Source organism: Zalophus californianus, chromosome 16 (assembly GCF_009762305.2).
Source record: "Zalophus californianus isolate mZalCal1 chromosome 16, mZalCal1.pri.v2, whole genome shotgun sequence".
Classification (NCBI taxonomy): Eukaryota; Metazoa; Chordata; class Mammalia; order Carnivora; family Otariidae; genus Zalophus; species Zalophus californianus.
In genome coordinates, this window is record NC_045610.1 from 62,147,271 (window position 1) to 62,713,840 (window position 566,570).

Consider the following 566,570-nt stretch of genomic DNA (forward strand, 5'->3'; position numbering starts at 1 on the left):
GGTCTCCTGCATTTCCATATGAATGTGAAAATTGGCTTGTCCATTTCTACAAAAAAGCCAGTTGAAGTTTTCATTGGGATGATACTCTATCGATCAAACAGGGCATTTAGCAAATCAATATTCAAGATTCTGTTGCTTTTGTTTAGTGATCTATACCAATATAGTTACTTAAACCAATTGGGGTAAGCTCTATATTGACGGGTACTTCTCTGTATATACCATGACAGTGGAAAAATGGCATTGGTAATTATGCTCATGGGTACCGAGAGACCCCCGAACACCTCCTGAATGGTCGAGAGCAGGTCGCATCGGTAAGGTTTTGATGTCAGGTGGTTGTGATGTTGTGATTGTATTACAACGATTTGAAACTTCATAATCATATAAATTTGGATTTCTTTATCAAGTAGACTTCAGTTCCGCGATGTGACATATGTACGAAATACCTACTGCCCGCCGGGTGCTGTGCAGACGCTGACAGAGGAACATGCCAACATACACCTCTACACTCTCCTCCTGCCCTAAAGCCCAGGGTGTTTAACCCACCAGAACAGTACATTCTTCTCAGAAGGGTGGGTAGCAGAGAGTTTATGGTTATATAATTTTTTATACCGTAGTACCCGTGTTTCTGAAAGAAGAAAACCAGAAAATGTGAAATTTATCATTTATTTAATTTAGTGCCTACATCCATGATAATACTTTTTAAATCTACAGTATTGATTATCAGCATGGCCATATTTTTGTGAATATTCCTTATATCTTCTCTGAAAGCTTGGCCAAAATAAGAATATGTGTTTCCTTTGCGTACTCCAAGGACGAGTTGAAAGCAGCTCCTGGCAGCCAAGTGGATGAATGGAGTTACATGATTTCCTGAGACAGACATGAACTGGCATGGCACTGATCACTCAGAAGTATAAATGGAGGTCTCCCCAGCTGGGGAGACAGGACCTAACATTACAGAAACGAAGTAACAATGGAAGGTAAGCAGCAAGAACATCACCAGCCCAGAGTTACTAAATGTCACAGGTTACAAAATCCACACACAGAGTTGCCACAGTGAGGGAACACAGTGGCCCTTGGGCCACATGGGTTTGAACCCTGTAGGTCCACTTACAGGTGGTTTTTTTTTTTTTTCAATACAGTGTAGCACCAATCTATTTTCTCTTCCTTACGATTTCACTAACAGCTTTTTATTCTAGCTTATTTTCTTTGGTAAGAATACAATATATACAATATATAAAATGTTTAACATACAACTTATTGTTAATCAACCATTTATGTTATTGGTAAGGCTTCTATCAACAGTAGGCTATTAGTAAAGTTTTTGGGGAGTCAGAAGTTATACCCAGTTTTTGACTCTCCTGGGCGTTGGTGCCCCTAACCCTTGAGTTGTTCAAGTGCCAACTGCACTTTACGTCAGGAGGGAACTGGATCGTTGGGGAGGAGGGTAGCTGCGTGTAGGCAGAACTGTACGAACAAGAGTGGGGCGTGGGAATAAACAGGGAAGGGGGCTGTTGGATGGGGGGATATGGCACAGGCAAGCTGTGGGCAGAGCCCAGCAACGCGTGGACACAGGTCCCTCACACCCCTCGGGAGTAGTGAGAGGACATGGAAATTTGGGCAAGAGCTGAACAGGGAGAGTCTCCGTTTGCAGGACACACAGACTGCTGGGTCTGGCCTTCTCCCGGTGAAGGTATTTCAGTTCAGGCAGAAATGCTGAAACATGGGGTTATAGGCTTAGGGCCACAGGACTTTCAATCACAGGTTGTATGAGTTTGTTAAAGAAACCAGTTGCTTTGCTGGATTTTACTCTGAATTTTTGTTTCTTAAAGACTATCAAACTTCATAGTTATAACATTAACAAGCACCCCTTTTTACTGTGAGGGGCATGTGGAGGTGGCCTTGCTTCTGCCTCTCCAAGTGAAGTGGTGTAGAGCAGTCCGGGCTGTGCTGGCAAGGGCCGGTTGCCCTCCTGGTGCCTGCCGCTGCCCAAGGGTGATACGCAGGCCATCACAGCACCATCGGAGACAGGTGCTACGAGGGCGGCCCGAGTCGATCTAGGAAGGTCCTTTAAGCGGCACCTGGCACGAAGCAAACGCTGCACAGCACTTGTTAGCTGACACATACTTCCGACGGCACCTCCTCCAGCCAGGCCTGCCCGACGTTCGCACTGGAAGGGCCTTGCCTTACTCTTTTCCTTCTAGACTTTTCTTCCTGCTCGTTCTAATAACTACATAGCCGAGTGTTAGCATCTTGAACTAAGTCTGTGGGTTCTTCTGTTTCTCATTTCAGTTCTGTCCATTTTTGCTTTGAGCATTTGAAAGTTATGTTGTTGTTGTTTTTTTAAGATTTCATCTCTTTAAGTCACCCCTCAGTGTGGGATCTGAACCCATAACCCCAAGGTCCAGAGTAGCAAGCTCCACCGACCAAGCCAGCCGGGCGCGCTGGAAGGTATGTTCTGATAAGGCACTGAGGATTCTTGCATTTTCCTGCTGAGTTGACCCTGTCACTACGGACCAGTCTCTCCTAACAGTCCTGACCTGAGGTGGCCCAGTCTCGTGCCAGTGTCACCGGCGATCGCACAAAGTGTGTTTGAATGATGCTTCTTTTTCCATCCTTGTAACTTTGGCTTGTCTTGGTCTTTAGATTGAAAGTGTGTTTTGTAAACTCCTCAGTCAGGTGGGTTTTTTTTTTTTCCTTTTTACTCAATTTCTGGCTTCTAATTGTAGTGTTCCATGCATTTACATTTAATATAATGATTGACACAGTTGGGTTTAAAGCCACTACCTTGTTCTATATTTGTTCTATCTGTTCTTTTTGCCTTCTTTCTTGCCTGCTATTGGACTATTCATATATTTTTAAAATTCCATTTATCTCCTCTATTGTAATTTTCACATACAAGTTATAATATAACATTATATATGATACACACATTTATACTTACTTAGGGGCTGAGCTAGAAAGTAGAGTATACACCCTTCACTTGCCACAGTTCACTTTGAAATCATAAAGCGTCTGATCAACCATATAAGAACCTCGAAACAGTGAAATAACACTGGCTTGCTTCCTAAACTTTGTTTCTTTGCGATCATATTTTTATTTCTGAGGGTTGCATTGTCTCATCTGGCAGCCACCAGCCACGTGCGGCTATTTAAACATCAACTTACATCAACTATAACCAAGTGCAACTTTAAAGCTCAGCTCCTCAGTCACCCTAGCCACTCTCCATTTCAGGTATTTTGCTTTCTCCTTTACTACTGGTGTGTGGCCCTTACTCCTAGGGTGTGGCCTTTGTGGTGTCTCAGTGCACGGAGACCCAGCACCTCCCAGTCCTACAAGGCCTCCGCCCTCACATAGCACCTGCAACTAGAAGAGGTTCAAAGAACAGTGTTAGGTTGCTATAATGAAACTTCCTCTACTTCTGTTTACTTATGTGTATGCCATTTATGAAAAATAGGGATAATACTGGTTCTGCGTCCTGCCTCACTCCAGCAATTCGCATCACCGGATACGTGAACTAGGTGTTGAGGGGAAAAAAAGCCCTGGACAGGGACACCTGGGTGGCTCAGTCGGTGAAGCGTCTGACTTCGGCTCAGGTCATGATCCCAGGGTCCTGGGATCGAGTCCTACATCGGGCTCCTTGCTTGGCAGAGAGCCTACTTCTCCCTCTACCTGCTCTGCCTGCTGCTCCCCCTACTTGTGCTCTGACAAAAAAAATAAAATCTTAAAAAAAAAAAAAAAAAAAGCCCCGGACATACTAAGAGATAAATCTCCAATATACTCAACTTCTTAAGTCTTTTTTTTTTTTAAAGATTTTATTTATTTATTTGAGAGAGAGAGCACATGAGAGGGGGAGGGTCAGAGGGAGAAGCAGACTCCCCACCAAGCAGGGAGCCTGATGCAGGACTCGATCCCGGGACTCCAGGATCATGACCTGAGCCGAAGGCAGTCGCTTAACCAACTGAGCCACCCAGGTGCCCCTCAACTTTAGTCTTTTTTTTTTTTTTTTTAAAGATTTTTTTTTTATTTATTTATTTGAGAGAGAGAGAATGAGAGATAGAGAGCACGAGAGGGAAGAGGGTCAGAGGGAGAAGCAGACTCCCTGCCGAGCAGGGAGCCCGATATGGGACTCGATTCCGGGACTCCAGGATCATGACCTGAGCCGAAGGCAGTCGCTTAACCAACTGAGCCACCCAGGCGCCCTCAACTTTAGTCTTAATCAAAACCTGCATATGTTTATATTGCTCTCATCAATTATGTTAACAAAAGTTGTAATACTAATTTAATCCAAGAGAAATGTTTTAACATGACACATTTGCAGGAATTGCAAATTAATGTACATATCTGTGTATGTGTGTGTCTCCAGGGGTAAATAATAAGCTCATGAATAGATACTCAAGCATAAACACATTGTATTTAGGATAAAATTTGTGGGGGAATTTGAATGGAAATGAGTTTGGGAGTAAAGGATTTTTTAAAAAGATTTTTTATTTATTTGAGAGAGTGAGAGAGCAAGAGTGGTGAGGAGGAACAGAGAGGGACAAGCAGACCCCACGCTGAGTGCTGAGCCCGACACAGGGCCGACACAGGGCTGGACCTCATGACCCCGGGACCGTGACCTGAGCCGAAACCAAGAGTCGGATGCTTAACCTACTGAGCCACCCAGGCACCCCAGGAGTAAAGGATTTAATAAAATTGAACTAAAATTAAAAGTTAACTAAGAGACTGTTTATATGTTTATAAAACATAGGCTAGTGGGTTTCAAATCACAATGGCATTCAGGATCCATTTCATACATCTAAGGAACGATGCCATAATTTATTTAAAAAGTCAATATGTATAATATTTGAGAAATTACATCCACCGCAATTATTTAAACATGATGGAAAATTTTGGTATTATCTTGAATGAGGGGGCTTAAAAGATTTCACAAAATTAGTTTATTGGATACTATGCAAAAAGCTTTGAGGACCATGGGTCCAGCTATTTCTTTCTATAGTCTGAATCATTACAAGAGACACAAATGGGTCTCCGTTTTCAATTTGTTGCACGCGGCAAGAAGGTTGACATTTTTAACAATTAAACTGCTTGAACAGTTTACTCCTTGCTTGAGCTGCCCCTTGGTTTCCCACTTCCCTAAATGAGCAGCTCCGAAATGTCTTCTGAAATGCTCGTTTCTCCTCCCATCATTCGAGGGCCTTCGGCCTGGGACACACCAGCCTATCCGCTCCTCAGAGCAGGTGCCCTTCTTCTTTGTCCAGAGGTTCCTGTGGTCTCTGGTGCACATCCTTCGGTGTCAGGTCAGACGTCTCCTCCTCTCCTCACCTCTTGGCCCCAGCACTCTGCCTTTCAGCACCCGCTCTTTGGCTGTCCTGTGTCCTTATTCACATGTATACCATGGATCCTCTGTAAGCATCTCCTCTCTCCTTCCACCCATGTCCGGCATAAACTAGATGCTCAGGACACATCCGAAAGAACAAATCCTTGTTAAGAGTCTGCGTGTGTGTCTTCCACATCTCTGCCTTCAGTGTTTTGACATAAAGAGCAGCAGGTTGCCTACCCTGTGAGCATCTTCTGGTGCTGCTTTTCCCCTCGGTCACAAGGGGTCCTGAAGGCTGGCTTCCTTCTGATCCTCTTTCACACACACTGATGGAACGTGGCTGCCTGGTTGGCTCACTGCTCCCTGTGCCTGGCATACAGTGGAGGCTTACCCAGCATCTGGAGTGGATGGAAGGCCCTGACTCTGATTTGGAGCCCTTCCTGACGGTCTCAGCACTTGGTGAGTTTTCCCCTCAGAGCTGTGTGATCTTTACCATTGCTACTTGCTTAGGGCTTGGCACCATCTAACTTTTATCAAGGTGCCTCGTGTCTACACTACGAGGATGTAATTGAAACACATCGGTGCCTGCTACAAGCTCATCCTCTGTATGTCTGCAAATCTGGGTGCCCTGCATGACGGACATCCGGTGCTGGCCAAGACTTGTGCGGAGTTTCAGGGAAGCGTGCGTAAGTTTTGCTAACAGCATACGGCACACACTCCAAACACCATGAATACCTTTATCACGGTGAAACTTCTGGAAGCCAGTAGAGGGGTCATGCCCTGAATGTGTGCACTAAAGCACAAGGAAGGCAACAACACGCTCCACGGCCACTGTCATCAGCGATTTGGAAACACTCGTTATACTTGACCGTACGCTCGTTCTTCCGTTCGACTCTATTTTGTTACTTACTTTTTACCAGACTTTAAGTAATCTACACCGACTGTGGGGCTCGAACTTACAACCGGGAGGTCAAGAGTCGCGTGCTCTACCAACCAGCCAGCCAGGCACCTTTGCATTTTGCTTTTTAAATACGAGGGGCTCTCCCACTTAGCATTCCCATACCTGTCTCAAGACCACCAGTGCATAAACACTTAACGCAACGTGCTTCTCGGTCTAGGACATTCTGCCAGACTCATGGCTCAAAAAATTCTGTACTAAACCGCGAGCACAGACCGCAAATAAAGCAAGTCAGAGTTCCGTCGTGGTGGGTGGGGTGCCCCGAGGCCTCCCGGGGGCGCTCCGAGCGCCTTCTCGTGCCCAGGTGAGATACGCCCCGCAGCTCCCCGCCCCGGCCTCCCGCGCCCCTCCTGCCCCCGGAACCCCCCGCCTCCCGCAATCCCGGGCTCCGCGTCCCCGGCCTCCGGCGCCCCAGCCCCCGCGTCCCAGCACCGCGGAGCTGACTCGGCCGTCGGCGCTCTCCCGCGGACCTCCCGCAGGGGAAGCAGTTTCCAGCTCTGCCCAAGGCCGTACGGATGCCCGCGCAGCCCACGAGCGCTCCACCCGCCCCCTGGCCCGAGCCGCGGCTCCTCGGGGCAGACGTCACGCGCCCCCCCCGCCCAGCCCGCGACGACCTCGACCCGCCACCGAGTTGCCCCGAAGCTCCGCGCCAGCCACGCTCTACCCCGGGTTTTCCAGGCCGCTGGAAGCCGCGCCTGCGCCGGGCGCCGCGGCCGGACGTGCGGGCGCTCGGCCGCCGTGCCTCGCCATTGGCCGGCCGCCGGTAGCCCCACTGCTGTGCGCCGCCGCCATTGGCCAGGACGGCCGTCAGTCAGCGGCGCCCGCCGGCTCGCAGCGCGCCGCGCGTGTCCCGCCCCTCGCCGCCGCTCGTCGCTCGCCGGCCGGCGGCCTCGCGCGGCCCTCAGCTCCGTGGCGGCGGCGGCGGCGGCGGCGGAAGGCGGCCCGGGCCCTCGCAGGCCCATGGCGGCGGCCGCGGCGCTCTCGGGCGCGGGCGGGCCTCCCGCGGGCGGCGGGGCCGGGGGCGGCGGGGGCGCGGGCGGCGGGTCCCCGCCGGGCGGCTGGGCCGTGGCGCGCCTCGAGGGCCGCGAGTTCGAGTACCTGATGAAGAAGCGCTCGGTGACCATCGGGCGCAACTCGTCGCAGGGCTCGGTGGACGTGAGCATGGGCCACTCGAGCTTCATCTCGCGGCGCCACCTCGAGATCTTCACGCCCCCGGGCGGCGGCGGCGGCCATGGCGGGGCGGCCCCGGAGCCGTCCGCGCAGCCCGGGCCCGACGCCGGCGGCGACTTCTACCTGCGCTGCTTGGGCAAGAACGGCGTGTTCGTGGACGGCGTGTTCCAGAGGCGCGGCGCGCCGCCGCTGCAGCTGCCGCGCGTGTGAGTGGGGTCGGGGGCGCGCGGGCGCGGGCGCGGGCGGGGGCGGCGGCGGCGGCCTGGCCGGCGGGGCCGCCGACCCGCGCGGGCCGCGCGGCCGGGGCCCGGGTCCGGACGCGGAGCCGCAGCCCGGCCCTTGGCCCGTGCTGGGCGCGGCCGGAGCCCGGACCCGGACCCAGCGGCGCACGCCCCGGGCGCGCTCCGGCCTCTGCTGCCCGTCGCCGCAGGCCCGGGCGGCCGTGCACGTGGGCCGCTGCCCCCTCGGGGGCCTCGCGTGCCGCGTTCGCGAGCAGCGCGGGGGTAGTGCTGGAGACGCGCGGCGCAGGCGAGCGGGGCAGCGGGCCGCGCTGAAATCGCTGTTTTCTTGGCTTCGAGGGCGAGCCTCCGCCGGGGTGGGCTGCTCCGTACTTCCCTTTTGTGCTGCGGGTTTTCGGGACTGAAATGCTCCAGGCGCATGCTTTGAGCTGCAGGGGCTCCTTTTCCCCGTCGCATGTTTAGTAACCCTAAAAACTACAGACTCTTCAAGCGCGATTCGTTTCTAAATCCGCGCTCTGCACCTTAAAATTGGGGGAAAGCTGGGTACGTCTAAAGGGACCCTGCTTTTCGGTCCGTCGATTGTTTGGGGGCTGTTGCAAGGTCACGTAGGGTGTTCGGTGAGCTTCACGGGGAGTGGTCGGCCTCCCTGCGGAACGACTCAGCTGGGTTCTCTGGCTTGACGAAGTTATCCTTTACTTTGGAAAACAGACTTGCTGCCTAGGCACTAGTAAGTATCCCTCAGGGACTCCTTTCTAGATCATTGCAAATAAAGCCTTTGTCCACAAACTGAAATTTTTTAACGGCTTTTAGTTGCTGGAAATGCTGATACGAGCTGTTACTTTCCTTAATTCCTTGACTTCTGTGCGTGCGTGCTGTCTTGTTGCGTCGATGGTCTGGAAAGTTGCACCAGCCAGTTTCTGAGTCTTTGATGGGCGTGTTCCGGAGAAGGCTGTTCGTGTGTGCGCGCCGCAGGCTGGGTAGACTCTGTTTAATCCAACAGTTTGCTGTTTACAAACAACCGGGTGTCGCAGCAAGGGAGTTTTTATATCTTTATTCTGAGGGTTTTGAGGTTTTTAAGGAAAACTGTCCTCTTGTCATCAGCCAGAACCGTTTATATTGACATGCTAAACAGAATGAGTTGACCTTTTGGTGAGGGAGCCGAAATCAGACTTTTTGAGGGGTCCAGTGCCACCCAAAGAAGGGCCGAGTGAGAGAGGCGGTGCGGTGGAGGCAGAGCCTCTGACCTTCACCGCCGGCTTGTGCAGGCGGAAGAGTCTCTAGGGCCGCCAAGGCTTCCATGAGCCCTGCGCTTCTTAGGGGCCCAGGGATTTTTTTTCACAGAAGGGTGTTGACATTTTTACAGCGTGAAATAAGTAGATAACTGGTAGGACTTTGTAGCGCCTCTCTTTTTGTAAGGCATCACTCCTACGTGGTTGGTGTAGAGTGGTAACGTATTATTGATGGAATAAACGGTGTAAAGACAGTTGGTACTAGCTCAGTGTAGATAAATTGTTTTAAAAAATCTTTTTCTTGAAATTAAACGTTTTACGAGTTCTTTTTAAGTCAGAAAGTCAGGTTGTGTAAGTTTAGTACATGTGCTGCCGAAGCGAGCACTCAAGTTCTGTAAGTTTAAAAGCATGTGTAATTTAGAGCAGTTATGCAGATTTGTCCACTGAATTGAAAATCACTGTACAAGTTAAAAAAACACGACACTCCACGGTTGGTCTCTTATTTGAATGGCAGTGATTTTAGTCTAATTCCAATTTTTGAGTGAATTTGTATTTTGTAGTTAGTGTTAAAAATTTACATACAGAGAACTTGAGAGTACATAAGTAATTTAGGCTGGAAGTATGATTTGTCATTTTATTAAAATAGCAAATAATGTATGTATTTAGGGGGAATAGAGAAAGATGAGGTCCACGATCCTGTGTGTTGGCTGTTGTATTTTAAACAGTTTGGGTAAGATCTGTTACAAATAGTTTCTCCATGATGGTTGGTGAGCAAAACCGGGATCCTCAAGTGTGTGTGGGGGGGGGGGGTTGCTGAACATGCCCATGAGTGCCAGGGCATGTGGTTTTCCAGAAAACAGGTGATTTCCACAAATCCTTGATTTTCAGCCAAGTATGTGACGCTGTGTGTACAGATGCATAAACTTCTTCCTCTCCAGGAGCATCTAAGTCACTGGAGGTGCAGGTGTTATTGGTCCTGGGGAGTTCTCTGGGGTGGGCTCAGTGGAAGAACCCTGGGCCACCTGTGTGTGTGTGGGGGGGAGGGTGCTCCTGGAAGTGAGCGGGTGGACGTGGCTTTATCGGTGTCCCTGGGCCAGTAGCCTGGTGCCAAAGAACTTAGAATTTAGGCTGGAAGGGACCTTGGGCCTGGTTGTGGAGTATGAGGTTTGCCTGGGCCTGGTGGGAGCATTTTCAATATGGTCAGTGACAGAATGAAGAATGTCCTCTTTGAGGACAGGGTTCTTATTTGTCTAGGGATCTAGTCTGGTGCCTGAGTGGGCAATAAAGTGTTTTGGGAAGATCTGCTGGGCAGGAATGTCTGGGTGTGTTGTTGCTCTTGCTGTTGCCATGGTAGCAAACTAAGTATAATTTATAAATAAAAATAAGCAACTCTTTAACAGTTGTTCAAGTACTTTGAAATGTCAAGTGAATTTGACATATTTTTGATCAGAAAGGTCCTAGAATATCTAATAGCCAAACATAAATAGAATAGGTTGAATTTGTTGTTGCCCCAAACTTTTTAACATGTGAAACTACAATTGCGTTTATTTAGAAAAGTGACCCTGTTCCTACGCTAAATTAACTGCCAATCAGTTCATGATACAGCACTACTTTCTCGTATGGCATGTTTTAACTTGCAGATTAAGTTTGGTAATGTCACATTTGAAGACTTTCTCATTAAATCAGGGATAGCATCCTCAAAGGTTGGGACTGGAGAGAGGTGAGCAGAGAGTGGCTTCTGGAGCTTTCCAGGCAAAGACTCCAAGAAAAGAACTGAAGGAACTCACAATGACGGGGTCGTGCTTAGAAGTGGGGATGGGGCCGAACCGGGGTTCCTAGAGAATATACCAGTAACAGAAAGAGGAGAATAAGCAGAGTGCCAGGTGCGGAGATGGCCTCGAAAAGTGACTCAGATGTCACCACTGTCATGTTCCACGGATATCCATGGGCTTGGTGATCAGGACCTCTTGGAGGATGAGGAAGGAGGCTGGGTGTGGGGCTGGAGAGTGAGGGGAGGTGAGGGTGTAAGAAGTTTGTGGGGCAGGGGGCTGTTGTAAGGAGGGTGGAGGTAAGAGTAGGCTTAGGAGGAGTGGAGACCCTGTGGGTCACCAGGGCTCAGTGGGTGAAGGAACCCCCGAGAGATGCGGCCGAGGCCTGGTTGGCCCACAGAGCAGACACAGATGAGGTGTGAAGAACAGGGTTCCTGGTAGGAGAAGATCCAGTGGGGCTGTCTTTGAAGACCAGAGCAGACCCACTAGTGAGGTCTGTTGTGTTTTCTTGTTCCAGGGCTTTGGGGTTGGCTGAGATGCCTTCATTTTATGACCTAAGACTGACCAACTTGTATACAAAGCTGAGAGCAGGGAACCAAGATGGCTGGACTCCGGGACCCAGGAGTGGGTGATGCGTAGTGGCATATACATAGCAGAGGGACAGAGGTGCTTTGCACTTTCAGTGCTCAGCGTATACAAATTAATTGCTCTTTAATAACCACTGTGTGTGCTTTTCTTTAAAAGCTATAATATGCTTTCATTATATTTTATCGCTGATATTGGGAACATAGGGCAGCTATTTTTATGTAATTGTTAATTTACTAAGTTAAAAATAACCCAACAAACTGGGTTAATTTCTCCTTCACCTAGTATGTAGTAATTCTTCCAGTGGTAAAACTCAGTTTATTTTATTTTATTTTTATTTATTTTTTTAACTCAGTTTATTTTAATGTTTAATGAGTGGTTTGAGACAGTTTAGATTTAAAATAACTTGAATTCATAACGCATTTTGAGAAACAAGCCTATATGACAGGACCTGTAACCTGCAGTGCTCCTATGTGTCTGACTGCATCAGGAGATGGTGAGGATGGGCTCTGGAGCTGGACACTCTGGGGCTAGATTTCACCCCTGCCACTTAATCTGTTTGAATTTTCATTCTCTCTTGTGTAATATGGGATAACTGTCTGACATTGCGTGACACAATTAGCTCTGTGTCTGTGTCCTTCCTCCACCAGGGGCTGCGTGTGTTTTGTCCATCACAGTGTCCTGGTGTGAAGGGGCCCATGAGGACTTAATGTGCCAGAAATGTGACACAAGGGCAGCAGTGTTCCTGAGGGCCAGCATTCTTCATCTTGCTCATAGCTCTATACACATGCACACATGCCTGCAGTAAATTGATCTAGGGCCTCTTGGAGTAGTGAGTGAAGTTTGAAGTTCCTTCAGCTGGGAGAGGTTGCCCCCTCCTTCCTAGCACCAAAGCATAAGAACAGGCGATGGGATGTGGTCGGTGTTATCCAGCAGGCTGGGCCAGGAGAGGTCCATTGGGGGTACCCTTCTTCTTGAAACTTCTGTTCTGGTTCTGTTCCGATCCAAACTGTAAGCATCACCATAAAACTTCCTGATTCAGGAGAAAAGGAAAAATTCCTTTGCCTTGGGTACAAAGTCAGGGAAGGGAACTGATTGAAAGTTGTGTCCTGTTTGTGGTCTGATTTGAAGGATACTTGTTCATTAATGCCATTGGCTAAACTGTTATTTTGGAAATTAAGGATGGCTTCTCTCCTCAGTTGAAGAACTTTGTAATTTACAATGTACTGTTTTTCTTTTTCTTTTTTTAAAGATTTTATTTATTTATTTGACAGAGAGACAAAACGAGAGAGGGAACACAAGCAGGGGGAGTGGGAGAGGGAGAAGCAGGCTTCCTGCGGGGGGGCTCGATCTCAGGACCCTGGGATATGACCTGAGCTGAAGGCAGACGCTTAACGACTGAGCCACCTGGGCGCCCCTGTTTTTCTTTTTAAAACTGCTTTTTTATTGAAGTGTAAGGAACCATATATACTTTTGAAACTTGGGCTATGGTTTCTTCCTGGGAGTCAGTACAGACCTGAAGCTGGGCTCCTCTGCAGGCCTGTCATGTCACCTGAGTGCTTTCCAGGCTGACAGTGGTGCTCAGGACCCTTAGTAGTAGTAGGTCATGGAGCCTGTTCTCAGGACTAGCAGCCCCCCGCCCCGCCCCTTTGTGCTGTCAGGCTACAGGAGGCAGAGATGTTCCCTCCTCATCATCTTGTGCTGTAACTCACCTTGCTCAAGTTTCTTTCTGCTGGTCTTCCATGGTGTGGGGACCGGGTCCTGTATGTGTTTGTATCCCTCTGGAAACGGCACAGAGCTATCATCACTTGGTTTATATCCAAAATATGTGTACCCACGGAGTGCTGATTTAGGATGTTACTGTTACGTGAACATTCTCAAGGGCTGGTCATCTATCTAGTGATGGGATTCCAGTCAGACCTGATTCCCCCAATTACCAGTTCCTCCCATCTAGATCCACAGTTGGAGAAGCTCAGCAAAGCTTCATGCATAATTGGTGGAAATATTCCAGAAGATGAGGCTATTATAGTAACAACAGATTTTCCATTGTGAAAATGCAACAATTCTTGTTTTGCTGAGGAGAAAGGTGTTTTTGTTTTTTTGTTTTTTTTAAATGAAGAAAAGATGGTTTCTAAAATGAGGACTCTTAATGAAAGCATCAACATCTTGGGTAGTAGTCTTAGCTGTTTAACTTAATTTCTGCATAGCTCATGTTTTCTTTTATGTTTGGGTTTTGGAGCAGTTTACAGTATCTTTAATAATGATAATATAGTTAAGTCAGCTCCCACACTTCTGGTCCCAGTTTTTGATGAGGATTTTTTGAATATGCTAATGAAACAATACACCAGGGCTTAAGGCACACATCACCAATTCTGTGATTTGAAGCAGTTTGAGCACCACGACAAGGTGCTAACTGCTGTCATCCCAGGAAGTGCCCGCATGGGGAGATTAGGAAGCACTTTTTAGAAACCTGCCTTTCCTGGGGTGCCTGGGTGGCTCAGTCAGTTAAGTGTCCCAACTCTTGGTTTCAGTTTAGGTCATGATCTTGGGGTCATGAGATCTAGCCCCAGGTCAGGCTCTGTGGTCATCATGGAGTCTGGTTGAGATTCTCTTTCTCCCTCTGTTCCCTTCCCTCCCCCAACCCCTTGCGTGCATACTTTCTCTCAAAGAAAGAAAGAAAGAAAGAAAGAAAGAAAGCTGCCTTTCCTATATGCATCAGTTTCTAGAGTGTATGTGTGGTGCTCTGCTGAGAATTCCATAGGGATTTTAGACATTATTTGGGTTTTTTGTCATTTGGGACAGAATGCTTGTGTGTCTTACCCAGTGAAAGGTATCAGAAGTACAACGGTGGTTCTTACCAGGGCCCCCTCCCCTCCGTGGGACATCTGGCAATATCTGGAGACATGCCAGGTTGGCACAACTGAGAGTGGGGTGCTGTTTCTGGCATCTAGTGGGCCAGGCCAGGGACGTTGCTAAAAATATTATAATGCACAGGATAGTCCCTCCCCCACAACAGATAATGATCCAACCCCAAATGTCAGTAGTGGGAAGACACACTCCCCCCACCCCCAGCACAGTCTTAGGGTAGTTGATAACAGCAGTTGGATATCATTCTTAGCACTATTGTGAGTGAATCTTAGTAATTTTTTACAGATCATACCTACTTAAAACCTTGAAGCTAACCACGCATATGTTTCAAAATTCAGTGGCAGGCACCTTTCTAAAATGAAGCCTGATGTGGAATCACTCCCTTTGCAGTTTTGGAAGGACACGCACAGAAGAACACCTTCTGTAAATCTTAGCTAGGTTTTAAGATTGGTCTTAGTATTTTAAGGAGTAGCCCAGTGTTCTCCCTCTTGGAATATGTACTCTCAGGCATATCTTATTGGTAAAATTATTCTGAAAACATTTACAGTTAATGGGGGAAAAGAGACACATTGAATTGTTCTGGTGGGTGGGGTTTTTGTGTGTGTGTGTGTTGGTTTTCCTGAAAAATGAACTGATGATATGAGGGAGTATGACATTAGTGTCATACCAGAGACTACTGTCAGATGCCATTTTCTCATGGTATTTTGTTATAATAATTGGCAGTTTGAAATTCATCTTTTGACTTTTACTTGAACAGATGGGATACAAAAAACCCTAAACAAATAAGTTGGACACTTACTGTTATATTTTTTTGGTCTTTTTCAGTATATAGTAGCATTTTGAGTGTGTAGGTGATGTTGAGTGTGTAGGTGGTGCAAAAATACTGCATTTTTCCTGTGTCCTGTATTTTCTCTGCAAACATTTTTGCTACATAACTAATTGACTGTAGGGCAATCTTGCTGTAAAAGATAAAATCGTGAAAAATAAAAAGAACATTTATTAAAAAGGACTCAAAGAAACATGAATAATGAATAACAAAATTAAAAAGACATTATTGCTGAGAAGACCGGTTGAGTGCATGTATCTCAGTGCCTGGTGACCAGTAGGTGCTAGGTCAGTCTTAGGTCCTCTCTCTGTTCTGTGGAGGCAGCTTTCCAGGGTCTTCGCTTAAGAGCCACATCTCCGAGGTTGCTTGTTCTTTCCTCTGTCTTTCCACAAACCTCTCCACATAGGAAAGATTGAGGGTGAGGTAAGAATGAGTAATGCAGGCATTCATTAGTGAACAGTTGCATAGCACTGCTTGGACAAGAGAGGTGAGAGCCTCCTCCCCATGTGATCAGGCTATTTAATCTCTCAGCCTCACGGTCCTCTTCTGTAAACATGGATATTACTGAATCAACTTCATGGGGTTGTGGTGTGGATTGCCTTTGCCTGATACAGGAGAATAGGCCGAGTAAGCATTAATATTTCTTTAAAGAAAAAAATTTAAATTTCTTGTCTCAAGTATTTTGATTGGAGAATTTAACCCATTTATGTTTAAAGTAATTACTGTAAGGGAAGACTTCTGCTGTTTTGCTGTTCTTTATGTCTTACAGCTTTGTTGTCCTTCATTTTCTTCCTAACTGCTTGATTCTATGTTTAATTGGCCTGCCTTCCTTCCTTCCTTTTTTCTTTCTCTCTTTGTTTTTCTTTCTTTCTTTTTCTTTCTGTAGTAAACTGTTGTGATTCTCTTCTCATATCCTTTTGTGTATATTTTAAAGATTTTCTTTGTGGTTACCATGGGGATTATATTTAACATCCTAAATTTATTTATTTTATTTTATTTTTTAAGATTTTATTTAGTTATTTGACAGAGAGAGAGACAGCGAGAGAGGGAACACAAGCAGGGAGCCCGATGTGGGACTCGATCCCAGGACCTCGGGATCATGACCTGAGCCGAAGGCAGACACTCAGCAACTGAGCCTCCCAGGCGCCCTAACGACCTAGATTTAAAGCCATCTATTTTGAAATGATACCAACCTCAAAAACTCTCCTCCTGTATATCTCCTTCCTCCTCCCTTTTATGTTGTCACAGATTACGTCTTTATACATTGTATGCCAAATAACATATTTGTAATTTTTTATGCATTTGTATTTTGAATCCTGTAGGAAATCAAAAGTGGTACTACAAACCAAAATGACAATAATATTCACTTTTATACTTTCTTATGTATTTACCTTCACTGGAGCTTTTTATTTCTTCATATGGTTTTGAGTAACTGTTTAGTGATCTTTTATTTCCACCTGAGGACTCCCTTTAGCTTTTCTTGTAGGGCAGGTCTAGTGTTAATGAACTCCCTCAATTTTTTTTTTTTAATTGAGGAATGTCTTAATTTCTCTCTCGTTTTTGAAGGACGGGTTTGCCAGATATAATTCTCAGCTGACAGTTTTAATGTTTTAATTAATTTATTTTTTTTTAGCACTTTAAATGTCATCTCACTGTCTTCCAGCCTTCATGGCTTCTGATGAGAAACCAGCCATTAACCTTATTGAGAGTCCTTGTATGTGACAGGTTACTTCTCTCTCACTGCTTTCAAGATTCTCTGTCTTTTGGTGGTTAATTATAATGTCTTGATATGGGTCCTTTGAGTTTATCCTACTTGGAGTTCATGGAGTTTCTTGGGTTTGTAGGTTTTTATGTCTTTCATCAGATTTGGGATGTTTTCGGCCTTTATTTTTTCAAATATTTTCCTTCTACCTCTTTTTCTTTTCTTCTTTTGGGACTCCCATAATGTGTATGTTGGTCTACTTATTGATGTCCCATGAGTCCTTTAAGGCTCTTTTCAGTCTTTTTTTTTTCCTTACTGCTCCTCAGACTTGATAATTTCAGTTATCCTATCTTTATGTTTGTGGATTCTTTGTTCTGCCTTCTCAAACGTGCTGCTGGACCACTATGGTAAATTTTTCATTTCATTTACAGTACTTTTCAACTTCAAGATTGCTGTTTTGTCCCTTCTTAATAATTTGTTTTTTTCATTCCTTTGTAATTTTCCTGACTTCCTTTAGTTCTTTGTGTTTTTGTTTAGTTATTTGAGCACATAACATGATGTGGTTGTTTTTTTGAAACTTTTTTTTTTTTTTTTTTTTTAGAGTAATCTCTACACCCAACGTGGGGCTCTAATTTACAACCCTGAGATCAGGAGTCGTATGCTCTACCAGCTGATTCAGCCAGGTGCCAGTGACATGGTTGTTTTAAAGTCTTTGTCTAGCAAGGCCTATGTCTCACCTTCTTCAGAGATGGTTTCTGTTCATTTATTTTGTTCTTTTGACTGAGTCATGCTTTCCTGGTTCTTTGCGTGCCTTTTGATTTTGTTGTCTTTGAAAACTGGACATTTGGTTATTAGAATGTAATGACTCTGGAAATCAGATTCTCGTTCCCTAAGGTTTGTTGTTTTTTATCTGTTGAAGGCTGTAGGAGTTCTCTTTGCCTAGTGACTTATCCAGACTGTTATTCCAAAGACTATTTTCCTTGACAGGGTAGTCCCTGAAGTCCTGTTTCATATCTTGTGTTTAACTGGTGTTTCGACAGAGATTTCCTGAACATAAGCAGCTCTCCTATCTCCCATTCTTTGCATATTGGCTCTGTGCCTGGGCCCTCCTTCAGCTCTTGATCAGGCTTGCACTGTGCATAGGGATCAGCCCAAGGTGAAAACCCGGGGTCTTCTCAGGTCTTGTATAAGCATGCATCTTGCCCTGGACATGTGTGCAGTATTCTGAACTTCCTAGTATGACCTGTTACTTTTGAATGTCCTGATTTCCCCGAGAAACTCTCCCTAGGTTTTGCCTTAACAGTGTATTGTATGTTTAGACTGATCTTTTGCCACAGGTTCTGAGGGTTGTTATTCAACTTGCAGTGTTTTCAAGCTTTTTCAGCCTGAGTTTTGATGTAAATGATACACCAGAAGAGTGCCTGTGTCATTCCTTCAGGTAGTCTGTGACAGGTTAGAATAGACATACACAATAAATAGTGAACAAAGTCTGTTCTGTTCCCTAGAACCAGGAAAACAGCCCCATATTGGCAACCCTGTTACCACTTTAAGACCGTGTTTACTTTAAGACCATTACTTTAAGACCTTTTAGGCTTTAAGGCCATTTGTGCTTCAAGATCAAGGCCTGCTGCTTCCCTGCCAGAGAGAGAGGCAGGGGCAGCAAAATCTAAAACCTGCCTGCCGTTCCGTGGTACCTCTTTCCTGATTCAGCACTTGGTGGTTGCAGACTTCTGACTGCCTTGCAGAGTTTTCACAAATTGGTTCTGACAGCTGCTGCATGTTTTCCAGTGTTTGTGTGTGTGTTTATGTGTGGGGTGAGGGTGAATGAGAACTTGGAGCTTCTTAATGGGCTGTTCCGCTGATGTCATTCCTGATGGTCAGTTGTTTTTTGTTTTTTTTTTAAGATTTATTTATTTATTTATTTGACAGACAGAGACATAGCAAGAGAGGGAACACAAGCAGGGGGAGTGAGAGAGGGAGAAGCAGGCTTCCCGCCGAGCAGGGAGCCCGATGCGGGGCTTGATCCCAGGACCCTGGGATCATGACCCGAGCGGAAGGCAGATGCTTAACGACTGAGCCAGCCAGGCGCCCCCTGATGGTCAGTTTTTTTGAGTGAAAATTTTAATTCTTTTAATTCTCATTTTTTGTCATTTTGCACTGAGTGTGAAATAGTAGCAGTTCTTTTTCTTGGATTTAGTGATGTGACATTTTAATAAAATCAAATTTATTATCCCATTTTTATTTTTATTTTTTAAAGATTTTATTTATTTATTAGAGAAAGAGAGAGAGCATGAGGGGGGGAGGGTCAGAGGGAGAAGCAGACTCCCCGCTGAGCAGGGAGCCCGATGCGGGACTCGATCCCAGGACTCCAGGATCATGACCTGAGCCTGAGCCGAAGGCAGTCGCTTAACCAACTGAGCCACCCAGGCACCCTATCTCATTTTTAAAAAGTGAAATAGAGTTTGAAAAAATTTCTTAATTACCTCGAGTGCAAAATAACATGAAAGTCAGACTGTCATTCTTAATAAGTCAGTCTTGGCGGGGCGCCTGGGTGGCTCAGTCAGTGAAGCATCTGCCTTCGGCTCAGGTCATGATCTCAGGGTCCTGGGCTCGAGCCCCACATCAGGCTCCTTGCTCAGCAGAGTCTGCTTCTCCCTTTCCCTCTGACCCTCCTTCCCCCTTGGACACCTTCACTCTCTTTCTCTGTGTCTCAGTTAAAATAAATAAAATCTCCTGGGTGGCTCAGTCAGTTAAGCGACTGCCTTTGGCTCAGGTCATGATCCCAGGATCCTGGGATCGAGCCCCGCATCGGGCTCCCTGCTCAGCAGAAAGCCTGCTTCTCCCTTTCCCTCTGCCTGCCCCTCTGCCGACCTTTGCTCTTTGCCTCTCTGTCAAATAAATAAATAAAAAATATCTTTAAAACAAAAATTAAGTCTATCTTGGCTGTTAGTAATTTGAATCAGGAAATATGAAATTCTTCATTGGTCTTATACTGTGGATATGTTGATTTCATTTTCTTTGAAATCGCTCCCCTTCAAGCCAAGACCATAATAGTGATTTTTGTTAAAGAAATGTTTCCAAATACCCGAGTCCTAGGAAGAACATTTTGCTTTAACATAAAGGAAGAAATAATTTTGCATTTAAGTTGTTGTAATGTTTTAAAATGTTACCATGTATGTAGCACGCCAGTGGGGAGGATGGAATTCTTACCTATGCTTGGTGATGAAGATGGGAGAGCAGCTGCCCATGAGGGCACACTGGCTTTCCCAGCACCTGCTCTCAGTTGCTCTATGGATTCTGTTGAATTGACTTTTTTTTTTTTTTAAGATTTTATTTATTAGAGAGAGAACGCCCAAGTGTGGGGGGGGGGGCGGGGAGGAGCAGAGGGAGAGAGAGAATCCTGAGCAGACTCCAAGCTGAGCGTGGAGCCTGACACAGGGCTGGATCCCATGACCCTGAGACCATGACCTGACCTGAAATCAAGAGTCAGCCGCTCACCTGACAGCCATCCAGGCGCCCCCTCTGTTGAATTGATTCTTGTCCCTATTTTAGGAGAGAATTGAGACTTGGAGGGTGTTAATCCAAAGATGCAAGGCTTAGAAGTGCTGGATTCAAACCCACATCCAGTTTTTTTGCCATTGTTTTTAATTACTAAGCTCTGTTCAAAGCCAAAAAACAGCCATTAATTAGAAGATTGGAAAATCTACAAGACAAACTAAAATAGGTTTTTAAATTGCACTAATTTATCTAATGTTTTTTTGGCATTTAGATTATGTAAGCTACACTATGCTCAAGGAAATACCATATAGCTATTAAAGTGTATTTATCCACATAGAAAGAAGTTCCCATATTTAGCCACAAAACTTCGGGAACAGTATGTGTGGAGTAATTGCATTGGTGGAATTATATGTAAGTGTTTGTGTGTGGTATACCCAATGCATACCTGGATTTAAAACACCATTAAGGGGTGCCTGGGTGGCTCAGTCAATTAAGCGTCTGCCTTCGGCTCAGGTCATGATCCCAAAGTCCCGGGATTGAGCCCACATCGGGGCTCCCTGCGCTGCAGGGAGTCTGCTTCTCCCTCTGCCCCTCCCCCTGCTCATACTCTTTCTCTCTCTCTCTCAGATAAATAAATAAAATCTTTTATTTTTAAAAAGATTTAATTAATTAATTAATTTATTTATTTATTTGACAGAGAGGGAGAGAACAAGCAGGGGCAGCGTCCTGGGATTGAGCCCCACGTCAGGCTCCCTGCCCAGCCCAGGAGTCTGCTTCTCCCCGTCCCCCTGCTCATGCTCTCTTTCTCACTCACTCTCTTTCAATTAAATATGTAAAATCTTTAAAAATAATCACCAGTTCTCAAAAATCTGAGGTTTGCCCTTCTGCTCTGAAGGAGGAATAAGAAGTAATGTGGAATCAGTTATTGGTGTAAATGCTATATGGCCCCCACATGTTGAGGTTTCTGTGTTTTGTTTGAGTTGCTGTCATAGGGCAGTATAATAGGAATTTTAGTCCTTTTCTGGCTTTCTGATTAGCAAAGAAAATCAGATTCATGAAAAGTAAGTTGTTGAGGGGCACCTGGGTGGCTCAGCCATGTCTGCCTTCAGCTCAGGTCATGATCCCAGGGTCCTGGGATCGAGCCCTGCACCGGGATCCCTGCTCAACGGAAGGCCTGCTTCTCCCTTTCCCACTACCCCCTGCTTGCGTTCCCTCTCTTGCTGTCTCTCTCTGTCTGTCAAAAAATAAAAACAAATCTTAAAAAAATAAGTTGTTATTGGGGCTTGTGCTAAAGATTTTTTTTTCTAAGATTTTATTTATTTGACAGAGAGATAGCGAGAGCAGGAACGCGAGCAGGGGGAGTGGGAGCGGGAGAAGCCGGCTTCGCACCAAGCAGGGAGCCCGATGCGGGGCTCGATCCCAGGACCCTGGGATCATGACCTGAGCTGAAGGCACACGCTTAATGGCTGAGCCCACCCAGGCGCTCCCTGCTAAAGATTTTATCTATGGACACAAAGATTTTTCCTTTTCATTTTTGAAAAGGAGGGATTGCTTCTCCTGATTATGTGCCAGACCTTCCTGTCTGTTGTTGGCATCTATTTCTGAGTCACTCTTCTCCTACCCTGTAGTAATGTGTCTTTTTTTTTTTTTTGGATGTCTGGGCACCTGTCCTTGCTCTGGTTGGGGTGAGCCCAGGGGTCTTGGGTGGCGATTGAGGCAGCACAGGGGCTGCAGGGCACCTCTCTTGTTTAGAGGTAAATACTTTAAACTATAGTACAAACATTGTTCCATTTTGATCTCAGATCTCTCCTTCATAGTGAGCTAGGGTCCATGAGGAAACTGCTTTTTTTGAGTGGAGTGCATAGTTGTTCAGCTCCTTCATGCGGAGCTGTGATGTGAGGGCCAAGGAGACATGGCCCTGCCTTGGCAGAAGGCAGAAATGTTGTTGTAGTCACCGTGGGGGGCAGGGAGGCCCAGGGCAGTTGGCATAAGACAGTCTAGAAAGCTGTGTATATTGACAGATGGGCCGGGGGCCTGGGGCTGGGTAGCACCTTGCCTGTCTGGGATTTTGTCCTTCACCATCCAGGGACCTCTGGTGGTGAGCAGAAGGGCGATCCCATGACCACATAGTGGGCCTGTGCCTGAGGAGAGGGGGCCTGGATGGCAGAGCCAGGCCTGAGTCTGGCCACTGGTGACCAGACACAGAAGCTAGCAGGGGTTTAAACAGGAGGCTGGTCTGCAGAACCTTGGGCAGACCATGGGACAGAGATCTTTTGGGATTCTAGAAGGGTGACCCCGTGGTTATCACTCAGTTCCTGGCGTCCCCCACAAAGGCTGGGCATTGTTGCCCCTCCACACGGATCCTGTTTCTGCAGAGAAACATGCACATTTCTTGCTTTCAGATCAGGTTTTGCAGCCAAACAAATAACACCAAAAGCAGGCTTTGGGGATTTCAGAATTGTAGATGAGTGATTGTGAACCTATAGAGTGTATTTCTCTTTTGTTCTAAAAATGCAAACTCACTGTGGCTCTTGTCTTCATGGTTTCTGATGGCCAGCAGAACCCTAGCCATCACCTCTGCATTCCAGGCAGCAGGATGGGCACTTTCCAAAGTCCCAGGTACTTCTGTGCATTTTCTTGCCTCATGCTGGGATTTATGGCCGTACTTGGCTGCCTGGGAGTAGGGAAGCAGGCACCGGTAGGTGCTCTTGCAATGAGGGAGGAGCAGGGGTGTTGGGCAGCTTGCAGAGGTGAGGGAATTGTGGGTGCCAGGCATACTTCCGGGCTTCAGTTGATGGTTCTTGTTGATGCTGTTGATGGAGTCTGAACACCCGAGGCAGAGCAAGTGCTAAGCTCTACTGGGGAGTATAACATGGAGTCTCCTGGCTGGCTTCTGTGCATTTGGGCATTAAGATTCTAATCCTGTGGGTTGGTTTTTGTTTATTTGTTCTTTTCTGGTTTTGCCCTTCATTTTGTGTTTCTTGTCTTGGGCCCGTTATGATCTGTGGAGTGCTAGAATCCAAGCTGGGTGAAGTAGCAGCTCCACCATGGAGATGTATGGGCTGAGGTGGTCTCAGGTGCTTCTCGACTGTGATGTCTCTCTTCCCCTCTGTGGTATTTCTCGGTGGTGGTACCCTTAGTCTCCGCAGACATGAGTTATGAATTCACTCCTGGCTGGAGGGAGAGCAGCCGAGGGAGGGGAAGGACCTACGCTTGTGTTCCCCGGAGTCACCTGTTCGACAGGTGAGAAGTGAGAAGAGGTGGAAGCACACCGCTTGGTTCTGCGTGGGCCTTGAGCCGCAGTGGACGGGGTGCGGAGACCAGCAGCCTCATCAGGACCACGTGGGTGTGGAGTGGCACCAGGTCCTTGTCAGAGGGCAGTGTGTGCCCCATGAGGAGGTCCTGGGAGTAAACCCACACCTCATAGCCACCCTAACCCATGGGAAGTGGTTGGATTTCGTTTGGACCTGTTAAATTGGAGGTGATGAGAAATCCCTCAGGGTTGTACTAAGGCACAGATTACTTTGGCTTTTGCAATTTTGACAGCTGAAAGCACAGCATCTTATGTGGTAAACCCAGTAGGATGTGCTCTCAGACTTGTGGGGCCTGTTGTCGAAGTGTCCCTGCCCAAATTCAGGATTCTTATCCCTTCGTGCCCCATTCTCCCTTTGCTCCCTCCCTCCAGGAAGCATGGAAGGTACAGGATTGTGTCTTGTCTCACACCCCCTTGCTGGCTTCATTACCGTCATCGTGGTGACATGTTGGCCCTGCTTCTTGCTGGTAGAATTAAAAAATATCCATGCTTGACCTCCCTCCCCCTTCAGAGACTGGTTAACTAGGGAAGCGGGGGCCATGGGGTGTGTGTGTGTATTTTGAAAAAAATCTCCAGCAGCTTCTGGCAGGCACTCAAGGTTAGAAAGCACCGTTTAGGAGAAAGAATTTAGAACTTAGCAGTTGGTTGCAGGTTTTTTGTGCTGGAGTGCATCAAGCTAATCTGGCACTTGGTTGAGGGCCAACCACCAGCCTACTGATTGGGACTGTGGGCTAGAGTTTTGGGTACCCATTTAGGAGAGTAAGGTCCAAGGAATTCATATACTTGTTGAATTGGTATGATGCTGGTGGTCTTTAAAATGTTCAAGTAAAGTTTATTTTAGAATATTAAAAAGTTTGGGGCACCTGGGTGGCTCAGTTGGTTAAGCGACTGCCTTCGGCTCAGGTCATGATCCTGGAGTCCCGCGATCGAGTCCCGCATCGGGCTCCCTCCTCAGCAGGGCGTCTGCTTCTCCCTCTAACCCTCCCTCCTCTCATGTGCTCTCTCTCTCTCTCATTCTCTCTCTCAAATAAATAAATCTTTTTAAAAAATATTAAGTTCTAAGTAATATAAAATAATGCTTGTGATAGAACATTTTGAACTGTAAAAATGGTTAAGAAAAATCACTTATAATCCCCCCACCCAGAGTAGCCATTGTTAATACAAAATGTATGCATTACTCTATGAATAGGTTTGAATTTTTTATTTTTTGAATTTGCTTTTAAATGGTAGCTTTAAATCCTATTATAGGTAGGATTTTTGTCTCCTCTTTTTATTCAGCATGAGTTTTTTCCTATGGTGTTAACTCTTTAAACATCCATTGTAATTGGCTGCAAGAGCTTCTGTATATTTGACACGTATGATTTACTTTACCATCCTCCATTATTCAGCATTTAGATTAATTATTTTTGCTATTGCAAACAATATTGGCAACTGAATTTTAAAGTACTAGATTCTTGGTAATGATGTTCCTGTGTTGAATGCATGTTTCCATTTTAAATGTTCCCTGCTTTCTTTTTATTAAAAATATTAAACACGTAGTACCATTAAATTCATTTTGCAAAAGGAAAGATCACCCCGAGTCTACCATTCCCACACTCACCTTCATTATCCAGAATCCTTTTGTTTATCCAGTTTCCTTTTGTTGTCCGTTCTCTGCATGTGGATGCAGTTCGTGGGATGGGTGAAAGGTGGCAAGCTGTTCTGGACTGCTGTGTGGGGGCTCCTCTCTGTAGCATTGGGGTATAAAATGAACAAAGTGTTCTGCACCATGTTTTGTATGGAATAAAAACCCCACCAAATTTAGGGTATTTCTTCTAGCCGGGCCCTCCTGAGCCAGGCTCTGCCATGGACACAGTGAGGATGGGCTCCCGGCCCAACAGTCAGGCTCAGTCCTGGAGAGTCTTCATGTTCTCTATTTCTTGGTTTATTTTCTGGCGGAGAGAGAAAACCCTTGGGAATTTTTTTAAACTAGGAGGCAGTGAGGTTTCTTTTTGAAGTGGAAAACTTGACATGGGGATAGGAGGAAGAAATGGGGGAGGGTTGAGGCTTTTACAGTTACGAAGCTGGCTTCTGGGTCGGATATTTCTATTTAAATTTGGCTTATTTGAAGTCACTGGTATTTTAAATTTGCAACTGCGGCTTGAATGCTGAATTTTATTTATTTAAAAAAGATTTTAATTTTTATTAAAAAAATTTTTTTTATTTTTAAGTAATCTCTGTGCCCAACATGGGGCTTGAACTCACAACCTTGAGATCAGAAGTTGCATGCTCTACTGACAGAGCCAGCCAGGTGCCCCTAAATGCAAAATTTTACTTATTTGTAATTATTTTTCTTTTAAAGGCGGTGGGGAGTGCACTAAAGAGAGGGAGTGCGTGCATGCGCTTAGGGAGGTGGGGGGAGGCGCAGAGGGAGAGAGAACCTTAGGCAGGCTCCACACCCAGTGTGGTGCCCACCCGGGGCTTGATCTCCCGACCCTGAGATCATGACCTGAGCCAAAATCAAGAGTTGGATCCTTAACTGACTGAGCTACCCAGGTGCCCCAAATGCTAATTTTTTTTTTTTTTAAGATTTTATTTATTTATTTGACAGAGAGAGACACAGCGAGAGAGGGAACACAAGCAGGGGAGTGGGAGAGGGAGAAGCAGGCTCCCCACGGAGCATGGAGCCCGATGCGGGGCTCGATCCCAGGACCCCGGCATCACGACCTGAGCCGAAGGCAGACGCTCAACCAGCTGAGCCACCCAGGCGCCCCCCAAATGCTAAATTTTAAAACTTACTTATGTTGAGATGAACTGCAAAGAATAATGTGTTAAACCTTTTTTTTTTTTGCTTATATGTAGAACCGAAGAAAAGAATAAAATTTCAGTAAAATTATTAATTGTGGACCTAGTGACATTTGCTTCATTGTGTGTGTCATTTGTCATAGTAAGAGGAGGCTTAGAGAAGGAGCAGCACAGATCTCATTGAGTACACCTATAAACACTACTTCTTCAAATCTCATTCCTAGCAGCATTCTTTCTTTTAGTTGTACCTTCTTTTTAACATAGTCGTGGACTGCTAAAAGCTAACTGCTTCAGAGTGAGACATTTTAAAAGTTATCAATAATATCAGATACAGTCCTTCCTCTTCCTTTCCCCCTCTCAGAGAAGAATTAGAAAAAATCAGTGGGAAGGTGAAGACTGTAGAAGAAAGTGCTTGACAGAATCCCCTTCTGGGCCAAACCTCTGAAATGTTTTATACTGTATAATTGTAGAGTAGTTTATCAGTTTCAAATGTAAAAGAAACTAATGTTCATTATAGAAAATTTACAAGGGGCAGAAGAAAAAACTGTACTTTCTAAAATGTAACATTTTATAAGTATTTTTTCAGTATTAAAATTTATTTTAAAATAATTTCAAACTTCTACAAAATTTCAAGAATAATGTAGAGATTTCCTGTATACCCTTCATCCATACGGACCAGTTTTTAATATTACGGTTTTCTGAACCATTTGAGAGTAGGTAGCCTACATGAGGCACTTTTACCACCCTTAATAATACTGAGTGTATTTTCTAAACAAAGAATATTCTCTTACGTAACTACAGTCCAATTACAAAATTCAGGAAGAATGATACTGATATGACATTTGTATTTAGTCCACACTCCATGTCCACTGTTTTCATTTGCCCCAGTACTGCCCCTCCTGGTCCCGAGGCCCTCCATGACAAGACAGTCTGCTTTCACACCCCTTAATCCTTGGGCTCCTTAGACCTCTTAATCAGCTTTTATTTGTCTCTGATGACATTGATAGTTTTGAGAGGTACAGGAGTTGTTTTGGAGACTCTGCTTCCATTTGGGTTTGTGTGAGGTTTCTCTGATCTCTTGACGACAGTGTGGCCTGTGCAGGCCCTTCTCGGGGCCTCAAGTCCCCAGGGGCATGCAGCCCTCAATGTGGTGTTTGGCTGGCTGGTCAGGGAGGTGCCATTCCACCGTGTGATTCCATTTACCCCTGCAGCTGCTCAGCTCTCCCTGCCTCTCCTAGCGAGGCCAGCTGCCATCATGTGGAGATGTGGTTGCCATGAGATATTTCCCTAAGAGTCGTGGGTCCAGAAGGTTCACAGCATCCTCACTAGGCCAAAGGCACAAGGTGTTGGTCCTGAACAGTCTCTTTTGTATGAATAACCCACCATGATATTACTGATTTGACAGGGTGCGGGTCGCATGCCCAGGCTCTAACGCCGGTGGTCTGCAGGACAGAGCATTTGCACCCCTTTGCCTCGGATGTGGGAGATGGGCCCTGACACTACTTATCCTGGGGTATTCCCTCAAATAGGAAAGATGTTTGGATGGTGGGTAGCCCAGGTGACAGGTGTTTACCATATGGAAGCATGAGTGAAGATTCTTTAGAATCTGTTCAGGAACACTAAAGGCGGCACACAGCGGGGAAGGTTGAATCTTGGATCATGACCAACGAAATGTTATCTAGTGAATGGTAAAATACAGAACTGAAAGCTGTTGCCTTTTGGAATGGGCTAGAGGGGTTTTGAGAATTGGAAGTAAGATTTCAGTGTGATTGTTTTAACCTCTGTGTCTTCTCTCCATTCCTTCCTCCTGTTCATGTTGTTCTGTTGCAGGTGTGTATCCCTCTGCAGCTAATTGAGTTGAAGCCTTCTCGCCCTCACCAGCTTGTCCATACTGGAGGAGTATGGTTATTCCTCTGAGTCCTGTGCCTCTCCCCTGGGGTGGTGTTCTCCAGGCCCAGACCCTCCCCAAGGACCTTAGCTGACTGTATCCTCTCCTCCTTCCTGTGTGCCCAGCCATGCTGTGAGGGCTGCCTCCTCTCAATTGGCATAATCTTTCCTTTGTCTGTTTCTTCATGGCACCATGGCAGGGAGGGAATCCACATTTTCACAAATAATTATCAAGTTGGCACTTCACTCTGTCTTATTTTCTCTTGTTGTTTATGCTCACTAACAAGATTGACAGCAGAAGGCACATAGCAGTAGGTAAGCAGTGAGTGGCTTTGCTGGCACTTGGCCCCTGGGTTTGCAGAGTGGAAAAGCATTCTGTTTGTTAATACTGTGTTGGCTGGAGTACAGTGGCCCCCTGGGATCGTCCAAGGTGGTAGGTGCACACTGGTGTGCCTGTGCAGCTCTGCAGCACCTCTGGCTTCGCTCTCAGTGAAGGTGTGCGGCCAGCCAGCCTGTGGTAGGGAAAGGGCTAGGCGTGTTCTGAAGAGATTGTCAAAGAAAGTACTCCTGAAATAAGCAACTCTATAAAGTTAGGATTTTAAAAAGTAGTAGCAGATTCTAAACATCTAACAGTTAAAAATTTTTGTTTATTAAATTAAATCTAGGGGCGCCTGGGTGGCTCAGTCGGTTAAGCATCTTCCTTTGGTTCAGGTCATGATCCTGGAGTCCTGGAGTCGGGTCCCGCTTCGGGCTTCCCCCCTTGCTGGGGAGTCTGCTCCTTCTGCCCAAACTCGGGCTCTCTCTCTCTCAAATAAATAAATAAAACTTTTTTAAAAAAACTAAACCTGTATGTTACAACTTGACAATTTTGTGACAACCAGATGTGGCACTCGAAGGAAAACTTCTGATAAATGTCTGAAAAGGGCTTTACTGTGCTTAGTGTACTGTCTAAACTGCATTGTATCTTTAAAGCTCATGTTGGCTTGCCGGAGATTAGAAGGGAGAAAAATAGAAAAGGAACCTGCAGGCGGGGGAGGTAAGGGGGCAGAGTGTGGCCAGAGCTGCACTGGCCAGGAGTTGGTCCCCCACTGTGCAGGTTGTGCTTTGCTGTGTTGTTTGTGTTTTTTCTGTTTACTCCTTTTAAAACTGTCTCTGGCTACTCTTAAGGTTGTTTACCTTAGGAAGGAGATGTGAATGAAGTCAGTTAAACTTCTTGAGTGTATTTAAAGACATAATGTTGCCAGTGTGGACACACACCCCCATCATAAGTCAGAGGTCACTTCCCATGTGGGGGTTTCTAAATCTGTTTCCTCCAACTCTTTGGAAATACCAGCTGAATGAAACTGGACATGCTTATTAGAATGATACTTTGAAATGTCTTTTTTGTGGTTTTGGTAATAGACTTTAAAGTAGTTTTAAGTTCATAGCAAAATTGAGCAGGAGATAACAGATTTCCCATGCACGCCCGCTCCACACAGCTTCCACCGCTATCAACATCCTCATCAAAGCAGTGTATTCGTTGCAGGTCATCATCCCCCAGGGTCCATAGGGTACCTTATGGCTCGCTCTCACTGCTGTGTGTTCTACAGGTTTGCACAAATGTATGATGACGCTTGTCCACCCTCGTGTCTCATACAGAGCAGTTTCACTGTCCTAAAATTCCTCTGTGCTCTGTTCATCCTTTCCTGTTTCCAGTTCTATCCTTGGTACCAGCTGATCTTCTTACTGCCTCCACAGTTCTGCCATTTCCAGAATGTCATCGAGTTGGAATCATACATTATGTAGCCTTTTTCAGATTGGCTTCTTTCTCTTGGTAATATGCATTTACGTTTCCTCCACGCCTTTTCATGGTTTGAAAGCTCACTTTTTTTTTAGTGCTGGATAATATTTGATTGTCTGAATGTCCCACAGTTTATTTATCCATTCACCTACTGAAGGACATCTTGGTTACTCAAGTTTTGGCAGTTATGAATAAAGCTGCTATAAACATCCATGTGCAGGTTTTTGTGTAGACTCGTAGCTCCTTTGGGTAAGTACCAAAGAGCACCGTTGCTGGATCATATGGTAAGAGTATATTTAGTTTTGTAAGAAACTGAGAGACTGTCTTCCGAAGTGGCTGGACTGTTTTTGCATTCCCACCAGCAGTGATAGTTTCTGTGGCTCTGCATCTTTGCCAGCATTTGGTGTTGTCAGTGGTCGAGATTTTAGTCACTCTAATAGGTGTGTGGTGGTTTTTCATTGTTTTTTTTTTCTTTAAATCAAATTCATTAGGGCATAACTTGTATACAATAAAATACACCAATAGTATACAATTCAATGAGTTTTGACGTATGATATACTTGCATAACCACCACTGTGATCAAATTATAGAACATTTCCATTACCTAAAAAAGTTTTTTTGTCTCCTGACGACCTCTAGCCCCAGGCAGTCACTGATCTGCTTCTGTTACTATAGATTAATTTTGCTTGTTTTAGAATTTCACATAAGTGGAATCAGAGTATATAGTATTTTGTGTCTGACTTCTTTCACTCTGCATAATATGAGATTCATCCATTTTGTTGTATATATTTCAGTTTTAATTTGACTTTCCTTGATGACATATGATGTGAAGCATCTTTTCATATGTTTGTTTGCCATCTGTATATTTTCATTGGCAAGGTATCTGTTCAGATCTTTTGCTCATTTTTAAATTGAGTTGTTTTCTTGTTGAGTTTTAAGAGTTCTTTGTATGTTTTAGGTAACAGCCCTTTATCAGCTATGTCTTTTGCAAGTATTTCCTCTAGTTTGGCTTCCCTTTCCATTCTCCTGATGAAATGTCTTAAAAAAAAAAAAAGGAAAGAAATAATACCTATGAGTTGCTTACTATGTTCCAGACATAATCGTAAGTGCTCATTACAAATTTTTTTAAAATTTGCAGTAAATGGGGCGCCTGGGTGGCTCAGTCGTAAAGCGTCTGCCTTCGGCTCTCGTCATGGTCCCAGGGTCCTGGAATCGAGCCCCGCATCGGGCTCCCTGCTCGGCGGGAAGCCTGCTTCTCCCTCTCCCACTCCCCCTGCTTGTGTTCCCTCTCTCGCTGTGTCTCTCTCTGTCAGATAAATAAATAAAATCTTTAAAAAAATAAAATAAAATAAAATTTGCAGTAAAATACACATTACATAAAATTTACTGTCTTGGGGTGCCTCGGTGGCTTAGTCAGGTAAGTGTGCAACTCTTGATCTCAGCTCAGGTCTCGATCTTGGGGTGGTGAGTTCAAGCCCCATGTTGGTTTCGGCACTAGGCGTGGAGCCTAATTAAAAAAAAAAATTACCATCGTAACCACTTTTCACATGTACAGCTCAGTGGCATTAAGCGCTTTCTCGTTGTGTAACTGTCATCACTATCCGTCTCCAAACTTCTATCTTGTAAAACTGAAACTCTGTCCCTATTAAACAATAAGGCCCATTCCCCTTCTTCCGCCCCCCTCTCCCAGCGCCATCAAACTTCTTTTGTCTGTATGAATTTGACTGCTGTAGGGACCTTGTATGAAATGTATTCATACAGTATTCGTCCTTTCGTATCTGGCTTATTTCACATAGCATAATGTCCTGAAGATGCATCTGTGTTGTAGCATGTGTCAGGATTTCCTGATGAAATGTCTTTTTTTTTTTTTTTAAGATTTTATTTATTTGTCAGAGCGCACAAGCAGGGAGAGCGGCAGGTAGAGGGAGAAGCAGGGAGCCCAAGGCAGGGCTCAATCACAAGACCCTGGGATCATGACCTGAGCCAAAGGCAGACACTTAACCAACTGAGCCACCCAGGTATCCTGAAATGTCTTTTTTAAAAAAGAGAGGCTGATCAAATTATTGAGGGTCAGATGTGACCCAAAAGTGGGATTCTAGTTGCCAGTGAGGCAGTAGGTGAAAAAGAGCTTGTTGCATATAGACAAACCCTTCTTAAAAGAGGGCTTCATGGGTGCCTCCTCTGGGGGTTCCATGTTGGGGAGGTAGAGAAATGGTTGAGCAGAGAGGCAGGCACCATTTGTCTGCTTGGAGCCCAGGGCTTGCTTATTTACTTGTTTATTTGAATAGTTTAATAGTTCTGGGGTCTACTTTTGAGAGCTGGCATTAGAAACCAGAGCAGTGGGAATGCTGTAGGAAGGAGGGAATCTTGCTGTTTTTAGTTTCCACTCTTGGGTAGCTTTTAAATTTTATGTATGTGAATTCATTGCCTATTAATGACAACAGAAATACTAATTGATATTCTGCTCTGGACAATAGCTTAATGGAGTTATTCTTTTTGAAGCAAGCCATCTGATTTCCCCTTAAATCGGAATATTTCTGGAAAAGTTTTTAGGAAAATGGCACAATGCCTAGCCAACAGGCAGTATATATATATATATATATATATGTATATATATATGTATATATATACAGATCCCACCCTCAACCCATGGAGCCAGAGGTGTTTTGAAATCAGAATAGTTTGAATCTTAGAAAAGTAGTACAATGTGTGTACTGTATATTATTTCATACTCCCAGCACCCTGTAATTCAACACATTAGAATTTTTGTCATGAAATACATGAATATTCTAAGCAGGATAATTAAAGGCTATAATTAGCTCCTTCTCAGTTTGGGTCAGAATTGGCTACCAGACGATTTCAGGTCAGGGTTTTTGGAGCTGTTTGTCTCTTGGAATTTGTGAACAAGGGGTTGTGGACTTCTTTAGGGTGTAGGGCTGCTTGACGGCAAGTCATTGTAGTAGGGTTATGAGGAGCAAGATGCTGACAGGTGGCTGTCCTCATTCAGTAGCTTTAAAGCCTCCAGCTGTAAGTCTGCAGTCCTCTTTCTGTCTATTTCAGGTGCCCTCCTTTCCTCCTGTGAGTCGGTGTGGTCCCTCCAGGGTGGTGGACTCACCCTGTCCTTGGTCTGTTCTGCTTCTCTGCATTGGTGGAATTATGTCTCTGTCTCAGTCATTTCACTTGGACATTTCTCACACCTGTCCCTTACCCTTCCTTCTTCTACATAGCTCTTGACTTAGTCATTTCTCACCTGGACCTTGAGAGTAATTTCTTGATTGCCCCCTTCCATAACAGAATTGTTGTTGTTTTAGTGCAATGCACACACAAAAAAGTGCACAGGTCCTAAGTGTAAGGCTTAATGACAACCCGCCATGTAATCTGCCCCCAGTTAAGAAACATGGCATGCATCATCAGCACCCCACAGGGCCCCTCCCAACCCCAGAACCATTGTCCTGAACTCTAAACTAGAGATTGTTTTGTTTGCTTTTGAACTTCATATACATGGACTTAAGAGTACTGTTGGCTTTTCACTGAATAAATGATTGTGAGATTAGCCCATATATTTGTACTTAGCTGTCAATCACTCATTCTCATGGCTGTAAAGTATTCAGTAATGTGAACATACCACAATTTGATGTTCTGCTACAATGAGGTAGTTTTATTTTGGTCTATTTTAATGGACAGTGCTGCCATATTTTCTAGATACTTTTTAAGTTGGAAGACTTTCTGTAATTGAAAGTCTGTGACTCCTGTCGCTGTGTTTGATGAGTACGCACACTTCTCTGGCTCCGTGGCTTGCTGGCTCACAGGATGTGCATATGTTCAGCTTTCGTAGGTGCAACCGCTTTCCATTCTCTGGAAAATGCTTTGTACAGTTTACACCCCGTTGACACTGTGTAAGGGAGCATTCAGGTGGCTTCACAGCCTCATCAGCGTTGGCATTCTTTTCCATTTTAGGTTTTCTACTGGGTGTGTAGTGGTGTTCTGTGGTTGTAATTTGCATTTCTCCTGATGATGAATAATGTTGAGGATCATTTCATGTGCTTATTGGCCATTCAACATAGTATTTTCAGAATGCTTTCCTGCAGGTTCCGTGGATGTACATCTCTTGTGTGCAGCTCACCTGACAAGTGAGAAGTATAAATGTATGTGCACGGGCTCACCATCAAAACACCTCAGTGTGGTGGAGGGTGGCGCCATGTCAGAGCTGCCTGTTCAGAAAGCAAACCTTGCCATTCCCTTCTGGGTTATGTTTTTCTGTTCCTATAAAGTGGAAATTAATCTTTTAATAAAGTGCCCAAAGGATGAAATGCCTTACCCCAATGTCAAACATATGTAAAAACTTACCATTTGATAAGGAACTCAATACAGTGATCTCTCTTACTACTATGTAATTGGCAGCCTTATTAATGATCTGGAAAATAGAATCCTAGGGTGGGGAAGATGGTTGAAGGTGGTCAAAGGGTATGGACTTCCAGTTATAAGATAAGTAAATCCTGAAGACATAATGTACAGCACAGTATCTGTAGTTAATATTCAGTTGTATTTGAAAGTTGCTAGGTGAGTTGATCTTAAACGTTCTCACCACATGCAAACAAAATCGTAACTGTGAAGTTATAGATGTTAACTAATCTTATTTGTGATAATCATTTTGTAATACATACATATCAAATATATACCATATCAGATCATTACATTGTACACTTTAAACTTATTACCATTTTATATTGCAATTATATTTCAGTAAAATTGCGGAAAAACCTCCCACAATCCTAGACACTGTATTCCTTGTGCATGGAACTTCACAGGTAAAACAAAAGTGACATTGTTTCTAGGATATTAGTCTCCAGAGTCGATGTGTTTACCCCAGAAAGAGATCGAGATGATCTTTTAGAGTTTAGGAAGAAAATATACTTGTTATTTCTTTCATCCTGTTTGCTATTTTCTCTGTTTTAAAGATTTTATTTATTTATTAGAGAGAGAGAGAGAAAAACAGCATGAGAGAGGAGAGGGCCAGGGGGAGAAGCAGGCTCCCTGCCAAGCCGGGAGCCCGATGCAGGACTCGATCCCAGGACTCCAGGATCACGACCTGAGCTGAAGGCAGTCGCTTAACCAACTGAGCCACCCAGGCGCCCCTATTTTTTCTGTTTTATAGTGTATAATACGATAGTATAACTTACACACATATGAATGTATTGTTGCCAGATTATCATTTTTTTAGATGACAGTTTTTTGAGGTATATTTTACGTAGGATAAGACAAAGCTATTTTAAGGGTACCTTTCAAAGAGTTTTGACAAATGTATGTACCTATGTAACCAAAACTCCAGTCAAAATAATAGAATGTTTCTTCCCCAAGATCTTTCTCCTGCCTCCTTGCAGTCTTGCCTCCTCATCCCACTGCCAGTGACAAGCCCCAGGCAGTCATATGCCTCCATCACTGTAGACTAGTCAGATCTTTTCTAGGATTTCTATTAATTGAATCATGCAGTGTATACTCTTCAGTTTATCTTTTTCTGATTAACCTTTCTGAGATTGGTCCATGTTGCTTGTTTGGGCAGTTTTTCCTTTGTCATTGTTGAGTGGTATTTGAGAAATATTTTCTTGTATGGACATACCACCATTGGGTGATCCATTCACCAGTTGCTGGTTACCTGGGAAGTCTCCAGTTTGGAGTGTTTTGGATCATGCTTCTGTGAACATTCATGAACAAGTCTTTGTATGGACAGATGCGCTCTCATTTCTCTTGGCCAAATAAGCTGACAAACTTTTCCAAAGCTGTCCCACCATTTTGTACTCCACCACCAGTGTGGGAAAATTCTAGTTGCTCTGTATCCTTGTCAGTGCTTCGTTTTGTCTGTCTTTATATCAGCCATTTGATGTGTAGTTCACATACTTGTTAGCATGATCATCATTATCTTTTTTTTTTAAGTAAACTCTAGGCCCACTGTGGGGCTTGAACTCATGACCCCAAGATCAAGAGTGGCATGCTCTGCTGACTGGGCCAGCCACGCGCCCCTGTATCTTCTTTATTAGAAGTCTGTTTGACCATTTTTAATGGGTTTTTTATGTTCTTATTGTTGAATCTTATATATCCTGAACACAAATCATTTGTGAGATATGTGTATTACAAATATTCCTCTTATTTTGTTCCTTGCTCTTTCATTTTTTTTTTAAGAGTGGGAGGGGAGGGGCAAAGGGGGGTGGGAATCTCAAGCAGTCTCCCTGCTGAGCACAGAGCCCAACGCGGGGCTCCATCTCAGGACTCTGAGATCATGACCTGAGCCAAAATCAAGAGTTGGACACTTTCCTCTTAAAGATGGCAGAAGTCTCATGTGTTCCAGAAGAGCAGAGGTTAAGGGCTTAGGAGGGTCGGCCAACTCCCCTTGTTCCCACAGCTCACAGGTTATCATTTAGAAAGCCAATGTCTACCAGTACCCACGAACACCTCAACCTCTTTCAGGTTTCCACCCTTAGTCTCAGAAACACTTGCTCTCTCTATAAGAATTCAAAATGTATGAGTGTTGAAACTAGGCCATTGTTATAAACACATTACAATATAATCAACATCTCAAACTGCTGATTTTTCTTATAAAATCAGAATCAAGGGCACCTGGGTGGCTCAGTCGGTTAAGCATCTGCCTTCAGCTCAGGTCATGATCCCAGGGTCCTGGGATCGAGCCCTGCATCGGGCTCCTTGCTCATCAGGAAGCCTGCTTCTCCCTCTCCCTCTGCCTGCCATTCCCCCGGCTTGTGTGCGCTCTCCCTCTCTCTCAAATAAATAAATAAAATCTTAAAAAAAAAAGTCGGATGCTTCACTGACTGAGCCACCCCACCACCCCCGCCTTTTCATTTCTTGATGGCTTATTACTCATATATTGTACATAATCATTTGTTGACTCCACTTTTCACTTAAAGGTGTACAGTCAAAGCTCTTTGGAGGTTCCTGGTTTTCTCCATGAGCTGAAGGAAGTGCTATAAACTGAGTACAGGGAAGAAGCCCAGGCACTGCACCAGGGTTCTCTTACGAGTGAAATCTGGGCAAGATGTGTGTGTGTTGGAGAACCTGCTCTGGTCTCAACATGAGTGTTTGGGCAAGTTTGGGATAGAGTAATCTCAAGAGCAGTCCCACCTCAGAGGAATATTTCTTCTCATTGAGCACCTACTGTATGCTCCGTGCACTTGTCTGCTGCTGCTGTCAGTGAGACAGAGTCCACCCAACCGTCTGCACCAAGAGCCATGGATGTGGCCTTTCACACGAAAGAGGGCTGATGGGGTTATTTCTCACAACTAATGGAAGTCCTCATTAGTCTGGAGTGAGGCACTTAGAAACTACATAGCTTATGAAATAAAGCTCTTACATGTGGCAAGGGCCAGCTGTGGGGGCACGGCACGTGCCAGATCTTAGGCAGAGGGATACTCTTAAGGGCAAGTGCAGACCCTCTCAGATACCCACGGTGTCCCTTCCAAGCCCTGTCTGGGACAGAGGAGGTTGTTGGTGCAGGAGGGCAAGATGTAGGTGAGCCGGGGCTCCAAGCCCCAGGCCTGTGCTCCATCACGTCACTGGGCTTCACTTACAAAATGTAAATTCAAAAATGAAATTATTGAGGATTTCAAGATGGTGGCAGTAGAGCATTAAACCTCATTTGTGGGCCCTTCTGAGCTTAGCACCTGTGTGACTGAACTGGCACGTGCCCCCACAGCCAGCCCTCTCCATACGTAAGAACTTTATTTCATAAGCTATGTTGTTTCTAAGTCATTTTGAAGCAAAGCGTGGCAGTAAAGTGCCTCGCTCAAAAGAGCAGGCTCAGCAGGTGGTTCCTGAGCCCCAGTTCCAGGTGTCTCATTGAAGCAACAGGCTTTGAGTCTCTGATTAGAAGATTCATGCTGAACCTCATAAAGACTAAAACAGCCTGGCCTGCTTTAATGCACACCATCGCATCACATTTCACAGGTTTTCATAGAAAACTAGTGTTTTAGCAGTTTGCAAGGTAAGAAGTTCAAGCTGAGGTGATAGGTGAGTTGCTTGAATTTCATTGCTGAGGTGTGACAAAAGTAACCCTGCTTGGGGTTTCTGATTTTTTTCCCCCGGTATATTTTTCATTGTCCTAAATTGTCTCAAACTTGGTCAAGCACTCTACTTAGAACTTGTGCCCTTTAAATAGCCACTGCTTCCTCTGAGGGGCAACACAGCCCTTCCCTGGGCTGACATTGCTGTCCCTTTGCAACCCCCTTCTGGGGCAGAGGAGTGCTTGCCAGACTCCGGGGCCATCTCGGACTGATGGTGGTGGCAGCTTTGGGCTCCTGACTCAGGGTGGTCTGTCGGCAGGACTGATCATGGGGTGGGTGTATTGTTCCTTAGCTCGTGGCAGAGGCAGCGTGGGGTAGGGGGTGACTGATGAGTCACTGGTGAGTTTGATCAATTAGGGGCAACAATTCGGGAAAGGTGGCATTATAAGTTTCAGTGTTTCTTTCACACAATGAGGAAACTAGTGAAAGAGAATGGTGCACAGAAGTGTCTCTTTGGCTTCAGTCTTCCTCAGGGCTCAGGATGAGGAATTTTCTTCCATTTTTGCAGAAAAAAAAAGCATGGCTTGCTGTCAGGGCTCAGTTGGGACTGGAACCCGTTTTAAACTCCCATGGTAATGATCCTTCTTGAAAGGAATGCTTGTTTGAGTCCCTAAGGTCGTTCTCTGTCTCGATACCTGCTGGCTGTTTCTCAGGCTCCTTGTCTTCTGTGTCGTGGCACACGTGCCCTCTCTGTGCTGAGGACACCGAGGCGGGTCTCCAGCTGGGCTTCACTAAGGGCTGGGGGGCGTCTCCCTAGGGTGGTGGCTAAGGGACACCTCACACGTCACGTGTCCACATAACCTGTTCCTCGTCCACCCGATCCACCAGCATCTTAGTAATTGGTGCCGATGTCCCCTGAGCCATCCTGCAGTCTTCTTCCCTCGGCCCACACTTAGCCGTGTATCCCCAGGCTGCTTCTTTCTGTCTCTGAACCCAGTCCCCTCTCTGTCCTCCCTGCCGCCGAGGTGCACGTGCCACACACCCTGGGCTCCTCGGGAGCCTCCTCACTGGTTTCCTCATTCCTACTCTTACCTCCCAGTCTGCTCTTCAGCGTAACGGTCTACACGTTTCCTCAAATGTGGAGGATTCTGCTGCCCTCCACCTTCTTGGTGATCATTGCTGCCCACACCAAGTCTTTGATGGCTTCGGAGCACTGTCCACCCCGTATAACACATTTTTATCAACACAGCCTTTTCCTTTGCCAGTTGTGAGATTAAATTACGAGATTTTCTCCCCCTTCACATTAGATTATCTTTGTCACTTGTTAAAGCTGAATGACTTAGAGTAACTGGTCTCTCATTTCTTCCCCTGGAAAACAGGTCAGCAACTCAGCTTAGTGTCTCTGCCTAGTTGCATAGGCAAAAGGATTTGAAACGATTTTCCAGACGCCCCTTTGGTATTGCTGTCGTGGGGGAGGTGATGTTTTATTGGGGAGGTCCTTCCTGTGGGCCCCTTCTGCACAAGTGTGGCTGTGGGACTCGGCTCCTACCTTCTGTTTTTCCTCTCTGTCTTGGGACCAGCGGTGTCTTAAATGGGGCCACCACAGTAGCCTGGGTCCCAGAGTGAGGGAAATGTGGAGCAGACCAGCTGCTAGGTAGTGTGCAAATGATAGATGCTAGATCCAAACCTTTGCTGTGAGCCACAGAGATCTGGGGGCCATTTGTTACCACAGCAGGATTCAGCTTTGCTGGCTGGTAGATGTTGTGTGTCAGGACACTCACTGCTGTGCTGAAGGAACATGGCTTGGGAGATACTGCTCTGTGAGACTATTGCTGCATTTAAGATGGGAGACATGTTCTTCCAAGGGGAGAAGAAATCCAGAGTATGGAATGTGGTATCACCACAGACCACACAGCTTCTTAGGTCAAATTTGAAGCCCAGTGATGGGATGGTGTGTATATGTAACAGATGTCACCTGTGCTGGATGAATGAGAGTATGCAGGTGTCAGGGTCACTGTGTGAATGTGGCTGTGGTATTGTCCTGTGTACCCCCAAACTGGGGTTGTAGTGCTTAGCCTGAGGCCCAGGACGGGGATCAGGAGTCAGTGAAAATTACAGTGAGGTGACTTTTTTTTTTTAAGATTTTATTTATTTATTTGAGAGAGAGAGAACAAGCAGGCAGAGGGAGAGGGAGAAGCACGCTCCCTGCTGAGCAAGGAGCCCGATGCGGGACTCGATCCCAGGACCCTGGGATCATGACCTGAGCTGAAGGCAGACACTCAGACTGGGCCACCCAGGCGCCTCAAGGTGACATTTCATTAACTGTGTTAGGTGTCCTACAAAGTTGGGCTTGAAAATTGATGGGATTCTACAATATCATAGACTCCCACAGAAGAGAGATGATGATGAGGGTTATGTCCCAGAGCAGGCCTTCAGGTTGTCCGTGGCAAAGGCCAGTCAGGTGTGGACTGGTACTTCTGTGAAACACAAGCAGGTAGCAGCTGGGAGAGTCAGATGGTTTCTGAACATTCTGTGTGTTTGTGTGTGTGTGTGTGTGTGTGCGTGCGCGCGCTCACCTTGTCACAGATGTCAAAGACGTTCTGGACATCGTGCACAGGACGTTTTTAAAGTTTCCAAAATCATTTTCTTTTTGTTTGAAATCACTTCAGGCTTCTAGAAAAGCTGTAAAAATAAAAATAGAACAGAAAATTCCCATTTTCCCAGATTCCCCAAATATTAACGTTTACCACACCTGCTTTATCTCTCTCGTTTTTTTTCTGAAATTTTTTGAGAGTAAGCTACATGCATGATGGATTTTTACTTCTAAAGTATTTCCACGTGTTTCCTAAAAACATTCTCTTCCATAACCACAGCCCAGGCACGAATGCCAATTAGCGTTGGTACAGTACTGTGGTCTAGCCCACTGACCTTGCTTAGACTTCAGCTGTCATTGTCCCTTCATTGGAAGAGGAAAACCAGACCTGTTTCCGGAATGGGGTCACAGTTGCATTGACCTCTCTTCTCATTTATCACCACCCTTCAGCCTTTCTTTGACTCCTGTAGCATTGACGTTTTTGAAGAGGACAGGCCAGTTCTTATGTAGGATGCCCCTCGATTTGGATTTGTTTGATGTTTTTCCTCCTGGTGAGATCGTGTTAGTTATTTTTAGCAAGAAGCCCAGAGGTGAGGTTGTGTGCACTCCACAGTGGGGACACTGCTGCCACTTTGAGCCATGGCGGGAGGGGGGGGCATCTGCAGGTCTCTGCCCTGCACCACTGCACTTACTCTGGTTCCTTCCAGAGTGGTCTCCTCATCTGCGAGGCACCAGACCGGGTTGGTGCTGTGTGGGTAGATCACTGAATTAGGTAAAATAACAAATTGTGAAGAGTTTTTAAAATTTCTGAAATACTCTTAAAAAACTTGAGTGATTCCAGAGTTAACCTAATAATGACTGATTTGCATCCAGATGTGTGTTTTGAGTAGGCAGAAATGGAGCACACTCGTGAGATTTTTCCAACTCAGGGACTGTGTCTGTCTCAGTGATCTGTGCCACAGCAGAGAAGGATGTCAAGAGGCTCTCTGCAAGTCTCATTATTTAGAGCTCTAGACTGAGGCCACTGGTGTGCAGATCTCACTTGTAAGAGTTCCCATTTCAGTCACCAAGTATAGGAGAGTGAGTACAGGGAGGGAGGGGTACGTGCAAGTCTGAATCCATGTTAAAATGGTTAACATTTGTTCAAGTAAAAGAAACTTAATTTTTTTTAAGATTTTAATTATTTATTAGAGAGCACATGAGAGTGGGGAGGGCCAGAGGGAGAAGCAGACTCCCCGCCGAGCAGGGAGCCCGATGCGGGACTCGATCAGGGACTCCAGGATCATGACCTGAGCCGAAGGCAGTCGCTTAACCAACTGAGCCACCCAGGCGCCCAAGGAACTTAATTTTTTGTCGGGGTCCTTTGCATATGTTTGGAACCATCAACTGTTGTGTTGCTGTCAGTTTTGATTTGTGGTTCAAGATGTGCAACTTCTCAGTTCTCAGAGGTGCTCAGTACCCCCAGGCTGCTGTCCTGTGAGCCACACTTTTGGTCATTTTCACTGAGGGATTTGTGATTCTGCTATCTGACTAGCTCGTCTTACTATTCATTTTTTCATCTTTCCCTTTCCTCTATTATTTTGTCATAATTGTCAGGGTCTTATGAACAGATTCATATTCTTATATTGAGCTTCATTACAAAGCTTTCAGGATCAATTATATATAATTTTGTTTTTAAGAGAGTGAGTGTGCAAGCCAAGTGTGCGTGCATGAGGCAGGGGAGAGGGACAGAGAGCATCTTAAGCAGGCTGCACGCCCAGCCCAGCACAGAGCCTGATGCAGGACTTGATCCCAGGACCCTGAGATTATGACCTGAGCCAAAATCAAGAATCAGACGCTTAACCGACTGAGCCACCCAGGAGCCCCTCAATTAAAGTATTTTTAAAGAACACCTCATGTTAGGTATTGTGACAGTAGGTGTGAGACATGGGCGCTCACACCATTGCCACTGCAGGGAAGTGGATCAGGGTGCACAGACAGGATGGGCCTTCCAGCCCTGAAATTTGGGCCGCTTGGTGGTGGTATTGGGAAGGCAGAGGTCTGAGGGGGATCCCCTCACCTGGGTTTATCTTCGCTTTCATGCTACTGTAATGTTTGCCGCTCTTTTTGGTTTTGTGAGGCAACTAATCAAAATTATTCTGCTGTTTTTTAATTCTAGCTTAGGAAAGTCTAGTGGTGGTCATTCACCTACCCTGAAGGGGAGTGAGGATTTCATAGCTAATTGAACTCCATAGAGAACCTGAAAACAGTTGTAGTGTATTTTGCTTTGAACATAGCCTACATAGAAAAATCATTTATACCTGTAATGTGGGTACCAGTGTAATCACAACCCAGGTAAAGAAATAGGCCATTGTTAGCACAGAAGTATGGGAAACAGCCCTTGTCACATTATCAGCATTTTGCTAATTTTTTTTGTTTGTTTTTAAGATTTATCTATTCATTTGAAAGCGCATGTGAGCAGGGTGGGGGGCAGAGGGAGAGAGAATCTCAAGCAGACTCTGCTGGCACAGGGCACAGTGTGGGGCTCTATCCCATGAACCTGAGATCATGACCTGAGTGAAATTGAGGGTTGGACGCATAACTGGCTGAGCCACCCAGGTGCCCCCCCCCCGTTTTTTGTGTTTTTTTTTTTAAGATTTTATTTATTTGAGAGAGAGTGAGTGGGAGGGAGGAGGAGAGAGAATCTGAAGGAGACTCCACGCTGAGCGCAGAGCCCTGTGTGGGGCTCAGTCCCACGACCCCAAAGATCATGAGCTGAGTCGATATCTAAAGTCAGATGCTCAACTGACTGTACCACCTGGCGCCCCGCAGATGGTTTTTTCAAATAATAACTCCTCTCTCTTGAAGTGTACTATTTGTACAGAAAAGCATATGTATCATATAACATGTGTAACTTGATGAATTTTCACAAAAACTCACCCATGTAATCAGAACCCAGATTTAAAAATAAAAAGTTACCAGGATGTCTAGGTGGTTTTTAAGTATGTTTCATGGCTCATACACGTATGAGAAGAAGTTTCCTCTTAGATGAAAGCAGAAAGATTTCATCATTTTCACCTGTCAAGGGGGTGGGGTTGGTGGCAACAGTGCCCAGTGGTGGCCAGGACGGAAGTCTCACATGCTGTTGGTCAAAGGCTATCAGCAGGTGGCCTGACAGCGCCTTGCCTCAATTTAGACGCCCTGTGTGCACTTGGAGTTTGAGGTTCCTGACAGCAGCTGTGCCATGGAGACGGTCAGGACAGTGTCGATCACTACCTTTAATTGGAAGCCTTGGGACTCAGATACAAAGGAAGGAGGTCCTTGATGGGGCAGTATCCCGTCCCTAAGGCAGCACTCAGCTGTTTCTGTGTGCACGGATGCTGTGGGTGACACTCTGGGAGAAGTACAAGCTGAGGACCAGAGTGGAGGGTGTGGTCTTATTTTGTGTAAAGCAGAAATAAAGGCTGGGAGACATGTATGTGCCCCATGGGGGAGGGAAGAGCTCACTTTTCTGGAGTTCCCCTGTTGGAGCTGTGCACAGTGCTCTGTTGCTTCTGCACCACTCGGGGGGCGGCAGGTGTGTGTGCTGTTGCTCTGCGTGAGGCTGGCCTCCTGTAAGTTCTCAGGGTGGCAGTGGGACAGACAGCAGGGTGGACGATACTGTCTGTAGGAGAAGTAAGTGTTGACATCTTGAAGTGGGGCTGAAGGTAGTTTGTTTTTTCATCTTAACAAACATCTGAGCTTTTGCTAAATATTATCTGAATTAATCACCAGGACACTTTAAGAGGAGATGCTGCCATCTCTGTTTTATGGGTGAGAAAGCCACAGAGAGGTAACTGCTCTACCAGATGGAGGCCTGCGTGCTGGATGACGGAGCTTGTTCTAACAGCCTGGCCTTCATGGTGACGTGGGGGGGGAGGGGGTGATTTGTCTGAGGACAGGGGCTCAGGTACTATATATGGGAGAAAAAGGAAGAAAACTTACCTTCCATAGCTGTCATATATATTGTGCTAAAAATTTAGTGGCCAGTGGGCTCCTAGTCACCTTCTCTAAGCCTAGAGTTGATTCAGATCTCATACCAGCAGTAAAGAGGCATTTGCAAGGTGTTTAACTCTGGTCTTCTCGTTTGTTTTAGTCATGTGATCTTGTTTTAATATATGAAGCTGGGCATTTTTTAATTCCACAAGTGTAGACTGAGGGTCCGCTTCATATATACCAGGGATTCTTCTAAGCTCTGGGTTATAGCAGTGAACCCAGCAGGGAAGGGCTTTGCTCTCATGGAGATTGCATCCTACCGAGGATGACAAGCGATTGTGGCCATAGTGAAGGGCAGGACGGTTAGGGAAGGCTCTTGGATAGGGGGGTGAGGTGTAGGAGGGCGCCTCCTGCAGCAAGTGAGAGCAGGAGGGGATGAGAGGCAGGGGACGTGGGGTCTGACTCAGTTGGGTAGGAGCCTCTGGGGAGTTGGAAGTGGAGGAAGGACAAGGGAGGGAAGGGGTAGTACCCAATGGCAGGAGGGAGGAGGCTGACTTTCCCTCTGGCCTTTTTTGTGTCTTTGAACACTGTATGCAGATTTTTAGAAACTCAGCTGTAGCCACTGGGTGCAGACAGGCTAAGGCAGGAACCTTGGAGAAGGACTGGGCAGGGGAGACCAGTAGCAGGTGAGGGGCATGCCCAAGGCATCTATTCTGTGTGGTGGGACTGTCCATGCACTGCCCAGTGTCCCTGGGAGCTGAGAATCACCACACAGGAGCAGACTGGGGGTGGAGGGGGTGGTATGGTAACTAGTGGTTGAGGCTGTAGAGATAGGGGTTTTCCCACTAATGTTTGCATGCATTGATGTTCTGGGGTGTCTTTGTGATTCTGTGACATGTTGTCACCTGTATAGGTTTGTCTTAATGGTATTATGATTGAGATGCAGATGACAGATCCAGCACACAGAGGACCCCCTCCTTGCCCCAGCCCCTAGCCACCACTTATCTGTTCTCCAAGTCTGTGATTTTGTCATTTTGAAAGTGTTAGACCTAGGGGCATCTGTGTGGCTCCGTCAGTTAAGCATCTGCCTTGGTCTCAGGTCATGATCCAAGGGTCTTGGGATCAAGCCCCGTGTCGGGCTCTCTGCTCAGTGGAGAGCCTGCTTCTCCCTTTCCCTCTGCCCCCTCCCCCATTGTGTGCACTTGCTCTCGCTCTGTCTCACATAAATAAATGAAATCTTAAGAAAGAAAAAGAAAGGCAGGAGGGAGGGAGGAAGGGAGGGAGGGAGGGAAGGAAAGGAAGGGAGGGTTACCTAAAAGGGATTAGGGAGGATAAAACTTCTGGGGGCTGGCTCTTTCACTCGGCACTGCACCCTGCGCAGTGGTTGCTGCACCAGTAGCTCATTCCGTTTTGTTGCTGAGTGGTGTTCCATGATGTGATGAACCACAGTTTTTACTTCCATTGGAGGACCTTGGAGTAGTTTCCCGTCTTTGACTGTTCCAAAGAAAGCTGCTGTGAGCATTCCTGTACAGGTTTCTGTGTGAATGTAAGTGTTTGTTTCTCCTGGCCCAGCTTGGTTCTCATCCTCTGATACACATGTGTGACTTCAGGAGAAACTGCCAGGCTGATTTCTCAGAAGGCTGCACTTTTTTACCTTCCTGCCAGCAGTGTAGGTCATCTTCACCGTTACTTGGTGTTGTCAGTCTGGTAAGTTTTACCTATTCCAGTATTGAGTGATATCTCGTGGCAGTTTTAATCTGCCTTGCCCTAATGGCTAGTAAGGTTGAACATCTCTTCATGCTTATTTGCCGCCTATATATCTTTGGTGAAGTGTTTTTTGTTTTTGTGTTTGTTTTTTTACTTTTTGCCCATTTTCTAACTGGATTGTTTGTTTTCTTACTGTTACCTTTAGATAGACCTTTATAGTCTGGATATGAGTTCTTTGTTGATATGTGATTTGTAAAAATTTTCTCCTGGAAGGTGAACAAGGCAAAAAGATGGCCTGTCTTTTTAGTGTCTTAACAGGGCTTCTGGTAGAGCAGATGTTTTCAGTTCTAATGATGGGTATGTTCTGAGATGAGAGCTGATGGCTTAGCAGATAGGCTGGGTGAATCCTGTGTTTCTGGCCTGAGCAACTGGGTGATACCATTCACTGCCAAGGGGAGCTCTGGGAAGGAGCTGGTGTGAGGTCTTATTAGAGATGCCCAGTGTGGGTACAGAGGGCAGCATCAGGAAGGTGGTGAGAGATTAGGTCCAGAGTGTAGGAAGTGTGGATTTTGGAGTCGTTCGGGAGTGTGTAGAGGTGAAGGTCACAGGCCTGGCTGAGCTTGCCCAGGCAGTAAATGTGGACAGAGAAGCACAGACGCTGGAGTCTTGGTCTGGGGCATTAGACATGGAGATGTAAAGGAGAGTCCAGTATGGATTCAAAAGGAGCCCCAAGAGGTAGGAACAGGGAAGGGTGTGGGTGCTGGGTGCCAGGAAGGAGGCAGTCACTCAGGTTCTGCTCTGTCTAGTGAGACTGCAGGACTGACTGGTGTGCCTCATGAGGGAAGTAAAGAGGCAGGGAACCTGATGTCAGTGCATTCGAAGGAGGGAGTGTAGGGGGAGCAGACCAGGCAGCAAGTGTCAAAACCTTGCCAGATGGCATCCTTTCTAGCCTTTAACTAGAGCATTGGGAAGAATTACGTTGAAAATATCACCAGAAGTGGGAGGGACCTCTGCTCTCCATGCTGGATCTTTCCGTGGCAGGCGGAGCTGACCACCAAGACGGTGCCCTGCGATGGACATGTAGAGGTCAGCTGGTTGTTTGGCCATTTATATACACACAGATCAGGCGCTGTTTAACTGGATGTGTGATCAGGGAGAGACCAGGAGTCTGTGGAGCTATTTTTAAATTTAATTCTTTAAAGATGTTTGGGTTGCATTACTTTTTTTTTTTAAATAAATATACTTCAGTTATGTCAAGGAAGCTATATTAAAGGTAAACCAGAGTACTGAACTGTAAACCTTTTCCTCTGAAATTTAATATCTCTGGCTCTTGTTTGCTCAGTAAAAAAGGTGATAGGATTCTTCAAAAGGAATGATTTTTCTTTCTTAATTAAGAAACAGCCGCAAAATTACGTTGCTTTAATGACCCAGATAGACCTGTGTATTTATTTGCAAAGGAATAATGCAGATTAAGTCATGTTTGAGTCTTTTTTCTCCTTATATTTGGCTCGTCTAAAGAACGTATTTATTTACTAGTGTTTTAAAGTCATGAAATGCCTTTTTGTGGTTTCATTCATTAAGCGAATCGTAACACATGCAGGGAGCTTGAAGTGGGCTTCTCGGTGGCTTCTCCACACAAGATGAAGCTCCAGTGGCATTTGGGGACACTTGGGCTCTGTGTCCTGCTGCGGATGGGACGGGACACCCCATCCTCCAGTTTGGCAGACAGGTACTGACAGTTGGCTTTTCTTTTTCAGGTGCACGTTCAGGTTCCCGAGCACAAACATCAAGATCACGTTCACTGCCCTGTCCAGTGAGAAGAGAGAGAAGCAGGAGGCCCCCGAATCCCCGGTGAAACCTGTGCAGGCCCACATCTCGCCCCTGACCATCAACATTCCAGACACCATGGCCCACCTCATCAGTCCCCTTCCCTCCCCCACAGGAACCATCAGGTACAGCAGCTTGTGTGGTGGGTGGGCGTCACCATAGGGTCGGGTTGCGGGGGCGTGCCTGCTCAGCAGTCCATGACCACATCCCAGTTTCGTTCCTCACCTCCTGCCTTGGGACTTGCAGCAGCCGTCATAAGTCACAGTAACGGGCAGGAGCGCATAGCCGTGCTGCTCCCTTCCCAGGGTGGACACAGCGCAGAGAGGGAGGTGTGAGGGCGCTGCACATGCCATTCAGTTTTCAGACACCCTTTGCTCCCAGTTTCCTGCGTGTGAAACACAGTTCCCAAATGTTCTTGGCCTTCACTTATGGACTCTCTGTATTTGAGTGTAAGTTGAAGGGGCAGGTGATTACCATTTTGGTCTAAACTCTGAGATATGTTTTCATTTGTATGTTGAGTTTTTTTAGTTTGGTGCAATTTCCTTTTTTTTTTTTTAAGATTTTATTTATTTATTGGACAGAAAGAGTGAGAGCACACAAGCAGGGGAAGCAGTAGAGGGAGAGGGAGAAGCAGGCTCCCCACTGAGCAGGGAGCTCGATGTGGGCCTCGATCCCAGGACCCTGAGATCATGACCTGAGCTGAAGGCAGGCGCTTAACCATCTGAGCCACCCAGGTGCCCCGAGTTGGCTGCAATTTCATGTAAATTCTGATGACTTGTACTTTGGATTGATGAGTTTGATCACAGTGAAGCGACAAACTTGTGTTTGTCATGTCTTAAGAGAGACTGGGTGCTTTACGGAGCAGAGGTGAGCGGCTTCGGGGCACGCTGTCGGTGCAGAAGCCAGAGTACAATGGTCAGGTTGTGCTGAGCTCTCAGAGGACAGTAGCTGAGGGTCAGGTCAAGAACAGCCACGGGATCGTGCTGACGTGTGTGCTTGGAGCAGGTGAGATTGCCGCGTGTGGTTGACGTGGAACTCTGCTCTGAGGCATCAGTCCGCTAGGTTCTCTTGGCTCTCACAGGAGGGGAGGAGTGACCTTGGCTGTGAGCGATGGAGATGGAGGTGCAGAGTGAACACCGTGCTGCTCTCTTGATCAGGCCCCTGCCGTCCAGCTCTGTTCAGGGCACGGCTGGGCAGCAGGGTGGGGTTTGTCTCGTCTGCCCAGGCTGACGCTGCGTGTGGCAGAGGCAGGGAGGGCACACGGAGAACTGGTGGCTCTGGCTTACGCCTTTCAGCTGAACACTTCTATTTCCTGTCTTAAAAACGAGCATCAGCAGTAGGCCTCCTGGGAGGCTGTGTGTGTTGGTTTATTTCTAAGTGGAGGGAGTGGTGAGTGGACTGGCTGTGCTCCTGCGGCCGCGGGCCTGCTGTCTTGCGTGGCAGCGGCCGGCGGCCCCTCCCTCCCCTGCCTCCTCCTGCGGCTCTCTGCTGGCTGCCCCACTTAGCTGCCTGTGTCTGCATGTGACTGGGGACCAAACAGCCACTGTGTCCGTGCAGAGGCAGCCGGCGGCAGCCGTGTGGCCAGATTATTGCTCAGCGCTGTGTGAAAGTACGCTGGTCACAGTGGAAGAGGAGCAAGCCCTGTGTCCCCCAGTGGGAGAGCGGCCCACAGTGGGTGCTGCAGCCATGGAGGCAGCACCCCAACTCACTAGACAAGTGGGCGTGGACACTCGGGGGGCGGGAGGGCGGGAGGGGAAACAGCTCCTGACCCACAGCCTCTCCTCACCTTCTGCTCTGTCTTCCTCTTACTTTCCTTGTCCGTCATCCGTCCTCACGCCCCGGTCCCTCACACTGTGGCCAGCGTTGAGTCGTGTAGTGCCCTCACTGGGCAAGACAGCCGTGTGGGAGCCTGGCTGTGGACGGCCTATGGTGGAGCCGACTTGACTTTTCCAGACCCGGCGTCCAGCCCCGTAGGGCCACTCACCTCCCCACGTCAGCACTTCTCACACATTAGCTCGTCTTCAAAACGGTGAAGTATAGGTTCCGCTCGGTCCTGCTGCTCCTCTCCCGGTACTTTGAGAGTGGTTCCTGGCCTGAAGTAAACACCCATCCAGTGAGTGCGTGCTCCTGGGGGAGCGGCTGGTACTGCTGTGGAGGGTGCCGGGCCAGGAGCGGGTCGCCCCCTCCCCTTGCCTCTTCTGCTCCACTCTCAGCTCAGATTTTTGGAGGTAACTCCTGTTTCTGAGGTATTTTTTCCAGAAATTTTCTATATATTTGCAATACTTGTCTTCCCCTCCCCCCCAAATACAGCTCCGATCTAACCGCACACACTGTTGGGTAACTTGATGGATTTCTTAAACTGTCTTGTCTCGGTGTCCTTCCGCTTCCGTGGCTCATTCTCTTTTTAAAATCTGGTCCTGGGGCACCTGGGTGGCTCAGTCGTTAAGCGTCTGCCTTCGGCTCAGGTCGTGATCCCAGGGTCCTGGGATCGAGCCCCGCATCGGGCTCCCTGCTCGGTGGGAAGCCTGCTTCTCCCTCTCCCACTCCCCCTGCTGGTGTTCCCTCTCACTGTCTCTCTCTGTCAAATAAATAAATAAAATCTTTAAAAAAAAAAAAAAAAAAGTCTGGTCCTGCGTAGAAAAGGGAACAGGAGCTCAAATGTGCGGTTTGGGGAATTACCACAGATGAGTATTGGATGGCCTTCCGTTATCACCGAGATCAAGAAGCAGCACCCCAGCCCTGCCTGGTGAAAAAAAAGCACATGTGTTTAAAAATGGGTTTCTTGGGGGCGCCTGGGTGGCTCAGTTGGTTAAGCGACTGCCTTCGGCTCAGGTCATGATCCTGGAGTCCCGGGATCGAGTCCCGCATCGGGCTCCCTGCTCAGCAGAGTCTGCTTCTCCTTCTCACCCTCCTCCCTCTCATGCTCTCTGTCTCTCATTCTCTCTCTCAAATAAATAAATAAAATCTTTAAAAAAAAAAAAAAATGGGTTTCTTGGGTGCTCGGCTGGCTCAGCCGATAGAATGCGCAACTCTTGATCTTGGGAATCGTGTGCTCTAGCCACATGTTGGCGGTAGAGTTTGCTTTAAAAATAAATAAATAAATAAATAATCGGGAAAAGATAGGTTCCTGTTTCTGTGTTTGGGATGTCTTGTGTCCAACTGACCTGACACATCTGCTCCAGGGCCTGATGCCGCCTGGGTCCATGTCCATGGCCTCATCCCCTCTTTGTGTTGCCTGGGCTTGGCCTGGCCGCCTTCCTCTCTCTCCAGACTGTCCCTGACCTTTCTGGTGTAGCTGGAGGCCATGTCCCTTGGTGGGAAGGGAGTCAGCAGAGCGTGTGCTCTGTGTCCCTCTGCCAGGTTGGAGCCCTGGGGCCATCACTTTTGGTTCTGTGTCCTTGGTAAGTTCCAGAACCATTCTGAGCCTTAGCTTCCTCACTGGTGAAACAGGTGGACCACCTCCCCCTTTGAGAGTTTGTTTTCTGATTATATAAAATAACACATGGGAAGCAGATACCTGATTTCCATGTGTTTCCTGGAGTGATCCTAACCTTCACAGAGAACTGGTGAGGCCATGTTCCATAGGAAATTCTGATATGCTCCGATTTTGTACTTGAAATCAGAACGGGTCATGGAAGCACAGTGTGACATATGTTCTGTAATAGACTGATAGCAGTGACCTTTTCCCGTCCACAGTGCTGCAAACTCCTGCCCATCCAGCCCCCGGGGAGCAGGGTCTTCGGGGTACAAAATGGGCCGTGTGATACCAGCTGACCTCAATTTAATGGCCGACAACTCACAGCCAGAAAATGAAAAGGAAGCTTCTGGTGGAGACAGCCCAAAGGTAAATGTTTTATAGCCTTGAAACAGAACCCAGGGGCCATCACACAGCCAGCTATCCTCACTTCATTGTCTGCAGGTCTATGAACACCCCCACCAGGGCCTTTGAGAAGTGCACGTCAGAGTGGATGCATGGCTGGTTGTGGGGCCCCTCCCTATTGAGCATGTTCTTGGGGCGGGGGGGGTCTTGAATTCTTTTGGTCATTTAGCACTGGGTGCTCCCCATTGGCAGCTGTGGACCCAGGTGTTGAGAGCTGAGCCGGTGAAAGACAAGAGAAGCCTGTGGTCCTCACAAGGTGATGTGCACTGTGGCCCAGGAAACTGTTCCTGGGGTTTCGTCCTGCTGTCACAGATGCGGAAGGTTGTGTGTGCACTTTGTCTGAATGCACGTGTGCACAGAACACACATTTTTGAGATGGTTCACGCTGTAACCCTGCATGTTTTTATTCTTTGACCCAGGAATGCCCCTTCTAGGACTGTGTCTAAAGGAAATGGCAAAAATCTCAAACACAAGTTTATATAAAATAGAAAATTTAAAGCAGCCTAAATGCCCCATAAGAGAAGAATGATCAAGCAGGGGACTATCATGCAACATAGCTAACGATGTGGAAGTGTCCTTGGCATAATGCTGAGTGAAAAACATAAAGCAATGCATAGTATTATTTTAGTTACTTGTGTATGAAATGTGATGTATTTGCGCAGTAAAACACGGCACAGCCATGGGTTGGATGCCCCGTAGCCGGCACTGCCTGTCTGCTGCAGCCAGGAGCCTTGTACACGAGGTGTGCTGGGCAGGGGAGGCAGGTACAGAAAGGCTCCCCTCTGTAGGATTCCATTTTGTCCATTTGCCTATCTAAAATCAGTCAGAACTAAATTGTATTTTTTCAGGATGCATTCTGAGATGATAAAACTTGTAATTAATCACAACAAGACTGTGATTACTGTAAAATGTCATGAATAATGGTAGAGGCTATGGGCTCAGGGGGCATATGGAAGCTTCTGGCATGTGGGCTGTCTCTTCTCTCTTGACCTAGTGTTGGTTGTACTGACATTCACTTTATAAAAATTTGTTTTCAGCTGATAAGGATGTATTATGGGCTTTCCTGCCCATGTTGCATTTTTCAGTAAAAAAAAGTTTTGGGGAACATATAGAAGAAAGGTAACAAGGAAACGCACTGAATGGCAGAAGCGCAGTGAAGAAGGCTTCGTGTTCTCTCCCTGGTCCCTGGGGTGGTCTCCAGTGGTGCCAGTCTGCCTGGCCCTTCCGTGTAACTCAGAGTGTGTCCACTCAGCATAGATGGGGCAGAGCCCAGTGTAAGTGCTCAGGAAATACTAGCTGTTTAAAAGTGGGGTGCTGCGGTTGTAGATGATTCCATCTTTCTGTGTGGAACATGTCCCCACCGCTGGCCGTCAGGACGGAGCACGGCCTGGGCAGCTGAAGCCCGTGTTCCTCTCCTTAGCAGGTCTGTCCTCCTGCCTTGTCTGTCCGTCAGTCCTCTGCTTGTCTCTTCTTTTACTCCCCTTGTGTTTATCCCTAAGCAGTGTCTAAATTGCTCATTTTTAAACCTCATGTAACAAGTATCATCTTGAATATATTCTTTTGCAGCTTCCTGTTTGCATTCACTATTATGCTTCGTGGTTCATTTAAGTTGATTGGTACATTCTCCAGTTCACAACCAGGGGTGGACCCTCTCCCCAGTGGGCTTATTCACGTGTATGTGGGGTTCTCAGCTGTTACAGTGACAAGGAGCCACTTGTGGCCTGGAGTGCGCTGGAAGCAGGGATGTCCATGTTCTGCGGTGCGCACAGCAGCCCTGCACACTGGAACAGCGCCCACCCGAGTGCCTGAGACCCCAGGGTTGAAGCCCGACGTCTGGCATATGGTGCTTCCCTCTGTGGGGTTTCCTAATGTGAGGAGCTTCTCAGTTGATGGGATGGGGCAGTTCTGAGTGGCTGTCACTTTGGCCCTCGTGTGTGTGAGGACCCACCAGGGCCTGGGAGGGAGTCTCCTCCCCTCACCATCCTGACTCTTCACTCGATTGCTAGATCGATGTGACGTGCCTCTGGCCATGATTTAACATGTGTTGCCCTGGATTCTACGGAGGTCAAGTAGCTTTTTTCTTTTCCTTCTGTTTTTCATATTTGTCGTGTGGAGTTTCTCCTTATGTGGTTTTAATATTCGTTTTTACACTGCTTGTGCATTTTTCCATTTGCTTCCTATAAACTTTCCAAATGCTTTTCAATCAGATTATATTATTTTCATAGTAAGGAATACTAAGCATTTCAGAGGAACACTTAAAAATATCAACAATCCTGAATTTTAGTGAACTTAGTAAAAATTTTGATAACTTCAATAATCTCTTTTTTTTTAACTTAAATACAGGATGATTCAAAGCCTCCTTATTCCTATGCACAATTAATCGTACAAGCAATTACGATGGCTCCTGATAAGCAGCTTACTCTAAATGGAATTTATACTCACATCACTAAAAATTATCCATACTACAGGACAGCGGACAAGGGCTGGCAGGTAAATCTGTTTCGGTTTGTTATGAAATGTTGCTGTGATATGTCAGTAGGTGCTGATTGACAACTGAGAGAACACTTAAGCTGCTTCCCGTACCTTGGGCACAGGGCAAAGGTAGAGGGAGACCCTTTTTTGCTAAGGGAGGAGGAAGTGTCGTAGGCCACCGTCCCTACGCTCTGACCTCCGCGCAGAGCAGAAGGAGGAATAGTGGCTCTAGAAGCAGACCTCAGCCTGTGGTTTTTATGGTCACTGTCCCCACGGATGGGAAAGGCATGGATTATTTGAAAGGTTTCCCTTCAACCATTGCAATTAACTCCCTGTGTCTGAAGTAAAGTTAAAAACCCAGCCCTTCACTTAGGCTTTCTTCTGTCTTCCTTATCTGCATCTGCTGGTGTACCTAGCTTCTTGAAGTCTACACAGATGGTTTTCCGACTGTTTTATCAAGGAACCCTTTCTTCAAAAGACCTTCTCCCATTGGGCCATACAGGAACACAGATAAATGTGGTGCTGCCCTGCGTAAATTAGGGAGCCCTCCTGCTTGTGCACCTGTGCTTTCAGATCATTCCTGGGCTGTCTGGAACCTGGTCCTTCTCAGAGGACTCTTTGAAAAATCAGTGCATATTTTCTTGTTCAGCTTTTTAATTTAGTTTAGTTTTTAAACTTTGTAGTTTTTTTCTTCTTCTGTGTGTCTGTGTTCTGTGTGTCTGCTTACTGGATGTTTAGTAGGACCTCTCTAATTCAGGCAATATGGGAAGGGCAAATCTGAAATACAGAATATTAAAAACATAATAAAAGAAGAAACATAGGTTTGCAGTTCTTGAATTCATTAAGTCATAAGGAATGGCAACAGTCTTCCTTTCAGGCTTAGTGAGTAAATGATCCTCTGAGAAATGTGTTTGCTGAACCATAACCATAACCTAGTGATGGGGGTGGGGGGAACCTTTTTCTGTTTAATGAGGGGCAAAAACTTTCTTCTTCCTCCTGTAGACATGTAAACATGTTATAATAAAAATAGTCCATCAGCCAAATCCTGAACATTGCCTTTGTAAGGGGTCTTTAGTCATGTAAGGGACTTTGATTGTGGAAGGTACAAAGTAAGACCCATCCTCCCCTCCCGGCCTGGGGCATCTGCACCCTGCTTGCCTCCCTGTGCACGGCTAGGTGGCATTTCTTAGTTGGCAGTGAGGAAAATGCTGGATTTGGAGAACACTTTGATATCCAGCTACCTGGCAGGTCTCTCAGCACATTGGACAAGAAATCCCTGTGATACTGACCATATTTTAATCTAGAACAGTGAGGTTGTGCTTCAGAGAAAATGTAAAACAGAGGAAGCAGAACCAGATGATAATCTGTGTCCGTGTCTGGTGATTGTACCTGGAACAAAGCTCCTATGTGTGGGCAGGTGAGGTTTCAGAATGCCCTGTCAGGAGTGTGGTAGGGTTTCGTAAGCACATTATGTGCAGAATTCTGGTGATTGGAAACAGCAGTTAGCTGGGCTTAATAGGAGTGAGTATTTCTGAAAAGCCTGGCCAGGCTTTGAATGATCTCTTTCCCTGTGTTTCCTTAACATCCACTTATGCGAGAACTGCCTCCAAGCATCATGTGGTTTTCTGGCCGAGGGGCAAGGGCCAGCTCTCAGGGGTGGCCGCCTCCTGGCTTCAGTCTTGTGGGGAGTTAGTCGGGTCAGGTGCAGTCCCCACGTGCACTGATTGCTCCTGGCCACTGGAGGTGACTTCGTAGCATGCTGAGAGCAGAGAACAGACATAACTGCTGCAAGGCAGGCACCCTCTCTGTTCAATTGTCATTAATGTTTTTATTGAAACATCTTTTCTGTCTAGATCAAGGTCCATAAGGGTGACTCTGCGCCTCTTGCCCATGTCAGGCTGCTCCTGAGACATTTCATACTTCCTGGCTCCAGCATTTTAGCAGGAAAAGGATTTCCTGCTGCACGCCTCCCTTTAATTTATGGACATGCACTCAATTTCTTTCTGTCCTCAGAGGTCCTTGGCTGTCCCCAGTACTGACCCACATGTGTCCTTTTTCTGTCAGAATTCTCTGAGGTGCCCTTCCCAAAGAGACCATGCTTAAAGTCTTTGTATGTATGGAGACCTTATTCCCATTTCCTCACTCTTGGCTTAAAACAAAAAAAGCCTTTTCGTTTTGCAGCCTTGTTTCATAAAAGAGCCCGATCTGTTTTCTTTGCTAGGATTTTCTTTGCATAGAGAGTAGGGGGAAGACTGTCACCTCAAACAGCCCATTTTTAAAATGTGGGTTTCCAGGGGTTCCTGGATGGCTCAGTTGTTTAAGCGTCCAACTCTTGATTGATTTCGGCTCAGGTCATGATTTTGGGCTCGTGGGATCAGGTCCTGTGTTGGACTCCACGCTCAGCGGGGTGTCTGCTTAGGGTTCTCTCTCCCTCTGCCCCTTCCCCCAGCTCGTGCTCTCTCTCTCTCTCTCTCTAAAATAAAGAAATATTTTTAAAAATTAAAAATATGTGGGTTTCCAGACTGCCTCCTGCCCTCCCCTGTGGGGTGAGGGAGGTGGCTGTGCAGGGAGAATGGGACCTGGTGGGCTTGAGCCCCGCGCTCTGCATCAGTTCCTAAGAGACATGTGTTGACACTCCTGCCCCTCCTGTTCTGAGTACCCAGTGGAAGTCCACAGCTACTTTTCAGGCTTACTTTTGGCATTTTGCATTGTCGACCCATGGCAAAGCTTTTTGATTGGTCTAGAAGAAACTCTAGAATAAAGCAAGATCTGGACTGTGTCTGGAAAGATGGCATATTTCTTTCCTTTGGTTGCTTGTTTATGCCAGAATGTTTTCTTATTATTTATAATTATAATTTTACCCAGGCCAGAGTTAGAGGTACTTGTTATGATTAGAAGATTTGAATTTTGGGCCTCTGGGCCTCTGAAAGGACCAGAGCTAGTTTCTTGAAATAGAGGGAGTGCTTTGGGTTCACCTCATTCTGCACATTGAACTCGCCTTCTGGAAGGTACTTGACATGTCCTCATCAGTTTCTTTACGAGTCCTTAGTAGAGTGTTCAGTGTGATTTGGACAAACAGAAACTAGAGTCTAGGCAGGAGTGCCAGAGGCGCTCACGAGGACGGTGACCAGCTCTGCACCTTTCCCTTGGGTCTGGGTCAGCTGAGGGGCCAGGAGGGAGGAGGGGCTGTCGTTCAGGGTTCTGGGAAGCAGCCTTGAGTAGGGGAGGGTTTGGGGGGAAGAGAATGTGCTCAGTATTGCAGATCCTTTTCTCTGTAGTTCGTTATAAAGAATAATAAGCTGCCTTTTCTCTGCATATAATAATTCCTGAATCATTAGAGTCTGAGTCGGTGTGATTTTAGTGTATGTAGCTTGACTTGATCAAATTACAAAGGTCTTAAATTACCTTAGAAATACAGTTACTTTATTCCATCTCTGTCTGCATTAGATATCTCTTACTACTTACTCACATTTTCTAGTCTCTTTGGCTAGAAAATCACAGCCTCTTTGTTCTGTAGGCTCATTGTGAGTGGAGAGGAGGTTAGACCCTGTTGTGATGGTGCCTAATAGGTTCTGTCGCATTTTCAGGACAGAAAGTAGCAACTCCTTCCTCTCAGAACTTGCATACAGCTTGTCGGTGGCATGAGGGTCATGGAACCACAGCCCCTGGTCCTGTTCTCCTTTACCAGGGGGAAGAAATACTAGTGCCATAGTCCCCTGGAGTGACACTTCCTGCCTCCAGATGCCCCCTGTGCTCACTTCCCTTTTTCCTCCTAGTAATACCACATTACAGGATTAACAGCCTTCGGCAGGGGCTCCTAAAAAACCTCCCACGTTTTTCACTGCGGCTTGGCGGTCACTTCTGAGGGCCTCTTGACCCTCACTGGGCAGTCGTAAGGATTGTCTTGTTCACGGGGAGAGTGCTCTGTAGTGTCGTGGTCTGGGTCTGCTTTTCTCAACCCACAGTCTTGGAGTCTACCTTCTTTCTCCTCCAAACATAGAATGTCTGTCTGTGTGTATTTGGAGGAGGATTGTCTTCTTTCTCTGGTGGAGGCACCAGTAACAATTTGATTTTCCGGAGGAATTAATAGAAAGGTATTGTTGGTTATTAGCTAAACCCTGTGATGAAACATAATAGTAAGTATCTGTGGTTATTAAAATATTCCAAATCTCACAGAATGCATTTATTTGTAAACAATTTCACAAAACACAGACACAGTCTAGCCTGCACCTTCATGTTGCCAGCGAGGTGACTGGCTTCCACAGGCTTACGTGGTGTTCATCACAGCCCATGACTGGTGTGACACTTGAACAGTCCCTGAGTTGGGCTGTAAGGTAGAATTTGATACATTTTGATTTCTGAGCCCACCTCTGGCAAATGCAGTATTTCAGGCTGTGGCTAACAGTTCTGTTAGAAGGTTAATTGGGGGGAATTTAAAAGTGAGTTTTAAATATCCCAGAATTTTACAGTGAGTTAGCACCATTTTGAAACTTTAGTAGTTTAATTTTGATTTTAAATTTAAACATTAATGTAAACACATGAAATGATGTGGATGCATGACTTTCCTCCAGCTGTTCCTGACTTTTTGGAGGGCTCAGGATCAGGTGTGCTGCCAAGAGTTATTCAGGTTGCAGTGGGGAGCTTTCCTGAAATCGTCTGTAAACTGTGAGCCAAGCTTTTAGAGTAGGGGTTGAGAGAGAAATTTTCTGTATGTGCCTCACAAGATTATTTTGTGGATCAAATTTAAAAAACATATATGGAAGCATTTTGGAAAGTGCTCTTGTTACCGGAAGATGGTGTCTATAATACTTGCCAACGTTTAGCTCATTTTTCTCCTTTGCTGGTTTACTGAATACTTGATACTGGATTAATTCATTTTAGATGGCTATGACAGATTCCTATAAGCTAATTCTGTGCTCAGAAAGATTTTAAAGGATTGGCTTATTTTGGCTCTGTTCATCCCTAAGAAGGGAGAGGCCCGCAGGAAAGGTCAGATGACAACAGTGATAATCCTTGGTTTCCTACCTGGAAAAAAGATGGAAGTTGACATTTTTCCTGTTGGAAATTGCCTCCTTCCCTTTGGTGCCGATTTCCCACCCTTCCTTGTTCCCCAGGTCCCCTTCTTGCCCCCCTGGTGGCCACCCTGCCTCTCTCTTCCCAGAGCCGTGTGTCAGCCTCCGGCGGAGGGGAAACACCCTGAGCCCCTTCTTCACTCAGGGAAGAAGGGCTGGTTCCTTCCAGCACAGTGCTGCTTTTAAAGTTGTCTGCCCTCTGCAAGGGCTGAGTGCTAGGTTTCTGCTTTGCAGGGCACTAAAACTGGGGCACATTTTGATTTCTCAGCAAAGAAATATATGAATTCTACGTATTTTTTTATGTTTCATAGAATTCAATTCGCCACAATCTCTCTCTGAATCGTTATTTCATCAAAGTACCACGTTCCCAGGAAGAACCAGGCAAAGGCTCATTCTGGAGGATAGATCCTGCCTCTGAAAGCAAATTAATAGAGCAGGCTTTTAGGAAAAGACGGCCTAGGGGCGTGCCTTGCTTTAGAACCCCTCTGGGACCGCTCTCCTCTAGGTAAGGAAAAAAGACAAACAAAAAGACCTCACTTACTGGTCAGTGAATTTACCTTCCATGTATTGGTCAATTTTCCTTTTGCAAGTGAAGGAATTGCCAAATGCATTATGATTAAATGTTTGGGGTGGGGATTTGAAAAGAAGTGTTGGATGCTACCCATGGACTTTTTCTTAATAGTGGTCTGAAACAGTTCAGATTGTTGATGAAGTTTTCTTTAAACTGTGTTCCCATGTTGCCGTTGTGGCTTCATCGGACTCCTTACATATTGCGTTTGATGAGCAGTGTGTGTCCCTTTCATTTGGCATGTGAACAGCTCTTTAAAGCCGCATTCAGGGTTGACTTACACAATGTTAATTGCCTGATTTTCAAATTATACATTTTTAGCTTATAGATACTCTGTTTTTAACAAACAAAAGAAATGACCATGACGTAAATCTTAAGCCCCTGCCTCCTTGCACACTGCTGGCTCCTGATGCCGGTGGATAGGAGCTGCTTTGAGAGGGCAGCCAGTCCAGCTCCGCGGCGGTGTAGCCTGTGCTGGGCATGGAGCTGTGGTTGCCCAGCACTGGCACACTGGCTGTCACAACTGAGTGAGTCTCGCTGGGGATCCATCTCAGGTCATGGGCATTCGCACAGAAAGTAGGACTTACAGAGCTGTAGTCGGTTGGCAGAAGACAGATGACACCCCTTTTTTCGGAATGCACTTTATTGAAACAAGGCAGCTTTATGAGTGCTTTACCTGTAAAAATCCACTGTCTTCTTTTTGGTAATCCAGAAGTGCCCCAGCCTCTCCCAATCACGCTGGAGTGCTCTCTGCTCACTCCAGTGGTGCCCAGACTCCCGAGAGCCTGTCGAGGGAAGGTTCACCAGCCCCCCTGGAACCTGAGCCCAGCGCCTCACAGCCCAAACTGGCCGTCATCCAGGAGGCACGGTTTGCCCAGAGTGCACCAGGTGAGATGTGCAGAGACAGGGCAGGCATGGTGGGCAAGGGGGTGGGTCAGAAAGGCAGGGGCGCCAGCCTCCTCAGAAGGAATGCAGCAGAGGCCTTGGCTCCTTTGTACCTGGTACTTTCTGCACAGTGTACCTGCATGCTGTAAGCTCTGAAAAGCTAATAGCGCTGTGAGTATTTAAAAAATCAATGACCGTTGTTTTATGTAAATAGCTTGTGTAGATGCCTGAAATAATTTAGAATTAATCTGTGTCTTAGTTGCTTCATCATTCAAAAATTATGAAAAAATCCCCCACCCAAAGAAATAACACAAATTAGACAAACTAGATACTGTTTCACAGCAGAAACTGTTCACTTAATGAATAGGTGAGCATTTCATTACGAAGTCGCAATGCAGAATAAAAATGTGTGTTCTGGAGAATTTAAAAACAAAAAACAAAAAATAATATAGCATGGAAATGTGTCTGAACTAATTCTGTTATGGTTCCTGTTTGGTTCGCAAGATGTGCATTTTGATAGTGGGATTCCTGACCATGCTGACAACATGTCACCCATGTGTAACCCCTGTCACCCGGGTGTCTTTTCCTTTATTCTGTGCCAAAACCAAAAGGAGCAGAGGTTGGTTGGCAGAGCTTGTAACTGTGTCTGGACTTTGCGGTTCCCTTGCACCCACCATAAGATAAAGACTGATCCTGGGGGAGCATGGCCCCCTTGTTTGGGCCTCCATAGGTAGCTTCTTCCCATATACTGTGTCGACATTTTCTTTTTCGTGAGGAAAGAACTGTGGGAAGAGGTGTTGGAACAGATCTGAATAGAGCAAGAATTGCATTTTTTGCAGTCAGATACATGAATTAGGTATCTCCATTAAAATACCCCATTTCTCCCATCGTGAGTGACTTCACTGTTACAGGGTGAAAGGGGGCACGTCCTCTCATTAGTCTGTGTGTTGTGAGTGGGTGGTTGTACTTGGTCGGCTCTGGGACACAGTTGGAGGAAGATGGGCGACTGCGCCTCACCCCTGCTCCCTTGTCTGCCACAGGCTCGCCTCTGTCTAGTCAGCCCGTTTTAATTGCCGTGCAGCGGCAGCTGCCGCCGACGATCAAGCCCGTCACCTACACAGTCGCTGCTCCCGTGACCACCTCGACCTCCCAGCAGCCTGTTGTGCAGACGGTGCATGTCGTCCACCAGATCCCTGCGGTGTCCGTCACCAGCGTGGCCGGCCTGGCCCCGGCGAGCACATACACTGTCGCCGGCCAGGCCGTGGTCACTCAGGCGGCCGTGCTGGCCCCTCCTAAGGCAGAGCCGCAAGAGAATGGAGATCACAAAGAAGTAAAAGGTGAGCAACAGAAGCAGTTGCTGCAGGTGGTTTCTCAGGCTCTCAGACGCCCAGCAGACTTGTTCGCCCAGACACCTTTTCTAATCATGTCATGTCTTAGGTTTGCTGGCCACCTGGTGAGATTTCTGTAAGCTTTCCAGTAATATCAGTTGGTATCATTTCTTTGCCTTTTTAAATTTCAGTGAAAGTGGAACCTATTCCCGCGATTAGCCATGCCACACTGGGCGCTGCTAGCCGGATCATTCAGACGCCACAGACCACCCCAGTCCAGACGGTTACCATAGTGCAGCAGGCACCTCTGGGTCAGCACCAGCTACCAATAAAAACTGTAACGCAAAATGGGACTCACGTGGTGCCAATCCCTGCCGCCGTCCATGGCCAGGTGAACAATGGTAAGCAGTGTCCTCCGCGGGTAATAGGGTACAAATATCAAGAGTGAAGATCCTTTGCTCTTTTATGAATGGCAGTGTTTCATGTTTTGGTTCCAACTGTTAAAATTTTAATTTTTTGTCTGAGGAGATGTTTGCATTTCTAGGCTATAGGAAACCTTTTTTTTTTTTTTTAAGATTTTATTTATTTGTCAGAGAGCGCAAGCAAGGGGAGCAACAGAAGGAGAAGCAGGCTCCCTGGTGAACAGGGAGCCCGATGCGGGACTCGATCCCAGGGCCCTGGGATCATGACCTGAGCCAAAGGCAGATGCTTTACCAACTAAACCACCAAGGCGTCCCTAAACTTCTAGGAAACCTGATAGTGCTGTAGGGTACCTGGCAAGTGGTTGTGGGTGTCAGCTCTCATTAGATCCCACTGGAGGAGCCGTTTGGGCAGAGATTAGTGTTTCTGTAAATATTAGAAATACTCCTGCCTTGTCGTGTGTAGATACCTGGGTGTGGTCTAGAGGTAACAGGAGGTTTGGGTGCTGGTACCCACCTGCTGAAATGCCCCCTGGGAGGGGTGCCTCAGCAGATCTGTCCAGTGGCAGTGCCCTCCCCTGGGCGTGTGTGTGGTGTGCCTGTGTGTCTGACAGAAGCCAAGAGTCCTGTGCACATAGCTCTCTGTGAATGTTCTGACATCACCTAGTAGAGAAGACAGGACAGACCAGGGGAGCTTGGATTTTAAAGGCACAGAGAACTTCCTTTCGCCAAGGCTTGTGGAGCACGATGAAGGGTGGGAGTCCAGTGTCCTTACTGCTGCTGCTCTTTGAGCAGTGGCCCCTTGCGAGGCGTGTGGAGCTCCTGCTGCCCGTCAGGACTCAGCAGTGGCCTGCAGAACCCCAGGCCGTAGAGTCAGGCTGCTGGCCAAAAGCAGCTCTATGTGTCCACAGACAGTTCCTTTGAAAGAGAGTGGGGAACAGAAGTCTTGCATTGACCTTCTGCCCCATTCCTGAGCTGTTACGGAACAGAGGAGACCTGCATGTACCTCATGGGATTCAGATTCCCACTCTGCCTCACCCCAAATGCAATGGAAGAATAAGATCTGGAACCTTTTCTGGGGAAGACTAACCACCTGAGAGTTCTTTGTTTTTAAATAATAGCTGACATATGCCAGCCTGTGGACAAACGGAGAAATTTGCAATGTTACCCATTTAAAATGCTTTCTTCTCAGGCTCTGTGTCTCCAAAGTATTAAGAGTTGTTTGGGCCTTGCTCTTTTCTCTTTGAATAAGTTTGTCACTGTGGCTGGTCTTGATGCAGCAAACTTGTCGGGTCCTGGGTGCAGCTGGAAACAGGTGGCATTGGGAGGTGGATGGTCGGTCCTCTCCTGGTTGGAGTCCTGCTCAGTGTGTAGCCATGGTGCAGGCCGGTGACTCCCTCTTAGAGACCCTGCCTGAACAGGTGTGGCCTGGGGGCCCAAGAATGTGCATTTCTAACACATTCCCAGCTTGTCTGAGAACCACTGGTGCAAGTCAGTGGCCTTTTAGGTCCAACTGTCTGCTGGAAGGAGTTGGAAAAACTGTGTATCCCTTTCACATGTGTAAGATGGTATCTAAAATTCTTCTTTACAAATTTAATAAGCAAAGGATTAAGTTGTCCACTATTGACAATACTGATATTTTAAAATAAAAGTTTTACACCGTTCTCCTAAATACGCTGCTGGCTCTGAATACTGCCCTGATTTGATAACCACTCTCAGACCGTATCAACACCCAGACAGGCCCTCCTGCCCTTGTCACTGAGTCCCATGCCCTCACGGATCTTGTACGAATGCCAAATATTTTAATGCTCGAATGTGGTTTATTGAGGACTTTTTTTACTCTGCAACAAGAGAATGCAGAAATGTTAAAGATTTAATTGTGACTATAAGGGTTGATTTATCAATTGTTACTACTGCGGTCGATCAAAACCAAAAACACAGGGGCGCCTGGGTGGCACAGTTGGTTGTTTCCAACTCTTGGTTTCAGCTCAGGTTATGATCTCAGGGTCATGAAACCCGCATTGGGCTCTGCGCTCAGTGTGGAGTCCACCTGAGATTCTCTCTCCACCCCCTCTCTGCCCCTCCTGCTCATGAGTGCTTTTTCTCTAAAATAAATAAATATCAAAAAAACAAACACCAAAAATATAATTCTTATAAATTAAAATTGCATTAAAGATTAATTTCTTAATCTCGGGCTTTAAAGAAAGCCACACAGTTACTGACAATCCCCGCAGGGTCAGCCCTGAGAACTTGTTCCCTTTCAGAAGAAGGAAGGGTGGAAAAAATATTGTAACTTCTTCCAGTTTTAGTCATCTTTTAGCAAAAACCATTTTAATTTATCTGTTTATTGGTTCTTTAATTTGGTTGCAGTCTTTCATTTAGAAATCACTGGCTTGGAAAAGGGTTTTTATCCGGTCAGCAGTGATACCACGTCACAGCACCTGTGTCTTCAGTATCCCTTTGTTTCACGCGCCATCCCGACACGCTCCTCCCCAGCGGCAGCGCCCAGCTGCGTGGGTGAAGGAGGTGCTGTTGAGAAAGGGGAAGGACGTGGCCGATGAGCTTTTAAGACCCCATGGGCAGGGAGGGTGGCCTGGAGGTAGCTCTCCTTAGTGTCAGGTGTCGCTTCGGTGCTGCATAGCCTGTGACTTCTTTACCCGAAAGTCACTCTTGAGAAAGGAAAGCAGTACCTGTTATTAATCAATTGTGAAAGTCAGCAGCTTTGATATTTTTTTTTAAGCTTGTTATTATGGAAAATGTCAAACATTCCGGAAATTAACTCAAAGCCGATCTTGTTCCATTCTCCCCCATCTGTTCCCCACCCAGATCCAGACGTAGTGTTATTTCATCTATTAATATTCCAGCATTGCTAAAAGAACTTCCTTGTACTGTGTAAGCACCATACCATTATTGTCATTTTTTAAAATTAGCAATAATTCTTTTATACGTAGTATCTCTTTAGGATTCAAATCATCTATTTCTTTTTTTAAAAAAGTAGTAAAATATACATAACACAATCGACCATTTTAAAGTGTACAAGTCAGTGGCATTAAGTACATTCACAGTGTTTTGAAACCATCATCTCTAATGAGTTCAGAAGAAACTGTATACCCAGTAAGCAGCTACTTCCTGGTTCCCTCTTACTGAGCCCTTGGTGGCAACTAATCTGCTCTCTCTGTGGATATTTACCTACACTGGACATTTCCTGTAAATAAAATATGGGGCTGTTTATATCTGGTCTCTCTCAGGGAGCATCACATTTTGAGGTTCATCGATGTTGTAGCCTAGGTCAGGTCTTCTTTATGGCTGAATAGGTTTCCATTTTTGTTGATTCATTCATCAGCTGATGGACATTTGGGTTGTTTCCACCTTCTGGCTGTTGTGAATAGTACTGCTGTGAACATTTGTGTATATGCATTGAGTCCTTGTTTTCATTTTGGGGGATTGTAAACCTAGGAGTAGAACCGCTTGTTAATATGGCAAGTCTTTGTTTAATTTATTGAGGAACTGCCAAACTGCCACAGTGGCTACAACATTTTGCATTCCCACCAATGATATGTGAGGTTCTGATTTATCCACATGCTGACCATCACTTGGTATTTTCTGTTGGTTCCCCCCCCCCCCCCAAGGCCATCTTCCTGGGTGTAAAGTAGTACCGTGAGTGTGATGGGGTGGTTGTTGTTTTCTTTGTTTTTTTAAGAGCAGGAAAGTGGAGGGAGGGGCAGAGGCAGAGGGAGAATCTCCAAGAGATTGCCCCGCCGAGCGTGGAGCCCGGGGTAGGGCTTGATCCCATGACCCTGCGATCGTGACCTGAGCCGAAATCAAGAGTCAAAGGCTCAACCGACTGAGCCACATAGCCACCCCAGGTATCAGTGGTTTTGATTTGCATCTCCCTCATGACTAGTGGTGTTGAGCATCTTTTTATGTGCTTGGTTATTTGTATGTTTTCTTCAGACAGATGCCTATGTAAGTCTTCTGCCCATTTTTTGTTGAGTTATAGGAGTTCTTTATATATTCTGGATACTAGGTTCTAATCAGATATGTGATTTGCAAATATTTTCTCCCATTCGGTGGTTTTATCACTTCACTTTCCTGATGGTGTCTCTGATGTACCAGTTTCAATTGTGGAATCTTGTTTATCTCTTTTCCCTTTTTGTGTCTTGTGCTTTGAGGTGTCCTAGCTAAGAATCCATTGCCACATCCAAGGTCATGACTACCTACCCCTATGTGTTCTTCTACTAAGACCTATATAGTTCTAGCTCTTATGTTTAGGTCTTTGATCCATTTTGAGTTAATTTTTATATATAATGTGAGGTAAGGGCCTCACTTCATTCTTTGGGATGTGGATGCCTAGTTGTCCCAGCATCATTTGAAGAGACTGTGCTTTCCCCACTGAATGGTTTTGTCACCCTTACTGAAAATCACTTGACTGGAGAGCCTGGGTGGCTTAGTTGGTTAAGCATCTGCCTTTGGCTCGGGTTGTGACCCCGGGGTCCTGGAATTGGGCCCTGTGTTGGGCTCCCTGCTCGGCGGGGAGCCTGCTTCACCCGCTCCCTCTGCCTGCCACTTTCCCTGCTTGTGCTGTCTGTCAAATAGATAAATGAAATCTAAAAAAATAAAAAATAAAAAAATTTGTTTAAAAAAATAGAAAAATCACTTGACCTCAGATATATGGCTTTTTTTCCTCTCAGTTATATTTCATTGATCTTCGTGTCTGCCCTTATGCCAAAGCCACAGTTTTATTATACTTTTGTAAGAAGTTTTGAAATTGGGAAGTATGAGTCCTCCAACTTTGTTCTTTTTTTTTCAAGATTGTTTTGACTATACAAATTTTAGGATCAGCTTTTCCATTTCTGCAAAAAACACATTGGGGATTTTGATAGGGACTGCACAGAGCCTGTAGATTGTTCCAGGCGGTAGTGCGGGGTGAATAGCACGTCCTTCAGTCTGTGAGCATGGACGTCTCCATTTGTTTAGGTCTTTAATTTCTTTCAGCAGTGTTCTGTAGTTTTCAGTGTAAAAGTCTTACTTAAATTTCTTCCTAGTTTATTCCTTTGGAATTGTTTTCTTAATTTCCTTTTGAAGTTGTTCATTGCTAAGGTATAGAAATACAGCCAGTGTTTGCCTGTTGATATTGTCCCCTGCAACTTTGCTGAATTCATTTACTAGTTGTAATAGTTTTTGGTTTAGGGGCTTTTCTTGTGTGGATTTGCTAGGGTTTTATACATATGAAGATTATGTCTTCTCCAGGAGAGATGTATTTCTTTTCCATATGGATGCCCTTGACTTCCTTTTGCTCCCTAACTGCCAGGGCTAGAGCTCCGGCGAGCTGCTGGGTCTCAGTGGCAAAAGCATGCATCCTTGTCCTGCCCCTGACCTTAAGGGGGGGGCATCACCTTTTGCCATCGAGGCCAGTGTTAGCTGTGGGTTGTCATCTACAGACTCTATTATGTTGTTTTCCTTCTTTCTGGTTTGCTGAGTAGCTTTATCATGAAAGGGTGTTGAATTCTGTCACATGCTTGTTTTTTTCTTTTTTAAAGAGAGAGTGTGCACACAAGACAAGGGTGGGGGTGGGGGAGAAGGGCAGAGGGAGAAAGAGAATCCCAAGCAGACTCCCCACTGAGCAGGGAGCCCTGCATGGGGCTCAGCCCCACGACCCTGAAATTACGACCGGAGCCGAAAGTTGGACCTTGACCAGCTGAGCCCCCCAGGCGCCCCATCACATGCTTTTTCTGTGTCAAGATGATCATGGGTTTTTTCCTTTATTAATGCAGTGTGTTGCATTGGTTGGGTTTTTTGTATGTGTAGTCACCCTTGCCTCCCTGGGGTAAATCCCACTTGGTCATGGTGTATAAGCCTTTTAATACGCTGTTGAATTTGGTTTGGTCATGTCTTGTTGAGGATATTTGTGTCAGTGTTTGTCAGGGAAGTTGTCTGTAGTTTCCTTGGAGATTTTGTCTGCTTTGGTATCAGGGCATGAATATGGAAGTCAGGCCTGGGCCAGTGCATGATGGACCCCCTTCCTGGCAGCTTCTGGGGCTGTTCGACCTGCTTCCCAGAAAACATGCTTCTGACCATTCCTCAGGCTCCCTTCCCCCACTGGCCTGTGTTCTGGCGGGAGGTACTCAGTCGGTCTCTGCCGAGACCGCTACCCTAGGCCTCTGGCGGGGGGCACGGGTGTCGAGAGGAAAGGTCGCCTCACTCTGGTGACCGTAAAGGAGAAGTCCCGGACTAACGCTTAACTCGTCGTCCCGAAGAGTCTCCCTCGCGCTCGCGGCCGTCACCCCTTCTTGCAGAAAACAGCCTCCAGGCCTCCAGCTTGTGCTGCTTCGAGGTCCAGCTGCAAGGGGTCTGGCCCTGCCACGTTCTGAGGAGGTGGAAGGTTTCAGGGGCTGCAGGGGCCCGCATGCCATGCCCCGCTGCGGCACTGTGTCTGGAGCAGCACAGGGTCTGCGTGTCCGGCGTGACCTTTTGCCCTGCGCCTCCCCACGGCTGGTCTGCAGGAGCGGCTGCCCCCACTCCTCTGAGGGGCTTGGGAGGGCGTGGGAGGGCGGAGGCACCCGCTTGAGGGGGCGGTGTTGCTCCCTCACCCCTGCTGTTGTGAGCTGTGGACAGGCTGACTGCGCCTCCAAGCACCTGCTGTGCCACCACGCCTGAGGCTGGTGCTCTGCGGGACTTGCAGAGATGACCATGACCTCATGCGCTTGACCCTCCATACTCGCCCACTCACACTTGTTTGTAATCCGCAGCCTGTACTCACGGGGCACACGTGTTGAGGGTGGCACAGTCCTTGAATCTGGCATGCTGGCTTCCCCTGAGGTCGAACATGACGGGACCCTTCCTCCTGGGCTTGGCTCTCACCATAAACACCTGTTTTTTCACAGCCCGTTAGTGCCCTGTTTTTTCACGTTTTGTGTTTTTTGCTGATGTTCCTGTTTAAAATGAACCCGAAGCACAGTCCTGAGAAGGTCTGGTCTTCTCAGGTTCAGGCACTGCAGGCTGTGATGTGCCTTATGGAGAAAACGTGTCAGAAGAGCTGCTTTCAAGCATGCCCTCAGTGTCCGTGAATCACCACTGTAGGTTAAGTAAGTTGTCTTTAACCAGAAACACATGTAAAACAAGGTGTGTGTTAGTCGGGTGACATAACGGCAGCAAGTGCCTGGTGCACTCTGTGGCTTGTGTTGGGCACTGCTTTCACTGGAGGGCGGGGGGGACAGTGTCCCACTGGAAGGACTTGGGCTGCATGTCAGCACTGCCCCAACAGCCACATCGGCCCTTGTTCCTGAGACAGGCAGGGCACTTAGTCTTGAATGAAGGAACGCACAGTGCACAGGAATCAGAGGCCCCCCATTAGCCATAACCCCCCATTAGTCTAGCTGGCCCCTTTGTCCCCTGAGGGCATGGCCACGTACAAGAGCCCCACCTTGGCCTCCTGTCTAGGTCAGGAGGTATGTTTTCCACAGGGCCAGGGTCTGACAGCTCTCCGGGTGGCCAGCCTCCAAAGCCCCCTTGGGGCCCATCTGCCCCAGAGGATGCTCTCTCTCCAGCCCCATGTGTCACACACAAAGCCAGCTGACAAGCTTGGCAGATGAAGCATATGAGGTCACCCAGGTGGCCGAGATCTGGAATACCTTGGCTGTCCGTAGCTCGTCCAGAAAAAATCAGGTAGGACAGGTGTTGTCTTATGAGTGGGCCACACGGCAGTGATGCCTGAGGCCCCTGTGTGAGGAGGAGGGGTGGAGATTGTCCAAAGGACATTTCCTGAGTCAAGTACAAGAAAGGTAGCTCCAGCCTGCAGAATTGCTCTCTGTGCCCCTGGCTCACCCCGGCGGCCCCTGTGCCAGCCCACTGGTCAAGCAGAGTCTGTGTATCCCCTACACCCTCTCTGCGTCCCAGCTTCTTGCACCCCTGCACCTCCTTGGATGAATCCGTCGCCAGGCACCAGGGGTTGGGGCTGGTCTCCTTGGCCTTGCATTTGAGTTCCTAATTTGCCTTTCTGTAGCCCGAGTCCGTCCTTCCTTCCGAGTTACCAGGGCAACCTTGCGCTCATCTGATAACTTCCACTCCACAACACGTTCCCCCGTCTGTCTTCTTCCCTCTTCATCTCTGCTTCCCCGAGCTGTTTCCGGGGTTTGGTCTGAGGCGGGGCCTGAGGGTAGCGTCAGAACTTAGGTACCTCACGTTGGGACACTGACAAGGCTGGCAGTTCTGCCGCTTCCCAAGGGAGGTCCAGGCCTCCTTCTTCAACCCAGCCTTGTCTTACCACTTTGAGGAAGCGGCACTTTCTTTTCTCATCTCCTGGCGTTGACCTGCTTGCACACAGTGTGGGGGCAGGTGAGGGCCAGAGAAGTCCCATGCCGGCCCGGGATGAAGAGCTGAGAGGAAGTGCTTGGCGGTAGGGGTGGGGACCAAGGAGAAGCCGGGAAGCCAGCCCAGGGGCTTGTAGGCACACGTCTGCTTGTAAACTCCCTAGATTCACGGGGCTCCGAAGGGTATTCCCTGGCACAGACGCGGGGCTGTCCTTGTTGCAGCTGTTAGCCTGAGCCACGTGCCCGCTCCCCTCCTCGTGTGTGGAGTGATCAGGAGTACCCAGTGTGGCGGGGGGCACGAGGGGCCTCGGCCTCCCCCCCAGTTCTGTGAAAGGTACACACTACACTATTTCAAGTAATAAAGATGCTGGCTGTCACTGAGAATACCCATTGCTAACTTGCTCTAGGGTTTCTGGTCCCCAGGTGTCCAGTGCAGACTCCTGTGCCCCTGGCCACTGCGGGCCATACCAGTCCCACACAGTAGCCAGCCCTTCGGGCAGAGAGCCTGGACCGTGGGTGCCTGGGGTCCCCTGGGGGCCTGATCGGGGACAAGGGTGCACCCAAGAACATGGGGTCTGACTCACTGTCTCTCTGCAGCAGTGGCGAGTCCTCTGCACATGTTGGCGACACATGCCTCGGCATCGGCCTCCCTGCCCACAAAGCGCCAGAATGGCGACCAGACGGAGCAGCCGGAGCTGAAGCGGGTCAAGACAGAAGACGGCGAGAGCATCGTCATCGCCCTGAGTGTGGACACGCCGCCGGCAGCCGGCAGGGAGAAAGGGGTCCAAAACTAGCGACTGGACAGCTTTTCTTACTTTAGTATCAACTCTGTGGTGCCAAAAGGAGACACTGCCACTCACCGACGCTCGGAGCGCGTTATCTCGGTGGGTAGAGGGCCCTGCGGTTGGACTTCACCTCAGCACTGAACACACAAAACCCAGGTGGCCTTAAAACTCCTAAAAGACAGAAGTCACACCTGAACAAAACCACATGCAACAAAACCTGGTTCCGGCAGTGTCTCCCCACCCCGAGCTCAGCTTGTCACTCCGGAGCGGAGCTGCTGGGACAGGGCGGGGACTGTCCCCACCGCCCTCCCCAGGACCCTGGGGGCTGGCACTGGTAGATGAGACAGTATTTTGTTGTTCACATGTGGAATTAGAATATTTTGAGGTGTACTTTCTTTACAAAATAACGGGGTCTTTGACATTTCCGATCGCTCCATTTCTACTCTGGAAATTTTGGAATCACACAGGACCTTTCGTGTTGATTTCATTTGGGGAAAAGAAACAATGTAGTTTTGTTTTTGTTGTTTGTTTTCAGCCTATGGAATGATTTCCTTTTGTCTGTCCTGTTAACGTTCAGATGGAGCTACTTGATGACATCTGCAGGTTTTCCGTGTTAGAGCAGGTGCCGGATGCATCTAGGACGGACGGACAGACTGGACAGATGGACGCCCATGCTGGGCCGCATGTTAACCATGACTGAAAGAACTGCTGGATTCGCGGAGCTGCACTTAACTGGGTCTCTTTCCTGCTACTTTTTGTTGTTTGTTCCTTTGTGTTGACTTTGTCCCTGGCATAATTTTCCACTCTAAGTAAAACAAGCCTCCTAAGTGTTGTGTGTGTTTAAAACGACAGAACTGTTCCTGTTTCATTTGGAAAAAAGATTCAGTCTTATACCACACACCCTTTTCAGACAAGTGTCACAGGTCTCTCCGTGGCATGTTCACTAGTCACTGTCACCGGTTCTAGGCACAGAGCCGTCGTCCAACCAGCTGTCCACCTGATGACACTGCGGTTTGCCCGGCTCATGGGGAGCAGGTGCTGGGGTGGCTCAGAAGCTGCATGTTAACACAAGGGTCTTGGAAACATCCATGTCCTTCTCTGGTTTGTAACAGGAAATCCCCCTCAGCCTCTCAGAACTGAAGCAGTCCTAAAGCTGACTTCTCTCCTACAAAAAACAAAAGTGAGACGAAAGGAAACAAAGGTGAGACCGTGACAGTAGGGGCCCCACCTGGCCTCAGTCACACTGCCCCAGAAGAAAACCGCTGGCCTTTCCGGAGTGTTCCAGGGGTGAGGGCTTTGGCCTTGTTGTGAACTTTTAAATGTCATCATCATCATGTTATTTATTTAAATGTAGTTATTTTGGTATTTAATTTTTTTTAAAGAGAGGAAAAAAACCCTGTATTTTCCTGGTGGAATGAAACGGCTCAGAATGGTATATTTAGGCAATTTTAAAACATTTATTATTTACCTACAGACCAAATATGATAAATCTGTTCTAAGTATTGTGTGTCAACCCACAGTATGGAGCTGTCACAATGTTATTGCAGATAATGCATATTAAAAATTATGAAATTACTGCACACTAGCTGGATTTATAACTCAGCCATTTAAAAAATAAAAACAAAACCATCATGTGAATGATACCACGTGTGTGACAGTAGCAGAATCTAAGCTGCAAGCTGAAGCATGGATGGATTGGAGCACCTCAGGGCAGCAGTCTGCATCTTCCAGGCACTTTACAGATAGATACCTTGGAATGTATATTTTTGTCTTTTTACTCAGAAGGTTTGCAATTTGCAAAATAACTCGGATTGCATTGTGTCTTATGTAGGGTCAGGTTGCTCCACTGAGTGGTCCAGACCTGCCAGTCATGGCCACTGTAGGCCCTGCCTGAGCCCTGGGCAGTGGTCGAGACTGCCCCAGCGGGAACACTGGATTGGGCACATGCATCGTATGTCTTCTGGAGATGTGTCTACACAGCTGTGTACCTGTCACCATTCAGAAAGATGGGTAGATTCTCCCTAAGCCCAGTCCACCAATTGGTTATTCCTGAGCCTAAAACACAGACACTTTGTGGGTCTGGAGGGATTTCTGCTGGGATTGTAGATTTAAAAAAAAAAAACAAAAAACCCAGTTCTCAAATTTTAAAAAAGAAAGGAGGCTAGTTTTTTGGTGTAAGGCAGCTGGTGTGTGCCTTTTTCAGAGAGCTTGGGGCTTTTTCTTTGTTGTTGCCTCGTTCAGTTGGCTGATTGATTTGCACGTGGTATTGTAAGAATATCAAGGAGAGGGTAGAAAAAAAACATATGGATTAACAAACGGCCATGTCCCAGAGGCTCTTAAAAACGTTCAGTTTAGCTCTGAATTTCCAAGAGCCCTCGAAACACCCAGGGTCAGTGACCTTGTGTCCTTTCTACCCTGCTTGATGGCTGGTGCCCATCCACAGACACGTAGCACTGAACTGTCCGCTATTCACTGGCAGTTCCTAAATGTCTTATTTCAAGAGGTTTCTGCTTTGATCTTTGCCAAACTTCCGAGCCCCCCCCCCCCAAGGGACTAGAAACTTCCTTTCAACAGCTTTGCCCGGAACCAAACAACTCACATGCGAGACACATGACAGGCATGTTCTGAGGAGTCTGGGCATGACTGCAGATCTATCTTACTCTGGCATCGTTAGTCTTCACGTGAAGAGTTGAGCTCCTTAAAGACACCACCCCCTTCGCCATCCTCCCTAGAACAGCACAGACCCTGAGTCGTGGTCAGAAGGGGCGGGGCAGGGCCAGGACTTGGGATCTCTGTGCTGTGTGACACGAGGTAAGTGACAGTCTTCAAGTCCTAACCTCCACAACCGTAGAAAGTACAGTGGTGATTTGTGTGCAAAGATTTGAAATTTTAAAATTACCAAGTTCCTGAAATTAAATAAAATATTTTTACTAATTTTAATTGAATACAGAGTATCATTGTCATTTTGATAAACTGAGGCAAGCTTTTTTTTTTTTTTTTTTTACCTTGTGCTCTGAGCATGCCAAAGGCCTAGAGCACTGGAACAGAAGTACAAAGGAACTGTTTGTGCTGACCATGGTGTCAGCTCTGCCACACTAGGAAGGGGTGATAAGTGTGTGCATGAGGAAGAGGCACGGGGGGGGGGGGTCACAGGCAGTGGTAATGGAGTCTTGCTGATTTTCATCTGTGACAGTGCAGTTCTAAAACCTATTTGAGGTTGTGGTTGTTGCTGTCATTTCTTCTATAGACCGTGCCTTCAACCTAAGAATCAAGATCACTGCAAACAACTGAGATTTATCCTATGGGATGAAAGTCTCACCTAAAGAGGCTGTGCAAGCTCCACATTCTAACACGGTGACCATCCAGCTACCAGGAAGTCTGTGACGTGGGCTCCGGTGCCCTGGAGCTTGCTGACCCTGGGCAGCAGGGGAACGAGGAGTACCAAGAAGGATGGCGCAAGGCCCTGTGGCAGCTCAGTGAAGCGGCACTTCAGGGCTGGAGGACAGCTCATGGGGGCTTCATTCCTACACTGAGAGACGATTTCTCCTTGCAAAAGGAAGCAATCATATGGGCTTTTTTTAAAAGATCTGTCCACACTGTGTTAATAGATGCTTTAAAATGCGTACAGCCTTAGCCCCCCTTCTCTCAGGCAGTGTTACTCTGGTAATTCGTTAGGTTCACCTTGAAGTTAAACTATGTCAAAACAGAGGTGACAGCTATCCTCGAGGATAAGCTACCTTTGTCCAGGAAAAAGATGAAGAGAAGAGCCTTCAGAGAAAGGAAACAATTCACTAACTGATAGGAGGTCTTCCCTTGTAGCAAAAGCACTGCTAACTAGAAGTAGGCCCCCATTTAGGGCCACGTTTCATCTGCAATGAAGACATCAGGGCACATTGTGAAACCTACCTGCAGTCACCATCTAGTGAGTTCTGGCATAAACAGGGAGGTGTAAGTGCACGGTGACACTGCAGGCCACTGGCCGGCACTCAGGCTTCTAGGAATTGCTGCGCTAAACAGACTTACCACTTACCACTCCCTCCACGTTTCTGTCGACAGCAACACACCAGATGTTAACCAGGGTGTCAGGTGACCTCTGAGGAGATGGGTAAACCTGTGGGCACAAATTTCCTGAGTTTGGAAATGCCCTTCAGAGGTCCCCATGGTGTAAGCACACTCTGCCCTATATCTTCCCAGTGGTTACAACTAACAGCCCTTAACGGAATAAAGCAATTTCCCAGTTCTCTGAAAAACAGGCCGATTGGGGCTGGGGGATTAAAACTCCAGTAACAACTAATATGGTGGTGACTTTCCCATATTTTTCCCTCTTGTATCTCCTCGGGAGCCTGAATACGGGAACTGCACGTTAGAAGCAAACAAGAGGGTACCCGAGGGACACCTCCCTCTCCACCTGGCAGAGCACTGGCTGCGTGCAGTGGCTCTCGACACACAGTACTCAGCCAAGAGGAACTGGAAAAGGGGATGCCCATAAACTCCAAAGAGGGGGTGTGTGGAGGGGAGAATCCCTGTGATGTTTTTCCTTCCTTGGGGCCTCAACTTTGGCCCCAAGCTGGACCCAGTCATAGTGCGCAGCACCACAGGGAGGCAAAACCTGAACTACTTTAGCCAAAGGACCAGGAAAAGGTGTATCTGGAAATACGGGAAGATCCCCTAAAGCCCATATGATACCCTGGGTTCACCCTGAGCTGCATGTGCCTGGAACTGACCTGATGAAGTAGAGACTGTATTAACTGAACTACCATACAGATTGGCCCCTGGTGGTGCACACAGGCATAGACCCAAATAGCTCTTGGAAAACGATACCAGAACCAGAGCCCACCCAGAGCAGATCAGCATGTGCAGTCTGAACATAGATTATCTGCCTGCTTAAAAAAAATCATTCTCTAAAGGATTTTAATAAGACTCAGTGTCTCATAATATTAAAAATGTCCAGAATACAATCCAAAATTACTCACCTACGAAGAGCCAGGAACATTTTTAAAGGGAAAAGAAAGTTAACATACATCAACTTAAATGTGTTGGAATACTCAGGAAAAGGTATTAGAGCTTTTATGTAAATGTTTTATTATAACCATACTCCATGAAAGAAGGGCAAATGCTCTTGAAATAAGCCAAAAGTTATAAACTTTAAAGTGAAAAATACAGTGGCTAAACAGAAAAAAACATTTGGAAACAGAAACAAATGGCGCCTCAGGGACTTGTGGGACAATATAAAAAGATTTAATGTATGTGTTAACTGGATTCCCAGCAAAAGGAGAAAGACATTGGTGTAAAGAAAAATTTTTTTAACAAAATGGTTGAAAATATCCCTAATTTGACAAAAGATAAATGTAAAGATTCACAAAGCTCAGTAAACCCCAAAAAGTTAAACTCAAAGAAAACCATGTCAAAACACCATGGACTAATGAAACTGAAGACTTTTAATCTTGAAACCAGCCAAAGAAAAGTGACTCATATACAGAGCAACAACAATGTGAATAACTACAGATTTCTCATCAGAAACCACAGAGGCCATATGCCTGGATAGTTTTTAAAGGCTGAAAGTAACCATCCATCTAGTACTATATCCACAGAAAATACCAGGAATACAGATGAAATAGATATTTCTAGATGAAGAAAAACTAAGAGTCCTGAACCAGCAGAGCTCTCAGAAGGCAAAGCTAAAGGAAGTTCTTCAGGCAAAAAGTAAATGGCAGAAAGAAACTTGGAACTTCAGCAATGAAGAAAGAGCTCAGCAGAAATGGAAAGATCTGTGCAAATACACTAATGTTTCCTCTCAGGTTCTTTAAAAGATGTCTGACTTTGCAACGTAACAATTACTGTCTTTCAGGATTTTCGGTGTATGCAAATGTTATATTGACAAAATTACAATATTAAAGAGGAAGGCAAAAGGTTTACTTAAAAGGTCTCTACATTTCACTTGTGGTGAAGTGGTGAAACATTAATTCCGAAGTAGAGTGAAAAGTTACTTTGAATATTGTAATCAGTAGTGCAATCACTAATAATATCTAACAAAAAGCTAAAAAGTAAGTGGAATGCAAATAATGTTCCAAATAATACAGAAGGAGGCAGGGAACATAAAACCAAAAGGAAGAAAAAAATGAACTAAGCAAAAAATATGGCAGAACCATCAATAATTACATTAAATATAAATAGCCTACACATGCCAATTAAAAAGAAATTTTAAAGAACAGTCGCATTTTCAAATGCATCAAAAAGAATAAAATACCAGGGCACCTGCATGGCTCACTCGGCTAAGCGCCTGCCTTCAGCTCAGGTCATGATCTCAGGGTCCTGCGATCAACACCCACGTAGGGCTCCCCACTCAGCAGGGAGTCTGCTTCTCCCTATCCCTCTGCCTCTCCGCCTGCTTGTGCTCTCTTAAATAAAAATCTTAAAAAATAAAAAACCTAGAAATATTAAATTTAACCAAGGAGGTGAAAGACCTGTACTCTGAAAACTATAAAACACTGATGAAGGAAATTGAAGATGACACAAATAAATGGACAGATACTCCATGCTCATGGATTGGAAGGACCAATATTGTTAAAATGTATACTACTGCCCAAAGCAATCTACAGATTTAGTGCAATCCCTATCAAAATACAGACAGCATTTTTCACAGAACTAGAACAAGGTCCTAAAATTTGTATTGTACTACAAAGGACCACAAATAGCCAAAGCAATCTTCAGAAAGTACAAAGCTGGAGGTATCACGATCCCAGATTTCAAGATCTTCTACAAAGCTATAATAAAATAGTATGGTACTGGCACAAAAATAGACACATAGATCATTGGAACAGAACAGAGAGCCCAGAAATGAACCCAGTTAAAGGGGGCAAAAATATACAATGGGGAAAAGACAACAGATGGTGTTGGGAAAACTGGACCACTTTCTTGTACTGTATTTTGTTTATACAAAATAAACTCAAAATGGATTTAAGACCTAAATATGAAATCTGAAACCATAAAACTCCTAGAAGAAAACAGGCAGTAAGTTCTTGGACATCAGCCACAGCAACATATTTATGAATATGTCTCCTCAGGCAAGAAAAACAAAAATAAACTATTGGGACTACAAAATAAAAGTCTGGAAAGCAAAGTAAACCATCAACAAAAAAAAAAGTCCACCTACTGAATGGGAGAGGTCATTTGCAAATGATATATCTGATAAAGAGCATCCAAAACAAAGAATTTCTACAACCTAACATCAAAAAATAGTATGATTAAAATATGGGCAGAGGACCTGAATAGACATTTCTCCAAAGAAGACACAGATGGCCAACAGACACATGAAAATGTTACAGGATTTCTTTTCCTTTAGTGCCTGCGGTTCTTGGTCATGCTGCTTCAAAGAATGAAGAGGTTGGGGCACCTGGGTGGCTCAGTCATTAAGCGTCTGCCTTCGGCTCGGGTCATGATCTCAGGGTCCTGGGATCGAGCCCTGCATTGGGCTCCCTGCTCCGCGGGAAGTCTGCCTCTCCCTCTCCCGCTCCCCCTGCTTGTGTTCCCTCTCTCGCTGTGTCTCTGTCAAATACATAAATAAAATCTTCAAAAAAAAAAAAAAAAGAATGAAGAATTAGACCAGATGAAGAGTGGAGGGCAGCAAAGCAAAGTTTGAGTGATAGTACAAAGCTCCCAAAGAGGGAGGGACCCGAGACGGGTTGCTACCAGAGTTTCTAAGTCTGAGGGTTTTTATGGGCTTGTTGACAGGGCTGTTTTATTTTTTTTAAAGATTTTTATTTATTTATTTGAGAGAGAGAATGAGATAGAGCATGAGAGGGGGCAGGGTCAGAGGGAGCCCGATGCGGGACTCGATCCCAGGAGCCTGGGATCACGACCCGAGCTGAAGGTAGTCGCTTAACCAACTGAGCCACCCAGGCGCCCGACAGGGCTGTTTTAATCTGATTAACCCTCGATGCGCATCACCCCATCAGGTTTTTGTTCATTCAAGTGGGAAAGGGTGGAGGGCTCCTTCCAGGGTGGTGTAAAATCCTTTTAACAGTGGTTTCCTCTTAGGGTGGGGACCCTTGTCCATGCCTGCATTTCTTCCAACTATCATTAATAACTCTCCTCATCACCAATCATCAGGGAAATGCAAATCAAAACTACAACGAGATCACCTCACACCTGTCAGAATGGCTATTATCAAGAAGACAAGGAATAACAAGTGTTGGTGAGGATGTGGAGAAAAGGGAACTTTCATGTGAGGTTGGTGGGAATGTAAAGTAGTGCAGTCACTGTGGAAAATAGTATGGAGGTTCCTCAAAAAACTAAAAATAGAAAAATTACCAGATGATCCAGTAATTCCACTGCTGGTTATTTACCCAAAGAAAACAAAGATACTAATTTGAGAAGGTATATATACCCTTATGTTTATTGCAGCATTATTACAGTAGCCAAGATTGGAAGCAGCGCAAGCGTCACCATCGATTGATGAATGGATAAAGAAAACACGGTATATATATCTACAGTGGAATACTACTCAGCCATAAAAAAGCCATTTGCAACAACATGGATGGACCTAGAAGGTATTATGTTAAATGAAATAGGATAAAGAGAAATACCATATGATTTCACTCATATATGGATTCTAAAAAAGAAATGAATAAAGCAGAAACAGACCCATAAATACACAGAACAAACTGGTGGTTGCCAGAGGGGGTGGGGGAATGGGTGAAATAGGTGAAGGGAATTCAGAGGTACAAACTTCCAGTTATAAACTAAGTCATGAAGATGAAAAGTGGAGCAGAGGCAAGGTAGTTGGTAACACTGTAATACTGTACAATGACAGATGGTAACTGCACTTACTGTGGTGAGTGTTGAGTAATGTATACAACTGCTGAGTCGCTGTGTTGTACACCTGAAACTAATTTAACATTGTGTGTCCACTATACTTCAATGATAAATTTTTTCATTAAAAAAGAGATTGTCAGACTGGATCAAAAATAAGGCCCAACTTACCTTAAATGATATGGATAGCTTAAAAGTAAAAGGATGGGAAAGATATATTATGCAAACACATAAAAAAAAAAGTTGGAGTGGCTGTATTAATGTCAAACAAAGCAGACCTCATTATAAGGAAAATTACCAGGTATAAACAAAGACATAATGCTATAGGGTCAACTCACCAAGACACGTTTAACATCCCTAAGGGTCTAAGCACCTAACAAGCGCCTCAAAATAAAGGAAGCAAGGACTTTGGTTTTACTTTCCATATGTATGTAAGGAGCTTGGAAGTTGCCCTCTGTCCTAACAAGTAAACAGCTGAACACTGAAAATGCAAGAGCCTTTCTTGGATCTGCAGGAGAGGGGAGGCCCCGGGGCAAACAGCTTCCCCAACACCAGAGAGGCGGGGGGCCAATGCAGGGAGTGGCTTCCCTGAGCACAGCCCCTGTGCAGAAACGGTCACAGGGAGCCAGTGCCAGTCTAGGCAAACCTCACCTCGGGCTAACGGACTGCAGGAGGCTCTGTGTGGACAGGGGTGTGTGAGTTGCAGGAGCTCAACCAGGTTCTCACAGGAAATACCGTAGAAGCAGAGGGAGAGAGAAAAGCTATTCCGAGACCCACCAAAGCAGCTTCTCGGGGAAAACCCACTAATAGGGCCTAACCTGCTAGACTGTTATCAGGCCTGACCGCCCTGGGGGGAGGGAAACACCCAACTCCAGCCTACCGGAGCCTTCAGCCCCACCTGAGCTGGGGCGAAGGCTGAGAAATACAAGAGAAGTTGACAGTGCAGAGCCACAGGCTCACTGAAGACTGAGCCCTGGCCCCGGGGGTACAGACCACCCTCCCCCACTTGCATCACTAAAGGCCTCCTTACAGCAGCTCCAGCCGTGAAGAAAAAACTACAAGTCATAACTAGAGGGAAAAACACAATTTGAAGAGAGAGCTGCCTCAGAACCAACAGGGCAGGGATGTTGGTGTTATCAGGCTGGGGACACAAGACAAGCGTGATTGTTACTATGCCAGGGGTCCTGACGGATCAAGGAGACAGCATGCAAGAGTAGATGGGCAATGTATGGAGAGGCGGGAACCCTAACAAAGAACTAAAAAGAAAGTTTGGTGATCAGAAACACAACACTGTAACACAAATGTCTTTGATGGGCTTATCAGTGGACTGGACACAGCTACGGAAAGAGTCTCTCTACTTCAGGAAATATCAGTAGAAACTTCCAAAACTGAAAAGAGAACAAAGACTGAAAAGAAAACCAGAGGAGACTATCCAAGGACTGCGGGACGAGTACATAACATGTACGCACTTGTAAGGGGAACACCAGAAGGAATTCTTCGAAGGAACAGAGGAAATATTTGAAACGATGATGGAGAATTTCCCCCAAATTCATGTCACACATGAAACCACAGGTCCAGAAGTTCAGGAACAAGCAGGATAAATGCCAAAAACAAACAAACAAACAAACAAACACACAACCTATACTTAGGCATATCATTTTCAAAGAAGGAGGGCAACACAGAGGAAACAGTAACAACTATGGTGGCTATTAATCCAACTATGTCAGTAATCACTGTGAACGTCAGTGGTTTAAATGTAAAGTAAAAGACTGTCAGAGTGAATCAAAAAACAAGACCCTACTGTATGTTGTTTATAAGAAACCCACTTAAAATATAAAGACACACACAGATTAAGTGGTTAGAGAAAAAGATACCCTGCTAACACTGATCAAAAGAAAATAAGAGTAGTTACATTCTTTCCAGACAGAGCGGACTTGAAACCAGGAAAGTTAGCACAGATAAAGAAGGGTGCTGAGTAATGATAAAGGGGCCAGTTTTCCAAGACAACACGATAAATGAAGCAAAATCCAAGAGAACCAAAAAAAAAAAAAAAAAGATAAATCCATATTACATTTAGATATATCAACACTGGGGGTGCCCACCTGGCTCCATCAGTACAGCGTACAATTCTTGATCACAGGGTTGTGAGTTCAAGCCCCACGCTGGGTGTAGAGATTGCTTAAAAAATAGAACTAAAAAGGGGAGCCTGGGTGCGTCCGTTGGTGAAGCATCTGACTCTTGATATCAGCTTAGGTCATGTCAGGGTCATGAGATTGAATCCTGAGTCAGGTTCTGCAATGAGTGTGGAGCCTGCTTAAGATTCTCTCTCGGGGCGCCTGGGTGGCTCAGATGCTTGGGCATCTGCCTTTGGCTCAGGTCATGATCTCCAGGTCCTGGGATCAAGCCCCACTTCAGGCTCCCAGCTCAGCAGGGAGTCTGCTTCTCCCTCTCCCCCTGCTTCTCCCCCTGCTTATGCTCTCTCTTTCTCTCTCGCTCTCAAATGAATAAATAAAATCTTAAAAAAAATTTTTTCTTTCTCTCTCTCCCTCTCCCTAACATCCCCATACCACTCATGCACTCTCTCTAGAAAAAAAAAAGATACACCAACATTTATCTCTAGGCAATTGATAAAACAAGGAGAAAGTCAGCAAGGATGCAGAATCTCTGAGCAGCATCAACCAGCTTGGTCTCATGGTCACTAACAGTGCTCTGCCTTGCAGCAGGACACTTTCTTTCCAAGTGTGCATGGAACATTCACCAGTTCAGACCAAGTCCTGGGTTGCAGAGCAAACACTACTGTGACCTTGAAAGAATTAAAATCATGTACAATATGTTCTCTGACAGGTAAATAAACTGGAAATCAATAGCAAATGCAAGTTTTAAAACCTCAAATGTTTGGAAATTAGAAAACATATTTTGGAATAACCCATGATGCAAAGAGGAAGTCTCAAGGGGAACTAGAAAATTAAAAAATTTAAAAAGAACTTGTAACAATGGAAATGAAAATACATCCAATTGGTGAAATGCAGCTGAAATAGTGTGCTTTGTTTTTCAAGTAGGCTCACGACCAGCGTGGAGCCCAACACAGGGCTTGAATTCATCATCCTGAGATCAAGACCAAGCCACGCAGGCACCTCTGAAATAGTATTAGGTCATGATCTCAGGGGCGTGAGCTCGAACTCTACATCAGGCTCCGTGCTCAGCGTGGACTCTGCTTGAGACTCTTTCTCTGCCCTGCCCACTGTGCGTGCTCTGTCTCTAAAATAAATTAATTAAAAAGTCTCGTTGGATCCAGGAATTTAAAGAAATCTCTGACAAAACATCAGCTGGACACAAGCTAAAGGAACAGACTTCAGTGACCACACGAGACTAGGAATATAGTCTTTGCAAAAAACAGTTTGGAAAATTGATCAAGCAAATGGACAACTACAGCCTTCATCAAGCAATAGCAGTCCTTGGGGAGTGGACAGAATCTGATTTCCAGGGTTACCATGCTGCAATATTCAAGAAGTGCAGCTGTCAACAAAAAATTAAAAAGCACAGAAATGAAAAGGAAACTGTGGGCCATTCACCGGGGGGGGGGGGGGGGGGCGGGTAATAACTGACAGACCATCTGTGAGGAAGCCCAGAAACTGGACTTACTAGACAAAAGTATTTATTTATTTGACAGAGAAAGCAAGAGAGCACAAGCAGGGGGAGTGGCAGGCAGAGGGAGAGGGAGAAGCAGGGAGCCTGATGCGGGGCTCGATCCCAGGACCCTGAGATCATGACCCGAGCCAAAGGCGGACGCTTAACCATGTGAGCAACCCAGGCGCCCCTAAACAGAAGACTTTAAATTGTCTTAAATATGCTCAAAGAGATGATGGAAACCATGGACAAAGAACTAAAAGAAATCAGAACAGTGTATGAACAAGTAGGGAAACCAAAAAAGAGAAATTATAAAAAGGAACCAAATAGAAATTCTGGAGCTGAAGAGTAGAGTAGCGGAAATAAAAATTTTGTTAGGTGTCCAAAAGCGGATTTGGGCAGGCAGCACAAAGAATTAGTGAACTCGAAGATAGGTAGTTAAAACAACCTAATCTAATCTGCTGGGGGTGGGGGCGGGGAGGGGAGAAGAAAGAAAAGAAAAAGAAAAAGGAAAGAAAGGAAGAAAGAAAGAGAAAGGAAGGAAAGGAGGGGAGGGAAGGGGAGTGGGGGAAGGAAGGAATGGATCCATGGGATACCATCCAGGACACAGCTATACACACTGTTAGAATCCCGGAGGGAGAACAGAGAGGAAAGGGCAGGAAAATATAAGAAGAAATTGAGGTTGAAAACTCCCTAAGTTTGATGTGCAATGGCCAAGAAGCTCAACAAAATTCAAGCAGGAAAACCTCAGAGGTCCACAGCCTTCATCATACTAAATGGTAACAGACTGAAAGTTTTTCCTACAAGATCAAGAAAGAGACAAGAATATGTGCTCTCACCACTGCTGTTCAACAGTGCTCTGGAGGTCCTAGCCAGAGCAATTAAGCAAGAAAAAGAAAAGGCATCTAAATTGGAAAGGAAGAAATGACACTATCTCTATTTGCAGATGACATGATTATACAGACAGAAAATTCCACAGAATCCACACACACAAAAACTACTACAGCAAAGCAATAAATTCAGGAGGGATGCAGTGTACAAGGCTCAGACACAGAGGTCAGCTGTATTTCTATGTACCAGCAATGAACAATCCAAAAGAAAATTAAGAAAACAATCCCATTTATCAGAGCATTAAAAGAATAAAATACCTAGGAGTAAATCTTTTTTTAAAGATTTTATTTATTCACGAGAGACAGAGAGAGAGAGAGAAGCAGGCTCCCAAGGAGCAGGGAGCCCGATGTGGGACTTGATCCCAGGACCCTGGGATCACGACCTGAGCTGAAGGCAGATGCTTAACGACTGAGCCACCCAGGCGCCCCTACGTAGGAGTAAATTTAAACAAGGAGGTAGAAGATTTGTAGATTCAAAACTACAAACCACTGTTGAAAGAAATTACAAATACCCGAAAAAATGGAAAGTGCTCCTGTGTTCCCAGGTAGGAATTTATATTGTTAAGATGGCAATACTCCCGGGCGCCTGGGTGGCTCGGTGGGGTGACTGCCTTCGGCTCAGGTCATGATCCTGGAGTCCTGGGATCGAGTCCCACGTCGGGCTCCCTGCTGAGCAGGGCGTCTGCTTCTCCCTCTGACCCTCCCCCCCTCTCATGTGCTCTCTCTCTCTCTCATTCTCGCTCTCTCAAATAAATAAATAAAATCTTAAAAAAAAAAAAAAGATGGCACTACTCCCTGAAGCAATGCACAGACTCAATACAGTCCCTATCATAAGTCCAGTGGCTTTTTGTAGAAAGAGAAAAACCAATCCTCAAATTCCTAAGGATATAAGGGGCCCTAAATAGCTATGGCAATGTTGAAAAAGAACAAGAAAAAAGCTGGAGAACTGATACTTCCTAATTTCAAAACTTCCTACAAAGCTACAAAGCAGTGTGGTTTTAGCATAAGGGTAGACACATGGGCCAATGGAATAGAACAGAGTCCAGAAATCAACCCAAGCAACTACGGCAAATGGGTTTTCAACAAGAGTGCCAAGAACATTCAAGAAAAGAGAATAGCATCTTCAACAAACGAATAATCAGGGCGCCTGGGTGGCTCAGTCGGTTAAGCATCTGCCTTTGGCTCAGGTCATGGTCCCAGGGTCCTGGGATCAAGTCCCGCATCGGGCTCCCTGCTCAGTGGGGAGCCTGCTTCTCCCTCTCCCTCTGCTGCTCCCCCCTACTTGTGCTCTCTCTCTCAAATAAATAAATCTTTAAAAAACCAAACAAATGAGGGCGCCTGGGTGGCTCAGTTGGTTAAGCGACTGCCTTCGGCTCAGGTCATGATCCTGGAGTCCTGGGATCGAGTCCCACATCGGGCTCCCTGCTCAGCGGGAAGTCTGCTTCTCCCTCTAACCCTCCCCCCGTCATGTACTACTCTCTCTCTCATTCTCACTCTTGCAAAATAAATGGATAAATCTTTAAAAAATAAAGAGGAAACATCAAAAAAAAAAAAAAAACCAAACGAATAACCACATGCAAAAGAATGAAGCTGGAACCTTACCCCATTTCATATACAAAAAATAATTCAAAATGGATCAATGACCTAACTACCAGAGCTAAAACTCTAAAACTATTAGAAGAGAAAATACAGGGATAAACATTCATGACCTCAGATATGGCAACAGATTCTTAGGTTTGACACCTGAAGTATGAGCAACAAAAGAAAAAAATCAATTAAGCTTCATAAAAAATAAAGTAAAACTTTTATACATCAAAGAATATCATCAAGAGTGTGAAAAGATAGCCTACAGAATGGATATTTACAAATCACGTATCTGATAAAGGTCTAGAATCCAGGATGTATTTAAGCACGCTTACAACCCCACAGAAGGTCGACCCAACTTAAAAGTGCACAAATGCAGTCCTGACACCTGCTACAGCAGAGACCGACCTTGGGGACGTGCTGAGGAAATGGACGCGAAAGGACAAGTGCTGTGTGGCTCCTCACGAGTCCTGGCAGCCGACGCCCGAGACAGCAGGTGAGGTGGGCCACCAAGGGCTGAGGGGCGGGAGAAATGGGAGCTTTGTGCTTAACGGGCACAGTTCTGGCTTGCGGCAATGAGGAGCTCTGGAGGGGGATGGTGGTGGTGGCCGGAGCGTGAATTGTGAACGTACTTGATGCCACTGAACAGTACACAAAAAATGGTTAAAATGATAAATTTTGTTATGTATATTTTACCACTATAAAAAAAATTGTGCAAAGAACTACGACAGACATTTCTTCAAAGAAACGACCACAAGCACGTGGGAAGATGCTCCACCGCTGATCATTAAGGAAATGCGAACCACTTCACACCCACTAGGACGGCTTTCATGTAAAAAATGGAAAACATCAAGTGTCGGCGAGTCTGTGGAGAAACGGGAACCCCACGCCCGGCCGCTGGGGGTGTGAGGTAGTGCAGCTGCCGCGGAGAAGTCCGGCAGCTCCTCAGAAAGGGAAGCACAGAATCACCCTGGGACCCAGCAATGCCACGCTGGGGTCTGACGCCAAGAAAAATGAGAACTCGCGTCCACACGGAAACTCGCACGGGAGTGCTCACGGCGGCACGTTCGTAAGAGCCGAGAGGCGCGAACAGGCGGCGATCGGCAAGCGAGCGCGGTCTGTCACGCACAGGCTGCAGCCCGTCCGAGAAGCTAGACACACGACGTCCGATGATACGGTTTTACAGGGTCCGTCCAGAAGGGCTGGCCGGGGCTTCGCAAGAGCCGGGGAGCTGGGGGCTGGCAGTGGGTTCTGTGTGGGCTGGTATTTCGGGGGTAAAGCAGTCCTGAAAGCAGAGGCAGCTGGCTGCGGCCTTGTCCGCCCTGCGGTGGGGGTTTCGCTTTGCTAACAATACAGACGACGTGAGGCCCACGTGACGTCACTAACGAGTTCCACCAAACATGGAAGAACAAAGCCGCTCTGAGGCCTTGGAAGAGCCACCGTCAGTGGGCGCGCCGAGCAGCCCTGCACTCTGGAAACGGGGCTGAGCCTTGTGACCCCAGCCGGTGCCTGACCCTAAAGAAATGGAAACTATGTTCACCCAGAGCCTCCCCTCGGACCTTCACAGCAGCGCCATTTATGATCCAGAGACAGATGTTCTTTAGCGGGGCTCGGGGTCACGGACCGCTGCTTTCACAAGCACAGGGACCAGCTACCGGGCCGCACAGGAAGGGGGGCCGCCCCGGGGGGCTGTGTGCACTGCGTCCCCCCAGACACGCTGAAGCCCTGCCCTCGTTCCCGCGAACGTGGCCTCCCCTGGAGGCCGGGTCTCCGCAGCCGGGACGCGGGCATCCTGAGAGGGAAACGGGCCGCGGGGGGCGGGCAGCGAGTGACCACAGCGGCCCCAGCCCCTCCCAGCCAACAGCTGCCGGCCCCGCTGACACGATCCGGACTTGAATAACCTCCTTTTAAGTTGCTCTAGTCGTGGCCACTTGTCCCGGCAGCCCCAGGAGACTCCCGTCCTGTAGGATTGCCGGGACTCAGTCAGTGGCTGCTGGGCACGGGGGCGGGGGCGGCCGCGCGCAGCAGGGCCTCTGCGGGGTAAGGGGACGTCTGTGTCCCGACTGTGGGGGTGGCATCTGTCAAAACACAAAACTGGGTGCACCCCCGCACGTGCAGTGTAGCCACATTTCTGTATGAATTAAAAAGCTAACCCCACGAGTTGCTGGGTCAGTGAAGAGGTGTGTGTCCGGGTGGCGGCGCTGGCCTGGACCCGAGGCTGCGGCTGGGGCTTCGGACACCGCGGTCGCTCCGGAAGCTGGAGACCAAGTGCTTCGTCCACGGCAGGAGCCAGCGTGGCTCTTCCCGCCCTCCTCTCCCTGGAGACCCTGCGGTAAAAGCAGAGTGTTTACAACGTGGATGAACTGGAAACACTCCGCTGAGAGAGAGCAGCAGACACCAAGGCCACACATGGCGATTCCCTTTCTCAGAAACATCCAGAACAGGCGAGCCCACAGGGCCGGGCGGGGACAGCTCCGAGGCTCCGTTCTGGGGGAGAAAGATGCTCTGGATCTAGGTAGAGGTGACGGCTGCACTAGTGTGAATGCACTTAAGGCCACGAATTGTACTCTCTAAAATGGTTAAAATTTTATGTGTACTTTACCAAAATTAAAAAAGAAACAGAACGGTTTCCCCTGGAAGAAGGTGGAGTACAGTACGGTTTACATATTGAGCTAGGGGCCTGTAGGGGCAAGTCCCAGCAGCCGCTGCTCCGGCTTCCGCTCCGGCAGTGCTCCCCAAGGGCCCCTGGGGACTCCGGTGAGCGATGGAGACACATGCACCCCACCCTCCAGCTTCCAGGGTTGACACACACCCGGGGGGAAACCTCCTCCCTTCACCTCCTCTGCCAGGTGTGTCCCCTGAGCTCCAGGCACCCGTGGCAGTGGCTGTGGGCTCAGACACACCCAGAACTGTGACACTGTCATGCAGTAGTGACCCTCCGTGGGGCATCTGTGCCTCAGCTCCATCCCAGCCACAGCCGCGACTCCAGAACCCTGTTCTGTGGACACCAAGGACAATGTTATATTCAAACGCCAGCATATGGTTGCAATTTCGTTGGAGCTTCCCCACCCCTCCCCACCCCCGAAAGCAGACTCGGGGGGCTGCTTGACGTCCTCTTGAATCACGGTGTCGACTGTTTTGGGGGTGTGACGACATGGTCTCTGTGAGGCTACAGGGCTGCCGGCGGGCGGGCTTCAGCCTCCAGGTGCCTGAGTCCTTGAGGGCTGTCCTCTGGGATACATGCACTGACCTTCAAAAGACAGCACGATGTTTAACAGGAAACAGTGATTTTTTTTTTTTTAAAGATTTATTTATTCGACAGGGAGAGAGCGAGAGCACAAGCAGGGGGAGCAGCAGACTCCGCCGAGCAGGGAGCCCAATGTGGGGCTCAATCCCACAACTCTTGAGATCATGACCTGAGTCAAAGGCAGACGCTTCACTGACAGCCACCCAGGCGGCCCAGAAACAGTGATTTTAACAGGGAGTAAGGGCAGACAATTCTATTCTTAGACAAGTAACTCATTTTTGGTCTCAATTTTGAGAACAGAAATCTTGTACATTCTTATATTCAAATAAAGGAGTTAGTCTCATCGGCAGCTCTTATTTCTGCTTACAGCATAAGATGACCTAGAGGATCATGGAATGGTAGTGAGCTCGTCCGCTGGGACGGAGCAATCTTAAAGGGCGTATCCAGTGGGTACTGAGGGCACAGGGCATGGTCAGCACCAAAGCTGACAGCTAGACATGTCAGCCCCTCTTCTGTTTAAACAGGTAGGAAATACTGCGATCTTCTGGAGTCACACGTCTGCTTTGAAGGTCACCGGAGACACCATCTTCCATGGTATCTGGCCAAAGCCTGGACTGTCACTACCTCCACCTGCCCACGAGAGGCTCTGAGATCATGTCTCATCAGCTCACATGACCCAGAAGCCTGAAATTCACCACCATTAAAGATCCTGCTGGTGCCAGAACTTCAGCCCATGTGAAGACGGTGTGGCAGGTGTCTGGGAGGCCCAGTCAGAGCCATGGCTGGGCTGAAATGGCAGGCCTTCTCTTGGGCAGAGCTGTAAGAACATCTCATCTCACCAGCTGTTGCCCCCTGCCCCTCGGGCACACTTTTGCTTTGGTTAGAATCCAGTGTACATTTATGTTTTGGTGGCTGTTGCATAAAGCAAATGGTTTTAAAATTAATGCCCAAACCACAAAATTACTAACCTGAAATCCACAATACCAAATTGTGGCAAGGACAATGTAAAAAAAATTAAGTTACATGCAAGTGTTATCTTGTACACATAATACATCTTTAAATATGAGCAAACTGAATTCAGTAGTAACCGAATAATAACGGGGATAACACACCATGACCAAGTCAAGTGGGGTTTATCTCAGGATTGCAAGCTTGGTCAAACCATCGAAAATCAATGTGATTCACATAAGCAGAATAAAAGATAAACAACATGATCACCTGAATAGATGCAGAAAGACCATCTGACAAAATTGCACACCCACTCCCAGTGGTGTGAACCTGGGTGAGTGCCTCAGGGCTCCCCACTCCCCTCCGCCCTGCCACCTGCCGATGGGGGCTGAGCATGCCGTATGGTTTCAGCAAGATTAAATGCTTCAAACAAGAAAAAAAAAATCTGTATTCCTCAGAGAAACATAACAATACAAAGTATCTACAGCGTACCATTTGTGATGCCTAGGACGCAACTGAAAAGTGCTGGACGCACAAGGCATGAATGGGACTCCTACTCAGAATAGAAGAAAAACATACCAACATCTGCACTATAAATCGTACAAGGGTGTAAGAAAAAACGCTCAAATGAGCAAATAAGGTTTGCTAAGAATCAGAAACTCATTTTAGAACGGACGAATACATCTGAAATAAAAAAACATGGTTACAGGCTTTAAAGCAGAATGGGCAGTGATAGGTCATTAGTTGTGAGAGTCAATGATAGATAACAATTACCCTATTAAAAAAAAAAGGAAGAACTACTTTAAAAATATATGAACAGGCCTAATGACCAGCGAGTGAGACAACAGAAGAGGTGTTACAGATGTGTACCTGATTCCCAAAAGGAGAGACACCAATAGCAGAATTATGTGAGGAAATAATGGCTGAAATTTTCACAAATTTGATGAAAGCCATAATTTTACAGATTCAAGAAGTTCAACAGGCCCCATGCATGATAAATATAAAAACCACATTTTAGTAATACCCATTTCCCAAGTTGTAAAATAGTTACCATTTTGAAACCAAACAGAACACAGGAAGGACACAAGACTCAAGAGCTTCTTCCCCTGGGCGCCCGGGTGGCTCAGTTGGTTGGGCGACTGCCTTCGGCTCAGGTCATGGTCCTGGAGTCCCGGGATCGAGTCCCGCATCGGGCTCCCTGCTCAGCGGGGAGTCTGCATCTCCCTCTGACCCTCCCCCCTCTCGTGTGCTCTCTCTGTCTCTGTCTCTCTCTCATTCTCACTCTCTCAAAATAAATAAATAAATCTTTAAAAAAAAAGTCATCTTTAAAAAAAAACAAAAAGAGCTTCTTCCCCTCCAAGCTGGACCGCGCGCTGTCATTTACAAATAACCAAGTATGGACATGAGCGCATTCACGTGCCACCGTATGAAGAGATGATGGAGAGAAAATACTGATTAAATCCTGACACACTCTGTCCCGCAGCACTTGAGCATCATTGTTTTTTTTATTTTTAAAGATTTTATTTATTTATTAATGAGAGAGAGAGAGAGAGAGAGAGAGAGAGAGAGAGAGAGAGAGAGGCAGAGGGAGAAGCAGGCTCCCGCTGAGCAGGGAGCCCAATGCGGGACTCGATCCCAGGACTCTGGGATCATGACCTGAGCCAAATGCCACCAAAATGCTTTTATTTTAGGCTATTATTCCAGATGCTTTAAAGTCCATTTGGAAGAAAAAATGCTTCGTATTAGCAAAGCCACATAACCAGAACTTTGTTCTTCATTAAGTAGTATTCCAAGTCAGTGGATCAATTGATAAATGGCATTACAATAGGCCAACTGCATAGTTTTTCTTCCAAACTGGAACACTTTGAAGAGTGCTAAAATGCTAAGCCACAGGACACCAGATCAGGGCTGCCTGAGGTGTGAGCAGTGCCTGAGTCTGTGCTGCAGGAAGGCAAGACCCTTGCCTCGTTACACGCTTGGGAATCGCTTTCAATGAGTGAGCTGTGAAAACAAAGCCCATGAACGGTGCCCAACGAAACGTGCGGCTCTTCGTAATCATGAGCCAATACCAGAAACAATAAACACTCAAGATACAGACACAGCTGAGCAGAAACCCTCGAACTGAAATAAACACCGAGTAGACAAAAGGACGGGGTAATTATTGAAAAAGTCCTTACAAACAGACAAAACACCAACAGAGAAACGGGGAAAGACCTGAATAAGCCGTTGACAGGCTAAATGCAGATGGCCAGCAAAGGTGTTCCAAAATGTTCCACCGGCCCAGACTGGAGACCTTTTTTCTCCATTGAAGATTACAGCGCCTGTGCTTGGAACCCAGTCCTGGTGAGGCTGTGAGGAGGCCAACGCTGGGCAGACACACTGACAGAATCACAGCAGGGAGGGTGGCAGATGCATCTGACAGGTGTGCAGATGTGTGCACGAGGGTTAGTTTCCTAAAGGTTTATAATAGCAAAAAATACAAATTAGTATCTTTGGGCAACTGAGGTATGTCCCAACATGTTCATGAGTTTTAAAAAGCTGAACAGTCACTATAATGCTGCTGAAAATGAACCACCTCATCCCAGAAGGCAGAGGCTTTCCAGGAGTGGCCTTCTCCGGAAGGGGCAGCTCAGGGCAATTCTGCTTCCGACTTTTGATTCTCTCTGTTCTTTCCTACTTTACGACTCTGTGAACTTTGTAAGCATTCTCTGATCCATTTCGAGGATCAGAATTTCAGTACAAGTTCCCCAAGTGTTGTCGTCGATCCAATGCCTGTTCCAGAAAGAACGGAAGGGAGGTCAGGGGCCCACCTCACGAAACCATCTCTGGTACCTACAAGTTTGGTGAGGAGGTCTGGCCGCAGGAGCCGCGGAGGGCCGGTGACTGGTGGCAGAGCGGGGAGTGGGCTCCGGGTACTCTGGTATCACCTGCGGGCCCAGAGGGGCGAAGGGCTCCCGAGAAGGCTGCACCCTAACGGGACAGCTGAACCTGGAGGGTGAAGAGGCTTCGGCGTGCTGAGGCGACTGTCTCCCCGTGGCGTGAAGGAAGGGCTGGTATGGAGGGCTGGGGACGGCTCCCCGTCTGTCAGAGAACTGACAGAACAGCCCAGGGAGCAGTGCCATCCCAGGCAGTAACTGCACGTTGACACTGACACCTGGCGCCCAGCTCAGCTGCCGAGTGGGGGCCCCTGGAGGGAGAACTTGTGTGTCTGCGTCCCCCTGATGCCCCGCTCAGGGCCAGCAGGACTCAGCCATGCGAGGAGACGGAGATGGCGGTCCCGGCTTCCAGGAAGCCCCTCTCAGAGCTTCGAATCAATGGTTATGTTCGGAGAACGGTGTTTGGCTCTGCTCTCCACGAGCCCTCGGAAGGTTCGCCGGACAGTGCACCCATGCCGGGGACACGGCTCCCTCCGCCACCTCCCTAGAGGGGCGAATCGAGATCACAGGCACGGGCCTGGGTGGGTGCACGGTGTCTGACTGCCTCAGCCTTCCAGGCCCTCGACTCGCTGCACCAGATGGCGAGTGGGGCCTTCTCCATCCCAAGGGGGAAACTGCAGGGCGCACACCAGAGCCCCTTGCAGGACTACGTGGCTCTGCAGCTGCCAAGTCCAGTGCCCCTGGGCAAGGGCTCCCACCCTCCATGTTTTGTCACTTTACGGAGGCGGCGAGGTCGCACCCGGCGCGGCGGAGCCAGGACCATGCTCTCACCCTGGACTCTAACAGGGCATGCCGGGACACTGCTGGGTTTCCGGGTACCGCCTCTCTGCGCCTTCCCCGCCAGCCCTACCAGCAGTTTCCGTGCATGGCGGCAGCCGTGCTTTCTTACACAACTTCTCTCCTGGTTTGATGTAGAGCTGGATACACTAAGAGGGACTGTATTTGGGGAAAACAAACTAGTAATGGTACGAATGTGAAGGGTCCCCCCAGGCCCCGATGCACGGTGAGCGCTCACATGTTAGATGACCACAACGCTGGCCAGGCACGGGGCAGGACACAGGCGCCACCACGCCAGCACAGCGTGCCCAACGGAGATACACAGCGCTAGCGAACCGCACGCCCTTCGGCCCTGCTCGCAGGCGGACGCCAACCCCGGGCCCCCACCCCCACACAGGCAGCCAGAAATCTGGCAGATTCCAAAACTAGGGTTTGGTTTTGTAACACACAATTCTTTTCCCTTGACGGATACAGAGTACAACAAAATTAGTCACTTTTATTTAAAAGAAACATTACAAATAAGTGCAAAATTAAATTTCATGATTAAATACACACAAAAGTAACATGCATACTTTATACTGAAATCCACATACAAAGTTAGTTGATTACATGACAGTGAGAGAGAACTGGCAGAACCGGGAGGGGCCGCCGCAGACTTTCAATGTTTACAACCTGAAATCAAAACCATACAATTAGGCTTCTGTAAAGGGAATTTAAGAAAACTGAATACGTACCTCTGGGAGTACTAACAACATAGAGCCCATAACCTGTTTTAGTCACCGATGCTAGAAAACGTTATCATGTGCCTTCCCTTCTCAGAATGCTAGTGAGAGCGGCTCTGAGCAACGACGGGGCACGGTGGGCTGAGGCTTCCCGCTCCTGCCTGGACGTCGGGCCCGGCCGCTGCGGTGCCCAACCCTTCCCTCCACATCCTCTAAATTAAGTGACCGTCTCCATGTTACTCCGGCTTCCTACACACAAGGGGGAAACTGAGGAGACCCACGGGGCACACGAAGCGCTCTGCTCGCCGCAGGTGATGCCAACAGCTCCGACAGACAGACGGGGACAGCTGTGCCACAGGCCCGCCACAGGCCCAGGGAGACCAGGACGCCGGCTCGCAGGGAGATGCCCACGCTAGGCTCTCTGACACGCTGTCTCTTTGCGTCATGTTCAGAGGGGAGAAGGAATTCCTTTCTCCTTTTCTAAGGCAAGCTGCTGGTATTCTTGTTCTATTTAAAAATCTGGTGTAATGTAAGAACTCACATTGACATGTTTGTTCATTTCCCCATTAGAGACTCAGCAAAAATGATGGAATCTATTGCCAAAACAAATTTCAGTTTGTCCATCCTTTTGTCAACCCAGTCCCTACGTGTGTACGGAGCCCCCAGGTGCACGGGCGGGGCGCAGGTGGGAGGGCAGAAGCTAGCGTCAAAGCTGAACTAAAGATCGCAGGCCAGCAGTCGGGCCTGGGTGGCTCAGAGCCACTGAGCGTCTACACTGCCTTGATGATGATTTGTCCTTTAATACTGGAAATGGGAAGCCCTGCTCAAGAAAACAGACAACCATAGAATGGCTTCAGGACCAAGGTCCCTGGGCAGTCCTCCAGCTGCTGACCCACGAGGCCCAAGGGCACCGGCACCCGCCCCAGGAGTCTGAAGGGCACACGCAGCGCTTCGGGGGTGGCCGGCTGTGGGTGCTGGTTGCACTCCCGGTGGAGTCACAGCTTGTCATCGGTCATTTCTAGAAACTGTGCGTAGACATCCCGGATGCACTCCCCCTTGGGGTTGAATAGGAATTTGTAGTAGCTGCCGTCTGCACAAATCGCTGAGACAGAAGGAGACCATTTTACTCACGTTGTTTCTCCCCTCAACGTCAACAGCAAGCAGACCTCACTGAGCTGAACTGTAAATGGCCTCACTCCGGGCAGTGACCCAGAGTGAACATGGGTGACAAGGGACCGCCCCCCATTCCTAACTGAGCGCACGCATGGCCAGGAACCCCGACTGCTCTGGGGTGGTGCATGTATTCAACTTATGTGTGGAGGGGAAAAACCCTGTCTGGTCACCAGTTCGAACACCAAATGACATGCCCCCACAACTTCCTGGGAAACCCCGGAGGGCAGGGGGCTGACGTCACCCCACATGGCCGTGCAGACCCCCGAGTGGATCCCATGGGCCCCCAGGAGAGCGAGCACAGGGCCGCCAGCTCAAGGACCACTTACCAATGACGGCATTTGGCTCTGTTCCAAAGGCACAGATGCACGGAGAGCCTGAGGGAACCTGAAACTTGGAAAAACTCCACTTGGAACTGAAGTACTTTGGAAGAAAACTAGCTGAGGCCAGACTGGGGGGGGAGGGGAGGGGAGAAAAGGCAGTTACGTCTCCATAACAAAGGTGAAATAACACAGCTCTCTTTCATTTGGCCTGAGCCCAGATGCTTCAAATTCTGTATTTCCTTTTAATTTTATTTCTCACATGAAAAAAACAAAGTGCTTAAAATGGCTTTATGGTAACCCCAGAAACCATCAGCACAAGAGGCACAGGTTTCTACTGTGACTAAATTATTTTGCTAAACACGGCAAACATGAGGACAGGCACTGGGGTTCAGGTCCGAGTCCTAAATCACAGGAAAGGTGACTGGATCCTAATCAGACTCTGTCTAAGGAGCTAAAGACGAGGCCAATAATGATGCCCATTTTCGCATCAGATCTGTGGACCCTTGAGCAATGAACAGGTGAGGGACACCAACCCCCTGCAGTCGAAATTCCATGTGTAACTACTGACACCCCAAAAATTTAACTCAGGGCCTGTTAACCAATAACAAATGATCAATTCACACCTATTCTGTACATTTTATGTACCACACATCCCATATTCTTACAAGAAAGCTAGAGAAAAGAAAATTCTAAGGAAGAGAAAAATATATTCACGGCACTACAATGTACCACGTGTCCGTGGCCTGTGGATGTCACTCCTGTGCCGTGTGAGGGTCAGCCGTGCCTTGTCACACAATCCAATGAGTGACTATGACTTTACACCGAATGTGCCTGAAGGAGGGGCTTAGTCCTCTTAACTCTGGGAAACCTACCTAGACTGTTTATTCCTTTTTGGATCTTCGGCAGCAAAAATGTGCACTGTGCCGTGGTCACTGGACACGCAGATGAGGGAAGCGTCCGGATTGAAGTTAATGCTGCAGAGAAATCAGATGAAGGTCTGGTTTCCTGTGGATGCAGAGGAGCCCGGCCCCCAACAGTAGCACCACGCCGCTATGTGAGCTGCCGCCTCAAACCTTGGCCTTCTCGAATTCCAGACAGCAATTGTTAGCACCACCACCCTCCATTAATCAGCCTGCAGTGCTCTCCATGGAACCTGAGGGTCCACACTGGGGAACAACCCAGGTGCCACAGCAGGGCCCCTCCCTGGGTACAATGATAAGGCTGGGTACCAGGGAGGGGAAGGGACTTCCTGTGGCCCCACCCTGAAGCTCTGGGGGCCCTGAGGCCACCTCTACATGCCAAACTCCTCCCCTCCAATGCCCTTGGCCCCTGGAGGTGCAGGCTGCCCTTTGGAGGTGGGCATCACTGGGGCTGGGCAGGCCCCCACTCTGGCTGGAGGGGCCCTGAGAGTAGACACAGAGGAGAGCCCCCACGGGGCTCCACAAGCACATTCACTAAACGCATATGTTAATTACATGTTTATCACACAGATCCAAATGCTGCTTGGCACCTGGAAAGGCCACAAATGCCAAGTGAAACCCCGCCCAAGCAGGGGGTCCACCACGGCAGGGCTGCGGACCCCGAGTGATTACAGATGAGCTAACAAGGTCTCTGGTGTTTGCCTTAAAATACCACAGAAAAATCAGCTGGAGGAACAGTGGAGAAGAAATAAAACTGGCAAAAGTACTAACAAACATGGAGGCAGGGTCAATGGTAGTTAATTACATTCTCTTTAACTTTTGTATGTGTTCCCGTAATAACGATCTAAAGTTAGTCATAATAAAACAAGCTGACACCTGGCTCTCTACAGCTGGTAGGGGCCCTGATTCTCCCTCAGTCACACAAGCCCCGTTTGACTCAGTCACTCGGGGCACATGGCGGCGGTGCTTCTTACCAATAAATATTGGCTGCTTGAGATCCTCTTCGTAGTTCCTGGATTAAATGCCCTGATGAAGTATCAAATATTCTTATAAGGGTCCCCTTTGAAAAACAGTGAAGTGTTTTATTATCATTCACAACTTTTTAGTTTTTTGAAATGAGTATTATAGTCACAAACCCAACAGTCCATACAACCCCTTCCCAACTCACCCACATCATCTAAAACTCAACTTTTCCCTCCGTTGTAGCCGAGAGTTAAGGTGGTGGCTCTCTGGCCCAACAGCACTGGGTAGGAGCCAAACCCCTGGGTGCCAGCCCTCCACTAACCCCCTGCACCTACTGCCCCAGCGGATGCCTGAGAGAACCCACAGCCTGTATGGATGTGTTCCTGGGGGCTTGTCAGTTCTCTGTCCAGAGCAATGACATCTTCATTGTAACTCCCATGGCCGGTTAGAAAAAAGCACAGTGATTCTATTCTGCTGCCAAAAAGATGAGGCTTCACCAAGTAAAATGACTTTTCAACAGTCTATGTCAACTATGACGTGATTACCAAGAGAAGGTGGCCAAGAACCCGTGAGGAGTCAGAACCCACAGGGAAGGGCTGGTTTTCCGCGGGGCCCGCACGCTAAGTCCTCGGGAGTGCAAGGGCCCTTGCGAGGGCGGCCGGGGCAGGTGTGCAGCTGTCACGGGAGGACACGCACTTACTTTCTCAGATGCGGTTGCAATTCTTGTTCCCTGCAGGTTGAGAGCAATGCAGCTCAGGACGCCCTCGTGGGCTGGAATGTCCACGGGCGGCTTCTCGGTGCTGGCCAGGTCCACGAGCTGCACGTGGCCTGTGTGTGTGCCCGGGAAGGCCAGGAGGGAGTTGTTACTGTTGGGGCACAGGACGCAGAGGCCTGATCGGAGATGGAGAGAACCCATCAAGCACTCACGACTGTCTAAAAGCCTCTGCCTTACCCAAACAAAACCTATTCTCTGTCCTCTAGCTCACGAGAAAAAAAAATAACTTACTCATGTGTTTTCATTTTTTTTAAGATTTTATTTATCTTAGAGACAGAGAGGGAGAGAGATCGTGCAGGGCGGGGGGCAGAGGGAGGTGGACTCCATGCTGAGCCCAAAGCCCAACGTGGGGCTCAATCCCATGAGTCTGAGCTCACGACCTGAGCCGAAACCAAGAGCTGGATGCTGAACTAACTGAGCCACCCAGGTGCCCCTAGGGTTTTCATTTATATTAGAATCACAACATCTTTTCATTATAAAAGGTATTAGAAGGCCAGACAAGCCTAAGTCCTGGGAGACTGAGCCTGCCTCACAATTGGAAACATCCACTGTCACATATCCGCCTTCCATGGTGCCAGCCACTAAGAATACAAAATTGTGAAATACAAACACTCCATTAACAACTGCACACAAAACCCCAAATACTTAGGAATAAATTTGACAGTGCCTGCATAAGACAGTGGACCACAGTGTAGAAGGAAACCAAAGTTCTGATGGATGGAGAGCTGATCTGCGCTGACCTACTGTGGTCACAGCTGGAGTGTACTTTGCCTGCAGGTCAGTGTGGTCACGATCCAAGTCTTTCTGCAGGCTTTATGAAATAGCAGACAAGCTGACACTAGACATCCTAAGGAAAGGCAAGGTCCTAGAATAGCCAAAAATTTTTTGTAAAGTAAGAACATTAGAGAACTTACACTACCTAATTTTAAGAATTATTTTAAAGCTCTTGATACCAAAGCAGTACGGTATTGATATAAGGACATATCACTGGAACAGAACAAAGAGTCCAGAAAAATCTTACACTTACTTGATTAAAAAAAAAAAAAAAAAGGTACCAAGATAATTCATTGCAGAAAAAAAGTCAGATATTCATAAAGAAAAATACAAATCTGGCCCTTTGTCTCACGCCATACACAAAAAAATAGATCAAAGACCTAACTTAAGATCTAAAGCTTCTAGAAGAACACATAAAAGAAAATCTTTGTTTTGCAAAAAACCACAGACCAACTGAAAATATCTGCAAAAGTGATAGACAAAGGGCCTTATCTAGAATATACAAAGAATTCTTACAAGTCAGTGAGAAGATAAAGTTAAAGGAGGAAAAGACGTGAAGACACCTCATAAAAGATGTTTGAATGGCAACAAGCACATGACAAGATGCTCAACACCACCAGTCCTCAGAGAAATGCAAACGAAACCCCAGGGACATACTAGTCCCAAGGCAACGCCCCACGTTCAGAAGAGTGACAATACCAAGTGCTGGGGCAGGAATGTGCTGCCATCCAGCTCTCCTAGGTCACCCACTGATGGGGGTGCAAGAAGACACCGCCATTTTGGAAAACATTTGTGAGTATTTTATAAACATGGATACATCACGACAATATGATCCAGCAGATGTGCTCCTCAGTATTCACCCAAGAGAAATAAAATAATTCCTCCAGGCAAAGATGTGTCTGTGAACATTCATAGCAGCTTCTGTTCATAACGGTCCAAATACTGGAGTGCATAAACAATTTGGTATATCCATACTATACAGTATTACTTAGCAATAAAAACGAGAAAAGAATATATACATAACACATGGAGGAACCTAAGAAATATTAAGCTAAGAGAAAGACCGCAAAACTTGAAGGCCAGGTGGGGAAAGGGGCCACCTGGAACTCTTTTCCACTGTGGGGGTAGTTTTCACGGCTGTTTACAATGACTAAATATACCGAATATAGTTAAAATGAGTGAGTTTTATGTATATTACAGCTCAATAAAGCTAGAAGAAAAACACTAAAAATTTTAAAAAGAAATTAAGATGCTATAATGAGGAACAAAGTCACATGCAATCCTTGCTCCGAAGAAAAAGAGAATGAAAGCCCTCAGAACTCAGTGAACACACACAATTCCAACGTCACCCAAGGAGCTCCTGAATGGCTGACGACGACAGGGGGAAAGTTCCCTCATTTCGCCCTCCCCCCCGGGATGGGTGGGGGGGGGGGTCTCAGCCACTCCCTGGCAGACCAGGTGCTGGCGTGAGCAATGCGGCCTGGAGAGCTCGCCCAGGAGCAGGTGGAGAGCAGCTAGGGAAAAGGGCATAGGAGGAAGAACGAGAAGGTTGTCTCCATCAGAGTGCCCCCAGTGAGTCTCAGGACCCATCTGACCACGGCAGTGCCACTCAGACAGAGACCTGCCACAGAGGAGGGCACCTGGCACTGGTCTCCACCTGGACGGAACGTCAAAGAGCCAACTTCCAACGTTACTCCTCTGCAGCTTACCTTTAGGATTATAGCAGGTTTCAAAGACATGCAACTGATGGGGATTATGTGTGAACGTAAACACCTTAATCATTGAGTCCAAAACAACCACAATTCTGCAAAGAAAAAAAACACAATCAGAACTCCTATTCCCAAAAGCAAAACTCAAGCATTTTGTGATTTTTGTTCTTATTATTTTGAAACTTAGAAACAGTCCAAACAGCACAGGCAGAAGGATCATTCTTGAATCAGAGCCCCACAAAGGCAAGGTCTCTGGAGGTCACCCATGAGCCCCTGGGGGTGTGGCAGGCACTGATGGACAAGCAACTCTCACCTGCACACCTGGGTACAGGCTGACTAATGGACCTTCCTGGGGTTTAAGAACACTTTCATCTAGAATAAGAACCGAGTACATGGAGCAGAAAATAAAGAAATTTTCTTTATATACCACTTTTAGGTATGTCTGGATAATTTAGAAATGTTGGAAACTGGAAAGTCCTTGGATCTGGCTCCAGGATTTGATTAGGGGCCCCTAAACAATCAACATTGCCGAAGTCACAAACCTAAGAATGCAGGTATGAGTCCCCTATTCACACCCACCTTGTTCAGCATCTTTGCCCCTTCCACAGCTGAGTATAAGATGTAAATCACACCAAATTAAGATCCAAATTAACAAAACTCTATCTTGCTGAATGTACTAGTAAAAACTTGTTCTCCTAAACACCATGCTAGCAACGGCCGAGAGAAGCCTGCTACGTTCAAGAGGTAACAGCAATGCCACCTTCTCACTAAGGAGTCTCCATATCTTCCTTTATCCTCCAGCTGGTAACATTTACTGAGGCAGCGCGTGGCAAAGCTGGACTGAGAGTGAGGGAGGCTCACCCCTTGTGTCCTCAGCGGGAACCTGCTGGTTGGGGACCATCCTCTGAAGGACTGAGGACCACCGGGCGCTGCTGCCAGAAACATCCACTGACGAACTGCTTCTAAACGGTCCGTGAAAGCCCATAAAACTCACACCTTCTTTGCAGCAATACAGAGAATCCCATGTCCTTTGGGTCATAAACTACAATCATCACATCTGAAGATGATTTTCCCAAACATGTTTCTTCCTTCAATATGAAAGTATTTCAGCCGTCTTCAGACAAACTTAGATAGCAAACCTACCGATCTCGCCGCAGCTTGACTGCTTTGACTTCTGTAGAAAATTCTATTTCAATAACAGTCTTCTTCTTCAGGTCATCCCAGATCATCACTGAAATTTCAGAGAGAGCTTATGGGCACAACAATACACAGCCTGTGGAGGCACAACAATACACAGCCTGTGGGGCCTCGCAGAAGGGTCCTGACCAGGTGGAGCTATTGCTCTCGCACTGCCCAGTCTCAGACCCAAGGGACACGTGCAGCCCACCACTCGCAACGCTGTCTCTGAGAGCAGAGCACTCACCTGCTCCCTCCCCACTCTTCCCTTCCAGTACCCCAGCCCAGTCTCCCCACACACACCTCCTTTCTGCCAACCTGGCCACACACACACACACACACACACACACACACACACACACACACACACACCCTCTTTCTGCCAACCTTGCCTAGTTGTCACACACACACACACACACACACCCTTTCTGCCAACCTTGCCTAGTTGTCTCACACACACACACACACACACACACACACACCCTTTCTGCCAACCTTGCCTAGTTGTCACACACACACACACACACACACACACACCTCACACACACACCCTCTTTCTGCCAACCTTGCCTAGTTGTGTCACACACACACACACACACACACACACACACACACACACACACACACACACACACACACACACACACACACACACACACACACACCCCCCTCTTTCTGCCAACCTTGCCTAGTTGTCAGGCAAACTTCTCCCCACCCCTCTTTCCTTGGTTTCACCTGCCTGAGCCAAGCCTAACCACAACTACTGCTGGAGTCTTAGAGACACACCTGGATCAAGAAAAGAGAGGCTTCAGTTTTAATGGATTAAAAAACCAGGGCTAGGGATTACTCTCAACCCCAGCCCGAATGTTCTTGCTCTTCTTCGGTCTCACTTTGCTGCTCACACTGCAGTACTTTATGAAGCATTAACAGTCTGCATCCCAAGGGCTGAGAAAATTGACAGATAACCTTTGAGGATGAGGGGACAGCAAGCAGCACTGAGCTGGGGAGAGGCGTGGGGGCGTGTGGTACCCAAGTATTTTCTATCTTCTGCATCTTTCTCTTACAAAGCTGTCTAGGAAGAGTGTGAGGTGAGGGAAAATAAGCTTCCTCAGCAGGTCATGGGCCAGGTGACCAAGATGGAAGGCAATGAATGTCTCCCCTAAAGGTCCTGACACCATGACCACCATGAGTCCTGGAGGTGAGATTTAGGGGTAAGTTTTGCCAGAATGGACTCAGTGACCTCAATTTCAAATCAAAAGATAACAACACCTAAGAGAACTACCAAACTTTTACTTTTATAAAATTATTTACTATTGAAGAGATTAAAATTTATAACCATTCAAAAATGAAGCAGAGAATTCTGTTGTTATGCCTTTAAAATGCCATCTGTTTGATAAATCTCTTCATTCCCAAGTCCCCAAAGCGGTCTAGCATGTTGGTAAGTGCGACAGAACCTCAGTCCACAGTCACCTCACTGAAATAATAACCTTCTGGGCAAAGGACACGTACACTCTTGAACTCGTAAAGCAGTTCAAAAGTAAACTTTCTCTGGTTCTGCAACCTAACACCAAAAAATCTGCAATTCAAAACAAATGTAAACTGGCCCAATCCAGACAGAATCCCAAAGATGAGCCATGTCAAGGGTGTCACAAATCCAAGTGAACTCTATTTTCAGAAATTTCTGGAAACAGCCTGGTGGAGCCCCAGAGCCAGCAGCTCGAACTCTCACTCACAAAAGCAAAGTGACCAGACACAATGCCCTGGACAGAGAGAAAAATCCACGGACCTGGGGTGACCTTCAGCTCCCTGTGATCTCCATGGGCTGCGAGCCACTGTCCTGGTGTGCTGGAAATTCTACATGTATACCCAGGATTTGGCATGTCTGTCTTTTAATACAGTTCCTGATAGCAAAAGGTACATTCACTAATTCTGGAATTCTCCTTCTTTTGTCCTGACTCAGTAAGAAAAGGCCTTTTGGCTCTGCCTGAACAGCTTGTGCAGCCTCGGCTGGGACCTGCCTTGTTGCACTGGGATGACCGGTCTCCTCTAATCTCATTTTACTGGTTTTCACAAACCGAAGACACTAGCTTTTTCACATTTCAACACCGTGTATCTTAACTTATAACTATTAAAATATTAAAGACTAAATTCAAGCAGCAATTTTGACATTACTGAAAAGCCACAGTGCTACAGGAGGGGCCAGCCTCTGGACTCTCTTTCCTCTTCAGTGATCAGTAACATGCTTCAAGGCAAAGGGTAACCCAGCAGCAGGACGTGTGCCGCCCCCAAGCAGCCCAGGGAAAGGAATTTTTTTTTTTTTTTTTTTTTTTAAGATTCTATTTATTGGGTGCCAGAGTGGCTCAGTTGGTGAAGCGTCTGCCTTCAGCTCGGGTCATGATCCTAGAGTCCTGGGATCGAGTCCCACATCGGGCTCCCTGCTCAGCGGAGAGCCTGCTTCTCCCCCTGACCCTCCCCCTCCTCATGCTCTCTCTCTCAAATAAATAAAAGATTTTATTTCTTTATTGGGGGGGAGCACGAGTGAAGGGAGTGGCAGAGGGAGACGGAGCAGACTCCCCGCTGAGCAGGGAGCCCCACATGGGGCTTGATCCCAGGACCCTGAGATCATGACCTGAGCCGAAGGCAGATGCTTGACTGAGCCACCCAGGTGCCCCAGGAAAGGAATTCTAAGCAGGCTCCATGCCCAGCATGGAACCCATCGAACCCACAACTCTGAGATCAAGACTCAGATGCCCAACCAACTGAGCCCCACTCCCCAGGTGTCCCCATCCCTGCACTCTGAGCATGGTGGCCTCTATGTCGCTTCTGGATGGCCTCTTTCAGAACTTATAAGCCACAGGCTCTGCTCACCCGGGCTATGCTGGCAACGATCCAGACAGCAACCCAGGCTTTCTGCCCGTTAGCCCTGGTCGTGACAAGCTGGAGGGGTCCAGCTGCCCACACCACTGCGGGCAGTTCTGCTCCCCATCCCCACTCACACTGTCCACCAAGCTCCTCTGAGAGCTGCAAGCCGGGGCCCCAGAGCCTGCCAAGGATCATCCAGGGCTCTGCACCTTTCTGTGCTCACCTGACTCCCCTCTTTCTTTGCCCCCTTATCAGGCCTGGGCTACTCCCTGCCACAGGGTCTCAAGCAGACCTCCAGCTCATCCGCACACACAAAGGCACCTCCTGGAACCTTCCCTTCCTGCCCAACCTGGAAAGAGAGCTGTCCACCTCCTCCCCACTCACTCAGGAACCTATCACCAGTGGGTCCCAACCCCATAGTCCTCCAGGGCCGCCAGGCTCACCAGCACTTGACGCAGATAATCCCACTTACTTCTCTCTCCCTACCCCTCCCTGTGAATAAGGGCACCCATCTCTGCCATCCCCGGTCTCACACGCTGCTTTTAGACTAGAACGTTCCTAAGCTAGGACCGGACTGCCTCACCTGGTATTCAAAGTCCCTGGATCTGTCCTCACCCATCTCTGCAATCCACCTCCACCTCCTCTGGTGTTCTACCTGCTTTCACAGATACCTGGGTTTACAGGTGTGACGTGTATACACACTGTGGTTGGTAAAGTTTTTGTTTCTCCCTTTAAAAGCCAGACGTTTTACACCACAATCTCTCTGAACACAGACTTAACACACACATACCAAAAACAGTATTCTTAAACCTAGAGCTGACATGGTTTTTTGTTCTATGTGGCAACCAAATCAATGTTTCTGTGAGTCAATGACTCTTTGTAGAAAAATAATCTTCCTATACCTTGCTTTAAAATGAACACATAACATTTATGATACCAACCCACAGTTGAATACTCAGAACAAAATGGGGTCCAGAGGCATGGCACGCCCCGTTTAGCCAACATTAATTGAAAAGCACGTGCTTTATGTTGATGGGAACAGGTGACCCTTGCCGCACACTTTTTCTCCTGGGAATAGCAGGGACAAGATGTCAGTGACTGGTCCTTCATACTCCACAGGGCCACCAGGGAAGAGCGAATGTAGCCGCAAACACCAAGACACTCTAGAAAGTTCCAGACATTATAATATGGAAGGCATGATCATTAAGCCCACCATCACTTTACCTTTGTTGGGGGGGTATTTCGGCTTTTTCCCACCACCGACTAAAGCTAAATAGTTGCAGCGAAATAACATTTCAACATGGCCAACTCCTCCTTCCAGAAATTCTGAAATGATATTGAAAAAAAGTTAGTATGTATGTTTTGCAATTTAAATACAGAAAAAAAGGGAAAGGTAACACTCAGCATTTGACTTTTATCGGCGATCTATACCTGACTACCATCAGCAATGAGACTGCCAGCTGGCTAGGAAAGAGAAAGAGCCGAGGGCTTTGGACCACCCTCAGCAGCCCGTCCTCATGAGCTGTGTTCCCAGGTATAAATGCTGAGCAGCCAGCACCCTAAGAAGCCAACGTACCAAAATGTATGAAAACTCCTATTTTAAGGGGTAGCAAAATCACCAAGCTCTAAGAAAGCATGCTAAATGCTTTAATATAAAAGCAGAGTTCATCACCTTTAAATACCTCTTCCACTGGCCTGAAACGCTCAAAAATGTTGGTGAACTACGTTAAGCACCTGGGTGGCTCAGCTGGTGAAGGATCTGCCTTCGGCTCAGGTCGTGATCCCAGGGTCCTGGGATCGAGCCCCTACATGGGGCTCCCTGCTTGGCGGGGAGCCTGCTTCTCCCTCTGCTTCTCTCTCTGCCCCTCCCCTGCTTGTGCTCTCCCTCACTCTCAAATCTAAAAAAGAAGTCACACATGGATTTTCAACTGCGGGGGTGGGTGTGTGTGTGTGCGCGCTCCGTTCAGGGTCAAAAGCAATGTATTTATACAAGCATCTGGGGTCTTCCAATTTTTTTCTTTCAGATAAAATCCCTTAGGGTGCCTGGGGGGCTCAGTCGTTGGGCATCGGCCTTTGGCTCAGGTCGTGATCCCAGGGTCCTGGGATCAAGCCCCGCATCGGGCTCCCCGCTCGGTGGGAAGCCTGCTTCTCCCTCTCCCACTCGCCCTGCTTGTGTTCCCTCTCTCACTGTCTCTCTCTCTGTTGAAAAATGAATAAAATCTTTAAAAAAAATGATAAAACCCATTAGGTATAATCGATGAATCAAACAGTATGTGTGTCTGCATAAAATGAACACATTTTGCCAAATTACCCTATAAAAAGATTCTACCAACCTAAACTGTACCACCGAGGTTAAGAAACAGGCCTTGAAATAGTCTCCTTCTCCACAGCGAAACCAAAGCTACATGCGAACGTGGTACCACCCCTCATGACAATCTGCTCACTCCCTTCCACCTCACACGCTTCCCCGTTCTCTCTAGTCCCTTCACCATGGACATGCTGGGGTGCGCACGGGAGCATGAAGCCTGTTACACAAAATGAGGATCAAGGCCCCCAACATACCGTTATGACAGGTAGGCTGCTGGACTGGGTAACATCAGGAATTGTGCACGACAGGTCACCTCTTTTTTTCCAGATACTTGGTGTGTCCCACAAAGGACCCTGCCTGTCTTATTCATGACTGTATCCCCAACCCCAGCACAGCACCAGACGCTGGAGGCACCGACCACTACCCAGTGGGCTCAGGAACACACAGCCCTCACCTGCGCTCCACCTCAGTCATGTGCTGTTCTTTCTCGGTCTCTGTGTCCTCTCTACTTCCCCACATATGGCTGCCAATGTCACATGTGTGAGCGCTGGTCATGTGGAAGGAAACACGGGTGACACGGAAGACAGGGGAACACCTGCGAACCCCTCTGCCCGCCTTGCAGGCTAGGCTAGCTGACTAAGCAGGGGCTGTACAAGTTCTAATCACCTCTGCACTGCGGAAGAGTTTGTTTCTAAATGAAAAGGGAAATTAACTTTTTAATGAGTATTCCTTGTTTCTATAATCACTGGATATCATATTTTACTTAAACGTATCATTCTTGAAACTTCTTCCTAGCACACGCTCAGATGTGAACCCAAGTCCTACACGTGGACCCCACAGGCTGCCATTGCAGGCAGTCCTCCCTGGAGCCTCACAGCTTTCTGGGAGTGGAGCAGAGCTGCATGCCCACTTCAGGTGTAAGTAAGATGGAGGACCCTCAACGCCTGGGAGGGAGTTGGGAGAACGCTGCCTCCAACGGCTCCCAGTCCTTGCCGGCAGTGGGCACACCTGGGAGAGGCAGCTCATGGCCAATCCCACCTACTCAGTGCCACAGTCACACTGGAGGTAACAGGGCCGACAGCCCAGATCTGGGGGTGACCACGGAAATGCAGGCACACTTCCTTCCTCCTCATTTAGGAAAGCAAACCGCCAAAATAAAATAGGAACAAGATCCAGCCCGTTTTCTGTCAAGTTATAAGTTGCCAGAAATTAACAGCAGACCAACCTACAAGTGCACAGGGGCGGATTGCTTAAAATACACCATCAAAAAGCACAGCACGGCCCCACCATGATCTTTTTCAAATTCACTCCAAGCTAAGCTTAGGGACAGACTGCCCCAGACCCAGTTAGGCTGAGCAGCAAGAGGAAACAATACTTGCTCTCAGCATGACAATGGCAAACCCTTCTGGAACTTAGACTTTTAAAGGCTTCTTGTCTAACGTATTTTTTTTTTTTTAGATTATTTATGAGAGAGAGAGAGAGAGCGAGAGAGCGAGAGAGCGAGAGAGAGAGCGCACAAGCAAGGAGGGAGGGGCTCGGGCAGAGGGAGAAGCAGACTCCTGGCCGAGCAGGGAGCCCGACGCGGGGCTGAATCCCAGGACCCCGAGACCATGACCTAAGCTGAAGGCAGACGCTCAACCGACGAGCCACCCAGGCGTCCTAACGTATTTTTTGAAAAAATCCTGAATTTGTTATAAACGTATCATTAATTAGGAAATAGCTGTCAATATATTGCTAATGATTCAACCGGAAACTAAGCCTGTTAACTCCTAAATTTCTAGGTCACTTTATTTATTTATTTAAAGATTTTATTTATTTATTTGACACAGAGACATAGCAAGAGAGGGAACACAAGCAGGGGGGGGCGGGAAGGAGAAGCAGGCTTCCCGCTGAGCAGGGAGCCCGATGCGGGGCTCGATCCCAGGACTCTGGGATCATGACCTGAGCCGAAGGCAGACGCTTAACCACTGAGCCACCCAGGCGCCCCGACCCTATTTTATTTATTTGTCAGAGAGAAGGAGAGCACAGCAGGGGCAGCGGCAGGCAGAGGGAGAAGCAGGCTCCCCACTGAGCGAGGAGCCCCATATGGGACTCGATCCCAGGACTCTGGGATTATGACCCGAGTCGAAGGCAGACACTTAACCAACTGAGCCAACCAGGCATCCCTCTAGGTCACTTTAAATAAAAAGTATTTGCAAGTCAAATTGTTTCAAAGTATTTTGTCACTATTTATCCATATAAAACAGAGTTGTCTTAATTCACTAAGCAACCAAAAAACAAACAAAACGCAGATTCTCAGAAGACTGATAGGAGACTCCCATCATGGCCTGAACCACTCACTGACCCACTCTCTAAGAGCACACGGCTGCTGGACTGATAGATTATGAAGGCACAAGCTTACACAGCACTTAATATGTGTGCCAGGCACTAATCTATGTGTTTTAAGCATTCTAATTCACTGATCTTCACGATAATCTTAGGAGGTAGACAGTTATCACCTCCCTTTTACACAAAAAGTGAGGCCAAGAGAAGGTGAGGAACTTCCCCAAGGTCACATAAGCAGCCTGGTAAGGGGCAGAGTCAGATTCCACCCAAACAATGTGGGCCAAGAATCTGAGCCCTTAACTGCCAGCTACACTGTCTCTAATAAATGCAAGTTATACACCTCAATTTACAAAGTCAACTCCTAGATATAAAGCATTACTTCCTGTTTTATACACCAGGGCTGTTGTACAAAGACTGCACTTGACAAAGGGGTTTCATTGTCAAAACATTTCTTAAAGTCCCTGATGCTGGGTTATTAGTTGTGACAACGGAAGGGGGCTGTTCAGTGGAGCACCAGGATGCAGCAACTCCCTCTTTACAGAAGGAAACAGTTCCAGCATCAGAAAATACAACTGTGCACTGAATAAAAACCAAAACCACAACTGCAGGAAGAAAAAGGATGTTTCTCATTTTCTATGATTTATCTGAGATTTGTTCATCTGTTGGCAGTGCTTGATTCTCCCAGCAAGTAAAGAGAGCAGGAGACACCAAAAGTGTAAGAAAAATACCTTGGGGGAAAAGTAAATTGAAAACAATTTTACCTGTAAAATTTACCAATTTTTCCTGTCAAATGGCAAAAGGATCACCATTATTTTAGTATTATCAATAGAAGTCCTGATTCCACTTAAGAAGCTTTTGAAAACTTGCATTCCCCGAAAACGTAACTTAAGACACTGAAATATGTAAACAGAACTACAATTTATTGCTACAGATAATATTTTCTAAGTGGTCATTTGTCAAGAGTCCCATATACTGAATTAAACCCATCACTTGAGTTCTCTACAACTTCACATTCAGCAGGGAGAGAGAGAATGGCCTGCACCACTGCCCCGTGTTCTCCCATGGCAGCTAGCGAGAACTGAAGAGACGGCAGAGACACATGACGCTTCAAAGTTCACATCCACCGGAGAAATCAGACCCGGGCCATGCCCACTGGATCACCCCTGCTCCCCGTCTAGGCCAGCAGAGGGCCATGAACCTATTTACTTCTCAAAACCAGGACACCGCCCCCCACAACTGTGAGATAAAATGTAGATTCTTTGAAGTCTGGAAAAAGGGAGAAACTATGAAATGTCAACTACTCTTACCTTGTTTCTCTTTTTCTTTTAGTGGATCGGTGTTATAAACTCGGAATCCGTTTTCCATCCCACAGGCAAAGCATCCTTAAGTGTGAAAGCGAGAGAGAGAGACACACACACACATTAATCCACAGTGGGATCTCAGCTAAGGGCCTCAGGGCCCAGAACAGCCAAAACAAGGGGTCTGGAGAAAGCAGTCTTTCCTAAGAGCTCTTGCAGATGCTTGGACAACACGGGTGTGGTCTGCTCAGCCACAACCACCCTCCTCAGGGCTGCTATTAAATGAGGTGCATATCCCGGCACAATGTTTTTGGTCATCTAATGTGGAAAAGAGCCTTTGGAGCCACTCCTACTTCCTCCTGCAGGGCCTTTCTCTGGCATTCCTGAAGACCAGCTGTGCCTGAACTTCATTCCACGAGAGGGGTTCACCAGCTACCTCCACAAGCCATTCTGCCACTGCACATTTCCCTCAACATCTGCCTTTTGCTAACACTCACCACTGGCTCCCCGATTCCTAACACATCTCTCGAGTGCTGTCTGTCAGACACCAAGATCTGGAGAGGCAATGACAGAACAAGAAAGTCCATGCCTTCTGGAGGACGGCTGTGAGCCAGCAATCTCAGCAAGTGTGGACACAGCAGACCGGGGTGGGAAGGGGCGGGGAAGGGCTGCTGCAGGATGGCCTTCCAGAAAGTGGCCTGAGGTCTCCCATGACCTCCTCCCACTGTAAACAAGCCTAACCTTGAAACCTCTGTCACAGTCACACACCAGGTTGTTAATGGTCCAATTAACATCCACCAGAACAGCCAAAATGGTGGAAAGCACCAAGCGTAAAGCAGGTTTGGAGGCATGGGAACTCTGAACCTGCTGGTGGATGGTGAACCGGTGCCACGACGCTGGAGCTCTGTTTGCTTCATCTACTACAGCTGCAGCTCTAGCCCTCAGTGCATAGGCCTCACAGAGATGCTCGCCACGACACGCATTACGATGGTCACGGCAGCGCTCTTACACCCTAACAGCCAGAAACTGGGAACCCACCCAAATGCCCCCCAATGGCAGACTGAATTAATTTTGATATAGTCACACAGAAAACCACTGTGCATCAATGAGAATAATCTACAACAATATTCGGCAATATGGAGAATGTCCCACAAACGTGATGTTGAATAAAAAAGCCAGGAACAAAAATAAACTACAGACACAGGCAAAACGAATTCACACAATGGAAGTTAGACCGGACTGTGGCCACAACCTGAAGGAGCACCGCGCGGCCAGGTGTGCTGTTTCTTCACCTGGCTGCTGCTGGAAGGTGTGTTCAGGTTGGAAAACTCATCAAGCTGAACACTTAGGGCTTGTGCGCTTTTCTGTAAGTACAGCATACTTCAATAAAAAGAAGGAAACGTATTACAAACACCAAAGGTTGGCAACCACTCTCCAAGAAGTCTAGGCATCATCCTTGCTATGTTCACACAACTTTTTCCCACAGAGGAAGCCCCAGCCCAACAGCTGGGGACCCCACAGGGCCCTGGGCTGGCTGGTGGGGCGGCAACGGGGCCCTGGACTCACTGGGGGGGCTCTCTCCTATACACAGGCACACCTTATTCCATGTTGCTTCACAGGCCCCATGCTTCGTCCAATCGAAGGTCTGTGGCAGCCCTGCCTCCACCAAGTCTATCAGCACCATTCTTCACAGCATTTGCTCACTCATGTCTCTGTGTTACATTCCGGTAATTCTAGCAAGATTTCCAACTTTTCCATTAGTATATTTGTTACAGTGATCTGTGATTAGTGATTATAACTCACTGAAAACTCAGATGGTAGCTAACATTTTTTAGCAATGAACTATTTCTTAATTAAGGTATGTACAGGGGCGCCTGGGTGGCTCAGTCGGTTGGGCATCTGCCTTTGACTCAGGTCATGATCCCAGGGTCCTGGGATCAAGTCCTGTGTCGGGCTCCTCACTCAACGGGGAGCCTGCTTCTCCCTCTCCCTCTGCCTGCCACTCCCCCTGCTTGTGCGCTCTCTCGGAAATAAAGAAAATCTTTTTTTTTTTTTAAGATTTTATTTATTTATTTGAGAGAAAGAGGGAGAGTGCGTGTGTGCACATACATGAGCAGGGGGAAGGGGAAAAGGAGGGGCAGAGGGAGAAGGAGATGGACAAGCAGACTACCTGCTGAGTGTGGAGTCTGATGCAGGGCTTGATCCCAGAACCCTGAGATCATGACCTGAGCGGAAGTCAGACGCTTAACCGGCTGAGCCAGCCAGGTGCCCCAGAATCTTAAAAAAAAAAAATTAAAGTACGTACATTTTTCTTTAGACATAATGCCATTACACCCTTAACACACTGCAGTATAGTATAAACATAACTTTTATATGCACTGAGAAATAAAAACATTCATTTGACTCACTTTATTGTGATAGTCTCTAGTACAGTGGTCTGGAACCAAACCGGCAGTGTCTCTGAGGTGTGTGTGTAGAGACTACTCACATACAGCCCACGTGCAAATACTACCACCCCGCACCCCCTTTCCCCGTAGCTACAGTGAAGTGGGCCAAGGACAGGTGTCTGTGGCCTCAGGTCTTGGTCCAGGCAGGATAAGCAAGTATATAGAGAAAGGGTACATACTCAAAAATTTGAGTTTCCTGAGGGAATAGAAAAAAAAAATAGGCAGCTAAATTATAGTAATGTACATCTCAACACTTAAGAGTCTTGAAGACCATCATGTAAATTATTTTTAGAAGATAAAAGTTTGAACATGTGAGATGTCCTTTTAAAAATGATTTCTTGTACATCTGAAACAAATGTAACATTATGTGTCAACTAATTTCAACTAAAAAATTTTATTTTTTTTAAGATTTTATTTATTTATTTATTTGAGAGAGAGAGAGAGAGAGAGAGAGAGAGAAACAGCATAAGAGGGGAGAGGGTCAGAGGGAGAAGCAGGTTCCCCACTGAGCCGGGAGCCCGATGTGGGACTCGATCCCAGGATTCCGGGATCATGACCTGAGCTGAAGGCAGTCGCTTAACCAACTGAGCCACCCGGGCACCCTCAACTAAAAAATTTTAAAAATAAAGAATGATTCTTAGGGGCACCTGGGTGGCTCAGTCAGTTAAGCGTCTGCCTTCAGCTCAGGTCATGATCTCAGGGTCCTGAGATGGAGCCCTGTACTGGGCTCCCTGCTCAGCGGGAAGTCTGCTTCTCCTTCTCCCTCTGCCTGCCACCCCCCCCTGCTTATGCCCTCTCTCTCTCAAATAAATAAAATCTTAAAAACAAACAATAATTTCTAAGCAAAAGTTGCAATGAGTGTTAAAAATACCGAAGAGGGGCGCCTGGGTGGCTCAATCAGTTGAGTGTCCAACTCTTGGTTTCAGCTCAGGTCATGATCTCAGGGTCATGAGTGTCCACAGGGCTCCCCACTCAGCAGGAAGTCAGCTTGGGGTTCTCCCTTTCCCTCTGCACCCCCAGCCCTGGCTTGTGCACACATGCGCACTCTCTCTCAAATTTAAAAAACGCTGAGTAGAAATTAAAAATCAGTATAAGTAAAAACAAAATGTAATAAATTCAATCATCTAGCATAAATTTTTTTTTTTATTTTTTTTTTATTTTTTTATTTTTTTAAAGATTTTATTTATTTATTTGACAGAGAGAGACACAGCGAGAGAAGGAACACAAGCAGGGGGAGTGGGAGAGGGAGAAGCAGGCTTCCCGCCGAGCAGGGAGCCCGATGCGGGGCTTGATCCCAGGACCCTGGGATCATGACCTGAGCCGAAGGCAGACGCTTAACCGACTGAGCCACCCAGGTGCCCCATCTAGCATAAATTTATAGAGAATTTAACCTAAGGGTAATCAGAAGTTTAAGTATAAAAGCATATTTTTTTCCTTCAAAAACACTTTACCTACAATTTGTTAAAACAAAACGAGCTGGGCTTACAGAAGGGTATTTTTCAGACAATGGAAATATGGCCTTTTAAGAGCCACAGCTGTATTTTATTTTATTTATTTCTTGAGAGAGGGAGAAGATCCCAAGCAGGCTCTGCTGGATCTCATGACCCCGAGACCACCACCCAAGCCAAAACCAAGAGTTGCATGCCCAACCGACCGAACCACCCAGGTGCCCCACAGAGCTGTATTTTAAAAATAATCTTTGATAAAATCTTTATAAAAATATAATAATCTCCACTGGTTTCTTAAATAATCAGCATCATTATGAGCCCTGAATACTGTACTGAAACTTAATTCAAAGATTCCTCACTCAGCATCAAGGCAGGTATCATAAGAACGAATCTCTTGCATTAAGTGACTTCGAGTCACTTGCGTTTGTAAACACAAAAGGTATCACAAGTTTTTATAGTTACTTCTCCCCTCCCTTACTACCAGCTAGCCATCTCTTTCCACTGAAAACATATATTTTTTTAAAGATTTTATTTATTTATTTATTTATGGGCGGGGGGACAACAGAGGCAGAAGCAGACTCCCCACCAAGCAGGGAGCTCAACTCAGGACTCCATCCCAGGACCCCGGGATCATGACCTGAGACAAAGGCAGATACTTAACCGACTGAGCCACCCAGGCGCCCCTGAAAACATATTTCTTAAGGAGTTGTTATATCACTGTTAATTCCTTAAAGAGCTTTCAATTATTATCAAACCCATTAAAAAACCTACTGCCGTCCTCTGGTAATCAAACCCCAAAACGTTCAGCCACATAATTGCCCAATGTCCAACATCTGGCCCCAAACTCATACCTCACTCATAAATACGTCTCCCAATCCCCGCAGTCCGGCCCAACCAAAACCACCTTCCGTGGCTCAGCCCACGGCACTCCCCGCGGCTGCCACCTCCTCCGAGAACCCGTCCCTGACCTCAAAGGCCGGAAGGAACCTTGCCCTCCTCCAACTACATGAAAACCTCCTCATCTCGGCATGTGCCTCTTTCCACCTGCCACCTCGTTCTCTCTCCGACGATCAACACCTGTGGGCAGCTTTAACCCTTCAGAGCCCAGCACAAAGTAAACACGCCAACCACAGCGAGGCAACCGCTGCACTGTCTAGTTAAAACTACCTTCACAAACGCGCGACCCACAGCACTACTCGGATTCTCTTCAAAAACAAAACTTCCAAAGCGACCACGTAAGAGCTCTTCAAGTCTGTCCCCGAACAGCAGCTGTCACCCCCTTCCTCCGCAGTGGGGAGGCAGCTCTGCGCCCCGGTCCTCCCCACCCCTCCCGCCCCTCCCCTCCCGCATCCTGCTGGCTTTCCCGGACGTGGCTCCACGAGCCGTTTAAATGACCCAGGGACCTCAGCTGGATTCCAAAACGGGAAAATAAAATGCCATTTCCCCCAATGGCATACTCAATAGTCAAGTCCTTAGAGCTCCTTTGATTTCACCAAACAAGAAGAAAAAACGCTAAGGGAGTCCAGTGACACTTTCTCACTAAGACCAACGCAACAGGCGAGGACCTACACCCAACTAGGTCAGTAGGCCTGCAGGACTCGTCAATAAAAAGTCTACGTACGCGGCTGAAAAGAAACTCGTGTTTTTCAACTCAACTAGAGCTTATCCGCCAAAGATCCTAAACCGGTACAGGAAAAAAAGTGGAGTTTCGAAGCTGACCCCAGTATAAGCCGTGGGGAAAAATCCGATTATCGTCGAATCCGGTGGGAGCCCGCGGAGGAGGGCGGACCGAGCGGGTGCAGCCGTCGGCCCGGAGCTCCAGAAAAGTCCGGAGGCGAGGGACCCGCCCCGACCTCGGCGCACGCCCCCCGCCCGGAGTGCGAGCGGCGCCGGCAGGGCCGGGGCGCGAGGCCAGGACAAAACTGGGGGTGGCACGGTCAAGGGCCGCCTCGGGGGGAGGGTGGGGTGGAAGGTGTCGGGGGGCGTCCGGGGAGGGACCAGGCCGGATCGGGGGGCGCCGGGGGGAGGGACCAGGCCGGGTCGGGGGGCGTCCGGGGAGGGACCAGGCCGGGTCGGGGGGCGCCGGGGGAGAGACCAGGCCGGGTCGGGGGGCGCCGGGGGAGGGACCAGGCCGGGTCGGGGGGCGCCGGGGGAGGGACCAGGCCGGGTCGGGGGGCGTCCGGGGAGGGACCAGGCCGGGTCGGGGGGCGTCGGGGGGAGGGGCCGGGTCGAGGGGCGTCGGCCGAGGGCCGGCCCGGTCGGGGGGCGTCCGGGGAGGGACCAGGCCGGGTCGGGGGGCGTCGGGGGAGGGACCAGGCCGGGTCGGGGGGCGCCGGGGGAGGGACCAGGCCGGGTCGGGGGGCGTCGGGGGAGGGACCAGGCCGGGTCGGGGGGCGTCGGGGGAGGGACCAGGCCGGGTCGGGGGGAGGGGCCGGGTCGGGGGGCGTCGGCCGAGGGCCGGCCCGGTCGGGGGGCTCCGGAAGAGGCCGGGTCGGGGCCCGGGCGCGCGCAGGGGCGCCCTCACCGTGGTCCTGGTTGAAGCCGGCATACAGCAGCCCGTTGCCGTGGGGGTTACACGGCAGGAGGTTCATGGCGCCGCCGCGAAGGTCCGCCGCTCCTCAGCGCCGCATGCCCTCTGGGAGGCCGGGCACCGGGGTCCCGTCTGTCCGGCGGAGGCCGCCGCCGCGCCGGAAGCGAGGGGCGGACGTGCGTGCGCGCGCAGCCAGGGAGCCGCGGAGCGCCGAGCGCATCCACCTGGGCCCGGCCAGGGTGGTGAGGGAGCGCCGAGAACGTCACGTGCGCAGGGGCGGGGCCGTGTCGGAGGCGGGGCCTGTGCGGAGGGAGGCGGGCTTGGGGAAGAGGGGAGGGGCCTGGCGGCAGGGTGGCGGGGCGGGTCTGGGGGCGGAGAACCACCTACGGGTCCGAGGAGACTGGAGGGCAACCTACCCGGGACCCGGGGCGATTCAAAGAAGCAACCGCGCCCCACCCCGGCCCCTCGCGAGCAGGCAGGGCCCACAGCCCCATATATAACTAGAGCCCCCCCAGGAATCATATAAATTGAGAGACTTTTTCTTATTTTTAATTGATTGAAAAGATCAGCATTTAAAATAGTAACAATGTATTATAGGGTTTTTATGATATACAGAAGTAAAAGGTACACAAAAATAGAAAAATGGATGGAAGTGAGGAAGTATATAGAAGTATAGACCCACCCCATACCTCCACAGGACACAGTTCCCCCAGGACACACAGCCCCCCCAGGACATACAGCCCCCCTCCCTGGACACACAGTCCCCCTCCCTGGACACACAGCCCCCACCAGGACACATAGACCCCCCAGGACACACAGCCCCCCTCCCAGGACACACAGGACACACCCCCCCAGGACACCTCCCCCAGGACACACAGCCCCCCCCAGGACACACCCCCCCAGGACACACAGCCCCCAGGACACACCCCCCCCAGGACACACAGCCCCCCTCCCTGGACACACAGGACACACAGCCCCCCAGGACACTCCCCCAGGACACACAGCCCCCCTCCCTGGACACACAGGACACACACGCCCCAGGACACACAGCCCCCAGGACACACAGCCCCCCTCCCTGGACCCACAGACCATCCCCTCGAGGGACGAAGTCTGGCCTTTCTGGCACAGGGCAGCTGGGCTGTGGTCCTCCAACATGAGTGGCCCCGGAGACAAGATGGATGGCCTAGGGTCTCCTGCTCAGACAACCCTCTGGTCTCTCTCACTGCCCCCTGTGTCCTGTTTTCCCCTTGCACCCAGACACCCACAGTCCAGGCAGCACCCCTTCCTGCCCCTCCCATCCTCTCCTCCCATCTGCACCCTTGGGCTGCTGACCCACCCTACAAGGTGGCACCCTTTCTGCCCTGGGGCCCTGGGATCCGAATTTGCCCATGCATGCCCTGCTGGTAGAGTCGGAGTAACTCAGTTTCCGTATGTGGGGGGATCTCAGCCTGGTGGCCCGTGGTTTGGGACAGGGGCCAGGATCTAATCACAGACTCACAGACCTGGGGCTGTTCATTGCAGCCCACAGACTCAGAAAGAACCCTGCTGCTGGAGAGCCTCGCCCCAGCAGTCCGGTTGTTACCTCTGCACACGGGCACCTGTGGTCACCAAAGCGGGCACTCAGGGAAGTGAGAGCCTCAGCCCTTCCTTTGATCTGGGGCCTCCCGCAGTTCCTATGTCACTCCAGGTCCTTCTGTGACAGACAGTAGTAGGCTGGGGGTGCTGCTGAGGGCGCTCCTCGCCACTGTATCTTAACTCCAGAAACTCAAAGTTGTACCACCCCCTGGAATGGGTCCAATGGTGACCCCCAGAGACATGCCCACGCAGAACTGCGACTGTGACCCTATTTGGAGAACCTTTGCAGGTGCAATTAAGGACCCTAAGATGAGATCACCCTGGATCTAGAGTGGACCTTGAATCCATGACGAGTGTCGTCCTTAGTGGAGAAGGGGAGGGGAGAAGACAGAGGGATGGCCACCTGATGGGAAGGCTGAAATTGGCGCCACGTAGCTGCGAGCCAACACGTGCTGACAACTGCAGTCACACCCAGGTGCCGGAAGAGGCCTGGGAGGGCCCCCCCCCAGCCCCCAGACGGTGAGGACGTGGGTGTCCCTTGCTGGAGCCATCTATTTCTGGCAGCCCTAGGAAACCAGCACAGCCCGTCGGTAGCTCACATGTCTTTAGGCAGAGGATGGGAGAAGTGGCTCGAAACGAGTGCCAGGCTCCTCACTGACTCCCTCTCCTAGGTGGGAGGGGGCACGTTCTCACCTCCGGGGCGCAGACTGGGGTTTGAGCCAGGGATGGAGGGCATAGGCATTACGTGTGTTCCCTACTAAAGCCCAACTTCCTGTCTGTAAGAGGAAAATTACATCTAGTGTGTTAACAACACAGGCCACAGAGAGAAATGCTTCACGGGGTCTCAGAATACCTTGTGTGTCTCCACTGGGGACGGGGTACTCTGCAAGGTGTCTGTGTCTGTTATGGGTTCTTACTGCCAGCCCAGGACAGAGCTCAGCCTCTGCTCAGGGAGCGCCAGATCCTCATGCCAGGGTAGGGAACTTCGTCTGGCACCTGCCAGCCTGCTTACATGAAGCCAGCCCATTACCACTGACTCGCCTGTGCACTGCCTGGCAGACGTGTCCGGCAGCCATCCTGCACTGAGACTCTCCTCAGCCTCATCCAGTTCCTCTGTTTGGCCAACAGCATGAGAACACTCCCAGAAGAGGCCGGGGCCCTGGGGGGGAAGGAAGACCTGAGAACACGCGCATCGCTGGGAGTGAACAGGGTGAGCACCGGCTGTCTCCCGCCTCGCCCCCCCAGCTGGGCGCCAGCCCTCCTGGCTGGGACCTCCCGCATCTGGCCCAATCCGATCCGCAACAGCTGGGACGACTGCCCTGTTCTCCAAGCACTTGCTTTAAAGAGGTGGTTCTCCAGCAAAGGGCAGCCGCTCCCACCTCCGACTCCTTGGCAGACCAATGTTATGGAGCCCTGTAATTGATACGTTTTTCCAGATTTAATATTTGCCTAGATAGTTCCTATCAAAGCTGTGAGTTCTCTGTCCAGGAGATTATTCTGCATTGCAGTAATTTTCACAGGGCAACTGAAGACGTAATTGTACGTAATGTATTTTGAATCTAGATGCTTACGAAGAGAATTACAAACATCTGGGGCATAATCTGGCATTCCTGTTTACACTTTGGGTGGGTTTTGCCAGTGGGGAGGGCCATGGAAGAGACAGACAACGTGTGAGAGCAGTTTTTCTAGCGTTCAGTTTACATTTGATTATATTTTCAGTATATTTACCACCCAAACATGCATGCTTTACTTCATAATACATTCCATATTCCGGTTTATTTGTTTCTCTTTCCTAGGAATGCCACTTGGATTTGCTAAAGCACTTTTTACTGTGAAGTATAACTTCTTGTTGTGGAGTGTCCTGGGGCCTGCACAACACTGGGGGTACTCAGCACGGCGGAGATTTGCCCTCTCACAGCTCTGGGGGCTCTGGGGCCGGAGTCTGAGGTCCAGGTGCAGATCTAGGGGCTCCTTCCCGCCTCCGCCAGCTTCTGGGGGCTCCAGGCGTCCTTTGTCCCCCAGGAAGAACTCCAGGTCACAGAGGCTATATTCCTTCTAGAACATTAGTGGCAGTCTTAAGGAGTCCTTTAGCTGAAGATGGAACTGAATGGAAGGGAGGAGAGCCCTGTTTGGTCTGGTGTGACCTTGCCACCAGGGGACATGTTCCAGTGCCCCCCTGCCGTCCTTGACCTAGGGACCTGCAGCTTTGGTTCTCCAGAAGTCTGTTCTTCACAGGGGAGAAGAGGTGCCACAGGGGCTCCCTTCAACTTGGGCCTCTCCTCACATCCCTCCTGGTCACCCACGTGGGAAAGAGATGCCCCACCTGGGCCGGCCCCGCATCGGTCACAGGTCAGATGACACCCATCCTGGGCACCCTGGCTGTCCCCGCACTCGTGGTCAGTGGGTTGACCCTTTCTCCATCCACTGCCGGGTGGAGAGAAGGTGCTGTGGCCCCAGCAGGACATCCTCCCAGGCCGGCAGCCCCTGCAGAGGCACTGTCCCCTCAGGGTTTACCTGCTGTCCCCTCGCCTGCGCCCCTGTGGACATTTGTCCCCATCGTGCTCAGGGGGCTGCGCGGCCTCAAGCCTCGCCCTAGGCCTTCAGCGGCCAGGGGTGGCCAGCCTCATTTCTCCTCTGGCCTTCCGAATAGAGGTGTTGCTTCCGATTCTCGAGTCCCTTAAATTTCTAAAAATCTGTAAATAGTTAATAGAAACTGAGAACTGGGCGTTTTCTCATTGCTACTTACTTTTTAAAGATTCCTCATTGTAACCGTCAACTGCTGCCGAGAGATGTCAGAGAGCTACAGCCAGGAAGGTGAGACCCTGCCCCAGGCCTCTTACGCAGCTCTTGTGATCCGCGATAAGGGTCTGTCTGTCTGTCTGTCCGGGGTGCCTGACGCATCTGTGAGTGCCCCAGGGGGAGTCAAGAGCCCCCTCTGCTGTTTTCCCGGATGGGCACACGTTCCAGGGTCTCTCCTTCATACTTCCACTTTCTGTCTCTGTGTTTTTTTCCAGGGAAGGGAGTCTCTTATCAGCAGACGCCACGTTCAGGACACAGGTGATGAAGCAAATGAAATAAAGGGCTATGTGAACATACGGAATCAGAAAGAACCAGCCAACAGTCCTACCAAGAAACAAGTATACGTTTTATTGTCGAGAAACATTCTCTTAAATAACAGCGTCCACTTCTTTCCTTACCGAAACGGCTCCGGATGATAATTTCCTCGCCCATCTGGATCTGACGTAACTATGTTGTGGCCATTCGACAACTAGAGATATCTTTGGCATTTTCTTCCCTTTGCTTCGTAACTTGTGGGACATCGTGTACAAAAAAAATGTAGATTTACAGAAAAATATGCATATAAATCACTTATTGATCCCCAAACAGGATAAATAACATAGCAAAAACTTGATCAAATCCGTGTCAGACCCGCCCTGCATAATCTCCCCATCTCCCCCGTGCTGGTAAACTAGCACTTCGATGTGAAGAGGATACAAAAAGGCCCTCTTGTGAGGTCGAGGACATTTCTCTGTCCCGCTGCTCTCTCCAGAGTCCCCGGGACTCACACTCATCAGGCACGTGTTGCGCTCTCATGAAAGCAGCTGTGGCAGGGAAAGGCCGAGCCGCCGTCATCTGGAATCTCGCGTCATCCGGAGCTGAGCAGACGGCCATTCCCCCTGGACAAACACACGTTGAAAACAAGAGCTTCATGCACATCCACGGAGAAACGTCAGTCAGGCTGGGTTTTCACTGCACGGAGAGGCTCGGGCACCGTGAGAGATCTCAGCGTGAGAGATCTCAGCGTGAGAGACCGACAGGTGCTTTCCTGGGCCTGGAATGGGCTCCCGCGTCTGTCCCGCGTCCGCCCCGCGTCCGCCCCGCGTGGGACTGCTTGGCATCTCTCCCGGAGGGGCCGGCGTCTGGCCTCGGGCGCCTTCTTCAGGAGACTTTGCAGCTGTTCCTGGGGCAGCGCCTGGGCGGGCTCTGGGGTGGGCGGGTGGCCTTCACCTTGCGGAGGCCGCTCCTCTTGTGGGTGGAGCTGGTGGTGAGGGAGTAGGAGCGGCCATGCATCATCCTGGCGTTCAGGCCGGTGGCCATGGAGAAGGATTTGAGGTGGCTCCTCAAGGCCATGGGCAGCGGGAGCTTGTCCACCAGGTGCACGGGCGTGCAGGACACCACCGCGCGGCAGCACAGGTCCTGCAGGCTCAGCACTTGGGAAGGAGAGGAAACCGGGCTTAGTTCATATTGTCCTGGACACACGCCGACCGCAGGGCAGCCCGCTCGCCCCCCCACCTTCCTTCCCCAGGACTTGGGCTGAGCACTCCACCCACCGTGCCCTCGCATGGCCCTGGGAAGGGCCGGAGGTGGGCCACCCTGCTTTATTTTTTTTATTTATTTATTTATTTATTTATTTTTATTTATTTTTATTATGGGGCCAGCCTGCTTTAGTCGCCTTGGACTAGACACCCCTACCCCTGGGGCAGACCTGGAGGGGAGACGGTGGCTGGTGAGGTCCTCCTGCAGGCCTCCCCTGACTGCGGTTTGGGGTGAGAGACCGAGGGTGTCAGGGATGACCTTCCCAACCACACCGCTGACATCAGAAGCACGTGTGACCAGCTCTATGGGGACACGCCTGAGAAGCAAGTGCTTCGGTCTCATCTACACTATTCCTCATGTGAGTCAGGCTCCCCGGGATGGGGCCCTGTGGGACCTGATGAGGGCGGCACTCGTGGGGCAGCCCCTGAGGGGTCAGGCCCGGGGGTCTCAGTAGAGAGCTCTCTCCATGCAGTGGCCCTCAGCTGGGGGTGGTTTTGACCCCCCGGGACACTTGTGGTTTCCACTGCTGGGGGGCAGGGGGCAGAGGGCAGAGCACACTGAATGTCCCCCCAGAGCAAACAGCCGTGTCGAAGCCAGCAGCACTGCTGAGTTGGAGAATCCCTAACTGAGAAGAATCCAGTTTGGCTCCCTATGCCGCCCAGTTCAATGACTATAGGTTTTGTCCTTTTGTCTTGTAACAGTCATATGAGGCCAGGTTGCGAGGAAATCCGTGACAGGGACTGTCACCATAAAGGCCCCACAAAGTAGATGGCATCAGAGGACACGGGTCTTTGGACAGATTAACACCGAGGGATCTGAACAGTATTCCAACCTCAGGTTATAGGGTGCCCCCTATGCTCGAGGCGCTTCTGTTTCTCAGGTTCCCCTCTTTGCAAAGAAAAAATAAAAAGAGTTGGAAGTGAATCACTCCTGACACGATATGTGCTTCCCAAAACCATGGGGTGAAACCTGGCCAGCCGGCCCTCAGGGGGTCCTGCTCTGTGTGGGGAGGTGCTGCCCCCTTCCCACTGCACAAGCCTGTTTGCACATGCCTCCACCTCTGCCCACACACAGACCTCAGAAATGCCTCTCGTGAACTTTCTGACAAAACTATAAATAGTGATCCCTCTCAGATTAAATGCATTTACTCTGAGGATGGACATGGTGGCTTAAGGCGGATCCTGGGAGGCAGACCAGGGTCTGGGGGCTGTAGGACGGCCTGATTGGTGCCTACCCTTGCTCGGCCTCCAGAGCCGGTCCATCCCGTGTCTCAGCAGCACGGTCCTGGCCAGCTCCGTGAAGGACTCGGTGATGTTGAAGTTGCACAGAGGACTGACCTCGAAGAAGGTGACTCCCAGGCGCTCCGCATAGGCCTGTGCCTGCTCCGTGGGGACCTGCCGCTTGAAGGCCAGATGCAGGCGGTTTCCCACCAGGATTTTAGGGACGCCAGGGGCGTGCTGAAGGGTTAGAGAAAGGCAAGGGGGTTACTTGGTGAGCTTTTGTGGCTGCTCGCACCTTGGGTGTACAGGGTAAATCCTCCCCAGTTCATGCCCACCCAGAACCTCAGAATGTGTCCTTATTGGAAATAGGACCTTTCCAGAATGTAATTAGTTAAGATGAGGTCACTGGGGTGGGCCCTCAATCCAGTCACTGGTGTCCTTGTAAGAAGAGGAGAGGACACAGAAGTCACAGTGGAAGAGTCACGTGCGGGCAGAGGCAGACGCTGGATGGGTCTGTAGGCCAAGGACTGCCGGCAGCCCCCCCGAAGCTGGAGAAGGCAGGAAGGATCCTCCTCTAGAGCCTTTGGAGGGAGCCGACCCTGCTGACGCTACATTTTGGACTTCTGGCCTCCAAACGGTGAGAGCGTACATTCTTGCTGTTTACGGCCACGTGTTTCAGCAGGCTGCAGGAAACTGACACCGTGCGTGTGGTTCTGACCACTTCGTGTCCACGGTGGCAGTCGGGCAGCTGCGGGTGCCGGGGGGGCAGCAGCCCAAATGCCACCCGCCAACCCACTCCACACAGCAGGTGGTATGCGGCCCCGACCCCCAGGGCTGGGTGGGTCTCCAAGTTAGGGCCCAGTCCTGTTCTGGGAGGCGACACAGCCTCGTGCTGCGGAAGCCTCGTGTCCTGGCCCACATGCCTGACACCCCCACACACCCATGTGGATGGTGCCTGGCACACCATGTCGTACCTCGTCTATCTCCTTAATCCACCGGTCGATGCCATCAAAGGACCAGCGGTTTGCGATGTCATAGACCAGGATCACACCCTGGGGGGAGAGGCACCAGGCTTACCTTACGGGACAGAGGCGGACACAGCCCTGGACCGTGCTGGCCAGTGTGCAGGATACTTCGTCACGGACTCACAACCAGCTAAATGACCATTTTACTTATTTTAACAGAAAACATATTATTTTTGTTTATCTACCAAATGTCATAGTTAAATAAGTATTTCTAATGATATTTCATGAGCTCATTAATCAACCCTCAAATGTCAAGGTGAGTTGGGGACTCAATCCCCCACATCCACAAGCTGCTCTAGAGACACGGCATGTGGAGAGCCTGCAGGGATCACCTCCTTCCTAAGAGCAGGGCCCGCTCACCTGGACAGAGTGCTCTCCTGAACATGCACGGCACACACACACAATCACGTGAACGACGGTGCACACACAGCCCTGCTGCATGCAGATGTATGCGCAGACACACACAGACACACGCGTGCACGCAGGCCCACATGCATGCAGACATAACACATGCATCCACACGCACACAGGTGCTCATCCCTGATGCTGAAGGCTTGTGAGCCACCAGACATTCCTTGGCACACTTTCAGCCTCTTGCATCAATTCATATATGAGCTTAATTGCCTTCTCCTCCAGGTATCCATTTAAGAACATTCCAAATGTTATTATTCAGTCAGTTAACTTCCTGGCTCAGGGCATGTTACCTGTGCGCCCCGAGAGTAGGAGCGGAATATGGTACAAAATCTTCCCTGCCCGGATGTATCCCTGGAAAAGATGATGGAGGCCATTGAGAAGAAATCACTGCTTCTTCCTGACAACAGGGTTTGGAACTTGGGAGCCGTAGCAAACACATTTTACAGCTGTCAGTCAGTGGGCATCCCACTACAGATACATCCCTAAGTTTATCAAAACAAAGAACTGACCCAGAGGGTGCGGACACCTGGAATGACCGGAATGGAGCTCCAAGCGCCATAAATCAGGATAAAGAAAAACAACATTCCCGTGGGATGGATTCCAGCAGCCTGTTCTCACGGCAGCGGCTCTGAGGACCCGCGGGTGCTGACCCCTGGCATCTCTTGTAAGGTCAACACACATCCGCGTGTGTGATGAACACGCCCACGTCCACAGGGGAGCCCCCACAGGGATGAGGGTGGGACTGCAGGTCCAGCCACATCCTCATTACAAACAGCGCAACTTCTCTCTCTTCTCCTCGTCACCTGCAGGTGGTGACCTGCCCCTGCTTTCTGAGTCCTAGATGAGCCACCATGAGGGAGGGCAGGGCCTGGGGCTCAGGAGAGGTGCTGACCATGGCCCAAGATGGGAGGAGGAGCTCCTCAGTGTCGAGGAGCAAATCGATGGAGAACTCGCAGCTCAGCCGCTACAGAGTTTCCGCTTTGCCTGCAGATGGAAGTGGCTAGGAAGTTTGTGGGCAAGGAGGCACAGGAGGAGAGCAGCCCTGGGGCATGAATCACTAGCTTTCATGGGAGACTGGTGGCTATCATGAAGTGGGAACGTCCCTGGACGTGGGGTGTTGTGGATAACCCCAGGGTGTGGCAGGAGCAACGGAGGGGGTGGGCACGTGACGGCATTCACAAGGTGAAACACGCAATCAGGAGACTTGTCGCTGCCCAGGGGAGATGTGGGGCAGCCTTCGGAGGCCGGGGCAAGCATGGGCTGAGAGGGGGGCCCCCGGACGGTCTCAGGGAGGGAGGGAGTCAGGACGAGATAAGCCCTGGGCCCTGCAGGCCTCAGGGCTGCGCAGAGGTTGCCGGGCAGAGCACGCAGGAATCTGAGGACAGCTGGTGAGAACAGAATGCCCCACAGCAGCGGGCAGCCCAGAGGACACAGGCTGCTGGTGGCCTAACCCACAACCTCAAACACCCTGGGGCGGGGGCCAGGCAGTGGGAAGGCACAGGGTGCTAAGGGGACATTGTGGAGAAAGGCTCCCTGCTGACTGCCCCTGGGAAGGGGCAGGTGGGGATGGCAGGAGGACAGGCTTCCAGTTAGGGGAGGCTCGTGTGGCTTGGGGCTTAGGCATGTTTGGGCAGAGAAGAGGGCCATGCAGGTGGCCCAGGAGAAGGGATGACACAGGGGCCGGGGGCAGTAGTCAGGCACGTTGCATGGGGGCAGTCGAAGCAGGAAACCCCAATTCTCCCACTCCCCAGCCCCACCTGGAGCAGGAGGGGCAGAGGCAGGGGAGTGTGACCCGACCTCAGAGCCAGGGCTGCCAGGGGAGGCCATGAGAAAGAGACCCCGTCCAGACCCCGGGCCAGGGCCTTCTGCTCCCACCCCCCCACACCTGCCATGGGTCTGTCCCCATCCCACTCATGGGCCCCTCCTGGTGCTGGGGAGGCAGAGGGTTTCAGTGAAGCCATGCTCTGGACAGACCCCCAGGGACCCACAAAGGCTCCAGCGTTCCCGCCCGTGGATGAAGCCTCGGTGGCCCAGACAAGCGGATCTCCACCTCCTCTGGGCAGCCCTGCGTCTGCTGGGGCCGGAGGGGGTGCTCCTCCAACAGGACAGTGCTGGTACAGCCTCTCCTCCTGGGGCCGGGCGTCCTGCCTAGAGCCCGGGGTGGGCCCCGACTCACCAGAGCTGCAGCTTCACCCTCCGGCCGTCCAGCAGGATGGTAGTGGTCTTGTAGTCGATGCCTGCGGAAGGGGTGCGGGCAGCTTAAGTGCTATGGGCCTCACAGCTATGCTCAAGCAAATGGCACCAGAGAGAACTCTCCCGGGGGTAGAGAGCACCTCTCACGAGGGCAGAGTCGCAGTTTTTGAGGTAAGCAGACTGGACCTTGCTTTGGGTCTCCCTGGGTTCGTGTGGGCCCTGCCCACCAGCCCCACTGCTCACTCTGTGGGGCCTCCGACCTTCCTCTCCTCACTCGGCACCAGTTGCCTGGGCCTCCTGGCCTCCCCAAGGCCTGGGCTTCCCTGGCTGCTGCCTGCCACCTGAGGGGTGGGCGGCAGCAGCCAGCTGACACGGACTTGGACTTTGGCCCCTAAACTGTTCCGCATCAGGCCCCCTGTTTGCAGGCAGCTCTGGGCAGCCCCATGTCCCACCCCCTTGTCTCTGTGACCCTCGCTGCCGCCCCACCTCCTGTCCTGGGGCTGTTGCACCTAAGCTCGAATCCCAGGCTAAAACACTGAGATCATTTCCCCAAATTATCACACTAAGAATGTAAAGTAAAATGTGTCACATATAAAATGAGATATGAAGCATTACCTCAACTAACTAAAGAAAATACACGTGTGTATTTGTGAGTGTATGTGCATGGTGGGGGGCAACAGTGAGGACCAGCCCCACGTTACAACTGGAAATTTCTGGGTTTTGTTTACTTTGTTTACCCCAACCTTTCCCTATTTTAAATTTCTTCAATGAGCATGCATTTTTTTCTTTTTTAAAAAAGATTTATTTATTTATTTATTTATTTATTTATTTGAGAGAGAGAATGGGAGATAGAGAGCACGAGAGGGAAGAGGGCCAGAGGGAGAAGCAGACTCCCTGCCGAGCAGGCAGCCCGATGTGGGACTCGATCCCGGGACTCCGGGATCACGACCTGAGCCACCCAGGCGCCCCCGTGCATTTTTTTTCTAAAATAAAAAAAAGCAATAAACATTTTTAAAAAAGAAAAATATTCCTCCCCATTCCACCGGAAACCAATTTTCTACTTCTTTGAGAAACCACTCCTGTGTTCACAGAGCAAGTTGCCCGTGAAAGACAGTTTCCATTAAGTAACCAGAGAAAACAAGAAAGGAGTACTCCCTTCCAAAAAACAGATGCAACACAATTTATGATTACAAGCATCCAAACCGCTTAGTAACACCACACCACCAGGCTCTGTGGTGCTTGATTTATCTCATTTTTAGACTTAGGAATGTCTCTCAAAGCATGCAAACCTCGAGAAGACCAGCCTTGAAAAGGTTCTGGGATGTGGCCAGACTTTAGATATCTTGACAAGGAAAGCTGGATTAAGAGTTACAAATCTAAAGTGGAATGTGCTTCTGGGGGGCAGGCGGGAGAAGAGAGAGGAGCCCCTACATGGGAGCCTCACCCTGAGAAAGTCCTGGAATGGGTGTGAAATCTTAGCAGCTCTCTACCAAAAGAAAAACCCCCACACCCAAGGCTCAGAAAGCAAGCTCCCCAAATGCAGTGCTAAAGAAGGTGCCATTTCCAAGTAGCTTGGCTGTGCTACCTTGGTGGATCTACAGTGCTTAGACTTACTACCCCACACCCATGAAAGCCACAAGAGAAAGAACACCATATTCATAAGCCCTTCTGTCTTTAAAGTAGGTTGAGGGCAATACAATATGCATGGCGGAAGGTGACAACAAATTTGCTTCTCATTCTGAGGGCACATTGCCCAAGGTTTTAGGGCAGAGCATAGATATTCTGGAAACTGCTTAGGTCAGTACATTCAGGCTCTGTGAAATTACTCTTTGGAATGACCAACCAAGGGCCTCTTCACAGCCCTTTAAAATCCCATGGAACTATCTGGAAAGCAACTTCAAATGCCTATATTCTTCCTTTTGCGGCAGTCAGCTTTGGGCATATATGATGTGAGGGACACATGCAATAAAATAGAATATATAGGGCGCCTGGGTGGCTCAGTTGGTTGAGCGACTGCTTTCGGCTCAGGTCATGATCCTGGAGTCCCGGGATCGAGTCCCGCATCGGGCTCCCTGCTCGGCGGGGAGTCTGCTTCTCCCTCTGACCCTCTTCCCTCTCGTGCTCTCTATCTCTCATTCTCTGTCTCTCTCAAGTGAATAAATAAAGTCTTTAAAAAAATAAATAAAAAGGGGCGCCTGGGTGGCTCAGTCGTTAAGCGTCTGCCTTCAGCTCAGGTCATGGTCCCGGGGTCCTGGGATCGAGCCCCGCATCGGGCTCCCTGCTCGATGGGAAGCCTGCTTCTCCCTCTACCACTCCCCCTGCTTGTGTTCCCTCTCTTGCGTTCTCTCTCTTTCTGTCAAATAAATAAATAAAATATTAAATAAATAAAATAAAAATCTTCAAAAAAATTAAAAAGAAATAAAAAATAAAATAGAATATATATGCCTATAATAGAATATGTATACACACATATATTAAATATAATATATAATAGAATGTATAATCACATAAGTAGAATATATACACATATAATTAAACATATATAAACACATAAAAACATATACAGAGAGCAACTTCAAAGTTAATTTTGGAAATATTTAATTTTTCCATTGGAACACTAAAGGTTTTATGCCATCTAGGTGAAGCAACAAATAAGTACACTTGGGAATCTATTTTTGAATCTAGAGAAAACGTGGGCTTTGGCATGTCTGTTTCCAGACAGTAAGAGAGAGCTCTCACCATTCACAGGCTGGACAGGTTTTTCATTTTTAACCTTTAGGAGATTAACTCACTGACTTGGGTTGGCTCCTTTGATTTACAAAGTGTCCTCATGTACTTATTTTTTAGGTCCACAATAAAAAATAAGTTTTCATAAATTTAAAAGAATTCATTCCTCATGGTCTTTTTAAGCACTCTATAAGGTTTTTTGTTTTGTTTTGTTTTGTTTTTAATTTAAGTAATCTCTACACCCAACATAGGGCTTGAACTCACCACCCTTAGATCAAGAATTGCATGTTTGGTCAACCATCTTGGGTCCCCTCCTCTTCAGGACCTTTGTACTATTGCTCAATAAACTTTCCAAAAAAAAAAAAAGAATCGCATGTTCCACCAACTGAGCTGGCCAGGTGCCCCAAGCACCTTATGAGTTTTTAAAACTATACTTCGATTTTGTTTTCATTAGTCATAGATGCAAATGGTTTCAAGTGTCAGAGACTTAATATGGAAAATGACAGGACCTGATCCACACCCCACCACAGTGCTGTGCGCCCATTTTCATCTTTTCTGTATTTCTTCTGCTATGTATCTCCAAATTTGTAAACAACATACTTGTATTCCTACTTCCTGAATTTTTAGGTTTAGGCATTAATCAAATTCCCACTGTGGAAGGTGAAAATGTAGTTCTCTTTCATTGACATACTCCACATGCCTCTCTCTCTCCCTTACACACACACACACACGCACAGAGTATAGTCATTTGCCATTTTAGCTATAGATCAATGTCCAATTTTACATCAATATGACCAAGTAAACACTACCCGCAGCTGGATCATGTGGTATCCTATGTTTATTTGTCCTTCACATACAACTTTTTTTTTTTACTGGAGTTAAAAATCGCCTTTTTGTTTATTTGCTTAGTTTTCTCTGCCTTTATCACTAACATATCCCTAAAATCTCCTCCAATTATCCAGCCCTCCCCTTGGTACTTCCACACATTCAGGTGTTTCACCTTCCTGGGGGCCTCTCCCCAGAGCTTCTGTCCTACCGCCTTGCAGACTAGGGGTGTGCTGTCTTCCTGAGCCCTCTCTTCTCCTGCTGTGGAATCCCACATCTCCCCCTCTGTTGGTTTACATCCTTTCCTTCCTGAGAAAAGGAGACATAGTAGAAGATAGTTTTTGAGACTTTGCCTGTCTGTAATATCTGTAGTCTGCACTCACTCTTCATTGAGAGTGGATGGGCACACAATTGAGGTAGGAAATAATTTTTATTCAGAAATGTGCAGGTCTACCTTCCAGGGTTCCTGCTGAGAAGTCAGATGTCAAACTGATTCTTGATCCTTTCAAATGCAATCTGGTCTTTCCTCTTGTAAGGCATGGAGGGTCTTTGCCTTGGCCTAGCACTCTGCAATCTCATGCCTTGTTATGAGGGATTTTCACTGTTGTGCTGCCCACTTGACAGGCTCTTTCAATCTGGAGATGCAAATCTCAATTCTGGGAAATGGTCTTTTCTTTTTTAAAGATTTTATTTATTTATTTGACAGAGAGAGACACAGCGAGAGAGGGAACACAAGCAGGGGGAGTGGGAGAGGGAGAAGCAGGCTTCCCGCGGAGCAGGGAGCCCGATGTGGGGCTCAATCCCGGGATCCTGGGATCATGACCTGAGCTGAAGGTAGCCGCTTAATGACTGAGCCACCCAGGCGCCCCTCAGTTCTGGGAAATGGTCTTGAATTATTCTTTTTTCCTCCTGCTGGGGTTTTGTTACTAAGATGTTGGGCCTCCTGAACCTACTGCATGATTTTCTTATTTTCTCTAATTTTGCATCTCTTTTTCTCAATATTCTGGAAAATCGTCTTAATGTTATTTTTTTTTAAAGATTTTATTTATTTGAGAGAGAGAGAATGAGAGATAGAGAGCACGAGAGGGAAGAGGGTCAGAGGGAGAAGCAGACTCCCCGCCGAGCAGGGAGCCCGATGCGGGACTCGATCCCGGGACTCCAGGATCATGACCTGAGCCGAAGGCAGTCGCTCAACCAACTGAGCCACCCAGGCGCCCCTCAATGTTATCTTTTATCCTTCTTTTGAAATTTTTATTTCTGTCATCACGTTTTTAATTTCCAAGATCTTTATTGTTTTTGGATTGCTCTCTTTCTTTTTTAAAAAGATTTTATTTATTCATTCGAGAGAAAGAGAGAGCATATGAGCAAGGGAGGAGAGGCAGAGGGAGAAGCAGACTTCCTGCTGAGCAGGGAGCCCGATGTGGGACTCCATCCCAGGACCCTGAGATCATGACCTGAACCGAAGGTAGACGCTCAACCATCTGAGCCACCCAGGCGCCCCTGGTTTGCTCTTTTTTGAGGTTCTGCTTCTGGCCATGACTGCACGGCTCCTACTGAACCAGTCCTCCTGCAGATAACAACTCTCAATGATAGACTAAATGTAAAAACCAGTGACCCAAAACCACCAGAGAGTGACCGGCTGTGTGGGGGAGGGGCTCTTCACTACTTTCTTTTAAATTTTGGTGGAGCAATCAGACAGTTCAGGGTTCACCAGGTGGAAGAGGAGCTGGAAAGTAAGCTAACACAGATGGAAACACAGATGGGGAGAAAGAGCAGTAGAGAATCCTGAAAGGCTCACGCCCCAGGACCCAGCCTGGGCTCAAAGGAGGCCAGCCTTTCAATTGTCAGTCTGTTGAGGCCATAAACTCCTCTTTGCTTAAGCTGCTTGGGGCTGACTTTTTTTTTTTTTAATTCAAGTTAGTTAACATATAGTGTAGTATTGGTTTCAGGAGCAGAATTTAGTGATTCATCACTGACATATAGCACTCAGTGCTTATCCCAACAAGTACCCTTCTTAATGTCCATCATCCATTTAGTGCATCCCTCCCACACCCTCCTCTCCAGCAACCCTCACTTTGTCCTCTATAGTTAAGAGTCTCTTATGGTTTACCTCCCTCTCTGTTTTTATTTTATTTTATTTTTCCTTCCCTTCTCTATGTTCGTCTGTTTTGTTTCTTAAATTCCATGTGAATGAAATCATATGATATTTGTCTTTCTCTGATTGACTTATTTCACTCAGCATAATACCCTCCATTTCCATCCAGTTCATTGCAAATGGCAAGATTTCATTCTTTTGATGGCTGATTAATATTCCATTATACATATATTTGTATATGTATATATATATATACATGGTATACCATATAAATATACACATATATATACACCATGTGTATACATGTATATACACACAATATATATACATATGTATGCTATATATAATGGTATATATATGGAATATATATAAATGGAATATAGTATGTATGCATATACATATATGTATGCGCGCACACACACACACACACACACACACACACACACACACACCATATCTTCTTTATCCATTCACCAGTCAAGGGACATTTGGGCTCTTTCCATAATTTGGCTATTGTTGATAGTGCTGCTATAAACACTGGGGTGCAGGTGTCCCTTCAGATCCCTACATTTGTATCTTTGGGGTAAATGCCTAGTAGTATAATTGCTGGGTCGTAGGGTAGCTCTATTTTCAACTTTTTGAGGAAACTCCCTACTGTTTTCCAGAGTGGCTGCACCAGTTTGCATTCCCACCCACAGTGCACGAGGGTTCCCCTTTCTCTGCATGCTCCACCAACATCCGTTGTTTCCTGACTGGTTAATTTTAGCCATTCTGCTGGTGTGAGGTGGTATCTCATTGTAGTTTTCATTTGTATTTCCCTGATGCCGAGTGATGTTGAGCATTTTTTCATATGTCTTTTTGGCCATTTGTACGTTTTCTTTGGAGAAATGTCTGTTCATGACTTGCCCGTTTCTTAACTGGATTATTTATTTTTTGGGTGTTACTTTTGATGAGTTCTTTATAGATTCTGAATATTAGTCCTTTATCCGATATGTCATTTGCAAATATCTTCTCCCATTCTGTAGGCTGCCTTTTAGTTTTGTTGATTGTTTTCCTTCACTATGCAGAAGATTTTATCTTGATGAAGTCCCAACAGTTCATTTTTGCTTTTGTTTCCCTTGACTCTGAAGATGAGTCTAATAAGAAGTTGCTGAGGCTGAGGTCACAGAGGTTGCTGCCTGTGTTCTCTGCAAGGATTTTGATGGATTCCTGTCTCATATTTAGGTCTTTCATCCATTTTTGAGTCTGTTTTTGTGTGCGGTGTAAGAGAATGGTCTAGTTTCATTCTTCTGCTTGATGCTGTCCAGTTTCCCCAACACCATTTGCTGAAGAGACTGTTTTTTTCCCCATTGGACATTTTTTCCTGCTCTGTCGAAGATTAGTTGACCATAGAGTTGAGGGTCCAGTTCTGGGCTCTCTATTCTGTTTCATTGATCTATGTGTCTGTTTTTGTGCCAGTACCATACTGTCTTGTGGAGCCAACTTTTTTGTATGCACCAAAAATGTCCAGTCTGATAGAAAACCCACAAAGCACAGTGAGTGGAGAGAGGAACAGAGAATGTCTGACATACAAACCCTGGAAAAAGCTACATTTTAACATCTTCTCAAAGCAAAGTACAATGACCTGTGTCTCAGAATTTCACTAACAGTAAACAAGTACTTAAAAGCTCAACAATCATGATTTACTCATTAGCCATCGTGACTAAAACTGAACTCAATGACTGACAGTCCTGCTGAATAACCTGCCCCTCAGCTAGGCTAACCCCTGACGCCTGGCCCCTGGGAACACACAACCCAGTGGTCTCCACTGGCACCTGCTCATTTAGGGTGGCGACTCCCGAACTTCTCCAGGTCCATCCGCTTCGCTGCATGCCCCACTACCACAGGCAGCACCTCCCTCTACCTGTACTGTGGAGACTTCAGGATGGAATGGGGCAGGGCAAGCAGGGTGGGATGGGAGATAAAGCTTGAGAAAGCACTGCGTCCTTGTGTGATGTGTGCCTTGGTTTCTCCAGGTGGGGAAGGTGGGAGTGGAGATGGGTCAGACCCACTGGGGCCACACAGTTTCCCTACTCTGAAGGCCCCACAGGGAGGAGCTCTGAGGGGCCTGGGATCAAATCCCAGTCCTGATAAGCAGTGACTTTCTCATGCTCCCCTGTGCCTCTATTTCCCCCACCACCTGGAAGAACGCACTTGCTATGGCTACTTACAGCCTGTGTGCCAACCACCTGTAGCGGCCTCACCTCAGCAAAAGCTTCACTCTTCCCCAAACCCCCGGGTCTCTGAAGATAAACCTCTGATACAGCTGTGCCTGCCACAGAATGCCCAGATCACCTCTCTCCATGGCCAGAATCTCCTCTCCTCACAAATTTACCTACTGAACCATTCTCTTTCATTCCTGCAATGTTTCCTTTTTTCTCCTACTTACGTGTTTGCTCTTCTCTTATTTATTTCTCCTCGTCCCTGGCTCTGTTGCTGGCTACCATATATCTCAGTCCATGAGAGCCCAACATTTTGACATTAATAGTGTCAAGGTGAGGATCAAAAGGTGTAATTCATGTTCTCTGCTCTCAACTAATCCAATGAAAACTCTGTCCATCAAAATGAAATGAAAACACGCAAAAGCTTCCAGAATAAAGCCTGTAGGAATGCTCATTGAGTGAGTCAGAATAGCAGAGAGAAGAGATATAATTTTAGCCTTCTTAAAAAAAAAAAAAAGGAAGCATCAAATGCCAAGCCATTCACTCTACTTTTAGCTCCACATGATGAATAAATAATTTAGTTCAGCTCATGCACCAACTGCTTATTTCTATTTTAGTGAGTGAGCAGGCGTAAATGTGTGCCGTCACGTAGGAGAATTCTCTTCTGGTGTAAATATTGGTTAACTATCACTTACAAACATGTTCATCTTTGAGTAGCTGGCTTTTGAGAAATGTGTCTAATGCTGAATGAAAACATCAGAAAGCAGGCCAGTGATTGCCAGAGGCTGGAAGGAGGGGTTTCCTTCCGAAAGTGGTGGTGGTTGGACAAAATTGTGGATGTACTAAGTGCCACTTACTTGTGCACTTTAAAATGGTTCAGTTTGGGGCGCCTGGCTGGCTCAGTCAGTGGAGCATGCGACTCTTGATCTTGGGATTGTAAGTTCGAGCCCCACATTGGTTGTAGACATAACTTAAAAATAAAATCTTAAGGGGCGCCTGGGTGGCTCAGTCATTAGGCCTCTGCCTTCGGCTCAGGTCCTGATCCCAGGGTCCTGGGATCGAGCCCCGCATGGGGCTCCCTGCTCCGCGGGAGGCCTGCTTCTCTCCCTCTCCCACTCCCCCTGCCTGTGTTCCCTCTCTCGCTGTGTCTGTCTCAGTCAAAAAATAAAATCTTAAAATAGATAAATAAATAAAATCTTGAAAAAATAAAAATAAATAAAAATAAAATGGTTCGTTTTATATTATGTGAATTTCACCCCAAAGAAAGCATATGCGCATGAGTCCTTCCCAGAGCTGGCTCTGCTTGGCTCTTTGGATCAGAGGGACAGTCTGCTGGAAGATGCTGGGTGCCTCGCAGAGCCAAGGGGTGGGAAGGGCTCCGGGCAGGCGCCCGGCTGCACCCACAGCCAAGGCCAGGGCTGGCCCCTCAGTGGGCCCCCTTGAGTTTCTGAATGGTTCTGCAAGCAAGTCACATTCTAGGCAGGGACATGAAGTGTGTTCACCGCGTTTACACAGTGGGCAGTGATTGAAATTGAAATATCTCTCTGCAGATCTCCTTTTTGAAAAGGATGTTCCCTGAATGTTTCTCCTTCCTCATTTTTCTCTTTGAAATAGCAGAGTGGTGGATTCAGGTGCCCCCAGGTGAGGGGCGGTCCAGGGGCCTCCAGTCTCCTCCGGACTGTCCCAGCTTTGGTCACACAGCTCCCACCCCTAGCGGCCCTGACCCACTTATTCCCCACTTTGGGAGTTGAATTTTCCCATCTGCCCAGCAGGGATAGGATCACCACCATGCTACCTTGGCGTGGGCACCCAGTGCTCTGTGCTGACCAGCTGCATCCAGGAACACTGAGTTCTCACAGTGTGGGGCCCAGCACCCCTGCACGCCACCCCACCATCAGTGAGATCGTCTCTGAACCGTTATTTGGGTGTGGCCAGACAACAGCCCCTCTTTCCAGAGTCCCAACACTTCCAAACCACAGTGCTTTGGCTGTGGGGCTGCCCTCACTGTGTCTCAGGGTCACCCCTTAACTTGGGCTACTGCTGGAACGTGGACTCAGACCACCACCAGGTCCTGGCAGGTCAGGCCAGGAGGTGCATCCTCCCTGTTCCCACCCTACTTTGCACAGGCCTGCTGTCTGCGAGACACAGCTGGGAAATTCTACCAACCTCCAGGAAAGAAATGGGGGCAGCATCTCTGATGTTCAAGTGCATGGTTCTCGATGCTATTGGCACCATTTCTGTAAATCCCACTTCAGCCAGGGGCTGCCCACCTGGCCCGTGGGGCGCTGTGGGCTCAGGCCCCCCAACACCTCCCATCTGGGACACTCTGCTCACTTAGACGGTCAGTTCAGTCAGCCAGCAGCATTGTATTCTAGCACATTCCCACCCACAGAGGCTGCATGTGTCTTCAGAAGGAGCCCCGAGCCTCCTGGTTCATCCTCCTACCTCTGCAGTTGCAGAAGCTGAGGTGACATGACATCTTGGGGGAAGGAGAGGCCCTCATCACTGGTCATGGCCATGCCTGGCTGAGTGACTGTCCCAAAGGCAGACAGTAAACCCGCTCACTTGTCTGTGCTCCTGAAGACAGTTTAGGATGAACCACCCTGAACTCAGGGTCACCTTCCCCACTCATCTGGAAGATGACAGGGGCCTTATTTTCTGGTAAAAACTGCGGTCTCAGGCACTAAGCATCAGAGGGCGAGAGGCCCCTGTATGTTACTGTGGCTAGAGGGAGAGGAAGTGGGGGGCCAGCCAGGGAGGTGCTGGGCAGATGCAGGCCCCTCTGTTGAGCAGTTATCATCAGAGGACAACTGGAAAACGGCAACACTGGCTTCCCTGAGAAGCCCACAGAAGCGGCAGACGTCTGGGCAGGCGGCAGCAGGGGCCTCCTCTCTGGAAAGGAGGCTGGGGGAGGCCAATGTGGCTCTGCCGGGCACACAGCACCCAGAGCCCAGAGCTGCCTCCTAGGCTCATGCTCACCAGGTCCTCACAGCCCGTGAGAATGGTGGGTGCCCTGAAGTGGGTCGCCAAGCTGGACACCTTTGTGAGCAGTTTCCTGTGCAAGAGAAGAGGCCAGCCCCTCTTCCGCTGGGCCAGCCCTGATGCCACTGTCCTCTCAGACAGGAGGCACAGTGCGGGCTCAGCCCAGCCTTGGCCAACATCATGACCAGCTGGGCCCTGAGCTCCAGGCCTGGGCGATTTTTCTCACAGAGGCCATGGCCACCCCAGACACCACACCAGGGCCTGGGTCACTCCCAGGCTTCCCCACATCCAGTGGCACATCCTTTGGGCCAAGTATGATGAACCCAAGACAGTGTGGGAGGGAAGGATCGAGTTCCTGTGTCATCTGATGGAGGACCAGGGGCCAGCTCCTGGCAGGCCCCCACACTCCGAGGACTACCACCTGCCAGGGGAAGAGCAAAGGCAGAGGATGCTTGGCCACTCAGGAGACAGAGGTCAACTGCAAGGTCCATTTCCTCCCTCGTTCAAACTGCACACAGTGGCTACCACCGGCAGCCAGAAGATTTCGGGAAGGATTCTCCCCTGCAGTCTTGGGGTGGGGGGTCCTGCCCACACCTCGATTTCAGATGCCTGGCCTTCAGAGCCAGAGAGAATAAACATCCATTGTTGTTAGGCCCCCAGTCTGTGGTTGTTTGTTACAGTTGCCCCAGGAAATGGACAGGCCGTCCAGCGTTCCCTCACTGGGTTCCTGCACTGCGCCCCCACTGCCCGCCCCACCCAGTGCTCACAGACCATGCGCTCAGGGTCAAGCGCAGACCCCAGCCTTGCGGGATGGATCCCAGGTCTGATGCCTCTGGCTTTGCCTCTCCCGGACTTCAAACCAGCACGACACTATTTAAACCCACAAGGCAATGGTCTACCTTCCGGAATGAGCACATCATTCTAGACTGGAAGAAACAGATTTTACTTCCAAATGAATTTTCTTAGTCTAAAAGAGAATTCAATGTTCTTCACATTTACCAATTTATTTTTCCCATTAAGACAATACATTTCAGCCTTCTGTATTAGGGTCCACTAGAATTTAATATGATATGTATGATTCTGCCTCTGTAAATTCCTTTTTCTTTTTAACCAAATAAAATGCCATTTGTGTCACGAGTCACAGTATGGTTCAAATCCACAAGCAAACTCGGCTGAGTCCCATTTGGGGAAGGCAATTAATTAATTATTGGCTGCAAGAGGAGGGAATACACAGCCCACATAAACCAAAAACAGCCTGAGGTTCATGTTCAGCCAAGGAAACCCCAGGACAGTGGTGACGATCTTCGTGGCTCTCCGCCACAGCTTTATGGGACTATCTCCCAAGGGACAACTGTTAGCAGGTGGTTTCAGGCGGGAAACTCAGGCGTCCATGGAGGGACTGTGAAGCCAGGCTGAGTCCCAGGCTGGATCCTGCTGTGACAGGTGGTGGTGAGGCTACTCTGTGTGCTCAGCGCAGCCACCTTCTTTTCCCACCTTGCAGTTCCAGCAGCGTGGGAGCCTCCTCTCTCCCCAGCCATGTCTCCGAACACAGCCCCACACGAGCTCCCCATGAGCGAAGGACTGTGCTGGGCTGCCTGAGGCCTGGATTCCAAACTCTACACTCTGCTAAACAGAGGTTAACTCCTGGAGTGCAGGCCTATTCAGGAAAACACGGACCACACGGCCAGCTCTCAGCCATGGGGCTGGTGGTGATTAGAAAGTTCTCCAAGAGCAAACATATGCTGTGAACAAATAAGACCATCTCAAGGGCGACACAAGTAGCTTCATGTTCGACAAATCTCTGTACGTTACCAGAACTAAAAAAAGAAGAATCTGCTTCTTCAATGATAAACCTCTTCACAAAGTTCGTGCCTTAATCAGAGCAACAAAAATAACTTACACCCGGGTGCCTGGGTGGCTCAGTTGGTTAAACGACTGCCTTCGGCTCAGGTCATGATCCCGGAGTCCCGGGATCGAGCCCCGCATCAGGCTCCCTGCTCCACGGGGAGCCTGCTTCTCCCTCTGACCCTTCCCCCTCTCATGTACTCTCTCTCTCTCTCTCATTCTCACTCTCTCAAATAAATAAAATCTTTAAAAAAAAAAACTTACACCCATGTCTATGAACATATACATACGTGTGTGCTCATGTACACGAGTACTGTGCACATGTGTGTGTGCCCTGTGTATAATATCAAATACACTTAGATATACTGTGTCCTGTGAAGTATTTGAAAGGTGAGCACTGTTTTCTCTAAAACCTGTAACTGGAAAGTCACACTGCGGTGTGCGCGCCTCATCTCTGCGGGTCGGCGGGAGACGAGATGGAAGAAGCGATGGCGAACCAGAAGCAACGTGCCGGATTGCAGGCATGAGAGCGCTCTGAGAACAGCATCCGCAGGGGCTGCGACCTCCAGGTCCTCACAGAGGCTGGGGCAGGCCGTGTCTCTGGAACGGAGGTGTTCACGGACGAAGGGGCAGAACCCCGAAGGGTGGCGTCTCTGGCAGCAGGCCACGTGGGGGCCAGGCAGTGTGGCATCTCAGGCCAGCGTGGTGCCGACAGTGGGACCAACTTCAGGAGGTGCTGGAGCTGCTCCAACAACCTGGAGAGAGGCGGAGGGCGTGCAGGGTCTCCTGGGGAATCTGGTACCGGCCTCCAAGGAGGAAAGCTAAAGTGAGGCCCTTCTGAAGAAGGGAAACCTGGAGACCTCGGTGCTATCTCATGCGGTGACTGCCTTTTACATGGTCTTGTTTGTGGATCTGATAAATCTACATCTCCGATGCTTTTAAGCCCAATCCCCTGGACACCGCAGCTCTTTTCAGTTTTCGCTTATACACAATTCCTTCTTTGCAGCTAATTAAGCTGAAGAAGCCGGGGAAGAAAGCTTCAAACAAATGTTAAAAAAAAAAAATCTCTTAATGGGAAATCAGCTTATAGCCTGTGACGGGAGTGATAGGCTCCATCGCTTCTGACGCACCCTGCTGCTTCTCCTCACCCCAAAAGGCCCGAGCGAGGAGTAAGCAGGTGTGACCAGCAGGACCATGTGGCTGTCATCCTACAGCCACTGTAGACCCCAGAGCTAGTGACAGAGGACAGAGTGGGTGCTGGGGGTCTCCAGCCAGAAGCTGACCCTCTGCACAGGAGGAACCTGTGCTGGCCGGATCTGAGCCCCTCCTCACCCATCACCCAAAATCAGGGTCACCCTGGGTTGGGATTAGAGGCTAGACGACAGGGGCAGTCCCCACTGTAGGGAGGAGGCGCCACGGGATGCAGGGAGGTAGGGCTGAATGATTGGCTTTTAAGGAGAAAATCTGACACAAAGGCAGTTTTATTATTGTCAAATACATGGAAGCATTTATGACATAATTTAAAACATGAATACACTGAAGAAATTTACCGTATGCTCTTGGTGGCACCATGGGAAGTAAGGGAAGTAGAAGATCATCTCCTTCTTAAGGAATTACACTGTAAAGAACTAGGGATAAAATATGATTCGACTCTCAGTTCAAACTCGAAAGTGATGGCTTTATAAATCGCGTTTGGAATCTTGAAGTGGTTGCCAAGGGAAACTGCAGAGTAGCTGTAAAATCAGCAAACCCACCACCGTCTGCGGCGCTACAGAAGGGGGCGTGTAGGCATCTCCTAGCAGAACATTTGTCAAAGGCAAATAGAAAGGCAAAAAAACCCCATAAGAAGGTCACTAAGTAAAAGCATTTTGCTGGTCTTCACAGGGAAGAAAAGCCACTGCTCTGAGTCAGAGGGGCCACAGAGGGGGCCCAGAGCCAGCCACACCATCCACGCTCCTGCTCTCACTCACACTGTGTGATCTTGAGAGAGTTACTCACCCTCTCTGGGCCTAATAACGTAACCTATCTCATGCGATGGTTCCTCTCTGCTCTTGATAAAGGGGGGGGGGGTGCAGTATTATTACTAGCTGTTAGCAGAAATGAAACAGAGAAGAAAGAAGGGATGTTCCTGCTGGCAAAAGGAAGTTGGGGAAGCAGCCAGGAGAAAGTAATCAGAAAATAGTGAGTCTCTTTGGGAAAAAAGTTGGGAGGCAAAGAGATTGTAGAACTTAGAGTCCATTTCATCTACCTTCCTCTCCCACTGTAGAAACTCAGCAACCAGAGAAGGAAAGGTAACGCCCTGCTGGAAACACTACCAGCTGGAGCCAAGGGGAGAGACCCTCACCAGTGAACAGAGAGGAGAAGCCCAGGGGTGGCCCTGACTTCACTCTCCAAACAGAGCTTGGCTGTCCAGGCCTTTTACTCACCACATCTACCTGGGAGAAGAGGCTGAACGAGGTACCAACCCTCCAGATCCGAGGGAGGCTCCAGGGCCAGCAGGCCCAAAAGTGGGAGGTGGGCCCCTCAGCCATTCTGCATGCATATCACACTTTAACAAAAAGTTATAAAAGGAAAAAGAGACAAAGAACCCAACCTGAAAGGAAACACGACCCAAGGAACAGAAGGACATTCATCCCAATTACTTCATGCAATGGAACAATTTAACAAAAACATTAAGTTGGTGGGGCGCCTGGGTGGCTCAGTCGTTAAGTGTCTGCCTTCGGCTCAGGTCGTGGTCCCAGGGTCCTGGGATCGAGCCCCGCATCGGGCTCCCTGCTCGGCGGGAAGCCTGCTTCTCCCTCTCCCACTCCCCCTGCTTGTGTTCCCTCTCTCGCTGTGTCTCTCTCTGTCAGATAAATAAATAAAATTTATTAAAAAAAAACAACAACAAACATTAAGTTGGCAAAATGAGAGATTTTTTTAGTGAAATAAATTATTTAAAGAAAAAATTTTAAGATTTATTTATTTATTGGAGAGAGAGAGCACAAGTGGGAGGGGCAGAGGCAGAAGGAGCGAGAATCTCAAGCTGACCCCCACTGAGCGCAGCGCCTGATTCGGGGCTCGATCTCACCACCCTGAGATCACAACCTGACCTGAAACCGAGTCAGATGCCCAACCTTCCGTGCCACCCAGGTGCCCCATTTAAAGAAGTTTTTAAAAATTGTAAATGAAAATTGTAAGGGTAAGGAAAAAATTGAAGACCAAAACATCATTTACTACACTAATAAAAAGGTTAGAAACAGCTAGAAACAGTTCATTAAAATAAAAATTACCAACAAATAGGAAAGGCTGGAGATGCCCACAGAAATTCAGAAGAGAGAGACAAAAAGATCAAAGCAGGTAGAGAGAAGCGAAGGGATGTGGAACACAGCTAAAACCGATCCAGCACAAGGATAATGCGTACGGCAGGCAGTGTCATACGTAACAGCTCCCCCAAAGGTATCCACGCTATAATCCTCAGAATATGTGACTCTAGGGGCGCCTGGGTGGCTCAGTCGTTACGCGTCTGCCTTCGGCTCGGGTCATGGTTCCGGGGTCCTGGGATCGAGCCCCGCGTCGGGCTCCCTGCTCTGCGGGAAGCCTGCTTCTCCCTCTGCCTGCCTCTGTCTCTCTCTCTCTCTCTGATAAATAAATAAAAATCTTTAAAAAAAAAAAAAGAATACGTGACTCTAGGAGGTTACATGGCAAAGGGCAGGTAAGACTGCAGAAGGAATTAGGTTTGCTACCTGGGTGATCTTTAAATACAGAGATTATCATGGATTAACAAATGGGCCCAGTGCCATCACAAGGGCTCCTGAAAGCAGAAGAGAGAGAGTCAGGCTGGGGGGTGCAGCATGAGACAGGTAGCATTACCACTGTCAGCTTCGAAGGCGAAGAAGAGGCCTGGAGCCGGGGAGTGCGGGAGGCTTCCAGAAGCTGGGAAAGGCAAGCAAACAGATTCACTGCTGGCACCTCCAGAAAGGACACAGCCCCTACCAACACCTCAATTTCATCCCAGGGAGATGGTGGCCCCCCAGAATTGTCAGATAATAAATCTGTGTTTTAAGCTACTAAGTTTGTGGCAATTTGCCCAGCAGCAATAGGAAACCTGATGTAAACACCAATCAATATAACAGATGTTTTAGGGACATAAAGTAAATTTCCCTGAAATTAAATACAAAATCTGCAAATTCAAAGAGTACACAGTGTATCAGAAGTTCAACACCAAGCCTTTGACTTTGAGACACGTCTGCTTAAGCTGAGGAACTCGGAAGAAAAGGCAAATCACCCACAAGGAGAGACCAGCGGACCTCAGAGCGAGTGAGGGAGCCCAGTGGAGCCATGGTGACAAAGTGTGAAGGGAAAGAACATACAGCCTGAGGACACATTCTAACCTAACTGAGATACTGTTCACAGATAAAGACAAAGGACAGACATTCTCAAACATGAAAATACTCACGAGCACTTCCTGGAAAATGGCTGGAAATGAAATGTAGCTAATTAGAGGGACAGCAAAATACAGAAGTCAGAGACACAGTGGTGGAGAAAAGACTCATGGTCAGCATCTGATACTGAGGGACTGCGGGCACTGTAACCCCAGTACAGAAACCGGGGCAAATTGAGAGCAACAGGGGTACACATGAGGAGGGGGGTAGGGGGCTGGAAACGGGATGGGAACAGGAGGCTGGAAATGCCCTCCACTTCCCATGCTCCCTGAAGCACTGATGCAAAGTGAAATGTGTCTTTAATATTAATAGTAATAGTAGTAATACTGACAATGATTCCAACTCCTTACAATCTCCTGGAAAGTGACTTTTCAACCTAAATCCTCCCTCTGTGTCGAGGAAAAACCTTTAGAAGAAAGCATTAACTAGTTGCTTTTACAAGTGCTCAGTTCGCATATAACAAAAAGAAAGTAACACAACAAAGCGTACCCGAGCCTCTGTTCAAACAACCAGGACACATACTCTGTCCACACTCCGCCCATGTGCTGTACATCACTCACTGACTACAAGAACTCAAAACTACAGCTTGTCTCCCCCCGCCCAGGCACACAGTTTTAAAAGCCCGATGCTTTATTTGTTCAAAGTTTACTCCTCCACCCACTGCGCCCCAGGCCCTGAGGACACCAGCACGGAGCAAACAGACAAAACCCGCTGCCCTCCTGCAGCTTAAGCCCCAGAGCTGAGCCTTCCAGCAGGGCTCTGCCACACCTGTCAGGAGCCAAGTGCTGGGCACTTGAACGTGGCTAATATGAACCTTTCATCATATCTTATTTTCACTCCTTTAAATTTAAAAAATCTCACGTGGCTGATGGCATCACCTTGGATAACACAGATCTGGAATCAGAGACAGAATCTGCATTTTCACAAGTCCCCTGGGTGACTCTCGCACTGGCAGCTTCAGGAAGAGTCCAGGTTCTTGGCATAGGTTCTCCAGAAGCAACCCAAAACTCTCCCCAACTTTCTCCCACCCCCACACCTCCAATCTTAAAGGCCTGTCTCAGGCCATTCCACCTAAGTCGCTCACATCCCTGCTCAGAAGCTACAGGCTTCCTCCCTCTGCCAGCTCTGCAGACCACTTTCTCTTTTTACATCCCTCATCCCCACATAGCCCACCTTTGGTCCTACCACAACCTTTGCCCTGCACCTCCTGTCCCTCTTGCCTCAAATCAAGTTATCTCCCAGTGAGGTCCCCCGGACCCAAAACTTCCTCCTCTGCACTGTCTTCTTAAGCCGACGCTGCCCAGTCAGGGCGGGAAGCACACACCTAGGCTGGCTTAAACATCAAGACTCCACTTCCCGGGCTGCCCTCTTCTGCTTCTGGAGAACCCGACTGCAAGCCCAGGAGACAGAGAGGGGCAAGACCCTGAGCAGCCAGGTTTGTGTTGGAAGTGCGCCTTGAGCCCCTGACATGAAAGTGAAAAGGTGATCGCAGGCAGGTGCCCTTCACAGCCACCCGACCTGCAGACCTGCATGGTCGGGGCAGCGGCCTGGGTGAAGACCCTGACTCTCCGGCCTGCTGGCCCAGCTTTCTGCCCACCTCACTTTCCTCTCCTCTCCCCTGCCCTTCTTTCCCTCCTAATGTCCACCCCGTCTTGGGGCCTTCGGCCCTCAAACCTCAAACTTTGGGGACCCTCTGCCCACTGTCCTCAAGCTCTGAGTCCTCTGGCTTCCCCACACGGAACCCACACTCCCTCACTTTCTATGGTGCTTCCCTTTCTCGCCCTCAGGCCGCATTCTCGAGGGTCATTGGGGTTTCTTGCCCTCCCGGGCCTGTTCGCCAGGGCGAGGAGCCCCTCGGACACGCCAGGAACCTTGGAGAAGCGTCCAGACTAGTTTTCTTGCTTCCTCTCTCCCTCCCCTTCCATCTCACCCACGCGCAGAGCCACCACCTGGGAGCCTCCGCCCATTCCCTCCCGCCCGCTTCTTAACCCCCACGCATCCTTTCCAAACGCGTTGCACGCGCTTGTGGCCTCCCGGCTGGGCCCACTTACATCAGCCCGGCTACCTCCTCCCCAAACCCCACCTGTGTGGTCCGTCCGCTCCCTTCCGCCTAGTCCGTCAGCCCAGTTCAGAAGTACCCCAGCACCCTGCCCAGCCGCTAGTTCCCGCGGGGAAGCGGACCTTGGTGAGACTACGGAGGACACGCTGCATTCCCCTCGTGGGCACTGGGAGTGCAGCGGGGGATTCCCTCGAAGCGCGCGCCCGACTCAGGCAGAGAGGCGGGAGCTGAGCCCTGCGCTCCTGGATCCGCGTCCCTTCGCGCATTCCACCCCCGCTCCTCTTTGCGCCCCCTCGGCCCCGCTCCCAGTCCCCGCACCTCCAGCTCCTCGGCGCACTACTCTGGTGCCTGGGTTCGGCTCCACCCGGCCGGCCGCGGGTCGCCGGTGCGCTCCCTGGTCCTCTGCGCGCTCCCTTGGTCTCCCCCCCTGCACTCCCTGGCCCGCTGCGCGTTCCCCCGTCCCAAGGCGCTCCCTCGGCCCCTCTCCTCCCAGGCCGCCGCGCGCTCTCCCGAGCGCTCCCTGGCCCGCCGCGCGCTTCCCCGGTTCCCCATGCGCTCCCTGGCCCGCCGCGCGCTCCCCCTCCCCCGGCCCCCCGTCAGCTCCCCGGCCCGCTGCGCGTTCCCCTGGTTTCCCGTGCGCTCCCAGGCCCGCCGCGCGCTCCCCTGGCACCCCCTGCACTCCCGGGCCCGCCGCGCGCTCCTCCGGCCCCGCCCCCACCCCACCCCCGGCTCGCCGCGCTCTCCTCGGGCCCCCTTGCGCTCCCCAGGCCCACCGCGCGCTCCTTGGGCTCTGTTCCCCCGTACTGGCCCCGCGCTCACCCGCCGGGTGGCCGTACGGGGACTCGGCCGCGCCATCCTGCAGGCTTGCCAGGATCTCGCCTTTGCCCACGTCGCTGTCGCCCACAAGCAAGAACTTGAGCAGGAAGTCGTAAGCGCGGACAGGGCTGCCCAGGGTGCTCATCGTGCCGCCGCCGACGCCTGCGCCCATGCCCGGCCCGTGGGACGGCGCAGAGGCGGCTGCCGGGCACCGAGGCGCCGAGCCGGCCCCGCTGTCCACAGATCGCGGCGGGTCGGCGGCCCCCGCAGCTGACAGCGCGTAGCCCCGCCCCACCATGCCCGCCCCGCCCCGCCATTGGCGAGCCGCAGTTGCTAGGGCAGCTGCGCGCGCTCATTGACTGGGTTGCCCGTCTATCTCTCTTTCGTCTCCGCCTCCAGGCCATAGTCCACACGCCCCTCCCAGGAAGATCTGTTAGTCGCCGCTGTTGCTAGCCTGGGGGCGGGGCAGGGGCGGGGCGGAGGGCGGGGACCAAAGGCGACGTTATTACGGCCACAGCCAATGAGGTCCGGAGGCGGGGTGAGGCGGAGCCAGAGGGCGGGGAGTGCAGGGGCTGGGCTGTGTCTCGCGCTGCTGTGAAGCGGCGAGGGTGATGCCGGGCCGGTGCGTGGGCCGGGCTTCAGGGATGGCCAGCCTGCTGCTGCGTCCTCCACGTCTTGCCACCTGGAGACGTCGCTGGGCTGGGTGGGGGAGCCGCAAGGGCGGGTTCCGTTCGCGGACAAGCAGCCGGGAGGCCAGGGCCAGGTCGCCTGGCGTCAAGGTCCCTGTCCTGGTGAGCCTGGGCTCGTGGTGTCCCCCACGGTTCCTCCAGAACCTCGTCTTTGTCCCAGAGCGCGTGGTGCGCGTGCCTGTGTGCGCGCGTGCGCCTGTGTACATGTGCACGTGTTCGTGTGTGTGCCTACGTGCTTGTTCGTGTGCATCTATGCGCCTCCGCTTGTGTGAATGTGTGTGTGTGCATGTGTCTGCGCACGTGCGCCTGTGTGCTTGTGTTTGTGCGGGGGGGCTGGGGGAGAGGACAAGGGGGGGACCCTCCAGTCCCCAGACTTCTCTCCCTATCTAGGGGGTAATGGGCGGTGGAGGGAGATTGGCCTGATTGGCTCTCAGATCCAATACCTAAATTCCCATGTAGGTATCGGCCCTGATGGGAATCCATGCCCACCTCTGGACCAATCAACTGTAGTAGGAAGCTCTGGCAGCAACCCACAGGGAAGATCTCTTCAGGCTTGGCAACCTTGTATCATTCATCTTAGAATATCCTCTGAGTATGCATAATCAAGGTCCCCACCAGACAACGCCTGGGGCTCCACCCTTGAGATGTGGGTGAGCCTGGCGGTGCACTCAGTGCTGGGCAGAATGGGGTCTGCGTTCACTCTTGTGCATCCCATCTAATTAAAGTGACCCACTTGCACACCTGCCATCTCCACATTCTGGGCTATCTGCAGCTCTGGGAAAGGCACAGTGACTGGAAAATGTGCTCCCTTGTCACAAGCAGCAGGTGCAGATTTCACGAACACACACAAACATGAGAAGTCCCTGCCAGTCGTGAGCAGAAGGGGCCTATCTTCATCAGCTTGGGCTGCTATGACAAAATACCCCAGGCTGGGGGCTTAAACCGCAGATATTTACTTCTCACTGTTCTGTAGAAGTCCATGACCAAGGTACTGGCTGTTTTGGTTCCTGTTGAGACTCTTCCTGGCTTGCAGATGGCTGCCTTCTTCCTATGTCCTCACATGGCAGGAGTTCTAAGGAAACTAATCCCATCTCAAGGGCCCCACTCTGATGATATTATTTGGCTCTAATTACCTTCCAAAGGCCACATCTCCAGGTATTACCATACTGGGATTTAGGGCTTCGATATATGGATTCGGGGGGCATATTCAGTCCACAACAGGGCCCATGGTGGGGAGGGGCCCTGGGCCTACCCAGAGCAAGAATGAGTCCTGGAGTGTGGAGTTCTGCCCACTGAGAGCTGGGGCTCTCAGTTTGTGCCCACCAATTTGTGTTTGTGCCCACCAATTCCTCAGCTAACCTTTCCTGGTGCCCTTGGATGGTCTCGGGGTCTAGAGCAGGGTGCCTGAACCAGCTCCAGGGGTCTGGATTATTCTCTGTGGTGGATTGTCCTGTGCAATGCTGGATACTGAGCAGCATCCCTGACCCCCATCCATTAGAAGCCAGTACACTCCTCTCCCAGTTGTAACCACTAAAAATGTCTCCAGAATTGCACATGGCAACCCCTTACCTTGAAAGGAAAACAGGTAGGTCCCCCCTCCCACCCCTGGCAGCTCCCATGAACACCTCTTGGCGGATTGTGACTGATCTCAGTTTCCTCTGACTGTGACATTAAGTGGTAAGTGCAGGTCACATGTGACTCCAGGGAAAAGGGGAGGAGAATCTTCCCACACTGTCCCTGGGGCCAGGGACAAGGGTATAAAGTGGTCCAGGCCTATTGTGAGAGCCCCGGGACGTCTGTGGTTGCCCACTTTAACCTCATGGCAATCCTGAGAGGTGAAGCTTGTCATTACTACTATAGTGAGGAAAGGAGGGCTCAGAGCAACTGGGAGGACCAGAGGCCCTGACCATAGCTTCCAATGTCGGAGCTGGTCGGTACAGCAAGACAGCTCCAGTTTTGTTTTGTTTTTATTTTTAAATTTTAAAATATATATAACATACAATTTAAATGTACAGCTCAGTGACATGAAGCACATTCACACTGTGCAACCATCACCACCAATCATCTGCAGAGTGTTTTCATCTTTCTCAAGCTGAAACTCTGTCCCCATTAAACACTAAATTCCCATCTGCCTCCCCAGCCCCTGGAAACCACCATTCTACCTTCTATGAATTTGATGGCTCTAGGAACCTCATATAAATAGAATCATACAGTATTCATCCTTTTGTGACTGGGTTATTTCACTTAGCGTGTCTTCCCTGTTCACAATGTTGTGGCAAGTGTCACAATTTCCTTCCTTTTTAAAAGCTGAATAACATTCCATAGTGTGGATGAACCACATTTTGCTTATCTATTAATCTGTGGGTGGACATTTGGGTTGTTTCCACCCTTTGGCTCTGAGAATAGAGTTGCTTTGAACATTTGTGTACAAGTTTCTGTGTGGACGTATGCTTTTATGTCCCTTATGTTGGCGTGGAATGTCTGGGTCCTGTAGTAACTATGTTTAATCATGGAACTGCCTGTCACCTGTCTTGTTTCTGAAACACAGAGCTCATTCCACACAGTTGGTTTCTGTGTGACATTGTGCAGTGGACTCTGGTCTAGAGCACCATCCAGGGGTCCTTTACTATGAAAGGTGGAGGAAAGAAGGAATATCTGCCATCTGTGGATGATATGCAAAGAATCTCTTTACATAATGTGAAATTTTTATCCCATTTGACTATGGAAAAGCATTTCTTAGTTTCTTTCTCTGATGCTTAAAAAAAATAGACCGAGGAACTAAAAAGGGACTGACCATATTTTCTCCAAAGCCAGGCACTTGCACACACCAATTAACTAATCTTATTTCTCTCCCCTGCTGACAAGTAAATAGCAACTAACAGCTGAGCACAGTTTCACACTGAGTGCATGGTTGCTGATGACTCACCAAGAATTCACAGCCAAGGTGCCAGTTGTTCTTCCGCCATAGAAAGAAAACCTATTTTAGGCAAAAGTGTAACCTCGCGGATGCTCCAGAAAGTACTGAGTCTCTAGACAGAATCAATTTAATGTAGGTTTCCTATCAGAGATTTGCCCCGCCCAGACCCCGCCCTCTTCCCCGACCACCCACCGCTCCAACCACCCGCTGCCCCGCCCAGGCCCCGCCCACCAGCGCCCCCCTCAGACCCCGCCCATCCGCTGCTCTGTCCAGATCCCGCCCACCCACGGATCCGCCCGGATCCGCCCACCCCACGGCCCCGCCCAGACCCCACCCACTGCCCCGCCCGGACCCCCGCCCATCCACGGCTCCGCCCAGACCCGTCCTAACCGCTCCGCCTCCCAGACCCCGCCCACCCACGGCCCCGCCCGGACCCCCGCCCGTCCACGGCTCCGCCCAGACCCGCGCTAGCCGCTGCCCCGCCCGCTGCCCCGCCCGCTCCGTCCAGCCCGCCCACCCACCGCCCCGCCCGGACCCCGCCCGCCGCCCCGCCCTTCGCCCCTCGCCCCTCTCCCCTCTGCCCTCCCCCCTGTCCGGCCCAGAAGGCCGGGTCCTCCGCACGCCACCTTCCACTTCGGGGCCGGGCTCGCGCTTCTGCGCCTCCGTTTCCCGACGCTGGCCTGTGCTGATCCTGCTCGGGACGGTTCACAGCAGCCCACCGGGGAGCAGATGGGAGGGGATCTTCCGCGTCGCCTCCGCCCTCTTCCCCGGGCCCGCTCCGCCGCCCCTTGCTGTCGGGCAGGGATTGGGGTGGGAAGCTAGGGGGCCGGGCGGAAGCGCTAGGGACTGAAGGCAGGAGCCCCGGGAGCGGCCATTCCGGGCCGCACCGACAGGCGGCGCGAGTCCCGCCACGCGCTGCCCCGGGCCGGGCCCGACCCCGGCCCGACCGGGCGGGAGGGTCCGGGGGGCTGCGTGGTAGGGTCTCCGGGAATGGGGGCCGCCCCCGCCCCCTGCTCTTTGGGACCCAGCGAACGCTCCGTCAGGACGGCGGGGAAGCCGGGCGGTGGGCGGCGGGACCCCCAAAGGACAGGCGCGACCTTGAGGACCCGCGAGGTGCCCCTGAGGACCGACCCCGCTCCTGGGAATGCTCCTTTGTGTCTCCGTCAGAGCGGCGCTCGCATCCGTGGACGCACCTGGGGAGTGCCGCGAGCTTGGTTTGCGCTTTGAGGTCAGAGGGAGTCAGAGGGAGTCAGAGGTTTGCCAGAGATGGGACCCTGACGCCTCTGTTTCCCGCCTGACTGGCCTTGGGCAAGCAACCACCGTCCCTGGGCCTCAGTGTCCCCGTTTCTTAAGCGAGAAGGGTTCCTTGTGAGAAGTGCAGGAGGAGCACACGTCACTGGGGTTTGGGGACGTGCTCAGTTACGCCATGTGCTGATGTCCCTGTGGAGCACCTGGGGAGCCTCTACTGGGCACCCTTCACCCTTCCACACACACTGGGGTCCAGTAGGGGTTTGTCCTCTCGTTCAGCATCATCAGAGCATCACGGGCTGCCACGGGGAGAGGGGAGGCACAAACGCGATAGGAGTGGGCCTGGGGCTTGCCCCGAGCTGGGGACCACTGGGTTGAGGTGCCGCTGCGTGTGCACACGTATGCAAACACAAGGCAGACAGCGGGCAGAGGACAGGGTCCCAGACAAGGAGGTTGGCGCTGTCCTCAGGAGGATGGCCTCAGGACACAGGGGAAGGAGCCCCCCAAAGGAGGAAGAGGCCGGACAGAAGGCAGAGACTGCTGAAAAGCAGGAGTTCGACCCAAAGACAGAGCATCTAGAAAGACAAGGGAAGTGTCGGGTTTGCAAAGCCCATCTTCCAATTCAGAACCAACATGGAGCATTTTCTCATGGATGAATAAACACAAATGATTGGTCTTTTATCTAATACATAATTAATATTCTTGTTTCAAATAACACAGGTTTTTAAAGATTAGCTGAAACCACACATGATGAAATTTAGATCTTTAGGGGCGCCTGGGTGGCTCAGTCGTTAAGCATCTGCCTTCCGCTCAGGTCATGATCCCAGGGTCCTGGGATCGAGCCCCGCATCGGGCTCCCTGCTCCACGGGAAGTCTGCTCCGCCCTCTCCCACTCCCCTTGCTTGTGCTCCCTCTCTTGCTATGTCTCTCTCTGTCAAATAAATAAAATCTTAGATCTTTATATTTGGTTCAGGAAAATTAGACCTAAGCCGAAGGCAGGCACTTAATGGCTGAACCACCCAGGCGCCCCCAGGAAAATTAGACTTGACAGAAATCCTGATCTCAAGAGAGCATTTGTAACGGCAGGTGCAGAGTCTATAAAAATCTTGTGTGGATGAAACACGGACGGAATAGTGACACTGGTATGACAAAAAGAATTTCATTCAAATGAAAACTGGAAAGCAATCTACAAACCGTCTCAATGAGGTCAGGAATTAAATTGACATGGTAAAATCCACTCCAGCACACCTTAGTTAGTGGTGATGTAGTTCTGATGGAAAGCTGTGCTCCTGGCACAGGGAGAAAGTGCAGGGACCTCAGAGACAGGGTGTCACCAGCTTGTCCAGGACAATGACAGATGTCGTGATTCACACGCCCACTGGCCTTCAGAATATTTTAAATTCACCTCACTGTCCCCTGAAGTATTAATTAATTCACTTACTACCATTTGTAGGTTTTCATGTGCTTGTTTTTGCTTTTTACAGTTGGGAAATGCAACATACACAAGCAAAAGTGCATGAAAACACACACACACGTACCATTTAATCAATAACCCTAAAGTGAACACTCAGGTTATAAATCACCCCTTAGGTCAAGAAATACATGTCCAATGTGCCAGAACCCTCCCACATGCCTCCCCCATGCAACACCCTCCCTACTATGTGGCCACAACCACTGCCTTGGGGGTGGGCTCCCCCAGAAGCAGACAAGGTGCAAGTAGCTTATATGGGCGTGACCCCGGGAAGCCCCACGGGGTGGGGAGTGACTGAAGTGCACCCCCCTGGGGGACTCTTGGTGCTGCACTGGACCAGAAAGCTCCCAGAGCTCCAGGAGCTGGAGACTGGGAACCTCAGGCTGGCCTGCTGGGAGTCAGTGACCGCTGAAATCACACCGTCAGGGCACCAGCAGCATCTGCTTCTGCCACCACACCGACTTCTGTGAAAGACCACGTGGTGGGACTGACCTGTGTCCACCCCTCTCCCCCATCCATATGTGGAAGCCCCAATTGGCCATGTGACCGTATTTGGAGATAGGGCCTTTAGGTAGGCAGTAAAGGTTAAATAAAGTCATAGGGCCAGGTCCTAATCCCATAGACACCAGAGCATGCTCTCTGCATGTACACAGAAGGGAGGGCACGTGGCGACAAAGTGAGAAGGTCTGCAAGCCGAGGAGACTAGTCCCACCAGAAACCAATGCTGACAACAACTTGATCTTGGACCTCTGGCCCCCAGAACTGTAAGAAAATAAGTTTCTGCTGTTTGCATCCCCCAGTCTATGGCATTTTTTAATGGCAGCCCTAGAAAACTAATATAAGCACAGGCTTGCTTCGCTCTACTATTTTACTACCCGGGTGTGAATTTCTAAAATATAGAGCTTTAACTTTGTAAAAATGGAATGTATATATTATTTCATGTTTTCCTTTTTTGGTAAAGGGCATAGGTAATGAATACAACTGCAGGTTTTTATGTTATTGCTGGGTTTTATTCTATTTATGAATAAACCAAATTTTATTCATCCATTCTACAGTTAATGAATACTTATATGTTAGTTTTCTATTGCTCCAGAGCAAATTACTAGAAATCTGGCACGGTAAACAATGCACACTTATTATGTCACAGTTTCCATGGGTCACGGTGTGACTGGGTCTCCTGCTCCAGGTTTCACACACCTGCAAAGTATTGGTCGAGCTGCATTCTCATCTGGAGGGTCAATGGGAAGAATCTGCCTCCAAGGCTGTGAAGATTGTTGGCAGAATTCATTCCCTTCTGGCGGCCTGGGCCCCCTGGCTCTTTATTTTATTTATTTTTTAAAAAGATTTTATTTTATTTTATTTTATTTTATATTTTATTTTATTTTATTATTTTATTATTTTATTTATTTTATTTTATTTTATTTTATTTTATTTTATTTTATTTTATTTTATTTTATTATTTAATTGACAAAGCGATAGAGGGAGCCAGAGAATGGCAGAGGGAGAGGGAGAGGCAGACTCTGCTAAGCAAGGAGCCTGACACGGGGCTCCATCCCAGGCCCCTGGGATCATGACCCAAGCTGAAGTCAGACGCTCCCCTGACTGAGCCAGCCCGGTGCCCGACCCTTTCTTATGTTTATGCTTTACTTTTAACTCTTACAGAGAACATATAACCAGTTGTGTTTCACTTTTTTCAAGTCTCATATTCTTTGTTTCTGGACTGGGGTATTTTGTTCATTTATACTTAATGTAATTGCAGATACACTTGGCTTTAAATCTACTCTCTTATTATGTGTGCTTTTATTGTCCCACCTGGTCCATGTTTTTTACTCTCTTGTCTTCTTTGGGATTATTTTTTCCTTTTACTAATAGGAAAGTTATAAATTCTCTATTTTTCAGTACTTACTCTAGAAATTACAACATGCACAGGTAATTTATCAGAGACTGAAGGTAATCACTACCTTTACCTTTACTCTTGAACACACAACACAACACCTTAGGACAACTTACCTTCTAAATGAAAATAAAAAGTGAATTATTTTTCAAATTCTTTTTATCATACAAGGCTTACTGTTATTTTGTACAATCTATTTAATTAGATTTTCTCATTTATATATCACTTTCTGTGTTCTTTACTCCTTCTTGTGTTTCAGCTCTACAACCTATGATCACTTTTGGCTGTAAAGCATCCTTTTGGTTTTCCTTTGGGAGGGTCTGCTGGTAGAAAATTGCATCATGAGAAATAAAAGCAAATGGTCTTCAGTCTGAATAATGTCTTAAAAGTTCCAAGTGTTAAGCCCCAATGAGTGTGTGAACTTGTGAAACTATGACCCTCTGGCTTTCTTGCCGGTTCCCTGTGATGGGGTGGCTGGTGTGAGGGTCTGGCCCTCTCTCCTTTCCGAGCCCCTGCATCTCTCCCTGCTGAGGACAGTCCCTTAGTCTGTTTGGCTCCCTACTGTGTTGCCGCCCTTCCAACCCTTTTCCAGGTGTGGCCTCTTCTCTACATTTAGCTGTGGAGAGTCTGTTCTGCCAGTCTTCAGGTCATTTTTTTAAAGATTTTATTTGTTTATTTGACAGAGAGACACACAGCAAGAGAGGGAACACAAGCAGGGGGAGTGGGAGAGGGAGAAGCAGGCTTCCCGTGGAGCAGGGAGCCCGATGCGGGGCTCGATCCCAGAACCCCAGGGTCATGACCTGAGCTGAAGGCAGACGCTTAAGCACTGAGCCACCCAGGCACCCCTCATTTTCATTCCTAAAAACTTATTTTCCCTGGGCAGTCATATTCTTTTGGTGACAATCATTCCACCATTTTTTGGCTTCCAGTATTAGGGTTGGGAAACCAGACGTTAATCTTTTCAAAGCAATCTGACTTTCCTTGCTGGCTACATTAGAGATTTCCTGTGCCTTTGGTGACCGACAATTTTGCTGTTACTTGCCTATGTGTGAAACTTTAGTTTATCTAGCTTAAGATTTGGGGGGAACTTGGATCTGAGGGCTGGTGTATTTCATCAGTTCTAGAAAATTTTTAGCCATTTTCTGTTCAATTATAGCCTCTCCCTTTCCCCTTTTCTGGAACTCCAGCTAAATGTCTACTATTCTTCATGTGTCTTACCTTGCCTGTAATTTCCCTGTTTGTCTCCCTGTGCCACATTCTTAATGACTTCTACTTTTTTTAATTTTTAAAATATTTTATTTATTTGAGATAGAGCAAAACACAAAGGGAAATACAGGCAGCCCGGCGTGGGGCTCAAATCCACGACACCAGGATCATGAGCTGAGCCAAAGGCAGGCGTTTAACCGCCTGAGCCACCCAAGTGGCTCATGTTCATCTTCATGATTCCTCTGACATCTTCCAGTTTGCTAATTCTCTCATCTAAGCTGTTAAATCGGCCCAGTAGACTACATTTTAATTTTTTAAAAAGATTTTATTTATTTATCTGACAGAGAGAGACAGCGAGAGCAGGAACACAAGCAGGGGGAGTGGGAGAGGGAGAAGCAGGCTTCCTGCTGAGCAGAGAGCCCGATGTGGGACTCGATTCCAGGACCCTGGGATCATGACCTGAGCCGAAGGCAGACGCTTAACGACTGAGCCACCCAGGCGCCCTTCATTTTAATTTTAATGTAGTTGATGTAATTGATTAATTGATTAATTTTATTAATTAATTGATTAATTTTTTTATTGATAAAATCTCCTCTGGTTCTTTACAAAATCTGCTTAGTTACCTTTTATAGTCAGCTGTGAAAATTAATCAAAGAAAGTCTCACCAAAATGGAGTCAGGAGGCCGGCAGGGGGAGCTCTGTGTCCAGCACTGGTTATCAATTACAGACCCACCGGGAAGAGAGGCACCTTGCAGGTGGGTCCAGCTTTACTAACGCGGCTCCGGGACGGAAATTTTCCTGCTGCCCCGGCAACAGCCCAGCCAATGAGAGATAGCCATAGCTCAGCCAATGAGAGATGGTCACAGCCCAGCCAATGAGAGAGGGTCACAGCCCAGCCAATGGAGACAGCCACAGCCCAGCCAATGAGAGACCAACACAGTCCCCTCCTTCCGCTATTTATTTGTATTTTATAACATGGGCATAAAATAGAAATGCCTACAAATTAAATAGGTTATTGTTTATGTACATCAGTTGAATTGACTCGCATTTAGTTGATCAACAAATAACAGACTAAACCTGAAATAGTTCTTAGTTTCAGTCTCAAGTAGAAAACAGTATTTAAGCTGCAAGGCAATACACACAGTAATATAACCATTCTTGTTCATTCAGAGCCATTACTGTTGACAAACATTGTAGATTTTGGTGCCACTTCTGCAAATACGTTGAATCTTCTGTTGTTTAGTTTTTATTTAGCTCATTGTTGATGTGAATAATCTATTATCTGACCTGTTTTCAATAACTGGGGTTATCCAGGTGTCATGCTTATAACCCCTTTCCTCTAAAAAAGAGCCTCCTCTCCCTGTTCTCCAGGCTTGCCCCTGGTTCTGCCAAGCCTGCTTATCCTGGGTTGCAATTCTCTGCTGTTCCTAGATAACCCCATCTTTGCTAGTAAAATAACTGATAGTTTTATTTTTAAGGTTAAAAGAGCCCATCCTTAAAATAAATCTCTCTCTCCAGGTATGTATCCTGTCACCTCCTTCCTGGGAGAACTCCAAAATACAGGGAGCAAAGCAGACTCAAATCACTAGGGAGACGGATGCTAATTGATAATCCACATGTATGAAAATTAATAAAAGAAAACCTCACTTGATGGAGACGGAGGCCAGAAGGGGGAGCTCTCTCGCCCTACCGCCCAAGGGACCTATCTCCCCTCACCCAATCCCAGTGTTCTGGCGGCCCGGTCCCGCCCCTCAGCGCCTCACCCAATCGCAGGGTGCTCTGGCGGCCCGGTCCCGCCCCTCAGCGCCTCACCCAATCGCAGGGTGTTCTGGCGGCCCGCTCCCGCCCCTCTCACGCCTCACCTAATCACTGTGCGTGCGGCCGGTGGCTTTTCCCTGGCCGGAGGCGGTCCGCGGACGAGCTTCGCTGAACATGGAGGCTCTGCTGAAGCGCGAGCTGGGCTGCGACCTCGTCAAGGCTACGGGTCACTCGGGGGGCGGGTGCATTAGCCAGGGCCAGAGTTACGACACGGACAGAGGACGCGTGTTTGTGAAAGTGAACTCCAAGGCGGAGGTCAGGGCCGCCGTAGGCCGGGCCAGGGTGGGTGGGTGGTGGTCGGCGACTGAGGTCTGGGTGGGGCTGCAAGTCCGGGTCTGGGGTCCTGGTGTGGAAGGGGGGGTCCGAGGTCCGGGATTCGGGGTCAGGAATCGGCGTGAGGGTCGAGATTCAGGACGGGGTCTGGGGTCCTGGTGTGGAAGGGGGGGTCCGAGGTCCGGGATTCGGGGTCAGGAATCGGCGTGAGGGTCGAGATTCAGGACGGGGTCTGGGGTCCTGGTGTGGAAGCGGGGGTCCGAGGTCCGGGATTCGGGGTCAGGAATCGGCGTGAGGGTCGAGATTCAGGACGGGGTCTGGGGTCCGGGATTCCGGGTCTGGGGTGGAAGTGCTCCAGGCCCGGGTCGGGGTCCGCACCGCAGGGCCACAGGGCGGTGGCACTTGCTGACCCCCTTGCCCTTCAGGCTGTGTCTGGGCGTTCCTGGGGTCGCGTACGCGGGGTGAGCCATGTGAACCCCAGGGCGGGTAGCGGACCCTCTGGGCGGCCCTCTCGGGACCCTTGCGCCCAAGTATGCTCCCCGCTGCAGTGTGGACGGTGGTTCCGGGGATGGCTTTCCAGTGATGGATGTGGCCGCTACTTTGAGAAATCCCTTGCTTGGGAGTTTTGAACAGGGTCTGGTAGTAGCAGCCTCTTGTTCTGGGGTTTATTTGAACTTGCAGAGATCAAAATCCTTTCTGGATTATTGAAAATAATTTAGCCACTGCCTTTGTGAGTTTGGGCCACTGGACCACAGACCGGGCAGCATAGGCAGCCGACCTTTATTTCTCAGTTCTGGGAGCTGAGAGTCCACTTCTATGATGGGAAGGCCACTTCTCCCTGTGTTTTCAGTGTCAGAGGGGCAAGGGAGCTCCCTAGGGTCTCTTCTGTCAGAACACCCATCCCATTAAGAGGGCTCTAGCCCTTGGAGCCTAATCACCTCTGAACAGGGTCACATTGGGGGATAGGTTTTGACAGGGGAACTGGGGAGGGGGCACCAGCTTCAGCCCACTGTAGCCACCCACTCCAGAAAATTCTGTTTGTACATGAACCTTTTCCCAAGGGCCCTGTAGAAAACAGGTGAGCCTCACTGCTGAAGCCGTACTTGCTCCTGGTTGCTGGTGTCACTTCTGTGCCCAGTTGGGGTGGGTCACCCCAGTGTTAGCCAAAAGGCCCCGGCTGGCTCCAGGAGACAGTGAGCAGTTGGTGGTGCGGTGTTTCAGATACGGGCGGAAAGACTGACCCCAGTACCTAAGCCCTCACGTCACACACCTGCCATGCTTTTATTCTTTCTCTGGATTCTTGGGGTTGTTTTCATCTTCTTCCCAGACGTGAATCCCACCTTCCGTGACGGGGGGTGATCTCTTTCCGAATCACCGCTGTTTCTCAAGACCCACCTTCAGTGCTCTGTTCTGCAGAGATCAGTTGCAGGTCCTGCCGCACAGCCCTTTTATAGGAATCTGTCCACATTTGTGCTTGGGGTTAGCTCAGGCAGCCCTTGTGCAGTCATGCTGCCCCTCCTCACATTCTCCTGCAGGGCTGCTCTGTTTTCTGGTTTTGTTTTCTCATTTATGTGGCATTTGCCCTTTTCCTGTTTGTATTTCCACCTTCGCTGGCATTTGTTATAGTTCAGAATGGGTGTTAATTACAGGGGAAGCAAATACTTTCCAATGATTAAAATGGGCCCACTTAGTGACACTTTCTGAGCATTGTTCTTGCGCTGCTATGTCTTCAGGTTCTTACTTTTTCTTTTGTCATCAAAGTCAATTTTCTTTCTTTTTTTATTAAGATTTAATTTTTTTTAAACATTTTATTTATTTATTTGACAGAGACAGAGATAGCGAGAGCAGGAACACAAGCAGGGGGAGTGGGAGAGGGAGAAGCAGGCCCCGATGCGGGGCTCCATCCCAGGACCCTGGGATCATGACCTGAACCGAAGGCAGGTGCTTAAAGACTGAACCACCCAGGCGCCCCTTGAGATTTAGTTTTTAAGTCATCTCTACACCCATCGTGGGGCTGGAACTCACAACCTCAAGATCAAGAGCTGCCCGTTCTACCGACTGAGCTGGCCAGGTGCCCCAAAGTCCATTTTCTTTTTGCTAATCTTTCTCCCCTAAGTTCCTTCTGGTCCTTTGGCAGATAGTTCTGAACATGTAGTTTTCTAGCTTTCTGTGGAGAATACTGTGTGAGTCATGCAGACGTATTGGCTGTAGCGTAAACATTGGCTGGTTGTACGAAAACAGGACTTTCTTTTATGCTTTACCTTGTAGGAAGTGAAAATACCTTGCGTGCTCCTAGGAGAACACCACCTGATCGCTCTTCCTTTTCCTCCTCAGCCCACTTGAATTGACCTGCTCTAAAGAAGAGTATTCTTACCTGTCTTGCGGTTGGTTCCTCTCCCCCTCCTCCCTTAAGCTCCAGATCTTTTCTGTAGCACTGCGCCCCCCCTGCTGCCCACTTCTCCCTCGCTCTCCTCGCACGAGCAGCAGACATTTCTGAGGTTCCTCCCCGCCTCTCCCGCCATGATTACTTATGAAGATCTTATTCTACTCCTCGCTTCCTTTTTCACAACCAGTGCTCTCCGCCAAGTAGCCGGACGGCGGTTCCCCTTCATCTCCTAAAGAGAACGTTCAGAACACGCCCAAGGCGCGGTTCATACCTTCCTCCTCAGGGATGTCAGCTCTCCAAGGTAGTATAATAACGATGATGTTTATAAAGTGTTCAGAATGGGCTCCGTAAGTGTTAGCTGCTAGCTCGGCTACTCATGGCAGCAAGCCTGTGAGCTTGGTACTGTTATTAACCCCATTTTTACAGGTGAGGGAGCAGGCCCAGAGAACTTAAGCACCTTGCCCTAGGTCATAGAGTCAGTCCAGAGAATAAGGAGAGGAAGGTCCCTGGCAGCACTTCATAGTAGACCCACGCTGGAAGCCCAGCTGTCCGTCCGTACACTGGGCGAGCCCATTCTGGAATACTCAGGGGAGCTCTGCCGCAGTGAGAATAAACTCTGACTGTTGATGCACCGGCCTAACAAAGGCAGTGGGACAAAGAAGCCAGACTGTTGGCCTCTGCATGTACAAGGACAAAGCAGACGTGACACATCTGTGGGGAGGGGGATGTGAATGGCTGGGAGCAGAGGCGCCTCTGGGCAACAGTGTCCTGTCTGTGTCTGGGGGGCAGTCATGCAATGTGCAGACTTTGTGAAAATTGGAGTCAGACGCTCCCACTTGTGCCTTTTTCTGCTCATACTTCTGTACCATTTTGACTAAAAAAAAAAAAAAGGCGCGACTTTAGAGGGAGTAGCTACTGAGTCTGGGAAGTTAGGGAAGATTTTTCTGAGAAGTCAGAACATATTAAGTTGAAATCTGAAGCATGATGAGGAAGGGTCTGACTTGGCAAAAGGTGGGGGTGGTGTTCCAAGCAGAGGCACCCCTACACATGGGGGCTTCGATCTGTGAGGAACTAGAAGAAGGCTGTAGCCCAGGAGCACAGGGATGTGTGCGCACATGCTGGTGTGTGCACACGTGTGCATGGCGGTGTGGGATCGGAGCCCAGGGCAGGGACCCCAGGTGAGCGTAGAAAGTGGGCAGGGCCAGACCCTGTGGGGCTGTCACACAGGTTGCTAGCTTGGGGCGTGTTCCAGGCTGGGATTTGCCCTTGGTAAGGGTCCCTGCCGTGGTGAGCAAGGAGATGAGGTGGAGGACAGTCGCTGCAGTCTGGGGGAGCAAGGGCTTTGGGGGGAGGTTGGAAATGGTGGTTAAGATGGGATGGTTTCCCGTACAAGGTTGGAGGTGCCCTCGAGCCTGGTGAGAGGTGGCCCCAGGTGCCTGGCATGTGGGGGTGGAAGGCCAGGTGGGACAGGGCTGTGGCTGCGGTGCCGTCTGGGGGGGGCCCGTGGACGCAGTCCAGCACCAGATGTTCGGTGGGATATTAGAGGCCTTCCAGTTCCCTCTCTGGAGAGACTCAACGAGAGTGTAGAAGGGGGTCCAGAACAAAAAGCGCTATCCCTCTTACTCCTGGGCAGCTTTAGTGCATAATCCACTCTGCCCGAAAGCAAGAGAATGCCCTGCGTCTGTTGAGTCTGCAGTCAGGATAGCCTTGGCTTAAAATTGTGATGCCTGAGAAAACGTGTCTACGTAGACTCTTTCCAGAAGTAGCCTTGCTCTCCCTTCTCTCCCCACCCCTCTGTTATTTTTCGGAAAGGCCAAAAGAATGTTTGAAGGTGAGATGGCAAGTTTAACTGCAATCCTGAGAACAGACACCGTGAAAGTGCCCAAGCCCATCAAGGTCCTTGACGCCCCAGGAGGCGGCAGCATGCTCGTGATGGAGCACTTGGACATGCGGTATTTGAGCAGGTCTGTCTGGGCACCTTCTCTGCCTTCTCCTTTGCTTGGCTTTGTTTCTCTTTTTTTTAAAGCATTTTTTGAGTCTTCAGACTTTTTTTTTTTTTAATTTTATTTACTTATTTGAGCGAGAGAGAAAGAGATGGCACGGGGGTGGGGGCAGAGGCAGAGGGAGAAGCAGAGTCCCCCCTGAGCAGGGAGCCTGGTGCGGGGCCCTGAGATCATGACCTGAGCCGAAGGCAGTCCCTTCACCAGTTGAGCCCCAAGGCACCCCATGGCTTTATTTTTCTTCTGAGTGGTTTTGTCATACCTGAAAGCTTGCGTCTGGGGTGTAATTTTGAGGAACCTGTGACCCCACACATCACGGGTGCTGCAGAATGAGTGATATGCTCCACACGCCGAGGGCAAACGGGAAAGGAATCTCCCAAGGTGAGGTGCTGACAAGGAACCCAGCTGCCAGGGAAAGGCTGGGAAGGAGCATCAGACAACCAGGGCCCTTCATCTCCCCTTTGCTTCACCGAAGCCGACTGTATATCCCCTTGACCTGCTTTCCGTGGCCTGAGACTGTGCAGGAGGCTGTGACCCCGAGATTATGTGCCATACACTTGGCTGACACTCTTTATTTCACAGCCATGCTGCCAAGCTTGGAACCCAGCTCGCAGACCTACACCTAGACAACAAGAGGCTTGGGGAGACACTCCAGAAGGAGGCCGGCACTGTGGGTATGCGGCTGTGTGGGCGCGAGGGCCCCTCGAAGACACTTGGCTGGCGTGGGCACGTGGGTGGGGTCTGTGTTGTGGATTCCCAAGGAGAGCAGTGTCAGCCCCACGGCTAGGGGTACAGTGGACACAGTGAATGCAGTTCTGTACCATAACACAGTGCGTTTGGAAGAAGTAGTATTTCTGGACTTGAAACCCCGTCCTGTTACGGTTCCTTTAACCCCTCCTTCCCCAGAAGAAAGCCCATCAGAGTTACTCTGGCTTTCTGTACGGTGCCTTTTCTCCTGAGAACAGCCACACGTGAGGCACAGCATGGTGGCCCTCACGTCCAACCTTCGTAGAGCCGAGTGTGGTGTTGGCATGGAGAGTACCTTCCGGTATTTTCATCCTTTCACGTTTGATAATCCGCGTGCGGCCCTGGGGTCACTGTGCGAGCAGGACAGCTGACGCACCAGGAGCAGGCGACCGAGAATCTGCTGTGCCAGACAGATCCTGTCAGGCCCCATCCCACCCCTTCCAAGCCCATGTAGTTCAGGCCTTCGGGATGTGCTGAGTTTGGGGGAGCCGCAGGGAATGCAAAGGAGGCCATTTCAAATCAGTTCATTCTTCACAAATGGCCGGGGCTCAGCTGGCCACCGAGAGCCATCCTTTCCTGTTGTGTCACGGGGTGAGCTGTTTTCCTCGTTTTTTGGATGCAGTGTGGTCGCTCCTCTGAGCATCCTCTGGTGCCTCTCCTGGGCAGTGTGGGTGTCTTGCTTCGTTGCGTCTAGTGGAACAGGCTCTGGTCCTGGGTCCTGAGGGTCTATGGAGAGGGCCCTTGTTTATCTCTGGATGAGGACACGAGGTAAAGGGCACCCCAAGGACAGGCCTCGAAGCTGCCTTGAGCTCCAAGAGCAGCCTGAGGGAGTGTGGGACTAGTTGTCTTTCTTGTCTTCCTTTTGCTTACAAGGGAAAGGAGGCGGGCAGGCGGAACGGCCCTTTGTGCACCAGTTTGGGTTTGACGTGGTGACGTGCTGTGGATACCTCCCCCAGGTGAGTGACACCAGCACTTTGCCTTCCGCGTTCCAGTCAGGTCGGCTGCTCAGGGAAGGAACCACTTCTCCCTTATTCATGAAATTTAGTAAAAGTCTTTGCTCCCTTTTTCTCTTTGCTAATTTTTAAGAGGCCAATGTGAGGTTTACCCACCTCACATGCTAGGTAAGCTCAGAGAAACAGGACCAATGAGTCAGGATGCTGGATTTCAAGGTGTGTAAAAATTAGAATTAGGAAAAATTTATTTCCTACTAAATCCTCAAAGATAGCATGATGCAAGTGGATTGTACCTTTCAGTTTTATGATTTTGTGGTTGGCTCCCTGGGAATTTGGGCCCCGGGGCTCTACTTGACGCCCGGCAAATGCTGAGTGGGGAGGGTGGTGGTTACGCTCTTGGAGGGTGCAGGTGGCTTCTCAGAAGAGGCACATGCTGAGTGAGCTGGGAAACTTTCAGAGGTTCCTAGTGGGCACAGTAGACACTATTCAGGTTCTGGAATGTGGGGAGAGGTTGTCCAGGAACCTGCTCGGGGTGGCGAGTGGCTGAAGGCTGGGGTTCCCCGGTCCCACCTGCTCCATGCAGCTCCGGGGGTGTTTCAGCTGGCTCTGCTCCTTCCTCGCCTGCCTGTAGCTCACCCCGTGTGTGTACAGACACCTGCGCATGTGTGTGCACGCCTCTGGGAGGGAGTCTCTGTAATTAGGCGGTATTTGTTGCCCCTGTACTCGTGCGTGTGTGTGTGTGTGTGTGTGTGTGTGTGTGTGTGTGTTGCGTTGCTTCTGGGAGGGAGTCTCTGTAATTAGGCGGTATTTGTTGCCCCTGTACGTGTGTGTGTGTGTGTGTGTGTGTGTGTGTGTGTGTGTGGCGTTGCTTCTGGGAGGGAGTCTCTGTAATTAGGCGGTATTTGTTGCCCCTGTACGTGTGTGTGTGTGTGTGTGTGTGTGTGTGTGTGTGTGTGTGTGTGGCGTTGCTTCTGGGAGGGAGTCTCTGTAATTAGGCGGTATTTGTTGCCCCTGTACGTGTGTGTGTGTGTGTGTGTGTGTGTGTGTGTGTGTGTGTGTGTTGCGTTGCTTCTGGGAGGGAGTCTCTGTAATTAGGCGGTATTTGTTGCCCCTGTACGTGTGTGTGTGTGTGTGTGTGTGTGTGTGTGTGTGTGTGTGTTGCGTTGCTTCTGGGAGGGAGTCTTTGTAATTAGGCGGTATTTGTTGCCCCTGTACTCGTGCGTGTGTGTGTGTGTGTGTGTGTGTGTGTGTGTGTGTGTGTGTTGCGTTGCTTCTGGGAGGGAGTCTCTGTAATTAGGCGGTATTTGTTGCCCCTGTACGTGTGTGTGTGTGTGTGTGTGTGTGTGTGTGTGTGTGTGTGTTGCGTTGCTTCTGGGAGGGAGTCTCTGTAATTAGGCGGTATTTGTTGCCCCTGTACTCGTGTGTGTGTGTGTGTGTGTGTGTGTGTGTGTGTTGTGTTGTGTTGCTTCCCTCCTGGTGGTCAGCATCTCAACAGCATCTCGACGGTCTCCTTGAAGCGGGCTTCACATGACTCTTCATGTTACCACTCTGGGGAGGGCAGTGCTGGCTGCTTGGGTGGGGGCTGAAGAGGGTTCCTTGGGGCCAGGTGGATGGTCAGAAATGAGCCATGGGTTGGGGAAGGCCAGCCAGCTCTGAGCTCTGTGCTCCCATGTGAGTACAGGTTGAAAGAATGTGTCCTAGAGCTCTTCAGAGTGGTCTCTGTTGCTCTGCTCTGGGAGGGTCCCCTGCTTCTGGGACAGGGTCTGAGGTCCCAGCCTGTCCACGAGACACCATCTGCCTGGTCAGCTGCCACGCCTTCCACAACCTACCCTTGCGGTCGTGCCCTTCCGCTTTGGGCTTTTTCCTTTGGCTCTGGCATTTTCCTCTGTCCACGCAGGTGAATGACTGGCAGGAGGATTGGGTCACCTTCTATGCACGGCAGCGCATTCAGCCCCAGATGGACATGGTGGAGAAGGGGTCTGGGGACAGGGAGGCCCGGGAGCTCTGGTCTGCTCTGCAGGTGAGAGGAACCTCGCCAGGCCCTGCAGGCCCGACAGGGGAGGCCCTGAGGCAGGTGCAGCCACCTGTGGTCCAGGTCTGGACAGGAGGTGGGCTGGGCCAGCCAGGGGGTGGCTGTCGGTGTCCCTCCACCCCGCCTGGGCTGTGTGTGTCCGTGCGCATCTGAGCGCCACACTCAGAAAAGCACCTGCATCCCTCCCACACGTGTTGGTCACTTTGCTGAGAATGCGTTTCCTCCCTTGCAGCTGAAGATCCCTGACCTGTTTCGTGACCTGGACATTGTCCCAGCCCTGCTCCATGGAGACCTCTGGGGAGGAAACGTAGCAGAGGACTCCTCTGGGCCCATCATTTTTGATCCGGCTTCTTTCTACGGCCACTCGGAATACGAGCTGGCAATAGCCGGCATGTTTGGGGGCTTCAGCCGCTCCTTCTACTCTGCCTACCACAGCGCGATCCCCAAGGCCCCAGGGTTTGAGGCACGCCTGCAGCTCTATCAGCTCTTCCACTATTTGAACCACTGGAATCATTTTGGGTCAGGGTATAGAGGGTCCTCCCTGAATATCATGAGGAATCTCATCAAATGAGCTTCCCTGCTCTGGAGGGGGCCTCAGGCTCAGGTGCACCAGGTCCTAGCCAGACACCTGTGGCCAGCGCCTCCCATCCCCCACAGTCCTGTCCATCAGGGCTTGTTCCCCGAGTTGTCGTGCTAACTTTGTCCTCCTGAGGTTGTACATTTCCTTAGACTGCATAGCTGGATAAAACCAGCTCTGTGTGGGTGGGCCCCGTCGTGTGGGCCCCGTTGAAACCCCTGCTGCCCAGAGGCTGAGCAGGGAAGCGGCCGGTACGCCAGGTGCTGCTGAGGACACATTCCCCTGGTGGCTCCTCCCGTGTCATCTCCAGGAGCAGCTCTGATGTTCGGGAAGATGCTTCTCGATGGGTTAGATGGGGGTGTAGACATGAAACCAGTACTGAGGACAGCTTCTAATGCCCAGTTTCAACTGAGCACATTCCCTTTCTTTCTGTGCCTCCCTGTGCGTCCTGCCACAGGCCGACCAGTCTGGAAGCTGATTCTGGGAGTGACCAAACTGCTAGTCTTGGGTAAATTTAGGAGCCACCGAATCCCTCCTGTTGGCACCCCATCTTGCCTGCCGTTTTCCAAGCTTGTGAGTTATTCCTTTTTATAAAAAATTGCTAAACCAGTGGCTTTCCCTTCCTCATCTTAACAGTGATGGGGAATATTCTTGAATGGCATTGATGCTGAGAAAGTCTTTTGCATAAACATTTGAATAAACTTTCATTGATTTCAATGATGTACAAGACTGTATATTTCCTTCATTTGCATCGTAATTCAATGTTTATCTTAGGTGTTTGCCAAGAAACTCTGGCAGGGGCAGAGTTTGTGATGTATTGTGACAATAAACAGGTACAACTGTTGTTTCTTAAAAGCAGTTTTCTTTCTTGACTGTACAATCAGAGAATAGCACAGAGTTTTCAAAGAAGGACGGGTGTAGCCCGAGGACTGCTGCTGTGGGCCGCTCCGGGGGGCCTGGTAAACAGTGGACAGTAGAGAGAGGTCTGTGCCACCAGCGAGTGTGTGGCCAGGGCCCCATGCAGGACACAGTGTCACAGCGGCGTGGCAAGTGCTTGGCAGACAGGTGGTATATCCGTGTCTCCTGGCTTTGGTGGTGGTGCAGGACTTGTCACCTTTTTAAACTTGGCAGTTTGTACGATTGCTCATTCTAAAATACCAACTTTTGTACCTAACTTTGTATCCATAATTTCTTATACGTGTATATATTTTTATATAAAGAGTTGTCAAGGGGCGCCTGGGTGGCTCTGTCAGTGAATGTCTGCCTTCGGCTCAGGTCAGGATCACAGGGTCCTGGGATCGAGTCCCGAGGTGAGCTCCCTGCTCAGTGGGGGACCTGCTTCTCCCTCTGCCTCTCCCCTGCTTGTGTTCCCTCTCTGGCTGTGTCTCTCTCTGTCAAATAAATAAAATCTTAAAAAAAAAGTTGTCAAAATTGTATAACCTGCAGACCCAGAGGCCCGGGAACCTACCCAGAGCTGTTGGGGGGTTGCCCTGTTCCGTGAAAGCCCCTCTGCACACGTCATCCCAGTACAGAGATCACAGTGTTTCCTGGGTGTCTGGGCTGACTGGGAAGCGGAGGGGATGGAGTTCGATTCGGAGCCATACTTTGAGAGGGCAGCTGTGGCACGGTGTCCTGGCGGCAGCCTGCCTCCTGTCCTCGCAGGGCGGCCTGCTGGTCTCTGGAATAGCGGGAAGATTTGGCTAGACACACAGGCTGAGCTCTGGATTCAGCTCCTCGACCCCTTGGCTGCGAGACGTTGGAGCCCTTCGGGGCAGCCGTGAGCACCCCAAGAGCTGCCAGAGGCAGGGGCCTGGGGAGCGGGTCATCCCTGGGGCGGTTGTACTTCTTACCGAAATGGGAATATTGTATCCCAACACCTCATGGTCTGCCCCTGCCAGAGTACCACCCTTTCCACAGAAGGAAGTCCTCAGATAACCGAACTTGACCTTCCCACCGAAAAGCTTATGCGCATCCTTTTGATGAGAGTGGCCCCGAAACCTTGGTGTCTCCACCTGAAACAGGATGCCAGTGCCCCCGGGGTCAGAGACCTCACTGCACCCTCCGAGCACTTGATGTGGTTTCAGGCCTGTGTTCCGTGTCTAGGGGCCTCAGCCGGCTGTGCCCTCCCAGTTTTTGCCCTGTGTGGGATCTTGAGTGCAGAGGTGCGTGATCCCCCTCAGTTTATCATTACCACAGTTCCTGTGTCTCAGGTTTTCATCTCCCTTTGTCTCCACATCCTGCTCACTTTCCCTCCAAATCTGACTGAAGCGCTGGGAAATCCTACAACCAATGGAGTCTAGGGTGTATGTCCAGGACTTGGGTTTTGAGATCTCTTTAGGCTTATTCTAGGCTCCAACTGCAGGGCAGAGACTGGGGAGGGAACTCCTGTAGAAGAGCCCAGGGTGTACCTGGGCTGCCCGGAACAGGAGAGTGGGGTTCCTTGTGGGTTCTGAGCAGACTGCGTCTCGCTGGGCAGAGCCCCCATGCCGGGGGTCCAGGCGGCTGGGGGGGGTGCTCCTGTTCACTCTGCAGGACAGTGCTGGTGGGACGCCTATACTCTGTGGAGGCAGGTAGAACTCTGTTATGGGATGGTATTCGGCATGCTTTGGGATTCAGAGGGAATCAGAGTTACAGCCAAAATAAGGGAGGAAAATGCAAGTTTGGAAAGAAGTTCAAGTGGCTGCAGAGAGCAGAGGGTGACACTTTGCTCCAAACGTGAAATTAGCAAGTGGTACACCGGATCGCAGGAGACTCGCATACTCTGGGGACAGGTCCCGGTGTAGGGTTAGGGACTAGAAAAACCCTCTCAGAAGCCTCTTTAGCCCCCCACCTCCACCTCCACCGTGAGGGAACCACACTGCACTCGGAGTGGGAGGACCGTCACAGGAGGCTCTTAGCTAAGTTATCTGAGCTTTGGATCCCTCTTTCATATCAGGTGCTGATGATGACACCCACGGGCTGTCCGAGTGCCCGGCTCCCCACTTGGCGGGGGACACTTTCTCTGTCCTCCCAGCATGAGACTAGCCTGTCCGCGTGGGTTTCCTCTTGGGCAGAAATATGTGGACATGCTGGAATATGTGCAGAAACAGCAATCAGAATGATTAAGGCATCTGAGTTCCGAAGGCGTGGCAGAATCCCCCTCCCTTTCTGAGAACAGTCATCTGCCTGAGAGGCGTGGCCCCAGCACAATTCCTGGTGGAGGCCAGGGTGATCGACTAGCAGGGACACCTGGACAGCGTCCCTGCTGGCTCAGGCTGCAGCCAGGGCCTTGGGACTCCAACCCCCCACCCTGCTGCCTTCCCGGGGTCCTTTTTCTGAGCAGCATTGCAAAAGCCCCACCCGGCTGTGGGCTGTTTTCCCTCTTGGTGCCACTGGACTCCGTGTCACAGTAAGGGGTCTGAATAAGCAGGGCAGTCCCCTGTATGCACACGACCCCATCATTATCTCAGTCTGTCCCACCTCTCAGATCCACATCTGAGCCCCAAGAACTACCACAGCTCTCTGAGTTTCGATTACAGCTGGGGCTGAGAGATGCCTTCTGCACTTTTGCAGCCTTCATTCTGGTTCTTGGAGAGCCAGGAGAACCAGGAGACTGGCTGTAGGGAGAAAGGGGACTCAGCTCAAGGGGCTGCTTGGATGTCCCTGATCACATCTCCCAACTGAGCTTCTGACCAAACCGAAACTCAAATGCAGCTTTGAGAGGAGGATGGGACCAGTTTGCAAAGTCACAGTGCTCTCTTTTGCATGTGTCTTAACACTGAGGATTTGGCTGCTCAGATGGGAGCTGGGAGGTCTGGCAAGGGACCCCAAGTGCCTGGGTTTCAGGACCAGTAAGATGCTGTGCCACTGTCTGGCTGCCACCTGCCACATTCAGACCCTGCTTGGGCAAACCATGCCCATGGCCCAGGATGAGGCTCAGTGAAGACCAGAGTCTCCCCAGGGTGCCTGGAGGCTCATGGGTGCCTAACTCTGGCAGCTTTGGGACCCACGTTATTTATTTATTATTATAATTTTTTAAAAAGATTTTATTTATTTATTTGAGAGAGAGAGAATGAGAGAGAGAGCACGAGAGGGAAGAGGGTCAGAGGGAGAAGCCGACTCCCCGCTGAGCAGGGAGCCCGATGTGGGACTCGATCCCGGGACTCCAGGATCATGACCTGAGCCGAAGGCAGTCGCTTAACCAACTGAGCCACCCAGGCGCCCTATTTATTATTTTTTTAAAAAGATTTTATTTATTTGACAGAGAGCACAAGTAGGGGGAGCGGCAGAAGGAGAAACAGACCCCCCCCACGGAGCAGAGAGCCTGATGTGGGACTTGATCCCAGGACTCCGGGATCATGACCTGAGCCGAAGGCAGACGCTTAACCGACTGAGCCACTCAGGCGCCCCTGGGACCCACTTTAGAGCACATTTGTAATTCTGACAAAGAGAATAGAGAAAACAGGGAGGAAATCATAAAGAGCTGAAGACAACTTCAGAGGGTAGAAGGACCAAGGTTCCATCCTGAAACAGCTCATCTGACCTGCCTTGGGGATGGCAGGAAACTCACCCCAGCCACCTCCCTGGGAAATTGTCAGATCCTGACACAGCGAGGATCCTAAAAGCCTCCAGAGAGAGAACAGTTTCCACACAAAGAGGAAGAATCGAAGTGGCCTCAAACTTCTCAATACCAAATGAGCTGGAAAGTAATGGAGCGGGCCCCTCTTGTTCATCAAAGAACAGGACCTCATTTCCAACCTGGAATTCTATACCCCGCCAAACTGTCAATTGAGACTAAAGACGTGCAGATGTTCAAGAGCTCAAATCTACCTGTCAGGAATCCCTCCTCAAGATGCAATAGGTAGGTGGGCTTCACCAGACTGAGAGAAAAAAATCTAGGAAGAGGAAGACAGGGAGGGGCAGATGCCTTTTCCACAGATGGCCACACCTTCTCTCCCATCCCACCTGCTGTTCTGCGATGACCTTGCGCATGTGTGTGCATAGGTGTGTGCATGCCTGTGTGCACATGGGCGTGTGTATTTTTTTTTAAAGATTTTATTTATTTGACAGCGACAGAGAGAGAAAGCCCAAGCAGGGGGAGTAGCAGAGGGAGAGGGAGAAGCAGCTCCCCACTGAGCAGGGAGCCCGACAGGGGGGCTCTATCCTAGGACCCAGAGATCATGACCTGAGCTGAAGGCACACGCTTCACCCACTGAGCCACCCAGGTGCCCTGGGCATGTGTGTTTTGAAGTTCCCTTTGAGGGCAGCAGGTCTCTTATCAGGGGTCCCATTCTGGGTGGGGTCAGCCGATTGGTATCAGAACCCCCAGAGCGGCCTCTATCTCTGATGGCCACCAAGTGCCTTGAGGAACAAGCCCAACACCAGCAATGGGTTTCACTGGGCAGTGTCTGGGGCCAGGCGAGGACGTGGTCAAGACCCCCAGCCTTGTCTGGACAGTGTGAGATCTAGCTAGGCCCGTGACCTGGGTCCCGGGGACAGCGGGCTCTATCCTAAACTCTGTCCGGAGTCCCGCTGGGGGCCTGCGCCGACGTCCAGCAAGGGTTCGTGGAACCTCTGGCAGGCCGCCCCACGGGTGGGCCCCGCCGAGGACTGTGGGGGCGCCCTGTGCGCACACAGGCGCAGGGCACCGCCCCCACTCCTGTCAGCCTGTGGAAACCCTCCGCCCGCCCTCGCCGTCCGGCGGGTCCGTCCCTCCACGGCGCGCGCGGGCGGGGAGCGCGGGGACCTAACGCCAGGCGCGTCCGGGAGGACGGCCCAGAGCCCGCAGGCCGCGCAGACCCGGCGCCTCTCCCGCGGACAGAGGCCTCGGCAGCGGCTGGCTCCGCCCCGGCCGCCGTCTGCGCGGTCCCTGTCCTTCCCCGGCCCCCGCGCCCCCCGCCCCTATGGAGCAGCTGCTGCGCGCGGAGCTGCGCACCGCGACCCTGCGGGCCTTCGGGAGCCCCGGGGCCGGCTGCATCAGCGAGGGGCGTGCCTACGACACGGACGCGGGCCCGGTGTTCGTCAAGGTCAACCGCCGGACGCAGGTGCGGCCCCCAGCGACGCCCCGCGGCCTGAGCCGGAGGCTGGAGAGCGGAAGGGGTGGGGGTGGAGGGGGCGCAGTTGGGGCCGGGCGTCCCTGCCGGGAGTCGGCGGGGGTCTCGCGGAGCTGGCTCCTGCGGGCCAGCAGGACTCAAGCATTTTCTAAGGGATCGGGGCTTTCGTCCGCTGCAGGATTAATAATCCTGTGTTTGTTTTAATTTCTGTATCCATCAAGCGTGGGGGAAGCGAGGCTCGGAGTCCTGGGCTGGGTCTGCTTCTCCCCAGGGCCCCGCTCTGGGCTCCCTCTAACCCAGCCCTGCGCGCGGTTCCATCTCACTAGGTGGGAAGAGGCAGGATCTCGCAAGGGCCCGGCTCATGCCCCTCTACTCACAGGCCCGTGCTGGTGTTTGGAGCTGGTTAATGCCCGCTTAAAATTTGCTGTTAAATATACTGTGTATGGGAAATATTAACTCTTCACAAATGGAGAAAGTTAGCCTTAGTAAGTGCACCCTAGGTGCTGAGGATGACCTGGTGGGGGACTCCGCGGAGGCCCCCGTGCCCTGTGGGCCAGGCCCCTGTGCAGGAGTTGGGGGGGCTGCTGGCTATGGGCTGAAGGACTCCCAGAGAGGCTCCTCCCTGTCCCCTTGCAGCACTACCCACCTGGGGTGGATGAGGGCTTGGGGCTGGTCCAGGGAATTGTCCCGGAGCTTCATTTCAGAACCCGAAGCCCTCCAAATAAGCCCCACCTCCTGGGAAGCAGTTTCCGGTTCAGGGTTCGTGCAGGCTCTGGAACCCTCCTGGCTGAATGCTCCGCCAGGCCGGGATCCCACCATTTGCTCTTAAAGCCCTGGGTGCTGGCACACAGTAGGTGGGCCGATGATGGGTGAGGCCCTCCGGACACAAGCAGTCCCAAGCTCAGGTCTTCTCTGCCCCTGTATGTTTGGGGGCTCGCTTGCCCTGGGAGCGCGGCCGGGGATCGCGGGGGATTGCTGGATGTTCCCTGACACTGGCCACCCCTTGCTTCACAATCCCAGGTGTGGGCTGGCAGTTTGGGGGACGACTTGCCCCATTTTCCCCTTGAGTACTTTGCATTAAAGGGTGGGATTCTTTGCCTGTGTGGAAGGAAGTAGATGCTTTAGCCTCATGAGGAATAATTCTAGAGCCAGAGGTGTTGACAAGCCATATTAATAAGCACACTTTTAACGAAGTAATAGTGTACCTGAGGTGAGAGTTCACCTAGTTTAAAATTGGGGTATTTGTGGGAAATGTTTTAGAAATAGGACGGCTCTTGGGTCCCAGTGGAGGCTGTTTGTCTTCTGGGTGGGGTGTGAGGATCCCTCCCACCCCCCAGGCCCTGCTGGGTGCTTATCTCTGGGGACAGGCCCTGGACCCGAGCCAGGCCCTGCTGACCTCCCTGCCCTGCCTTCCCTTGCCCCAAATGTGTGTCCCAGTCACTTTGGCATGCGGCCCCATGCCGCCCTATGCTTCTCCTCAAGTCTGCTGTGGTTGCTTGAGGTAGTGAGGTGGGCAGGTAACCTGAAAGGGGACCCAGGTCCAACTCCAAACCCTCCACTAAGCCACACTCTGAGGCACCCCATTGTACTTCCTGGCACGCCTGGCACTTCCATAGCCACCCCCCATGGCACCACCCAGAACCTCCTGAGGTTCTCCTCACAACCTCCGTGGCACCGCATGGTACCCGTGGCCCTCTGGCCCCCTGCAGCATCCTGCGGTACCCCACAGTACCCCCAGCACCGGCAGCACCGCCCCTGCCCCTGTGCTTCCTCACCTCTCAGAGCAAGCACTTGGGGGCAGGGGCATCAGCATCCTGCCCACCCCAAGTCCCAGGCACAGCCTCAGACTTGCAGCCCCTTCCTATCTGAAAGGGGCCACTTTGCACCCCACTCTCTGAGGAGCTGATGTCTTGCTCTCCAGCTAGTTTTCAGTAACTTAAGGTCCTGGGTGCTTGTGATCCCATGTGGTGGCTCCTGTCCAGGGCAGTAGAGGCCCCTGTTGGAGCTGAAGATCACGGTCTTATTCTGGATGCAGGCCCGGCAGATGTTTGAGGGAGAGATGGCGAGCCTGGAAGCCCTCCAGACCACAGGCCTGGTGCGAGTACCTCGGCCCATCAAGGTGATTGACCTGCCTGGAGGTGGGGCTGCCTTTGTGATGGAGCATCTGAAGATGAGGAGCTTAAGCAGGTGCCTGGGTCTTGGGGGGGGGGAGGGGGGTGGGAGGGAGGGAGAGAGAGAAAGGGAGCAGGCTCTTGCTGGTTGCCCAGTTACCAGAGGCGGGGCCAGGATCATACCCCCGCCCCCGGATTATTATTATTTTTTTAAAGATTTATTTATTTATTTGAGAGAGAGAGCATGAGCAGAGGGAAGAGGCAGAGGGAGAGGGAGAAGCAGGTTCCCCACTGAGCAGGGAGCCCGAAGAGGGGCTCAATCCCAGGACCCTCAGATTATGACCTGAGCCGAAGGCAGATGCTTCACTGACAGAGCCCCCCACGCGCCCCTGCCCCTGGATTCTTAACAAAAAGAAGGAGTTCTTGCTTTCTGTGTGGTTTTGGGTTAGTTTGGCTCCAATGACTCAGCATCAAAGAAGCGTGTTGGAACCATCCCTGGCCTTATGCTTTAGAGTGCACTCGTGTTAGTGCAAATTGGGCAGACTGAAGTTGATCTAGTAATTATCTGAAGTCCTTAAATTTTTATCTAATTATTAAAGGTATATATATTCAACGTTTAAAAACGGTGGAAACCATGAATTCATGTAAAGAAGACATAAAGCCACCTGTAGTTCCATCAGCAAAGAATGGCCAGTGCTAACATTTTGGTGCAGTCTTTTTTTAATACGTGATTTATATTTGTTTTTACAAAACTTCGGAGCTGGTTTTTCCCTAACTTGTTAAGCCTCTGTTCCTTAATTCCCTGCACCTCCCAGGGCTTCTGTTGAAGACCACCAGCCCACTCCCACTAGGTGATTTTATACTATTTTGTTTTTCAGAAAGGGTCATAGCCTGCAGTTCATTTCTCACTTTTTAAGGAACGGAGAGTAGTTTTTAAGGGATTTAGAACGTTTCTCTGCGCGGAGCATTTGCTCTGGTTGTGGTGATTTCCTGTGTGAAGCCGCTCCTCTCCTCCTTCCTCAGTCAGGCATCAAAACTCGGAGACCAGATGGCGGACCTGCACCTTCACAACCAGAAGCTCAGGGATAAGTCAAAGGAGGAGGAGAACACAGTGGGTACGTTCACTGCTTCTGTGCGCCCTTCGCCCGCTGTGTCTACCTGGGTTGGTGCTCCCGGTGTGTTTTCACAGCAGGCTGAATTGCACATTACGCAGCAGCGTTGTGCAGATGACGCTGTTAAGTGAGAATTCTGCTGGCGCCCCCAGGTGGGTAGGATTGGCTCACGATGCCGTTTATGCCCAGCCCTGCGGGCCAGTGTGCCCGCGGCAGGAGGGTCCTGGTCGGCCCCTGTGCGGACTCGCGGCTACCACGTGTAATACACCCTCAGAGGGCTGCGTGCCTGCAGAGCCCAGGCCTGTGCTAGCGCTCGGCTGTGCTCTGGCATTTAAGAGAGACAGCAGCTCTTTCTGTCGACAGGCTGGAGGGTTGAGGGGGCTGAGCCCCGGTATGTGACCAAGTTTGGCTTCCACACGGTGACGTGCTGTGGCTTCATCCCTCAGGTGAGTGCCCACATGAGGATGTCCCTGCTTAGCTGATGACTGCTCCCAATGCCCCAGTGCTGTCGCCCCATCCCTTGTAGGTACCAGAGGGCCAGTCGTCTGGGCACCAGGAAGATAGCCTGATTTCTGAACTCAGAGTGTGAGCCGAGATACCTGGGTTAGGAGGGCAGAGGCAGAAGTTCACTGAGTTGAGCTGGGAGGAGGTGGGAAGCTGTGGGGCAGGTGAGAGAGCATCCAAGCAGAGGTACGGCAGGTGCAGAGGCCTTACGGCAGGGGGTTGTGTGATGAATGTAGGGGACTGAAGCGGGTGGGCGTGAGGCAGCATTCCATGTCAGGGATCAGGTCCTGGTCACCTGCCCCAGGATGTTGTAATTCTTGTGACATAAACCCCATTATTTCAAAGTGTACAGGGACACCTGGGTGGCTCAGTCAGTTAAGCATCTGACTCCCGATCTCTGCTCAGGTGTTGATCTCAGAGTCATGAGTTCAAGCCCCGCGTTGGGCTCCATGCTGGGCACAGTGGCTACTTAAAAAAACCCCAGGAAAATGTGTACAGTTCCGTGGTTTTTGGTATATTTCCTGTGTTGTGCTGCCATCGCCACTGTCTAATTACAGAACATTTTCATCACCCCCAGAAATCACATACCAGTTAGCAGTCATTCCCCATTCCCCTGCCTCCAGGCCCTGGTAACAGCTCACCTCTTCTGTCTCTGTGGATTTGCCCCTTCTAGGCATTCCGTGCAAATGGAAGTGTATACTACGTAGCCTTTTGTCTCTCCCTGTCTCTCCGGTGTGGGCGGAGGGCCAGTCTCCCAGGTGGATGGCACTTGGGGCAAGATCCTTCTGAAGCCTGAGCCAGACTTAGGGATCTCAGCCCCTGGGCAGCCCTCACATCTGGGGTCCCTCAAGCTCTATCCACACAGTGGTTTCCCAGGCTTGTTAGGGCTCTGTGAATCTCTGCTGAAGCCAGCTCCCCCAGGGTCACACATCTGCCGGCAGCCGGTGGCCATTGTGGCTGAATGGGGCTTGGTGTCCTGCTTCAGATGTTAAGAGCTGTGGGCTCTCCAAAGACACAGCTGACCTTGCACGGTGACTTTTCAAGAACCAGGAGATGAAATCACACACAAAACCCCAGTCTGTGAAGTCGATGAGAATGGGACTGGTCCATTAGGGACACAGGCAACCCCTGTGTGCCCCTTGAAACCCAGGATCAACGAACCTATTTAACTCAGCTGCAACTGGCCAAGAAGGGGTGAGGGCCCTGGGTGGACACTTGGTCCACCTTAAGCTGGGACAGATGGTCCTGCATGGAGCTCCTGGAGGGTCCTGCTCCTTGGGAGGGATGTGTGGGCCTTTAGGGGGTTGTGGCCATTGGTGGGGTGACCCTGAGCGGCGGCAGCAGGCTTCTCAGACTCCTGGTGTGTTAAGCCCCCTTGGGACCGCTGGCATTTCGTGCACGGCCACTCCCTGGGCACATCTCTAAGTGCTTCATCCAACATCAGTCACCCAGTTGCTGTAGCAACCTTAGGAGGTGGGTGTTGTCATTTGGCTCATTTTATAGATGAGGAAACAGATATGCAAAGAAGCCAAGCAGTGCCCTGAGGCCATGTGGCTAGTGAGTGGAGGGCCAGGATTGACCCACAGGCTGGCTTCAGAGTGTGGGCCAGAACCCCCTCACTGCCTTGCGCCTCTGTCAAGGTGAAGGCTGGGTCCCACCAGCGGTGCGCTCAGGTGGCCCTGCCTTTGGCCGCTCAGGGGAAAGTCCTGCCCTTTCTGGGTGAGGGGATCACAGTCCCTCTGTCCAGGAGGAGGGATGGGGCTAGCCAATGCTGGTGTCCAGCTCCTGATACTCAATCTGTGTCTTTTATGACCTGGTCATCCAGAAGGAAGATGGAGCCTTGGACACTGGGAGCCTGTGCAGACAGATGGGGAAGGAGGATCTGCCACCCCATGTGCCTCAGGCTGTCTGGGGAGAGGGCCTCCCCTCCTGCTTTTGAGGCACACCCAGCACCAAGTGGGTGAACCCTGGGCTGAGCAACCACAGCATCCGGCACAGGGAGTCCACAGACATGTGTCTGAAGGTCACTGCGAGGCGTGCTCTCTGGAGAGGCCCTCCCCAGAGGGGTTTCCCAAAGTGACACTTTGTATGAAATGAGCTTTGCATCTTTAAAAAAAAATTCTATTAAGGTATAATTGACATAAAATAAGCTGCACATTTAAATTGTACAATTTTGCAAGTTTTGACATATGTAGATACCCGTGAGCCAATCAGCACAGTTGGGACGGGTATACCCGTCACCCCAAAGGCCCTCTTGCCCTTCCCTGCCCCTGGTAACCACTGTCACTAGAGGTAAGTCTGTATTTCATAGAATTTAACGTAAATGGAATCATACGGCGTGCCTTTCTCCTGCTTCTTTCACTCAGCTTCATCATTTCATGATACTCATCTATGTTGTTGCATGTGTTAAAAGTCCGTTCCTTTGTAGATGAACTGTAGTTTGTTTATCCATTCACCTGCTGATGGGCATCTGAGTCGTTCCCAGGTTTTGCTTTCACAAATAAAGCTGCTGTGAACCTTTGTGTACAAGAGTGTTTGTGGAGACAAATGCTCCCACTTATCTTGAGTAAATACCTAGGAGGGAAATGGCTGGGTCATACGGTAGGTTCATATTTAACTTAAAAAAAAAAGATTTATTTACTTATTTTAGAGTGAGAGTGAGCGGGAGGAGGGGCAGAGGGAGAGGGAAAGAAGCTCAAGCAGAATTCCCGCTGAGTGTGGAGCCCGACGTGGGCTTAGTCTCACGACCCTGGGATCATGACTTGAGCGGAAATCAAGAGTCAGACCCTTAACTGACGGAGCCGGCCAGGCACCCCTAACTTCTTAAGAAACTGCAAACGTATTTCCCCAAGTGGTCGTACCATTTTACATTCCCACCAGCCATGGATGAGGGTTCCAGTTCCTCCACATCCTGGCCGCTCTTGGTAGTTTCCACTGTTTAAAATTATTTAGCCATCCTGGTGAGTGTGCTGTGCTGTCTCCCTGAGGTTCTATTTCCCCTGATGGGCAGTGACGCGGGACGCCTATTCCTGTGCGTATTTGCCATATATCAGTGGTACAGACATTTGGGATTATTATGTCCTAGTCATCAGTTGACCCGCTTTCCGTCGTGAAATGACTTTCTTTATTCTTATGATATTCTCATCTCTGAAATCTACTGTCTCGTATTAGTACAGCCATTCCAGCTTTCTTTCGACTCATGTTAGCATGGCGTGTCTTTTCTATCCCCCTACCCTATTTCTGTTTTTATACGTGAAGTGCATTTCTCATACACAGCTTGGAATCAAGTCTCTTAACTGGGGTACTTAGACCCTTTGCATGTAATGTGCTTATTGATATGGTTAGGGCTGAATCTGTTATCTTGCTGTTTGTTTTTTATTTGTCCTATCTTGTTTCACTTTTTCCTCTTTATCTGCCCTCTTTTGGACTGAGTATTGTTTTTTTTAAAGATTTTTTATTTATTTGACAGAGAGAGACACAGTGAGAGAGGGAACACAAGTAGGGGGAGCGGGAGAGGGAGAAGCAGGCTTCCCGCAGAGCAGGGAGCCCGATGCGGGGCTCAATCCCAGGACCCTGGGACCATGACCTGAGCTGAAGGCAGACGCCCAACGACTGAGCCACCCAGACGCCCCTGGACTGAGTATTGTTAATGACTCCCCCATCTCCTCTGGTGGCTAGCTGTAATACTTGGTCTGTCTCTTAGTGGTTGGGCTTGGGTTTGGGCAGTCCCCACGTATGGCTCTGCCCTGTGAGCACTGACTGCAGCCTCAGCCTCATCTCGCCATCCAGGTGAATGAGTGGCAGGAAGACTGGCCCACCTTCTTTGCCCGGTACCGTCTCCAAGCGCAGCTGGACCTCATTGAGAAGGACTACGCCGACCGAGAGGCACGAGAGCTCTGGTCACAGCTACAGGTGGGTGAGGGGCTGTCCTTTTATTAGCCCATCGCATTTGTGTGGGGTCCTCTGGTAGAATGGAGCCCTGGAGCAGCGCTGGTCAAGTGTGGACACATAAGTTCCGGACTGTTGGCCTGATGGGGAACCTGGGAAGGGGATGGTACCTGAAGACATACTTGGCCCCTGAGTGCAACTCTCACTGGCTAGGTCACCAAGTACTCAACCTCAAGCTTTGCCCACACGAAACGCAGGTGCTTGGCTCATAAATGCTGGCATTTACTATTGCTTTCATAGTCACTCTTACCCTGTTCTTTTCCAAAGCATGAATGTCTCATCTCTTAGAGATGTAGGTAGCAGATAACTCTCCAAATGTTAAAAACAGAATTTGCGTGTCAATCCAGGGTGACCATGCAGCAAAGAAATTTTGTTTAACTCAGTAATGAAGTAACCAGTTGTATACAGAAGAGGTGCAGGCATATATGTGCTGAGAAATAAAAGGATAGTAGAGAAAGTTTGCCAGGTTGCCTAAAAAAACCCTGCATTCAGGTTATTTGGCCCAGATTCTACAGGGCCGCGTCCACTGAGGTCTCTGCTGTAGGAACGTCATTAGTGCTGTGGACCGTCCAGACCTAAATTACTAATAGTAAGATAATGTCGCATTCTCCTGGACTCAGAGGGTCTCTGGGCTTCATAGACCAGGCTGTGGTTGGACCCAGAACAAACATGAGGTCATCTCTGCCTTATTTCCAAGTATTGGATGAGGCGGCCATGGCTCATATCCCATGGTAACTCTGTGTGCAATAATTATTTTTCTTAGGTGAAGATCCCAGATCTGTTTTGTGGTCTAGAGATCGTCCCTGCCCTTCTTCATGGGGATCTCTGGTCAGGAAACGTGGCTGAGGACGACTCGGGGCCCGTTGTTTATGACCCAGCTTCCTTCTATGGACATTCTGAGTTTGAACTGGCAATTGCTTTGATGTTTGGGGGGTTTCCCAGATCCTTCTTCACTGCCTACCACCGGAAGATCCCCAAGGCTCCAGGGTTCGACAAGCGACTGCTGCTGTACCAGCTCTTTAACTACCTAAACCACTGGAACCACTTTGGGCAGGGGTACAGGAGCCCATCCCTGGGCACGATGAGGAAGCTTCTCAAGTAGAAGCCAGGCTGCATCCCTGCCTCCCTGCTTTGCAAATAAGTAGGGGTGGCAACACCAGAGATGGCTTCAGGGACTAATAAAGTAGGAGGTTCAGGGATGGAACGGCTGTGCTGTGTGCCTCCATCCTCCTTGCAGTTGGGCTGATGTACAGAGGGCCCCCCCCCCCCAGCACCTGATAGGTTTCCAACAGGCTCATTATGTATTGTGATCTGGGGGAGTTGGGATAGTTTCATGGTGATTGTTACAGAGTCACACAGATCTGCGATTTGCGTAGGTGGAAGTTGGGGTCACATCTCCCCGTGGACTCAGGCTCAGGCAGAGCTGGAGACCAGGAGATGGGTCTCACCTCTTGAGCGGCATCTCTGGGGCTGAATGGAGCTGCGAGTCCTCCCATTACGAGGTAGGACAGATGGAAGGAAAGGCCCTCAGTATTGTGGGGGACAGGTATTGTGGCTGCAGCCACCGCCCAACCTGCTCCGCACTCCATTTTTCAGCTGGCGTGTCTGTCGCAGGATAACAAGAGGCTGAGGGTAGGGGGAGAGGCTTGGGCAGTGGGGTGTGGCCACGGTGGGGTGTCAGGGGTGTCCACTGTGGGCAGATGGCCGGATTGGCCGGTTGGTTGGGGACGTCGGGGCTGACATCCTTGAAGGGGGGTTGGGACAGGTGGCACTGGGGCGGGATCTGTGAGGCACTGGCCGTCCACGGCGCGTCGCTGAAGGCGTGGCTACGCCTTTATTACTCCTTGCAAAATTACCAATTTCACGGTGGTAGGGGCGCCCAGATTTCCCTTAAATGAGCGTGACTGTCCAGCAGGCCTGGCGGTCAGGAGGCCGGTCCCACCGCGACAGGTGAGCCTGTTAAGACTTTCTAGAAAGAGCTCCACCCCAGACGCATCCTTCCAGACACGTGACATTTCAAAGCAGAAACTGCTATCATCGCAGAACCCATATTTGTGGGATGTGACGGTGCGACCCGCGTAGCTCGTGTGTGTAGGGGGTGAGGAGTCGGGGGGGGGGTGGCGGGCGGGGCTCGGAGCCTGAGTGTCCCCCTGCCACTCTGGTCGCGACCCCGCTCCCAGCGCGGGCCACGGCGGCTCCCAACACCCCACCCTGGGCTCAGACCCGCCCCCGCCCCCGCCCCCCCCGCAGCCTCAGACTCACCCACCAATGAGCTCAGACTCCGCCCCACCCCATCCCACCCACAAGCTCGGGTCCCACCCCCGCCCCGACCCCACCCCAGGCTCAGTCGTCCCTCCCCAATCCCACCCACAGGCTCCGTCCTCTCCCCCCTCCCCCCCGGCCCACAGGCTCCGCTCCCACCTCGCCTCCCGCACGGGCTCAGGTCCCCCCGCTCCGGCCCCATCCACAGGCTTAGAAAGCCCCGCCGCCTCCCACGGGCTCAGTCCACAACCCTCCGGGGCTCCAGCCACGAGCTCAGACCCCCACCCCGCCTTCCCCTGGTCCCGCCCCCAGCCCGCGCAGCAGGCTCCGCCCGATCCAGGCTCCTTTCACCCGGGCCCCGCCCCACAGGGCTCGGCATCACCCCCGTGCTCGCTATTTTGGCGGCCGGCGCGCTCCGTAGCGGGTCCGAGGCGCGGGGTCAGAGGTCGCGGGGCGGGGCCAGCGTCGGTAGCCGCCGCCTCTGCCTCAGCCGTCGTCCCTCAGCCTGCATCGACCCGCGTTCCGCATCCCGGTGCTAGGGCGTAGCCGGGCTGCGAGCCCACGGGCGCGGCCCGGGACGCCGAGGATGGCCCTGGGCGAGGAGCCGGCCGCGGGCGCGCTGGAGGACGGGGCGGAGGACGAGGCGCTGGCCCGCGGCGGCGCCCTCGAGGCGTTCGGCGAGAGCGCGGAGGTCCGCGCGCTGCTCGGCAGCCTGCGGAAGGTGCTCGGCGACCGTGCGGCCCGGGAGGGCGCCCTGGAGCGGTTCCGAGGTGCGCGCGGGGCCCCGGCCCGGTTCCGTGCGTGCTGTCGGGCTGCCGCTGCCCCTCCTTCCGTGAGCTCGCGTGTGGCGCGCACCCGGGGGAGCCGTGCGCGGGCGGCCTCGCCTGGCGGCCGAGGGGCGGTGGGCGCTCCCTGTCCCGCCTGCCCGTCGGAGGAGGGGCGCGGAGGGTTGGGCGTGAGGACCCTGGCGTTGGCCTCCGCGGGGCGGCCGGGCCGCGGGAGCCAGCGAAGCACGGCTCCTCCGAGACGGCCGTGTGGGCCGGCGGGCGGCGAGAGGAGGAGCCGCCGCGGCCCCGCGCGCCGCAGACAAAGGCGCGGAGAGGGCGGGGGAGCAGGTGGCGGTGCCGTCGGGGGGCAGCGCCGTCGCCCTGGGCCCTGCGGGGGGCGCGGCGGGGGGCGCGCGGCGCAGGTTGCTGGCTGGTGTCCGTGCGCCGAGTTCGGCCCCCGGGGAACCGGCGGCGGGCGGCGCCCTGGGCGCCTGTCTCCAGGGACTGATGCGGGAGCGACTCCCCGGGGCCCCAGAGTGGGGTCGGAAGCGCTTTGTGACTCAGTAAAGCCGTCGTCGTGGGCCTTTGCTGCGGAGTAAATTTCCGCCGAGTTTTGCCTTCCTCGGTTGGCGGTGACGGGCCTCTGGCTTCAGGGGAGGGCCGCGCGGCGGCGGCGCGGACCCGGCGTGTGCTTCGCTGATACACCCCGGGGCTGATACTCGCTTGCACTTGGGCTCAGTGCCTCATCGCCCTTCAGAGCCTGTTTCTTTGGCTGCGGACCGGGGTGAGCGAGCCAGTGTCTTGGGCACGGAACTGTTGTGCGGTGAGGGGAGTGCCCGGGGAGAGCCGGGCTCCCCGTTCGCGGGCAGCCGGCAGGTGTGGAGCGGTGTGGCGCAGGGTGCCTGTCACAGGCGAGGGGTCTTTGGGTCTGATGGGAGCAGCGCCAGCTCCTGGAAGGAGCGGAAACCGGGCTGCCTGGGACGGAGGGGCGTGTGCTCTGAAGGGCTGGGCCCGGGGAGGGCACAACGCTCAGTGTGTTCTGCGCAGGGAGGAGTAAAGGGGCCGAAGGTGTCTGTGTGGGATCGATGGGGGGGGGGGGGGAACGGAAGGTGTGCTGAGCAAGTGGAGGGTGTGGTGGCGCTGGGGGGCTGCCGCAGGTGGCCTTTGCTCTTAAGAGCCGAACCAGAGCAGTCAGCAGGGGGAGAACTGAGGATTCCGGGGCCTTGTGTGCATACGTACCTCAAGGGTGTTAATTCCCATGTTTTTCTTTTTAGTAATAATGGACAAATACCAGGAGCAGCCTCATCTGTTGGACCCACACCTTGGTAAGAACAGAGGCTAATGATTTGGGTTTTGATCCTTCACTTACAGAGGATCGCAGAGGCCTCGTGCGTGGTGCTGGGATGTGTGTGTCTTTGTATTTGCCAGCAGAGGGTGTCAGGATGAAGTGCCCTGTGCTTATTTGTTGTTAGTAGGGCCACTTAATGCTAGTGGACTGTGATAGTCCTAGGAGTTCTAAATGTTGCTCTAGGCTGTGGGCAGATGTATTTGAGCTTCTTTCTTCCTTGCTGTTACTTAAGAAGCTCTTTTTTGCTCATCGTGTGTATTTTAATCAGTTTGTTTGCCAGGCACATTTTGTTAGAACCGAGTGCTTTACGGGGGTCACCATTCAATCCTCATATAGATCATATATGATCTATGGTCAGCTCTGTTTTATAGATGGAGGCAGTGAGGCTTGGGTTTCCTTAAGGTAGTATAAGGGGAGTGGCTTTTTGTTTCTTTTCTGATTGTTTCTTTTTGACCTGTTTCATACTGATAACAGTTTTTTTTCTTTTTTCTGTCTGCAAAAGTAACACTCCTGGCAGTGAAATTAGGAAGGAGGAAGGTAGCAATAGTAACTTAAATTAAAAAGCAGCACAGGGTGGGGGTTAGGTGCTTGAGACCCAGGCCAGACTGCCTGGATTTGCATACCCAATGCCACCACTCAGCTGCTCTGGCCTGGGTGTCCTCACCTGTAAAATGGGGATTATTAGCACTACCTGCCCCACAGGGCTGTTGAAACTTCAAACATGTTACCATGTGAGGCATTAGGGGTTAGCTTTAGCGGACACATATGCGCCTTTTAAAAAGTGGGCTGGTGCTGTGTGTGGTGTTTTTTTCTTCTTCAGGTAACCACCAGGTTTTGTAGAAGGTAAGCTTTCTGAATTCTCACCTGTCTCAGGCAGAAGAAATGCATTTTCTTTTCCTTTCCTTTTTTTTTTAGACCTACAGAATTATTCCAGTTTGGTTTTATTATTTATTTATTTTAAAAGATTTATTTATTTATTTGAGAGAGAGAAGGAGAGAGAGAGAGCATGAGAAGGGGGGAGGGTGAGAGGGAGAAGCAGACTCCCCCCACTGAGCAGGGAGCCCGATGCAGGACTGGATCCCGGGACTCCAGGATCATGACCTGAGCCGAAGAGTCACTTAACCAGCTGAGCCGCCCAGGCGCCCCCAGAATAAATGCATTTTCATACTTGGTTGATAGCTTGGCTGGCTGAAGACGGAAGGCATGGTTCCCTCATCCACTGTTACCAAGTCCAAGTTTCTTTTTCAGGAGACTTTTTTGTTACTGAAAGTTTCCAGAAACTGATGTCTTATCAGAGTGTGAATTGCTCTGGGCCTTTTCTATCATGCTGGGCATTAGCAGGACAGTTTTAACCTGAAGACTTACATCCTTTGGCGCAGTGGACTTCTGGTGTGTTATTGGTCATTTCTCTGCTTCTGCTTTCTCTTTCTTGATGTCCCTGTGAATTGGATGTTAGGTTTCCAGGAGTGATCACTGGAGGGATCACTCCTCTGGGTCCCTTAGCTTTTCCCACATAGTTTTGCTTTTTGATCTTTGTTTTGCATGTGGAAGATGTTCTTGAATTTATTTTGTCCATTGTTTTTACTATCTAAGCGCTCTTGTCCTTGGTTTGGTATTTTTCGAAGTCGTCTTATGGGTCGGATGTTCCTGTCTGGGGAGCACATGGCTAGCTGCTGGGCGCTGGGGCCCTGTTGGGGAGGGTCCCGCTGTGGGCCTCCTAGCCTGGAATGCCTACTCCTTGTTGAATAGGAGCTGACTACGTGGCAGTTGTCAGATGTGTCCTGGCTTCCTCTTGGACCTACCCTCTCCAGAGCACTTCTGTCCAGTAGAGCTTTGTGTGATGATGGAATGTTCCAGATCTGTGCTGTCTGGTAAGGTCACCACTAGCCACATGGGATTGCTGAGCACTTGAAATATGGCTAGTATGACTGAAGAACTGAATTTAAAATTTTATTTGACTTGAATAAAAAAAAAAAAAAACCTCAAATGTGGCTAATGGCTTTGGTGTTCACCACTCTGGAGAGGTAAAGCTCTCATCTTCTGCCTAAAGGGGGCTGTGGCTGGGAAACCCTAGAGCACTCCTCCTGTTTTCAGCCCTTGCCGTGTCCTGCCCTGGGCCGTTCCTGGCCCTTCAGCTCTGACTCCTTGCTGGGCTGCTCCAGTTACCGTGGCTTTCCCTGCCACTGTCCAGTTTCTAAGTCACAGCTGACATCTCTTGGCTGTTGTTTTTTCTTCTCTGTTCCTTTGTGTATTTGTATCACTTTATTTTCGTCTTATTGCATCTTGGGGGGGGTGGTGAGGGTTACTGAGATAAGCATGTGGAATGATCTGTTTTTCTGGTCTCTATCCTTGTGGAATGGCAGTGCCATCTTTCTGAGTCTCTTGGTCTAGTTCTGGCTGTTCTCTGCTCTTCCCCGAGTTCACCTCTTTCCTCTGGAGTCAGCTTTTCTGTGTAATTTGGTCTTTTCGTGTTATTGGTTCTGTCCATATTTAAGACTGAATGGATGTAGATGGGGGTTCCTCTGCTTCTATTTTATGTTGGAGTGTTTCCAGCTAAACCTCTCCTGAGAGGATTCTGCCACTCAGGATTCTGAGTGGATGGGCACGTTTTCTCTGGGAGCAGGTGAGTTGGTTGAGGATGTTTCACATGGCAGAATGAAGCCCTTCCTTTATCTGGGGAGCTCACATCCCCTCCGGGGAGCGCTTCACTTGCCCTAAGTGGTCTGTTCAGAGTTTTGCTCTGGGGTGAAAGCTGCTTGTGCTCATGTGGTGAGGTATAACTTACACGCCATAGAGTTCACCCTTTTATGTGTATTCTTCATTGGTTTTGAGTATATCCCAGAGTTGTGCAGCCATCACCACCAATTCCTGAACATTTCGTCACCCCCAGAAGCAGCCCATATCCACCCGCAGCTGCCCTGCTCTCCCTCCAGTTCCTGGACCACTGATGCGCTTTCTGTCCCCGGATTTGTGCTTTCTGAGCATTTCCCATAATGGAGTAGACGGAATGTGGACTTTTGTGACTGGCTGCTTCAACTGGGTGTAATGTTTAGAGTTGTTGTGTAATTAAATAGTTCACTAGCTTTTCAGTTTCTTTTGTGTTTTCAAAGCAGTAAATACATACTTTGTAAATAATAATGCTAGCTTGATCTCTTTATCCGTGGTTATACATTTTCATCCTTTAAAAAATATTCAGGGTTGCCTGGGTGGCTCAGTTGGTTAAGTGTCCAACTCAATCTCAGCTCAGGTCTTGATCTCAGGGTTGTGAGTTCAAGTCCTATGTTGGGCTCCACACTGGTTGTGGAGCCTACTTAAAAAAAAAAAAAAGTTCAAAGTTACCTTTGTGGAGGGGTGCCTAAGTGGTGCGGTTGGATTAAGTGACCAACTCTTGGTTTCTGCTCAGGTCCTGATCTCAGGGTTGTGAGATCAAGCCCCGTGTTGGGCTCTGCACTCAGTCCGCTTGAGATTCTCTCTCCCTCTCCCTCTCCGTCTCGGGCTGTCTCTCACACGCTCTCTCTATAAAAATAAATAAATACATCTTTTTCAAAAAATAGGGGGAGGGGCAGAGGGAGAGAAAATCTCAAGCAGACTTCATGCTGAGCTTGGAGTGGGGCTCCATCTCACAACTCAGAGATCATGACCTGAGTGGAAATCAAGAGTCTGATGTTTAACCGACTGAGCCACCCAGGCACCCCAAGTCTAATATTCCTGTATTTACCATTTCCACCTTTATTCTTTGTTTTATGTAGATTGTAGTTTCTATCTGGTCTCCTTTATTTTTTGCTTGACTTCAAAACTTATCATTTTTTTCTGGTGCAGATTTACTGGTGATGAATTCTTTCAGCTTTTGATATTTTGTTTCACTTTCACTTTTGAGAGATTTTGCTGATTATAGAATTCTAGGGTGACAGTTTTTTCTTTCGGCATTTTAAAAGATATGGTCCTACTGCCTTTGGTTTGTATTGGTTTTGACAAGAGGTCTGTCTTTTATTCTTCTCTTTGTTTCTCCATGTAAAGTGGGCTTTTTCTCTGGCAGTTGGTAGAATTTTTTTTTTTTTTTTATTGCTGGCTTTCAGCAATTTCATTATGACATGTTATGGTGTAATTTTCTTTCCATTTATGCTGCTTGGAGTTTGTTGAACCTTTTGGATTAATAGGTTTACAGTTTTCATCAAATTTGGAATAATTTTGACTGCTATTTCTATACATATTTCTCTGCCTTTGCCTCTCTGCTGTCCCCCAGGACTCAGGTTACCTGTGTGTTGGTCACTTGACACTGCTGCACATGGCCCTGAGGCTGCTTGTTGTTCTAGCCCCCTCCCCCTGTAGCGTAGAAGTTTAGTTACTGTATCCTTGAGTTCTCTGATCTTTTCTTCTGCAGTACCTAATATGTTGTTAATCTCATTTAGTTACTTTTTCATTTCAGATCTTATTTTTTCTAGCTCTTGAAGTTGTTTGTGTTTGTATCTTCATTTCTTTGCTTCGTATTGTTCACGTTTTCTTGTACATCCTTGAGCATGTTTTAGTATTTATAGTATTTATGATACTTGCTCTAAAGTTGATATCTTCTTTGTCTAGGGAATTTCTGTTGACTGATTTTCCCCGTTAGGAGTCACCGTAACTTTAGATAGCCACATGCCTCGTAATTTTTGAGTGGATGATGGACATTGTCATTATTATGATGGTGGTTTTAAATTTTTTGTCTTTAAAGAGTGTTCAGATTTGCTAGGCAGTTTAGTTAATTGTAAATCATTGTATCCTTTTGATCCTATTAAAGCCTTGTTAGGGCAGGTCTCACTTTTTCTCTAGTTTTTCTCTAATTTAGCCTTACTACTTAAGGAAAGGCTTGTCTGGAGTGTCTTGTCTACTGGTTGCCCTGGGCGCTCAACATGGACTCTACTCTGGCTTGATGGAATTTGGATGTTGGCCCCATGTCGGCTGGAGACTCTTTGCCTCAGTGCTTTCTGGTAGTTGTTCTTACCTGGCCTTGTGGACCCCTCCCAGTGCTTGTGAGCATTCAGCCAAAGATGCGAGGGGACCTCTTTAGACTTCTGGAGCTCATTCTCTGCGTACCTTCCTCTTCATCCCTCTGCCCTACAGATTTCAGCTGACTCCACCTCCTTGGGCCTCGGCCTCTGCTGTCTTTGAGTCCCCTCCCCTGCCTGTGCTGAGTTCTAAAAATTACCTCCCGGCACACAGCCTGGGGCAGCTGTAGACCCCAACTGGTCTGTTGCCTTGCGCTGCCTTGTTGTTCCAGTGTCTGAAAATAGATTTGTCACATATTTGTCTCATGTTCTAATTTTTGGTGGTAGAGCAGTTCCATATAAGTTATTCCTTTATAACTGGAAGTGGAAATCCTTTTTTTCTGCCTTATTACATTGGTTAGAATGTGCTCATCACTAAATCATAGTAGTTGTAGGAGGTATCTTCTGTAAAGCATGGTATTAGATATTAGTTTGAGATAGAATAATTTTTTAAAAATAAGAATATTTCTCCTGCATTTTATTTTATTTTACTTTATTTTAGAGAGAGAACACATGTGCGTGAGTAGTGGGGGGAGGGGTAGTGGAGAGGGAGAGAGAGAGAGAATGTTAAGCAGGCTCCTTGCCCAGTTCAGAGCCCAATGTGGGCTGGATCTCAACACTATGACTTGAGCTGAAATCAAGAGTTGGACACTTAACTGAGCCACCTAGGTGTCTCTCTCCTGAATTTTTTTTTTAAAGATTTTATTTATTTATTTGACAGAGAGAGACACAGCGAGAGAGGGAACACAAGCAGGGGGAGTGGGAGACGGAGAAGTGGGCTTCCCGCTGAGCAGGGAGCCCGATGCGGGGCTCGATCCCAGGACCCTGGGATCATGACCTCAGCCAAAGGCAGACGCTTAACGACTGAGCCACCCAGGCGCCCCTCTCTCCTGCATTTTAAAAGAGAGGATGAATGTTGTATTAATTTTGTTCTTTTAGAAACTGTTATGATGAAAATGTTTTTCTTCTTTTGCTCTATTGATATTTGGACCATGTAGGTTTACTAATATTGAATCACTTTTTTTTTTTTTTAAAGATTTTATTTATTTATTTGACAGCGAGACAGCTAGAGAGGGAACACAAGCAGGGGGTAGTGGGAGAGGGAGAAGCAGGGAGCCCGATGCACGGCTCGATCCCAGGACCCTGGGATCATGACCTGAATTGAAGGCAGATGCTTAACGACTGAGCCACCCAGGCGCCCCTGAATCACTCTTATATTTATAAATAAAGTCTTTTTTTTTTGGCATTTTGTTTTGATAACATATTAATGTTTAATTTTGTAGTAAATGTTTTGCATATGTTTTTCCCTAGAATGGATGATGAACTTGTTGTTGGATATAGTGCAAGATAAGACATCTTCAGTTGACCTCATACATCTGGCTTTTAAATTTCTTTACATCATTACCAAGGTAACATTTACATAGCACCTTATAGTGGACAGAATACTTTCTTAAATACTCGGTCCAGAAATTACTTTCCAAATGCTATTTTTCAGGAAAGATGGTTTTCACACATAATTTGTGGGTTTCATTCTTTCTCTTTTTACCATATGTTGGGGATCAGATGTTAGTGGTAGTGATCTGTGGGTCCTTTGGCTGAAACCATGTCTGAGATATTTAGCATCTTGCCTTTGACTACATCAAGTAGCACCTAGCTAGGAAGGAAGTGAGGGAGGGGAAGGAAGGAGGGAGAGGGAGAGAGAGATGAGTAATTCAGAAGAGTTTCTTGCAAGGAGAAGGTGGACAAGCTTGGTGAAAATGTGCAGATGAATTTCCTCGGGATCTTGTTAATGAGGCTGATTCTGTAAGCAGGTCTGGGGTGGGGCCTGATATTCTGCATTCTTAGAAACTCCCAGGTGATATCCCTTTGCTGGCCTACAAACTTAACCATTGCAGTTTTGACCATGGGAGTGACTCAGAGCCATCTCCGGGTGGGTTTTGTGGGGCTGTGCAGTATAGTAGTGCCCGCTGTGTGGTGAAGAGAGGTCCTTGGCCAGTGAGAAGGCCCCATGGGTGGGCTGCCCATGTGCACACTTCTCTGTGGCTCAGTTGGTCGAGTGCAGGATCTCTCCTGGAGGTGCAGTACCATTGCTTTTATGGAAGCCGTAATGAATTTGGGGACCTTTGAGGTTTTTGAGGATTTATTCCCTCCTGAGTGTCAGAGGGCAATTGTATAAACAAGGTAGAAGGAAAACTGATTTGTTTGTAACATGTCTGTATTTCTGATGAAGCACATGTTATATGTGTTAAGGTGGGACAGAACATAGGAAATGGTGTAAGAAGCAGAGATAGTTTTCCTGTTTATTCTTAACAAGTTGTATCACTCTAATACGGCATAATTTTCTGATCGTTCGGTGGGATAGGTGGTGATCTTTGATGATAGAGGAAAAAGATAATTTTGCTACTTTCTGTGTTTTCTAATTATATAATAATTCAGTGTCTTTTTAATTTGGTAGGTTCGAGGATATAAAACATTTCTTCGTTTATTTCCTCATGAAGTGTCCGACGTACAACCTGTTTTAGACATGTTTACAGATCAGAACCCTAGAGACCATGAAGTGAGTGTCTTCTTTCTCCTCCTTTTCATTCCCAACCTCATCCCTCCTTCTTTCTTCCCTGGTTTGCTCTACTCCTGACTGGCGGCTTCATCTTCCTGTTTCCTTCAGTTTTATCTTAGGCTGTTTTGTGTCCCTCTCTCTCTTCTTTTATTCTTTTTTTTTTAAACAAATCTTTTTTTTAAAGATTTTATTTATTTGACAGAGAGAGAGAGATAGCAAGAGAGGGAACACAAGCAGGGGGAGTGGCAGAGGGAGAAGCAGGCTTCCCGCGGAGCAGGGAGCCCCATGTGGGGCTCGATCCCAGGACCCTGGGATCATGACCTGAGCTGAAGGCAGACGCTTAACGGCTGAGCCACCTAGTCGCCCCTCTTCTCTTTTATTCTTTTGGCTTTTTGTGTTATTATGTTACCTTAAATTATTTCCTTTTAAAATAAGCTCTTTATAAAGAAAAAATATGCCTACATATGGTGTGGTGATAACTATGTCAACCTTCCAGATTTTTAAAAATTGAAATATAACTATTTTGGGGGTCTCCAGGACCACCCCCAGGTTTGATGATTCTCTAGGATCACTGTAGGACTGCATGTAGTTGTTCTTATGGTTGTGATTCATTAGTAGCAAAATCAGTAAAGGGAAAAGGCATATGAGGTGCAGTTTGGAGGAAACCAGAAGCAAGCTTCCAGAGTCTTCTCCCAGTTAGGTCACACAGGGCACTTGTAAGTCTCCCTAGCACTGAGTTGTGATGACACATATGAAGTGTTGTCCACCAGGGAAAGTCATAGAGACCGGTGTGCAGGATTTTTTTTGGGGGCTGGTCATGTGGGTACTCTGCCAAATATAGACTGAAATTCCAGACTCCCAGAAGGAAAGCAGGTTTTGACATAAGTGATGTGGTTTGTACAAATAGTCCAGGCACAGAGAGTGCCCCTTCTCAGGGAATGGTGGGAAGCCTTCTGAAATCCAAGTTCCCGGATGCCCCCTGGTGACTAGCCTTGTTAGCAGGCCTTTCCCAGGAGTCAGGCTGCTTCGGGAGCACTCTTTTGCACAGTGTGAGGAGAACACTGTTCATAACTGCTCCACCAGTGAGTTGTCTCTGTGAATGTGCCCAATTTCAGTTGAAGATGTGGGTTATCATTTCCCTAGCTCTCCTCTGCTTCTCGTGCCCCCGATGGGTAATTCCAGGGTTGACTACCTGAAATAAGGGCACTCCTCTTTGGACGTTGAGAGTATTTTTCTTTATTCTTAAGTCTTCTGTTTTCCATTTTTTTTTTTTTAAGATTTTGTTTATTTATTTGACAGAGAGAGACACAGCGAGAGAGGGAACACAAGCAGGGGGAACGAGAGAGGGAGAAGCAGGCTTCCCGCTGAGCAGGGAGCCTGATGTGGGACTCAATCCCAGGACCCTGGGATCATGACCTGAGTCGAAGGCAGATGCTTAATGACTGAACCACCCAGGCGCCCCTGTTTTCCATCTTTTTATCTGTTTTTCACTTTCTCAAAATGCTGATTGTATGCTGAAGGGTGCCAGTGAAGAGAAGCCATTATACTGATCTATTGTGATTTTTCTCTGTTTGTTCTGCTGTTTGTTTCATCTGACGAGGTTCCCAGCTCTCTGTATTACAGGGTGTGTGTGGTGGGGTACAGTAGAGATACGGGAGGGACTCTCGATGGTCTGCACTCCAGGCTCTGAGGTGGATAGCATCTGAAGGGCCTGTGGTGGGCAGGGAGTGGGCAGGGAGGGCAGGGAGGATTGTGAGTGGGGCATGTGGGTTACCTCTGTCCTTTATACTGGAGTCATTTTCCTTTGATTTAACTTCTTAGACCTGGGAGACCCGCTACATGCTTTTACTGTGGCTCTCTGTGACCTGCCTGATCCCTTTTGATTTTTCACGCCTTGACGGGAACCTCACTCAACCTGGGCAAATGCGAATGTCCGTAATGGACCGTATTCTCCAAATAGCAGAGGTAAATGTGATCATGCAGATCATTAGCTGCTAATTAGTGTTGTTTTTCATTCTTATGCTGTCTTATATTAGAGTTTAATTAGGAACGCTTTTGACATTTATGTTTCTTCAACTGCTGTTACTGTTTTTCAGTGAGGTAAAATTCCATTTCATGACCTATTTTGAAAATGTGATAATTCATATAGGGGAAAGGATGAATTACTTAGCAAATTTCATTTCTTTGTAGGTGGTGCAAATACTCTGTTAGGCATAATAATGACATATAAGAGATTTCAGGGGGCAGTTGTAAGAGAAAATAAAGGTCCATTTTAAATTTGATTTTTAATGTTATATAAATAATACATGATCAGTGTAGAAAAATTAGAACGTGAAGCAAAGCAAGAAAGATAATAAATTGAAGTCCCTCAAATTCTAGTGCCGAGAAATAATAACACTTCTATATTTTTTCAAGCTTTTTGTGATGCAATAATTTGTCTATATGCATAATATTTGTATTACCCCAAACTTGAGTGGTTTAACACAACACACATTTATCATCTCATAGTTTCTGTGGGTCAGGAATCTGGGTGTGACTTTTTGCAGGGCAATCTGCATCACAGTCTCCCTGGCTGTAGTCAAGGCTCGCCTTGAGCAGGGTCTGCCTCTATGTTGTCATGGCAGTTGGCAGAAGCCAGACCCTTGAGGGTGTTGGACCAAGGGCTTTAGTTCTTTGCTGGATGTTCCTTGCCATGTGGCCCCCTCTACGTGGCAGCATATTCTCTCGAAGCCGGCAAGGGGCAGGGTCTGCTAGCGAGACAGAAGACATGATAATGTGTCACCAAATCACAGAAGTGGCCTCCCACCCCTTGCCAAATTCTCTTGGTTAGAAGCCTGTCACTGTGTCCGACCCAGACAGGAGGGATTACACAGGATGTGAACACCAGCAGCCGGGCATTCATTGAGTACCTGCTGTGTGCCAGGTACTATTCTAATCATCTTTTGTACGGTGACTCACATAACCCTACTAAGGTTTATGTCTTAATAAGGCAGCTTACTCTTTTAAAAAACAATTATTTTTAAGGATTTTGTTTATTTCAGACAGAGAGACTGAGAGAGAGCATACATGAGCCGAGGTGGGGGAGTGGGCAGAGGGAGAAGCAGACTCTCCCCTGAGCAGGGAGCCCGATGCGGGCAGCCCAGGACCCTGGGATCATGACCTGAGCCGAAGGCAGATGCTTAACCAACTGAGCCACCCAGGCATCCAGTTAAGAAAAAATTTTTTTTTAAAGATTTATTTGAGTGCACATGTGTGTGGCAGTGGGTGGCAAAGGAGAGAGAATCTCAAGCAGGCTCCAGGCCCAGTGCCACGACCCTGAGAGCATGACCTGAGCCGAAATCAAGAGTTGGATGCTCAACTGATGGAGCCACCTAGGTGGCCCTTAAAGATTTTTTTAAAAATATAATTTAATTTTTTTTTTTTAATAATCTCAATAGTCAGTGTGGGGCTCGAACCCACAACCCCACCACGTTCCACCAACTGAGCCAGCTAGGTGCCCTGACAGTTAACTCTTTGTCCTCATTTTACTGAGGGGGCGATAGTCAAAAAGAAAAAGTAACATAGCTGGTTCACTTTATCATAAATGGTAGATCCAAATTTGAAGCTAGGCAGTTTGGCTTGTGGCTCGTCCCCACACTCCATGCTGCCCACTTTGTGCAAGCACCTTTGGTGTCCTGCTGTTCTGTGAGCTGCTTTTTCCCTGGAGGTATATGTTGAATGTCTTATGTCAGTAAGTACATGTCCTCTCATAATCTTGAAAGGAGAAGGTGCTCCACTGAATCCTAATTTTAAAAATACTCTCTTGGGGCGCCTGGGTGGCGCAGTCGGTGAGTGTCTGACTTTTGGTCTTTCAGCTCAGGTCATGATCTCAGGGTCGTGGGATCGAGCCCCATGTCAGACTCTGCTCAGTGTGGAGTCTGCTTGAGATTCTCTCTCTCCCTCTGCCCCCGCCCTCCCCACGCACAGATATGCACATGCTCTCTCTCTCTCAAATAAATAAATAAATCTTAAAAAAATTCTCTTATAGATGGATGTTTGGTTTGTTTCTGATTGTGTTCTGTGAGAAGTAGTATGGTGATGAACCACCTTTACATACCCTTTGTGTATTTGTCTTGTAAGTGGGACTGTCAGGTGAGTGGCTGTACATTTCTAAGGGTTTGGCACTGATTGTCCCCCAGAGAAAAGATCTTTTTTGTATGTATCATTTGGAAAAACGTTAGTTGAGATGGGAATTGGGAACTTTCTTAAGGCAAGCGTCCAAGGAGAAGCTAGTCATTTGTTTTAACCCTGGGTCCTCTTCTGTTTGAGTGGGGCCTCTTAACTGTTCTGTATACTAACATGTTGACAGGTCCCAAGTGTGCTTTGTGGACACTATGATTTATTTTAAAATATTTATTTATTTTAGAGAGAGAGTGAGAGAAAGAGAGAGGGGTGGATGAGCAGGAGTAGGGGCAGAGGGAGAGGGAGAACCTCAAGCAGACTCCCTGCTGAGTCAGACACTCAAGGGACTGAACCACCCAGGTGCCCCTGTGATTCTTTGTTACAGCTGGGTGACACATACGCGTTTCATTTTTCTGTTTTTACACGTGTATTTCAAGGGGTCTGGTCACATGCCATGTGCAACTAGGCACCTGCCGGGTGGTGAGCACAGCATTTGGCCCTTGCTGGCAAGGAGTCTAGGGGTGGTTTGTGCAGCTTTGGAATTGGGCCTCTGCCTAGAAGCTTCATGACCTGTCTTCTCCGGGAGCTGCTGCGTGTGGGACTGGCTGGTGAGTGGGTCCCAGAGGTTTATATGGTGTGTGTAATGGTGCCTGTCCTTGATCCTTTCTTCTAGGCCTACTTGGTTGTCAGTGACAAGGCCCGAGATGCAGCTGCTGTCCTTGTGTCCAAGTAAGTACCTTGCGTTGGCCCTCTCACAGCTGTGTTGGTTGATATGTGACTGGTGTGTTGAGAAGGTTTGTCTTACGTACTCTTCTGCGTTCCCTGTGTTTCTGTGTTACCTTGGAGGAGGACACCAGGCTGATGGGCCTGGGAAAGTCTTTCCTACTGCCCAGTATGTGTCTCTTTCTTTGAGGGAGCATCAGCTCTGTTTGGCTGGAGACCTTTGAACCTGAGAATGCTGGGCTAGGGGCTCATGGAGGTCACCTGATGGGCCCATCAACAGAGTGCAGATTTAGAACAGGTGTAATAGTTATACCTGGGGCAGAAGCTCACCTTTGGGGTGGTGGCAGTTAGATGAGTCTTTAAAGGTCACTTTGAAAGCAGTTAATGCTGTGGTTTATGGAGATCATGAGCTTGATTGGGTCATTTGTGGCTTGGGATAAAAATCCCCAAACATTCTCTGTTGACTGAAAAAAACAGGCTTTGCCTCAAACATGTGAACGTGGCTTTCTTAGTCTGATGAGCTTGGTGAGCTGACCCAAACAGTGGCCCTGTTGTCTCTGAAAAATGCCAAAGACGTGTGTGTGAGAGCTGTGTAAACTTGTTTCATGAAATGTGAAAATGGAAGGAAGCAGTTTTTCTACATTAATCTTTTGTAGGAATGTGACTTAAAATAAGTGTATTGAGTAGATAAATGAGGATATTTGGCTTTCCCCCACTCTACATTTGTGAAAGTTGAAAATGGGCTGTAAAAACTTTTGGATATTTTGATTGGGAAAATGGGCAACACTTCATTCAGGGTCCCCTTATGCTTCGGTGTATAGCCAAATGACCTTCCACAAAGTGGTAAGAGAAACCCTTAATTTGTAGGGCAGTGGGGGCACTTGCTGCACCATAGGATAGAGCTTGGATAGAAGAGCTGATTTCAGGAGTGAGGGGAACATGTGAGCCCACCTGCATTGCTTCACCTGGGAGACAGAGATACTCACTGGACAGAGGTTTCTTGTGATTAAAAAAATGAGTTTCTGGGATGCCTGGATGGCTTGGTTGGTTGAGCATCTGCCTTCAGCTCAGGTCATGATCCTGGGGTCCTGGGATCGAGCCCTGCATTGGGCTCCCTGCTCAGCAGGGAGTCTGCTTCTCCCTCTGCCTGCCCCTTCCCCTGCTTCTGTGTGAGCTCTCTAATAAATAACATCTTTAAAAAATAAAAGAAAAATAAAAAAATGAGTTTCTTTTTAATTCTAAGAGTAATCTTGTGTTTTGGAAAATAAAGAAATGTATAAAGTACAAAATCCACGTGTACCTTCATCCCCCAGAGATATAACTGCTCCTGCTTTTCGTCCTGATGCTGTCCGTGGGTGCCACCGCTCTGTCTGTGGGGGTATGTTGGTGCACATGCTTGTCGTACCAGGTACCAACAGATGGGCCTGGAGCTTTATTCAGTCTTTTTCTAAAACACTGTTATCGTGTGAATATATTATTGTTTCTCCAGTCCCCTTTTGGACATGTAGACTGCTGTCTGCTACTTGTTAGTAAAGTCATTGTCATCATGAACGTTTTACATAAAACTTTGTACCATTCTGATTGATTCTTAGAGATGAATTCCTGGAAGTGGAATGGACATTTTAGGGTTTTAAATGCAATTACTGGAAAGGTTACCTTTTTCCCTTATTTACCAGTACTATGTGAGGTCTTAACGCGTTTGCCAAATTTATTAGGTGAAAAATTGTTTTTATTATTTTTTATTACCAGCAGTACTGAGGGTTTGGTAGAGTTATGCTGAGTTTGACTTTGTGGAGCACCACATCTTTGGGGGCTGGGGAGGTGAAGCCCTAAACCTTTGTTCCATACCTAATGTCCTGGGAACAGATCCAACCACTTGGCGGGACTCTCCTGCACCATCTAGTGGTCAGGATGAGTAAGCATTTCGCATGGTTGAGGCTGGTTTTCAGCGCATTAAAAATGCCCTAGCCAATATGCCAGGCTGTAGATGCATCCTGATGCTGTGTAGCCAGGTTCTCAGAATGTTCCAGAATGGGTGTAACTTTAACTGCACTGGCCGAGCATCTTCTGATACACTGGGCAGTGGTTCTGCCGAGGGAAGAGAGGGCTCTGAGGTGGGAGGGCTCGTGGCTGGGATGAGAGCTTCCCGCAGGGTTGCCGAGGCAGGTGCCGGAACCACACTGGGTGCTGCTTTGTACGTGATGCAAACACGAAGAAGTGGGCCAGCATGTCGTAAAATGGGTTTCTGCAGCATTAAGTGCAGAGTGCCACCACATGTGTTCTCTGGGGGGCAGCTGAAGGGAGTGTGAGGTCCTGTTTCCTGACACTCTCTGGTCCCATGTCTCCTTGGGAGGGTGTCCCTGGGCCTCTCTTGGAGGCTGCACATTTTCCACCCTCTGTCTCTTCATGTTCTTTGCTTGTTTCCTGTGTTTCTGCCTCCAGAGTGGAAGCTTTCCTACAAGAGGACGGGCCCAACCTGAGCCCCTGAGTCAGATAGCATGTAGACTGGCTAGAGAGGAATAAAGGGGGCTCCAGCCTTGGTGTGGGGGCTCAGGGGTGGCTGCCAGCTTAGACCAGCATGTAAGAGAGTGGGCAGGATCCAGTAGGTACCATCTGAGCTTCCAGAGAGTGCAGAGCTGAGCATATGTGGGCTCTGCATGGGGCTGTGCAGCACTGGGTGGAGGGGGTGGGGGGAAGGAAGACCTATGGCAGATGCAGAGAAAGAGGTCCTGGGGCCTGCTGCTGGGCCAGGCCTTGCCATATGAGGCGGTACAGTGTCCTGAGGCAGAGATGGATTTGGGCCAAGGAAAGGGAAGGGCTGAGTAGTAGGTGTTGGTGGGGTTCCTGGGCAGTGGTGGGAACGGGTAAAGGTGGTCCTGCAGTGTAGGGGGCCTCAGGATGAGTGGGAGCCCAGGAGGGAGGAGATGAGGGTGGTGGGGCCTGTGTATGACCTCAAAGAGGTCATGCTGGGGAATGACCACCTGATGGTCTGGGTAGTGTCTTGGTGTTTTAGATTGGAGAGTCCGTCTTGAAAGGGGGACATAATTCACAGTGTAGGACATTCACAGTCTGAGGACAGATGTCCTGGCATGGAGACTCCTCTTGATGGGAGGATGTGGTGGGCCAGAAAGGGGTGAGCTCTCTTCAGTTGGAGCCTTGTTTGAGCTATCAACCTGCCTGTTTGTTTCCTTCTGGCAGGTTTGTCACACGGCCTGATGTCAAGCAGAAGAAGATGGCAGGTTTCCTGGACTGGAGCCTGCACACCTTGGCCCGCTCTTCCTTCCAGACCATCGAGGGGGTCATTGCCATGGATGGCATGCTGCAGGCCCTGGTAAACACTGCTCCGGGGGAGGGGACAAGTTCTCTTCACCTTTGAGTCCATTCTGAAGTAGCTGGAACATAGTAAGAGACCATTAACCCCAAAAGCACAGTACTGCACCTTAAAACCCAGGGTTGTTTTTGGATTGTCAGTATTGGGCTTTCTACTCCAGTGAAGGAGATGGCCCGAGCCAGCCTGGTGTGTCGCCACCAGGGGGCAGCGGTGTCCACAGAGCTGGGATGGGCAGGCGGGCAGGCGGGCAGGCGGGCAGGCGGGCAGGGCACGTCCTCTTTGGGTTTCCTGCTGCGTGATTGTGTTACAGAGTATAATTATCGGAACAAACTCTGATGAAATAAAGCAGGTGATTTGAAATTTGATTTTGTTCAGCTACTCGGGTTAGGGTGTTAGTAACAAGTGTTAAACACACAAAGGCACCTGCCCATAGTGCACTGGTTGGTGTGCTACCTCCAACCCTTTCCACTTTCTGCTTCATCTGTCTGTTGTGTTGCCTTTTCTTTTTTTTTTAAGATTTTATTTATTTGAGAGAGCAAGAGTGAGAGCACACAAGCAGCGGGAGCAGCAGAGGGAGAGGGAGAAGCGGGCTCCCCACTGAGCAGGGAGCCTGATGTGGGGCTCGATCCCAGGACCCTGAGATCATCACCTGAGCCAAAGGCAGTCGCTTAACTGACTGAGCCACCCAGGAGATTTTATTTATTTTAACTGAGACACAGAGAAAGAGAGTGAAGGTGTCCAAGGGGGAAGGAGGGTCAGAGGGAAAGGGAGAAGCAGACTCTGCTGAGCAAGGAGCCTGATGTGGGGCTCGATCCCAGGACCCTGAGATCATCACCTGAGCCGAAGGCAGATGCTTCGCCGACTGAACCACCCAGGCGCCCCTGTGTTGCCTTTTCTAGTCCTAATGAGGAGGACAGTTCGCAGAAGAGGGGAGGCTGCTGAGGCCCTCGTGGTCTTGGGTGTTGTGGGCATGGTACCTCCTCTCTGCTCTTTAATTGCAGCAGGTGAGACTTGGTTCTTGGCCTTGTTTCTGAAGCTGTAGAGGCCCATGGCCCACTTTCTGGAGAGCAGGGCGTTTTGGACTGCGTTTAAATGGAGACATTTGGACCCATGACTCAGGGTGACATCATTTTCTTGGGTGTTGTCACATGTGCTGGCTGTTGACGGGTGGGATGAGGTGTAGGAAGTCATGAGGACCAGTGAAAAGTGGGGCTGATGGTGTTATCACCCAGGGCAGTGGGCACAGGATGTGGGAGGAGAGGAGACGACAGCCAGGGCTGCCTCAGGGCCCTGGGGAAAGCCCTTTCTCTCTGTATACCCTGTCCTGGGCACTTAAGGCACAGACCGCCTGGCCTCTCTCAGGAATGTTCTCGGCATCTGTTTCTTTCCGTTTGTGTTGCTGTTGTCTTTAGGAAGGACAGCCTTTCAAATGAGGATATCTCAAGACATTTTATAAAGAAACCTGGAAAAATAGAACATTTTCTGGATTCCTGTGGTCTGTTGAGGTGCTGTTTTTTTTCCTGCTTTCTTCCATTCTGTAAATGAATGCGATATGTTGTGTACTAGTTCTTAAAAAATATTGAGAGGGGCACCAGGGTGCCTTAGTCGAGTGTCCAGCTCTTGATTTTGGCTTAGGTCATGATCTCCTGGGTTGTGGATCAAACCCATTTTGGGGCCTGCGCTCAGCAGGGAGTCTGCTTCTCTCCTTCTCCCTCTCTCTTTGTCCCTCTCCCTGCTCAGGCATGCGTGCGTGTGTGTGTGCGCGCGTGGGTGTGTGCACGCTCGCTCTCTCAAATCTTAAAAAAAATTGAGAGATAATTCACATACCATAAGTAATCTGCTTTCTTTTTTTTTAAAGATTTATTTATTTGACAGAGACAGTGAGAGAGGGAACACAAGCAGGGGGAGTGGGAGAGGGAGAAGCAGGTTCCCTGCTGAGCAGGGAACCCGATGCGGGGCTCGATCCCAGGACCTTGGGATCATGACCTGAGCGAAGGCAGACGCTTGAAAACTGAGCCACCCAGGCGTCCCAGGACTCTGCTTTTTTAAAGTGTATAATTCAGTGATTATTTTGCATATGCATAAGGTCACATACCCATCATCACTATCTAATTTCAGAATATTCTCATCACTGATAAAGGAAACCCCACACCTGTTAGCAGTCACTCCCCTCTGCAGCCATTAATTTAGTTTCTGTCTCTGTGGATTTGCTCATTCTGAACATTTTATATAAATGGAATTGTACAACATGTGACCTTTGTCAATGGCTTCTTTCATTTAGCGTCATGTTTTCAAGGTTCATCCATGTTGTAGTGTAGGTCAGTAATTCATTCTTTTTTATAGCCAAATAATATTCCAGTGTATGGGTATTCTTAGCTAGTATGAATAGTGTTAACCTGAACTTCTGTAAGTTTTTGTTTGAGCATCTATTTTAGTTCCCTTGGGTACGTAACAATAGGTTTTTTTTTAAATTTATTTCTTATTTTTTATTTTATTTTTTTAAGAGATTTTATTTATTTATTTGACAGAGAGAGAGACACAGCGAGAGAGGGAACACAAGCAGGGGGAGTGGGAGAGGGAGAAGCAGGCTTCCCGCTGAGCAGAGAGCCCGATGCGGGGCTCGATCCCAGGACCCCGGGATCATGACCTGAGCCAGAGGCAGACACGTAATGACTGAGCCACCCAGGCACCCCAGTAGTTTTTTTAATTTAACAATTTAAATATTTTCTATGTTTTTGAAGTCTTAATTTTTCTCATGGCCACACACCTGTCACATTGATGAAACCATGGGTATCAGCTTGTGAAGATGCACAGCCTGGGCCTTCAGGTGGCTCTCATTCCAGCTGTGTGTGGAGATGGTGCTTAAAGAGGATTTTATTGGGATTTTCAGTGTAATTGCTATGAAGGGAGTCAGTGCAGGGTGAGGCTGGCCTGGGTACCTAGTGTGGACGTGGATGGGAGGGGGAGGTGCGGGACACAGACGTGTGCCCACCAAGCTGTCACTGCCTGAATTCTGGGGAGGTGCATTTATGTTTTAGGTAATTCTGGTAAAGGATGGGTGAATGGGGCAGAAATGCTTTATTTGAAGGTTTGGGTGTAAGGGGATTCTTAATTTCTTGGCATGAGTTGCACTGAGAAGTCTTAGGTCATAGAGAAACAATTGGAAGGTCTGACAAAATATAACGAGTCTGTCAGTCTACTGTGACCTGCAGGGCAAAATGCTAGACCTATCTGAATGTGGGCGAGGGATGATCAGGCACATTCGACCTAACTTGCTTTGTGGTTATGGCCCTATTTTAGACCTTCTTTGCCCAGTCAGGAATTTGTATCTGGCACGGGCTCTCGGGGTCTCCTGTAGCCTTTGCCCAGAAGCCACCCCTCCAAGAGTCATAGCTGTGTTCATACACATAGGGGCAGCTGGGCCAGCAGGGTGTCAAGGCTGTAGGGCTGGAGCCTGCTGTGACCGCCCTAGGGACCTGCGGGCAGGTGAGGCCTGTGTGGCCCCCGCCTGGGCTGGTGGTAAGGAGGCAGGTTTCCTGGAAGAGACAGCGGTGGGCCTGTGCACACAAGCCACCTGTGAGAGTTCCTGATGGCTCCCTTGTCCCTGGGCTCAGGTCCTTGGGGCTCTTCCTGAAGGCTTGAGAAGGGCATAGGGACCCCTTTTTGTCCACTTCTGCAGTTGCTTTGCCCTAGGTCCTTTTATTTATTTTTTAAAACATTTTTGATCATCTTGTTGCTTGTCTCTACATTGTTCCCATGTTTTCTGCTTCTTCTTCCTAAGTGGGAGACACATGCCTTTAATGGCAAAACCCAGTGCTGGGTGGGAAAGGCTGCCAAGTGTTGTCCTGCCAGCTACGGGAGCGGGTCAGCATCCCTCTCAGTGCAGAGAGCCAGCCAGGAGTGGGGTAGTGCTGTGGATGTGGACATCTCCAGGCTCCACGCTTAGGAGAGGTTCTCGTTTTCTCTTTTCTCCTGAGGAATAGAGGGATTTTCCCAAAAGTTTTTGCCCCTTCCCCCAGGTGGGCACTGGAGCAGCATGGCATCCATATCTCAGAGCTGTCTGGAGAGGTGCGCCCTCAGTGGGGTGGACAACTGCCTGACAGGGCAACCCAAATCCTGGGGAAGTGAGTAAATGAAACTGCTGGGAAGTGGCAGTCTGCAGGGCCCAACACACCCCTTCCGGAGCCTTCTGAAGCCCCTGTGTTTCCTCTGGAAAACCTAGGGTCTTTCTGGAGTCACATGTCCTGTTTCCTTTTCTCTTTTCCTTTTCAAAGCAGTGATTTGGTCTAATTACTGCTGATGCTGCCTGGGCAGGAGGAAGTGGTGTGGGGTGTTGGGCTCTCCCAAGCAGGGAGCGGGTTTCACCATGAGCTCGTCAGACCTGAACAGCAGAGGCTGGGCGTCCGCTCTGCATGATGAAACTTGCAGGTGTATTGTGCTTTCAGATTTCGTCTGTCTCCTTTGATGCACTTGGCTTCATTTCTATCCACCTGTTCATTAGTGTGAGTTAGGCAAAACAGGTGAACTTGTAACAAGCACCATCGAAACTAGGGTTTGATTTTATTTTCCTGGAAGCATGTTCCTCTTCTAGTGATGAATTTTAACTCTTGTGTGGGAGAAACAGGAGTCTCATAGCTTCCTGTCCCTGGAAGGCCCTCTGGCTTAGTCCTGCTTTAAGCATTAGGATTATTGCAAATTGAGGAAATTCAAAGAAGGAAAACCCATATTAAAAATTGAAAATGGTCATCATTTGAATATGCTGTAACCTCTGCTTCCTTATTGATGGTTGTGCCATCATGGCTCTCACTGCTTAGATTGAAGAGCCTAACGACTGACTGGTGATGTGGGGGTTCCCTTCATGTGTTCTCTGTAATGGCTGGGAGGCAGGTGGGAACTTTTATTGCCAAAGACAGGGTTCTAACAAAAATACTGCTGGTGTGGAGTGGCAGTAAAACACCCTCCTCTTTGCCAGTTATGACTAACCGCCCTTCACAATGAAGTTTGTTTTATTTACTTTATCATTGATAAAAGCATTGCTCACATTAAAGGATAGAATGTTTTTTTTTTTTAAGATTTTATTTATTTATTTGACAGAGAGATAGCGAGAGAGGGAACACAAGCAGGGGGAGTAGGAGAGGGAGAAGCAGGCTTCCCGTGGAGCAGGGAGCCCGATGCGGGGCTTGATCTCAGGGCCCTGGGATCACGACCTGAGCTGAAGGCAGACGCCTAACGACTGAGCCACCCAGGCACCCCAAGGATAGAATGTTTTGTTGCAAACATTAAAAACCAGGTAATCCCATCGCCAGTGCGTGAATGCATGTGTGAGGACAAATAACGAAGCCTCTCTGCTTTTGCCTAGAGTCTAAGTAAATAAAAGGAGTTTCCAGCCCAGGTAGAATGGCTTTCGATGCCACAAAGGCAGGATGTACCAGAAATGCACGTCCCAGGTTCCAGGGTGTGTTGGTGGGTGCTTTGCTGCCCTGAGGGAGGCTGATCTGCTATGGGCCAGTCCTGAGCCTCAGGACGGCCTATAGCAACACCTGTGACCTCAGGCAGAGGTGAAGGCCTTGCTCCATGCTCCCTGCCTGTAGAAGGGAAATAACAAACCTCTTACCTCAGAGGGTGGTGTGGAGGCTAATTAGTGCGTGTCATGCTCTTTGAAGATGAAAAGAAGCCACCTGATTATCCAAAACACTTGTCATGTAGGCTTTGCTTTCTTTTCTTTTAGGGTTCTTTGGAGGGTAGCACTCTGTGGTTTCATGTAGGGTTCAGTGTGGCTGGAGGACAAATGGTCCAAACTGAGCTTTTAGTTGTAGCCCTTGCTGGGGCAGGGTTTTGGGTGGAGGAAGATGGGGTAGGAGCCATTTGAATGTGTGTGTGTTTCAGTATGTATGTGCATTTATGTAGTGTTCATGTCTTCTTGTAGAATTCAGGTGAAATGGGTACCTTCTGTTTCCTTGTGGATTTAAATCCATGGAGCAGCCAACTCTGATACTGTTTTAATTTTATGTAACTCAGCATTTTACATGGGGCAGGCAGCATGGTGGCATGAGTGTTGTTGAAACATGCATGGTGTGTGGCACGCCTTTAATTCCATTGGCGGGCCTGGTTTGTACACCTGCTGTGTGAGGAGATGACGTGTTCTGCTGGACAGGTGCACGCTCACAGGCAGCCCAGCCGAGCCCACGCTCACAGGGGAGGGGGCCTTGTTGGTTACAGGCTCTCCCCGCCTCTTAGATGAGAGAAGGAGCACGCAGCAGTACCGCTGGCTGGTGTGGAGCTGGCCAAGAGCTGTGGGCCTCCTGGCTGGTGCTCTCTGTCCAGCCTGGCCTGTGGCCTCCACTGCAGGGCGTCCAAAGGCCCTGTAGCTCCCACCCACGCGGTGGTTGGGTTCTCAGGTGAATGGGACCTGGCTGCCCTTACCCCTCCCTCTAAGCAGGTGTTTCTCAGGCTTTGTTCTTGCTGTTTGAGGGCGGCTGACGTTTCTCTCCTGATTCACCCTTGACCTTTAGTTCCTGGTTCCTCTCCTTAGTCCCAGAGCCCTAGTTCTGTGCACCTGTTGTACTTCAGACTCCGTGAGTCCAAGATTGTGCCTGCTCTTCTGTCCCTTTTCTCTCCTCCTGCCGGCCCGTGGAATGAGGGCCCAGCAACAAACAAGAATGCTCAGGCAGGGAGCAGGTCCAGTTTCATCTGGCCATGTGGATGAGGCTTTGGGATATGTTGCTGGCTTGGCCCTCCTTTCCTGGTGTGGAGGTCACCGCCTCCAAGGCCCATCCTCCACCCTGGGCCAGGAGTCTGTCCTTGGCCTAGAACAAGGCTCTCCGCTCTCAGTCTGTGGAGCCCCTTCCACGGGCACTGGCACCGCTTCTTGGTTCCTCAGCTGCAGCTGTGCTTTTTCTGTACCACCTTCAGTGGTGCCACTCTGGAGAGCCAGTGGCAAAGGGCCCAGGGATGGGGTCGGGGAGCCAGAGAGTAGACAGCCTGCAGAGGTCTGTCCTTCAGGCCCCTCCGGCAGGGGGCCAGGCACCAGGCCAAGCAGGTTGGTTGTGTTGCTTTCCCCCAGGGTTTTAGGCCCCGTGCTGGCGCTCCCTCGTGTGTGCCCTGATTTAGGAGAGGGGTGAGCATGGAGGTGTGGGTCGGAAATGGCAGAGGCTCTTCCCAGTGGTTCCTGCCATGGGTATTCTTGCTCAGTCACTGGCCCCGTCAACGTCTCTCAGTGGGCTCAGCTCTGTGCCCGTTTAGTCCCTCGGGGAGGTGTGCTGCCCGCTTTTCCTCCTGCTCCTCTTTGGGTCTCCTCTCCTCACTTCCACTCGGAGGGGAGGGGGCCTCTTGTGGGCCTCCTGGTGGGGGGCCTTCTCCTCCCACTGGGCTCAGAGCCCCTCCCTGCCCAGGTGCCAGTGCAGCTTGGGACATTGTCCCTCCTCCGAGCCTGTGGCTGCACTGCTCTGGTGTGGGAATGGTGCACATGCTGCCCTGGCCCGCTGGTTACTAGGTTCTCTGGCAGGAATTGTGTCTTTTGCATCTTTCTTATCTCCTGCATTAGGCAAGTACGAGATGTGTGATCAGTATTTTTGGTACTTTTCAGTTAACTGAGAAACAATTATTTTTATCTAGAATTTATTAGCTGTTGAAGCCAGTGGCAATAGCAAAGACCTCTTCGGGAGGGACTAAGTCCTGCTAATCCTGGGTCTGTCTGGTACATCTCCTGCTGGTCTTTCCTCCTCACCTCGTGGAGGCTGCAGCAGGACCATGTCTGTTGCTCTTATGGATTGATTCCAACCCTTTGAATGGAGAGCTTTCAGATCTCTCAGCTTTGCAGTGTTTGAAATTCTTCTGTTAAAGGTCCTTGAAGGCCTTTGTGTGGTAGGTCAGTTTATGGAGTCTGACAGCCTTCCATGAGGTGGGCGGTGGGGGGGCCCCAAGGGCCACACCAAGAGTGGTCACCCTTGAGAGAAGAGAGGAGATGTCTTGCTTCTTCTGAGGGCTGTGGAGGTACCTCTGGTCTGGCTGGCTTATCTCCTTTGTAGGGTGGACGTCTGCCTGGCCAGGGCCTGGTCTTGGAGTGCAGCCTGGGTGGGCACTGCCCTCCGGACACATCTGCTTCTGTATTTCTCAGTGCTTCTCTGACCAGTTTCAGCTTACTGTTATTTTTGGGGGGAGGTGGCAGGCTTCCTTCAAATTCCCCTCTCTTTTATCTTTGTAAGCCAGCGGATGCAGTGGGTTCCAGCCGGTGGTGGTAGGAGGGTTATTGTCCTCCAAACTATGGAGTGTGTGTTAGAATTCCTCTGTAAAGGGTTCTTTTGGTGTTACATAAAGATGCAGAGCCATTGGGGCTTTGCTGCCTTCCATGAAAGGTGTGGCCCTGGGTGGGCTTGCTGTGGCACAGCTGAGGACCATGGGCCATCCTCTGAATGCTGTCCGTCCTGGAACTGGTTGTGTCAGTGCTTGATGGTGTTTACTTTTATCCACATTTGTGTGTGGCACGGCTGCCATGAGGGGGCACGGTACTGCTCCTTAGCATTGCAACAGGAGTCAGGGGCGCAGAAGGAGGGGCCCACTTTGCTTGAGCTCTCTCCTGACCGCGTGTTGGTGTGTTTATGATGTCACGTTTTCCTGGGGTGCTGGGGATGGGACCACACATTGCAGGAGTGTGCTCACCAGCTCACAGAAGTCACAGGTGCTGGTGGGGGGCACCCCTGAGCGGGCATGGTGTGGGGGACCTTTTTCCCAGGTCCTGGGTGGAGCTCCTTTTCTTGGCCTTGACTTGGTGGTGCTTCAGGGAGCCTTAGACCAGTGTCTCCTGCTCGGCAGCAGGGCGGACTGGCTCCTGAGCAGCTGAAGGCCTGTGATTCACAGGCTCAGAGAACATGCCCCGGGGAGGGGAAGCTGGTTTGCACACTGCAGAAAAGCAGGCTTGGGTGGGTAGCGATCGAAAGGTGTGGTGGTTTAGAATGATTACTGAGAAACTCCTTTTGTTTGCACCTTGCGCTGTGCTGGTTTCTAGAACAACAGAAACAGACCTGACGGTCATATCTCCTGGGCTGCATGGTGGTGTTCTCTCTGATCTCGAAGAGGCGTAATTGCTTATGAAAGTGGGTGCTTTCACAGGCGTGGGCCGTTGGTTCATTTTTTATGCTTCCGTGAAAAGATCGCACCTCCCATTTCATGGCCTGGCTGATGAATACTTAAGACCTTGAGAAGACGAGAGCATTTCTACCTGCTCCACTGTCCTGTGTGCGCGCCTGCGTGGCTGCACGCTCTCACGGGCGCATGGCAGTGAAGGTGCCCCGTTTTAATGTGTAAAAACAGACTGGGGAGGGCGCCTGGGTGGCTGAGTGTCTGCCTTCGGCTCAGGTCATGATCCCGGGGTCCTGGGATCGAGGTTGGGCTCCCTGCTCTGCGGGGAATCTGCTTCTCCTCCCTCTGCCCCTCCCCCCACTCATGCTCTCTCGCGCTCACTCTCTCTCAAATAAATAAAATCTTTGGAAAAAAATCAAATCAATCAATAAAATCTAAAAAAAAAAGACTAACCAAAACAAAGCCCCTTTCTTCATTGTTTTTGTTCTTTCCTTTTCATCCCTTTGTATTCCTGAGTCTGTTCACAGGGGGTTGGGACTTGGTGATCCTTGTCTTCATGTGTCCAGAGCGCGTGGGTTATCCTGCGGGGCTCAAGGTTGGAAGAGCAGGGGGTGGAACTCCTCTCGTGCCCGTAAACGACGTGTTATTGTTACTGCTTCCCGTTAGTCCAGACAGCAGCTGGGGCTGCGCGCCTCGGTGCTGGCCCCCTTCTGTGTGGGGTGGGGCCGCAAGGGGTGGAGCCAGGCATCTGCCGGTGCCCAGGGATGGGGCCATGTGAGCGCCAGCGTTCATCCCTTTTGTTCTGTTCTCTTACTGAGACTTTGTAAGGAATTTGGCAAATAAAGAATGTTCGCGTGAGAGATCACTTCTGGCATGTCATGATATTTTAAATTCTTACTAGTTTACTTGGTGAATGAACCCCAAAAACACTTTTTTTTTTAAACATTTTATTTATTTGAGAGAGAGAGAGAGAGAGCACAAGCAGGGAAGAGGTCAGAGGGAGAGGGAGAAGCAGGGAGCCTAACTCGAGGCTTGATCCCAGGACCCTGGGATCATGACTTAGTCGAAAGCAGACGCTTAACTAACTGAGCCTCTAACTGAGCCACCCAAGCATCCCTCAAAGAACACTTTAACCAACTGCCAAGTGCTGTGAGCTCTGTTCCTGGCGGCTCACAGTCCTTCCCTTCTTCCCTGCAGACTTTCTGCACTGATGAGTTCTCTTTATGTCCCTGCCACATGTCCTCACCCTGCTGTCAGGGTGGTGGTTGCCGTTCAGGCTTAGACAGTAGCATCCTGACCAAAGAGTGAATTTCCTATGTCTGGGGTTCTCTGTTGGATAACAACCCACCCCAAAGCCTGTGGCTTAAAACCGCAGCTATTGTGAGGATTCTGTGGGTTCTGATAGTCTGGGCATGGGGTAGCTTGTCTGTCCCTTGAGGCCAGGTGGTTTGGGGAGTGCTCCATGGCTGGGAAGCCCACACAATGGGGGCAGCTCGAAGGGCTGAGCAACTCCTTGACTGTCAGGACCTGGTGTCAGGAGGACGGGAGTCTAGCGCACATGGGCTCACGTACCTTCACATCTAAAACAGAAGTAGTTCTCACTTTGCTGGTTAAATACTGTTTCTGAAGGAGAGGAAATTCTTGTAAGAAATTCTTAGAAGTGCTCAGTGCTAGGATTCTTTGTTTAATGGGCTTGGATGCTTGTGTGAATTACCCCATTTTTCTTCCAGACCTAAAAGTGGAGGGTAAAATTCCAGGTTGAGCATTCTGGAGCTTGTGAGGTCTCTGAGTTTGGACGTAGTCCCTGGTTATGGGACAGGGGTGGGAGACACCTCACCAGGGCCCCACAGGATGAGCAAATGTGTGTGAGAAGCACAGGGAGCCCTTTCTCACTTGTTGACTGAGCATGAATGACACTCCAAGAGCACACGCTTGGGCTCCTGACCTTCGTGAGAGCTGCTTGGGCCTGTAACTTCTACCCTTTCACACCGGTTCTTACACACAGGTCATTAAAGAAAACCCAGTGAGATTCTTCACTCTCCTTCTTAGGGCTAATGCCCTTAACGGCAGCTTGGGTACATGTCAGCAGTGATGTCTTGCCCTCCCTAAGTGGACTGGCCTTACGGTTGCATTCCTAGTTCACAAAGTCCTTTAGGGACATGGCCTCTCCTGCCTCTTGTAATTCCTTTATCATGTACAGAAACTATTCATTATTTTATGGTATTTAGAATAAAAATTACGGGAGTTGCTGTGAACTGTTTTGAATATTTCTGTTCTAAATTTGTAAACATGTTTGTAACATTTAACAGTTTTTTTTTTTTTTTTAGGCACAAATATTTAAGCATGGAAAACGTGAGGACTGTTTACCCTATGGTAAGATTTATTTGTAAGAGGGTGTGTTTGCGATGTGAGTTTGCTGGTATATGATCAAGTGTGTCTCTTTCACATTTTATTCATAGTTACAAGAGTCTGTAAGCTGCTGTATTTGGACACTATCATAGTTCTTTGTTTTTTTGTTTGTTTTGTGTGTGCATGTGTGCTTTAATCTGGTTTTTCAGGCCTGGTATGGGGAGGTCTGGGTTCTTGGTGCCCTGTCTGTCAGGTTTTGATTCTGGGGGACTTGGTGATGTGGACATACCCTGAAGTCTCTGGCTCACCTGTTGGGCTCCCAGTCACAGCTGCATTGTTCCTGGGGCCATGGTCATGCGTTTTGACCTTTTGCCTCATTCTCTTAAATTTTTTTTTTAAAGATTTTATTTATTTATTTATTTATTTATTTATTTGACAGAGAGAGAGACAGAGAGGGAACACAAGCAGGGGGAGTGGGAGAGGGAGAAGCAGGCTTCCCGCGGAGCAGGGAGCCCGATGCGGGGCTCGATCCCAGGACCCTGGGACCATGACCTGAGCCGAGGGCAGACGCCCAACGACTGAGCCACCCAGGCGCCCCTCATTCTCTTAATTTTAGACAGAACCTCATTCTTGCTGCAGAGAACTTTACTACCTGGACCAAGAGAAATTTCTTGGAGTTATGTATCTTAGAAGATGTGTGAATAAACTTTGAATAGTAGAGCCTTTTTTTTAAAGAAATTTTCATTATGGAAAACGTCAAACATGTATAAAGGAAGAGGGAGTGGTGCAGCGGACTCCCACATCGATTCGCGGCGTCTTGTCCCCTCATGCTCCTGCTCAGCCCAGACACCCTGCTGTCTTACCTGTGTAGTGTGTATCCCCAGAAATAGGTAGGGTGCTTTTGGAAACATAGGTTGATCTTATTGTCACACCTGGAAACGTGAGCGTCGTTGCTCAGCATCCTCACACATCCTCCTCCTCAGTGGACTTGCACACACAGACGCTGGGTCTGTGTTACGTTACTGTCACTCAGACCAGATCAGTCACTGCGTGCTGTTTGGGTTTTGGGGAGATTATTCAGATGCTGTGACAACTTGTCTTCAAATCTTGCCCTCCTTGTGTCTCATATGAAGGGCCGTCCTGTGTGCTCTCCTGGCCCTCTCTTCCCCGTGATTGCCACCTTGTCCCCCCACCAACAGCCTTGGCAGCAAAGGGGCCTGGCCACCCATTTTCCTGTTTGTGGAGAGCCCTCCCCATTGGGCCGGGCCCATGATGTTTGCAGTTTCTTGTAATCCGTGGCATCTTCTTTATCCACCATGTTTCCATAAGCTGTTCCTTGCTTATTGTGCCTTCTCTCTTGGGGACTCCTTTTTTTTTTTTTTTTTTTTTTTGCCAACCTGCACATTTGTGGCTTCACATTGAGAAAGTTGAGCAGGTTCAATTCTCCTACACTTGGTAAATGACGTGGGATGAGGGGTTCTTTATGGGGTCCAGCGTACATTTGGACCATCACACTGCATCTGGGGGACCTGTAGAGTCATCTGTACTTTTAATGTTGTGGGTGTCAAACAGATAGTGCAGTTTGGCAGATCACAGAAGATCCTTCCCACCAATCTGAGCCGAATATGCTGTTGTTTGCAGCTTCCACCGTTCTCGAGTGCCTGGAGGGCTGCAGGCTCCCTGACAGCAACCAGACCCTGCTCCGTAAACTTGGAGTGAAGCTCGTGCAGCGGCTGGGACTGACGTTCCTGAAGCCCAGGGTAGCGAAGTGGAGGTCAGTAGACCAGGCCGTGATGTGCACGGCTTGAGCGTGTGTTGGAGAGGCTGGTGTGGTGATCACTTGGGTTGAGGTGGCCATGGCAAAGAACACTGTTATCTTCTGCTTCTACTTCATTTCCTTAGTCTCAACAGTGTTTCTGATTTTGAAAGGAAAAGTTTTCCTTTTTTTTTTTTCTGTCCCTACATCTTACAGTTAGGATAATTGAAGCTGGAGTGTTGACAGGGAAAGTTTGGTTTTGCATTTTATGTGACATTATTCAGGTACGATATGGCTTTACCAATTTGGGCTCACTGTAGGGAAAGCTCCATTAACGATAGAGCTGAATACAAGCTGCTTTCAGAGAAAGCAAGCTCTCCTTCAGGTTGATTCAGAAAGCCAAGCTGTTTTTGCCTGTGGATGGAAACTGTGTCCTAACTAACGGTCTGATTAATTAACAGATTGCTTTTGAATCAGTGGCTCCCACAGAAACAGACTTTTCTGCTGTGCTTGGAGTACTGTGTTTTTAATAGTCTTCGGGTTTTTTGTTTTGTTTTGCTTTTTAGTTTTTGTATTTTTGTGAGGAACAAGAACCACGTTTTGTATTTGTTCATTTCTTGTGTTTGAAGTATTCCTCGATGGCATCCTTGGCCTGACTCTTTGCCATAGTCTTTCACCACCATGCAACTGCAGCCAACCACTTTATGGGGTTTTCTTCTCTGTTGGTTTTACAGAGGCCCGTCCCTTCCCCTCGTTTCTTGTTGTCATCAGCCTTAATTAGGTTGACTTCGTGCTCAGCACAAAGCACCTCCACCAGCTGGACATGCACAGGCTCGTAACAGTTGTTGCAAACGCACAGAAATGGGCTTGGCACTTGTCTAAGGCTTTGGCAGCTTCGTGAATCCCACGTGCTAGGCCGTCGTGGATGAGGGTGGTCTTCAGCCCCTGCTGTAAAGCAGTATTAATGTCCATGACACCTCCAGCAGCCTTCCTTGGCCACGGCAGTGGGTTATGGGTGGAGCCAAATCTTGAGTGTGTCCAAGCCTCTGCCTCCGTGTGACTCAGTGGTGGCAGGGAAAGAGCTAAGAGTCTTTAGTTTTATTTCTAGTATTAATAGTGGTGGTTTGGGAGGAGTTGTTTGGTAAAGTTCAGCTCATCCTTTGTCTCAAATTCCAGCAAATTCCAGAGAAGTATGTTATGTTGTAGTGATGTTTCGCTCAAATTAGCTTTTGGGTCATACAGTGCATTCTGTAAGAAGTTGTTTATGAGACTAAATGTTAGTGCTATAATGGCAAAAATGCCATGGAAAATTAACGTTCAGGGGCGCCTGGGTGGCTCAGATGGTTAAGCGTCTGCCTTCGGCTCAGGTCATGATCCCAGGGTCCTGAGATTGAGTCTCGTATCGGGCTCCTTGCTCAGCAGGGAGTCTGCTTCTCCCTCTGCCCACCGCTCCCCCTGCTTGTGTGTGCTCTGTCTCTCTCTTTCTCCCGCTCTCTCTGACAAATAAATAAAATCTTTTTTTTTTTTAAAGATTTTATTATTTGACAGAGAGAGACACAGCGAGAGAGGGAACACAATCAGGGGAGTGGGAGAGGGAGAAGCAGGCCTCCCGCTGAGCAGGGAGCCCGATGCGGGGCTCGATCCCAGGACCCTGAGATCATGACCTGAGCCGAAGGCAGACGCTTAACGACTGAGCCACCCAGGTGCCCCATAAATAAATAAAATCTTAAAAAAAATTGATTTTCAGTACTGTATTAGGGTTCTCCAGGGACACACCCGATAGGGTGAGAGGATGTGTGTGCACGTGCACAGACACTTCTAAAGAATTGGCTCATGTGATTGTGGAGGCTGGCAAGTCTCGACATCTGCAGGGTGAGTAAGAAAGCTGGAGACCTAGGGGAGCTGATGGTGGCATTTGAGTCTAAAGGCAGGAAGAATTCCTTCTTAACCCTAGGGGAGAGTTGGCCTCTTTGCTCTGTTCTGGTCTTCAACTGATTGGATGAGGCCCACCCACACCGAGGAGGGCAATCTGGTTTATTCAGTCTACCAATTTAAATGTTCATCTCATCCAAAAACACGCAGAGGCACACACAGAATAAAGTTTGACTGAATATCCGGGTACTCTGTAGCTCGGTCGAGGTGACACATAAAATTGGTCATCACAGGGACTGTAAACCTTTATGTGTGAAGGGGAGTAACTCAGCACCATAATTGCTTTGTTCAGTTTGCATTTCCATGTACATTTAACGGACGTCTACCCTCTTGCTATTTTTTCTGTCTTTTCTGTCTTCATTTTTTTTTTTTTTTTTCATTTTATCTCCTGTTATATTATTGTTTTATTTTCAGTGTCATTCATCTGTTGGCTGTCTTCCCTTGACGAGGAGTAAGCCCGTCTGGCAGGCTGGTAACTCGCTGGGGCTGCTCCCTCTTCCTGAGGCCTTGTTAGGATGGTCTTGTTTCTGTTGCTTTTCCCTGGAGCAGAGCCCTTGCTCCTACAGCACGCTCCTCACTTCTAGTGCATGGCTGTTTGGTCTCCCTTCCTGGGCCCACATCCTGGTGACTCCCCAGCATTACATGACCTCTGGACTCAGCTCAGCTCTCAGCCTCCCAGCTGCTCTCACATGGTGCTTCTGGGTCTTACCTTGTACTCGCACATCTTGGGGGTTGTCCAAAGATCCAAGGAGATGTCTCTGCACAATTATGGGTTTCCTTCTTAGCAGCTACTTTTTCTCAACGTCTGTCCCCAAATACTCGCCATCTCTGTAGTCAGGATTTTTTTTTTCATCTACCAGGCAAGACTGCTGCTCTCTGCTTGGGCTCTCTTTTCCTGTGCTACGGTTTAGAAAGTACCTTTGGGGAGGAGAGGTGTGAAGGTGGGGTGCTTCTGGGCACCTCCCTGCTGTGAGGAATGGTATCCTGGTCTGGTCATCTCATGTGTGCCAATGGCTGGTTTATGACTTTCGTCCACATTTTGTAATTGATGGCAGAAGGGTAAATCTGATGGCAGCCTAGAATCTGTCATCTTTGTAGTTTCTGATTACTGAGTGTTAGGGTGAGTACTTTTCCTATGAAATAATCAACGTGTGTACTGATTTGAGAACAGAAGCAAGGACAATAGCCATTGTGAGGCTCGGTGCTGGGCAGTTTATGATCTTGAGGACAGTCCTGTGGTGGCTGGTGATGCTCTCCCCATATTAGTTACCTGCTGCTCCTCCCGTTCTCACACCAGCTCTGAAGTGTGGTTTTTTTTCCCCACACCAGCCAATTCCTGGACACCAGCTGGCTGTCTCAAAATTCTGACACAGTCTACTCGGAGATAGTGTCTGATTCCTCATGATTCCTCAGATTAAGGGCTCAGTCCCACAAGACTATCTCCCCCCGCCCCATTACTCAGATGCCAGTAGCAGGTCCAGGTTGTAACCTGTGCCTTGACTGACCAGTTATAAATTGGGATCCCCACATTTCCCTCTTCAGGCTCAATTAACATGCTAGAGCAACTCACAGAACTGTGAGAAACATTTTGTGTACTAGATCACCAGTTTATTATAAAAGGATACAGCTCAGGAACAGCCAGACGGAAGAGAAGCCCAGGGCGAGGTGTGGGGGGAAGGGTTGTGTCCTGTCCACATGTGTACCACTCTCTGGGTCGGGTCTCCACGTGCTCACCAGCCCAGGAGCTCTCCAAACCCTCTCCTGGATTTATATGGAGGCTTCATTACAGAGGCATGATTGATTAAATCATTGGCCATTGGTGATTCATTAAACCTCTAGCCCCTGTTCCCTCCTTGGAGGTTAGGGGGTGAGATTGAAAATTCCAACCCTCCAGTCACATGGTTGGTTTCCATGGTGACAGTCCCCATCCTTAGGTGACCTTAGGGGCTTTCCAAAAGTCACTTCTTTAGCATAACTGAAGACACCTTAATCCAGAAATGGACAAGGACCCAATATATATTTCGTATTGTAAATGACAACATCACAGTTATGTGACAGAGTACTCCAAATCTAGCAGCTTAAAATGATGCATTTTTAATGTCCTCATTTCTGTGGATTGGGAATCTGGGTGTAACTTCTCTGGGTCTTGTGGTCAGGGTCTGTCTAAGGCTTCACGAAGGTGTTGGCTAGCGCTGCTGCCAGCTCAAGGCTCCGCTTGTGGCCGGGGGCACCCAAGCACGCTCAGGTCAGGTCGGTAGGACTCCATTCCTTGTGGGCTGTCTTCTGGGGGCCTCCCAAAGTTCTTGCTGCGGGGCTTCCTGTAGTGCAGCGCACAGTATGGGGGTGGTTTCTGTCCGAGTGAGAAGGTGGCAGGACGGAAGCCACAGTCTTCCTGAGCCTTCTTGGGAGGGACATCCCCTTGCTGCTGTGGCCTCCTACTCAGAAGGAGTCACTGGGTCTGGGCTGCACCAAGGGGAGAGGATTGCTTGAACATCAGAAGGTGGGCCGCCTGGGGCTGCCTGCCACCGCCCTTGTTTTACAGAGTTGGAAACTGGTCCAGGGAGTTAATGAGCTGTTGAGCACCACAGTTAGCAGTGCCCGGGCTGGTGTTCAGGTTCTGTGCTCTGTCTGTTGTCTGTGTTTGGGAGTCAGCCTCAGGCTGCAGCCCCCAGATGCACTCTGTACCTTGACTTGGGCACCTTCTGTGCTCCAGGCAGTGTCCTGATCCAGGGCCACCCGCCAGTCTGGCTCATGCATGCTTGCCTCAGTGCGGCACACTGGGGCCTGCCTTCCAGGAGGAAAGGCCTTTGTGCACATCCTTGCATCTGTCTGTCACAAGCCTCTGGGTAGGGCCTCCTCTGACAGATGGGGAAACTGTGGCGGCCAGAGGTTCAGGAGCTGTGCAGGGTCAGACGCCGGAGCCAGCCCGTGCCAGTGTCCTCACAGCACACGGATGATGCCTGTGGCCTCAGCTCAGTGTGGGGAGGGCTGTGGCTGCTGGGGGGCTTGAGAGGGAGGCTCTGGGGAAGAGTTGAAGCATTGAAGAGTCCAGGGTGGCGAAGGGCCTGGGGGCAGTAGGGACGGGAGGCAGAGCGCCTTGTAACTAAGGCTGACGCCCACGGGACCCATGAGTGCCCTTCCCGCTGCTTCTGTCGGGCACACTCCTGCAGTCCTGCCCCGTCCCCCACCTTCTTTCTGCCTGACACTACACAGCACTCGAGGGTTTCTGAGTAGCACAGAACCTCTATTCTGTGGCTCACATTGGCATTATCTTTTCTTGGCAGCCCTTGTGGATGCCAGTTATACTCCATGTTCTTTCCATCCCGTCTCTAAAACACATGGAATTTTCACAGGCACCCTTTAAGATTCTAAGGGACACCACACTATTGATTTCAGTTGTCAAGATAATTTCTCTTAGAGGCTCCAGCAGGCGTGGCAGCAGGTCTGAGGTAATGTCTGTGTGTGCAGGTACCAGCGTGGCTGCCGCTCGTTGGCTGCTAACTTGCAGCATTGCGCCCAGAGTCAGAAAGAGTCGAAGGTGCACATGGAGACTCCCGACAGCGACGGAGACTATGACATCCCCGAGGAGGTGGAGAGCGTGATAGGTGGGTAGGGTCCCTGCAGCCTCCTGGTGAGCCTGCGGTGGGCCGGCTGCCCTCTGGTCCTGGGGGCGCTGGTGAGGCTCCTCTGAGGTGCATGCCTTCCTCCCCTCTTTGTGCTGGCATTATGTGGCTTTCCGTGACCTTGCCCACCCTCACCTTTCATGGAGCTTGTGGAAGCTGGCCTTCGGTCCTGATGCCCACGACCATTTGGGCCCTGGACCCTGTCATTCTGTTTACTGTTTGCTTCCCATGTGTGAGCCGTCATATTTCTACCTCAGTGTACTGCCCTCAGCCCTCCACCATGCCTTACCTGGGTGCATCTGGCCCATGGCCTCAGGCCTTCTGGAGAGGTGGAGTGGTGGCTTTCCTGGCCCCGTGCCGCACACACCTGCAGCGTCTCTCCCACTGCAAACCTGAAGAGCTCTGGGCCCTGCCCTACGCTTACCCGAGGGAGTGTCTCCTGCTCACAGAGCGGAGCAGAGCCCCACTGCAGCGGCCTCACATACCCTGCCAGCCTTCAGCCACCCCTCCTCGTCTGGTGCCCCCTGCCCCCACTGTAGGGTCTCCCACTGTTGTTTAGCTCCAGTCTCCTTGTCCACGAGGGACAGCATTGCACCTCCTCTGGTGCTGTCTCACTGTTTCTCACGTCCATTCTCCCCCCTTCATATTGTGCTTCTTAACCTGCTCCCCCCACCCCTGGGGTCCTACACTGCCCCAGTCACAGTGAATTTGACCCCTTCACAGGCTCCTGTCCTTCCTCCATGTTGGGCCTTCCCAGGCTGCCTGGGTGCCCTTGGTCAAGGTTTCCATTGACTGGGACTTGTCAGGCCTTTATCGAGAGGCCTCTGACATCTTCGCACTTCCTTTGGGCCCCTGTGTGGCTCTTGCTAGAGTCTGGCCTGTGCCTGAGACCCCGGTAAGAGCCCCTTTTCTGCACCCTCTTGCAATCACTGATCTCTGGGAAGTCTTCCTCACTGGTGCTTTCTGCCCTGATGGGTAGGTCTGCTTTTTAGCAACAATGGCAAGAGTTGGCTTTAAATGGTTATTTAAAAACAAAGAAAAGGAAATTTTTTTCCTTAGAATTAATATCCTTCGTGTGATTTCCTTCTTGGTACTCACGAGTGACACCTTCAGTCTGAGAAGTGAAGAACTTAACCTAGAACCAGGGTGAGTGCACGGAGCTCATGGCCCTGGCCTTCTTCTGTTGTTGCAGAGCGGCTGCTGGTCGGGCTGAAGGACCAGGACACGATTGTGCGGTGGTCTGCAGCCAAAGGGTAGGTGCCCTCCGTCCCACTGTGGGAGCTGGGCCCGGGGCTGATGGCTTGTCAGTGAAACGCCCCGTGGTCTGAGCACTTCCCGTCATTCAGCACTTCACGTGCAGTTGAGAGCTCAGAGGCTTTTAGAAGGCAGGATGGTTTTTCTAATACACGTTTATTGCTTTATGTTCTGATTTAAAAGATCATAACTGGGGAATGAGGCTCCTTCATTTCCTTGCCTTTCTGGCTAGAGTGGGCAGAATTTGAGCAAGTCCAATTTGCCCTTTTTTTTTTTTCCTTGCAAATGTTCCTTTTCTTGCTCTTCCATGTCCTCATCAGTGCAGCCCCTACCCCCTGCCCTGCACAGGCAGGCAAAGCTCCCACGTAGTGAGCAGGTGCTAACACACAGCCATATCCAATCCCACAGCCCCTGAGAGGGGAAGTGGTGTTTGTCCTCTGTTATGCCTCAGGGAACGGCCTGCAGAGAGGTGCCCTCATGGAGAAGGTGTTTAGCAGCAGGCAGCCTCTGAACCAGAGTCATGTGTGGTTGGAGTGGGCTGTGCCAGGAGGGATGCTGATCCAGTCAGGAGGTGTCTAGTGTGGATGTGGGGCAGCCCGCCAGGTGGGGGTTGGTCCCGAGGGGTCAGGTTGAGGGTGGTAGCCTGGTGCTGGGTGCCATTGACCATCAGTGGCAGGCTGCTGCCCCGTGGGCACCGCCCCCCCCCCCCCCCCCCCCCCCCCCGCCGCGGTCTCCCTCCCCTGAGGAGATGCCTGTGTCAGTCTGTGTGTGTCGCTAGGATGAGGCTCCCTAACAGGCGTTGTGTAGAGCAGAGTGTGTGTGAGGCTCACTCTGGGTCTGCCTCTCTTTCCCATTCTCTGGAGGGAGGGAAATTGCTGGGGACGACGGTTCCTCGTTGATTGTGCCCCTCACAGTGGGCTGGTGATGCTGACGGAGTGCCGCCTCTCTTTTTCAGAATTGGTAGGATCGCTGCAAGGCTTCCCAAAGAGCTGGCGGATGACGTGGTTGGATCTGTGTTGGATTGTTTCAGGTATGTGAGAAGAGCAAAAGGAGACATGTTTCTGGTTAAAAGAAGTGGCTGTTCTTTTCCTGTATCCCTTTACATTTTCTTTCAGCTGAGCTATTTGTCAGAGCCCCCAAAGCCTTTATGTTTTCCTTTTGAAGTTAAATTTGAGAACTTTAGTTATTATATTTCTTTTATCAGCTTAAATCCCATTACATTTAAAAATCTCTTTAAGAAGAAAAAAGTGGTTTTGAACAGGGACATACATCGATTTCGAAGAAGCCTGGGGTCACTGGGGTGACATCTAAGAGAACGTCTGTGGTGAGGCATGTTCTGGATCTGCCTCGTGGTAGCTGCTAGCCACGTCTGGCTGTTGACCTTATAAAGAGGCTGAATTCTACTTTTTTTCTTTTTTAATTCTACATTTTATTTAATTTTATCAGATTTAAATTTGAACAGCTGGGTGTGGTGGGGCGCCTGGGTGGCTCAGTTGGTTAAGTATCTGGCTCTTGGTTTTGGCTCAGGTCATGATCTCGGTTGGGGTTGTGAGGTTGAGCCCTGAGTCAAGCTCTGTGCTGGGCTTGGAACCTGCTCGGGACTCTCTCTCTTCCCCTGCTCCTCCCCCCACTCCCCCCCTTAAAAAAACAAAGACAAGAGTCACATGGTAATGGTTGTGTTGCATCTGGCTTAGCCTTTCAGAGATGTCTGGGTGGCACTTGGCTGGCCCATGGTGCAGGCGTGGGCAGGGATGTGCAAGCCATGGGTCCTTGGGGTCGGAGCCTGGGTCCTGCAGGCCAGGGGGCAGGGCAGAGACCCGGGCAGCATAGGTGTGCTGTCAGGTGCACTCTCGGGTGCAAAGCATGTTTGGTATGGTTAGTCCCAGAGGCCTCTTAACTTTGCCCGTGGAAAGTTCTCTCTGGGTTTTGGAAGCAGGTGTTTCTAAGAAGGGGTGTTATTGGTTGGCCCCCAGTTGCTCTTCTTCCTGGGCTGCCAGTGCGTGCATGTAGGGAGAGGAGCTGCCTGCACTTCTGGGTGCTCAGTCATGTACATCAGTTGCTGAGGTTTCTCTGGGAGCACCCACAGCACGTGTGCTTCCTTTGGAGCAGGCTTTCCCTGGCACTTTGTCTCCAGCCTGCTCAGCGACAGTTGGAGGAGTTCAGGGAGCGGGATGTCCGAGTGATGCTGCTTGTGTGGCCAGTGTTTCTTCAGTGGAAACTTTTCACGGTTATCTGCCAGGCTCCTGCTGTGACTCTGGAACACCCGTGGTGGGGAAAGAAAGTGCTCCCTGTCCACGTGGCGATTCTGCTGGCTTGTTTTAGGGTATCCTCTTGGACTTCTTCTCTGGTGGCATGGTGATGGGTGTGCTGATGATGCTGGATCCCGCTGGTCCTGAGCACGGAGGTGTGAGTCCATGGGCGGCGACCAGTGGCAGCTCTTGTGTGGCTGTGGTGGAGCATCCTGCTCTTGGGAGAGGGCAGCGCTTTGGGCCAGGTCTAGGGAGGGTGGAAAGGGCCGATGTCCTGCACCCCCAGCCTTTCTTCCCTGGTCCCTTTGCCCATGGCACGGCAGGTCAGCCTCAAGTCTTTTTTTCTATTTCCTTCCTGAGAACATTTCTGCATGGGCCCTCTGGTGATTTAACACTGTCTCTTTACCTAGCCCGCCCTCGCGCTCTTCCTTGCCCAGCCTCCTTCCTTCCCTTCACACCTGCCCTCCCCAGCCCCTTGTTGGTGGCGTCCCTAGTACCAGCTTTCCTGGTGGTGGCCGTTCTGGTGCTCCTGCGCCTCCCTCACTCCTCTGGCCACTGCACCTCTGCCTGGCGGCCTAGGGTTCTTGACCTTGTGCATCTCCATCAAACTCCTAAAACGTGTTTTCTACTGGCCAGACATATGGCCCTTTGTCCCGGCCTGCGCCTGTGGTCTACTTCACTCATCCTTGTTAGTTTAATCTGCAGACACTTCTCTGCATTTGTCTTGTTATTTTAATGAACTCCTCCAATTTTTGTATTTAGGTTGTGGAGGGTGGAAACTGTTTTACTGCTCTTGCTTCCCTGGGGCTGACAGCTCAAAGTGACAAGCAGGACTTTGAGGGAAAGGACCTGCGTGCAAAGGCAGCCTCTTCCTGGATGGGTATGAAGTACCTGATTGCAGAACCTGGCACAGAAAGGAGTCGCCCCCAGACCAGAATGTTTGAAGACCCTGAGAAGCAGGAGCCTGCTGGGTGTAGGGCATGTGCAGTGGGGTGGGGGCGGCAGGACTGGCTGGTGACCTGGTACAGCTGCTGCTACGATCTTGTCCCTTCTTTTGTGTTCTTCTGGGACAGGCTTTGCTGAAAGGGTCAGTAAGAACATTACTTCTATTACCCTACTCCCAGGACTGCCCCTTCACTCCCTGCTCTGTTTCCAGGCCAGGTTATGTGGAATGAAGCCACACATGTCCCCAGGGGGTTTTACAGTGAGCCCCACAGGACCAGTGTGAGCAGCATGGGCATCATCCCTCAGCTGCTGCTCCCTTCCCTATGTCCCACCCCTGGATGTGCAGCTGTCCGTCAGTACCTGTGCCCACCCTCCCCCACCCTTTAGAAAATAGTGCTGTAGCCCCTTGCTGGCCCCGGCAGCATTACCTCAGGGCAGGACCCCAGAGATAGTGTATGCTAGACCCGGCAGTCTGGTCCATGGCAGAAGCAGAGGGCCTGTGGGAGGAGGAGAGCAAGGCCCCGTTGGCCTGGCCAGGGTCCTTGTGTTTGCCATCTGAGCTCAGCCGCACAGGGGGTCTCCAGTTAGCAGATGGACTGCAGCCCCGGGTCCCAGTTCCTGGGTGTGCTGTGGGTGCTGCAACTTCTCAGAGTCTCTGTGACGTTGAGAAACCTTTGGGGGTACCCCCTTGGCCCCAGCGAGCAGCCCCCTGTCCCCGTCTGCTTGTGCATGTTGGGCCTTGGAGAGAGTGAGTAGGGCAGAAGTCTGGCCGCAAGCCAGGCACTGTGTGAGGGAGGCACTGTTCCTGAGTACCCCCTGGAGTGGGCAGAGTAGGGCCAGCAGGGTGATGGTCTTCCTTGTTCCCCCTCAGGCCACAGGCCTGACAGAAGGTTATGCCACCTTTCCATAGCTGTTGACAAGCAGCAGTGCACACATTTAGTTTGGAAACGGACATTGGTGTAACTGGTGATTGTTTTGTTGATAGAGTCATCATAATGCTGATCTCTTAAAAAGTTTTTTTAAAACATTATCAAGTCTTATGAAAAGCATAAAGCATCTCTTTCCAGTTAAAGTCCTGAAGTACACAAAGTGCAATATTAAATTTTGATGTGGTCAAATAGCCTTTGGGACAGACATTTAAAAAAAATACCTGGAACTTAAGAATTTATAATTAGAAGTAGAAATTGGCACTGGTTGATGGTGAGGTCCACGGGGCAGCACCTGTGTCTGTCTCAGAGTCCGTGTTGGTCTCAGGGAGTCTGTGTCTGCAGGCCCTGGCACACGGGTGGGACTTGCTGAGTATCTGTCGAGTGGACAGACAAGCCTACACTCTCTCCTTTCTGAATGTTCTTGTGCTTTTTGCTAGTGAGGAACGCAATTCACTTGGTTTTCTTAAACATTTCTTTGCTATCAGATTGATAAATTTAGGATAGGAAAGAGCCCTATAACGTCTCTTGCTTTTTGGTGCAATGCATTTCCATGTTTATATTGGCAGCCAAATGTAGAAACTCTGAAGACAGCCTTTATCAATCTAAGAAACACTTCTCACTAATCATGATGCCAGGGGTGCACTCGTAAACAAGAGAGCTTCCAAACCACTTCAGGAAAAATTTTATTAGATACAAAATTTTACTATGACTTGATTAATTGGCATAATTGTTTATTAAAAGCCAGTGTTTCAAATAGTGCAAAACAGTTCTCTAAATGGTCTTTCATTCTAACTTTTTAATCTCTAAGCCAGGAAAGGAGGAAAGGAGGTCTCCCTGCCCCTTTCTGCTAATATAGTCTAGCCTTAATTTGATAGAATCACTGTGCTATGAGCCCCCAGGTTTTAGTGCCTTGAACGGGGTGAGTCGCTGGGTGTGTAGTCAGCTGGCACAGGCTGCTGTGGCAGGAAGCCTGTGTAGAGCCTGGGTGTCTTGCTGACACACATCTGCGGGCCGCTTTCTCTGTTGGCAGCATGTGAAGCCACCTAGGACCTGTGCTTGTCATCGGAGATCTGAAGAGAAGTACTGAGCACAGTGCTTACCTTCAGTTAAATTGCAGTATTTTATTTATTTAGCCAGCTGACAGTTGGAAAACTCACGAGTGGGTTTTAGGGAGGCTCCTGGGCACAGGATGTGGACCTGCAGTCTGTGTACACGGCGGGAGAAGCTGGAATGAGCACTGCAGTCTCAGGCTTTCTTTGTGTCTCAGTTTTCAGGAGACGGACAATGCCTGGCATGGTGGCTGTCTGGCATTGGCGGAACTGGGCAGAAGAGGCCTATTGCTCCCTTCCCGACTTGAGGATGGTAAGTACTGCGCGTTTGCTCTGCATCGTCAGGACTGTTTGTAGCGTGTTGGGTGCTTCATTTCACCCTGTGTCTCCAGCGTGTCCCGCCGTGAGCGTGCATCAGGCCTCTGCCCTCACTGCTAGCGCATTCTTGTGCAGGAGAGAGCAAACTAGACCTTTGTCTTTCAGCCTTCCTTCTTGTATTGACGTTTCTGATGATCTGACTGCCTCTTCTCCCTTCTGTGAAATTTTAATACCACAGGTATACTTTGTGTTTGGATTTGGAGAGCCACGAACCATTGCAATGTCTGAGATTTTCTTGTCCCTCAGGACTGGTTTTCACCCTTGTGGGGGTGCTGTTGCCTGTTAAGAAGTTGTGCACTGCTGCTGTATTTATCATGTGGAGTGACATCACGGTCCCCTGGGAACAAGGCTCACACCAGCAAGGGGAGGGGGCGGAGGGCTGGAGGAGGCTTGGTAGTGGCCTGAGCAGGGGGACAGGGGCACAGTGCAGCAGATGTAGAGGGACCACTGGGCTCCAAGCCTGCATGTCCCAGCTGTTGGACCTAGACACGTGAAGGTGGAGCATGGGGCTGTGGCCATGTAAAGCCCTGTCTGACTGGTGGGGATCAGCTCTGGGTGTGGCTGGTGGTGCCTCTGTGGACAGAAGGGAAGGACACCTGTGAAGGATGGAGAAGGCCCCTTCCTGGGCTGTGTCACCACACATGCTCTGCACCGTGGGAGTTGACTTCTATCCAGAATAATGACATCTGTGCAGAGATGGGTAGGGCCCCTCATCTTCCTCTGTAGCACCTGAGCTGTGGGGTGTCAGAAGTAATGGCTTTGTACTTGGCATTGTGAAGCGTGAGGAGGGCTCCTAGACCTTCAAGATTCTATTTAATCTTTCTTTTTATTTTTGTGGCAGCTTTACTGAGATAAAATTTATATACCATGAAGTTCACCCATTTAGAGTGTACAGTTCAGTGGTTTATGGTATATTTACAGAGCTGTGCCACCATTATCATATCGAATTTCAGAACATTTTTATTGTCCCACAAAGAAACCCTGTGCTCAGGGACGGTGACTCCCCATTTCTCCTGAACACACCCAGCCCCAGACAACTACTAATCAGCTTTCTCTCTCTCTAAATTTGCCTTTGCTGGTCATTTCTTATAAATGGAATCTATGATAGTGGTCTTGGGCCTGACTTCTTTCACTTAGCGTGATGTTTTCAAGGTTCATCTGTATTATAGCATGCAACAGTAGTGCTTTGTTCCTTTTTATGGCTGAATAATATTCCATTGTATGGATACACCACGCCATTTATCTGTTCATCAGTTGATGGACATTTGGATTTTTAACCTTTTGGTTATTATGAATAAATACAAACATTTTTTTTAATGTCTTTATTTTTATTTTTTTTTTTAAAGATTTTATCTATTTGACAGAGGGAGACACAGTGAGAAAAGGAACACAAGCAGGGGGAGTGGGAGCGGGAGAGGGAGAAGCAGGCTTCCATGCAGAGCAGGGAGCCCGATGTGGGGCTTGGTCCCAGAACCCTGGGATCATGACCTGAGCCGAAGGCAGATGCCCAACAACTGAGCCACCCAGGCGCACCTGCTACAAACATTTGTGTGCAAGCTTTTGTGTGGACATACGATTCTAGTTCTCTTGGGTCTCTATTGCTGGGTCATGTGGTAACTCTATCTTTAACTTTTTGAGGAGCTGCCAGATTGTTTTCCAAAATGGTAGTAACATTTACGTTTCTACCAGCAGCGTGTATGAGGGTTCCAGTCTCTCCACATCCTCCCCAACACTTGTTTTTCTCTTAGTGGGTGTGAAGTGGTATCTCATTGTGTCTCTAATTTGCATTTCCATGACTGACTAATGATGTTGAGCATCTTTTCATGTTCTTGTTGACCATTTGGAGATCTTTGCTGGAGAAACATCTGTTCAGATCCTTTGCTCATTTAAAAAATTGGCCTTTTTATTGTTGCTGTGAGTTCTTTATGATTCTGGATTTAAGTCTCTCACCAGATATAGGATCTGCAGTATTTTCCCCCATTCCATGGTGGTCGTTTCACTTTCTGGTTGGTGTCATTTGCACCGAAGTCCTGCATTTTGATTAAACCCAGCTCACCAGTCTTCTTTGTGTGAGTGTGTCACAGACAAGGTGAAATCCCTGCCTGGGTGGTTCCAACTCCAGTTTAACTTGAAGGACAGAGAGCCTTTTCTCTGCTTTTTGTGCCTGAGACTGGCTGGTATGCATGTGCCCGTCATAACTTATAATGTTGAGGTGCCCATCGGTCACTAGCTGCTGGAGTGAGAAAATGTGGGGGTTGGTGTCATGAGTGAGAAGTGTCAAGCTGTTGCTTAAAATCTAGAAGATGTAATGTGTGGCCTTGACTGGCTGGCTGCCTCCAGACTGGTGGTATCTTCCATGTGCGCTGAACCCTCTTGCAGGCCCTTGCTGTGCCTGGTGGGGTCTCAGGGAGCTGTGTTGTCTCCTGCCTGGGAAGGATGGTGCCAGGCCTGGTGATTTTGTCTTGGCGTAGGCTCCAGAGGTGACCGGGGCTAATGTTTGTTTCGTTATCTTCTTTTCTTTTTTTTTTTTTTAAAGATTTTATTTATTCATGAGAGACAGAGAGACAGAGAGAGAGAGAGAGAGAGAAGCAGAGGGAGAAGCAGGCTCCCAAGGAGCAGGGAGCCCAATGCGGGACTCGATCCCAGGACCCTGGGATCACGACCCGAGCCGAAGGCAGATGCTCAACCATCTGAGCCACCCAGGCGCACTCTTTCTTTTCTTTTCTTGCTCCTCAGACTGGATAATGCCAATTGCTCTATCTTCAAGTTCACTGATTCTTTCTTCCACTTGCTCAAATCTGCTGTTGTACAGCTCGCTTGAAGTTTTCATGTCTGTTACTGTGTTTTTCAGTTTCAGAAGTTCTATATGGTCTCTTTTTTATAGCTTTTTTGACATTCTGTGTTTGTTCGGATATTTTCTTGGTTTCCTTTAGTTCTTTGAGCATATCTGAGAGAGTTGATTTAAAGTCTTTGATTTTAGTACAATGTCTGGGCTTCCTCTGGGACAATTTCTCTGCTTTTCTTTTTTTTCCTTTGAAATATGTGTGTACTTTCCTGTTTCATTGTATGCTTTGTAGTTTTTTGTTGGAAACTGGACATTTTGAATACTATAATGTGGTAACTCTGGAAATCAGGTTTTCACCCACCCCCAGGGGTTTGCTCTTGTAGCTTATTGAAGGTGATCGTTGTCCATTAAGTGACTTCTTCCAGTCTGATTGCAACGACTGTATTCCTTGTTGTGTCTGGTCACTCAAGTCTTGGTTCCATTACATCTGCAGACAGCCAGTGACCTAACAGATTTCCTTAAGTGCTGAAATTTTGTAGGTTCTTTCTTCACTAAGCATTCTCCTGGTTTCTGCAAGTTTTTGATGAGATTTCAGAGTTCTGAATAAGTTGAGTCTGTCAGTTTTGCTGGCTTAATGGTTATTTTGGTGGAGGGACTGATCTGTGGAGTTCCCTACTTTGCCATATTCTGTGACATTATCCAAAAACGAGCATTTGACTAGTGTTCCAGCATTAGTCTGGGTCCTCTGAGCAGAAACAGATGCTGAGACAGGATTAAATGTGCAGAGATTTTATTAGAGAAGTGCCCATGAGAGAAAACAGGAAGGCTGGCAGAGCCACTTTCTGGCCTGGGTGCTGTGGAGTGGGGGTGGGGCTGGGGTCCTCGAGCCAAAGTCAGCCACAGAGGTGGTCTTGTGTCCCCCGTGGGGCCCGGAATCTGCTTGCTTTGGTGGGTGGGGCCTGGCTGTGACTGCAGCTCTGTGGTTGCAGAGGGCCGACCTCTCCTGACCTTGTCACTTCCCACAGGCCTTTGTACCTCAGTTCCTAAGGGAGCAGCTGGGCCCTGGGAAGGGTTGCTTTCTCCAGTGTTCCTGACACAGTCCTGGTGCCTTCCTGTTCTGAGGACCACATGCCTCACTGATTTTTAACCTTTGTGCATTTTCAACTGTTGGACACTCCAGTCTGTAAGAAAAGTGAATCAGGGGTGCCCAGATGGCTCAGTTGGGAGAATGTGCAACTCTTGATCTTGGGGCTGTGAGTTTGAGCCTCACATTGGGTATAGGGATTGCTTAAAAATAAATAAAAAATTAAAAAAAAAAAAAGTGAAGTGACTACCGTGAGACCTCTTTGACTTAGTATGTGAAGTAGTTGTTCTGCCCTTCTGAATTAAAGTGCTTTTCTCCTTGATGAATATGTGTGTGCTTCATTTCACACCCACACATGCCCCCTTCCCCCATGGAGTGTGGCGTTGTGGTGAAGGTTAGAGCTGGTGGTGGGGGCAGACTGCCAGGGGCTGCTGGGAAGGCTCTTCAGAAGGGTTGTTGTCAGCATTTTGTTTTCCTCTTCAGTACGAATTCAAGGACCCCTTTAGCTTTATTGAGATACAGTTCACCTAACATGCAGTTTACCTATATAAGATATGTGATTTAATAGTTTTGGTATATTATTTTTAAAAAACATTCTAGAACGTGTGTAACAAACATTTGCCTTGCTGACAGTTTTTAAGTGTACAATTCAGTGGTATCAACCACATTTACAGTTTGTACAACCATTATCACAGTTTCTGAAAACTTTTCATCATCCTGAACAGAAATTGTGTCCCCATTAAGCTCCCCTCTCCCCTTCCCTGCTGCACTCTGTTGGCCTCTGTGAATTTGCCTGTTGTAGGTGCCTCACACAGGTGGATCTGTACAAGATTTGTCCTTTTGTATCTGGCTTATTTCACTGAGCAAGAGGTCTTCAAGGTTAATTCATGCTGTAGCACATGTCAGAACTTTATTCCTCTGTAGAGCTGAGTAATATTCCATTGTATGGATATTCCGCATTTTATCTGTCTGTCCATCTGTCAGTGGATGCTTGTGTTGCTTTCATCTTTTGACTTGTGAATAATGTTGCTCTGAATATTGGTGTACACATATCTGAGTTTTTGTTTTTACTTCTTTGGGGTGTATACGTAGGAGTGGAATTGCTGGGTCATAGGGAAATAGTTCTATATTTAACTTTTTGAGGTTAATTACTTTTTATATGTAAAGGTTAAAAACTAGGAGCTCACAAGTTGGGTCACAAGTAAATACAGAAAGGTGGTATAGTTAAAAAATCAGCAAGACTTTTTTTGTTACAAAATCTAGGACTCCATTGTACATTATGAATTATAATTATTATTATTTAGAGAGAGAGCGTGGGGCAGGGGGAGGGGCAGGGGGAGAGGGAGAGAGAGAATCTCAAGCAGACTCCCTGCTGAGTGTGGAGCCTACACGGGGCTCAGTCTCATGACCCTGAGATCATGACCTGAGCCAAAATCAAGAGTCTGATGCTGAACCAGCTGAGCCCCCCAGGCGCCCTCCATGTGCTTTTAGAGACAGATCTGAAGGGTCTGCTGGGGTCTCTGTGGCTGTGTCTGTGATGTGTGACCATTGGGAGAATTACGTGAGGAGGGGTCAGTCATGGTGCTGCAGGCACACACAGCTCCACAGTGAAAATCTGCAAGTGGTCATGGCCTCTGCCTTCCCCGAGAACTCTGAGGCGTGTGTGTCCTCTCATGATGCACTGTTGCAGGAGGGCTGGACTGTCGTTAACTGTCCCTGGTTCCTCTTCTTATCACTTAAAATGATGCATGACACTTTTGGGTGAGCTATAAAACAGTGGTCTCAGAATCTTTGGGCCCTTGACATGGAAGGTCTGTGTTGTTGTGCGTAAAGCATGAGGTGAGAGCTTGTCTGTAGGGTGCCCTCTGATGTATGGTTTTGCTTCCTGCAGGATGGTTGACTTGCCGGAAAGCAGAGGTATCCTATTTTTGTTCTTTGTCAAAACATTTTGGTGTACGAAAATGAAAGAGCCCTGGCGTGCTAGTGAAGGAAGTGCGCATGTTCCTTGGGTTTGTGTTGTAACAGTAGATGTTTCGGGTTAATGGCATGTGGTTGTCTGAAGGCATGGCTCAGCACTGCACTGCTGTGCTCAGTGGCCCTTTGTTACCTCAGGTGATATGTCGGAGGACAGGGGCCCCCTTGAGAAGTGGGAGGAAGGGGTCCTGTGAAGGCCTGTGGGGTGGGCCATCAGGAGGCAGCTGTAGGAACTGAGACCTGGGGGGCCCCAGGTGGGTGCGTGTGCCCGGACTTGGTGGCTGCCATCACGGCACCGCATACCCAGGTGTGCCCTCTCACACACACGCACAGGCAGGTGCTCTTTTTCTGGTTCACTGCTGCCTCACCTTACTCATCGCATTTGTTTGCTATGGCGGACTAAAGCATCACACGGAGTTCATGTATTTTTAAAGTCACCTATGGGTTTATTGGAAAATTAGCAATATGTACATCATTTTAGAAAGTGGAAAATGAGGCTGACTGAGTCAGGAAACTCACTGTAGCATCATGAGGAAGTAGGACACACTAGCTATGGCTGCACCAGCAATATGTTTTTCCTACTGGGAATAAATTATAAATAGCCTCTGGATGTTTGTGTGTCACTCATAACAAATCATAGTTTTTACATAGGGCACTTGAATGACAGTGCTGGAAATGTTTTCTCCTGGCGTTTTTTTCGGTAATTGTTATTTACTTGAAAACACACAGTAGATTTGATAGCAAAACAGTTAAAGCAGTTTGTTTTAGTGCTAAGGTATTTATAAGAAAAGTATTTTTAAAAGCTTTCCTATAAGATGGCGTACACCTAAAAGCTGTCTTTTAGTCTATGTATTCAGTGTGACATTTTACAAAAACAAAAGGCAGTGTTTAACTCCTCAGTCTTAAGAATATGAGTCATTTAAATATTTTTACAACCAAAAGTAGAAGCACCTTTGAATATTCATGTTTAATATTTACAGAAACTGAACTGAAATTGCAGCTTCTTTTCCTTTCTTTCTTTCTTTTTTTTTGAGAAGAAAAAGAAACTACATTGGAAAAGCGAAGGCGCCAGTGAAGATTTGCTGAACTTACTTTGGAAGGTGTGTCTGCAACCTGTGAGAGCCGGGCACTAGGACACCCGTGTTCTTTTCCGAAGAGTGAACACTCTGGCTGTGTCGCTCTGCTTCGTCTTCTTAGTTCCTTGCTGGGACTTCCCTGCATCCCTTGGACTTGTCCTCTTTTGCCCTCTGGGTCTGAGGTCACACTGAGCCTCCGGGCTTTCCGTGGCACTGAGAGTGGGTGCATCTTGTTGGCAGGTGGACTTCGGGGCCGTGGGCTCCCCATCGCCCACCCGGACGTTCCCCGGGCTGTAGGCTGCCAGTTGGCAGAGGGCCACGGCCGCCGTCTGCTTCTGCTCATCGCTGCTGTCCACCGCTCTCGTGTCCCGGGCCTTCACGGTATGGGTTGTTGATGGCACCTCAGCAGTGTCAAGGCCATTCTGGTTTGTCTGAGTGTGGTCTGGCCCATCTTCGGAACTTTCCATCTCAGTGTTTTGAGCAGCTGTGGTGGCAGGTTCTGCCTCTTGCAGTGGGTTGTGGAAGGAAGGTCTCGGAGTCAGGGCATTGCAGGGGTCTTTCACCGAGAGATTAAGAGGCATGTCCTGCAGCTCTGCAAAGTCCTTGTACACAGGGCTGTGAGTGGCTGGTTTAACCTCAGGTTTCTTGGAGAGGTTCAGCGGAGCTGTCCTGGAGCCGTCCTCTGGGCTGGAAGGTGTGGCCTCTGTACCACGAGAGGCACTTCCTGTCTCACCTGGAGCATCTCCGTTCATGGCGTCAAGGCTGGAAGAGGGAAAGAGAGGCCTTAGTAGGAACCTTGCTTAGAAAAGCTATTGTCTGAAGCATTTTGAGCACAACCAGACACATGCTTTGGAGATTTTGAAAATGAAAATTTCTTACCTTTTTGGAGACTCGTCTCTGTTTTCCAGAGCTTGGGAATGTGGGCACTCGGTGCTTTTCTTGACAGGCTTGAAGGCTGTCAGGCTGTGTTCGGGCTGATGGAGCCTTCCCAGGGAGCTGGAGGCTGGCTTGTCTGAGAGGCCGCACAGCCCGGCACATGGCTGACTTGTCTGTGTGAAGTTGGTGGGACTCGGCCTTCCTGGGGAGCCTGTGGCTGCGCTGCCTGCTCGAGGGCTCATTTTGGTTCCCTCTGTGTCCCTCTGCTCATCTTTGGAGGAATCTTTAGCCTCGAGAGTTGGGCTCTCCTTCTCAAACTCGGTGTGTTTTTTGTGGGTGCTGGAAGGACTTGACTTAGACGGACTCAAGGCCGGGTAGAGCAGGGCAGCTTCTTCCAGTAGGTGGGAGCTTTGATCTCTGGAAATACCTGAGACGGGTGGGAGTCTGAGACCGTAGGAGGAGAACGCAGACTCTGGTCTGTAAAACCCATAAGGGATTGGCAGGTTGGAATGGTACTGCTGAAAAAACCTGTAGTGGTCATATGTCGAGGGGGGGTTCAGGTGCTTCGGGACTGGCCCTGGGGGAGGCAGCAAGTGCCTCTGGTCTTGGGCCCCATAGATGGACAGCAGGGGGGCATCACACTCGGGTGAGTTCCCAGAAAGCAGGTAGGGTGAGTAGATAGTGGCCAGTCCGTGCTCTGTGTAAAAGTGTGGCGAGTACTCCGGGATCGCGGGGTGCACATAAGGGGAGATAGCACTAAACCCCTTTGTCGAAGGGATTTTGTGTGGGAACTCAGGAGGGAGGAAAGGTGAGCCAGCTTTCCATGGGTAGCTGGGAGCATGGAATGCAGACTTGGTGTGGAAGGAGGGGGCTTTGGCTGTGGGGTTGGGCAGTGCCAGCCCTTCGGGAGCCTCAGCATGTTCTGGCCCTTTCAGTCTGTGCTCTCCCACCGGGACAAATGCTGAGGGCCGCACGATGCCTTCCAGAACGGGCTGGGTGCCCCTGCTGGCTTCTGAAGCTGGACTCAGGGGTGCTGCTTCCTCGTGGAGAGCAGGCTTCTGTCCTGGGCACCTGTGGGGCCCACGTGCCTGCAGTTCCAGGTTTTCCTTTGCGTCGTCCTTGGCAAGGCTTTGCTGGAGCTTGGCGTCAAAGTGTGGGAGCCCGTTTGCGACAGGCTTGGCGGAGGTGGGCTTTGCTGCGGCATCTGGCTGATTGGTTTGCTTAGGGTCCAGAGAGTTGGATTTGGGGCATTTAGGGACGCGGTCCTGCTCTGACACTAAAGTGATGGAGTTTTTGCAGAGACCGTACTTCATGTGGTTGAAAAGGTGTGACTTTTCATTGCAAGTGAAAGGACACTGGAAACACTTATACTTAAAGGGCTTTCCTGGAGGCCTTGGGATGTAATGCGGCTTTTTTGGTTTTCGCTCTTTGAGAAGACTCATGTTCTTTCTTGTGGTGTAGGCGCTGGTGTTCTCGCTGGTCCGATCACTGCTGGCTCCTGTCTAATTATGATCTGGTGGTTGCTGCTTCTCCTTTGCTTCCTTTCTAAGTGCTTCTATTTGCAGACAGCTCCACGTGCTGTGGGTCTGACAGGGGAAGTCTTGCTCATTGGGGCTGGTGCTGCAACAGAGGAGCAGAGCCTTAGGGTCAGGACACTAGCCTGTTGGGTGGAGAAGGAGTTAGCCTGGCTTCGTAACAGATCACCTGGAGGTACGGAGGGGTCACCATCCTCGTCAGTACGAGGATGAGGTGAACACCAGCTGCTCCCTACTTGTAACCTGGCCGCCAGCCCCCACGATGTTCCTGTTTTCTCAAGTCTGACCTGAAAAGCATTGTCTTGGGGCCAAGAAGAGTAGGGTGCCCTAGTGTCAGCTCTGAGAACACCTGTAGTTCTTTGAGTTTTGGGAATCTTTACCCTGTGACCTGAGGCCTCTGATGCCAGGAAGGTTGTAGACTGAGGCCAAGTGACTGTTGGGACCCCCCTCCCCGCCATCCATGTCCATGGAGTCTGTGGTGTAGGTCTGACTGCGCTGACCGTGACTACGGGAGCCTGGTCTGTGTGGCACTCACATTGCTTACGTGGAGACGTAAGTGTGACACGGAGTCAGTGCTCCTTGACTGTCTTGTCCTGTTTAATCAGGTTGTGTTCTACCTGTTGGTACTTAGAAAAGAATATTTAAATATGCAGTCCCACCTTACTGCTTCCAAAATCAAATGAAAAGACAGCTTTATCTGTAAGTAGCATTTATGCTGTCTCAAATACAAATATATAAGTGCTGTGTTTATGTTGACTCAGATGGTTTTGAGATGCTCTCAAGGTGAGTTTCTGAGCCCCGTGAGGGACCGAACACTCTCCTTTGCTGCCGTGTTTCCACTGCCTACCTCATGAGCACCGTGGAATAAGTTCTTGCGCTTACCCCGTGCCTGCCCGGCCAGCGAACACAGATGCGTGTGGACAGCTGAGAGCATGTCTGGCCCAGGGCATCTGCTTGCCTTTCCTGACCTTACCCGCAAATGGTGGTGCCTGTTTGAGAGATGGTTGGATCGTGGTAGGACACTATCCTAGCCTTACCCTTTAGGAAGTGGGCCCGGGGCCGTCCTTGGCAATGTCCTGGGCTGCAGGTGTCTCTGGCCTTCTATACCTTCCCCCAGGGCCCTCCTCTCCCTGATCCCTGCCCACTCCCAGGCTTAACCAGAGGTCTCAGCCTGGTTTCCTTCAGAGGCTGCTCCGCACACCCCTGGGGCGCTCTCTCTGCCTCATAACCCGAAACTGAGAACAAAGACATGAGGCCTGGGAGGATCTCGCATGGCCCCGGCGGCGTGGCTGGGTGCCCCGGACCAGCCCATGGAGTGACTGTGTCTAGGAGCAAGCGTGTGGGTGGGGAGGCTGGAGGGCAACGGGAGGCGTCAGGGCCCGCTCTTTCACTCAAGAGCTTCAGCTTCTAAATGTTTTCAAACAGCTTAAAAATAAAGTTAAAAGGAAATGATTTAACAAAACTGTTTTCAGATGTAGTTTTGCTTTAAGGACTGGGCAAATGAGGTCAGTCCTGAGCCTTGTGGGATTTCATGGATAAAGCATCACCTTCTAGACCTTGGGTGGTTAGAATGTTCATTTGGAAAACAGCCTTTTAAAAACAGAGAAATACATATGGGAAATTGAAGAGACTTGTTTTCACAAAATAAAAGTTAGTTTCTCTGAAATGCCTTTCCTTGCCATCCCACACACTGTGATGAGATCATCGGTGGTGTGCAGGAGGGGTGGAAGCAGGTGGAGTTTGGGATTTCACTTGGATACCTTACATTTCTGAGAAAGCTGTCTGATTTTATTCTCAGCAAACTGGTTTCTCTACTCATTTATTCATATTCTTTAAAGACACAAAAAAGCACTCCCCCCGCCCCCACTGACAAACTGCTCTATCATCCATTGTTTCCAAAGATGGGTATTTACAAGAAGTGGTTTCTGCGGATGTCTGTGGCTCTTCTGTTGTGAGGAGTTTCTGCAGAGCAGTAGTGGTGAGGCATGTATTTTGGGTGAGAAACGAGACTTTTGGCTGCCCTATGAACGTGACTGGAGGGGGGTGTGTCGCAGAGCCCCGGGCAGCAGGCGAGGGTTTCATTGGCTCACCCTGCCCCTGACCTCCTCTCCCACCCACTGCATGGCTGCCGGGGCTGCAAGGCAGTGTCAGAGCCCAGCATGTTCAACATGTAAGCATAGCTTTGCGTCTTTCTAAACTTCCCCTCTTATTAAAGGGAAAAATGTGAAATAACTCTTTATGAGTTCAGCCCATACCTTGGGGGGTAGGTATGCTCTGGGCTATAAAAGCACAATTTCCTTGCCGCCTGTCGGGAAGCGATTCCAGCCAACCCGGGCCAGCTAGATAAGTCAGCGGGCGTGTGCCGGCACGTCTCACCATGCTCCCTGGTTCTGAAGGCGTGAGAACCTCTGCAAGTCAGGTTCCCATGATTGTATAGGATATGTTATGGCAAAGATCCGAAAAGTGATTTCATCACTAGCTGGAAGCATCATGATCAAAATGATGACAGTTGCAAAACTTTATCAAGTGTGAACCCTGAGTCTAGCGATACCGAGAGTGGACACAGATACACCACTGCCAGCATCCAAAACCCTGGAGCTCAGATGAATGAAAAATTCCCTCAGAATTTAGGAGATGATTCAGTTGTGTTAAATAACGATGTGTTAGTTTTAGAAGCAGTTTTGTTTAGCGCTGCTGATACTTTTAGGCAAACACATATATAAACCTGTGTTAAATTTATCAAACATTTATAGGAGGCAAGTTATATTTAAGTTATCTTAGTGTTACTTAGAAGAATAATTTGGGTAATAATTGGTTTTATGTTAATACATACTTTTTTTAATCAAATGATGTTGTGTGTAAAGTTCTGTTCTGAATTTTTGTTCTTTGTTCAGTTAGCATACAAGGACAGTAAATAGGTTCTCCGGGGATCATGCCAGTGCCCTAGGAGGTGAGAGTATTCCAGGGCTGACCTGTGGGAAGGGAAGCCTGCGATGGGCTCACAGGGGCAGTAGTGTTGGTAACTATGGGTAAACTGACCTCTCAGGGTTGCACAATTCACTAATTAAAACAAGGGAGCACAGCTGCTTCAGATGCCGATGGAGACGGGCGTATTCACTTGGTCATAAAAACGCAGTAATGTCAGAGACATAAGTGGGATAAAATTGAGGCTATTGTAAGCTTTCGAAGGGAGCAGCCTATATGGCATGATGTCAGTCTGCGAGTTCTCCTGTGAGGTTTACCAGGGTGAAGGAGCTCGACCTGACTGTCTGGGACCTTGTCAGTCTCGCCCTCTGTAGGGACGCGGCTTGTGACAGTCTCTGCCAGGCCAGTTTGTATCCTCTGGGCTTGGTGCTTGCTGGCAGCTGCTGGTGTTAAATATTCCCCAAAAAGGGTATTGTTGCCAAAACAACACAATCGAGAACTTTAACTGTTTGTAGTAGGTTTGGATTTGCATTGAGAGGTGAGGTTTTTCTGAAGGTACCGAGAGGTGTTTCACATATAGCCTTTTCCTGGAGACGGCATGTGTCTTTCTTAGTTAATCTGTGTCTGGAGAGCTGCTAATAATGCAGGACCCCTTTGATTTGGCTTTTGTTAGAGAACTGCAGTGTTAGCACGTTTTAAAGTTCAGATGTTAGCTTGGTCCTCAAAGGAGGTTTGTGTGTCACAATGTTGTTTACTCTTGATCAGCAGGAAGTGCTGGGAGCTGCTCCTCACGCACCTTCCCTCCCTCCCGTCAGGGTCAGAGTGGCTGTCCCTGAAATGCGGGGTTGCGTCTGTCCTCTGCCTGCCTCTGCGACATCCCTCTCGGAGTCCTGTCAGACTAAGCGGCCTGTGTACACAGCGTCCAGACCGAAGGGGAGAGACTGTGGGGGTGGTGACTTAAAGTCACACACAGGGCCCTGTGTGAGCTTCCAGAGGTTTTCCTATTTTATTTAAAGATGCCCGTTTTGTGACATCAAGCATTTTAAACATCTCCTTGCATTGAACTGATGTACTTTTTTTTTGCCTTAGAAAGTGCCGGGAGCCAGCCCAGGCTGCCGCATTTCTCCTCCTTCGGGGCTCCTGCTCACAGACCCGCCGGGCGTCTGGGCATAACTGCCCACACAGCACTTTGAGCAACCTGTGGTTTCGGTTGGCCACAGGGTTTTGTTTGCTTGTTTTTGAAGTTCTAAATTGCCAATGTACTATCTTTCGATAGGTTCCTAAGTGTGGACAATTAATGTCGTTGCCAGTCGTTAAGATAAGAATAATAGTGGCTGGCATGTTTCAAAAGTTTCTAAGGAGTTTGAAATCCAACAAACAGACAAGAGAAAAAGATTTTTTTTTTTTAACTTTGATAGGACACAATAGAGGTAATTATAGCTTAGCTTTATAGGACACTGCTGTGACGGGCTGGCTAAGTATGCTTGTCATGCGTGTTACCCTATGAACTGAACTAATGCTGTGATGGTCCCTTCGGTGCTGTCCGGCTGTCTGGCAGGGAGCCTCGTCAGGTAGAGCGTTTTGAAGGGCATGCTATAATTACAATATTGTGATGTGGCGTTATTGCATAACCCAAGGACACGCCATTGTCGCCTACCCACTGGGGTGTCGCAAGAACGAGATTTGTGAGTTTTACTCCAATTGAGCTTTTCCAGTGATTAACCGCCACTCCCTCCCAGACTCTTGGTTCTTTAAAATGAAGGATAAACTTCAGGACAACCATGACCTAGGGAGAAAGACAGTTTTCTAGAAGGGAGTTTGGAAGAATGGAGCTGGAAAAACAACTAGGGCTCTTTCTAGTTTCAGCCGGAGATCCCAAGTTGTAGACATAGCTCTTACTAGTAAGTGTACGCAGCTTTAACGTTGGACAGCCTGTCACCAGAGCCAGTGCCCCTTGGCATGCCTGCCTCGTATATCCCGAACAATACCAGTTTGAGGCACTGGGAGGACTTTGTTAATGTAAAATAAAGATAATAAATGTAGACAGAATTTGCTTAAATAAAATCTGACATTGGTCAGACTTGGCCATTTGGTCAACAATTATTGTCGTAACCGGTTTATGAGAAACTTTGTAAGGGGGAAAAAACCCTTTTTGTATATTTAGGGATCCTCTTAGGTTTTCTTTTGTTTTGGTAAGCACATGTCAAGACAGTACTTATTTTAGGGGCGCCTGGGTGGCTCAGTTGGCGAAGCACCTGCCTTCGGCTCAGGTCAGGATCCCAGGGACCTGGGTTTGAGCCCTGCATCGGGCTCCCTGCTCAGTGGGGAGCCTGCTTCTCCCTCTCCCTCTATAGCTCCCCCTGCTTGTGCTCTTTCTCTCTTTCTCTGTCAAATAAATACAACCTTAAAAAAAAAGATACTACTTATTTTAAACTTCAGAAAGTTTTAAAATTAGCCTGTAAATTCAGCAGTTGTCTAAACACATATGTATATATGTTTACATGTGTTTCTATATACATGATTTTTTAATGTTGAAATTTACTATAGTTTTAAGGTAAGGAACAGATAAGCACATACGTTTGAGTTTTAGTTTAAATTTTATGTAGAAATGAGGACTTAATTTCCAAATAAACTTGTTCGTATTCTTAGAATAAAGTGTAAGCCTTATTAAAAGTTTTGTAATAATGGTCTCCTTTCCAGCGATGCACCTGCTGGTCCTGAGTAATCCTCAGAGAATAGAGCAAGGCAGAGCAGACACCTGGCAGGTGGTTCACTGAGCCATATAGTTAGTTCAAGATACATCTGAGAGCAGTTTTGAAAGAAAACTTGAATTTGAGAAGAAGTCGGTACTTACCGGAGACGGGCAGTGCTGGGAGCGGTTAGGTCGGGAGCCGGTGGCTGACGGTGCCCAAGAGCAGGACCTGTTCTCACGCTCGCCTGCTGGCTGAAACTGGAGCCGGCTGTTCCAGTGGGAGGGGTTTAAGTGTAGGAGTTGAGCCCTCGGGGCGTAGAGATGCACCTGATATTCCTCCTGCCCGCAGCTACGATTCATGTGTTTGCACCCACCGAGCTGCTGAGGAGCAGCGTCACCAACGGGTTGGCAAGCCAAGCACCACTCCTGTGCCTCATGGAAGCTCCCTGCTTCGGTTTTGAGAATGCCATTTTAGTGCTGCCCAGACGTTCCTGGGCTGGAGGGTTAGATGTGTTTGCGGTTAGAATAGAGATTGAGAGAGGGTGTAGGTGGGACTCCGACCAGCGTTTGATGTTGTGACAAAGACACCGTGTGTGAGATCTTCTTCAGAACCTTCAGCATATGTAGTGGCAGCAGGTAGACTCCCAAGATTCAGTCTTAAATACATCTCCCCTCGGAGGCCACACTCACTGGTGTCCTTGCCCTGAAGGGTCTGAGTGAGCTTTTTATCTCTTTGCCTTTCTCTCCTCACCCTTGTGCCTGGGAATCTTTGCCTGCCACCCCCCTCGTGGGGGGCTGGGGGGGGACCTCAGCTGCCTTGCCGCAGGGGCCTGCCAGTGCACGCCCAGGACTGGCACTGAGCACCGAGCTCGCTGCAGGGCGGCTGTGTGCTGTTGCCAGGAGGCGGCTGTGTGCCTCTCACTGCCCCTGTCCTTATATGTAACAGAGATGCTGAATTTTTGAGCAAGTTTATCTCCCTCCCTGCTTAAACTGCTTGCTCTTTAATCCGCGGCTGTCAGTGAGGCTGGAATGCGGTGTTGTTTTGGGGCCAGGGAAAAGAGGTGGTGTGAGCTGGGGTCAGACCTCCTATCATGCACATCTGGCACGGTGGTGCAAGGTCAGGCTTGCCAGGCCAGATGCTGTGGGTTTTTTTTTTTTTTTTTAATTTTAATTTAAGGCTTAGGATTTTACTTTGCTTTATCTTTATATTGAATTCTTTAAAAAAAAGATTTTAGTTACTTTTGTCCAAATTGGGCGTCCATATAATTTAAAGGGAAAAAAAAAAGAGTTCTGTAAGTCTTGTCACAAAACAGTAGTTCATTGCTGTTCTTCTCACCTATGGCTGGGTAACAAGCCATCCCAAAACTTGGTGGCTTAAAGAACCACCGTTTTGTTAACTCTCATGACTCTCTGTGTGCGGGGGGAGTGTGGGCCAGCCTCCATAGGCATGGCATGCTCCATTGCGCTGGTCTGGGGGTCCGTCATGGTGTCATCTACTTTGTGTCCTGGACGACTGAGTCCTCTTTTCCAATGGTCTCACTTCCCAGGCCTCTCCAAGAGGGTGGTTAGTGAGGCACCTCTTGTGTCCTGCTTCATCTACCCGGACTGGAGGGGAGGACAGCAGGCCCCATGTCTCAGTGGGATGTTGCCAGGCGGCTGCCCCTCCCATCTCTGCCTTGGAGCAGCACCGGTACCTTTTCTTAGCTGAGTACTTTGGTGTTTACTTCCTTGATTCTAAATAACATTACTCTGTTGCTACTTCTGTTCCCTCTCCGCGCTTCCGGCTCCCAGTTTTGGATATTGTCTGCTGACTTCCCTTCGTGCATTGTGCAAAGTGAGAGTTTTGCCCTCTGTCTCCTCTGCCCTCATGCTTGCTTCCCTGTCATCCTGGGATTGCCTTTCCCTCTCTCCTGTATCAAAAGCCCACTTCTTGGATCCCATATCTTCTCTCTGGGGTTAACTCTTTACATTGATATGGAGCACATCCTGTTTGTAGGCTCCTGGGAAGGAGTGCAAGAGAGGCAGATTTGTGGAGACACTGAATGGTTGATGGTGTCTTTATTCTGCCTGGTTGATAGTCTGGCTGGGTATAGAAACCTGGGCCGAGGTTGTGCACCCTTGGTTTTGGAAGTGCTCTCCTCTGCATGTAGCTTTCAGTACTGTGCCTGCCCATTCTGACTTCCTGGTTCTTTCCCTCCAGCATTTTAATATGAACAATATTTAGAGAGCACGTGAGCAGGAGCGGGGGCAGAGGGAGGAGGAGAGAGAGAGAATCTTAAGCAGACCCTTCACTGAGCACAGAGCCTGATGCGGGGTCCATTTCACTACCCTGAAGATTATGACTTGAGTCAAAACCAAGAGTCAGACGTTTAACGGACTAAGTCACCCAGGCGCCCCTAATGTGAACGATCTCAAACACACAGCTAAGTTATAAGAACCCAACACTTGGAGCCTGTGATGAATGTTTTACTGTATTTGCTTTATCACAGAGGTCTCCTGGTGCCTCAGTCTGGGGTGGGGTGATTCCAGTGCTCCACATCTTGACGGGGACAATGCTTCCCATAGCTCTTAAGAACTGTGCAATTTTTACCTTTAAAGAGAAGAACTGTATGCAAATAGTTAATGACATGCCTGCTGATGTGTTCAGATGTGTCCCCCGCTGGTGGGATTTCTTCCGTCAGAGCCGAGTGTGTCTTATTCTAGAGTTTTATGCAGGTGGTGACTCCTGACCCTCTTTTTCTCAGTTTCCAGTGTTTTCTGCCAGCCATCCAGTAGGTGATTCTTCTCTGCTGCTGTGCTTTTCATTTTCTGGGAGCTCTCTTGTTCTCTAGTGCTCCCTCCACAGACTCTTATTCTTGGACAGTAGTCGCAGTGACTTGTTTCTCTGAGGGTTTTAAGGATGGTTTGGGCAGGTGGTGGGCATCTCCCGCCCTCTTACACAGGTTCTGTGTTTTCACTGTGGCCCCTCCTCTACTTCTCACCACATCCAGAGAATTAACTGCTGCCTTCGTTGGGAGCGGGGGCTTCAGGAGTCTGCTTCTTCGGTGACCTTCACGGTGCTCCTTGTTTTAGCCACCTCCTGCCCAGAGTTACCTGGAGCCTTTCAGGGGTCCCGTGTGTAGATGGAGGCTCTGCGTTGCCTCACTGGTGCTCAGGCGTGGCCTCCAGCCTTCGGAGTGTCGTCCCCGCTGGGCCTTCCCCGTCTTCATTCACCCTGTCACTTACGCCTTAAAAAGGGAAAGTGCTTTCTGTAGCTGCTAGTGGGATTCCACCAGCTATTCTGTGCGTTCAGTCTCCTCCATTAACCAGAAATCCTGTGACTGAGTTTCCGACCAGGGTCAAGTCTTCGGGAAGAGCACGGGGGTGGCAGTCGGCATGTATTGAGCATTCACTAGGTGCTGGGCACTCCACCTGTGTTCATTCATTTAATCACTGTGGCAGCTCTGTGCAAGGTATGGCGAGGCTGGTTTGCAGAGTCAGCACAGAGAGGGTAGGCGATCTGGCTCAGGTGATCCAGCCTGAAGGGCAACAGAGCCGACTCAGAGCAGGTGGCGGGGGGAGGGCTGCTCCCCGTGAGATGTTAATGGCTGTGCGTTGGCTCAGGGACCTGTGTGCTCAGAACTTCAGGTGGGATGCCTGGTGGTCAGGCTCCGGGCCTTGCTGGGCCTTGCTGGGTCTGAGTGTGGGGAGGGACCTGTGCCGTGGCTGTGGCTACTCTTGTGGGGGGCAGCAGTGGTACCTGCTGGGGGGTGGGCGTCACGGCCGGATGCAGGCAGAGTCCGAACTTCACCCCCATGCTGTGTGGGTCTAGCTCTTGTGCTCGAGCAGTGAGGCATGGTGAGAACCTGCAGCTGCTGCGCTCGGCTGCTCCCACTTGCTCGCCTGCCCTCTTGGCCCTGGGCAGTGGGTCTTTCCCCAGCCCCATCCCTGTCCCTGACCTGCATCCCTCCTGCTCCCACTTGCTCGCCTGCCCTCTTGGCCCTGGGCAGTGGGTCTTTCCCCAGCACCATCCCTGTCCCTGACCTGCGTCCCTCCTGTCCCCCCCTCAGCAGCACGGTCCGCACGTCTGCACTCTGTGGCTCCACTGGTTGCTGCTCTGTGCTTGGGCGCTTCTTTGACCTGGATCTCAGTCCTCCCTTCCCTAGGACGGCGCGCGGGAGGGTGCTGCTCGCAGGCTGCTGTAGGATCCGACGGGGTGCCCGCGGCCGCCCGCCACCATTGCACCAACAAAACCCAGCTGGGGAAGGAAACACATGGCTTCTCTAATTGACCTTGTAAGTGAATAGGAGACAGTTTTCATTTTGGCACCTTTTTGGGGCGCTGTGAAACAAGAGCTCTGTGGAGGTGTGATTCAATTTCTTTAATTTGGGTGGTTGTTAGAGGAAGTAAGCCCTGACCTGCTGCCAAGGTGACATTTGTTAGGGTCTCCAGGTTAGCACATGCTTCGTAATGTCCAGTCCTTGCGGCCCAGCCCTGGGGGGGGTCCCCTGAGAAGGGGAACAGGGGTGGTTCCCAGGCCGGGGCGTCTCACTGCCCAGGCTGTATCTCAGGGCCGTGTGAGAAAGTGACCGGGCTCAGGCCAGCACATGGTAGTGCACACAGTAGTGAGATGGTAGTGAGACAGTGGGGGCCCTTCCTGGCTGACTCCAGGCTCCCGGAGGGCAGCGCAGCATCGTGTCTTTCACAAGAGCACACAGGTGTGCATCTCAGGGTTTCTTAACTGTAATTTGTTTCCAGTTGGAGCCCCGTAGTGAGAAGCCCATCCAAGGAACCTTGTGTGACCTCTCCAGGCTCCTGAAGCCTTGGTTCTGCTTTGCCCTAGGGGGCTGCCCGTGGCCCCCACTGCTGACAGGCACCTGCGGAACACATGGGGGCCCTCTGCCCCTCCTCTGAGGTCTCCTCTCTGTGGGGACTGACGTTTCCTCCCTTGCTGCCAGAGTCTGGGTCCGGGTTTTATGCCGCCTTCTTTCTGTAGACTGAGGGGTAGGCTCTGTCCTCCCCCAGATCCAGTGTCTTTCCTAGGCTTTCTGGGGGTCTTCGAAAGCCTGGCAGCCTGGGGTAGGAGTTCAGGCCCTGCCCTCCTGCTCAAGCCACCAGGACCTGGACCCTGTCTTCTGGGATCAGGAACCTAGGAAGAAGTTCATGGATGTTCCTGGCCTGGCACCCTGGCCTGGGCCTGCGTGTGTCAGGATGTGCCCCTGTATGCCGAGCAAGCAGTGGATGCCAGGGACCTTGGGGGGAGTCCAGCAGCCCTCAGGGTCCTTGCCTTCCCCCAGTGTGAGGGCTTGGCCCTGCGAGGCTGAGTGCTGGGGAGCCTGGAGTGCTTGCTGCCGTGGTGAGGTCTCAAACCTTGCTCGTGTTCTGGGCACTTGCTTTCTCACTGTAGCAAAATACTGGGAATGTCAGTGGAGTTTTACTTTGTCAGACAGTAGGCTAATAGAAATGAATGTCAAGTTAGTTTGGCCATCTCGTGAGGTTAGGCCACGGCAGGTAGGAGTGTCGGGAAAGTTCTATTGTCAGACATTTATTTTCCTTTGATGAGCAAGTCTGAGATGTGTAATGTACTGCCCCAAATTTTAATTTGCTGCTTCTTCCAGTAATACCACCATGTGGAATTCTGTGGAACTGGGGCTACTTTGGTTTTGGAGGGGAGCACACAGGCCCCTTTTCCTGCCGGGCTCCCTGGTCTGTGGTGGGCAGTGCCCTCTCCCTGGGGCAGGGGCTCAACAGGGAGGGCAGTGTGGCTGTAGGCGGGGCTGGCAGTCTCTGGGGACCCGGCACACAGCTCCCCAGGCTCCTCCCTTCTGGCGCCTTCCCCCAAGGAGTGCGCGAAGCAGGGTGGAAATGGGATGTGGAAGCGACCTGAGCCAGGGTGGGGGGGGAGGGTTCTGTGTTCCTTTTGTTTCAGTGGGGTCTCGGAACCCTGTGGTGCAGCAGCCCTGCCCCCTCGTGCCCCCTGCGGTGTGATCTGTGTTGTGGCTTCCGCGTCTAAAGTGAAACCTGAAACCACGAGCTATGGGCTTGTTTTGTCTTGGATTGGGAAACTGATTCAGGTTTGTGAACTTGGGCCAAGTTTTGAGGATTCCCACAGTTTTCTTCGCCTCCTGTCCTCTCCCCACCCTGGCAGTAAAGCGGTGTTTCGGCGTTCTCGCCGAGGCTCCTTGCAGTTTTCCAGGAGCAGTCAGGAGGCTCTTTACCTCCTTTGTCCCGTTTGTGTTCGAGAGGCTGCTTTTTGCATATGGATCTCTGGGTCTGTTGACCACCACACGCAGGAGTCTCGTAGTTCAGTCAAACAAGGATGAGTAGAGAGAAATGATTGCACAGATTTCGTTTTTTCTTTTTTTCTCCCGACACAAACAACATCAGTGAACGACAGCTGGCGAGTGAGGGAGGTGCTCCTGGAGCCTCTCAGGCTCTGCTTCCGTCCCACCCATACCTGGTGACTCGGGACACCCCCTCCCCCCACCACGTGCTCCCTGTCCACCCCGGGCTCGCCCTCATGGCCACAGCTCCTCTCCGCTGAGTCCCAAGTCACCAGGTATGGGTTTCAGACGTGGCAGTGAGTCTTTTTCTCCTTTATTTCCACACATTTGTCTGGTTCTTTTTATGATCTTCCTGTTCTTTCTCTCTGGCTTCCAGTCCTGCTTGTATGTCTTTAATACAACAAACCTGTGTTCTTGGTAGTAGCCTTTAGGTTCTGTTGCCTCAAGTTCTTGGGCTTCTGGTCCTTTGTCGTATCCGCAGACTCTCCCTTGTGCTTTTCTTGTGTGATATAAGATGATTCCTTTTTGGCTTGTTTTCAGTGGGCGTGAGTTGCTCCACACCCTGTGGGGTGTGCTACAGTGTGGCTCTGTGCTGCTTCTCAGGGCACCCCGGCGGACAGCCTGGAGCAGGCTTCATGCCCGCCCCTCAGCTCGGCCTTCCCCCACTCCAGACGACGTGCGTGGACGGCCCAGGCTGGGGGCTTTGGTTTGTCATGGAAGCCCCCCCTGCCGCCCCGAAGGAACAAGTCTCCTGCCAGTCCTTCCTTCCACCAGGGGTCCCTGTGTGAGAGGCCCTGGAGTTGCCAGGGTCTCAGTAGGCCCAAGGCCATCTGTCCTGAGTCTGCCAGTAGGGTTGGTGCTGTTCTGAGGCACTCTGTAGGGTATTCTTGCCAGCAGTAATCAAAATAATAACAGTGACAGTAATAATTCATCTTCATTGAGCACTTGACTGTGTTCTAAGCTCTTAGATGAGTTATGAATCTTCATCGTCACCCCAGGGGACTGCAGTGTTTAGAGGAGAAGGTACGAGGCTTGTCCAGAGCCACACAGGCTGCCTGCCGCTTGCTTCTTCATCCCTGCGCCATGGTGCAAACGCTTCCTTTTGCAGGATGTTGCCACTTACTGCTGTGGTCTTGCATCGTGTTGGCTTAGCTAAGGTGGGAACCTCTGCTAGAGTCCCCTTCCTGCTGGTTCTGTGAGGGTGTGCGTGACTCGGAAGGCAGAGGCAAGGCAATACCACCTGTGTGCCCGTGATGCTGATCCTGGGGTGGTACAGACAGCCTTGTGGGTTAGGTGGTGGCCCGTCTCCCATGGGATCCCCTCCCTGGTCCTCTGGACCCGAGCTGGTTTGTGGGCACCGTGCCCACACTCTCCAGGCTCCACCTCTCCTCACCTGTCCTCAGGGGTCCCCCGTCCTTGCTGCCCCTCCCCATGCTCCCTCCCCAACACAGCAGAGGCACAGGGAACCAGGTGTGCATAGACTGGTCACTCGGGCCCTGTAGCCACATCAGCTCTGATCTCTGCATAAGTTTGTGTGTTCCTTGGCCTTACCCCTGGCTGACACAAGTAATTTATATTTAAGGCCATGAAAAGCAAGACTTAGACTACACGGATAAATCAGCAAATCATCACAGCAGTGGGAAACAGGTATTTGGACAACAGAAATAGGAGGCTCGATTCTCTGGGTTTGTGCAGAGCTCTGCACCACGCTCCCCCGGGGTACACGGTTCTTAGACATGTGCAGAGCTCTGCACCACGCTCCCCCGGGGTACACGGTTCTTAGACATGTGCAGAGCTCTGCACCGCGCTCCCCCGGGGTACACGGTTCTTAGACATGTGCAGAGCTCTGCACCGCGCTCCCCCGGGGTACACGGTTCTTAGACATGTGCAGAGCTCTGCACCGCGCTCCCCCGGGGTACACGGTTCTTAGACATGTGCAGAGCTCTGCACCGCGCTCCCCCAGGGTACACGGTTCTTAGACATGTGCAGAGCTCTGCACCGCGCTCCCCCCGGGGTACACGGTTCTTAGACATGTGCAGAGCTCTGCACCGCGCTCCCCCGGGCTACACGGTTCTTAGACATGTGCAGAGCTCTGCAGCCACCCTCCCCCGGGGTACACGGTTCTTAGACATGTGCAGAGCTCTGCAGCCACCCTCCCCCGGGGTACACGGTTCTTAGACACTAGGGACACTTCAAATACTGCACTGTTACTGGGCCATAAAACCCAAGTCTCAGGAAATTTCAAAGACTCTATATTGCACAGACTGCATTCTTTTACCACAAAATGGTGAAATTAAAATTCAGATACAGAAGATAAAGGTAAGACATGAATTTTTAGTTTGAAAACATACAGATCTTAATAACACATGAATCAAAGAAGAAATCCCAGTGGTAATTTTTTTTCTTAGGTAGGCTCCACGCCCAGCCTGGAGCCCAACGTGGGGCTTGAACTCACAACCCTGAGATCAAGAGTGGGATGCTTAACTGCCTGAGCCACTCAGGCATCCCCTAGTAGTAATTTTACAATAGAAATTCAAAGATAGAAATGAACAGTAACAAAATTATTACCTATCGAAGCTTTTGAGATGTGGCTGCTGTATGTTTGAAGGGGAGTTTAAAACCTTGAGCAGGAGTTGTGAAACTGGCCCGTGGGCCCAGTCTGGCCTTGGTCTGCTTTTGTATGGTCTTGGAGTCAACAGTGGTTTTTCCTTTTTTATATGTTGTTTAAAAAAAAAAAAAGATTGCTTGTGGCCCGCAGAACTGGAATATTCACACTCTGGCTTACCCTGCCTTAAAAGCTATGACAGCAAAGAAGGGGGGTCTCCAGTCAAGGCAGAGGGGACGGGACGAGACGGGATGGGAGCAGACAGCCAGGCAGTGCTGGAGATGCAGAGAGAAGGCAGGGCCTGAAGAGGGTAAGCGTTGGGCTTGTTTAGGGGACGAGAGGCAGAGTGACCAAACCATGTGGCGGGGAGCTGTGACGTATGCACTGTGGGGACTAGAAATGACATGGAAGAACATCTTTGCTGATATGTTTGGTAGCTTAGACAAAGTAGATGTCCCTAGAAAAATGCAATTTATCAAAATCGGCCAAGTAGAATAGAAAGGTGACTTGTCTGTGCTTCAGCGCCTTATATATGAACATAAGTATAATATAATTGGGGTAGTAGATACTGACCTTCCAGGGGTCTTTTAAAAATAGTTCTGTTGAGATATAACTTATATTTTATACAGTTCACCCGTTTAAGGTGTACAAATCAGTAACATTTAGTCTGATGGAGCTGTGTAACCATTGCCACCATCAGTTCTAGAATTTTCTTCACCCCAAAAAGGAGTCCTATGCCTCTTTGCTGTTACCCTGAAGCCCCCATCCTCCTCAGCGTTACACAACACTGATCTATTTCCTGTCTCTCTGGATTTACCTGTGTGGGGTATTTCTTGTACATAGGATCGTACGAAGTGTGGTTCTTTGGGACTGGCTTCTTTCACTCAGCATAACGTTCCCAGGGTCCCTCTGTCTTGTACGTGTGCTCATGCTTCATTTCTTTTAGTGCTGAAGAATATTCCGTCTTTTGGAGTGTTAGTTTGCTCTGGCTGCCTTGAGCTTCTCTCAAGGTCTGGGAGGCTGGAAATCTGGGATCGGGGTGCTGGCGGGGCTGGTTTCTCCTGAGGCCTCTCCTCGGCTTGCAGATGGCCGCCTTCTCCCCATGTCCTCACATGGTCACCCCTCAGTCTGTGTTTCTGTGTCCTGATCTCTTCTTAAGGACTCCAGTCATAATGGATTAGGTTCCACCCACACGGCCTCATGTTGCCTCGATTACCTCTTTAAAGGCTTTGTCTCTAAATGTAGTCACATCCTGAGGTGCTGGAGGTTAAGACTTAAGCTTTTTGGGGGATACTGTTCACACAACATATGGATAGACCACATTTCATTTATCTGTGTTACCAGCTGATGGACATTTGGGTTTTTCCACTGTTTGGCTGTTGTGAATAGTACTGCCCTGAACATTTGTGTGGATATAATTTTTCATCTCTCTTGGGTCTAGACCTAGAAATGGGACGTGGGGCTGTTTTACAGATTAAAGAGATGAATCCAGGGGCGCCTGGGGGGCTCAGTCGTTAAGCGTCTGCCTTCGGCTCAGGTCGTGATCCCGGGGTCCTGGGATCGAGCCCCGCATCGGGCTCCCTGCTCAGCCAGGAGCCTGCTTCTCCCTCTGCCTCCGCTGCTCCCCCTGCTTGTGCTCTCTCAGATATAAATAAATAAAATCTTCAAACAAATAAAGTGACTATACTATTTAAAAAAAAAGAAGAAATGAACCCATATCAAGAGTTAGAAAACTTGTGGCATGTGATGAATTCTGTTTTATTGTTAGTGATGACGGTGATGAAAGGACTGTTAGGGTCCAGTCTGTTTCTGCCCCGTGTTCGTGTAGTTACCCCGTTTTCTTCTGGTGAGTGTGTCCTCAGTATATTTTTTTCTATTCTTTTCATCATTTTACATTCCTAGATTTTAGATACGTGTCAGACCCAAAAATCCACTCGTTGATTTTTAGCTGGTGTGTTTACTCTGTTAACATTTAATCTAAGTACTGACATGTTTGGATTTGGGTCTGCCATCTTACTTTTGCATTGCTTTTGTGTTCTTAAAAAAATTCATTTTTTTTTGCCTCTTTCAGAATATGGTTTCTCTTATACCCTCCCCTCAGTCCTGTTCCACATCCTCCCCGTCTCTCGAGTTAGAAGTTATATATTCTGTTTCTCCTCTTTCTTTGCTTTTTGAAGAAGATTTTATATTTGAGAGAGAGAGCGCGAGCGAGCATACTGGTGCACATGAGCTGGGGGAGGGGCAGAGGGGGAGGGAGAGCGAGAGCGAGAGAGAGAGAGAGAGAGAGAGAGAGAGAGAGAGCGAGAGCGAGCATACTGGTGCACATGAGCTGGGGGAGGGGCAGAGGGGGAGGGAGAGAGAGAGCGAGCGAGAGAGAGAGAGAGAGAGAGAGAACGAGCATACTGGTGCACATGAGCTGGGGGAGGGGCAGAGGGGGAGAGGGAGAGAGAGAGAGAGAGGGAGAGAGAGAGAGCGAGCCAGCATACTGGTGCACGAGCTGGGGGAGGGGCGGAGAGAGAGAGAGCGAGAGCGAGAGAGAGAGAGAGAGAGAGAGAGAGCGAGAGAGAGCGAGAGAGAGCGAGCGAGCATACTGGTGCACATGAGCCGGGGGAGGGGCAGAGGCAGAGGGAGAAGCAGGCTCCCTGCTGAGCAGCACGACTGTCACGGGACTCGATCCCAGGACCCAGGATCATGACCTGAGCCGCAGGCAGCCGCTTAACCAACTGAGCCACCCAGGCGCCCTCCCTTATTTCTCTTCTTTGAATTTGTATCATGAACATTTAAAGTCAGAAGTTAGTTTCTTAAACCACCAAACGTCATACACAGCATACCCCAATGCTGGCCACTTCTCACCTGACGTGCTGTGATTGTCACGTTTGCATTCTGCCCTTTTGCTGAACGTTATGTGTTATCCTAAAGACAGCGTTTACTTGGACGTTTCTGTATGTGTATAGAATTTCTTCTGCCACCTCTTCCTTTTTGTATCTCAGACCCCTCCCCTTAGGGTTAATTTTACTCTTAGTTTTTTTAGACGTTCCTTCCCTAAAGGTGTTTTAGTAGCAATGTATCTCACTTATTATTTGTTACCATTTCTTGTTGACCCTCATTCTTGAGGATTTTGTTGTGTGCCATCCCGGACTGAAGTCAGCCTTCCTGCAGTGCACGTGGCCTCCTCTGGTGCTTGTGCCCTTGGTCGCCAGGGGCCAGTCGGATGGTGGTTCCTTTAGGTGAACTCCCTCTTCTCTATGGCTACTTTTAGGATTTTTCTCTGTTTTTCACATTTTCAGTTTTATCGTGGTATGTTAGGTGTGGACTTCTTTTTGTTGATCTTGTTTTATGTAGCTTTGTTTCCTATACCTGATTATTTTCTGTTGTTACTTCTGGAAAATTCTCAGTCATTCTTTGCAGTTCTCTCTTTCTATTTTTTCCTTCCAGACTCTGATTAGACCTTGGTCAGCCTCATTCTGTCTTCATCTTTCTTGTCCTTCATGTTTTCTATCTACTTTTCTGTCTTGGTTACATTATTGGTAATGTCTTCAGTTTTTTGCTTCATCAGACCCTTCCATCTCTGTCAAAGGCAGACATGTCCTTCATCCCAGCAGTGACACATATATTATGTACGTTAGACTTATATATGGTGCAGTGTGCACATGATCTGTATCTACACGGCTGTCTAAAATTGCCTGCTTATTTCTGATAATGTCTTATTTGTAGCTAGCTCTCTTCTCATTTCATCTTTTATTAAACAGCTCATGTAGAAATTTATAAAACTATTATGTGAGAAGTCCAGATATCTAAGCTTTTGGTTTAAATCAGGTGAGTTGTTGTTGTTGTTTTTTTAACTGACACTGCTGGCCAGACTACCCCTGTGTGGACACCGTTACCTGCCATGCTTGGCCTCTGACACCCGGCCAGGCCACCTTCGCCTGGACGACCTCCTGGCCACATGCTTTGGGGAACCACTTTTCAATTCCACTCAGGTTCCTAATTCTTGTGCTTGGCTGCCCCTCTACAGGGGTGCCCTTCATCCTGGCACCTTTTTCAGGCTGCCCTCCTCATGGACCCCTCCTCACCACACATGAGCTCTGATGCCAACCCCGTCCTTCCCTGCTCTGCCTGACGGTGTCAGGACTGAATTATCAGAAGGAGGAAGGCAGAGGTGTTTGCTGTTAAAAAAAACAAAAACATTCTTAATGTGGTGGTGTTTTAATTGAGGTAAAGCTCACATCATAAAATTCACTGCTATCCATTTTAAAGTGAACAGTTTGGTAGCGTCTGGTAACATTCAGTGTTGAACAGCTGTTGTTCTGTCTAGTTCCAAGACCTTTTCTTTTCTTTCTTTCTTTCTTTCTTTTTTTTTTTTAGATTTATTTATTCATTTGAGGCGGGGAGGGGGGACCAAGGGAGAGAGAGAGAGAATCTTGGGTAGACTCTTCCAGCACAGAGCCCAACAGGGGGCTCAGTCCCATAACCTGTGAGATCATGACCCAAGCCGAAATTACAAGTCAGACACTTAACTGACTGAGCCACCCAGGTGCCCTTAGTTACCTTTTCATCACCCTAAGAAGAATCCTGGTGCCCATTCCTACTCGCGCTCCTTGTGCCTCCCCAGCCCCTAGCAAGTACTCATCTGCATTCCGTGTTTGCAGATTTACTTATTCTGGAAATCTCACGTCGGTGGGATCATAATGACATGTGGCCTTTTTGTGCCTGGTTCTTTCACAGAGCATGTCTCTGAGGTTCACCTGTGATGGAGCGTGGTGTGTCAGAGCCTCGTTCCTTTTTGCATCATTCCTTTCTATGACTGAATAATACTCCATTATGTGGATGGGCCACTCTGCTTTCCATTCACAAGGGGATAGGCACGGTTTGTTTCTACCTCCTGGCCATTGTGAATAGAGCCGCTGTGAACAGTCGTGTATAAGTGTTTGTTTGCACACCTATTTTCATGTGTCTTGGGTATATTTCTTAGAGTGGAATTGCCTCTTCTCCCCAAAATAAATAAAAAATAAAGGGTATCTTTAATGTCATTGTTTTTAAATATTTGGTACTTCTTTAATTACAATTGAGATTCTTTATGAGAGAATTTATTTATTTTTTAAGATTTTATTTATTCATTTGAGACACAGAGGTACAGAGAGTGAGCGAGCATGAGCAGGGAGAGAGGCAGAGGGAGAGGGAGAAGGAGGCTCCGGGCTGAGCAGGGAGCCCGATGCGGGGCTCGATCCCAGGACTCAGGGATCATGACCTGAGCAGAAGGCAGACGCTTAACGACTGAGCCACCCAGGCGCCCCTATGAGAGAATTTATAGTTTAGTGAAGGGAGGTTGATAGTGCATCAAAGTAGCATGTGTTAGAATTTATATTTGACATAAGTGCCAGAGCCACATAAAATGTAAAATCTCTGTGTCCTGTAGTTTTACCTGTTGCTTTTAAGAATTGAAATTCGTAGTTTGGGCCAAAACTAAGATTGTGACATTTATGAACACGGAGTGGTGTGGTTGTACGTGTGTTACATACAGTGTACTCAGAAAGTAATGTCTGTCTACGTAGTTTATTTTAGACACTTTGATAATGTTTGCTATTTTAATGGAAAATATTTTTATAAATCTTCTAATGAGAAATCTTGCTATTTGGGGAAAAATGCTTTACCTACTAAAACGATTTCCACATCTTCCAGATTTTGTTGTCTGTTTCTGCTATGTTAGCTGTGGCCCATTTGATGTTTAAAACACAACACAGGCTGGCTGATTTGATGGGGGTTGCACGGGTAACGCAGCTGGTGGGTCCCTGTTTACTTAAATTTCAGATCTGCTTGTGAAAGTGGTGCATCAGCCTTGCTTCTGGGACACTGCCTTAAGAACGGTCTGGTTAGTTAGCTGCACTGTGTGGATGCAGGGCATGATTGTGCCTGGCTGAGAGTACCATGCTTCCTTTGTACCTGCTTTCCCACTTCCTGACCCCTCTGTGGGTGAAGACTGTCCAGCACGTGATGCACGTGTGAGGCTCTTGCTCTGTTGGGAGCCTCCTTGGGGCCGGGCAGGCGGCTCGGTGCATGGCTGCCCTGTGGCCACCCCATGTTGCAGGTGCTTCCCTGCCTTGGCCTCTCAGTGGTCTTGCAGGAATCCCTGCCTGCATCCCGTGGAAGCCATGGGTGGCCAGGGATGGTGGCCTTGCTGCCTTTCGCTTGTGGCAAGTTGGTGGCCTGCAGGTGCCATAGGTTGTGGAGAGTGTTTCCCCTGCAGGCGCCCAGCGCTGGCTTGCTGGCTCTCCAGGGAAGTGCATCTTGAGGCAGTGTCCTGAGAAGTGGCCCCGGTGGTCTGCAATGTAAGAAAATGCAAAGGCTTTGGTTTTTCTCCTTCAGGCAAGGCTGCTGTGTCAGAGTTCTCAGAGTTGCCTTGTGGTCTGGGTGTGGGGTCAGTGTAAGCCCTGAAGTGGACGCACATGGTGGAAATCGATAGAAACTAGGGTCTCGTAGGGATGCATTGGCAGCAGGGAAGTGCTTTGGGCTGATCTCGTGACTGGACTTGTGGAGATGAAGTGAGTTTGCAGCCCTCCTCACCACACTTGCTGTCTCTGTGTCACCTTGGGGGAGGTCATGGGGGCCGGAGGTCAATGGGGAAAGGAGGTCAGTGCGGGGGGAGGTCACGGTGGAGGTCGGACAGTAGCTAAGGCTTGACCTCCAGGCAGTGTAATTGGAAGAGTGCTGTCCACATCAACTGGCCTCGCTGCCCATGGTGGGTGGTGAGACAGGAAAAGAGAACTCCTCTGGTAACTTGGTTCAGGACAGTGGCAGGCTTGCCATTAACCAAAACTCTAATGGCCTTCACACTGATCCTTCTCTCAACTGCTGGCTGTCTGACCCTGAGCAGCGTGCCCCCTCTCGGGCTTCGTGCGTCCTGTATGTCAGGGCCCATGCCCCTCAGCCTGGTGGGGCGGGGTCTCGAGCAGGACACTCCTCCAGGCCCACCAGCTCCGTAGTGTCCTGCGGTAGACATCGTGGGGCTCGTGGAGGTCTGGGCTCTGGGGCTGGGAATGTAAGTCTGTGACTCAGCGGCAGAACTGGTCTCTGACTTCCGGGTTAAGCCTTTAATTCTCCTGAACGCTTGTTTTTGCTTCTTTCAAGTTGGTGTACTTGGGCCACTCTGTCATCAGCTGTGGGCGTTTCATCTGCCAGTGCGGTGCTCGCATCCCCTCCCCCGTGCCCTCTGGGGCCTTTGGCAAAGGGACAGGAGGGACGGGCAGTTGGCCCTGTGCTGATCGCCAGGCAGCAGAGAGATGAAGAGCCTTCGTTGTCTCTTACAGAGAAGGAGGATCATTCGTAGGCCACGACAGTGTTTGATTTGCAAAGAACAATTACTTAAATTGGTTGAAAATAAATAGTTTTTTTAAGATATTATTTATTTATTTGTCAGAGAGAGAGAGCGAGAGCACAAGCAGGGGGAGCAGCAGAGGCAGAGAGGGAGAAGCAGGCTTCCCGCGGAGCAGGGAGCCCGATGTGGGGCTTGATCCCAGGACCCTGGGACCATGACCTGAGCCGAAGGCAGATGCCTCACCAACTGAGCCACTCAGGTGCCCCTGAAAAGAAATGGTTTTAACACAGAATCTGGATTCAGGCTAGGCCAGTCTCCCTGGGAAGCCAGACCCCTAGAGTGGCAGCCGAGAGCCAGGAGATGCCGCTGGCTTCGAGGGCATGGAGGAGTGCCGTGGGCCAGGCCCCTGGGGGCGGGCTCCTTCCTGAGGGTGCAGTTTGCCTTCCATGGCAGTACCCATTTCCACCTCAGAGACCTTGTTTGGTCGTGACGTTCACGCGCTCTGGGGGTCCCGTGTTGCAGGGTCTGTGTAGGTCCGTGAGTCCCTGGGCTCTGACATGGGATGTAGGTATGCCTCTGAACCTGGGCACCAGCACGAGGGGTCAGGGACATGGGTGAGGGGAGGGCAGCTTGCACGCAGGGGCTTCATGCTCGTGACTTTTCATATGTGACAGTGTCTTCTCTTTGAATTTAATGAACCAGGGCTGTGTGGGGAGAGTTGGGCTGTTGGGTGGCGTCGCTCCAGGTGCTGTGGCTGACGCGGTAACCGCTGCTCCCGCACAGCGCTGACTCGCCAGGAGTGTGGGCCGCGGGCCCCTGGGTACTCTGTGCGGTCGGACCGGCCCCGTCCGTCAGGGCTCCTGCCCTTCCCTTCTGGAAGGCTGGCCGCAGGTGCACTGTCGCTCCCCTTTGCAGTGTGCATGAGGCCTGTGAGGACACTCAGGGTTGGGTTTGATCTTAGAGCAAATGTCTGCAAGTACGGGGGGTGTTCAGTACTGAAAAAATTAAAAGGAATGTATGGTGAGAAGGTTGTATTTTCTCTTTGAGGATTATTTCTAAACCAGTGATTTAATTTTATTTTTATCGCCGTAGGGTGAGCCGGGGGTTAGATTAACTTCCTATGTGTGGCATTTAAAAGCAGTTCCTTCACACTGTGGCAGAAGAATCAGTCCCCTGTGGAGCTGTCTGAATGTCCAGGGGCTGCTCCAGACCTGGGACCTTTATTTGGTGGGAGGGCTGGAATGACAAAGCTGCTTGTCGAGGGGAAGGCAGCCTGGAGTGTCTGGTGAGGCTTTTTCTGCTCCTTAGTGTGGTTGGGGGAGGGGAGGGTCACCTGGAGGGAAAATGCCCCTCGCTCTATGTGGATCCCTCTTTGGGAAGCATTAACAATGTGGTAACTTGAAGACTTGAGGATTAGATCTTAATTTCTTTATATGAATTTCCAATAGCCCAGGATCTAGTGGTGAGAGAGCCAGACTGGGGTCAGGTCTGTCCCTTTCCTTCTGTGGCATCCACCAAGTATTCAGGGCAGTGGCTTTGGTCCAGAACAAACACTTGGTCACATTTACCTTAGGTTGAATGACAGGTAGGCAAGGGAGGGAGAATTTCTTCCTCCAAAGCTTTAAACTCTCTGTTGTCTGTGTATATAAATTTGGAGAAACATTGCAGATGTTAAGTATATTTTATTTTATTTTTTTAAAGATTTATTTATTTGACAGAGAGACACAGAGAAGGAACACAAGCAGGGGGAGTGGGAGAGGGAGAAGCAGGCTTCCTGCTGAGCAGGGAGTCCGACGCGGGGCTCGTCGATCCCAGGACCCTGAGATCATGACCTGAGCTGAAGGCAGACGCCCAATGACTGAGTCACCCAGGCGCCCCGCAGATGTTAAAGGGGAGTAGAGAGGTGTCTCTCTGTTATCCTCAGTTACACAGAAATATGCAAGGTTACGCTTGAGTGAAACATTAGGGAAGTATTTGCAAGAGGAGTGGCTTAAGCAGTGTTAGAAAATTGCAAAGGATGTGCATTTTTGGAGAAAGAGTGAGAGAGAAACACTCAAAACAATTTTGTACCTACTGTGTGCAAGGCAGTGTGCTAAATGGGTGCAGCTGTGAGCTGGAGGGAAGGAGCCCCCATGTGTAACTCCATGTCACGTGGTCAGAACGCTGCCCTGTGGTTCCTGCTCTGCTCCTGCTCTGGGAAGCAACACAGGGCTTGCTGAGCCCAGCTGGCTTGAGGTCCTGCCTTGAGAGCAAGGTTGATGAGGGTCTGGGAGAGAGGTGCTTCCTGATGCTGGAAGTGGGTGATGGAGGGAGGAGAGGGACAGCAGGTCACTGGAGTCACCCCATCTACTTTTCATGCCATGGCACTTACAGAGGTGTGGTTCTCAAGCCTTTCAAATGCCTGGCAAAGTGCACTGTCTGATGCATGTTCAGGGACAGCTTGTAAGTGAATTAACTGTAACATCATCAGCATTAAACCTAGAAACGTGTGTTGTGAACAGTTTTCACAGTTCTTCATACTGAGAAAAATTTTTTAAAACATTTTATTTGTTTATTTGTCCTAGAGAGAGAGAGAGAGAGCACAAGCAGGGGGAGCGGCAGAGGCAGAGGGAGAAGCAGACTCCCCCTGAGCAGGGAGCCCGATGTGGGGCTCGACCCCAGGACCCCGGGATTGTGACCTGAGCTGAAGGCAGATGCTTAACGGACTGAGCCACCCAGGTGCCCCTTCATACTGAAAAATTTAATGGATCTGTTCTTAGGAGTGTTCTCAAAAATGAAGCAAATGCTGCGTGGATGTCCCTCCTCTTCCCTGGGAAGTCGTCTTAGTGGCTCTTACTTTGAGAGAGTGGGTGCGGGATGAGGGGCCTTCCCTGTGCCCTGTGCTGCTTACTCGCACTTGCTCTTCCGGGTCCTGTGAAGGTGTGTGACTGCTGGATTTCATGCAGAGGTGAAGTTCATCCATAGAGTATAGAACCACCAGGTGAAACACGTCCCGTTGCTGCCATCACCCGGATGGGCACTCAATAGGACTTACCCTTTTACAAAAGATACAGTTTACATGCTTTAAAAAAAAAAAAAAAAGATTTTATTTATGTATTTGAGAGAGAGAGAGAGAGAGCATAAGCCAGGGGTAGAGGCAGAGGGAGAGGGAGAAGCAGACCTCCCCACTGAGCAGGGAGCCCGATGCGGGACTCAATCCCAGGACCCTGAGATCGTGACCTGAGCTGGAGTCAGACGCTTAACCGACTGAGCCACCCAGGCAACCCGTTCACACTCTTTTTTAAGAATTCTGCAAACACCTGAGTATGGTGAGTGGGACTGCCTGGTTCTCTGCTTCTGTGCTGACCTCCCCGCTGTGTGTGTGATGTGGCAAGTGACCCTGTTGACTCTCCCCATGGGGGTCCCGTTATTGGTTCCTCTTCTGGCCTGACTGAAGTCACCTTTAGCAGGACTGCAGGCCACAGGGTGGGTCTTCCAGCTCCAGAATCCACTGGTTCCAGTGGGTTGCTGCTGGGACGTTTTGTCTACTTATTTGGTTGTTGTTCTTTTGGTGAAGGTGCAGGGTTCAAGTCATCCTGTTTCTGGGATGGTCAGGGGAAGGTGCAGGTGGAGTAGGCTCTGCTGGAAGAGCATTTCTTTGTCCCTCTGGAGGCCCTCTGTCAGCTCCTGAGGGCTCAGTTGCCGTGTCTTGCACTGGCCTTGTGTTCAGTGTTGTCCTCGTAGTGCTCAGAGATTGCATTTCACCTCACTTTCCTTGCTGCCAAATAACTAGGACTCTGGAAGTAATGTCTTTATTCCAAGCTGGCCTCACCACTTTGCCAAGAGGGCCAGCTAGTATGTAACCCTGGTCTTCACGGTGTGCAAGTCTGTCATGCTGTCCCCTTAGCAGTGACCAGAGTCAACTTTCAAGGGGGTGAGGCTTGGTGTGGGAGGTGGACGTGCTTGCAGAGCCCTGAAAGGTGGCACAGACCCTGAACTGGGAGGGAGGCAGCTGCCAGGCCGCAGAGGTTGGCCAGGATGTGAGTCAGTGTCCCCAGCTGTGGCGAATGAAGGATCTTAACTCCTCTCTGAAGGGTGTCATTGGGCTCTCTGAAGTAGTTGGTGGGTGTCACAGGTCAGCAGGACATGGCGTCCACATTCACTTCTTCAGCCTTTCACTCAACTTCTTTTCTATCCGTGGCCTTTTGAACATGTGGGCCTTGAGTGTTTATACTCTAAGCTCTAATACATGCACATTTCTACCTTATGACCCCTGCAGCTGCATCAACAGGTCGTGGGAAGACAGGGCAGCCGTGAACGCTCTTCTGGTGCTTGTGGGTGTGGTAATGGTGGTCACGGACACTCTTCCTCTCGGGGGTCATGCTGTTTCGTGTGTTCTAGGCATTTAGAAATGGAAATCCTCGGATCATCCAGTTGCTTTGTGAGAAACACTTCCCGGTAGAGCCCAGTCCCTAATTTGACACTTACGGAGCTAGATGTGATCCCTCCAGGTTGGACGCGACAGAGCGTTGACAGCAGAGTGTATGGGGAAGGGCTGGGCGTGTGAGCATGCGGGGGCCTGGACTTGGAGAATGGGTTCCCCAGGTCTGCAGACAGGTGTGGGATGGTCCCCTGTCATTCTTGAGACACTTGAGAGTTCGGCTCTTGGGCAGGTGCAGGTATCTAAATGCTAACCAGAGATGTGAAGCCTTAAGAGGGCAGCTACAGATGGGCCCTGAGTAAAGAGGTGGGGAGAACCCCTTGATAGGGAGCTAGGAAACCAAGGTGTCTGCAGGTTGGTGCTCGGTCACCAGGGCAGGGGTCCCAGCCGCATTCTGTCGGACTGGAGTGTGCTTGTTGGTTGCACACACACTGGGTCCAGAGTGACATCGTGACTCAGACCGCAGCAGTTGGCATTAACACCTTCTCAGCTGTCAGATTGGGCTTTCACATGGTTTAATTATTCATGTAATATGTTATTATTTTAATGTAGGCTCCATGCCCAGCGTGGAGCCCAGTATGGGGCTTGAACTCATGACCCTGAGATCAAGACCTGAGCTGAAATCAAGGGTCGTACACTTAACTGACTGGGCTACTCAGGTGCTCTGCCTTTCACGTATTTAAAAAGGATCTTTTCATTATAAAGAGTAAGGCTTGTTTCTGTTTTTTTATTTATTTTGTTAATCTGAGCGCAGATTTCATATATATATTTTTTACTTTGTGTGGTCCAGCTTCTGAAGCTGTGAGTATTAAGCGTCTGTGGAAGATTCTGCCAGTGGAGGGTCCCAGCCTGATGCCAGAGGGTGGGGGGCCGCCTGTGACCCAGGCTTCTTGTCATAGATGTGGCTTACTCTCCTGGACCAGCATCTCTGGGGAGGTACCCGAGCAGCCGTGTTTTATGTTCTGGAGCACCAGAGGTCATTCTGATGATGGCCAGGGCTGGGACTACCACCTGAGAACCTGTTGGCAGTGTTGAAAGGGTGATATAAGGTGTCTGCAGGGAGAGGGGAGTGCAGACACCCCAGTCTTATCATAAAAAGCTGCGCTCCCAGGGGCGCCTGGGTGGCGCAGTCGGTGAAGCGTCTGACTCTTGGTTTCAGCTGAGGTTGTGATCTTGGGACCGTGGGATGGAGCCCCGTGTCAGGCTCTGTGCTTTTGTGTGGAGTCTGCTTGAGATTCTCTCTCCCACTCCCACTGCCCTTCCTGCTTGTGCTCTTTCTTTCTCTCAAATAAATAAATCTTTAAAAAAAAAAAAAGTTGTAGGGCGCCTGGGTGGCTCAGTTGGTGAGGCATCTGCCTTTGGCTCAGGTCATGATCTCAGGGTCCTGGGATCGAGTCCTGCCTCGGGCTCTCTGCTCAACAATGAGTCTGCTTCTCCCTCTCCCTCTGGGATCTCTCTCGCTTTGGCTCTCTCTCAAATAAATAAATAAAATCTTTAGAAACAAAATTGTGTTCCTAAAGGTGATGTTTTTGCACCCCGAGGTTATGGACTGAGCAGTGCCCTGCTCTGAAATCATGCACAATCTGGGAAGAAGGCTCGGCCCACCTGGGACCTCTGGACCCTCTGGGGCTTGGATGGCATGGACTCACCCAGCCTGCATCCAGGGAGCCCCTCAGCGGTTGGCACGTCCTTCCAATGGGAACCTCAGAGGGCAGGTGGGAGGTGGCCGTGGAGGAGGATCGGAGGACATGTAGTGGGGCACAGCCTGGCACAGGAGGGCACCAGGAACAACTCTGTGTTCTGGGCCCTGGGCAGCAAAGCCTTTGCCTGTGTCACTGGGCAGCCCTGGTCCCCTCCGTGTAGCTCATTGCCGGGTGAAGTGGCCGGACGGTGTTGCCCGCAGAGCCAGACTGGCAGGAAACGGCACTTGTACACTCTGAAGGGTTAGTTTGCAGGAGCAGGGAGGGGCTTTTGCTTATGTTCTGTCCCAGTGTGGGTATGTTTCAGTTGATTCTATCTTATTAGAGAGCGAGAGCACAGCAAGGGGGAAAAGGGGGAGTGGCAGGCAGAGGGAGAAGCAGGCCCCCGCTGAGTGGGAGCCCGTCGTGGGGCTCGATCCCAGGTCCCTGGAACCATGACCTGAGCTGAAGGCAGACGCTTAACTGACTGAGCCACCCAGGCGACCCTCAATTGATTTTTTAAAAAAGAAATGTGGGATTATCTCTTAAAATAGTAAAAAGATCCTTCTCAGGTTAGTTTACAGTACAGTCCACAAAAAGTGACATTTAAAAATTCTTTTTTTAAAAAAAGCACTGTTTTGATGTCTTTAATTAAGTGTCTGAAGTTTGTGTTTTCAGTGATGTGATGGTAAAATGGTAGAATGTGTTGAGCCCAAGGTTACTGGAGGGCCACCAGACAGACCGCAGACTTTCGGGATAGTCTAGGCAGGTGTTCCTGTAGAAGGTGCACCTGCTTGCCCTGCCTCGTGGAAACCACCCAGCAATCAGACTGGCACTTGCTTTGACATTTGGCCCCTTCCTTAACCCTCCTGGCAACCAGGGGACTGGGGGGAGGGACGAGGTGCCAGAGCTTACTCAGAGGATGCCTCGTGGCATAGGTGACGAGGAGCCCATGGCCTTGAAGGTCAGCGATCGGGCTTCATGGCGTGTTCTGTGTCATGGCCACACCTCCCTATTGCCTGCCTCTACCCCACGGGTGGGCTGGGGAGTTCTGCTGGGGGTACTGCTGTCGGGGGCCTTGTGGGGGTGTCACCGGGGGGGGGGGCGCTGTGAGGAGCCAGAAATCTCACTGCCTGGAAGTCAGCACTGTTGCTGTTTTGGCTCATAGGGGCCCTGAGTGAGCAGCAGTCCCTCAGTGTGACGCTTGCAGTCCAGTCCTGGGCTCACTGGGGGCTGTCACCCTGTGTCTTGTGGTGGATGAAGTGTCCCTACCTCCCGTGAGTTAGAGAAGGGCCTGGCGCTGAGAGTACTGATCATCATCAGAATTCAGTACGTGGGTCACAGTACAGTGTCTCACTGAGGTTACGGGTGTTCTCCTGTCGTGAGACGCTGTCTTGGGTGGCAGCGTGAATTGTGTTGCGTGCTCTGGTTTGGTTTAACCCTCCATTCTCATTAGCATGGGTTTCCTTCTGCGTTACAAACCGTGGCTGCACCAGTGCAGGCGCTCAGGACAACTTGGAGATGCCTCCCAGGAAGCACACGGCACCAGGTGGGGATCTGAGGCCACACTGAGGCCACGTGACTGCAGGGCTGCCCCCACTGCTGGGTCACGCTCTTGACTCCGCGTGAGGGGCTTTGCACACAGAATGGTGCCTTGTACCATGTCCTTGGGGTCAAGGGCCCAGCAGTGGGGTAGCTGGTTCAGGGTCAGCCTGTAGACGTTCCACCCACGGCCTCTCACCTGCTGCATTAACATGTGTGTCTGGGGATTATTGTTGGCCATCAGGTGTGCTCACCCTTTCTTTTCACCTTCATCTTCTCTAAGTTGGAGTGCTCATAGTTCTGGGTGCGTGTGAGCTCTTTACATGTAATGGCCACTGTGGGACACTTACTCACCTTTGTTACTTCCTTTGGTGTGTTGATCTATTGAGGTCCCATCACTTTATACAGTAACATCTGCCAGTCACTTCCTTGGGATTTCTTCCATCCTTAGAAATTTGTTCCCCGTCCTGAGAATAGACAACATTTGCCTGCCTTTTTCTTCTAGTCATGTTATGGTTTCATTTTAGAAACATTTTGTGATCTCTCATCATTGGGGTTTCTCTGGTGACTTGTGTTCATTAGCGAGTTGTGCACGTCACGGATGTCTGGGTAACGCTGGTGGGCCTGTGTTCATTGTGCAGTTGGCATGGGGAGTGTGCGGAGCTGGAGATACCAGCCCGGTTCCAGGGCCGATGGGGGCTTGTGGCTCCCCACTCTTGCCCTCCAGCCTTGCACCACGTGGTTCACATTACGGCTGGACCGCAGGTTGAAATACATGCCCGGCCGAGCCCCCATGCTGCCCTCCTTGTCGGAACTTTCGTGATCTGACCTCACTGGTTTTCTTACTACTTTGTTAGCATCCCCGCTTCGCCTCACACTCTTGGTGTAATAATGTGTGGAGGAGGTGCGGTGCTGCCCTTGAGCAGGGCGCCTCCTGTGAAGCCCGGACTTCCATACTGCCAGTCAGGTGGTGGTGGTGTTGGGAGTCGGGCCTTTCCTTGCATCCCTTCCCACCCCCTGCCCCCACCGGCCACCACGGACGAGCAGCGGAGGCCCTCCCAGCCAAGCCTGTTTGCCGTCCTGGCGCCAGCCCTGGAACGGCCAGACGGCCCCCACTTCTGCAGCCGCACCAGTTCAGCGGTGTCACCTTCAGGGAGCTCGCGGTCCGCCTCATTGGGTTTCTCAGCAAAGTTTCTTGAGGTTCATTGGCTGGTTGTGTGTATCTCCAGGTTGTTCCTTTTTCACCGGTGGATAGTACTCCGTAGCACGATGTGCATTTACACATTCACCCACTGAAGGGTGTGTGCGTGGTTTCTGGTGTTTGGGGATGGTGAGTGAAGCTGCTGTGGGCGTTGGTGGCAGCTGCCGGTGTGGAGGTGAGTCTTGCATTTCTCTGGGGTAAATGCTGAAGCGTGGACTCACTGGGCCATGCAGTATATCCACCTCTTGCCATTTATTTATTTTTGTGATGATGGAAATATAGTTGACATACAAGGTCACATTATGAAACTTCTTTTTTTTTTTTTTTAAAGATTTTTATTTATTTGAGAGAGAGAGAATGAGAGATAGAGAGCATGAGAGGGAAGAGGGTCAGAGGGAGAAGCAGACTCCCCGCTGAGCAGGGAGCCCGATGTGGGACTTGATCCCGGGACTCCAGGATCATGACCTGAGCCGAAGGCAGTCGCTTAACCAACTGAGCCACCCAGGCGCCCACATTATGAAACTTCTAATGGAACAGATAAAGAGGCAATCAGAGAGTTGAGAAAGTATTTTGTTTTATTGTTTTCAGACAAATCATTTTGAAAAATTCAGTTTGAAAACATAGTCCCCACTTTCTAAGGAACAATTCTGTGGGCAGTTTGGATGGTTTGGGGACAGTGCAGACCTGGGCTGGCAGTGTCCTGGAGAGCTTGGGGGCAGCCCCGGTGTCCCCAAATTCCTTATGACCTGTGAAATGGATTTAATCTGAGTCTCTAGCTGTTTGACTTCCTGAATTGTTCGCAGGGGAAGCCCAGGTCTGCCGTGGGCTCAGTGTCGTTTGGGCGCTGTGGGCAGCAGGAGCTACCTTTGATAGCAGGGGGTCGGGCAGGCTCAGTGGGAGAGTAGGTGCTGCTTGTCCTTTGCTGCAGTCTTGCTTTGTGATTGTATGGTTTCAGAAGTTCTTGCCCCCAGGTAAGACTGTGGGCTCCTGTCTTGAGACAGTGCATTCCTCGTTTCTCTTGTGGCTAGTGTGCATTGTGAAGATGGTGGCGTCCACTCAGCCTGGACTGTGAGCTTCCCATGGTGCCCACTGAAGGAACATCTGTTTGCAGCCTCACAACAGACGCACCTCAGCTCTCAGCTGCACACCGAGGGCGGTGGTAGATGGGGAAGATGCGTGGGAAGGTTTGCAGGCCCACATAGCCCTGTGACTTTCCCGTGGAACAGGAGCGGGCTCCATGGGTGCTCCCACTGGGGCAGGGAGGGTGGAGCCAGGTGGTGCATGGGCCAGGCGCTGACCCCCAACAGCTCTCCCAGTGCCGTGGGCTGGGGTCCCTCACCAACCAAGGCAAGGCCAGCACACAAGCCTTACTTCCCCTCTGTGTGGAGTGGCCAGTGCTGCCTGCAGGCCAGCCAAGGCCTTTGGGGCAGTTTTTCAGAAATGTCCTGTGGGAACTGGAAACGAAAACGTCTATGGAACTGGATATTCTGTCTGTCATTTCCTCTTGCCCCCTAGCACATTCAGCACTGGCTTTTTTTCTGAGCAAGTTGGACTGCATTTTTGAGGAAGGTATGATGGCTCTACTGGTGGCTGAAGTGGAAGTCTGTGGTGTTGTGCACACCTGATCCTGGGAAGACCGTGCTCTCCCTGGGTCTGCGTGAGGCTCTGCATGCAGCCCCGGTGTGTGATGGGGTGGCACGGCCTGCTGCATCCCTGGGAGGCATCATCCCAGTGCCTCCTGGACACTCGGCTCCATGCAGCAAACGCCTTCAGTGAGGAGTTTGCTTTTTAAATTAGTGTAATTTGTGACTTACCAGAAGACGTAACTTCTGTGCTGGTTGTGTGATGGTTTCTCTTATGGATGAATGGTTTCTACCTCTGCAAGGAAGGCCCCGGTCCCTCCTGCCCCCTGGGTGCACACTGTGCAGGCCCCGCAGTGGGGCCTTGGCACTCTGGGGGTTAAGTTGTTTCTCTCACCTGGAGGCTGCTTTGTCCTTAGGCGGTTGGTGTTAGACAAATGACATGCTGTCTAGAGAGAAGGGTATTTAAATTACATTGCAGAACTCTGGGTTGCCAAAAGGAAGCCCTCTGGGGAATCTTATATATTTGACATGCATTTGCAGTGTGTAATTGGAACCATGAGAAAGGTTTTTGTTCAAAGCTATTGAAGAGTTTCCTTATTTTAAACCTATTGAATCTGGACAAAGTGGTTAGATTTTAAACTTTTTCTCTGATAATGACTTCTTAAAAAAGTTTGGGTTAATGACTGTTTCTATTCCATATACCACCACATCCGCCCAGGCTTTGTGGGAGCTTGTTTGGGTGCCCTGCGTGGCTGCTGAGGTTGGTCTGTCTCTTACACACAAGAGGCTGGAGGGTGCCCGGAGTCTGGTGGCCACAGTGACCCTGCCCAGCCGCCTGCACCCTGAGGTCGCTGCTCTTGGTGCCACCTTGGGATGAATCGGAGCTGACAGGATCACGTTTTCAATTTTCTTGTTAAAGAAATCTACCATCTGACTTTTTCTCCTCTGAACTGTTTTACTTTCTGCAAGTCAGATTCCCCTTCCAGCGATCATGAGGGGAATGTCCCCACTGTCTTCTCTGTGGGACCTTGTCCAGCATCGAGGCCCTTGTCGGTTGCTGGCAGCCACTTCTCCACCTGCACTGGAGGGTCAGCCGCTGATGTCTGTTGCCGGTGTTAGGGAGGGGTCACCAGAGGCTTCTGAGCAGAATGACAGATTCAAGGCTTCGAAGACATCTGTGCCAAGGAGACTTGGGTGGAGCTTGGCTAGACGTCCACATGGGTGGGTGCTGCTGGTGGGAGGCCCCTCAAGGCCTGGGCAGCATGGGCCTCTACTTCTCTGACCTGTTTCTGTGGGAGGACAGAGTCCAGTACCTGCATGTTGTCAGACACGGCACATGGGCATGTGTGGGTGCTGGGGATAAAGTCAGGGTGTGTGTGTGGGGGGGGGGGCGGTCACTGTGGCCTGCGTTCCCCGCTGGTCTGCTATCCCTGTCCTGTAGGGCTGAGCCTGAGTGCCATCACTCAGAGGCTGACCTTTTCCCACTCCTGGAGACGGTGGGCCAGATGGACCAAGGTTGGACCCACTAACTAGGCTGGCGGTTTGCCCAACAATGTTGGTCAGACCGTGACATGATCTATGTGCAAGTTGTGGTGGAGGGCCAACAAAGTGACGCTTTGGAAGACCATCCCACTCTCACTTGGGGTCAGACCTGGGGGTGTGATGGAGTGACCTCAAGGTCGAGCAGACCTGGGGTGGGTGTTGTGTCCATGTGGAGGTGGGCTTCTCGCAGGTGGCACTGAGCAGTCCTGAAGTCGATATCCACAGCACTGGCCACTGTCACTCCTAGTTGTCTGTCTTGAAATTGATTTTGTCCAGTGGACCGATAAATTGGGACTCAGCAGTTAGCATCCAGATTCCCCTCAGGCTACAGAATTGCTGAACGGTCTTACCCGGAGCTGTCTGGGTGGCTGAGCTACAGCGATGGTCTTAGGGACCCTGGTGTGGCAGTGATACTGCCTTTATATGGTGCTTTCCTCCTAAAGGTGCCACAGCCTCTTAGTTTTGACATCCATTGGACCGCGAATGGACTGCCCTGTTAGCATGGAAAGTGAATGTGAACGACACAAGAAAACTAGGAGTAGTTCCAGATGACCTGGAATTTTTCCAGGCAGAACCACTGAAGACCCATTTTAAGCATTACAGAGTTGGTTTAGTTTAAGTTAATAATTTAAAAATCACTGATTGGATTTAACTACTTTATCTACAGCAGCTGTGATAGTGCTGTCTCGTTTGCTTTGGCACTTGTACATGCTCCGTGAGTCTTAATTGTGATCTTCATTAGACATTCATGAGGACTGATAGGTGTTCTTTCAGAAAACTGAGCTTAGTTTCTGGTGTGCTGACTGATGGAGGCAGAGCCTGCTCAGCAAAGTTTGCCTGGCATGGATCCAGGGCCTTTGCAGGGGGGAGAGGCAGCACTCCAGTGTGGCCTAGAGAGATGCAAGGCATGGGGGTGCTGGGACCTCTTGAGAGGGAGCCCCGGGAGCCACTTGGGCAGGCTGCTGTGCTCTGAAGTGAGCAGAGAGGGTGGTGGTACGGCAGTGACGGAGGGGCTGGGCAAGAATGGGGTGAGGAGTGGCGGGGTCCTCACTAGAGGTGTGGCTGCTGTGGGCAGGGTGGGCCTCGGCTCGACGGGGACGTGAGGAGGGGCGGCTGTGGGATGACCACCATGCCCTGAGCTGTGCCCCCAGAAAATGGCGTGTGTGGCCTCTGACTGAGGTGGGACACACGTAGGAGAGAGGCCCAATTCTCTGCCGTTGTGGCATTTGACGGGCACGTCCCACATGGGCTGTCCTGTTGCCGCTCGCTTGAGGAAATGAGAACTCAGCAGGAGGCTGGGCTCCAGGTTTGGGGTCCTTAGCGTGCTCAGTGTGGGTGTGGTCATGGGACAGCTAGTGCAGGTGCCCTTGATTTGTCCCATCCTCTCTCCTGGCTGAGAGGGATGTAACTGCTAACACCATGTGTTTGAGCATTTTGTTTGTTAATAATTTATTTTGGAGTATACTTATGTAATTTTAAGTAAATTTTTGTTAATATTTTATAATAAAAATGATCACTGTATGTATATAAAAAGTGTATAGAATCAGATCTACTTTTTGTTGTTATTTATATAGAATCAAACATCCTTAGATGCAGAAAGGCAGAGGGGAAATTTGTGTTTGATATTCACAGTCCTACTGTTGTTTCTTTTGATTTTTTGCCCAAGGCTATTTCTAGGTACCTTTTCCTGGAAGATAATTTCTGGGATGATAGTTACATGTTCAGGAAATTGGTCCTTCATTTTTCTTAAACCCCGACCTGGAGCATCTTCTCAGACCGTGTGCATGTAACCTTGCTAGTCTTCTTGTTAGATGGGACGGCGTGAGGGGTACAGTCAGGGGCTTGTGACGGCGCCCAAGTCCTGGGCGGGCCCTGGCGCACACGTGCGCAAGGGGCTGAGGCTGGTCCCCTCTTGTCCTGCCTTTGGGTCACGTGGTGTGCTGGCTTTTAGCTTCATTCTTTCTTCTGTCAGTGGTCGATCCCTGTCATTGTCCCCGTGCCCGTTGACTGGGCAAATGTGTGATGCTCGTCTGCAGCAAACACCTGCCCCAGGGTGGGACGCTACTGCGTTAGCAATGTGTGGCCTGAGGTGTGAGGCTGCTGGAACACAGGAGGCTCTGGCCGTATGCACTGATAGAATGACACGCTCCCCCCTCCGACCTCATGCAGCTGATCGCCCCTCAGGGTGTGGGCTGTGTCCTCCACCCTTCAACTGTGTCCTACCGTGGGAGGGGTCAGATGTTGTTCACTGGAAGCGGTTATGCTCAAGCGCCACCAGCACCTGGGAGCGGGGACATGCGGTCACTCTGTCTCCTCTGGGAACGGATGCTCACTGATTCCTACTTTTAATGCTTTCTAAACACTAGGGTGAGCTGTCAGTGGGCTTTATGGCAGCATCGTTATTGGTTTGGATCAGTAGATTGGGGCTTAGAGCATGGTCTTTCAGAAAATCCCATTTAGTGTGACTTCTAAAAAAAATTAATATTCTGTCTTTGAATTGCAAATTAAAATTTTTTCTTAGGCTTTTTTTCTATCACATTTTCTTATAATCATTTTAAGAGGCTTTTAAAAAATTGGCTCATTCATAACATTAAATTCTCTTATATTTTTTAAGTCCTATGCATGAATGCAACATACTTTACTTTCTTTTGAAGTAGTTTACATATCTTAATAAACAGACTCCTCGCAAGTACTTGAAATATATGAATCTAACAAATTTAACAGATAAATATGCTAAAATTTTAGCTCCTTTATTTAAACATTCCAATACTTTGACCATGTATCTTAAAATTTTCTAGTATTTTTACATCAGAAATCACATGTGCAGTATTAAATTACTAATTTTAATGGAACCAGAAGGATAATCTTAGGCACTTCAAATTATTTCATATATTACAGATATTTTAGATAATTTAAATCTATCTTGATTATTCCTAAAGTTAACACAGAAGTAGCCCTAGGCTTGATTTACTTTGTCATCCTGGCTCTCGATTCTGAAACTGAGTGACTTAAGACCCCTGCACCCCTGGGTTCTCCTCCCCGAGGTTGCTCATTAGGCGCTAACTTCTGCCCAGAAGAAGTGGTCTCACTTCTGTGGTCCCCGTGGCCAGCAGAACCCAGGCATCTCTGTGCCGTTCTGAACCCACTTTCACTTGTTCGTGTCATTGTGGGCAGCTTTTAAAAAACGTTTCCGCCTGATTTGAGCTGGCCAACTTCTCTTTTCCTTCCAAACGCTTGCTTTCTGACCAGGTGGCTTTGGGTTGGACCACGCCTGCCTCTGGTGCCCGTACTCACTGTCTTTGTCTCCTGTGCCCAGTGGTCCCTGTGATCCTGAAGGCGCTGACCTATGAGGAGAAGCGGGGTTCCTGCAGCGTGGGCACCAACGTTAGAGACGCCGCCTGCTACGTGTGCTGGGCCTTTGCGCGTGCCTACGAGCCCCAGGAGCTGCAGCCCTTTGTGGCCGCCATTTCCAGGTAAAGTCTGTCAGAGTTGTGGTGGGGTCAGATGCACCTCTGGGGTTTTCCCTGGGATCATAGCCTCGTGACAGCACTGTGCACGAGAAGCAGCCAGTGGGGCACTTTTCCCATAAGAAATAGGTATTAGTGAGCTGATAGTATAATTTTAAGGGTGATCTATAGAAAAGAAGCAGCTCAAGAGTGGAGTTCCTTTTTTGTGGGTGTTTAGGAGGAATGTTCTAGAGGCTTTGGCTGGCCTGTGGCTAGCAGATCCTTAGATAAAGGGGATCGGTGTTTTGGATGGTGTGGAAGAAGCACAGGAGGGGAGCTCGTGACTCGATCACATCAGCTGTGCTTCTGAGCGTGTATGTGTGTGTTCTATTGAGAGACATTCTGGAACTTCACTGCCATAGCCTTCACCTTGGAAGGAGTTCCTAGGGAAGGCTCAGCAGCACGGCAAGAAGAAGCTGCTTTTATTGAGGGGGCTGCATTTTGTCCAGCCTTAATTTTCAAATTTTTATGGACTTGCCCTTGAAATTCACTTGAGGCAACATTTATTAGCATGCTTCATTGTCAGTGCCTTTAGAACGAAAATCAGCACTCTAGAGGTTGTGAGGTAGGGACAATATATTTTCTCTGGTTTCCTGATGAAAGGATTAAAACACCAGAACCCTGTGTGGACTGCAGCATGCCCAGGCTCCTGAGCGCACGTCCAGCCTCCTCGGCCCTTGGACTTATGCTGTGTGTGCCCAGCTGAGCCTCCGGAAGGCGTCTTGGCACCTGTGACGTCATGCCCCACTTTCTGGATCTGATGTTTTTTTGCTTGGGAAAAGTGCAAAATAGATGTGTTCCCAGTGGAGTGGATTTTTAAGTTAATTTTTGTACTCTGATTTGTTACTCTGTCCTTGGACTGAAATAAGTTTCTTTGATTTGAAGAATGTCAGGTCTCCACTTCTTGTGGTTTAAGTAGCTGGGGAGGGGCACTGAGCGCGCACGGTGGCAGCCTCTGTGTTAGTCACAGGCGAAATACTTACCTGGCAACTTTTACTAGGAAACGGATTTCAGAATGGTGCTCGGGTCGTGGAAGCTCCCTCCCACAGCTCTTGAGGAGGTGCCGCCCTGAGGTTTGTGTGTGAGACCCTGCAGGTCTTAACATCTGCCTCAGGCATCCCTGGGTGCCCACAGGAGCTGCCGGCCTGCCCAGCAGGCAGCAAGCTCAGAGGTCAGCCAGGGTCTCGGCTCCTGCAGCTCCTCCATGTGGGTGCAGAGGGATTGGGGACTGGAGCATCACTCTGTTCTCACTGTTGTCCCCTGTCTCCAGGATTTGAGGGCCAGGAAAGGGGCCTCAGGGCTGTTTACCGCCTGTGACGTGCGGCTGGGGCTTCTATCGCTCAATCTTGACTCTCACATCAAAGCGAAGCCTCCAGAGGAGCCTGAGGATTCTGATCCGTGTTGAGGGAGATAAAGCGCTTCCGAGGAAGTCATAAAGAGACCTGGCTCCTCCTAGCTGCGTCCACCTGGGGAAGTGCAGGGCGGAGCAAGAGGGCTGTGGTCTACGGAGATGCTGTCCTGCAGAACAGCTGGCCTGAGGCCAGGAGGCCCAGGGGGCAGAGGGAGGCTGCCTGCACCTGCGTCCCTCACTCGCCCAAGCCCGCGGCTGCTGGTGGATCCTCGGGGCAGCGAGGGCCAGGCTGCTTGGGGAGACTCTGCCAGCTCCCAGGTCCTGCCTGCGCCTTGTCCCCCACTGGCCACCTGCTGCCCTTGCTCTCCACTGCACTGGAAACTGGCTTGAGGGAAGGCACTGCCCGCTGCTTTCTTGCCCCTCAACTTTTTGGAAGTTCTTCTGTAACTAGAGAATGAAAGCAAAAAACGTACTCATTGTTGACTTCAGTCACGGGTCAGTCAAACTTGTTTAGGTTGGTACTCTCTCGTGCTGTGAGGTCTGGGTAGGGGCTGTGGTTCTTCCCATTTCATTGAGGACGAGCAAGGGACAGTGCTCAGGACATTTGCCCAGAGTTTCGCAGCAGACAGGTGCTGGGTCAGGCATGTGCTGAAGGCGGACGCTGAGGCCCAGCTCTGCATGAGGGCGCGGCCTGCCTCTGTGCTGAGAAGTCCCGACAGTCTGCTCGGCAGCAGACACGCATCACTTCAGGGGGATCTGGCTCCTTACGTGGTCGTTCCCATTTCAGAGTGCAAACAATCCTAACACACGTGTTTTTCACTTTAACGTTTATCTGAGAGCTGTAAGCTTCACAGGAATCTGTGTCCCTGCTTTCTCCAGGGACCCTCTTTGGTCCAGCCTGATGGGAGAAAGCAGGGCCCAGGGCTAAATGGTTGCCAAAGGAAATGGGACCCGAGTGAGGCTTTGCTCACCTGGAAAGCAGGAGCTCTCCACGTCCAGAGCCATACAGAAGGATGAGTGGCCATCACGCACACCATTCCGTACTTCAGGGAAAACTTCTTATGGCACCATGAGGTCCCGACCCTAACATGTGGGCCCAGGATTCTCGGCCAGGGCTCTGGGCTTTTGGAAAGGAGGCTTTTCTAGCCACAGGCAAGTTTGCTTTCTGCAACTTCAGAGCTTATTGTTGCTACTGATCTCTGATATTATAAAGCAAAATATCAACGAATGGGAAGACGTTGATAAATGTTAAGCCTGGCTTTAGCGTGGCATGGGTGTAGAAGTTGTGGGTCAGCCTGAGTCTGTGGGTACCAGGGCAGGTCACAGGCCCCTGGACGCTTGGACCAGCCTGCCGGTGGCCTGCACAGCAACCAGTGAGCTCTTTTCTCCGGAGTGTGCTTCCTATACAAAGCCTCTAAATGTTTAGAGGCAGAGGGGCACCGGCACATCTTACTCCAGGGTCACCATCCGTTATTCAGAAAAGGAAAGACAGGCTTGGGGTCCAGTGAGCTGGCTCTGCACCATGAGAGGGTCCCAGTCTCTCGACTCACTTCCTGGTAAGTGACACTTGGCAGAGGGCTTTGAAGGGACCAGTGACTGCACTGGTCAGTCTGCCCGCATCGGAGTGAGGGTGGCTTTGCAGACTACTTGTTGCAGAGAGGGTGGAGCTGAGCCCCTTCTTTGGGGGTCTTGTGGGGGGGGTCTGGTAGGGCCCCACCATGTGTCTGGGAAGCGCAGCTTTTGTTTGGGAGGTGTTGGGAGGGTATAAAGGTGGGTGTTTAGAACACTGACCTTTCTGAGCTGGGATTCATTTTGAGCCACTCACTGAGCGTGAAGGACCAGAGAGGAGTGACTGTGGCAGAGGCCAGCGTCTATCCTCAGAAACTCCCTGGGTTCCAGCGTATCCTTCGATCTCGGAGAGGTTGGGTTCTCTCACTCCCTGGGCACACCCGAGTAATTGCTGGGATCACACACATGGACACCAGTAGCTAGCAGGGGGGCTGGAGGCTCCTGGTTCATCACCTTCCTGATTTCTCCTAATTTACCTGGGAGTTTCTGTGAAAAAGGCCCCTCTTGTCCCCTCTCCCTGCGCCCATCCCAGCGTTGGATGGGCCCTTTGGAGCCGCGCCCAGCAGGCTTTTGGGCCAGTTTGGCAGGTTCTGAGGGAACCTGTGCTCCAGCTCTTCCCGTCCATCTGGACTGCGGGCATCCGGGGGCGGGAGGGCGGGCTGGGAGGTGAGTCATGGTGCTGGGGAGCCTGGTGGACGCTGCCGGCGCGCGCCTCCCTGCCCCAGGAGTATCGGTTGGGGTGTGTCCTTCAAGACCTGCCTCCATTGGATTGTAATAAGTGACCACATTTTAATTGTCAGCTTTTAAACCCATTAATCCTGGCTCATGATAAAACCGTGATATCTTTAATTGTACTTTCACAAACTCTCCAGTGGGTCCTGCAAAAGTAGACAGTTGAGATCAGAATGTAATTGTGGAAATGAAGTAGAAATGCCTGATGAAAAGACCTGGGGTGGTAGTAACAGTGAGAAGGGGGCCTGGGCTCAGGGCAGGCGCCCAAGGAGGGTCAGTCTGTGGCCCTCACCTCCTCGGACGGCCGTGAGACAGGCTCACCTCCCGAAGGAACGTGGAGGTTCTCTCCCTCCTGGTGATATGCACTGACCTTCTCTGTCTTTAACAAATACCAGAAAGGCGGTTTTTAGGTAGATTTATTCGTGTTTTGAAATGGTCAGTTTAAAAAACCCGTTTTTCTTAAGCATTATACACAGATTAAGAGACCGAATAATTATTTTGTGGAAAAGTAAATAGGCCTTCCTGAAAAGCCACTTGTAATTTAGGAACAGTGAAACACAAAGTTAAAATGGCCCAAATGGTTGTGCGTTATCGGTAAAACGCCTTCTCACCATTCATCAGAAGCTAATTTGCAAGAAGAAAAAGAAAAAGGAGCCGGCTGTTGCCCGCATCACCTTCTAGTGATTTCCTCACCTGAAACTCTTTTGTAAGCCAAGCCCCTGTTGACATCAGCGCCGCAGGGCCCTCCCGCGCCAGCGCCCACTCGGCCTGTGGAGCAGGCCCAGCAAGCAGCTTGCAGCGTGGGCAGGGCCTGGGGATTGAGAGTCCCAGATCTCTTCCTCGAGGGCAAGATTGTCCTGAAAAATCAGGAAATGGCAAGCATTGCTCAAAGCTACGTCTTGTTCTCACTCAGCGTTTCTTAATGGCAGACTTCCAGAGGGAAGATAACCCTTTTGTTCTTTAAGAAAAGTTAAATGGTGGTTAGTGACCAGAGTGCGCTTACTTGTCCGCCTGGTAAACACCACTCAGCCTCCACTGTGGCTCTGCTGGGACATAAAAGTGCCTTAGAAGTTTCTTGTGTTTTACCACTTTGTTAACTGGTGTGAGCTTTGCTTCTACGACTCAGGGAAGGAAGATTGAGTCATGGGCAGGTCCTGCATTTTACTCAAAAAATGATGTGATTTGCACTTTCAAACAGTGTGGATGGATAATAAACATTAGTCTGGTGTTGAGCTATAAATATAGTTCCTCTACTTCAGAGTGACAGGATGAGTGTTACTTAGGGTAAAGACGGTGTATTTTGCTTTTTTTTTTTTTTTCCAAAAAACATTCTACAGGCTAACAGAACTTGAGTTTGGGGTGAGATGTGCTGTTTGCCGTACCCTCTGAAAACCAGGTGCCTGGAGCTCAGCACAGGTGGAGGCATGCAGCTTCCCCCTGGCGCGGACGAGAAAGAAAAGTCCCTTTCTGTTTGACACGGACCATTTCTCTGTGTTGGGAAATCCTGGTGAAGTATCATATAAGCTCCTCCAGCGAAAGCAAACAGGTGAAGGCACCGGAGACGCGTTCCAGCCCGACCGAGGCCCGGCAGGCAGCGTGCATGGCTGGCCTGGGGCCACGCTTCACAGCCCCTTTCTGAGTGTGGAAGGGGGGCTGGTGACTCACCCACTCGGCTTCGTCCGGCTGAGGAAAGGGGACCTCAGGCCTGTGGGAGCTTCCATAATTATATTTGGCCAAAATTATCAGACCTGTGTTTGTTTGAAACATGCTAGTATTTCTAGGTAAGCCAGTTTTGTTCTGAAAGTGTAAAATTAGAGTAGTTTAAAAATTTAATCAGAACAGTATTAGAGGGCGCCTGGGTGGCTCAGTCGGTTAAGCGACTGCCTTCGGCTCAGGTCATGATCCTGGAGTCCCGGGATCGAGTCCCACATCGGGCTCCCTGCTCAGCAGGGAGTCTGCTTCTCCCTCTGACCTTCCCTCTCATGCTCTCTCTCTACCATTCTCTCTCTCTCTCTCAATAAATAAATAAATAAAAATCTTAAAAAAAAAAAAAAAGAACAGTATTAGAAACTGGTTACATACATAGCTACCCACACAGTTGATTTCTTGAACTAATCTCAGAGTCTATAGTTGGTTAAAAGTATTGCTGTATTTTTCCTTTGTTTTGTTAAGTTTGGTAGAATATTGGTAAAGCAGGGAATATTTTTAGCTGTTTACTTGTGAATACAGAAGGTAACTTGACTGAAGGTGAGGCCGTGTGCAAGACCCTGTGGTCAGGTTCCGAGGCTGCAGCCAACACAGCTCCTCAGAGGCCGCCTGTGTGGGAGGCCGGCTTCCTTCCTTCTTTCCTTCCACACCATAATGTGTGCTCACTGACAGACGCAGGGGATCTCATGCCCAGAGCTGGGTACTGTGTGCCATGCACATTTGGTTCTGCTCAGGGTTACTTAGCGATAGAACCTTCTGGGGCTTCTGTGATGCATGGTTTCGACGAGTTATCACTCTGTGGCCAGTAAATGCAGGAGCTGTGCGGTGTGCGCTGGGCCTCGCTGCAGTTCCCCTCCCAGCTAGAGGCTCTGGGTCCTGCTGACCCACGTGAGGCTGAGCACGGGCCAGTGTGAGCACGTGTCTTGTTGTTCTGCAAGAGGCCCTCAGGTAAGTGTGTGGAACCCCCACCCCCTGAGTGGCTGCCTGCTGTGGTTTTACGGGGCTGGCTGGAAGGAAGGGAAGTAGCTCACATACACGGCAAAACTAGAAGCCACCTTCTAGAGTCACCTATTAATACGAGCCTGAAGGCCTGGAACTAAGCTGTCTTCATGGGGCCCTTCCCCTCACCAGCTCCTTAGAGCAGGTTCACTCTCCCATCGGGCCGGCCTTGTGAGGGCACTCGGTGGGCACAAAGCGAAACCTGCGAGTTGTCTTAGGGGCCTTGGCTACACCTTAGGGGCCTTGGCTGGACGTGGGCTCATCCTGCCCTGAGTGGGGATGGCGTGTTCACAGATGGGTGGGCAGAGCCCAGAATTGTTGAAATGGGCCCATCACTGAGCAGTAACCTTAAAGGGGTTCTGGCTAGCTTATAGGGTGGTTTCACATTTCTTCTCTGCATTTGTTCCTTTCTCTCCTCAATAATCAGTGTTCCATAATTTGAAAATTATAATTTAAGACAAATAGATTGATAGGAAATTTTAAGAATTCAATAGAAAATACGAACTTTTGGTAGTATTGGCTGGACCCAGAGTCAGTGAAGTTATAAGTCTACATTTTTCTTCTGTCAGATGTTGAAGCAGAATTTCTTGGTGAATATCTTTTCCTACAATACATATTCTTATGGATTATGATAAAGCAGCTCTTGTTAAACCTAACTGTAGTGATGACATTTCCATTAATTCTGAGAATATATTTAGGATAACATATCACACATATTTTCGTTAGGAACGGCAGTTACGTTTTAGTTGAGAGATCACATTAACATATCTCCATCAGTTTATTGATTTTTACAATTTTATTAACAAAAGCCAGTATGATGTGGAAGTAGAAGGTGACTTTACTTTTAAGCCCAGTATTATTTAAATCTCATTTTAGGTGTAGTTTGCGGTCAGGAGTTTAGAGGAGAAAGGGAATAAGCTGGTGAGCGAGTTTTGCTAAATTTATTTTCAGCTTCACCAGTGAAAGGATCCGAGACCACTGAAATCTTCAGATGTTTAGTTGCTTTTCAGAATTTTAATTTTGAACCAACTTGAGACTTAAAGGAGAGTTCCAGGAAGAGTAGGAAAGGCTCCTGTGGGCCCACCAGCTCCCCTCGTGTTATCACCAGATGCACCCACAGTGGGAAATGCACGTCCTGTTGTCTCTCAACTGCAGCCAGTGTGTGGTGGTGGACTGTTGGGGGCGTCATGGCCAGGGCCCACCTCAGACTTAGCGTGGGGGATGCTGCCTTTGGTCCCCTGGTTGAGGTGGGGTCTGTCAAGCTACTGGGATTGTCTTCATTGATGCGGGACGCATGTTCCTGGGGCACTGGAGACCACGTGCTCCCTGCTCTGACCACCAGTGTCCACGCCTGTCTGGGTCTTGCCTGCGATAGGTGCATGGCGGCCAGCACCTGCTCTCTTGGCTGTTCTCTCATAAGGAAAAGGCATTCCCTCTCCCCTTTTCTTTTTTTTTTTTTTTTTTTTTTAAAGATTTTATTTATTGAGAGAGCGAGAATGAGAGAGAGAGAGAGAGAGAGAGAGAGAGAGTACACGAGAGGGGAGAGGGTTAGAGGGAGAAGCAGGCTCCTCACTGAGCAGGGAGCCTGACGCGGGACTCGATCCAGGGACTCCAGGATCATGACCTGAGCCGAAGGCAGTTGCTCAACCAACTGAGCCACCCAGGCGCCCCTCCCTCTCCCCTTTTCACCCACTGCATCATCTGTTGATGTCTGTGGGCTCACGGAGGTCTCATTTACCCTTGGGATTTACCCTGGGGCCTGTCGTCCAACACTTGCTGATTATGCCTCGCAGATGGCTCTACCTTTGGCCATTGGGAGTGGTTTCATGTTGGCTGCTGTGTCCTTCCAACGGGACTCAGACTTTTATTCTTTTGAATACTTTCTCGCTTTCTAGCATGACAGGATTCTCCAGGCTTATCTTTTGTTCCCTTGGCCCAGCCCTGACATCAGCTGCTTCCAGGGGTTTGTGTTGAGACCTGAGACCTGGACTCTGCTTACATTCTGATACACGAATGCCAACCAACTGTGCCTCCAGCCCAAGTCCCCGCGTCGGTGCGGACCCTGCAGCGCCAGCCCAGCACCCCGCTGTCCCAGCTCTCTCTTCTCTCTCTCCCTCCTCCTGGCTCTCGTTCTCGGCTGTGTCTTTACTTGTCCACATGCAGTGGTTCCCGAGCTGCTAGCCCACCTAGCCTGTGAGGAGCACATCTCCTCACCTGCCCTGTGGAGGGTTCCACAAGCTGGCCCTTGCTGTGGTGCTGCTCTGTGTAACAGGCGCATTCCCTTGACTGTCGGGTCCCCACTTCCTGATGGATCCTTGACACTTGCTGCAGTCAAGTTCCCTCCTGCTGTGCACCATTCTGTGGGTTTTGGCAGATTCAGCGTTGGGTGCCACAAGTGCGGTCCCAAACAGTAGTTCTGTCTTTCCTGCGTCCCCCACTCTGCCCTGGGTAGTTAGCCACCCTGTCCCCCGGCCCCCACCACACTGGCTTTGCACTCTGTAGTTTTGCCATTTCTAAAATGTCTTCTCTATGGACACATAGAATGTGTGGACTTCCCGTTTAGCAAAATGCACGTAGTTTCACCTGGGTTTTCTCATGAGGTGATGCTTCAATCTTAGTACGCAGGAGGATTTCGCAGTGTGTGGGTGTGGAGGTCACTTGTCTGGCGCAGGTCTCAGTGGGCTAGAACCAAGGTATCGGCAGGGCGGGTTCCCTCTGAAGTCTCCGGGGGAGAATCCGTTCCTCGTCCAGCTTCTAGAGGCTGCCGTGTTCCTTGGTTTGTGGCCCTTCCTCCACCTTCACAGATGGCAGCTTCGGGGCAAGTCCCCAGGCTGTGTCTCTCGGGGCTCCTCTGCCTCCTGCTTCCAGTCCCAGGGCCTTTGTACTCTGCGGGGTCTACCGGTGTAGCACCCTGACCTGCAGCCTTAACTGCCCTCTGCCGGGTAATGCCGCATGTTCACAGGTTCTGGGGTCAGCACCTGGACATCTGTGCCAGGGGGCATTGATCCGCTTCCACTCGGTATTGGGAGACGTGGTGCAGCTGGAGGGATTGGTTGGATTTAGGAGGTCGTTGTTTAGGCTGGAAGAGCTGGGAAATGTGGATGTGCCGATGGGATGTCCCAGGGTTTTGGAGGGAGGAAGAGGATTGAGGTGTAGAAATAGGAGTGGGTCGCGTCGGGCCCTCAGCTATCAGGGCAGATGGGTGATGTCGCCTTGAGGTGGCCTCCGTGTGTCTGAAATACCCCCCCACCTTTTAAAAGATTTTATTTATTTAGTTTTGCGAGAGAGAGAGAGCGCGCACAAGCGAGCACGAGCTGGGGAGGGAGAGGCAGAGGGAGAAGCAGACTCTCCACTGAGCGAGGAGCCTGGCATGGGGCTCCATCCCAGGACTCTGGGATCATGAGCTGAGTTGAAGGCAGATGCTTAACCGACTGAGCCACCCAGGCGCCCTGAAATACCCACTTTTAAAAGCATTTTCTCAAGGCTAGTAGGAGATGCAAGTTCTCGAGTCATCCTTAGAACCAACGCTGTCTCCACTCCTACCCCAAATCCTTTGTTTTCTGTTAACTAAAGCCACACAAAGTCAAATGAGTGCTTTCTGTTTTATCAGTAATAATTAAGTGTGATGACCTAATGAAGAGGGGTTTAAATGAAGTCTTATGAATGTTATGAGCTTGGAAAAGGCTTCCTTTTCTCCTGGCATGGTTGTGGTTGGCCATCTGGAGGGCTTTACGTGACCTGATAGCTGTTTTTTACACTTGGTTGGGTTTCTGATAAGGGGCAGGGCTTGGGGCTCCACTGGCTGCCCGTGCATGTCCCTGTGTGCTCACTGTCCATCTTGGGGAGCTTTTGCTTGGGCCCGAGCATCCATGTCCGTGTCCATGTCAGCCCTGCCTGTTTGCTTCCCTGCTCCCCCCAAGCACTGCTGGTTCTCATCCTCTGGGCGCCCCCAGAGCAGGCTGAGCACATTCTGCCTCCCAGGCCCCTGTGCATGGCAGCTTTCCTCCCTGTGGCTTCCCTGGCACTCAGGTATGTGTGCCTCACGTGGCTCTCGGTGGACCAGGGTCAGCCACCCATGGTGCTGGGAACTCGCTGCACACAGCACGCACTGAGCAAATGAGAGAGGCCTCTAAATCCTGTAACAGGGTCTGTGTTCTTTCACAGATTTCCTTTTAACCATTTTTCCTCTTTTTCACAGCGCTCTGGTGATTGCCACAGTGTTTGACCGAAACATAAACTGCAGGAGAGCAGCCTCTGTGAGTTTTCTTGTTTTGTTCCTTTTCCTGACGGTGTGGGTGGGCTCTGACCCGTGCCCCGCTCTGCTGAGCAGGCCGCACACTCCTGGACGCTGCCTGTGTGTGGTGCCTGGGAAACCACCTAGTGGAGTACCAGCTCACATTTCCTCCCAGTTTCAGGGGGAAGGGGAGTGGTCTTTAGCCTGTGAAGTGGGTTCAGGATGAAATGCTCCACCCCCAGCATGCCGAGAAATGCAGCCATCTCGAGCATCATGCCTGATGACCAGACACAGCTCGAGGTAGCCTGTGCTCTGGGGAAGGAGAAGAAGGTGTGTTCTGGGCATGTGACCTGAGTGTGACGGCCGCGCGGGTGGCTTTGAGCCTCAGGAGGAGTTGTTGCCAAGCAGAGGTCACCTCAGCTTCACGCGGTCATGCTGGGCCTGGAGCCTCACTGGACGTGCCTGGAGGCCCCAGTGCCCCTTCATGTGTTTGAACACCAGTGCCTGGCCCCGCAGAGCCTGGTCATGTTTGGGGTGGATTCTGTGTGCAGAGAGCTTTCAGCAGGCTACACAGTTGCTTCCGAAGGGCACTGACGAGGAGTCTGCATGTACATCCCACTGCATCTCCGACAGAGCTGGGCTGTGGCCCCGAGCTCTGCTTCAGGGGTTCCTGTGGATGCTGGTAGAGATGATGGCTGCTGGGCCTTGTCCCTGGGATACTTGCTGGTGATGTCCATGGCTGTGTCCCGCCTTCACACAGGGCTGTCTTACTGATGGCCAGTCACTTAGATCAGGCTCAGACATGGGCTGGTGCAGGTGCTGAGGGACCAGAAGCCAGGGCCAAGAGTTCCTTCAACAGCAGAGCCTGCTAGCTGAGGCGACAGACCGTCTGGAGACGGGAGACTTAGTTTCGGGTACAGACAAACAGCTCCCCAAGCTTTAAGAGGTAAAGAATGGACACGGACAGAACGGCTGTGCTTTGAGAAAGATGTGGGGTGTGGCTGGTTGTGGCTCGTGGGAGAGGTGAAGCCAGGAGGACCCTGGTGCTGGCCAAGGTTTGGTTTCCGTAGGGTTCGGGTTAGCGGGAGACCTGCAGGAGGAGGGTCCAGCCTGAGAGGCACTGGGGCTTGGGAGGGTTTTCTGTGAGCCCTCTGGATTGTCAGAATCGGGGATATAGGGTACTTGAATGTGTTCTGTGGGTGGTTGGGCTGAGGGGTCGGATTGAGAGCCCCCAGCTGGGACGTGGAAAGAGCCGCCTACCTTGCCCCATGGGGCCCCGCAGACTGAGCCTTCCTGGCTCAGAAATGGGTGAGCCCCAGGGGGACAGGGGGGTGACGTGGGAGGGCCTTGCTCTGGAGGGCTCCGCCCACAGACAGGGGGGCTGAAGCTGATTTTAGGTGTCCAGAGGGGAATAGACACATGCTTTTAGGGACGGGTGGTAGAGAGGGTGGAGGAGGCATCTGTACCCCATGGTCTGGTCCAGAAGGAGGTTGTGTGAGTTTGTGAGACAGATGAGGAGGAGGAGGTGTCTGCTAGAAGAAACTGAGAGCCACTTGTTGAAATCCACATTTAGGATTTGAACACTCGCTTCAGTAAGGTTATTAACAGTTAATGGAAAGAGATACCGTGGAGGAGATTCTGACTGGTGAGAGGGCAGAGGGCACAGGTCAGCAGTTAGGTTTGTGCCTGGCTGGGTCAGAGGTGAAAGATAGTACTCGAAGGCAGGACACATAGGTGCAGTCAGACTACCTTCGGCAGGTGTTGCACTGCCGTAAGATGTGGGATTTGGGAGAATCAACGCCATGCTGGGCGTGCTCCCATGTGCTCTGGGGACCCGTTTTTGGGATTGTTAGTGTCACACTCAAGCTGGGACAGTGCAGGCTGGAGTGGCTGGGGGCCAGGGAAGTACCTGGCTTAGGTGGGAAAGGATGGGTGGTGGGCAGTGGTATGGCCACACAGGTGAGGTACCTATGTGCATAGTTCCTGAGAGGGGTGGGAACTGCTGGATCAGTTGTACTTGGTTCCCGCTGCTCCTACAGAAAGTCAGCAGTTTCTTTCCCACGGAGGGGAAGCCAGGCCAGGCAGCACTCGGCCACAGCTCCGTCAGGGATATTGGACTGTCGTTTCCGTCTGTTGTGATGTTTTTGTCTGGCTTGGGAATTAGGGTAGTCTGGCCCCATGAAAGGAATTGGGAATACAAGATCTTCCTCTTGTATTTTGTACAAGAAGCTTTAAAAGCTGGCCATTGGGCACCTGGGTGGCTCAGTCGGTGAAGCATCTGTCTTCAGCTCAGGTCATGACCCTCAGGGTCCTGGGATCGAGTCCCGTGTTGGGCTCCCTGCTCAGCGGGGAGCCTGCTTCTCCCTCTCCTTCTGCCCCTCCTCCCCACTGCTCATGCTCTCTCTCAAGTGAATAAATAAAATCTTTTAAAAGAAGATTGCTGTTACTTTATTTCTACTTTAAATGTTTGGTGGAAATCATCAGTGAATCCAATGGGCCTTTTTTTTTTTTCTTGTTCTATGGAAGTATTTTGTTATTAATTCAGTTCGTTTAGCTTGTCTGTTTTTTTCTAGTGAAGGAGCTTCTCTGTCCATCTAAGCTATCAGGTGCAGTGACAGGGCATGGGGGCAGTGCTCCATCTGCCACTTCTCACGCTGTGCTCTGTCCCGTGTCACCATGAGGATGGTTGGCGTGGCTGTTGACACATGACGGGTGCTCCACAGATGGGTGTTTCATGAATGGGTGACCATGGACCCAGGGACCAGCGTGGTACCTGCTCCCTTTGCTTGGGATGATGCAGGTGGAGTGTGGGCCTCCCCTCGTGTGTGGGAGCTCTGTCAGAGCATCTCCCGTGACCCCAGACAGTGCCTGTCTGACTGCCTGCTCTCTGTACCCCAAAATAGGTCTGATATAAGAGGTACTTGGCCTCAGGCCCTTCAAAATTTTGTGTCGAGAGAAAGTTTGCCAGCAAAGCCAGTCTCTTCTGTGTTCATGCAGTTTTGTTTCTTTTGTTTGGAGCATCAGTAGGAAGCCCCGTGATTCCTTGAGAGGTCTTCACATTTCTGCCCTGACATTCACTCGAAGGCCATAATCTTAAGACACTTTCAAACACAATGATGATTTTTTGTAAATCTGGACTTAAAAAGTGGCTTTTATATTTTCTTTCTTGTTGCCTGTAAAGTCAAACATTTTAATGGGAAGCAGTAGTAAAATCAAAGCATTGATACCTTTATAAACCCTGAGGAAGGGGTGAAAAAAACCAGAAATCATTTTGTTTGCTTTTCAAGTTAGAATTAAAATCGTTCAAAATTAGCAGGAGATTCTTTGCATGAGACATCATCTATATATGCCTGCTTACCTAGCAGCTGCAAAATTAAAACAGTGAGGGTAAAAGATGCATTTGTTTAAAGCTCAGGATTGAGTAGGTGATAACTTGGAATGAAATCTCTTACTGTGGAGCTGCCTCCTCAGATAAAGGCGTGTTCTGCCCTTTCTGGCTCCTGTTTGTGCTCACGTTTCACGCTCTCCTTGCTGGGTCACTCCCTGCTGAGGTTAGGAGGGTCTGGGCCCGTTCACTTGCCCAAGGACGAGGCCACCCTGCCCACCCAGGACCACAGGGCCACCGAGAGCATGTGGGCACAGAGAGGGTTTGAGCTGCTGTGTCCCTTTGGACCCTTCCTCTCCGGCCTGTGGTTCATGTGCCGTCACTTCCCGCCTGCACCGTAGTGATGGGCCTCCAGGTCCATGATGGTGGTGGTAGAAATGTGAGTTTGCTGGGCCCCATGAGGGCCTTGGTGAGTGCTGTGTTGGGTCTTCACAGCAACCCTGTGAGGATCTGGGGGGGTGGCGGAAGGGAGGCCTGACTGATTGATTAGGGTAAACACATTTGTGAATCGTGTAGCTGTTCAGTGTTCATTGCGCTCCACGTTGGAGGGTACCCACCCAGCCTGCAAATGTGTCGACATTCCCCAGCCAGGAAGGAAGGAGTGGTGCGGGTGGGCGGCCCGTGCTTCCTCATAGGAGGGTCAGTGTGAGGAGGGAGAGGGAGCCTGGGAGCCTTGCTTCATCCGCAGTTACACTAAATCTCCTTAAAGCCCACATTTAGCTACAAGATGTTTGGCGTCTAAATTCCTATGTTACTACTTTTGACTTTCTGTGTTGATGTTGCATGGTTGGAGTCATACAGCGTGTGACCCTCAGGACTGGTGTGCTCCTTGCAAGTGCGTCGAGGCTCTGGCTGAGCCGACAGCTCCCTCCTGCTCCTTGCTGGTCGGCTTCTGGTGACGGCAGAGCCACAGTCGCTCCAACCGTGTGCATGTTGTAGGAGCTCTGGGTTATGTTTGGTTTTGCACTATTTTAAGAATTAAGCTGCTGTGAACATTCGTGTCCAGGTTTTTGTGCGAACGATGGTGGTTGCCTGTTTAGCCCTGTGTTCAGAGGGGCTGTGCCGTTTCACCTTCCCACCAGCAGCCTGTCAGGGATCCCATCTTCCTGTAGCCTCGCCAGCACTCTGTGTTCATTCTGTGGTCCTGTCGGGCATGTGGTGATGCCTCATTGTGCTTTTAAGTTGCCTTTCTCTGATGGCGAGCACCTCGCCGTTGTTCCTGTGCCCGTGCCTCCCCTTTGCTGAAATGTCTGCCATTTGCTCGTTGTCTGCTGTGTGCACTGTTGAGTGTGGAGCTGGTTAATGCTTCAGATGTGGGGTGCCGCCTTCACTGGTGTGTGCCTCCTGGGCTCTGCTCCCGGGCTGTGGCTTCTGTCCTCCTGACAAGGCGTCTCACAGAGCGGGAGTTCTAAAGTTTGATCTGACCAGTTTGTCAGTTTTTTCTTATGTGGGTCGTGTTTTCCGTGTCCACTCTCAGAATTCATGGCCTGGCCCTCGGTCCTAAAGGCGTTCTGTTTTTCCATTCTTTTCCACCCTTGTCTGTGTCTGTCCTCTGTGTCCGTGTGCAGTCAGCCGCCATGCTGGGGACAGCCATCCCTGCCCTCTCTTCTTCAAGACTGCTTTACCTCTTCCAGGATTGCATTTTTCTACATCAGTCTTGTATTATTTTTTGCCTTTTTGATGTCATCAGAATGGTAAATATGTTCCTTAATTTTGCTTGTTATGTAAATTGACATATCATATATCCACTGCCTTTTGGTTGGTTTCTTATTTTCTTTAATACATTTATTGCAAAAGGTTCAAAATGGTATGTAGAGAAAATTGAGTCTCCCTCCTCCCGGTTTGAAAGCTATGGGAGGGCCATGGGTGAAATGCCTGTCTGCTGTGCCTGGAGGAGACCACCCTGGTTCTGATTTTGGGGGGACCCACCTGAGATGCTGGCCAGGGGCAAACTCGGGGCTCTGTGCTTGGGTTTCTCAAGTTCCTTTCTGCACACCTGCATGTACTCCCTCTCAGCGCCCTGTAAGGTACACAGTGAACTGCCCCCAGGGGCTCTGTCCAGGAGAAGGGGCCGCATCTGCGGGCAGGGCTGCCCTGACTTCAGACCTGTCATGTGCTGACCACGCAGCCGTGCAGTTGTGGCCCATGCTGCTGTGCTCGATGTCCTGCTCTGTTGGGGAACTCTGAGCCCGCTGCTTTGGGGAGAGTGGGGTTTGGGAGCCAGCTGGGTGGTAGATGGGAAAGGAGGCGCTGCCCATTGTCTACCGGCCCTGCTGTTGTTACTGTGCCGAGGGCCTGGCTGTCACACCCCCACAGAGCAGGCGGAGGGAGGGGAGCCACCGGGGAAGTGAACAGGCATTTTAAAGGAAGCACCTGAAGACACTCCATTCTGTTTAAGTAAATATTTTGCGCGCTAGGCCTGTGTTGGAGGCTCAGGGCTTGTCCGTGATGGCCCCTGGGGAAGGCAGAGGGAGGAGGTGGGCCATTCATGTTCACCGTTGTGGGCTGCTATCACAGAGTCCCAGGGAAAGGGTCTTGTGTTGGATTTGATTTAACGGACTGATTTGACTCTGTTCTCATGCCTCTGTCTAGGGCCTTGAATTAGGCATCAGTGAGAAGCTCGGCGTCTGCATCTAAAGGACACTTTTCAGGATGTGTCTGATTTTATAAACTTGAATTGTGGTTTAAAAAAGCACCAGGACCTAGAGACGGAATGACAACTACCCTTAAGGCTCTGATCAGCCAACAATGAGGACTTTTATTTAAAAAAATAAAGCCATGGGTCATTTGTGCTGCACGGCATTTGTTTTGAATTTCTTTCCTGATGTTTAGCAAAGCGCAACCCTAACTCACCTGCTCTGTTTGTTCTTCTTTTCCTTAGGCTGCTTTCCAGGAGAATGTGGGAAGACAGGTATGGTTACTTCTTGAAGTCTTCATTCCTAAAACTTCCTGTAGTTCTAACAGTAGAAATACCGAAAGCTGCAAACTTGGTATCTCCTTGCATTGTTAGATGAGGGTAAAGAATTTACCTAGAATAAGCTAATATTTAACTCAGTGACGTCTGGTCACAGAACCGCTCATGATGTTATCCAGGGAAGAGTTGACACAAGTTCTTTGTTTTTTTTTTAATAATTTTTTATTGTTATGCTAATCACCATACATTACATCATTAGTTTTGGATGCAGTGTTCCATGATTCATTGTTTGTGCATAACACCCAGTGCTCCACGCAGAGCGTGCCCTCTTTAATACCCATCACCAGGCTAAGACACAAGTTTTAAACAGTTAGTGTTGTGTTTTATGGTAAACTCGAATGTGTAAGTAATTTCACACATACACACATCAGAGCTCAGCACCTTATGCATTGCCACCTCATATTAGCAGTTGCCTGTGGGTGCAGGAGGGATGTGGGTGGAGGAGCCCGGCTTCTCAGGGACAGAGATGTGATCACTGCCCATCCTACGTGTGGTAGGAGCCAGCTTCTGGAAGCTATTGACCCTGTGGCCTCTCTCTGTGCTCACCAGCACCATCGTCCACCCTAGTCCTGAACCTCTCGTGACTGGTCAGCCTTAGCTGTGTGATGTGGTCCTTATCACTGAGTCATTCACTCTGTTTGAGCCGGTGGCCACACTGGGACATGTGGTTGGCCTGGGGAAGAATGGGCTGGAGGCGGGTCATGTTGGGGAAACACTGAGCTGAGCTCTGTTCAGTGCCCCAGGAGGAAGGTCTGGGCTGAAGAGGAGTATATTGTGGGTGAGGGCATCAGCAGATGGTGCTGGGGGACAAGAAGAGACAGTGATGGGCATCTGGGACTTGGGGGTCAGAAGTCAGGCTGCAGGGCCCAAGGGGAGCCCCATGTAGAAGGCTCGCTCAGCAGCGGGAAAGGCAGGCCTCGGAGAGGGAAGCCTCTGGTAAAACACAAGCATTCTAAGACTTGGTGTTGGGGTGTTTGGGAGGAAAATGCTCTCGTAGGTGCCCCCTATGTCCGTGAGGGTTGTTGTTGTAGAACCTGGGGGCCTGGGTTCTGCATGCTGGGTCCACCGTCTCCCCATTTAGTTGCCGTTCTCCTGGGCTGCCAGAGGCCAGGGTGAGGGCTGACCCTTCTGCTTCCATGGCGGAGGCGACCTTTGGTTCTTGGTGGGAAGTTCTTCTAGAATTGGCCCAGGGAGACCGTCCAGTCTTGCTTCCACAGCTGGCTGCAGGGCACGTGCTGCTTTGTGCTTCATTCTCCTCCAGCACCTCTGCCTCCTCAGGGTCTCTCCCTTTCTTCTCTGGCTCAAAGTTGGCCGAGACCAGTGTCCTTGGGTGTCACTTAGTCCATGTCCACTTGGGGCCCTGGAAACTTAGAAGACGGTGGCTCCCTAGGAAAAGCTGACCTCTGAAGGGGACCAGCTTCAGTGTGTCGGGCCCGCAAGTGTGGAGAGCTCCAGAAGGCAGTGCTGCGCTGGCAAAGGAAGGGGTTGGTTAGGGAAGGAACTTGGAAGCATAGGGGGTGGGTGGGCAGGCCGCTGTAGTTAAGGAACCTGCTGGAAGCTGAACCGAGGGGCTCTGGGCACCCCAAAGTCAGAGCCCAGGAGAAAGAGGCATCTCCCCACCGCTGGCTTCCAGCCTGCCGTGGGCAGAGCCCTGTTCCAGACACAAGGTGGTCTGGAGCAGGGGTGCTGTTGAGTCTTGGCCATCGCCGTGTCCCGTTTGGTGGGGACACTTGGGTTGGGTGAACAGTCAGGGAGAGGAAAGGCCTTTAACTACGGTCTAGGTTTAGGGGATCAGTGGGAGCTGGTGTTCTGGGGGTGTCCCCCCTCCCGTACTGATGTTTGCTGTGAACCAGCATACACGTAGCACAGGGTGCAGGGGGGTTGTGTGTTAAAGAGACACAGACTTTGAAAGAAGTAGAGTCGTGTGGGCCCAGGGTGCCCCCCCAGCCCTGCACACGGCACGGCAGTGTCCTGCTGTTTGGTGGGAACATTGGAGAAGAAGGGTGCCAAAGCAAACAGGGTCACACTCAGGGGAGGGCATATAAACTCCCTGACTTGGGATGAGGTTATTAGTGATGTTTGCATGTTTGCGAGAATTCCCAAAATGTAACACACAGGCTTGAGGTGTGCAGACGGTGCTGGGAAAATGGCGCCGACAGACTGGCTCACAGGGTTGCCACAAATCTTCCGTGTGCAAAACGTGCAGTATCTGGGATGAACATTGAATCAGGTGTGCCTGTACTGTTGAAACCTGGTTTTGCTTGTTTGTTTTTATGGTGTGGGTGTAAATCTCTTATTGAACATTTTAAAATGGAAAATGTTTGAGTTGTTTGAAAAAAATAATGAAATATTTTTGAGCGGTTCATATTGTACTAGCACCGTGTCCAGCGTGAGATGGGCAGTCAGTGAGTTGTCTGCTCTTGGCCCCCAGCGTGCCTCTGTCGTGGTGTGAGTGGGTGTGGTCGTGGCCGTTGGCCTTCTGGAAATGCCTCCCCTCACTCGTGTCGCTTGCCCTCTTCTCTCTCTCGACTCTGTGACTAGGGCACTTTCCCTCACGGAATCGAGATTTTGACTGCAGCGGACTACTTTGCTGTTGGCAACAGAGCTAACTGTTTCCTGGTTATAAGGTAAGTTGTTAATTTGTCGCAAAATACAATACTCCCTGTGATGCAGATATCAGAAAAATCTCCACAATTTTCTTTCTTCCCCCTGGAAAGTCCACCAAGAGTAGATGTAATTTACATGACCGAAATTTGTGTTTCCTGCTGATTGGACCAGGTGCCCAGTGTGGGATTCTGTTTATGTAAAACTCTAGAAAATGCAAACTAATCCAGAGGCACTGCGGCAGGTCTGGGTGGCCTGGGGAGGGGTGTGGGATCTGCTTGCTTTTTAAAGGGGTGCTAACAGCTTCAGGCATGATAACCAGAATGAGTGCTGTCTCTGGTCATCCCCTCCTCCCAGCCCGCCCTGTTGTGTGGGCGCTGCCTCTGGGCCCCCTTTGTGCCCCATGCCTCCTGCAGCTGCCACGGACGCACCGAGGTGGCTTAGGAAGGACTGTTTTTTCTTTCCCAAGCCGAAGGGATCTCTGGGGTGTTTATGACATGCGAGTAAGAGGTATTTGAGAAATCAGGTCAAGGGGTAGATATGTAGCATCACCACCAGCGCTGCAGGACCCGAGTCAGATTTGCACCTGCGTGACTTGTGTGCTCGCTGTCTTAGCTCCTCGCTGCAGCGCCAGCACGGGAAGGGCGGGGTGTGTCTGTGGTGGGTCACCCTGGCCGTGCACTAACCATTCTCCATCCTAACGAGGGACTCTCTTGCACCTGTGCAGAAGTTACTTTTCTCCATTACAAGCATGCACAGATTTTTTAAAAATAGCATTTGGCCTCTTTCTCAGAGTCTTTGACTAAACACGCTGTATTTTTAGCATCCTTTCCATCTTTTCTCAACATCTGATGGCTTTCTGTGCCTTATCAGTTCTTTCCTGCTTTTGTTCTGTTTTCTTTGTTAATATTTGAACATATGTATATATTTAAATACACGACATTTATTAGAAAATGTAGACTCTCAAACTCCATCCGTCACTGTTAGGTAGAAATGCAAATACTGAATATGCATATGAACCAGGACCAAAGGGTGACGGATTTTAAAATATGCCATTGGGGATGGGAGTATGGGTGATTTTTTTTTTTCTTCTTTCTGAACGTATATTTTAATGTGCAGAATTTACCACTTTCCCCTGAGCTTCCTGGGTAAAATAATCAGCAGTTTTTAGCCTTGGCGTATTTTTCTTGTCGCTAAGGTTTCTAAGCTGGTCTAAGACTTACATGTAATCAGTTGTCTGCATTTCATAGAGATTTTGGCAAAGTTTAACCCTGTGCAGGGCGTGTTCTTTAATGGTGCGTTTGGTACTCTTAGTGTGGAAGAGAGGCGGTCAGTGAGGACAGAGTCCTGCGGTCATAGGACTGGGATCTTTGGGCACTTGGGGGGCTCTCCACTCCAGCCAAGACAGGGCAGACACCCAGGGTCCTGCTGTCAGCCTGGGCTGTGGTGGGGGCAGGGGGAGGAGAGGGAACTGTGCTGAGGGGAACAAGCCAGGAGGGATGGTCCAGGGTCAGCAGGGCCCAGCTCGGGTGTAGTGAGGGGCTTCTGAGCCGAAGTGAGGGGTGTGCATCTTCCTGAGTCATGGGACACGGTTCAGCAGTCAGGTCTGCATTTTGGCAACTGGAAGCACGGAGGTCAGGTCCCTCGTGAGGTGGGGGTCAGTCTGGACCCCTCACAAGTTGATTCTTCTGGATATTAGAGTTTCTGGCACACAGATTGGAAGCAAGTTGAAAGCAGCAGGTGAGGACAGGTGGGGTGTAGCGGCAGGTGCCCCACCTTTGTTTTTACTTGGACAGCTTTGTTAAAATTCTGAGAGCGCAAGGACACTGCCGGTCCCACACGTATATCGTAATCTGGCACCACGCCCAGGTAGTGGGAGAGCTGCTAGCACCGTTTCCCCGGGCCCCTTCCCCAGCTGGCTCCGGTCTGCTGGTCACTGGGTTAGTTTGCATTTTCTTAAGTGATGTGATGGAATCACACGGTATGCACTCTGCGCTTGTGCTGCTTCTTTCACTTGTTGCATGTTAATGAGCCATTCATTCCTTGGTTGCTGACTAGTATTCTGTTGTATGGATACAGCACGTCCGCTTGTCCGTCCCGGTCGAGGAACATCTGGGCGTCTCCGGTTTGGGGCTGCTGCACATAAAGCAGCAGTGAGTGCCCATGTACACGCCTGTCTGTGGGCAGGTGCTTTCGTGTGTTGAACACCAGGGTTGGAACAGCTGGACCCTAACTTTTTAAGAAACTGCCAAACAGATTTCCAGGACAGCGGCCTGGTTTCACATGCCCCCGGCAGCCGACCCTCGCGGGGGCCCACCCTTCTAACTGTAGCCATTCTGGTGGCTGTGCGGGGCAGCTCATTAATCTGTGTGTCCCTGATGCCTGACGGCTTTGAGCATCTTTCAGGGGCTTCTTTGATCAATCTTTCGCCTGTTTATCGGCTTAGTTTTCTTCTTACTGAGAATTTGAGAATACTTTATGTATTTTGAATACGAGTACTTTTTCAAACAAACAATCTGCAGATGTTTTTTGTCTGTGATTTGTCCTCTCAGTATCCTGTGTGTTCCTGAGACTAAACCTCTAAAAAAGTCATATTTATTTTTGTACATGTATTTTATTACATATAATTTCCATATAGGGAGATTCACCAATATAAAATGTGGGTTTTGGCTGATGGGTGGACACCACTGTGGTCAGTGCAGGGCATGCTTCCCTTACTTCAGAAAGTCACTCAGTCCTGGGCCCCAGCAGCTCTGACCCCCCTCCTGTGCCCAGAGTCTGCCTTCTCTGGAATTGGTGTGAACGGAGTCACATGGCGCGTTTGCTTTTGCATCCTGGCTTCACCGTGTTACTGAGTTCCGCTGTCCCCTGCCCTGTCCTCCATTTACCGGCTGCTGGCCGCTCGAGCCCCTTTGATGTCAACATGTGAACACAGGGCTATTTCTGTTGGGAAACAACCAGTGGTCGTTGGCACTTTCTGTTGTGGGTGTCTTGCTGCTGGAAGTTTCCTTAGCAGATTTCTGACGTCTGTGGTCCTGTGCATGCTTCTTGACACACATTTTGTTGTATTTTGCACATTCCTGTCATACAAGTTCTTCAAACTAAGGAGCCCTCGGAGCAAACTGTCTCCTTCTCTGCTTCCTAGCTCAGCGAGCGGCATGCCACGCACACAGCCAGCTCCGTTTTGCTTCTCCTACTGTCTCCTTCTCTGCATCCGCTTGGTGACCTAGTTCTGTCACTTCTGTGTCCTGATAGCCCTCACATGCTCCTCATGCTGCTGATCCCTTCAGCTGTCCCCGTGGCCCAGCTCCTACTGTCCCGACAGTGGCCAGGCCCTTGCCCGCCACCCTCTGTCGACACCCTCCCTGGCACTGCACGTGGCCTCTGTGCAGACCCTGAGCACTCAGGCAGTGCTGTACACCGGGGAGTGGTTCCGGACGTGTGTCTTCCCCACGGTCAGCTGTCAGTTGGTGCCAGAGCTTGACTGGAGCTCAGGTGGCTCGTCCTGTCTGTTTCTTCCCGTGAGGCCACTGGCCATGGATGCTGGCCTGGGGCAGTCCTGTCTGGCAGTTCTCGGGGCCCTTTGGTAATGGGGGTCCTATGGTCACATCTTGGCTCCTTTTCTGACAGCTTGTCCAGCGTCCTGGTTTTTCTGTTTTTCCTTCTGACTTTATCTGTTTCAGCACTGTTAGAGGGTCTCAGTCTCACCTCTGGAGAAGCGTCTACTTTTCTTTCTTCCACATCCAGAACAAACGCCCTCTTCCGTCTGGCACCTTGTAGCACATGCATGTCCACACAGCACCTGTATTCACCCTGTGCGTCTGCACACATGCGCCCACCCAGGATGCGGAAGCATCCCTGTACCCTTCTCGGCCCTCTGTGCCATCCACCTTGTTTCTCACCACCACGTAGCACATGTGGCTGATGGCTCAGCCCATGGCGGGGGGGGTGTGGACAGCCTGGCAGGTTCAGACGATATGTGTAAGCAGTTGAGGGTTTTAGGGGAGTGACATGTGCAATGTTTTTGGAGTTTCTGTGTTTTTGGAGTAGGAAACACAAGGGCGTGGGTCTCTCAGGAGTGCTCTTCTGTCCTGGTTCTGTCCCGGGGGTCCTTGTCCTCAGTTCCTCAGATCGTCTTCTAGAGAGGGTCGGTTTATGTCACACAGATGGCTGCACACCGAGCGGTGGCGCCTGATGCACAAGGTTGGCGTGGCTTCCGCGCTCCTTAGCGGAGGATGACGTCCAGCTGTGGGAGGTCAGGAGGTGGCTCGGGTTTACCATCCCACACGGCAGAAGGTGCATACCCTGTGCTAACGTGCAGCATGCATGCAGCACCTTGTCTCTGCATCCTGTGTCCTCTGTGTAGACAGAGAGTGTAATTTCCTGGCCTTCGGCTTCTGTCTCATCTTTTGCTGATTTATATACGATGTGAAGTGATTATTTTTGCACATGGTATGTCTCACCTGTGTGGTTGTATATGAATGAATTAACAAAAATGGGATCGCTGGATCTTTATGTTTTCAATTTCCTGTTTGATGCCAGTTACTGTCCATAGAGGCTGCACCGGAAGGTACTCCCAGCGGTGTTTCTAGATGCCTCTAGGTCCTTCCAACAGTGGCTACACCCCTTGCTCCCGACTTTGGCAGTCTGGCAGATGGACGGAGGTTTTCTTTCTGTCTCCCATGAGAAGGAGGCTGAACATGAGCTGTGTCCATTTTCTTCTCTGTAAACTGTGAGGATTATCTTATGAGGTGATGGTATTTTCTGATGGATTTGGAACTTTATTTTAAAGAAGTCTTGTATTTGTGATAACAGTTGCTGATATTTTTTTTTGAGTTTGTTTTTATCTTTTGACTTTGTTTATGACGTGTTTTTCCTGGCAGACATTTTTCTTTTTTGGTTATGTGTTTGAATGTACCAATCTTCTTTAATGGGTTTTGAGTTGTAAGTAGAAAGGCCTGTCCTATTTGGAGATTTTTTTTCTTAATTGTCCTACAGTATTTTCACTAGATGTAACTTTTATTTTTGAGGCATAATTTATACTCTGTCAGCTCTCCTGGAATGAGGGGCACAGTTCAGTGAGAGCTGACGGTGTGCACACCTGGGTGACCACCTTCATTGAGATACCACAGGCGGGCGGCCCCAGCCCGCCGCTGTTGGTCACTGATGCCGTTTGTAGAACGTCGCATAAGTGGAATCAGAAGGGGTGTGCTCTTGCGTCGGGCTTCTGGGCTCAGCACGTTGTGCGTGCAGTGTGTTGTGAGTGGTCTCTATCCCGTGGCTGCTGCAGGGTAAATCTTATAAGCTCACCTGTTCTAGACGTTTAGGCTGTTTTGAGGTTGTGGCTCTGATGAATAAAGCTGCTCTGAGCTTTTATTTGCAAGTGTTCATGTGGACCTTCAGCTTTATTTCTCCTGGGTAAATACTTACAGGGGGATTTCTGTATATTTAACTTTATAAGGAACTGCCAAACTATTTTTGAACGTGGCTGTACAATTTCACCTCTCACAAGCAGGTGTGCAGGCGTTCCTGCTCCTTCCCATCCTCACCACCTCCGAATACTGTCTTTTTCAGCATGTTTATTGCCGGCTTTCCTGAGTACACACAGCCAATGATAGACCACCTGGTGACCATGAAGATCAACCACTGGGATGGGTAAGTTTTGTGTTTTTGTGCCTGTTTCATTAGTGATGTATTTTATTAGATTATCTGTCACATTAGAATTTTTTTTTTTTCCAGAGGAGAGATTAAATTGAGCTAAGTCTTGAGAGTATATCTTATCATAGGTTTCCTATTTTAAGATGACTTTTGAGAAGTGATAGGAGTTCTAGTCTTCATGCCTGACATGCTGGTTAATGGTCTGTGTCCAGTTTTACCTCTGGAGACCTTAGGTGTGCCAGGTGTGAAACGTTCCTGTGTGGACACTGTCGTGTTGGTGTGTGATGGAGGATGTGAGCAGCCTCCCCCAGCCACTCCCTTGGTGGCCCCTTCCTCTGGCGCTGCCCTGCATGGCTGCTCTTGCCGGCGATCTTCTCTGTTGTCTCCTCAAAGCTAGCAGGCTTTGGTGGCTTTTCCTGATGACGGAGTAATCTCCGGGCCTCTGAGCGTTTCACTAGCTCACCGTCCCTTCTGAGGGAGGGCTCCTGTGCGATCCAGAACACAGAGGAGTGTCTGTGCCACCAGTTGCTGTTACCGCTACTGGGAAGACGACATTGCTTGTTGTAGGAGGGCTCGGTGTGGCCGCTGGTGCAGACAGGAGATCTCAAGGGCAGTAAGCGCCTGCAGATGTAAGTAGCTCGATGGGTCATACGTCCAGAACCCCAGCTTTAGGGTGGGTGTCACTTGCAGAGAGTTCTTTCTGATCTGCTGGGGAACGTGTTCCAGCTTCTGCCAGGACCAGTGCCATGGGTGGTGAGGCATCCGGTCTGTCTCCCTCACGTGCAGGAACGCAGGGCTCTCCCCAGGAGCGGGGCGCCTCTGGCAACAGGAGCACCTCTGTGTGCCGCTTGTGTGGGTACGGCCCGCCCGCCAGGAGGCCTCTCTCTTGGTTTCCTTGCCGGGGACCTTCCTGAGAGTTGTGCCAGTTTCTGACACTTGAGGCATAACTGCAAAGATTCTTGTAATTAGGACAAAGATCCCATGCACTGAACCTGCGATAAATTAGTTAATTAGCTATCAGTCAGTAGGGCATTTAAGACCAGAATTATACATGTATTATTACCTGTGGTGTTAGATAAACGCTTGAGCTGTTGAAATCTCCAGCTGATGTCAGAACGCTCACTTCCTTCAGTTCTGGGCCTCTCTTGTTAGGTGCATTTACATTTATAATTTGTGTCTTCCCAGCGGTTTGACCCTTTATCATCATGACATGTCCTTCTCTGTTTCATGTTAGATTTCTTGTCTTAAAGTGATTTGATAAAATTATAGCATAAGGGTCGGCATACTTTCTTTAAAGGGCCAGGCAGTAAATATTTTAGGTCACTGTTCCGTATATTTTATTGTTTTTCCTTTACATGACCTTTTAGGATGTAAAAACCATTCTTAGCTTGGGGCCTTACCAAAAGAGGCCCAGATGGAGCCCTTGTAGCAGCTCCTCGCCTCCTGCCCTTTGCTCTCAGCCTGTGTGTGTTTTAAAGGGTCTCGCTTTTTATATCCATTCTGACAAAGTCTGCCTTTTGTGTGAGGCCCTTAGTCTGTGCACGTTTAATGTAATCATCAGCATGGTTCACTTTCTGCCTGTCATCTTGCTCTTTGTTTTCTATTTTTTTCTCATGACTTTTGTTAAGTTAAAAAAGATTCTTTGTGGACATTTTCTTTTTTAGAATAAGCTCTGAAGACCTGCTCCCCCCTGCTTGTGTGCACGCACTCTCTTTCTCTGACAAATAAATAAAATCTTTTTATTTTTTAAAGATTTTTTAAAAAAATTTATTTATTTGAGACCAAGAGATACAGAGAGAGAGAGAGACAGCAGGAGCAGTGGGGAGAGGCAGAGGGAGAGGGAGAAGCAGACTACCTGCTGAGCAAGGAGCCCGATGCGGGACTTGATCCCAGGACCCTGAGATCATGACCTGAGCCGAAGGCAGATGCTTAACCATCTGAGCCACCCAGGCGCTTCTAAATAAAATCTTAAAAAAAAAAAAAATTCACAAATGGGACTTTCTAGTTGTCTGGTTAGCACACGGCTTGCTCATGGAAAATGGGGGGCCCCTTGCAGAATTCTTCACAAACACTGTTGTGTAGTGTGCCTTGACTCATACAGGGATTCTGTTTTACCTTAAATAGTATCACTTTTAAGAGGTATTGGTCCATTCTCTTGGGTTTCTTTTTGGAAGTTTTCTGACACCCAAAATAATTTTCGTATCAGGATAAACATAAATTTTTTTTTGATTATGGGAAAATATACATAATATCTATCATCTTAACCACTTTTTGTGTACGGTTCAGTAGTGTTACGTACATTTGCCTTGTTGTGCACACATTACTACTAGTAATTCATCTCCAGAACTTCTTCATCCTGAAAAACTGAAACTCTGTCCCCATTGAACAGGGACTCGTCCTCCTCACCCCCTCCCTTAGCCCCTGGCACCCATCACCCTACTTTCTGTCCCTAAGAATTCAGTTCTTCCAGGGTCCTGATGTAAGTGGAACGATGCAGTATTGGTCCTTTTGTGACTGGCTGATTTCACCGAGCATAGTCTCCTTAACGTTCATCCGTGTTGTAGCAGGTGACGGGATTTCCTTCCGTTTTAAGGCTGAGTGACACTCCATTGTGTGTACAGACCACATTTTCTTCACCCGTTCGTCTGTTGGTGGACCCTGGGGCTACTTCCATCTCTTGGCTGTTGTGAATATTGCTGCTGTGAATGTAGGTGTGCAAATACCTCTTCAATGCCCCACTTTCAGCTCTTTTGGGTAAATACCCAGAAGTGGAATTACTGGATCATACGGTAATTCTACTTTTAAAGTTTTGAGGAGCCCCCAGACCCACACTGGTTTTCATAATACAGTCGTACCATCGTACATCCCTTCCCTCCATGTCCTCACCGTTCCTTGACTTCTCTTTTCCCAGGGGTGGCGATCTTACTGGATGTGAGGTGCACCTCGTGGTTTTGATTTGCATTTCCCTGATGATGATTGACGCCGAGCATCTTTTCATGTGTTAGTTGGCTATTTATCTGTCGTCTTTGGAGAAATGTCTCAAGTCCTTTGCCCATTTTTTAATCCAGTTACTTGTTTTTTGTTGTAGAGGTTTTTCATATATTCTTATATTAATCAATTATCAGATACATAATTTGCAAGTATTTTCTCCCATCCTGTAGGTTGCCTTATCACTCTGTTGACTATGTCCTCTGATAAGCAGAATTTAAAAATTTTAATGCAGACTCATTTATCTATTATCAGTTTATCCATTTTTACTTTTGTTGCCTGTGCTTTCGGTGTCATATCCAAGAAGCCATCACCAGATCTAACATCACGAAGCTTTTCTCTTCTCTTTTCTTCTAAGAGTTTTATAGTTTTAGGTCTTCTGTTTAGGTGATAAATATAACGGTTTTAAGTAGAGAAAGTTTATGCTCAAAGTGGCACTAATTGGGAAAGATGCAGGTAAGTATGCTTGTTGGAGTGACCACCCCCTTTGCCTCCTTGGGACTTTTTCCTGCTGAAATAAATGGTTCTCTGCTCTGTGACCCATTAATCACTCATTCTTCAGAAACAGCTTCCTGAATGTTGACCAAATACTTATGGAGGCTCTGGGGGTGCAGTGCTGGGTTTGACTGGTGTTAGTGACCGAGTTGGGCATGGTGGTCGTGGATGTGTGGTCGTTGAGTTTCTTGGTGCCTGAGACATCCTTGCCTCCAAGAACTTGTGGTTTGCTGTCAGAAGTGGACCCCCTAAGCAGGACCTGGGGGCCCAGGAGGGGTGGGACGTGGTCCTGCCTGGTACGGGGGACATCCTGTTTTCATGTTTCTGTGTTCACTCAGTGCTGATGTATTTTGGATGTTTAATCGTCAAAATACAGATAGCCCTCTTTTGCATGTTTGTTTCCACCCTAATGTTTTTATCCTGTTTCTGTGTTGTCCTGTTGTCATCATCCAAAGCATTGTTGTTACAGTGATGACTGGTCTCCACCGCTATGCCCTCCTGGTGTCTAGTGCCTGGCGGGTAGGGTGAGGTTGGGGAAGCTGGGTCTGGTCAGAGGCCATCTGGCCCCAGCGGGCTCAGGAGGGCCCCAGGCCCTCACTCACCAGCCCTGGGGGCTTCCTTCTGTCGTGTGATGTATTGAGAACATGTCTGATGTGTTTTCATTGGAAGTATCTGTACTGATGTGATTTGTGCCTTAGCCATACGACATTCCTCCTGTGCAACCCTTGTGGTCGTCACAATGAGGGGTTCACATGGCTCTGCCCAGTATGCCCGTCTTCTGAATCCCTTGGGGTGTGGGAGGTTGGAGACACACTGCCACGTGGCACCCAGAGAGGGAGGCTGTGCCCCATGCAGGCCTGGCTCAGGCCCTCCGTTTGGTCAGTTTGCTTGTCCTTGTGTGTTACAATCACAGGTGCTTATTTGTTTGTTCATTTCTGTTAGTTTTTATTGGTGGTTTTGAGTCAGTGGGCAGTTGACACTCCTGTGTTCTGTCTGTCCTCTCTCTTCATGAGTGGAATAAAGTTCGAGTCATCAGAAGGAAGGAACTGACAGTTGTCTTCATCCCTCCCCCAGGGTCATCAGGGAGCTGTCTGCGAAGGCTCTGCATAACCTGGCCCAGCGAGCTCCCGAGCACAGCGCCACTCACGGTGGGTGTGTTCCGCCGTCCTGCTGGCAACACACGCACCCACGCGTGCACCTGCGTATCCGCCACGCACACAGCAAGGGCGAGGACAGGCCGCTGCACTGGGGTGCAGGCCTGGAGGGCTGAGTGATGTTGTGTTCCTCTCTCGCTGAAAAGCATGTGAATGAAGAGCTGGTCTGCGCTTGGTCAGGGGACAGAACACAGCCAGATGCCATGAACGTTGTGGTGTGTGTGCCCTGGGTGCAGGCGCCGATTACCGCAGGGAGCTGATGGCTTCTGTTGTGTGTCTCGTGTATTTCAGAAGTAGCTTTTTTTTTTTTTTTAAATGAAGTAATTCACAATCTAATAAATTAAAAAATGAGCTTCTTTCTGGCAGCTCCTGGCTGTGGGAATCGGAGAGGAGAACTGCCAGGTCCAAAGGGACCACACCCATTACCATTAAGGAAAGAACCCATACTCCAGAATAAACAAACATCTGATTTCAATATAGGGAACCATACTCAAATTTCTTTAAATTATGCTTATTCTCACTGACTTTTAGAGGGTAACTAGTGGTCACATTGTGACCAAATGAAGTCACCGATTTTACTTAATGTGTGCCTCTCACACATTCTGGGCCATTAGTTCCTAAAGGCCTTCAGCTTCATGGTCTGTTTGTGAAATGCGATGTCAGGAGTCTCTTATTTACCTATAATTGATAATCGTCATGGCCTGAATGAAGGGGCGCTCCACCTTGCCCTTTTTTTTCCGGTCGGAGAGCATTAACAGGATGAGGGATTTCCCCAGTTCTTGTACACTGACCGCTGCGAGCTGCCATGTTTGAGCGCCTGTGTGGCCTCTGGCTTGGACGCCGTTTGCTTCTATAACCCCTGCAGCACTGCATTTGTGTGTTCAGGGAAGTGGAAGCACAGAGGGATGTGATTTCCCAGGTTGGTGGGGCAGAGCTGGTGTGGACATGGCTCCTCGTCTGCACTCCACCAGCCCGCAAGGGTTTTGTCACTTTGCTTTCTGTCCCCAGAACACCAAAGTCGTAGAAGTTTCCTTTGCTCTGAGCAGGGGCAGCAGGCTCCCACACTGAGGTGCATCACGCACAACTGCAATGTCCTGCCGCTCGGCCTCCATCCTGCTCTGTGCTCAAGGCAGAGCCTCTGCCAGCCATTCAGCCACAGCAGAGACCCAATTCTCTCTCTTCACTTTGTGTCCCTGCCCTGTGTCTTGGGGACCTGGGGATTGGGAAGCTCCCCTCCCCCATTTTGCTCACTTCTCTGGGTGCCAAGGAGGGTTTGGCCTGTTGACTTGGGTTAAGTCCCAGGTGTTGCGCTCATGGCCCTTACAGAGGTCACGTTTCACGGGTATGTCTCCCCTTTGGATTCTGAGTCTGTGAGTCTGACACATTGTCCTCTGTGCACTCACTGATGTGTCGTCTGGCCCCTGTCCTTTGCAGTTCTCCCACGTCTGCTGTCGATGACACAGAGTCTGGACCTGCACACGCGGCACGGAGCTGTGCTTGCCTGTGCGGAGGTCGCCCGCGGCCTGTGCAGGCTCGCGGTACAAGAGAGCAGGTAGGAGAAGCACCACAGAAGAACCACTGCAGTCGCGAGCTGGGGACCCCCGTCCACCTTCCTGTTCGTTTACTTGGGACGGCGTCACTGGGTCGTCAGATTCCCGTGTTTTATTTGACGAAGTTTTTCAGTGTTTTCTCTCCTCTCACGAGCCGTGTCTGTTGATGGACTGCCACCTCTCCAGTGGGAGCCTGCGAGTTCCTGGCCAGCTGGGGCCACTGATGGCCTTAGGTGTCGAGTGGCTGTTTTCTTACGTTCCCTTGTCTTTCTGGGTATCGAGTTAGGTTATAAAAGCAAGACATGTTTTCAAAGAGGATAGTGAGTGGGCTGTATACTCAATATTCCTCGCTCGTTATTACTTTTCATAATTTAGAATACCAGAGAATATAAATGGTAACGTTTCCACTGAGAACTTCTCTAGCCGGCAGAGCTCTAACGTGGCGGGGGAGCACACGGACATTCGGAGCAGCTCCATGTTTTGTACGTTTGTAGGGCTACCATTGGGGTTTCTACTTCTCTTTCCAACCGACTTTTCCACAAAAGGAAAAGCTCACAACACACCACAGTGTTTGCAGCCTGGATTTTGGATTGCAGTTTGAGGAACACTGTGTTTTAATCCCATCAGATTATTCCGGATGATTCCTTGGGGGCCATGTGAGGCAGGGTTCTGGTGACAAGCCCAGGAGCTTTGGTCTGGTTCACCCCCTTGCGCCCCATGGCCTCGATGTACACTGCCGTGCAACTTTAATGACATCCACATGGGGGTGAGATGGCACCTGTGGGCCAGGCCGAGGACTTGGTGTTGATGGCAGTGCTCTCTGTGATTGAGCAGAGACCAGGTGACAGCCAGAGTCCTGCCCAGTACAGTGGCATGGGATGCACCAGGGCATGACAACCTGGGAAGCATCCGCCGGGGCAGGTCAGAGAGACCAGCACCTGGGGTTTTCTTGGGGGCTGGGATATGGGTAGTCTCTGCCTGGACCCACATCCCAGACTCCCAGAAGGAAAACAGATTTCAGCATAAGGCACCTGGTTTGTACCAACAGTCTAGGCACAGAGAACCCTCATTCACAGTTAGGGAAGGGTGGGAAGCCTCCCGAGATCCAGGTTCTTGGATGCAGGCTGAGGGCCAGCTGTGCCTTGGTGGCAGTGAGGCCACTGTGTGAGCTCTCATCTGGTCACAAGGCCCTCAGCTCAGCAGCGGGGGGGAGGGGGAGTCTTGTCTCTTTCGTCAGACAGTCATATAGGCTGCTCTGTGGCCCTGGGGGTCCCGGCTCTCCAGCAGGGCTCTTTCTTTCTCCATCCCAGGGCTGTATCCATTGTCAGCAAGCTGCTGCACGGGTCACGGCTTTATGGGAAGGTCCATACACCTCCCTCTTTGAGTAGATGCTGCTTTTAGGGGATTACCCTCTACAGGTGTTTGGGGAAGCTGGTTGGGCACCTGAACAAAGTGCAGACCTTTCTGAGCCCCAGGCCCCCTTAGTGCTTGCTGTCCTCAGAATCTCAGCTGTTGTGTTTGAACCCATGCAGGCCCGTCGCAGACTACCTGGATGAAGCGGCAGTGCAGGGCCTGAAGCAGATTCACCAGCAGGTTTGTGTGCGGCCCCCGGGAGGGTCCCATTCTCCAGGTCTCCTGGTGCCTGGAACTGTCCTCTGCCCTTACAAGCTCTCTCCCGCCTCCTCAGCCCTGATCGAAGCCCCAGAGTCTGATGACAGGCCAGGCCCTGCTGAGATCAGTCCTGGGGCCCATCTCTCAGAAGCAGGTCTCCTCTTTGGCCTCACTGGTGGCTCGTCTGGGGTGGGAGGTGCACGCGCTCTCCTCCTGCCACCGATCGGGCCCCGTGCAGTGACACGGTCTCTTCTGTGCTGCCCGGCCACACTTGTTCCCTGGGAGCTCAGCGCCTCGGCCGCGTTCCACGCCTCTGTCATGGACGTGGCCTGTTCTGTGGAGGCGGCACATAGAATGAGTATGATGGCTCTGACTCTCACCTGTGCCTCCACGGTGGGACTGCCATCTGAAATTACACCCAGATTCTGTGTTTGCACATCTCAGGGTTGGGGGGGAAGTGTGTCCATTTTTTGGGTTTTTGAGATTTTCCAAAGCTCTGCGATTCAGAAGAAGTGAAGTGTGAATGACAGGCCTAATGTTACCAGATAACATCAAAGTCACTCATGAGGACTTAGATGGGTTGAATATTTGTTGTTCCGAATAGAGTTCTATATTCTTTAAGATTTATCTCTGTAGGTATAACACCATTTTGATAGCAGATCCTCATCCTGCGTATGCTACTGTATGATTTTGGCAAATCCCTTCAGTGGGGTGTGGGAGTGCTGTGCGGTAGTGTGCATGAGGGTGGTGCTGAGAGGGGTGTAGCATGGAGACTCAGCAGCCAGGTGGGGCATCCCCAAGCTAGGGGTCCTTGTGGAGTTCAGGAAGCAGCAGAGTCTGCCCCCCTTGAGTTTCTGTGGGACAGAAAGAAGGCATTGGCCAAGCTCAGTGCCATCCTGGGGAGAGGGGTGCTGGTGGTCCCGGCTGCCCAAGAGGCTGTCTGGGGACCTTGGAACCAGGACACAGGTCAGTCCTGGCTCCCCGCTCTGTGCCTTGGTTTCCCCTTCCCAATGGGGGCACTAGAAAGCAGGCTGTCGTGAGGTGCTTGCTGGGAGTAGAGTAGGCTCCGTCATGAGGACCCCGCTGTCAGCTCTCTGAGGACGCCCAGCCTGAGAAACGCTTGTTCCTGCTGTGTCCCCATCACTCCTGTCCGTGCTCAGTAATGTTCTGTATCTATTGTGTGGTTTTAAAATATCAATTAATTTAAATAACTGACTTTCACTTTTTCATTTTAGCTTTATGATCGTCAGTTATACAGGTAAGCTTCACAAACCCCACGTTCTTGTTTTGTGTCTTAAAGAAAAAACACTCTGTCAGTGAAGATTGGGCTGGGCTGTTAGGGCTTCTGTCCAGGCACCCCCATGGATACCTGGCTTGTGTTACTTTCTTTGAAGGGGCATCACAGTCAGAAGATGTGAAGGTCGAACTAGCCTCGTTGGTGTTTTTAAGCTTTATGGAGGTTTCCGTGTCCTGTAATAAAGTTTGCTTGTGTAAGCGTGTGGTCCGATGGGTGCTGGTCATTGCAGATGGCCGTGTGGATGCAGCCGCCATGCCGAACGGCTGGTGTCACCTGACGCTTTCCTCCTGCCCTTTGCAGCCGTCCCCAGCCCAGCCCCGAGGGCCCCATCTGAGCTCTTTCTCTGTAGTGCTGCCCCTTGTGAATTTCATGCAGATGGAGTCCCACTGGGACGTCCTTGTGGTCTGGCTGCTTTCGCTTAGCGTGAGGTTTCAGAGGCTCACCCCGGTTGTGGTGTGCACCACGGTGTTGTCTTTGTGTCACCGTGTGCTTGGTGTGTTTATCTGCCCACGAGGTTTGGGTGGGGGTTGGGTTGTTCCAGCTTTTGGCTACGTGGGGTACTTGTGCTGTGAACATTGGTGGGTCAAGTCCTGGTCTGGATGTGTGTTTCCACTTTTCTTGGGTAAATCCCTGGGGGAGGTGGTGGTGGTATATTTTTAAGGCCCCGTCAGACTTGTCCGAAGGGCTGCGCCCCTTTGCTTCCACCAGCAGTGTTTGGGAGTGTTCTCTGTCCTCATCACACATGGTGGGCAGTCTTCACTGGGAGCCGCCCCTGTGGGTGTGCAGAGGCCGCGGGCACGGCCCGGAGGTGCATCTCCCTGCATCTCCCAGTGAGCTTGGCATCTTCTCCTGTGTAACTGGCCACCTTCTGTCTCCTTTCGTAAAGTGACTGTTCAGATCTTTTGCTTATTAAAAAAATTTCATGGTCTGTTTTCTCACTGAGCTGTCAGCACTCCATGTGTTCTAGATGTGAGCTCTTTATAGATGTGATCGCCCAGAATTTTCTCCCAGTCTGGGGCTTACCTTTTCATTTTTCTTTGTGGCTTTCTAATGTAACTGTTCAGGGTAGGGAATGTGGCCTGTTCTCTGTTGTTCTTGACGTGTTCACCTTTTCGTCTCTTCCTGAAAGCGCGTGGCCTGCTCTTACCCCTGGCCAGGGTCTCAGACCTACTCAGGTCACCTGAGTAGTTCTGAAAGAAGTTCCTCAGCAGGAGAAGCCCTGGAAGGGGGCCGAGAGGCAGTGGTCCCGGCCTGAGCCCCTGGTCAGGGGCTAGCTAGCGTTGCTCTCTGCTGCTTTGGCAGCTGGTCTAAGTTCATTTAAAGCTGGTCTTCTGCGCTCCTGTCCTATTTCAGAATCCCTTTTTCTGGACAGCTCTGTTGATGGCTCGGTGGCACAGACGGCCTCTCTTAACGGCTGTCCCCCCACGGACAGACCTGTACTTGAGCCAGTGTGTAGGGGGGGCTCATTCGCATCCCTTGAGCACTTGTGGGACGTGGCTGGGCCTGTGTCCGGACCTTCCGTGGCTCCACAGGCCCCATGGTTGGTGCAGAGATGTGTCTGAGGTCTTGGGATGCTTCCACAGTGTTGTCCCCTTCAACTGTCCTTCCACTCTGGTTGGGGCAGGATGTTTGTGTTTCCCTGCAGACGATGCGCACCTCCTGAGCGACTCACAGGGGTGCTGCTTTCTTCCCCAGTGTGAGTTAATGGACACTTCACCAGAAGTACCTGGTGGAGCTGAGTGTGCACACGGACAGCAGCTGCACAGCATGGCACGGTCCCAGGGAGGGAGGGTGGCGTGGCTGTGCTTTCTGGCATGGATGTGACTGCTCCCGCCGCACGCTTTCCTTGATGGCTGGTGAGGAGGGGTCAGCACCTGGGGAGCTCCCCTTGGGCTCTCGACTGTTCCGCTGACACCATCCACACTGGCTTTCCACCTGTTCTGACAGCAAAGAGGAGCAGCTCCGCCTAAAGTAGAGAGCATGCTCATTTCTTTCTGGTGAAATGCTTCAGCCCCCTGGACTGATAAACTGTGGTCCGGAGTGGGCAGAGAGCCTCAGGCAGACCCACCAGGACGAGGGAATGCCCTAGTGTGCGTAGCTTTGTCTGATAGCCGATGGCTTATGGTGGTGTCCATTAGCATTTTACAGATTCTAAATACATCTGTGCTGCTTTTGAATTTGGTTTAAATTTCTCCTGGACTCAGTGGGCAGGTGGCCCCTGGGCTTGGCTCCCCACCCCGAGCCTGGGAGCGCCCTTGACTTGTCTGCTTCCCTCCCGCGCCAGACTCTGTTCTCCATGTCGGGAGCCTTCCTTTCCTAGAGGTCATCCAGTTTCTGAATCGCTTAGCACAGAAGGGAGACAGTCCTGTTACTCTGCACCAGGAGCTGCAGTCTCATAAACAGACTTCTGTCTTCTCGTGGAGTGCGCTTATGTTCACATCTGCCACTTTGCTGTGCTCAGTGTACGGTATTAGGTGTCCAGAACGGGCCGTGTTTCTTCTCTAGCGGACGTTAATGGATTGCTTCCTCGGGCTGGGTGGTGGTGACTTCCCGGTGTCCCTTGTTCTTAGAGAGTAAGAGTTGAGCAGTATTTGGGATCTGTGCCGTGTGACTGTACAGTGCGGTTCATGCCATAAGGATTATCGTGCCCAGGAATACCTGAGAATCAGAATGACTTCATCTGGAGGATGGTCACGGCACATCTTCCATTTCTTTACAGAAAGGCAGTGATTACCAGCAGGAAGAAGTGCGGCTGAGCAGCATCTCACTGTTCGGAGTCCGAAGTTACATCTGTCACTTAGTGAGGATATTTTATGTTGTGATGTATAAGAAAGATTTTAACTCTGAATGTCTTCATTAATTTTCAGGGGTCTCGGAGGAGAACTCATGAGACAAGCAGGTAGGTCTGAGCCATGGGCTTGTACGTGACAAAGTCCTAAGGGCCTTTGCTTCCCTGTCTTCAGTGCTGCATGGTCTTCGTGGTCCTCTGGGCCAGAAGTGTGCCGTGGCACACGTAGCTCCTGCGACCGAGGGCCCGCCTCCCGCCTCCACTCCTGCGTGTTCTGATGTATTTTGGCAGCCACAGGGTCGGCAGCTGGGCTAGGGTGGGCGAACGGAGGTGTGATTTGTCTTTCACGAAGGGATGTCACCATCTTTCCCTCCTCAGTGCACTGTGTATGTAACTGTACAGCAAAGGGTAGATTTCAGATTTTAGTTGAATGTCCACAGGGAACTCAGACAATGCCTAGCTTTCCTGGAGCCTTCCCAGCTAAATCCACGGGAAACCCCAGCACTCCTCCACTTGTCTGGGGGTCGTTTGTCAGGCGCCTGTCTGTGCGCAGGAGGGCGGGCCTGGATGCAGGGGAGCCCCTCACCGGGGAGTGGAGAAGTCAGGGAGGGCCTGTAGGCTCAGAGGGCAGGCCTCTGGTGCAGTGACCATAGGGTGGGGACTGGTAAGCACATGGCTGGGGCTGGGCTGGTGGGGGAGGGGCGGGCACTGCCAGTCCTACGTCCCTCCCAGGCTCCCTGAGCGCTCTGTGCAGTCCCCCAGCCTGACCTCTGGACCAGACCCTTCAGTATGCGTGCTTGGTAGTTCCTTTTCTTCCTGGAGCTCTTGTCCCTTTGCTTCTGGAATAATCCACTGCACTGGTTCTCACTGTTCCTTCTGTGTCCTTCCTCCCATTGTGCCCTGCCCCACCCGGTTGGCGCCCTGGACCCCTCCTCGGCCACAGGGCTGTCTATGCCTGCCAGCAGCCAGCTAGCCCAGGAAGAGGGTTGCAGCATATGCCTTGCTGCTCTCATTTGCCCCAGATCCTCGTCTTCACAAAGAACTGCTAGCTTCCTACTTCTGCTTCAGTCCTCAGTTGGGATTCTCAGTTGTTGTTTTTTTTTTAAGAATTTATTTACTTGACAGACCCAGCGAGAGCGGGAACAGAAGCAGGGGGAGTGGGAGTGGGAGAGGGAGAAGCAGCCCTCCCACGGAGCAGGGAGCCCGATGTGGGACTCGATCCCAGGACCCTGGGATCACAACCTGAGCCAAAGGCAGATGCCCAGAGACTGAGCCCCCCAGCGCCCCAAGAGTCTCTGTTTTATTAAGGAGCAGTGACCATGTGCAAACCCTTGAGTGGCTGCAGAGGGTCTTGCCGAGCTTCCCGTACTCCCTGTAGTCCGACCTCAGAGCTGGTCTGCGGGCCTCCAACCCGCCGAGCTGTGCATAGCGTCTGTGCTGCTCTGACCTCCGCGTGCAGCCCCGGACGGCAGTGGGGCCTTCGTGCAGGACTGGTGTGCATCCCTCTGTCACAGAGCAGCCTGGGTGCTGGGCTCCTGGCGGACGAGGTGGTCCCTTGGGCCGTGAGCAGGAAGTGTGTGGGGTATGGCCTGGGCGGGCAGGCGTAGGGGGCCCTGAGGAGCAAAGGGTACAGTGAGGGGTTGTGGGCAGGACCTTGGGCCACAGCTGGTCACAGCAGAGGTCTCAGATCACAGTGGTGTGGTGGCCTGGCAGGGAGCTGTGCCCCCAGGATTGCTCTGCATCTGAGACCATACAGGACAGCACTTGCCCGGCCTGCAAGCGGGAAGAAGTCAGGGGCTCCTGGGGTCTGTTTAAAAAGCAACATCATCAACACGCGAGTCCATGCCCCGTTCCTCTGCAGCTTGGCTGTGCTCAGAGGCACAGGCGACCTCAGCAGGGCCGCATGGCCTGAGGGGCGGTGTGCACACACCCACACCTGTGTAGCATGCAGGTGAGGAGCAGCATAACGGCGAGAGGCTGTAGCCAAGAAAACCAGAGTGCGCCATAGCCGCACACTGTGTCGGTGCTGGTCCTTGAGAAAGAAGAACGAAGCCACTCGCTGAGGAAACACATCAGGGGAGCAGCGAAGGGCAAAGTCGATGCTGGGGTGTGGAGGGAGGGATTCAGGCAGTGGCAGCAGGAGAGCTGAACAGAGCTTGCAGATCTGAACAGAGCTTGCAGATCTGAGTCTGTTGTAAAAGTGGCGCCCAGACTCTCAACCCTAGATGAGGCTGGCGGGGTCCCCTCAGATCCCCAGCGGTTTGTTACAAGGCTCAGGTTTCCCTCAGGCTTCTTCCAAGTAAGTTGTTTTATTTTCAGTGATTCTCTTTACGGATGCAAGGAAGGAAGCACAGACGTGTCGTAGACCGTTCCACATGGTGCGGGGAAGGGAGCCTGACTTGAGTTTCTAAGTCCGTTGCTAATGAAGATGGTCTGTCTCGAGTACCTGGAGGGCTGTGTCCTCACTGACTCCAGTTGCCCTGAGGGGCCTCACCTGCCTTACACACGGGCTGCTGGTGACCAAGTTCCTGAAGCGCTGAGTGAGCGCGCTTGGCGTGCGCCACCAAACGGTCGTGCACAGGGAGAAGGCCTGCGACCCTGCAGCCCTTGGCTGATGGCAGAGTCTGCGCCGACCCCTTGGACTTCTGTCCGTGCCTCCCGCCTGGCCTGCAGAAGCTTCTCTCCGTTCCCATGAGTTCGACTGATGTCACTGGAGAATAAACTCCAGACACGAGAACTGGTTTCTGTGAGCTGACAGCTGGAACTGCTGAGGGGCTGCCATTTGGCCAAGATAAGCGTGTGGCCCTTGGATGAGGACTTGGTCACTGCCCTCGGGTGCAGAGCCATTCAGACTCCCCTGCACGCCATTCACAGCTCGTGATCTGCAGACTGTTCCTGGGTTTTGTGGCTTGTGTAGGGTGGGTGCAGGCTCTCCAGCTCGCAGCCAGAGCAACGCTGTCCGGCCTACAGGGTGGGCCCCTGGAGGCGTGGTCCCCGTTGACCACGGGGTCTCCTGCTGCGCCGTTGCCTGTGTATTAGGATTCCATCAAGGTAGCTCTTCTCTCCTTGAAGAGTTATGCCTTGTGAAGTTGGGATCCTGTTGTGTATACTACGCCTTGCTGATAAGTGATCGCAGCTTCCCGTGCCAGTGGGTGAGCTGCTTCAGCTTTATCACGGCAGCTGCTGGACGCACACCCGGGCACTGTCAGACGTATGTCGCCCACCATCACAGATCTATGTCAGCAGCTTAGGAGAAATGGCTTCTCAAGACAGGAAATGACCGGCAGAAGGAACATGTGTACCGTCAGGCCCTTCCTCACATGGTGGCGGGGTGCACTTCAGAGTCCGCACCACGTGGTGTGCCCCGGGCAGCGCGTGGTGCTGGGCCTGTCCCCTAGGCCCGCCCAGCCGTGATGAGTGGGGGAGCACGGAATCACTGCCTGTTCTCAGTTGCTTCCTGGTGGTGGTATTTGGAAAGACTTGAGGAGAGGCTGCCTTCCCCTCTCCTCGTTCACCTGCCGCACCTACCACTTACCCATGCTGGAGTGATGGTGACATAGAGAAACTGCTTTGTTTTGTGCAAAGACAGAGAAAAAAAAAGCAACCTTATTGCTGTTTTGGTGTTTTCATACCACCACGGAGGATTGCTGTGGCTTGTGGTCTGTCGTGTGGGTGTGTGTATGTTGGGGGGGGTGCTCTCCATCCACCCCTCCCTCTTTCCCACCCTGCTCTCTGTTCTGGGGGGCTGCCTGCAAGGGATGCGCCTTGGGGGCCATCGTGGGGGGGCACATGCTGGGGGGTGTTGCTGCTCTTGGGTGGGGGCACTAGCTTGCACCCTGTTGGGTCAGTCGGAGCTATTGCCAGGTCAGTACGTGGGGACAGAGGAAGGTGAGGCTCTCCAGGGCACTTAGTCACCAGGAGGAAGTAAGCCAGAGCATTTTTCTTGAACACATATTACTAATTTGCTTCCTAGTGTGGGAGATGAGGACCCAGGCACAACCTTCCTGACACAAGCTACTCTTGTCATGTCTTCCAATTTCATACATGTTTTCAGTCACACAAAACTATTGTTTTATGTAGTTGAAACTCATTTAAATGTATCCACATGCCTGTCTTTTAAGAAATCTCTTTATTCCTTTCTGCATTTCTGAGCTTCTGAAGGGGTCTTTTTCCTTTGCCTGAAGAACAGATGCTCTTCAAGTTTTCCATGGGGCATGTCTGCTGGCAATAAGACCTCTGATTTGTCTGAAAATGTCTTTTTTCACCTTCATTCCTAAAGGGTATTGTTGCTGGGTGTAGAACTTAAGTTCCACATTGACTTATTGATTGGCACTTTAAAGATAACTTTGTGTTGTTTTCTCAGTTTCCTGTTTTGTTGAGAACTTACCTATTCCTCGCTGCTCTGTTGGAGGCAGTCTGTTAATTTTCTCTGGCCACTTCGTGTCTGGTTTTCATGGCTCACACAACACACGGAGAGCAAGTGGGTGACAGGGTCTCTGTAATCTGTGTGTCAGCAGGCTGTTTGGGTCACTTTTGGAAGAACTCAGCCGTTTTTTCTCCAGATTTCACTCTTCTGCTCCCCTTTCTCCCACTGTGTCTGGGGTGCCAGGCTTCGCAAGGTAGACCTGCGTCTCCACCTTCACGTCCCTCCTGCCTCCTCCCCTTGCCTGTCCGTTTCAGTGTGGGGTCTGTGCCCCATAGTCCATGTCACGGGCTCTCTCTTCAGCTGTGTCTTATTTGTTATTAAACCCGTCAGTTGAATTCCTAATTTTTGTGTTTGTCTATTAATTTATTTTAAAGTAGGCTCCACACCCAGCATGGGGCTTGAACTCACGACCCTGAGATCAAGACCTGAGCTGTGATCAAGAGTTGGACGCTCAACTGACTGAGCCACCCATGCGTCCCCTAATTCTTGTAATTTTGTGTTCAGAATCTCTATGTTTTAATAGTTTCTGTATTACTATCATAGTTTTCAATGATTTCTTTTACCTTTCTGAACAAAGTAAGCATTTAAAATCTATGTGTAATAGTGCCATATTGTGTAGAGTTGTGTGGTTGTGCTTGTATAGGTGTGGACACTGGGCATGAAGAGTTAGAGAAGTCCTTTGAGGTTCAGGACTGTTTCCTCCCCCAGAGGGTTTTTCCGTTGGCTTCTGGCTGGAGGCCAGGGGTGCGAGCAGCCTGGGGCGCCTCCATCCCTGTCAGGCTTGAGCGGTTCTGTGCCGGCTGGAGCCAGCTGACCTGCGTCTAGGTTTGTCTAGGATGTGGTCCTTTGGATTCAAGGCCCATGAGGTGCTCTGGACTCCACGTTCTGTCCCAGTTGCCTGTAGAGGCGCGTGGATACTCTGGCTGTCTTCCTGGATTTTCGAGTGTGTGCCTTCTCCGGAGTCACCACGGCCACTCTGGCAGAAGTGGCCCAGCTCAGGGCTGTGGCCCCCAGCCTCTGCTTGTGGCTCTCCATTTCCTTGGCAGCTCCGCAGTGACTTAAGCACACACAGTTTACTTTTGTCCAGCCTTTTAAAAATATTCTTATAGGGCGCCTACGTGGCTCAGTTGGTTAAGGGACTGCCTTCGGCTCAGGTCATGATCCTGGAGTCCCTGATCGAGTCTCGCATCGGGCTCCCTGCTCAGTGAGGAGCCTGCTTCTCCCTCTAACCCTCCCCCCCTCACGTACTCTCTTGCTCTCTCAAATAAATCAATCTTTAAAAAAATAATAAAAAAAATAAAAATGTTCTTACTTAGCTGGTGGGTTGATCTGAATGACCTAGTCTGTAACTTTTTTTTAGCTTTTTATTTTGAAATGATTGTAGACTCACAGGGAGTTACAAAGCCCTGTGTTTTTTTTTTTTAAAGATTTTGTTTTTAAATAATCTTTACACCCATCATGGGGCTTGAACTCACAGCCCTGAGATCGAGAGTCACACGCTGTTCCAACTGAGCCAGCCAGGCACTGCCCCCCCCCCCCCTTTTTTATAACTTGATAGAATACATTTAAAGTTCATGTTCAGGGCAAATCTCCAAGAAAATTATTTTTTAAAATATTGAGGACTTGGGGGCGCCTGGGTGGCCATCGGTGAAGCATCTGCCTTCGGTTCAGGTCATGATCTCAGGGTCTTGGGATTGAGCCCCATGGGGGGGGGCTTCCTGCTCAGCGGGGAGTTTGCTTCTCCCTCTTCCTCTGTCCCTCCCCCTGTTTGTGCTTTCTCTCTTTCTCTCAAATAAATAAAGTCTTAAAAAATAAAATATTGAGGACTTGGATTTTCCAGTCCTTAAAACATACTGTAAAACCACTCAAAGCAGAGTGGCATTTTCTTAGGAGTGGGCAAACAGGCAGGTAGAACAGAAGACGGGATCAGAAGTAGATGCCGATGTAATGACACGAGTGAGATTTGATATGTGACACAGGTACTTCCAACGTTGGTGTGGAAGGTGGCTTACTGAGGGATGATGATGTCACCAAGGGCTGTGTGAAAGAAAAGAAAATCATGTCCTCACCTCATATATCCAGAACTAAATTTCTGATTAACTAAAAACTCAAATACAAAAAATGGAATTTAAAAAATTTCAAAGAAATTTTAGGAGACATTGTAGGATAGCATCGGTCCCTAAAAATCTTAATTTGAAAAATTTCAAATCTACACAAAAACACAGAGAAATAGCTTGTGGAGCCCCGTGTTATCTCTGCTCCCGCTCCAACAGGTCTCATTGTTTGCCACTTGTCTGTTTTCCCTGCATTGTAAAGCAGACCTGGACACCGCGTCTTAATACTTCCTCCGATAGTTCCTACTGGTGAGGACTGTGGTTCTGTTCTGTTTCTGGCTTCTGGCACATAGCCACCCAGCATAACTGGAAACAAGCAGTAGAAAGTATGTTTGTCTACATAAGTATTGAAAACTTTTGGATGGGGGAATACACCATGTATAAAGCCAGTAGGCACAACACAGAATTAGAGGAAATCCTTGTCCTGTGGTGAATGAAAAGGTGATTGTTTACAGGCTGCGCAGATCTCTTAAATTTGCCAGAGCAGAGATTCCACCTGAGCACAGACCCAGGGAGCCTCTGCGTTGCTGACAGGTGCTCAGCCTCCTCCAGCAGGCAGGGGGATGCTGGTTCCCGTAACCAGAGAGAACAACGGCGTTCTCTCTCAGGTTGGCCACAATCAGAGCTTAGCAACCCTGGCTCCAGCCCCAGCGTGTGAGCTGTCACAGGCTTTCCAGTTTGCTCACTGTCCTGGGTGCCACTGCTGAGGCTCGGCACGCAGAGCCGTGTAAGGGCAGACGGGCGGTCTGCGCCCACAGGCACATGTGGCCACTGCCGGTGCAGTGACCGCTGGAGCCCATCAGGAGAGCATGGAGAATCACATGACTGCCCACAATGGCATGAGATCTCCAGGAGTTGGTTACGTTGTTAGAGAGAAAAGCAGGGTGGTGGCCGGAGTCTCTGCCAGCGCTAGGTGGGACCTTGTTCCTGGTCGTGGGTAATGGGAGTCAGGAGCTGTGAGGAGGGGGACCGGCTCACCTTTGCTCTGCGGCACCCCAGGCACCATGCAGACTGCGTGGCTGTGCTCTCAGCTCTGGCCGGCGGCACTTGAGGGCACGGCTGTCTGGCCCTTGGGTCCCTGCGGGACGGCAGGAAGCACCCCAGCACACTGTGACCTCGGGGGGAGCTATTGTCAGCACCAGGGTCTGGAGGTGCTTGTCCTGCGCCCAACCTGGCTGCCTGACTTCTGTCACACTCCAGCTCAGGCCTGGTTTCTGGGGTCGAGGCGGGAGTTGAGGGACCAAAGGGGGGAGTAGAGAGAGCCTAAAAAGGGGGTTGTCCGTTGGGAAGCAGCACCATTCCTTCCTGCTTGAGGGTGGGTGTGGCCGTGCCAGGTGCCCGGGGGTGGTCACCAAAACGCCAGTGGTAGTTTTTTCTCTGATGTTTCTCCGTGGTGTGGTGGGTCCAGGGCCACCCTCCCTTGAGCATTGTGGATTCCATCCCACACTTTGGTGGTTTTCTTTGCAGTGGGTGGTGTCTTTAACCTATTGATTATATTGGACCGATTTCTGCCATGGGTGTGGTAATCTTTTTTTTTTTTTTTTACTTTATTTTATTTTTTAAAAATATTTTATTAATTTATTTGACAGAAGGAGACACAGTGAGGGAGGGAACACAAGCAGGGGGAGTGGGAGAGGGAGAAGCAGGCTTCCTGCCGAGCAGGGAGCCCCATGCGGGGCTCGATCCCAGGACTCTGGGATCATGACCCGAGCTGAAGGCAGATGATTAATGACTGAGCCACCCAGGCGCCCCCCCCCTTTCTTTTAAAGTAATAAATAGCTGAAATGATGCAATATTTTCACAAATACCAGATTTTTTGATGAACTATGTACATTTATTTAGGGACCCCAAACCATTGGTCTTTAATGATATGTAATGTACAAATTATGTCAATCATCATCATCATCATAGACAATAAAAATTGATGTATAAAGAATACTCCTTAAAAATCTAAACAGTAAATAAGTTTAATATAAGAAAAAAATTGCAAAAATACTGAATTGGCTTCTTGGAATTTTTATTTTTTATAATTTCTAAATATGTTCAGTTTCCTTTACACTGAAAAATCCCTTTCAAAGTGTGCACTCCTTAGTCTTTATATGGTGACAATTTTGGTCATTTATTTTAATCCCTTATTTCAACTTTTTTTTTGTTATGTTCAGTTAGCCGTTAGCCAGCATATAGTACATCATAAGTTTTTGATGTAGTGTTCAACAATTCATTAGTTGCATATAACCCAGTGCTCATCACAACATGTGCCCTCCTTAATACCCATCACCCCCAGATACCCCATCTCCCCACCCCCCTCCTTTCTGTAAAGCTCAGTTAGGTTCCCGGAGTCCAGAGTCTCTCGTGGTTTGTCTCCCTCTCTGATTTCTTCCCATTCAGTTTTCCTTCCCTTCCGCTGTGGTCCTCCACACTATTCCTTATGTTCCATATATGAGTGAAACCATATGATAGCTGTCTTTCTCTGCTTGACTTACTTCCCTTAGCGTAATCCCCTCCAGTTCAATCACGTCAGTGCAAATTGTAGGTATGTATCCTTTCTGATGGCTGAGTGATCTTCCCTTGTATATATGGACCTCATCTTCTTTATCCATTCGTCTGTTGAAGGGCATCTCGGCTCCTTGGCTATTGTGGACATTGCTGATACGGACATTGAGGTGCAGGTGCCCCTTTTCACTATGTCTGTATCTTTGGGGTAGATACCTAGTAGTGCAGTTGTGTTTCTGTAAAAAAACTGACACTAATTATTCACAGAGGTCAGGAATTTACCCAAGATTTTACACCATGGCTTGTCCAGGAACCATTCTGTTGAGGATAATAGCATTAATTTCTTTGTTTGTTGACTGCATGCAGCTCAGTGCTCTTGGTTTGTCCGCATTTTGGCCCCTCAGTGGACTCCTGGGTGCTCACCTGTCCTGACCTAGGTGGACTGTGAGTCTCACCTGTGACAGGACTGTTGCCACTGTCTTTGGAGACCCCCTTTCCTCCTGCGTTAACAGCTCCTCTGTGGTCCTCATTTCAGGCAGGTGCCATAGCTCCTGGTCACTTGTAAGTGTCGATGGCCCCGTCAGCACATGCGTCCTCTGAATCGAGAGTTGTCCCTGGGGATTCATGTGGGTGACCCTGGGGTCACATCTGTAGCTGTGGGCTGTGTTGCTCCGTGTGGCCCTGGGGCTGCCTCTACCTGGGCCAGGTTTGGAGCAGGTTCCCTGAGGCTGCACAGCTGAGGAGGTGCTGGGGCTGCTCACAGGCTGGCCAGACACGGGCACTGGTGTGTCCGGAGACACCGGCACTGACGCGTCCGGAGTGGCCGGAGGGACTTGGTACCAGCAGCTCAGCACTCAGCAGGGTGGGCGCTGCAATGGGCACTTCTGGAGAATGACATTGCATTTATTCTTTTCCTTCATAGTGTGCATTTTAATAGAAAACTTGTCCCTTTCCAAGATGCCTTTTAGAGGTGACGTCATAATTGGTAAGTGCTTTTCTTCTTCTTTGTGGACTCACACTGTAGCATTTCCTCCCAGAACTATTTCAAATTAAAAAGAAAATGAACCAGCTAGGATAGATGATAACCCGTTGTAAATAATGAGCATCCCCCCGCACTCTCCTCCTCAGAAAGAATCTTTCCCTTGTCTAATGAGAGGTCAGGCTCCTTCCTCAGAGCTCCTGGCTGCCACTCTGCCTGTGGCACCTGCCCCCAGTGCCGGGCAGTCTTGGTTGTCCCTTACCCTGACAGATGCATGGTGCAGGCCTGCAGGAACCGGGGTGCAGGCAGGATGTGTGAGGAGGGACAGCTCTTGTGGAGCAGTGGCCAGGCCCCTCTGCAGGCCTCGAGCCCTCCACCTTCTATGGCACGTGGCCACAGAGGCAGTAAGAAAGGGGCCTTGGGGTCACCTTTATCCCCTGGCTGACTTTATTCTTTGCTTTTGCAGCCTCAAGTTCTGGGACCAGGAGACCAAAAAAAAAAAAAAAAAGAATTGGATAAATTTAGCATTCTATGCTCAGTGTGGGATCTAACTGAGTTAAATATTTAGGTTTTTATGGGTGGGGGCCCAGGGACATTGTTTGAGAGAGAGGTGCTTCCAGAAGTGGTGCCCTGAAGCTTGCGGTGTTAAAAGAGCAAAAATTTCTCACGGTAACAGTTTGACATTTCAGTAGCCAAAAGAAGGCTTTCTCTCCGAATGGAGAGGGCCCTTGGATTTTTGTATAACCTGCGTAACGTTTACCTTAGATTTTCTCCAGATTCATCTCTAAGGTTACCAACTTTAAGAGGTAGAAGATCTATTGTTTTTAATTTCATCTACATGTTCTTAACTGGGTAAATGAATGTCTTTTGTTCCTTTGACAGATGGTTGGCAGTGGCTGATAAATGACACACTGAGAAATCTCCATCTTATTTCAAGTCATTCTAGACAACAGATCAAGGTATGGTAAGCAAGATTTTTCTGGCTGTTGCATTGTATAGAGAGTGACACTGGGGGCGCCTGGGTGGCTCACTTGGTTGAGCGTGCAACTCGATTTCAGCTCAGGTCATGATCTCAGGGTCCTGGGATCAAGACCCATGTTGGGCTCCGTACTCAGTGCAGAGTCTGCTTGAGATTCTTTCTTTCTCCCTCTCCCTCTGCCCTTACCCTTGCTCATTCACGTGCTCTCTCTTTCTTTGAAATAAGTAAATAAAATCTAAAAGAAAGTGACATTAATCTTTTTTTTTTTAGTGTTTGTTTCAAAGGACTGTGTGCGTTATGAGTCCCTTTTATACACAAATGTTGTGATCATTGATAAATGCCATAATTATATTTGGAATTCTAGATGGCACTATCTATGTAATTTATAATCAGAAAAACTAATGCAGCCAATGATGACCAGAATATTTAAATTTTATATGACAGTTTCTGGTTAAATTAGATTCAGCTTCTGAACATCTCTCCTGTATGTCCATAGTGATTGTTTATTCAGTTGGGGAGTTTTGTGTCCTGTTGAGGTGCAGAATGGTGGGGTTGGAGACTCTGCCGTGACACTCAGGTGTAGGTGGGAGCCGCAGTCCAGGGTCCTTGCCTGAGAGTGCTGGCTATCTTGAGCAAGGACAGAGTGTGTGTGTCCGGTGGCCGATGTGCTGTTGTCCTCTCCTGGGACAGGTAACTTTGGCCTAGGGGGGCTGTGACGGAGGTCCTAGTGTGGGTGTTGATGGGCTTTGGTATTGAGGGTGGAGAAACCGAAGTCCGTGTTGGTTTCCCATATGATTAATTCTCCAGCCTCCTGCATATGCTTTTTTTTTTTTTTGAAGGAACTTTATCGTTCTGTAGAATCCAAGTACGGTTTTACTAGTTGAATCTGAATGTTTCATGGTCAGGCCTCAAAATTTCCTTTTAAGAGCATTCCCTTAATTGATTCACACCAGCAGGGATTGTGGTAGTTTGCACGGGTGACATCTCGGTGTGATGCTGTGTTGTGTGGCCCCTCCCTGTGCAGCCTCCGGCACCTCTCTCCAGGGCTGCTCTGTTGGGCTCAGCAGCCTGATTTGGGGAAGCAGTGGAAAAAACATAGAAATCCAGCATTTGCCCTTTGCTGTCTGTCTGACCCTGAGAGGCTTACCTGGAGCTCAGGCTTCTCTTGGCAGTACAGGTGTTCTGGGGCGGCCTGGGGGGCGCGGCTGCTGCCACATCAGCTCCCACTCTCCTCCCCCCGACCCTGGCCCCGCAACTTCCCCTCTAAGTGAGGCCTGTATGTTACTTCTGTGTGAACAACACACACTTTGCCCTTTGCCCATTCTGCTGGGAAAGAAAAACATGCCCCATTTTATAATTAACTTTTATTAGAAGACTTTGCATCGAATGGAAGAAATCATATTTTCCATTCAGATTATTAGTTGCAGAGAATTTTGAAGTTATCTGACAGATATCTGACGATGATCAACAGATGTGCTGGAAAGGAGTATATGATTCAGTTTCTGTTTGTTTCAAATTTAATCACTGGCCTGACAGCAGAACGACCCGACGGCTGGGCGCCCGGGAGGCTGCATGGTGCACTCACGTCCCGCTTTATTTCAGGGAGCGGCAGTCTTGGCCCTGGCTGCTCTCTGCAGTGAGTACTACGCCCTGGAGACCGGGGAGGCGGATCCTGCCAGGCAGGGTGAGTGGGCCGCGGGGCCTCCAGCAGGAAGTGGGGGTGCAGGGTATGGGTTTTGGCGCACCGCCTCCTGCTGTGAGTGGACAGGGTGTGGGAGGGAGGGGCCCGAGCTGGGCGTTGGGCGGGGACGGGGGGAAGGGGGCACAGAGGCCTGCTGCTCTTGGATCTGCCAGGTTCCTGTAGCTGCCGCAGGTGTTCATCCCTCTTTGGCTCTAGACAGGTGCATCCCTGGTGTGTTGGCACTCCCCCGAACGGGCGAGAACAAGCACAATGCTCACCATGCAGAGCCCGTGCTTATGTCAGCAGCGTCTGCCTGAATGACGTTTTCCAGTAAACTCCCCCACTTTGTGCTTTGGAGGTTCCCACTGTACGTGGATGGAACCCCTTCCTTCTCTGGCCTCCGAGGGAGCCTCCTGTTTCCTGTTCCATTTTTTGTTCCTGTGTTTCCTTTGGTGTTTGTTCCTTGGCTCCTTCCTCTTCTTTCTGGTCCTCGATGGCCGGGGTTCTGTCGGCTCAGAGGGGGCCTGCCTCTGCTGTCCTAGCACATCCTGATTCCCTGTCCCTGATTGCTTCGGTGACTTTTTTATGGCAGATGTGGTTTTAGGGTTTCCATATGCACCGTGCCACCGTTTCCTGGTGCAGGTCCTTGGCATGTGCGTGCACTTTGCCCTTTCCCTGTTCACACAAGCCTTGCTGCACAGCATTGCCTCAGTTGGGTTTTCCAGAACCCCCTCGTGTGGTTCATCTGACCCTTGACAGGTCTGCATGGAGAAGCTTCATGTCCACCCACCGTGGTGCCCTGTAGCGTTCTCTTGCCTGACAGTCACTTCAGAAGCATATGAAATGCTTTTAAATTATTTTAAATGGTAAAAATCGTGTGATTTTTTTTTAAAATAAAATATTCTGTAACGTGATCTTCTGACAGACTTTCCAAATTTATGAAGTTTTTCCCTTGACCATAGGCAGTGTTACATTTGCATTTAGTCTGTTTTTAAAAACTGGGATGATAAGGTCACGTTTCACTTTCTGCCTGAGAAGAGAGTATGGCGTCGCTGTGCACGCGGGAAGAGTGAGCAGTGTTCCGGAGTCCCCGTCAGTGTGTGGAGACCCCAACCAGTGGCCACATCAGGGGTGCACAGGTGTTTCGGTGTTCCTTCGCTGTCCTTGCGTAGGCCCTTGAGGTTTCCGTGCACATGTTGCCACGGTTGTGCCTTGTTGACATCTAAGCAGTGAGGACAAGAATTGGTCACGGTGGTTGGACAGGTCGGGGTGTGCAGGCTCCTGGCCCCTCCCGAGCTGCGTTGGTTGAGGACAGCCTGGCAGCCCCACTGCCCTTCCCGCCCTGACTGTCTCTTGAGTCTGCCCTGCACCCTCTGTTCCCGTCCCTGTTTCATCCCTGACCATGGCCTTCCCGTCTCGGGGAGCATCTCTCTGTGCGCAGTGTGCTCTCAGCCCGACTGGCAGCTTCTGCCCCTTCGTGCTCACCCTGGGAGGGCATCCCGTCCACCGTGTGCCTTTGTGTTCCTGGTGACTAGGACCACATCATGCATTCTTAACCCCTCCTGCATTTATTCTCCTAAGAGTGAAATCATGTATTAAAATTGCCTATGAAAACCTCAAACCCACCTAATAAAAATTCTTAAAATGTTTTGATCAGAGCCATTTCTAAGATACATCTGCTTCAGAAGCTGGCATGCTTCCTCCCTCTCTCTCGCTGCCTACTCACGCATTTCCGAGATGTCATAAGGAGAGCATGTTGTGCGGGAAGGGAGGCAGCCGCCCTTTTGTCGTTGCCTTTCAGATGAGCTGATACGGCAGTATCTCGCTGACCTGCAGAGCCCAGAGGAGATGGCTCGCTGTGGCTTCTCGCTGGCCCTGGGTGCCCTCCCGCGCTTCCTCCTGAAAGGCAGGCTGCAGCAGGTGAGGCGCCCCGCATCCTGAAGAAATGGCCTGTTGGGTCTGGGCGTTGCGTGTGAGCCCAGTGGGGGAGGGTTTGGGAGGGTCAGACCACGAATTTATGCCCGTCCAGGTGTGTGGCCATGAGGAAGGGAACGGGGTGCTCTTGAGGGTGCTGGGTGGACACTGTCGTGTGATGGGGGGACTTGGAGGGGCTGAGTTCTCGTCTGACAGAGGGAAGCTCTTGCTGCCTCTGTGGAAACATGCTCCTGCCTTGAGACAGCCATGCTGTGTTCCCCTCCTGCGCACGTCGTCTCGGGGTCAGAGGCACTGGACAGACTGCCTAAAACTCAGCTCTGCAGCTTAGCCTTTTGGAACATATGACTCTCAGGACCGAATGGCCCTTTAAGAAGTAGTGGATCGAGATCTCAGGAGTCGGCTGATCATTTGTCACAATTTCCAGCTGTGGGCCACAGGACCGTAAGGGGGCAGTTGGCGTTTGGATGCCCCACAGAGGTGACCGGGGGCAGCAGGTGCCCCCTCCACGTGTCCTCCGGGCTGCAGCAGGGCGTGTGGCCTGCCAGGTGCACGCTCTGTTGAGGACGCATTACTGCCTTTCAGGTGCTGGCAGGCCTGGGAGCCGTGACTGTCATTCGTCCTGAGGATGTGAGCTTTGCCGAGTCCAGGCGGGATGCTTTGAAGGCGATCTCAAGGTGGGTCTCCTCCGGGCTGTTCCCCAGTCCTTGCTCTCCTGGGGGCCAGCGACCAAACACTGAGGTGGTCTCTGTCGGTGTGGGCCAGAGCCCAGTCTCACATGAATCTACTTTGAAGCAGCAGTGTAACTTTTTTATTTTCTCGTTTCTTCTCTTTTCAGAGGGTTGTCAAAGAATATTTCCAACTCAGAGGCTCATTGACACTTTATTCATTGTCGCTATAGTGAATATTAGACTTCTTTGTTTTGGGAATAGCAACCCACCTCAAGAACTGGGGCATGAACCTTAGCTCAAGTCTGGAAGTGCCATGTGGTGCTGGCCACACACAGCACGCACAACAGGACACGCTTTCCTTTCTTTGTCCCCCACCCGTGTCCCTCTTCTGCTGTACGGTGGCACCACCCCTTTCTGCCAGGACGGAGGTGGGAGGGGCCAGCACAGGTGGCCTCCTGCACACCTTTTAAGCTGCAGACACTAGGAAATGTGATTTTGGGGAAAAGTGTCATTCAGTGTATGTCAGCATGGAAGGAACTCTGACTCCACCTCTGAGGTTGTTGGCCTGGTTCAGCGTGTCCTGTCAGGCCAAGATGGTGGGAAAGATGGGGTTCACAGACACTTGCCATATTTCACGCATTTTTAATAATTTCAGGGTTTGCCAGACAGTTGGCGTGAGAGCAGGAGGGGCCCCAGACGAGGTTGTGTGTGAAGAGAACGTCTCCCAGATTTACTGCACCCTCCTGGGCTGTCTGCACGACTACACCACCGACAGCCGTGGGGACGTGGGCGCATGGTAAGGTGGCAGGTGGTCTCTTGCTCACGGTCCTTGAGGTGCGCCGTCCCCCCGGGCTTGTGTTCTCAGGACAGCAGAGCATCCTTGGGCCTAGCTCATGGTTGTGTTCCACTCTTCTCTGAAAAATACTAAATTCTAAAGCACAGACACTTGCCACTCCCTCATGCCAGCCCCCATGGTTGGCTTTCCAGTTCTTCTGAGAAAATTCAAGCAAACAAAGGCCCTGATGTGGCAATTTAGGGCAAGAAGGGGGTCAGACCACTTTGGAGGAGGAGATGGGTACTTCTCTGGGGATTCAGTTGCACAGTGAACCGTGGCCCCTTCTGATGGGAAACCAGGTACCCACATCTCAGGCTTGGGAGAAACCTTGGCTTGACTGTTCTCATAAGGACGCCCCCAGAAAACTTGTTGTAGCCCAAGCCGAGAGGAGGCTGTGCCCATGGTGCGAGGTTTGCTTTGTGTGTCATTTCTTTGTTCTCACGTTGGCATCTGTCATCTTTCCAAGATTTCAGTTTACTGTAAATAGCAAACCAAGTTACCCTTTCATTGGAGGAGCTGAGAGCTACCCTTAGGACTTCTGTCTCTCGTTCTGGACATGCTGTGATGGGCGTTGTGCCGAGAGGCTGTGTGGGGTAAGGTGTCACTGACATTGGGCGGAATCGTTCTCTTATTACAGTGGAAACAGAAGTTGAGCTTTATGTGAAGCCTTGAAAGAGAAAAAAGAAATGCACGTTTTTTCCATATGTGGCAAGTTTTTGGCCACTTTATTTAAATCTCCCCTGCCCCACCTCATCCTGGACACCTCGTCCCGCCGTGGGCCCCATTCCTGCCCGTAAGCCCTGGGGCTCTACTCATTTCTTTTTCAGTTTTTTTTTTTTCTCTTCTTCAGTTGTGTAAATTCTAATTTACATTGAAGTTCACTGGCTCTTCCCTGTGTTACCTGTGCCATCAAGGTCGCCTGAGAGAGCTCTAATTTTGTTATCGTTCCATTACAGTTCCCGTCTGGGGCTTTTCCCCACTTTCTGTGTCTGCCAACCTTCCCTGCCTTTTCCTCCATCAGGATGTTCCCTCACCTTACTGGTTTGCTTTCCTTCCCTTCTGCTCAGTCCCAGGTGGTGTTGGGGACACGGCCGCGTGGGGCCCTGATGGCCTTGGCATGCCCTTGTAGATGCAGGCAGGGCTCCTCGGTGGGAGCTTGGGGCGCCCCTGTGTCCTTGGGGAGTCCACCCTGACAGCTGCCTGGTGGCCCTACAACAGCACAGCCCCGACCCCTGCGCTTCCCTATCCCTGTAGGACGCGGGCTGGGGGAGCTGCACTGATCGGGGTCTGTGTCAGTCGGTGATGTTGGTCAGACCTCACCCCGGGCTCAGTTGTGTGCCCTGGAGAGCGGGTCGTTCTTCCTGGTTCTTTGTGGGGCATGTGGTTTTGGAGCGGATCCTGGCTCCGGGAGGTTTGCTGTGGGGATGGGTTCCCTCACTCCTCCGGAGGGTGCTGATGGCTTTCCAGTGGCCAGTGTGCTTGCTTTGAATACAGAGCTGCGGTCTCCACCTCATCTGATGTGGGTGGCCACCCATGTTCTGTCTGGTGGGCAGCCCTCCTGTGTGGGCGTGGGGTCCCCCTCTGGGGCACACCCCTGCAAGGCGCTCCCTGTGCTCTCGGGGGCCCTGCTTGTCCCAACTCCTTACAGTTCCAGCCGGAAGGACGGTGGGTTTTCCTGGGTCCTGCAGCAGCACAGACACTGAACCCTGTGAGGAGGAAGCTCGGGTGCTGGTGCCAGTGTCCCTCCCAAAGGCCTGTGCAGTGCGGGTGTGGGAGCCCAGCGACGTTTGGTCCTTTTCAGAAGATTCTCGCTCTCCTTAGAAAGTCTCCAGTTATTTATTTTTCCACCTGTTCTCTGTCAGCATGTTGTTTAAAGACTCTGCCTGTTTGTTCTGGGATCTGTGGCAACCCTGTGTCTGCCTCTGTTCTCTCTTAGTATTTTAATAGTTGGTCTTTTATTTTTTTTTTTAGTTTTATTTGTTTTTATTTTTATTTTTTTAAAGATTTTATTTATTTATTTGACAGAGAGAGACCCAGCGAGAGAGGGAACACAAGCAGGGGGAGGGGGAGAGGGAGAAGCAGGCTTCCTGCCGAGCAGGGAGCCCGATGCGGGGCTCGATCCCAGGACCCTGGGATCATGACCCGAGCCGAAGGCAGCCGCTTAACGACTGAGCCCCCCAGGCGCCATTTTTTTTTTTTTAAAACCATTCCTTGTAGCGCTAACTAAACCCAGAAAGTGTACACTCAGAATCGCGGAGGCTTTGGGTGTGCACACGCTTGCAGGGAGCACAAAGGTCAGGCCTGTGGTGTGGGTGCGGGCCGCCTGATGCCCTCTGTGTGGGGTTGGACCGTGTGCCACCTGTAAGGAGCTGGGGAGGCCCCGAGGGTGTGTGTGCAGGCTTGGGTTTGTCCTCTGTGCGTACTCTTCCCCCACCTCTCCTGTGAGTGCTGTACCCACAGACACTGGGGGTCCACAGGGCCCCCCGTCCTCCCGTCTCCCACACCCTGCCCAGCCTGGCGCCTGCAGATGGGCAGGCATATGTCTCAGGGCCTGAACGGCATCTGGTTGGCAGCCATGCCCTGGGGACAGCCTGCCCCGCTCCCGTGAACCCCGGCCCGTGTCTGTCTCGTGCCTCCAGCACCCCCACACCTGTGCTCAGTGCTTCACCGGCCGGGCTCCTGTGGGCCGGGGCCTCCGTCTGTCTGTCGGTGGCAGGGCTGATGGCTGGCCTGCAGGACCTGCTGGCCTTGGTGGTGCGGGGTGGGTCTGTGGTCCCTGCTGCCCAGCTGTGTCCCCAGTCTGAAGTGCTGCTTTCACCCTGGTTTGGCCAGTCATGGTGTGGGCTCAGGTTTTCACGTTGTGGAAGCTTCATTTTCTTCAGTGTGAGCGAATGTGGAGTGAGTCTGTTGGAGCGGAGAGTGACGTCCTGATCTGGAAGGGTGGTGGCAGTGGCAGACGTGAGCTGATCTGTATGCATCTGTTCCTCAGTTTCTCTGCCAGGAGAAAGCTTTGTAGACCAGGCTGCACTGCATTTGGAGGTTTTGTGGCCACCTCAGTGCTGTTTGTGTGCACTTGGGACCTGGCACCTGCCTTCGGGTGTCAGACATGCGTCCTTGCTGACAGAGCGCAGGAGAAAGTGCTCTTGCTAGCTGCGAGTACTGCATTTGGTGGGCCTTTCCTACTGAAGTGATGGTCAGTCTCTGGAGCTCGCCCTGGTTGAAGGTGTCTGAGCCTCCTGAGTGTGGCTGGCGGTTCACATGGCACCTGGGGCTCTTCATCACCTCCTTGTCCCTGCAGGGTCCGTGAGGCCGCCATGACCAGTCTGATGGACCTGACACTCCTGCTAGGGAGGGAGCAGCCAGAGCTGATCGAGGCCAGCGTGTGAGTGCCTCCTGTGCGGGGGTCTGGCCCGGTCTGTGGGAGGACACCAGCACTGGGGGCGAGGCTGGGGTCTCTGTGTCCAGGCTGCTCTTGCTGCCGGGGCCTCCCTTCCCTCCCTCCTGCCTTCAGCTCCTTCCTGTGTCCCCTTCCCCCCCATCTCCCAGCCCACCCCATCTGTCTGCACTGCTTCCACCCAAGACCTGGTGCTCAGGCCTCCGAGGGCTCAGGTTCACTGTGGCTGCGTCCCGTACCCCCTGAGGCTGGAGTGGGTGCCATGATCTTGGGGCCGCTCTGGCTGGTGCCCTGGGTTCAAGCTGGGCTAACGGCCTTGCTCTTGTTTTGTAGCTGTCAGCAGGTCATGTGTTGTGTAGCCCAGCAGGCGAGTGAGAAGATTGACCGGATCCGCGCACACGCCGCCCGCGTGTTCATGGCTCTGCTGCACTCTCACGGCTCTCCTGTCCCACACGTGCCCCACCGAGGAGAGCTGGAAAAGCTCTTCCCCAGGTACGGGAGGCCGGGGTCCCCAACCCCCAGCGGGTGCGGGCCCCCCTCCAGCTTGTTGGCTCATTCTCTGCAGATCCGACGTGGCCTCCGTGAACTGGAATGCGCCGTCCCAGGCCTTCCCTCGCATCACCCAGCTCCTGGGGCTGCCCACCTACCGCTACCACGTCTTGCTGGGGCTGGCTGTGTCCGTGGGTGGCTTGACCGAGTCGACGGTGAGGAGGCCTCTTCCCAGGCCCACGGTGGTGGGTGGCACCTGGCCCAGGGCTGGGGCGGTGTGGGAGGTCTGAGTGGGAAGGATGCTGTCAGTGGCAGCCAGAGGCTGAGAGGCACACGCTGGGAGGGCAGCTTGGTCCTCGCTGTGCTGGTCTTTTCTCTGCTTTGGGGGTCAAAGTGGGGTCAAGGGTCCGCCCCTTCCCTTGGCCTTGGGTTTCCAGGGCAGGACCCCCAAGGACAGTGTTAACCTCTCCTGAGAGTGGACTGGCGTTCCCAGTGGGAAGCTCAGTGGCAGGACTATTTAGAACCTGAAGCACACACAACTACGAGGAAAATTGTGGCGAGCTTCTGTGTGGACGGTGTCCCGCCACACACGGCACGGGGCAGCCTGGTTCTCCTGTGAGCGCTGGGCTCGGCAGCCCTTGGACCTCACCTGCCCGCTGCTGCTTCGCCGTTTGCTTCTCTTTCCTCCTCTTCGTGCCGTCATTTTCGGGATAAGTCTGGTCTGTTTTCTCGTGTCCTTTCTGCTGGCGTGGCGGTCGCACATCCTTTCCCCTTGGACCCGGGAGCAGTGTCGTGTGCACCCAGCTTTGGAGCCGTTGGGGGGCGTCCTGCTCCCCTGCGTGGTCACGTGGGTTTTCGTGGGGACGGCGAATGCGTTTTCACTCACCTGCCTGTGCTCTTGGGTGCCGATGTCGCCAGAGCAAGAGCCCTGTCTGGTGGGGCCGCTGCTCCTGGTTCGGCTGTGGGGACGCCCCCCTCAGCCCTCGCCTGGTGCTCGGCAGCTCCCCTCTGACGCTGCAGGCTGTGACCTGCTGGGATCTGTGTTCTGCGTTCTCTTCTGGAAACTTCTCTGCCCTCCTCATTCTCGTTCAGGATCTCCTCCTCCCGCATACCCCTTATGATCCCCACGTGTCCGCCTGTGCTCCGTCCATCCTGGTTTTCCGTTTTCTTTTCCAGGTACTATTTTGTTTTGCAGCTTTGTACAATCTGCTGTTTATTCCCTCCCCCTGCTGAATTTTTTGGTTTCCATAATTCTGTTTTTTATTACCAGACGTTCACTTTGTTTTGAAATCTTTCTTGTGCCTTTTCATCGCAGGCTCATCTGGGTTTTGTTTTATGTGTTTTTTGTTTGTTTTTAAGAGAGCGCATGGGGGGGAGGGGCAGAGGGAAAGAGAATCTGAAGCAGACTTCCCACTGAGTGCAGAGCCCGACGATCTCACGACCCTGAGATCATGACGTGAGCCGAAATCAAGAGGCTGACGTTCAACCGACTGCACCACCCGGGCGCCCTGCAGGCTCATCTTTGTCGTCGCGTTTTCCCCAGGAATTAGCCTACGGTGCTCTCCTGTGGGCCGTGCCTTGTGATTCTCCTGCCTGTGCTCTCAGCTGGGAGGCGTCTGCGTTGGCTCCCGTCCTCTTGTGGACTCATTCCTGGTCACTCCCCATCCTGGGTCTGTGGCACGGAGGCCGGCGACTCTGGTCTGGGGCCCTGCAGGCAGCTGTGGCAGTGGGTTTCTTCGGTGCCCCCCCAGCTGCTGGAGTCCTGCTGCCCCCACCGCCAGCTATGTCTGCGTCCGTGCGGTCACTTCTCCGGTCACTGCGTCGATTCCTTCTGCTCCTCCGTTGGGGTCTATGGGGAGGGTCTCTGAGCCCAGCAGTGCCTTGGGGGCTACAGGTTGAGTTTGGAATGGAAGGTGTCAGAGCATCTGATCCCCTGACTTGCTTCTCGGGGAGACTGCAGCCTCCACTGAGGTCAACTTAGGGGTCGTTGCGGTGTTCGGTCTGCACTGCTGCCCCAAGAGCAGCATTTCCGGGTCAGTGCTCCTTCCATGTCTCTGTGCTCGTGCCCCATCCGGCGGGACGTTGCCAAGATCCCCACGTTGTGTTGGTCTGTCTCCTGAGCTCCATCGTGGATGTTGGAGTGGAACCATCGCGGTGCACTCTGGGGCAGGTGGCGAGGGGGTGGTGGTCTTGTTGCCGTTAAGAGTGCATCTCTGTGTTGCAGGTTAGGTACTCGACGCAGAGCCTCTTTGAGTACATGAAGGGGATTCACAATGACCCGCAGGCCCTGGAGGGCTTCGGGGGGACCCTCCTGCAGGTCTTTGAGGACAACCTTCTGAATGACAGGTAAGGGGTGTCGCCTTCGTCACGGTTTTCAGACCCCCGTGGTCTCACTTGTACTCACCGGGATTTGTGAGGGGGCGGTGAGGTAGCCCAGGTGGGGACCTGACTGCAGCCAGGCCAGGGAGTGCCCACGGCTCACGGCGCCCTACCAGCCACATCACCGTCGTGGAGCTGCCACCAGCCTGCACCGTGGGCCAGCCAAATTAGGACTTTAAAAGATGACCGAGGCTCTGAGCCTGGGAGGGTACACGTGGCTCTTCCCCGAGGTGACGTCTCCTTGGTCTGTGCGTGGACACACCCACTTGTGTGTCGAGATCTCTGCAGGGTTAGAATGTCGCAGCAAGAAGTAGGACTTGTTTTCTGAGCATCTTTGCTGTATTGTTTTTGGTAACTGCTTTTCCATTGAAGGCAGTGTGTACAGCCCTTGGGCCCTGACCTTGGAATTGGAGGTGTTTCCCAAAGTCCTCTGAGAGGGTTGTTCTTGGACTTGGTTCTCAACTGTCCTGGGTAGCCGGGCCCCGGTCACAATAGCGTGGATGCAGGCCCTTGTTGGCCTGTCCTGTCTGTGGGAAGCAAATGGGAGCTCCACCAATGGTCTTTTCTCTTTTCCTGGATAGCACTGAGTGTGAGTAAAGGGTGCAGTTCGGTAGACTTTGACTCTGTTGACATCCCTGTAACTGTCACCAGTCACCCCTTCCCGCGCCCAGCACTAGGCAACCACTCTCGCTGATCTGCTTTCTGTCACTGGGGTTCAGTGGGCATTTCCTATGAGTGTATTTCAGTGGAATCTGCGGTGTGTCTGGCTTCCATTGTGCGGTCAGACCACACTTGGTTCCTCTGTTGATAGTCGCCAGGGTTGTTTGTGGCCGGAGTTAAAAAGAAAGCTGCAGGGGACATTCGCAGACATGACTGTGTGGACATGTCCCCACTTTGCTCCTGGGTTGGTGCTGAGGAGCAGGCTAGCTGGGTTGCATGGCAGGTGGATGTTCAACTTCTAAAAACCTGCCACACTGTTTTGCAAAAACGGTCACACTGTTTTATACCCTTCTGGGGCGTCTTGAGGGTCCAGGCGCGGTCTGTGTGTTCTGACCACTGTGGCCTGTCGTCGTGGCTTCGGGGCTTCCCTCCTGCCTGGCGTGGATTTCCTCCCCAATGAGGGTCTGTTCAGACCTCCCGCCTGTTTTTTAGTTGGGTAGTCATGGTTTCCCCTCCTGAGTTTTGAGATTTCTCGCGTGAGCTGCGCAAGCCCTTTGTCAGACAGTGGCCTGCAGACACCCCCTTCCAGGTGGTGACCTGCCCTCCACGCCCTTGGCGGACTCTGAGCGGGCGCGTCCATGTGCACGTGCTCCGGCTCCTCCTCTTGGTTTTTACAGGTGTGTGTGTTGTGTCAGAGCGAAGAATCTTGGCCTGACTGGAGGTCACCACGGGTTTCCCTTGACGTTTTCTAGAATATCTGTAGTGTTAGGTTTTATACTTAGACCTAAGGTCCGTTTTGGGTTATTTTCGGTGTGACACGAGTGACAGATCGTATGTGTGTGTTGTTTCTGCGTATGGGTGTCCAGTGTGTTGAAATCTGTCCCTTCCACAGTGTTGCTTTTCCACTTTTTCATCAGTTTTGGATATGTAAGCTCATTTCTGGGTTTCTCTGCTCCTTGGTCTGTGCTCCCTTGGGCTTTGCAGCTGAAATTAAGTGGTGCGGCTCACTCTCGCGTCCCTTAGCTGTTTGGCTTTTTTGGATCCTTAGTGTTTCCATGTGGACTATACAATAGGGTTGTCGTTTTCTACACAGTGTCTTGTCCGGATTTGGATTGGGACGGTGTTGCCTCTGGGGGGGCCCGCATCTTAGTGGTTCCGGGGTTGACGCCTGGGGCCTCAGCATTTGCCTTCCCCCTCAGGGTGTCTGTGCCGCTGCTGAAGACGCTGGACCAGATGCTGGCCAATGGGTGCTTCGACCTCTTCACCGCAGAGCAGGAGTAAGTGTGCCCCGCTTGGTGCCCCTCTGCCGGGCAAGCCTCACAGCTCGCCTTGTAGAGACAGAGCGAGGAGAAGCAGAGGTGAGAATCTAGAAGGTGATTTCCAGCACGTTCAGGTCTGGTCCGTGTCAGCAAGAGGCTTTGGCTGCCCCTAGTGAGGTTGGGGCTGTGCCTCCGGCCAGGCTCCTGCTGTGGCCCCTGCCACTCAGGTGGGAAAAAACCCAAGCAGGTGAGGTAACCCGCCCCCCCCCCCCCCCGGCCCGCCGCCAACCAGAGGGGGCCCGGCAGTCAGGGCGGTCATGGGCAGTGGACCAGGGTGGAGACGGGCAGTGCAGAGCATCTCGACTGTCACAGGAGGACCGAGTGGGGCTGTGGGGGCTGGCCGGGTGTGGGCACAGAGGGTGGGTGTGTGCAGGGACACGGACACATGGCAGCCCTGAGTCTGCTCCTGGCCAGTGAGCTCTGGTGTGTGGGCTCACCGTGTCTGGTTTATCTTGTTAGGGGCCTGAGGACTTTCCCTGGATCCCGGACCTTGAAGGCTTTGCCCCTGGGCTGGGCATCTTATGCCCTGGTGGGGGTTGCTGGAGCTTCCTTCTGGGCACGTTTCAGGGACTTGGGAAGAGCTGTGCCAGGTGGGCCCCGACTGGTGTTTTCCCACGTTAATTGTCTCCCACTCTGTACCCCACCCCCCCGGGGCCCTGCCCTGAATCTGGGGTCATGCTTTTCTGTCTAAAGAACATCCTTTTGAAGTTCCTCTAGTGATGTCCACTGGCAGTAGATGTTTTCTGATTTTATTTGCGAGTTACATTCCGAGGCTGTAGAATTCTAGGCAGACATTCTAATTCGGGACCTAAACATCTTCTTTTCCTGACTCCTGCTGCTTTTGAGATGGTGCCCGTAAGTCTGGAGTCTCAGGCGGTCTGGGTTTTCTCCTGCCTCCTTTGAAGATTTTTTCTTTGAGAAATCTCAACATTTCTACCACTTGAATGGGTCTAGTTTTGATTATATACTCCTCTGTTCTACCAGGAATTTGTTAAACTTGAAGATGTGGCTTTGTTTTCATTTGTTCTAGAAAATTCTTGGCCCCCCCTTGCCCTCTCCCCCCCAGACCACGGCCCCCCGAGGCCATGCTGCCTCCCACGTTTCTCCCTGTGCTTCAGCACCTCTGACCTGTCCCCCACCTCCCAACTCCCTCCTGGCATGTTTCTGATCCACTGCCAAATTCACAGGTGGTGGTCTTATTTTTGTTTTTTGTAAGATGCAGCTTTTCCTTTGGTTTGTCTTGCAGTCTGACAGCCTTTTGCCCTCCTGGATACAGTGCTAGGTCTTCCTGTGCGCTTCTGGTCTCTGTCCTTGTGGGGGTGTCTGGTTCCTACAGCCCACGTGGTGGGCTTTCTCATTTGTCTCCATATTCGTTGTCTGGATGCTGCATTTGAGAAATTGCGTGTGCAGGTGACCTGAGGCCGCAGATGAGCTGGACGGTAGGACCTTTGTTTGCCCTTTCCAGGCACTGTGGGCAGGTGGTAGCAATCTGGAAACTCTCGGACCCACATCTGCTTGGGGGTCTCTGGACTGCCTGCAAGAGGTGCTCTCTCCCCCCTGGGGGCAGCCTTCCAGGTCTGTCAGGTGCATACCTTTGTCAGGACCAAGCTTTGGGTCTTGTTGTGGCTGGAGGCTAGGGACAGCATGCTCGGGTCCTCTGGTAGTCGGGACACCCTTGTTCGGAGGCACCCCTGGTGCTAGCCTCACCTCTGGGAGTGGAGGCGGTGACATTCCACCTGCTGCATGGAGAAGGGCCTTGGGGTCCAGGCAGGGAGGAGTGGCAGCGGAGACTCTGGGCGCGTGGGCTCTCAGTGCAGGTAGCTGTAAGCCAGCAGACCCACTAGGGGCCCAGACGTGGGTGTAGGGGAACAGACTGCAGCCAGGAGGGCGGGGTTGTCTCTTGGACAGGAGAGCCAGTGTGGCAGGCGTGGGCCAGATACTGTTCAGCTCAGGTTCTGCAAGAAATACCACAGAGCAGAGCAGAGCAGCTCCCACAGCAGAAATTAGTCCGCACGGTTCTGAAGGCAGGAGGTCTGGGGCCAGGTGCCAGCGATTCAGGCCCTGGTTTGCACCGGACAGACATTCACCTCACGTGTCTCTTCTCTTGACGACACTCATGCCCTCGTGGGGACTCAGTCTCATGACCCAATTGCCTCTGTGGCCCTACTGGTAATATCTTCATGTTGAGGAACAGGGCTTCAACATGCAAATTTTGGGGACACAAACGTTCAGTCCGTAGCATAAATGTTTGGTCTGAGATGTTCATTAGATTCCAGAGGAGATGGATCTTCAAGGCTGGCACCCAGTGGAAAGTCCTCAGAGGGTGGGGGTGGGGGGGGGCGCGTATGAATCTGTATGAGGTCAGCGAGGGAGCGGGTGTAGACCAAGGCCCCACTGGAGCTGTGGGGTGTCCTGTTGTTAGGAGGACGGGGAGCAGAGCCACTGGGAAGTAGGCCGAGCTGGAAGAGCACATCACAGTAGGTCATCAGTGGTGTGAGCCACGTGGTCACGTAGGTGGAGGACGTGTTGGTCACTCGGTTCCCAACAAGCATGTCAGTGAGCTGTGGGGAGACAGCTGCAGAGGGGAGGGGGCTGGAGGTGCATACCCACAGCCCTGGGTGACAGGGGTCTGGAGGAGGTGGGCGGGGGCGCCAGCAGGTGGAGAGAGACCAAGGGCCACTTTCCCTGAGGACAAGGAAGAGGGAGCGGGGGCAGTGGAGCCCCTAGCAGTGGCTTGGAGAGGAGGACCGTGTCTGTGTCATTGGGAGCCTTGCTGGCCTGGCCCCACGTCATCCTCAGCTGTGCAGAGTGGAGGGGGACGTGTGTCCATGCTCCAGCCGCTCCTGGGTTCTCCTTGGACCCAGGAGCTGGGCCTGGTTACAAGCTGGTCATCCCTTCCTTTGATCCCAGGCTGAGCCTGCACTTGCTGGACTTACCGGGGACGGGTTATCTGGGTGCCCCTCTGGTTGGTGAGGGTGGGGAGGTGCATGCCGGGGACAGGCACTGGCAAAGGAGCCAGTTAATGTGGCTGTGTGGTACCCCTGGGGGACAAGGCCCTCTGATCATCTGGTGGCAGCGCCGTCACCGGATGCCACAGCATGTCCGGGCAGCACCTGCTCGCTGAAAGCTCATCTCTGGCTTCGTGTGCTTCCCTTTTAGCCACCCCTTCAGTGTGAAGCTGCTTGCGCTTTGTAAGGAGGAAATCAAGAAGTCCAAGGACGTGCAGAAACTGCGGTCTAGCGTTGCGGTGTAAGTTCCGAGTTCCCCGCTGTGATGGTAAAAGGAAGGGTGGTCGGGAGGCAGAGACTCGGACTTCATCTTTGTCTCAGTGTGTCTGGAGTTGGTGCTCTGACATCTGTGGAGAACAGCCTGTGTCTGTCGCTGGGGTCAGTCCTGACGGCCTCCCGGGAGGGGCTGTGCCTCGTTTTGGGGAGCGTCCTCACATGCGGCAGGTTTTCACAGAAGTGGACCTGGTTCTCCCACCGAAGCTGGAGGTCGGTGTTGTTGCAGGTTCTGTGGGATGGTGCAGTTCCCGGGCAACGTGAGGAGGAAGGTGCTCCTGCAGCTGTGCCTTCTGCTCTGCCACCCGTTCCCTGTGGTGAGTGTTTGCGCCACCACTCCAGGGCCCTTCCGTGGTGGCGCTGCGGCCCTGGCCTCTGCAGGGTGTGCGAGGGGGCCCTGTGCGAGGGGACCCTCACACCCTCACTCACACACCACCTGCCCAGGTCAGCTGTCCTGCAAATTCCATTTTCCACTGGCTAAAAAAACACTTCAAATAATCTAAATGTGTGATTTTCCTAAAAGGTATAAGTGACATTTATACCTAACACATTGGCTCTCAAAGTGGGGTCCGGCCTGGACCCGGCTGCAGCAACCCCCCAGCAGAAATGCAGGTTCTCAGGCTGCCCAGCCTGCTGAGTAACCCTGGGGTGGGCCCCGGGGGTTCTGAGACCATCCCGCCCCATGAGCGGAGTTGCCGGTGGGCGGATAGGTAGGAAAGCAGGTGAGACAGTTTCCCTGATGAGGGGCAGGTTTTCCATGAAGCATTTTAGTCAGAGCAAGGTGGCCTGGCTTCTCCCTGATGAGGCTGCCCTGGGGGCAGCAGCCTGCGGGGTCGCCTGTGCAGCTGTGGCCAGGGTTTCCTGAGCCAGGATCCCAGGTCACCTCCTTACTTTTAACAGCCTGCATGGTGCCCACGCAGGTCTCAGGTTCCACTGGGACCCAGGGTCGGCTCCCTGGTCAGGGTCCCATCACTCTGGGTTCTCATGGGCCTTTCCCGCCTGCTGACGTGCTCCATCCTGCCCAGATCCGGAAGACCACGGCTAGCCAGGTGTACGAGATGCTGCTCACCTACGGTGACATCATGGGTGAGGACGTCCTTGATGAGGTCATGACTGTGCTGGGCACCACGGCCTGGTGAGTGCGAGGCCCCTTCCCGTCTTCCTGCCGGGTTAGGGGCGGCATCTCAGTGCTTGGGGATGTCCAGACCTCCCTTCCTGTCCCCGAGGCCTCCCCCACAAACCCTCTGAAGCGACAGGGAAAGCAAGGGTCCTGGCCCTCGACGCCTCTGCTCTGAAGAGGTGGTGACCTTGTGTCTGCCCACAGGTCCCCGCTGATACCCAAGGGGCTGGGCAGGCCCCCTGGACACAGGGCGGGGAGGGGGCGCCTCCTGTTCAGGTGGGAAGATGTTCAAAGTGCAAAGGTGGGTGGTTCTGACCACTGGTTTGTTTCTCATTGGGCTCCTTTCGTTGACTAGTAACGTCACAGGCTCTTGGTGCTGATGGGGTCACTTCAGGAATGACTCCCCTGCCCCTGAATGGCAGCGTCAGGAGTGCCAAGAAGGGAGTGGTACAGGACGCTATTTACCGTCTGTGGGGATGCGCTTACATGGTGGCCCTGGCGGGAGGCCGTGGTGGAACATCAGGAAGGGTGGAACAGGTGCCCCCTGTCCCCAACATCCAGTTCTTTCCTGGGGCACCCAGGGCCATTGGCTTCTCCTGGGTCCCTCAAGGCAGAGCTGGGCCCCAGACTTGTTTCCGGTGCAGTGTCCTGTAGTGTCTGCTGGCTTTCAGACCTGATGCGTTGGGACGGCAGGGTTGAAGACGTGTGAGGAATGGGGGCCAGGGCTAATGGAGGAGGGCACACGGGCAGCATGTCTGAGAGCAGGAGGGTACAGCCTGGGGGCGCACTGGGTAACGAGTCCCAATAGACATATGGGGGATACCAGCTACAGTCCAGGCACACGCTCAGCTGCGGGTGCACCCCTACAAGGCGACCCCTCCCCTCCCCTCCCCACCCATCTTGGAGAGGTCAGGTGGTGGCCCCTGGAGGCACCAGTGTTAAGGGGCCTTTGTGCCGATGGTGGACTGGGCTCTGTTAGGGTCCCTGCGCTCACATCAGCAGGTGAGGACACGCATAATGTGTTTGTGTGCGTTTCCCTCGAGATTGTGATGTTCCTAAGAGGGCTGAGCTGTGCACAGAGCCTCAGGGCCCAGCTCCCTGGCTGGGGTGTGGACAGAAAAGGGCCTTTGGTTCCAGGGCTTCCTCAAGGTTCTCAGGGAGACATTTATCTCGGGGATGAGGGAGTTCAGTGAACGTCTTTGCGGGAGCTGCTCATGAAAGCTCCAGAATAGAAAACATGGGTGCCCTCGCTCTTTGAGCACTGGGCTGCTGACCCGACCCCATTCCCCAGGGCCCGCTCTCTTCGGCGTCTGTGGAGAGAGTTGTGGTTCTTCCTGCGGAGCGCGCGGCCATGTGGTCAACTTCACGAACGCACAGGCACCTTGCAGATGTGATTCTAAAACAGCCTGGAAGGGGGGTCTGGTGCTGAAGCACCCCGTTGCTCCTTCCTCCCCACGTGGGGCACACAGGGCTCTTTCCCCACAACCCAGGAGCTTTCTGTTGAGGGAAATTCCAAAGGATTTTACAATAATTATTTTTTTATTCTAAAAGAAAAAGATAATTTCATCTTTATTTTTATGAAAGTGATAAACAGCTTTCAGGGGGTCAAGTAAAACTTTAAAAACCCACCTACCCCACCTTTCTTGAGTCTCGGCATTTCTGGAAGTCTGGGGGCCACCTGTCTGGGACCACGCCTCCCTGTGGGGCGCCCCCTCTTGGGGGCTCTCCTCCATAGTTTCCCCATAAGGGTGCCAGGAGCAAGGGCTGTGCATCACCCACACCCGAGCGAGGGTTTGCCTGGTGCCGTTTTCCCTGGTCCCCCCCCTCCCCGAAAACTAAGATGCTGGGGTTCTGTGCACCCAGCGCACAGTTGCCTGAGAGTTTATGGCTCGTGACAGGCTTAACTGCAAACCAACCGTCCCCGCTGCTAAAGCTGCTCTTGCCCTCTCTTCCCCAGGGACGCAGAGCTCCCGCTCGTGAGAGTCCAGCGGAACCGCCTGTGTGACCTCCTTGGTGTGCCCAGACCTCAGCTGGTCCCCAAGGTAACCGCATGGCCCTTGGCCCTGTGAGACGCGGGGGCCCTTCCCACGCGAGCCACCATTCTGAGCTCGAGTCTGGAACGTTCTGGGTTGTACTGACCGGCTGGTGTGTTTCCCCACCCTGCCGGCCCCTCGTGTGCTTTGCCAGCTCCTCCTCATAGGCTCCTGCCTGCCTTGTCCCCACCAGGCACGTGTCAGGTGTGTCCTGTGGGCACGACATCCAGGACAGGCCCTCTGCCTGGCAGGTGGCCGTCCTGTGCTGCCAGCCCTCAGCGGAGTTGGCAGTGACCGAGCTCGCTCCTCTCACATGAGGTCCTCGGTGCTGCTGTCTGGTTTCCACCATCACCACCCCCCCCCGACACTTGTCCTGCCTGGGGACTTTGTCACCCCCAGAGTCTCTGGGGCTGCCCAGTGAGGTGTCAGTCTTTTCCATGGTGTTGGTGTGTGCACAGTAGATGCAGTTTTCTGAGCTCGCAGGGCCCCAAGCTGTCCTTCCAGGTTCTGCGTGGCTGTTGGGAGATTGTAGGCTCTTGCGTGTGTGCTTGCAGGGGATCAGGGTGGACTCAGGCTGTGGGCTCCACTGGAGCTCAAGTGTAGGGCACACCCGCATGTTCCGTGAATGCTGGGCTCAGAGGCGGTTCCTCGGCCCCACGGTGCTCCTGATCCTGCCTCGCTGGCCGTATTCCCCTGGACCTGGGTTGGACCCTCACTGCTTCTGAGCTTTTACCGAGCAAGAACATCCATGCAGAAGTGAGCCTTGTCCAGCTTTGTGCACACGAGGGACGAGCACCTGGCTCAAGGGTGGAGCCTCCTGGGCTGGCTGCTGGCGGCACGTGCTGCTGCTGGGCTGGAGGGTTGCTGCCTCAGGTGCTGGCGGGCAGGTTCCAGAACGTGCTTGCGTTGCATGTGCTGTGCGTTGTTGTGATTGTTGGCGTGTGCGTCCCCTTCTGTGCTTTTTCTGGGCTGTCTGATGCATATGGGCTCTAGACTTGCATCTGCAGGATCTCCCCCTCTGGGGGCAGCTTTCTCATCCCTAGGTTTCATAGGTTCCAACTTAACCCTTTCTTCCCTATTGTTTCATGGGCCTGTTTAAGGTCTTTACCGATTCTAAGGTTGTGTCTCCTCGGTGTGTCTTAAAGCTTTATTGTTTCGTCTCCTACATTTAGATTTGAGGCCACTCTGGACTGGCGTTTGCATGTGGTGCTGGGGAAAGGCCAGCAGATGTGTCTTCCGTGCGCAGTCCATGCAGCTCCATTCTGGCCAGTGTCACCGTGGCTAAAGTTGGGCCACACGTGGGGCTCTCCTCTTGGAGAGAGGAGAGAGAGGAGACACCTCTTGGGTCCTCTGTCCTCCATGACCTCTGTCTGTAAGCCAGACACAGGAGGGTCTTGTGGGATGTTGTCGTGCTCACGTGAGTCCGTCTCCAGTTCTATTTTTCTAAGACCATCTTGACTCTTGGCTCTTAGGGTTTCAGAAACCCCTGCAGAACAGTCTCATCAATTTGCACCATGGAACCAGCCGGGCATTCGGCTGAGGGTGGCTCGGAGCCTGTGGGTCCACCTGGCAAGGACAGATGTCTGTGATGCTGAGGCTTGCAGCCTTGAGCACACAGAAGCGCTTTGTGCTTTATGGATTTTGGAGAAGGGATGCCACACTGTTCTGTAGCTGTCCCACAGCTCCTGGAATTCTATTTGTTTTTCCATTCTTTTCTCTCTTGGCATTTCAACTTGGGAAGTTTCTGTCGACCAATCTTCAGGTTGATGGATTCTCTCTCTGACGACGTCTAGTCTTCATTTCTGTTACTGTGTGTCTGATTTCTGGCATTTCCTTTGATTCTTTCTTAGACTTTCCACTTGTGCTTTCACTGCCCGTCTGTCCTTGGTGGCAGAGCTCCTGGCACATTAACGATAGTTGTTTTAAACCCCATCTGGTCATTCCAACTCTGCACGTCTAAGTCTGGTTTTGATCTTGGTACCATCTTCCCCAACTGCTTTTTCTTGCCTCTTAGCACGTTTTGTAAGTTTTTCTTGAAAGCCAGACACGTTGTGCCGGTAACAGGAACTGAGGCAAGTGGGGCTCAGGTCTGTGAAGGTCTGTCTGTCCGGCAGGGGCCCCTGTGTGTTTGGTACCGCAGCAGCCTCTAGAGCTTTGAACTTCCCCAGCACGTTGCGTCCCTGCACTGTCCCCCTCCGAGGATTGGTGTCTAGGTGCTCTGTGAGAGCGGACCCATGGCTGTGACCCTGGAGTCCTGCAGGAGAGGTGGCAGGATGTGGGGCAGTTTGCAGTCATCTGAGCAAACCTCAGCTTTGGTGGGCTCCCCGCCGTCCCCCTGCAGGTACCATGGGCTCCGGTCTGTCCCCTGGAGAGGAGACCCTCGGGCTGGAGACGCCCGGGTGCGACTCACAGCAGTCACCTGCCAGAGTGCAGGGGGCTTTCCAGGTTTATGACCAGGTGAACCTGCGGGCTCCCCCCAAGATGGCACCCCCAGAGTCTTGCCCTCCTGCTAGCTCACACGGCCTCCGGCAGCTTGTCGAGTCGGCACTTAGGCGTGCCTTCCGCTCTGTGGTGAGCTCCAGCAGCCTCTGCTCCAGGCAAAGTCTGCGTTTGTCCAGTACAGCGTTGGGGGGGTTCCACGGATGAGGCTGTGAACATGCAGCTGTTGCCCGAATGCCCTCAGGCTTTCCAAACCTGCCTGCCCGCTCCTCGTTCTGACGTCTCGGCATTGCGGTACATTGCAAGTGACCTTACAGTCACTTGGAAATACTCTGCCTGTAAGAATGCTCTGTGCCCTCAGGTCTGCTTTGTCTGATGGTAATGCGGCCACACTGGATTTTTGGTTGTCGTTGACACGTTTTCCTTTGTGTTTTCTTACATTTAAGCAGATCGCTTATAAATGATAATTAGGTCTTATCTGTTTTTAATCTACTTCAATTATCTCAACTCGTTGGAGTATTTTGTGTCCTTCTATGTAACGTGATTACGATTCAGTTGGGTTTACGGCTGCCATCTTTGATTCTCGTCTGATCTCACAGTTTTCCTGCCGGTCTGCCAGTGAGGACTGTGGGAGCCCGGCGGTGTGAAGGGGGGGTGGCGCCAGCCGCCGTCCCAGCACGTGACCCCCTGCCAGCCTTCCGAGCAGCCTCTTTCCTGTGTCCTGTCAGCTTTTCAGTCTTTCATCCTCTGGGCACCTGGAATCACGCTGTTATTTCTGGGATGGTTTTCCTGCTCCCTCTGGTGCCACGTGGTGCCTGTCTTCTCTCAGGCCCCCCGTTGGCACCGTGAGGGGTGGGGACGGCAGGCCAAGCACAACATTGGCTTTCCAACTAAATGTGCCGTTTATGCTTTTATCAGGAAAATCTGACACACAGGTAGATGAAAACGGGGGGCAGAGTACCGGGGACCTCCCCACTGCTACCCAGGTCGTGTCGGCCACGGGGCTCGGGGGGGGGGGGCGGTACTGACCTTGTGCTGTGTCCCCCACAGCCTGGCACCCGCTGAGGCCCCCTGCCCACCCAGCAGAGGGGAGGAGCCCGATGATGGTCAGCACGAGACACCTGGACACGGCGCTGAGGGACCTGGAGATCGTCACCACAGCAGTGGCTGTTCCTCACACGTGTCCTGGGGTGTTGGTGCTTTTGTCTTCATGTCCCTGGGAACCCCCATCTATAAAATCATGTCCTAAGCAGTTCTGTGTCTCTGTGTCTGACACTGATGGGGGGGGGTGCAGGGGGTGGCCCCGGGTGGCCAGGCCCAGGTGCCAAGTTCCTCCTCTCCTGTCCCCTTCTCCGTTGTCATGCCCAGTGCACGTGGGCATTGCATGTGGTTACCAACCGCTCGCAGTTTTGTGTAACCAAAGAATCCTGCCTGAGATGGGCTGTAACCCCACAGGAGAGGCTTGTGGTAGCTAGTTAGGAACCTGACAGAGAGGTAGGTGTGTGGCTACACCAGCATCTGCCATGGGCGGACAACCCACCAAAGTGTACTTCTAGGATACCGGGTTCTCTGGTGCCATGTGGGGAAGTTCCCCATTTGATTCCTTTGTTCCTGAAAAAGTGTCTCTTTCTAATTGCCCAGAGCAGACCTAACCTAAAGGCCAGTGAGGCTGATGTGCACGAAGGTTCACCACCTCAGGGCTCACACGGCCTTGTATGCTGTCTCATGCCAGCCCGGACGTGGCATAACGGGTGCTGCCACCCACATCTGAGGCGAAGGTGGTGGCTGTGCTGTGGTCGGGGCCATGAACCGAGGACGGACAGTGTCTGGGCTGGAGAATGAGCTGCCCCCGCGGGTGTGTGTGGCAGTGGGGGCCGAGGGAGCCGATGGGTCCTGGCAGACCCTGGTTGCTGCTTCCTTCACAGGGAGTGGTTTTCTTGCCTGGGCTAAGCTGCTGACTTGTGGGAGCGTTTACCTTCCGTGGGCTACACCTCTCAGACCCCCCTGAAAAAGAAAGTCTGGTGTTAACTTTGTGGATTAACTTGTATTTTATTCAAACCTTAAAACATGCTTGCCTCTCAAAAATAAGTAGGGAGCTCTCCATTTTAGATGGAAGACTAGTCAGAGATCCCTCGGCTGGTGGGGGTCACACACCAGGGTCCCAGAGGACTGAGGGGGGGATGGTACCCGCAGAGCAGTGTCTGGACCTCAGCTACAGAAAGCCAAGCAAGCCGCTTCTGAGAAGCAATACAATGAACTGTTTTTAGTGTCTTTTAAAAAATCCACAAGATTCAGGTGTGCTTAGGTGGCTCAGTTGTTGGGCATCCGCCTTCGGCTCAGGTCGTGATCCCAGGGTCCTGGGATCGAGCCCCGCGTTGGGCTCCCTGCTCAGCGGGAAGCCTGCTTCTCCCTCTCCCACTCCCCCTGCTTGTGTTCCCTCTCTCACTCTGTCAAATAAAGAAAATCTTAAAAATAAATAAATACTAAAAATCCACAAGACTCCAAAGAGAAGCCCTTTTGGAGACCTGGAGCTGGGCGAGCTCACCACAGACCCAACACTGCACAGCTCTCCCTTGCCACCACTGGCCAGATTGCAGCCCGAGCGAAACCACCTGACCCGCTGGCTGCACACGGCCCCGCGCCTCTGCTCGCCCTCAGCCACGTCAGCTCCTGTTGGTCACTCTCGCTCTGACCAGGTTGCAGCTGCAGTTTCCGGAGGGCCCCCAGGCCCAGGTGGTAGATCTAGGAGAGAGGAGCCCCACACATTCACAGCTTAGAGTGTAGCCAGAAGCAGACCTGTTAGCACAACCAGTGCCCGGGAGCAGCATGCAGTGGGCAGCGTGTGGGGCTGCCGTGGAGGAGCCGTGCAGTAGGTGGGCACCAGACAGAGAAAAGCACCTTGTGGCTCCAGAAAGGAAAGAGCTTGGTGAGTTTGAGGAAGAGCAAGAAGCCAGGGTGCCTGGAACAGAATGTGCACGGGGAGCTGGGAGGGGCCACGTGCACACAGCCACATGCCAGACACAAAACCGAACCTCCCCGTGAGCAGGCACTGGGTCCTGAGCATCCGTGTCTGTTGAGCCTGAGACACGTAGGGAAGTCTCATTTCAGTGGCAGTGTGGGGGTAGGACAGAAGGCCCACGTGGAGCTGGGACCCCGGGTGGCTGCGCCCTCAGCAGTAGCACGGATGAAAATGAGGGGACAGCACCCCGTCACCGTCTCCCCTGGAGCTGGGTGGGAGAGGGAGTCTCCTGGAGGTCCGCCTGGAGGAACCTGTGCAGTTCTCAAAACTAACCCAGAAAATGTGCTCAAACTGCCGCCCCAACCAGTGGTGCTCCCAGGGAGTGGGCAGAAGAGGCAGAAACCTCTCTGGAAGTGTGCAGGCTCATCTCTCTGCACAGAATGGAAAGAACCCAAACCCACGCTCCAGAAAGGTCACAAAATACACAAACGGAATCACTAGCAAGACTTAATGGAAGCAGACACCAAAAGACTGAGATGTTGGTAATATCAGCCACAAATTTGTTTTAGAAAGTGCTAGAAAGTATTGAGATTGGGGGGGAAAAGCTCCCTGAATGGATTTAAACAACCAACTAGACACAGCTGAAGAAATTATCCGGAAAAATAGAAGAGACCGCAGAAAGAATTTGGTGTGTACAGAGAGTCACGGGGCTCGTTCCCAGATGATGGAGCCCACAGACCCCTCGCAGGGGTAGGAGCACACCCCACACGCGCGGCTGCAGCGCTGCCCAGCCCCTAACCGCAGGGGCCTCCCGCTGTGCGAGGGAAAGGAACGGTCCCCGTGGCAGAACCGCGAACGTGGGAAAGCCATCACCGAAGAAAGAGTCACGTCAGATGACACAGGCCTCGGATGCATAGCTAGGTTTTTAGCCTTAGCACTGCTGGCACCTGGGGCTGAATAATTCCGGGATTTTTTGGAGGGGGAGGGGGAGGGGCAGAGGGAGAGAGAATCTCAAGTAGACTCCATGCTGAGCACGGAGCCTGATGTGGGGCTCGATTTCACCATCCAGAGATCATGACCTGAGCTGAAGCCAAAAGTCGGGACGTTCAACCGATGGTACCGCTTAGGCGCCGCTGGGCTGAACTAGTCTTCAGCAACATCCCAGATGCCGGTAGCAAAGCCCCTTCCACACTCGCACAACAAAACTACCGCCAGATGTTGCTAGATTTTTGGGGGCGGGTTCAGCCCTACTGGGAGACACTGCTGGTGAATGAAGTGTGGGTGGGAAATGGTCCCGGCTGAGCAGCTCCAGTGCAGGGGGGGTATGCTGAGCAAACAGGAGCAAGCAGCAGGTACACAGGATGAACAGTGTTTAAAGCAAGCAGGATCTGAAAAACGGACAAGAGTGGCAGGAAGTATTCAGTATAAAAACAAAGGTGCTTGTAAGGGACGCTGAGTGCTGAAGCAGGATGCCGGGTCCTCCTGCCTCGGAGCAGCTCCTCCTGCACTTTTACTTGGAACGCAGACCTGGCTTCTCATTCTGACTCCCGCGAGCCCCACCATGAGGCCGCTCTGGGTTACTGGAGCCCACTCGGGACCCTTGCCTTGTTCGTTCGAGCCCTTACCACAGGGTTCCTGCCAGCACCGTCACCCCTGCATCTGGAACAAGTCCCTGATGACACAGTATCAGTGGCCTTGTTGTTTGGGTCCTGAGACAGGCAAAGGGGAGCTGGCTCCACGTCACCCGTGGTTGCTCACGGCTGATGGCGTTTGCTCTCGGCCGGGTTGAGCACTGGGGTTCCCAGGCCTGGGAGACTCAAGGTGCCAGAACGCCCACAAACACGACACCCTGCCCACAGCCCGCAGCGGCCAGTTCAGGAAGCCACGCAGTAACCCTTTAGCCAGCGGTCCGAAAGAGCCAGGACACTGTCGACAACTGCCGGCTTCCCTGACTCACCCCTCCCGCAACCGGGGACCCACCAGAGGGGACCAGACATGTTCCCCTGACCAACCATGAGAACGGCACTGGGCCACCGGAGCCCCCTTTCCCACGCCCTCAAGCTTCTGCCATCCTCATGGGACCAGCTGATGCCTGTCCTGCCAGCTCAGAGCACACAGCCTCTGTTCTCAGTCGCCGGTCTGTATTTCCACATCATGAACCAAGTCAGACCCAGAAACTGGGCCCCGGGTTTGCCCAACATCGACAGAATCAAACGTCCACCATGGCGGGACCCGAGCACCCAGCAGCTGTTGTCCTCGTGGCAGAGGTGTCTGTCAGGAGCGTGAGCTAACGACCTCCTGGCGCGACAGACGCCACGTGCTGGGCAGTGGTGGTGCCCCCAGGGGCAGGGGAGTGTATGCGCTGCACACACGGTCAGGGACACACGCCCCTCAGGCTGTGGGCTCACAGCTCTGCCTTTTGCTGCATGTAAACCACGTCCTGGTTAAAAACACACTCACACACATGCCCTGCAGGTGAAGGGCCAGCCCCATAAGGAAGGGGGTTTGCTGGGCATCTGGTACACCTCCCACCTCACATGTTCCCCCTCAGGGCCATGAGCCACCCCTCCTTAGCACCCTCAATCCCACGTACCTGGGGGCAGCTGCCCTGGGCCCGTCAGCTGAAGTGAAGGAAGTCCCGGCCTTCCTGCAGGTGCAGTGACCTCAGGTTGTTTTCAAATGCACCCCCGGTGAGGTCCTGTGGGAGGAACAGCATGTCTGGCTTGATCCAAGCCTCCCCCAGCCTGCCCTGGGACCCCCAGAGGCCCTCCCGAGGGGGCCTGGGGTGGAGTCGCCTGTGGCTACCTGTCAGGTGGTCCACAATGAACTTCTCTGTTGAGAGGGGCTGGAGATGGGGGGGCGGGTGGGGACATTGTGAGAAGTGGGCCACAATGTCCTGCTGGTCATCAATGGAAGGGAGGGAGGGAGGAGTGGGGAGGTCCCCTGAGGCATACACACCCCCCAGCTCAAACCTGGTGCCTCCCTGCAAAAGGTAGCTGACAGAGGGACTAAGGGAAGGAAATGAGCCCCACGGGCAGCTCTGCTTCACCCATCTGTCCTGGGCACACCAGCTTTGCTCTTTGTGCCTCGTCCTGGGGCCCCCATGACACCCCTGCCTCCCTTTGCAGGGGCCTGGACCCAGACTCGAAGTGTCAACAGACCCCTTCCTGCCCCTCGCTTATAGGCACGGGGACACGCCACAGGGGGACACGCCGCAGGGGGACACGCCGCACGGGGACACGATGAATGCTTCCTGCTCAATTAAAAGACGACAGCAGAGTCAGATGACACCAGTGGGTTTATATGGAATAATGGACAAAATGTATTATGTAAAAAAAAAAAAAAAAGCAACATACAGAAAAGATACGTATACTATGCTGCCATTGGTTTAAAAAACCATGCAAACACTTATGTTTGTGCCTCTAGGCACCTCTCCGAGGATACAGTGGGTGACGGGAAAGGAAGCTCACTTCCCACCCAAAGCCTGCCCTCCAGGAAGGGTTTGCACTGGGGGCAGGGCTTCTAGTTCCCGGCAGTTTTTGGTCCCAGAGAAATAGACCCTTAACCGAGCTCATCTCCTCTGATAAATTATGTATAATTTGTACAGAACTTAAATTTTCATTTTAAATTAAATTTTCCATGTGGCCTCCTAGTTATTGTCCAGTTTCCCTGGGAACTTGGAACTGTGCTTATCTTGGCTTTAAACAGGCTTGTTCCTTTTAGGAAACTGCTTTCACGCTAGAAAACCCAGTCAGGTGGGCACATGCTGCAGAGAGGTAGACAGGTGGGTCCGTGTCACCCCCTCCCCTGGAGTGCAGATGGGACTGGCCACTGCACACAGCCAAGGAAGGGGTGGGAGGCCACTTGTGTGAATTGGTGACACATCATCATGTCTTCTGTCTCGCTAGCAGACCCTGCCCCTTGCCGGCTTTGAGAGAATATGCTGCCACGTAGTGGGGGCCACATGGCAAGGAAGAGCCAGTGAAGCACTGAGACCCTTGGTCCAAAACCCTAAGGGTCCGGCTTCGGCCAACTGTCATGACAACACGGAGGCAGACCCTGCTCAAGGCGAGCCTCCCCATGCAACTGCGTCATAGCTAAGCACCTCACCAGCAGCTTCATGAGGGGCCCTGAGGCCTCGCCTGTGGCGTCTGGATTTCTGAACCACAGCAACTGCGAGGTAAGAAATGGTGGCACGCCTGGGTGGCTCAGTCGGTTAAGAGTCCTCTTGGTTTCGGCTCAGGTCATGATCTCAGGGTCGTGAGACTGAGCCGCGTGTAGGACTCCCTGCTCAGCGGGGAGCCTGAGATTCTCTCCCCCTGCCCCCACCATGTGTGCGCTCTCTAAATTTAAAAATCTAAAAAAGTGTGTATTGTATGAGGCTAGCTCATGGTAATTTATTATGTGATGGTTCAAGCAGAACACAACTTCAGGGTGACGTCACCCAAGTTAAAACCAGATAAATTGGACTTAATCAAAATTAAGTACTTTTGTACGTCAAAGGACCCCATCAAGAAAGTAAAAAGAGAACGTGCAGAACCGGGAGGTGTTTGTACCGCGTCTAGAACATACAAAGAACTGTTATGGCTTCATAAGACAAAACCCAGATAAAAAATGGGCAAAGGACCTGCACAGACATTTCTCCAAAGACGATACCCACACGGCCAACAAGCAGATGAAAGGACCCCTGCATCGCTGGGTGTTAGGGAAACGCAACATCATCACCTCGAGTGACTACGCGTGGAGACGCTGGTGCCCTCGTGCGGCGGGTGGGAGCGTAAAATGGTGCAACCATTGTGGAAAACTGGCGGTTCCCAAAACGTGGTTACCCTGTGACCCCGCACGTCCTCTCCCAGGCACACGTTCACACGGAGCTACACATGAACGCTCCAGGCTGCACTGCTCTAACTGCCCAGTGGGCTTGTTCTTTGCTGACAGTTTCGCCACCTTGGCCTTAGAAGTTGGTCACCTGCTGCTGTGGAATGAGCCCCCACCAGCGGAGCAGCCTGCGACGACACTCTCACCGTTCCATGGGGCTGGATCGCGGGCCCGGCCCTGGCCCAGGGGCCCCGAATGAGTCTGCCTCACGGCCAGCCCGGACAGCCTGTGCTCACCTCTGCTCTCCCACAGTTGGGGGGCTTCCCCAAAGTGGCCCCATAGCAAAGGGCAGAGTCCAGCCTCTCGAAGCTGTGCCTCCTGCCCTGCCTGGGGCCCTTCTCGGGCAACTGCCCCTGCCCAACCAATGTCCGCGTTCTGGGGTTAGAGCCTGGCGGGGTCGCCCTCTGGGGGGGCACTGTCCTGCCTGGCCCCCTGCACAGACACGGTGGGCAGCTCAGTAAAGTCCAGTCAGTGCCAAAGAGGTTGGGGTCTTAACCAGCCACCAATGAAGAGGGATGCTCCCCTCCCTGCCTCCCTTCACAGGTTTGTTCTAGTCCTGCTGTGTGCAGCCTTACGTCCCTGAGCCCAAGGCTGGATGCAGTGGCGGGCAGGCGTGTCCTGCGGTCTCCTCCCTGATGGTGACAGACTGCCTCCCTGCTGCAAAAGCTGCCGCCTCCATGAAGGCTTCCGGTGTCTGGTGACTGAGGTTCCAGCCCAATCTCACGGTTGGAAGCTGGTGAAGTGGCCGCGTGTGTCTCCACCTGCGTGTTTCCCCCACAGCCCCCAGCAGCAAGCACAGGGCCCTTGCCACCCGTCGGCCACCATCCCCTCTGGGGGACCCACTGGGGCAGGGCTGAGCCAAACTGGCCCCCGCAGTTGGCACCCCAAAGTAAAAGAAGACACTTTATATTTGTAGGAGTGTGTATACACGAGAATGTCTTTCTGACCATGAAGAATGATTTCCTAAACAGGACACTAAAAGTGTTCGTTGTAAGGAAAAGGTTGATGAATGCCGCTGCATTAAAAGTAATTTTATCTGGGGCGCCTGGGGGGCTCAGGCGTTGAGCGTCTGCCTTCAGCTCAGGTCATGGTCTCAGGGTCCTGGGATCAAGTCCCGCATCGGGCTCCCTGCTCAGCGGGGTGTCTGCTTCTCCCTCTGCCCCTCCCCCTGCTTGTGCTCACTCTCTCTCTCAAATAAATCAATCTTAAAAAAAACTTTTTCTGGAAGAACCTGTGAAAAGGCAAGTCTCATGTGGGAAAAAATATTTGCCACTCCAACCGAGGAACAACTGGCACCAGAGTGTGCAGAGCTCCTGGAAATTACAAGGCCAGAGGCGCCCAAGGGCACCACCCATCTGAGCCCTTGTCCAGCGGGACAGGCTGGGACGAGCCCTCGCGTGGCCTCACGAAGACGTGTGTGTGGAGGGCACCTTCCGAGACCCTTCACATCTGCTCCAAAGTCACAGGAACGTCACAGCCATGCCCCGTCGCCAGGCCGGAAATGAGGAATTCAGTCATCTGGCCACACAGGCCAGCCTGACACGGGCAAAGCAGACCAGCCTCGTGCCGTGTGACCCCAATGGGGAGCTGAGAAGCGGGTGCAGCACAGCCCGGCACCCATGCCCCTGTGACCTCAAGGGAAAAGGCAAGGATATGGGGGGAAAGTCTCTGGACGGCCCTGGGGGCGGAGGCCGTGGTGCTTGGTCAGAGGTGCTTCTTTGTGACGCTTTTACTGCCCACAGCCCCTCGTCTCTGCCGGAGCATCTGATGAGCCCCCAGAATGTGCCCCAGGTCTGGCACTTAGCAAGTTTCCAAAAAATGTTGCTCTTACAGAAATGCAGCCCATTTTTTGAGGGCACCACGGTGGCTTCTTCTAACACCTGGGCAGCCTCCCGCCGTAGTGTACAGCTCAAGACAGGTGGCCCAAACCAAGGGCATAGATGTCTGGCTGCATGTCAGACGTCCGCGATCCCACAATTAGGGGCCTGTACCAGCCACACGGTTGTGTGAGCCCTGCCATGGCCGTGGCTGACACTTACCAGCTTCACGCAGATGACGAAGGGTGGCCGGGCAGCTCGGAAGTGCAGGATTGGAACCCGAGGCTTAGGCCTTTCCTGAGAAACAAGAGGTGTTGTGGGCTGGGGTCCGTGCTAGTCTCCCGGGACGCCCTGCTGTGCTGGGCCCGCACGTGCTGACAGGGCAGCTGGACCAACCCCTTACCCCTGCCCAGCTCCAAGGTGCACGGCAGACACACAGACCTGGGCCAGGCGGGGACACAGGCCACTCTGGGGCCCGAGACCCCTAGGAGATGGGGGCCACTGCTTCTGGGCCTGGCAGCTGTCCAGGCACAGGCGGCCTTCCCAAGGAGCAGGGCTCTGGGCAGTGGCCCCTCTGTGTCCCCGGGGACAGAGCTAGGGGTGGTGTGAGCAACCCATGTGCGACCAAGGCCCTCCCGGGGTCCTGGGTCCCACACACCTGAGAGTCCTCGTGGCAATAGAAGCCCTTCCTGATCTTGTTCTCGTCCACGTCACAGAAGGCAACCACCTGGGGGGGGGCACAGGACACCAGCCTCAGGGACGGGGGACCCGGGGGGACAGAGCTGCTGGGCGGGATGGAGGGGGGCCCACCTTGCGTCGTGTCCCAGCTGCCAGGCTGCGGTAAAGCCGGCGGCCCTGCCTGCCCGCGTTCCAGATGGTGAAAGCTGCCCAGTGCGGCAGGACCCGTTCTTCCAGGAAGCGGACACGGTGGGTCCAGATGGTGGTCCTGGGGGGGAATGGGGCGGGTGAACCGGGTGGGCAGGGCCTCTAGCTGCGCCCAGACCTTCCTCCCCACCCAGCCCTGGGCACAGCAGGGCATGTTCTGGGGACCTCCTCTCTCCAGAGCTCAGGAGGTACTGGCTGGATAAATGAATGAGGGAATGAACAAACGAACCTCGGCCGCACTGCCTCACCCACCCTCGCAGCCCCACGTGGACCCTAGGATGTGCTGTCCTCACGTCCATGTACTCAGGGGCCTTGAGGGACGCCAGGCACAGACTCTGGGGAGCCTGAGGGGGATGCAGCCACCCCGATGTCAGGTGAGCTCAGGTGAGCCGTCTCACGGCTCCGCTTCCTGCAGAAGCTGCCCAGACCGCCAGGTGTTCTGACAGCTGGGCCGTGGGCGCACCGGGGCTGGCGGGCGAGTAGCTCCCCGATCCTGGCCATTAGCGCTTCCAGAGCATCCCACGAGCTCCAGACACTCCAGCCCATGGCCAGGCGCGCGCAGCTCTGGCAACACCCAAGAAGTGGAAGAAGTTTAAGGACAAAGGACCAGGGATCGTGCACGTGAGTTCTGGTAAATGGGAAATCCTGAGGACAAGGAAGGGACAGGGAGCTTCAGACAGTCACTGCTAACGGTTTTCGCCTTTAAAGCGGAGGACGTGCTTGGACAGCCTGTGTCAGGAAGCACTGTGTGGGGTCCGCCCCGGGGGATGTGTGCCACACGCAGCTCAGCAGCGGCGGCTTCTCCTGTCCCCAGCCCTGATGGAGTTCTGTCAGCACAGGGTCGTGCCACCTTTCGAGTAATTCCTTCTGTTTAAACAGTCCGTGCTCCTCGGTGTGAGGTGCAGACTGAAGGAAATGCCCATCACAATGTCTCGAGGTGTCTGTGGACGAGACCAAGGGAAAGACGGGCCCCAGTCCAGACCCCAGGAGCTCAGGCACCCGCTGGGGGGGTGCAGGGCCTGCTCTGAAGACACTGGTAGGTGATGAGCCGACATAATTTAGAAATGGCCACAAACACACCTGCTTTGTGGGCCGCAAAGCCCTTCCTGCCGCCGGTCCTGTTCCTGCTCAGGAATGCCATCTTTCCCGGTGCTTTTAAGTTCTGACCCAATCGGGAAGACTCCTCGATAGTCTGCTTACTTGCTGCAGGGCAGCAGTGTCCCCCCAGCAGGGGCTGTGGCGAGTGGAGCGGTTTCCCCAAGCCCACAGATGTGGGCCCTGTGCCCTGGTCCCCCGGCCCCCTGGTGGCCATGGCCCCCGAGGCAGAATGGGGGGTGTGCCGGCCAGGCTGGAGTCAGCCCTGCTCCGCAAGCAGGACGGCAGAAAGGCCTTGGGAGGAGGTGGCCTGGAGACAGGTGGCACCCTGAGGTCACACATGAAGGGGCAACCGTGAGGCTGAACAGAAAAGCGGTTTTCGGGGAGAAAGGCAGAATGCTACCATGGACATAACGTTTTTAAACAGGTAATGCATATTGTTCAGGGAGACACCGCACACACCCCGGACGGCGCTGGCCTTGCTGAGGGGCTGGGAAAGGCAGCTGGACGCAGGACTTCAGTCCTCGGTGTCTCTGTCTCTGGATGTCTTAAGTATTTTGTAATGAATGATGTAAATGCTGACCATTCTTGGTTTAAAACAGAAAGAACAACAACCAGGGAGTGCTTTCACAGGAGGGCTTCTGGGCAGAGTTTGAAGAAATTCAATTCTCAACAAGCCTGAAGGTATAATTAAAGCTCATTACTCTGTGAGGTTTTGCCACTCACAGCACAAAGATTTTAATCCAATACAGAAACTACATGAGATCACTTCTTTTGTGTTGTGGGTGGCAAAGCCTCACACTGCAAAATAGAAAGAAACCGCTCAACATAAAAGAGACTGATCCCATGCAAACAAGATGCAGACTTGTGGGGACAAAGCCCAGTGGCCTGTGGCCTGGTCCTTCCTGGACACACAGGCTTCTGCCACAGCACGGGCCACCACCACTTCCTACAAAGAGATCCCTTCAATTTGTCTCCAAAGAATCTAACATGAGAACACACAGACAGGAACATTCATGATGATGACGACAGAGGAGGTCCCCGAAGTCCCACACCTCACAGATCTAATTTCTCTCTGGTCTATCAGCCAACATGGGTTCTAATTTTCTATGAGCGCACACTAGCTGGAATTCCTCTATGGACTAGTTGTCCTGACGAGCGGCGGAGACGAATCCCGCCTGTTGGAGTGCTTCGTGTGAGCGGAATCCCACAACATGCATGCCTGTGTGCCTTGCTTCTTTAGGAAGCAAACTGCTTTGGCATTCACCCCTCTCTCAATGCTGAGCAGCATTCCATCACAACCTCCATTCACTTGATGGACACTTGGGTGGCTCCCAGTTCTTGGCAATATTAATAGTGATACGTTGAATGTTTTCACTTCTCATGCATTAAACACCTAGACACGGAATTGGGAGGTCACGGGGGTATTAATTTAATAAAAAAGTGCCAGTTTTCCAGAGAGGGATGTACCATTTAAGTCCTGGGAACAGTGTGTGACCATTCTGCTAGATCCACACCCTTGCCACCATTTGGAATTGGCAGATATTAATTTTAGCCCTGCTGGGTGTGTGGTGGGTTTATATTATTTACATATTACATATTGTTTCGTGAAATGTGTTATGAAGTATTTGCCTATTTTTATGACATTGTCTTTGTTGTTGGGGTTCCTTACGTGCCTCTTACTTGGTTCTCCTTCAGACACATGGATTGTGAATATCCCCATTCAGTCTGCAGTGTGCCACTCATGTTCTTAATGGTGTCTTTTTATGAACAAATGTTTTTAATTTTGATAAAGTCCACTTTATCACTTTTTCAATGGTTGACAATTCTCACGTCCTTGCTGCTAAGTTTTTGCTGACCACAAAGTTGTGACGGTGTTCCCTGTTTCCCTCCAGAAGCTTTTCTATTCCAGTCGTTTCTAGGTTTGTATCAAAGATCCAACTAGAACGAGCGTTTCTAGATGACACGAGACTCTCGTTCTTTCCTTTCCCACGTAGGTAGTGGTTCCACTTGTTGAAAGTATCTTCCTTTTCCACTAAATGCCTTTGGAGACTGTTGAAAATCAACCTATCGTACAATTTTCAATGTATTTCTGGATTCTCCATTTCCCTGGTCTCTCTTGATGCTTTTGCTGTGTTTCCTGGGAACTGTGAGTCCTCAAAGTTTACTCTTTTCAAGGTTGTTGAGGTTATTCTGGGTCCTTTAATTTTCCACGTGAATTTAAGAATCAGGTTATCAATTTCTGCAAAGAAGTTCAGTCCACAGCTCAGTTTGGGGAGAACTGGTATCAAAGTCACCAAATCTTCCAACCCATGAAGGTGGCGTCCCTCACTCCCTGTTACGGGTTTTCTTTAATTTCCCTCTGCACTTTCTTGTAGTTTCCAGAGGACATACGCACCTTGTCACATTTACCCACAAGTATTTTATTTTTGACGCCATCATACGTTTCTTAACTGCTATTTTTAGTTGTTCATTGCAAGTGTGTAGATTGTGTGCTTTAGTGAAGTCCACAAATTTTGACATACCATCTTAATTTCATGTTAAATTTTTTTTTAATTCCTTTGTGATTTTTTTCCCTTGGTTGCTTAATTTCCAAATATTTTAGATTTTTAAGATGTGTTAATGACTTCTAATTTAATTCTATGTGGTTATAAAACATACTTTGATGATTTTAATCATTTGAAATGTATTCAGAATTGTCTGTCTTGCACCTTAAAGGAATGTATTCTGCAGCTGAGTGTCATGTTCTGTAAATGCCAGTCAGGTCAAGGGGTTAATTCCAGTCCTCTGCACCTTGCAGAATTCCCCTGCTTCTCTCAGACACTGAGATGGGCTTGAAAACCTCCAACTGTAATTGTGGAGGTAATTTGTAATTTGTCTACTTCTGTCTGGTTTTGTTCACGCACTTGGGAGGCTGATGAGATGTACACGCACACATCTGGGACTGCTTTGTCCTCCTGTGACGGGGCCTTTACCCCGTGGTGCAAATCACACTCGCACTGAGTCAGCTTCATGACAACAAACCCCAAACAATGATGCTCCATAAAGCTACTGTATAAAAGTTCAGATTTAACAGTAAATAACCAAAATCAAGTTCTTTGGCTGAAAGCTGGAAAACAAAGCAGCTGAATTTCAACACACATGCAAATGTCCGAGGACCTACTGAGTCAATCTGGGGACCCCCAATGACGTCGCACAAACCGGCACCCCGCCTCTCAGTGTAGGTGGACGTCAGACCTCCCCAAACAGAGGCTGCCCAGCTGAGAAGCCACAACCTCCTGAGGGGTCTCACGCCCTCCAGGGAAACACAGCCAACCCCACCTCCGGAAGATGAATGTGCACCCTTCCTTCCCGTTCCCAAAAGTGAGCAGTGTTACAACCGCAAGGCACCAAGGGATCACAAGTTTGTAATGGTAAGAAACACGCGACATGCACGCACAGTTCAAGCTGAAGAAATAAGAACACACCCCTGCCTCCGTGTTCCACACCTGCCGCCCCTGCCGTGCGCTCCAAGTGCACACCGGCTACTGGGGACCTGGGGGCTGGGCAAGTGGCAGAGGAGGGAGAGAGGGAGCGGGCAGGCCCCCTTGGTGGGGATGGAGAGAGCACACTGAGGCACCAGTAACCAAGTCAGATGCGCACCCGGCGTACCTCACAGCAGTGGAGAGCAAGACTTCAAAGGCACATCTGCATGTGAGGCCTACCTCGCTGTGGAAAAGCGAACAGACATACAGCCTTCATCCTGGGAATCCTGTCCACGGCCCTGAGACAGCTTCCCCCATGAAGGCCACAGGCTCTGCACACCCGCACCTGCCATGCTCCCAGATTTCCTGCCTTGTGGTAGAGACCTGACCCAGGTGACCTGTGTCTGCCCCACCGACCCGGCTCAGACCTCGGCAACTCTGCACTCTCCATCCCGGACCTCGGCCAGCCCCACACCCTCGATCCTGGACCTGGACCCCTCATGCTCGATCTTGGCACCTCACTGGCCCCCAAACCGTGTCTGGAGCCTTGGGGCCTACGTACTCGAGGACAGAGTGCGTGGCAGCGTCTGGGTGGTAGCGGTACAGGAGGAGGCTCTGGTCCACGCGGACGACCCCACCGCCCTTTCTGAGGTGGTTGTAGAAGAACAGCAGGTCCTCGGGCACACCCTGCAGGGCACAAAAGAACGTCAACCATTGATGTTTCTGCCCACGACAGAAGACACACCTGTGTCCGATGCTTCCCGCGTGTGCATTAATTCAGGCAACTGGAGATGGGGTGTCACGCCCAGCCTCATGTGCGACGTTCCAGCGAGCGACCCACGCACCCAGCCACCGAGCATGCAGACAAGGAGGTCATCTCAAGACAAGGAGGTGCTGGTGGTGAAAAGCAGGGGCTGACAGGGCAGACCAATGCCGCCAGCATCACCCTCGCATATGCCTCCAACCTGAGAAATGGCCCTCCCCGCTGACGGGGCCTCTGCTCTGCAGGGACCCGAGAGCTTTCTCCTGGGTTTCCCTGACTTGTGAGAACTCAGCCCCCACCCTCCTGCTAGCCAGTCGGGAGGCCAAGCTCAGCCTTGACAACGGAAGCTGGAAGCCAGACACCAGGTCTGCTCCCTTGACTTTCCTGAATTCAGAGGGAAAATCAGGTGAGCGGAGGGGTCTGGATCTTGCTCACCTTCCTGGCTGTCAACAGCACAGTACTACAGGTGTACCAGTAAGCAGAGCCCAGCGATGCTGGGGCCTGGTCATCCACGTCACCAGGAGACGTGGCCCCAGGCAAAGGCCGGTTTCCTGACTGTGCAGCTTGTCCCACCTCCGGGCCAGCTCGCAAGGGCCGCATTTGGTTTGGTTTAGTGCCAGTCCCACAGCTGAGCCGACTGCTTCCAGTAAAGCCCATGGCACTGAACTTTTGCCTCTCCAGGGCTCTAGGCTGCTGCCTGGTTTGCTTATCTCCTCAAGAAGAAGGTCGCACAGCTGGCCCAGCAGAGCCTGGCGGCCGGGCGCCCTCGGGAGATGGAGCCCCCAGGGGAGATGCCACCTTACCAGCGGCACTGGGCAAGCTCGTCCCCAGACTGGCCACCTGCACCAGGTCTCAGGAGGGTCGGCAGTACACCAGAACACCCTACTGGTTGAACAGGAGGGCAGCTGCTGGACACTGCTGGAAAGGTGAGCCACAACTGGAAGTCAACTGGACTGGGTACACTTCCTGACTCGGCTCCTGTTCCCAAAGCTGGCCCCGAAATGCTAGTTAGTGCCCACGTCTGTCCACCTGGCTTGCTCTGTAAAGCCACCACGGACCTGGGAGTCCTGGCCAAGGAATCTCAGACACACTTGGTTTTATCGAGGGCAGACTCCGAGCCGGCGTCTGAAAGACCCCACATGCGCCCAGCAGACTGACAGAGCAGGCTCAAGGAAGCCGTGGGAGCAGACCCTGCGACATCCCACAGCGGTCTGGCTAATGGTGGGGAAAGTCAGGAACGCTCTTGTTCCCGACATGGGGGCGGACAAGTGCATCAGTGTGCGTGACTTGAAGGACTAGTTTCTACAAAGACTGATGATATGAAAGATGTATAGTAAAATGTTAAAAATCAAGTTTCACAACTGTTTCGAAAGTCTGTCCACAGTAAAATAAACACAAAGGAGCCACGCCTGAAGCTCAGATCCGCTGTGTGGTGATGGGGTCACAGGTGATTTGTATTTTTTTTCTAATTTTCTGCATTTTCAAAGGCACCTTTATTTTTACAAAAGATTTATTTGAGAGACAGAGTACATGGCGGGGAGCAGCAGAGGAGATGGAGAGGGAGAAGCAGATTCCCCACTGAGCAGGGAGCCTGATGCAGACTCAATCCCAGGACCCTGAGATCATAACCTGAGCCGAAGGCAGACGCTTAACTGACTGAGCTACCCGGGCGCCCCAAAGGTAACTTTAAAGAGCAAATTTTAACTCTGCACACTTTACAGCTTTAGGAAAAAGGTGCTCTTTCTTCTGATGACCCGGAAGAACTCACCCTCAGGGTTTCCTTATTTTTGGCAAGAAGTGAGAATTTAGTTGGAGGCAGCACTGGGGCACCACGGCTCCCGGCGAGGCGGGGGGTCTGATCCACTGGCCCTCCGCTCACGGTTCCTTGGTTTTCACTCCTTCCTGCCTGGTGGGCTCCCAGGCGGGCACGTGTTCACCAAGAGCTCAGGCTCCTCTGGCCAGCCAAAAACCCTGGACAGAGGCCGTGATGGCAGGGGTGACGCGGCCTGGGGAGCCAAGGAAGCTGGGGTAGCTGAGCCCGTGGTGGTGGTGGTGGTGGTGGGGTTCCTGGGTGCACTGAATGCTCCTGTGGGTGGGGATGTAGTGGGCAGGGCAGGTACACCTCTGAGACGTGTGTAAGGGACTGCGATCTCGTGGGACAGAAGGAAGCACAGAACGGGCTGCCAGCCCCACGCACCCCAGAAAAACTACTGCACTTTGCTCCAGTGGCAGGAGGGGGTGGATCGCATGAACCCCTGAAAATGCAGGGATGCAGAAAGTCTTCATCTGGATGGAGCTGGTGTGAGACGAAAGCAGAAAACCAAATGCTCCCACAACACAGAAGACCCCAAACCATGAGACAGATCAAAACTGAACCCTCCCAGCACCTGAGAGCATGAGGGGAACCCCCCCAAGTCAGAAGGCCAGGATGCACAAAGGAGTCGTGGAGGGTGGGGCAGGTGGGTGCAGGCCCGGCTGGCCGAGGTGTGCTGCTCTCGGGCACATGGCCCTCTTGGCATCACACTGTGGTGATGTGGTGCCTGTGGATTCGCTAGAACCCATCAAACTGCACCTTTTCACAGATGAAATGGATGGTATATTAATTACACCTCAATAAACCTCCAAAATAACAGAGGGTGGATTGAATTAAAAAAAGAAACAGAAAGGGAGCACCTGGGTGGCTCAGTTGGTTTAGCGTCTGACTCTTGATTTCGGCTCAGGTCATGATCTCAGGGTCGTGGGATCAAGTCCCGCATCAGGCTCCCTGCTCAGCGGGGGTCTGCTTGTCCCTCTGCCTCTGCCCCTCCCCACATTCACACGTTCTCTCTCAAATAAATAAAATCTTAAAAAAATAAAGAGACAAATACAGAAATAACCACTAGAACAAAATATAAACCTTCAGTACCAAGAGGAATTTAAATAAGCCAAGAGTGGGTGACAGCTCCTGGCTCCAGTTGGCCGAGTAGCTGTCCCTGCAGCGGTGATGGCCGTGCCCAGTGTGGAGGCTGCGGGCTGGACAGCCTGAGCCGCACCGCGGGGCAGGGACAGAGCAGACAAACCAGGGATGGAAGCCACAGGGGGCCCATACTTACCTGTCCGCCCTCGTCAAATGGGCCCACATGGGAAAACCATGCTCGAGAGCAGAACCAGGTGGGCATGATCACAGTTGGGCCATTGGAGGTAAAAACCTAGAAGCAATTGACACTAACATAATTACCAGGAAAGGACAGCTTGTCACAAACAACTTACAATTTATTTTCCACAAAGAATTCAGAAGGTGACAGATGAATCTGCCCTTCTCTGTAGCAACAGGACTTTGAGGGACTTTGCAGACGGATCCACAGTATCTGGTGCCCAAGGCCAACAGATGTTGGGGAGAGGGGCCACGAGAAGCAGCCATCCACCCGGGTCCTGTTCCTGGGTGAATGCTCACTGACTGGGTTCAAGGAGGAGGCCCCCCTGCTTTTGACTGACGGCAAGGTTTCACATGAAAACAAAAACACGCAGCTCTTAATTCTGACACGAAAAAATTGCAGCAGCATAAAAAGTTGGCTTAGATGAAATGGATGGATTCCTCCAAAGACACAAACCATTGAAACTGAAGAAAAAACAGAAACTACGACTAGATCTATAACAAGGGATTGAAAGAGCAGTTTAAAAAAACCTACAACTTCCCACAAAGAAACGCCCCGGTCCAGAGGGCCTCACCAGTGAATTCTATCCAATGTTTAACGAATTCTTACCAATCCTTCACAAAGTCTTCCAAAAAAACAGGAGATGGCAGGGACACTTCCTGACTCATTCTGTGAGACCAGCACTACCGATACCAAAGCCAGTCGAAAATATCACAAAACTATACACCAAGATCCCTTATGAATATAGTTGCAAAAATCTTCAACAAAGAACTAGTGAACTGAGTCCATCATTACATAAAAAGGATTCTACACCACGACCAAGTGGGATTTATCCCAGGATTGCAAGGTTGGTTCAATGTATGAAAACACAGGTGATGTGATACACCATATTCATAGAACAGAGGATGAAACCACACAATCATCTCAATAGATGCAGAAAAAGCATTTGACAAAATCCAACACCTTTTCATGACAAAACCAGTCAACCTAGGAGTTTGCAAAACTCCACAGCTTATCGATATCATACTTAAAATGGTGTGACACTAAATGCTTTTCTCCTAAGATCAGGAATAAAACATGAATATATGTTCTGACCACTTCTATTTAACATTGTGCTGCAAGTTCTACTCAGAACAATTGGGAAATAAGAAAAATAAAAGGCATTTTATAATACTTGGGAAATGAAGAAGTAAAATGGTCTCAATTTGCAGATGACACAATCCTGTAAGTAGAAAACCCAAAGGAATAAAAACACACACACCCTTGCACTAATGAATGAGTTCAGCAAAGTTCCGGGATACAAGATTCACATACAAAACTCAACTGTATTTCTGTATACTTGTAATGAACAATCCAAAAGTGAAATTAAGAAAACACTGTGATTTACAACAGCATGAAAAAGATACTCAGGAATGAATGTAACAAGAGTGCAAACTTTACACTGGAAATCATAAAACATCTTTGAAACAAATTAAAGAAATTCCCATGGAAAGGCAGAGGGCCCAGAATAGCCAAAGCACCTTGAGCAAGTTGAAGGACTCACACTTCCCAATTTCAACCCTGACCACAAAGCTACAGTAACCAAGACACCGTGGTGCTGGCATAAAGACAGAAATCGATGGAACAGAATGGAGAGTCCCAAATCAACCCATCACGTTTATGAGCTAATTTTTAACAAGGCTGCCAAGACAACTTGGTGAGAAGTCTTTCAACAAACAGTCCAGGAACAACTGGACAGCCACACGCAATAGCATAAAGTTGTACCCTTACCCCACACAATATACAAAATTAATGCAAAGTGGATCACAGACCTAAACACAAGACCTCAACCTATAAAACGTGTAGAAGGAAACACAAGCGTGAGTCTCCGAGACCTTGGGTTAGGCAGCGGTTTCCTAGGACACCCGAAGCACAGCCAACCAAGGGAAACTGCACAATTTTGCGAACCCGCTAAAAACAATGACTTGTACGTCTCGCAGGGTGAACTCTGCGGCTTACGAACGTCGGCGAAAACCACGATGCCAACAGGGCGCCGGGGCTCAGCGCCTGTACCGCGCCCGCCGCGGGGCCCGCACTGCGCCTGGAGCCCGCTCAGGACTCTCCCTCCCTCCCTAAGAAACGAAACAAAACACCCCCCAGTGCCGCGCACACGTCAAAACCAGGGCCCGAGGCAGGAGCTAAAACCGAAGGGCTCTTAGCAAGCGGACCGTGTGCGCCTTAACAGTAACACTGTTACTGATGCACCGGCAGAAGATTAGCGGAGAGCCCCGACCAACGACACACTGTAGCCCCACAACCACGGGCACGGCCGGAGGGGACGCGGAGGAGGCCCTTCTTATAGGGTGTGGGAGGGGCGGGGGGGGGGTTGTTGTAAACAGAAAGGCCATTGGAGTAAGCTGGGAGCTGGAAGTATAGTGGCTTCTCATTGGCTGGGCTGTGGCCGTCTCCCATTGGCTGGGCTGTGGCCGTCTTCCATTGGCTGGGCTGTGGCCGTCTCCATTGGCTGGGCTGTGGCCCTCTCTCATTGGCTGGGCTGTTGCCGGGGCAGCAGGAAACCTTCCGTCCAGGAGCGGGGTTACTGAAGCTGGACCCACCTGTAAGGTGCCTCTCTTCCCGGTGGGTCTGTAATTGATAACCAGTGCTGGGCACAGAGCTCCCCCTGCCGGCCTCTACCCCACCCTAAGTGAGGTTTCCGCGCTTCAGTTAGAACATTGGGAGTGATTCCACAGAACATGTAACTGTATGGAGGAAATTTACCAGCTGCCAATGACTGCTGAGATCATACAGGATTTATTTTCTGTATTTTCTGGATTTCTTAAACATCAACAAAAAAGCAAGATTATAGTCGGAGAAAAAGGTAGCTCCACCTTGAGAAAACATTTTTAGGAAAAAAATTTGAGAAAAATACATGTAACTATATATTTAGTTTTATAATCAATGCAATTTCTTTGGTTTATAAAGAAGACACTCAAAGTTTTATGAATGGAATCATTAATTTTGCTTTCTGAAAATGTTTTCTGTGTACAAGATTGATACACGTTCACTGATACAAAATACAGAACATCATGCAGAAAAAACTAAAACCATCCCTAATTGTACCACCCAGATAAATAAACTCTTACATTTGTGGTGTGCTCCCTTCCAGGCTTTTTACCTTGGGGAAAACATTGCAGAATGTGTACCAGGGTGTGTGCACACAAACCACGAGCCTCTCTGCCACCCGCAGTCCTCACACTTCCGTTAGGGTTTCCTCGGGGGCGGCATCTCCATGCTGGGCACACACAGGTACGGGATGTCCTCCCTGGATCTCCCCTCCCACGGTCTTCCCTGACCTCCAGTTGCTCCTTCTTCAGGGACTTCCTTTATCTTGAGCATCTCAAGTCACACCCTAGAATACTCCTGCCCCCTGCTTCAGGACGACAGGACTTAGAAGGTCCTATGTGTGCAGTGACGGCACCCACAGAGGTCTCCCCACCAAGCGGGTCGCCCTACCTGGGACAGGCCCTGGTCCCGTCCGTGGGACCCAGGGGTTTCTGTCTGAGTGACAGTGGGCTGTGCCGGCACCTCCTTGAGGCCCAGAGGGTGGAGAGGGAGCCCTGTCTCCCTAATGAAAACAAATGGTGATAGATGTTACGTGTCAACAAGCCTGGCTGGTGGAGAGCTGGGCCCAGGGGCTCCACACCCAGGCATTTCCTTTCTTGGTTTATTCCTTCTAAATGATAAAATCTGGACTCAGGCCAGTGGCAGGTCATGAGCAGGGCATGAGCATGTGATGTCCATGAGAACATGCCAGATACTCAGTTCCAAGCTGGATCCAGAATCTCGGACGGTTTCTCCCCCATTGCGTGGCTATGAGAGCGTCACAGGACCCGGCGCCTGGAAGCTGGCGGACGTAATGCTGCAAGCTCAGAGCAAAGTGGGAATGAGTCCCTCCTCCCGACGTGCCTGGGAAGCATTTCTTCAAGTTCTGAGAGCACAGCTGTAATGCACGACACGGTGTGAACTTACACGTGGGCTTGAAAAATAAAGACAAGACGGTGTCATAGATGTATTTTCCTTAAGATTTTCTCAGTAACACGTTCTTTTCTCTGGCTTCTTTTATTGGAGGAATACAGTATGTAATATATGTGTTAATTGACGTCGTGCTACTGATAAGGCTTCTGGTCAACAGTAGGCTATTAGCAGTTAAGTTTTTGGGGAGTCAAATGTCATCCATGGATTTTTCTGCAGAGGGTCGCCACCCTGAAACCCCATGTTGTCCAAGCGTCCACTGGATCTGGATGTGGTCTCAGTAGTCCAGTGACTCACTGCCACTGAGGACAGGCCTGCCTCCTCACACGTGGCCGGAGAGCACAGTCCCTCTCTCCCACGCTTCTGCTTCAATACTGTTTCCCCGGCAGCTGCCTCAGCCGTGTGAGCTCGCTTACACGGTGACTGTTGAGGACGGGGTCACCTATGTTTGCCTTGAGCCTCCATGGTCTGAGACCCCTCACTTCAGCCCACACACGTCCACTCCACCATGGAGGGCTGTAGCAATTCTTGGGAACTACACGTCCATCACGTAGGTCACTGGGGTTCCTCTTCGTGGGAGACATCAGTGGCTGCCTGCCTGTCTGACAGGTTCAGAATTTGCATTTTCCTGGGGACGAGGGGCGTGCAGAGTGCTAGTCCAGGGAAGCACACATCCAGACATTTATCGCCATTTTACACAAAACGAGCCAGGTTGGGGTGGTTACACAAATCTGTGCACATGCGGTAAGACTCAGAACTGTATACCGCAAAGGGAAAAACAGTCAATTTTATAGTATGTTAACTTTTGGACAACTAAATGTTCTCACTTTTAAATGTTTTTTCCAGGCTTAATGACACCTGGGAGAGGGCATCTGTTTACAAAACAAACCCAGAGGCACACACAGTGGAGTAGCTGCAGTCCCTGCACACCTCCGCCGTTTGGCCCAACGTGAAGACCCAACAGGCGAGACGGGCCAGTGTGGAGGGACCCGCCTGCGGTTCTCGGTGCCTCGAGGCTCCAGCTCCCCGCCCCCGTGCCCCCTGCTCACGTCTCTCTGTGGGGACGATGCTGGCCACAGGGGACGGGAGAAACCCACTCGTGGAATTTTCTCTTGGGCAACTTGTGAAGAAACGAGGCCAGAGCGGGCATGAGGGTGCGCACACGGGCACCGTTCCAGGCACTGCTGACCCGCCACGCAGCCCGTGGGAGACCAGAGGTCAGGCGGCAGGCGGGCCAGCAGGACAGAGCTTGAGGCAACAGCCTTTTAGAGCTCACCCGTCTTCAGTTCCCTGTAGACAGTGAACGAATCCCGTGTTTTAATTTGATGTTGTGTGGAGTGTACAGGGAACCGTGGGAGCCAAGGAGGGCCAGTGACCACTCCCTCAGCACCGGTGTCCCCTCCTTGTCCCCCAGGACCCAGCGTGTGTGAGCAAGAAGCTAGCAGAGGCCGTCGGCTGGGTCTCCCTTTGGTGCCCGGTTCTGCAGCACAGGGAGGTGACCTAGGCTTCATGAGCATATCCTGCCTCTAAAGTTTCCTGAGACTCATTACAGGAAGCCTTGACCAAAATGGTCTTGGAAGAAAACCAGCCTTTCCTCCACGGATGGCCAGTCTGGGCTGTTCCCAGCACTCGCGGCGTGCCTGAGTGGCCAGGGCAGACTGCCCAGCCCCACCCCTGATTCAGCCACGCCACGCCCCGCATTGGCCAGTCAGCAGGACTCGGGGGCTGGTTCTGCCAGGCTAGCCCAGTGAGGGGCAGAGGGGCCTCCCAGCTTCTCTGGGGTCAGTGCTGCAGACACCAGGAAGCAGGGCTCTTTCCCTCGACATTCTGGGGGTGGGAGGGATTTGGGAAGATGACAGATGGGACCAGCCCCCCCTTAGCCATTACGACTCCTGCACTGATGGTCCGGGTCAGACTGAGGCAGGGAAGGGGGAGAAGGGTGGCAGCACGCAGGAAGGGAGACCCAAACACCCCTGCCTCTCCCAACCCCAGGCATAAACAGGCAGGACCTTCCACCCCGATAATCTCTGCACCGTACGCATGCGCACACCCCGATTCTCACTAGCCCCGGGCAGGCAGCCTCAAGGGCAGGCCCAGCAAGGAACAACCTCAGTCACCAGCAGAGTGGCCTCCCATGCAGACCCTCGGCAGGCAGGGCCCCTGTGAGAAGCCAGGTCAGGTATGAGGAGCCCCAGGGGCTGGGGTCCCCACACTGGGACCTGGTCAGTCTCCTGCCTGCTCACCCAGGACCCCCACACCTCCAAGCCCAGGGGCCACAGGAAGGCCCAAGGTGCTACCCAGACCAGATCTCCTTATCGAACGACCAGGATGTGCACCACTGACGTCCACTGATTTTAACGACCAACATACGCTTGGCTCCCAGGCTTTGAGACTCAGCATTTTGTGTGGTTGATACACATGGGCCCCGCTCATCGGCACCGTCTCTGTGGGCACGGGCACAGCATGCCCCACAGACGGGGGCCGGCACAGCAGACGCGCTCAGGGAGCCTCCTGCTTGCAGGGAGCCGCCTTCTTCTGTGAGCTCTGGGGTCTCGTCTGACAAGGGCACTCACCGGTCCCATCACAGGGGCCTCACCCCCATGACCTCCCAAAGGTCCCCCAACTCCATCATGCTGAATCTGGGGGACACAAACATGCCACCATAAGAGGTACACACTTCATCTCCAGTGGGGGGTGCTCACAGCTCTGCTCCAGGGGCCACCCCAGACCTCTAACTGCCCCCAAGCTCCAGCCCGTGCATCGGGCTGCCCACTGACATCTCCCTGTGGTTATGGGACTTTTTTAGTTTTACTGAAGGATGCCATGCGACAAGCCGTACGTATTTATACAGTTCGATAAACTCCACCTACGTGTGCACCCCTGGGCCACACGCCACACTCAGGGTTCTGAGCTAGCCACACCTGCCATGTTCCTTGTGCCCTGGCCACCTCCCCACCTCCACCCCAGGCAACTGTCACAAATGCTGGCCTGCATTTCCTAGAATTCTACACAAACAGGGCCACACAGCACGTGCTCCTCCTCCTCCGGTTTCCTGCGCTCAGTAAAACCACACTTGCTCTTCCACGCGCCGGCTGATGGGCCTGCAGGGCCCAGAGCGCGCGGTCTCTGTGCGGACGGCGCTTTCATTTCTCTGGGGTGAGCAGCCCTGAGGGGGTTGGTGGTAAGGGCAGGTGCACAGGAGCGTCTACAAAGCACGTCCACATGGTTCTTTCCGCGCTCTGGCTGGCCACGTCCCAAGGAACACTGGGTACCGTGGTCCTTTTCATTTCAGACGTGCTAACAGGTGTGTGTCTCACTGTGCACTTCACATCTTTCTAACGACTAATGAGGCTGCACTAATTTGCCATCCAGACATCTAACCTGATGAAGCACCTGTTCCAGTCACCGGTCCCCCTTTTACTGGGATGTTTGTTTTCTTAGACTCCGTAAAGCTCCACGGAGCTCTCCCACTCCAGGCATGAGGCAATTATTGGATGTGATTTGCAAACACGCCTCCTGGTCTCCTGGCTCATCTTTCACGGGCGTCCGTGAGGCTGATGAAGCCCAACTGCCCCACTGTTCTCAGGGACTGTGATTCTGGTGTGTCTTACCCCACGGCTTCCTGCCTGACCCAAGGTCACAAAGACTTTTTTCTGTCCTCTTCCATAAGTTTTACAGGTTTAAGTTTCACATTTAGTTCTAGGATCCATGCTGAATTAACCTTTTATCAGTGGTGTGAGGTTTTTCAGGTTCAGTTTTACTGCACGTGGACATGCGGACGTCCCCGCACCGTCTCCTCTTCTGAGCACGTCCATGAAAGATCAGCGGTCTGTGCGTCTGTCCTTGTGCCAACCCTCACTGCCTCGGAGTCGGGTACTGCTGGCCTCTAACTGCGCTCTTGCCCAGATGCATTCTGGCTGTTCTAAATCTCTACATTTCCAACAAATTTTGGAACGAGTTGGTCAGTTACTACAAAGCCTGCTGTGATTCTGACTGGGGTTGTATTGACGTTCGGGTGGGTTGGTCTGGGGAGGACTTCCATCTTCACAACACCTGTGCGCCCCGCGTGCTTCCGCTCTGGCCCCTTTCCACCTCTTCCTCATGTGGTCTGGGCCCCGTCTCTGCCTCCCTGTTCGGGCCTGCCTGCACCATCCAGGATAGTCCCCTGTCACAAGACCCTCAGTCCCAGCTGCAAAGACCCCTTTTCCACATAAGGTAACATTTCCAGGGGGATGTCTGGAAATGTTCAGGCAGGCTTGGTAGTCCTACACCTGGGGTGAGTGCTACTGGCGTCGAGTGACGTGGATGCCAGGGGCAGGGAAATTTGACTGTAACGAGACACAGTACAGCCTCACGAATGCTAAAATCAAAGACTGACACCACTGAATGAAATCTCAGACCGGGGAGGGGACAGTGAACACACACCCAGCTTGCAAACAGCGGAGTAGCTGCTCAGACTTTCCACACAGCCAGCCACCCCAGCCCGGGTGTCCCGGGAAAATAAAAACCTATGTCCACACAAAACCTGTCTGTGAACCTTCAAAGCAGCTTTATGCACAACAGACAGAACTGGAAGCAACCCCAGTGTTATTCGACACGGGTGACAGACACCGTAGAACAGAGCGCAGGGGGCCTCTCCCCAGCAGCTCAGGTACAACGTGGAGACTGGCGGCTTTCACTGACTGAAGGAAGGCAGCCTCCGTCTACACAAAATCCTAAAGACAGGAATTCTAATCTCTAGAGACAGAAATCGGATCAATGGGGCCTGCGGTTGGACCAACACCCCGAGGTGGTTTGTCAGGGACTACGTGCCTTGCTTTCTGCCTATCAGGGTTTCGGTACTTTGGGAGGGGCTTCGAGGGTCCTGGAATCCAGGGGCTCCCCAACCCCAGACACCATAGAAGGGCCTCCGAACACCAGCATTTTCTAGCAAACCCAAAACATCAGTCCCCACAAATATGCTCCATTACTTCCCTGACTGTCAGAAAAAAACGGTTTCATATTGCTATTTGGGAACTTTTACAAAGCAAAACCTGAACTTCCTGTTTTCAACTCCTACTTAGCAAAAATCCAGAGGCATTTTCTGGTAGGTTAACTGCAGCTGAATACCTGAGGCCCGGTCCCCAAGCACGTGGGCTACGGGTGCCTGAGCTGGGCCTGCTGGACATGCAGTGAGTATAACATACACGCTGGATTCTGAAGACTTGGTATGAAAAAAGAATGTTATCTCGTTGATATTTTTCTATTGATCACATGTTGAAAGAATTTTGTGTACATTAGATTAAATAAAATTTATTATTATAATTAAATTCATCTACTTCTTCATACCTTTTTAATATAACTACTAAAAAACTTCAAACTATATTTTGCCTTGCATTTATGGCTCATGTTATACTTCTATTGGCTAGAACTAAGTGTCTGTCTGCAAAGCAATCCAATCCGTTCTTTAGTGATGCAGACCCGTGGAATAAGGAAATGCATAGCAAAGGCCGATTGGGGACATCGGTCACTTCTGGAGAAAGGGAGGGCATTTGGCAGCAAAGAGAGCCCAGGCCCCCAGCAGAATGGGCTGAATGTCAGCCACAGACATTAATAAGGGAGAAAGAGGATTATTAACACGTTTATGCCAGTAAGTTCAATGACTCAGATCAAATGGACAAATCCCTTGAGAGATGCCAATTAAGAATAGAAATCCAAACATCTCCCTATCAATTAAACACTGGAATTCATAATTTAAAATTATCGTTGGTGCATTCTACCAACCATTAAAGAAAAAAAGAACACCAATCTCACATAAACTCCTTCATAAAATAAAGGAGAGGGAGAATATTTCAACCCATCTTAAAAGGTCAGCATTAACTTGATGCCAAAACCAGACAAAAATATCACAAGTAAACCACAGAGCAATGTCTCTTGTGGACAGAGATGCACGGGTCCTTCACAGATAATTAACAATCCAGCCTAGACACACACACACTTCTCGACCGCGTGGTGTTTATCCTACACATTCAAGTTTGGTTTAACGTTTGAAAATCAGGAAAAAAATCATATGATCATTTTAATAGATACAGAAAAAGCATCTGACAAAATCCAACACCCAATCAAGGTACAACCTCTCAGAACACCAAGAACAGAAAGGAATTTATTCAAGCTGCTAAGGACCAACATCTTGTTTGCGGGTGAAAGCCTGAGAACCAGTCTCTGGTTTGGAATCACGACAGGACAACAGACACATGGGTGGAAGAGTATTCGCAAAAGCTGGACTCTACACAGAAGGTTTAGTGAGGCCCCAGGATTTAAGGCCAACAGGCCAACCCTTACCTCACAGCACATACAAAATTTACCTCAAAGTGGATGATGGATCTAAACGTAAGAACTAGAATTATAAAGCTTCTAGAAGACATACATAGAAAAATGCTTGCAAATGGAGAATAGCCAACTTTTATAAAACAGAGCAAAAATTTGCAAAATAAAAAGGAAATATTAATAGATTGCATTTCATCAAAACTGAAAATGTCACCTCTTTGAATGATGAGACAAGAACATGAAGGGACCAACCAGGCACTAAGAGGAAGCACTCACAATGTGTCAGGCACACACATCTAGTGAGGGACATGTTTCCGGAGTTTGAAAGAACTCTCACAACTCAGTAAAAAGGCGAAAGAGCAATGCTAAGTGAGGGGCTTGCGCAGACACCCCACAGAGGTGCGAGGGTAGAGGCTCCGACACACTCTGTGGCGGAAACGAAGAGGAACCCAGGACACCAGGCGCTGGCGCGGATGCGGGTGGGCTCACCGTTGCCCAGGATGGGGCCGAGGCTCTGGGGGTGTGGCAGTCCTTTCTCAGGGAACCTTCTGGAGTGTGCTAAGATGTCTGAGCTGCTGAAAAGCAACACCTTGGACTCATCGCTCCTCACGGGTCCCGTGGGCCACTAACCCCCGGATGGCCGAGCAGGCCCTGGGCATCACTCCATCCCTCCATCCACACAGGCCGCGGCCTCCCTGGATGCACCCACCAGATAGCCTCCAGGGCCTGACACAGCGTTCTCGCGTCTGACCTCCTCCACCTCTCCACACGCCCCCCACATGCTCTCAGACCTCTCTCTGCCCCCTGCTGGCTAGGTCCTGGCCTCCTGCACACGAGTCCCAGAGCACAATTCCCAAGCACGGCCCAGGTGCGAGACGCTTGCAGCCAGCCACTGACGCAAACACTCCCGCGTGGTGTGCGGTCCACCTGCCAGCTTCTGGACTCAGGCTCCCGGGAGGACAGACCGGTCTCTAAACCAGGAGGGCTCAGAGGCCATCCCTGCCCCGTGTGGCCATGCTGGGCCTGCCATGACCACAGCCCGAGGCTCACAGGGACCACCCAGGAAGCCGTCCCACGGAGAGCAGGGCCACCCCGCACAGCTGCTGTAGGAGAGGAGGTTCAGGGCGCTCAGCTCTGCCAGCCGTGCCTCAGATGGTTTGGTCCTCCGTGGACCCAACGCCCCAGACCAGGCCCTTGTGTTTATTCGCCCTCTGGAAGCAGAGCCAAAGGGGTGAAGGCCAATGACCACCAGAGGCTGTTTGTGGGCGCACCGAGGGGCAGGTTCAGCAGCCCCACTCGGCTGATTCCCAGAAACGTCTCAGCCAAACCAAACATCCCTACTTTCACTGGAGGACGTGAGTTCAAGACAATGGTGGTTCAGACTTCAGAATGTCTCTGCCAACCCGGCTGTCTGAGTGGCCAGGCTATCGCATGCTTTGGCTGCAGGATGCATGTGGCACAGGCCGGAGATGGCCTGAGATGTACTGGGGTATGAGTCGTGGATGGCGTGGTGCCCATGAAGAGACTGGCCCACACCTCACTGCTTCCCGGATTGTGGGGGCAGGGTCCTCATTCCATAGGAGCAGCTTCTCCTTGGAGCTGGAGCACCATGTGTCTCCGAGCCTCAGACCCTTCGTGTGGGCAAAGTCCCCTCTGGGCTCCCAGGCCCGTGAGTTCTTCTGGGTCGCCCCCCTCACACAGTCTGCAGAGGAGACAGCCGCAGAGGGCTCATGTGCCACATGCATGCACTGGGGGGCCTGTCCGTGTGTGCAGCAAGCAGAGGTGGCCATGCCAGGCCGGCTCCAGGCACTGTGGCCTGGAGGCGACCTCTGCCCTGTGTCATGGCAGGGAGCGTACATCGGAGTGTGTGTGTGTCTAGGAGGAGAGGGACAGGGAGTGTGAGTGTGCACACCCGCAGGGGAATGAGACTCAGCTAATTCAGACGTGCATGGGCCGGGTGGGTGTGAGCCTTTTCGGGGGGCTGCGTAAGAGAGAAGGGGGTCCTGGTGAAAATGCCTCTCCAAATGCTGGGATCCCATATGCGTTTCAGGGGCTTTCACCCACCACAGGGGACCCAGGATCGGCTCTTCCCAGCCACAATCAGGTCTTTGCCACAGTCGATGGGGCCGCTCCTGATGCTCAGGGCCAGCTGGCTCCTCCCCGCCCCTGCCGGCACTGCAGCTCCACAGTAACTAACGAGGGACAAAGGTGCTGGGGGTCGCAGGGGCATCTGGGTGACAAGAATATCCTAAAAATTTCTTAATGACAGCCCTTCATTTTTTTACCCAGAAAATGTAAGTGCTCATGATAACATGAGAGTTACCAGCCTTAGTTCTAAAATCTGCTCTGCACATTGGAGGAATCTTTAGGTGTTTTCCTGCCCCATTCAAGCAAGCTTGACACATTACAACATGAACTAATTTGGTGTGAGGTAAAAACCACTTTCTACTTCGTGCTTACAGCAAACTCCAAGGTTCTGAGCTCAGACACTGCTCTCGGCCCTTCGTGGAGATGTGAGTCTGGCCGTATGTGGGGAACACTGTGCCAGTGGCCCGGCCTTCACCTCTCAGGGCCGGTCTGTGGTTCTGAGCCACACATCCTACTGGGACCTGGCACTGCTCTCCAAGACGAGGCAGGAGCAGGGAAATTTGCTAATGAATGCACAGCTCCCACATTTTCTCACAATTCAGCCCCTGGTGTCTCAGGTGTCTCATCCACCAGGTGGTAAAGCAGGCCCAGGAAGAACGAGGCTTGGCCCCAGGGGTGCAGGGGTGACTCCGCCAGCAGGGGGGCTGATGGTGGGGCAGCGAGCCTGGCATGAGGGGGGCAGCAGGGCTCCCAAGCCCTGCCTCCTGCGGGGCTACCTCCAGACCCTGCCCGAGCCCCCAGCTCTACCCACCTCTACCCCTGCTGCATGCACAACACCTCACCACTGCTGAGGGAGCCCCTCTACCCCTGCTGCACTCCCCTCAGGGGTTCACTCCCCTGCAGGCCAGGTTGGCAGGTGTCTGGTGTTCAACCACCAAGTCCAGACAGACTCAGATGGAGAAACTAGCAATTATTTCCAAGTTAAGTTCTGGATGCTGACGTGCCGGCAGCCTCAATCACCTGTCCACCCAGAGAAAGAGTATTTCAGATGCATCACAGTCGGGTCAGAAAGCCCCCGTGGCTGCACCTGCCGTTGCCTCCAATCTCACGTAGGGGGTTGGGCCCCTCCAATGAGCTTTTTGTTTCAGTTACAAGTATGTACTTTCCAACTCTAGAATTTCCTTTTGTTTTAAAATAACTTCTACCTTTGTTGAGATTCCACCTGTATGTCATTCTCACCATACTTCCCTTTAAATTCTGAAACACTGTTTCCCTTGGTTCTTGAAGATATTTACAGAAAAGTAGTTGCCTTGGGGTCGGCTTCGTCCACCAACTGTGCCCACTCGGTGGCAGATTCTACTGATGGCTTTTCTTCCCCTGAGGGAGGGTGGCACACGGAGCGTGGCTCAGCCACCCAGTGACACGTCAGGGTTGTGCTCCCACAGCTCAGGCGATGGGTCTGTGTGTATGTTGTGGGGCTTTGCTCCAGGTTTTACTTTCTGTGAGGCTCTCACGTCTTCCTTGAGCACGCCTGTGCTCCTGGGGCAGTCTCAGGTCTCTCCTGTGTGGCCGAGTGGAGAGTGTACTGAAGACCCCACAGTGGCCCAATTTCCAGGTATCTCGACATTCTGGGTTGTCTGCTGGCCTGCTTCCTGCCCCAACCAGGGCCCTTCCCAGAGGCCCACACAGGTGCAGGGACTCCAGGGCAGTATTCTTCCCAAGGGCAGGTACGCCCTTTCCAGGATGGACGGCTGGCCTTCCAGGCACCAGGGCACTGCAGCCATGACAGGCAGGGGTGGTTACGCTGTTTTGCAGACAAGGAGGGAGGGTTCAGAGTGGCAGCTTGCCCAAGGTGGTGGTCTACACAGCAGTCACACCAAGGACCCATTAAGGGAGGGCCTTCCCTGGCAGGCTAATACTGAGAGCCCACATGCACGTGGTGGCCTTTCCTCAGAGTCCCCATGTGGCATGACCTCTGAGAAGGTACCCTGGGTCAGGGTGGGGAGGCCCTGGGTGTTGGTATTCCCTCTGGGTGGGACTCCAGGCTGCACTGTTGATTGCTGGGCCATTTGGGGAGTCCAAAAGCTGCATGGAGCTGCCTAGGCATGTTGTCGGGATGAGGGACAGCGCCAGCCTCAGGGGGTTGTTTGGGAGAGTTGGTGGATGAATGGGTAGCACCCCCGTCTGGTAATCCTGCCACAGCAGTGGGTCTGGCTCTCCCCTGACAGCCAGCTGTGCAGGGCCGGGGGGAAGACAGCCACCCCAAGCGATGGGAAATGGGCACACAGTACTTATGTTTTAACATGATATTCCTCCATGGATGAAAAGATGAACACCAGGGTTTGAAATCTTGCTCCCAAATGAATGGGATAATATGCATTTATAAAATTTCAGGTAGGCCGGAAGATCCCAAGTCCTCATTAGTCCAAGAAGAGAAGGCTCGGGTGACTGATGGGAGTCTTCACTCAGGGACATGCTCATCATTGTCCCCTGGAGCCCAGAGCCCTGGAGACTGAGTTAGTCAGGAGGATAAAGCAAGAAAATGCTCCATCCAGCAAAGGAGAGACTGCTGAGGATGCACGGCTCAGGCTTCCCGTTTGGGCACACAGCCTTCGGGCAGCCTCGTGCTGCCCTGTGGGTCTAGTGGCATAGCCCACATCCGGCCCAGACCCCTGCCCACCCCCAGGTCACCTGTGAAGTGGGCAGTGAGCTGGGCCCTGTTCCTTGTTCTCAGCACCTCCCAGAGCATCCTCGTGGTTCACCTTCAGTCCTGGCAAACACACGCCCCACAGCCAGCAGGACGCATCCGTCCTGCACTCTGCCCTGACACCGCATCCCAAGAACGTTCAACGAACGGGTGGATGAGCCGCAGGAACAGCCCCTGTTGGCCAGGAAGGTGCAGAGGGGCTGACCCGGAGGGAAACAACCTGCTGGTGCTTGGCACACACATGCAGGTACAAGCCCCAGAGTGAGCGCACGCACACACACACGCAGGTATGAGCCGCAGCGCGTGCACGGCGGGATGAGCAGCAGGGCGTACTCGTGGGTACGAGCTGCAGAGGATGTGCACACACACGCGCGTATGAGCCACAGCGCGTGCACGGGGGGATGAGCAGCAGGGAGCACGCGTGGGTACGAGTTGCAGAGCGCGCGCACACATATGCACATATGAGCTGCAGCGCGTGCACTTGCACGAGGGAATGAGCAGCGGGGTGCACGCGTGGGTACGAGCTGCAGAGCGTGCGCATACACACGCAGGTATGAGCCGCAGCACGTGCACGCGCACGGGGGGATGAGCAGCGGGGCGCACGCGTGGGTACGAGCTGCAGAGCGCGTGCACATATGCAGGTATGAGCCGCAGCGCGTGCACGTGCACGGGGGGATGAGCGGGGGGGCGCACGCGTGGGTACGAGCTGCAGAGCGTGCACGTGCACGGGGGGCGCACGCGTGGGTACGAGCTGCAGAGCGCGTGCGCACACACGCAGGTATGAGCCGCAGCGTGTGCACGTGCACAGGGGGATGAACAGCAGAGAGCACGGGTGGGTATGAGCTGCCTCTCTGGGGTCATCGGGGTCCCTTCCAACGCATGTGCCCAGAACAAGAAGGAAGTGAGCAGGGGGAGCTCAGGGGTCCTGCCCGGGGTTCTCCCACTCAGGCCTTAGTTTCTCCTGTCCTCTGCATAATGGCTGCCTCTGCTCTGTGCTTTGACCTTCAAATTCACCTTTCCAACTTCCCTTTGGGGAGGGAGGAAGGAATGTTTTCTCTGAACCTGCAGCAAAGCCCAGCCGAACAAATTTCCCACAGTTCACACACCGCACGACCTCCAGCAACACAAAGAGATCTCCTTAACACCTCACTGACACGGGTCATTTCAGGTTCCACGTAACTGCGGAGGGCAGAACACCTGCAATTTTTCAGGGCTGCGTCTTTCCAGGCATTTCTTAAAGCATCACGTCTTCTCCCCCTTAATGACCCCTTGCATCCCCAGTCCTATTGAACGAGACAGCTGTCTCTCAAGGGTTTTGTAATATTTATCTCTGAAAGGGACAAAGAGAGAGATGCCCTTCATCCTGCCCATCACTCTTGGGCCCTCCTCACATTACAAGCTTTGGGGGGGCATAGGCAGACCAAGGGGCTCCTGTATCTGGGGCTGCACACCCCCCCCCCCACTGTCACCTCTCCCAGGAACTGACATCCTGTCCAAAAACAACTCAGCCTGAGTTAGGTCTTCATCACTTCTGGGGAAGTTTCAGGGTGTTCCTTGCTGTGGCCGGGTTGTGCCCTTCTGAGGAAGGGGGCTCTGACTCAGCGCCCGCACACAGGTACAGGGACTGTGGGCTGCCTCTCAAGTTCCTCTCCTCCCAACGTCAGCTCCCAGTGAACTAAATGCAATTCTTCACCAAGCACTTTTTATGATGAACTCCCTGGGACTGGAGATTTTAAAAAAATCAATTAGAGGCAGAACTTAAAAGCCAGGTCAGAAGGCCTTCCCCAACATGAGAGAGTCTAGAAGACACAGCTTTGTCTAAGTCACAACTGTTTTCATCTAATATATTTATGCTAAATCATTAAACATTTTTCTTTTCTGTAGGAAAGAAAACACCCACCATAAAACTCATGGAATGTAAAGGGACCCAAAGTAGCCAGAACAATCTTGAAAAGCAAGGACACGGTTGGAGGACTCACACTTCCATGAAATAAGTTCCCATGGAGTAAGCTTTAAAACTTACCACAAAGCTACGGTAATCAGAACAGCGTGGTGTTGCCACACAGACAGATCGAAGACAAGTGGAACAAAACAGAGCCTAGAAACAGACCCTTGCAAACGGTCCACTGATTTTCAGCAAGGGTGCCAAGACCAGTCAGTGTTGGGAGAGCTGAACGTTCACATGCAAAGGATAAAGCTGGACCTTTCCCTAATACCATCTACAAAAATTAACTCAAAATGGTGTAAAGATCCAAATGTAAGAGCTGAAACTATAACACTCTTAGAAGGAAATATTTTGTGATTTTGGATTAGGCAAGGGTTTCTTGATGTGACACCAAAAGCACACACAACCCAAGAAAAAATCTATATAAATTGGACTTCATCAAAATTAAAACCTTTTCTGCTTCAAAGGACACTATGGAGTGAAAAAAATGCCTCACAGTATGAAAGAAAATATCTGCAAACCACACATCTGATAAAAGCCTAACATCCACAATATACAAAGAGTGCCTGGAATTCAATGACAAATACCCAACTTAAAAAATGGGCAAAAGACTCAAAAACACATTTCCTAAAGAAGATACACCGATGGCCCAGAAGCACATGAAAAGATGCTCCATGTCACTAAGCATTAGAGAAATGCAAATCAAACCATGAGCTAGCACTTCACACCCATTCGCATGGCAACTAGAAAAACAAACCAGAAAACGGCAAGTGTTGTCAAGAAGTAAAGGAATAGCAAGCCTCATACTTTGTTGGTGGGAATGTAAAATGGTGCAGCTGCTGTGGAAAACAGCTCAGAAGTTCCTCAAACGTTAAACATGGAATTGTCACACGAGCCTGTGATTCCACTCCTGGGTCTGCCCACGGGAACTGAAACAGGGACTCAGACAGACAATGCGGGGCAACGTTCGCAACAGCCAGAAGGTGGAAGTAACCCAGTGACTACCACAATACAATCGGATAAGCACAATGTGGGGCAGACAGTACGTTCGTACAAGGAATGAATAACATTCAGCTATAAAAAGAACAGGAATCTGACACTTTATAACATGGATGAACCTGAAAACGTTATGTTACAAAAGTCAGACACACAAGGACAGATACTGTATGATCGCACTTAATGTGAAATATCTGGAAGAGGAAAATTCGTAGCGAGGGAAAGCAGGCTAGGTTACGGGGGCTGGGGAAGGCTAATGGGGAGTTAGCGTTGGGCTGGGACAGTCCCTGGTAGGGCCACTGAACTGTGAAATTTCTGAAGTGACAAGCTGTATCATGTATGTTTGACCACAATTTAATAAAATTCCTTTAAAGAGAGAGAAAAGGAGAGGGGACCATCGAAACAGGTCAGAGTGAAGCGGCCACAAGCCAACGGCAGTGACAGCTCAGGAGGCTGGAAACAGAGGACACAGGAGGAACCAGCCCTGCCCACACCTTGATATCAGACTCCTGACCCCCAGAACTGTACATGACCAAATCTGTGTCGTTTAAAAAAAAAAAGAAAAACCAACAACACTCAGCATGCCACAGCGGTAGGTCAGAGCCAGGAAGCGTGCGTGTGTGGAGCTCCCGTGAACTCTGGGCACCGAGCCGCTAGCGGCTGGGAGGGAAGTACGGAAGACACTAACAAAGCGAGCCTGTGCTGGGCACCAGTCTCTCCAGTCTGACGGCTCTGTGCGGCTCTTGGGGTCTGCGGGCTGCACACCCAGGACGCACTGGCTCCCAGGGGCCGGGGAGCCGCGAGCAGGGCAGACTCATGGAAACCGACCTGTTCTCGCTGGGAGCCTGCAAGGGGCCCTCGTATCCATGGAGGGTGTCTGGGGCTCGGGGCCACACCAGGCGAGCCTGACACAAGCTCTTCTCCGCAACCTCTCGTCCCCTTCTGAGAGAACAATGGAACAAAAGAACAAAAATGGAACAGAAAGTGTAAAGAAGGTACATTTCAGAACAAGCCATTTGTTCTCAAAATTCAAAGGACAAATTGGCTCATCGAACTCTTATTTGGTCTTGCTTCCAACAGCCATTCCTTACTTGTCAAAGACTCCGGGGTCTCCTGCAACCGACACCTGAGACACTGCACTTTTTCTTGGCTTCCATGCTCAGCGAATGCTCAGATACACTTGGGAACACAGGATGCCAGCTTTCCACCCGATCTGAGCGGTCTGACCACGCAACAGCAAACGAGCTACGAGGAGAGTCTCCCCATTTATTTCAAGGCCCCTGTCTGCCTAACTCTCCAGACTGGACACCCAACTCCTCGTGAAACGGTTCACGTTCATTCTTTCCCTCCACAAATAGCAAAGGGCCATTCCACACACACAGCTGATACGCAACAAGCTTCTTAACAAGGAGAAGGCCCAGGACAAGAACGAACACCACAGACCCGCGGACGGGGCTTCTAACAGGCACGTTTCTGTTTCTTCTGGAGGGAAGACCGTTTGCCAGGGTGGATCCGTCTACCCCTGGAGGGAAGCAGAAGCTGGCTACTGCAGGCTATCTCCTTAAGTCATTCAAACGGCTCACAACAGACACCTGCTATGGTTTTTCCTCTTCCATCGGGATTATCCTTTTTACAGTTCTGGAATGACTAACGTGCTCTTGCCTTAGCTGCAGTTACCATGGGGTCAGGTGCCAGAGAACAGGATGGCAGGTGACCACACTTATCTGCTGACCCCAGGAAGACTCGGCCAGCCACATCATTAAAATAGCTTAATGTCAAGCACACGAAGAGAAACAGGTTTGCCAAGTAAACTTGTTTTTCTTTAAAGGCCAAATGAGGGGTGGGAGGAGGTAATGAAATCTTAAAATTTCGAGGAAGAGTTTTTTTTAGGAAATATTTCCACCCACCCCGCCATACAACTTGAACACAAGTCACAGACTACTGCAGCAGACTCCCGGGGGTTACAAAGGCCAGCACCCAAGCAGCGAAGACGGCAGGAGGCCAGCCATGTTGGGCAGTGGCCACTGCCGTGTCCCCGCTCCGTGGCTCCCAAGGTGCAGGGCCCTGGGAACAGGCCGCACATGCACACCCCTGACCTCACCTGCTGACTGGCATTCTGCGGGACGGAGCCACTGCTCCAGGCAAGAGGAGGAAAACAGAATAAACCAGCCATGCAAGCCACTGGGCCTGTTTCTTGTGAAAGAGAGAGCATGCCTCACAAGAAGGGCACACATCTAAAACGTTCTAAGAAATTATTACTGTTTGAAGACAAGTGTAAGGGCCGGATGCCAAGGTGGTGAAAGCAAGCCCGACACCGCTTTCATGCACAGCTCCCCGCTGGCTGCAAGGCCTCTAGCTCCCCTTGTGGGAAGTGGTGCTGATGCTGTCTACCTACCCGAGAGCTCAGGGTCTGGGTGGTTCCTTGGTGACACAGGCCGCTCGCTGGCACGCAGAACGCGGACAAATGCCCCTGACGTTACAGCCAGGAGCTGGCAAATCAACCACACTGCTGCGTAACTCAGGGTAGGAAGCTTTTTTTCTAAAGGGCCAGATACTAATATTTCAGGCTTCCTGGCCACAGCCTCTGTGTCACAGGCACTCAACTCCACCCCCCTGTGCAAAATCAGCCTCGGCCATCCATAAACAAATAGGCAAGGCCGTGTGCCAATAAAACTTTACTTACAAAAAGGGGCAGCCTCTGAGCCACAGTTTGCCAGTCCCTAGTCTGACTGGTAAGGAGTGCAGCTTTGGCTTCAAGTCTTAGATGACTTATTCCTGGAACAGGCTAGTATCTCCCCTTCATCTCTCCCCCAGTCGTAGGGTCTACGATTAAATGAAGTACAGAAAATGGCAGATGTAGCCCCCAACACCTTAGAATTCTTGGAAGCAAATGCAATAGATCCAAGAGGCGGAACACTCCCATTACTATTTTCTACATTAACCCGCGGGGTAGGTGAACTGCGGATCACTGAAGCTCCGGCACAGGCCCCGGCAGAGGGCGCGCGGGTTGCGCGCACCAGGAGGTGGAACACGGGACCGCCGAGCCGGACCCGGACGCGGGACGAGCCCTTCCTCCCGGAGATGCCAGAGCCACAAGTGCGCACCTGGCGCTCCACGCGGAGTCCTCGGCCCGACCCAGGCCCCCTCCCCTCCGCCGAGCCGGGCTTCCCAGCTCCCCTCCGCGGACTCCTCGCCGGATGGCGCCGGGTGCGCCAGCAAATTCACCAGGACCGGTGAGGAACGACCACAGGAGGGGCACGCGCACGGGGCAGGTGCACTTACGTAAGGGGGCGCGCACACGGGGGAGGTGAGCATACAGGTAAGGGGGCGGCGCGCACAGGGGAGGTGCACTTAGGTAAGGGGGCGCGCACACGGGGGAGGTGAGCATACAGGTAAGGGGGCAGCGCGCACAGGGGAGGTGCACTTAGGTAAGGGGGCGCGCACACGGGGGAGGTGAGCATACAGGTAAGGGGGCACGCGCACGGGGGAGGTGCACTTAGGTAAGGGGGCGCGCACACGGGGGAGGTGAGCATACAGGTAAGGGGGCACGCGCACGGGGGAGGTGCACTTAGGTAAGGGGGTGGGGGTGGCGCACGGGGTGGGGGGAGGCGCTGCTGCAGTAAGTCCCAGAAGCTCCTGGCTGTCACTCTGATTCCCTTTCGATTTTGTCTCCTGGTTCTGATATATCACCAACTGAAAAATCACATAATCCAGTTTCTTAGAACTTTGTCAAAAAGAAGGGGTTCCCAGGCGAGGCTTGTGGGCCCATGATGCTGTTCTGGGGACCTGGGGGTTTGCTTTTGTCTCTCCCCTTGTTTTGCCACCAACGGAAAGTGCACTTTGCAAAAATAAATTCTGTGTAGTGCCTTTCAGTGCCTATGGGAACATACACCCAGAAACAAAGCCCATGGGCTCTGGCCGCTTGGTCCTGAGCAGAGTCTGCCCTCGAGAAAGGCACAGGAGGAACATACGCTTACAGACAGATCCTTTTAGATGCTTTTGGTTCTCAAAAAGACAAAAAGTATGGATTATAGACTTAAAATGAGCTCAGTTTTTATTCAGAAAGGAAAAGCCTTGGAGTTAAAAGAAGAAAGAAGCATTTAATGAAATTCAGACCTCATTAGTGGTATCTTACCAGGAAGTGATACGAATTCTTCTCAGAGAAGAAGAGCAGAGTTTGTATGACTCATTTCCAGATTCCTGTGGTTTATTATCCTTATTTCTAATTTGTTGGAAGACTATCTTTAGACAGATAACAAATGTTCCAGTATTCTGACATTTTAACACCCACATAGCAACAAGAATAAACTTTGATGTTAAATCCAAGATCTGTGGCTTCTGGGTTTAATAGAGAAACAGACATTAATAAAAAGTTTCCTCTCTCCATAGTATGTTTTAGAGAAATGTGCTAAGGAACCACTTCTCTACCATGCTGAAAATTGTCAGTTTATGTGGATCTGTACTACAGACATGCTTTACGATGCTCCCTTTAAATGAGAAGATGAAGAAACAGTACAGACTAGTCTGTTTCACTTTATGTAAGTTTTTAAGCGTCATGAGTGCTGGCTAGAATTGGATAAAATCATTGCTCTGAAGGACAAATTTTCAAGGGAAAGACACGCTGAGGTAGATGAGTGTGAAACTTGGTCTTTTTACACAAGCAGGTAAGTTCTAATAGTCTTGCTGCCGATGCTGCTCACATGCACACAGTCTTCTAAATTGGCCAAAGGTGACCCTTACTTTGTGTTGCCAAATATCTTCAAATGAGTGAGTCAAAGAATGAGTCTGGATTTCGTGCTTAAACCCCTGAATTCTATGAACAAAACTGAGGTAATGCAGTTGATGGAGGCCACTGGCCTCTCAGGTGTGACTGGCCCTGGGCACCCACTGCAGTGTGGACCAGGAGGGGGCCTTGGCGGGATTATGACACCAGCACTCCTCACCAGGCCTGCTGCTGATCAGCAGTGTAGCCTGAGCCCTCAACCTGAGGGGCCAGCTGCCTCTGCTCCCCTCCAGCCCTCACTGCCAGAACCCTGGGGCGGCGGGCAGGGAGGGACCGGCCTTGCCCCCTCTTTGGTCTCCCTGATTCATGAGATGCAGGTCCCTAGGGAACAGTGCCTCACTAAAGGCATAAAGTGGGCACCAAATATCAAATCATGCTGCTCCCCACTTCACAAATGAGATCAGCTTATAGGATGAACATAGACCTCAGTTGGTGGTCTGTTCACCTTATTAACACGGCGGTGATGGTTTCTGCCCCTGTGGCAGCTGATACGTGGATTAAATAACACCAGCTTCTTTCAGTTTATTTTGAAAAACTTCAGACTTTAATTTCTCCTAACTTGATAAAGAAAAACACTATTTAAGAGGACCCTGCCTTAATTATTTCTATGATGCTTAATAGTTAAGTCTTGTTAGCTCTCGACTCAGAACTCGAATTTCTGGCTCTAAAAGTGCCCACTGCATTTAAATTACACCCTCAGTGTTTGGTTACATAGTCCCTGCATGACTCACATTCTACCAGAGAACCAAACACACAGGCAGAAGTCCGACTCCACACAGCTGCCAGTGCTCCCATATTCACAGAGCTGAGTGTTTCCAAACCCTCGCTGGTGCTGGGCTGAGCCTGGCCCTGTCCAAGGAGCCTCTGGGTGCCCCAAATCAGGCGGACCTCTGGGCCAACTGGAGGCCAGAAGCTTTCACACTGATTATGAAATTTTAATTCCCCAGTTAGGAATATGAAAGCTCTTACTAGCTCTTCACTGAATCAGCTGTGATCTTGGTTAAGAAAAACGTAAAAAGCAAACACAAGTGCGTGTCCTGACAAAGTGTCTGTAAAAAGGCAGCACATCCCAGAATCGTGAACTGCACAGGCCCTCTACGGAGGGAAGGGCCCGGAGAAGCAAGGCCCACAGACTGTGTGCTTCTCCGCACATGTAATGATGCTCACAACCAGACCCAGGCATTCTCTGCTCTAGCTGGGAAGCCACTAGAGGCAGCAGGGACCTGGTGCGATTCTGCTGGCCACTGCCCGGCAGGGGCAGGAAGGAGCAGCACCACCTGCCCCTGACCCCGCAAACGTCCATGTGCTCCCACCTCAAGGCTCCACGTCCCATGAGGGGAGTGTGCAGGCTACGCAGGGCCCACATGCTGGCTATTCTCCTGCCTATTCAGCTTTAGGAGGAGTTGGAAAACAAATCAGCTTCTCTGTGCCTTTAACCACTGGTATCTATAAAAGGCCATTCAAGGAATCTTCATCTTCTCAAAATGTGACAAGTAAATGCAAATGCACAAGCACTTTCTGTGTGTGTGTGTGTGTGTTTATGTGTGAGGGAATATAGCTTGTGTACGTGTGTGTGGGAACAGAGTTTGTGTGTTTGTGTGTGTGTGTGAGGGAATAGAGTTTGTCTGTGTGTATGTGAATAGAGTGTGTGTGTGTTTGTGTGTGTCGAGTTTAAAAGCCAGGGAAGCAGGTTCAATTACAGAAGCTAACTCCAGGGACTCCAGCTCCTGGCAAACCTAAAGCCGGGACCAGAGCACCTAGTCCCGCTTCCTCTCCAGGTCACACCAGCCTCACGGGTGGTTTCTGGGCCAGTCCCACCCAGAAGGCACATCTCAGCTCCCTCCCTCACACCGCCTGCTTCCAAGGCAGCCTGCCTTGGGGATGGCCCCCAGTCCTGCCAGAAACTTGGGCCTTTCCTGGACACCTCTTTCCCACCCCAGCCTCCAGCCAGGCCTTCTGCACCTGCCTGCTGCTTCTGGCTCCTTCCCAGGCCAGACCCAGGAGGCGGGCAAACACAGGGACTAACAGCTCTCAGGACATCCTGGGTGGGCTCCCAGACTGGGGTAGGGGTACCTGAGTAAGAAGCTGGTCCGATGCTAGCTGGTTGATCCACCGTGTGTATCGCTCAGTGGAGTTGGGGGGCTCTCTCCTTACTTGGCAACCTATAATCTGTGAAACAACAAAACAGAACTTAACAAAAGAAAGTCCCTGTGAGCTCACACGCGCACACACCGGTCCACATCTCACCTGGCATAAGCTGGCACATCCAGCAGGGAACTAACAGAGACCTGCATCCGATCGGGCTGGGGGAAACTTCCAGGAGGAAAGGGGAAGAGGGAGGGTACCCACACAGTGCAGGATTCTGGGTGGACCCCATGCTGGACGGTCCTGACCCCAGCAGCACCCGTGAAATCACTCTGGGTTAGAGTTGTCACAGATAATGCTTCCCCCTTAACGCATTCAAATTACAATGATCTGTTCACAAGGTCAGACACCCAGCTACCCTGGTGGTGCTCTTCCTGGACTGTAGCTCAAGTCGACACGAGGGGCAGAGGGAGAGGGAGAATCTCGAGCAGGCTCCCTGCTGAGTGCAGAGCCCAACGTGGGGCTTGATCTCATGACTCTGAGATCACGACCTGAGCCAAAACCAAGAGTTGGAGGCTTACCAAGCACCACCCAGGTGCCCCGATAATTTCTTAATAAGGAGACTGATTCGGTGACATAGATCTTACTGACCACTGACCACTCTGAGGTAGACAGAGCGCAGGGCAGGGTCGGCTGCTGGCCACTCCCGGGCCCTTACAGGAACTCTGTGAGCCTCACCTGGGGTGGGGTTGGGAGCAGGCCCTGTGCTGCTGGGTGTGCCCCCCTGCGAGCAGCTCCTTCTGCAGCGACAGGCCCAGATACATGCAGCGGGGACCAGCCTCTTTCCACACCTCACTCAGACTCTGTAGGACGGGACCCTTCACCGCTGAGCAGTCTCAGACATCCCAAACATCCTGCACACAGACACTTAAACCAAAGTGCAGGTGCTGTCCCTAGATTTTGAGCTGTGCTGGAGGTGCGGCCAGGGCTGCTGGGGGGCCAGCGGTGCTGAAGCAGGACGTGTGGTCTCTCTCCCTATCTGCCCCTCCCACTCATGCCCTCTCTCCTTCTAAAATAATTAAGTAAATAAACACATAAAAATAAATTATCAAAAGTTCCACCATGATCCTTGAATTTCTTAAATCTTCTCTCTATAGCACTTATGCATAGTGATTAATCTGTATTAATGCAGGAATATTAATGAAGAGCTAAGATTCTGCTTGCTTTAATTTTTTTGTTGTTGGGTTCTTTTAATTAAACTTTTTTTTTTGAGAAAACAGTAGAAATAACACACAGCAGTAGAAATAACACACAGATCCTGTTTATCTTTTACACCGTTCCTCCAATGATAACATCTTGAAAAACCAATGCAAGTCACCCCCAGCTAAGGAACCTTCATGGTGCCTTTGTGGCCACACCCAGCCCTCCTTGACCGGCAACCGCCCATCTGTCTTTTCGAGAACGCTGTGTCAACAGACAGGCTGTAGCCCTCTGCGAATGGCCGCTTCTCCATTCTCCAATTGCCCGAGACTTGTCCAGGCTGTTGTGCGTAACAACACGTTTTCCTTGTTGGGCTGAAAAATACTGCCCTGCACAGACCGTATAGCACACCTCCTAGCGCTCTACAGTGAACATTCATGCACAGGTTTTTGTGTGAATGTGTCCCCATCTCTCCGGGGCAATTGTCCAGGAGTGCGGCCCCTGGGTTGTACGGTGGTTTCACGTTTACTTTTCTAGGAGCTGCCCACCTGTTTTCTAGAGTGGCTACACCCACTCACACTACCACCGGCCGAGTGAGTGACCTGGTTTTTCTGCACCCTCACCAGCATCTGACATGGCCATGTTTTCAGGCCTGTGCTGATGCCACATCACGGGTCTAACTTGGGTTCCCTGATGGCTCGCGGTGCTGACCCTCTTTCCATGGGCTTATCCGCCCCCATCTCTCCTCCCTGGTGAAATGTCCCGTTTTCTGACTGGGATAAAGGCACACCTGACCATGTGACACACTGCTGGTTCCCCCCTGGGAGCCTGTGGATGAGCAGCCGCTGGGTTAGCGCCCTGCCAGGGGTAAGGCCTCCCTGCACCTGCCGGCCTGGGACACACTGCTTGGGGTGTCTGCTGCCCCTTTCTGGTCTTGTCAAACTGGCATTCACTGGACAGAAAAGATTCTGAGAGAAAACAGGAAAACGACCAAGAGCTGGGAGGCGCACTCACAGGCCGACCAAGGGGCTGAACTGCACCCTTGCCATGCCCCCCCCGCCTGCCACGCCCTGAGCTGCCACTGGGGGCAACAGACGCCTGCTGCCCTGCCTGTCCCATCGAGGGGGGGGCTCATGCGGCTCCCACAGTGAGTGCTGGGACCCCCGCCCAGGGCACACCCCACCTCCACCTGGGCAGCCCGCCTGCCTCCACTCAGGACCCCCACCCAGGGCGCCCCTGCCCCCCCAGGCCCAGATCTGAGCTGTTCATGCTGCTCTCGTGGTGAGTACCCAGGGAGGCTGCCCCCCCCAGCCCCCATCCCTCCTGCCCAGGCGTGCTGGCTTCTGATGAAAGCTAGAGTCACATGGCGTGGGGGGGGCGTCTCACAAGGAGAAACAGGGCAGGTAGGAGATGGCGTGACACGGGAACTTCTGGGGCAGCCACTGCTTTGTGCCTTCGACTGCTGATTGTGAGGGGCACTGGTCTCAGATGAAGAAGAGGGTATCTGTGTGTGCCTCAACACTTTTTGAAAAGAAAAGTGGCCTGGCCCACAGGGCAGAAACCGCGAGGCACCTTCTCCTCTTGAAGAGGTGCCTCCATGGAGCACACAGGTGCCCGGTGCAGACCACACACCCCGTCCTCTCTGGTGACGGCACAGGACGCACACTCAATGTTTCACCCTACATTCGCTCTGGGGCAGAGGCTGCTGACACGGGCCTGGCACCCTGGATGCAGTCGGTGCTTAGTAAGCACAGGATGAATGAAGCGAAGGGTGTGTGCTGCTAGCAGGACGCACGGACTCCTTCCAAATACCAGGGAGAAGCCCCTAGAGCAAGGCTCTCGACAGGTGTTAGCTGGTTCCTCTGAGACCGCGTGCCGCCAACAGTTAGCAGAAAGCTCGAGATCCCGGAGGGCGGTCCCTACAGTCTGGAAACTCTGAATCTATATGGGAGCCTCTGAGACCTGGCAGTTTGGCTGGAAAAAAAGGTCAGAAAGTAGAAAAGAGGGCGCCTGGGGGGCTCAGTTGGTTAAGCGACTGCCTTCGGCTCAGGTCATGATCCTGGAGTCCCCGGATCGAGTCCCACATCGGGCTCCCTGCTCAGCGGGGGGTCTGCTTCTCCCTCTGACCCTCTTCCCTCTCGTGCTATCTCTCATTCTCTCTCTCTCCCAAATAAATAAATAAAATATTTTTAAAAAATTAAAAAAAAGAAAGTAGAAAAGAAGGTTCCTGGAGGCAGAGGGAGGTCTGGGAGGTGGGGTGACCCTCACAGTAGTCACCTGCCCGCTTTGCCTACAGCTGGTCTGACCTGCATCCCACTGAGTGCTGGGCTCTGCAACCCCTCCCCCTGAATCCGGGGGTCCCGAGACAAGGTCATAAAGGGGACATGGCCGCCAGCCCATTCTCTTGGGACCTTGTTTTTGGAAGTGGCTGCCAGGCGGTAAGGAAGTCATGAAGCCCCCAGGCGCCCCAGCCCCCCGCCCAGCGGAGGCCTAGCAAGAATGGAGCCCTTTCTACGGTCCTGACCCGTGGGATCTGTGCATGTGATAAACGGCTGGCTTTCACACCCCTGGGTCTGGATGCTTTGTCCCCAGCTGTAGTGACTGACAGCCACAGGAACTGCATCACAGCTGTGTGGCCCTGTGGTGACAGACCCTGATGTCCCGCTTCAGCCCCAGACCACCAGTGTCCAGGAGTGTATGCAGCACTACTGGGCCCAGGACCGCTGTCTCGGACCCGCCGAAGGCCCCCATGTGGATGACAAGCTATGCAGCCACCCCATTAGAGGGGGTCATGTTCCTGGTCTCACGCGTTTGGGAACACACCGAAGTGGACCTAGGGTGGGGGGGATTCGTGCCACCCACCCCCGTCCCAGAGAGGGCCCCAGGTGAGGACCTTTCCCGGGTCACACAGCTGCCTCTGTGAGGCCCCCTGCCCCCTGATGAGGCCCCCAGAGACGCCATGGAGTCACCAGGCTGCCCTGCCTGTGCTCCACCTCCTGGCTCGGCCCATCCTTGCTTCTCTGGCACTGCCTGCCCAGACCTCGGCAAGACAGCTCAGGGCATACACGCGAGAGGCGGAAAGGTCCTCTTCTGTGTGGAAGCACGTGGCCTCTGTTAGGCACATGGCACGGTGGACAGACACACATCAGGGGAGACAGAAGGCAGGCCCGGCCTGGGGGTGGCTGCCTGTAGTCACAAAATATTTAATGGCGACATCAATTTTCCTCTTATTCATCACATGTAAGATATAATGTTTTCTACTTCCGATTAATAAAAAAGTAATTTGCTAGCTGATCAGTTTTTACCACCGCATTCCTTTCTCACTGACTAAACGTCCCGGAAAAGCCTGATCACAGTATGAAGTTCACAGAACACAGTCAGGAGGCAGAGTCACCGTTGTAGTCCCAAGGCCACCAGGAGAACTGAGGAAGAAACAGGGCCATGTACAAACCGTAAAGCACCACGCAAACACCAGTCACCAAGGCAGACTCTAGTCGGAGGGTGAGACGTGGGAGAAACAAGAGCTTCCATCCTGCAGGCCAGCTGCACCTGGGGGGGGGGTGTGTGTGACCTGCGTGCACTGGTGCAGGAACGCAGGACTGTGTGCATGTGTGTGCCAGCCTATAGGGAGGAGCCTGGAAATGAAAGCAGCGGAGGTGAGCCGGGCATCCCCCAGCAGAGCCCACACTTAGTGGCCACGCCTTCAGTAGCCCACAGGGCCTCCCCATAGCTCATCCAGTTCAGCCCTCCCGGTGCCACCCTGGGGAGAAATCTGGTCCAAAGGCTGGTGTCTCCCAACCTTCAGAGGTAAAGCCAGGGATGCCTGGGCTTACTCTCGGCTCTTCCCACATGACCTCCCCCTGCAGGGCCTGAAGCACTAATCCTGTGGGTGGCTGGGTGCACTGCTGGGGAGCGCGGTGGGCATGTGCCCCACCCTGATTCCGGCCTCTGTGCACAGGAGGGTGAATCTGAGAGCAACAAGCTCATAATCACTCCTGTCAGTGACAACAAAAACACACGAGAGCGGGTCTAGTCCAATTTAACCAGACTTTCAGTCACTGACAAACTGCAGTGTCCCCACACGGGGCCGGAGACTGCCACTGGCCCCGAGCACCACAGCCCCGGCCGCAATGCCACTGGGAGGGACCACCCTCTGCCTGTCCTGTCCACGGTCCTGCCCTCCGCAGGGGTAACGGTAGCCCCAAAGAACCTGTGATGACCTGTGCTTGTTTTAAATCCCTGGACATCCGTCACACCCACCCCTGCAGGTGCCATACCTAGAGAGGAGGAAACGCAGAACCTGCTGGGGGTCTTAGCGCCCATGTGGGTCAGGCCCCTCAACCTGGCAACTGAGCAAATGGGAAAAAGGGTGGAAACTTTGAGGAAGTGTGAGAACAGAAGGCTTGCGCCTGCTCAAAGGGACAGAGCGCCGGCTCACGGGCTGTGCTGCCATTCCCTGCCACACCGGCCCCTGTGCCCGGCACCACATGGCTTCCCTGCAGTCCGCACGGGGCCCACCCGGGTCTGGGTGTGGTGGCACGACCATAAGGACACTACCAACAGGTGAGACGCCTGACCATTCTGAAAACTGAGCATCACAAGGAAAACCACTGAAATAACGGATCTCTAGAAATCATCTTTTCAAGCCCATGGCCGTGCAGCTGGGTGGTGAGGAAGAGGTAAGGACAAACTGAGGCAAAGCCCCTGGAGGTGCCTTCCGCGCCCGATACCCAGATGCACAGGAGGCCGCGGCCAGGCTGCAGGTAGTTAGGCAGAAGAAACCCGTCAGGCTCAGGAGGCAACACCACTGCCCCCATCAGAAAGAGGTGAGTGGCAGCCAAGGGGGAGAGCTGTGTGAAGGCAGACGTCACGGCGCAGCCTCTCTCTGAGGGGCAGACTTTGCGGAAGATGACAACACGCTGCGGCTGACGGCACGAGCAGACGCAGCGTGCCCGGGGGTCTGCTGTCACACCCCGGGCCAGCCAGAGAAGGTAGTAAAACAGGGAGAGCTAGCAAACCACAGGAGAGATCACATGGAACCGCACGAGAAACCTGAAAGGTGGCAGGAAGCGGAAGCGGGAGACGGATACTTACATAAAATGCAGAAGGGTCAGGGTCAGTAGAACAGGGCACAGAAAGTGACAGGAGAGGGCACCCGCCGCCGTGGACCTCACGGGGGGGGGGGTCCACCGGCCCGGGGGGCCGTGGGGAGGGCGGTGCCGGGTCAGCACCCGCTCTAGCAGTGCACACTAGAGCCCCTTGAGAAGTGACATTCCCAGTCCTCACTAGCCTCAGACTGAAGGGGAACCCTTAGCGCGAAGATGTGGGAGCATGGCGGCGGGAGCAGCATCCTCAGGCTCCGGGAGCTCCCATGAGGCCCCAGAACCGTGGCCCAGATGGAAACAAGGGAGCTAGCCCGGTGCTATCACAAAGCCACATTTCACTAAGAACTTCCATTTATTTTATGGATCCAGTCCTTGAAGTGGCTACTTTCGGGAATGGAAACAATGTTTTAATAGTTTCAGTTCGGTTAGCTGTTTTCCTTCTTTTATACTCCCGAATTCTAACCCTAACCCTGTGAACTCACGGCACGACAGGTGTGAAAAAATAAAAGACCTCTGGACTGTTAACAAAAATACCAAATTTACTTGTAGATCAACTTCTAATTACCTGCCAACACTCACAACTAGGAAACAGGGCAAGTCGAACTCACTTAAAACCCGTGAGGTCCACACACACGCAGGGCCCTGGCTGGGGGCCCGCGGAGCCACAGATGCACATGTGCTGATTCCTCAGGAACACTGAACTACCAGCTGCGGCCGGGGTGTGCAGAGGCCACACTCACAAGACGTACGTGTGACGGTCACACAAATGTGCAGCACGTGTGCAGGAACGCATGCTCTGTGATCGTGTGTGGTCTTTGTGTGGCCGGTGAAGCCCCCAACTGTGGGAGGTGAGCGGCCTCCACCCCTCACCCATCTCTGCTCCCTCACCTCCCGGGCTTCCCGCTTGGCTGTCAGTGGGTTCTTGTGGCCTCCCGTCACCTTCTGCTGAAGCCCTAAACACCAGATCAGTCTGAAGGCCCGTCCCTGGCCGGCAACACACCCTTCCCCATGGACATCATCCAGGGCCAGCTGCAGATGCTGAGGCCCTCATAGCCACTTATAGCGCCACCCAGGCCCTACAGACCAGGGGTTCCCAGACAGTCCCTGCACTGTGAGGCCGAGGGTGGACCGTGAGGCCAGCTTGAGCAAACCCTGCTCTCAGCCAACACTGGGCACCCAGGGCCACTTGCTCCTGGGGAGCCAACCGAGAAGCAAGGATGCCGCCCACCACGTGCTTTGAATGAGCCACACAGATGCCAACAGTGGGTCCACCGTCTCTCAACCCACGTGTCGGGGTAAACTCCTCCCTGTCCCCTTCGAAGTGACCGTGCTTGCTCTTCAGGTGCCCATACCGCTCCCAGGACACAGGCTGAGTCAGCCCGCTGAGATGGTGTGTCGCTCAGTGAACCATTACCGTGGGCTCCTGTGGGAATGGAGCCAGCAGCAGCTCCTCTTCTAAGGTGGGGTGAGGGTGCATTGAGCACAGGGTTCACGCGTTAGAAGGACAGAGAGGCGACAGCCCTCTTGGCACCCTCAGAAGAGGAGGTGCCTGCCAGCCCCGCCCAGCTCCCCACAACTTGGCGCCCACCAGGCAGGATGTTCATGAGCTTGTTGCTGACACAGAGCAAGGCCAGGTCACTGCCGAACCCTCCTGAGCCCCCTGGGGACTCCCTCGGTGGCATCAGGAATGTAGGAAGTCCCACCATCAGCCCGATGTCCGAGGCCACAGTGGAGGGGCCATTAACCATGCTGGAAAAGCTGTAGGATGCACACACCTCTGCAAGGTGCTCCCGCTTCTCCTATGGGGCACCCCCACCTTCTTCCTGCCTTCCTGAAACCATGCACTCACAGCTCTCCCCCCTCTGCACAGGAGACTCCCACAGGGAAGGCCCAGGCCAGAGACAGTTGGTCCCTGACTCACCCTAACGCCTGTCCCAGAGCTGACCTCCACTCAGCAATGTCCAGTCAGTGGCTGGATGAATGTTATGCTGGGAGCTGCCTCATGGCACCCAACATCAGACACCCCAAAAGTTCTGCAGTAAATAGGCAATGACCCGGTTTATGAAGTGTCACCAAGGGCCTTTCCTTCATAATTATATGGTTTCCTTGTAAATGGCCTTAAAAAATTATAACCAACGACAAGTATACATTTAGCATTCATTTCATTCTTTCCAAACAACCTACAACATAATGGACATAACCAACCAGCAACTGCAAATTAAGATTTTTGTAGGTCATGATTTAAAAAAAAAAGAAAAAGGAAACAACCCAGCCCCGCAGCAACAACCCTGCTGATTTTGCTCTGGGTGAACAAGACTTGTGACATCCCTAGTCTATGCTTAATGCAGGAGCAACCGCACGGGTCACTCAGTCTCTCTGCGTGGCTGGGACAAAAATGCAGCACGAGCAGGCAGCTTCTCCTGAGCGTGGGAACAGAACATCAAGTGAATTTAATTATAAGGTTAGCAAGAAGAACTCTAACCTAGAAATTTATAAAATTTATAAAACTGCAAACCAACGTTGTTTCAATTCAGATTAAGACAAAATGACACAGTCTGCATTTTCTCCAAATTCCTTATGCATCCCTAGACTTGGTGGTCCATTTGCACCTATGCACAAAGAACCACCCCAAACAATTCCATTAAAGAATTGTGGGGTTTTTTTCCAGTATGGAAAACAACATATCTGAACATCTCTCACTCTCTATAAACTGTCAGCATTGGTGACAAACTCTTCAGAAGTTTCAATGCAGAGCCTATTTTAAATGCCCGCTGTATGAGCATCACTCTGCCTGAAAGGTACAGCGTCTGAGGCTGCGCTGTCCGCTCACAGGGTACGAGCACTGGCTGTAGCTTCACAGGGTCACGTGCTCCATGCCAAGGGGGCCACACAAGGAAAGCTGGTACAGGCAGTCCTTGTGGGGAGTGCGGCCTCATCTTGGGAAAAACTGGGGTGCTTGTCTGAGATCTTGCCATCACAGCTGCCAGAGCCAGTGAAGGAAGCCTCTGGAAACCCCAGTCTCTCCATCTTCCTTACAGACAGAAACTGTGAACAGAAGCCCATCCAGACACACTTCTTTCCATTCTTTTTCCCAACAGGGAAACGGGACCAACGACACTGTTTGTGCATCTGATCTCTCCTGCCATGTGGCTGAGAACTCCCGTCAGCCCCCCTGGAGGCAGGGTGGGGATCCCTGCAGGGCACCGGGGGGCCTGCTGAGGGGCCAGGGCCCAGGGCTGGATGACCTCCCCGCTGCTGACCTGCCAGCACTGGGTGTCACAGCATCTTCTGATAGCTTTTCATTTCCAACCAGAAAGTGCCAGAGATTCCAGAGTCTATGACTACGGACATCTAACAGGCATCTCCTGGACTCTGCGGGGGCCGAGGGCTATAGGGGTACACATATTTGCACATATCTGTGGTTCTTAAACTTTGCCGCTCCCATCTCCTGTCAGGATCTGGTGAACGACACAGAGCTGCGTGCAGGCCCCATAGCTCTTATGAAGGCGCCCCTCGCGTCCCCCAGGATTCACACCCTCAGACGCCGCACTGTCTCCCACCTCCTTCATGCTCCGGGCTCCGGCTCAGACCTTGGCAGCACTGGCCACATGCTGCCTTCTGTCTGTCACGGTCAGTTTTGTGCCCACTTGGGAGTCTGTGTCTGCAGTTCCTCAAACACTCAGCTGTGTGCTGCCGGGAAAGGTTTTGCAGCCTTGACTCAGGCCCATGACCAGCTGACTTCTGGATGATGCGGCCGGTCCCATTCTAGCAGAGAGTGCTCACGATGAAGCTGTGGGTGCTGGCTTCCCACTCGCCTGAGGGTTATAGCAGCTGGTGACATCAGACCCCTGCCGTCAGGAACCCAGGACACACACTGGCCCTTATGACACCACCTCAGCCGAGAGGCCACTTCTCAACGGAGTGCGACTGGGCACTTCTGAACCTCCCACACGTCCCGCCTTCTGGAAGCTTCCAGCCCAAAGAGCAGTGTAGTAGCTTCTCAAGATGCAGCTGAGGGACCGTTTTTTATCTTCTTACAGGCATATTTCAAGGGCATGCTTACATTAAAAATGTGTAACTTTAAGCAACATAAGTGTAGTTGCAATTCAGGGACTCAGAACCTTCAGCATCTAACTTAACACTAACACGCCTCCCAACCCTGAGAATGAGAGCCCTTGTGGGGGAGCATGAGCACACATTTACAGGGCTGACCAGCAGCCGAAGACCCCGAGTCACAGCGTTGTGTGTGGGGCTGGGCAGCTGAAGAAAGAGGCAGAAAGTCAGTGCACTAAATCCAAAGCTCCAAAACAAAGGGCCATTGGAAGAGAATGAATTCCTCTGTGTGAACAAGTCATTCAAGATCCTTGGAAATTCTGTCGTGTTGTACACTTCTGAGCCTCCCCTCCTTGAGCAGCTCACACCATGGAGGTTTCCCGAGGATGGCCTGCTGAGCCCCGCCTGTCCCAGGAATGGTCCAGGGATGGTCCGGGGATGGTCTGGGGGAAGGTCTGGGGACAGTTTGGGGACAGACCGGGGATGGTCTGGGGATGGCCCGGGGGACAGTCTGGGGATGGCCCGGGGATGGTCTGGGGATGGCCTCAGGGCAGTCTGGGGACGGTCTGGGGATGGCCTGGGGGATGACCCGGGGATGGCCTGGGGGAAGGTCCGGGCACAGTTTGGGGATGGTCTGGGGGACAGACTGGGGATGGTCTGGGGATGGCCCGGGGGACAGTCTGGGGATGGCCTGGGGGACGGTCTGGGGATGACCCGGGGATGGTCTGGGGATGGCCTCAGGGCAGTCTGAGGACGGTCTGGGGATGGCCTGGGGGATGACCCGGGGACGGCCTGGGGGAAGGTCCGGGCACAGTTTGGGGATGGTCTGGGGATGGCCTCAGGGCAGTCTGGGGACGGTCTGGGGATGGCCTGGGGCACGGCCCGGGGACGGTCTGGGAATGGCCTGGAGATGGCCCGAGCCCTCCAGCACCCAGAGCGTGTGAGAAATGCTGAGCTCAGGCCCCACCTGATGCCCAGATTCAGATCCCCAGGAGCTGGTGTGCACGAGACACTGGAGAAGCTTCATGCGGGTGTGGACAGGGCACACGGCAGGAGCAAGCAGAGCCTGGAGCCAGGGGAGAGGGGGGCCGTCCACTGGGATAGCTGGCACTATGGTTTGAATGTAGTCCTGCAGACCTTTCTGTTTCACACTTTCTAAAATCAGCGATCATCACAGTAATTCAGACATTTTCACTAAAACTTCAGGCAGACGTCTGAGCAGTGGGAGCTGGGGTCAGACCCGGGCTCTGGGGGTCAGCCACCAGGGGTGAGTGACCCTGGGCCCACAACGCCCTCCGGGTCCATGTGGGCCTCCTTGTTGGGAGATGAGTGCCCAGGGAGATGGACCAACCGGGGAGCCCTTCCGAAATTGAGAGCTGCAGTCTGAGGTTTTCTAGGTAATAAGATAACCCTTTAATCTGCTGACACATGAGAGTGCTCAGCCCGGTTTCCATGTCCCGGGCACATAGCCTCTGAAATGCTGATGAAAATAAAACTAAACCAAGAAGACCTCTGTGCCCATTGGAAGCAAAGCATGCTGCCCCAAATAAGAGGCACGTTTTCCTTCTCAGGAGCAGTGGGAGTGTCCAGAGACACAGCAGTCACTGATCACGCTCTGATGGGGCAGTCTTACCCTACGGAAGAGCCTTAACACAAACAGCAGCAATGGTGCTTCCTCGAAGGGTATGACAACTCAGGGACAGACGCAGGACTCGCGCACACCAGGGACAGACGCAGGACTCGCGCACACCGGGGACAGACGCAGGATACACCGGGGACAGACGCAGGACTCGCGCATGCCAGGGACAGACGCAGGACTCGCGCACGCCGGGGACAGACGCAGGATACACCGGGGACAGACGCAGGACTCGCGCACGCCAGGGACAGATGCAGGACTCATGCACGCCGGGACAGACGCAGGATACACCGGGGACAGACGCAGGACTCGCGCGCGCCGGGGACAGACGCAGGATACACCGGGGACAGACGCAGGACTCGCGCGCGCCGGGGACAGACGCAGGATACACCGGGGACAGACGTAGGACTCGTGTGCACTGGGGACAGATGCAGGATACACCAGAGACAGATGCAGGACTCGCGCGCGCCAGGGACAGACGCAGGATACACCGGGGACAGACGCAGGACTCGCGCACGCCAGGGACAGACGCAGGATACACCGGGGACAGACGCAGGACTCGTGCACGCCGGGGACAGACGCAGGACTCGCGCACGCCGGGGACAGACGCAGGATACACCGGGGACAGACGTAGGACTTGTGTGCACTGGGGACAGATGCAGGATACACCAGGGACAGACGCAGGACTCGCGCGCGCCAGGGACAGACGCAGGATACACCGGGGACAGACGCAGGACTCGCGCGCGCCAGGGACAGACGCAGGATACACCGGGGACAGACGCAGGACTCGCGCGCGCCGGGGACAGACGCAGGATACACCGGGGACAGACGCAGGACTCGTGCACGCCGGGGACAGATGCAGGACTCGCGCGCGCTAGGAACAGATGCAGGACACACCGGGGACAGACGTAGGACTCACGCATGTCAGGACAGACGCAGGACTCAGGTGTGCCAGGACAGACGCAGGACACACACATGCTGAGGACAGATGCAGGACACACACATGCTGGGGACAGATGCAGGACTCGTGTGTGCCAGGGACAGACACAGGACTCATGCGCTGGGGACAGATGCAGGACACACACATGCCGGGGACAGACGTAGGACTCACACTTGTCGGGTGCTGGGCAGCAGCTTCCAGTTGTAGCCTCACCCTCTGAGGCATCATCACGTCATCCTGAAGCAAAGAACACAGTTTAAATTCACATAAAGTAACTCCCACAAACATGAAAGAAAAAGACATGGGCACCTGGGTGGCTCAGTCATTAAGTGTCTGCCTTTGGCTCAGATCATGACCCCGGGGTCCTGGGATCGAGCCCCACATCGGGCTCCCTGCCCCACGGGAAGCCTGCTTCTTCCTCTCCCACTCCCCCTGCTTGTGTTCCCTCTCTCGCTGTGTCTCTCTCTGTCAAATAAATAAAATCTTAAAAAAAAGAAAAGAAAAGAAAAAGACACAACACCTAACAGTGAAATGGGCAAGAGATGGGAACAGGCAACAGAGATGGTACATACAGGCCCAGGAACCCCATGAGTCAGTGGAGAGATACTGGCAACCTCCACAAGGGCACACACTCTGGGCGTCATCCAGCAGTCTGAGGATACACACCCCTAAGACGCAGCAATTTTACCCACTGGGGAAAAGAGTCCTGCACGTGTGCATCAGAAGACATACAGAAATGCTCATGGCAGCAGCATTCAAACAGAACCAGCCGATGTCTGGGATGCCAGAATGGATAAATCGTCTAAGTCACTACAGTCAGTGCCAGTCACCAGTGAAACTAAGGCACAGCTACACCAACACAAATAACTCACAGACACGTGCTGGGTGAAAGATGCAAGACAAGAGAAGATACATAATACTGTACCATTTACTTAAAACTCAAAATCAAGCAAAATTAACCATATTATTTAAGAAATGTAGACATAATGCAAATTCTAGAGAAAAGCAAGAAAATTATATTTCTGAAGTTGGAATAATGGTCACTCTGCAAGGGGATGGAGGAGCAAGCGTCCCTCTGGGGTCCTGGCCACGTGGCAACTTCCTGACCAGGAGCTGCTCACGTATATATTTGCTTCCTAATCAATCCTCAAAGCACATGAATGTTTTGTGCATTTTTCTATAGGTATATTCTATTTTACAATAAAAAAGCATTTCAGTGTTTTGTTTCAGGGTGCAAATGTACCCAACGTAAGAACTAAAAGTACTGTCACTGGGAAGATACTATCTTTAAACTGAGCAATAAACTAAAAGGCCTGTACTTCTACTCATATTCCTGCAAAATGGCCTCATGAGCATTGTGCTTATCAAATCATCTGTGACAAATGGAGTTGGGGGGCCTGTGGCTGAGGCAGGGAAGGGGGAGGAAGATGAGGGGAAGGAAAATGGGGGAGGGAGGGGGGAGGAGGAAGAAGGTGTGGGGGGGCAGGAGGAGGAGGAAGGACACAGGAGGTGCCGAAGGGCAGGGGTGGAGGGCAGGTCCCGCACCAGATGCAGCAGAGCCCCGAGCTGAGCAGGCAGGAGGATGGAGTCGGAGGAACCTGGGGTGAAAGACTGTCAGAACAGGAGCGGAAAGGAAACCCTGAGCAAACTCGAGGCTTTTCCAATCCCTGAATCCCTCCCTGGCTGCAGCCAGGGGCACACTTACAGCAGCGTGCGGGGTCGACCAGGCTGGGAACCTTGAAAGGGACACAGGAGAACTGGGGAGCTGCAGCAGAACAGAGGGGCAGGCGAAGTTGAGGGGGCACAAGAGGTCACACCCCAGGTCAGCAAGACAGCAGGGCAGGGGACAAAGTGGCAATCTCCCTTAAAGGGAAGGTCTGCTGATCAAAGTCCTGAAAAATGGCTCCCGTGTCTGGTGGGAGAATTTTACAAATTTCTGACCATCTCCTAAACCAGTCTTTGACGCCTGTTATCGGGTTACACGTGGGAACGGGTAAAAGCCAGCACACAACCATATGGGTATTTCAAAAAGGTCACAGGTTAGGGTTAGAGCTGGTCTCTGCCCCATGGCATGACCGCCCCTGGACCCTATGCAGGGCTGCAGAATGTGGCCTGGGGTTCAAGGCACAGCGCACCACCACAGAGGGAAGCACGGTTACCTGTGAACCCTGGTGAGCACCCAGAGATCTACACCCGTCTTCTGACCTCCCATTCCCACAACTCACCAGCGGCGCACGGGCCCCACAGCACGGGGAAGGGGCACCTTGTGTGCCTTTCTAGAACATGGGCCAGCCCAGTCCTGTATTTGGTTGGCCCTCAGAAATACTTGCAGGGCAAATGAAATGTCCACTTCAGACTGAACAGGGTTTTCAATTACTCCACCATTTACAAAACACTCGCATATACTCTTTTTTTGGATATTTATCACAAGGAGCTAAAATTATCCCTGTTTTGTAGCCAAAGGAAACAAGGCTTGAAAAGGCTACGTCTTACCCCCAAGATCTCACAGCAATTACATACCAGGGTTAAAATTTGAATATGGGACTAACTGAGAAACCAACCTATGCTAACAGCAAAGCTGCCCAGAAATTCCCAGCTCTCAAGAACATTCCAGTATAAGTTTCCACCACCTCCTGAAGTAGAATCACTCCCGGGCGTCTAATGTCAACCCCTGGGGTCCACAGAGTGTCCTGGAGGCGGCTGACACGCTCACTGACAGTAGCTGAGAAATTCAAGGAGGAACGCAACGAGCAAACACTGAAGCCAAAACCCAAACAGCACGACAGGTACACACTATCTGAGTGCACAGTGGCCCGTGGGTCACAGAGAAACCCCTTGTTCTCCGAGACCATCATGAGAGAAGAAAAACTGGCCAAAAAGATGGGAAGATGAAAAGGTCTTTATTACACATGAAAACCACGCGGTATTTTAATAAGAAGCCCAAATGTGTGTCTGTCGGGGGTCGTGATCCGCACCACCTTTCATGCTAGCGCTCGTCCTGGAAAGGGGGCAGCTCTGGTCCAGGTCCACAGGGCTCACAGCTGGTGCCAAACATCAGCAGCTGGTTTTAACAAAAGTCAGCTGGTATTTGAAATGCAAAGGAGAGGAGCCCAAGGGCTGGACATATAGTCCTGACCCCACGGAGCCCAGGAGGGAGGGCTCAGAAGCCTCCATACTTGTTTGCCTGAGAGCATGCAAGAGCCCCAGACCGGCTGGAATTCCACAGTGATACCCAGTTCAGAAACAATGATCTTGGGAGCCTAGAGCAAAGGATTTTGACGTTTTATAAAAATAACATTAATTCGGAATGAAATGCTGTTTCCTTTCTGACCACAAAAATAATGGGTAGGAAAAAACTCATCTAGTCAAAGAATTTTGTAGTTAAAAGAAACCTGGAGCTTCAAGTTAAGTAGCTTCTGAGTTTCTCTAGTGTTTCCCTTTTCTCTATTTCTATTTCTGAGTGAGAATTCTGAATGAGAATGGTCTGGGAAGAGCATGGCTGTGGGCTCTTGGGGACCACCACCATCAGGCAAAAGCTAGAGGCAGACAGAAGCCTGGGACATGCAGAGTATGGGATGGGCTGCCTGCAGATGAAAGTTACCCTCAGCCACAAGAAGATCTCCCTCTATGGCAGAATGAAAAGTCGATTTTGTTTCTTTTTTTGTCAAGTGTCCTTATGCTTGGCTTTCAGACACGTAGACTGGAAGACAGGCAAAAGTTACGTGGTCAGGTCTCCACACTCAGGACCCACACTCCAGGTTGAAAGCCTGCTTCCAAAGCACAGGGTCAAGGGACTTACATATGGTAGCTTCCTGTGTGTCTCTGCTCAAACTCCGAGTTACGGAAAAGTTTCCTGCTCACGGTTTGCTACATAGCTTCAGCATGCCAGGTCGTGACCCGAGTTCAGGTGCCTCCAAATTCCACCTGGCAGAAGTGACACACTAAACTCCTGCTCTGTTCAGCTAAGAGATGTATCAAATATTTTAAAAGTCTGCAACAGTAACGGAGAGTTAGGAGAAGCACTGGCAGGCACTGGGCTCAGATCCACGTGAAGGTACGAACCCAGAAAACACAAGCCACTTTTGGCCTGAAGGCCTCGCTGATCCTGGTTCTGAGAGGAGGGAAGTCAGAGACCAGGCTGCTCACAACTGGGGAGGGGGGCGGGTGCGGCGCAGGCCGAAGCCCTGACCTTCCCAGGGTGAGAGGGGTCTGAGGTGCACTGCCCTGGTGGTCCCAGGATGGCGGCCCTCCCAGGCACCCGGAAAAAGCAGGGAGAACCTCGGAGGAAGTGGACTCTTGTCTGAGGCCTCAAACTGCACAGGGAGTGTTTGGACACAGCAGCCGGGGCACGAGGGTAACTAGGCACGTGAGTAAAACATACGAAACAACACACTAGTAAGACTCCCAGAAAGCAACCATTAAGAAAATAATTCAAAAGAGTTAAAAATGAATAATCATAAGTAAGACCACAGAAAATATCTATTCAGTAAAAAAGGCTGAGGCAGCAGGGGAAGAATGGAGGAATGAATGAATGCGTGAGATGGAAAATAAACAGGGAATGGCAGGCATGCACACTGTCAAGTAAAGAACAACAAATGTGATTAAACTCATTCTTTAACCAGAAGTAAAGACTGTCAGACTGCATTTTAAAAAACAAACACAGAAACAAAACAAGATCCACCCATATGCCATTTGCAAGAGACAGACTTCAGGCTCAAAGACAGAACGACGGAACATGGGAGGATGGAAGACCCTCACGGGAGACAGAGAGGGGGGCGGCATGTGGACGGCTGTGAGTACAGCTGCACACCACTACACCGGAGGAAGAAGCAGAAATGCACAGACCCGGGGAGAGAAATGGGTAAGAGCTGGGACTCGACGCTTACCATGCATACCGGACAGGACCGCGGCACGGGCGCCCGCAGAGAAGGGGGGCCACGCCATCGACCAGCGTTCAGCCCATGGCAGGGGCCACAGTGTTCAAAGTACTGAGATCACAGAACGTATGTTCTCTGACCACAACAAAATTAAGTCAGAAATCAAAAACAGGAGGACACTGTGGAAACCTACCCCCAACACGTGGAGATGAACAAGGCACTTCCAGACAGACAGCGAGCAGAAGAAGAAACCATGATGTTTTCTGAGCTGAATGGAGGGGAAAACGTGACACAGCGACACAGCTAAGGCCACGCCTGTGCCAACAAAGACAGGTTTTTTAGGAAACAGCAACGAAAAAGAGCAAACTAAACGAAAAGTAAACAGAAGAAAATAGTAAAGATTTGAGCAGATATAGAAATAGAGAAAAGGAAAACACTAGAGAAAATCAGCTGAGACAATGGTTGGTTCTTTGAAAACAACAAGAAATTTAACCACCCTTTAGCTATGCTAGAGACCAGCAAACTTTTTCTATAAAGGCCCAGATACTAGATATTTTAGTCTTTGCAGCCATATGTGGTTCCTGCCAATATTCTTCTTTTGTTTGTTTGTTTGTTTTGTTTTTACAACACTTTAAAAAAAAAAAAGACCATTTTTAGCTTAGAGACCATAAAAAACAGGCTGCCAGCGGTTTTGGCCCATGAGCTGTCCTCTGTTGACTCCTGAGCTGGACAGAGAAAGAGAAAAGACACAAGGAAGTAGATTCCGGGACGAAGAGGAAGACAGCAGGGCCGGCCTCACAGAAGAGAAGAGAACCGCGGGAGAGCTCGGACCAACCACAGGCCAGGAAGACGCTTCAGATGAAACGCACGACTCCGAGAAAGACGTGGGTGTCTGAAATTCACTAAAGGAGAAATACAAAATCCAAATAGATCTATAAAAAGTAATACACACACACACACACACACACACACACACACACACACACACACACACACACACACACACACACACACTGAATTAGGAATTAAAAATCTCTCCCCACAAGGAAGTCCAAGTTCAGACAGCATGAAGAGTGAATTCTACCAGACATTTAAAGAAGAAAAGGGGGCGCCTGTCTGGCTTAGTCAGTGGCACATGTGACTCTTGATCTCAGGGTTGTGAGTTTGAGACCCACGTTGGGTGTAGAGATTATTTACAAATAAAATCTTAAAAAAGAAAAGAAGAAGAAATGGTACGTTGCCTTCACAAAGTCTCCAGAAATAGCGGTGGTAGGGATACATCCCACTTCCCTCTAAGTGGCTGACATTAGCCGGTACCAACGCTAGATAAGGAGGCCATCAGAAAGCCACAGAGCAATACTGGGCATGAACATAGACAAAAGGGCTGTTTGACCAAATACTGGCAAGCCAACCAGCAACATACACAAAGGACTGTTCCATGGTCTAGTGGGATTTCCCCAGGAGTGAAGGGTGCTTCACCATCTGAAAGCCAATTAATGTCATACGTGAAAAGGACAGAAAAAAGAACAATTGCTATATGACAATCTCAATAAATGCAGAAAAAGGATTTCACAAAATCTAATGGTCATTCAGGATAAAAATTCTCAATAGGAATAGAAAGGAACTTCCCCATCTTGATAAAAGGCACCTACGAAACCCTCCAGCAGTTAACATCTCAAAGGTGCCCTCGCACTCACAGCACTGTACGGAGCCTCTGGTCAGTGGAACCAGACAAGAAAGGAGGCTAAAAGGCATCCAGATTGGAAAGGAAGACATGACACTGCCTTGATTTGCAGACGGCATGATTTTGTATTTAGAAAATCCTAAAGAATCTACAAAAAAATACTAAGCTATTTAATAAACAAGTTCAGCAAGGTCACAGAATACAAGATCAAAACACAAAAATAAATTGTATTTCTGTTGATAGTTTCCTTCACTGTGCAGAAACTTTTTATTTTGATGAAGTCCCAATAGTTTATTTTTGTTTTTGTTTCCTGTGTCTCAGGAACACATCTAGAAAAATATTGCTACGGCTGACATCAAAGATATTACTCCCTGTGTTCTCCTCCAGGATTTTTATAGTCTCACATTTAGGTCTTTCATCCACAACACTAAAAGCCAACCTACTAGGAGCAGGAAGATGGCGGGACAGTAGGAGGACCCTAGGCATGCCTCACACCATGAACACAATTAGACAACTATCAAATTGTCCCAAATACCCCGGAAATGGATCTGAAGACTGACACAACTAAAAAGAGAGAAGAGGCCACATGGAAGAAGCTTCACTATGAAAAAAAAAAAGGCAACCTATGGAATGGGAGAAGATACTTGCAAAAAACATATTCTATAAAGGGCTAGAATGTAAAATATATAAAGAACTTATAAAACTCAACACTCCCAAAATGAATAATCCAATTAAAAATGGGCGCCTGGGTGGCTCAGATGGTTAAGCGTCTGCCTTCGGCTCAGGTCATGATCCCAGGGTCCTGGGATCGAGTCCTGCATCGGGCTCCCTGCTCAGCGGGGAGCCTGCTTCTCCCTCTGCCTCTCTCTGTCTCTCATGAATAAATAAATAAAAAGTTTAAAAAAAATGGGCAAAAGACATGCATAGAAATTCTTCTAAAGAAAAATACAGATGCACAACAGACACATGAAAAAGTGCTCAACAACACTTGGCATCAGGGAAATCCAAATCAAAACCTCAATGAGATACCACCTCACACCAGTCAGAATGGCTAAAATTAACAAGTCAGGGAACGACAGATGTTGGCGGGGATGTGGAGAAAGGGGAACCCTCCTACACTGTTGGTGGGAATGCAAGCTGGTGCAACCACTCTGGAAAACAGTATGGAGGTTCCTCAAACAGTTGAAAACAGAGCTACCCATGACCCAGCAATTGCACTACTGGGTATTTACCCCAAAGATACAAATGTAGGGATCCGAAGGGGCACCTGCACCCCAGTGTTTATAGCAGCAATGTCCACAATAGCCAAACTGTGGAAAGAGCCAAGATGTCCGTCAACAGATGAATGGGTAAAGAAGAGGTGGTTTATATATACAATGGAATATTATGCAGCCATCAAAAAATGAAATCTTGCCATTTGCAATGATGTGGCTAGAACTAGAGAGTATTATGCTAAGTGAAATAAGTCAATCAGAGAAAGACAATTATCCTATGATCTCAATGATATGTGGAATTTAAGAAACAAAACAGATGAATGAACATACAGGAGGGGAAAAAAGAAAGAGGGAAACAAATCATGAGAGACTCTTAACTATAAAGACAAACTGAGGGTCGATGGAAGGAGGTGAGTGGGGGATGGAATAGATGGGGGATGGGTATTAAGGAGGGCACATGTTATGATGAGCGCTGAGTGTTGTATGTAAGTGATGAACCACTGAATTCTACTCCTGAAACCATTACTGAACTGTAGGTCAACTAACTAGAATTTGAATAAAAAAGACCTGAGGGCGCCTGAGTGGCTCAGTCGGTTGGGCGACCGCCTTCGGCTCAGGTCATGATCCTGGAGTCCCGGGGATCGAGTCCCGCATCGGGCTCCCTGCTCGGCAGGGAGCCTGCTTCTCCCTCTGACCCTCTTCCCTCTCGTGCTCTCTATCTCTCATTCTCTCTCTCTCAATTAAAAATCTTTAAAATATAAAAATAAAAATAAATTAAAAAGACCTGAGCTGAGATCAAGAGTTGGACACTTAGCTGACTGAGCCACCCAGGTGCCCCAACGCAAAAAGATTTTTTAAAAAATAGCCAGAAATATTGAAGTAGATGAACAAGAGGACTTACAGAATCAAACTACACTGTGTTCTGTAAAGCTGCAATGTGGCAAACGAAGGACAGACCAACAGCCCAAATGGACAGGACACAGAGGCCAGAAACAGGTCCTACACACATCAACACCGGATTAAAGACAGCTCAGAAAGCTATGAGCAAGGGCCTTTCTTTCAACAACAATGCTACACCCACTGGAAATCCCCATGAGAAGGAGTCATTTGGGACCTCTACGTCACATGCAGATAGAAGTAATTTCTAGATTGACTATAGATCTGAATGTGAAAAGTAACAATAAAGCTTCCAGAGAATGATATAGAAAAACATCATCATGAGAGTGAGGTAAACAAAAATTTCACAACTGGGGAAAAAAGCACTAACAATAAGGAAAAGATTGATAAACTGGACGACAGTAAATTAGAAACTTCTATTCACTCAAAACTATTAAAGAATAAAAAAAGAACATGTGACACTTGATCTCGGGGTCGTGAGTTTGAGCCCCACATTGGATGTAGAGATTACTAGATAAATAAGAAATAATAAACAAACAAACAAACTTAAAAAAAAAAAGGAATAAAAATGAAAGCCACACAGCAGGAGGAGCTCTTTGTGATTCATACATGCAACGAAGGACTTATATACAACACATCTTATTAACTTATTGAAGAAAAAGAGGCAACATCATAAAAAAATGGGTAAGAGACATGAGCAGGCAATACACGAAGAAATATCCACCTGCAACCTCATCAGACATCAGGGAAATGAATTTAAAACCACACACAGTCACCACCATGTCATCACACCAGATGACTCAAGTGAAGAAGACCAGACACAGGAAGGGCCAGGAGACAGGCCAGCTAGCACGCCTTCACACTGCTGGACAGGCGCCTGCTGCAGGTGAGCACAGCACCGTGGGCGCTCCAGTCCCTCCTCCCGTACGTGACAAGCAGACCCACAGTCGCATGTGTGCTGAAAGAAATGTACAAGCATTTCCTGGCAGCATTGCTCAAAGACCCAAATGTTGAACCAGCAGAAGGGTGGAGCTGGGCACCTCCGTATTCTGGACTATCACACAGCAATAAAAGTTGTGAAATGCTGCTATGCAAAAATCAGCACTAATCTCCAAAACGTAACGTTGGGCAAGATAAGCCAGACACAAAAGAATATGTGAGGAATTACATACAGGTCAAAATAAGATAAAACTAACCTTGGGTGTTTGCATTCCAGTCATGCTGTAGACAAGAGAATGGGGTTTCTGAGGAGGAAGAGGAGGGCCCGTGAGAAGCCGGCAGTGCTCTGGTCCTGCACCTATGGACGACTACACAGGACAGCTCAGTTTCCCATAACTCCGTGAACTGTACACTTATGACCTGCACCCTTATCTGTGTATATGTTAAACTTAAATAAAAATGAGCAAAAACAATTCCAAGTAGAGTTTAGATCAAAATATAAAAGGTAAAAAAGAAATAAAGGATCTGGAACTAAGAGAATAACTTCAGAGCGTAAAAGTAGGAAAAAATGTCTCAAGAAGAAGGCACAATGAGACTGACTGTAAAGGAAAAGATTACTAAATGGACCTGTCCTAAAATTAAGAATTCTATTTATCAACTGGTAGCTTTCAGATAGTGAAAAGGCAAGCAAGCCACAGAGTGAGAGAAGCGGACACAAAAGGCTATATATGACGCCTCTTATAAAAAGTTCAAAACCAGGCGGAACTGTCACATCAACAAACAGGACAATATTTAACTTTGGGAAGGATAAGAAACGTAATCGAGAAGGAGCAAGAAAGGGGTTCTGGGGTGATCCACATATCTGCTTTATGAGGATCCGCTGAGGTGTACATTTACGTCCAGTGCCCTTCTCTAGGCGTGTTCTTCTTAACAATCTAAGTGATGACACAAACACAACTGTGAGCGTGACAAGGGTTTGGCAGAACCACTTCTATGTGACTCTGCCCTGGAGGCTTGGCCCACATGGCGAGCCAAGACCAGGGGATATGAGCTCTCGGTCAGAAACACGTAAAAGTCTATTCATCACTTCACAGTGAACTGTTAAAACAAACAAGAGCCCTACTATACCTAACCTACTATAACTAATAAGGTAATTTAGCAGATTTACAGCAATAAAACTGGTATTAACTTTTAATATCAGTTTTTGATAGCACCAAAACCCAGAAAATACTTAGTGATGTGTTTTGTTAAATTTATGCAATACCTGTATAATGAAAACTATAAAACATTTGAGAGAAATCCAAGAAGCCTAAATAAATGAAGAGATGTACCATGTTTATGGATTAGAACACTCAGTGTTGGTAAGACCTCCAGATGGGTCTATAGATTCAATGCAATTCCAATAAAAACTCAAGCAGACTTGACAGCTGAATCTAAATGTCTACAGAAATTCTAAAGACCTAAAAAAAAAAAAAAGCAATTTTGAAAAGGAAGAACACAGCTAGAGGACCTAACCATACCTGATTTTTTCAATACAACTACCCTGTAGCTTCATTCTTGCTGCTGCCATGGGAACAAAGGCAGCATGGAAGTGGCTCACAGACAGAGACGAAGCGTCTGCACTGTGTCTGGCCCCCCGACCTTCAACAGAGGTGCCAACTGGCTCGGATGCTAAAGCCGGGTACACAGAGGAAGACCGTCACCCACAATCCCCCCTGCACACCACACTCGATGAACCCGAACAGCTGAGACACCTACGTGTAAAAGACAAAACCTCTAGGAAAAAACAGGGAGAAAGTCTTGGGGTAGACAAAGACTTCTTAGGTTCTTAGGACAAAAAAAAGCACAAATCTTGACAGGAAAAACTGGTAAGATAGACTTAATCCTAATTCATAACTTCTGTTCATTAAGACACGTCTGAGAAATGAAAACAAAGGCAAGCCACAGACTGGGAGAAAGGACCTGTATCTGAGTAAAAAAGTCGAAAGACTTGAAGTACTCTTCACACAGGAAGATACACACATGACCAGTGAACGCCCAAACGAAGAAGACTCGGCATCTTTAGTCACCGGGGAGATGCAATCCAAAACCACAGGAGACAGTCCCATAGGCATGCCCTGAGGCTCAAATCTCAAAGACGGACAACTCCAAGTGTTGGGAGAAACTCAACAAGCTCTTGTAAATCGCCGGGAATGTAAAGGGGTTCATCCCTTTTGGAAAATCGTTCTGAAGCCTCTTACAAAAGCAAATGTGCGTGTTTATATCACCCATCAGTTCTGTCCAAGATTTATTTACCAGAAGCAATGACTGCACATCCACGGTTAGACCTGCACAAACTTCCGCGGTGTCTGTACTCACGGCAGCTGAACACCGGAGACCACGCGGCGTCCACCGCCGGGCACCTACAGGAGGCGTCCCCTGGAAGAGCCGGTTCAGCAGCAGCGAAGGCCGACGTACTGATGTCAGCAACAACACGGGTAAATCTCAAAAACAGTACGCGGAGTAGAAAGGGCCAATGGCAAGATCACATACTGTATGATTCCATTTATATGAAGTTCTGGAACAGGAAAAAAACCCTAACAAAGGGAAGGAGGGTGTGAGTGCGAAGTGGTGTGAGGACACGCTAACCTGGACTGAAGTGGCCCTTATGTGGGCGTGTGCGTTTGTCAGACCCACTGAATGTGCACGCTCAATGGGTGTCTTTTATTAAGTGGTTGATTTTTAAATCTGTCTCCAATAAAGCATGCCTAGTATTTAGGAAGAAAGTTTAATCTGAGTTCACTCCTTGATGCTTTTTAAAAATACTGTCAAGTTCTGGGTTTAGGGCACCAGTGTTCAGGAGGACACAGCAGTTCCCCCCCCCCCCGCCGAATGCACTGCCGTTTCTGCCGTTCTAGTTCCCAGTCCCCATCCGTATGCACACACAACTTTTCTGTAGCCATGATTCTAGCAGAAGCACACAAAAGTAATTTGGGATCAAGCATGTGGATTCACTAAACACATACACATTCAAGCTGCGCAGTTTCCTCTGCTGACAAAACGGGAGACTGTGTGGCCAACGCCCCTCCCCTGGCTCGCAGCTCCTCTGAGAAAGGAAATCCCTGTAACTGGGAGAGAAGACAAGCATTCCTCGGATCAGCAAGAGATTCAGCAGGAAGGAGGAGGAGCACAGGGGATCTGGGCTGCAGGGGCAGGATGGGGGGCTGCCCGGGGCTCATGCAGCCCAGAGCAGACACCCCTCCCATCTACCTCCTGCCCTCCTGTTCCCCAGGGCAGGTCAGCGTGTGCGCCCCTGCCAGCTGGGGCATAGTGGCCCCTCTCGTCCACCAGGCCCCAGCGTGAGGGTAGGAAATAGCAGGGGCCCGTGGCAGAGGGATGAGCAGAAGTCACTGCCGCCGGGGAAGGGGCAGGAGGTGCACCACCTTCTCCTGAAGCTTGTCGGAGCAGAGTCTGCCTGCGGGTCTGCAGTCTGTCCGTCTGCAGTGGCCCAAGTCCACGTTGCAGCAAGCTGTCTCCCTGGCCAGCAGGTTTCGGGACCAGCACTTGGAGGGAGCAGCTGAACAAACACCCAGCTCATCCCCCGTTCCTAGGAACTAAAATGAAAACACTCTACACAAACAGAAAATATTTCAAAAGCTCACTGCTGTCTGGGGCATTAGTCTCTCTAAAGAAATGAAGGTTAGTGGCACTCGGCAAGAGCCGGAGCCTGCCAAGAACTAATGCCCACAGCCAACAAAAACAGCCGAGGGCGGCTCCCGTGAAGCAGCATGAGCAGCCACGTGCGGAGACTGCCGGGGCTTTCTCTGTTCCAGAAAACCTTTCATGAGTGTTGAGAAAGAACCTGTCTCCCTTCCAAGAACAAGAGCAGGAGCCATGCGCGAAGGACTGATGCGCAGTTCTCTCCCTCATTAATTAAGGGCATCACCTGCTTCTTGGTGGGGCTACTTGGCCCTTTCTGGGAACGGTCACCACGAAGATCACGTGGCCCTCCTCCTGACCCAGCCAACGCCCTCCCGGTCTCGCTCTAACAGAGCCCATAACTTATCTCTCAGGAAAGAGGAGAGGTTGTGGTGTGTCCGGAGAAGCAGAGGCGGGGGGAGGGGGGAGGCCACCTGACTGCCCCCCAGCACTGCTCCCACGCAGGTCCCAGCAAACACCCCCAAGGACGGGGTAGCACACAGGCATCAACACACACTCACAAGAGTTGATAAAGTCTGGGGCGCCTGGGTGGCTCAGCTGTTAAACTTCTGAAATAAGACCATTCATTTGTAATACATTAACACAACGGGAATGGTAATCCTGGAACAGTGAAGCACAGGGTCCTAGGAAAGCTCTTGAGATCACATCCTGGCCACGTCTGCCTTCGGCTCAGGTCATGGTCCCAGGGTCCTGGGATCGAGCCCCGCATCGGGCTCCCTGCTCCGCGGGAAGCCTGCTTCTCCCTCTCCCACTCCCCCTGCTTGTGTTCCCTCTCTCGCTGTGTCTCTCTCTGTCAAATAAATAAATAAAATCTTAAAAAAAAAGAGTTGATAAAGACTGTATAACAATTTTTAAACAAACTTTGAGTTTTCTGTCACTTGTTTATTTTAATGGAGGGGGATGTCTATTTACCATGATACATTGTTGAAGACAGAACAAAAAGCATGACTTTTTAAAACATGGCAAAAGTACTTCTGATTTGCCAACCGCTGAAGCTCACCCCAATTATGAACAGAATCACACAAAAACCCGTGTAGTTCCCTGCACACTAGTATCGATGAGACCAGAGCAATGACCCAGAGGCAGCGAGGCAGCGAGGCACCGAGGCACCGAGGCACCAGCCCGTAGGCCCAGCACCGCCCCCTCCTGCGCCTCTCCTCTCCCCAGGGCTTCCTTCTAAGCTGAGCGGCTCCCCCCACTCCGCCTTGCCTGTGCAGCCAAAATTTCTAGCTGACACTCTATTGGAAAAGCAGGCATCTGCAGGCCCCGTGGATAGCTGGCTCGACTTGCTGCAGACCTGAACCCGTGACATTGCTCAACTGTGTCCTAAAGTTGCAGCAGATACCAACACTCTTTTCTGAATGACCCCACATGGAACTCACAAGTCAGACATAAAAATCAGTGGGCATGGGATGCAGAGAGGAGAAAAGCAAACCTCCTTACCTGCTGGCAACAGGTGTGTTTAACCAGTTACTGGCCATAGGTCATTCTACATAGAGCGAAACACCACCACGCAGCGGCCTGGGCTCAAGCGCTTTGCCTCTTGAGTACCTGGGAGGTACTCAGTCCCCTTCCTTCTGCCTCAACCTTCCACCCTCCCCAAACGCACAGTTTGGCCTGCCCTCCCAGGGTGCAGAGAGCCATAGACAAACAAAATTAACCATTAATGCATCTCATTAACCTGGGACCTGGGAAGCAGAGAGAATCAGCCACCCCTGGAGCTGCTGGGAGACAAACAAAACAGGGGGACTCCCAGAAGTACCCCAGTACGTGGGAGGAAAGGCTTCCGGGAGCCGAAAGCCTAAGCTCTAACTCCTAAAAGCAACTGTGAGCATGAAGTGCATGTTCACAGTCCCCAGCTGGAAGGTCAGACTGTAACATGCAAAATTACAAAGAAATAGAAATCACGGAGAAATGAGCAGACTGTAAGACCTAACATTCACACACAAGAGACCCAAGAGGAAAAAACAAGATAGAAAAAAAAATTACGAGCTAATATTGAAAAATTCATCTTATTTGAAAAAAACCTTGAAGCTATGCTTTGAAAGAGCTCACCAAATTCCAGGAATGATTCTTAACAATCAGAAAAATTCCAAATTCCAAAATCATGGGAAAAAAATCGTATAAATCTTCAGTAACATGTTTTAAAAACCAATAAATCCCAACTGACACAGAAAGAACATCTGACAAAACCCAGCACATATTCACGAGGAAAGCTGTCAGCCAGCCAGGACAGAGCGGACCCCGCGGGACCTGGAAGGGCAAGGGTGCTGCCCTCACCCAGCACAAGTTCTATTCGGTGCTGGGAGGCAGAAGCGGGGTGAAGGGCACAGAGGTCGGAGAGGAAGAAATAAAACCACCCTCTTTGCAGAAGACGTGACCGTCTGTCTAGGAAGTCCTCGGGAACCTACCCCAAAACCTAGAGCTAAAAGGGAGTTCTGCAGGATCAATACATAAAAATACCATATTTCTTTACTGTAATGATGAACAAGTGAACGTAGAAATTAAGACCGCAATGTCCGTTTACAACTGCTTGAAAGAAAAGGGCATGTGTACGTGATTGTGGTACCCTGAAAATTACAAGATGCTGACGAAAGATGCCAAAGGACAGCTAAGTATGTACGTGGAAGCCGCGCTCAAGCTTTGCAACACACGTTTCTTAAGCGCTGCCATGACATCCTCTTTTAAGCAGGAGATTCCTGAATTGTGAAGGCCCGGGCCACAGCACACCGTCCATGGCAGGCGTGTGCAAACTGGCGAGTGCCGTGCACAGGGCATCCCACGAGCAGGCCAAGGGGTGAGGCCCCTCGTGTGCTGGCGGCACTCAGAGGCGAGGGCATCGCTGAGAAGCTGCAGGGGACGTGGGCCTGGCTTGCGTGTGTGAAAGTGCGTGAGGGTCTGGAGGGGTGGGGGGGGCCGACGTCACCGTGGAGACGTTGGCTTTTGCTCTCCGGTCTGTTTTGTTGACTGCTGCACCCCTTGTCCCCACCAGCACCAGGCACACCAATGAATGAACTCCAGGAGGAGCCGCAGCCTGGGAGCTGCTCCTAACGATAAACACTCTAAGTTTTAAAATGCGGCAATCTGCCTGCGTCCCAGGGGCCAACAAGTCAAAATGCAACCCAGCAAAGAGGCCTCAGAAGCCTTCTTCATGCAAAAATATTTTATTTTGATGTATCGTCGGTACCCTGCCTTCGCTGCAGACCGCAACCATTTTCTCCTGACCCCATGGACCCTGATGTGCCCACCAGGGAAGGCCAGCCGAAAAAGAGGCAATCCACAGGAGAGCTCGTAAGGGCTTGCTGCAGCTCCACTGTCCAGATGCCACCTACACTGGGTGACCAGAGACAGCACTGGCAGGAATGGGGCAAATCAAAATCACATGCAACAAGATATCCCACACAAAGATGCATGCCTAACACAGTCGTGAAGAAATCAGGCAACTTGAGTTTTTAAAAAGGGCAGTCTACAAGTGCCCTGGAACCCTCCAAAACATCAAGATGAAGAAAGTCAGGCTTTGGAATGTTCCAGACAGAGGAGATGGAGGACATGAGACAAGCAACTCCAGCACGTGGTCCTGACCAGGCCTCAGGTGACACATGAACAAGCTGGGCATGCGGGGTCCGTCCTGTATGTGTTCCTGCTCTGCTGGGAGGAGATGTCCTTCTTGGCAGGAAGCAAAGGCTCAAGGTGACAGATGGAATGCTGACTGCGAAGCCGAGTTCTCTGTACTTTTCTTTAAGTTTGAAAAAGAAAAATGGGCAAAAAGGTGAGCTTGGTGCTCGCCACAATTTACAACCGGGAAGCACAGATGGAAACACTGTGAGGCACTGGCAAAAATTAAGAGGCTGATGGTGCTAAGTGTTGGGAGGCTACGGACTCCTTGGCCCAGGCTCCGAGGGCTGTTGCCACATGAGAGCAGTGCGGTGTCCCTCAGTCAGATGGCCGTGCACCCCTGGGGCAAGCATTCCACCCAACAGGAGCTCTGGCTTCCGTGACGCCGTGCAGTGCAGCAGCATCACTCACGAGAGCAAAAGCTGGAAGCAGCCGGGTGCCTGGCGGGGGATGCGTGAGCACGCGTGGTCTGTCTGTCCGTGCCCTGCTGTGTGGCGGGCCACATGCACACCACAGACCGCAGAGCAGCAGGATGGAACATGCACCGGCACGCTGACTGACTTTCAGCAGGGGCATCAGGCAACTCAGCAAAGACAGTGTCGTCAACAAAGGGCGCTGTGACCAATTAGCCTTGGGTCCTGCTTCATACAGACATTAATACGAGCTGGATAATGAGCTAAATATAAAATAAAAACCATAAACTACTAGAAGAAAATATAAGAGAATAGCTTCTCCTTTGGGGCAAGTGGAGATTTCTCAGAAAAACAAATTAACTACAAAAGAAAAAAATACACTGGAGTTCAGCAAAATTTAGAATTTCTGTTCATCAAAAGACATTAAATATGAAGGCAAGTCACAGATGGGAGAAAGTATTCACAGTGTCTGACAACCGACTTGCATCCAAAATATAGAACTTGCATAACTCGTCTTCTAATAACAAGACGAACAGCCCAACTAAAAAAAAACAGGCAAAAGATTTGAACAGACATTTCACAAAAGAAATGAATGGCCATTAAACCCGTGAATGGTGCACAACATCACCAGGCACCACAGAAATGCAAATCAAAGCTGCAACAAGACACACTCTGCACCTGTTGAATAGTTAAGACTGAGACTAACAGTGTCCGGGTCGGCAAGAAGGTGGAGCAGCCCCCCCGCCCCGGACACAAGAGCATTGTCTGTGGTTGGCAGATTCTTTTCAGGCGAAGCATACCTTTACCCTGTGACCAGTCAACTCCACCCCTGGGTATTTTCCCAAGAGAAATGGAAATACACATCCACAAAAGGACTTACATAAGAATGTTTGTGGTGCTTTCACTAAAATAACCCAGACAGGAAACTGCCCAAATGTCAATAAACAGTACAGTGTAAAACAAATCGTGGCATATTCACACAACAGATAATAAAAAAAAGATTAAGCCATCGACACACAAAATATCACAGAGAACCACAGAGTAAAAGGCTGCACACAAGAGGGCATCCTGTAAGATTTCACCTGCAGATCTGAGACCCGTGAGTGCTGTCTAGCAGAAGCACAGTGGACGTTCTGAGTGACGGAAATGCTCTGTATCTTGACTGGGGTGTTAGGTATATGGGTGTACACAGCTGTCAAAACTCACCAAATTGTTCACTTTGTATATAATTTTCACACTGAAATCTTGCATTTCACTATATATAAATTTTACCTCCGTTTTTAAAAACTGAATGATCGGGCGCCTGGGTGGCTCAGTCAGTTAAGCGACTGCCTTCGGCTCAGGTCATGATCCTGGAGTCCGGGGATCGAGTCCCACATCGGGCTCCCTGCTCTGCGGGGAGTCTGCTTCTCCCTCTGACCCTCCCCACCATGTGCTCTCTCTCTCATTCTCTCTCTCAAATAAATAAAATCTTTAAACGAAATAAAAAAAAAAACAAAAAAACTGAATGATCTACAAAGATGTAACAACAATACTGATGGACCTTAACAACGCAAGTTTTAAAATATTACACAGCCTGATACTCTTTGCATAAAGATAAAAACACTGAAATTTTAATTGACTTTTTCAGCTCTGTACAAACAGCAGAGTTCAGCAGGGGTTACGACGTGGCATGTGGCAGGTGTGCCGGGGGAGGCGGTCAGAGGGCCAGGCCGGCTCTAGTCCTACACGGCAGGTTCATGGGCACGTACACCAGTGCCTTTGCCGAGACACGGGTACAACACACCAAACGGACCCTGCTCGAAAACAGGAGCGAGTGTCCTGAACCGAGGCTCATGATGGACTCAGTTCTCTGCCCCGAGATCCCGAGGTCTATGTTTAAAGATGAAGAAATCAGGTTGGAAGCTATGAAGGTGACAATACCTGAGTCACTATATTCAGGACTTAGGGACACCCATGTGGTCCCCAGAAGAGAAGGAATCGTCCTAAACCTTACGCGAGAAAGTAAAAAGAAAGGTTGAGAGGTAATGAGTGAGCACTAGAAATAAACCAAACCCACCAAGATCAGAAACTAAACAAATAAAACAAAAGTGCATGGAGGAGAGGCGCTCCAGGCAGCCGTCAGACAAGGGCGCGGCCCCACACCCGAGGGCAGCACAGGTGCGTGACCTGTCTGTCCTGCACTGAGGACGCCGAGCCACCTCCGGGAAGATGGGGCACCCTCCTGGCAGTCCCCCTGGGTGTCCCCGTGCGGGCGCACGCCCAGACTCCCTCCCGGGTGGTCCCCTCGTGAACCCTCGGGCCTGCAGCCCCTGCCAGGCGCCGTGGCCATTCAGGACACACTGCTCCGTGGTGGCTAATTGGCTCCTGACGCAGAGACCATGCTGCCAGGGGCCCAAGGGAAGCGGGCCAGGCAGACGTTCTCTGCTGTGGTGGCAAGTGCTGGGGGTACCCTCGGAAGGGACGCTCTCAGAAAAGCAGGGCCCCTGGATGAAGCCCAGTTCTAAGCTCTCCTTTCCACAGACGCCGCATCTGCTCACCTCAAGGGCCCAGGAATTCAAGTCCCTGTCATGATGCACATATTAAAGGCTACCTTTTCAAAAGCCAGACTTTTTTGTTTGCTTATCTTACCCCACCCCATGGCCGGGAACGACCAGGTCCTAAATGAACCAGACACGCCTGCCTGTCTGTGCCCCCAGCTCCCTCACAGGCAGATGTGTCCATCAGCCACCGGGAAGGCGATGGACTGTGCCACCCCTGCCCTGGTTAGTGCAGCAAGGCGGTCGTGCCAATCCCAGGGCAAAGCTCGCCAAAATTTACCTCACTGATTTATTTCACCTAAACCCCAAGAACAATTCACATTTCTAGAGTGGGGGCCAGTCTTGGGGGCCAGTCTTCCTTGGTCAGACTTCGGCAACACCATCCTTCTCTGATGCCCACGGCCAGGACGGAGACATGGTGATGCACAACCTGGCAGCCTTCCTCTCCTGGCCCTTGTGGCTCTGACCGCTCCCCCCCCCCCCACCTCCTTCCCCATAGTTTCCGGGACTGACCAGGCCAGGCGTCCAACCTGCCCCTTCTCTCCCTGCCCACCACTGCAGGATCTGGTTGTCCTCCGTGCCCTCCGCCAACCCAGTGGTGACTGTGCTGATGTCCATCGGCAGCTTTATCAGGAGCCTCCCTGGTCCGCGGTTCTCGCCGTTCTAAACCGGGCTCCACCCGGTCCAACTTGGCCTTCCTTCATTTTCTTTCTTGCTCTCCAGCAAATGCAGAGAAAGCCTTGGAGGATACTGGAGAGGAGAGGGTGTCTTCAGCCCTCCTCTCTCCTTCTCCTATAGTCCCGCCAGTGGGAGCTTCCTGAGTATTTCAGAAAGAGCAGTCCTAACGGAGCAACAGAAAATCGCCACCTCCCTGCACCCAAAGGCCGAAAAAGCACACTTTGCTATGTGGTGGGTGTAGCTGTCTTTGGTGGAAAAACTGTCTTTGTGGGCGCCTGGGTGGCTCAGTTGGTTAAGCGACTGCCTTCGGCTCAGGTCATGATCCTGGAGTCCCTGGATCGAGTCCCGCATCGGGCTCCCCGCTCAGCGGGGAGTCTGCTTCTCCCTCTGACCCTCCCCCCTCTCATGTGCTCTCTCTCTCTCATTCTCTCTGTCTCAAATAAATAAATAAAATCTTTAAAAAAAAAAAAAAAGAAAAACTGTCTTTGTTTAGGAAACTGTTGGATGGACCCTCTAAGAGTGAAAACAGGCCCCGGAGCCAGGTCTGCAAGGAGATGAGGGAACGAGAGGGAGTTTTATCTAAGAAAAAGGCAGAAAAAGAGACCGGAGATGCCGAAGCAGCAGGACAGGCACTGCAGCCCCAGGGTTTGTCTCCAAGAGCAGGGCCATCTGAGAGGTAATTTTTTGCCACTTGCTCGCATAGGCACACAATCTCCCCAAACCTCCCTGTGGACCCAGACCTTGTACAGAAGGTCCTGGTAATCAAGGAAAAGGCTGAGCCAATACGAGATGACAAGGTTCGTAGGTGAATTCAGCACAAGCAGAAACTCTGAGCCACGGCCGACCTCGCGAACACCAAAGCAGCTACCCAAGGAATGCCCAGAAGACGTGGGTGCCCTGCATCCCCAGACCCAGAGGAGCCCGAAGGGAGACCACATACAGACAGACATTCTTAAAGCGTGTTTCAAAGTCAGTAATAAGGTGCGCCTGGGGGGCTTAGTCGTTGGGTGTCTGCCTTTGGCTCAGGTCATGATCTCGGGGTCCTGGGATCGAGCCCCGCATCGGGCTCCCAGCTCAGCGGGAAGTCTGCTTCTCCCTCTGCCTGCCCCTCCCCCTGCTTGTGCTCTCTCTCAATAAATAAATAATAATCTTTAAAAAAAAATAAAGTAACAAGAAAATCCACGGGTGAACACACGCTATTATGCTTCTCGGTCACCTGTCATAATCCTTCGTCATGTGACTGAAGATGCTTTATAGACATTGTAGTAATTCCCATATACTGACCACACATAAATTGTTTTCAGAATTTCTGAGATCCCTACAAATGAAGTCTAGAGTCGAGGGCATGAGCATTTTTTAAGTTCTTGATAACAAAATGCCTAACTTTGCTGCCGAGCACCCCCAATTCACACTTTCCAAATACGAACTATCTGCACTTCAGAAAACCCTGTTAACGTGGTTTTTAAAAACTCGTATCTCAGGGCGCCTGGGTGGCTCAGTTGGTTCAGCGACTGCCTTCGGCTCAGGTCATGATCCCGGAGTCCCGGGATCAAGTCCCACATCGGGCTCCCTGCTCAGCGGGGAGTCTGCTTCTCCCTCTGACCCTTCCCCCTTTCATGCTCTCTCTCTCTCTCAAATAAATAAATAAAAACTCGTATCTCACTAATATAACTTTTATTTCCTTGGTCACAAGTGACCTAAAGGTATGTTAAAGCCCACCTGCAGCCGGCTGTCCTCTGTCCTTCCCGACAGATCCACCACCGGCCCTTCTCTGTGCTTTCTTATCACTGTGTGCATTACGTCTTATCTAAGGCTGTTCATCAGCTAAGTGTTTGTCCACATCTTCCCAGTTTATGTGATTCTTTTGTACAATTCTGCATTTTTATATAATCCTATTTATTAAAAATTAACTCATTCAGTGCTACGGCAATTTAACAGCAAGAGCCCATGAACTTTAACTTTTAAGTCTTATCATTATATATTAGAATAATGATTTTCAAGAACCACACTAAAATGTCAGGTCATTTAATTATTCAACCACTACATATACACACGCTTTAAATAAAATAGTTACTTACCGAATCCAAAAAGCAAAGGTAAGATCCTGAGCTTTGCGCTATTGCTTGATTTTTAGAATATCCAACTGTTTGAAAAAAGAAAGATAAAAGTTCTTTTGTAATTCAATTTTCAGTGGTCTTCTCTTTCCTAGAACTTAGGGTAATGGTACTACAAGGGAGCTAACAACATTGTACACTACCAGGTAAAAAAAAAACCAAGTCAGCCCTAGACAGAGTGAAAGGGAAGCAAATGGAAAACAGCGCTCCATCTTTAGGGGCTGAGACGCAGAAGCCACATGGGACCAGCATATTAAGGAGGGATTGCTCACTGGAGGAAAACAGATTCAGCAACCATTTACTGAGTGTAACACTAAGCTAAGCTGGGGAGAATATTAAAAAAGAAAAAATCAAAATGTCCCTGAATGGAAGTGCTTGAGTAAATGCCGTCAGGAATGCTGATAAAAGTCAAGATATGGTTACCTGGGGAGGGGGTAACGCATGTGTGATCGGCTGGTAAAAGCTCACTGAGCTGGACACCATGAGCGGTTATCTGAATGCATCCCTCAGTGGTAATTACAGTCACTGCTAGCATTCATCACGTCTGAACATGCACATACCCTATGACCCAGCAGCTCCCTGCTAAGTGCAGACCCCACAAACACCCCCACATGTTCACCAAGATGTGACAGTCCCCAACGTAAAACGGAAACGCTGAGAAAAATACCGTGATGAGAATGAACAACCCCGGTTTGCATGCACATGTGCGTGATGTCCACATGGTGTTCAAGGGCAGCAAATTCATCTGGAATCAGGGGGTTGCCTTGGGAAGTGGGCAGGGACCAGAAGGGATGCAGAGGACCTCTGAGGGCTGGTGATGTCGGCTCTTCATCGGGGCGCTGGTTACATGGCGTGCTCAGTTTGAGAAAATTAACTGAACTGGCATTTATGATAAGTGCACTTTTCTGTATGGATGTTATGTTTTAATGAATGTTTTAGAAACACTTTGCCTTCAAAGAGATTGCAACTGAGTTGGGAAAAGTTAAATGATGACCTCCGGCTGCACTGAATGAACAGTGCTGGAGAAGTACCAGGAGGCTTACAAAGACAAGGGGCAAGAGGGGGCCTGGGGCCGCTAGGGTTTGATAAAGAGCAGACGCCAGAGCGTGCCCAGCGGTGTGGGGAACAGCAGGCCATGGAGGCAGGCAGGAGGGCAGGCCCGGCCCAGTAAGCTTTCTGAGTAAGGAGTGGCCACAGAACTCAGCACTGAGGCAGCTGAGTCCGGGTGCTGAGGCCCAGGGCAGGTTACAGGAGGTATTTAGAGGGGCCGAAGGGACCTCAAGGGGCACAAGATACACCTCCCTAGAAAAGCAGTTACCAACACCTGAATCGAGTTAACCAGCCAGTTACGGATTTGGGGCCACGGAGAAAAGTCACAGAAACTGAAACAGATGTGCGCAGACATAAAACAGTAAATCCCTCTAGTACTCCAGCTCAGGCGAACTGAAGAACGTCTCGTTGGTGCCAGGGACACAGTAATACGTTGCCTCAGGCCACACCGGAGCACTCCCTGGTTTTCCACGCCACGGACAGCGTCTCTGAGGCAGGGAGAGAAGGCAGCCGCTCCAGTCAGCGGCTCTGAGCAAACTGCAGCCCCAGTGCCAGTCCTGCTGGGCCAGAGAAGCAGGGACACGGCCTTGCTCAGGTCACCCAGGCTGTGGCCCAGGGCAGTGCCCTTGTGCAGGCTGTTTTCACACAAGGCGGCAGCTCAGTCTCTAGCATTAATTCTAGAGTTCAGCCAACCCAAATCAGTTAGCAGAGCGGTCCCAGGTCTCCAAGAACCACCGGTGTAACAGGCAGAGAAGGAAGCGCGGCAAGGCAGGGGCCCGGGGATGGTTTCGCGGCCGCACGGACACAGCTGTGGCTAAAGCTGTGTCACCGCTGCCAGGCATGGCAGGCCCAGGAAAGGCCTCTTGGGATCAAAACCAAAGCGCTGCATGAGGACGACGCAAACGGGAAGAGACGGTCCACAATCACATTTAAATTACCAGGAGTTCTGTTTAAAAAGCTGCTTAGTAGAGTCAGGTTTCAGAAGGGGAAAAAATTGAACCAGAATTTGGATAACGAAGGAAAACATGTCTCACTAAGGAAGCTGGAAGTTCCTCACAATGAGTCCTATGTTTGGCAAAGACAAGGAATTTGCTTTAATATTACTGCCTTGAAGAAAGTCAAATGTTTGTGCCAGGGCCTGATGTCCGGGGAGGCTGTCCCTTTGTGACGGAGCCGGTTGTCATGGTCACAGCAGGAAAAACGCAGCCACCCTCACTCTTTGGAGAGGACAGAATTGTGTTGTGTTTTCATATTAGCAAGTGACCGCATTTTTAAGAAATGTTTTGCTCTGTTATGATATGAAATAATAAGAATGAATCTTAATCCAATTTAAATAACTCAGCACTCCTGGAAAAGGAAACACTGGATTTATGTTATCCAATAGTCGACATAACTTCTATTTCAGAAAATATCTTTGTAGGAAAATATGCTCTTTCGGATGTCATCAAATTAACTCCATTCCATAATTGGAATGCAGGGCTCCTCTGAATTCACCTTGCCCCCTTCAAAGTGACAGCACAACCGCTTCATTTCTTCACACTATGACAACTGATTTTGTTACTGACAAAACACATACAAATGTGATATGACTCAAGTTATATCTAATCTATAAAAAGTATTTTATAAAAAACAAAATGTGTTTAAAATGGAGATTAGGGGCGCCTGGGTGGCTCAGTCATTATGCGGCTGCCTTCAGCTCGGGTCATGATCCCGGGGTCCTGGGATCGAGCCCCGCATCGGGCTCCCTGCTCGGTGGGAAGCCGGCTTCTCCCTCTCCCACTCGCCCTGCTTGTGTTCCCTCTCTCGCTGTGTCTCTCTCTCTGTCAAATAAGTAAATAAAATCTTTAAAAATAATAAAATAAAATGGAGATTAGACAAGTAAAGACACACCATCACCAAAATGCCCTCGACTTCCTTTATCAACTACGGAAGATGCAAACCATCTTAATTAAAGAATATTTTAAAAAGACATTCAAACTAGTTTCAGAAACCACAATTTGTTTACACATATCTCAGAAGCAAGCTGAAACAGATGTTCTACAATAACCGATTTCTTTCAAGTTTTCTATTTCAAACAATGAAAACAAGAAATAATTTGGGAAAAAACGGAATGTCTTCCAGATGCATGAGTTAACGGTGAAGATCAGGACGCCAAGAATGGGCAGCGACTGAGTGGCTCTAGCACCTATGCCTTCTCAGCAATGGGCACGGGCACCTGCTGCCCGAAAGGGAAACCAAGGCACAGAGTCTAGCACCTATGCCTTCTCAGCAATGGGCATGGGCACCTGCTGCCCGAAAAGGAAACCAAGGCACAGAGTCTAGCACCTAACCCTTCTCAGCAATGGGCACAGGCACCTGCTGCCTGAAAGGGAAACCAAGGCACAGAGAGGTGGAGGGTGGGGCCCGCCGCAGCCTGGCTGCCTGCCGCCCAGTCCTCTGCCCTGGTCCTCTGGTGGCAGGGCCCCCAAGAGGCAATGCCAAAGAGTGTGGTCTTTCAATATAAACTTAGAAAAAAACTTTCTTTTAAAACGACCAATTTTAAGAACCATTACTGGTTTTAAATTTTTTCTAAAATATGTCTATACTTTCCTGCTCTTCTAAGTAGGATACGGGGTGCTGTTTATGAGGGATGTGGTGTGGGGTTGGGGCACTCTGTTTCTGTTTCATTCCGTGAACTCAACTATTTAACTCAGGCCCACCAACACCCTCCCTCTCCTTGGCCCAGGAACACAGACCGCAGTGTTGGCAGGAAGCTGCCGAAAGTGACGGCAGGGTACCAGGAGGACGGGTATCGAGCCGCCCCCATGGAGCAGCACACTGCTTTGTGGAGAGCCAGTGTTGTGAAAGGTTAGCCCTGTCTGAGGGCGGGCCCCCAGGAACTCAGGAGGAGACAGCCTGGGCTCAGATGTCCTCTGAGAACTCTGAGTAGGCCAGCAAGTCCTCCAGGGTCAGGCGCAAGCTCTGTGAGGTCATGCTGGGGGAACGCTCTTGAGAATTGGAAGTGAACCACCTGACCACCAAAACTGGCAGAAAAGAGCAGAGAGAGGGAACGGGATGAAAGGGCTTTGAGGGCAAGAAGTGTCTGGGAAGAGTGGCCGTCTCTCCTGCTCACGCCTCTCTGGAGAGACTTGCTGAAGCATAACCCTACCCCCACCCTGACCCCTACCTGCCCACCGACAGGACAGTCACACGCCAGTCTGAACAGGACGTGGGGCAGAGCCAGCACAGCCCTGGCTCTAGAGCAGGGGACCCAGAGGGATCCCAAACCTCCACCCTGCCCACCCCTGAAATATCACGAGAGCGACAAGATTCCCTGAGGACCAAGCCCATGAGGGAGTGGGGCTGACGCCACACCACTCCTGAGGTTATTTTAAAGCAGTGGTCCTCAACTGTGGATGCACCCAGCATCTCTTAGGAAGCGTCCACAGTCCCAGTGCAGAGGCGGCACCCAAACCGATGACTCAGGAATATCTTAGGGTGGGACTCAGGCATCAGGGCTCCCAAAGCTTCGCAGGCCCTTCTAACATGCAACCAAAGCTGAGGCCCACTATTTAAAGGACAAACTCCTACAACCTGCAGGGGCCTGTCCACAGGTTCCGGCCTCATCATCTGGCCTACCTCCTCCTTCAACCCAGCAGTGTATGCGGGCATATTAATTTCAAGTCTTATACAAAAACTTTAAAGTGAAGCTAAAGGAAACCCAATATATTACAATTAAAGCTAAGAATGCAAAGCTAATCATTCAGTATAAAAACAGAGGGTGCATGAAAAGCAACTACACCTCAACCCAGCATTATAAAATTTCAAAACTCAAAACATAAAGAGAAAAATCTTAAACACTTTCAGAAAAGAAAACTTTAAGGAGTCAGACTGACATAAGATTTCTTAACAAAACCAGAGGACACCAGAAGATAACGAGGCAATCCTTCAAAATTCTAAGGGAAATGATTTTGGAACCTAGAATTCTATACCTAGCCAAACTGTCAATTGAGCCTAAGTACAAAATGAAGACATTTTCAGACATGTAAAAACTCCAAATATTTTACCATCTACATGCCAGATACGGAAAATGTACTTCAAGGAGTACTCCAGCAACACAAAAAAGGAACATGTAAAATGAAATCTAAATAAAAGAAAAAGAGGAGGGGGAAAAAACCAAACAACGGCAGGTGTATAGAAAGTAAAAGAGAATAAGGCAGAAGGTCTTCAAAGGCCCCCCAGATCATGACACTTGGGAGTCCCCCGGGCACAGCCCAGAGCCAACAGCAGAGGGTCTCAGTTCTGAGTCTAACCCACCACACGGTCTGGTCTGCGGTGAACAGCACCTGTCAGAATCAACTTTACAGTAAAGCACATAAAACAAGTTACAGAACAGAGTGTGGAGATGATGCTCCCTGACAATGTGACCATATTACAATAAACAAAATCCCTGCAGGGGAAACGAGAAGTGCGGTGTGGAACACTTCAGTGGCTGAACATTTCCTCGTTCAGTGAGTACCGACTGACACTATGTGAATTAGATCAACTAAGAACCAAGAAACCCTGGTTGCTTCTAGGGTGTGAGGCTTCTGTGTTTCACTGTAGACCATCTGTATGCCTGAACTTCTTTTTATCACACGCTGGTATTCAAAAAACTTGTTATTACTCAAAGCAGACATTTGTGAGAATGAGTAAATGCTTTTTTTCTGTCTCTACACAGGCTGCGGGGCCAGTTTACATGGGTAAGACAGAGACTGGTGAGCCGCAATATACAAAAATGCCCTATGAGCAAAGCCCAGGGCGTTCTGCTCTTATCCCTAAGCCGGACACTAAATAAGCACCAAACAGCTACAGATCAATTTCCCATATGTCCATAGATACAAAAATCCTGAAGGAAACTGAATAATTGTACAAAAATACTACCATGTCATTGCTGATAGTTCTAGCACTGTTCATTGTTAAGAAAAATACTAAAATAACTTACTATGATAAGTATGTCAGGGGAAACAAATAAGCAATCACCTTAACAGATACCTAAGAGACATTTAATAAAATTCTATACTGATCCCTCATCTTCTGAAGGCTAAGTTAGGAATCACAAGTTAACTAAAAAAAGGCATCTGTTAGGAAGCAATAGTAAATATCATGCTTAACACCGAAACACTAGGAACATTCCCTCTACATCAGGAACAATATAAGGATTCAGTAATGGGATTCCACATTGTTCTTCTAGACTTCTTACCCCAGTAAGAAATATGAGAAGTAAAGTATAAATTAGAAAAAAGAAACAAAATATTAACACATATTCAGGATTAGAACGCTTAATACAAATCAGAGATGAGGTAAGAAACTGAGTTGGATAAGATAGTGCAAGAACAAACCAGTAGTCTACCCCACTCCACCTACCTAATCCCAGTATTAGAAGTGCCTTCGAAACAGAAGAAAATCGTACGGCTCTGAACACCTGACTTAAAACTACAGGAACCTCTACAGGAGACAGGAGGCTGTAGCTGGCATGGGAGGGAACCCGAACACCACAGTCCAGGGGCTGACTTGGGAAGAACTCTGGGGTCCTGTTCTTTTCCCTAGCCACCACTGTTCAGGTGAGCTGACTGCCCATCCCTCCCTCCATTACCCGAAGCAAAAGAACATCAGGTTGAAGAGGTACCATCAGGGTGGGGAGGGGCTGTTCCCACAAATACAGAAGACAGGCTGTCTCAGCCCTCCCCCTTCTCCCCAGCCACTCTGAAAAGGGGAAGGAACTGCATGGAGCAGAGGAAGATGGAAAGGTGGAAAGAAGGGAGCAAGGGAAGCAAGAGAGAGAGCAGGAGGACAGAAGTTGTACAAGAAGGTTACCTGAGGGGCAAGCTCACCTGTCCGGGAGGGGAGCTGGGGGCAGCAGAGAGGGACTGAAGGAAAGGCTGTGCATGTCGTGATGACATTTCTTCATCACAGGGTCCACCAGCCCACATGCAACTGTGCCAGATGCAGACATGCAAATGGTGAAGGAACTCATCACTACCACAAGAAATGTGGAAAGTCCTTCAGGCAGAAGGAAAATGACAGCAAAGGGAAATATAGATCTAGACAAAGAAGTGAAGAGCTGGAAATAGTAACTATATGGGTGAACATGTGATTCTCTTTCTTATTGCATATGTCTCTTTAAAGTTAACACTGACGTCCTGTGGGGTTTACAATACAGGCAAAGTAAGGTGTAGGGCAACAGTAGCATAAGGAGCAGAGGAGAGAAATGCCCAGATACTGTTGTAAGATCCTTACACTACACACAAAGATACAGGTGGACATTTTAAAGGTTGAACTCAGTAATATGCTGAAGATGTACACTATAACCCCAAATCAATCACTAAAATAGCAAAACAGAGAATTCTAGCTACTAAGCCAATAGGAGATGAAACAGAACCATCAAGAATTTTGATTGGAGTTAGGCTTCCAGAATGACAGTATGCAGAGCCCCACAGATTGCCTGAACCGCCTAAATAGAAACTGGTGGGCATCATAAAAAAAAAAGCCACCACTTACAATCTCTGGAAATGGCCCCAAGGATATACAGCAATTGAAGAAATATTTGCTGAGGAAAATGACTCAAATTCAGTGAGAACAGTGAGAGTCTGTGGTACTTGAACCAAGACCTGCTCCATTCCTCCCCGAGGGGGAATCCCCTTCCCACGTGGGCACGCAGGGTTCCCCTCCCCCTCCCGCCAGCTGGAGGCTGGGGTACCCAAACTCTCCACAGGGCATCAGCACTTTTCATCCCGACTGCAGGCACCTGGCGCTGAGGCTGAGGCCCAGGCACGTGACATTCAAAAGTAGGTCTCCCTTCTTCCACCCAGCCCCTACCCTAGCACAGAGACATTACCTACCTTGGGTGTGGTATCACCAAGAATACTGGGAACCCCCCCCACGGCCCTTGCCCTGGCTTGTGGGGAAGGGGTTCCTTCCCCACGCCCTTTGCAACAGGGTGTGGAGAAGTCTATGTGCAAGGGCCCTCTCGAGCTCTGGTGAGAGGCAGCTGGTAGAGGGAATGGGAAATGTGGCTGAACTGGCTTCTCAGTGCAGTCATGGCCAAAGGGCAGTGGGGTAACATATCCAAAGCACTCAAAGAGAAAAACTGTTAACCAAGAATCCTATAACCAGAAAAGCTACTTCTCAAAAATAAGGAGAAATTAAGACATTCCCAGATAAAAATAGAGAATTTCTAGCTAGTAGCTCTGCCTTACAAAAAATACTAAAGGAAGTTCTTTAGGCTAAAAAGATTGACCCCAAGAAATTCCAGGGAGTACTTCAAATCCATTACAAAAAAACGAAAACAAAAGCAAAAAACAACAAAAGTAATTATTTTATAAAAGACAATATAAATACATATTTCTCCTTCCCTCTTTTAACTGATTTAAAAAGCAACTGTATAAAAAAATGTGTATGTGTGATTAGGTCTATAACAAACAGAAATTCTTGATCTGGCAAAATAATCCTTCAAAAATGAAGGAGAAATTAAAGACATTCCTAGATAAACAAGTGCTGAGGAAGCTCTTCACTAGCAGGCCTGCCCTTACAAGAAATGCTAACGGGAGTCCTTCAGGCTGTAACCAAGGTGCACTGGACAAGAACCTGAAACCACACAAAGGAGTCAAAGATGCTAATAAAGTTTACTACATGGATAAATATAAAAGCCAGTATTGTTCTATTTTTACTTTGAATTTTTTCCTCTTTGACTTAAAAGACAAATACATTGAGCAATGATTATAAATCTATGTCAGTGGGCGCATGGTATTATCAATGTAAACTGTGATAACAACATAAAATGGGAAGTACAGAACCGTGTGGGGCAGAGCTCTATACACTATTGAAACTAAATTCGTGTTAATTCCAACTAGGTTGTTATAAATTTAATATATTAATTGTAATCTCCACAGTCAGCACTAAGAAAATAACCTACAAATACATGCAACAGGAAACGAGAAGAGAATCAAAATGGCACACTAGAAGTAATCAAGCATAAAAGAGAGCACTAATGGAGGGTTATGGAACAAAAAACCAACAAGATGGTAAAAGGCCTTCTTTGTCACTAATTACTAAATGCAAATGGATTAAATACTCCAATTAAAAGGCAAAGATTGCGAGAATGGATTTTAAAAATACATGATCTGTTTAAATACTGTCTATAAGACATTCACTTTAGATCCAAAGGCAGAGAGGAGTTAAAAGTGAAAAGGTTGGAAAAATAGATTCCATTCAACTAGTAACCCAAAGAGTACTGAAATGCTTGGTTATTCTGATACCAGCCAAAATAAACCCTAAGTCAAAAATTGTTACTAGAAACAAAGGACGTTCTATATTGATAAAAGGGTCAATCAAGAAGACATAACAATTATAAAACTATACACATCTAACAAGAGAGCCCCAAAATAAGTGAAGCAAAAACTGGCAGAATGAAAGAGAGAAAAAGACAGTTTGGGGGCGCCTGGGTGGTTCAGTCAGTTAAGCATCTGCCTTCGGCTCAGGTCATGATCCCAGGTACTGGGACGGAGCCCTGCATCGGGCTCCCTGCTCCGCGGGAAGCCTGCTTCTCCTACCCACCCCCCCCCCCGGCCCCGTGCTCTTTCTCACTATCTCTCTTTCTCAAATGGATGAAGTTTTTTTTTAAGATTTTTTTTTTGTTTATTTGACAGAGAGAGAGATAGCGGGAGCAGGAACACAAGCAGGGGGAGTGAGGGAGAAGCAGGCCTCCCATGGAGCAGGGAGCCCGATGCGGGGCTTGATCTCAGGGCCCTGGGATCATGACCTGAGCTGAAGGCAGAAGCTCAACAACTGAGCAACCCAGGCGCCCCAGATGAATTCTTAAAAAAAAAAAAAAAGACGGTTTTACTATAATAGTTGAAGACTTCAACATCCCACTTTCAATAATGGATGGACCATCTAGACAGAAGAGCAGTAAGGTAATAAAGACTGAACAACATTATAAACCAGCAGACCTAACAGACACATACAGACACTCTATGCAACAGTGGAATATCCTTAGACGTATTCCTAGAATATGCTTAGATGGTCTTAGAGATACATCCCTAGAGATAAGTGAAAATGAAAGCACAACACACCAAAACTTATGGGATACAACAAAAGCAGTGCTCAGAGAGAAATTTTTAGCTATGAATGCCTACGTAAGAGAGATCTCAAATCACTAACCTAATTTTACATGTTAAGAAGCTAGAAAGAAGAGCAAACTAAACACACATCTAGCAAAGGAATAAAATAATAAAGATCAGAGGGGAAATAAGTGAAATAGAAAGTAAAAAAAAAAAAAGAGTTAAATCAATGAAACCTTTGAAAAGATCCACAAAATTGGCAAACCGTTAGCCGGACCAAGAAAAGAGGGAACTCAAATTATTAAAAACCAAAATGAAAGTGGGTACCTGACTAACAGAAATTTGAAAGGATTCTAAGAAAATACTACAAACTGTGTGCCAACCAGTTAAACAAAAGGGACACATTTGTAGAAATATATAAACTACCAAATCTGACTCAAGAAGAAATACAAAATCTGAACAGACCTATAAGAGATAAATAGATTGAATAACATTAATCAAAACCTTCCAACAAAAGGGCCATCTGGGTGGCTCAGTCAGTTAAGCGTCTGCCTTCAGCTCAGTTCATGATCCCAGGGTCCTGGGATCGAGTCCCGCGTCGGGCTCCCTGCTCCATGGGAGGCCTGCTTCTCCCTCTGCCTGCCGCTCCCCACTAGTCATGCTCTCTCTCTCTCAAATAAATAAAATCTTTAAGAAAAACAAAAAACAAAACAAACAAAAACCCTTCCAACCAGATGGCTTCACTGACGAATTCTATCAAACATTTAGAGAATAACACCAATCCTTCCCACTCTTCCAAAAAAATAGAAAAGGAGGAAACACTAAACTCAATTCTGTGAGGCCAGCATCACTGTACCATAGCCAAAGATAGCACAGGAAAGGAAAACCACACACCTACATCCCTTACAAACATATATGTAGAAATCTCCTCAACAGACAAACCTATACACAAAACTTAATTAGGTGCAGGGCTGGCGGGAGCAGGGTCCGGAGGGTGAGGGCTACAGAACACCAGGTCCCTGTGTGAAGTGATCAAAGTGTTCTAAACCTGACTGTGGGGCGGGGGGGCTGCACAGATCTGGGAAAACACTAAAAACCATAAGACTATAGACTTTGATGGGTGAATTGTGTGGCATATGAATAAAGCTGTTATATTAAATGTAACTAATGTAAACACCCAGTTAAAAGGTGAAGATTATCAGATTGGATTTGCTGTCTACAAGAATCTACAGGGAGGGGCTACCCTTTAAAAGAGGTACCCTTCAACAAATGGATTAAAAATTAAAGAGATGGAAAACATATATTATGTTAACACTAGTCAAAATAAAGCCAGAGCAGTTAAATTAATATCAAACAATGTAGATTTTGGAGCAAAGAAAATCAGCAAGATCAAGAGGGTTATTTCACAATGATGAAGGGTTAATTCTTCATAACAACCCTAAATGTTAACAGAGTTTCAAAATATTGTTAACCCAAACTGATAAAACTACAGAGAGGAATAGACAAATGTACAGAGTTAGAGATTTCAATGCCCCCTTTCAATAACTGACAGAAGAAGAAGACCCCAAATCAGCAACAGGGTAGATTTAAACAAGACTGTCCTCAGCTTGACCTGATTCACATTTATGGAAAACTCCATCCAACACCAAGAGCTACACAACCCTCTCAAGTGCACACGGAACATTTGCTAAGACAGGCCACAAGTTCAAGACAAAGTATGTTCTCTTACTACAGAAGAGTTACATTAGAAATCTGTAACAGAAAATATCTGGAAAGCCTCTCAAATATTTGGAAACTAACATGCTTCTAAATAATCCGTAAATAAGTCAAAAGAAAATTAGGTGTTTTGAAACAGAACGAAAATGAAAAGAACATCACAATGTTCCTAAAGTGATAGTAAGAGGGGAATTTATATCATGAAATGCCTGTATTAGAAAAAAAGAAAAGTCTCCAATCAATGACCTCAGCTTCCACCTGAAGAATTAGGAAAAGAACAGCGGCACCTGGCGGCTCAGTCGGTTGAGCAACGGACCCTTGGTTTCAGCTCAGGTCCTGATCTCAGGGTCACTGGGGCTCTGTGGTCAGTGGGGAGTCTGCTTAAGATTCTCTCTTCCTCTGCCCCTACCCCCCACCCCGCCCTGCCCCACCCCCCACTTGAATGCACTCACGCATGTGCACTCTCCCTCTAAAATAAAATAAGATCTTAAAAAAAAAAAAGAATTAGGAAAAGAACAAATTAAACTCAAAGTAAGCAGAAGAAAATACAGATCAGGGTGGAAACAGAAAACAGACAAAACAGAAAAAAAGAATATAGAAAATCAATGAAACCAAAAGCTAGTTCTTAGATTTTTAAAAAATTGGACAAAAACAAATCTAATGTCACAGGAAAAGAATTTTAAGAAGTAGAGGTGGGGCGCCTGAGTGGCTCAGTCCTTGAGCCTTCAGCTCAGGTCATGATCTCAGGGTCCTGGGATCGAGCCCTGCATCGGGCTCCCTGCTCAGCGGAGAGCCTGCTTCTCCCTCTCCCACTCCCCTGCTTGTGTTCCCTCTCTCGCTGTGTCTCTATCAAATAAATAAATCTTTAAAAAAATTTTAAGAAAAAGAAACTTAGGTGTACTGGGTTCTTAATAAGTGATAAACTTTATTATTCAGGATACTTCTCACCAGGATTTGAAAACGAAATTATTATGAAAGTTAATAAAAGAAAATCTTATTTGGAGCAGAGTCAGGAGGCCGGCAGCGGGAGCTCTGTGCCCAGCACTGGTTATCAACTGCAGACCCAATAGGAAGAGAGGCACCTTACAGGTGGGGTACTACTTTAGTAACCCAGCTGCAGGAAGGAAGGTTTCCTACTACCCTGGCAACAGCCCAGCCAATGGGAGACGGCCACAGCCCAGCCAATGAGAAGCCACTATACTTCCAGCTCCCAGCTTACTCCAATGGCCTTTCTGTTTACAACAACCCCCCCGCCCCCTCCCACACCCTATAAGAAGGGCCTCCTCCGCTTCCCCTCCGGCCGTGCCCGTGGTTGTGGCGGCTCCTGTGCGTCGTTGGTCGGGGTTCTCCGCTAATCCTTTGCCGGTGCATCAGCGGGCAGTGTTACTGTTAGGGTTAACGTTGTTTAAGTACACAAGTCATAAGAAACCGTTCCTTACAGTTGAATAATAAACAGGGTCGGGGCACCTGGGTGGCTCAGTCGTTAAGCGTCTGCCTTTGGCTCAGGTCGTGGTCCCAGGGTCCTGGGATCGAGCCCCGCATCGGGTTCCCTGCTCGGCGGGAAGCCTGCTTCTCCCTCTCCCACTCCCCCTGCTTGTGTTCCCTCTCTCGCTGTGTCTCTCTCTGTCAAATAAATAAAATCTTTAAAAAAAAAAAAGGGTCACTAACCTCCTCGGGGTGAAGGAGAAGCGTGCCCGCCAATGACCACGGGGATACCAGAACCTTCCAGCTTCACCTTCCATTTCTCAATGATAGTCATGGACTTATCCTGAAAGCACGAGGACATTGGCAGTTCAGGAAACTTCCTCAAAACACTCAGACGTGACACATGCTAGGGCTACATCACCAACAGCAAGTTCACAAATACCTTGCTGGCATCATTAAAAACCGAGAGCTCCATGGAGCCTTCGAAGTCCTGCTGCAAAACAGACTCCAAGCACTCATTCAACCACGGTTCGGCGTTGTGGACTGGGAGGATGATAGACTGCAATTCAAGAGAAACGGGTTGACATACACACGTGTGAAAGCTGGTGCCTTTTCCTCCTCTAATTTTCTTCCCCATTACCACTGAGCATCTCCAAAGGCGGAGGCCTGGCTTCCAGAGAAAGAATGTGCCCCCCAAAACAGAAGGTGCCTGTTCCTTCTCACCAAGCTCTTAACGTTCTTTTGTTGCCTAAGATTTATCATGTCTTAGACTTCCCTGAATTGAGGAAAGTATCCTTTTGGATACTTTTGAAAAGCAAACAAGAACCTGAGAGGCACCAAAAATCTTCCCAATTCAATGGCAAATTCATGTGCTTTCCAAACACTGGTCAGAAACATCATTTTGGTTGACACAAGCATCTGTGTATCCTCCAACCCACTCATGAAAATAACCTATTGGTCCTTTCCTCGGTGGAGTAAGCATTTTCGGTAAACTATGTTAGAGAAACTGCAACAAAACTCTTTAAGTCCCTGGACACATGCTTTAACAGAGTATGGGGTGGGTGCTGGGAAAATGGGGGTGACCTCCATGTACCTCTCTGCCCTTTCGCTTTACTTAGGAGTTTGGTGCGGTCCTTCTCTATAGACCGGATAAAACGAAAATGTCTAAAGTGTACGGAGTAAAACCAGCGAAACCTGCCAACAAATGAACTGATGACAGGAATCGTCTTAATTTTATATGTTACCACGTTAAGCAATTATAGAATACCCAAAGATAGAAATTAGTGCCTCCCAGCCCTAGAGTTTATACCCTACTGAGGAGTGGACAAATTCCTAAATGAGAAAACAAACACGGGTCATCCAGGTGCGCATAGTACATATGCATGCATACACACACGCATGGCACGAACATACATGCACATCTACACAGAAAATGGATAGGATTATAAAAATAACATCCGAATATGGTTTTGAAAAGCTCATAGATTGAAAGTATAATTCAGTCAAGCTCTTTACTCAGGATCTGATTCAACACAGGGATAACCCTTCCCGAATTTGTTATCCAAAAAAGTGGTCACCTAATTTACTTACATATTTATTGTTAAAGGAAACATTATTCTTTAAAGGAAAAGAAAAAAGGAAAAAGTATCTTTACTGTTCTCAAGATCTGCAATATAGAACATAACGTGAATTTCCGTCCAAGGTGGGCCTTGATAAACTTGGGCTGCAGGCTGCTTCGGGAGGAGACCCTCCCAAGCAAGCCCCCGGGAAGTGAGGACCCGCCGCGGGGAGAGGGAGGGGGGAGGGGGCGGAGGCGGCTCCCGCGACCCCGGCACCTACCACGTGGGGCGCGGCGGCGGCGGCGGCGGCGGCGGCGGCGGCGGGGTCCCCCCGGGGCCGCATGGCCACGCGCTCCTCCGGCCGCCCCGCCCTTCAAGCCCGTGGCACTCCACCGCCCACGTCGGCCTGCGGCGCGTGCGCGGGCTGCTCGCCGAGAAGCGCGGCCGAGGCCGGGGCGCGTTCGATTGGCGCGGAGAGCCGTCGATCGGCGGGGGAGTGGAGAGGAGCGGTCTAGAGGGGCCGGAAGCCCGGGGTGGGTGGGGCGCACCTCGCAGGCCCGGGGCGGGGGAGGGGAGGAGGCGGGCCGCTGGGAAGGGGGGCAGGAGAGGGGGCGGGGCAGGGGCGGGCCCGGGGCGGGGCAGGGGGGTGGGTCAGAGGGGAGGGAGGGGCGAGCCGATGGGGAGGGGGAGGGCCAGGGGAGGGCCGGGGCACGGGGAGGGGGAGGGGGCAGGCGGGGGGGGCGGGAAGACGGAGTGGGGCGGGCCCAGGGAGGGGAGGAGGACGGGGGCGGCAGGGCAGGGGGCAGGCCGGTGGGGAGGGCAGGGAGGCGGGGGACGGGAGGGGGAAGGGAGGGGGAGGGCCCGGGCAGAGGCGCTGGGCCCCGGTCACTGAGGGCGGCGTCTTGGGCCTCGGGGCCTGGGCGGCTCCCGCGTCCGCCGTGTGCTCTCCGCGCTCTCCTCGGGCCTCCAGCGCTCCTGCTCCCGCCTGAGGGGGTGAATCCGTCCGAGGGCCTCCGTGAAATGAAACGTTAGAAAAATACTTGGTTGTGAGAAGCTGGGGTTTGTGAGAAAGGACCCACGCTCTACCGTTGGTTACAACTTAAAATCCAAGCCGGAGGACCTTTCACATAACATTGTTTAAAAAAGAAAGCAGGCAGGTGACGTGTCAGCCGGTTGGGCCCGACAGAGGACAAGGGGAAGCCTGGGGGCGGGAGACAGGACGCCTGAGCTGTCCCCAGCAAGGAAGGGGTGCAGGGGCGGGGGCCTGGCTGCGCCTGCTAGCCTCCGGCCTCATTGCTGCGTCCCCGGCAGGAGAAGGACTCCCCGGACTCCGGGGCCCAGTGTGGGTGCCTTAGAACACCTTCCCCCGTGTGGCCCCTCCAGCTCGGCGCAGCAGAGGCGGCGCCCTCACCCGGCTGTGTCCTGTCAGCTCTGTGACCCCTGAGAGCTTCTGCCCCTCCCAGTGGGAACTGCCCCTGGGGGCCCACTGAGTCCTGCCGGGAGCCAGTAGACCAGGGCCGGCGCGCACCCACATTGTCCCCACCTGGCGTTTGTCCCAAAGGATGTAAATCAATGACCAGGTTTACAGCCATCCCTGCCGGGGCAGAGTCTTCACTGCCCCAAACTAAGATTAAGTGCAGATCATTCTACGAACTAACAGTGAAAGCAAAGCCAAACTTCTGCTTTAGATTTTTTAAGCATCACTTCAAATGTAATTTTTCCTAAACCTGCACCTGTATTTGCAAAGTCTGTTGTACAGGTTGAAACTCTTAGGTCAGATGAGTAAAAATGCTGCCTTATTTGCAGTGGGATAAAGGCAGTCTGGGAATTTGTTCCCAAGGACCTAATGTTCTCCAAAGGTTGGCATATTAGGAATAGTTTATTTTAAACAAGTTGGTAAGAAGTCTCGTGGTAGCTACCAGGATACCTGTAGGCTTTAGAGCCGGCACTTCCTCCGTAGGTGGCGGGAGGAAGAGGTAAGGGGTCACACGCGATGCCTCACGCCTCCACAGCACATGGTATCAGAACTGGGCTTGGCTGCCCTGTCTTGCTTCCCATACATCTCTTGCTGCCAGAAACTTGCTTTTTACTGCCTTTCCCCTAATAAGAATTTGGCTATCATCTGCCTTTTGCAAACATTCAGAGCGCCAAGAGGCACTTCAGAAATGCAGAGTTGAGGCTGGGTGAGGGCCTGAGATTAATCCCTTCTTCACAGGTGAGAAGATTCTCAGCAGAGAGACCAGGCCCCAGGGACTGACCCCTGCTCACACCAGAGGGACAGAGGGAGGACTTGGGGTGGACTGAAAATATGAACAAAGTCACAGGCATGTGAGGGAAGGCACAGAAAACTCCAGCTTCTGGCTCACCAAATGACATTTTTCTTGTAGTTCCTACTTGTGCAGACTAACTGGTGGATACCGGTTGTATTCCGAAGACTTGGTGCCGATTCCAAGGCCTTCAAATTTAGAAACTGCCCGACAGGCTCTTAAGATGCCGGTGTGGGGGCAAAGATGGAGTGAGGTCTGGGTGCTGGGCCCCAGACTCACAATGTGTCTTCTTCGAGTGTGACAGGGAAGGGTGAGTTCGAGCTCTGACAACAGCCGGGCGTCCCCAGCAGCCTGCACTGCAAGACCTCCAAACGTGCTTTCCCGGTTTCCTGGTGGGGTGAACCCCGACAGAGCTCCAGCGGGACCTGCCAGGACAGCGGGCCTGCCAAGAGGCCAGGGGCTGCCGGGCGCTGGGGAAGACAGTGTGCTCAGCCTGCAGGAGACTGGCTGCCCGTGGGGCCAGAGCCCCTGGATAGTAAATATGTTTTCAAGGGCGCTGCCTGACGATGTGTGGCATGAGCTGGTCTGGTCTCTTCTCACGTTGTAAGGTGGCTTGGGACTGGCTGTGTTGGTTTAATGGCTCATCAAGGGGTTGCAGACCATACTTTCTAAGCAAAGTAACCTACAGGACGTGGGCTTGGTGTGGACATGGTCGCGTCAATTCATTTTCAGCATTCCCTTAAGTTCCTGGAATTCAGAGCTGTTGAGATTCTGTTGCCACAGCAGGGTCTCTGGCTCATTCTTTTATCCCCTCCACCTGGATGACCACTGGGTACAGGGTCAGGGTGTCCCAGACCCCATTGCTGTCCCCACAGCCACAAGCAGGGGTCGGCCCGTGGGTGACTGTGAAATCCGAGCAGCACCTTGAGGGGAGAGTCCGGTAGTGCCATCTTCCCTTTCTCCTCCAAGGGCTCTCGGCTCTCCCTTGGAGCACTGACTCCCAGCTCAGCCATTCTCTCTGGGAGTGGCCCCACCCCTACTGGGCATAGGGGCAAAGTGCTGTCACAAGGAGGATCACCGGTGTTCCACAGAGACCTGCAATCATGTCCCGTGAAGGAGGGATTGGACAGCCCTATACGGCACTCAGGGAGAATCAAGACCCCACTCGGCACCTTGCCCATGAAGCACACAATGAATGTTTCTTGAGGAATAACTAATGGATGGAAGCCATTGTTCTGCCAATCTGCATTGTTCTAATATGGACCAGGTTATCAGGAACTGTGGAGAGAGAAGGAGAATCCCATTAACTAAGCATTTTCCAAGTGCCAGGCACTTTAAGAATAGTATCTCATGAAAGCCTGGCACACATGATTGACCTGAAGCCAGAGTCGGGACTCATTCACTGGACTGGCTGTAGGAAGTAATGAGGTTCCCATTAGAGGTTGCATTCAATTAACAGCTGAGCAAACATCTGGAGTGGATTTGATGCAAGCGTTTGAGTATCACATAGAATATTTGTCTTGGCCTGGGTGCCCGGAAAGCAGAGCCTGAGTCGGGGCCTTTGCAGTGAGGGTTTTTGTTCCCAGGAAGCTGGGAGCAGGGGAGTGAGGCAGGGAAGGAGAGGGAGCCAGGACCAGTGTGCTCTGTTGATGGGGTCCCCACTATGGGCAGCTGGAACCGGCCCCGTGAACCTTCCCAGCACTCTGGAGAAGTGTCCCTCAGAGCGCAAAGGGGAGAAGCCTTTACCCTTGGGCTTGTCATCTGGGGTCACCGCTTGGTTGGCATTTACTCCCCTGCACTTCTGGATGGTGGTGGGTCCCACAGGTGTCCCCTGAGGTGCCTGGCACACGGTAGGCCAGGTGAGGTCTGCCCAGAACTGTGTGCACTGGAACCAGGTTTAGGACCCTGAGGGTGACAAGGGCTGAGCAAGAGGCAAGAGGAAGTGACACAAAGTTGGAAAGGCAGAAGGAAACTTAAAATAGGGCCTCCACCTGCCACCAGCAATGGTTCTGGAATGATTTCAGCCATCTGCTCTCCAGGTTCTGGATAACTCACAGGTGGGTGGCAGGTGCCTGTGGAAGGTATATGCACAGCACGGGTGTCAGTGCTTGAGCACCCTGAGGCCAAGACTCAGACAGTGTCTGGTGAAAGGCCAGGAGAGGCCAGTTAGGCATCTTCCTCCTAAGTTTTAATAGGAAGGTGTCATCTGTGGGAGAAAGGGCTTAGTTAAATTCATAGGACTTGGAATAGTAGGGAAGCCAGAGGTTTTGGGGTGACTTCAGCACTTCAGGTGAGGCCTTATGGAAAGCTGCTGATGTCACTGACAAAGTCAGGAGCCGCTGGGGGCCTGGCAGGGTGTCAGCCAGGAGCCTCCCTCAGCCTGCCTCAGCACCTGTCCCCAGCAGCTCACGTAGGCGAGGGCTGCACGGGCTCTGACACCCATCAAGTCCTTTACAGCTAGAACAAAGCTCGGGGCACTATTGCAATGTTCTTCTATCCACAGCCATGCCGGCCCATGGGAGAGGGCATGTTCACGCAGTGGCCAGGCATGTGGAGCAAAGCCAGCGGTTTGGGGCCACAGCAGACTGTTTCTGGGTTTTGCTACTTCCTGGCCGAGTGGCCCTGGGCACGTCTCAGCCACTGTGCCTGTGTGAGCATCCACTTCTCATTGCCTTGTTCTAGTCCACACTTGGTGGGAGGCACAGCCTAGGCTGTGGCCAACAGAGCCGATGCCTGCCCTGCACACCTGCCATGCCTCCTGAGTGTTCCACACCAGGAGCCAGCCCTGGGAGACTCCCAGCCCTGGCAGCCACAGAACCCCCACCTGCGGACCCCCACCTGCAGAACCTCCTGCCGAGCACCATGCCTACTGCGCACCCCACCACTTCCCACCATAACCCTCCTCCTCCAACCAGCTCATGGCCTTGTCGGCCGTGGGGCACATCCTGCTCTGGGTCTCCTGCTTCCTGCCCCTCCTCCATGTAGCCCCTTTCCTGCCCTTTCCTGAGCGGGTCCCACCAGCTCTACCACCAGCTGGTCCCACCCTGATCCACTTCCTTCCCACCCTGAAGCTAATTCCTACTTGTCCTTCAACGCTGAGCTTGGGATCACCTCCCTGTGTCCCCCTCCAGTGCCCTATGGCCCCTGAGCAGATAGCACCATCATAACACATCCCAGAGCCCTCCTTTCATTTCTGGGGACTGTAGGCTCCTGGGGAGGGGGCAGGTCTCTGGCCTCAAATCCCCAGTGTGCCCTGTGCAGGCAGCCGGCAGATGCTCTTAAATATTGAAGGTCTAAATGTTCCATAACACCCATAGGAACAAGGACTGGGCCTTCATTTATAATCTCTTCTGCATTTACCAGGTGAGAATCTGTTCTTTTTACACAAAAAAGTATTAAAAGATACTTTTCAAGGAAGTAAAATCATGACTCATCCAAATATAAAATGAAAACATGTCAAAGATTTTAACTTGTTAATTAACAGGGAAACCAGTAAGATGTTAAGCCTGATTAAAAGGAAAATCTCTATATGGACACATGCAGGGGCAATCAGGAACGTGGAGTGAATGCACCCCCTGGGCACAGACCATGTTTGCAATGATCTCTTCCACGGGGTGGAAATCAGTTGCATCTCTGTGGACAAGAACCCTTTGCACCATACCATTTTTTCTTAGGCTTAGCGAGTTGTTAAGTCACTCTGTCAAAGAGGATGCGAGGAGCTGACCACTGCAGAGCCAGGGAGCCCAGCAATCTGTCATTTTAGTGCTGTTCTCACATTTTCCTGGTAAAGGCTCTGCACAAACACCTGCTTCCTCACTTGGTGCGACCGAACCCTGGAGCAGAAGGAAAGGGGGTGACGAGCCCTTTTGCCATCGGCCTCCTGAGGAGAGGTGTCAGGGGAGGGCGGCGTGAAGCAGGGCACCTTGGGATGGGGTGGCGAGCAGCAGGACCCTGCTCTGATGCTCTCCCCTTTCACGGGGCAGAGGAGAATTTGGGGAAGGTGGGGAGAGAACCCCATTCTATCAGCTCACATCCCGGCCTCCTGCTTCCCAGGCCAGCCATGCACGGTGGTGCTGCTCATATGCAGTTCCCCAGGACTCGCTGCCAAGCAGTAAGTGACCTGTATTTGAATTTCCTGTTGGGGACAGCTGTCCCCTGCGGTTGCCTCCCTGAACCATCAGTTCTGAGGCTGGAACTCAAAGCTTCTCTACCTGGATTTTGTTGGGAGATGCTCCTGCATAGATCTCTTGAGATTGTCTCTGCCCAGCTGGGCACGTCAAGAATGCCCTGGGTGCTGGTTACCTGGGCCGTTATACGAACAGCCTTGAGGTGTGAGGTGACGTTGCCGTCCAGGAGGGAGAGCAGGTTGCTTGCTGTCTGCTGTAAAGAGTTGCCCTCTCCTGTCACGGACCCCCTGCCCATGTGGCGTCTCTTGGGCCTCCTCACGTGGCCCCTGGGGAATGGGGCTCTAGGAACCCATGCACACATGCTGACCTTCTGGTTACTGCTTTTGCTGTGAGTGATAAACTCCTTTATCACTAACCCGGAGCCTCGTGTCTTCTGTCAGCACTGTGAGAATGTGTCAGGCCACCTGGTTGGCTCCAAGTACGGTAAGCCCTCCCACCCCTGCCGAGTTCTGCATGGTGTCCTACAGACACCATTGGGACGGGGGCCTGCCCTCACCACTGCTGGGTTGTGGCTGCTACTGACTGCCTCCCCCCCACATCCAGGGACCTGGCCTTGGGACCCATCTAGCTTGAGGAGGCCTAAGCTGGGAAACCAACATGGAAAATCAACGTATAACCCCAGCACATGAAGGATGTGTCCAAACACTGACACGTTTCAGCCCCCCAGCTCACAGCCCAAGACCCCACCGCTCTGCTCCCAGCACTGTCTCTCCTCTAAGTTGCTGCCTCTGTGGGGGCAGGGACAGGGTCTTTTTGTCCACTGCCAACTCCCTGTGGCTGGCAGGGTCCAGTGACCACGTGAGCCGGCTGCTGATGCAAGGCCAGGACAGGGAGGCTGGGCAATGAGGGTCGAGGCTGGCTCTCCAAACCCGCGGGGTCCAATGCAGGCTTCGGGTCTGGACTGTTCCAACCCCTTAGCCCATAACCCACAGTCAGACGGGAGAGCCCACACAGGGCTCACACATGTGATGTACACATAGATCTAGTTAGGGACCTAATAATATTATCAAATGACTCAAAATTTTCAAAATGCCTTTTAACTCAGTTTCACATGGTAGGCATAGAAATCACCAAATAGCAGGTCTGTACTGTCTGAAATGGAATGTTGGTTTGGATTATCTGGTTATTTTGATGAGCGTGGACAGTAAAGTCAGGGAATAACTCAGGCTCTCCCAGAATTACATTGTTCCGTTCTGTGGCCCATGGGAGCAGCTATGCCCAGTGCCCAACCCCGCCCTGGCCATATCCAGCCTCTCACGAGTTTGTTTCGGGCTGCAGGGCTCTTTAAATATCAGGTAATCCCACGGACTATGTGGATTCTGGCCTCTCTTGGAACTGGACCACATGGTAACTCTGAGCTCACGCTGTGCCCTCCTGGGGACCTCTCTGGGGGTGACTGAGAGCTGTTCTCTCCTGCCCAGGCCCCACCGGCTCCTGGACAAACAAATGCGATAATCTGGAAGCAGCAGTTTGCCTTCTGCTCCTCAGAGAGGCCCCTGGAGTCTGTGTCCTCCCACGGCCGCCGTCACCCATGCCTGCACCGAGCTCCGGGCAGGGCTCCTCAGCCATTTCTCTGTAAGGGGGCTTGGCTACACTTCCGAAGGTATTTTAAAGTTTTAATATTCTATTAAAGCGGACAGAGCCCTAAGCAAATGGGAACAAGTTTATTTTTTTTAACTCAAATGCTCAAATACAAGAGTATTTTATTTATATTTTTTTAAATATTTGTTTATTTGTTTGAGAGAGAGAGGCTGGTCGCTGGTACCCATGGCACCGCTGATGTTGTCAGGGAACAGAGCCCTGTCCCGGCTGGTGCCAGCGTCTGGGGCAGGCAGGGGTCCCACTCTGCCCTGGAGGACAGACGGTGGTGGCCTTCCTGCCAGCATGGCTGCCCAAAGTCAGCGGCCTCCTCCCTCCAGCGTCAGTGGAATCTACCTTAACCAGTTCCTCATGGTGCAGCCAGAATTTTCCTGGTCTTAGCCCTGAGAGTCTTGAGTCCTGAAAGTCCCTCAGTCCTGGAAAACTGAGACGGTTGGTCACTGAGCCCCAGCAAGAACCGGTGGCCAGGGTTTGGGGTGGGGGTGGGGGACCGGGATGTGCGACTGTTTGATGGCATCACGGAGAGCAAGGGGACCCCACAGAGGGAGGGGGCTGGGCAGACAGGACCAAGCCTGCCCCACCCAGGCAGATGGGGGTGAGGATGCTTTAACGCCCCAGGGTGCTGGGGCCCCTGGCCCCTTCTGGTCAGCTCACCTGGGAGTTTCCTGGCTCAGGCTGCCTCCGGTGACTGTGGCTGTCATCACCTCCACGGGGCTGGCCTGCCTGGGTGTGCCCCAAACTGTAGGTGCCTGGCTTTCCTAACCACAGAATCAGGGACAAATGCAGTCCTCATCCTGAGGGAACACGGACTGTATCCAGCGTGGGAAGACCCCCAAGTCTGGGCCCAGCCATTTCCCCCACAGTCTTAGCAACCCCACATCCTGGTGAGGACACCCTGAAATGTCACCACACTGCTCCTTCCTGTGGTTGGAGATTTCCTCCTCTGTGTTATCTATAAAATCTATAACGAGATGCATTCTCTTGTAATGCGAATGCCATTAATGGAGCTGGCCATGTTTCTCCAGCTCAGTTCTGGCTGGGTCTCTGTTGCAGTTCTGCTGCCCAGAGAGACAGACAAGCTCAAAGCACCTGGGTCAGGGGACCCCTGGAGCTACAGCATGAAGCCTGCTTCCCCATGTCCCGGCGCATGGAGGGAGGTGGTGGCGCAGACACAAACCCCAGGGGCCGATGAGAAGGGGTGACACCGAGCTCCAGTGTGGTCACCTGTTCTCCCTCAGTGCGTGATGCATTGGAGAAATGTTACAAAAAGTGGCAGAATGCCACGTCTGCTGGAATGGGGTCGCAGGTGTCTGGTACTCCCAACACAGGACCCTCTCTGGATCTTCTCCCTCTGCCAGGGCAGCTGTTTTCACCCAGTGGACACCGTGAGCCTCGCCGACCACACTGGCCGCTCCTGGCCCCAGGTTTGGAGGGGATTCCTCAGAGCCCACTTGCCACATGCCGGCCAGGCCTAACCCCCCACCTGACCCCTTTGTTCCACATATTTCTTTAAAAGATGTATTTATTTATATTAGAGAGACAGAGAAAGAGAGAGGGTGCTCAAGTCGGGGGAGGGGCAGGAAAGAGAATCTTAAGAGTGTGGGGCCTGATGCTTGAACTCACGACCCTGAGATCATGACCTGAGCCGGAATCAAGAGTCAGATGCTCACCCGACTGAGCCACCTAGGAGCGCCCTGTTCCACATGTTCTAAGTCATGTTTTGTCTTGCTGCCCTCCAGGTATTCACATCACTGCCAAGACTCCTTCTCAGTGAAACAGGCATAGAGAAAGGCCTCAAGCCAGCTCAGAAGAGTGTAACTTTGGTCCTTTTGGGGGTGGGTGGGGTTAGGTTAGGTCAGCTCAGCTCAGATTTAAAATTACAAGAAACGGACCCAAGACCTAGGAGTGTGGACTCCCCAGGGCCATCTGGGGGACAGTTATTTTTGCTGTTTGAGGTTTTCTGCTTCCTGCTTGGACATTTTTGGAAGCACAGGAAACACATGGGGTTTAACTAAAGAAAGCAAAGTGCTTCCAAACCTTGTGCTTCCAAACCTTCTCCTTCCACAGGGAGTGTGCCTGTGGGGACCAGCCTGTCCACATAGGGATGGAGCCCAGGGGCCGTCATTGTCAGCCCCAGGACGTGGGCCGGGGCACAGGGCCTCATTCCCCATGGTGAAGCTGGGAGCCAGGGTGTGAACCCGGCCTACCCACCACACTGTCTGCAGCAGGCCCCCGCGGTGGGCCCTGGGGAGGGGGTCCTGCCCCGGATGCCCCGGAGAACCAGAGAAACTTCCTTGGAGCTGGAAACAGCACGTGGTGGCTGTGCTGCTTTTCCCTCCTGAAAAACTAACTTGAGCACGGACTTGCATCCTGGGCGCTGACCGTGAGCGGGGACCCGCCCATCCCTCTTCCCACCCCCCAGCCCTGGCTTGCTGGAATACACCAGTCAGTACCATGGCTTCTCCCCTCCTGTCTGAGTCTGGGAAGGTGACCGAGGATGGAGACAGCCTCTCAAGTCGGGCTGCAGGAAGGGTCTGGGCTCCTAGGAGACAGCACACAGAATATGGGGGTGGGTGCGGTACAGGACGTGGCCCCGCGTCAGTGGTGAGGAGCCGCCTGAATGCTGGGCAGCATGCCCTCCCACGAGGACATCTTGGAGTGCTAATCCCCTGGGGCAGCCTTCTACCTAGCTGTCTGCTGGAGGTAAAGCGCTTCGTCGGTTCAAAGTCCTGTTGAATGCCTACTATGTGCAGGTGTTTAGCAGGTTTGGGGGACCCAAAGGTGAGCAAGACACATCTGCCTCTGGGAGCTGCAGCCTGGGGCAAGGCAGGTGCTACCCGGCTCCCACCAGCCCAGCCAGTCAGTGCCTCCCTGACCACCACCCTGAGGTGGCAGTGCAGCCTCCCTCATGGGGTGGGCTGGACAGAAACAGGGTCTTTGCAGGGAGGAGGCGGTGGAGCCGGGGAGGGCCCAGCAGGTCCTGCACACAGAGGGGCCCCTCACATTCCTGCCTGCACCCTGCCTGTGGCTGCAGGGCTCTGGGGACCCAAGACCCTAGAAAGGGTCAGGAAGGACTGTGGGTGGGCAGGCTGGGTGGTTGCCAGGACAGGAGACTGTGGACATTCAGAGCTGGTCACCCAGGGAGATGGCAGCCGCTCCGCCCGCCCTCAGCTGGGCTTGAAAGAAGTGAGAAAAGACGGAATTCAAAGATGCCCACAAAAGGGCTTCCTGTCGACACCAACAGACTTCGACTCCTTTCTCCTCTGCACCCAGTGCTGGCGCCTTGGCCGCGCTGCATCCCCCAGGGTCACAACCAGGCCACGGAAAGAAAGTCGACCCACCGGCCCCCCAACCCTACGATTTGTTTTTTTCTAAACTGGGTTTGAAATCCAGATCCTGCTCACAGGCACCAGTGCCCGCCTGGAGGGCCCTGCCAGCACCATACAGATTTCCTGCTGTGGCTACAGGGAGACGCTGTGGACATCCCTCCTTAGCAAACTGAGTCCCACACAGAACTCCACACACACACACACACACACACACACACACACACACGCACAAGCATGCACACACACCATGCACACATTCATTCATGCACACGCACACACATAAACACAATGCTCATGAACATAAACGTGTACACACACACACATGCGCACATACCACGCACACAGTCATTTGTGCACACACACACAAACACAATGCTCATGTGCATACATGTGCACACAAACATGCACACACTTGCACACAGCACTCACACACTTATCCATGCACACGCACACACAAGAACACAATGCTCATGTGCATACACACCCGCACACACACCATGCACATGTCATTCGTGCACGCGCACACAAAGACAATGCTCATGCATGTACACCATGCACACACATGCACACACACCATGCACATGTTCATCCATGCACATGCACACACAAGAACACAATGCTCATGCTCAAACACACATGCACACACCACACACACATTCATTCATGCACATGCACACATAAACACAATCTCATGTGTGTACACACATGCACACACACCATGCACATGTCATTCGTGCACACGCGCACATATAAAGACAATGCTCATGTGCATGAACACATGCACACACGTGCACACACATGCATACACACCATGCACACGTTCATTCATGCACACACATAAAGACAATGCTCATGCATGTACACCGTGCACACACGTGCACACACCTGCACACACACCATGCACATGTCATTCGTGCTCACACACAAATACAGTGTTCATGCATGTATACATGTGCACACACACTTACACTTGCACACACATGCATACACACCATGCACACTTTCATTTGTGCAAAGCACACACATAAACACAGTGCTCATGAGCATACACACGGGCATACATGCACCTAAAACACCAATGGGAAAACGGGGAGACATACGCTTGCAGGACAGGGGTAGGATGAAGGGGAAATCTCTTTTTTCTCTCAGTTCCTTTGGCACAATTGACTTTTTTTTCCAAAAAGTGTACTTATTTTCATGGTTAAGGAATATGACTGACAACATTTTCATGAGCTCTTTAGGCTTTCCCACATCACTTTCTCAACGACACACACAAGGCTGGCAGGCAGGTGGCTGCTCAGAGTCAAGTGGGTGGAGGGGAGGTAACGCATCCACAGGCGTGACCAATAGGACACAGGCACCCTCCACGCTCCGAGGTACAACAGAAGCCAGCAGTTCCTGCAGCTGCCACTGCGACTTGGGGTGACGGGGGTGGACGGTCAATGGAGGGGACAGAGAGAGGGAAGGGTCTGCACTCCCAAATCACAAAGGAAAATGGGAAACTCACCCACCCCTGAGGCTCTGCGCCACTTGCACCCCTGTGGGGTCCATACTGTGACTTCATCAAGTCCGTGGGTGGATCGAAGCAAGGATGGCCTTCCTCAAACAACACACGGAAAATGTGGTGGAGGTTATGGTGGGCGCTGCATCTCCATCTGCCCCTGACACTTCAGGCACCAACGGATCTGCTGGATCACACGGCCCAAGTGACCGAGCAGGTCACACAGTGGCCGGGACCTGTCCCAGGGCCTTCTCCTGTCCTTAACCCCACTCAAAACAAGTGGCTTTTTAGGTCATTCAGCAAATTGGCTGGAGTAACACACTCAAAGGAGGAATATGTTGCCTCTAGACGCCCAAGAGACCCTTTAGGTGTTGTGCCTCTTATTTGGTTGTAGGAGATGCCAGCCAATCCTTCACCTCAGAAGAAATATCTCCACTGGGTCCCTAGAAATTTCACCAAGGAAAGACGTCTCTGAATTATTGTTGGATTTACTTCCTGCCTCTGACATGCCAATGTCTTACTAGTACGTCTAGAGGATCTGTCAGTAATGTCATCCATATCATGGACAAGTATGAAATCTTGTAGAAGGGAATGGTGGTCAAGGTCCCCTTGAAATAAATTATGAAGTCAGGCTGGAGATTCGGTGACCCCCTGAGGTAGGACTGTGAAGGTGCTTCTCTGGCCTTGCAGCAGAGGGCAAGCTGCTTGGGGGCCTTACGGACAAGGGTGGAGAAACAGGCATCTTCCAGGCCAGTAGCTGCATTCTGGGTACCAGGCTTGTATTAATTTCCTTAAGCAATGAAACCAGAGCTGGGCCCGTGGCTGCTGCTGGAGCTATCACCTGGTTAAGCTAACGATGGCCCACGGTCACTCTCCAGGGCCCACCCACTCGGGCCAAACAGGGGCGCCAGACAGGGTGTGGTGGGAGTCATCACTCCTGCACTGTCCACATCCGTGATGGGGGTGCCAGTCTCTGCAGGCCCTCCAGGAGTATGGTGCTGCTTTGGGCTTACTATTTTCCCAGCAGAGACAGTTCTAGTGGTCCCACTTGGCCTTTCCTGCCCCGAGAGCCCTCACTCCACAGGTCTGGGAACCACCAGGGCTGGGTATGTTGATTCTAATCAAGCATTCTGGAACTGGGGAGGTAAACACAGGATGGGGTCAGGGCCACGCCAGACCCGTGGAGAGACAGACATGGGCTAAAACCCGTGGACCACCTGGCCTCCAAGAGCCCTTACTCTGACTGGACAACCACGATGGTTTGGGTCTCTTGGAGTCAGTGTCTGTTCAAAATCTGTAACTGGTAGTCCCTCAAAGCTCTGATTATTCTCTTCTCCCCAGTGCACAATTACCCAGATGAGAGCCCACAGATTCCTTTGGGGAAGACAGGGAGAAAGATTAACAGTATAAATTTTCAGTGGTGTACCAAGGTCCTTCCTCGAGTGGACCCTGTCGCCCCCACTTCAAGGCATTCTGGGTCTATAACTGGCTCGGGTCTGGAATTGATGGAGGCGCCATGGCTCTGTTTTTATGATTCAGACCAGACTTTTCCTCACTTGACCTGGAATGTCTCTGCTGATGCAGATCAAGTGAGAATTCATTGCACTTCCTCTATGTTTCACATCCAGCAATGCCATGATCAATCAGCCAACACCACAGGTCTCTATGAGTCAGATGATTCTGACCACTGCTTTGACTCTGCTGTCCACCCCAGGAACCAAGCCCACATTGCTTTTGGCTGGTGAGTGCCCTCACTTGGCTCCTGCCACCCTAGGATCCAAGTACTCCATTGTATTGAGGTTTTCCAGTTGAGTTGCCGTGGTCCCTTCTGTAGGGTCTGACCTGCATAGAGGGACCATGGAGCTCTTCAGGGGTGCTAGGGTCCCCACAATCTTGGTGGAAGGTGCATCTTTTGGATACTGTCTGTGTAGGTGAATGGGTCTTAAATGACAGAGTCACTCCAATATCCCCATCCCTTTGAATCCCTTTCTCTACATTGGACCAAGGCAGCTCAGGCATTTCTAACCCACTCACCATGGGCCACCTTTAAGTCCATGCTTCAACCACCCAGGCTGTCAGAATTGTCCCTAACCCCAAGTTGCAATGTTAACACGGAGTATCTGCTTGGTGAGCCCATGTCAGCTGTTTTTGATTTGGCCTGATCCAATGTTATTTTCCTTCCACTGTTATCCTACAGTCTTCATATCCATTCCTACACATTTCTGGGTATAAACTAGAAAATTCAAGTAGTTCTTTTGGAATGTAGCCCACTTTCTCATGGGTCACACTCTGTACCCCATCTTCAGGGCCTGCCAAGACCTCTGATTGCAGGTCTAGAAGCAGAGGGGAGGTAGGCAGGGTCATGAACATTGTCTTGCAGGACAGCTGCCTCAGAGGGGCCATATGGCCCTCAGGCAATGCAGGGACTGGGGTGTTCTGTTGGGTGCGAGCTGTGTGTGAGGGGCACAGGACTCTTCCCCAGCATCAAACTCTTCACCGTGGCCATGCTCCCAGATCCCACCAGGTAGGGGTTCTTGAATAAGTGTTTCCTAGGTTACGTAAGGGGTACACAAATCACACGATGACTTCTCAGGCCAGAGGAATGAGTCTGTAATGAAATCAAGTCACCTCCTGGTTGACCTTGCCTATGGCATTTGGTGACCTTAGGTGCAAAAGTCTGGAAGCCACACCTGTGACCTGACCCTCCCCTGCATTCACCCTGCACAGGTCCCAGCACCTGACCCTCCCCTGGCCCCTGCCGGAGTACCCTCACCACTGTCTCCGTGGTTTGCCAAATACATGTACTCAACCTCCTGGACCCTTCCCCAGGTCCCAGGACCCCCACTCCACATCCATCCCATGTGGGGATCTGGGTGCCCTTCCCTGTCCAGCCTGTGAGCCATGCTTCCCTGAACCTCAGGCCCAGGGAAGGTGAGGCCAACCTGGACTTCCCACCGCCACGTCCAGATGGAGTGCAGACTCAGCGACGGGACAGGAGGACACCTCTCTTCCAAGGCTGGCTTTGCCTGCATCTCCTGGTTCTGGGCAGGACCGCCCATCTAAATGGGGCCCCCACGGCCAAGGGACAATGGCCTGGGGCCTGCTCTTAGCCCCTCCAGCAGGCAGCAGCGCTGAACTGCCCAGCCCCCTGGTGGCCTCTCTCCGGAGCTGGGCATCTGAGATGCAGGCTGACTGCACACGTGGGAACCAGGCCACACCTGATAAGCCCAGAGTGGGGGTTTACTACAGCTGTCCCCGCCTGCTCGCCTGGGCTGAGTCACTGAGGTGTGGCTCAGAACGGACCCAGGGAGGACCTGTGCCCTGTCCACTCCAGCTCCCACCCCCACCCCTGGCCTGTGCAACTTCCCCCAGGGCTGAGGCTTGTCCGACACCTGTGGGGCGCGGGGGGGGAAAGCTTGGGTGGGCATCACCCAGTGTGCCTGGCTACATAGCCCCAGCACCTCAGCAGGACCCACCCTCTCCTTTTATTGGGGCAGGGAAGGGGATTTCACACCTCATTGCTTGAAGGCCCAGAGCACCCCCCGTCCTTGTGTCTGCTCCGGACACCCCAGTTCCTGGGCTCACGGATGTTGACAGGCCACGGTGTGTGGGTACAGAGGCACAGAGGGGCTGGGTAGGGTCCTCCCACCCCCCGCAGCACCAGTGACAGTGGCTGGGAATTCCAGTGCAAATGGGGTGGCAGCACCCTCCAGGGCTCCCTGCCTGAGGTGATGATCTCTGGCACCACCAGTGAGTCCCCACTGGGGGGCTGTGTTTCTTACACTGCATGTTTTGGGGACAACAGGGACAATGCGAACTCTCACCTCAGTGAGGGCTGAGAGCAGGCCCCAGGCATTGTCCCTTGCAGGGTGTGTGTACAGTACCAGGACAGTGTCTCACATTATACATTGTCCTGGCGGCTGGCTACTCCTCAGGTATGCAGGGGCAAAGGCTCATGGCCTCTGCAACTTTCAAATAGTCGGATGGAAAATGTACAAACGGGGGGCATCCGGGTGGCTCAGTTGGGTAAGTGGCCAACTCTTGGTTTCGGCTCAGGTCATGATCTCAGGGTCATGAGATCTAGCCCCGTGTCGGGCTCTGCACTCAGTGTGGAGTCTGCCTAAGATTCTCTCCCTCTGATCCTCCTCCTCTTTGCATGCATGCTTTCTCCCTCTAAAATAATCTTTAAAAAAACGTTTAAAAAAGAGAGAACGTACAAATGTATGCACAGAAAACACACAAAGATGCATCGACGCTCAGCTGCTGAGTCAGAGCGTCTGCAGTGCTGGGCGCCCCTGAACACTCACACAGCCTCGGACTTCCCGCATGCACAGAGGGGAAAGAAACTGGTAACTGCCGTGTGCAGCAGGATCTGAGTCCTCTCCTGAGGCTGCTTCAACCAGGTGACTGAGCTGGGAGCAGCCCACGTGGAGCTCTATGGGGAGGCACAGGGAGCTTCACTGGGAGGCACAGGGAGCACCTACTGGGAGGCGGGGAGCACCTACTGGGAGGCAAGGGGAGCACTTCCTGGGAGGCACGGGGGAGCACTTACTGGGAGGCAAGGGGGAGCACCTCCTGGGAGGCACAGGGAGCACTTCCTGGGAGGCACGGGGAGCACCTACGGGGAGGCAGGGGGAGCACCTACTGGGAGGCAAGGGGAGCACTTCCTGGGAGGCACAGGGAGCACCTACTGGGAGGCAAGGGGAGCACTTCCTGGGAGGCACGGGGAGCACCTACGGGGAGGCAGGGGGAGCACCTACTGGGAGGCGGGGAGCACCTACTGGGAGGCAAGGGGAGCACTTCCTGGGAGGCACAGGGAGCACCTACTGGGAGGCAAGGGGAGCACTTCCTGGGAGGCACGGGGAGCACCTATGGGGAGGCAGGGGGAGCACCTATGGGGAGGCAGGGGGAGCACCTACTGGGAGGCAAGGGGAGCACTTCCTGGGAGGCACAGGGAGCACCCACTGGGAGGCAAGGGGAGCACTTCCTGGGGGGCATGGGGAGCACCTACTGGGAGGCGGGGAGCACCTACTGGGAGGCAAGGGGAGCACTTACTGGGAGGCAGAGGGAGCACCTACGGGGAGGCAGGGGGAGCACCTACTGGGAGGCAAGCGAGCACTTACTGGGAGGCAGGGGGAGCACCTCCTGGGAGGCACGGGGAGCATCTACTGGGAAGCATGGGGAACATCTAAAGGGACCATATGGGAGTACCTACTAGGAGAATATGGGACTATGCACTATAAGCACCGAACTTGGTGCAGGATGTGGAGGCTAAAACTGATATTTTTGCATATAAGCTGGGTCTCTGGGTGAGACCTCTGCCCTTGGCAGCCAGGACCCTGCGCTCTGGTTGTTAACACCTTGGAACCTGCAAGCACGGGGACAATCCCAGCCTGCATGAGCCGGGGACAGGGGTTTAACCAACTGAGCCACCCGGGCGCCCAGGGGGAGGGGGGCTTAAGCTGTGACAGCACCCACTCACCAAGTAGGTGGTGCAAGGGTTTTGTGTGTGTGGTGCTGTACCTGGCTAAGGTCTGAGCCCAGCCCAGGAGTCCGGGGCTGCCCTGTCGTGCTCACCTGGGATTTTGCTCACTCAGGAGGGTGGGGCGCTGGCACCCTGTGGGGAAAAGAGGTGGAGTTGCCCTCCACACAGGGCTGGGAAGTTCTGAATGTGGCTCAGAAAACGTGGGCCGGGCCGGGCTGGAGTAGAGCAGGTGGGCTTGGGGCGGGGGGTCCCTCAACACCACCTTCCCTCAGGGCAGCTCCAGGAGCTCTCGGACCACTGTTAGTGCCCAGGTTCCTGCAGAGCAGACGGGGGTGGCCTGGGCTTCTCCCGGACCTGGGAGCTCCTGCTGGCTGGGGCACCTCCTCCCTCCTCAATTCCTGTGCTTGGCTGTTCTTTCTCTAACTTCTCCTGGCCCAGGGAGGATTACCCTGGCTCCCAGCTCCAGTGAAACCCCTTGGAGTATGTAGCTGCTTGAGGACAGAGGCCCAGATGCTGAGACCGGCCCAAACCTGGCTCAGCAGCTGGTCACTTGAAGTTCTAGCCTATGCACATGTCTGACTGGCCATAGTAGGGTCCTCCGGGATGTCAAGCCATCATGTCCATGTCTCATACAAATTTACCTTCTACTGTAGTTAGTCCCTCCTGAGTCCACCTTGGGGAGACCATGGGGTCCTCCTTCCCTGTGGGGTGCTGCCTTGAGGGAATGTGGATGCAGAGGCATTTCCACTGGTGTGACAGTTGTGGGATCACCACCGGTCACCACACTGGGGTCAATGATCTGTTCAGGGCCAGCAGAGTGAGGTGCTGTCAAGATCTGAAGGCCCAAAGTGGCTGTTGTCAGCAACAGTGATGGTGGGGTGCAGGCATGATCATATCACTTCAGTCGTGCCCACTGCTGAGTCCCAGACCAACCCAGGGCAGGCACCATACACCTGGCTGATCGGCCAGTGCTTGGCCCCATGGGCAAAGGGCAGGGGTGAAGCTCCTCAGTTCCCAACCCAGCTGGCTGCCCGGTTCTCCCTCCTACCCTTCTCTGCACAGACGGTAGACTGTGCTGGCAAATTAGGTTAGGGAGGCGTTTAGGTGAGGGTTACTGGGTTGAGGCTGGCTAGCTCGTTTTACGTCTAATTACACGTTGCTCACTGCAGTTGCTAAACATAAATCACAAGCGTTCGACCACAATTACAGTAATTATGTCCCTATGAGAAGGTCAGCAAAAATGACCTCAGAGGGGAAGCAGTGTGACAGCGCTGAGTCAGGAGACCAGGGGTCTGAGTGGGAAAAGGCACTGGGCCATGCTTGACCCTCCCTAGGCAGGTAGGGGGCTGGCGGTTTTCATATGGATGACAAAGGGCAAGGTGGAGAGGGCGATCAGCAAAAGTTTCTGGAGGTTTCCAGTTTCTAGGGGAGGCAGCTGATCCTTCAGTGGGCAGATTCAGGTGACAGGCCATTTTGAGTAACAGAATGACCATCAGTACACACTCGAAAACCTCAAGACTGGGCAGAAGATAAAAGTGTTTATAGTGGTTTGATCATGTTAGCGGCTCAAAGAACTTGCACTGTGGGGAGCACGCTGGGGAGCCGGCCCCCATGTGAAGGCCTGAACCCTGCCAAGAGGCAGGTTGGCACCTTCACACCTGAATTGGATCTACAGAGCCAGGCTTATGATGCCCACCTGGTGTGATGAAGCTCTGTGTGATGATATCATGAAGCTGACGTCACCCCGAGAATTGAGACACCGCCCACTTTGCAAGAAACTGAGACTCAGAAAAAGACCCCGACCACACAGCCCATTGAACCGGACCAGGGAGGGGCTGTGTCTGAGCCCATCCACCTACCACCCACAGGACCTGCACCCACTCTGACACTCACAGGCTGGGAGAGGGCATCCAGCCCCTCAGACCCCACCTCCAGCAAGTGTCAGGCACACAGTCATAATCGTGGTCAGTCCTGGCCACAATGGAGGCCACTGCTGCTGGCGTGGGGTGTGGGGGGCTCTCTTTGCTTGGCCATGGCCTGTCTTCCGAGGCTGGCCCTGGTCAGGGGCCATAGCCCTGTAACCCATCACAGAAACATGCCCAGGAAGCATCTGGTAAACATTTCTTGAGTGAAAGACAGGTGACAAGTGAATGTTGATACTACCCGGAATTTGGGCCACAGACCTGCCCCACCCTACACATACTTCGGTGTAGACCCATAGGGTGGGGTGGGTAGCTATGGGGGCAAGCGACCTGTATCTGCCCTCCCTCATAATATTCACCTCATAGAGCATGCTGAGTTGTGCTGGGGGCTGCTGTCCCCACTGAGCCCATGACTGAGCCCCGTGCCCTGTTCCTCTGGTCATGGAAGGTACTGGGGCAGGATGGTGGGGCCCGGCCTCCTTGGCTGTTCCCTTTGTGAGCAGGTGTGAAGGGGCAGCCTTGCCTCTGTGACACCAGCAGGTCCTGTCTTGCACCCCACCTTCCAACACTCCCTCTGGTGTTTGGAGGACAATGAGTGCAGGAAGTCCCCGACTGTTGCTCTGGATGCCATGATGCCCAGCTCTTTCCCACTGTGGGTGGGGGGCAGGTGCCACTGTGCCCTCTTGCTGGGTTTAACTGGAGAAATGCTCCCTGGGAAGTGACTCCCAGCCATCCGTGGATGAGCACACTCCAAGATGCCCTTACTGCCAGGGAGGACCCACATGCCTAGCGGACAAAAACCTTTCTGGTTCATAATCAGTCCCACAGGGGTTTCTTTGTTCCTGACCGGGCCCTAGTGGGTGAAGTGGGTCAGGTCATTGGCAGCCTCAGATAGTCACGGCCCACCTCACCCTGTTGTCCCCAGGCCCAAACATAACATGCCCCCTAAGAGCCTGACACCACAGGCACCAGGGACCCATTTATGGGGACATTTCATTGCAGGGTCAGGAGGGGTCAGCAGCCCCACTTTGCAGGCACACAGGTACCCAGGAGGTCCTGAGCATCGCTGAAGCATAACGCTCCCCAGGAGTTGAATGAAGCCCCAGGAACTAGTTCTGCTGCTACGGCCCCACCCCATGGCTGACTGGTGGCTTGTCAGGAGGAGGGAAATCTGGAAATTCCTGCTTCAGAGACCCTCAGGAATCTGGAGGTACTGTGTCCCCAGGAGGGAGGGCCTGTCACAGAGCCTTAGGTCTGAGTAGCAAGGCCAGGCCCTTCCCAAGATCCTGCTGGACTCGTCCAAGAACACTACCAGGTAAGCAGAATTCCCTCAGCTCTTGTTTTTAATTAGTAGACGTACTATTTTAGGTTTACAGAAAAACTGAGCAAAGAGTTCCGATGTACTTCCCTCCATCCCCCCATTATTAACATCTTGCATTAGCCTGTACAGTTGTTATAATCAATTAGCTGATATTGACATATTATTAACAAAAGGCTGTACTGTTCAGTCTTGTACGTTGTATGGATTTTGACAACTGCACATCCCGTATGCACCACTGTATTGTCCTAGTTTTAGGGAAGTGGATCTGGGCACAGGTGGTTTGGCAGTCCTCCAGGTCACAGAGCCCTGAACCTAGGATGGGAAACAGCTCCACACTGCCCCTGAGATGGCCTCTGCCCGTGGTCCCGTGGTCGCTAGGGGGTTCTGAAACCTTCTGAAACGTCACTCAGGCCAGCAGCACTCAGTCTCGGCATTTGTAACACGAGGGGGCCGTAACACTGCCTCTGACCCTTCCACGGCATGAAGCCCTGGGTCCTGACAACCCTTTAGGGGCAGCTTCTTGACCACAGGTAGAGCTCTGGGTACGAGGTGCCACAGAGCTGTGTGGACATGGCTGGGGGTAAGAGCTGGTTGCAGTTTCCAGATTCACAACCAGCAGGTTCCTCTCCCCAGGGGCCCGGGTGGTGGTTTCACTTCGCCCACTTGTCATAGCACTTCTGCACCCGGGTACCTGCAGGGAAGGCAGGGGCTCACACTCCCAAGGGGGTGGGGTGAGGGGTGCATGAGGCTTCCAAACCTGGAATGCACACATGTACTCCCCAGCCTCAAAGCTGCCCACGGGTCTTGGGGTGACGTCCCTTCTTATGACTGGGCAGGATCCGGGGGCGGGGTTGACTTACCCAGTCCAGGGCTTTTCTAAACAGATCCTTCAACGGTAACCACCTTCAGGGGGTCTGACTGCCCCTAACCAGACGAGAAGGGTACAACGTACAAACCAACAGGTGGAAGCGGTCACTCCCCTCCCCACAGGTCACCTGAAATTCCTCCTGAAATGTATCTTGGCTGGAAAAGAAATACTAAAACAAGGTCTGGTTTCTCCACCACTTGATGCTTTTTGAGGCTCTGGAGCTCAGACCAACACCAGAGAGTTTGAGAAAGCAGAAAAGCTTGCTTTTGTGAGCACAGGGGTGGCTACGTGGAGCACCATGGTCCCTCCCTCTGCCTGGTAGACCCTCTTCATCCTTCCAGGATGGTGACCAGATAGGACAGTAAACCTGGGAGTCCCCCACCCATACTCTAAGCAGACCCAGCCCTGGGTCCTGGCATCAGGCCCCCAAGCCAGAGGAGGACACCTTTCCCATCAGAGCTGGGGCTGCTCGTCCCCCCACTGGATGTTAGGCACATGGTGGCCCGTGACTACCTGGTAAAGGAAGCTGCTCTCATCACACTGTACTCACCAACTCACCATGCTGGGTCCTGCTAGGACAGGGGTCTCAGTGGGAGATTTTGCACACAGGGGGCATTTGGCAGTATCTGGAGACAGTATGGGTTGCCAAACCTGGCTGGGGGTGATGACATCCTAGAGCATGGGGGCCAGGATGCAGCTAAAATCCTACAGTGCACCGGACCGTCCCCCGGAGGAATCAAGCTGAGGTTGGTGAAGCAGGTACTAGACCAAACTCCAGAGTGGGGATGGGGAGGACCAGCAGGCAGAGCTCCGCAGTGATGCGCAGGAGCTGTGTGGCCCAGAGCCCTTCTGTGGAGTGCGTACTCCAGAGTCCACGGTCCGCTCATCAGTGAGTCTGCCACATCACCAGCCGCAGCTGGGCTTCCCCTCCCACGTGGGTCGCAGACCCGGACTGAGTCGGAACCTCTGCAAAGCACACTCAGATCCTGCGTGGGTTTGGATGCCAGGAACATCTAATGGAATCAGGCTGGTCACACAGTAGTGGCACGGCCGGAGCCCCCACTACAGCCCAGTGGCCATTCCTGGCTCAGTCTGAGCGACGGGCTCACAGCACCGCCACTGCGGACGGACCCGCTGGCCAGGCGCTGGCTCGGGTCTGCATATACTTGGGGGCTCGGGTTTCTTCCCCGTCCTGCATCGTACCGGTCGGGACGTGCTGCTGTCCCGTCCTTCTCCTGCTGGGGAGTCTCTCTCCGACCCCGGTCCCTCGAGCTGCCTCTTCCCGTCCGCGGAGCCGCCCCCCGACCCGCGGCCAGGGCACGCAGGGCGCGGAGCTCCGAGCGCGCACTCAGGGCGGAGTTCCGGCGCGCGGGGCGGGGGCGGAGCGGCCGGCCGGGCCCGCCCCCCAGCTGAGCCGGGACCCGGACCGTGGACTCGCCTACTTCAGAGGCTCGGGTGGCGGCGGCGGGGTGCGGAGCTCTTCGCGCAGCTCCCGCGGCTCCAGCGGCTCGGGTGGCCCCGGCTGCGGCCGGGATGGGCGGGCGGCCGCGCCGGGTGCGCGGGGGGCGCACGACGTGACTCGCCTGGACTTGGAGCCCCGCCCGCCCGCCCGGCCGCGCGGGGTGGAGGGTCTGCTCGGTGGGCGCGGACGCGGGGTCGGCGGCCAAGCCGGAGCATGCGGGGCGCGGCGCGGGCGGCCAGGGGGCGCGCGGGGCAGCTGTGGCCGCGGCCCCCCGCCCCGGGCCCCGGCCCGCCGCCGCCGCCGCCGCTGCTGCTGCTGCTGCTGGCCGCGCTGCTGGGCGGCGCGGGCGCGCAATACTCGAGCGACCTGTGCAGCTGGAAGGGGAGGTGAGTCCGCGCGGCGCGACCCCGGCCCTTGAGTCTACTGCCCTCCCTTCGTGTGCTCTCCCCTCCCGGGCCCGCCGACCGTGCGGGGGCGCAGCCCCGGGAGGGGACTCGGGGGCCCGCTCTCCAGGCTGAGTTCTGTCCCGGTCGCCCCCGCCCCCGGGTCTAGAACAAAAGAGCCCGCGGCGTCCGGGTGCCCTGGCCGGGGGGACGCCCAGGGGGAGGTGCACCCGCCGCGCGGCGCGGTCAGCCCCGACCCGGCATCCCACTCGTCCCGCGCCGACCTCGCATTGGAGGCGGGCGGGGGTCGGTCCTCCGGCCCTTCCTGGCTCTGCCCGCGGCGAGGACTTGCGCGCCCCGGGCGGGAGGAGCCGGGCCTGCGCTCGGGGCCGAGCGGGAAGGGCCGGCGGATCATCAAGGAGGGAGCCTAGGGCTTCGGTGGACAGAGCCGGGCCCTGGCGCGGACCGCGGCGGGGGCCACGCCTGTGCTTGCGGAGACCCGTGGGCGGACACCTGTGCGCGGGCCGAGTGAGGGGCCCGCCGAACACCGCCCCGTCCCCGCCCGGGACCCGATGAAGGTCAGGCCGCCCTTGGCAGCGCGCGCGCTGGGCTCGGCGACCCCCCCCCCCCCACGCCCCTCCGCTGTGGCAGCCGAGGACTTTTTTTTTAAACTGAAGTGTGACAAGCAGAAAGGATTGCAAGTCACAAGTGTGCGCGGGCGGGGCGCCTGAGGGCACAGCTACTCGGGGTGAGAAACCGCCATCCGCCAAGGGCGCCCTCGGCCCCGCAGCAGGCAGCTCGCAGTTGGAAAATCGGGTTTTGTGCGGGTGAAGGAGTTTGCAGAGGGAGATGCGCATCTCCTTCTCTGAAACTGTGGGCTGGGGCTGCCCGCGGGTCTCAGTGTCCGGGTATTCGATGGAACAGGGTCTCCACCCAAGCCCCTTGGCCTTGACGTCTGATGGGAAGGCTCCCGCGGGCTCACACCTCATGCTGGGGGGTATCACGGGGTTATTTTGAGTGAAGACAGTTTTTCCAAGAAGGTTGGGGGTTGTGCCAGTGTGCTGGGCTCTGCGTCAGCAGGGCAGCCGCTGGTCATCTTGGGTACTTACAGATCCAGTTCTCTCCGTGGACACTGGCAGTTACCCTGCCCCCCACTTCTTTCCACCCCTCCTAGAGCCAGGGTCCTGGGCTCCAGAGGTTGGGCCCGTGGTGGCCTTCTCCCCTGCCGCACAAACTCTCCCTGTACACACCAGAGCAGGGATGGAGGAGCTGAGGTTGGGGCCATGAGCTTGGAGCTCTGGGGGAGGGTTGGCCTGGAGAATGCTGGCGCCAGCACAGAGCTGGCTGGGAGCCTCTGACTCTGACACACTCTTCTGGGGCTGCCCTTTCCCCCTACGCTGGTAATTAAACTCCCTGTTTTGCAGCTTCTGCTGGATGAATCAGTGCACCCCAAACTGAGGTCTAGGGTGTCCTTCTCCAGCAGATCAGAAACAAACCCAGTCCCACACTGGGATCCTGAGTTTCCAGAGGAGCTGACACCCTTTCAGGCTCTCAGAGGACTATATGCCTGGAAGGGGATGCCTCTCCTGGGGTTCAGAGGGGTCTGTGAGTGAGAGCTGGTCAGAAGGCCAACCAGCTCCTGGATCAAGCAGGTGTCTGCATCCTCTTATCTACCTGGAGAAGCAGGGACACTTGCCTGCCGCCCTCTGTCTCCATCATTGCTAACATACCCCTGGTCTTGGACTCCCTCCAGCTGTCCTGCACTCAGCCCAAAGGCAGAGGGTGGCTGCAGGGGCTGCCACAGTCGGATCTGGAGAGAAGACAGGGCCAGGCCACATTCCTGGGACATAAGCCCCCCTTGCATTATAATTGCTGCCCCAGTTATCAATATGCCTCGCAGATCAGCTGATAGATCCTTGCTGTGGGAACCTGGGTGTGCTGATTTGCCTGATGGCCCCCAGAACATTTATGACTTTTTATGAGCTGTTCTAAAGACAGCGCAGGGTGGTGCGAGTCCCGATACGATGGGTGGATTCTGATCCCCTGATAGGAAGGGAGTTGTTCTTTATGACACTGGCTACTCACATTTGACAGGCTGAAATTCGTTTCTGGGTGTTTTCCAAGCAATGAAGCAGGAGGTTTTACAATCCCCATCCCGTGTGCAGGGGCAGGACAGCACCCTGATCTTTATTAGGCTGTGGTTGTAAAGATGGACCATGAACTTTCCCACTATTATCGGCAGGGTGTTTGGGTCCATCACACCTGGGCTAGTTCTCCTGCTAGGTGGGGAAATGTTATCATAGCCTTTTGTTTTCTCCCTTGATCTGAACCCTCTTCCTGACTTTAGTAAACAAGAGACGATCATTTTCTTCTGGTGCCTCAGGTGAGGCAGGCTGTGAGTGTGAGTGGTGTGGGCCTTGCTCCACCACACTGACCACTTCAGAAGGTCCCATATCAATTTGGAATTTGCTGTCCTTTCCATGAAGGTGCTCCTTAGGTGTGTCCACCTGGGGAGTGACACCTGCAGACTCCTTTTTTTTGGAACAATGCATGAACCCAGTTTAAATAATCCCAAGAGCAATCAGTGTTCTCAGCTCCCTAAGTCTGACTAGAACCACGGTTTTTTCTGTACTCTTTGGCTTCATCCAATCTGAAACCAGTTATTTTATTTTTGTCTGGTAAGCATGTTGCTTGCATGCTATGTGAAGATCAGCCACCATATTTTATTTTTGTCTGGTAAGCATGTTGCTTGCATGCTTTGTGAAGATCACAAACGCCACCATCAATGATGTCACAGATGTGGCACATTTTGCACCTGCAGCAATTTTGCATCAACAGAAGTGTATTCAGGTTTGCTGTTATGCTGGAAACTTAGAGGTGAGAGATTTGGCCAGATTTTCTGGTAAGAACTAGACAGACTGTGAGCCCGTGACTTCATTAAAGATCTAGTGGGGTCCCAGGCTGAGAGACTGGTGGGTCTCCTGGACTGAGTCGATGTCTTGCGTAGCACATGCTACTGACCTTTATGTGAACACCCGTGTTGAGTGCCTGGTTGGACTCTCGGTGGCCTCAATGCTTTAGGAGAGCATTAGGGGAGAGGCAGAGCAGAGCTGCATGCTGGCTGTGGACCCTGGGGTGGGTGTAGACCCTTCTCTGGGGGCCAGTGAAGACGTTAGGTAAAGGATGAAGTAACGGGGTGCCTTATTTCTTCTATGTCTACCTTCACGTTGTTCCCGGCCCTCTTTTAGTAGAGTGACTTATGAATAAATGGAGCCAGGTGTACTGCACAAGATGTCCGGGTGATATGTGCAGGCTGGGGACAGTAGTCCAGCCCCCAGACTCAGGTCCACCTCTCCCTGGGGAGCCATGGGTTGGCCACCTGTCCCCACAAGTGTTCCCTCTGTCCCTGCCCAAGATGTGGGTGGGGGGTGGACCCCCCATTGGATTGGATTAGGTGACAGTGAGAGGGACCCAAAGCTCTGGTATGGGCTTTCCTTTCCCTTGAGCCCCAGGGCTCAAGGAGGAGGGAAATCTGGAAAGAATCCCTCCCCACACAGAGAGGGAAGTGAAGACTTGGACAGGGTAGTTTTATGGGAGAGAGCTTTGAGGGTTGGTGTCTGGCCATGGGGCAAGTGTCCAGCTGCCCCTTGAGGCTGGAGACAGGAGAGGAGGTTTGATATGATAAAGTTTGTTTTGGCTGCATCAGAGCACAGCTGATCATAGTCATCTGTGTCAACCACTCACCATTTAGTCTAATTTTTTCACACAGCACTGTAATTATGCTCGTCCACACATATGTGTCAGATGAGCTTATATGAGTTTTATTTGACTGTAATTTGTAAGTCTGTTTTGCGTGTGCGGCCCTGGTAGGCGTCTGAGGCTGAGCTGGCTGCTAGTGACCCAGGGCCTGGTAGGGGCGGGGAGCAGGGTTAGGAGGGGGGGGTCACCTCCTTGACACCTCCCTCTGATGTGGTCTGCAGGATGACTGTGCAGCCCCAGCCTGCAGCTGGCCGTCATATGAAAAGTGAGGTTTTTTGGAGCCCAGAGCATGAGTCACTAACAGTAAATGCAAACCATATGTTACGTGTTTTCTCCTCTGTAGAAAGGGTTTCTGGTAACTCACTCAGGCCAGAGCACTGAATACAGCATTGTTTATTACACATAAAAATGCTAAGAATGTGGGTGAACCTGTCTGAGATCTGATCAGAACCAAATTTCGTGTAATAAAACACTTGGTTGAAGTCACTGGTTGAGTTCCAAGGCTGCTTGGTGGCTGTGACGTAACCATTAGCACAAGCTGACATTCACATTAAAATTTAGGGTAGGGGAAACTTTAACATTTTTGATGGTTTCAATTTCTTGAAAACATAACGTAATGACTATACTCCAGACCTGTTTCACCAAGAGTGTCGCACACTTCATTTTTTCCTGTTTAATGTTTATCAGGAGTGAGATTAACTTGGCACTCTGCAACTTCTCCTTGGGGAGATGAACTGTCTACTTGCTGTTTGTTGTCTCTCTCCTTATGGCTTCTCCACGCATCCCCCATCGCGTCTCTCCCTGTGGAGGACCTTTACCTTACTTTTGTATCTTGCTTTGATGATATTTGTTTGAGTTTATTTTTAAAAATACAATTGGCAATGCAGGGTCTTCAGGGTTTCTTTTTAAATTTTATTTATTTGAGGGCACCTGGGTGGCTCAATCAGTTAAGTGTCTGCCTTTGGCTCAGGTCATGATCCCGGGGTCCTGGGCTCGAGCCCCGTGTCGGGCTCCCTGCTCTGCATCGGGCTCCCTGCTCAGCGGGGAGTCTGCTTTTCCTGCTCCCTCTGTGGCTCCCCCTGCTTGTGCTCTCTCCCACTCTCTCACTCACTCACTCTCTCTCTCTCAAATAAATAAATACAATCTTAGAGCAGGGGAATGGGCGGCAGCTCCATCCCAGGACCCCAAGATCATGACCTGAGCTGAGGGCAGACTCAACAACCCAGGGAGCCACGCAGGCGCCCCAAGGTTTGCAAATGAAAAAGCCATCAAGTCATCACTTTAAGGAAAACACAAACATGCCTATCTGGAAGGTGCTAGAGACAAAACTCACCCACAGTCTCCAACCCCCCAAATTGCTTACATTCCTAATTGGTTTAAAAGCTACTCTCTGGACCAAGTGAATCTGCTCCTTGTTTTCACACTCAGAGGGAATCTGCCATCATCCCCGGCCCTCAGTAGGTCACCTGGAACTTGGGTTGGTGGTAGGGTCCTGTGGGTGTGTCCTTGATCATGTTCCAGAAGATCTACCCTTCTGTGGTCCTTGCCTCCACGGCACCCATTGCCTCCATGATGCAGGGACCCTCAAGAACACGGGCTCCCAGTGCCCCTTGAAGGCCAGCAGATGCACGTGTTGAGGTGTTGAGAGGGTCTGAGACACACTTTGCCTATGCACATCGCGGCCTGTCTCACCGTGACCCTCTGGGGCAGGCCTGCTGGAGGGGACCGGGTGCGGGACCATGTGGCTGCCCCTCCCTGGAAATGGCCCATGCGGCAGGGCAGGGGCAGCAGCAGCCTACATGTGGGGGAGGGGCTGCTTGGGCACCTAGGCCGGCAAAGGCCAGCACGTGAGTGGGGGGCACATGTGGGGTGACGGGCCCTGGCTGATGCATGCCCCCTCTGCAGCGGGCTGACGCACGAGGCCCACAGGAAGGAGGTGGAGCAGGTGTATCTGCGCTGCTCTGCGGGCTCCGTGGAGTGGATGTACCCGACTGGGGCTCTCATCGTCAACGTTCGGCCCAACACCTTCCCGCCCTCTCGACACCTGACTCTGTGCATCAAGCCCCTCAGGGACTCCTCAGGGGCCAATATTTATTTGGAAAGAACTGGAGAACTGAAGCTGCTGGTACGGGACGGGGACCGTGGGCCTGGCCAGGTGCGCTGCTTTGGCTTCGAGCACGGTGGCCTTTTCGTGGAGGCTGCGCCCCAGCAGGACATCAGCAGGAGGACCACGGGCTTCCAGTACGAGCTGACCAGCCGGCACGCGGGGTCGGACCTCCATGCTCTGTCAGGTGGGTGGCGTGCCCTGGTGGTGGGAAGGGCAGCAGGGGTGGGGGCTCCTGGGTAGCCTCATGGGCACCCACAGGCATGGTGGTACCAGCAGACGGCCCCCTGGGTGTGGCGGGTATTGGACGTGTGGTGTCCCATTAGTTCTCAGGAACTGTGTCTGAGCAAAGGGAACAAGTGTGCCCAGAGAATGGTCACAGGTCGGATGGACCACGGTCCTAGCTCCCTGACGAGCTTGTGTTCTGTGTGCCGCCGTTGGGGCCGTAACTGGCGATGTGTGCCCCTGGCATTTCTCCTGACATATGGATTAGCGGAGTGTTTTTGACATCAAGCCTCTGACATGGTGAGTTTTGGGTGGGAGCCAAGACTGATTCACACTCCAGAGTAGTGCAGAGTCTTGGTGACCTGAGTAGTGGGGCTGGTCCCCGGTTCTAGAGGCATTTTGTGGGTGGGTGTTCTAAGGAGAACCCCATGTGGAGTGGAGACACCAGCCAGGAGAGGCTGTGGGTAGAGGAACCAGCAGGGCAGGAACTCACCTGGGGGTCCCGTGAAGCTGGCCCTCGAGGAGCCCCCTCCATGGCAGGGCCCTCCTAGGGCAGAGTTCTGGAGGGAGGCTCCCAGCAGCCAAGGGTGTGTGTGTGTGCACGGAGAGATTGTGAGTTGGCTTTAGATTGCCCTTCATTTTTTCTTTTGAGGCAAGCAGACAGCTTTGCAGGGCCCTGTGTGGAAGGTAGTGTCGGTCTCCGAAAAGTTCCAGAGGCAGAGACCAAGAAGAAATGAGTCACCTCCAGAGTTCTAATGTGGCCTGGGTCTCGCCCCTTCTGCCCTGCCCAACCCCCCATCCCCCAACTGCCTGACTGCCCAGGGGCAAAAGTCCTTATCTTTTACTGTTAAGGGACACTGGAACTTTCCTATGAAAAAGCAAATGTGTTCAGAAGGGATACAGAATCCCTTTAAACTCCCTTCTGTCCAGAAATAGAGCTTGACAGGTCCCTGTCTTTTAGAGGCACCCAGGCCAAGCGTCTCGCCCTTGCTCCAAGGCATAGATGATCTCCCGGGATCGAAGTGTGTAGGGACACCATTCGAATCAATTCCAAAGCTGGTTGGTAGCAAGATGCCTTCCAGCAGGGGGGAGGTGTGAGCAGGTTCCAAGAAGGCCATTCCCCAGGAGAGCAGCTAGTCCAGATGATGGTCAGGTGGGGGTGCCATGGCATTGGGTGGTGCCGGCCAGGCAGGGATGCTGCTAATACCCCACAGTGCACAGGGCAGTTCCAACAAGTGTCAGCTAAGGCAGAAACGCCTGGTTTGAGGGGTAGGCCATCCCCAAGAATAGTATAATCTCCACATTTTAGTAAATAAAAGATTTGATTGGGGAAAAAAAGATCTGCTAGGTTTTGAAATGAAGACTTTCCTCCAGGTAGAACCCCCTCCCCCTCCAAGTGCCTGACTGCCCAGGTAGGACCCCCCTCCCCCTCCAAGTGCCTAACTGCCCAGGTAGGACTCCCCTCCCCCTCCAAGTGCCTGACTGCCCATGTAGGACCCCCCCCAAGTCCCTGAATGCCCAGGTAGGATCCCTCCCCCACTCCAATGGCCTGACTGCCCAGGTAGGACCCCCCTCCCCCTCCAAGTGCCTGACTGCCCAGGTAGGACTCCCCTCCCCCTCCAAGAGCCTGACTGCACAGGTAGGACCCTACCCTGCCATTCCAACTGCCTGACTGCCCAGGTAAGACCAACCCTGCTGCCCCTCCAAGTGCCTGACTGCCCAGGTAGGACTCCCCTCCCCCTCCAAGTGCCTGACTGCCCATGTAGGACCGCCCTCCGCCTCCAAGAGCCTGACTGCCCAGGTAGGACTCCCCTCCCCCTTCAAGAGCCTGACTGCACAGGTAGGACCCTACCCTGCCATTCCAACTGCCTGACTGCCCAGGTAGGACCAACCCTGCTGCCCCTCCAAGTGCCTGACTGCCCAAGTAGGACCCTCCCCCACTCCAAGCGCCTGAATGCTCAGGTAGGACCCCCCCCAACTCCAAGTGTCTGACTGCCCAGGTAGGACCCCCCCCCAACTCCAAGTGCCTGACTGCCCAGGTAGGTGCCCCCTCCCCCTCCAAGTGCCTGACTGCCCCGGTAGGACCCTGCTGCCCCTCCAAGTTCCTGACCGCCCATGTAGGACCGCCCTCCCCCTCCAAGTGTCTGACTGCCCAGGTAGGACCCCCGCTGCCCCTCCAGGTGCCTGACTGCCCAGGTAGGACCCCCCCTCCCCCTCCAGGTGTCTGACTGCCCAGGTAGGCCCCCCCCCCCAGGTGCCTGAGTGCCCAGGTAGGACCCCGCTGCCCCTCCAAGTGCCTGACTGCCCAGGTAGGACCCCGCTGTCCCTCCAAGTGCCTGACTGCCCATGTAGGACCCACCTCCCCCTCCCAAGTGCCTGACTGCCCGTGTAGGACCCCCCTCCCCCTCCAAGTGCCTGACTGCCCGTGTAGGACCTCCCTCCCCCTCCAAGTGCCAGACTGCCCGTGTAGGACCCACCTCCCCCTCCAAGTGCCTGACTGCCCAGGTAGGACCCCCGCTGCCCCTCCAAGTGCCTGACTGCCCAGGTAGGACCCCCCCCTCCCCCTCCAGGTGTCTGACTGCCCAGGTAGGACCCCCTTCCCCCTCCAAGTGTCTCACTGCCCAGGTAGGACTCCCCTCCCCCTCCAGATGCCTGACTACCCATGTAGGACCCCCCCCTCCAGGTGCCTGACTGCCCAGGTAGGACCCCGCTGCCCCTCCAAGTGCCTGACTGCCCATGTAGGACCCCCCTCCCCCTCCAGGTGTCTGACTGCCCAGGTAGGACCCTGCTGCCCCTCAAGTGCCTGACTGCCCAGGTAGGACCCCGCTGCCCCTCCAAGTGCCTGACTGCCCATGTAGGACCCCCCTCCCCCTCCAGGTGCCTGACTGCCCAGGTAGGACCCTGCTGCCCCTCAAGTGCCTGACTGCCCAGGTAGGACCCCGCTGCCCCTCCAAGTGCCTGACTGCCCAGGTAGGACCCTGCTGCCCCTCAAGTGCCTGACTGCCCAGGTAGGACCCCGCTGCCCCTCCAAGTGCCTGACTGCCCAGGTAGGACCCCGCTGCCCCTCCAAGTGCCTGACTGCCCAGGTAGGTCCCCCCTCCCCCTCCAAGTGCCTGACTGCCCAGGTAGGTCCCCCCTCCCCCTCCAAGTACCTGACTGTCCAGCTAGGACCCCACTGCCCCTCCAAGTGCCTGACTGCACAGGTAGGTCCCTGCTGCTTCCCCCTTCCCTGTGCCAGAGGCTCAGCTAGGGCTCCTGCTCAGGAAGGGGATGGTGAAAGCTGCTGTGAATCTCAGGACCTGACTGAAATTTTAACCACACCAGGCTTTATCTTGATCACCAGCTATAGGGTGGGTGGGAGAACTGGGGGAGGGGACCCCAGCCTCACTCCGGGGGACCGAGAAATAAATTCACAATAAAAACAAAATGGGAAAAAACCCAATTCCTGAATTCGGTGTTTCTGACTAGTGATAGCTGGCGAGGGGAGGAGATGTTAGGAACTTGTTAACGCCCTGAGGGAGATGAGGGGCAGCTATTGCGTCCCTCCTCCCTAGGGTGCTTGCTTTTCATCAGGGGATGGGCCCCTAAGCCCTTAATGCCAGAGGAATGGGTACGTAATGTGGAATGTCAGCACCAGCCATCTGGCAGCAGTGACGTCCGCCGGGCCAGGCAGGCTCTCTGGTGGTAGCGCGTGGCTCCCAGCTCCCTCCTGCTCTGACCCTGACCCAAGCTGCAGGAGACTTCAGTGAGGCGGGAGCCCTGGCACCTGTGGTGTGCAGGTGCGCACATGCCCTTGGGCCAGGCAGCCAGTGATCCTGCCTGCTGGGGAGCTAGACAGGTCTTCTCCCTCCCTGATGAGTCACAGGTTCTAGTTTGTGCTGACTTGAGAATCAAGAGAGGCTCCCGCCTGGATGAGTGATGTGTGTGGGAGCCTCGCGGCCCTGGACGTTTCCGCTTGGGAGTGTTTGTGCTGAGTGTGGTCACCTAGTGTGCACTTGAGCTGAATGATCAGCTTCCTGGTATGAACCGAGAAGCTCTGATATAGAGGCGACCGCTCCTCCAGGCACAGAACGGGATGGGTGCTGGGGGGTGACCCCGGCCTGCGGGCTGGGGGACTCAGGGTCTAGCCAGCACACAAGCAGGTGGCTTCCCCCCACCCTGCCTCATGCCCTTCTCCTTCTCTGTGGGCCTCACCAGGGTACCTGAGTAATGTGGTTCTCCACTGGTGCTGAAAAAATCTGGCAGGACACAAAAGGTGGGCAAGTGGCCAGATCCAGGCAACTAATGGATGAAGCTCTGGGGCCACGCCTGGAACATGTGCTGAGGTCTCACAGTCGGACCCAGCCGGGCAGTCTGGGGGCCATCCTCCCCGGTGTCCCAGCATACTTGGGAAAACGGACACCACCAGGAGCCCCCATTGTCCAGTGGGGTTGGGCGTGTGTGGCACTGGCCAGTGAAGGATGGCTGGGGGTTGCTCTGTCTGGTTCTGGGGGGCAAAGTCAGACCTTCTCCTTGGTTTGCCTGGGGCAGCCCTGGTGGGCTTCTGATTCCAGTCTGTTCTTTTACTTCTTGGGGAGCTGAATAGCAGAGGCTCACCGGCTTGGCTGCATCCACTGTCTGGGGTGTGAGCTCCGTGCGATGCCTACCCGGAGCAGGCTTCTTGGAACAGATGAGTTGGGAAGACGGTGGCATTCTAGACCCATAGCTAGAGGGGCGGGTGCTGGCTGTGAACGCATAAAAGTTACTCTCATCGCTGGTGGGGAGCCTTGTGATGGTGAGGGCAGTCTGGCTCCCACACTTTCCGACGGGCTTCATTGCTCCTCCCCTGTTAAAACCTGCTCTGTCTGATGCGCTAGGGGGTGAGTGATGCCCACGGGGTGGGCCGGGTGGGTACAGAGCTCTCCACTGGGGAGCCTTTCCGGCTCAGCATTTGGGGGTGGCTCTGATGGGCTGGAATGGGCTGTGGGGAATGAGTAGCAAAGTTCAGAAAAAGTGAAAGAAACCTCATTATGTCCTGGAGACAGAAAAGGAGAGAGAACTGAATTTTTTTCTATGGATCACTTTGTTTCCTGCCTGGCTTCTCTGGCCACGGTAATTACAGGATAATTATTTCTCATCTTGCCCATCTCTGGCCTTTTGGGCTAGAAGGGCGTGGCCTCCACCTGCGTCCTCACCAGGAAGAGGGAGGGAGGGGAGGCTGGTGAGAGCGGCCAGTGCACAAAAGATGGGACCTGGGGGCAGCCAGCCAACCTGGGCCAGGGCCCCATGGGGCCACCTTGGGGTGACACCAGCCTGCCGCTGGCTGTGGTGACAGGCCGAGGAGGCTCCAGAACCACCCCCTTCCGGCTGTGACCCCTTTCACGTGTCACCGGCTGCCATGAAGGCCCTGGTGGGTGTCCTCATGCACGGCTTTCCCTTTGGAAATTGCATGTGTGCACCTGGTCGCCCTTACCCAGGCAGTCCCGCAGAACAGTATGCGGCCGTCTGTGGACCTCTCCCTGCCGAGGGCCTGACACGAAGGGTGCCGCCCTCCCCCACCTTCCTCCCCGCCTGCACCTGACTCCTCACCTGCAGCAGCCCCCTCTGGTCTCCCTGAGCCTGGGTTTTCCTTCTTCGGTTCGTCGTATGCGCATTCTGGGGTACTCCTCCTGTAAGGTGTCCATACCTCAGCCACCCCCTCTCCAAGAACCATAATCCCAACTGGCTATTGGCTGTCCCCTCCTCATCTTCCCCTGCAAGGAAACGAGATTCGATGTGTCCGAAACCAGCGCATTCCAGAGCCTTTATGAGCCCAACTCCGATTAGTAATTGTTTCCAGATTGCTTCTCTTGGCGTCCACAGACTGGATTTTCCAAGAAGGTGACCTGTGCTTTGTAAAACTCAGAACTACGAGGGGAGTCTCCAGGGTGGCACTTTATTAGCTCAGCTGTGGTGGTGATTGGCTCACTGAGGCTTCTGGCTGGAGGTTCTGCGGGCTGCTGACTGCCCTCCTCTCGGGTCTTCGGCACCCCCACACATGCGGTGCCATGGGGTGTGAGCAGGGTGGGTGCAGAGGACGGGCTCCTTGCCACCTTTCTCCTTAGCCATCAGCCGAGGTCCCAGCACCTATGTCCATGGACGGGGCGAAGCTCTTGGACTTGGCGAACTGTGCACCACCAGGCCAGGGATCTGAACACAGGGTGTGGCCTGGGCCTCTCTCTGCCCCTCTGCCGCCTTTGTGGCCTGTCTCAGCCAGCTCAGAAGCTGAGATGTGCTTCTGGAGAGCTTTTGGGGTGGAAGCTTGTGTGGACCCGTGCCTCCTGCCCACCCTCACTTGGAGCACTGCGTGGCCTGGCCCCCAGGGACCCTGCTGTGGCTCTTCCCTCCTGGGGAAGTGCTCCAGGAGGGGTCCCTGCAGGCGGACTGTGGCCACCATGGGACTGACTGCTGACCCACTTTCTCCCACTGGCAGGGGTGCCCAGGGTGGGGCCTCTGACCCCTTGGGCGCTAGGGAGTGCCGGCTAGCATGGGAGGTCTCACCTCTGCTACATGCTCCTTGCCATAGGGGCTAAAGTAAAATGCTGCCTCGAAGTGGAACTGGAGACCCCTGCCCTCTGCAGCGCTGCATGCCCCTGCCTCGTCACTCCCAACCTGTGTGGTCTGTCAGGCCCAGTGGAGGCAGCAGGTCCCCGATGGGTGAGCAGGGGAGGGAACCCCCAGTGGACCACCCTCTTTTTGAAGAAAGGCCTCGGGGCTGGGGGACTTCACATGGAACCTAAATGCCACAGGTGGGCAGCAGTCTTTTGGAGCTGGGTGGGTGCCCAGTCCTCCTGGATGGGCCGGATGGGACGCATCCAACAGCCTGTGCTTGTCTTGCAGCTTCTGGTTCCCGATAATCTGACAGAAGCAGTAGGTGGTGGGAGGGCCAGTGAGTCAGGACCTCCTGAGCTGGCCTGGGGCGCAAACATCCACCCCTGCCCAGAGCAGGATGACGGAAGCAGTGCTCGGAAACCCATGTCCACCCCCCGGGTCCACAGAGATCCTGTGCTGCCCCGGGTGGCACAGACCCTGTTGGCTTCGTGCCCTGGGCCCCGGAAGACCTCTCTGAGCTCCTACTCCTTGGTGCCTGGCCCTGCCCCGACTGCTCGCCCAGGTCAGGTTTTGTGAGGGTGACTGGTCAGTGTGTGGACAGGGTTAGCTTTGTCCAGGCCCAGCAAGTGCCAAAGCCATGGATGTTCTGGGGCCTTGAGAAAGTGAAAGGTCTTGTTCCAGCAAGACCTCATACCTAACCTTTCCCTGAGCTGGGAGAATTTGTGCCAAACCCTAGGGACTCCACATCCGAGAGTCAGAGGCCTTGAAAGGTGCAGTGAGGGCCAAATGTTGTGTTCTCCCAAATCCAGTGCTGGGTCGGGAGTGGTGCTGTGGTCTAGGGGGAGAGTTGCCAGGGCCAGAGGCTCTGCCCCCCCACAGTCTTTCTGGAACTTCACCCCATCTGAGGAAGTGAGGGTGAAGTGCGGGGTGAGGGCTGGGCTGGGGCAGAAGTTCATGGGGTGAGGCCTGGCTTGGCTGGAGGAAGCCAGCCGCACCCGGGCTGTGGGGGGTTGGGGCTCCTGTGAACTAGGCTTGCCATGGATGGTGTTTGCAGGCAGTGACATGGTCTGAGGGCCAGGCGGGGTCTGGGGGAGGGGCTGTGCTGAGGCCCGTGGCTCCTTGGTATTAAGGGTCCCACAGCTTCTGCAGGCAGGTGCGTCCCTCCATGCTCATAGGCACCTTCACCAGCCTTGGTGGTCCTTCTAGGCAGTGCCCTGACCCTGGACAGCACACGGGGGCAGCACAACGGGGGCCTGGGGAGCGGGAGATGTGTGAGTGGGTGGTCACAACATTTTGGGGAGCAGGTGTGGAGGCTGGAATGAAGGCGACTCTCAGCTGGGCTGGTGTAGGGGATGCACTTCAGACCAGCTCAGGTTGGTTTCCCATGGGTGACAGGCATGGGAGAGCTGTTTACACGCGGGCCCAGTGCTTGCTGCACTGACAGGCTAAGTGGGGACAAGCACCAAGGCCAGCTCTCTCCCTCAGGATACACGCCCTTCACAGCCACATCTGGAGTTTGGGGTATCCCCTGGACTGGCCAGCCCCTCACCCATGTGGCTGAGGTTGGGCTCTCTGCTCCCCGAGGTCCGAGCTCTTACAGGGCCTGGCGAGCATGGACGGGGCCTTTGTCCTGCAGACCCTACTCCTGACCCTCGGGGGCCTTTGTCCTGCAGACCCTACTCCTGACCCTCGGGGGCCTTTGTCCTGCAGACCCTACTCCTGACCCTCGGGGGCCTTTGTCCTGCAGACCCTACTCCTGACCCTGTTCTATCCCCACAGCCCCATGCTGCCCTTGCAGTGACGCAGAAGTGCTGTTGGCGGTCTGCACCAGCGACTTTGGTAAGTGCCCTCATGCTCCCGCCACGTGCTGGGAGCCCCACGTGGACCTGGGAGGACCTTCCCGTGCTGGCGCTAAGCTTGGGGAGGAGACTGCTGAGGACACTGCCACCGATCGTAGTAACAGGAAGACGCTTTTCCTTCTGTGCAGTAGAGTGACGTCTGTCTACCCCAGGGGGGGACCTGCCCGTAAGGCAGGGAGAGGGTCAGGAATCCTACTTACGGTGGTCACTGAGCATTTGCCTCCAAACAGGGAAGCCAGCCTCACCTCAGAGCCCTGTTTCCTGGGTCCCCTGTGGATACGATAGCAGGAGTTCCTGGCCCTGGGGGTCCAGGGCATCTGGGGGGCCTGGGGCTGAGGTCAGGGACTCAGCTGCCTGCTTGTGAAATTGGCACAAATACTCTCAGGCGGGGGATGGAAGCAGTCTCCTGGATGCTGGATGCTGGTGCTGGACAAGAAGCCAGCCCAACTGGAGCCGGCTCTGAGCGCCCCCAGCTCCTGCAGAACGAGGCTTGGGGGCTGGGCAGGGTCCTGGGTGTGGGCCTGCTCTGCCAGCTCCTTCCCATCACCTCCTCCCCTCGGAGCTCCACCGTGTCTGTCCTATCTTGATACAGAGCTGCCGCAGATCTTGTGGATTAACCGTGGTTACTTGTCTTGTTCTAACTTGAAAACCTGATGCACGATGTGGTTTCTGTCTTCTGTTTTTCCCCGCTTATGTGGCTGTAGAAAAATATCTTTATCCCTGATACAGTCAGAGACAACCCCTAGAGGGCCTCATGCGCGTGAATTGTTCTTTTTAATGGGATTTCTGGAATGCAGAATTCAGGGTCAGCCCTGGCACAGGTGCCCCGGTGACCCCACTGACCCCCATCTCCTTGCCTCCGTAGTCGTCCGAGGCTCCATCCAGAACGTCACCCACGCACCAGAGCAACAGGAGTCCACCATCCACCTGCACGTGAGCCGGCTCTACCGGCAGAAGAGCAGGGTCTTCCGGCCCGCCCCAGAGGGCGGTGGCTGGCGGGGGCGAGTTGCCACGCTGCTGGAGTGTGGTGTGAGGCCTGGGCGTGGTGAGTTTCTCTTCACCGGCCACATGCACTTTGGGGAGGCCCGCCTCGGCTGTGCCCCGCGCTTCAAGGACTTCCAAAGGATGTACAGGGATGCCAAGGAGAGGGGCCTGAACCCCTGCGAGATGGGTACAGAGTGACTGTGGGCGAGTCCACCGCTGCCACAGTGGGTGCTCGGATCGGGGGCTCCCTGGTGCTCAAGCCATGGAGGCACACGCCGCAAGGTCCTGGCCAAGGACTCCCTGACTGATGGGAAATGTTGTAAAATGCAAACTAAGTTATTATATTTTTTTTTTTAAAGAAAAGTCCATAGGAAGCAAACTCCAGTGTCTTAAAATGCCTTGTGTGCCATTTCATACTGTTTTTCAAAAGCACCTAACGTCCTTGCGCTCGGCTGGTGTGTTGGGTGACATCTTGGGGCCGTAGCCCCCAGAGGACGCCCAGCACCAGGCTTTGTACGAAGCTTGGGTACCATTCAGAGTTGTTTCTTAGGATGGGAACTTATGGAGCCAAATACTTATTTTTTGTTTTGTTTTTGCTTTTCAAAGAATGTGCTTTGCTGGCCGTGGTCATTTTTGGGCTGCAGGCTGTTTCTATTCCAGAGAATAAAGGCCATGGTCTGATGGAGCCGTGGTGCGTCTGTCTGCAGCCCTGGGCGGGTATGCACGGCACTTCCCTGGTGTCAGGGTTCTCTGGGGGTGAGCACACCTGAGGGAGCCCCACGGCCCTGTTGCTCTGGGCCTTTCACTCCGGGCCCAACTATAAGTGTGGCTGTTACTGTCATGCTTCAGAAGCATGCTTGGCCTTAGCCAGACTGCACCTCCCCCTTCCACCTCTGCCCCCGCTCCTGCATCTCCCCCTTCCACCTCCGCCCCCCCTCCTGTAACCCAGATCCTGCCCTTTGACTCCAGCTTCTCCAAGATGCCCCAGCCCACGGCAAGTCTGGACGGTGGGGGGCTGGTCTGCGCTGGGCTGGTGACCTCCACACCCTCACGGGTGAGCAAGTACCCCGCAGCTGCTGTAACGAACGACCACAGACCGGGGGCTTAAACAACATACATTCTCGTCATTCTGGAGGCCAGAGTACAAAATCAAGGTGTGGGCAGGCCCAGGCTCCCTCTGAAGGCTCTAGGGGAGGAGGTTTTCCATCTCCTCCAGCTTCTGGTGGCTGCTGACTCTCCTTGGCCTGTAGAAGCATTATTCCAGGCTCTGCCTCGTTCTCCCTCTGTGTGTCTGTACTCGAATCCCTCCTCGTGTATGGACACCAGGTACAGGATTAGGGCCACTACAACCTCATTGTAATTGATTTCCACCTGCAAAGACCCTATTTCCAAATAAGTTCACAGTCACAGGTTCTAAGTAGATGGAAATTTGGGAAGACACTATTCACCCCACTCTAGGGGTCACTGAGGTGTCAAGTAATCAGACCAAAGCCTGCACATCTGAATCAGGTGATTTCTCCCAAGCAGCTGCTGAGACTGAAGGGGGCTCTGGGAGAGGACACTGGTCAGTGAGCACCGTACCAGCTGCACCCAAGACTTAGGCACACTGTGTGGCCACAGGTAGGTGCCGTGTGCTAGCTCAGGTGTGCTCTGGCTCAGATAGGTGTGGCCTGGCTCAGGTGTGCTCTGCATCAGGTTGATGTGGCCTGGCTCATGAGTGCCCTGCATCAGGTGTACTGTGCTTCAGGTAGGTGTGGCCTGGCTCATGAGTGACCTGTGTTAGATAGGTGTGCCCTGCATCAGGTGTACCATGCTTCAGGTAGATGTGGCCTGGCTCAGGCATGCCCGAGCTCAGGCACGTGCTGGCTCAGGTCTGTGGGCTCCTGCAGGTCAGAACAAGAAGCAGGTGCTCCACACCTGCACAGCAAGAAACAGGGTGATGACCTGAAGCAGCAGGGTTGGTGATGGGAACAGGTCCTACCGTGGCTAGTAATTGCGATGTTTATGCCAGGAGCAGATGTGCCAGGGCCACAGCTACCCTGCTGCTGGGTTCACGCTTTGGGGTTTTCTGGGTGTTGACTCTGACACTGGAGGAGGCTGCAGGGCATGCAGATGCTGCAGAACCAGAATGTCAGGTTTGGGTTTCGGTTTCAGTGCTGGCATTCTTCCTTCTGTCAGTACAGGGACCCTGGGAGGAGCTGGGGACGTGACCCCACGTACTGATGTCAGGGGTGGACGGTAGCTTCCACTCCATGGGAGGCTGGAGCTTTTTACAAAGTGCCGTGGCAGCTGGTGAGAGCTGGCCTGGGGGAGAAGTCTTCTTGGTGGGAGTCTGGAGGGAGAACAGGGTGAGCGGATGGGGAAGTATCCTCCCCTGGGATCTGCCTTTGTTCCGAGGGTGGCACTGGTGTGGGGGGAGAGGGTGGGGTTTGGTGCTGAGGGTCCATTCCTGTAGATGGGTGCCTGATGCCAGCACACACAACCCTCGCTTTCCGTGGCATGTGAGCTGGATACCAAACGGAGCAGCCCCTGGCAGTCCAAGGCTGCTCGGTGGTGGGAGGGGCTGGAAGGGTCGCCGTCTCTGAGAGCTGCCCAGAGCCTCCTGTGGACATCTGAGGCCACTATGTGCCCCAGCCTGCTCTGTGACAACAGAATTCCTGCTCATCCACACCCATCCTCGGGGAAGTCCCCACACCATGGAGCCCTGAGGGGCCGGGCAAGGCACTTGGAGGGTCTCCAGAGGGTGGTTCTGCTGCCTAGTGTCTCTGTCTTGGCTGTGGTCAGTCCTGGTCACTGTGTGGGACGGAGCCGTGGACATCCTTCTTGGGCTCTGTCCAGAGGTTGAAGGGGAGGTGTGACCCAGGCCTGCCTTCCCCCTGCCAAGCTTCAGCCCCCAGTATCTCCCCTGCCGTTGTGTGGTCTTGCTCTGAGAAGCCAGGGCCTCCCAGCACAACAAAGGCTCTGTCTGCTCCTCTCTTTTCTTCCTTTCACTGTTAGACTTGTGGGGAGCCTTCACCTCCTCCTGTGTGTTTCCCCAGAGAGCCACATGTCCCAGACCCCCTGCCACAGGTCAGCTAGGACCGCAGCATGGCCCCATACGTGCCTCTTCCTCCTAACAGGCCCCAAGGAAAACCCTTACTCTCTTGGCCCCAGTGGCATTGGACACCCTTTCTTAGCACTTTTCTCGAACATGCTGGTGGCAGGAGCCCAGGTCTGGGCTTGTCCAATGGCCCCGAGATCAAGAAAAACAGATGCTTTTGGAGCTGCTCTGCGGGCCACGATGTCTGTGGGCAGCACGCTCTTGTGTTTACAGACTACCCTGTGTGCCTGAGTGTTTTCTCCTTCACTCCTCTGCCATCCCAGATGGGACACACAGGGACAGCCTCAGACCTGTCCTCCTGCTGGCTTGGGCTCCCCAAGGACTCAGGCCCTGGCACTCCAATGCTCAAGAGCCACCCACCCCATCTTGGCTGCTTGGGGAGACAGGCTGATGCTGTGGCCTCCAGCGGGGGGCCTCTGGTCAAGCCCTGGGCTTAGTTTCAGGCATCGGGGTACCTGTCTGGAGAACCTGAGGTGGGACAGACTGTAGTTGTGGGGTCGCGTAATCCATCGGGGTCTGCCCAGGTGGCCCACTCAGGGGAACCTCAAGACCGCCATGTGCGGGTGTCCCTGCCCTGGCCTCTCTGGTGGTGAGCTGGGCCTCCAGGCGTGGGTCCCCAGCAGACAGCCCAGACCAGGCTGGCTGGCCTGACACACCCTGTCAGCTCTGGGTGAGGATGGAGCCTTGAGTCAGCTGCACTGCAGGGCTGCCCTTCCAGCTGCAGCTCTGGGACCCTGCCCTCCAGAGGAGTGGGTGGCTGTGAGTCATGCTAGTGTGAGGTGGCTGCCAGTGCCAAGGGGGTGGAGAGCTGGGTGGGTGGGGCAGCTGAACTGCAGTTTCAACTCTCGTCCTTGGGGCAGGGCCTTGGCAAGGCAGGAGTCTGAGAGGGACGAAGATGTGTGCAGTGGCCCCAGCGTAGGGGGCCGGGGGAAGGGACGGAGCACCAGGTGACTTTTACAAAGTTTTCAGCAAATCCCTCTTGCTTTCTCCTTCCTGCCGTTTGGCCCCTGAGACTGAGGAACAGGGTCTTGGGTTGGCGATTGATATTTCTGTGATTCCTTGTTGGACAGGCGCATTTCCATGTATGTTCTCCTATCTTCTGTCACCTGATGAAATCCTTTACCTGTGGTGGTCAATACAACAATGGCCTCCAAAGATGCCCTCACCCTAATCCCTGCGACCCACAGCTAGGCTCCCTCACATGGCAAAGTGGAATTAAAGTCATAGAGTTAAAATTGCTGATGAGATGGGGAGACTGTCTGGATGATCTGGGTCGTCTGATGGCTCTAATGTCATCAGCGGTCTTTAAAAGTGGGAGAGGGGGGCGCCTGGGTGGCTCAGTCGTTGGGCGTCTGCCTTCGGCTCAGGTCATGGTCCCAGGGTCCTGGGATCGAGCCCTGCATCGGGCTCCCTGCTCGGTGGGAAGCCTGCTTCTCCCTCTTCCACTCCCCCTGCTTGTGTTCCCTCTCTCGCTATGTCTCTCTCTGTCAAATAAATAAAATCTTTAAAAATATAAAAAATAAAAGTGGGAGAGGGACGCAGGGGAGAGAGAGCCAGGAAACGCAGCCTGAGAAGGACTCGGCCCGAAGCTGCCGGCTGTGAGGAATCTGATTCCCCCCGGAGCCTCCAGAGGGAAGCTGCCCGGCCCACGCCTGGACCTCAGGCCAGTGTGAGTCTTGTGGGACTGAAGCCTGCAGAGCTGCGTGATAATAAACTTGGGTTGTTTTAAGCCATGATAAGTCTGTGGTTTGTTACAGTGGCTATGGGGGAAAATAGACCCTAGACCTTTCTACCCGCGGTCCCAGGTGCGCCAGGGGCTCGTGGCTCCCCTAGAGTCGTGTGTAAGATGCTGTGTTACATGTCTACTTGCATTTTTAGAAAACAGGCTCCTAACTTTTATCAAAATCTCAAAGTCAGAAATATGACTCCAGGTGGGTGGAGAGTACGGGGCAGGTGTGGTTTCTCTGACTGATCTCTGGGGGAGCGTGCCCTTTCCCTACCCCTCCCGTCTCCCTGTCTTTCCCTCTGTCTCTGTCTGTCCCTCTGGGCCCCTCCCCTTGTCTCAGGTAGTTCTTCCTCTTGGCCGACTCACCTGCTCCCTCCCGCCAGGAGCTGCCTGCTTCCAGGTGTGGAGCCAGCTCTGCGGGGAGCTGTGCCAGTCCACACCTGCGCTCACCTGTCTCAAGTCACCTTCTCCATCCGGACGTGAGGGCGGCGTCCTCTGGCGCTCCCTGGTCACCAGCCTCAGTGCCCCCCGCCCCCCGCCCCAGCCCGCCTGTGGCCTCCTCCAGTGCCCAAGACTCTCTTCCTGGCGGCACCTCGTGGTTCCTACCTGTGCTGAAAGGCTCCTGGGCCTTCCTGTTACTCTCCCTGGTCTGCAGGACATACCCCAGATGTGCCGACCCCCCTCCCCAGATCCTCTTCGTCTGTGGCTGGATGACAGGACCTTGCCTGTCCTGAGGTGCCCCACCTGCCTTGCATTTCGGCCATGCCCAGGCTGCCAGGGCTCTGCCCATTGGCACCTAACACAGATGTGTTCAGAAGGTGTCCAGTGGAGGGAGAAGGCCTGGCCAGAGCCCCCACACTGGGGCCGGTGGGGGCACAGCCCTGACATGCCTCGCTGGCCCATAAAGGGTGGTCCTTGCTGTGATCTCGGCTGGTTTTGCTTCTGTGGTGCTCCCCCCAGAGTGAGGACACTGGGGCTCAGAGTCAACACTCCCTTCCCCTCCCGCAGAGAGCTCTACTCAGAAGGGCTGCTGGGGAGCTCTGCCTAGGACTTTTCCCAAACACTGCACCCCCCGCCCCAACATGCACCAAGTGCTGACGAGACTTTTCCAACAGGGCCCCTCTGGTAGCCTCTCAGGCCTTCATCCCCATCACCCATTAAGGAAGGAGAGGAGGGCCCTCCTCCCGTCCCTCCGTCTGCTGTGCTCAGGACCCAGGAGGCTGGGCGAGGGTTCTGCTGCAGCTCTGTCCCCAGGGCGTGGGCAGGGTGAGGACAGCCTGCACCCATGGCCCCCATGGCCCTCCGTGCTTTTGAGGACGAGGTGGAAGTGTCAGTGCCACAGTCTTCGTTTCTCAGACCCCCAGTCGGGGCCGCTGGCCACCTGAGCAGACAACCCCTTCCTGGATAAAGGGCCATGTATGGAGATGGGTGCGTGCTGGGGAGTGTGGTCTATGTTCTGCATGTGTGATCGCTGTGCCCTCCCTGGAGCCTCTGTAGAGGGCAAAGCCTGCCCGCCCTGTTTAGTGGCTTTCTCCTGAGTCACGTCCTTCGCACACCCCAGGGCGTGGGGGCTGTGGGCCGTGCTGTGCTGTGGGTCTGCCCACTGGGTCAGGGCACGTCGGGGCTCACAGAGTGAGAACGCTGCCTGGGCCCACGCTTGTGGGCCCCCGTGGCAGGCTTTCACCCCATAACATGTGGTACCGAGAGGATATACCAGATTATTGGCGGGATCAGTTTCTGAAGCCAGTGACCTGCAGCCCTCTTTTTAGAAGGAAAGTCAGAGGACATCAGGACAGGCTAAGGTTTGCTTTATTTCCGGCCGGTCTTTCCCATTCACCAAAGCCAGGCTTTGAACTGTCCAGGCTCTTGGCTGTCCTCAGGAGGTGGGTCTCGTCATGCTGAGAAGAAGGATCTTTATCTCCAGACAGGCTGGCAATTGTCAGGACACATGAAGCTGGTGTGGTCATGCCCAAAGCCACTCAGGTAAGGCCATGGCAGAGAGGGAGCAGGTCACTCACGCTTCGGACACTGGGAAGGGGGCAAAATGGAGGCAGAGACAGTGGAACCTGGAGAGACACACACACACGTGCTACACACATGCTCGCACACATGCACACTCTCAAATGTACACGTGCTCACACACATGCTTGCACACACACACATGTGCTGGCCCCCACAGACGTGCTCGCACACATGTGCCCACGCGTGCACATGTGCTGGTCCACACACTCACACATACATGTGCTTGCTTGCACACATGCTCACACACATGTACTCACGTGCTTGCACACACAAATGCACATGTGCTGGCCCTCACACACATACATATGCTCGTTTGCACACATGCACAATGATCACACACATGTGCTCGCATATACATGTTCGTACACGCACGTGTGCTGGCCCCCACAGACATGTGCTCACACACACATACATACATGTGCTTGCTTGCACACATGCTCACACATGCACATGTACTGGCTCACACACACATGTGCTTGCTTGCACACATGCTCACACACGTTCTCACAACCTTGCTCACACGTGCTCACACATGTGCTTACACACACGCAAACATGCTCACACGTGCACATGTACTGGAACACACTCATATGCTCGCTTGCACACATGCACAATGCTCACACACACATGTGCTCGCATATACATTTCACACATACACGTGTGCTGGCCCCCACAGACATGTGCTCACACACATGCTTGTACACGTGCTCACACACGCACATGTACTTACGCACACACGCACACATGCTCACGCACATGTACTGGCACACACATACATGTGCTTGCTTGCACACATGCACGCATGCACTCACATGCTTGCACACACACGCTTGCACAGTGCTCACAACACACGTGTACTTATGCACACACGCACACATGTTCACGCACGTGTGCTGTCCCCACAGACATGTGCTTGCACACACACACACGTGTGCTTGCTTGCACTCGTGCATGCATGCTCACACTCACACAAATGTTCTCACATAGTACTCTCAAATGTACATGTGCCCACACATGTGCTTGCGCACACACGTGCTATAGCACAATTCTCTCACACATGCACGCGTGCTTGAACACATGCACACCTACACTCAAACTGACCCTGACCCTCCGCCTGGACAGAGTAGAGGGAGGCCCCAGGCCTGAGTCTGCAGGCTGTGCCCCCTGTGCCAATGCTTTGGGAATGAACATCCCCACCCCAGACTGTATGTGTATCTGTGGTGTGTGCATGTTCACGCGAGGCTGAGGAAGTTGGCCAGGGGCGGGAGTCCTGGCTCACCGACCCAGGGTCCCTGTGACCTCACTCTCTCCAGGTCACATCCAGTGTCCTCAGGAGTACTGTGCCCTCGTCCTGGTCCATAAGCAGAGATGGTTGCGTAAGCCCACCAGCCCTTGCTGGCTCTGCCACTTGGGTTCTGGAAGGAAAGCCGGCTGCAGGGAGGGCCTGGCACCCCATGGCTGAGTGTCCAGCTGGGGCTGAGGGCCAGGTTCCCAGACCCTCTTGGGGAAGACAGGGGCCAAGTCTGGCCCTGGTGAGGGGCCCAGGGAGACGGCTGGTGTGTCCCACGGGTGGGGGCTGGGACCCCCCTCATTAGAGCTGCAGCTGACACGAGGCGTCCATCTTACTAATTGATTAAACTGTTCAGTTTAGGCCTGTGTGGTGGGAACTGGCCCGGCTAGGCTGTCAGGGTAAAATGTGGGGCAGCCTTCTGCGTAGGCAGTGGTTCTAGGTGTCATGTGACTGGGAACCACGTTAATCAGTGAGATCAGTCATGCTGCCCCTTCTCCAGCTGCCCTGTGTGGTCGCAACTGGAGAGATCCCAGGGGAACTTTGAGACCCCCGGAGTTCTGAACTGACATTCCTTTGGATGCATGCTGGGTGAGGCACTGTGTGTGGCACCCCAGGGGCCCTGCCTGCTTGCAGACTCTGCTCCAGATGGCAGGTGGTGAAGTGCTGTGAGGAGAAGTGAACAGGGAGTGTGTACCTATGGGGTCAGCCCCGAGCACAGGCCAAGGGAAGCAGAACCGAGGGGTTCTGGGAGTCCTCCAGGGGAGGGATAGCTGCCAAAGCCCTGGTGCCATGAACACCCCTCCCCTTCTCCCTGCCCCCCGGGTACCTTCCCACCAGGACAATGTCGACCCTAGATGTGGGATGTGGATGCTTTGAGTCTTGGGAGGAGGGCAGGGCCTCTGTTCCCAGTGCAGTAGGTGGGCCCTGGCACAAAGTAGACACTCAGGTCCTGTTCCCTACTGAAGAACCACCTGGGCTGAGGCCAGCTCCTCAGTCACGGGGGAGAGAGGGGAGCAGATCCGGCCTGGGGGTGGGGGGACAGACATGTAACAACACCGGGCTGTGAGGGGCTTCAAGGGGTGGAAACCAGGCTGTTCAGGGACCACAGCACCCCATGCAGGATCCACGTGAGGGTGGGGGCCGTTGAGAACGTGCGGAATTCAGTGTCAACACTGGCCATTGTGCACTGCCCCCGGGCGGGTGGCGATTTACAAAAACAGCCGTGGTTTGGTGCATATCCCTGCGGTGAGGTCACGGCTGCTGGGGGCTTTGGAATTCCGTCTTCAGAAGCATTTTGCTTACCAAGCCACATACTTCCTAGTCATCAATTCGATCAGGGGCAAGAAGAAAAAAATGCTAAAAAAACAAAAAACAAAACACCCCTGAGGGCTCTGTGTGAGGGGTAGGGAGGGGAAGGCAGAGAAATAGGGCCTCTGTGCCAGAAAGGTGGTGGGCATCAAGGAGTCTGTGCCCATGTGTCTGTGATTCTGTGCATGTCCGGTGTCGTCTCCCACACTCCAGCCCCCAGGGGCCTCCAGGCTCTGAGTGTCAGATCCCCTGGCTGAGTCCTCTGTGCTCCTCTGCACCAAGGGCCCCAGAGAGAGGGGTCCTCATGGCCCCCAAGCCCCTGCCAGCCCTGGCTCAGAGCACAGGGCCCACTGCCCAGCTCCAGCTCAGAAAGAGTGAAGGCCCCTTGCTTTCTCCTTTTAGCACTGCTGAGTGGACTAAAATGTCCAAAAAGGAGCTCTATTGAAAACAGAGGGAAATGAGAATACAGATGGTGTAAAAATAGGCAAGAGACCTGGTATTTGGCCACAAGTCAGCGTGTCCACCTATGGGCTGCGTGGCTCCTCTGGCTGTGAGGCCCCCGAGGTCACTGGGACAGCAACTGGAGTCTGAGGTGGGTCAGGGCAGGAAGACGGGCAAGGGCCGTTGCATCTGGGGCGGGAGCGGGGCCTGGAGGACCCTCTGAGAAGAACTCGTGAAGAGGGAGATGGTGTTGGGACAGGGCCCGGTCAGGCCACTGTCCAACAGCATCATCTCCAACCACCTCAGGAACCCACACGCAGGTGGAAGGAAGCACCCTCTGTCCTGACCACTCCTGGCTTCCAGAGGCCACACAGGCGCAGCCACCGGTGACCTCCTCAAGGGCTCCTTGTCTGCAAGGCTCCACCCGCAGGGGCTTAGGTTGGGGACCCCACACTTCCAGGACGGCCTCCTCAGTGCCCCTTTGGCCTCAACTGCTGCTCAGTGAAATCCCACCCTGGTTCCGCTTCCCCTGATCCTGGGCTGGGGTCCTCCTTCTTGTCTTATGCAGGGGCTGCTGTGGTTCTGACCCCTCAGGGTGTGTGGTGGCTGAGAAGGGGCCCTGGTCCCAGCTCTCTGAGGGTCTTGTCTGGCCCTCCAAAGCAGGGGTCTGCAGTTCTCAGTCCTGCTCATTTGGCTTGCCGCTGGGCTGGGGGTCCTGGGGTTGCTGGTCGGTGCCTACCCCTTGGAGGGGTCTCCAGCGAGGGTGGGGGGGGGTGGGCTGAGGACTGCCCTCTTGTGGTACCTGTCAGAGGTGAAGCCACCTGACAAAAATCCTCTCTGTGGCCTGATCTAGGCCCAGGAGCTGGGGAAGAGGGGATGGCTGGAAGGAGATGAAGTCTGGCTGGGGTCACACCAAGCTTCGTCCTGGGACCCCACGGCCTTCCTTTGGGGGCCTGCTGCTCTCTCTCTTCCCCCTCCCCCCACCTCCTTGGCTGGTTGCCCCACGGGTTCAGTGTACCCATCTCCTCCAGTGCCTGGCAGTGTGATTGTGTGAAGGCCCAGGTCAAAGGGGTAGGTCTGTGGTGGTGCAGCCTAGGTGGGGGGCAGATGGTCTGGACCCTGGCGTTTCCATCACACTCCAGTTAGGATGGGCTAGTTCATGCCAACAAAGGTGAGGGGTGGATGAAGCCACATTGGCCTCAGGACAGTTTCCAGAGGAGTCTGCCGGCCAACCTCACACTTACAGCTCTCTGGGCTGGCCTTGCACCCCACAGTATGAGAGGTCCCCTGGCATGGCTGGCCCCAGGGCTCAGGAGGCCCTGAGAACCATCTATGGCTTAAACTTTCATCAGGCACTTATGCCTTCGTGTGGATAACAAAGAATTGGAGAAAAAACACACATGGGGAGGGGAGAGGTGTGGGGTGGGTGTCCTTCCCTCCCTCCCAGGGCTTCCCCTGCAGACACCATGGCCACTCCAAATACAAAGACTTCAGTGGGGGTGCCATTTTTCTTCTGCAACATTGTTTGTATCCATGTGTCTCCTTGGCTGGCTGGGTTTCTGTGAAGGTTTTCCCACGTGATCGGTGGTTCAGATCCAGTCTCCAGGCCTGGCCAGCTCAAGGGGCTCCAGTAGTGGGTGCTCATCCAGCTAGAGCATCCAGAGAGAGAGAAGAGGACTTCCAAGGCAAGTGGACAGCGGCCCACTGGTGTAACGGGCCACCCCTGGGCAATGCCAGCTGCAGCCCCCAGAGCAGGTGGCCTAATGTGACCACCGTGTGGTGTGGTCTTTGCCCGTGACGCTGCAGGGCAGTGTTGAGGATGGACCAGGGCCGCGACATAAAAGGACCATCCCTGTTGGGGGTGGTCTGGGTGTGACTCGGGGCCTTATGTCACTGATATGCCATGCAAGCATCAGGGAGCCCGGGAGGCTCGCTGGGGGAGTATTCGGGCTGGTGGAGGGCCTGCGAGGTCCTACGCATGTGGCTCCCTGGGTGGTGGTGAAATCCCCCACCCTGAGAACTGTACGGTCCCCTTTTCAACGTAGCCATGCGCGCAGCTTCAGCGGGGCACAGGCACGTACTGTACCTGAAGCCTATCCAGGGGTCTCTCGTAGGCTTGGGGGCCATGTACAGATGCCAAGTCCAGAGCAGGGTCCAGGCTCCACAAGTCCTGCTGGGGACAACTGTGGCTGGTCCTCCCTCAGAACGTCGAGGGAGGAAATCTGCAGCCTGGCTGCCTCCAGTGGAGCTAGGGGTCTCCTCAGGGCTGTGCCCCTCCAGGAGCTCCTTCACGCATCCTGGCCTCTCCAGAAGGACCCCAAGTGCAGCCAAGCAGTGACCACACCTGAGGGAGCTGGTGCCTGGGGAGGGTAGGCTCTGCCTGTGGTGCTGTTCATGGCCCGGGAAGCCCTGCCCATCTGTGCCTCAGTCTCCCCACTTTCTGTGGGCGGGAGTGGGGCTCAGCATTGGTCACTCGGGACCCAGGCAGTCTCTTCTGTTTGCCCTCTGGGTCTCCCAGGAGGGCTGGTTTCTGGGGGTCTGGGAAGGCAGCTTTTGCAAAAGAAAACAGGGAAAGGCCCTACGCCTTCCCCCAGTCCGTCCTCAGGGCAGTGGACCCCTCTGTGGCCACGCGAAGGAACCATCCTTAATGAAAACCATGTGTCTGTCCCCGGCCTCTGTCCCCGGCCCCCTACTAGGTGTGCAGAGGGGACGGCTCTCCCTCTGCACCTCCTGGCCGCCAAATACCCACCTATATTAGCATTTGACATGGAGTCAAAGGAAAGAGGCAGGACACATGCTGACTGCACATGTGTGAGCCATTAGCATCTTTGGGTTATGAGCTTATAAAACTCCGCACCATGAGGTGAGACTTGGCGCCTCTCCTGGGCCGAGGGCGGGAGGAAGGGTCAGGAGAGCCCTTGGCCAGCCACTCCTTCCAGTCCCCAGTTGGAAGCACTTTTCCAGGGCCCGAGCTGCCAGGAGACGTGTTTCTCCCTCCACCCATGCAGAAGAGGTTGAAGTTGAAATGAGGGGTTGAACTGGCAGTTGCTGGTGGCAGTGGCCTGCGAGTTGTGGGTGAGCAGGTCCGGCTATCAGATGCACTGCTTCCTGTCTTGTGTAGGCCTGGCCGTTCGGGGGAGGCTGGGTACAGAGCCGGGGAGGTGAGCTCTGCTGTCTTCTTGTTTTTCTTGGCAGCTGGACACTGGCAAGGGCCCCCCACCCTCCAGAGGGGTCTCCATGTGTGCTGCAGATCACAGGGGGGTGTGCATTGGTCCAGGTGGGGCAGACTCTGAAGGTCCAGGCGTAGGGGGGCACAGGAGACGTGACAACCCCTGATGCGTGGTGGGGGCACAGGAGACGGGTTGACCCCCAGACACCCAGCTGCTGTGCAGCAGGGAGACATAACCTCCTACTCTCTCATCTGAGCAGTGATGTCTGAGGCCCAGCACGAGGCACTTTGCGGACCAGGCGCAGGACACAAGGCCCTTGTGGAGGGACCTGGCAAACTGGACAGGGCGGGAACATGACTGACTGCTGGCCCAGGGTTACAGCCACAGGAACGTTGGCCGAAATAGAAACCACTGAAGGATGAGCCCTTCGCCCAGGGTCTACAGCTCAGAGAGCCTAAAGGGGGCTCAGTGGCCACACCCTCCGCTCCTTGAATGCTTGCTGCTTCCAGTCCCCTCTGCCTTCTGTCACTTTGCTCTTTGGAGCTCCTCCTGGGGCTTTTCCTAGGGGCTCCTCCTGTGGGCAGGGCTCAGAAAACTCAGGGCCCGATGATGGGTGATGGAAGATGTCCAAGTCAGAAAGGAGGGGAGGCCTGGAGAGTGTGGGATGAAATTTCTCACTCACCCCGGTTTCCTTCCTTTGCTGTCACCTGTTGCCCCTCCAGGCAGCCCCACAGAGAATGAGGAATGCCCCACGTGGGCTCAGCTGTGTGGGGAGAGCCCCCAGACAGAGGGTGAGCAGTGTCAGGCAGTAAGATGGAAGGTGGGATGGTGGGCAGCCCAAGCGGAGGTGGGGGCATGGCCTGAGTGTTGGGGCAGTGCCTGGGCCAGGCTGATGAGAGCAGAGGAGGAGGTGCTAAGGAGAGGGCATAGGGAGATGCTGAGAACACACATCTCAAACCACACATGAAAACCTGCTGTGAGAGAAAAATTGCAAAGGTCAGAGACTGAAAAATAAAAGGAAGAAAAATGAGCCATAACCCCTCCTGGTGAGACAAACTGCATCTTGGTGAAGCAAGTGTTCGGGGCACCCCAAATCCATGTGACCCTTCTCTTGCTTCCTAGGGAAGTCCTGGACAGAAAATCTAGTGACGGAGCTGGTGTGTTCTAGACGGAGGATGAGGCCAGCATGGGAACCTGGGGGTGCGGGCCTGGGGCTGCATGCTCCCGCAAGCCGGGGCGTTGACGGGGGCCAGGGGCTGCATGCTCCCACAAGCCGGGGCGTTGACGGGGGCCAGGGGCTGCATGCTCCCGCATGCCGGGGCGTTGAGGAGGGCAGTCCTCTTCTCCCCCAGCAGGACGGACCAGACCCCTCGACCACCGGAGCTTCATTTGTGCAAAGAGGATCTCTGCATGAACTGCTGTCATGCTGGGTGCATGCTGGGGACCCACATTCTGTCTGCAGCACAACCAGCCAAGGAGACATGCACCATCGTCACCCTCGTTTGATGAGAGAAGAAGCCACGTCCGGAGAGGTGGGCCACACAGCTGGTCCTGACAGTCTTTTGGCCCAGAGGTCCCTGATCACCGGCTGTGGCAGACTGAAGGGGAGTACCTTTTTACCCTTCTGGCTTCGAGCACAGAGCCCCTGAACCGACGCTCACAACAGAGCTCAGAGGCAAGAGGAGGGGCCCTCCTCAGTCCTGCTGGCTGCCCTCAGACCCCAGGCCTAGTGGGGCCTTCTGCAGAACAGGAAATAGGGCAGTCACCCCAGGGTCCTCGGGACAGTGACCACCACGGGGCCTGGTTCTGCCATAGGCGGGAAGGGTCAAGGCTGGGGCTCTGGAGTCTCCAACCGGTGGTGGACTGGGCAACCCCCTTGCCCCTGTGGCTTCCGTCCCCGCCTGCGTGCCCATCCTGCCCAAAGCCTGGCTGGGTGCGGTGGGCAGCTCCGCAGACATCAGGCCAAGGGCAGCAGGCTGCGGTGGGGTGGTGTCACAGTCCAGGAATGCAGGAGGATGGTCTGGGGTTCTGGCACAGAAGCATGGCAAGACACCAAGAATGTGCCTTGTAGAAAGATAATTGTGCGTTTGGGGAACATGCGTAATAAAGCCCGTGGATGCCACCGATTCTGTTTGCCTTACTGAGAGCCAAGGCAACAGCAAATTGCCACAGCTGGCCAAGCGGCTGTCCCTTCAGGAGATGAAAGTCTCAGGCTGGGCCCCAGCACCGCCTTGATTCGGTCACTGCCCTCCAGGGCACTGGGTGGGCGTGACAGGGAGGCCTGTCACAGCCCCAGCGGGGCAGGAGGAAGGAGGCGGTGGCCCAGGGCGGTGCTCAGCACCAGGCTGATTGATGGCAGAGGGAAGCAGGGCGCTGCAGATTGTGTGCGGGCCGCGGGCAGAGTGGCTGAATGACCCCATTGTGTGGAGCAGGCCGAAAGGGCAGCGAAGCAGGCCCAGCTGGGGGGAGATGTGCATCTCAGAACTTCGGTTCCTCTGTGAAAGTGCTGCCTGCCCCTTTTAGAAAACTTGGAAGTCACAGCAAAGCAAGGAAAGCCGGCAACCATTAACATTTGGGTTTGTTTCTTCCAGAATTGCTTAAGCCATATGTTCCCGTGTGTGTGTGCATGCACTCACATAACTGGGGCCATGTCTATATTTTAAAATTTCCATTGTGGTAAAATACACAAAACATAAAATTGACCATTTTAACCACGTTTAAGTGCACAGTTCGCTGGCCTTGCTGTGCAGCCACCACCGTCCGTCTCCAGATTCTTTGTCTTGTAAAATGGAAACTGTCTCCATTAAACACCAGGTCCCCACCCCTCCCTCTGCCCTGGTGCACACCGTCGACCCGCTGTCTCCAGGGCTGTGACTCCTCTTGGGGCCTCACGGGAGTGGAGCCGTGTAGGGTGCGTCCTTTTGTGGCCGGCTGCTTTCCTCTCCACCGTGGCCTCAGTGTCCACCCACGTCGTACTGCACGTCAGAACTTCCTCCTTTTTACAGCTGAGTCATATTCCACTGAATTATGTTCCACATTTTGTTCATCCATCCACCCACTGATGGACACTCGGGCTGTTTCCACACTGAAAAATGGTGCTGTGGAAAAGGTGTGTTATACCGCATATTGTTTTGTTCAAAACAAAGCAACACACATTTACTCTCTTCCAAAGTGTTCTCTTTTCCTGCTGAATACTACGGACTCAGGATTTGGGAGAGCTAGAGCTGTGTCAGGGCCCTTAAGCCTTCATCTTTGGAGGTCAGCTGGAGGCCCTAGACTTACCACCCCGAGTTCAAGTTTCTTTTCTCTGACAACAAACAGGTGAGCAGTCTGTCCTGTCGGTCCAGGTGCTGGGACTGCAAACCCCACTCCTCCATGGGGACACACTGCCTCTGGGCCCACAGACCCACCTGACAGAAGGACAGCTGCTGGGGTTTCCTCTCCTTATCTGAGAGCTTCTCTGCTGTGTGAGAGGAAGAAGGCAAACTCTGCTGCTGAGCCAGGACCTGTGGGAGAAGGAGCCTCTTGCTGGTCAGTCAAGGCCAGGGCTTCCCTTGTTTTCTAGAGCCATAGGCCAGGGTCCAGGGCCTCTGACCCCCACAGCATGGCTTGACCACATACATGCACCATGTTTGTTTCTTTGGGGTCTGCACACTCGGGGCAGTGAGTTCTCGGTGGGGATTAAATTCCCTTTCTTCTCCTAATTGACAGAAGTGTGGCCAGGTAGAGTGTTGAAGTAGAAATGGCCAGGCATTCGAAAAGTTTCCCAAAGTCTAATCCAGCAGGAAAACAAGTTATGCTTTGAAGCTGGACAAGACAGGGGCAGCAGAGGCTCTGGGGAGATGCCCAAGGGTGGGGATGGGGAGCCAAAGAGTCCAGACCTAGCCCTGAGAGCCCTGAGAGCCCTGAGAGCTGCCAGAGCCACAGGCACCCTGGAGGAACCCGTGTGGACCCTCAGAGGGTTTTTTCTCCCTACTCCCATGATAGGCCTCCTGGGAGATGCTGGGACCCTGTGAGTCTCCAGGGGTGTGTGGCTTGGCCTGCCCTGCGTTAGGGGGTGCGGGACCCCTCCTGAACCCATTTTTGAGAATAGATTTTGAGGAGCTTGGTTTTTAAAATCACAGAATGACTATTGTTCTCCTACTTATCAAAGTACCCATTGTTCATAACCCAGGGATGATCTATTTTAATCTTTTGGTGTAGATGATTTTCTCTACTTGTATACACATACAGATATGTTTTCAAGCTTTTCAAAGTTAGGATCACAGTATATATACTGTTATCTGGATTGATCTTTGAAATTTAATTTCTTTTTTTTAAAGATTTATTTATTTATTTTAGAGAGAGAGGGCAGAGGGAGGAGAGAGAGTCTTAAGCAGACTCCATGCCCAGTGTGGAGCCCGATTCGGGGCTCGAGCTCATGACCCTGAGATCATGACCTGAGCTGACATCAAGAGAAAGACGCTTAACCAACTGCACCACCCAGGGGCCCCTAAAATTTAATTTCTTGCAAACAGATTTCCATGACCATGGATGAAGGCTAATGGTTGCATAGGATTTTATCTTGCCAATACAATTGATGGAACTTTAGGGTTTAAAAGTCCTCTTTTCCTTGAATTATAAATAATACCACTGTGAACATCTTGCTTTTCTCATCCCTTCTTCCCCACAAACCCCAGAGCATCAGTCCTTGGTGCCCAAGGGGGAGGGACATGGTCCCAACCTGCTGGCTCCCCTGGGGGGGTGCCTAGTGGGGTCTTGTGCTCTGAGTCCCCAAGGGGGTCAGGACTTGTAGCAACACTTCTGAGAGGCAAAGCCCTTTCCTGGTCTACAGGAAGGGTCTAGAGAGGGAGGGGTGAGAACAAGGGCTCTCAGGGCACATCCACCCTCACCACGCATGCAGGCAGAGCCTGCTCTCCCCCACACACCCACTGGAGTGTGGCCCTGGCTTCTTTACTGCCAAAGCCTCTTCCACATCATGACCATAGCCTCTGCCTGAGCAGGGACTTGGGCCTCTGCCCCTGATACTTCTAATTTAATAACAAGGAAACTAGAACCAGAGGAACACATGCAGAGTCCCTGCCCCCCAGCCAGCCTGGGAGGGTGGAGGGCTGCAGGGGGAGGGGGGTGCTGTGTGACAGGCCATTGAGAGTGGGTGAGGGCTCGGGTCATAACCAGACTGAGGGCCCAGAGGCATCACACTGGTCACTTCCAGATCCCGAGAGCCCCATGGCGCCCCTTCAGCCTTGCCTGCTCCACACGAGGGGCCTCCTCTCCCCTCCTGGTTGCCCCAGCTCTGGGCATCCTGGGCCCCAGACTGTTCAGACCCCACCAGGCCCATCATGGAGGCCAATCTGCTGCCGTTTCAAGTCGGCTGCTCACTTTGAAACCCAAGAAGTCTGATGATCCTATCACCAGGGACAGAGCCAGGTCTGCTGCTAATTACCATTTGACATTCTGGCTGAGTCCAGCGTGGGGGGACCATAAAAAGCTATTCATGCAGCTCAGGGTGACATCAAATGCAACTCCCCCACCCTTGGGCAGCATGACCGCCACGAAGGCTGTCTGCAGGGTGTCTGAGGTTCTTACAGAGGGAGAAGCTAGTTAGGGGTGAAACAGAGGTTCATTCTCCTTGAGAAGGGGCTGCCTGTTTCTTGAGAGGGGGCTGGTCCAAGCCAATGTCCATCTAAGACCTAGGAGCGTGGCAGGGTTTTCGGGGAGGAGGTGAAGTCTCCAGAGCCTGAGGCACGTGGTCCCTGCACAAGGTTCTTGGACGGGCGGCCAGAGGGTGTGTGACCCCAGTGTCTGCTTATGCTCCTGGGAGGAAATGCCTTCTCCAGCCTTCTCCCTGGCTGCTGAGGCAGTACCCGAGACATGCACGTGTCATGTGAGTCACACTTGGAAACCACGGGTCTAGAAGAGCCTCCAAAGTTGTTTTCTCTTCAAGGTGTTAGTGTTTGTGCACTTATTTTAGGACGATTCTGCTCTGATTTTTTTTCCCACACAGACAAATTAAATGTCCATCTTTTTGTCCTTTATTCATCCGCAGGCCAAGGACACAACCAAGGACAGATTCTAGTCCATTCCACGACTGAGAGTTAGTGGTCTCCATAGCATCGTCATGAGCACCGCCTCTCTCAAGACGGATCACATCCCTCAGCAGACTGGCCAGTGGCTGCACAGCAAAATGATGAGAGTCTGATGCCCGGACCCTAAGGGTCAGACCCTCCCTGGCTGCTCCAGCATCCACAGACCCTGCTCCCTCCCTGTGGGGCCAGACACGCAGGCAGAGCCGAACAGGTGGGCCATGGCCCGGCCCCATCCCAGGTCCCAGTGTGAAACCAGCTGCTCCCATAAACAAAAGATGGGGTTTCCATAGGACGGAGCACTGCTTGGCCCTAAGGAGGCGTGGTACACTGGTACCTGTCATAGCACCGTGAACCTTGAGAATACGCTGTTAAGTGGAAGAAGCCAGACACAAAAGGCCACATGAGCAGGCAAGTCTAGAGACAGAAGCAGGCCAGTGGCTGCTTGGGTCTGGGGAGTGGGGGCCGGGGGGGCATGAGTGCTGATGGGTACAGGCTTTCCTTTTGGGTGATGACAATGTTTTGGAACTAGAAAGGGGTGATGGTTGCACAGCACTGTGAATTGTACCCTTTTAAATGGTTAAAAGTTAATATTATATGTGGATTTTACCTCAATTAAAAAGAAAAGCTGTTTGCAGAGTTCCCTGAGGCCACAGCACCCAAGCCCCCCAGGGCTGCACACCTCTCCTTTGTTTACTGGACACTAGAAAGAACCACAGGCTTAGGTCGTGACACTGGAAAATGCCCCTTCTCTGCCGGCCCTGACCCTCCCAAGAGCTGGAGCCAGGACGGGAGGAGGCGGAGCCAGGACGGGAGGAGGCGGAGCCAGGGCAAGAGGGGACGGGGCCAGGAAGGGAGGAGGCGGGACTGAGACAGGAAGAGGTGGGGCCATGCTGGGAGTAAGCGGAGCCAAGAGGAGGTGGAGCCAGAATGGGAGGAGGCGGAGCCAGGACAAGAGGGGACAGGGCCAGGAAGGGAGGAGGCGGAGCCAGGACAAGAGGGGGTGGAGTCAGGATGGGAGGGGGCGGGACTAATAAGGAAGAGGTGGAGCCAGGAAGGAAGGAGGTGGGGCCATGCTGGGAGTGAGCGGGGCCAAGACAAGAGGAGGTGGAGCCAAGATAGGAGGAGGCAGAGCCAGGACAAGGGGGGACAAGGCCAGGCTGGGAGGAGGTGGAACCACGATGGGAGGAGGCGGAGCCAGGAGAGGAGGGGGTGGAGTCAGGAAGGAGGCGGAACCACGATGGGAGGAGGCGGAGCCAGGAGAGGAGGGGGTGGAGTCAGGAAGGAGGCGGAGCCAGGACGGGAGGAGGCGGAGCCAGGATGAGATGAGGTGGAAGCAGGAGGGAGGAGGAGCCAAGACAGTGGGAAAAGTATGGAGCTATGATTAGGCAGCTTCTTGTGGTATTTCCTAGGTTTAAGATGACTATTGCGTTTCTGAAAGCGATGCTATGTTGTTTTCATAAACAGCTCTGTTTGAGTTGTAAAGGCGTGTCCGTTCGTTTGCACTCATGTTGGAGGGCCCACCCTTGCGGGTGCCTTGTCTGGCGCTCTGCCCTCCCGCCTGGAGCTGACTTGCGGGCGGCACAGGCAGAGCTAACAGCGCTCTGACTCAAGTGACCGCCCGGGGAAACCGTCCAGCGGCTCCCGATGGGGCGTGATTAAGTCTGAAGAGCGGGGTGGGGGGTCATGGGAGGGCCACGTGGGTTAGGGCTGCCTCCACGGTCTTGGGAAGAGATAGGAATGCAGTCGGGCTTGGAAGGGGAGGGGACTAATACAAGTCAGAGCTGGGGGTGGGCCCGAGTCACCTCCAGAGCCTAAGGAGAGCTCGGGGCACCCATTGCCCCACATCCCAGAGGCAAAAGCTCTCCTTCAGGAGGTCACGTGGGGGGTTGGGTTATGTTTTTAGGGGATGGCCTCCAACTTTGGGAGTCTTTGCTGTTTGAGCCACAAAGCCAAGCCCTGCAGCCCCACCCATCTGATGGCCATCTGTTCTGTTGCAGGCCAGGTACCCAGGAGGAATCAGGACTTCTGTTCTGAGCCTGCAAATTCAAATGGTGAGAACCATTTCACGGCCTTGCCATTGGCTGCAATGTGACAAGGACTTGGAGCCCCTGTTGATAAACATAGGGTGATATTTCAATCCCTGTCTGGTTTGTATGGAGCCTTCTGTAGAGTTCTAGAAGAGTCTGGGATCCCAGTCCCTTTCCCTCAGAGGAAAAATAATCCAGCTTGAGAGTCAAATGTCCCTCTAGCTCCCTCTTCTCCTTTGGATTGCACAGCCTTATGTGAATGGGCTTTCACCTCTGAAGCAGGCAACAGGGTGCACGCTTAGCCAAACTGGAAGCTGGTCGGTTGTCAAACCATTGTGGCTTTTCCCTGTGGCCAGCTGGTTTGAGCCTGAACAGGTTGAGTTCACAAGTCTTGGCTAAGCTGGAGGTCAGACACTTTAGGCTAAGCTGGATTTCAACACCTGGCAGACTGCGTTTCCGACATTTAACAAACCGATTATAAGCAACTGTGTTATTTATAAGATGATGCTCACAAAACTCCCAACGGTACTGGTAGAGAATGCACCTCTCTCCATGCAGTCCCTGAACTAAAGACCCTATCGCTCTGCGAGCACGTGAGACTTTTTCTCCTCCTTCTCTGCAGATGTTGTCCACAAGGAGCCCAGGGCTCTCCGTGACCCTACCATGGGAGGAGAGTCCCTTCAGCTTGGAAAGGAGGCGTTGATGAGTGCTGGGGACTCTTGGCACTCTGATGTTGCAGTGTCAAGTGACAGGCATGAGCAGCAGGTGCAGTGAAAGGCCACCAACAGCCAATGGCTCTGTCCTGAAGGGCTGTGCACTCAGCCTTGTATTGTTCCAGAGACATGCACACTGGCGGGCTGCAGCAGGACTCTGCAAAATGGCCTTGTAGGTGACACGTCTCACTCTAGTGAGTTCTGACCTGAAAACTCACATTTCTTTTGTGTCATGACTTGCAGAGGGGGCTAGAGGAGGGGAGAAAGAGTGAAACAGAAGAGTCCCCTCCTCAGTTAGAGCCTCCCCCAATTCCTTGCAGCAATTTTCTCCAGACCACCCTTCCCTCCCTAAGGAACTTGAGACAGGTGGTGTGTGCTCATTGGGAACGGCCTCCTACTGAGATGGTGGCCAGTGTCCGACTCGGCCTCCTCACATTCACCCAAGCCCTTCAATGCTGGTTTTCTGGAACCCTAGGGGCCAGTTGGATGCAATTTGAACATCTGAGCAGCTGAGGTTTGAGTACAGTAGGAGCCTGGTGTCTTTTGTGGGAGCCTGGAGGCTTAGGCCAACTCAAGGATCTGCATTTCAGTGAGTTTGTCCAAGCTGCACTCAGGACTGGGCATCCTGGACCTGAGACCCCATTCAGTTTTTGTACAGTGAAATTAAAAATCAGAAAACATATGAGAGTGGTAAAGAAAATCTTTTCAGCTTTGGAAATTCTCTTCTTCCCAATGGTGAGGACAGCTTTCAGGGTCATGAGCTGTGTTATGAATTGGCTAGAAGTTCAAGGGTGAAAAGGCCCTGGCATGGTTCCCATGCTCTGTCCCTTCTCAGTGATAAACTGCCAAGGTTCCAGTGGTGACAGAGGCTGGACACAGCTCCAACAGGACACAAAGTGTCCCTGAAGCCTTTGCACCCAAATACTTTTTTCCAGTGGGATGCTCCCTAAGATGCAGCATCTTTGATTCTAAATGGCATCCTGACCGGGTGGGGCAGGGTACCGCCAACCTGCTCCAAGGCCCAGCGGAGCTGGGGTTGCATTGCCTGATGCTGCTGGCATCTGTCCCAGCAAGTCTCAGAGACTTGACACCCCTCACGTGGAAGTGGTGAGGACCCCTGGCAGGTTCTGTTCTCAAGGTGAGCATCTGCCCTCCTGAAACTCTCTCCATGGGGACAGTAATTTAGAAAGGCTGGTCCCTAGCTCACCTCTGGCCTGCCATTCACAGGCTGTTTGACTTTAAACAAGTTGCCTGGCCTCTCTGGGCTTCTAATAAAGACACTTCCTCAGGGAGCTGAGTATGGCATGCAGTACTTTCATCACATCACTCCCTTCACTGTGCAGCCCCTGCACCTTCCTTTATGCCACTCTCCCTCCTTGTTTGAAGGTGTCTTTGTAGGGGGCTGGGTGCCGAGAGGGCCACAAATGTGCATGGGGGGGGTGCCATCCTCAGGAGCCAGCTGGGGGTGGACACTATGGGCAGGGAGGACATAGCAGGATCTTCCCTTCTGCTAGCAGCTCCACGGTAGGATCGTCATGCTCAGGGGACGTCCAGTGAGGCTGGACAGAGGCTGCGGAGCCAGCCAAGGGGCTCAGTCCAGAGCTTCTATGCCAACAACACAGACAGTTTAGCAAGCAAGGTATTTCCAGACGATGCAATCCTCCTGCAGCCGACCCCAGGACTCTGCGCGGTGCTGTGGTAACTGGGTGACCGCGGGCTGTCTCCACGGCAGCGACCCCTCCTGATGCCACTCCAGACTCCTCATTAGTTTGAGGGACCTGTTTGGGGTTGCCGTGGAGTTGGACCCACAGGGCGGCTGAGGCCAGAGACTTCAGACTCCTGGTGTCAGAAGTAAATTAAAGGCGGGTGAAGAATGAGTGTGTGATGCAGGGGCCAGCCGGGACCCCTGGACGATCATGGCCTCACGGGGCCAGGCGGCTTTGTTGGCCCTCTTACAGCTGACAGGCAGCCCCAGTGGGCAAACACCGAGAAGATTGTGATGGGGCAGAGGATTGTTGACCAAATGTAAAAAAAAAGGCAGCAAGCCTGAGAAAAGGCTACAAAGGGCAAACAGCAGGACTGCTGACCCCAGCTCTCATTGGGCCCTGGCTGGGGGCTTCCCATGCTGACTGGGGGAAATTGGCTGGAAACAGCACCACTTACACTCTGGGATGGACACCGTCTCCTGTGGAAGCTGAAGGTTCCTGCACCAGCCCTACAGCAATCCTGAATGGCCTTCCTTCCACCAGCCTCATACCCCAAATCTGCATGCTGCAGAGAGGACATCATCGAGTGGGTACTCTCTCCAGGAGGCCACAACCATCCCTGGGGGTAATCCTGGGGTTCCAGATGTCATGGTTTTCACCCTGGGCAGGACTGAGGGCTTGTCCCAGAGAAGACAGGCTGGGAGAATGTCAGCACAGATCAATAGTAAAAGCACTGTCAAGGCCTGCACAGACATGGGGTGCTGTCTGGAATAGGCCTAGTCTGGTGGGCAATGGGTCTTCTGGAATGATGGCTTAGACTTGGAAGATTGAGACCAAAGCATTTGAAAGTCATGGGATGATGCCAAAGGAGTGACAAAGAGAAACTTAGGACTCACAGCCTGGAAATTAGCTCACTAAGCAGAAAGGCCAACACACTTGGCGCCGTTCAGCAAGATAGCTCTCTTTTCCTAGTGCCCAAGGTCGAGGAGCTACAATGGTGAGTTGTCTTACAGCCTCACCCTGTATGTGGGTATCTGCCCACGTGACTCTGGACCACAGAGGACACAAACAATAGGGAAGAGGAATCAGGAAGGGCCTGCAGGTGGGTATATGTTCTCTTGGAAGCCCTGTGTGACACTTGGGTCAGAGCTGGCTAAGAAAACCTGGCGATGTGACTTGGTGTAAGAGAGGCCTGGAATCTCTGCTACAAGACACTCCCCATTTACAATGTGACTTAAATGCGCAGAGGGAAAGAAACATCTTGTGGAGGCCATGTTGACTCCATAGATATTTATCAGGAGCTTCTGCACCTACAGTGTCAGCTCTGCCCCTGAAGTGCTTGCCATCTGCTTCTTCAACTACTGTCCACAGAACCCTGGCCCTTGATGTGTGGCTCCATGTCTTCCATGTGCTCATAGGGATTGAACAAAACTGAACGGATTTCTTACCTGCAGGACTTGTCAGAAACTTCAACATGAAAATGTTCCTTGTTAGTCTCCTTAAGCAATGGGGAGGCTGGGCTAGGACAGGCTGTGAGGCCTGGCATGATGGTTTTAGAACATTTTTGCACATTGACACCACTCCCTCTGAAAAGTGGAGCCTAATTCTCATCCCTGGGATATGGGCTAGGCTTAGTGATCCGATCCTAGTGAGTGGAATGTGGTGCTATGTGCCCGCTAGGGCTAGGTCAGAGAAAGGGCAGCCTCTGCCTGCCTCTTGGATCAGCTGCCATGTCGTAGGAGGCTCAAGTTGCTGTGGGAGGCTCATATTGGGTTGGCCCAAGGCCTCCCACCAACAAGCAGCTTCAGGCTGGGGAGCCCCCACCCCAGTCACAGCCTGGACTGACAGCACAACCCTAACCCTCATAAGAGGCTTGAGATCCCAATTTCCTGACCCATAGAAACTGTGAGGCTAGTAAATGTTCATTATTGTTGTAAGTCACTGTCTTGTTCTGCAGTAACAGCTCACTGACAGACCTGGCATGGAGGTTTGGGTTTTGTTCTGGTGGAAATGGGGGCATGTGGGAGGTTGTCAGGCATGGAATGAGCATGATGACCAAGAGCCAGTGAAGAATCAGAGAAGCCTCATGACAGCAAGGATGTAAGGGCTGGAGGCGGTAGGGTATAAGGCAGTGGGCCTGGAATAGTTCATGTCCAGGACTTCTCCTCACTGTGTCTGCCCTCCCAGCTGTGCTAAGAGATGGCATTCATCAGGTGTGGGTTCAGGGCTGGGGGTGGTAAGCTGTGCTCCTGCAAACCTCTCACATCTCCACCCACCTGTGCTGGTCCATACAGATGACAACCTTCATTCGTGCTTGTGTGGGTGACCCATCACAGTGCATTTGATATAAAAGCATGCTCCTACTCTTTATGCCTAATTATTTTAATAAAGAAATCAGAAAAAGTCTCTGGTTGTGTGGAGGCCCTAGAACTGGCAGAAAGTGCCCCTAGGCCCCAGAGTAAGAAGGGGAAAAAGTCAGAGAAGCAGAGATGCTCAGGTCCGCTGAGGGGGAGGCCCCTCAGGGGAGGTCCTGGGAGAGCCGAGCACATATCAGTGAGGAGAGAAAGCACCGGAAGAGCAGAGCACACCCGAGAGTGGGTGCTCACCATGTGGACAGCTGTAACACAGACAGACACCAAACCATGTGGACGACTATAACACAGACAGACACTAAACCACATGGACGGCCGTAAGACAGACAGGCACCAAACCATGTGGACGGCTGTAACACAGACACTAAAGCACGTGGACGGCCTTAACAGACAGGCACCAAACCACGTGGACCACCGTAACACAGACAGGCACCAAACCAGGTGGACGGCCATAACACAGACAGACACTAAATCATGTGGACGACTATAACACAGACAGGCACCAAACCACGTGGACCGCCATAACACAGACAGACACTAAACCACGTGGACGGCCTTAACAGACAGGCACCAAACCACGTGGACCGCCATAACACAGACAGACACTAAACCACGTGGACGGCCTTAACAGACAGGCACCAAACCACGAGGACCACCGTAACACAGACAGGCACCAAACCATGTGGACGGCCATAACACAGACAGACACTAAATCACGTGGACGACTATAACACAGACAGACACTAAACCACGTGGACAGCCGTAACACAGACAGACACTAAACCACGTGGACGACTATAACACAGCCAGGCACCAAACCACGTGGACGACTATAACACAGACAGACACTAAACCATGTGGACGACTATAACACAGACAGGCACCAAACCACGTGGACTGCCATAACACAGGCAGACACTAAACCACGTGGACGACTATAACACAGACAGGCACCAAACCACGTGGACCGCCATAACAGACAGACACTAAACCACGTGGACGGCCTTAACAGACAGGCACCAAACCACATGGACCACCGTAACACAGACAGGCACCAAACCAGGTGGACGGCCATAACACAGACAGACACTAAATCACGTGGACGACTATAACACAGACAGACACTAAACCATGTGGACTGCCATAACATAGACAGACGCTAAACCACGTGGACAGCCGTAACACAGACAGACACTAAACCACGTGGACGACTATAACACAGACAGGCACCAAACCACGTGGACTGCCATAACACAGACAGACACTAAATTACGTGGACGACTATAACACAGACAGACACTAAACCATGTGGACTGCCATAACACAGACAGACACTAAACCACGTGGACGACTATAACACAGACAGGCACCAAACCACGTGGACGACTATAACACAGGCACCAAACCATGTGGACGGCTGTAACACAGACACTAAACCACGTGGATGGCCTTAACAGACAGGCACCAAACCACGTGGACCACTGTAACACAGACAGGCACCAAACCAGGTGGATGGCCATAACACAGACAGACACTAAATCACGTGGACGACTATAACACAGACAGACACTAAACCATGTGGACTGCCGTAACACAGACAGACACTAAACCACGTGGACGACTATAACACAGACAGGCACCAAACCACGTGGACGACTATAACACAGACAGGCACCAAACCATGTGGACTGCCATAACACAGACAGACATTAAACCACGTGGACGGCCGTAACACAGACAGACACTAAACCACGTGGACGGCTGTAACACAGACAGACACTAAACCACGTGGACGACTATAACACAGACAGGCACCAAACCAGGTGGACGGCCATAACACAGACAGACACTAAATCACATGGACGACTATAACACAGACAGACACTAAACCATGTGGACTGCCATAACATAGACAGACACTAAACCAGGTGGACGGCGGTAACACAGACAGGCACTAAACCAGGTGGACGGCGGTAACACAGACACCAAACCACGTGGACGGCCGTAACACAGACAGACACTAAACCACGTGGACGACTATAACACAGACAGGCACCAAACCACATGGACCGCCATAACAGACAGACACTAAACCACGTGGACGGCTGTAATACAGGCACCAAACCAGGTGGATGGCCATAACACAGACAGGCACCAAACCACGTGGACTGCTGTAACCAGACAGACACCAAACCACATGGATGGCGGTAACACAGACAGACAGTAAACCAGGTGGACGGGGGTAACGCAGACAGGTACCAAACCACATGGACCGCTGTAACACAGACAGACACCAAACCACGTGGTTGGCGGTAACACAGACAGTAAACCACGTGGACAGCCGTAACACAGACAGAGAGTAAACCATGTGGACGGCCCTAACACAGACACTAAGAAGGCCAGTGAGCAAGGAGACCAGAACTCTCATCACTGCTGGCACCACTGTGGAAACCTGGCGGTTCCTCAGAATATTAAACACAGACTCATGTACAACCCAGCCATTTCACTCCTAGGCCATAAACCCAAGAGAAATGAAAACATATGTCCACACAAAAACTTGTACATAGCACTGTTCGTAATTGCCAAAAAGTAGGAGCAACCTAAATGTACATCTGTAGTGATGTAGACAAAACATGGTCCATGTACACCATGGAACATTATTCAGCAAAGAAATGAGGTGCTGTCAGGTGTGACTATGTGGGTGAACCCTGAAAATGTACTGGGTGGGAGAGGCCAGATGCAAAGGACGACATACTGTGGGGTTCTGTTGGTGTGACGTGTCCAGGACAGGTGAATCCACAGGGATGGAAAGTAGATGCGAGGTTGCGGAGGGTTGGGGGAGGGCTGGGGAGCAACGCCGGTGGTACAGGGTTTCCCTTCGGTGGGATGAGAAGGCTCTAAAGTTAGATGGCGGGGATGGGTGCACACTCTGAGCGTACTAGAGACCACTGCGTTGTACACCTCAGATGAGTGGATCTTACGGTGTGTGAATTCTCTCAATGGAGAATGTTTGAAAAAGAAGAGAGAGGCAGATGTCAAAAGGGAAGGAAAAGAGGAAGAAGAAGCTTTTGCAGAACCAGAGTCCAGGTAGAACCGCAACTGAAAACAGGAACGTGTGACACAAATAGCACAGAGAGGGGGGTGCAGGTGGGCTGCCGCGGCCTGGGCAGCCTCACTCTGGGGGGCAGGGGAAGCCTGCTTCTGCGTGTAGGACAGGTTTGGAGCTCTCTCCACCTGACAGCAGATAAGGAAGCCACTCCCATGCATATGTGTTGGAGCATGTTGTTTAACCAAAATCATGAGGATGCTTGAAAGCTATACCATATATCCTTGCTCTTAGACTATTTTGGACTTAAAAGAGGAGGTGGAGAGTTCTCCTTCTGAGTGTGTGTGGCCTTCCCACAAAGGAAACGGGCAACATGGTGTAAGGGCTCTGACGAGGCATGCCTCCCTGTCCAAGGTGGTGCGGCAGGTGATGGGAAGACGCTGTTTTGCTTTGTTTGGGGAGGGGGATGGGAATAAGGGGGAGGGCTGTCCCTGACCATGTGAGGGTGGCAGCCAAGGCACTTTCAAATATGGACAGTATAGGCGTCGACGGGAACAGGAAAGGAAAGAAGCAAGGGATCTTTCTGCAGCCACATGGCCCCCAGCACACCCCAGTGTTCCAGGAGGGCCAAGCCCAGGAGGGAATCAAGAAGGATCCAGGAGGGGAGGGCAGAGGAACGTGGGATCGTGGCGCCCGCGGGAGAAGTGAATGCCAGGGCAGTAGATACATCGTGACAGCATCAAGGGAGAGTCACTGATCCAGGGACTGTTTGTTGTATTGTTAGAAGAATGTCAGGAGCCTGGAGACACTGAGTGTGGAGTGTGTGTATTGGGGCTGGTGTGGGAGGGCAAGGTGTCAGCGCTTGCTTGATCCAGGGTTAGAAGCCGTGGACCCTTGGGGCGGAAACCCCTGTAGCAACCAGAGAAACGGGACTGTACACCAGCAGCTGCAGGAAAAGGAGGGAGAGGTGCTGAGGTTGTAGCCCGTGCATTGCTAACCATCAGAGGGTCTGCGGGTCCCTGATGGCCGGTCCCAGGACTGGCAGAGGGAGAAGCTGGGAGGCGGCCAGGCAGTCTTGTCTAGAAATAGGATTCCGATTTGTGTGTTGGCTCCTTCTGTTACCCGGGGTTCCAGCTGTGTGGGACACACCTACAGCCTTCCTCGAGAGTCCTGAGCTTCCTGACTTGCCTCCAGGGTCCTGGTCAGTTGGTGCCCCTGGCTGAAACGTGTTAAATAAGTTACATTTCATGAGTTCTTAAATATCCAAGAAAACAAAAAGGAAAAAAGTTCCCAAGTCACCTCTGGAAGATGTCACTGTTCTCATTCTTCTAGAAATGGGCAAATAAAGTAAAAAGCAGATATTTATCCTGCCCTTCCTGGGTGAGTTGTAACCACACAGTTGACAAGAAGATGCTTCCTATAGGGAGGGAGATCCAGGAGCAGACAGCGAGAGGGCGGCAAGGCCGGGAAGCCCACAGCCCCTGAGGACAGGCTTCTGCTGGAACACAAAACTGACTGGGGTCTCTCAGGCAGCCGGCAGAAGCCAGGGCATGGGGAAGTGTGCAGGGCAAGCAGCCCAGCTCCTTCATCAGGAAAAAGAAAAGAGAGGGAGGAGAGTGTTATTTATATAGTTGAGACGTGTTAACAAACTGCTGCTTACAAACCTTGTGAGCGTTGAGACACCTGGGAATTCAGGACATCGACCCTTTGACTTTAAGGTTGTTAAATTTTTAGGTGATAATGGTATTGTGATTAAAGTTTTCACAAGTCCTGAGTTCAGCAGCATTTACAAATGAGTTATGTGATATGTGGGATTTGCTTCATAGCACATGGAGGGAGTGGGGCATAGATAGGAGACAGGCCGAAAGCTGGTAATTATTGAAGTTGGGTAATGGGGATGGTGGGGTTCGTGACACTGTTTTCTCAACTTTTGTTGGAAATTTTCCATAACAAAAACATTCAAACCTTGGTGCCCCATAGAACTTACATTCCAGTGTTCTGTGCGTGTTTGTGAGGCAGATAAACAAGAAAACTGTGTAGTCGATGAAGACAAGGGAGGTATGTAGGGGGCTCCCACTGAGACATGTGGGGTGGGGGCTGAGAAGCAGTCTGGCTGAGGGGCTGAGGCGCTAGGGGCCTGCGCTGGGACTGGAGGGGCCCAGAGCCCAAGGGGAGTCGTGTGCTGCTCCTGGAGAGACCTCAGCCTTCAGGTGGGTGGGATGTGGAGTCCCTGGCATGCTTGGGCAGGCGTGACACCTCTGGGGTTTTTGGTCAAGGTCAAGGAAGACCAGCTGACCAGAGTTCAGCCAGTGAACCAGGCAGAGCTGATGGTGGCAGGTGTGAGTCTGGAGCTAATTTGGGGAAGTCCAAGGAAGGTGGGCCCCATTCGGAAGCTGCTGGGGACCATCAGGGTCATACTTAGGGGAACCAGCCTACCAAGTGCCGCCGCCTGCCTCTCCGGGTTCCCCTGGCTACCCCCACTGTGGCAGTGTCCTCTTCTGGGCCTGTGGCCCACACGCTCTCCCCTCCGGCAATGCCCAGAGCAGAATAAAACCAGCAACACAGGACCTTCAGGCTCTTCCCACCTGTGCGGGGACAAGGCTGCAGGAAGAGCCAGCCGCAGCTCTTTGGCTTCCTGAACAAGCCCAGGAATATTTCAGTGAAAAGGCAATTTCACATCTGAATGACTGCGGTCAGACCACTTGCTAGCAGACAGCTCCCCTGAGCCCTCAATGCGTCACTCCCAGCCGCTTTTCCTGCCGCACCCCTGGGTTCCGGGCAGCCCAGGACCTTGGAGAACTGAATCTAGCTTGGTCTTGGTGACTCTGGAGGCCTTAACTGGAAATTTGCTGAGAGCATAAATTGCAACACAGTGAGATACATGGGCTGTGTCGGCATATTTTCAGCTTGTGCTCAGTGCCATGAAGGCATTGCATTGAAGCAGAAATGTGCAGGCATCAGCAGGAAACATCTGGGTGGGGTGGGCAGCACAGACCACGCCAGGAGAGCCAGGTCTGCGCCTGCACCCCTCGCCCCAGCACCCACAGCAGGTGGAGCCCAACCTGGGGAGGGTCCCCTGCAGTGGAACCTGAGAGGGGAGGGCCAGGGGCTACCCAGTGGGCCACACAGGATCTGATCTCTGTCCTCTCACTCAGGGGCAAGTGGGCTGAGGCTCCTGCAGGAAGCTCCATCTCTCAAGGAGTTTTGGACTGTGGTTAAAGGTTGCACACCCTGTGAATGGTAAGTAAGGTTTATTCTAGAAACTGCGCAGTTTGAGAAGGGCTTCCTTAGGTTTCCAAATGGATTCATTTGTTTATGCAAAATTAACTCCTTAGGCTCCCACTTTCCACCCCATGCTCTGCTGGACACTGGGGATAACTGAGGTAGCTCTGGCCAACATGTCGGCCCCATAGCTATAGGGGACAGTCAGACCTGGGCAGTGTGGCCAGGGAGGGTCTACTCCTTGAAACAACCCCTGTCCCCATTCCACAGATCAGAAACTGAGGGCAAGATGATGGAGTGACTGATGTGGCTGGGGCCACTCAGGACTGTGTGATTCAGCTGACCCCAGGTCTCAGAGCTAAGCTGATGGCCATCAGACTGCATGCATGTCCCCTTATCCACAACCCTTGCCATGGACAGTCATTGGGAGCTTGTGTCACCTCCAGGAACTCAGAGCAGATGGTGGAGTATGTGGGTCAGAGTTCAGGACCAGAAACGACTGCAGCCATAGAAGTCTGTGGCTTGCCCCAGTTCATCTCTCGGAACACAAAACAGTGAGATTTACTGTTTCAGGGGTTTATAAAAAGAAAGTGGAGGGTTCTAGCCTCGTGGAAGGTGGCCAGCTTCCTAGGGCCCGTTCTCTTCCAAGTAGCACTGCCCTGGTTCTGATGGATGCCTGGACATCGATTCCTGTGGAAATAGCCTGGCTTTCAGACATTTATGCTTTAGGCTTATCACTGGGTCTGCTTCACAGCCACACACATGAGATCTAGGTCCCTGAGGGGAACAAGCTTCAACCAGAAATCCAGAAAACCAACTCTTTGGCTTTGAATTTCATGGACCAGTTAAGTGTCCTCCCCACAACCTGAAGACTGATTGAAACTTATTGACTTTTAATTTTGCCAAAAAAATTAAAAAACAAAGCAAGCAATGGCAAGCACTACCATTATCATCATTTAAGAGAAGTGAACAAAATGAGGGAAGAAGCCATCTCAGAATAAAGGGTGTTGCCCACCGGGGCTGCCACCAGTCCTCACTGGCAGGGACGTGTGGCTCTGCCCCGTGTCCCTGGCCAGCAGTGGACAGTGGCCAGGCCCAAGTGTGGGTGCTTGTCTGTGGCATGTTCAGGCAGGAGGCCTGGAAGTTCCTTGCAGATCCTTTGGCCTCAAAGGGAGGGAAGGCCTGAGGGAAGGACGCTCAGCAAATGCTCTGTGTCCTTCAGGGAGCTGCCTGCGATGACAGGGTTGCTGGGTCTTTCCTGGGCAAGACCCTGTCACTCCTCTCGTTGCTCGCTCAGGGGCCTGCTCCTGAAAGCTGTTCCATGGTGGGTCGTGGCCTGCCCACTTTCCTCTGGGGTGGGTGGGGGCCGGGCCTCTGTCATGGTGGAAAAGCCCATGATCCTTCTGGGGGCAGTCACTCTGGCCTCCAGCCTTCTCTCAGTGAGACTGTCCCTTGCAGCTGTCTGGGGCAGGGGTCTCTGCTACATCCACCCCAGCTGCCCTGAAATGGCGAGGTCTGGGGGTGACCCTCCTAAGGGTTGTCCTACACCTGCCCACCGAGGCCCTGGACACCTTTCAGGGTTCCAGAACAACTGTATGAAGCGTTTGTTCATTTGACCCATATTTGTTAGGTCTTACTGTTACTGCTGAGACACTCTTAATAGAACCAGCTGGCCATGTGCTGGCCGAACACGTGTTTCTGGGAAGTGGACACCCCTAGTGATGAGCTTCAGTGTCACCGTTGACTAACCCCCAGCTGTGGTATTACTCATCTCGTAAGACTGACACCATCAGCTGAGACTTTCTCCAATTTCCCAACAACCTTGCAGGACGTGTCTTGGGCCACTTTAGGGAAGAGGTGCCACGGTGCAAAGGAGCAGATCCCAGACCTGAGGGGGAGTCGAGGGAGGGTCCCTTCACCTCCGAAGCCTCAGAGTTGCATTAGAATTTACCAACAGTTGTGAGAGTTTTCCAAGGACCCTATGCTGTGGTTTTCTGGATCCCAGCATCCAGCAAGGAGAGGACCCATGAAGAGTGCATGCTGGTGCCTGTGTGTTGGGCCTGTTGCTGTCCACTCTGCTCAGCTGCTCTTGTTCAGCTTCCTGACCCACTCCCCAGATGCTGGGTTCTTGGACCTGGGTCATTGGAAAGGAACGTGGGCAATGGCACAGGGTGCCTGGAGGTTCAGGTCACTGCCAGCCCCCTGAGGCCCCCCAGCAAGTGGAGGCCAGGTGTCTCTCCTGTGGAGTTCCATTTTCTCCCCTTTCCACCCTGTTCCCTTTGGGAGGAAATCACTATACACAGCCCACTGCTAAGGGTGCATGTTTCTTGGGGCACTGGCTGGCTCAGTCCGTGGAATATGTGGCTCTTGTTCTCAGGGTCGTGAATCGAGCCCCACATTGAGCGTAGAGATTGTTTAAATAAAAAGAACTTAAAAATAAAAAGGATGCATGTTTCTTTTTAGGTTAATATTGTTTCCTGGGCATCTGTTTGTGTTGGAGCAAAAAGAGCTTAAGATTCTTTTTTGCACCAGGGTGGTGATTGTTCCTGGCATAAGGAATTTGACCAGTTTCCCCCTGGATATGCATTTGGGATATAAATAGAATTGAACATGCATACATTTGTGAACATTAGTTTTTACACTGGTTGACAAGTTGTTAGAAGTGGAATTGCTGGGTCAGAGTTCATGCCACTTTCTGTGGCCATCAGCTGAGAGTGCGGGTGCCCTGGCCCTGCCCAGCAGAGCATTGCCCAACTCTTGGCTTTTGCTAATCAGATATAGGAAAAATAACGGTTTCTTGGTGTAGGTTTGGTGCTCATCTCTCTCTCTCTCTCTCTCTTTTAAAGATTTTTTTTTTTTATTGATTTGACAGAGAGAGACACAGCGAGAGAGGGAACACAAGCAGGGGGAGAGGGAAAGGGAGAAGCAGGCTTCCCGCTGAGCAGGAAGCCCGATGCGGGGCTCAATCCCAGGACCCCAGGACCATGACCTGAGCCGAAGGCAGATGCCCAACAACCGAGCCACCCAGGCACCCCCATCTCTCTTTTTCTGAATGAGTTTAAGCATTTCCTATGGTCAAGGGCACATGCATTTCTTCTTTGGTGGCTTGTTTGTTCACTGGTGGACCAGAGCTCATGTGTAAGGACCAGCCCTTCAGCTGTGGGGTGAGTAGTCTTTTCACTCTGTGTGCTAGTTGTTTGGCCATGAGTTTTTAAGGGGAAACTTTAGTCTTTTCTTTTATGGTCTCTGGATTTTGTGGCTGTAAAAGGCTTTCCTGCATTTTCTTCCAGGGCTATTAGGGTCTTGCCCCTTACTATTTACATTTCCAACCCTTTTAGGATCATGCTAGTGTCTGGTGAGGTATGTGCCTAATCTACGGTGGTCGCCTGGTCTTTTGAATGCTGTCTATTTATAGTGTGGTTTTTCACCATGCTCTGGGTGGCACCTTTCCCGTGCCCCAGTATCCTGTGTGTGTAGGCGTGTTCTGGACTGGGATCTGTCCCATGCATCTGGCAAGGCATGCGCTGAGATGTGGGCCCCTTGTGCCTGTCACATCCCCACTCTGCAGATTGGTGCTTCGAGGTCTGGAGAGCTGGTATCTCCCCAAGATCTGTTGCCAGGTGGTTCTGCCCACTATTGCCACCTCTGGGACCACCTGTCAGTGTCCCCTCTTCCTCCCTGGGGTGAGCTGAGCAGGAATGTCTAGAGGACGAGCTGTCCAAGACTTATCTATGTGCTCGAACCTCGAGAGCTACCACGTTATCTGGGGCTCACAGGGGCACCATGTGGCACCACTGGCCAAGATACTCATTTTGGCGAGGAACAAGTTTTTAGTTAGAGTTTTGCTAGGTCGGTCTTTGACCTGAGATGAAGTTCCTGGTCCTTCCCCACTCGTCCCCAGTGCCAAATGCTTGGCAGAAATGGGGTGCTCCTTGCCTCTTCCCTGTCTGGGAATGTCCTGCTGTTGCTTACCTGGGAGCACATATCACCTGCTCAGGTGTCACTCTACCTGAGACCTTCCTGACCCTTCTGGGCAGCCCACTCTGCCTTCTCAAGCGTCTGTCATGAACTGCAGTGAGCATTTTGTGCCCTTATCTGCCCAAGTGAGCTCTGAGCACCCGGAGGCAGAGCTGGTCCTTCTTCTCAGGGTCCTCCAGGCTCCGCAAGTGAGTTGAGGGGCATCGTGGATTTTAGAAACGTTCATGAATCACTAATACTCATTCAAGACGAGCTGCGTGCACACACAGTTTTGTTTAATTCCTAGATCAGGTGGCTTGTGGCATCATGTTTTGTCAGTACCTGCTTTTGCTTCTCTGAGTCTGCCTTGCATGTAGCTATGTCCCAGAGGTGTGCACGTGACAGCCCTGCCGTCTCCTGGCACTGGGGAGTGTCCGTGTGGCCCTCCTAGTCCTCACCCCGTTCCCCCCACGCCCTCTATGGCCCACACCCTGCTCACCAGGGCCCATGCTGGGCAAAATGTGGAGCAGGCGAGGCTGGTCATTCTCTCCAAAGTCCCTCTTCTTCTGGTGCCTCTCAGGGTCTCTCTCCTTCCCTTTCCCCAGCTCATGGTCAACAAACCCCTTGGATGTGTTAGTGGCTCGTCACTTTTCCTGCTTGGGGTGTTTGTCTTCTGCTAGGGGACTCTAGAGAGTGAACAAGTGCTCCCACCCTGCCCGGTTTCCCCAGCCGGCTTCTGACATTGGTTAGATGAGCAGGTATGTGGGCCTCCAGCAGCTGTGGGGGGCATGCAGTTCTCCGCACCCCCACCTTCTACCTGAACGGGCACAGGTCCAGGCCCATGTCCCCTGTTGGACTCACATGTGCCACGGGGGCCAAAAGCACCATCTCTTCACAGTGCAACCCAGGCAAACCATCCACCCTGGTGTCTGAAGTTTGCCTGTGGTCTTCAGTCAAGGCTGTGGGATGCCCACTGAGGGGGCTGGGGGTCTGGATCATGTGGGGTCGGTGAGAGCAAGCCTATGTCAGTGGAGGCTCTCCTCATCGAGCTGGTCCTGTAAGCCTTCACGGGAAACTCTGCCGTGCACGGGTCACTAGGGTAACGCAGAGACTGAAGCCTGCAGGCCACAGAGCCCTGGATGGAGACTCATTCAAGCACGTGCGGCGTGGAGAGGATCTCTCCAGAAACATACGACTCAATAGAAGTTACTTCCTGAAAACACAAGTTTAATAAACACAGACTCCTGTCTACCCTACAAGTGCTGTGATTTCTGTGAGAACAGTGATGCCGGCATGTGGTAACTTCGCTGTGTCAGCCCGTGTAAAACACGAAGCTACAGTGACTCAGGTTGGAGGGACGGTTACAGCGCTTCATTTAATCAAACAGCTGATCTTGTCTCAGTTTTATGTTATCAGGGAGTTAGAACTCAGTCATACTCAAAATACCACGTGCATGGCAACGAGTGATAACAATAAGGAAAACACCAAGCTTAAGATCTGGAAGTTTCCACCTGTGGTGGTGGGGTTTTGGCCAGATGACCGAGTGGGGATTTGCCTGGGCAGGGGGAGGGTCTGCCCAGGGCAGGAAGGCCCACCCCGCCCATCCCTCACTCATGCTTCCCTTCTGTTACTTGTGTGGTTGAAGAGCCAAGGACTTACAGGGGGAATTGGAGGGTAGTCGTAGTCACCCCGAGCAAGGGTGCACTTTTCCTGGTGACTGATGTTCTGTTGGATGACTTACCCCCTAAGAATGTCGAGGCAGAGCCCAACAAACACAAGAGATTAGTCTGGGATGCTGAAGGGCCCTAATGCCTCACAGACGCTATTCTGGAATCACTCTCTCCTCCCTCCTCGGATGTGACTGGAGAACTTAACTCCCCTCTACCTGGACCTCACTGCTCCTCCTGAGGGTCCCAAGGAACTGGGCTGCCTGTGGTGGTCTTGTGCACTCAGTCAACAAACACTATTACCCAAAGCCTGGGTTCAAAATACGCTCCCACCCCTACCCCACTCAGGCCCCAGGAAGTTGTGCGGTAGAGGGGAGGGTCCCAGGCAGGGGTGGGGCCCGGGGCTAGAGGGGAGGGTCCCAGGCAGGGGTGGGGCCCGGGGCTAGAGGGGAGGGTCCCAGGCAGGGGTGGGGCCCGGGGCTAGCGGGGAGGGTCCCAGGCAGGGGTGGGGCCCGGGGCTAGAGGGGAGGGTCCCAGGCAGGGGTGGGGCCCGGGGCTAGAGGGGAGGGTCCCAGGCAGGGGTGGGGCCCGGGGCTAGAGGGGAGGGTCCCAGGCAGGGGTGGGGCCCGGGGCTAGAGGGGAGGGTCCCAGGCAGGGGTGGGGCCCGGGGCTAGAGGGGAGGGTCCCAGGCAGGGGTGGGGCCCGGGGCTAGAGGGGAGGGTCCCAGGCAGGGGTGGGGCCCGGGGCTAGAGGGGAGGGTCCCAGGCAGGGGTGGGGCCCGGGGCTAGAGGGGAGGGTCCCAGGCAGGGGTGGGGCCCGGGGCTAGAGGGGAGGGTCCCAGGCAGGGGTGGGGCCCGGGGCTAGAGGGGAGGGTCCCAGGCAGGGGTGGGGCTCTGGGAGAGATGGGTGATCTGGGCAGTGTTGGGCTTGGGACCAGCCGGCTAGACGAGGAAGTGAGCCTGGAGCAGTGGTGGTCAGGGGCTCTTCCGGAGGCTGGAGGAGAAGGTATGAACAGGGGAGGGGGCTGGCTACGCACAGGTTCCGGCTCGCGTGCCAGCTGCTGTCCGAGCACAGCCAGGGCGTCATGCCCCTGCAGGCCTGCTGGCTCCTCGGGTGGGCGTCCCAGACTCAGAGACTGCAGACTGGTCTTGTGTCCATCCCTCAACCCCAACCAGATCCCTGGTTTCCACACCACCTACTCAATGTCTCATAGAGTGGGTTTTTTTTTAAAGATTTTATTTATTTGATAGAGATAGTGAGAGAGGGAACACAAGCAGGGGGAGTGGGAGAGGGAGAAGCAGGCTTCCCGCGGAGCAGGGAGCCCGACGCGGGGCTCGATCCCAGGACCCCGAGATCATGACCTGAGCCGAAGGCAGACGCCCAACGACTGAGCCACCCAGGCGCCCCTCATATAGTGTTTTCTATTAACTTCGTAAATTAATTATAATAAACTATGAAAAAGTAAAAGCTGTAGTCTGCAGGCTGAAGCCTCTTGACCACCGGGTTTGGCGCTGTTGCTGTGCACGGATTACGTCACGGCCCCAGACAAAGCCTCACAGACAAGAATCAGGCTCACCTGACATCTAGAGCAGGACTGAGACAGGGAGAGGCAGGAGCAGAGCTCCTAGGCACCCTGACTTTGGAGAGCCGCTTTGGGAGTATCTGGGGCTCTTACCTGCTGTTACATTCCATCCAGAGTCTCGCTCAGAGCCCCGCAAAGCTGAAGTAATGCTCCCAGAGGGGCTACTGATCCCAGCCGTCCAGGTCCTGTCCTCCTGGAGCGCCCCATTGCAGCCCAGGGGCGCCTTCTGGGTGGGCCCAGGTGGGTCAGCCGCGCGTGGGGGCCAGTCTGGTTCCTTTACCTTCCCTGGGTCCCACCTGCTCGGGGCTCCAGGACCCCAGCAGAGCAGGTAGTGCCTCATTCCCCTCTCAGCTTATGTGGCTGCTCTCCTCCCAGGGGGACAAGGCCGAGCTTCCCCTGTGTCCCTCACACAAGGACAGATGTGGCCTGTTGGCTGTCCAGCCACCCTCAACAGGGTGCCGGCTCAGTCCTTCCTCCCTGGGAGGGTGCCTTTCGCACCGAGACGCTGTGGCCCCACCCCGGGGGCTTGCACAGGAAGTCAGGCCTCCACTCTGACATGGGCCCCTGCACAGAGCGCTGCCCAAAAGTGCAGGCGTGAGCGGTCAGACACACCGGAACACCCTCCCTGAAGGACAGCGATGGAGGCCTCCTCAGCAGACCTCTACCCTAAGTGCTCATCTCCCCTGGAGCCATTACCCTTGTCCTAGAATCCACTCTAATCCCTTTCTTCTCTGTCATCAAACCCAGCTCTGTGATTCGGGGCAGTTTCTCCAGTAAAGGTGCAGGTGGCTCCACCCCAGATGGGCTGATACAGGCTCTGAAGCCCCAACTCCACGCCCCTCCACCTAGGGAGGGTTTCCTTGAGAGGGGCAGGTGGGGACAGCTGCAGCCAGGAGGTGACACAAGATGGTCACCGTGGTCTCTGCCCATGGCCTGGGCAATGACGTTCTGGGCAGCGTTGGGACCTGCAGCCTTGACAAGCTGCCCCACGTGCACTCAGCTTTCACGATCAGCCCTCAGGCTTGGCATTGCTCCCTTCCGGTGTCAGGCTTTTCTATGAAGAATAGGTAAGTATGCTAAAAAAAAAAAAAAAAAAAAAAAAAGTGGAAGCAGTCTGGGGGCGCCTGGGTGGCTCAGTTGGTTAGGCATCTGACTCTTGATCTCAGCTCAGGTCTCTGTCTCAGGGTGGGGAGTTCAAGCCCCGAGCTGGGCTCTCTCTCTGCCTCTGGGCTGAGGCAGACACCAGTCTTGCCTGCCCTGGGGCTGGAGCTGCTGACCCTCTGTCCGGGGCAGAGAAGCAAGTCACGGCAGTGTCGTTGACCCTCAGACAACCAAGGCTGTGAAGCAGAGGTGGTCCATGTCATCCAAGCTACACTCATAAGGAGAGGAGAAACACAATGAGAAAAATGATGAATAGGCAATTTTTCTGGAACTTGAAAGTTGTTGGCTTAAGACACAAATTTCACATTTGTAAGAGCCAAGCTGTTGTGTTTTCCTGAGACCAAAAAGGCACACACGTGGTCGGTCGTCTGAGGCATCAGGGACACCCTGCAGTTTACTGATTCTGTGAGAAGCCTTGTTTACATTCTGACCCCTGGCCTCCAACATTCCTTAACTGGTTGGAAACTTGGGAGCAGAGCCCCACATGAAGTTCAAACATCCCCCCCCGCCTTGCACTCTCCATGAGGCCACCATCCTCCTCTGACTGGGGGCTTCGTGCAGGAGGGTGGACAGACCAAAGGGGGTGGACAGCCATCAGCTGACCTTAGAGATGGGGGCGTCCTGCCCTCCCGTGCACAGCTGGGAACCTGGGTCCTGGAGGGTGGAGGGGAGGTGTCTGCGGGGCTGACCTGCAAGGCTGACAGGCCTGGGACACCCAGACGGTCAGCACGGTCTCCCTGGACTCACGGGCGAGGAGCAGGTTGCGGGAGGCTTGGGGCCTGATGCGGTCTGCTGGTCCCATGTTCCTGGTCCCTCTGGGCACGGGACTGGGGACACTCTCTGTCCTGGTTCTGGATGTCTCCCCATTGCCCACTCTGGGTTAAGGGACCTCAGGAGGAGTGGCTCAGGAGGCTCTGCCAGGAAAGCCCCTGAGAGGGTGTTTGGCTATTCAGCAAGGTCAGGAAACTTCCAGCTGAGAAAGGGAAAGGGGGAAGCAGTCAGATGGGAAAGGAGAGAGAGAGAGCAGCCAGCAGATGAGGATCGGGGCGCTGCAAATACGGGAGGGGACTGTGGATGCTGTCCGGAGGGTGAGCCGGCGAGGGTTAGGGAGGAGGTGGGCCAGGCTCCCCAGGCCTTTACACATGGCAGAACGGATGAAGCCCGGGTACTGGGTTTTCCTTATACTCAGGCGAGTCTGACCTAATTTGTGTGCGTGAATTTTTATTGGGTGGTGAGGCTCCAAGCAGGTCCCTGGAGAGGGTACACAGTGGGGAAGGGCAGGCAGGTGGGACACCAGGTTCTAGAAGGAGCTCCCTGATGTATCAGGATGCACTTTGGGGCATGGAAATCAGAGCAAGACCAGCAGGGTTGACCTTGAAGTCAGTGTGACTTGGGGCCCAGATGGGGATGGTCAGAGCAATTGGCTTTGGCTCAGGAAATAGGCACATATTTTGGGGGCTGTGACTGGGGAGGGTGCCCTTGCGCCCAGCAGGGGGATCAGGTGAGGGTGAGGGAGGTACCCATGGACTGGCAATACGGGCGGAAGCCGATGGCCACATGAGGAGACACCAGCGTCTGGAAGAGGAAAGATCCAGCTGGATAGCTGTGTGCTGAGGGGCAGGGACCAGGAGGCTAGTGCACAGGTGTTTTCAGGGGGCCGGTCCAGAGCAAGGGACTGCTAGGGGCTGCCCCCCGGGGACCCCCGACACCCAAAGGCCACAGGACGTGGGAAAGCAGGCTTGGTCTCAGGGTGGGACCGAGGCCCAGTTGGGACTGTGCCCCACAGAGGAGGCCTGGCCGCTCTGAGTTAAACTGAGGTCCTTGTGGGGAGAAGGAGGCAGATGCCCCAGATTCAGGTGCTGGCTGAGTTAATCCTGTGGATTTTCTGCACTCTGTCCTCATGCCCCTGATGCCTTCATGTGGAAGGTACTATCAAAAAGGCTTTTCTCCGTTGGACCTAAAATTAGAGATCTTTTAAAATGTTAAAGACGAATCCTTATGTTTACAAGACACATTTTGCCTACTACCCCACTGGCTCCTTTTCTAGCCGCAGCATGCTCATTGTCACTGTCACGTTCCCCAAAGTGTTGCCACCAAAGGCTAATTGGAAACTCAGATGTTCAGCCCCACCCCCACTTTCTCTGTTCCCTCTTTTCTCACCACTTCTTGTTAACTTTGGGTTTACTTCTTCCTCTTAGCCCTTCTCATGCCCTTGATTCTGGCTGTGCCTGCTTTAATTATTAAATACCTCATTTCACAAGTATTCATGAGAGCAGCTGGCCCTGTTGTCAGGCTACATCAGCAACCTGCACTCCTGTCCTCAGTCTTGGGGGCTGGAGGGTGTGGGGGCCCCATACCTGCCTGCGGCCCTGCCCTGGGTGACCCGTGGGCATGGAGGGGACACGCTGCCCTGCTGCTTCTCCCTTACTTCCCATCCTCCACACCACACCCCGTGACTCTCCTGCTTGTCCTGCTTTCTTCCCTGGACGTTGACCTGGATGGCTTTGTGGCTGTGGGGCCACTGTCCACCGAGGCCTGGGTCAAGGAGAGGCCCACGAGAGGCAAGGCTGGATGCAGCCCAGTGCCTGTCGGGTCCCTGCCTATGTGTGTCCATGGTCCTCCAGTGGGGAGTGGGGGCCGTCAGTGGGCCTGGCAGGACCCGATCCTCACCCTGTCTCTGTCAACTCCCCCATACCCCCTCTACGGGCTCCCTACTCCTGTACCTGCAGCAAGTCAGCCATGGGCCTCACCCTTTACTGGCTTGTATCCACTCTGCCCCCCAAAGGGTCCGGAGGAGTCTCTACCCTAGGGCAGGAGTGGGATCCCCTGTGCCCCTATGTCGCTGGGAGTCCCAGGACTTAGGATGTGTGAAGGGGCCTTCCAGGGCCTTTGGGACCCAGTCCAAAGGCTCGTCCTCAGAGAATCACCAACTAGGGTCCCTGGAGTTTGTCCTCTCCCCAGGAGCAACAGGAGCCACGGGGTCCAGGTGGTAGCCTCTGCACTGGGCAGGGGGTGGGCAGGTTTTTTAACACCCTCCCCTCATTTGCAAAGAGGAGTCTTGGCTCCTCTCCACCCTTGACCTGTCCCCAAGGCTCCGCCCCTGCTGCTTAAGGAAAATGTCTTTCTTGCCCCAAAACTCCCAGAGCCCCCCATGTTGCAAGCATTTGGTACCCAGATCTGCCCTCGTGTTAGAGGCCCCCTCAGACACCTGGTGACAGTGGGGTCCCAGCCTCCACTCCCCTCAGATCCTTGGCTTTTGGGGGAATTTATTCTCCATTCTTTTCAGTGTCTCTATTATGTAGCAAGTACTGAGAATAGATATATACGACATCATCCTCATCTTTAAGGAAAAGCAAAACCGAACATAAAATACCTTAAATCTACAGAGATTGGAGATCTGAATCCTATTTTTCAACGCATTTTTCTTTGATCAGAAGAATGGAATTTTTTATTTCTTAAAAAGTTGTCATATATGCAAGACAGTGCATTCCCCCACCCATGTAGAGTTTGAAGAAGACTGGAACCCCCCTGTGCTCCCACTGGCACCGCGGGGGCGGTGTGAATGGACACTGCGCTCCACGCACTCCCGGCCATTCCTGTCTGTGGGTCTGGTGAGTATAACATGGTCTCTCGCTGTGGTTTTATTTTTAGTTTCCCTGGTTATTAATGAAAGTGCCGTCTTCCTGCACACTTCCTGGCCACACCAGCCCCCTTCGGCCTGCTCCAGCCTCTAGCCTCCTTGAGCGGGTGTCCCGTGGTCCCTGAGCCAGTTCCTGGTGGTTTCTCTGTGGGGACCCTGCCTCGTCTGTGTGGGTTGCAGGTATTTTTCTCAGAGTTCGGGACCTGCCTTTTGTCTTTGATGAAGTTCTTAATTGGATTTCAGTGAGATTCGCCTGCCTTTTTCCCTTTATGATTTCCCCTTTCATGCCCTAACCAATCCTTCCAGGGCTGAAATGTGTAAAGATATTCAAAGTCTTGCTTTTCACATACAAGTGCTTATCCGTCTGGAAGCAATCTTCTTTGTGTTTGGTTTAAGATAGGGATCCAATTTCACTTTTTTAATGTGCATAACCAGCTCCCTGGCACCGTTCACTGATGTGCACTTTAGCTCTGTCATGTGCCAGGTTTCCATCTGCTCTCGGGGCTGCTTCTGGGTTCTCTGTTCTGCCCTGTTGGCCAGTGCCACACCATCCTGATCTCTATAGCTTGATTATAGGTCTGATACCCTGTAGGGCAAGCTTCCCTACCTTGTGGTTCACTCGCTCAATAATATTTATCCAGCATCTACTACATGTCAGGAAGTTTCTAGGTGCTGGAAAGATGTCCTTGAAAAACATCTACCTTCTTTAAGCCTACATTCATCGAATGGGTTGTGATCTGTGGGGAGGGGTGGGCTATAAGCTTAGTGATAGGTTCCGGGGAAGAAAGAACCAGGAGCTTTGAGAGTGATGGCGGTGGGGGCTGCGGCTGAATGGGATAGAGCCCTCAGAGGGGCCGTCTCGGCACACAGCAGTCCCGCTGACTCCCACAGAGATGTGTGCCTCTCAGTCACCCTCTCCTTCTCCCTGTGCTGCAGAGGCCGGAGGGTGGTCCTGACAGTGCTACCACCTCCTTCAAGCCTCCCATTCTGGCCCCAATGACCCCTCCTGAGTGCTAACACTTAGTAAGCACCACTGTGTGCTGGGGCTGGTTCTAGCCACTCTCTTTTCTCAGGGCTCACTGTGCACTTACCCTGGTGTCTCCAAACTCACCGCTTTCCATGACTCTGGCCTCTGTCAGAGGGGGCTGCCCAGATCCACTCTCTTTGGGGGTGGACTGCAGCTGCCACGCTCCCTTGGGCTCAGCGGCAGCCCTTGAGCCTGGGAACTGCTGTGCAAGGGGGGTGTCTGGTGTCCTGCGCCTGAGGGAGAGAATCGGGCCCAACCTCAGCCTGCTGCCTCCGCCAACTCAACACTAGATCCAGGGGCAGCTCTCCCTTGTCTTCCTTTTCCCTGTTCACATCTGACTCCTCATCGGTTTATTAAACACATGGATTCTCCAATCCGCAGTTCTCTGGGCAGTGAGGGCCAGACCCTGCCAGCTGCTTGCCGTCCAGCAGCCACCTCCACATGGCTGTTATGTCCTAAGATTGGGAATCAGGGGTCTTGGTACCCAAAGGCTGGGCCTTCAGCTCAGTCAGTGCCCTTCTCAGCATTCACATCATCATATTGACAACGGATCTGCAGCAGTCTCCTTGTTCACTTTGTGCACAAGGTTGCTATTGCAGGAAGAATGTTCTCAGGGGGTGGCCCCTGGGAAACAGAGCCAAGTGCTGTTTCCTCAGCACGAAGCCAGGGTGGCCGGTCCGTGGTGCCTGGGATGAAGGGAGCCCAGGCCTAGCAGGCGACCGGCTTCGCCCGGCCTTGGTGACACAGCCCAGAGATGGTTTCCCTTCCTGGGAACGAAGTTGCTTTCCTCTTGAGCACAATCTTTTCCCAATAGATAAATGGGCCAAGGTCATAAACAGGTAGTTCAGAGCTGTGAAAATCCCAAAGGCTAATAAGTATATGGGAAAAAATGGTCTCACCAGTAATCAAAGAAACGCAAAGCAAAACAAATAGGCCTTTACATCTTTAAAAAAATTTTTTTTATTTATTTGACACACACAGAGAGGGAACACAAGCAGGGGGAGCAGCAGAGGGAGAGGGAAAGCAGACCCCCGCTGAGCAGGGAGCCCGATGCGGGGCTCGATCCCAGGACCCTGGGATCATGACCTGAGCCGAAGGCCGACGCTTCACTGACAGAACCCCCCCAGGAGCCCCAAGGTCTTTACATCTTATACTCTGTGCTGGAGGATGTGGTCAGTCTGGTCCCATGCCATTTTCAGGGAAGAAGTCTGCCAGTGTCCTTGAGAAAGTGCACACCTTCAGACCCGTTCATTCTACTCTCGATGAGCCATCGAGAAGAAAACAGAAGTGGACAAAACTTATGCACCAACGTGTTCTCACAGCCTCGTTTATAAGCAGAAAGACACGAGTCAGTTCCTAGTGCCTCTGGCCACAACAAGGGAGCAGACATTGTATCTGTGTTTGTTATCCTTGAGCCCAGAATTGAGCATGGTGCCTGGCGCTTAGTTGGCACTCAGTAACTGTCGAGAGAATGAATGATGGAATATTATGAGGCACATAACAATCAGGTGGGATGAGGTCCGAAGATTAGGAAGGTGGCTGTGACAATATTCAGGGAAAAGCATGATGGGAAAATCCTGTCAGTGTTCTGGAGGGCATTGCCAAGGACAGGAGGGAAGCCTCTGTATGTTGATGGGGTGGCGGCCAGAGTGCATACATTCGTCAAAATTCACAGAACTGCACTTAAGATCTGCTCATTGTATTGTATGTTAATTATGCCTTACCAAAGTCAATTCAAAATATGTAATGTAAAATTCCACATGGACCTTTCCCCCCACATTACAACATATAGGAAAAAGGCAAAGGAAATATGCTTAAATACCCTAAGGGTCCTTTCGGGATGGTGGGGTCTGGGGAAGTGGACATTTTCTTCTTCATACTTCAGTTTTCTGCATTGTTCTGGGTTGAATAGTGCATCTCCTCCCAGACGTGTCCGTGTTTCAACACCTAGGCCTGTGATTGTGACCTTATTTGGAAAAGAATTTTTGCAGGTGCAAATAAGATCTTAAGATGAGAACATCTTGGGGCAGCCGGGTGGGCCCGGAGTCCAGGGACACGTGTCCTCACAAGGACAGAGGAGGAGAAACACAGAAGGAAGCCGTGTTACGATGAAGACAGCGATGGGGTGATAAGGCCCAGGGACGTCTGGAGCCCCCAGTAACTGGAAGAACCAAAGAAAAATCCTTCCTTAGAGCATCTGGAGGGAGTGGGGTCCTGCCAACACCTTTATCTTTTATGTCAGGCTTCTGGTCTCCAAAACTGGGAGAGGATGAATTTCAGTTGTTTTAAGCTTCTCCAGTTTATGGTAACTTGTTAGAGTAGCCCTAGGAAATGAATACAGGCATGTCAAACCTCTATGCCCAGAAAAGACAAGTTTACCTAAAATAGTAAAAGGTAGAAAGCTCTACAGAGGATAAGTCACACCACGTTCCAGGGGTCAGAGGACCTGGGGCCACAGCTGGCTCAGTGGGTGGGCACCCCCCCCCGCCTTCTGGGCTCCTGCCCTGTGCACCCTCCTCGGGTCCCCCCCCCCCCCCCCCCGTCTCCCAGTCTCCCTTCTCTTAACAGATTATTAGCTTTAATGTAAAGTTGTCCTTAATGAATCAAGTTTTGTGTTCCTCGATCTTGGTTTACAGCTGCTCTGACCTCTCCTTCCCTTGTCTGCACTCCACCCTTGGCCACATCTTTGCTCCCGGCCCCACCTCTTTGGCCTGGACTGCCGCCCCGGCCCAACTGCCTCCTCCAGCGCAGGGGCCACCCCTCCACTAAAGACTGACTGGCTTCGGGGACCATTTTCTTCCTGCAACTGCTCTTCCCGAGGATCTCTGACTGCTCCTGTCTGTGGGATGAAAGCCCAGCTCCACATCCTGGTGATTACTGATTCCAACACACGTTCCCAAGCTCCCTGAGTCCTCACTTACTTCTCACCTACGCAAACCATCCAAATTCGTCCCCTCCCCATTCCCTGAATGTCCCCACCCCTCACTCCCCACCTAAAAGCCTCACTCCCTTGTTTCTCAAGCTGAAGGCTGCCTGCTCTGACCCTGACCAGCATACTGGCTTCTGGGTCTGCTCCCGTTTGGCCTCCAGGCCAGAGCCAGAGCATGGAGCCCGTGTGCAGACCCCTCCTGCGACCCTCTGGGCGCCCCTCAAATGTTCCCCTCAGCTGCCCCAGGCCTCTAATGTCCTGGGAAGTGCCCTGCACCTCCTGCAGCCTAGTTGGGGCTGGCAGACCAGGGTTCAGGTCTTTCCTCGTGGTGCCCACCTCAGCACACTTCAGCTCTTACCACCGAGGGAGTTACTGTTTTGTTTCTCACGTGCTAAGTATTTAATGTTTGTTGAATAAATGTTTGCTCTTTGGTACTAAGTGGAACAACACCAGTTTCTTTGTAAATGCTGGGGAGGCGGTGAGGGAGGAGATGTCAGGAGAGTTGGAAGGGCTGGACCGCAGGGGGAGGGAGGGATGGCCCACAGGCCATTTGCCTGTTAGCCCCGTGGTCACCTCCTGGCCTTCCTGATAGGGCCTCACTCTCCACGGGGCCTGCCCAGGACCCACTTGGGTGAGATGGTGTCTCTGCCTCAGTTCCTCTGGCCATAAGACTCAAGGTGGGTGGACGTGCTGGAGAGTAGGAGCGCAGGGAGCCGGCGACGCCTGTGGATCAGGCCAAGGACAGCTGACTTGGCTGGGCAGGTGGTTCTCTGAGTCAGAAGCTGAGTTCTGCCGGGTTTCTTTGTCTGCTGGGGATGCGGTTCAAGGCAGACACAGGGCCTCCAAGAAGATATGCTGGCCCATTGTCATCTTGTGGCCCTTGAGGTTATGCCAAGGGGGGAGGGTTTTTTTTTTTTTTTTTAAAGGGTGGAGGTTTTTTTATATAAGTACCTCTTTGTATTAATTTACAGCCTAGGGCACACCATGAGCTCTCAAATAATACACCTATGACAGATGGACTGGGGTGGGCAGTGGGCCAGGCTGAGGCTGAGGTGGGCATGCATGCCCCAAACCAAACCAGTGCCTTCCTGGTGGGATGGGCCCGCTGTGCTCCAGGCCTGCAGTGAGGAAGGCTGGGACAGCAGGGTCTGCCCATCCCCCCCCCCCCCCCCCCCCCCCCCGCCTCAACCTCATTCACCCCATGGGCACCGGCTTTATCCAGACGTTGCAGGCATGCCTTAGCTGGAGGCTCCGGAAGTTCCTGCAGAAGAAATGAAGAAGGAAGAATTCAGTGAATCCTCAGGCAGGAGAGACCAAACTCTCAAAGTTGAAGCCCCCAGATGGTAGAAGGTGTTGAGGCCCTCCCTGCTGGGTGCTGGGCCGGGCTGCAGGGGGCTGGGGGGCATCTACCATCACACGGGTCTCCCTCTGCCAGACTGTGTCCAGCTGAGGCTGAGGTGGACAGACTCAGGGAGCCCTGTCGGTGGAACCACGCTAGTTCCTGGGCTGGTGCGGCCGGGGGGGCAGGTAGGAACGGCAATGAGGAGGCAGAAAGGATCCTGAATTTGTCCTCTGTGAGTCAGGAGTCCTGTTCACCTGAACTGAAGAAACGGTTTTAGAACAATGGGTCGGGACCCCGATGGGGGAGCAGCTCTGTCTGGGTGTCCCGTTCTCTCTCTATCTCGTCTCACGCGGGTGTGCACTCATGCCGTGTGGTTGTCCTTGGGTCTCACCAGGGTTTAGAGGAAGGCGGAGTGTGCAAAGCAGGACCCTGTCTCAGGTTTTGCCTGGTTGGCATGGGCTCAGGCCTTCTGGTGCTGGCCCCTCAGCCCCACATTCAGGTACCTGACAACATTTCGCTCCTCAGCTCCCTCCTGGAGCATCACTGGCCTTTGCTCTCGTGTGGTGTTTGCCCTCTCTACACGCCTGTGAATACCAGCAGCCTCCGTGTCCTTGCACCAAACCTAGAGAAGGACCTAACCCTTTTATACAAGAGGGTCAGGAGGGGCGACCACCCACCACCCTGCCTACCGGGGAAGGTAAAGGTGCACACAGTGCCCAGGCTCGTCTCCCGCTGTCCAGGAGGTGAGGGAGGGAGGGCGGGTAGTCAGGCTGGCTGAGCAGGTTATGTAACAGCACACACGTGGGTTTACTTTGGCTGCTTAAAACTCTAAACACTGTGCAAATGGCCCCCCTCCTCTGGCCGTTGGAAACCCTCCCTGTTGGCTCCACAGATGTGCTCATGGAGACGGTGCTGAAAGACACAGCTGTGGCTGGATGCCTCTGCGGCTGCGCCACGTGGGCTGTGTCATCTGGGCGAGGGTCCCTGGGGAGTCTTGGCAGCTTTGGGCCACAGAGATGCCTCGGAGTGAAGGCTGGGGGACAGGGGTGCATGGGGCTCTGTCAGCTCTGCCTGTCTTCCCTGCCTAGTGGGACCACAGCTGACTCCTGCCTCTCTCCTGCCTGGTGGAGTTGTCTCTATTGACTGTCACTATTTTCTGCATGGAGCACTGGGCTTCCTCCCGTCCACTGTACCACTCTGTCTCTGCCCGTGGGTCCCCCTCGCCATGGCATGGTATCAGCCAAATGAAGCCCATAGAAGGGCTGGTGCTTGATAACACACTGGTGCCCGCTACGTCCAGATACCTGAATTTCATAGGAAATATTAGTGACATAACTCAGGCAAAGGAATGAATCTCTAATGGTGAAACACCAGCTGGTGAGAGGGGACGTTTCTGAATGGAGACCCTTTTATCGAAGATATCAAATCTCACGTAGGGCCAGTGCTGGGGTCCATATCCAGGGAGAATATATTTACACAGCAGCCAAGGTCTGGTCTTTCCAGGTAGGTGGCTCATTAGTAAAGCCTCCATTGGCTAGACAGTGATGTGAAGGCTTAGGACACTCCAGCCAAGTGGTCTCTATCTTCCGTGTTTAGGAGAGATTGCACCACCTGTAATCATGTCCAAGGAGGACTCTGCTTATGGCTTCTGGTGCAGCCTGCACCCCGCTGTCAAGACTGGAAAATATCCTGGGTGGGGAGGCTGATTTAGCAACCAGTGTCTATGACAAGAGGCCACCCAATACCGCTGTCCACGTTCACAGGAAAACATGGGCAGATCTGAGTGGACATGGAGGGTCCCGTCCAGCTTCGCCTGGGCCAGCAGTTGGAAGTTCCCTGCTGCTTCTCACTACTGAAGCAATAACTCTATGAGTTCAGGTGTGTGGCAAAGTCACAGGTCTTGATATCAGCCATCAGCATGGGGCCTCCAGGAACTCCCAGAGGCATTGCCTTCCCAACCTCTGTGGCCCCCCCGCCCTTTCAGGCTATCTAGCCCGTCCCTCCGTGGACTCACGTTTGAGAACAAATGCCTGTGTGGTGTGGTATGGGACAACCCAGACCTCCAGGACACACATGGGGGCACTTTGTGGTAGAATAAGGGACTGTTTCCTTTGGGGCTCCGACTCTGAGTCCCCAGTGCTGAGATGTCTGTAGAGGGCAGGGGCTACATTGGTCATTGTGTTCCAGGCGTCAGGGGCACAGATGACGGAACTGTCACTGTCACTGGTCACTGAGTGGTGGGGGGGAGGTGGGGGAGCAGGGCCCCGGAGGCAAATGTAGTAGGAGCCTGCAGAAAGCCTGCATGTGAGCACAGAATCCCGGGTGTGGAGGGAACTCTGCTCCTACAATAGACACAGAGGGTCTGGGGGGCATTGCTTTGCAGGACTGGGTGCAAGAGTGACCTGGCAGGCACTGCACCTGGATTATTTTCCACTTGACCACTTTTCAAATATATATATATATATATATATATATATATAAATTTATTTATAATAGCAATTTGCCGAATTCCAAATGCAGTACATAGCATGTAAACTCTGAGTGAAATAAAGATGTACTTTGTTCAAGAGGAAGTGCTCCGTGGAGAAGGTGGGCTGAGAAGGACATAATTGAGCCCCCTAGTTGGGATCTGGCCTCCTGGCTGCCAGGACACCGGCACTGATGGGGCCCTAGAGGCCAAGACTGTGCTGGCCCTAGACCCTCCCCTGGAGAAGACCTCACAGCCACCCTTAGGCAGTTCATCTCCTAGAGGAGGGACCGTTTACACACTCCCAACCCATCCCCATGCTCAGAGCTCTGGCCCCACCCCCACCTCCCCTTTGGGCCCTTGGGTTTTGGCTGTGATGTCACCCTGTTGCTGGAGTCCCTGGTGGGAAGGGGATGGGGTGGGGGCTCTGGTTTGCCCAGAATTCTTTGTGTCTGCCCAGGCATGGTGCCTGACCACCGGAGCATGCAGCTGCTCAGTGTGTGTTTGGGGAATTGGCAGATGATGTCTGGAAACAAGGCAAGTTCACTTTACATGTGACCACAAAGAAGTACAGGGAAGGTTTATCAGAACCCTTTGTGGAGGCGGCAGCTTTCCTATGGGGCCCAACTGGGGCCCTTGTCCCAGGTCGCCCACCACCCGTTTGGGTGAGCTCCATGGGTTCTGGACATCCAGGTCCCATGACCTTCAAACTTCGGACCTTCATCACGTCAGCTCCATGAGCTTTTATGGAAGCTGGCTGGATGTCTCTTGGCCACTAAGAACTTCCTGTTGCTGAGGGATTGGACAGACTGGCAAGGACACCTGAAGGCATCTCTGGGGACGAAACCCACTTCGTGCTCTTCAGCTGGCTGACTTAAGTATAAGTGATTCGGAAACATGCAGGTTTCATCTCTTGGAAGCATGTGGATTGACATGGGGGATGGAGGAGGTGAGGAGGGTTTTGGCTAAAGAGATTTGGATCTGGGGCACCTGGGTGGCTCAATCAGTGAAGCGTCTGCCTTTGGCTCAGGTCATGATCCCAGGGTCCTGGAATGGAGACTGCCCCTCCCCACCCCTCAACCCCTGCTCACTCTCTCTCTGTCTCTCAAATAAATAAATAAAATCTTAAAAAAAAAAAAAGAAATTTGGCTTTGGCCCAAGTCAAAAATGTGAGCAATAAATTGGGATAAGTTTTCCTAGCTGTGCAGGTCTGTGCCTGGCTAATAGAGCAGGACTACCCAGGAAAAAGAAGGGGGTGAAGGGGGGAGCCCTTCTGCAGCAAATAACAGGGTGGATTTACAAAATGATGAGCCAGCATTGTCTCTTTCAGCCCCAAACAGCTCTGTAAGCTCAGCTTCAGAAACTGTTTCTGAAAGGCAGGGACCTGTCCAAAGTCCCCAGGAGCCTGGAGTGAAGCGGGGGAACTGGGTCCAGGTCCACTGTCCATACCCCCCTTCAGCCTTCCTCTCTGGACTCTGGGTGTAGGAGCTGCAGGATAATGTCTGGGTCCTTGGCAGGTGCTCAGATGTGCGTCCAGTAGTTGAGTGGCCTGCTCAGGTCTGCAAGCCCTGAGAAAGCTGTTCTGTGCACATCAGGGTCTGTTGTGGGAGTTAGCCAGGTGGGGAGCTCCGGGTGGGGCACCAGAGACATTGCAGAACCAGTGGGGATTGCTGATTTGGGAAAACGTGATCTCAGGGACTCCCCCCAGACCCCCCCTCCACTTGCTCCGTTGGGATCTTCCCTTCTCTGGGCCCTCTGCAACCCTGCTCTGCACGCCTGCCCGGCCCCCAGCCCACTTTGCTCACAGGTATTTCTCCAATTCCTTGCACTGATAGCCCTGTCTTGGAAGCTGCTTCTCTGAGCAGCCACCACCCCATGCCCTCAGGCAGCGTCGCCTCGAGGCACGGACCACAGTGCTTGGGGGCCGGGCTGCCTTTTGGCAGTGTTGAGGCTTGGTGGCACAGAGGCTTGTCCCCGTGGCCCCAGGCTCTGGACTCCTGGGTCTGTCAGTTCCCTGACCTGGCCAGCACCCACTGTGGGACATGCAAGGGAGGAGTGGATCCTGAGTGCCCCTGCTCCCAAGACCCGCCCCACAGGTCCTGGAACCTCTCAGGAGGACCCACCACCCTAGTTATTACTCACTTGAGGACAAACTCTGTCCAACCACAGGCCCGAGGCAATGCTGTAGCTTTGCAACTCCATTTGTGGGTCCCAGAGCCCAGTTGGTGTGCAGACTCTGGGTCCGCTACTCAGCCTGGCCATGCCTCATGGAGCTTTGGTGGGAATTAGGTAAAAGCAGACAAACGGGAAGAGCTTAGAACAGTGCCTGGCCCATGGTAAGCAGCCTTATGTCAGCATTTGCTCCTCGGATCAGACTGTCCCTGGAGTGACCAACAGTCCCAGTGATGGGTCAGGACCCACTGGAGAGGAGATGCACCTGCCTCAGGGAGGTGGAGCAGTGCACTACACGGGAAGGCCTGGCATCGCCCCAGCAGCACTCACAGCCTTGTGCCCCTCCGGGCCACCTGGGATTATCATGGCCTCACACAGGGAGGACTCCGCCAGGAACTGCTCTGGCCTTCTCTCTGTGACCACCGCTTCCAGGCTGGATGGCCAGGGGCGACCGCCCTCAGGGCCACGCCGCGAAGGCTGAGCGGGGCTCAGTGTATGGGCCGAGAGGAGGCTCCTGCCTGCCCCTTCTGTCTCCACGTGTGTGTGCTGTTTTCTGACAGAAGTCCTTCAGAGCCTCTCTGGCAGAAACGCTGAACAGAGCTATGCCGGCTCGGAAGTAATTTCATTGTCCGTCCCTTGGATTTCTTGTTTCTTTTTCTCTAAATGGCTAAGGATGGACAAGGTTGAATTTTTCTAGATTCTTCTCGGTATAGCTCTCTTCTTCTCCTTCTAGGAAGGCTTTTATTACTATTATTTAAACATTTTTAACAACAGTCTGACAAGTGCCTCACGCAGCTCTGCCGGTTCCTGGTGCTTGACCCTGCCCTCCACCCTGGTTCCCTGGCCCACCCTCAGGTCTGGCGGCCAGCAACCAGGCCAGGCACGGGCCCGAATGCCAGACTCATTATTTCATTTTGTCAGCATCGTGGAAAACATTTGCTTTCCGGGAGGTGACCCTACTTTCAAGAGCCAACCTTTGGAGAAAACAGGACATGAAAGCTGGTTTTGGCTTTGAGGCCCAGACAGGCCTGTGTCCTCACTTGCAGCCTGAGGCTCCATCTGGCTCAGAAGCCCCACGAGGCTCAAGTTCGTCCAGAGGTTCCCTTTCTCCTTGTAAGAGCCATGCCCAGCTGGCCACTGCTGGTGAACGTGATGGGTCTGAGCTGCCTGCCCCCTGCACACACTGGAGGTCACTGGCATGGCTCCCCCCTGGGCATGGGGTCAGGACCCACCCTGATGATGGGACCGTGGGTAAGGGGACACAGGAAAGCAGTGCTCCAATGCCTTGCTTAAATGGCTGGAGGTCAGACTGGGTGTGCCCTGGTCCGGTAGAGACAGGCCAGGCTGGGACCAGCAGAGTCACACCAGAAGGCCTGAGTCTGAGCCCTGTCTCCCTCCCTGATGGGCCGGGAACTTGGAGCAGGTGTTTAGCATCTCTGATCCTCAGTTTTTTCATTTGCAAAGTGGACTTAGGGTTGGTGCCGACCTTATTTACTCATAGAGATCCAATAGGTTGATTGTGGAAGTGTTGCCACAAAATTAACTGAGAAAGAGAGACGAGAACAAGGTGCTACAGCTTCTAAAACCAGTTAGGGACTAAAACAGTGAACACACAAGAAATTCCTTCCTATCTACAAGAAAAAGACAGGAACTCCAATGGAAAATGGGCAAATGATATAAATAGGCAATTTGCAGAAGGGCCAAAAGCAATGAATGATTCTCAGACATGGTGGTTATCAGAGGGATTTAAACTAGAGCGACAGAGAGACCCCTTCACACCCACAGATGGGTGACACCTGCAGCTAGAGGGTGTGCAGCTGTGGAGAATGGTCACACCAGTGATGGACGGGGCTTTGCCAGACCCAAAGTTATACACTACAGAGAGCCGAAGCCCCCATTTCTGCCTAAGCTGAAGAGCAGTGCTGGATTTACTCCCCCTCCTGAAAAAGTAACAATGCAGGTGAACCCTGTGTCGGCCCTGCCCAAGCAGGAGGGTCCAGTAAGACCAGGTGAAAGTTTGCAGGATGGAGTGCATTGCGCATCTAGGGCATCAGGGCAGGCCTTCCACAGCGCCTGCGGAGAAGCAGAAAACAACAGGAACACATATAGCACAACTCTGCTTCTGTTAGTTAAAAACGTGCTTTCACAATGGCCGTCCACATTTTACAGCAAACATGTCAGAGCAGTTGACTTTGGGAGGAAAGAGCAATGGGCTTGGAGAGTGGGACTGAAGAGCACACGCAGCAGAGAGGCCGGTACTGACCACCTTGATCTGGAACCAAGCACGGTGAGCTTGGGCCCCTGCCCCCACAGATAAAGGAGAGAGGGAAGAAGTGCCTGTCCTGGTGCTAACGGCAGAGTCAGGATGAGTGACAGTGACCTCCTGTGTTTCTGGGAGTCTGGAACTTAGACGCGGACATGGAAAGGGGCCAGAGTTGGTACTCAGACAGGAAATTGGGCCACGAGATTAAGGTCTTAGGAGGCATGTAGATGGATCTAGCCGGTCCCGAGTGGTGCCCCAGTGAGGGGAGGTGGACAAATGGAGCACTTTCAAGAGGGACCGGGCTGGGACTGGCTTGGGGCTGGCCCACTTGGGGTACAGAGAGGAGAGAGGTGCCCTTGGTCTCTAAAGTTCTTATTCACATAATGGATGGCACTGGGAAGAGATAGGTTCCAGGGGACAGAAATGGGTCCCATTTGTGCCATCCTGAGCTTGAGGGGCCTCCAGCTAGAGACATTTATGTCCTGGGAGATATCTCTGGGGTCACTTGTAAACCCTAAAGCATGTGGAGGCCCCTGATCTTGTCTCTGACAGCTGTGTGTTCTGCTGACCTCCACTGGCCACCCATCCTTACTTCCCTCATGTCACACCAAGGCTTGGGGCTTTGTTGAGATTCTGCAGCCAAGATGCCAAGCATTCACTTCCCTAGGCCTGTATGCAGATGCCCCCCTGGCGCACCAAACATCCCAGCCCAGTGGGGCCGCTCCCTTATTGATGAGCTATCGTTCAGGCACCCCAAAGTGCATAAAGCTTTTACCCTTCTTGGCATCAGAGGCCAGGCTCTCCCCTGCAGGATCCCTTGAAGACAAACTGGCCTCACGAGCTGGCCTGTGCTGAGGAGGGTTATCCTGGGTGTGGGGAGTGGGCCCGGCTTCCCATAGCTGTGTGATGTGACCTCTGTGGCAAACTTGCAGGACACTTGGGGGTCACCTGAAGGTGTGGAGAGCTGCCCTGACCTGCACATCTCCCAATGGCGTTTGTCACGGTCTGCCCTGTGTCCCGGGGCCAACATGGCAATCTAGCCTTTCCTGCACTGGGACAGTTTCAAGATGTGGCTTCCTCCAAGAAGTGGTTGTTGACAAACAACATCAGGAAGAAATGCACAAGGCCTGTGTGGCCCCAATAGGAGTCCAGTCAGTATGAGGGGCTTGGTCCCTCCAGGCAGAGACAAGCCACCCCGCAGGGAGTCTGAGAACCATGGGAATGGCTTTGCGGTTCAGCTGGGAAGAGTCTCACAGCATGTGGTCCCTTTGCCATCCAGCCCCGTTGTGCACACAGGAAGCAAGGAGACCGGCTCCGGACAGGACCAGACTGGCCTCTGTGTTTGATGAGGTGTCCCTGCCCTCTGGGAAGGCCCCAGGCCGGGCCCTGAGGGAAGTCCCATGGTGAGTGAGGTGGGGAGGTGTTTATCCACCATGTGGGGAAGAGAACCCCGGGAAAAGGGAAAGCCTGTTAATCTAAATCCTATCTGCTTCCACTTGAATTTATGATAATTTGGACAAAATGGGACTGGAGTTTATCTTTTGTGTTAGGCATTAGAAGCAGAGGGACTGATTTACTATGCAAAATATGAATATTAAAATTGTGTTGCTGACATCAAAACTGATTTAAAACTCGTTTTCCAAGCAGAGAGAAATGCCGGCTCAGACATAAGCACAGTGATGCTGGAAAAGAGCAGTTTCTTCAAAAGGTAATTGACCCTGCTGTTTGTCATTCAAGGTCAAGGGCTGGTTTTCCTCACACATGTCCTGATACTCGGCCTCCTCACGTTTCGGTGCTGTTGGGTCCTGGTTCAGTTCCTGGGCAAGCTCGTGCTCCATCTCCGGTTGGGCCTGGGTGGCCCTGGTTTCTGGGGTCTCCCCTTCTTTCCAGCAAAGTGCCTCTGTGGTGACACCAGGGCTGCGCAGGACTTCCCGGCACCCTGGCTGGCTCTGGCCAGGATGGAGTGTGACGCGCCTGCACGCACCTGGTCATGGCCATGGTCACCGGCCTCACCGCTAGCTAACCAATGCTGTTGCACCTATGGAGGCTTCTGAGGAGCCACCGCTGTTCAGGCCGTCTGCCAGCAGGCGTGTGCATGTCTCTCCCTCTCTGTGGCATTCCGAGCCTGGCAGGAGTGAAGTGACTTGCCCAGAGCCACACGGGTGGAGGTGACAGAGCTAGGACTGGAACCAAATCTGGTTCCAAATCGCAGACTTTCTTTTGCTTGCCATGAAGCCTTTCTCAGACTGAACGCGGTGACCACAGCTCCCAGAAGTGCCTCCCTTCTCAGGATGAACCCTGTTCACAGGGCAGGCCAAGCAAATGTGTGGGACGCCGGATTCCTGGAGAGGTCCAGGGGGCTGAGGCCACAGAAGGTCTCCTGACCAGAGCAGGGGGCAGAGGGCTTTTGGGTCCTGCCCCATCTTGCTTCCAGTGGCCTGGCTAAGGCGGGCGTGGAATGAAAGCCTTCGCTGCCAGAGGTGCTGGTGTCTGCGGGCAGCGACTTTCTGCCCTCTTGGCACACCTCTGTTTATTGTCTCTGCATCAGCTCACACCCCTTCCCCTGGACGTATTTCCTTCATAACAGGATGGCGGACACGGCCACTGCTCAGGGTTGCTCCAGTTGCCGAAAACAGAGAGAGAAGCCATGATGGCAAAATCCCCCAGGTTCCAGAGGCTCCCACACATCAGGGAGTCCCTTGTTTTCAGGCGCCCTGGACAGCAGTCAGTGGCCATTGGGGAATGTCATCCTGAGCAGACTGGCCTGGAGGCTAGGGTCAGTACCGGATCCCCCGCCCCTCTGATGCTGAGCGTCCACTCTCAGTTTTATTCATAATTGCTTGAAAAATGGTCTCAAAGTTTAATCCTGCAAATGCCAGGATTTCTGGGCTCCCTGCATTTCCTCTCAATTATGCTGTAAGTTTGCCCATTCCTTTCTGAGCTCATTTTTCTCTTGAGATACTTTATCAAATGCAGTGGTAACAACTAATTTACCCTAGTGATATTTTGCTTGGAAAGCTCTTTGCCCGAAGCCAGGATTGCATTAGGTGTGTTTCCTGTTTTCTGGGTTATTGCAGGAACCGGTCTCCCTGGTGTTGTCGCAATTATGTAACACCAAGTTGTCATTGTCCAGCTTCCTAACACAGCTTCTTCTCCGTGAGCCCATCAGCTAGTGCCATATGTTTCAGGCTTTACTGTGGCAGCACTGTGGCACCTAATGCTGTGTAGTGAAGGACCCACCAGTGCCAGTGGTTTAGAAGAAACGTTTGTTTCTCACTCACAGTCTGCCTCAGGCCATAGGTGCGGTTCAGATCTGCCTCTTGTCTCTCTGGGACCCGGATGGAGAGGCAGCACCTCCCATGCATGTCCTTCTCGTGGAGCAGGCCATGGGTACAGAAGGATGAGTGGAAGCGTGTCCTGCATCTGAAAGCTCTGTGCAGAACTGCCTCACCAACCCTTCTGCCCACACTCCACAAGCCAGGGTAGTGGGGCAGGCAGGGAGGAAGCCACCTGCTGCAGGACGGGCTGCACATCGGGCTAAAGGGTCAAGGCTTAGCTCAAGACGAGGTTTTCCAAAGACATGTCCTCAAGGGGGCCCCATTCCTCTGCTCCTGAAACCCTTTGTTTGCAGAGGCTAGGTGGAAGGACAGAGTGCAGGGCTGGGCCAGTGTGTGTGTGTGTGTGTTCGTGTGTGTGTGTGTGTGTGTGTGTGTGTGCATGCTCACAGACAGTACCATGTACTTGTGCGCATGCATGTGCATACATGGGCTGTGGCTGTATGTGTATATGTGTGCAGAATGTGTGTCTATGAGCTCTGGAAAGAAAGCCAAGGGTGTGGCTGGACAGCCCTGTGCTGGTACGTTGGAAGGAATGAACAGAGGATTCGACCATAGAGGCTTCCCTGGAGAGATGAGTGCGTGATTCCAGGACCTGCAGCAATCTCAGCAGAAGCCCACAATGGAAATGGCATTGTCCAGGAAAGACCCATAGAGAATGCTCACGTCAGATGGTGCAAGCCCCTGTGACATACACAGGAGACTCACAAAGTTCTGGAGAAGGTGACATCAGCAGGAACACTGCAGCTGGAACTGAGAGGGACAGAGACAATGACATGAAAGGTGAAAGCAGATTTTTGAACCTCTCATAACTCTGCTGGCAGGAAGCAGGCGGATAAAACCACTTAGCTGCAAACATGCTTTCCTTCGTGAAAAGAGGAAGGGTAATCCAAGAGCGGGGCCATGAGCCCAGAGGGCAGAGTGGAAACCACAGAGGAGTACGCTCAGACCTGGAAACAGAATGTCGTTTGCCCTCTGGGTTTTGAAATTGGAACTGGTAGCTCCCTTTTCTCTTCATTTTCTCCCTTTTTGAGTGGAATATCTCTAACCCTCAATGTATGCCTGTTCCAAGGTTGTATTTTGGGAGCAGATAACTTGTGCTTGACTTGTACATGTTCACAGATGGAGAGGAAGTATGTATCAGGAGGGATTGTTTATTTTGGATGTGGGACTTCTGAATTGGTTAGATTTAGATGAGATTTTTTTGGATTTCAACTTGATATTGTGATGTGTAAGACTTCTAGGGATAGTGGGATGGGGTGAATGTCTTTTACATGTGGGAGTTTGCATGTGGATTTTTGGAGGCCAGAAGGGAGACTGTGGTCAGCAGAACAATGGCCACCAGAGATGCCCACATCTCCACCCCCCACACCTGTGAATCTGGTAGCGTCGTCTCTGTCCGAGGGCGTCGTACAGGTGTAATGAAACGAAGGACTTTGAGACTGCGAGACTGTGCTGGATTGCCCAGCTGGGCCCCATGCAGTCACAAGAGTCCTTATAAGAGGGAGGGGAGATGTGATGATGCAAGCAAGGTCAGCGACAAGATGGCCGGCCTGAAGGTGGAGGGAGGGAGGTGAGGTGAGGACTGGCGGCCCCTGGAAGCTGGAAAGGCAAGGAAGGGCATTCTGGTTTCCGGGAGGAGGGCCATCTTGTGGACCCCTGATGTAGCCCGGTGAAACCCATTTTGGACTTCTGACCTCCAGAACTGTAAGATAATGAGATTGTGCTGTTTTAAAGCACCGAAATTGTGGTAATTGATTACAGTAGCGATAGAAGACAAACACTGAAGCCTCGCTGCTGGGGAGACCAGCCAAGGCAACAGCTGTCGGTGGTGTGGGAGGGGGCCGGGAAGTGGGTACCCCAGAAGCTCCAGGACCAGCACGGCTCCCAGCTGCGGAGTACCCATGCTGCTGACCCTCCAGCACAAGGGCTGGAGATTGACCCCCCGGATGCCGCCAAATGACGGTCGTTGACTGAGCAAGAGCAGGGGAGTAAAGGCCTGACTGGAGCGGACTCTGGAGAGGTCAGGAGGAGAGAGAATGGAGCTGGTAGGACTGCTCCGAGGGGTTCACGGGAAGGACTGGTGAGGCCACGGGGCCACGGGGCTGGGGCGGGGCAGGGGCTGCTGAGGGGCCCAGTGGAGGGGAGCAGGGGGTCTTGTCCTCAAGAGACGGAGGGCCTTGCCTGCGTGGCAGAGCTGGCTGTGGCGGGAGCTGGTGGGGGTGGTGTGTGGCAGCCACGCACGGAGGCTGTCTGCGGATCGCTTCAGCGACAGAGGAAGCAACGCTCTCTTTCTCGCTTGTCGAATGTGCTGAGTGGGCTTGAGGAAGGCATGCACTCCGCCCGAGCCCCAGAGCACGGCAGGAAGCAATAGTAACACACGGCACATGCAGCTTCAGTATTATTGGGTTGGAGAAATAATATACCGCCAACTAGTTTGTTTTAAATTAGACAAACACCCCGAGCCTGCCTGCTGCTGGAGGGCCAGCCGAGGGCTATTTGGAGGGGGCGCTCCACAGCGCTGAGGTCAGCTCTGTGTGACATTCCTGACGCGTGAAGGGCGCGCTTGGAACAACAGTGCAGGCCGCTGGGCGTGAACCCCCTGGAGCCGCTCCAGGGCCCGCCTGAGAAATGTTTCTTTCCTAGAGATTCCACCCCAATTTTAAACATCTGTTGGTGCTTGTGGAAAGTAAGGTTGGGGTTGTTTTGGTCACAGCCCACGCAAGCTGCCATAGTGTGTTTTCAAAGTGTTGGTGATGGATATTTCACACTTTGACTCAAGTGCAGGAACGCTGGAGCTGACTGCTGGAAACAGGGTCCCACCAGCTGCTCCGTGATCCCTCGCCCCTCAGAGAGAAATTCTGAGAACCAGTAGCTCCATTCCATTCTGTCATGTCCTTGGTAAGTTGTGCAGGTGTCGGTGTTCTCCACATAGTCAGATGTTTAGAGACCAGAGGCCCCCAAGACTTCCTTTGTCCTGCTGTCTGTCTGCCTTTGAGAGCCCTCAGCGTGGGTCTTCTGGTTTCTCTCGTTGCTTCTCATCAGAGCAGACTCTTCCACCCATGGTGCATCTCACACGACATCTCCAGCGACCAAGATACATCATAGCTTTTTTTTGTTTGTTGTTTTAATCAAGCTGAGTCCAATTTGAAGTCCCATCTCCCTGAGATAGGAGAAACGTAGATTTCAGGCACTTGGGGGTGCCCCTTCCTGGTACTGAGGAAATTTTGGATTCTGTGTCTCCCCTACCCTGGCCTCCTTCCTTCTCCTCCTCCTTGCTAGGGCCAGGGAACTGGAATGCTTTTCCCTGGTGTCCTGCTCACTGAGGCCCCTTGGTACCTACTGACCCCAGCCTGCCCTGGCTCGAGCTCGGCAGGAGCGTCTGTGAATGGCCTCTTGATCTTGTTGTTGTCGTCTCCCTGGACAGGGGTCCGTGTCTCTTTTACGGATTAAGCACTAGAACAGTGCCTGGCCCACAGTCAGATAAGAATAAGAAGCCACATAGCAAACTTGGCTCCTCACTAACAAATGGGTCATGGCGTTATAAACACACATACACACTATACACATGGGTCACTTGGGAAGTAAAGAAACTAAGTCTCCATGAGCGTTCGTGGTCTTATGGACAGTAATCAGTAGGTCTGACACTCAAACTCAGGTCTGTTGGGTTTCAAAGCCCATGTTTTCAACCACTATGGAACCCTAACACACACACGACACAAATCCATACATGTCTATCTCAACTTCTCTGTCCTTCTGTCTGTCTGTTTGTCCAGCCATCCACAACTTCACACCCATACCGACACATCTATGTATCCATCTATCATCTGTCTAACTTATGATCTGTCTGTCCATCTGCCTACCGTACAATGAGATACATAGACACACACACACACCCCCCTCAGTCCTTGAAGGTACTTGCATCTGCCTGTTCTAAGCCTCACCCACCCCTATGTCTGCTCTAGCCCTCGGGATGGCCGTCCCTGTCTGCCATGCCCTCCTGCTCCTGCTTGTGTTCCCTTTCTGCTGGCTCCACTCAGTGCCAGCAGGATGAAGGCCTCCCTCTCAAAGAACTTCACTTTGGTGCCCATTCCTGCCGGTCACCATCCCAGAGATGGTCAACCCCAAGCCATGTAAAATGCACCAACTTGTAAGGTCCCTTCACAGCGCTGCTGAAGGTGGCTGCTTATCTGCAAGGGGGTGGATGGATGTAACTGAAGAGGATGAGACCCTTCTCCTTATAACTTCACATCCATGGCAAGGCTGAAGGTGGCAATAAAGCAAGCAATGAGGCCAAGAAAGGAATTTCCATCCCGGCCTCACTGTGTTTGCCACAACCTTCTGTGAGACCTCTGTTTGCAGTTCTTGGGACGAAGGCATTGAGCCCTGATCCTGGGTCGCGACTCACTTGCATAGCACCAGCCAGTGAGAGTCCTGGCATAGCTGGCCGACGTGGTGGCACTTGGGGGACGGGGGTCTTCTGAGGGCAGCCACAGGTGGAGGGCACCTTTGGATGGACTAAAACATTGGCACATGACTTCTGTCGCATATTTAAGTTATAGTAAACTTCTGAGGTCAACCTCATTCCTTTTCTGGTACAGAAACAGCCTTTGTGGAAAGCACAAATAAAGACATTTTGTTGTTTGATGTTGAAGCCTTAAGGTGAATTTCTGGTCTGGGGGAGCTTCTATCCTCCTTACTCCAGCTGGCCTTGACAGGGTGTCCCTGAAGCATTCTGCTTTCTGCGGAAAGGTCCTCAACAGTGGGCTAGGGGGGTGGGGGGGTGGGAGTCGCATGACCGAGGAATGTCCCCCCACCTCTGGTCATTTCCCTCCCTGTCCATCCTCCTTAAAATCTCTTCTGCCTACAGAGGTTCATGGAAGTACCAGGGGCTGAGGCCACAAGGGGGGAAAACCAGGCCCTGCTGGGACAGGCCCAGGGATAGCCATCTCTAGGGCCATAAGCTGGCTGGGGCACTTCCATGTGGCAAGGGTGGTGGGTGGTGGGGGCATAACACGGGGCAGCTGTCAGGGAGGTGAGTCCACAGAAGCCACCTGCCAGAGGCTACCAGTGCCCAAGTGTTCCTGGGCAGCCTGACATCAGTCAGAGACCTCTGAGCCTCCAGGATGATCTATAGGTGGAATTGGAATAGGTCGTCAAAACATACTACCTCCTGAGGCCTGCGAGACCCCAGTGCATCACACTGGCCACTTGGAGTGTCAGGGAGGGGCCGGACCCCTCTCTGGGATAGACTCTATGGTCAGCGGGGGCTTTGGCCAGAGGTGTGGCCATGCCTGCCAATTCAACAACATGGTCCCAGAAAGGGGCAAGTGGTACTTCTCACTGTGTTTCCCAAATAGAAGGGGAGGTAAGACCACTAGTGTCGACTCCACAGAGGGATGATGACATAGACCCCCAACATTTGTGACCGACCTCAAGTATACAGTCACACCCAGGGCTGAGTGGATCTAAGAAAGTTGGAAACTTATGGATCACATTCCCCCACCAGGCTGGTCCCAGGCCCCCAGCTGCAGAGTGGGATAGACCTGTGCTCACCAACTGTGGGGCCCTGGGCAGACCTCTGCCCCTCTACATGTCGGGATGGGGCAGCTCTGGGTGGGGTCCTGGCGTGGGAAGAGTCATACACTGCACATGAGCCCTGGTCAGAATTGCTCAAAACTCCAACCACACCCCCCCACACTTTCCCACTGTGCCCTGTGAGCCCACACAGTGCCAGTTGCTACACAGGGCCTCAGAGCCCAGCCCTGGCACATGCATAGAAGCATGTATGTGTGGGCCCATACATGTGTGTGCATATGTGTGCATCCGCACATGTGTTGAAATGCTTCAGAGAACAAGCCCCAGCCCAGGAATGCAGGGGTCGGACAGGACGTGGGCTGTGCCTGGGGGTCCCTCCGGGGGCTGTGTGGAGGTGGGTGGGGCTGAGACCACAGGAAGAGCCTACTGCCCCGGGAGTGTGTGTGGGATGCTGTTTCTCACATATATTTCCTGTTTTAACACATGTGAATGTCCTGAAATAAAAAACTGTCAGGTCCCCATGAGAATGAGCAGGATTGCTGGGATTGAAACCCTCTTCTGTTGCTTGTCCTGGAGACATGGGGTGCTTCCCTGGCCATGTGACCGCGTCCTTCCCTGCCTGCCCTGTGGGGTCCAGTACTGACGACCCATCCTTCATCAGCCATGCCTCGGGGGAGGGGGTGGAGACTCTGATGAGGGTCTTTCCTTCACAGCCCCCCTGGGAAGTGCCCAGACCCCAGGCTCAGCTGGTCTCCTTACTGTCTCTGGGTTCCCTGAACGTCTTCTCTGGCGGAGCTGCCTTGGGAGCCCGGGACTTGGTGCTACCCAAGTCAGGAGGTAAAGGGTGGCAACAGAGGCCCTCATGCTTTAGGATTGGATTTCTCAACCAACATCACCCTTGGAGGAGTCCCGAGGATAGACAGTCTCCTCAGAGGTTCCAAAGCCAGCATTGGTTCCCCAGCTGGCTCCTTGTTGTCAACCAGGCCTTGCTCTGTGCTCTGGCAATTGGCATTCAGACCCTGGTTCCTGCACGGATGGGAAGGACCTGAGGGCCACTGTGGGCTCTGCCTGTGCATGTCCCCAGACCCCCACATAACGCTGGGAGGATCAGTTTCTGCCTGGAGCATGGCCTCGGCTGGAGCTAGGGGCTTCTGAGTTCAGGATGGAGCAGAGGCCAAGGAAAGAGGAGGCCCAGGCTGCAATTGAGGGGCCTCAGAGCAGGTGTGGCAGAGCAGGGCCCACAGGTGCAGGGTAGGTGGGCAGGGCTGCAGCTATAAGGGTAGAAGTTGGGGCAGGGGGCTGGGTTGTGCCTCACCTCCAAGGGCATTCTGGAGTCAGCACACTGGGCGTGGGCTCTGCTATAGTGACAAGGGGTACCTCCTCTGGCACCACGCTCATCCCTGGGGGCCTGGATAGGCCTGGGAGTGTTCCCAAGCAGGGCCTCGTGGCCCCGTGGCCTGGTGAGGCCCCAGCTGCTTTCAAACATTGGCAGAGCCCAGTATCTGTCCTGCCCAACCCAGGTGATGGACATGAAGGTGTGGCCAGGTCCAGCAGGTCCAGCTTTGGGATGAGCTTAAAAGCCACTTCCCAGTAAGTCAGTATCCCTCTCAGCCAGGTCACCTCTCGGGTGAGCTGGGCACGACCACCACTCCATAGCGCCAGGAAGGGGTCTGACTCAGGTGAGGCTGGAGGCCTTCTGGGGCTGGGCGGGGCATGGGAGAGGAGGGGGTTTTTCTGGCTGCAGTGTGAGATTTGAAGTCAAGGTCAGGGCAAGGATCCAGAAAGACCCCCCCAAATTGCAGGGGATCATTCATCTTGGGCATGAGAAACAAGGTCTGCAAGAGTGGCTAGGCGAGTCGGGGAACCCCTGCTTCCTGGGTGAGGCAGGGCTGGGAGACTCCAGCCCTACTGCAGGTTGTGTCTGGGCTGCTGAAAAACTTGCCCGATTGTGGGTCATGCACCCAGTGAGGGTGGTGAGGCCCCTGCAAGGTGCAAGAGAAGCATGGGTGGGGGTGGAACAGGGGCTGGGGGCCTGGGTGGGGGCCACGTGTGGCCTCAGGACAGAGGCCCTCCCAGTCGGGGGTCTTTATTTCTGCATGGAGGCCAGCACGTGCGTCTAGGAAGAGGGAATCTGAGATGGGCTCTGGGGTGGGAATTTAGGCGAGTTTGGGTCCAGCTGGAACGTCAGTTTGTTGTTCCCTCATGGAATTCAGGATCGTGGGCCAGTGTCGCCTGGCCTGGCATGGCGGTCTGTCAGTGTGGGCTCTTCCCACAGGGCAGGGCTGGTCTGAGCCCATGAGGAAGGAAGATTGAAGCTGCAGAGGCTCCAGCAGCTGGTGAATATGGAGGGATCCATGTGGCCTCGGGAAGGAATCTCGGTGGCCAGGTCCTCCAACACCCAGACCCCCCCCTCACTCCCAGCAGGACACCCCCCCCCCCAGCCTGGGGCACCCCTGGCACTCACTCCTTGAGGCTCTGCCAATCCTCCCAGCCCCTCCCCCAGGCCCTGCGGTCACTGCCACTGGAGGAAACCCGGGGCCTGTGTCTTTGGGATGTGACCCCAGTTTGTGGTCGTTCTTTGCAGACACACCCGTAGCTGGGGATGAGAGGTTGCTTTCAAGCGTGGTTTGGGGTGGGAAATGGGCTCTGGCCCGTGTTAACCTAGATGGTATTTTACTCTTAAAGTTCTGGGACGATATCTGAGGCCTGGCCAAATCCTGCCTGCCCTTGGTGGCTCTGAGACTTGGCTCATCTGAGAGCACCATGTGAGGTGGCCTGGGGTGCCCGGACTTGGGGGTGGACAGGAGGCCAGGTACCCCTCACTCACTGAGGCTGCTCTACAGAGGGGTGGGCACCTGGCATCACCCAGTGGGGAGGACTGTGCCTTCTGCTGGGCAGGGGTGGGGTGGGCATATGGGTCGGTGAGTACCCCACTCTATGACCCCAACCTGCTGGGTCACCTCTCCTGCCTCCCTGCCTCCTTGAGGGGATCCCCCTCTACCTTGGGTTGGGCTGCATGTGCAGGAGCTCTTTGCCAGACCAGATATGGGCACACAGTGGGCTCTTCAGCAGCCCATCCAGGAATTCGCCCCACGATTCCATGATCAGGGCGGTCGTTCAGGGACTGCCCCAGGGATGCTTGTGAGGGGCCGGGGAGGGGGGCAGTCTCATCTGCCCGGTGAGCAGGAGCAGCCCAGGCAGTGGAACCACAGTGGGAGAGAGGGAGGGAGGGAGGCTTCCCAGGCGGCTGGGGCCTGGATGAGTGAGGCCCAGGCCATCAGGGCACTGGCACCCTTGGGCCTCCATCCTCCAGCTGGTGAGTGTGTGCAGGGGCAGGTTCCCAGGCCACTAAGTGGTGCTGGTCCCATGGTGGTCCCCGTTAACTCCCATGACAGCCAGAGGGAAGAACCCTCAGTTTGTCCTTCTCAAACCTGGCTGTGCCATGAAGACCAGGCCCAGTCAATGCCATGAAAGGGGGCGTCATGTGGGCCCCCAAGCCCCAGGGGGGATGTGTGGGGTGCTGTAGGCCCCTGGGTCAGGGGGGATGTTGGGGATAGTGTAGGCCCATGAGAGATGTGTGGGGTCCTGTGAGTCGCTGGGCCATAGAGGGTGTGGCTTTGACCCTGAGCTGGGCGCCTGGGGAGGCAGCCAGCACAGGAGATGCCATCTGATCCAGTGTTCACAGTGTCCCTGTGGCTTCCCCGTGGAGAATATCTCATGGGGGCCACCAGGAGAGAGATGATAGGTTGATAGGTTAAGACAGAGGGAAGGGGCAGCTTCTGGAAGTGTTCTGAGGTCCAGGTTGGAAATAGAGGTAACAGGAGTACAGGGCGGCCCCGCAGCACCAAGTCACACACCAGGGCCCCACACAGGGATGGTCTCAGCGGGAGGGACCCATGTGGCCAACGGTCCCAGGGCCATTCCATATCCACCTACCACTGAGCACTTGGCCCGTGGCTTCTTCGGTTCTTGGTGGGCAGAGGGTCCTTCTTGGGCTGATTGGGCCCCATGGTACTTGGTGAGTGAGGAGGGACAGGCAGTACCCACGTGTAGGTCAGGAACCTGGGGCTGGAGGAAGGCTGGACTGCAGCCCCGCCCACACACCGCACCACTAGTCCCACACGCCTTCCCTGGGGCCCAGAGACAGTGGGGCTGGAAAAGCACCTGGAACAAGTCCCACACTATTTTCCAGGGAAGGGGGCACGCCCCTCCTCAGAACCCGCTCCCTGATTCATGAGACAGGAACCCTGCCCAGGCCGCCCACCCCTGTCCAGGATGGTTCGAGTGCAAAGCAGATTTCAGAGGCATCTGGATCAAATAACTGCCTGATAGCATGTATAAATTAGAGACAAAACTCTCCGGAAGGCAGAGCCACTGCAACTCATTCCAATGTGATGCATGCAGCAGGGGCCATGGCTCCCTGAGATTTAAAATCAGCCCAGAGCATCATGAAGCTGCCCACGCAAGCTCTGTCTCAGTGGCCACAGAGCCCTGTCTGTAGAGGGAGGAGCAAGCAATAGACCTCACAGTGCCAGGGTGTGCAGAGCACAGGTGAGCCAGCACCCTGAGCCCTCACTGTGGCCGGGCCCCAAGCCAACCCCTGAGTGTCTGCTGGCCCCGTGGCCAGGCAGGTGTGGCTTTTTATCTGTCACCTCCTCACTGTGTGAGCTCACTGAGTCTCTTACTTCTCCGGGCCTCCATCTCCTCGTCAGGTCCTTGTGAGAGCTGAGCAGAGACGGCATAGAAACCCTGGCTGGGGCAGTGAGGAGAGAGCAGCTCACGGGAAGGTCCAGGACACCAGGGACAGAGAACACACAGTGGCCGGACAGGTGGCCACGGGAAGGCTGTGGAGGGGGAGATAGCGTGAGGCCCATCAGTGGAGGACTAGGGTGCGAGCCAGGCCTGGAGGGGCCAGGTGGGCTGGGGGACCCTGAAACAAAACAGGAAGGGGTGGGTGGGGTGCCTGAACAACTGCCCTGATAGTAGGGTGCTACAGAGAGGGACACACAGCTCCCCGAGACCGGGAAGGTCATGTCTTACTGCCCCGTCTGCAGGACCTTGTCCCTGCTGCCCAGTTTGTGTCTCCAGGTTTGACAGTGGCCCCTCAGAGTCCAGGGCAGGCCACCATATCCCAGGCATGCCGCCATAACCCCTCAGGGCAGCTGAATATGGGGTCTGCAGGTGGGGATGGACTCCCTCCCAGGTGCCCAGCCCAGGGAGAACCTCCAGGTTCTCAGAGGGGCTCTGAGTTCTCCAGGATACCTGGTTTTCCCAGGTAGATTGGGTCTTGTCCCCAAGGGACTGTTCTCTGGACTTTGTTGTGTCCAGAAGTGCGCCTTAAAACGTCCGAACACAGACATCTTTCCATGGGGCTGGGGTCTCAGGACGCGTGCATTTAAATTTCTGGCAGAGGTTCCAAGTCACTGATTTACACCCTTGCACATGGTTTGTGAATGTGCCCCTTTCCCTCACCTCACCAATACTGGATCTTGTCATCAAATGTTTTTCAACTTCTCATTTCTGTGATTGATGGAGACTAAGTAATTTGTTGTCTTTATTAAGATGCTTTATATAATCTTTGTTCTCCTTTGCCACTTTTCTATCGGATTGTTGTTTTTTTCTTACTGACCTGTGGGTGCTCTTTACATGTGCTAAATATCAACATGCGTGCTTACCTTGCAGATACTTGTTCCATCTCTTGCTTAACATTTTATAGCTTTCTAGTGGTGTTTTCTCCATCACATAGAAGTCCTCAAATTTCTTGTCGTCAAATCTGTCAGTTGTTTCCTTAAGGCTTAGATTTTGCCCCTTTCCTGTTTTCCTGAGAGTGTGTACTTTTCTGTTCTCTTCCAGTTCTTTTATAATTATATTTTTTGCCTTTAATCTATCTGAGTTTATTTTGGGTATGGGGTGAGACGGAGTGGAACCATTTTTCCACATTAAATCTGAGATATCAGGAGCCCTGGAGGACACAAATTATAGCGTAGGGGCTTGGAGCACAGGCTCTGGAGCCGGGCTTCCTGGGCTGGAATCCATGCCCTGCCCCACACCGTGGGGGTGCTGGCCACTTACTGAGCCTGTTCCAGCCTCAGTTTCCTCTTCTCCAAAAGGGTTCTTGTGCAGATTGAACAAGCACCTTTGTGTAAACCACTCAGGAATGAGTCAGGTGGTCTGACAGAGCCCGAATCAGGTCCTGGGGTCTCCCCAGCCTCCAAGCAATTCCCAGACTCTGGAGTTCTTCCTGCTTCTTCCAGAAGAAAGGAAGAGGGTGGGGTATGTCTGGGAAGGGAAGAAGATTGGTCTCACTCATCCAGGTGAGTGAGACCAACACCTGTGAGCCCAGATGACCCCGGGATAGAGACGTCCCCACTACTGGGGGCTTCTGGGGAGAAAACAGTCACAATGTGGTCTTACCCAGCCAGATTCTGACAAGTCCGGAGAGGTCCTGAGATCTGGAAATGCATGTAAAGTCATGCTTATGGTGAGGAGAGAGCATGGATCTGGGGGCAGAAATGGGGCTGCTCAGGTGTCCTTCGACTGATACCCCAAGGTCACGCCTTCTCACTTGTGAAAGCTGGGTAAAGGCACCAACCTTCCCTGCTCTGTGGGCAGGTAGCCCAGGCATGCACTGAGAGGGGAAAACTTCCCACAGGCTGGCACAGGTAATCACTGGTCCCTGGGGGCTAAGCTCTGGGGGCTGGAAGCACAATGTAGATTCCATCCCTTGGGGTCTGGCTCTTGGGGGACACCCTCTTGCATGAGGCCCCTCACAGTCCGGCCTGACCCCTGGCTATGTGGCAACCTCTCACCCAGGTTCATTGGGGCTGCTTCGGGGCTGACTTCTGTGACCCTACCCTTAATCCTCCACATTTTACGTCTTGCCTGTTTTCCTGAGAACATGCACTTTGTTCTCCGGACAGCCTCTGGGACTGGCCCCCGAGCCTCTCTGCCACCCTCCAGCTCCTCTCCCCTGCTGCTTCAGCTGCCTGCCATTTCCCTGCTCAGAGGTGCCCAGCAGCCCGGTGCTTGCTGGTGGAAGACTGTGTAAGGGAGCCTGGGGCTAAGAAAGTAGTAAGGAAGGAAGGAAGAAAGAAGGAAGGAAGGAAGGAAGAAAGAAGGAAGGAAGAAGGAAGGAAGAAAGAAGGAAGGAAGGAAGGAAAGAAGAAGAAAGAAAGAAGGAAGAAGGAAGGAAGAAAGAAGGAAGGAAGGAAGGAAGGAAGGAAGGAAGGAAGAAAAAAAAAAGTGGTTGTTCATTTGGGCCCAAATGAGTAAGGGGAGAGGTTAAGAAACGTGAGAGAAGTAGAGTCTCGACTAAGAGTGGGGGCGGAGGGTGCGTGAGGCGTGGGGGCTGAGTGAGGACCCTCCCAGGCCACCGTTGCTTGGAGCTCGCCAGGTGGGCCTGGGCTGCTGGGGGCAGAGCTCGATCAGGAAGCAGGAACCACAGACCCAAATCACTTGATGGGACCCCTTCCCTGAGCCTCTCCTTGTCTGAAAGAGGAGGGGATGGGCTGGCTGCCCACAGGGTCCTGAAGAGACCCTCGCCTCAAGGAGGGTCACTAGAGGTGGCCCCGGCCCCTTGGACACCCGGCAGCCCTGCCAGTCCCCATGGCCAGGCCCAGAGCAGGAACCAGCTCGATGCTGTCAGTGCTGGATGGCTGGCAGCCGTGGAGGGAATGCTCTTTCTCAAAATGGGCTTGCTGGGTCCCACAGAAGGAGGTAGTACTGAGTTTCCCCCTTTACAAAATGAGTGGCATCGAGCCTGCCTGACATTTCCAACTTTATTAATTTTGGTCAGACTTTGTTGCTGAGATGGGCTTCCCCTGCTGCTCTGTGGTGATTAATATTGCTGAGCTGAGCATGGTTGCAACACTTTCCTGTAAAATGAAGTAAAACAGAAGTTGATGTCTTCCTCATATATGAAATACATAAATCAGTTAAAAATAGTTCCCTGAGCGGATGTGATGATGTCGTGGCTGTCACAGGAAGCACATGAATCAGGCTCATCCCCACTAACAGGAAAGTGGAGGCAGAGGCCATGGTCTTTGGGCCCCTCCTCAGGGCACTCAGGGAGGCGGGTCCCTCTGGCTCCACCTTGCACCTGACCCAGGCAGGGGCCACCAGAAGGATGGCACAAACCCAGCTGTGCTTCTGCCTGCGTAGCTCACTGCTGGGTGTTTCTTCCCTGGGTCAGACCTTACCAACCACAGGAGCGGCCCCACAGACGCACGTACAAGTGCCTTGCCCGTCCACCTGGCCCAGGGACGCTCTTCCCCGGGGACCCAGCGTAGCTGGTGGATGTTCGGGCTGGTCTGCTGGTGAGCCATTAACAGCTGTGGGGCCCGTGTCCGCCGCGCCATCACCTTGGGCACAGCAAAGCCTCTGGCTTACTTGTCAAGATGACCACCTATGGGGCCACACACTAGCACAGAAACTTCACACCATCTTGTGTAGTCACCGGAGACCCTGGGTGTTGGCACTGCCGATGGCGAAGCACCATCAGAACTCAGGGCTCTGAGGGCAGAGCCCGCGCTGCAGTAACAGAACCTGCGGGAAAGCAGGGGCTGAGGCCATGGTAGCCTTTGAAGGCCGGACGACCCAGAGTGTGGTCCCGAGTTACCAGGAGGAAGATTACAGGGGGTGGGCCAGGGTCCTCAAGTGACGCTAGAGATGAGGTCTGGTGAGCGTTGTCACAGCACAAGCCCAAGGGCCCTTAGCACCAATTGGCCATAGGTTCCTCCCTTGCTGGGTGGGGGGTCAAGGGGGGTGGGCCCAGAGAGGGTAAAGGCCACCCAACGCCGGCCAGTTAGCTGCAGAGCAGGCAATCACTATCTCAAGAGTCTAAGTCGGCGTTGGCTATGAACCTCAGAAAAGCTCAGCTCAGAGTGGACTCAAAGGTCCCTAAGGGGACACATAAACCAGGCCAGCAAGTGCTGAGGAAGTCCGACTGTTTTCCATTCCCGCCACCCCTGTTCCCTGGGGCGGGGGCACCTGCCTGGGGGACATAAGCCGGGCTGGACCTCCTCCCAAGCCCCCGGCCTGAACAGGAAGGATGCGGCTCCCCACTGGCCTCTCAGCCTGAGGCACTTGGCTGTGGAGGCTGGTGGGGGTCCAGCTCATCCCAGGCATCTCTCCCGGACATCCGGGTCAGCTCAGTGGGAAGGCGCTGAGGAGGTGGGCCAGCCCGAGTTGGGCCTCTCTGCCTGGGGAAGCGGGGTGAGGAGAAGGAGCCTTGGCTGTGGCGGAAGCATGTTTGGGAACACACCCTTCCCAAGAAATCCCTAAAACAAACACCTGTGGGGTGTCCTTAGAGAGTAGCCCAAAAACTCAAAAGCAATTTTCTTTTCATATTTTGGATCTAATAAAAGTAATTTCCCCCCCGTTTCAACATTTTCATAGGTCCTTAAAAGCTTTAGGGCTTTGTGATCTGAACTTTAGGGTCTGATGGCTAAAGGAACAAGGAATATCCAGACCTGTCCTGGAGAGAGGCCCTCAGAGGGAGGGAGAACTGCCCTTATTTGCTTGGCTTGGCCTGGAAGTGAACCAGGAGAAAGAGCCGCCCAGCCTCTGCCTGCTCAGCACAATCACTCTTACACACGAGCACACTGATGCCCGTGTGTGAGCACACGTGTGTGAGCTGGCATGCACATCCACGGGTGTGTGCACACGGGCGCACACACACACACACACACCCCTGCCTACGTGCACGTGCGCACGCACACACAGCTGTGGTCTCCCCGGGAGGAGCGGTGGCTGTGCCTTCATCTCCTGCCCCTGGGGCTCCCACCCCATCCCACTGCGGCAGCTCCCGGGGCCCCCTGGAGTCCAGGCTAGCTGTGGTCCCCCGGGGCCAGGCAGGGTGTGCCCCTCAGCAGGCAGCTGGTCCTGAGTCAGTCAGACCCTTCTCCTTTGCTCCCACCTCCAGGTGCAGACTTCTTTCTGTCCTCTTACCCTGTGCCAGGAGGTGCCCCCCCCAGAACGGTCTCCACTGGCTGGGATGCCGATGTCCGGTTTCTCACCCTTGACCTCCCCTCATGCTCCTCCCGGGTCTTTGAGTGCAAACATCTTGAATGGTCTGAGCTTGGGGAAGGGCACCTGTGCTTGGCCACTCAATGTAGAGGGCATCTTCAGGGACATGGGGGGGTTACTGCTCTAAATATTCCAAGCCAAGGTACCTGCATCCACCCAGAGACTCTGGATGGGCAAGGGCTTTGGGGCGTATACACAGGGTTTGGCTGACTGGGGGCAATCCCTTGGCCGGCTAGTGTTTGGATGGTGCCAGGGTCCCCCAGCATCTGTGATGGGCTGAAAACCATTGCCAGGGGGTCACGTCTCCCCCAGTCCCTCCTGCGGGGTAGTGTTGAGCAGGGCAGATGCTGGGACCTGCTCCTGGCAAGCCCTCCCTATAGCATACCTGTTAGGCATTCCCTGGGCCTGGTCTCAGGAAAGAGCCTTCTTGACCTGGCAATGGAAAGGTGTGTTTGAGCTTGGCAAAGTGGCTTGCTCTTTTCAAATCTTTGAGTAAACTGTGAATGAGCCCGGAGCTTCATGAAGCATGTAAATGTCATCCACCCCTGCCCCATACTTCACAGGTCTGCCCAGTCCCTGACTGTCCATGATGCCCGTCTGGCCATGGACTTCACCATATGGTAAGTATATGGATGGATGACTTTCTTTTTTTAAAGTTTAAATGGCCTAGCACAGCATCTGAGCACAGTTACCAACCATGGAATGCCTCCCCAGGCTTTTGGCTCCCAGCTGACAGCTCACTGACAGTCCTCACAGCTCAGGACCCAGTCCCTGGCATCGCCTGGAGAGGGTTTTTAGGCAGCAGAGGTTTTTGCTTGGCAAAATGAGACTGCAGGCTGTGCAGCCATGAGAGAGCAAGGGGGGCCCTTTCTTCCTTGACATCTATTCCTCCATTGTTTCTAGGTTGCCAGACCCACACCTGCCCATGCCAGGTGGACCACTTTCTGTGTGTCCTCAGGGACCAGCTCAGTCACTGCCCTGAAGTCAAACCTTTGTCATGTGGATCCATGAAGCACTGGCTCTGTGCCAATTTGCGGATGCACAAAAAGATGAAACTTTAGGACATGAAGAGAGCTCTCCCCAAAGACTTCCTCCTTAGGGTATACACCTGCTGCAGCAGCCACTACCTCCTCATCTTCCCTGGGCAGAGGTGCACAGCCCTGCCCGGCTCCAAGAAGCAGAGCTCACACTGGGCCCTGTGCTGAGCATTTGACAGGTCCTGGGCATCATGTCTGATCCTCTGAAGGCACTCATCCTGTAGATGAAGAAACAGGAATAGAAGTGGAGGAACTTGTCTAAGGCCACACAGCAGGGAATATGATGGCACAGAAGACTTCAGAGTCAGGACAGGCCCAGCCAAGGCAAGCTTGGCACTGCTCATGTTGCTTGACCACCCTAGAAGGACAGAACCTGCCTGGCTCCTGGTCAGGGGCTGTGAGATAGCATCACAGGGGCCCAGCCCGCCCAGAGTGACCAGGAGCATCACAGTAGGTGAAGTGGATGGGCAAGGCTGGGATGACCCTTGCTCCAACTGTAACTCCTCCACTGTTGCCTCCAGAAGCTGGAACTCCACTGAGATGCCAGTTTTGCTGATGGAAGAGACCCTCTCCAGGCAACCTGGGCGGAGACCCCTAACCCTCAACCTCTTAGAAGAATGCTGCCCCTCCCCATCCCTCCCCACCTCTCCTCCATCCCTCCTTCTGTTCCTTCTCCTGCCCTTCCCCTGTCCCCCTCCCCCTCCCTCCTCCGGCCCCTCCTCCACCTCCCCCATTCCTCCCCATCCCTCCCCTTGCCTCTCCTCCATCCCTCTGGCAGGGCTCACTGCTTCCAGCATCTTCTCTCTGGGTGTGCAGGAGGGTGGTGCCTGGAGCCTGCAGAGGTGACCTGCAGGCACTCTAGCTCTGTATGGAGTGGCTGCAACTCTCAGAGGCACATTTTGCAAATTGAGGAAGGGCCCCTGGGTGGCCCACAAGTGAGCATGCCTTCCAGCCCTGCCACCAACTGGGCCATTCAGCCAAAGCGAATGTTCTCCCTCTAGTCTCTAGCTGGAGCTAGATTAGGGCTGTGCATGGGAATGCCTATTTGCCAACAAAGAGGGCTTGGACTCAGGGCAGCTGCAGGTCAAGGCAGTGGTGGTAGGGAGGCTGCTGTGGGGTGGCCGACCCCTCCCCTGCTATCGCAGAGCTCTCGGGAACTTCACAGCCCAAAAGGAGCAGGGTTCGCTGGGCTGACCCCAGCCTCCTCTGCAGGCTCCTTGACCCCTGGAGGGTAGCCAAGGACCCCCAAAGCCAGAGCAGCCTGGGTGTGGGGGTGGTAACCTGCTTTCAGAGCAGGTGGATAGAAGCTCTTGATGTAGGGTCTGCGGAGTGCACCTGGACATCTCATTCTGTTTCCAACAGGATACAGCTTGTTCCTGGTGAGTTCACCTAGAGCGATGGCATTGAACAGAAACCAGAGGGTGTATCTCTCACCAGGATACCCACTTGTCCTCCTGTAAGAAGAGGTAGGCCAGGCAGCACTGGCTGGTTAACCTGCTGGAGACAGTGTCGATGCTGAGCACCCTTTTGGGCTCCCCTGAGCAGACATTGGCTGGGGCGGGGGGAAGGTAGACCTTCCTCCCACAGGCCAGGGGTGGCTTCCTAGGTCCTAGGAACAGAGAGCCCTGTGCCAGTAGGGCAGCAGTTTTCTCATCAGTACAGAGGAGTGGGTGCCCTGTGGGCTCAAACACTCCCTCCTGCATTCCCCAGGGAGCAGCTCCCCCAATGCCACCTGGTTGAGGTGATGTACCTCAAGCTGGGCTAGAGTGCAGGACATGTAGCCAGAGCCACTGGCAAGAACCCCCTAGGAGGGTAGGTGATGGTCTGGGCAGGACAAGGGTCTGGGCAGTGAGAGGTGTGAGTGAGGGGTTTTGGGTTGGGTGGAGGTCTGGGTGGAGCCCCATTCTCCCACTCACATGCTGTGCAGTGTTCTGGACCCTCTCCTGGAATGACCAGACAGACAAGTTTGGGCTCAGCCTTGTCCTGAGAGCAGATGAAGTCTGAGACCTGAGGGGGTGGTCCCATTGTGGGCATGTGGGGTGCCCATGGCCTGCTTGCTACTCACTGGCAGCCTGGGGCACCCTCAAGTTTCACTTTCTGGGTGTGTTGGCAGGACACATGGGCTTGCTCAGGTTTCTGCTCATGGCGGATAGGATTATCACCATCGAGCTTAGTTCTACGAACACACACATCTGGGGTCCTCTCTCATAGCAGGGTCTACCTGGAACTTCTTTCTCACACCTTTTTTCTCTTGTATATTTTAAAACATCTCTCATTACAGGCTGACCAAGGGCCTGCAGCTCTGATCTGCTGTTCCTACACAGTTTGCAGGGACACCAGCTATGTGTTAGGGTGTCGGGAATCCCAGGAGAGGCCAACCAGTGGCTTGTTGGGCCCCATGGCCCCTTGATCTTGGCTCTGTGGCCCTCCAGCGCCTTCTCTCTCATCCCTTGACATGCCAGTGCCCACCACCCCTGTGCTTCCCCAAGAGACACCCAGAAGGTTTGATGTGTCAGAATATGGTATTGTCTGTCTCCTTGTGGAGGGTGGCTGAGTCAGCTGCTGCCAGGCCCATCTCATCCTAAGCACCTATGGGGGCACTTTGCAGGCCCCATCCTCCATGCCCTGCGTTTCCCAAAGGCTGTGAGGTGCTGGAAGGACCCTGGCAAGGGCAGCTTGTGGCAGCATGTCCTGGGGAGGTTGGGCGAGGCAGCTAGGGAACAGAATGTGCGTGCTGGGCCAGGCACACCCGCAGCATGTCTGGACTCTGGGAGCTGTGGGTGGGTGAGGTACAACTCAGAGCTTTCTGGAGCTGAGTCACCCTCTGGCTCCAGGAAGCCTGGCCACATGACCTCCACACTGAGGCAGCTTGGCTTTCTGCTGAATGTGAGCAAAGTTACTGCTGCTTCTGAAAGCAGAGGGGAGGTGAGGAATTTCACCAAGCATCTTTTTCAAGAGCCGTCACCATCTCTGGGGCACCTCCACTGAGGGTCTTGAAGTGACAAATTGCATGAAGAGCTGGGACCTCACTGTCAGTACACTCTGGTGCTCCCCTTGAGCAGGAGACATTGTTAGAACCACCTTGTGGAGGGGCGCCTGGGTGGCTCAGTTGGTTGAGCGACTGCCTTCGGCTCGGGTCATGACCCCAGCGTCCTGGGATCGAGCCCCGCATCGGGCTCCCTGCTCGGCGGGAAGCCTGCTTCTCCCTCTCCCACTCCCCCTGCTTGTGTTCCCCCTCTCTCTGTCTCTCTCTTTCTCTATCAATTAAATAAATAAAATCTTTAAAAAAAAAAAAAAAAGAACCACCTTGTGGAAACATTTGCAAGACAATTTGTCTGTCTGAATATCTTAGAGGAAAAGATGGAGCTTACAGACTCAGATAGACACAGGAACCACACACACACACACACACACACACACTCCAATATACAGACATGCATGCCTGGCACACACATATGCCAGGATACACCCAAACACACTCACCGCAAACATACTCACACCCACGGAGAACATGCCCATGTCTCACACACACACTCATGTGTCCCTGTACAGCACACAGCATCAGCTTGGTGGACAGGCTGAAGATCTATGGCCCCAGGCAGACCTGAGACCCCAGGACTCAGGGAAGGAAATGGCAAAACACCCCCAGTGCATGGTCTAGTGTGGCACTGTGTGCACCCTGGGCCCTGCCCCTGACTGAACCTCTACGTTCTCATCTGTGAAACAGGCGTCAAAGGCTGTCCAGACTGCTGACGCACTGGACATGGGGTGTGCACGGAGGAAGAAAAACAGGAAAGCCCAGCCTCTGCCTTGGAACAGCTTCCGATGGCACAACCCTCTCTACTCTGCAGCATGCCCCTCCCTCTGAGCCCATACTTCCCAGCCTGCAAGGGGCTCCAGCCAGGGCATTATGGGTGGGGGTCCCACTGGTTGAAAGCCCAAGCTGCTGCCTCTCAAGTACTCCTGCAGTGCCGCCTACTGGCGGCAGGGAGCCACAGTGTGGCCCGGCACCAGTCCTGGGTGGCTCCCCAGACCCAGGGCCAAGCCCCAGAATGGGTTCAGACAATAGGTTGGGCGCAGGCTGCCAGGGCCAGGAATCTGGCCCCCAGTTTCCAGAGAGTCAGGAAAGACTCTTCCGGCTCCTCTCCTCTCTCTCACCCATTCACATGCACATGAGTACAGCAAAGGTTTGGCGCCAGGTGGTGGCTCCATCTCAAACTTACTCTTGGAAGTGGACAGGTGCTGGAGAGCTGGATGCTGAGCCCTGGTGACCTGTCCAGCTCTCCACCTCCCCTCCCCTAGCCCCTTCCCTTTGTAGGCCCCAGAGTTGAGGCATCTCTTGCATAAAGAAGGGTCCAGGTGAGGCAAAGTGTCCTCCTGTGGGTCTTGTGAGCCATGACACACAGGCTCCCACTGGGTGGGCCAGCCAATCCTACAGACACTCAGAGGAAGGGGTGAGTAGGCTGAGCTCCAGTCCACAGAGTGACCCTCAGTAGGACGTTCTGAGACAGTGAGCAGGCTGCAGAGCATGGAAAAAAAATAGTGTAGACTTCGACTACCACTCAAGTTGGTGCATTTCTTTTTCACCGAGCTGCTCAATCTCTCTGCCTCTGATCTTTTCTGACCCCTCTGCCTGAACCCCCGTTACTCCCTGCATCCTCACCTGCTCCACAAGCCCCCTCAGACCCGGGTGACAGTGGCCACCCCCTCCATTGGGGGCCTGAAGGAGTCTTGCTCCTTCATCCTGTTCTTCAGGAGCCTGGTGTAATTCTCTAGAAAAGCTAACTCTAGCTGAAAACAACAGTGTGAAAGTAACATTTCACCTAAAAAGATACAGACATTTTAGCCAAGCTCCAACCTCCAGGACTCAGCCATACCTGGACACTCTGTGAAGTCTGTTCCCACTCCTTCCTTCCTTTCAGCCACTTACTTCCTCAACTCAGCCCCAGCAAGAGAGTTTTCGCCTTATCTGGAATTCCTCTTGGAGGTGAAAAATCCCAGATTTCACTCCCTGGTGCAGGCATAACTTTTCACTGCCTTCTTTTCACCGGCACTGAGACTTGCCGGTTACTCAGGTCACTAGTTGGTGCATAAGCCTCTCTTGCCAGCTGGTCTTCCAGAGAGCCACCTCATCTACCTCCTGGAAGGCCAGGAGGTGCCTCCTACTTCTGTAAACAACCTGTTGTATAGGTGAGAAAACAGAACCCTTGGAGCAGGCAAGACAAAGCCCTATTTAACACAGTTCCTTTGTCTGGTTCCTGTGTCTATCTGTGTTTTCTCTTCTGGCTCCTCTCCTCTCTCTCACCCATTCACATGCACATGAGTACAAAACATGCTATATGACAATGTGACTTTAAAGTCTGTTGGCTTAGCCATGCTCACAGACACATGATAGTTGATAGATAGATGATAGATGGATAGATAGATGGATGGATAGATGATAGATGGATGATGGATGGATGGATAGATGGATGGATCAATGATAGATGGATGATAGATGGGTAGATAGTTGATAGATGGATGGATGGATGATAGATGGGTGGAGAGAGATCATTGGCGGCTGAGCCAGGCCTGAGCCAGTAGGGCAGGAATGGGGACAGATGTAAGGGCCCCACAAGTGCCTGTACTCACCCTCAATAAACAGGGTGTTGGGCCTGAGTGCTGACAGCTCCCTTTTCCCCGAGATGAGGGCCCAGGAGGAGGAAGAGGAGGCACTTTGGTGCCTCTTTTGTGGCTGACAGCTGCTGGGGCCTGAACAAAATAAATGTTGTTCTGTTGGTTCTGTGGATGCCCCATGCTGCCCCCACATACCCACCTGCAAGGAAGAGTGTCTCCTCCTGCCCCCTCCACCCCTGTCTCCCTCTCCTCCTCTTTACAGAATTAACTCTCCTTTGTTAGCCTCTCCCTGCTTCACTCACCTTCCTAAACTCTTCCCCAACCCTTCTCAATTTGCAAGAGAGACAAAATAAAGAACACAGTAAAGTAAATCTTGGACACTAGTACTCATACCACGTGCTGCTAGCAACTCTTGAGGAGGTGGATGTCTCTGAAATTGAGTACTGGTGGGATTGTAGCAGGATTTGCCTGGTCCTGTGGTTTGGGTCACCTGCCTGATATGCGGCCCCACCATGGGGCTTTCTCGGGGCTCTGGCACAGGAGGAAAGTGCTGGGGCAGCCAGGGCCCCAGCCCTGCAGAGGCTTCATGGTCTCTGAGGGGGTGCAAGGCTGCCCTGAGCTCCTCTGTCAGGGCCTTCTCATCTCTCCTGGGACTGGACATCCCTCGAGGGAGCGTGGAGCAGTTGGCGCCTGAAGCAGACACAGGAGACCCCTCCCCATTCTCTCCCTGTGTTCACAAGGGGTGGGAGGCTCCAAGGGTGCAGATGTTCTCTTGTACTTCTGTTTCTTTCTTCCAGGCAAGCATGTGAGGTCTCTGAAACCCTCATCTCCCACTTCCCCAGCCCTCACTGACTTTGTCCCTTCCAGGCTCCGATCCTTTGTCTTCCTGCAACTTCACCCAGATCCCTCCTCCTCATCCTGCCTATCACCCTTCATGGTCTTACGAAAGATAGACCCCGCCAGAAGCCAGTCCTAAACCACAGGCTGCTCCCCTGATGCCCAGGAAAATCTGACTCCAGGCAGCGTGGCTCAGTCCTGCCTGCTTGATGTGGCACAAGGAAACAAGTCTCCAGTTGACTCCTCTTGTGGGAATCACTGAGTCAGGGCCAGGATCTTCCATAAATGGGCTGTGTGACCTGGGAGAGCCCTTCTGTCTCCATAACATGCCCTCAGCCGCTGACCTAGGGCTTTTCTATCCAAAGCCTTGAGCTTCTTTTACTCTCCACAGAGAGTCCTGGATGGAAGCATTCCAAATGTACCCCAAACCTTCGCTGGGTGGGTCAGAGGAGGCTGCCCTGGGGCAGGCCCCCCAGGAGCACCCAGCCCTCCCCAGCTGCCAGCCAGCCCAGGGAAAGAGGTCTGAGTGGAACCCGCTGGGAGCGTGCCCTGGGCTGTCGTGAACACATTCTGGGTGCCTCTGACCAGGGTGGCTCTGTGGGGAACGAGGTTGGGCTTTACTTGTAAAGTTGCTATTGTCATTTTAGAAATTAATTCTTTAATTAACATTAAAGTAGAAAAAAGTAGTAAAATTACAGTTCTTTGGTGTAAAGTTCTGTGAATTCAACAGTTATAGATTTATGTAATAACATTTTGGGTACAAAACAGCTACCTCACCTCAAAAATTATTTTTATATTCATACCACCCCCCACCTAACCCTTGGCAACCATCCCTAAAGTGTTTTATCTACAGATGGACTCACACAGTGTTGGACCTTTGAGACTGGCTCCAGCCACTGGTCCCGACTCTGAGATCCTCCAAGCTGTTGGGGTGTACCAACAGCTCACCCCTTGTATTGGGGGCAAGCACCCCGTTGTGTGGGTGTGCCCCTGTTGGGTTATGCACTTGCCCGATTGAAGGGTATTTGGGTTGTTACTAGTTCTGGTGATTATTGAATACACTTGCCACGTACGTCTGTGTACAGATCTCTGTGTGAATGTAAGTTTTCACTTTTCTTGGGTCAACATGCAGAAGTGTGACTGCTGAGTGCCATGTAGTGCCCTGCTATCTGCGAAGGTGGCGGGACACTTTGCATTCTCCCCAGTCTGCATGAGAGCTCTGGCGCCGTGTTCCTGCTGGCGCTCAGTGCCCTTGTCCGTGGGCTCCTGCAGCCACAGGGGTGGGTGGTCACCGGAAGCGTCTTCCACATGCTCCTTCACCAAGACATCTCCTCAAGGCCTTGTCCAAGTTTTTAATTGGGTGATTTGTCTTTTTACTGTTGGTTTCTGAGAGCTCCTTTTGTATTCTGGATACAATTCCTTTGTCAGATACGTTATTTGGAAATATTTTCTCCTAGTCTATGTCCTGTGTTTCCATTCTCTTCACGTTGTGTTTTGTAAAGTTTGTAATTTTGATGAAATCCAATTTGCGACTTCTTTCTTTTATGGGTTGTGCTTCTGTTGTCACAGCTAGGAACTCTGCCTAACCCAAGTTCATGAAGATTTTCTGTTTTCTTCTAAAGGCTTTATCATTTTACATTTAAATCTCTGATCCATCTTGCCCCAATTCTTATGTAAAGTGTGAGGTTTAAGTCAAGGTTCATTTTTTGCATGTTGATGTCCAGTTTTTTTTAATCTCATCATTGAGAAATACAGACATTGGTTATGGCTTCCCCTTTTTAAAAAACCTCCAGTGGCAGTCCAGGTGCTCTAGACAAGAGTCCTCACCTGCAAGGTGGAGCTCCCCTCTTCCACGAGCTCCCCTCCCTGCTCAGGGGAGACCCCAGCCTGTGTCTTGTGTGGGGCCCACCCTCTTCAAACTCTGGTTTCTGCACGACTGGCCTCTGCCCTGCTGCCCGCTGCCAGTCTCTCTCACTAGGATCTAACCCATGAGGCAAGGGACGCCTGCGTTTTGCTTTCACAAACACTGTTGCACGAGGGTTAGTGAGCACTTCCCAGCATCTAAGGCAAGGGGAGTGTGCAGGGTGGACTGAGGGAGTCTGCGGCCCCACTGCCAGGCTGCATCCTGACTGAGGGGGAGGGGAAAGGGTGGGCCAGCCAGGGGCCGACTGGGATCCCATCCATATTTTTGGTAGGTTATTTTTGCCAGAGCTGGCGTGGGATTGGAGGGGCAAGGTGGGAGGAAGGGGGTCAGTAGGGCAAGCACAGAGGATGAGGTCATGGGCGGGAGAAAGGAGGCGCAAGATGAGGGTGACCTGAAGGGGCAGGAGGCTAACAACCCTCTGTGGGGGCGAAGGGTCAGCGTGTGACCACAGCAGAGGCACAGGGAGTGGCCTCAAGAGGCTCTGTCTGCGCCCCTCCCTTTTTCTCCATCTCTGTCTTCTTCTCCATCCTCCCTTGGCCCACTGCTCTGGTCTGCTCTGTTCTCCTCTCCAGGCCAGCTTCCAGACTCCATTTGGGGCAGCAGAAACCACTCTGCCTCTCTGTCTCCCTTGTGAACTGGAACAACGGGCACCCCAAACCTTAGAAGTCAGCAGCGCCTCCCATGGGACCGCAGGCTCTCGCCATGAGGTGGGTGCTGGACCGGGGCAGGAGGGTGGTGGACTCAGGCCCAGGGCAGCTCCGTCCGCCTCACTCAACTGGAGCTCCCTCCTGGAGGGAGAGCTGGTTCAGCTGCATGAATGATGGCTCCATTACACTGTGTTTCAGAGGGATGTTGAGGGGTTGGCGAGCCCGGGCTTCAGACCTTACACATCTTCTCCGGGTCTGTGTGCCACAGAAACACATCAGAGGTCAGTTGGGTGGGGGGCTGGCTTTGTCTACAAGGTCCAGAAACCCAGCGGAAAACACCAGAGGCCACATCAGTGAAAATTAATTTGTGTCAGTGACATTTCTGAGTGACACAAGCCACAAATTTCCTGCATCTGCTTTTAAAGTCAAGAACCTGAAACTGAATAAACCCCAGCAAAGGAAAACAGCCTGTTCCCTGCTGCAGCAGTGAGAAGGGGAACAAGGAAGGGAGAGGTGGAGGGGAGAGAGGCTGAGCAAGCCCCTCTGGGAATTGGGGCCAGTGGTGGTTCCTAAGGGACCCCAGGCTTTTCCCCATCACAACCCTGCCTGGGGCACTGCTCCTCTTGTCCAGATGGGCTTGTCCTGACCTGGACTGGTGCTGCTTCTTGCTGCTTCCATGGCACCTGTTTAGCCGATGGCATTTCTGGATGTCCCCGGTTGCTCCAGTGTGGTGCCTGATTTTGGGGTACACCCACTGGATCTCGGCTGTGTGGGCAGTGTGGATGTCCTCCCACTGGGTCCCCCATGTGCCCGCCTCCCCAACTTGTGCCACCTCACAACCACATGTTGGTTTTTAATTGATTCTTTTTTTTTTTTTTTCTGGGATAGGCAAAATTATAAGAACAGAAAACAGAAGAGTGGTTGCCAGGGGTTGATGAGGGGAAGTTTTAAGGTCATGAAATTGTTTTGTGTGGTTCTATGGTGGAGGTACAAGACTCCACACACTTGTGAAACCCCAAAGGACACCTCAAAGAGTGACCCTGGCTATGTGAACAAGACCAAGAGCAGCTGAGGTGTGGGGGGGTCCTGGGCTGAATGGGACCTGGGGTATTGGGCGGAGGACCCACTGCCACGGAGAGAACCGACACAAAAGAGCTGACCTGGGCAACTTTGCAAAACACCTCTACACTAACACTGAACTCTAGTGGGTAAATTTATTTCCCACAGGTTACGGTTTGGCAGCTCTGAACCACTTCACATATATGTGAAGATCTCACAAGTAAACACACTGTAGAGAACAGGAGCGGGCTTCTCACAGCTGGACAAGGTTTCAGGTAAGTGTGGGGAGAAGACCAGAAGGAACACTTTGGCACTCAACTATAATTGGTCACGTCAGTATGGACTCGTGCTTTCCTCACAGA

General features: G+C 51.6%; 9 protein-coding genes and 2 long non-coding RNA genes across 34 annotated transcripts; 7 read left to right on the forward strand and 4 right to left on the reverse strand.

The window, feature by feature from the left end:
* Positions 1 to 7,235: 7,235 nt before the first annotated feature.
* FOXK2 (forkhead box K2) lies at positions 7,236 to 72,924 on the forward strand. 3 transcript variants are annotated; one of them, XR_004819678.1, is made up of 10 exons: positions 7,236 to 7,651; positions 47,946 to 48,140; positions 51,712 to 51,859; positions 54,239 to 54,385; positions 59,751 to 59,944; positions 60,720 to 60,895; positions 61,933 to 62,229; positions 62,412 to 62,621; positions 71,546 to 71,832; positions 72,269 to 72,924. XR_004819678.1 is itself a non-coding variant. In XM_035724461.1 (9 exons), the coding sequence occupies exons 1-9, from the start codon at positions 7,236 to 7,238 to the stop codon at positions 71,740 to 71,742; spliced, it is 1,980 nt and encodes a 659-aa protein (XP_035580354.1). In that variant the 3' UTR covers positions 71,743 to 72,924. The 3 variants fall into 3 exon arrangements, 1 of the variants encoding a protein (XP_035580354.1); XR_004819677.1 differs by having other exon boundaries at positions 72,311 to 72,924; XM_035724461.1 differs by having other exon boundaries at positions 71,546 to 72,924.
* Positions 72,925 to 95,022: 22,098 nt separating this feature from the next.
* Positions 95,023 to 118,495, reverse strand: WDR45B (WD repeat domain 45B). Of its 2 annotated transcripts, XM_035724626.1 has the most exons (10): positions 118,298 to 118,495; positions 111,888 to 111,962; positions 107,172 to 107,273; positions 103,053 to 103,140; positions 101,910 to 102,004; positions 99,352 to 99,542; positions 98,663 to 98,748; positions 97,641 to 97,742; positions 96,775 to 96,896; positions 95,023 to 96,377 (listed from the first exon to the last, which is right to left on the reverse strand). In XM_035724626.1, the coding sequence occupies exons 1-10, from the start codon at positions 118,362 to 118,364 to the stop codon at positions 96,271 to 96,273; spliced, it is 1,035 nt and encodes a 344-aa protein (XP_035580519.1). In that variant the 5' UTR covers positions 118,365 to 118,495; the 3' UTR covers positions 95,023 to 96,270. The 2 variants fall into 2 exon arrangements, with proteins under 2 accessions (XP_035580519.1, XP_035580520.1); XM_035724627.1 differs by lacking the exon at positions 111,888 to 111,962.
* Positions 118,496 to 119,347: 852 nt separating this feature from the next.
* On the forward strand, positions 119,348 to 125,109 carry LOC113939529. The gene is made up of 7 exons (XR_003525279.2): positions 119,348 to 120,353; positions 121,007 to 121,088; positions 121,675 to 122,227; positions 122,634 to 122,692; positions 122,893 to 123,696; positions 124,318 to 124,553; positions 124,897 to 125,109. It is a non-coding gene; the product is annotated as an uncharacterized LOC113939529 (long non-coding RNA).
* RAB40B (RAB40B, member RAS oncogene family) lies at positions 123,679 to 149,265 on the reverse strand. Its single transcript, XM_027625770.2, has 6 exons — positions 149,025 to 149,265; positions 129,031 to 129,091; positions 127,145 to 127,205; positions 126,390 to 126,467; positions 125,430 to 125,652; positions 123,679 to 124,089 (listed from the first exon to the last, which is right to left on the reverse strand). The coding sequence occupies exons 1-6, from the start codon at positions 149,191 to 149,193 to the stop codon at positions 123,818 to 123,820; spliced, it is 864 nt and encodes a 287-aa protein (XP_027481571.1). The 5' UTR covers positions 149,194 to 149,265; the 3' UTR covers positions 123,679 to 123,817.
* Positions 149,266 to 160,317: 11,052 nt separating this feature from the next.
* LOC113908062 (fructosamine 3 kinase related protein) lies at positions 160,318 to 170,087 on the forward strand. The gene is made up of 6 exons (XM_027567979.2): positions 160,318 to 160,519; positions 164,736 to 164,887; positions 165,506 to 165,597; positions 166,544 to 166,626; positions 168,521 to 168,643; positions 168,888 to 170,087. The coding sequence occupies exons 1-6, from the start codon at positions 160,379 to 160,381 to the stop codon at positions 169,224 to 169,226; spliced, it is 930 nt and encodes a 309-aa protein (XP_027423780.1). The 5' UTR covers positions 160,318 to 160,378; the 3' UTR covers positions 169,227 to 170,087.
* A 4,826-nt stretch (positions 170,088 to 174,913) lies between these two features.
* On the forward strand, positions 174,914 to 184,141 carry FN3K (fructosamine 3 kinase). The gene is made up of 6 exons (XM_027568428.2): positions 174,914 to 175,255; positions 177,300 to 177,451; positions 178,399 to 178,490; positions 178,851 to 178,933; positions 182,781 to 182,903; positions 183,703 to 184,141. The coding sequence occupies exons 1-6, from the start codon at positions 175,115 to 175,117 to the stop codon at positions 184,039 to 184,041; spliced, it is 930 nt and encodes a 309-aa protein (XP_027424229.1). The 5' UTR covers positions 174,914 to 175,114; the 3' UTR covers positions 184,042 to 184,141.
* Positions 184,142 to 185,787: 1,646 nt separating this feature from the next.
* Positions 185,788 to 346,826, forward strand: TBCD (tubulin folding cofactor D). Of its 2 annotated transcripts, XM_027626122.1 has the most exons (39): positions 185,788 to 185,971; positions 187,243 to 187,293; positions 193,652 to 193,749; positions 194,796 to 194,897; positions 196,719 to 196,862; positions 199,732 to 199,787; positions 202,980 to 203,112; positions 214,518 to 214,563; positions 216,181 to 216,313; positions 221,696 to 221,832; positions 223,043 to 223,103; positions 224,060 to 224,134; positions 228,495 to 228,589; positions 275,065 to 275,221; positions 285,811 to 285,868; positions 292,113 to 292,142; positions 294,747 to 294,832; positions 300,384 to 300,464; positions 305,025 to 305,098; positions 306,539 to 306,656; positions 308,187 to 308,247; positions 309,501 to 309,523; positions 312,430 to 312,461; positions 322,306 to 322,368; positions 323,245 to 323,321; positions 324,944 to 325,025; positions 326,824 to 326,942; positions 327,540 to 327,631; positions 328,281 to 328,421; positions 331,759 to 331,842; positions 332,188 to 332,346; positions 332,420 to 332,558; positions 334,568 to 334,689; positions 336,582 to 336,659; positions 339,861 to 339,950; positions 340,212 to 340,299; positions 341,008 to 341,117; positions 343,060 to 343,144; positions 346,625 to 346,826. In XM_027626122.1, the coding sequence occupies exons 1-39, from the start codon at positions 185,788 to 185,790 to the stop codon at positions 346,637 to 346,639; spliced, it is 3,579 nt and encodes a 1,192-aa protein (XP_027481923.1). In that variant the 3' UTR covers positions 346,640 to 346,826. The 2 variants fall into 2 exon arrangements, with proteins under 2 accessions (XP_027481923.1, XP_027481922.1); XM_027626121.2 differs by lacking the exon at positions 346,625 to 346,826 and having other exon boundaries at positions 343,060 to 346,609.
* Positions 234,983 to 257,185, reverse strand: ZNF750 (zinc finger protein 750). 3 transcript variants are annotated; one of them, XM_027626124.2, is made up of 3 exons: positions 257,018 to 257,185; positions 236,453 to 238,069; positions 234,983 to 236,335 (listed from the first exon to the last, which is right to left on the reverse strand). In XM_027626124.2, the coding sequence occupies exons 2-3, from the start codon at positions 237,889 to 237,891 to the stop codon at positions 235,627 to 235,629; spliced, it is 2,148 nt and encodes a 715-aa protein (XP_027481925.2). In that variant the 5' UTR covers positions 237,892 to 238,069; positions 257,018 to 257,185; the 3' UTR covers positions 234,983 to 235,626. The 3 variants fall into 3 exon arrangements, with proteins under 3 accessions (XP_027481925.2, XP_027481924.2, XP_027481926.2); XM_027626123.2 differs by lacking the exon at positions 257,018 to 257,185 and adding an exon at positions 243,764 to 243,836; XM_027626125.2 differs by lacking the exon at positions 257,018 to 257,185 and having other exon boundaries at positions 236,453 to 238,551.
* B3GNTL1 (UDP-GlcNAc:betaGal beta-1,3-N-acetylglucosaminyltransferase like 1) lies at positions 328,431 to 440,329 on the reverse strand. Of its 17 annotated transcripts, none has more exons than XR_003525316.2 (15): positions 440,205 to 440,329; positions 438,808 to 438,924; positions 438,609 to 438,708; positions 425,059 to 425,123; positions 402,596 to 402,661; positions 389,479 to 389,574; positions 383,451 to 383,564; positions 364,528 to 364,623; positions 361,235 to 361,359; positions 356,039 to 356,174; positions 355,887 to 355,955; positions 355,451 to 355,525; positions 351,127 to 351,231; positions 348,607 to 348,653; positions 346,969 to 348,316 (listed from the first exon to the last, which is right to left on the reverse strand). XR_003525316.2 is itself a non-coding variant. In XM_027626132.1 (14 exons), exons 1-13 carry the CDS (start codon positions 440,265 to 440,267, stop codon positions 351,151 to 351,153), a joined length of 1,203 nt encoding a protein of 400 aa, XP_027481933.1. In that variant the 5' UTR covers positions 440,268 to 440,329; the 3' UTR covers positions 328,431 to 329,127; positions 351,127 to 351,150. The 17 variants fall into 17 exon arrangements, 14 of the variants coding, with proteins under 14 accessions (XP_027481933.1, XP_027481931.1, XP_027481930.1 ...); XR_003525318.2 differs by having other exon boundaries at positions 346,969 to 347,578; positions 348,192 to 349,921; XR_003525317.2 differs by having other exon boundaries at positions 346,969 to 347,578; positions 348,187 to 349,921.
* Positions 440,330 to 463,837: 23,508 nt separating this feature from the next.
* Positions 463,838 to 480,431, forward strand: METRNL (meteorin like, glial cell differentiation regulator). The gene is made up of 4 exons (XM_027567491.2): positions 463,838 to 464,251; positions 469,913 to 470,298; positions 478,686 to 478,745; positions 479,631 to 480,431. The coding sequence occupies exons 1-4, from the start codon at positions 464,079 to 464,081 to the stop codon at positions 479,945 to 479,947; spliced, it is 936 nt and encodes a 311-aa protein (XP_027423292.1). The 5' UTR covers positions 463,838 to 464,078; the 3' UTR covers positions 479,948 to 480,431.
* Positions 480,432 to 518,532: 38,101 nt separating this feature from the next.
* On the forward strand, positions 518,533 to 528,365 carry LOC113939884. Of its 2 annotated transcripts, none has more exons than XR_003525356.2 (3): positions 518,533 to 518,611; positions 523,736 to 523,960; positions 527,653 to 528,365. It is a non-coding gene; the product is annotated as an uncharacterized LOC113939884 (long non-coding RNA). The 2 variants fall into 2 exon arrangements; XR_003525357.2 differs by having other exon boundaries at positions 518,537 to 518,611; positions 523,854 to 523,960.
* Positions 528,366 to 566,570: the final 38,205 nt, after the last annotated feature.

Excerpts from the sequence above, each read along its gene's own strand:
- FOXK2 (XM_035724461.1), top strand. The coding sequence starts at position 7,236 with ATGGCGGCGGCCGCGGCGCTCTCGGGCGCGGGCGGGCCTCCCGCGGGC. Across the intron at positions 51,860-54,238 it reads CTGGTGGAGACAGCCCAAAG|GATGATTCAAAGCCTCCTTA; the intron begins GTAAATGTTTTA and ends ACTTAAATACAG. Across the intron at positions 62,230-62,411 it reads AGATCACAAAGAAGTAAAAG|TGAAAGTGGAACCTATTCCC; the intron begins GTGAGCAACAGA and ends TTTAAATTTCAG.
- TBCD (XM_027626121.2), top strand. The coding sequence starts at position 185,788 with ATGGCCCTGGGCGAGGAGCCGGCCGCGGGCGCGCTGGAGGACGGGGCG. Across the intron at positions 187,294-193,651 it reads TCTGTTGGACCCACACCTTG|AATGGATGATGAACTTGTTG; the intron begins GTAAGAACAGAG and ends GTTTTTCCCTAG. Across the intron at positions 323,322-324,943 it reads ATTCTAGACAACAGATCAAG|GGAGCGGCAGTCTTGGCCCT; the intron begins GTATGGTAAGCA and ends GCTTTATTTCAG.
- B3GNTL1 (XM_027626132.1), bottom strand. The coding sequence starts at position 440,267 with ATGCGGCCCCGGGGGGACCCCGCCGCCGCCGCCGCCGCCGCCGCCGCC. Across the intron at positions 425,124-438,608 it reads TTCTCCTTCACCCCGAGGAG|TTGGATATTCTAAAAATCAA; the intron begins GTTAGTGACCCT and ends TTTTTCAAACAG. Across the intron at positions 355,526-355,886 it reads ATTGCCACGAGGACTCTCAG|GAAAGGCCTAAGCCTCGGGT; the intron begins GTGTGTGGGACC and ends CTTGTTTCTCAG.
- METRNL (XM_027567491.2), top strand. The coding sequence starts at position 464,079 with ATGCGGGGCGCGGCGCGGGCGGCCAGGGGGCGCGCGGGGCAGCTGTGG. Across the intron at positions 470,299-478,685 it reads GGACCTCCATGCTCTGTCAG|CCCCATGCTGCCCTTGCAGT; the intron begins GTGGGTGGCGTG and ends CTATCCCCACAG. Across the intron at positions 478,746-479,630 it reads GGTCTGCACCAGCGACTTTG|TCGTCCGAGGCTCCATCCAG; the intron begins GTAAGTGCCCTC and ends TTGCCTCCGTAG.
- ZNF750 (XM_027626124.2), bottom strand. The coding sequence starts at position 237,891 with ATGAGTCTTCTCAAAGAGCGAAAACCAAAAAAGCCGCATTACATCCCA. Across the intron at positions 236,336-236,452 it reads AGAGACGAGTCTCCAAAAAG|CCTTGACGCCATGAACGGAG; the intron begins GTAAGAAATTTT and ends TCCCTCTTCCAG.
- WDR45B (XM_035724626.1), bottom strand. The coding sequence starts at position 118,364 with ATGAACCTCCTGCCGTGTAACCCCCACGGCAACGGGCTGCTGTATGCC. Across the intron at positions 99,543-101,909 it reads AACCTGCTATAATCCTAAAG|GCCTCTGCGTCCTGTGCCCC; the intron begins GTAAGCTGCAGA and ends ATCTCCGATCAG. Across the intron at positions 96,897-97,640 it reads AAAAGGAATAAACAGTCTAG|TCTGGCCTCAGCTAGTTTTC; the intron begins GTAGGTTTCCCA and ends CTCCCCCCCCAG.
- RAB40B (XM_027625770.2), bottom strand. The coding sequence starts at position 149,193 with ATGGGCGCAGGCGTCGGCGGCGGCACGATGAGCACCCTGGGCAGCCCT. Across the intron at positions 127,206-129,030 it reads AGGGTGAAGCTGCAGCTCTG|GGATACATCCGGGCAGGGAA; the intron begins GTGAGTCGGGGC and ends CATCTTTTCCAG. Across the intron at positions 125,653-126,389 it reads GGATTAAGGAGATAGACGAG|CACGCCCCTGGCGTCCCTAA; the intron begins GTACGACATGGT and ends CTAACCCTTCAG.
- LOC113908062 (XM_027567979.2), top strand. The coding sequence starts at position 160,379 with ATGGAGGCTCTGCTGAAGCGCGAGCTGGGCTGCGACCTCGTCAAGGCT. Across the intron at positions 166,627-168,520 it reads GCTGTGGATACCTCCCCCAG|GTGAATGACTGGCAGGAGGA; the intron begins GTGAGTGACACC and ends CTGTCCACGCAG. Across the intron at positions 168,644-168,887 it reads AGCTCTGGTCTGCTCTGCAG|CTGAAGATCCCTGACCTGTT; the intron begins GTGAGAGGAACC and ends CCTCCCTTGCAG.
- FN3K (XM_027568428.2), top strand. The coding sequence starts at position 175,115 with ATGGAGCAGCTGCTGCGCGCGGAGCTGCGCACCGCGACCCTGCGGGCC. Across the intron at positions 175,256-177,299 it reads AGGTCAACCGCCGGACGCAG|GCCCGGCAGATGTTTGAGGG; the intron begins GTGCGGCCCCCA and ends TTCTGGATGCAG. Across the intron at positions 178,934-182,780 it reads GCTGTGGCTTCATCCCTCAG|GTGAATGAGTGGCAGGAAGA; the intron begins GTGAGTGCCCAC and ends CTCGCCATCCAG.